General features: G+C 36.8%; 10 protein-coding genes, 2 long non-coding RNA genes and 3 pseudogenes across 21 annotated transcripts; 8 read left to right on the plus strand and 7 right to left on the minus strand.

Moving 5' to 3' along the window:
• Positions 1 to 254: 254 nt before the first annotated feature.
• Positions 255 to 4,330, minus strand: LOC141488327 (uncharacterized). Its single transcript, XR_012468653.1, has 2 exons — positions 4,066 to 4,330; positions 255 to 519 (listed from the first exon to the last, which is right to left on the minus strand). It is a non-coding gene; the product is annotated as an uncharacterized LOC141488327 (long non-coding RNA).
• Positions 2,196 to 75,380, plus strand: EEIG2 (EEIG family member 2). 2 transcript variants are annotated; one of them, XM_074188313.1, is made up of 11 exons: positions 2,196 to 2,409; positions 36,104 to 36,224; positions 38,465 to 38,494; positions 42,260 to 42,376; positions 48,655 to 48,701; positions 66,553 to 66,656; positions 70,623 to 70,718; positions 70,858 to 71,053; positions 71,179 to 71,306; positions 72,078 to 72,147; positions 75,187 to 75,380. In XM_074188313.1, the coding sequence occupies exons 1-11, from the start codon at positions 2,261 to 2,263 to the stop codon at positions 75,227 to 75,229; spliced, it is 1,101 nt and encodes a 366-aa protein (XP_074044414.1). In that variant the 5' UTR covers positions 2,196 to 2,260; the 3' UTR covers positions 75,230 to 75,380. The 2 variants fall into 2 exon arrangements, with proteins under 2 accessions (XP_074044414.1, XP_074044415.1); XM_074188314.1 differs by lacking the exon at positions 2,196 to 2,409 and adding an exon at positions 4,039 to 4,541.
• Positions 54,359 to 56,861, plus strand: LOC141488324 (protein SPATA31F1-like; annotated as a pseudogene).
• LOC141487938 (uncharacterized) lies at positions 56,489 to 64,603 on the plus strand (annotated as a pseudogene).
• An 11,785-nt stretch (positions 75,381 to 87,165) lies between the features above and the next one.
• HENMT1 (HEN methyltransferase 1) lies at positions 87,166 to 123,061 on the minus strand. Of its 2 annotated transcripts, none has more exons than XM_074188312.1 (7): positions 122,651 to 123,061; positions 121,000 to 121,128; positions 111,733 to 111,845; positions 109,176 to 109,304; positions 105,748 to 105,930; positions 92,176 to 92,353; positions 87,166 to 89,105 (listed from the first exon to the last, which is right to left on the minus strand). In XM_074188312.1, the coding sequence occupies exons 2-7, from the start codon at positions 121,117 to 121,119 to the stop codon at positions 88,680 to 88,682; spliced, it is 1,149 nt and encodes a 382-aa protein (XP_074044413.1). In that variant the 5' UTR covers positions 121,120 to 121,128; positions 122,651 to 123,061; the 3' UTR covers positions 87,166 to 88,679. The 2 variants fall into 2 exon arrangements, with proteins under 2 accessions (XP_074044413.1, XP_074044412.1); XM_074188311.1 differs by having other exon boundaries at positions 109,176 to 109,310.
• A 34,192-nt stretch (positions 123,062 to 157,253) lies between these two features.
• PRPF38B (pre-mRNA processing factor 38B) lies at positions 157,254 to 166,731 on the plus strand. The gene is made up of 6 exons (XM_074188315.1): positions 157,254 to 157,847; positions 161,096 to 161,164; positions 161,671 to 161,822; positions 161,904 to 161,964; positions 164,059 to 164,282; positions 164,640 to 166,731. The coding sequence occupies exons 1-6, from the start codon at positions 157,563 to 157,565 to the stop codon at positions 165,478 to 165,480; spliced, it is 1,632 nt and encodes a 543-aa protein (XP_074044416.1). The 5' UTR covers positions 157,254 to 157,562; the 3' UTR covers positions 165,481 to 166,731.
• A 22,168-nt stretch (positions 166,732 to 188,899) lies between these two features.
• FNDC7 (fibronectin type III domain containing 7) lies at positions 188,900 to 219,405 on the plus strand. Its single transcript, XM_074190073.1, is given in 12 exon segments — positions 188,900 to 188,909; positions 190,303 to 190,641; positions 196,934 to 197,188; positions 199,593 to 199,853; positions 203,468 to 203,725; positions 205,926 to 206,180; positions 209,202 to 209,459; positions 210,615 to 210,869; positions 213,527 to 213,781; positions 215,427 to 215,687; positions 217,629 to 217,658; positions 219,257 to 219,405. Coding segments are annotated over 12 exon segments (2,505 nt in total). The 3' UTR covers positions 219,325 to 219,405.
• Positions 219,406 to 228,212: 8,807 nt separating this feature from the next.
• Positions 228,213 to 281,214, plus strand: STXBP3 (syntaxin binding protein 3). The gene is made up of 19 exons (XM_074188316.1): positions 228,213 to 228,333; positions 235,878 to 235,927; positions 236,395 to 236,476; positions 241,562 to 241,638; positions 246,195 to 246,273; positions 251,701 to 251,801; positions 254,793 to 254,947; positions 256,392 to 256,482; positions 257,318 to 257,442; positions 260,707 to 260,811; positions 261,112 to 261,169; positions 261,434 to 261,499; positions 263,355 to 263,435; positions 263,911 to 264,049; positions 266,678 to 266,784; positions 269,350 to 269,442; positions 272,354 to 272,439; positions 275,629 to 275,777; positions 276,754 to 281,214. Exons 1-19 carry the CDS (start codon positions 228,285 to 228,287, stop codon positions 276,846 to 276,848), a joined length of 1,788 nt encoding a protein of 595 aa, XP_074044417.1. The 5' UTR covers positions 228,213 to 228,284; the 3' UTR covers positions 276,849 to 281,214.
• On the minus strand, positions 244,375 to 253,870 carry LOC141488331 (uncharacterized). 2 transcript variants are annotated; one of them, XR_012468655.1, is made up of 4 exons: positions 253,722 to 253,870; positions 252,791 to 253,168; positions 244,546 to 244,611; positions 244,375 to 244,449 (listed from the first exon to the last, which is right to left on the minus strand). It is a non-coding gene; the product is annotated as an uncharacterized LOC141488331 (long non-coding RNA). The 2 variants fall into 2 exon arrangements; XR_012468654.1 differs by having other exon boundaries at positions 252,791 to 253,164; positions 253,722 to 253,869.
• Positions 281,215 to 282,776: 1,562 nt separating the features above from the next.
• Positions 282,777 to 337,271, minus strand: AKNAD1 (AKNA domain containing 1). 4 transcript variants are annotated; one of them, XM_074188318.1, is made up of 19 exons: positions 337,112 to 337,271; positions 332,284 to 333,324; positions 331,486 to 331,545; positions 327,014 to 327,059; positions 326,739 to 326,881; positions 326,580 to 326,639; positions 316,948 to 317,075; positions 312,830 to 312,977; positions 311,480 to 311,682; positions 310,675 to 310,804; positions 303,111 to 303,217; positions 302,216 to 302,275; positions 298,075 to 298,184; positions 296,780 to 296,866; positions 296,573 to 296,683; positions 294,924 to 295,004; positions 287,665 to 287,749; positions 285,281 to 285,416; positions 282,777 to 283,056 (listed from the first exon to the last, which is right to left on the minus strand). In XM_074188318.1, the coding sequence occupies exons 2-19, from the start codon at positions 333,199 to 333,201 to the stop codon at positions 282,928 to 282,930; spliced, it is 2,742 nt and encodes a 913-aa protein (XP_074044419.1). In that variant the 5' UTR covers positions 333,202 to 333,324; positions 337,112 to 337,271; the 3' UTR covers positions 282,777 to 282,927. The 4 variants fall into 4 exon arrangements, with proteins under 4 accessions (XP_074044419.1, XP_074044418.1, XP_074044420.1 ...); XM_074188317.1 differs by having other exon boundaries at positions 282,778 to 283,056; positions 294,924 to 295,007; XM_074188319.1 differs by lacking the exon at positions 285,281 to 285,416 and having other exon boundaries at positions 282,947 to 283,056; positions 294,924 to 295,007.
• GPSM2 (G protein signaling modulator 2) lies at positions 336,740 to 415,046 on the plus strand. 3 transcript variants are annotated; one of them, XM_074188322.1, is made up of 17 exons: positions 336,740 to 336,941; positions 338,110 to 338,179; positions 372,760 to 373,081; positions 387,848 to 388,019; positions 392,898 to 393,119; positions 394,674 to 394,809; positions 396,030 to 396,172; positions 396,725 to 396,848; positions 396,991 to 397,106; positions 400,084 to 400,239; positions 400,555 to 400,663; positions 402,730 to 402,856; positions 405,620 to 405,690; positions 408,201 to 408,377; positions 409,940 to 410,099; positions 412,309 to 412,526; positions 413,540 to 415,046. In XM_074188322.1, the coding sequence occupies exons 4-17, from the start codon at positions 387,943 to 387,945 to the stop codon at positions 413,780 to 413,782; spliced, it is 2,079 nt and encodes a 692-aa protein (XP_074044423.1). In that variant the 5' UTR covers positions 336,740 to 336,941; positions 338,110 to 338,179; positions 372,760 to 373,081; positions 387,848 to 387,942; the 3' UTR covers positions 413,783 to 415,046. The 3 variants fall into 3 exon arrangements, with proteins under 3 accessions (XP_074044423.1, XP_074044422.1, XP_074044424.1); XM_074188321.1 differs by lacking the exons at positions 336,740 to 336,941; positions 338,110 to 338,179 and adding an exon at positions 356,972 to 357,061; XM_074188323.1 differs by lacking the exons at positions 336,740 to 336,941; positions 338,110 to 338,179; positions 387,848 to 388,019 and adding an exon at positions 356,974 to 357,061 and having other exon boundaries at positions 413,540 to 415,042.
• CLCC1 (chloride channel CLIC like 1) lies at positions 405,809 to 453,540 on the minus strand. The gene is made up of 13 exons (XM_074188324.1): positions 453,457 to 453,540; positions 449,159 to 449,228; positions 446,354 to 446,470; positions 441,605 to 441,746; positions 440,577 to 440,687; positions 437,805 to 437,912; positions 435,311 to 435,532; positions 432,293 to 432,433; positions 431,810 to 431,903; positions 428,383 to 428,480; positions 427,978 to 428,124; positions 425,435 to 425,770; positions 405,809 to 424,219 (listed from the first exon to the last, which is right to left on the minus strand). Exons 4-13 carry the CDS (start codon positions 441,737 to 441,739, stop codon positions 424,055 to 424,057), a joined length of 1,557 nt encoding a protein of 518 aa, XP_074044425.1. The 5' UTR covers positions 441,740 to 441,746; positions 446,354 to 446,470; positions 449,159 to 449,228; positions 453,457 to 453,540; the 3' UTR covers positions 405,809 to 424,054.
• A 2,703-nt stretch (positions 453,541 to 456,243) lies between these two features.
• WDR47 (WD repeat domain 47) lies at positions 456,244 to 526,446 on the minus strand. 2 transcript variants are annotated; one of them, XM_074188326.1, is made up of 15 exons: positions 526,309 to 526,446; positions 505,215 to 505,382; positions 504,196 to 504,279; positions 501,900 to 501,984; positions 494,397 to 495,199; positions 488,976 to 489,099; positions 487,047 to 487,225; positions 480,165 to 480,422; positions 477,838 to 477,913; positions 476,669 to 476,826; positions 475,129 to 475,298; positions 473,862 to 474,032; positions 470,579 to 470,710; positions 458,502 to 458,720; positions 456,244 to 457,645 (listed from the first exon to the last, which is right to left on the minus strand). In XM_074188326.1, exons 2-15 carry the CDS (start codon positions 505,370 to 505,372, stop codon positions 457,503 to 457,505), a joined length of 2,760 nt encoding a protein of 919 aa, XP_074044427.1. In that variant the 5' UTR covers positions 505,373 to 505,382; positions 526,309 to 526,446; the 3' UTR covers positions 456,244 to 457,502. The 2 variants fall into 2 exon arrangements, with proteins under 2 accessions (XP_074044427.1, XP_074044426.1); XM_074188325.1 differs by having other exon boundaries at positions 456,245 to 457,645; positions 488,976 to 489,102.
• Positions 526,447 to 529,790: 3,344 nt separating this feature from the next.
• On the minus strand, positions 529,791 to 537,714 carry TAF13 (TATA-box binding protein associated factor 13). Its single transcript, XM_074188327.1, has 4 exons — positions 537,609 to 537,714; positions 535,582 to 535,660; positions 531,979 to 532,076; positions 529,791 to 531,524 (listed from the first exon to the last, which is right to left on the minus strand). Exons 1-4 carry the CDS (start codon positions 537,633 to 537,635, stop codon positions 531,354 to 531,356), a joined length of 375 nt encoding a protein of 124 aa, XP_074044428.1. The 5' UTR covers positions 537,636 to 537,714; the 3' UTR covers positions 529,791 to 531,353.
• Positions 537,715 to 541,662: 3,948 nt separating this feature from the next.
• On the plus strand, positions 541,663 to 543,796 carry LOC141490033 (transcription elongation factor SPT4-A-like; annotated as a pseudogene).
• The last annotated feature ends 12,844 nt before the right edge of the window (positions 543,797 to 556,640 follow it).

The raw sequence follows: 556,640 nt of genomic DNA on the forward strand, positions 1-556,640 counted from the left end.
CTTGGCCCAGGCAGGTACCTTTTATCTCCTTCTCCCACCCTGATTCCTTCCACTTTCCAGGTCCCCTTTACATTTTATTTTCTCCTATTGGAGTGTTAAGTTCCTGGAGGGCAATAACAGTCTTTATTTTTAAGTTTTGTGTCACCTGTGTTCAGCAAAGTGTCTGACAATAAAGGTCAATGTAAATGTATGCTATGTAATATATTTCTTCATAAAACAAATGCTTTAATCACAAAATACTCATGAACACAGACTAACAAATTTAAATTTAATGTGATTTAAAAAACAGCAATCTGAAACAGTGATATTGGTGTTTCATTTTTCACCTCAGAAATGTCATAGAAGCTGTCAAATTCCCACGAGCAAGTGACTCTAGAACTGGGCTGGCATCACTCCAACCTTGGCACAACACACTGAAGGCTGCCTTCCACAAAGTCATGTAGGTACATGAGCTCACACAGTATGGTGACTAAGAATCACAGTCATAGGCAGCAAAGCAGCGGGTTCTCAAAGCAGAAGCTGCAAATCCAAAGCAAAAGCTAGTTTGATCCAGGAACAGTGTTAGCCTTAGAAGGATAACCACAGCCCTTCCTAAAACTAGCATTTTTTAATACATAGGACTATTAATACGTGCAATAACCAATGTAATTTGGAGGGGAGGGGTGAAGTGCAAAATCTTGAAAATCCCTTTGCCCTCCAATGTAACTTTAGCAAACATTCATTTTTCATCATGTGGTAAAGTCGGATTTAAAGTGGATGCCCCCTCCCCCTATCACCTTAGGAGTTCTCTCCAGTCCTACCTTTGAAGACTAGGGCACCACTTTAGTCATGCTGCATAGTATTGGGGAAAGAGCTTGGCTCTGGTGCCAGAGGTCTGGGTTCCCCCTTTCTGTCCTTTACCACCCGCCGTGTGTGTCTTTGGGCAAGTCTGAGTCTCTCATTTCCTCCTCAGTAAAATGAAAAGATTGGGCCAGAGAGCCCCGAGATCCGCTCCGACCTCTGTCTCTCTCTTCCTAGCTCTGTCTCCCCTTCTATTCTGCCTCCTGTCCCCACCCCACATTTTTCTCTCTCCTATGTCTCCTGTTCTCTTTTGTCTCCCCTTTCCCTCTCTCTCTCTCTAGTCTTTCTCCCTTCTGTGTCTCTCTCTGCCTCTATCTCTGTCTCTTTCTGTCTGTCTCTGTGTCTTTCTCTGCCTCTCTGTGTCTGTCTCTCTATCTCTCATCTATCTGTCATCTCTCTCTCTCTCTGTGTCTCTCTGCCTCTCTCTGTGTGTCTCTCTCTCTGTCTCTCTCTCTTTGTCTGTCTCTCTTTGTCTCTCTCTCTGTCTCTCTCTCTTTGTCTGTCTTTGTCTCTGTCTGTCTCTGTCTCTCTGTCTCTGTCTCTCTCTGTCTTTCTCTCATCTATCTCTCTATCTCTCTGTCTCTCTGTCTCTCTCTGTCTGTCTCTCTGTGTCTCTCTGTCTGTCTCTCTGTCTGTCTCTCTGTCTGCCTCTCGGCCTCGTCTCTGTCTCTGGGGTCCCCCTCGTGACTGCTTCCCCAGGGCCGGGCGCTCCCCGGAGCGCTGAGCCAAGCAGAGGCGGGCGGGGCGGGGCGGGCCCTCTGGCTCCTCCCACCTCTCTCAGGCCGGGCTGGCCCAGGGGGCGGGGCGCGGGGGCGGGGCCCGGAGCTCCGTTCCCGGCCGAGGCGTCCGCCGAGAGGTTCCCTCCCCTCCCCTCCCCCTCCCCCTCCCCTCCCCCCGCAGGCCCCGCCCCGCCCCCGCGGCAACGCCCGCTGCGGCCGCTGGGGGGCGCTGGCCGGGCCCGCGCGAGGCGGCGGCGGCGGCGGGGGCGGCCGAGGAGCTGCAGCGGCCTCGCCGGCCGCCCGCCTCCCTCCGTCGCTCCCCGCTCCGGGCGGTTCTTGGCCCAGAGACCGCACGCACGGGCGGGACGGCGGCCGCCGCGCCTCGGGAGCCCCGGGAGCCTCGGGAGCCCCGGGCGCCAGCGCGGCCGCCCGCAGCCGGAGCCCCGGGGCCGGGCGGAGCCCCTTCGGCGGGCGGCCGGCGCCTCCCCGGGGCCCGCCCGCCCGGGGCGCCGCAGCGGCCGGGGAGGCGGAGGCGACAGGCGGCCGCGGCGGCCGCGCTTCCTCCGGCCCCGCTCCGGGCCCGGGGCGCCGGCGACCATGGGCCGGGGCTGAGAGGAGCATCCGGGGCCCTGCGGGGGCGCCCGGGCCGCCCCTGGCGCGGCCCCCGCTCCCCGCCGCCCCCCCGCCCGGCCGCGCGGCGCATGGCTTTCATCATGATGAAGAAGAAGAAGTTCAAGTTCAAAGTGGACTTCGAGCTGGAGGAGCTCTCCTCGGTGCCCTTCGTCAACGGGATCCTCTTCTGCAAGATGCGGCTGCTGGACGGCGGCAGCTTCAGCGCCGAGTCTTCCAGGTGCCCGCCGCCTCCCCCTCCCTCCTTCCTTCCTCCTTCCTTCTCTTCCTTTGCTTCCTTCCTTCTTCCTTCTCTTCCTTTGCTTCCCTCCTTCCTTCTCTTCCTTTACTTCCCTCCTTCCTTCTTCCTTCTCTTCCTTTACTTCCCTTCTTCTTCCTTCTCTTCCTTTACTTCCTTCCTTCTTCCTTCTCTTCCTTCTCTTCCTTTACTTCCCTCCTTCCTTCTCTTCCTTTACTTCCCTCCTTCCTTCTTCCTTCTCTTCCTTTACTTCCTTCCTTCTTCCTTCTCTTCCTTCTCTTCCTTTACTTCTCCTTCCTTCTTCCTTCTCTTCCTTTACTTCCCTCCTTCCTTCTTCCTTCTCTTCCTTTACTTCCCTTCTTCTTCCTTCTCTTCCTTTACTTCCTTCCTTCTTCCTTCTCTTCCTTCTCTTCCTTTACTTCCCTCCTTCCTTCTCTTCCTTTACTTCCCTCCTTCCTTCTTCCTTCTCTTCCTTTACTTCCTTCCTTCTTCCTTCTCTTCCTTCTCTTCCTTTACTTCCCTCCTTCCTTCTTCCTTCTCTTCCTTTACTTCCCTCTTTCCTTCTCTTCCTTTACTTCCCTCCTTCCTTCTTCCTTCTCTTCCTTTACTTCCTTCCTTCTTCTCTTCCTTTACTTCCTTCCTTCCTTCTTCTTTCTCTTCCTTTACTTCCCTTCTTCTTCCTTCTCTTCCTTTACTTCCTTCCTTCTTCCTTCTCTTCCTTTACTTCCCTCCTTCCTTCTTCCTTCTCTTCCTTTACTTCCCTCCTTCCTTCTCTTCCTTTACTTCCCTCCTTCCTTCTTCCTTCTCTTCCTTTACTTCCTTCCTTCTTCTTTCTCTTCCTTTACTTCCTTCTTCCTTCTCTTCCTTTACTTCCTTCCTTCTTCCTTCCCTCCTTCCTTCTTTCCTCCTTCCTCCTTCCTTCCTTCTTCCTTTACTTCCTTCCTTCTTCCTTCCCTCTTTCCCCCTGTCTCCTTCCTTCATTCCTTTACTTCCTTCTTCCTTCCTCTCCTTCCTTCCCTCTTTCCCTCCTTCCTTCCTTCCTTCCTTCCTTCCCTCCTTCCTTCCTTCTTCCTTCCTCCTTCTTTCCTTCTTCCCTCCTTCCTTCCTTCCTCCTTCCTCCTTTCCTTCTTCCTTCCCTCTTTCCCTCCTTCTTTCTTTCTTCCTTCCCTCTTTCCTTCCTTCATTCCTTCTCTTCCTTTACTTCCTTCCCTCCTTCATTCCTTCCTTTTCTTCCTTCCTTCTTTTTTCCTTCCTCCTTTCCTTCTTCCTTCCTCCTTCCTTCTTTCTTCCTTCCCTCTTCCCTTCCTTTCTTCCCTCTTTCCTTCCTTCATTCCTTCTCTTCCTTTACTTCCTTCCCTCCTTCATTCCTTCCTTTTCTTCCTTAACTCCCTCCTTCCTTCTTTCCTCTCTTCCCTCCCTCCCTCCTTCTTTCTTTTCTTCCTTCCCTTCTCTCTCCCTTTCTTTGTTCTTTCCACTTTCCCTTCCTTCCCTGCTATTTTTCCTTTCTTTCCCTTTTTGCTCCCCTCCCTTCTTTCCATTTTCCTTCCAGCTCCTTTTCCATCCTTCCCTAACCCTTCTGCATCCATCCCACCCTTCCTTCTTCCCCTCTTTCCCTCTCTCCTCCCTTCTTCATCTCACCTCCAGAGTCTTCTCTCCCTGAAAAGCTGTTTTGAAGTCCACTCTTGCTCCTCTCTTCCAAGCCCTTTTCTTGGTCCAAGGAGAGACCTCAGACTCTTTCTAAGCTCCAGGCAACTATTAAGGTTGCTGCCTGCATCTTTCTCCTTTCCTGCCCCTCACCCAAAAGAGTTGCTTAATAGGGAAACCCAATTACTGGCCCTGGTGCCAGATTGGTGTTGGAATGGAAAGTATGGTGTTCCTGGATTCAAGGAGACCTGAATTCAGATCCAGCCTCAGACATTAGCAGTGTCTGTTTGCCTCAGTTTCCTAATAATGACAGCACTTATCTCACATGAGGTAATAGCTGGTAAAGCATCACACCTAACCCAGTGCCTGGCTCATAGTTGGCATTATGTAAATGATGATTTATGCTCATCTCTATTTCCTACCCCACTTCTGTCAGAAAGCATCAACAAGAGGAGACCAACTTGAAATGAGTCAGTAGCAAATTTACCCAAAGCCTAGGGAGTGTATATTTGACTGGTCTTGGTCCCTGCCTTCAGAGAACTTTTGCTATTCCCAATCTCCCTGCCTCAAAATCAAAGGCTTATGCCTGACAGGCCATTAGACTTGAGAGGACAAACATTGGGTCTTTGGTGGTCTTGGAGAATAGGTTTCTGTGTTGTTTGCTATGGGTGGTATTGTGGATTTGGAGGTTGGGGAACTATGAGAACCCAGTCCTAATTCAAGCCAGATGTCCTCCCAGAAGTGGCAACAATTTTTATTGCATTCTTTTATCATCGAGCTACTTTTTAAATTATTCACTAATACCGATTAACTTTGAAAGGCCTTGAAAGGTTTATTAATGGAACTCTCTGGATCCGCAGTTCTCTTCAGTCCTGAATTTTCTCTTAATACTTGTTGCACAATTAGCCTAATCCTATTGCGTGCCCTTAGAGGATGAAGCATTATTGTTTGGTTGTGGGGTGGAGTGAAGCAATATGCTTGAAAACTGGAGAATTTCCAGCCTTGAAAGAAATGGAGAAGTGGCCCTAGTTGGCAAGTCTTTACTATATTGAAGAATGAATCTTGTTCTTTGAATTGGGAAGAGAGATTAGTAGTCACTGTTGATTTTTCTTCAAACATTGGCCCTTGTCTTAAATGTTTATTCCAAAAGGATTTAATTTTCCTTTATTCATACTAGTAATATGCAATAGAGAAAGACACCATTGGAGAGTGGATAGAGAGCTGAATTTGAAGCTAGGAAGACCTGGGTTCAAGTCCACCTCTGACACATAATGGTTGTGTGACTGGAAGAGTCAATTAACCTCAGTGCCCTAGGGCAGAGGTGTCAGGCTTGTGGCCCTGCATACTCCTCCTGCTACCCCCTATCCATTTAAGATCCCTGTGCCTCCCCCCTCCCATCTAGCCATAGGAATCAAACTGTCCTGGGCTCTGTGTGTGCCTGCCTGATAGCTAAAACCTGAACATTTTTGGCCCAATGTTTCTTCCTGACCACCTTATTTCTGATGGTTACTACCCATGTGACCTTGGGCAAGTCACCTGCTTATGTTTTCATCATCAGTAAAATGAAGGCATTATATTAAGTGGTAACTGAGATCCCTTCTACTTCTAGATATTATCATTTTTGATTCTACTTCCTTCCCCATTCTTCCTATGTGTCCTGTTTTTCATTTCTCTGTCTCCAAAGGTCAGTTAATTTTTAAGCTTAGTCAATCTCCCTTTTCATAGATGAAAACATTTTCTTTTTTTTTAGTATTAAAGATTTTATTTATTTTGAGTTTTACAATTTTCCCCCCAATCTTACTTCCCTCCCCCACCCCAACAGAAAGCATTTTGTCAGTCTTTGTTTCCATTATTGATCCAAATTGAGTGTGATGAGAGAGAAATCATATCCTTAAGGAAGAAACAAAAAGTATAAGAGATAACAAGATCAGACAATAAGATATCAATTTTTTTTCCTAAATTAGAGGGAATAGTCCTTGAACTTTGTTCAGACTCCACAGTTCTTTCTCTGGATACAGATGGTATTCTCCATTGCAAACAGCCCCAAACTGTCCCTGATTGTTGCACTGATGGAATGAGCGACTTCATCAAGGTTGATCATCACCCCCATATTGCTGTTAGGGTGTACAGTGGAAAACATTTTCTTTAACAGAAAGGGTTCTGGATTGGAATCAGGACCTAGATTTAAATCTTGGATCAAATACTTGCTATCTGTGCAAGTCTCTTAACTTCTCCAACTCTTACTTTCCATATTTGCAAAATGAATATTAGATCACAGAAATATTTTCTAACTAAATCTATTAACCATTAGTCTCCTCTTCTAATTTTTTGTCGTTACTTTGAGAAAATCATTGGTTTCCTTACCACCTTTTCAGAATTCTTACAGAACAATTTCTAATGAAGCCTCATTTCCTCAAAAAAAAAAAAACTAAACAAACTTAGGACTTGAGATAAATTAAGGAAAGTTTATTCATTGTCATTTTCCCTTGTTTACTAGTGTTGCAACAAAATCATTTTTCTACAGATTTTTATTACTAGCATATTTCAGCTTTTTTATAGATTAAATAGGATTTAAATTGGACTAGTCCCCATTTGTTTCTACATGTAAATGCTTTCCAAACTCCAAATAACCAATTTATAAATGGAAATTTAAACATAGGTATTGTACAGTCCCAGTAGTCTATGCTTGTCATCTTTGCACTTACTATTTTCCTTTCTAAAAAGCATTGCAAGTCATTGGCAGAAATTGGTGCACTATGAGATGTCTTTGAAATAGCTGGAGGGGTAACAAGACAGTTCTTCAGCCAGAAGCAGAAGATTCAAGGAACCAGAGGTTGGGGGAGAGAAGAGAATGGGGGCTGGGCTGTGCAGAAGTCAGAAAATGGAAAAGTAGGCCAACATGGCCCAACTGGTATACCTAATAGAAGAGAGACATGTTAAAAGATTAAAAAGATAGGAAGGTGCTAGGCTGTGAAGGGATTTCAGTAACCAATAGAGGAGTCTATATATTTCATCTAAAGGTAAAAAGTCTCGTTTATTGATTGGAAGGGTGACATGGTTAGAAATAGGCCTTAGAAAATAAACTTTGGCAGCTGAATGGAGGATAGATTGGATTGAGGTGAGACTCTTAGAATAGTCCAGGCCAGAAGTGATGATGACCTGAACCAGGGTGGTGATTGTGTGAGTAAAGAGAAAGAGATGAATGCAAGAGATGTGTACAAAAAAGATTTGATAACTTAATGGGCAGGTGGAATGAGCTAGAGTGAGGACTTGAAGACAACAAGGATGCTGTACCCCAGATGAATAGAAGGATAGCGGTACCCTATGCAAGAAATAGTAAGTTTAGAAGGGTATAGAAGAAGGGGTTTGGAGGAAAAAAATAATGAATTCTGTTTGGGAGTTTGAGATTCCCTAGGGGACATCCACTTTCATTGACAATGATAAAATACTTAGTAAGCACTTAGAGTGCTAAAAGCTTAGGATATAAAAATACCAACAAGGAAAATAGTGCCTACTCTCAGGAACTCAATAGAAAAGAGCATAGATTGAGGAGAGGAGCCAAAAAAAAGAGAAGTTGGAAGGAGGCCCAGCCAAGATATACTTGGTTTAGGGGCATTGTTGAAGAGGTTTTAGGAAGATTTCTTTAGAGGTTGGCCCCTCTATGATAGGGCAAAAAGCTTACCTCCCAGAGATGAGGAAGGGAGGGTAGGGTGGGAATGGGGGTAGATTCCAAGTTTCTGGTGGGATACAGAGTTGAGAACTAGATCTGTCAGGGGAGGAGGGGTGTTAGGACTAGATAGTCATCTGCATAGCAAATTGTCATCTGCCTAGAGGCAATCATTGTGACTATGGGAGGAGAGAATCATTTGCCTAGAAAGTTTAGCTGGAAAAACAGAAGAGGCCCTAGAAGATTGGGGAAATACAGTTTTTTAGAATGATATAAGTGAATAATCAGGAAATGAGACTGGTAGGAGAATGAGCAGAAAGCAGTGTCACCAGAGAGGGAAAAAGTACCTAGGAAGAGGTGATGACAATAGAGTGGTGTTGCAGTTAAGGCAAGAAGATCAAGGGCTGAGATAAGACCATTAAATTTGGCTTGGAACAGATGTATTGGTACTTTAAGAAAAGCAGTTTCATTTAAGTGATGAGATCAGAAGTCAGATTGCAGAGGATTTAGAAGACTGAAGAAAGGAAGTAAAGGCACTGGAGGGTAAGTTAGTTTTTCAAGAAGCTTAACTAATGGAAAGAGATGGTAGCTAACAGTCATAGTGGTCATTTTATAAGAACCAGGCAGTCTTGGTCATGTTTAAGCAGCAGGAAAGGAAAGAGGAGATAGAGAATAGGAATAATAATGGTGAGGACAGTCTGCTAGGGAAGATAAACCAGTAGGGTCAGAGGTACATTTAGAGGGTTGGCCTTAACAAGCATAAGAGCTAAAGGAAGACAACAGTGAGGGTTGATGTCAGTGGAATATAGAAGAGAAGAAAAAAGACCCTCTGAGGAAATGTACTTAATTTTTTGGTGAAGTTATAGAGCAATTTGTAATTTCTCAGTTTATAGGAATTACATGATAATCCTAAAATAAGCCTGTTTCCTTATCTGTAAAATGTAATTAGTGATACTTCCTACCTTACAGGGTTGTGGTAAGGAAGTACTTTACAAACTTTATTATGTATACATGAATGTAATTATTTTTCCTTGAATGGCATTGTAGAGTTCATTGTTCTGTGCATCCATCTGTTCTTAAACCCTCCTTTGAGAACTGAGAAGGCTCCTTTGGAGTGGATGACCAGTGAATAGGGCTGAGCCAAAAATTGTTAAAGCCATCACTATTGAGGTAGAAGATATTGGAGATGGGGAGGCATGTGGGAAAGGGTTGGGGTTCTTTCTGAACCACTTGTCTTTCCTTATATCTTTTAAGCAGGCCCTCCCTTTGACTCTACCTGATTGAAACCCAACCAAGGAACAGCTCTTTATTCCAGTCCCAAGCCTCATATAGTACTTTGTCCCTCTCTAATTTTATTTAAAAAGTTCTATTTGGGGTGAAGGTGGAGAAGTGGATAGAGCACTGGCCCTGGAATCCAGGAGTACCTGACTTCAAATCCGGCCTCAGACAATAATTACCTAGCTGTGTGGCCTTGGGCAAGCCACTTAACCCCATTGCCTTACAAAAACTAACAAAAAAAAGTTCTATTTGTACATCTTATCCTCCCTCCAATGCTTAAGGCTACAGGAGAGCATTTATATTTCCCTACAGTGCTTACTGAGCCACTACTTAGTAAATATTTGTTGTCAATTAAATAGCTTTAACAATAATCATATTACAGATCAAGTCAGATTTGAAGACTTTTCCAAAATGGAGAGGGGCATAACTTAAAGAATATTGCTTAGGGACTTCACTGGCTATAATTCTCTCAGAACTTCTGAAAAGGAAAAATCTTTCTTTTCCCTCAAAAGAGTTGGACCCCTAGAATGGAAAAAGTAAGAGCAGAATTCCTAAAGACTGAACCATGATCAGCTGGTTCTGGTGTGTGGAGGTGGGAAGAAAGTATGGAATTGGAGAATTCAGTCTAATGAATATTTGAGTAGATCATGTAAGTGCAGCATTTCTAGGAGAGCTTCCTAGATTAGAATTAGCTTGATTCCTTGATCTATGTAAGGTATGTCAGGGCATTCTAAATGATTTCACAGGGGAGTTTTTTCCTCCTAGAAAGACAGGATATTCTCCAATTTCATTAAATATTAGTTCATTTGAAAAATAAAGATGGAAAGGTATTTGTGATTTTTTGATTTAATTTTGTTTTTTTACCAGACTTTACTTCATTGTTTTAAAGGACTTCAGGTAAGGAAACTCTCCACCAGTGCAGCTCAACAACTGTTCTCCAACTTTAAGGCCTAGAGTAAACCACCAGGGAGCACTGAATGGGTTAGGGTTACTCTACCCACCATGCCATGCTACTCTTTTTTACAGTGTCCTAAATTCAGAGGGGGGAAAAGTGTAATGAATTCCTTTTTTTTTTGAAGTTTTTGCAAGGCAATGGGGTTAAGTGGCTTGCCCAAGGCCACACAGCTAGGTAATTATTATGTGTCTCAGGCCACATTTGAACTCAGGTACTCCTGACTCCAGGGCCAGTGCTTTATCCACTGCGCCAACTAGCCCCCCCCCCCACACACACACACACAATTCATTTTTTCATGTTGGGAGCTTGCAATTGAAAGGCAGTGAAGAGAAGTGGCTTTGAAGACAGCAATGCCAGTCTCAAGACCTGCCTCCCATATGGTCTGGCTGTGCGGCCCAGGGCAAGTCACATAACCCCCCAGGCTCTAGAAACCTTCCCAGTGCTCTAGACCAGGGCTTTCAAAAGAGAATTGGAGATCACTAAACCTTATATGAGGATCCATGGCAGCAGATTGACTTAGAAAACATTTTTTTCATTACTATAAGACTAAAGCTCAGACAGTCCACAAAGCAATAAATCAAGCCTTGATTTTGTAGTGCTTGACAATTTCTGGTGCTCATACTGAAAATTTAACTACCAGTCCAGCCCAGCTGCCACCTGCCCCCCAGGGAAAACTAAATGAAAGTTGGTAGTTGAACTGATTTTAGAGTCAGAGGCCACATTTATTTTGTCTGTATCTTTATATCCCTTCTCCTTTCTTAGGGGTCTGACTGGAGATATTTTAGTGAGAGTATTGGGGATTATATATCAAAAAAGATCAATTCTTACTCTCTTTTCATGTGTGTAAAATTGCTGTATTCTCAATATTTCCCAGTTTGGATTTTGGGTTTTTTTTTAATGTTTATTTGGTAATGGCTAAAATGCAGTACTTTATAGCTTTCACATGTAGCTGTGATTAAGTACATGTGAGTTCTGGGAGTGTCCAGGAAGCTAATATGCACACATGTTTATTGGATCTTTTACTTTGTAAACAAGCTGTGGGCATTTTCCATTCCCATTAGTGTTTTCGTTTTAAGGTTTTCACTTATTATATAGTCCATGTTTTAAAAATTAATCTTTTAATTTTAGGAGATGAAATGTAGTAAATAGAAAATATCAGCAAGTCTGTTCATGCTGCCACAGTTCTTTATAACCATACAAAAAATTATAAATGCCCTAACCATTTTACCTTCTTTTAGCAGATAAAGACATGCACTTTTCTAAATGCTTCTTATAAGAATTGGTTCAGATCAACTCATTCCATAGCTTTAGATTTACCCAGTGGCATTATGTGTAAAGTATATTCACAATATATCATGGATATTTGTAAAAAGGTATAGGTGTTGGGGCGGCTAGGTAGCACAGTGAATAGAGCACCAGCCCTGGAGTCAGGAGTACCTGAGTTCAAATGCAGCCTCAGACATTTAATAATTACCTAGCTGTGTGGCCTTGGGCAAGCCACTTAACCCCATTGCCCTGCAAAAAATTGAACTAGACACTTTCTAAGACAGTAGAGGCCATCAAAGTTAATATAAGATGACCTTTTCATTTAATAACTAAGTAAAATTATAAAAGAAAAAAAGTGACCATCAATAAATGAGGTTGATTTATCATCATTTATTTCATTATTTAATATCTATACTTTTTTTTTTTAGGTTTTTGCAGGGCAGCTTTATTTGATGTCCCAGTTCTTTAAGAATATAACTTTCCCTTTCATCACTAACTGAACCCTTGAAACAAAGCACAACAGTAGGCAGGACAAAGTGACTTCAATAGTATGTCACATCTCTTCTTTTAGTCTCCTCCATGCCTTGACTGAAAAAAAGAATTGCTTCCTCAACTCTTTTCTACAACTAGACCATTAAATCAATACTCCCATTTTACAGATGTAGAATTGGAACACAGAAAGGTTAAAGACTTGCCTACTATTGGCACAGTTAATGTCTTAGGTAAGATTTGAACCCAGGCCTTCATGATTTTGAATCTAGTTCTCTGCCCACTGTACCATGCTCCCACATTTAATTATTTGACACTCAATTTTGATTTAGTGATTTTTTCATTTTCATCACTTTTAAATTTTTACCTTCATCTATATCAGTTCATGTATCTTATCTCTCTAAATTCCTCATATACATCATTTCTCACAAATCAATATTTTGTAACATTCATTTACCACAGTGTGTTGAATCATTCCAAAATCAATGGGAATCTATTTTGTTTTCAGTTTTTTTTGCTACCACTAAGAGAGTGAAGATGTGAATACAGGACATTCTTTAACAGACATTAAATATCTGCAGTGTACAAGCACTGTTCAAAATACTCATAGAGATGCTAAAAATCTGAGAGTCTGAATGGAAGGTATACTGAATCAAGAGACATAATCAGTCTTTCATTCCCACCTTTGTTACTTACTCTGATACTTGGAGTGGACCACTTCACCTGCTAGGACTTTTTTTTTATTGCAAAATGAATGTGTTGAAGAAGAATTATTTTAGTTTTTTGAGTCTGGGTCCTCCAGCTCTCCCAGGCTATAAATGCATACTCAGGTCAGATCCCAGTTCTAATGAGCACAGATGTTTTAACTGGTACCATTCTTTCAACTTGTGCTGGCCTGCTCCTCCTAGGCAGCCTGGTGGTTCTCTTCTTCCAGGGGCTTAACTTGATGATGTTAGACTTTGTAGATAATTTTTGTGTGAGGAGAACAGGGAAGGACTCATGGAAAAGACACAGTTTAAGCCCAGATTTCAAAATCTTATATCATATAATTATATGTAATATGTGTTATATTATAGCTATACATCATAGATTAATCATGTTGGAACATACTTATAGCCCCTTGATATTATTTTTTATTGTATTATTCTTTATTGTATTATTAAGGAAAACAAGTTGTATGTTGAGATATAGAATGAAATTCAATGAGAAATAACTTTAATTATAAAATAGACTTTAAGAGTAGAAAGGACCTAAAAAGAACTAGGCCAAAAACCTCATTTTATGGATAAAGAAACTAAAGCTTAGAAAGATGAAGTCACATGCCCAGTCATTCTACATATTAGCCAGACTGGATCTAAAACATAGGTCTCCTTAGATAGGTACCTAGTCCAGTATTCATATTAGCCTTTTTTTAATATATGCTCTGTTCTAGTCAGATTATATCTAGGATATTGTGTCAGTTTCTGAATGCCACATTTTAATGGGGAGATTGACAAACTGGAGTAATAATAGGAAGAAAGTCACCGTGACAACAGCTTATATTTTTATAGTGCTTTAAGATTTGAAAAGCACTTTATTTACATTTGCATCATGTTCTCCTCATAAGTACCACCCAGAAGGCAGGCAGTAACATTATTCCTGTTTTATAGAGGATAAAACCAAGGCTTAGCATGGTAAAAGTGAAGAGATTTGCCCAAGATCCTACAGTTGGTAAGTGACAGAGCCAGGCTTGAACCCCACCCCTCTAAGTCTTTTATCAGGGTTAGGATTTAGAAATAGCTTGAATACTAGATGTCTTTAGATTCTTGTTTTATGGATGAGAAATTTGAGACCCTGAAAGGGTAATAAACTTGCCTATGGTCATACATGTAGCAAAAATCAGAACTTGGCTTTGAATGAATGTCTCACCCTAACCTTTTAAATTCTGCCACTCCAGAATTGTATTTGAGGTGTTATTTTAAAAGTTGCTTGGAAAGCTCAGCTGAGTGTTTCCTCTCCTCATCCCCTGGAAGTCAAATCTTGACTTTGAGCCTAATTCTCTGGTTCCCAAATGCAGTATTCCTCTATAGATTGTCAGGACAAACTCTTAAATTATTATTCATCTCATTTAGGAGTCTCTGCAGTTTTCTGGGCCTTGATGCTATCAGTTCAGTATCATCCACCAAAAAAAAAAGCCTAAAAGATCTCACATTAACAGGGAATACCCTTCCATTTGATCTGTATCTGTACATTCTTGATGGACAATAACAAACATTTGTCAAGCATAGCTCTTCCTTTTTGGTGCCTTAGTTGATGGTAATCATCAGAAGGTAAACTAAAAGTTATTTCTGTTAACCTCTACAAGATATCTTACAAAATGTTGATGGGCTCAAGAAAGCTGCCTTGTTAGAGGAGAACCTTTAAAGCTGCATTTTCTGCTATTACTTATTTTTTGTAGAAAACAAATAAGCATAATAAACTCATGTATTTTTTACACCTTTCAGTCTGTTGTATAACTGTGAATTGTGTGTTTATGTTCGTGTGTGTGTGTGTGTGTGTGTGTGTGTGTGTGTGTATTATGATTGTGTTTATAGTGTTTTCCTAGCCATCCAATAGGGCAAGCCTGGCTGTAGTGAAATGAACACAGGTCTTGAAGTTAATTGTCATCATCAGTATTGCATTTAATTAATCTTTTTAGATTTTTGGACCAGGGATCCAGAAGCAGTATTAAGTAATTAAATCAGTCTCTTAGTTGTATATCACTTGAATTTAACAAAAATTATAAAGCAATACTAAAAAATAATCAAGTACACTTTTCACTATTTCCCAATTTTGAATTGTATTTAAATGGAAAAAATAGAATTGTAAACTTTAATGGCAAATTCTTTTTTACACCATGTATTTGGAACTTACTGAACCAAAGAAAAAACATTTCTTTTTTTTTTAAATATGTTAAAAAAATTTCTTTTTAAATAGTATTTTATTTTTCCAATTAACATGTAAAGAAATAGCTTAACACTCATTTAAAATATTTTCCTCCCTTTTCTCCCACAAGACAGTAAACAATTTGATATAGGTTATATATGTGCAATTATGTAAAATATATTTCCATATTAGTTATGTTGTGAAAAGAAGAAGCAAGCCATTTTTCATCATGAATTCTTTGAAATTGTCTTGGATCACTATATTGCTGAGAAGAGTTAAACCAATCAGAATTGATCATTATACAGTATTGGTATTACTATGGACAATGTACTCCTGATTCTGCTCATTTCACTTTGTATCATGTAAGTCTTTTCATGTTTCTCTGAAATCTACTTCATCATTACTTAGAGTTCAAAGGTATTCCATCACATTCATTTACTACAACTTGTTTAGCCATTCCCCAACTGATGGGCATTCTCTTAATTTCCAATTCATTGCCCCCACAAAAAAGAGCTCCTATAAATGTTGCTGTACATGTAGGTCCTTTTCCCTTTCTTATTATTTCTTTGGGTTACAGAACTAGTAGTGATATTGCTGGATCAAAGGGAATGCACAGTCTGCATAGTTTGAGGCATAGTTAAATGTTTTAATACTTGGCAACTTGAAAGAAAAGGTGGATATGAATGGAAAATGAATGACATGTTAGAAAACATAATTCAAGAGGAAGAAATGAGAGAGATCAAATGGATGGATTTATATAGATATATATATATATATATGTCATGAATACTTCCTCAAGAATAAGGTTAAGGATAGTTAAATATGGAAACCCTAAAATAATCAAAAACAGAAATTCTTGGGGCAGCTAGGTGACACAGTGAATAGGGCACTGACCCTGGAGTCAGGAGGATCCGAGTTCAAATTTGTCCACAGACACTTAATATCTGCCTAGCTGTGTGACCTTGGGCAAGTCACTCAACCCACTGCCTTAAATAAATTTTTAAAAAAGAAATTCTTTATATTTTAGTGGAGGGAAAATTTTTTAGAAATAGGAGTCATTTCTTCTGCCTGTGTACAGTAAACCAATAACGTTTTTTTGAGTTTTTTGCAAGGCAATAGTTAAGTGGCTTGCCCAAGGCCACACAGCTAGGTAATCATTAAGTGACTGAGGTCAAATTTGAACTCGGGTCCTCTGATTCCAGGGCTGGTGCTCTATCCACTTTTCCACCTAGCTGTACCTCAATAACTTTTTTTAAATTTATTTTTTATTCTCATTTTGTACAAATGTTTTTCTTTACATTAATAAAATATACTTGCTTACAAGTAAACAAAATACCCCTCCCCCCATGAATATAGATAGAATTGCTTGGGCAAAAAAGTAAAGGGGAGAGAAAAAAATTAAAATTAAAAAATATAATAGTAATAATTGTAGGTATGGCCAGGTGGTGCAATGGACAAAGCACCAGCCCTGGAGCCATGAGCACCCGAGTCCATATCCAGCCTCGTAAACCCAATAATCACCCAGCCATGTGACATGCAAGTCACCTGATCCCCACTGCCCTGCAAAAACCAAAAAGAAGGAAAAAAAGACCCAAAATAAAATAAAATAGTAATAATAGTAGGAGTGGCTGGGTGGCAGACAGCATTGGCCCTTGAGCCAGGAGCACCTGGGTCCGAATCCGTCCCCAGACACCCAATGATCACCCTGCTATGTGGCCCCAGGCAGGCCATCCAGCCCCACTTGCCCTGCAACCTCCCCCAAATAATAATAACAAAAAATGTGCTTCAGTCTTTGTTCCAACACCAACAACTCTGTCATGGGTGGATCACATTCTTTATGATAAGTCCATCACAAAAGTTACTTCCATATTTTTCCAACGTTGCCATTGCTGATTGCAACTTCCTCCTTTCTTATTTCTCCACTACCATGTACTCTATTTTCTCTCTCCTTTCACTCTGACTCTGCTGTAGGGTAGCTGAGTGGCACAACAGACAGATCCCTGGTCCTGGGGCCAAGAAGCCCTGAGCCCCCATACCACCCCTTAGGCCCAGAATCCACCTGGCCCTATGGTCCTGGGCAGGCCATCCAATCCCAGCCCCTTGCAAGAAGTAAAAAAAGAAAATGTGTTATATCTGAACACTGTCTCCCCATGGTCCATCCTCTCCTCCTTTATTCACATTCCCACCCCTTCCCCCTGCTCTCCCCTCCTTCTTACTCCAGATGTCTATACCCCATTGAGTATATTTGCTGTTTCCTCTCCAAGCCATCTCTGATGAGAGCAAAGGTTCCCTCATTCCCCCTTGCCCCCCCCTTCCATATCATTGCAATAGCTCATTGTAATAAAAAAAAATCTTATTATGTGAAATAGCTTGGACTATTCCCCCCTCTCCTTTTTTCTTTCTCCCATTCCATTTCCCTTTTTTTCTTATTTACTCCATTTTTACACCATATTTTATCTTCAACTTCAGCTTTCTCCTGTGCTTCAACTATAAAAGCTCCCTCTACCTGCTCTATTAACTGAGATGTTTCATATGAATATTATCAGTATCATTTTTCTATACATGCAGTTCATCCTCATTAAGTCCCTCCTATTTCCCCCCTCTCCTCCAATCTCCATGCTTCACCTGAGTCCTGTATCTGAAGATCAAACCTTCTGTTCAGCTCTGGCCATTCCAAAAGGAACCTTTGAAATTCCCCTGGTTCATTGAAAGTCCATCTTTTCCCCTGGAAGAGGACATTCAGCCTTGCTGGGTAGTTCATTCTTGGCTGCATTCTAAGCTCTTTTGCCTTCCAGTATATTGTATTCCAAGCCCTATGAGCTTCCAATGTAGCTGCTGCTAAGTCCTGTGTGATCCTGACTGCAGCTCCACGATATTTGAACTGTGTCCTTCTGGCTGCTTGTAATATTTTCTCTTTGACTTGGGAGTTCTGGAACTTGGCTATAATATTCCTAGGGGTTGGTTTTTTGTGATCTCTTTCTCTGGGGGATTGGTGGATTCTCTCCATTTCTATTTTGCCCTCTGCTTCTAGAATATCAGGGCAATTTTCCTGTAGTAATTCTTTGAAAATGATGTCAAGGCTCTTTTCCTGATCATGACTTTCAGGTATTCCAATAATTTTCAAATTATCTTTCCTAAGTCTGTTTTCCATATCAGTTGTTTTTTCAATGAGATATTTCACATTTTCTTCTAATTTTTCATTTTTTTGGTTTTGAAGTATTGATTCCTGATTTCTGTTAAATTCATCAATCTCCCTGAATTTTATTCTTTGTCTGAAGGATTTATTCTCCTCAGAGAGTTTTCTTATCTCTTTTTCCATCCGGCCAATTTTGCTTTTTAAAGCAATCTTCTCCTCAATAACTTTTTGAACTGTTTTATCCATTTGATCTAAGGTGGTTTTTAGCATGCTATTTTCTTCAGCATTTTTTTGGATTTTCTTGACTAAGCTGCTGACTTCATTTTCATGTTTTTCCTGCATCTCTCCTTTCTTTTCCCAGTTTTTCTCCTAACTCCCTCATTTGATTTTCAAAGTCTTTTTTGAGCTCTGTCATAGCCTGAGCCCAATTTCTGTTTTTCTTGGAGTCTTTAGATGCAGGAGCTTGTGCTTCCTCATCTTCAGACTGAGTATTTTGATCCTTCTTGGGCTCATTTGCAAAATATTTCTCAATGGTCTTCCTCTTGTTTCTTTGTTCATTTTCCCAGCCTAAGCCTGTTTTTTCAGGGTGCTTCCTGAGCTTTTGGGACATTCCCACGAGGGTCTCAGTGTGAGGCTCTGTCCTCCCTCCTGGTCTGTGAGTGACCATAAGCGCCCCCCTCTGCCACGGGGCTGAGGGGGGGGGCCCTGCTGTTCTATGGGGGGGCCTAGACTGCGATCAGGATCTGAATGTGGTCAGAGCCCCAGAATCCTGTTCCAGGGGCAGAGGACACACCTCTGCAGTCTCTCTTCACTCCCCTCCCTCAGCTCTATGGGCTCATGCCCTGGGGGCTCCTGCTTACCCGCTGCAGCTGCTTCTGTTTCCTGGATCAGGGCTGTGGAAAGACCCGGAGGGCTGGGCTTCACATGCTCTCTCTGGCAGAGGGCCCCCCCCCCCCACTGTTCCCCCCACTTTGTGCCGGTGCTCCCCGGGGTGCAGCTCAGGAGACTCCCCCGCTGCTGTGAGCTGAGGATCCCAGCACCCTGGGGCTGCCTCCGGGAGGCTGAAGTTCTTTTGCTCTGGCCGGCCACCCCTCCGACCCGGGGAGCAGAGCCTTTCTGCTCTTTTCCAGGTTACCTTGAGTAGGAGAATTGCCTCACTGGGTCCCTCTGTGGGTTTTGTCCCTCGAAAGTTTAGTTAGAGTCCTTAGTTTAAGAGTTTTTATCAGAGAGCTCCTAAGACTGGATCCCTTCATGCCGCCATCTTGGCTCCGCCTCCGAAAGAACATTTCTATATATAAAGTACAATGAAAAAAAGATGTGAAATAACAGATCTCTGTTATGTATTCAGCTTGTCATGTTTTCAAACAGTCCTGCTTATTTGTGTTACTGACCTTCCTTCTATTCTCTTTTTTGTGCATTTTCTAAAATACTTAGCTAACCTTTTTTTTATTCTTTTTTTGTCTAACACTATTGCTAGCTCCTCTGAACCCTCCTTCCCACAAAAAAGAAAGAAAAAAACTTCGTGTAACAAATAAGCGTAATTAAGCAAACAAATCAACAAATTTACCATGTCCAAAAACATATTTCTCATTTTGCACGATGAATTCAGCATCTCTCTGTCAGTAAGCAGGTGAAGAGCTTCATTATCAGTCCTCTGGAATTGTGGTTGGTCTTTTCATTGATCATGGTTCTTGAAGTCTTTCAAAGTTGTCAGCTGTAACAAGTCTTCTGAGTTTTATCTGAAACTGTCCCTTTTGTTGTTTCTTATTGCACAATAAAGTTCCATTCATGTACCATCCTTTTTTCAGCTGTTCCCTAACTGGTAGACACCTCTTTATTCCCCCCGCCCTTTTCTGTACTACAACAAAAATAGGTATTAAAAATATTTTTATGTATATGGGTCTTTACTCTTTCTCTCAATTAGAGATTAGTGGTATTGCTAGGGCAAAGAGTATTCACAGTTTGGTGACTTTTTGCAGCACAGTTCCAAATTGTCTTCTTATTGTAGCCCTTCTAATAAGTCATTTTTCTTCTTCATAATCTTTCCCAATGAGATGGGACTTAAAGTGCTTTATTTGCATTTCTTTAATAAGTGATTTAGAATAGTATGGCTACTGATTGCTTGAATTTCTTTCTTTGAGACTATCTGTTCATAACATCTGATCATCATCTATTAGGGTAACAATTAACTTTTTTTTGTGTGTGTGAGGCAACCAGAGTTAAGTGACATGCCTCTGGTCACACAGTAAGTCAAATGTCTGAGATCGGATTTGAACACAGTTTCACCTAACTCCAGGGCTAGTACTCTATCCACTAAACCACCTCACTTTCCTCTTTTTTTTTCTTCTAATTTTATTTTATTTTATTTTTTCCCCTGGTTACATGCAAAAGCAAGTTTCAATACTCACTTCCAAACCTTGAGTTCCAAATTCTCTCCTTTCCTCCCACCCCACTCCCCCTCATTGAGAAAGCAAGTTACTTGGAATAGGTTAAAAATGTGTAGTCATGAAAAACATTACATTAGTCAAAATAGTTAACCCTTACAAGGGCTTTTCTTTGGATAATAGGTTTCCTCTTTAGAGATAAATTTATCTCTTTCCATGATTTCTTAAGGCACATTTCCTAAAAAAAAATGTGTTTCTTATATCCACTTTTTTAAAAAATATTCTATATATTTCTCCCAGGTTGTGCAATGGATAGAGTCAGAAGGATCTGAGTTCAAATGTGGTCTCAGTAGTGAATAAAGCTGTGTGACCCTGGACAAATCACTTAACCATAATTGTCTTGCAAAAAAAATCTTATATATATATTTATATGAGCTCCTATCTGATTTATGTCCTCATTTATGTTTCTCATATTACTTACTGAAAGTTAAGTGCATTCTATTTCTATATTTAAATCTATTACTTGATTGCTTTGAAAAAATGCTCAGCTTTTTCCTATTCTAATGCTACTTTTAAGCAATGTACCTTAAAAAATGGCCTTCATCCAAGAGTTCTTTTGTCTTAATGAAAAGGATAATATACCTCTAATATTGATTTTTTTGATTCTTTACTATGTTAATTTAATTTCATTTAATTGAATCATTATTAGAATAACTTCTAATTAAAATTTCATAATTTTCCTAGTTCTTCAAAGGCAATCTGTTTTAGAGTGAGTGAGCTAGTGGATTCTGTAACAATACAAAAGGCTTTCAATTTTTATGTTTTATTTCTAATTTTTCTAATCAAACCTAGTCCTAGCCAGAGTATAGTTTTCTTCCATTTCCTCCCCAATCCCTGCCCCCCCATAATCTACCTCCAAACACTCCATCAGTCAGGGGTCTGAAATTTCTATCATTAATTATTCCTTCAGGGTTAAGGCATTGCCTCTATAAGACACTCTTAAAAATATTACCTTGAGGGCAGCTAGGTGGCAAAGTGGATAGACCACTGGCCCTGGAGTCAGGAGTACCTGGGTTCAAATCCAGTCTCAGACACTTAATGATTACCTAGCTGTGTGGCCTTGGGCAAGCCACTTAACCCCATTTGCCTTGCAAAAACCTAAAAAACAATATTACCTTGAGCCTTCATGATGTCATTACTGTTATCTCTGATCCAAGATGATAGAAAGAAAAAAGGATGAAAATGAAGTCCTGGTGGGATAAGGACATTGGGAAAAATCAAGAGGAAATTTGTCCTAGGGTTTTATATGCACACTAACCTTTTGGATCATATTAGCCAGTCTTTTAATTAATCACTGGATAAGGTCACCATAATCCTAGGTATATAGATATATCTACTCTTTAATGAAGAAATAATGCTTAATTCTGTTCCAGTTAGATATACTCTAAAATCAGTCTCTTTTAGCATTCTTCCTTTATTAGAGGAAGTCTTCCCTAAGTTCCCAAGATCTTTCAGGATGGCTATGAGATGTTTGCTGCATGTGAGGTATATGTATGTATCTCTCTAAAAAACCCTGTAGGGCAGGGACTTGCTCATTTTTGTTTTTGTATGCCTAGTAACCAGTATATATTAATTATTCTTTTCAAATGGTTTAAAAAGTTTTTTAAAAAGTAAATAAAAGTTTTGTCCTGAGTCAGAGTTTTAATTATTTAAAAAAATAAATTGTTAATGCCCCTTGAGGAGGATCATCTTATTAAATCCTCTAGTAATTGCAGTTTTCAAGCAAAGACAGTTGGACAAGAAATCTTGTAGAGAAGGCATGGTGAGGACCTTGGAGTCAGGAGGACCTGAATTCAAATCCAACCTCACACACCTTACTTACTAGCTGTGTGACCATGAGCAAGTCACTTAACCCCATTGCCTTATCAAAAAAGAAAAGAAAAAGAGGTTTTTTTCATGAGGTGTTCATACCGCCTCTTTAGTAAGGTTCTCATCTAACTGTTTTGGCCTTGAGGGGCTCAATGACCAAGTTAAGGAACCACAGGGAAACAGAATAAATTTCTTTCTCTTGCAAATAAAACTATTAGATCCCAATATAGGATAAATAGGACATAGTCACAGATTTAGTTCTTTAGTAGGACAATTAGATCTAGCAAAACATTAATGCATTAGAAGGAAGTAACATTCCCATCCACTGACTCCTTTTTTACTGCCTACAGATACAACCAAGTATTTTCATCCTTGAAAAACCCTCAGTAGATTTCATCACCTCTTCACATTATCTTCCCTTATTTCTCCCCTCCTTTTTCAACCAACTCTTAAGAAAAAACTGTCTATAACTTGGCCCTTTCACTTCGCTCCCTCTCTTTTTAACTCCCTACAGTTTGCTTTCTGACTTTAATGCTCATCTGAAACTTACTCTCCCCAAAGTTTCCGGTGATCTCTTAATTACCAAGTCTACTGGCCTCATCTCAATCTTCATCCTTCTTGATCACTCTGAAGCAATTGATAGTATTGACCACCTCCTCATAGATCTCTCTCTTTGAATGTTTGTGATACTGCTCCCTCTGCTCTTCTCTTTCCACCTGACTACTACTTTTCAGTCCTGTTTGCTGGCTTATCCCTGCCACATTGCCAACATTTTTCTAGGACTAATTCACTTTTCTCTCCATACATTGTGGCATTGGACCACATCAGTTCTCTTGGGTTCACTTATTGTCTCTATGCAGATGACTTCTGATCTATTTATCTCTAGTATCACTTCTGAGCACCCATAAAACATTGCTAACTGCCTATTTAGATATTTCAAACTGGACATCTATAGGTATTTCAAACTGAACATGTCCAGAACAAATCACCATCTTTTCTCAACCTTCTTCTAAACTTCCATATTACTGTGGAAATCATCACCATCCTTCTAGTTGCCCGGATCACAAACGCAGTATCAGCTAGTGAATGCTCAACTTCCACTCACCCTACATATCCAATTTAATTGCCAAATCTTGCTTTTTTTCTCTCTCTCTTAATATCTACCACTTCAACCCCTTCTTTTCCACTTAGAACACTACTACCTTAGTTTAAATTTTTATCCTCTCTTGCCTATCTTATTACAATCTCCTTCTAATTTGGTCTTTCTATGTCAAATATCTCCCTATTCCAAATACATGATCCAAACATCCACAAGAGTGATTTTCTTTAAGCATAAATCTGATCATCCTCCTCCTCCTCCTCCCCCATCACACAAGCTCCAGCAACTCCCTGTTATCTTTTTTTTTTTAGGTTTTTGCAAGGCAATGAGGTTAAGTGGCTTGCCCAAGGCCACGCAGCTAGGTAATTATTAAGTGTCTGAGACAGGATTTGAACCCAGGTACTCCTGACTCCAGGTTCAGTGCTTTATCCACTGAGCCACCTAGCCACCCCCAACTCCCTGTTATCTTGATAAACAAATGTAAACTCCTCTATTTGGCTTTTAAGAGCCTTTTTAATCTGATTTCTCTACAGTCACACCATCTCAAGTCTCTTAATCTACTATAGGTTAACCTTACTCTTCTCCACATACTCTATACTCCAGTGATGTTGACCTGGTTATTGTTTTTTTTAACACAAAACATTCCATTTCCTGATACTTTTTGTTGCAATACCTTTTGAGGCATAGGTTACTGGGTTGTTTTTTTTCTTTCAAGCTCTGTTAGCTACAAATACAAAAACAAATACAAATACAAAAAACAACTATAAAATGGCTTAGGAATATTTTATGCAAGATTTCTCATTCAAACAATCCTTGTTCAGTTAAAAAAAATTTCTTCTTCTTATTATTATAATTAGAATGAGTTTAAAGAGAGTCCTTAGATCAATGAACTACATACATCGAAACTCCTTGGGTAAAGTTGAAAAAAGGAGGGAATACATTTTAAAAGGTCACACAAAAAAAATTCCAGAAATACAATAGTATTGATAAGGATCTGGAAGTAGAATCTCATTTGGATTTTAACTCCTCATACTGTAATGATTAGACTCAAATGGCTAGACTTAGATGAATTTGACTGCCTAAATAATTCACAATAAATTGTGAATGAGGATCTTCTTATTTCCAAGTCTAGTGATGATGATGTTTGTCCTTCATTCTTGAAGAAGACCATGACATCAGGGAAGTGATGCCATGACAAGCACATGAAATTAGATTTGAGTGAGGGGATGCTGTGCTGTACACCAGTCTCACATTCTCCTCCAGAGCCATCTGGGTCCAGCAGTCAGATATGAATCAGGATTATTGAAGATGACCCTGAATTCAAGGCAGTCAGAGTTAAGTGACTTGCCCAAGGTCAATAGGGCAAGTATCTGAGGCTGGATTCAAACTCCTCTCCTCCTGACTCCAAGGCCAGGGCTCTATCCACTGAGACACCTCATATAAACAATTATTTTATTATTATGTTTTTAGAAAGATTTTATTTATTTTGAGTTTTACAATTTTTCCCCTAGTCTTCCCTCCTCCCACCCCCCCACAGAAGGTAGTCTGTTAGTCTTTACACTGATAAACAATTATTTTAATAAAAATATCCGATAACCCTAGATTCATGTAATCCACAAAATGCATTCCAGCAGCCTGACTAGGAGGTTCCCTCAAATATCTGGAATTCCCTGCTAAAACTTTCTTAAAGCCTCTTTGTTCAAAGAGCTAATATCTGGATGCAAAATTTACTCAAACTCCCAAGGTCTGTTCTTATTTTACCATAGCTACATTTGCATAAGAAAAGACTTTTATTTATTCCCAAGTGTCTCTAGTTAGGGCAGCTAGGGGGAGATGAATTAAGTGTCCCTTGGATTCCAGAAGACACATCTCCTTGAATTCAAATTTGGCCACAGGCATTTATTAGCTGTGTGATCCTAAAGCTAGTCAATGCACCTATTTTCCTCAGTTTACTTATCTGTAGAATGAGCTAAAAAAGGAAATCATAAATCATTCTAGTATCTTTGCCATATAAATCCCAAAGGGGGTCATGAAGAGTCAGGAATGCCTGAACAAAATCTCTCAATTGGTGAAATGTGTAGAAAGAGAGATTCTGTGGTAACATTACCTTCTCCACAACTATTCCAAACTTGTTACCTCTGACACCCTCCCAACCTTTCTTACATAGTATTCTGAGTAATAAAATACAGAGCAATAGCATTGAGGTTACTGCCCATTCAACTCTTCCTTCCTTCCCCTCCTACCCAGACCACCAATAAGACACACCCTTTGCTCTCAAAAATCTAGAGGTATTGCTCTCAGAGTTTGTGAAGGGAATCTTTGTTAGTCAAACTCAGAGCATCTTTGTATCTTGTAGGCTTTCTTGTGTGTATTAACTCTTTTTTTCCTTAATGAATTTACCTGCTTTGAGATACCTAAGTGGCAGCAAGGTAGAGCTCTGGGCCTAGACTCAGGAGCTCCTGAGTTCAAATATGGCCTCAGACATTTCCTTATCTGTTAAATGGGGATAACAGTAACCTCTAACTTCCAGGGTTGTTGTGAGGATGAAATGAAGAAATAATTGTAAAGTTTAGCATAGTACCTGAGGGCACATAATAAGGACTGTATAAATGTTAGTCATCTTTTTTAACTATTATTTTGTGGATTAATGGCAAAAAATTTGATTCTGAGTTATAGGTCAGCTTCCCCTTTGTCTGCCTAACACCTCTTGCAATCATTAGTTAATCATCCCTCTTTACAATTTCTCCATCCTATGGCTTTTGTCTGAATCTTTCCATAATTCCTATATTAAGCAATAGTATAGAAAGCCTGTGGGATCCATCTTCCCATCTTCCAGTTGATAGGTCTCATATATGAGCATACCATGGGGTTAGGTCACCTCAAAAAAAACTTTCACCTTCCCTACTTAACCCCATTGCCTTACAAAAAAAGAAAAAGAAAGAAAAAAAATTACACATATTTATGTATTTATTTTAAGTTTTTGCAAGGCAGTGGGTTAAGTGACTTGCCCAAGGTCACACAGCTAGGTAATTAGTAAGTGTCTGAGGCCGGATTTGAACTCAGGTACTCCTGACTCCAGGGCTGGTGCTCTATCCACTGCGCCACCTAGCTGCCCCTAAATTATACATATTTATTGATAAAATAAATCCTTTATAATATTCATATTCATATCATTTAAATAAATTCTGGATAGAAAAACTACTACTCACAGCTGCCTTTCAAAATAATAACCATAAAAATGCTATTGAGACAATGTGATGTATTGTATAAGTGCAGGTGTCTTAGAAGTAGGGATCATGGCCTAACACCAAGAGAGCAGTGGCTTAACCCCATGGTGTCTTTACCCACCCCCACCCCCACCCCCAGAAAGATTATTTCATGAGCATGCATAGCAAGATCTAAGTAGGTACCATTGAAACATTCCTCCACTTCTAGCATGCCTAGTCTCTGTCCCCTAGATTACCTTGTGCCTGAGCAGTGACCAATAAGAACCCTTCTCCCATCCCCCCCTTTTCATTTTTGGTGGAATAGAATGAGTCAGACAGGATGAGCAGGCATGGATCTTCATCACAGATCCACCCATCCCTATTCCTGTCTGGAACCATGGTGTTAAGCTCACATGGAAATGAATTCCTGTGCACCGCATTTGAGCTAGAGAATCAAAAATTAACATTATGTTGATTTTTTATTTATTTTATTCATCTTCCATTTACATTTTAATCTGGTTCTGGTCACAACTTTTGTTGGCCAGGATTTTGACACTTCTAGTCTAGGAAATCATACTTCTAGTCATACAAGTTTATAACTTCAGTGTCATTCACCTCACATATCCAGTTATTGTCAAATCTTGGCATGTTTCTCTCCCCAACATCTCCCTCCTCCCTTCTCTTCACTCAAAAACTTCTACCTTAGTTCAGGCTCTCAGCACCTCTCGCCTGGACTGTTGTAATTGCCTCCTTATTGGTTTCCTTCCCTCAGGTCTTGCCTCTGATCATCCATCTTTACCACAACTGCCAAAGTGATTTTTCTAAAGAACAGGTCTAATCATGTCAACCCTCCTACTCAACTCTAGGGGCTCATTGTTAATTCTAGGATCAAATATCATTTAATTTTGCATAAGTAATACAGAAATTATAAAGTAATATGCACATATTGAGATTGAATCTTTGAACATTTCTTACTGATAAGAAGATGTATTCATAAAAGTGTGGAGATCAGTGGTGAGCAGAGAGAAAATTGGTCTCAGGGTCAGAGACTGGTTGAAGTCCCATCTTTGACATACTAGCTGACATACTGTGTGACCCTGGACAAGCCACTCAAGAGAAGTCACTTTAGTGTTGTCCCTAAAATTAGAAGTTGCAGAAAATTAGAAGACTGCACTGGAATAGGAAGTATCTCACCTAGAGATCCATATATCAATGAAAAAATAGGTTTGGGTCAGGAAAAAGAAAGTTTAAAATGCTATTAAAATTTATATGCCTTAGAAAAATCAGAGCACACTTTATTCACCCATGGTTAAAACATGTTCAGGTTCAAATATTTGTTTTAGCATTCTTCATTCATGGTGGATCTATTACCTTAAATTAAATGTATTCATATGAAATATAATCTTATAAATTTATTATCTTTAAACTTTTAAAAATGTCATCACTTTTTTCAGAGTATGAATTACAGAAACTTGCATTGATTTATTTAGAATATTTTTTAAATTATCCACAAAAAAGGAAATTTTCAGGAAGAATTTTTTTGCTATAAAATGAATTAGCTCCTTCACTAGTACCATTAGAAACATTTTAGTTTCTTCTTTTAACATACATACTTTTCAAGTACTTTGGCATAAGGAAACCAGTGCTTTTCAGAATAATATAGAATTGCCTTGTGCTCTGACCCTATTTCATTATACCTCTCAGTTTCCTTTTCTGAAAACTACTGATTATACTATAACCTGCCTCAAAGGGTGCTGCTGAGATTAATGTGAGAATAATATTTGCAAGATACTTTACAAACCTTAAAATTATACATAAATTTAAAAATTGAATTTTGTAGCTACCAATGCAATACTTCAGCTGCTCTTTTATTGTCTTGTGTTCTTGCTGCAGGGCCAGTGGCCTACCTTTTTTCCAGTCAAATAATGCTTTTAATGATGTCTCATGTAATTTTAATATAGCATTTCAAAAATTAGGAAAGTAGCTCTTAAATCCTCCCCTCCCCCAAAAGTGCATTCCATAGTGAGGAGAAGAGAAGATAGGAAAAGAAAGAAGGGAGATCACCTGAATAACCCCTTGCTGGGAGGAACCTCAAAGTCCATCTAATCCACCCCCCTTATTTTAAAAATGAGAAAAGTGAGATGAGTTGTGTCATCATTAGTCACGATCTTCCTCGTTCCCAGTTTCCTCATCTACAAATAATTATTATTTATTATTATTATCATCATCATCATCATCAATATTATTCTAGCTAGTATTCATATATCATTTTAAGTTATGCAAAATATTTTACATATATTATCTCATTTAGTCCTCATAATAACCCTGTAAGGTAAGGCTCCCTATTTTGTAAATGAGGAACCAGAAACTGAGGGAGTTGAGTGGTTTGTCCTGCCTCATACAACTAATAAGTGTCTGAGGTCATAACTGAACTCAGATCTGACTCCAAGCCCAGTGCTCTTCAGCTGAGGTACCAGGACTAAACAGCAGAATTTGGTCCTAGCTCTTGTCTCCAAAAATAGGCATGTATTGTCTGTATTTATCAGTTTCCACTATCTTGGGGTTTTTTTGTTTTTGTTTTTGCAAGCAATGGGGTTAAATAATTTGCCTAAGGTCACATAGCTAAGTAATTATTAAATGTTTGATGTCAAATTTGAACTCAGGTCCTCCTGACTCCAGGATAAGTCAAAGTTCACATTAAAGGAGCAATGACTTTTTGTCATGTTTTGGTTTGGGAACATTTAATATTAAACTGGAAATTTGTCATGTATTTTTTCAGATAACCTTCCACCATATATTTCAGGTTAGCTAGGACTAATTTGTCAGTTGCACATAGAACAAAATAGAAATCTTTATAATGTCATTGGAGAATATTTCTTAATGTTGTAGCTAAAATTATAATTATATAGTTTCAATTTAGATTTTTAATACTGAATTATTTTTGGCATTCTTCCTTCTCTTTTCTACAGTTCCTATACCCTAAGTGACATATCTTTTATGAAAAGAAATCTATATTAACTATTAAGGATATAGACTTTGGATAATATGTAACGATTATCTTACTTTGTTTAAAGGCCAAACTATAAAGGATTTAATAGCATAAAGTCTTGGTAAAGCATTCTGATGATATTGATCCTTCATCCTTGAAGAAGACCATGACATCAGGGATGTGATGCCTTGACAAGCAACTGTGCTAAGTCACCAGTTGCACTTTCTCCTCCAGAGCCATCTGGTTCAGTGGCCAGATATGAGTGAGGATAACTGGAGATGGCCCTGGATATGAGGCAATGAGGTTAAGTGGCTTGCTCAGGGTCACACAGCTAGTAAGTGGCAAGTGTCTGAGGCCGGATTCAAACTCCTGTCCTCCTGACTCCAAGGCTGTATCCACTGCGCCACCTAGCTGTCCTTTCCTGAAAGCAGTTCCTAAACTTCTTTTAAAAAATTCTGGATCCTAAAATGAGATCATGCATGCTGCAAATCTATTGAGTTCCTTTTCAAATAATGACTACAAAAATTGCCATTGTCCTTAAGATTGCTGTTGTTTAATAGTGGAATTAGAGAAGAATGTTAAAAAGATTTTTCCAGCAGACTAGTTATTCACTGTTTACCAAATCCACTACTCCTAGCATTTTCACATGCCTGGTGCCAGAAATGCTCTCTTTTCTTTTGCCTCTTGGAAGTCTGAGCCCTCTTCAAAGTGCAGTTCAGATGCCACCTCCTCCATGAAGCCTTTGCTGATCTTCCCTCTCCAAATTTACTATGTATTTCCTTCGTATATATTTGGTATAGATTTATGAGTGTACTTGTCTCCCCCAGAGAACTTTAAGCAGGTTCTGGTTTGTGTTTGTCTTTGTATTCGTACTTCTGACTACAATGCCTGGCAGAGAACTGGCACTTAAATGCTTGTTGTATTGAACTTCCCTTAACTAAATAGGACTATGGGGAGCTGAAGGATCCCCAGGAACCCTTTCAGGTCTCAGTTTCCTTTCATCTTATACTATCTGACCAGATTAGAGCAATTTCATAAAAGTGGTCTCTCTAACTTCATTAAAATTCTTACATTTCTTACATATTTACCATTTCGTTTGTAAATTTAGAGGTAGTTTGTTAGATAGATAGATAGGTTACCATGGAAACAAACTCAAAAATATTTGGCATCTGTGACCAATGTCACATCAATGCTTTCCCTCCTGTGACTCATCACCTTTTCCTTTGAATTTCATAAGTCACTTAATCACTTAAAAGAAACAAAGAACTGGAAAAAAAGATTTCAATACTACTAAAGGCAGGTATTTTTAAAACAAATGGAATGTTATAGTTCTAGAGACCAAGTGTCATAAGCACTGTATACATTAGAAAGGATAAACATTGCTATAGTCCTTGTTCAAGCACAGTGCCAAAGACTTTTCATAGAGCCTTTATTTTACATTATTTAGCATTCCTTTTTGGAGAAGCAGCTAGATAGTGAGTTTCTTAAAGGAGATAGTTTCTAAGAAGGGAATCAAGTTAAGCAAAAAAGAGAAGGTTGAGAGAGAGTAGCAAAGGGTATAGTCAAGTTAAAAAGGGGAAAGAAAAGGAAATTTAAAATCAGCCCAGATATCCAGCTTCATGAACCTGGAGCTGTATTGGTCCAGCAACATGGAGCTGGGACATGTGGGAACAGCTTAAAGAACAGAAGAGAAAAGGGAGAAAAAACTGGAGCAGCAGCAGCCCAGCCAGAGTCATAGGAAAGAGGCCACCCTCTTTTTTAATGGGCTCACTTTTACTGGCTGCTTATTCTAATTACAACCCAGAAAATTGCTCTGCTTAATTAGACCATTGGTAAGATAATAATAGGGGGGGAAATCAATCAACACTTAACAAAGAGTTTGAATTTGGTGCTAAAGGATTAGGACCTCAGTTTCCTTACTTTAAAAAATAAGGGCATTGGGTTAGAAAAGCTTTATTTTTTTAAGCAGACAAGATCACTTCTTTTCTCCTTTCATCTCTTCAATGACGCTCTTGCCCTCTCTTAACAGTTTCCAATGAGGAGAAATGGCTAAAAGACCATTGCAAGAATGTGCCTACATCAGTTCAAGGGACTATGTCAGATATCAGTCCAAGCCATTTTTTTAATTATTTTTTTTTTTACTAATTTAAACATCATCAACTTAGAGCATGATCTTATTCAAATTCTAAGCTGGGGAGTTTAGAACCTGATCTTGTGATTAGCTTATAGAATAGTAGAGAATTGAGACCTGGATTCTTCAGTTTTAATTTGTTTGGACAATACTATAGCATAATACACATATTTAACTTTACAATAAAGGCTAGCATAGAGTCATGGCCCCCCTGCTCAACAGCCCATCAACATAATAACCCCTTTCTTCCTTCCTCATTGTCCTGGCTATTGAACCAAACCTGGTAAAGGAATTTAAGTTCAGGAATCCAGGTCATCTGTGAAAGTTCCTGAGGCTTCCTATGCCTTTGTCCCCTTTCTTAACAGCCTACTTCCCTATCCTGTTCTTCCATCTCCTGGAATATTTGTACAGCTCTGACCATATACATGGAGAAAGTTCCACAAAGACATTGTGAGCATACCCTGCTACTTTAGCCTTGGCCTTGGGGAAAGGAAAGAATGAGCACTGGTCAATCAGCTTCTCTTGCCTGTAAGAAAAGATGGTAGGACATAAAGTAGGATTGAATATGGCTGGTCTTTGTTTTGAATTTCAGCATTGCAAAGAAAGTTGTTTTCAAAGTTTAACCTCTCATTCAGATATAATACAGCTTTTGGGCTGTGGATGAGAAAATTCCCACTTAAATTAGGAGAGAGAGATTGTGGCACAGTGGCTAGAGTAGATCAAGTAAAATTAAATTGTAGCTCAGTTGTTAATCTGCATTGGTATAAGTTTTCTTACTAGCAGCTTCATATATCAAAAGAACACAGAGCTAACTACCTTGTATGCTCTCCACCAAGTGATCTGCAACTATCTCTAAATTAATGACATTCCCAAAATTAATTTGCATTTGTGTCACAAATTTGACAAAAGCTAGCAAAAGGAGAAAGAAAGGGAAGGTTTAGATAATGAAGAAATTTAATGGGTCCCTAAAATAAATAAAAGGTAGCCCATTTCCTCTCTTAAATTCTTCCAAAATGAGTGATAACTAAAATAGGAAAATTCTCTTTCTGAAATCTTAATTATTCATCAGATGTTCTGGAAAAATCTTTTGACATCCTGATTTAATTTCACTATTGAACTATGATAACAATAATGACAATTGGTATTTATGTAGTCATTATTTTTTAAGGAACTCAGTGGAAAGCAGTTTGAAAATAATTCAAATAAAGTGACTTAAATGTCCATACTTTTTGGCCCAGAGACTCTATCACTGGGTTTATTATATCCCTAGGAGATCATTGGTAAAAAGAAAGTCCTCATTTATACTAGAGAATTTGTAGCAGCTCTTTTTTTACAGCAGAGAATTGGAAACAAAGTAGATGCCCTTGAATGAAGAAAGAATAAACAAATTATGGTACGTGAATGTAATGAAATGTTATTGGGCTATAAGAAATGTGTGTGATTAATAAAAAGAAGCATGGAGTCATATGATCTGATAACAAGATGAAGTAGTCAGAACCACAAAATCAATATATGCCCAAAACTTAACAATATAAAATGAAAGAGTGCCTACATACACACACATCAAAACTGAGTGTGACCACATGATAGAGAACAAGCAGGACTCAAAAGGACATCCACAAAGAGGATGCTTCCAGCCCACTCTGTCATATGCACTCTGTGTACAAGTATGGGGCTTGCGCAATATGTGCTGTCAGCCTTTTCCCCCTATGTATTGATTGGTTATATTGATTTTTCTTCTTCTTTTTGCTTAAAAACACTATTTGTTGGGGGGGGGCTAGGTGGTGCAGTGGATAGAGCACCAGCCCTGGAGTCAGGAGTACCTGAGTTCAATTCCGGCCTCAGACACTTAATAATTACCTAGCTGTGTGGCCTTGGGCAAGCCACTGAATCCCATTGCCTTGCAAAAAAAAAAAGATACTGTTTGTTAATATGGGTTGGCAATTTAAGAGGGGGAGGAAAGGATGAGAGATACCAAAGGAAACTATGATGATTAAAAAAGCAAAAGACATCAATAAAAACTTTAAAGATTATTGCAATAGTCTTAATGGACTGGATCATGTTAGTGAGATTATGGAAGTAAAATGGAGAAACTTTAGCACTGATTAGATATAAAGGAAAGGGTTAAGGGGAGAAAGAAGAGTGGAGGAAAGACTCCAAAGTTATAAATCTGCATGATTGAAAGAATGGCAAATGCCCTCAACAAAATAGAGAAATTAGGAAGAAGGTTGGGTTTGAGGAGATGGTTCGTAGTTCAGTTTTGAATATACTGAATTTGAAATGCTAACAATATATCCTGATAAAGATGTCCAACAGGTAGACAAAAACAAAAGCAGAATCAAGTGAACAATTTATACAATAACAGCATCATTGTAACAACAAGTAACTTTGAAAGCTTTAAGAACTTTTATTAATGCAGTGACCAACTATGATTTTGAGAGGACTGATGATGATGAATCGTGCTACTCTGGTCTAGACCACCATTTCATGAAACACCTAGGTCGTGTTGATGGCACTCCTGGCTCTACCCCTCACCTCTCTGCCCTTTTCTACCTCTTTACCTGCAGCCTTGCTCTCACACTTCAACTTTTCAGTTTCTTTTTATATTCTCTTTCCTCTGTCCTATGAAACCTATCCTTTTCTCAGTGATCTTTATTTGAATGATCGCTGAGAATACTTCATCAATGACTTTCACCAGTTTTTTTAGAACTCATCAAGAACTAGGTGCCATTGCTCCATTTATTGTGGTTATCAACTCCCCGTTAAATCTTTTCATACTGTCTATTCCAGCACAAAAAATTACTATTCCCGTCAGAAAAAAAAATGAGAAAAATAGTTGAGTTCTGCCTTTTTTTCTCTGTTGTCCATCATCATTGTCACATCCATCATAGCTTTTAACTTTCTTTGATTCTCTTCTTTTCCCTAACAAAAAAAGTCTTTTTTTCCCAAAAGTTCCTTTTTTAAAAAATTTTTTCCTAATTTCAGACAAAGATAGTTTTTAACATTCATCCTTTTGAAAATTTTTGACTTCCACATTTTTCTACCACCTTCCTTACTTTCCACTCTCTCCATGGCAGGAAATAATCTGATATAATTGTACATGTTCAATCATGTTTAACATATTTCCATATTAGTTATGTTATAAAAGAAGAATTAGAACTAAGGGGGGAAAACTATAAGAAAGAAACTATATAGAAAAAAGTTTTTTAAAAGTGAATATAGTATGCTTTTAATGTGGCTTTTTAAAAAAACATACTTTTGTCCTTGCCACCTCACTTTACTTTTATTATACCTTCACTACATATAATTTTCATCAAGATTACAATATGCAGGGGGCGGCTAGGTGGCACAGTGGATAGGTGGCCTTGGAGTCAGGAGTACCTGGGTTCAAATCCAGCCTCAGATACTTAATAATTACCTAGCCGAGTGGCCTTGGGCAAGCCACTTAACCCCATTGCCTTGCAAAAACTAAAAAAGAAAGATTACAATATGCAAAAATAACTAGTAATGAAAGGATTGGCAGTATTATGGTGGCAGTATTATGGTGGTTTGTTTTCCACATTGAGATTATTCAATACTTTTATGATTGGAAACTTTTTCTTACATGGTTATTACATTTAGAGTTGCCATGATAGTGGATAAGAGCCAAGTTTGGGTTCAAATCCTGTCTCTGACGCATATTGGCTGTATGGCCATGAGTAAATCCTCTCAGTACCCAATCTTATCTCTTTGACTGTTAGTTATGGATGATAGGCAGCATGGCATAGCACACTATGTCAGGGAAACTTGGGTTGAAATACCACCTAGTTGAGTGGCCTAATGTCAGCATCCTGAACTGGTTCATTGTTGGGACAAAATCAGATGCTTGTAGGTCCAGATTACAAAAGGATTTTTTTGTGTTTTGTTTTTTGTTTAGCCATAGTACAGAGAAAATATCAGCTAGGATAAAGTATTTAATTTTAACTTTGGTGGATGTGTCCCTCCTTCATTCCTTATGGAAACACATCTCGTCAGCACAGCACAATATGGTGACTCCCATGATCTCAGGCATTCACCAAGTCTGAAAGGCCCTGAAAGGCCCAGGCTCCCCTTATATGAGCCTTTATTTGGCCTTAGTGACCAGCTCCATCAAGAGGAGCATGCTTAGGCTGCCATAAGCTGTTGAACCCCTATAAAATTTCAGAAGCAAACCGCTATGAGACAAATATACTATCAAATTGTGCCTTTCCATTTTCTAAGGAGAATTATAAAAGCTCTCTAGAAACCTTGGTAGGACCACTCACATCTAAGGTGGTCTCATGTAACTCCACTTTATAAAATGAATACAGGATTTCTAGAGGATGGGAGTAGGGATGAAAACAGAACAAAATAAAGCAAAATTTATCTCAGTATGTCATGTTATATATGTATGCACATTGGCATTTTAGTTGTATTCATTTTTTTAGTTTACTTTGAGTGGTAAAAATATTTCAAAAGAAAAAATTTCCTAAACAGATTTTTAGAATAAGAACATCAATTTGTATTTTTCCCTTTGCATTGTTTTCTAAAAATTCTACTTCCCAACTCAGTATTACTTATCAGATCAAAGTACAAGAGTCTAATTTTTTAAAACACATATCTATTACAGTAATTAACTGTTCCTTTGTCTTTCCCCCCCAGGGAGGTGGTACAAGCAAACTGTGTTCACTGGAGAAAGAAGTTCTCATTTATGTGCAAAATGAGTGCAAGTGCTGCCACAGGGGTTCTGGATCCTTGCATTTACAGGGTCTCTGTGAGAAAGGTAAAAATAGCACACAATTTATCCCTTTTATAAACCCTAATTATTGCCATAGCAATTTTCTTTGTATAATTATTGCTATGTCTTTTCTCTTTTTATGCCTATGATGTGCCATGTAATTGAGCTTCCCATGAATTATAATTAGCCACAGAAATCCAGTAAATTTGAAGAAAATGTTAAAGTCAGAAATGTAAACACAAGGCAAGAAGCCTGTCTCATTAGCATTGTATATCTTCCTATTAATAATACTGCATAATCATATTGGGGGTTAAACAAAAGATAAACCTGGAAGCATGCATAAAGAATATATAAATATATGTACATAATATAAGTTTATGATACTATAATAGTACTTTTAGAAGACTGAAAAAGACCAATTCAGCTAAAGAGACCTTAAATAGACTTGGAAACTCTACTCTTTTATGCTAGATCCAAAGAGATGCATTTTAGCTTTCTTACTGACTCTGCCTTTGGAATAAAGTTGGCAGCTTTAATTTTCTTTCACCCACGTAGCTGAATTTGCTTTATTAAAACAAGTAGAACTGGAGAGTCAGAATTTGTATTCAGATCCTGCTGCTTCTGCCTTACTAGCTCTGTAACCTTGGCAAGTCAATTAACCCTCCTAAAACTCAATGACCTCATCTGTAAAATTGCGGTAATAATTCCTACCATAACTAATTCATGTTTTTTTTTGAGAGGATCAAATGAGATGATGTATGAGAAAGAATTTTGTAAAGTTTAAATTATGTCATTTTGGATAAATATATTTTGGTATTAGGCCAAGAGTATAATTTTAGTTAGTAAAGTTGAGCTTTTATTAACCTGTTACTGAAATCAGACCTAAAATAATATCTTCTTCTTGAAATAGAAGTGAATGAGTCATTATTTAACTATTGTTTAAGCATTTTAAAAAATAGAATACTAATCAAACTTTTGAAGAGGTGCTGGGCATGGGATTACCAAAAAACAAGCAAAAACTCACATAAATAAGGAACTATATTAAAATGTAAGCAGATGAATAATTTTGCAGATCAGTTGCTCTGTAGGTTTTGTTGTTCTTTGTTAAAAGGAAAGATCATTTATGGGGTCTTCTCTCTGCCATATTGTACTGTGTTTCCTTACCTTACTCTATAGGTTAAGAGAACAGGGCAGAGTATCTAGTTACAGAACAAGAGCATTTTCCTGTGCATTAAGATTGACTACCTACAAACATAGATGAGTACTTGTAAATAATCTAAATCATGAATGATCCAAGTCAATCAGTATTTGAGTTTGTACTCACTACCTTCTGTTGTGTTCATTATTTTATTTAGTTTACCTCAAATTCAGTTCAACAAACATTTGTTGCAGATCACAACTTGTAACTTTGCTCTCTTATATTTATATTACTGTATTATATTTATTTGACTATATCCAGATGTTCCCCATTTTCCCTTGAGCATCAACTATAAACTCTTCTTATATTTATATTACTATAGTTTATTTTTTTCAATGTGTTAAATTATTACCTTAACTTGAAGAGGAGCCCATCAAACCCTTTCCTGCTTGTCTTCATATGATTATGTTTCCAATTAGACTGTTAAATCTATACATAATAAAACCTTAATTGACAAAAATAGCCAAGGAATTGACTTGAATTATGAGAATAATTACGTCTTAGTTAATTACTAACAAGAAAACCATTTTTTGTTGTAACCTTTGTCACTGAAAACTTTTGTGTTCTTAAGTCTTCTTTGCTTAAATCCTTATATTAGTGTTTCCATGTTATTTTCATCTTTCTCAAAAAATCCTGGGAGAATTCTTGTTAACTCAGGTTAGCATACCTCAAATGGATACATACATTTTGTTTGTTTTTTCATTTTTTTATTAAATATTTTATTTATTTATTTTTCCGACTCATTCAGTGGTTGTTTTAAACAATCATTTTTTGGTAAGGTTTTTAGTTTCACATTTTTCTCCCTCTCTCTTTTGGTCCCCTTCCCCTGACAGAAAACAATCTAATAAAAGGTATACATGGATATATACATATTGTTAATGTGATTGCTTTCCTCTTTTCCCATCAAAAAAGGCCCCCCCTACATGTGACATTTGTATGCTCAGACATTTTGTTTGCAGTTAAAGCCTGTTACAGCTTTTTGGCATTCTGTTATGAAATGCAAATACACATGACAGTGATTTTATATGTAATAATTTAAGGCTTTGATGAATAATTACATTGTGGTTTTATTTTGTGTCTTTGGCAGGAATTAAAAGGCGGAAAGGCTTATGCAAAGGTAAACATATTTTCAAAATAATGTTTTTTTAAAAATTGTTTATTCTTTATTACTATTTGTAGGCCTGAAATTTAAACAGTATGATTGACTCTATATTAACTAGATATGCAGTTCCTGATTGAAGGTTCAATAAAGCAACTAATTATTCCAACAGCATAAACACAGGAAAGCACAAAGAAATTAAATACAACAGAGTCCCATAAAGATAGAAAAAAATTACTTAAAACCTAATAATTTTCATGAAAGTAATATGGATTCTATGCTTGAGCTCTGAGGAGAAATGTTCATAGTCTTCAAGTTCTAAGTTTTGGAACCTGGCTAGTTCTGGTAGATGTGATATAGATTTAGTCCTATGTTATATGCCTCCAGTGGATGCATGCATTCTTACCAGTGAATCCTTGGGTTATGAGAATGACCATGATTACCAAGCACATAGCTCCCTCACTCTGCAAACATTTTTGAAACTGCACTGGACCCCAGAAACTCAATGAATTAAGCCTTTGGTGATTCTCATTGTGTGAAATTACAATGTAATGTTATACAAAAATAATTAGTACCTCTAACTTGATATGTGAAGCCAAAGGAGACTTCATCACCCCTTCAGCTAATAATATTCTCCTTTCATTCTCCATATACTTGAGGAGTTATCTGTCCTCATCACTTCCTCTTCCTCTCCTCTCATTCATTTCTCAACCTATTGTGGTCTAGTTTTCAAACTCTTCACTCTACTGAAACTGCTTTCTCTAAAGATCACACTGGTTTCTCAGTTGCAGTGACCTTTTCTCAGTCCTTATCCTTCTTGATCTCCTTGAAACATTTAATGCTTTTGACCATATGCTTTCTCTTTTCTCTTTTCTGGATTTTCCTGACACTGATTCTCTTCTTTCTCTTCCTAAGCATTCCCTTTCAGCCTCATTTGCTGGAACATTTTCATATCATTTTTTTCATACACTGCCTTCCCCTCCTTCCAATTATTGGTATACCTCAATATTCTGTCCTTGACCCTCTGTTCTCTTGCTGCCATGTTTTATGACCATACCAGCTTCCACTGGCTTAATCATTGTCTCTAAGCAGAAGACTGCTAGATCTATAACTCTAGCCCTAGTCTGTCTTTGTGAGCTACATCACCAAGTGGCTTCTGGAAATTTTGAATTGGATATCCCATAGAATATCCCTCAAACTCTCTCTGAAACAATTCCTCTTCACCATCTTTCTAGGTCCAAAATTTATTTTCTCATTGATTCCTCAGTGCCCCCTCACTCTGTCCATCTTGTCATTTCCACTTAAATGATATTTACCACAATATCCCTTTTAAAATTCAGTTTTCACTCTTATTTAGACCCTTATCACTCCTCACCTGGAATTTTCCAGTAGTCTTCTATCAGTTCTCTCTGAAGTCCAATCCATCTTCCTTACAACTGCCAAAATTTGACCATATCCAGATGTTCCCCATTTTCCCTTGAGCATCAACTATAAACTCTTCTGGTTGGCATTTAGAACCCTTCACAACCTGACTCAAACCTACTTTTCCAATCTTATTACATTATTACTCTCTTTTCCACAATTTACAGTCTAGCCAAACTAGCCTATTAACTGTTTCTCAGACATCAGATTTTATCTCCTATCTCAATTCCTTTGCATTGTCTGTCCCTCAGGCTCAGAGTGTACTCTCTTCTTTCTTCTAACACTCAATCATTCTTCTTTTTAAGATAAAGCTACCTGAAGTCTTTCTTTAAAAAAAAAAAAGTCTATTGAATTATACATTATTTTCTAATTTATTTTCTTTATTTTTCCAATTATGTGTAAGGATAGTTTTCAAACTAATTTTTGTAAAGTTTTGTCCCTCCCTCCCCATCCTCCCCCCGCTAAGATATCAAGTAATCTGATATGTTATACATGCAAAATCATGTTACATATATATCCATATTAGTCAAGCAGTGTAAGAAGAATCAGAACACGAGGGAAAAAAACAAAAACAAATTTAAAAAAGTGAAAATAGTATTCTTCAATCTGCATTTGAAGTCCATAGTTCTTTCTATGGATGTGGATGGCATTTTCCATTGCAGGTTTTTTAGAATTGTCTTTGATCACTGTATTGCTGAGAATAGCTAAGTCTGTCACAGTTGATCACTGCCCAAAGTTCTTCTGGTCCTGCTCACTTCACTCAGCATCAATTCATGCTAGTCTTTCCAGGTTTTTCTGAAATCTGCCTGCTCATCATTTTTTATAAAACAGTAATATTCCATTACATCATGAAGCCTTTCTTTATCCCCTCAGTTGCTAATGCCTTGCAAAATTACCCTTTGCACATTTATATATATATATTTATTTATGTATGTATTATATGTGTGTCTCCTTGTGGTTGACTGTGTCATCCTATCCTTAGTGCTTAGTCTAATGTCTGGAACATAGTAAGCCATTAAATAAATGGTTATTGATTAATTGCATCCTGGGCTATGACCTTTCATCTAGCCTAGAAAGCTTATAATGTCCTTTGTTGAACCAGTTTTACAATATTAAGGGATCACTACAATAATATAGCTCTCTGTGAATAGATTCTTATTACTTTTTTTAAGTAGTACCTATTTTAAATAGTAATCTGGTGATAATTTATATTAACAATAGGTGTTAATTTGTATCTTTAGTTTTTCTTAAACATTCTGGTTATGGTATTTTTTTGTAGATACAAATTTTCACTTTAAGAATTTACTTTTCCTAAAAAAAAAGAATTTAACTTTTGGGGTGGCTAGGTGGCGCAGTGGATAGAATGCCAGCCCTGGAGTCAGGAGGACCTGAGTTCAAATTCGGCCTTAGACACTTAATAATTACCTAGCTGTGTGGCCTTGGGCAAGCCACTTAACCCCATTGCCTTGAAAAAAAATAAAAAAAAAGAATTTAACTTTTATGTTCTTTGACAAGGAAAGTAGATTTGATTTTGTGTTCATTCTTAAGGCAGTAAAAGGATAAGGCCAAGTTGCAATAGGAGCTAGAGGGAGGATGCAGGAATGAGCTACAACAGCAAAGAGAAAGGATATCTGGGTCAGATAGTGATGACAACAGAGAAGGAGTAGTACAATCTGGGCAATAAAATGAGAAAGAGCAAAACTAGAGTGAGTTTCTGATTGACAGCAGAGGCTGGGTATGAGACCAGACCAATCTATAAGGAACTTGGTAGAAAGAACGGTATGCTTTCAACTACTGTAGTGTGTGTGTGTGTGTGTGTGTGTGTGTGTGTGTGTGTGTACATATAAACATGAGAGGTGTCTGCAGAGGTAATCTTATATAGTCTTATAGCTGTACCAGGTATAGAATTTAGATGACTTGAATTGTTATGATTACTGAATGGCATAGGGGCAGCAGCTGGGTCTGTGAATTCATTGGTACAGGAACCCAGGAGATAAGACTCCCTTTATGTTCTCTGCACCTTGGAGTCCTAGAGGGTTCCTTAGAACACTGGGAGGTTGTGACTTTGCCCATGTTACACAGCCAGGATGGGTTAGAAGAGGGAACCAGGCATTCCTGGCTTTGAGACCAGCTTTCATCTCCTCTGTCATGACTTCTTACATTCTGTCATTCTATGACCTTGAGCAATAGATGTGAGAATTAAATGAGAGTATTTTGTGAAAGGTCAGAAATTATAAAGTGCTTTCTGTACAACGGTAGCATCTATCACAAACAAATTTATTCATTAGCAAAACATTACAGAAAATGAATAAAGTAGTGCTTTTAAATATTTTACTAATATTTTCCCTTTTTCTTCATTAGTTGGGCTTTGCAGATCTAAATCTAGCAGAGTTTGCTGGATCAGGAAGTACCACTCGTCGCTGTTTACTAGAAGGTTATGATACCAAAAATACAAGACAGGATAATTCTATTCTTAAAGTAAGTAAATTTCATTTGTGTATGTTATATTCAATAGAAATGGATGAAATTTTCTCCATTTTAATAAATGTACATATATACTTTCAAGTAATAGATATCATTGAGGTGAAAATAATCTAGTCAAGGGGACTCACAAACCAAGATATAGGTTGATTTCTATAATGCCATTCTACCTCCTTGAGGGTTGTACAACTAAAGAAGGGCCTACAAAACTGAAATGAAACAAAGAAGAGAATCTAGTGAAAACCATGGAAGCATTCACCAGCTGGAACAGCCTGGCCCAAGACACTCATGTAGACAGATGCAGCCAGTGTTCACTGTAGAGAATCCTCATGGTGCCTCATTTGGTGCCCTAACTATATGGAAAGAGATCATTACCTCTTAAAAGGTCACTTAACAGGAACAGTGGAGAAAGCATCATCATGGGCATTCTAAAGTGCCTACAAGCCCCTGAAAAGTTATTTCCTAGAATCTGTGGAAGACCTATAAATGCATACTAGAGATTATCTATGTCAACCTCTTCTTATGGGGTCCATGTGTAGAGATGAAGCACAACAGCAGAGAGTAATGCTATCTGGACCAGATAATGATGACAGCAGAGAGGAAGGAGGTCAACCTGGTCCACAAAATGAGAGAGAGCAAAGCTGGAGTGATTTCTGGTTTGACAGCAGAAGACTGGGCATGAGACCAATTCCTCAGGGACTTTGTAGAAGGAACATAATGCCATCAAGTAGCCTCTCCTAAATGGAGAGGGAGCTGGGAGAATCAGGTAGCTATTGGAGTGAATTGGGGAAGTAACATTTTTGCCCTTCTGTTGTTGATTTTTGGAGCCTGGAAGTCATATAATCCATTAAAATTTTGCCAAGGAACTGAAAACCTAATTGAACAGAATAAATGAGAAGACATAGAGGCATTCAGTGAAATGTTCTGCAATTGGCCCTTGCCACATAAGCATTTATTGGGTAAACATTATACCCAGGGAAGACTCAAGGGTGTTTGTTTGCCTAGTGCCTGCATATTAAAAAGAGGCATTGAGATTAACCTTATTACAGTGTCTGTTTTTTCTTAGAAATTCAGAAAGGCCAAATGTGTGTCTGCTAGAAAGGATCGAGAGAACGTTTTTGTAAAAAAGACCCACAATCTCATAATGTAGGAAGCCTCTGTTTTTGCACACTTATTGTGAAGGAACAAACAAGATAAAAGAATATTCTTCTTATAAATAAATGTCCATGCTTTGTAAAAATGGAGATCCTGTGTCAGGAAGCTGAACAAAGGATAAGATCAGTGATGCCATGAAAACAAGGGAGAGAACTAATAGGAGAGTTTATAGAAGTTGTCTATTTTGATTAAAGTAACTTCAATTTTGATTCACATTGAAAAGGATCAAATTCAGGAGCAGTATTTGAAGGAGAAATGTTATTGAGACAAAGAATCATAAAAATCCAACCTCCTGCCCACTACATGACTCCCCTCTGCATCATCCCTGAGATGATCAGCTTAGCTTTGCTTCAGTATTTCCAGTGACAGAAAGTCAGTACCTCATAAAATCCATTTCATTTTTGGGGAAAGAGAGTAGTACAGACATAGGATTTTGACTGTGAGGAATTTCCCAGCATGGAAACTTCCTCCATTTATAAGGGTTGGCAACTCACCAAAGGTAGATGAGCAGTCTTGAAATGTGTTCAGCAAGGCTTCACACCAGAGCACTACAGGTATTAACTTTCCTGGAAGTCAGATGATTTGCTCTGAGTCGCACCTGCAGCTGATAGGCATTAGAGGAAAAAATCTGAACCCAAGTTGTTCTTGATTACAAGTCCACTGCTCAGAACTATTCAACTATTTTTTGTCTGCCAAGGAGAATGATCTTTACACTGCAAAGTATTGCAAACATTTGGTTAATAAATGTATGTTGATTTGAATCAAAATGATTTAATATGTGCAAACAATGAGACTACAGAAACAAAGAGGAAAAATAGCTCCTATATATATAATTTAAATAATTTAACGAGGAAAGGGAAAGGGAAGAATACAATTTATACAGAGAAGAGTGATGCAAGGTAACCTAAAGAGGGAGAGAGGATTAATAACAATGGGGCTCATATGGATGTAAGTGTTCATTTCTCCATTTTGTCTACAAGAATATTGAGACTAAGACCCTACTGAAATCTCATTATAATGGGTCTTTGGTCTTCCCTTCCCATGGGATCCACTAAAAAAAGTTGATTAAAGGACAGATTGGTCCTAAGACATAAAAGAAGGAAAAAAGTTATTGAAAGAGAAATACTGTAAATTCAGATTCAGGTTATTTTAACTAATTCTAAAGATGTGAAAATGCATATAATCCTTCTAACTACATCACACCATTACATAAGAGATAATGGATACCAAAGGAAAATGGTAAAATATGGAGGGACGATAATTTATAAAATACATTTTTGTACAACTAAGATATTTTTTTAACTTGTGGTAACAGAGAAGTATGGAACTATCAATTAGGAAAACTGCAATTTTAGTTCTTAGATTAGGGCTTATTTCTGTCTTAACTTTTATATTGACACTAACTTCCCAATTCTATTTTTCCATATTTTTTATTATTTTTTTTAGGTTTTTGCAAGGCAGTGGGGTTAAGTGGCTTGCCCAAGGCCACACAGCCAGGTAATTATTAAGTGTCTGAGGCCGGATCTGAACTCAGGTACTCCTGACTCCAGGGCTGGCGCTCTATCCACTGTGCCACCTAGCTGCCCCTCCCTATTTTTTAAATGAGAAGAATTTTCCCTGCCTTTGATATTGTATATATATAAAGTATTGTAAGATTACTGAAAAAAGAAGAAAGGTATTTCAGACCTCAAAGTCTGAGAAACAACATTAAAGAAATATTAAATAGGGATAGATTTTTTTTACCTTTCATTGTATCCTGAGTATTTAGCACAATGCCTAGAAGAAAGTAAGAACTTGTTAACTTTGTTAACTAACAAAACAACTGTACTGTAAAAAAAGTAAAGCTTAAGGCAAATTAGGGAACATAAAGCATAAGTCCACAAAGCATAAAGAAAGGCAAAGTGCTGCTTGGATGAAGCAGATCTTAAATAGAGACTTTATAGCATCAAATACAATAGTAACATTTTTTTGAAAAAAATAGAATTTATTGGTGCAGTTAGGCTAGTACAGTGGATAAAGCACCAGCCCTGGAGTCAGGAGGACCAGAGTTCAGATCCATTCTCAGACACTTAATAATTACCTGGCTGTTTGATCTTGGGTAAGTCACTTAACCCCATTACTTTGCAAAAACCATAAAAATAGCAAATAAAAATAAAAAAGCTTTTGAATATCTGTAACATTTTGTTCCTATTTATAAAATTGTAATTTAAATTCCTTCCTTAAAAAAAGCACAGATAACTACATATTGAAATAGATGACCCAAATGGCCTCTGAATACTTCCAATAAATATTGGTTCATAGCATTATAAACCATTTTAGTATCTTCAGGTTACTGTTAATAGTTCTAACCATTAACCAAGACTGTTAAATGGGTTTGAAATTAAGTTAAGGGCAGCTAGGTGGCACAGTAGATAAAAGCACAGGAGTACCTGGGTTCAAATCCGGTTTCAGACACTTAATAATTACCTGGCTGTGTGGCCTTGGGCAAGCCACTTAACCCCATTTGCCTTGCAGAAACCTAAAAAAAAAATGAAATTAAGTTAGAAGTATCTATATAGTTTATTATTGTTCTGGATTACTTTAAATAAGAGGTAGTGGTGTAAAAGAAAAACGCTACATCTGGAGTTGGGAGACTCCTCGTTTCAGATTTTGCCTTTGACATTTAACTAGCTTTGTAATGAAAATAACTGAATTACTTAACTTCTCTGGATTTCCCTTTTCTCATTTGTAATCAGTTAAAGGAAATAATGGATGTAACATGCTTTACAAATCTTAAAGCCTTATATAAATTTCAGCCATCATGATGGTAGGGAGAGTGATAATTGAAGATCTAGAAATGTCACCAGTCACCCTTTTCCTAACCTGAGAGGAATTCAAAAGGCATGCAAGATAAGATTCTCTCCTTCCCTGCAAGAGTTCATGATCTAGTTAGGGAGATAAGACAAACTACCTCACATTAAAGAGATGAGTAATAATTTTGGGCAGTATGTGATGAAGTGGTGTGGTCAGTGGGTAAGGCCATTTAGTGTTTGCCTTAAGACCCCCAAATTTAGAGATTTATAGGGCTTTAGCAGCATAAAAACAACTGAATTTAATTCCTACTTACCAAAATAGTTAAAATAGAAAGCAAATAGTTGGCTGCAGAACTTCAGGTAAAATTTTGATTCAGCCCTGGCCTGTTCTCCCTTCCCCTCACAAACCTTGATAGTATTTCTGTATCAGTATACATCTTGATAGTTTCAGCTCCAACAAGTACTGGTTGAATCCAGAGAACAGAAAAATAATTGTGACCTGGAATCCAGGGAAGGATTCTTCAAACAGGTGCTAATTTAGTATGTATGTATAGATATGTATAGAAGATACAAAGGGCTTGGAACTCTAAATTCCTCCCAACTCTCCCATTTTAGAGTGCTATCATTTGGTCATCTGGGATAAGGAAATCCTAGATGGAGGGAACAGAATGAGAAAAACTTAGCAATTGGGAAAGTTAGGCAAGCTTGACCAGAATGCAAAGTTCTTAACTGAATAGAGAGGGAAACAAAAAAGTACTGAATTTTGCCTCTAACTACAGATAGAAAGAGAAAAAGGAGAAAATAATGGTCAAAAATAAAAAGAACAAAAGGGATAATAGCATAGAAGCTAAGAGGAGAGAATTTTAAGCCTGAATGAGTTAGTGGTCAACAGTTCCTCGAATACAACAGAAACATCTGGAAGAATGAACATTTTAAGATAAACAATTGCATAAGGAGATTTTTGGAGACTTTGAGAAATGCATTTTTACTAATGGATTGAAACCCAGACTGAAGACCTTTGAAGAAGAAATGGGTGACAAATTGCCTACATTATTCACAGTACCATTCTCACTGTGTTTGATGGAGAAAATTATTGAGCCCTTCATCTGTGTATCCAAATGGGCTTATAGTTGAATTGGGCCCAGTGACTGAAAGACTCAGCTAAGAGGTCTCTTTGTTCCTATTGAACTGCTCCAATCAGTTCTGTGAATGCTTCTCTCTGTGAAGCTGCTCAGCCTCCTCAAACCAACTGTTAGCTTCCCAGGATCCTGGAAAGAATTCTCAAATGGAGAAGGAGGCTCTAAATACAGACTACCTCTGAGCAGTGAGGAGCCCTACATTCCTCATCTTTAAAACAAAAGGGCTTGGAACTCTAAATTCCTCCCAACTCTCCCATCTTAGAATGTTATTCAGTCAGAGATAGCAGCAAATATTATCAAGAAGTTCAGCAGTGAGTGGAAGGTGAGGAAGAAGACAGTAACTAAAGGAAGAAATGGGGCATATGGAGTTGGTCTTATTTCAGAGGTGAGTGAGACAGTAACTGACCAGTATAAATAAAAACAGTCGCTGTCCTCAAAGAGCTTACCATCCAAAGTGGGACAATAGTGTCCAAAAGGAAGTCCAAAAGCAGTGTAGCTGTGGAAAACAAGGAGAAGTTGAGACTCCTTAAAGAGAGAACCAGGAGCCAAGGACGCTCTCCCCTCTAGTTACACTCTCATTTTGCTTTGTCTGATAACATGATTGCAACTGTTGTTTGTTTGGATTCACCCTGATGCCTGGTAAATTTTGTTACAGCTTCTCATTTTTTTTCTATGTATGACTTTCTTATAAGCAACAAATTATGAAGTTTTGTTTTCTAATCTATCACTCTTTTTGTTTTATTGGATTGTTTAATGCATTCATATTTAGAGTTATAAGAATTCAGTTTCTATTTTCCTCCAAAATTGTCTTTTCTGAGTTGTTTTTTAAAAGTTTTTCTATTCCCCTTTCTCTTTGAAGTCATTACTTTGCTCTTATGCTTAGTTTTTCTTAATTGACTTTAAGGCACACACAGACAAATGAAAGCATTAACTCGTATCCCTGAAAGAAAATTTACTGGTAGAATACCTGTCTTTTTTTTTTTCCTTTCCCAGCTCTGGGTCTATTAGATTTTTAACATTAAATTTCATGTTTATTGATATCAGAATGTATTCTAAATAAAAAGCAGTCAAAGAAATTGGATTAGTGTAGGGAACATAATATAATGAATTAATTATAATTATATTATTAGATGTATATCAGATATTATTAGATGCTTTTTAAAAAAAAGATTATTTTTGTCATCTTTAGGTCTTGATCAGTATGCAGCTCATGTCTGGTGATCCATGTTTTAAAACGTAAGTTTTTACACAATAAGTACATTGGGATTTCTATTGAAGTATTAATGATGAATGATGTGCCTAAAGTTTATACTTAAATTTTTATCATGTGTGCAACCCAGAAAAAATGAAGTAATATTCAATATCTTCCTGAAAACTCACTTTAAAAATAATTTTATTTTATATTGATCTGTTAGATCTTTTGACTTTTCAGAATGCTTTCCTTTGCTCTACCTTTGAAATATCTCTCATGGATTCATGCAATTGTCAGTGTATGAAAGACTATTTTGACAATAAGGTCTGTCTGAAAGTGAATTGAAGTTCTTTGTGAGATGAGATAATAGACACTTAGGAATGAATCAAATGAAATAATCCATTTATTGTTTTAAAACAATTACCATTTGACGAGTATTGTTCTAGACTCTGGGCGTACAAAAACCACCCTTACCCTTGAGGAACTTATATTCTATGGGGGAAGACAGCACATATATAATGAAATGCCTGGAATTACAAAGGAATCCCGTTATATTGAAATGCAGATATCAAAATGTTAAAATAAATTCACAGGCTACAGACTAAGGACCCCTGCTTCTGGGTAGACAGATGAGGGAGTGATGGCTAGGAAGGAGCCTACATATCATATATATCACATCCCCTTCCTAGAATTATAACCCCCCTAAGGATAGTACCTTAATTTATCTAAATTTTATTTCTCTGCTTCTAGTACAGTGTTCTGTGTACCACAAGAGCCTAATACATATTTCTGGTGTCTCTTGAGAGAAATTGCAAACCAGAATCTTAAAAATTTATTTCTTATTATCTCCTCATTTATTTTTTTTCAATTCACAGCCCAGCTCTTCAGTCACCTGGATTCATATCATAGACATCATTGTCTCATACTTCTATACCCTTATTTCCTTTCAGTTCCCTAGCAATTTCACTCTATTATGTTCTGCATCCATTCTCTTCTATCTGCTCACATTGATCCTATTATATCTTTTTGTCAAGGATCACTACATCCATGTGAGCCCCATTGTTATTAATCCTCTCTCCCTCTTCAAGTTACCTTGTATCACTCTTCTCTGTATAAATTGTATTCTTCCTCTCCCTTTCCTCCTTAAATTATATACAGGAGCTATTTTTTCCTCTTTGTTTCTGTAGTCTCATTGTTAGCACATATTAAATCATTTTGATTCAAATCAACATACATTTATTAACCAAATGTTTGCAATACTTTGCAGTGTAAAGATCATTCTCCTTGGCAGACAAAAAATAGTTGAATAGTTCTGAGCAGTGGACTTGTAATCAAGAACAACTTGGGTTCAGAATTTTTCTCTAATGCCTATCAGCTGCAGGTGTGACTCCAAGCAAATCATTTGACTTCCAGGAAAGTTAATACCTGTAGTGCTCTGGTGTGAAGCCTTGCTGAACACATTTCAAGACTGCTCATCCACCTTTGGCGTCTTTCTATCACCTAGCATTCACCTGTGGCTCCAAAAGGCTGTAGCATGAGCAGTAGCCACAATAGGGAAAACCATCTTAGCAGATGGGCTAAACTAGGTTGAGGGTAACCAATAGGTCTCAAACTTGTTGGGAGTTAAGGGGGACTATCTACCCCGAAACATGTGAAGACTTCCCCCAGCAGAACAAGTGATATAAAATGATTTGTTTCAGCAACCATAAAGGCAACTGAAGCATGTGCTATAGAGCCTTTAGAGCTTGGTCAGACATAGAAGAAGACAAGGTCATCCATGGCATCTTGACCTTTATCTTACCACTGGACTTTACCCTGGAAGGGAGTTACCAAGGACTTTTTTTTTTGCTCTATCTCACTTAAATCCAGTTACATATAAGTTAAGACATCACCTATGAAATCATTGGTCTTTGAAAACAAAAGACAAAGTACAACCTAGTCCATGTGAAAATCAAATGAAACAGTGAATGTCAAGTCATTGTCTAAATGTTAGTTATCATTGACATCCCTTGAGTAATAGTTCCATACTTTCTTGGATCTTTACCTTGCTCCCAGAATAACTGTGTAAAACCCTTCTTCATTGTCCTTAGCATTTATCACAAACCTTGGCTCCTCTTGGGCTTTCATATAGTCACATTTTTATAGCACCCAATTACTTTTATAAAGCCATCTTTACTTAACCACCCTTGTATTCATCATCTGTGTATGCTTTTTTAAAAACAAATTTGTCAGTGAAATCCTTTTACAGCCCACAGGTCTTCCTTATTGTCCAGAGTAATAGTTTCCCTCACTGCAGTCACTTTTCAAATAATGAAACTGTCATCAAGGGATATCAAGAAATCATCTCTTTTGCTTTTAACACAGAGGTTGAAAAGGGGAAAATGAGGGAAGGGGTTAAAAGGAGAGGGAGGAACGAAAAGGGAAGAGAGAGAGATAGAGAGGGACTAAGAGGAGAGCACATTCTGGAAAATAGGGAAATATCAGGATATATGACATCTAGATCACTACTATATAATAAGTGATTATATATGTTTAATCTATAAATAAAATCTTAACGTTTGCAAAATATTTTTTATTTCTTCTTACTTGATTCAGACAACAACCCTAAGATATAGGTGCTACAGGTATTATTATCCCCACTTTATTATTGTTGTTTGTCCTTCCTTTTTAATGACAGTCAATGACATTACAGGTGATGCCTTGACTCATGAGTGAATTGGATTTAAGTGAGGCAGAGTTGTACAAAGTCAACAAGCCTGTCTTTCTTCCAGAATCATTGACTTTTAGCAGCAAGACAAAAATAGAGGAGAAAACTAAGGCTCAGAGAAGCTGAATGACTGATGAGGATCAAAGACAGGTTTTAAATCAGGGCTTTCCGACTCAATATCCAGTACTCAGTCCACAGTGGCAATCTGCCTATAAATGATGTTTCTTTCTGAGCTTTGTGACACACTTTTGGAGTTCCTTGTGCATTTCTTCATGATCTTACTTCATAGTCTCATATTTGTTTCTCTCTCCTTTGATCCTCACCCACATAGTCTCCACTAGGTTTCTACCATTTCATTTGTACCATCTTCATAGGAGCCTATCTTCTTGATATCTGTTCCTTTTGAATATCTTTTTCAGAACCATTTGGAGGTATCATTTCACTAGAGTTGGACCATTCATGGTTTCTAATAGAACAATATTACCCCGTAACATTCATGTATCATAACTTGTTCAGCTATTCCCCAATTTCCCCTCAATTTCCAATTCTTTGCCACTTCACAAAGAACTACTATAAATGTTTTGGAACATGTGAGACTTTTCCCATTTCTTTATGATTTCTTCGGGATATAGGCCTAATATTGGAATTGCTGGGTCAAAGGGTCTGAACCGTTTTATTGCTCTTTGAGCAGAGTTCCATATTGCTCTCCAGAAAGGCTGGATCTGTCCACAACTCCACCAAGAATATCCCAATCCTCCCACAACATCTCTATCATTGTTGTTTTTCCTTTTTCTGACTTTAGGTTCTTAAAGATTACTCTGCCTACTTACTAGAGATAGCAGTCTAAATTGGTAGTGTCAGAAGTACTGAAATACTTTCTTTACAAAAAAATATTAATAGTCCACTATTGATCAAATCACAAAGTCTTAGATTCTCTTAGCCACTTTAGAGAAATTATGATGTAGTTTTCCAATTGGTAATAACAGCTGTCTGAAGAATTATTTCTAAATGGTTTTGTGAAATCTGGTATATTTTCTGGCCATATATATTCTGATATATAGTTCTGATATATTCGGCTAGTCAGGCCAAATTTAAACATGTGTTTGATAATTATACTTTTTTTTTTTTGCATTTAATTCCCTGAAAAAAATGAAAGCATATTTAGTATTATTCAATTACTTAAATTTAATTTTTTATTTAAGGCAATGGGGTTAAGTGACTTGCCCAAGGTCACACAGCTAGGCAATTATTAAGTGTCTGAGGTCAGATTTGAACTCAGGTCCTCTTGACACCAGGGCCAGTGCTCTAACCACTGTGCCACCTAGCTGCCCCCCAATTACTTAAATTTAAACATTAATTTGTTCTTGGAGATTAATATCCTATGCAGTAGAGCATTTCTTGGCTTCATAGCTTTGTTGTAGTTTGACTGTATGCTTTAGTTAAATAGTAAATTCATTTAGTGCCCCTTCAAATCAACAAAAAGCAAGAATGTATATTTCTTTTATTCAGTGAAAATATTTTCCGGGGCAGCAAGGTGGTGCAGAAGATAGAGCACTGGATCTGGAGTCAGGAGTACCTGGGTTCAAATCCAGTCTCAGACACTTAATAATTACCCAGCTGTGTGGCCTTGGGCAAGCCACTTAACCCTATTTACCTTGCAAAAACCAAAACAAAGAAAAAAAGAATGTTTTCCAAGGCCCAAGAATTTAGTCAACTGCTACTCTAGGTCATACCTATTGCTTTTTTAGCACTTGGGAAGTTAAACAGAAGCCACTGCAACCTAATTTTTTCCCCTCTTTCAGTTTGCTGAGAAGAAGAGAAAAGGATGAATGGTTAAGTTATATATTCACTGTAGAGTTAATAAAGCATTTGTGTCTTAAGAGTTAGTATTGCAGGGGCCGGCTAGGTGGCGTAGTGGATAAAGCACCAGCCCTGGAGTCAGGAGTACCTGGGTTCAAATCCGGTCTCAGACACTTAATAATTACCTGGCTGTGTGGCCTTGGGCAAGCCACTTAACCCCATTTGCCTTGCAAAAAAAACCTAAAAAAAAAAAGTTAGTATTGCAAAAAAGCATTATGCCATCCACATTGTTCCTGTAGCTTATGTTTTCTCTTTCCTATCTGCAAAATTTATTTCACAGATTTTTCTATATTCCACTTTTTAAAAGATCTGTTACACACTTGTATGTTTTCAATTGCAAAGTTCTTTAATTTAGTTAAGTATTTATTAAACATCCACCTATGTGAAGAACATCATATTAAGTACTTCAGCCTTGGGGGGTGTTCAAATTTACTAAGCTAGAACCCTGCCACCTTCATTAAGCTTAGAATTTTAAAATAGACATGATAAGTATAAATATGTGTAATATAAAATAATATCTAAAGAATGGCTAAGAGGAGCCCCTCTCTCCCACCATGAGAGAGGTGTGCCATTTTTTTTTTTTTTTTTTAGGTTTTTGCAAGGCAGATGGGGTTAAGTGGCTTGCCCAAGGCCACACAGCCAGGTAATTATTAAGTGTCTGAGACCAGTTTTGAACCCAGGTACTCCTGACTCCAGGGCTGGTGCTTTATCCACTACGCCACCTAGCTACCCCTGAGGTGTGCCATTTTATTAAGATATCTTAATAAAAACCATTTTAATCTCTCTGGACTAAGTATTCTTGAGCCATTTATAACAATTTGGGGGCTTGTCTCAAGATATTAATGTAAATCTCTTTCCTGGTATTTTCCAGGAAGAACACAAGAAAATAATGCATGCAAATGGCTTGATTCCAACCCACTTTCTTGGTGATCTTAACTGGGAAATATCTCAAGAGATTCCTGGGAAGATTGGCCTGGGTTTGGAGCTGAGAGTGATTAAAATGTCTGGGAGTAGAACCATGGTAAAAGGGCGATTTCCAGGGTGACATTGGTGGCCAGAACCACCCTAAACTAGCTGAGAGAACAGCCTGTGCCATCATTCTTGTGCTTTGAATTGCTCCCTGCTTAACTGGGAAAAACAGAGTTGAAGAGAACTTATGAAGAGTTCCTAAAACCCATAAATACAGACCTGCCTTCTCCTTCTATCCCAGTCCTGAACAACTTCTGTCCCCTGAATGGGGGACAAGTAAAGTCAAGACTAGATGTCTACAAGAGAAGTACAGCCAATTTTTCTGGTACAGTGAATCTCTGGTAGCCTTCTTTAAGAGGCATGATTCCATCTCCTCACCCACCACCACCAACAAGCTCTCCCTTATAGATAATACTCTCTTCTTAAATGAACTATTCTACCTTCCCTAGTTGGCACATTGTACCACACCTTTTTCATTTACTACAAAGACAGTTCCAGGTGCTGTGGGGTCTGCTACAATTGTCTTCACTGTCCCAGAACCCCTTGATCATGAGGGTGAGGCATACAAGAGCCTTATATTCCTCCTTGATCCAAAATGAATGTCTCTGTCCTCACTTAGGAGATTTTGTTCTTCCCATATCATGCTAGGAAGCTCCTTGAGCTCCATTCTCAGAAGTGGCTCCTCCAGCACCAGTTGGGGCCACCTCAGTCTATTCAGAAGATTGTGCCCCTGCTTCAGTCCCCGACTAACCAGGTGCAATTCCCTAAGAACACCTCAACCAAGGTGCACAAGAGACTTCACTAGAATGAGAATCCCCAACTCAAAAGGACTTCAGAACCAACTCCAAAGATGACTTCTCCTTGCATCATGAAGCTCTAAACCTATGCCAAAGCCAAGGAGATTGCACAAATACACATAGAGAAAAAAATGGCTACAGATCAAACAAGGAATCTTTCTCAATCATATGTGGTTCATGGGACATTAAGAACCAATTGTCAACTAGAGATCTTCCTACCCAGAGAACTTTAGAAGCTGCTTATTCCAATATGAAGCCAGAAGGCCTAGCTTTCCAGGTTACTAATGCAACAGTATGGATGGAGCTGAGCATGGACCAATAGACATTAACACCACTGGTTAAAATAATTCAGCAGTCAGATCAGACTGTGACCCTCCCACAGAGCATGATTGAGAAACTGGAAATGATTTCAAGACATAAGTACTTGGCCTTCTTATTAGGATTACCTGCTCTTTATTATGTGGCTCTCTATAGGGGAAATTCTCCTTTAGCTATTTCCCAAATTGATATGCCTGACAAGGGGAAAGGGGTCATAAAGGAACTGATTGGCCCCAAGAGCTATAGGATTTGGGTTGAAGAGTAATTAATTCTTCCCAAAGCAGTGTTTAATGATTCCACTGTGAATTCTGGGGACACTAAAATTGAATTACAAGTTTCACAACAGATAAAAGTCTCAAAGGAAGAATCAGAGAAGGTGATGAAGAAAGTTCAGAGAGAAATGAGCAAAGAGAGTTTGACTACCCACAGTGTCCCTGCAAGTCTGTCATCTTGACCAGGATGTATTCCCGCCTAAGAAAGATGTTAGAAGTAAATACAGGCTTTCCAAGAAAGTTTTGGTTTCTAGGGAACTATGTGAAGTTCTGGAATCTCCTTACTTGAGACTTACTTAGGACATGTTCCCACAGTTGTGAGTCCAGAAAGTCCCAAAGAACTACAAGAAACTCTCAGCAGAGAAACAAGAGCTTCCAGAAATGAGTTCATCACCAGCTGCTCTAGATGCTGAGGTTGGACATGTTTTAAGGAATAGCTCTCCAATGAACTGGAACTCAGTTTGGTAAGGATATCAGAAAATCACTTTCAAAGTTGCCCCACAGCCATTCCCCTGACACTCTCCCAGATTCCAGGCCCTTCAGGCTTCCAAAGTTAGCCAGCCACACCCCCAAAGAAAGCCCATTGGAGACATTACTGATTCCCAAGAGCTCTGTTCACATGGAGGCAGACTAGAGCAGCCCAGGCCAAGGAAAGTACTGGAATATAGAGCCACAGACTTCCTGGGATTGCCAGGCCAGGGCCATCAGCTCAATCCCACACAAAGTAGAAGACTCCAAAGGAGAAGATGGGGTGGGGGGGATGCGAGGTGAAAGACCTCTTTTTTTTTTGCAAGGCAATGGGCTTAAGTGACTTTTCCAAGGCCACACAGCTAGGTAATTATTAAGTATCTGAGGCCCGATTTGAATTTATAGGTCCTCCTGACTCCAGGGTTAGTGCTCTATCCGCTATGCCACCTAGCCACCCTCAAGGACCTATTCTCTTAAAAGGAGCCATGCCCTTAAGCCCAGAAGATCAACAGAACCTACAAAATCCCACATCAGGGTTCAACCTTGAAGGACTTGCTCATTCTATCAGCGCAACAATTGGGAACAATTTTTGGCTGTCTGCAAAGGAGAGTACCATCTGTATCCAGATAAGGAGCTGTGGAGTTTGAACAAAGTACAAGGACTATTCCCTTTAATTCGGGGGGAAAAAAAACCCAGATGCCTTATGGTTTGATCTGGTTACCTCTGAGAATTCTGTTCTCTTTAAGGATATGATTTCTCTCTCATCACACCCAATTTGGATTGAGGTACAACATGGAAACAAAGTAAAGACTGACGGAGTGCTATCTGTGGGGTGGGGGGGGGGGGAGGGAAGCAAGATTGGGGGAAAACTGTAAAACTCAAATAATATCTTTAATAAAAATTTTTTAAAAATCCCACATCAGGGAACTGGGACCATTATCAGACTGGTCCCTTCCAGCAGCTTTCCCAGTCTTTTCCCCAAAGCTGAGGATTAAGGGGCAATTTCTGGAGTGACAGGGAGGAAAAAAACTGAGAGGGATGACTATGAAGGCAGCCAAAGAAAGTCCAAGAATTCACTTCTTTCAACGAGGGACCCTACACTCTCTCAATACAGGGACCCTAAAAATCCTATCACAGTGACCCAAAGAGCAACAACTGTGCAGATCTCAGACAGAGTAATTTATTCTTCCCAGAATAAAACCCCTTCAGAAAAAGCTTTAGGGGAAAGTATAAAACACTTTCTTCGTTGGCTCAGCCTCCAGAAAAAAACTTAATAGGGAGAACTCATCTCACACTTCTCCTTGGTCTGGAGTGACACCAACCAAGCTGATCCTGCCCTAAAGGCACCACAAACAAGAAACACTGAAAGCCAAGAAAACATGGAATTCAAGGAGTACTACTAACTCTTCAAAAGAATCTTCTGGCCAGCACTGAGGGACCTCCAACATGTCAGGTTCACCATCCTGATTTCTACAAGGACCATCAACACTTTTGGAATTTGAAATTGTACCAGTGTTCCAGTCGCTATTCAGATATGTCCATCCTACAGGAAAATGACCCTAGTTCCCTCTTGCCTTCTGAGAAAAATGTTTGCTTTCTCAGAAAAAAGTCTACTTCCAAAAGAGAAAGCAAATTCATTCTCATAAATGCATAGCTTCTTATAAGGAAAATATTCATTTCCATTAAAAAGATACTACCTTTCTCCCCCCCCCCAAAAAAAATAGAATGCTAAGAGGGAGAGAAAATGCTATTGAAGTTCAAAGTTAAAGCTTTAAAAGGTAGATTTTTAACTGTATGGTATTCCAATATTAAGAATGATGTGAATAAAGGTGTGGCTTCTGGCAAGTTTGGGGTGTATACTCAGAGGGCAGGGACTGGTTTGGCAGCAGCTCAGATAAGTTTGTGGGTTGAATTGTAGTATCAGATAAAGCCAGAACCAGACCATAGAGGATATTAAAGGCTTTTAAATTTAACTGTTTACCTTCCTTTTTCTTCCTTCTTCTGCAAAGTAGAAATATGATATATAAATTATGTGAAAACATTTTTCTTATATTTCTTTCTTGCTTTTGACTTAGGTAAATTTGAGTATTTTGCATATTAGATATATACTTCAACTCCATTTAAAATAGAAATAAATATGAGTTAACTGAGCTTTACATTATTTCAGCAGTATTCATAAAATTATAGTTTGTGGATGTGTAATATTAGAATTGAAACATTTTATAAATAAAACTTAAAGAATATGAAAATATAGAATTAACAGTAGTAAATTTTCTAAAAAAAATTTGTTGGAACTGCTAAATGTACTATATGGAGCCATATATATATACAAAATTCTAATCTTTAAGAAAATGGCAAAAATGAGCCTCATTCATGAGAGAACTGAAAGTGTCTTTACTAATGGTAGTGAACAGAATCATAGCTAAAAGTTGTAGTCCCACAAATTAATGTCTTTAGCACTGACTACAGATCTAATTTGCTACTTCTCACATGAATAGTAGTATAATGAAATATCAGGTTGTGATAGTTTTATATATTATTTGGAGTATATAGTCAGTAATATAAAATTCCCCACTTTATAGTGCAGTTTCTCATCTCAATCTCTTTGTAAGTTTGCTGTGGATTTAGAAAGTTTGAAACAAGACAATAATTTAGATAGATTTGTGACCTCATCAATGTGCATACTCCCTCATTGCATTGCAGATCCCAGTCCATCCTGGGTAACTTGTCCTCCTTTAAACCTTTCATGGTGACTTACCTGATGTGCTAAAGGTTTTCCTGTCCCTTGACTTTGTATGGATACTAGTTGACATATGGATGTCTTTGAGTTACCTCTAATTGCATGTCCAGCCGGGCTTTTTTTTCCCACTTTTATGTCTTTACAATGATATTCTTTATTCTGATAAGTGACTAAACTTGTCTATTTTTGTTATAATATAGTTTAGTTTAATTTAATATTAGTTACAATATTAAGAATAGAGATTTTAGAATCAAATTTTTTCATTATACATTCTTGTTTATTTTTCTGCAGAATCATTCCATAAAATTATATATGATTATTATTTTTTATTCTACTGAGCATAATTTGCCAAATCACTCTTTATTCACATCACCACTGAAAAAATACTGTTTGCTGTAATTTGAATAGTAGGTTGTGTTTTATTTTCAAAACAATTTCATACAATCATGTACTCCAGTATTATTTCATTACCAAACTAATTTCACTACTAAAAAAAGGGTTGTTGTTTTTCTCTTTATAAAAGAAAAAATATTAAGTGCTAAAAAGTTAAGAACAGAAGAAGGGATATAATTAAAAATAAACTACTCGGGAAGAATATCATAAGTTATATATGAAGTAATAAATCAGTCATACAAATTAAGGACCAAAGACTGAATAAAATTTTGTCTCAAATTAATAGAATCCTTCATCACATTGCTATATTTTTTTTCTACTTAGCTTCTTTCTGGGCTACTGTTGTTTTTTATTTGAATCATTTTTTTTAATGGTGGGCTCTAATGAAGTTCAAGAGCCAGAGAAATTTTCTTGAAGGAATCAGTCAGGTTTAAAAATGGGATTAAGTCTTGGATTTTCTGACTGTCAGTTCTGCCTCACTGAAAATTTTTTTTTCTATTTTGAGCAAATAATGAGTATAAGCAATTTTTAAAACAATGAATATAACAGTTTAATGATGACCATTTTATATATCATTCTATGAAGCTCTGAAAGGAAATTTCATCTGACTTCCCATGCATTAAAAAATAAAAACATCTTTTCTGTATTCTGGTTGATGTCTAGAAAGCACACAAAACAAAAGAATTATTAAAATGCCTATTAAGGATATCATGAATCACTGCACCTGCATGCTGTGGTTAGTTAAGAATGCATACTTCTGTGAGTGAAGGGAATTTGTGTGAATCATCTTTGGAAACGCATGACCCCTAGGGCAGGCAGGCAGTTGAACTGTGTTTTGGAAATTCATGGGTTTACTTTTTGAGTCATAAGATTTATTGGCCTGTCATTTAGATCGATAACTTTGAGCAATTCCAGAGGCTTTCTGAGTATGAGTCAGGACTTATTCCAAGCTTTAAACACAAGAATACATTCAAATCAAGTTCCCCCACCCCCTCCTCCCCCCAGATCTGACAGAGATTTCCATGTTTCCTATCCTGGGACCTAGAGTCTGGTTCTTTCTATGGTAGAGACCATTCTGTCTGTCTTTTGGGGTGATCACAGCCTAGATTTGAAGCCAAGGCTCACCTGTCTCCAAATCTAGCACTCTTTCTAGTAGACTACTGGATCCTCCTGCCTCAGGGTCTTTCCTTTATAGGGTCCTTCATTTCTGCATAGGATGTGTGCAGGATCATAGAAGCTGGAGAGCACCTCAGAAATCACCTAGTTCAATCTCCTCTTACAGAAGAAGAAACAGACCCACAGAGCAAAGTGACCTGCCTCAAGTCAGACAGGTATCAGGGCCTCTGCCTCATCCCCCCCTGGGGCTGCCCTACCTGCAGGATGTGTTCTGTTGATCTAAGGTGGAGCTGCTAGAATTCCCAGGGAGAGAATGTCTTGACCTAGACTAACCCAGCATGGTCCCTTGAGCTTCCTGAGACTGGAATGGAAAAACCTGGATCAGAGAGAGAGAGAGAGAGATCTGAAACCATTCCTTTTCTTGCTGGTGTCAGGATGGTCCCTCCAATTTGGTTGGTAGATAACTCTAGCTGGATGTACAAATCTTCCTGTTATGTAGGAGTGGGTCTCTTATCACCAGATGAGATCCTCATCCTCACATGGGTATCTGGAGGCATACCACATTCTCCAATTATTGCAGCCTGGAACATGAACAATGGAAAACTGAAGTGCCGTGTGAGGTTTAGATACTGGAAGTTCTTATGATCTCAGGAAATTTCAGTTCCCTCATCTGTCAAGTGAAAGTGCTGGACTGATAACATTTAGAGCATTTCCCACACCAAATCTAAGGAGTCCTAGCTTCAAATGCTGCCATAACTGCCCACAGTACTTGATCCATGAGTGTGCTTCCGGACCTAGAGGGCCAGAGTAGCTCGGGAGCTTAGGACCGGATACCCCATTGTTTACCAGGAGTCTGGATGTCAAGCACTAAGTCAGTCAAGCAGAAGGTCTTTGGTTCCTCAAGAAGGTCCACACAGGATGTGGTCAAAGCTGGAAAAATTGGGGTAAAACAGCTCTGCAATATCTAAATTCAAAAAAATGGCCTTTGTAACTACAGGGAGCTCCCCTTACAGTACTTCTGGTCCTCACACAGCCATTTACCTGTACAACATTCCTTCCCCACTACCTCCCCTCTCCCTGGCTTTTTAAAAGCTCCAAGAATTCCATTTCCTCTTGTTTAAAATTTCACTTATCTGAATTTGTGAACAGGTGGCTTTGGTGCAGGTACTAGAGGATACCTTTTACTAAGGTACTGGCCAAGGTCCTATGTGGTCAAAATATAGTCAAGGTAAACTACTATTTCTCATTCAGCAAGTTCTAAAAGATTTGAGTTCAAGTCATGCCAGACAAGCTCAGAGGTATCATGCATTCCTCACAGTATATTTTCCTGTAGCTACCTCTAATTGAGACTACTTATTTTTCCTCACCAAGAATAACAAAGGAGCTGAAGCACATTTACTTTTGAGAAGATATCTGCCTATATATTCTACCACTTTATCTGTCAGTGGTGTTCAAACACCCCAGATATGTCATGGACCATTGTTCTGTACTTTAGAATTTTTTCAGCAATGAGAGGGAAAAAAAATCAGTTGACGAAATCCCACTGACTGAAAACACACATTTTCTTGAGAGTGAGAGAACTATTTAATGAGAACTGGAGCACATGGAAAGTCAAAGAATTCATAGCTTAGTAACAAACAAGCTCTATAAAATGATAATATAATCCCTAACAATAGCCCCTAAAGATACAAGACAAACAAATAGTCCTGAAAGGAGAATAAAAATTATTCACCAAACATTTCTTGGCATAGGCCCAGCAAGACTTCCTGTGCAGTCAACAGGATAGAGCAGAAGAGCTCTTGTGGAAAGAGAAAGAAAACACACCAGCACTCTGAAAAGACTATCCTTAAGCTAAATCTACTACTTCATTTTGAGGAAAAATGGTAACAATTCAAAGATAAAAGGCAAAGGGTGCTGCTCTCCTATAGTAATGACATTGCCATTATCATCAGGCTATAAAACTTGCAATTATTTTTCTTTTCCCCCACAAATGATAGATACAGTGGATCTATAGATACAGTTCTCAAAAGTTTCTTCCTTAGACAGGGGCACTGGTAACCAAATTAGTCATAGAATCCTCTCTGATCTTTGTGGAGACAACCACTCCCCTCATCTGTATACTTTGCAACTTCTAGTACTAATGTGACTGTGTGACTGATGTCTAGTTCTAAAGTTGTAACCCCTTAACCTTCTCTGTAATTCTTCCAGCCAGTTGTACAGCAGGATAAAAATCATCTCTGCCTCATTAGAATTATCTGGATTGTGCCAAACTAGGTAATTGATCCCCTAAAATAACTGACAGTACATATGGGAAGTTTTTATGTCCAAAGATATGATATTCTTCATGTTCTCCCAACTTGGAATCATGAGGATTGTATTTACTGTCCCAAGGGCTAAGTGTGTTGATAGCCTCTGCTATCTATAAGTTCAACCAGGGCTCTAGTCTGGACCAGTTCTATGAATAAAAAGTTGGTGGACAAAGCCTGGACTTGGAGTAAGTGGCCTCCTGGTTGTCCCAGGTTGAGGAGCAGGAACAGCTGCTTGTCAGGGGGAATGAAGGTTTGCTTCTGACAGTGGGCCTCTTGATGTAGAATGTGTATGTTTTCCTATCTCTCCGTGCCTTTAACTAGGGTCTGGCAGACATCAGAACAAACATAACTCCTCTTTGCTCTAGGTCCTTTTTTTGGTTAGGTTCAGTTTGGGTCACTGTATCTCCATAAACTTCATGGGTCTTTTTGGAATGAGCAGTTGGACCTGAGAGTTGGAGGTCAAGGTAAATTATACAGTTTCTCCTAGACTAAATCTACCAAGCCTTTCTCAGATTGGTCCCATAGGTATGCTTGTCTTACTCAAGGTTCTGGACCAGAATGGAGAAAGGCTAGTATGTTCTCCAGAGGAGGCCTTACCCTGCTTGATAATCAGGACATCTATTGATTGGTGGATTAGCAAGGAAATGGATTGTTAATAACTTATGAAGTTCCTTCAACAGATTTCAAATTCTGTTACTAGAGAATGGCCACCCAGGAGATAGGACCTCATGGTGGCCTGCCTCATTGCTCAAGGATAAGAAAGTTACCTTGTTCTTCTTTTTGGCATAGAATTCCCAAGGGCACAAGTCAAAGAATAACTTCAGCTGCCCAGTAAACCCAGGGAAATCTATGAATCAACTAAGAATTTCTTGGCAGTACTCAATGAAGTACTGTGTCCCCACCTTGTTCCCCTCCCACCTACTGCTAACATTAAAAACCAGTTTAGGTCAAATGGATAAAACAGTTCAAAAATTTATTGAGAAGAATGCTTTAAAAAGTAGTATTGGCCAGGTGGAAAAGAAGATAAGAAAGATCTCTAAGGAAAATAAATCCTTCAAATATAGAATGGAGCTAAAGGAAGCTGATGACTTTGCAAGAAATCAAGACAATAATTCAACACTTAAAAGATTGAAAAAGTAGATGAAAATGTGAAATCTCATTGCAAAAACAACTGATCTGGGGAAAAAATGGAGGCGGGTGAGATAATTTAAAAATTATTGGGCTACCTGAAAGTCATGATCAGGAAGAGCCTTAAAAATGAATGACTTCATTTTTAAAGAATTTCTACAGGAAAATTACCCTGTTATCCTAGAAGCAGAGGATAAAATAAAAATTGAGAGAATCCACCTATCTCCCCCAGAAAGAGATAAAAAATCCAACCCCCAGAAATATTATAACTAAGTTTCAGAACTCCCAAGTCAAAGAGAAAATATTACAAGCAGCCAGAAGGAAACAGTTCAAATATCATGGATCTACAGTCAGAATCACACAGGACCTAGCAGCATCCACATTAAGGACTTGTAGGGCTTGGAATATAATATTCCAGAAGGCAAAAGAGCTTGGAATGCAACCGAGAATTAACTACCCAGCAAAACTGAACATCCTCTTCCAGGGGAAAAGATGGACTTTCAATGAAATGGGAATTTCAAATGTTCCTGTTGAAACAACCACAGCTGAACAGAAAATTTGATCGTCAAATATAGGATGCAGGTGAAGCATAGAGAGTGGAGGAGAAGGGTAAATTATGAGGAACTTCTTGATGATGAACTGCGTGTATTCCTGCATGGAAAGATGATACAGATAATTCTCATATAAGCCTTCTCATTTAATAGAGCAGGTAGAAGGAGCTTTTATAGACAAGACATAGGAGGGAGCTGAATTTGAAGGTATAATATATATTGTAAAAATGGAGTCAGTGGGTGAAAAGGAATTGTACTGGGAAAAAGAGAAATAGCTTTTGCAATGGTATGGACGGGGGGAGGGGAAGATGAGGGGCAATGAGGGAACCTTCATTCTCATCAGAAATGCCTCAGAGAGGAAATAACATACTCGAGGATTTTGAAATTTAGAAGAAAAAGGAGATAAGGGGGACAGAGGGAGGGGGAGGGGAGATGTGGGTTATAGAGGAGAGGGTAGATCATAGGAGAGGATAGTCAAATATAACATATTTTCTTTTCTACTTTTTGCAAGGTGGTGGGATTGGGTGGCCTGTTTGGGACCACAGGGTCAGGTGGTTACTGGGTCTCTGGGGTGGGACATAGGCTTGGGGCCTCTTGGCCCCGGGGCTGGTACTCTGCCAGCTGCACTACTTGGCTGCCCCACAGCACATTTTTGAAGAGGGACAGAGTGAAAGGAGAAAGAAAATATAATAGATGGGGAGGAGTAGATGAAGAGAATTACAATCAGCAGCAGCAACTGTGGAAAAATATGGAAGTAACTTCTATGATGGACTTATGATAAAGAATGTGATCCACCTGAGACCTAGTTGATGGTATCAGAACGTAGCCTGAAAACACTTTTCTCTTTTACTTTATTTCTCATGAGGTTTTATATTTTTGTGGGGGGAGAGGGGTATTATGTTTACTCTTAGACAAGAATGTTTTAGTAATGTGTAAATAAATTAAAAATTTTTTAAAAATTAATAACTACTAAGGCATATTATTTTCTACAGGTAAAATAACAATATGACTAGCCTTTTATATATAAAAAAACTTCTGTGGTCCTATATTTGCAAAGAGATGATAAAGAACTAATTGGTACAGTAAAATTCGTAGTTAGGAGTCAGAGACCATCTAATCCAAACTGTATCTAAACAAGAATCTCCACTAAAGGGATTCAACAAAGGATTCAACATTTTTTACATTTTTAAATTTAATTTATTTATTTTTGAATTTTACAGTTTCCTCCCCCCAATCTCACTTTCTTCCCTCCACCCCCCACAGAGGGTAGTCTGTTAGTCTCTACATTGTTTCCATGCTATACATTGATCTAAGTTGAATGTATTGAGAGAAAAACAAGCATTGATTAAACTTAATATACCAATCATTTGTGTTAAGCATCTGGGAGACAAAAAAGCAAAAATAGCCCGTACATTTTTCATTCTAACGAGGAACCAATATATGTAAAGAAGGTACTAGCAGCTAGGGAGACTGAGAATGGGCCCCTGCTAAAGCTGATATTTGAACTGAGTCTTGAAAGAAGCCAAAGTGAGAAGGCAAAAGTAAGACCTGGAAGAAAATAGAAAAGCCCAGGCCCATGAGAGCATCCTGAGTGAAGATCAGCAAGTAGACCTCTGTGGTTGGACCCCAGATTACATGGAAGGAAGTAATGTGTAAAAGACTAGAAGGCTAGGAAGAAGCCAAGTTTTGAAGTGCTTTACATAACCACAGGAAGGACTTACAGAGCACTATTGGAATTTATTAGATAGGGGAGTAATGGTTATACTTCGTCAGCATTTTGGTAGCTGGAGACTTGAGAAATGGAGACCAGTTAGGAGGTTATTATCATAGTTCAGGCAAGTTAGTCCAGGCCTGAACTAAGGTGGTGGTTGTTTTGTTTGTCCTTATTTCTTGAAGAGCCTTGACTTCAGGGATATGATGTATCATGGCATGCAAGTGAATTGGATTTAAATGGGGGGGAGCTGTGCAATGTCACCAGCCTTACTTTCTCTTCCAGAGTCACCTGGCTGCAGTGGTCAGATATAGAGGTTATGTAAGTAAAGAGAGGAGGACATTTGGAGAGGTGCTATGGAAATATAAATAAGAATTTGGCAATTAAGTGAAGGTATAGGGTTAATAAAAGTGAGGAGTTGATGATTGTTGAAAAACTGATTGATGGGAAAGTTGGTGATGCCTTTGTTTCAAAATTAGGGAAGTTCAGAAGAGTGATAGTTTTATTGAGTTTCATACATGTTGAGTTTGAGATACTACAAATGTTTACTTTACAGGCCCCCATCTACATCAATGTATATACCGATTGCTGGAGAATCTGAATCTCTGCACGAGGATCGGAAAGGTGGAGAGACTCTCAAAATCCACCTTGGGTTGTCAGGTATGCCTTTAAGATTCTTCTGGAAGTTTTTGTTTTGTATTATTGCTCTATTTTATGCTGCTCTCACTTACAAATGACTTCTTAATATCTCATATGTCATTCTCTCCTAATAAATATAGTCAGGCAGAATAAATGAAATACAAACTTTGGGCATATATGAAAATATTTAACTAAGTCTACATCACTAGGTTATCAATTCTCTTTTCAGACACAAAAAGCATGTTTAACCTTAGACTTTTCAGGTCAAAATCGATTAGAGTTCTGAAGTTATTTAGTGTTGTTTTCTTTTCCATATGGCTATCGTTTAAAATAATTCTTTTTTAGCTCATTTCAGTCTGCATTAGTTCATATGAGTCATCTTAAGTTTCTCTGAATCATTTAGATTTATCTTTTCTTTTGGTGTAATATTTTATTGTATTAGTAGATCACAGTTTGATTAGCTATTACCGATTCCATGAATACCCACTTGGTTAACAATTCTGTGCTATTACAAAAAGTGCTGCTTCAAAATAATTTTGTATGTATAAGATCTTTCTCTGGTTTTGGGGTTGGGTTTTTTTTTGGCCTTTTAGAGCTAACATTGAAGAGTATATATATTTATTTTTATAAGACTTCGGAAAAACAGTGTGACTTCAGATTATAAGAAATAGCTTTAAATGGACATCATCCTTTAAATGAGTTAATAAAGCCCAATAGAATGCTAACTTATACTAAAATTACATTTTCTTCCAAATTTCCTGCTATAAACTATTCTGTGCTGATTAAAATATTGGAAAAGCTTATCATTGAAAAAATTTGGTACACAAGAGTGGGGGTCTCTTATGAGCAGAGAGGTGGATAATGAAAAGAGTGAAAGAAATCCCTTTTGGAAAGGAGCAACAAAAATAAAATTTGAAAAACCATTTAACATCAGGAGTAGCTGAAGGTAAGGAGAGAAATTTACTTGATTGAGAGATAAGATATACATAACCAGATTAAAAACTAGAGAGTAGAACTAATAAGTAAAAGCCTAAATGGAAAATGGCATCAAATGAAAAGAGGAAACTAAGACTAAGGGGAAAAGAGCTAGTGGTAACAGAGTCACCTTGAAAAAGAGATAAAGTAAAATAATTGAAGGAACATAATGCTGTGTTACACATTGCATGTGTTTTTGGACTTTTTCACTTATCAGTGAGTTGAATTGACTTTTTCTTCTTCCATTCTAAAGAATACTATTTGTTGTATAGGGACTGAGGGAGGAATGCATAGAATAAATATTATGGTGATATAAGAAACCGAAAATATCAGTAAAACCTTACTAGGAGGCTAGGGAGGGAGAGATGCTTTTCATAGTGATTCAGGGGAAGAGTTCTTGATCACATTATGGAATGACAGAATCACAGGAGATAAAATACTTTTAATTACATAAAGTTTTATATAAATAAAATCATTTAAAGTTAAAAGGAAAAACAGTTAACCAAGGGAGAATTATAGTAGCAAATTCAATTACAATATTATTAAAATCCCTACATACACCCAAAGAGATTGTCAACTAAAAAAAACTCAGACCAAATAGGTGACCAGCATATAAAGTGAAGCATTTATTCAGGGTTGAGGATATGCAGTTCAGGACAACATGATGCCTTATCCAGGGAGAGAGGGGAGAAGGGAAACAGCAGGAGGACCTATCATCTGGATAAGTTGCAGGACTGGAGTGTTGAAGGTGTTGAGAGGTTGAGAAAACAGAAATGTCCTTGCAATGATCTTTGTCTAGGATTAGGGGGGTTTTAAAGCTGCTCATTATTTTAGCTCCGGTCTATATAGGAAGAAAGTAAGGGCAGCATCTAGCTAGAAGGATGCCATGCAGGTCATTCCACCACAGAAAGATGCCGGGCTCCAGGACAAAGAAGAGTTCCTAAACCCAGCACAATAGAACTGCTGGTGGGCACTTCTACTGAACCTTGTAAAAGGTTAGCTAACCCTGTGCTGGGTTTGGGACCTCTTCTTGCCAGTATAGGAATTTGTTTTAGCTTAACTGTACATGTTTATAATAGGTATTTTGTTTTTGTTTTTCAAGAGCAAGGAGAATGGAGTAAGAGGGAGAGAAGGTGGGTTTTTTAATTTAAAAATTAAAATTTAGTTTAAAAAACAAGCATTTATTAAGTTCCTGGTATTTTTCTAGCTCTGAGATCCAAATATACAAAAAATTTCTATAGCAGTACTTTGCTATAGCAGAAGAACTGAACAAATTATGGCATGAATATTATGGAGTATTATGCCATAAGAAATGATGAAACAGACACATTCAAAGAAACCTAGGAAGATTTATATGAACTAATGCACAATTAAATAATCAGAACTAAGAAAACAACTTTGAAAGACATGCATGATCAGTCATACCTCCAGAACATTGATAATGAGGTATGCTTCCCATCTCTTGACAAAGAGCCAATGGAGTATCAGTGCCAATTGAGATTTAAATTTTTATACTCAGTGTATTGATTTTCTTGACCATACTTATTTGTCACAAGGAAGCATATTTTTTTGATGGCATTAGGAGAAGAGTGGGAAAGAATGATAATGATGTCTGAAGAAAAGAGTATTAATAGAAATACTTTTTAAATACAAATAAAGGAGCAGAAGGGAACTCAAATAGGTCAATGTGGGGACTACCATGTTAAATTTAATATCTACTTTTAAAAAAACAGACTAATGTATAGTCATGGTTTTGTATACAAGTCTCTTTTGTTCTTTGAATATGGAAATGTTCGTGTTAGATATAAAAGGACATGAAAAATAGATAATGTGGAGAGATTCTTATTTTAATAATAGTTAACATTTATATGGTGCTTTAAGACTTGCGGAGCACTTTATATTTAAATCAAATTTTCAAGTGTTTAGATATGCAAAAACATATGTATGGCCACAAATGTAATTTGACTAGATTAGAACAGTCTTATTTTTTTCTTTTTTTTTAATTAGTGTTACCAAACTAACAGTTCAGTGAAGTTCTCTAGATAATAGTTGACCTAGATTTTAGCAATGTCTTTGATAATCTAATGCTGTTCTTGTGGAAAAAATTAAGAGAGAAATATGGGTAATGAAATGAAACCCGGAGGAGCAGATTGCCTAGACTCAAATGTTCTCTCACAGCTGTTTATTATTTTTTATCAGTGATTTGTATAAACACACAGATGGTATCCTTTTCAAATCTTTAGGTGACAAAAAGCTAAAAAAAGATAACTAACATACTAAATGACAAGATCCAAAAGGATTTTAATAGACCAAAAAATTCCCTGAATCTAATAAGATGAAAATTAATAGTAAGAAATTTAAATTCTTATACCTGAGTTCTTGAAATAAACCCCACAAGGGTGAGTATAGTTGAAAAGCAGAAGTTCTGGGGAAAAACCTATGGGTTTTTAGTGGACTAAAATCGATTTTGCTATACGTCAAATCAAAAAGGCTAATATACTTTTGGGATGGCATTAAGAATGGCTGAACTTTGAGCAATAAAGAGTTGATGGTTCCATTGTGCTCTGCCCTGATCAAATCATGTCTAGACTATTGTGTTTGCTCTGGGCACATTTTAGAATAGACACCCATAAACTGAAGAGCAGTTCAAAGAAGACAGCCAGAATGATAAAGAAAGTTCATGTCGAAGAAGAATTGATTAAAGGAACTGGGGGTATTTAACTTGGGGAAGGGAACATTTAGAAGCCAAGAAAAAGATTGACTCTCTTTAAGTATTTGAAAGACAGTCATATGGAAGAGGTTTTAGATTGGTTCCTTTCTGGAGACCTTTGACTGAAGCCTGAACAACCATTGGAGTGGGTTGTAATGGAGATGCTTTTTTTGTACAAAGGTCTGGGTTGAACTGAATGGTTCCTTCCAGGACCAAAATTCTATGATCTCATGATACGAGATGGTATGGCCATTGGCCTATACAGCCATCACATCAGTAATATTAATAACATCCTATTACAGATCTGTCAGCAAAGAGTGCCTCAGTTCCAGATGAACTTGGTGCCTGTGGACATTCCAGAACATCAAGCTATGCAAGCCAGCAGTCAAAAGTATCAGGTAGAAGTTAATAATGAAGTTGAATTCTTTTAAGTACGTAGTACTGTAAAATGATTTAAACCTTACTGTCATATAGAATGTTTCATCATAGATTGTTCTTGATAATAGCATTGTAACCAGTTTAATTTTCAACTGATAGGTTATAGTACATGTCACTCCAGGTCATCCAGTTTTTCTGACCTCTGCCATAAGAGAAATGCTTCCGTGGGAAGTACATCAACAGGAATTGAAAGTATCCTAGAGCCATGTGATGACACTGAGCAGAAAGTAGTTGATCTTAATCTTGATACACCCATTAAACAAGATGGTGAGGGATCATCAGAAAAACTCAACAGGTATGTTTTGGGATCTCTGGTTTGAATAGTATATTTTGTTAAAGGGAAAAGGGAAAAAATGGAGGTTTTTAACATTTTAAAAACTTAAAAATATAAATTTTAACAAAATTATACTTAATATTCAGACATCCTGTGAAGCAAGATTCTGTGGAATCACAATTAAAACGCGTTGATGCCACCAGAGTGGATGCAGATGATATTGTTGAAAAAATATTGCAAAGTCAAGACTTCAGCTTAGACTCCAGTGCAGAAGGTATGCATAGAATTAAGCAATTGACAAATTTAGAACTTCAGGAATTAGCAAAGGAAATTCAGTGATATATACAGATTGTGGCATTTAATTTTAAGAGAAACAAATAAGTAGATTTTTCTCTGAATTTTAAGTGAAACAAATAGATTTCTGTTTTAATCCCAAGACAATTTCTCTTGTTTACTTCTTTCTGAATGTGGATTTTGTATTTGACAAAGAATAGATGTTTATTAATAGCAAAGGTATATATTTGTAATGAATTTGTTTTTGTTTTTTGAGAAAAGCAGTCTTTGTCAGGATATAGAAATATACATCATTTCCCTCATTGTGAATTGTTTTGAATTTCTGTGACAGCTTTTTTTTTTAATTACTCCACTGAGGCTATACATCAGAATAGCAAGGCATATGTAACTGGAAGTCTCAGGGACATGTTATTTAAACAGAAACCACCGAAAGGATTCCCCCCCCCCCAAAACTCTCTGCATAGCTGAAGATGTATATATTGTTTTTCCAAGTTTCATTGTGCCCAATCATTTGAAATTGACCAAGTTTCCATTATTTGAGAGATTGTAGAGAGAAAGAAGTAAATGTATTAGTGGAATTCATACAACTGACAAAGAACTTTAGACAAGTTGATGAGAGAGCTGATAGAATATTTATCTTTAAATGTTAAAATAAATGTACAAAATTGGGAAAGATAAAATTTAAAATGAAATTTATACATAGCTATTATACTACTTGAAAATAATGTAGTTTTTAATTTTAATTTTTTAGAAGAAGGCCTGAGGCTATTTGTGGGTCCTGGGGGGAGTACATCTTTTGGCAGTCATCACCTTCCAAATAGGTATGTATTCTCAATAGATTCCTTTTTATTTTTTCTTTTTGTTTTTTTGCTAGGCAATGGAGTTAAGTGACTTGCCCAAGGTCACATAGCTAGGTAATTATTAAGTGTCTGAAGTCAAATTTGAACTCAGGTCCTCCTAACTCCAGATCCAGTGCTCTATCTTCTGCACCACCTTGCTGCCCCTTTCCTCAATAGATTCTTAAAGAAATTGAGATTAAATTGAGCACTAAGCTTGAAAGGAAAAGAAACAAGATACTGTTCTTAGCATTGGGATCAAGAGCTAGAAGGGTCCTTAGAGCAACTCATAATACCTTTATTTTATAGTTAGAAAATTGAGATCTAGAGAGGTTAAATGATACAAGAGATAGCATGGCATAGTGGATAGAGCACTAGGCTTAGTGTCAGGAGATCTGGCTTCAAAACCTGTGTCAGACAGTAATTGTATCACCCTGGGCAATTCTCCCTGTCTATTTTCTCATCTTTTATATGAAGGATTTAGACTCAGTAGCCCCTGAAGTCATTTCCATGATCCTATGGTTGTCAAAAGGTAATAATAATAATAATAATAATAATAATAATAATAATAATAATCCCTTCAATTTCCAAACCATTCTCACTGTCTTGAGGAAATGAGTAACAACATAGGGTAGGACTTAATGTGCTCTGAAAACTTGTCAGGAACCCTGGAACCCAGGCAAATTGGTCTCTGATGACATCACTGATGATGCTAACACCCTAGATATTGTCATGGAAGTGTTTCTGAGATCAAAGATGTAGACAGGGCAGCATAGAGTTTCAGGCTGACCCTACTTAAAATATTTGTGATGATCAGCTTGACTAGGAGGATAGCAGATTGCGTTGTATTCCTTTGTATTCTGGTATCACAGAAAGACAGAGATACATTTTCCAATGGTCTAAGGTAAGCATCCCACAAATGCACATAAAATGAACTGAAGACATAATATTTTTTTTTTTTAGGTTTTTGCAAGGCAGATGGGGTTAAGTGGTTTGCCCAAGGTCACACAGCTAGGTAATTATTATAAAGTGTCTGAGGCCAGATTTGAACCCAGACAGTGAACCCTGACTCCAGGGCCGGTGCTCTATCCACTGCGCCACCTACCTGCCCAAGACATAATATTTTTAACAAAATTAGAAACATCTTACCAGCTTTAAGTAGGAGCTACTTTCTGGCAACACTACTAGAGTCTCAAATGTTTATGAAAAAGAGATGGGTGTGCTTAACCTAGAATTCTAAAAATCCCTTTTTAAATTTGATGACATGAAAACAACTGGTAATATCATGAAAAGATGCATTCTTCCATGTAATTGTCAAAAAATATGAAAACATTTCAAGATTTACAAAGAGCAGATATGTGGCTTATTACCACAATAAGAAGCTTTTGAGGAAAGCACACTATCAAAGAATAACCCTACAATTAGGTATCAAAAACTGAACTAGCGTAAGTGACTTGGGAGGAGCAGCTAGGTGGTACAGTAGATAAAGTAAGTGCCCTGGAGTCTGGAGGACTTGAGTTCAAATGCAGAATCAGACACTTAATAATTACCCTCTGCCAATATCTATGTAAAATACATAAAACAAGTAGCATTACCTCCATTTTATTGTGCTCACATACTTTAGTAAGGAATGGAGCCAGCTTTCTCACACCACTTCTTACTCAGTACACTACATTGCTCCTAGTTGTTGCTGTTGATATAATCATGTTTGAAAGCAACATGCAGCGGTGGAAACGATGCTCTATTTAGAATCAGAAATGGTGGTTGTTTTCAATATCCAACTCTTATGTGATCCCATTTGGAGTTTTCTTTGCCAGGATCCTGGAATGGTTTACCATTTCCTTCTCCAACTCATTTTATAGATGAGGAACTAAAGCAAATGGGTTAAGTGACTTGCCCAGGGCCACACAGCTAGTATATATCTGAGAGTAGATCTGATCTCAGATCTTCCTAACTCCAGGCACAGTGCTCTGTCCACTACACCAGAGAGCCTTGGTTCAAATTCTGGCTCTTTCCCTACCTGTGTGGCCTTGAGCAAGTCTCTTAATCTCACTGGGTGTCAGTTTCAACATTTGTGAAATGATGTTCTAGATGATTTTTTTTAAAAAATTTTTATTTAAAGCAATGAGGTTAAGTGACTTGCCCAAGGTCACACAGCTAGGTTATTATTACATGTCTAAGGTCAGGTCCTCCTGATTTCCAGGACCAGTGCTTTATCCACTGCACCACCTAGCTGTCCCCCCTAGATGACTTTTAAAGACCTTTTCAACTTTCCTATCTTCTTAAGATAAAGAATGGTTTGGAAGGAAAAGAAGCCAGGGGAAAAAGCAGCTACCTAGCCTACTTTTATAGTAGTCTGATATAATCAGAATCTGAAATTAGGGTAGTGGAAATTGATGGGAATTTAAATATATTAATCCATTATTTATTTTATAAAGCTTTATTAATGCTTTATATTAATGAAATCTTTAAGTAATGGATGAAAATTCACCATAAAAACATGTGATTGGAGCAATATCTTTAATTCATACAGGTTAGGCTAGTTTTTCCTTATAAAGCATTGAAACATTCCCTAGGACTTAGTGGACTCTGGGGACTTAGAATTCAGACTTTTGATCTTAGTTCTTCACCAGCTGGAGTTAGGAGAAGGGGAGAAAGGGTTGTGTTCTCAAAGGTTTGGATTACAATGAGCAACCTAGGCAAGGGAGTGTCACCTAGCAGAATTAACTCAATGTGTCTAGTGCCTATCCTTATTAAATATCTTTCTCCTGCTATGATTCTTTTTTTGAAAATTATTGAATCACTTTTTTGAAAACTATTGAATGACTTAAAGGTATCTAGTTTTGTTGTAATATCAAAGCTAAACTACTAGGGAACTCCCTCCCCAAAAGCATATAATATGGAGTTGTTTGTTTTTAATGATTATTCCCTGATTATTTAACCACAGTTCCCTGATAAAATTACAGACTCAGAGTTCTAGGTTTAAAACCTTTTTTTTTCCTTTTTTTGGTACTATTTTTTCAGAGTGGGATCTGGTGCATATGAACAAGTCGTGATCAAACGCTAAAAGTGGAACTTTCCTGTGGATCTTAGATGCTAATTGGACTTTCGATTCCTTTTCCTTAAGCTCTTGAGAGATAATACGCAGAAGAATAAGATCAAATGGCTTCTTTTATGAAAAAGGAAAATGAACGTTGGTTTGTCTTGTTCATCTCAAAGTGCCTCTTGTTCCATGAAAGGACCCATCAGCATGATAGTACAAGGCACCATCATTACACACAGTGAAGGCCATGTGCAGGCATAAATTGCAAATGTACATATTAGTGAAGTATTTGCTTTCTACTTAGAAACATCTTGTCTTGAAAAGGAAAAAAAGAATGCTATATATTTTAGGTGTCATTTCTATATTCACAATCAGTGGTAATTACTATATTTAGAATTTGGCTTTAAGGGAAAAGTTCTCTTTCTAACTGATAGACCGTGAGAATCTAAATTTATAAATTCTTCTTATATTAATACAGTTTTTCCAGGAACCCTTCCTATATACTACCTATAATATCACTACCAAATTGACATCCCATTTCCAGTCATTATGTAATTTAAAATAAGGAATTACGTTTTTAGGGAAAATGCTTTTCTGTGATCTAAATATACAGACCATTTATTATTAGTTCAAAATTTATCAAGCATAAGTACACCTGCAGTGCCCAGAAATAGGTAGATAAAAGTTAAGATGAGTGAGTGGAAGTTATGCCATCAAAAGGAATCCTCATAGATGGTATTGTTCCTATTTGCTAATAGATATGAAAAGGCTCCAGGCACTGCTGCTCTGGAAATGTTTCCAAGCAGGCTTTTAAATTGAACATTCAATATGTGAGGTTACTTTGGTCCAGCTAGGAGTTCATTTTACTCACAAAATGATGGAATCTACTGTTTTGAGGTGCAAAATCTCAGAGGACTAAAGTACAGTTGTCATCTCAATGGAGCCAACCAGGTGTCCTTTGGCACCAAAGCTCAGCTCTATGTGAACCTGGAAAATGAATCCAATATGATTCGGGATAGAGCAAAGCAGACCAACCTCTGCTCAGCATTGATGACTTGGATTTGTTGTTCAGTCACCCTTCTTTTGTCAGGTTCTAAGCTTTTTCCTTAATCATGCCCAAAGGTGCCTTGAGAAAAGGAGGATAGGCAAAACTACATCAAAGAATATAGAGAGTGTGTAGCCTATGTCCACTTATTTATCGGAGATGAATCATTTCTAATTGGGGAGGGGGAGTGGTTAACATTGCAGTATACATATGAAAGAACTTCACCTTTTCCTTTTGGACCATTTATTCACTGTAACAGATTATTAATTCTTGAGGAGTAATTCTGAGCCTCTTAAATCTCAGATCAGACACACTGTGTCCTAGATAGACATTGCATCTGCAAATAGAATTTTTTGGCAAAAATATTTTCATTTAGGCCAAATTAGAGAGTAATTATAGTATTTATTTAAATGAGAACAATTTTTAATATTCAGGTTTTATTTTTAGCCTAGTACTTAGAGGTTTGGGGCAGTTATAACAGCAAATGTTGGGACCTAACTTTTTTCTGGTATTCCATTGTTCATACATGTATTCTACAGTTACTTAATGATACTTTGACCCAATGCTTTTTTAAGAGTAGGGCCAGGACTGGGTTGGGGGTGAGGATGATAAGATGGGAGAAGGGCAGGTGGAACTAGGCTTGTGATTTAATTAGTTTAGGAAACTCTTGGAATAAATATTCTTCCTGCCAGTGCAGATTAAAAATAAAGGGAAAGTTAATATTTATTGAAGAATACTTAGAATGACTAAAAGTTTGAGTTTTCTGGATCATTATTTGGAAATTCTTTTGGAGAGAAGTAATCATCAAGTATGAGGAGAGCTTATTTTAAAAAATAATAAAAAAATTTTCCAAACATAGAATATAGACTAAACCCTATATTATAGAAATCAAACAGAAAATAAAGGACAATTTTAATAGAGAACCAAAAGTATCATTTTAAAAGAGCTATTTCTTAATGGCATAATATTAAAAACATATTTTTCTATTGCCCAAATATGGTTTCTAGGTTATATTTTTATTGGTGTTATATGTTGGCTTTGTTGTATGAAGATGAGAGCCAGAATGTATTTCCATAGTGCAATACTATTTTAAAATAATAAGAAAGTGTGGAGAGAAATGGGAAAACTAAAATTACAACTTTATTTTAAAAATTCAAAATCTCCCAATAAATCTTGATCTTAAATCCAATGTAAGGTTAGAAAATATTTTAATGAATATAGGCATTAATTAGGAGAGAGGTAAAAAGCACTTGTTAAGTGCCTTTAGATCTGAGTTCAATGAGAGTCTGTTAACATAAATTTTTTCTCTTTCATGTTCCATTAATATTTCATTTGTGGATTTAAAAACAAAAATAATTTTTCCAGTCTTGCTAAAAATTTTGTATTATTTAATGTCTGACTAAACATTTATATTCCTTTACTAGTTTGATTCACTTAGAGCTTCAGTTGCCTCAGAACATCACAGTAGTCATAGTATATTTGAAGCCTCAAGTCTAATTTTTATTCTGATTTATAATTAGAAGATCTAATTCTAAGAATTAGTTGTAGTTTTGATAGTTTTTTAACCATCTAAAAACAAATTTCAAGTACTTAGAACCAAAGAAGCTTTAGAAATCTGAAAGAAGGAAATATTTTTTTATTTCTTTCTGATTCTGTCCCAAAGAAGGACATTAATATATTCTGAAGGAATATAAGTATATTTCAAAATGTTGGAGAAAGACATTAGCAAAGATAAAGGAAAAAAACTAAAATGATTTGTTTCAGAGAAGTATGTCTGCAGAGATCAATTAGAACACCCATTTTCACAAGGCTAAATGTGGTTCCTTCAAATCAGAAAAGATATGAAAGAGTACCTGAAATACTCTTTCTTATCTGGCAGACATTCTAGCAGTACAGTGTAGACCCCAAACACTGAAGTCTATCATTTTATCCCATTCCAAGGACACACCAACAATAATGCTACTAACCAAATAGGTTTCCTCTAACAATGCTTTGTTTTTATGTAGAGTTGGCAGAAAACTTAGAACTTTTACCTCATTTTAGAGATGAGGAAACTGAGGCCCAAGAAGTGGCATACCTAAGGTCACACACTCAGTTATCTGAGCAGGATTCGGAACCACAACCTCTGGCTCCAAGAACATCCAGGAACCTTTAAATTTAACCTAATGCTAGGTAACTTGAAAGGAGTGTGTCTGTGTGTGTCTGTGTGTGTGTGTGTATTTTATATATATATATATTCCATCAGCCTTCAGTGAAAACAACTTAAATAAGATAGCAATGAATGTGTTACAGATAATCAGAGAAATAATCCAGCTCCAAATCCTGACATTTGAGTCAGTGTGGTATTAGTAGTGTTAGTAAAATGGAATGAGAGTCAGGAGACATGGGTTTTTAGTACTAGCCTTACAGGTCACCTCGTCTCTCTGGGAACAAGTTGGTTGCTAGCTCTGAGGTTTGGGATTCTAATATCTAGTTTGAATTTCCTCAGTTGCAAAATCTGGTATAGCCATGTTCAAAGCTGATAAAGAATAGAGCAATATAGTGTGGATTGATGTTTTTATTGGTTAGCTAAAACTTTTAAACTATTCTGATTATGTAAATCTATTGAAGTATGAGGTCTCGAGAATACAGTAAGATCACTCTGCTGTGAGATGCTGTTGGATTTCATCGCCTTCTGACAAAGTCTGACATGATCTTTATAATATCTAAGGATTGTTCCTGCCATCACGGATAATAAATGTACCCAGTCCTCTTTCTCTGGGTGATCCTGCATGCATTGCAGAAAGAGTCATGAATGGGATCATGATTTTTTTCTGCCCTAATATTTACTCGATACGACACGTAAGTCAATAGCTTAGTATGGGAAGAAGCAGCACCTTTAGTCAGTGTTAATTTTTGTTTGTTCAGTTAACAAAATTATTGTTAATTTTTTGTTCTTGCCAAGAAATTCTCAGCCTCTTACTCTCAGATCTGACACACTGTGTCCAAAATGTTGCAAATACCAACCTTTGTTTGTATCTACAATCTATTAAATCTTTTTAAATTGCACTAATGAAATGGACATAGAGTAAACCCTACCCTAAAGACCACCCCAGGGAAAACTCCTAATGTACAGGATTTTCCTAAATGAGATGACATTATGCAAACATAAAGTAGATATTTGATTGGTCTGTGATTCTGTGGACAATGTATATTTTATTTCCAGACTTGTGTGGTTACCTTCTATTATAAAAACCCAGAAATATTTTGCCAGTAATTATTGGAATTTTACATAAGCAGGGCACTTTGTAGCTATTCCATTTGGTTGTTCTTTGGAAATGAATACAGGTAATATTCCCTTCCTCTTGAAGGTTGATTGAGTCTGTGGAAAGAAACACACAGACCCAAAGAGGGAGATGTGCTTTATTGGTTAATTGTGAAAATATTTATCAATAAGTATCTATACATATGTATGTAGTGTATTTTGATGAAGTGAGTCCATAAGTATTCTGCTTTGATACTTGGAGAATGACCTTCATATTGAGATATATTCTTTTGCTTAACTGTACAATGATAACTCCAGGACAAAGTCCTTTTTTTTTTAAGCTGATTTTTTTTTTATTGTAAAGTATTTGTAATAATGTAAAAGTGAGTCTTACAAATAATGTTCAATAAAAATCATATCTTAAAGTTTAAATTTTTTTATATAAATAGAAAGAGTAGAAGATGTTTCCTCTTCACCTCTGAAAATTGGGAAATGAAGGAATCTAAATTTAGGTGAGTCTTCCTTCCTAGACCATTCTTTGTATTGCATTAGAGAAAATGTATAGAGAGTAGTTATCACTGATAACATTTTACTTCTTCAGCTCTATCCTCCAGCCCCCTCCAGGTCATCTCACCTTTATTCATAGGAACAAGTACTGGATGGACCTGTGATCTCATAGGGAACTTCTAGATGCAGAAACTCATTCTATAATGCAATCAGTATCTTTTCTGCCAACCATCAGATGGATCATATGAATCAGGGATCTATCCTATACATAACTGGTATGTTTCCAGGCCAATTTTTCTCCATTGCTCTTAGATAATCAGTACAGGACCCTCCCCCCCACCCCCAATAATCATATGCACCAGAAGTGACTTGGTCTTCTTTCTGATTGGGTTAGTATCCTGTTCTCTGGACATATTTCTCTGTTGCCACCCCAACTTGACAGATTATGCATACCTATTTTCTGAGATAATGCTGTTATACATAACCCTTGGGCTGCACATGCACACTGGCCTCTTCCAGTGAGCTACAAATTCTGCCCCCTTGCTAGAGGACGTGTGACCAGCATCTCCTGATTGGTCATTGTCCATCGTTGTGACTAGGTCTGTATTGAAGAATGAGGCAAGAAGAACTCAGTGAGCTACAAGGATAAGGAGAGACAGCTTCCAATATCTTCCAAGGTTACATCTTTGTGAGAATTTGTCCAATGCCAGATTTCTTTTGGATTTCCAGTGGAGGAAAAGGGCTTTCTCTGTCCTCTCTCTTCAGACAGCAATGGTATATACATAAAAAAAACATGAGCCAGACCGAAGACTGAACCAGCAGAAGTATTGGGGTTTCTGTTATATATATAATCAAGGATTGACTGCCTTTAATAGAGGAAAGTAGAGTATTTGATGGGATTCAGAAGGCAGTATTATATTCCTATACATTTAAAGATATAGAAAACTAAGAATTTAAAGATAAAAGGAACCAAAGAATCTCAGGGTTGAAAGTGTCCTCAAAGTTAATTTAGTCCAAGCCACAACTGAGGAGCAATTCACTCTACAATACCTCCCATCTTCATTCTCCATTTGTCCATCTAGGGAAGGAAAAGCAGCCCATTTCACTTTAGATCTCCTTATAGATCTTCTCCAATAAAACAAAACTTGCATCTGCAATTTTGACCAGTCATTCCTAATTTTTTCCTCTGGAATTGATGACAGGGAAATTGGTGCCACCATAAAGATGAGATTTCTCAGAAGTGAAAAACTTATGACTGGTCCCAGAGTTGGGAAAGCTTAGAATTTTTATTTTACAAGCCTGCAAAGTTCACAGAAACAACATAGACCTAGAAAAGAATTTAGTTACAAGCCCAGAAACAACATAGGAAAAACTTAGAGGAAAGAAGAGAGAAAAAAATGGCAGGGAGCCCAGGAGAAAAGAGAAGACAAGCTTAGGTCAGCATAAATCCAGCCACATGGGCCTGGGGCCATAGTGCTTGCAGCAGTGCTGGAAGCACATGGTTCTAGCTTAGAAAGAAAAAGTGGCCATCCTGCAAAGACAAAAAGAGAACTCCATTCCTTGCTTAAATGTATGTCCAGGGGGTGGCTAGGTAGCACAGTGAATAGAGCACCAGCCTTGGAGTCAGGAATGCCTGGGTTCAAATCCGACCTCAGACACTTAATAACTACCTAGCCGTGTGGCCTTGGGCAAGCCACTTAACCCCATTGCCTTGAAAAATCTAAAAAAAAAAAAAAGTATAACATCTGTGGGTTGGACAAGGGGGGTACTTGGGGATGGTTTAGCACCTGGCTCCAGATATTCTCCAATATGTAGGCCATAGGGGCAGTCTCCCAAGGAGTGGCTAAGACAGTACTCATTGCACCTGAGTGATGTTCTACACAGCAGTCCTTCCTGTCCCAAAGGACATGAACATCAAGTCCAACATGGCCATTTCCCTGTGCCCTACTTCAGAATTAAGCAAACAATTCACTTCCATTTGACAACTTCATTAAAACTTCAATTGTAACAGAAAAAACATTCCAAATATGTGGAATGTAGGCATTGAATGTCCCAGCTCTCTACTTAGAGAAGTGTATTTTATCATCTCTATAAGAGGAAAGAAATTTATCCTTAAAATTCATCATAGTTCAAATTCCTTTTGGTATTGAATCATTTTGTATATTGTATATTCCCTTGGTTCTGCTTACTTCATCCAGCATGGTAACTGATAAAAAAGGCCAAAAAATCTTTACATGTACATATGTGTATTTTTTAAAGCAGATCAGTGGAATATAATAAAGTTTAACTTCTACTCCCAGTTAATATATAAAATGAAGACCCAGACTTTTCAGATCTAATCAAAATTAAAGGGATCACAATCACTTTAGGAAAACTGAAGTGTTCTGTTCATTGGATAATGATATGCTACAACAAAGGAAATGTCTTATGATTGGCTGAAATAAGACTCCACTTGATTTACCTGTAACGTTAGCCAGTTTAAAGTGGTGCATTTGCATCTGCAGGACACTGAATGATGGTCGAATCAATAGTTAAGAACTCCAGTGAAGGAATTGCCTGAGGGTGGGTGAATGGGAGGTAAGTAAAAAAAGAATATGCTTCCTCCTCTCCCTCTTCAAACTTCCTCACCTGGCCTTGTGAAAGCCTGGAAGATCCGAAGATGTCAGTACAATCTCTAATGTAGCTGATGGTAGCATCTGCTTCAGGAGCAGAGGGTAGACTGAGGACAAATCAGAATGTTGAGGAAAGGCTGCTGTACAAGGGTAGAGCCCATGTGGCCCAAGTTACTGCTAGTCCTTTTCTCTTTTGTGGGGTCTTCATAAAAACCCCAGCCCTGGCTGTAGCTCTGATTGCCTCTGAAAGAGTGTGTTGGAATCCTCCTAGAAAATGAAATTCACTTTCTCCAAAGGGGAGAGTGTGCCCTTTGGCACAGGTGGATGCTTTTTATAACAATTATCCTTGTTCAATCTGCTTAGTATTTACTTAGTATTTAATTTTTTCAAAATCTATTTGATCAATGTGGAATACACTCTGAGAGCATATTAACTAGAAAATTCTTCCAAATTACCCCTAGTACCTGAAGGAAGTAGTAAATTGACCTTTGGAGATCTTTCTCCCCACCAGAGAGTGGAAGCTAACCCTTAAGAGGGGGGTTGCATCAGCAAAATCTCTAAAAACAAATCCATAGCAGTCCAATGTTCAGTAAACCCCCCAAATGCAAACTATTTTCAGAAGGGCTTTCTTATTTGAAAATTACTTATGAAAGTGTTTTTAAAAGAAGATAGTTTAAGAAAAGAAGCTACATGCTGGGCTAGGGAGAATAGAAAAAGCAGTTTAGAAAGGAAAACAAAGGAAACTACAAGAAGGTGGCTGGATTTAGATCTTCATGGATCCAGATGCATGGAGCAGAGATGCCATGAATCCAATGGGGAGGGGGTTGGTCAAACACTTATAGAGAACCTAGTCCACCTTCTGTGTAGGGAGGAGCCAGGAAGGGGATGGGACTAGGCTAAGAGCCAGACAAGAGGGGGAGGGGCTAGAGTTGCTCTCTACTAGTGAATTTGCATTTGAGAAGAGGGTTAAACTGAACAATGAAGAGGGAGACAGGCCCACAGAAAATGTCAGACAAGCACAAATAATAGTTTCTTAATATTACAGGAAAGGCTAGACAAATATTTCTCTAAGTTTCTCCTTCCACCAAAGAGAGTAAGCAGTTTATTGAAAAACAGGTTTATATCCTCATCTAATACTATAATTAATCCTGAATGGATAAATGATTTAACTATAGTTTAAAAAGTCACACAACTAAAAAAGAATAGAGGAGAATGAATAGAAGGTTGAACTTTTCCAACTAGAATTTATAGGCAATCACACAAAAGATAAAAGCTCGTAACTATTTGTGATGAAACTTTTTTTGGTTTATTTATTTTATATTACAATAATCTTGTGAGAGTAAACAAAAACCCCTCTTCCCCCCCAAAAAAGATAAGAGAAACCTCAAAAATAGTGAGAAAGAAAAGTGTGCTTCAGTCTGTGTTCAGATTCCAATGGCTCTGCCTCTGGGATGAGTTGCTTTCTTTATCATGAGTCCACCAGAGAAGTTGCTTCAATATTTTTCCCACAGTTGCTATTACTAGCTGTACCTCCACTCTATTTCTCCCCACTCCTGTCTATTCCATTCTCTCTCTTCTTTCACCCTGTCCCCCTCAGAAGTGTGATGTATCTGTGTACTCTGTCCCATGATCTTCCTTCTCTTCTATCACCTACTTCCTCCCTTCCCTCCCCCCACTTCCCCCTTATCCCATCCCTTCCTGTCATTTTTCTCTAGGGTAAGATAGACCCTATTAAGTGTGTATGTTATTTCCTCTCTTAAGCCATTTCTGATGAGAATGAAGACTCACTCATTCCCTTTCGCCTTCCCCTGTTCTACTCCATTGTAAAAGCTTTTTCTTGACTCCTATGTAAAATATCTTAGGCCCTTCTTCCTCTCCTTTCCCTTCCTCCCAGTACTTTCCTTTATCACCCATTGACTCCATCCCTTTATCACATACCATTATATTCCATTCCTTCCTATGTCCTGTCTATATGTGCTCCTTCTAAATGCTCTTCTAAATGAGAAAGTTCATATGAGTTATCAATATCTTCTTCCCATGCAGGAATACAAACAGTTCAATATCATTAAATTCCTCAGTTAGTCTCTCTTCCACTCCCTCTATGGTTCACCAGAGTCCTGTACTTGGAAATCAAACTTTCTATTTAGCACTGGTTGTTTCAATAAGGAAGTTTGAAATTCCCCTATTTCATTGAAAGTTCATCTTTTCCCCTGGAAGAGGATGTTCAGTTTTGCTGGGTAACTGATTCTCACTTGTAAACCAAGCTCTTTTGCCTTCCAGAATATCATACTCCAAGCCCTATGAGTATTGTCTCTTTGACTTGAGAGTTTTGGAATTTGGCTATAATATTCCTGGAAGTTTATCTTTTGGGATCTCTTTCAGAAGCTGATTGGTGAATTCCCTCAGTTTCTATTTTACCCTCTGCTTCTAGGAACTCAGAGCAATTTTGCTGTATTATTTCTTGAAAAAATGAAGTCTAGGCTCTTTTCCTGGTCATGACTTTCAGGTGGCCAATAATTTTTAAATTTATCTCTTCTGGATTTGTTTTCAAAGTCAATTGTTTTTTCCAATGAGATATTTACACACTTTCTTCTAATTTTTGACTCTTTTGGAAGATTTTTATTTCTTCCTGATTTCTCACAAAGTCATCGGCTTCCTTTAGTTCCATTCTACATTTGAAGGACTTATTTTCTTCAGAGAGCTTTTTTATCTCCTTTTCCAGCTGGCCAATTCTGCTTTTTTTAAGACATTCTTCTCATTTGCCTTTTGTGTTGCTTTCTCCATTTGGCCTAAACTGGTTTTTAACATTTTTATTTTCTTCAGTATTTTTTTTTTTTGTATTTCTTTCACTAAGTTGCTGACTTGGGATCTGCATCACTCTCATTTCTCCTCCCAACTTTTCCTCTACCTCCCTTAAATGCTTTTCAAAGCTTTTTTTTTTTTGAGCTCATCCATAGCCTGAACCCACTTTCTATTTATTTCTCTTAGAGGTTTTGTATACAGAAATTTCAACTTTGATATCTTCTGAGTATGTATTTTGGTCCTCATGGGACCAAAGTAATTTTCTATGGTCACATTCTTCTTTTTCTATTGTTTACTCATTTCCTCAGCCTATGACTGATTTACCACACTTTCAAAAGCTTTCTGGGGGGTGGGGCTTGGTACACCCCACTGGGACCTTAATTACTCCAAGGCATTGACAGGATCTGCTCTCCTGCCTGTGTTCTGCAGGCCCTCTGCCCTGCCCTGGAGCTGTGAGGAGAGTACTTGCTTAGCTATGGTGGTGCTGTGGGGATCCAGACTGCGACCTGGATCTGAGTGTGGGCAAAGAGCACTGCCTCAGGGAGAGTAGAGAGACCTCTGCAGTCTCCTCCAACCCCCTTACCATTTGTGAGCTGAGAGCCCTGGAAGTTCTGGGTGGCTTCCCCAGTTCCCATGGCAGGTTCTCACCATAGGGCTGCTCTGAGGCTGGTGCTCTGCTCCATGCTCACTCTGGTGACAGAGTTCTCTCACCACCCCTTCAGGCTGTCCCTGGTGATCCCTAGACCAGGAGGTCTGGAAACCACCTCTCTGCCATGGACTCGGGCACTCGGGCACTCAGGCACCCAGGCACTTGCCTGGGGCTGTTCCTGGAAGGCTTGAACTGGTTTGCTCCTGCTGGTCGGCTGCACTGCACCGCAGCTGCGACTCTTTCCAACCCCTGGTCCCAGTGAAACAGACCTTTCTTGAGGAACTTCTAAATTGTCTTGGACCAGGAAATTGTATCACTCAGTCTTTCTGTTGGTTCTGTCCTTCTAAATTTTGGCTATAGTCATAATTTGATGGCTTCTGGAGTTTTTTGGGGAACGAATTTCCTGGAATTCCTGCTTTCACACTGCCACTTCATCCCCTCCAGATGAAACTTTTAATAACAAAGAAAGTAAAAACTAAGTAGGCATTATTCCACAAGTTCTGTGCTAAGCACTGAAAATAATAAATACAAAAATAATTTTAAAATACAAGTGAAAAGAAAGACAACCCCAGCCCTCTAGGAGCTTACATTCTGATGGGGGAAGATGACACAAAAAGTTGAAAAATTTGTGGGTGGGGGGAGTGATGGAGAGATGGAACAAGAAACAAAGGTGCCTGCAATTGGGCCTGGTAGAGTAAAGCCAGAGGGCATTATGGAAAAGAATGAGACAGTCTGGGCAACTCTTTAAATGTTTGTCATGAGAAGATCTATCCAATGAGAGCTAAGGGAGAAAGAAATCCTGTAGTCCAGACCTGGATGTAAAGACTTCAAGTTAAAGAGGGTATGATAGGGGAAGTTGAGAGTATAGCCCGGAAAAGAATGGCATGTGACTGGCCTGGGTACCCTCCATAACTATTGAAGTCTGTATTTTCTAAGTTACTTTTTAACTTGGAATTTTTATGAAATCTTATGCAACTGAAGCTTCTGTCCTTGAGGAACCTGGGTGGTAGCTCTGATTTCCACTTTTCCTAATTAACTCACATGTCTTTTTTTTTAAGTCAGTTTAAATATTACTTTCCTGATTAATCAGATAAACTCAGTCATTTTGCTTTTACTTTTTAATAAAAGCATTAAGATTTTTCCTATGATACAAGACATGTCTTTCCCACATGTCTGGCCACTCTTGGTTTTCATCTAACAGTCTTTGATATCTGCAGACCATTACATTGGTTTCTATGCCTGCAATTCAGTCAGGGTAAATAAAGTAAATGCTTATGAACAGCTAATACCAGGGCACTGAGATGCTAGAAAAATGAAGGAATCCCTTATGTAACTGATGCAAAGACAGTCTGGCTGATCGATTAGGACTGGACTTGAGCCAGAACAGTCCAGATTGGACTCAATGTCAAATTGCATTCTAGGCAATTGTCTTTAGTGAATCCATAGGTCCAATCATTATCCCTTTTCAATATAGTTCTTGGAACACAAATGTAACAGAACAGGATACCTAGCAGTAGAGATGAAAGTTTTTAAAAGGAGGTGGGAGAAGGAAGATGATGCTGGGTGGCAAGAGCTGTTCACTTTTATATTCCCATAGAGAGGGATGGTTGGATGCCATAACATTTCCTATATTCCCCTCACAAATTTCCTACTTCCTGAATCCATTATTTCCTTTCCATTCATCTCCAGTGTTTTCTCTAGGTTTTTTTTTTTTCAGATTTTTTTGCAAGGCAATGGGGTTAAGTGGCTTGCCCAAGGCCACACAGGTAATTATTAAGTGTCTCTGAGACTGGATTTGAACTCGGGTCCATCCTGACTCCAGGGCCGGTGCTGTATCCACTGTGCCACCTAGCTGCCCCCTCCAGTGTTCTCAACTTTCATAATTAAATGAACAGTCCTGCAAGCTATGTGTGACCATTTTAAAACTCTGGAGGATTCCCTTTAGCTCCAGAGAAGACAAAGCAAAAAAAGTCAAATATTAACAGACTTTTGCAGGTTCAGGTGGGAAAAGAGCAAGTCAGAGAAGCAGCTGATGAATCCTCCAGAACTGCAAGACTCCCTTGGCATGGGGTAAACTACATCTGGCTTGAGAGATCCAATGGTGTACAAGTCTTACTCAGACTAGTTTTTGCCATTAATGTTTAGCACAGAAGGATATAACATTAGCCCTGGGATATTAAGGTGGAGGTGCTTCTGCTCATGTTTCTGGTAAGGAGAGTCTCAGATAAGGGGAGTGTGAACCAAAGGTGAGAAACCAACAATCAGATTAGAATGTCCCTGGGACATAATTTAACAAAACATAACATACATAATGGTAATTGTTTTTTTTCCTAAATCAGTATTTAGCCCCCACAGATCCTTATGAATAGTGACCCCATTTACCTTTCAGTTTGGTATCACTGGCTTACATCAATAATTTAAATTATTTAACCTCAAACTAGTAAAATTGTTTTAAGATTCCCACAGGGGAAAAAAAAAACAGCAGAGCCCATTAAGAAGTTTAATTCCCTGAATTTGTGAAAACAACAACAATGACTTAGCAGTGATCTTCATATCATCCCCATCATAGGCAAGTCCTAGTACAGCCACCACCATTATGCTTCTCCCCATTGTAGTCATCCAAATCCTAAGTCATCCCTATCATTATCACTCAAATCACCATCCTCTTCATTGACAATGTTAATCATGACAGAAGAACCATCACTGCTAAGTGTTACTTCATCAGCAATTAACATTTTTAACATCTCAAGGTCACCACATAGGTGTTTTATTTTGGGGAAAGAGAAAAGCCTTTCCAGAGGTACATAAAATACATTTTCAATACAGAATGGCTTGGGGGTATCCTCAGTGGAGTCACTTTTGAACTCATCACATTTAGGCTTGACAAATTCAGGCTCATCACCACTATCACTGTCATTCTTCATCTTGAGACTTTCTACTAGAACTCTCTTCATTTTTAAGATCTGAGAAAAAACTTCATTGGACACTGCTTTCCGAAGATACTTTTCTTCCTTCAGACTTGGATATATCACTGTACCAACCTGGAGGGAATGGAACAGAAGAAAATTTCAGACACTATTCTCTCAACACAAAAGATGCTCCTCAAGCATCAGTGCACACAAACTCACCGATCAAGAAAAACGAAATTGTAATCTAAACAAAATGAACTCTGAGTGAGATATGGGGAAAGGAATATGAAATCATTAATGGAATCTTGAAAGGACATCACATTCAACAAATGTTTTAATGCTTAATAATACTTAATGCTTAATAATGCTTAATAATAAAACTTAAAATTCAGTTTTACAAGATTGAGTTATAAATTTTTCTTCCTCTCCTCCCCCTTTCTCCTCAAAATAGTAAGCACTGATATAGGTTACAATCATATTAATCTTATTTCCACAATCATGTTCAACAAATATTTATCAGCACCCACGATGCATTTATATCATGCCTATGAAGACTAATAGGCACTTGGGTTAACAAGGACAAAAAATTAAGAGAGTTCCTACCTTCAAGTAGGTTATATTTTACTGGTGGTGGAAGTGTAAGAATATGTATGTGAATAAATTTATGAGAGTGAAGCACTTAGCAGTGTAGGAGGCTACACCACATCTCACACTTGAAGGAAGCTCAGAATTTTGAGAACATGAGGAGGGAATGTATTCTAAGATGTAGAACAGTCCGAACAAAGGCATGAAGACAAGATAAATATAGTAAGGCAAAGTGGACTAGAACCTAGTGTTAAGGAGAACAACATAAAATAAGGCTAGAAAGGTAGTTCAAGGGATATTAAAACAATAAAAACAACAAAAACAACCCACAAATCAAATACAAAAATCAAAATCAATACTTTCTGTATTCAATGAAGTAATTACATTCTAATTTGTAGAAGTTACTCTAAAATATGAAAAATGGATTTATGTGGTATAATACTGAATTTATGTGGTACAAATTGATATTGTTATATCTGGAATAACCCAATCAAGCAGATGGCTAACTAAATTTAGACTTGTTTAATTTTTAAGGTCTATTAGGAAGGAATGAGGGAAGAAAGGATATTTTCTTCACAGTACTTTTTACTCTAACACCTGAGGGAACAAATCACATTTTTTTTAACTGTACATTTTGTACATGTAGAAACAATGGTTTAAAAATGTGGATCTTGGGGCAGCTAGGTGGCACAGTGGATAGAGCACCAGCCCTGGAGTCAGGAGGACCCGAGTTCAAATCTGGCCTCAGACATATAATAATTACATTGTTGTGTGGCCTTGGGCAAGCCACATAACCCCATTGCCTTGCAAAAAAAAAAAAAGTGAATCTTTCAGAAGAGTTATTAAAAACATGGGATCACTGAACCAAGTCTAGTTAGTGAAGAATGAATGCCTATCCCTGACCTAGTAATTCCACTATTAGGAACATACCCAAAGAGTTTTAGCAACAAGAAGCATGTTCTGTTCCAAGATTCTCATAGCATTATTTGTAACTTCTAAAGAACTAGCAAAAGCCAATTTGACCAAACAGGAGTGATTAAATAAACCACGGCTCATTTACTAATGCAATGGAATAATACTAACATACAAATTTTTAAAGCATTTCGTATTCTTATTTTATCTTCATATATAATAATTCACAAATAATTAAGAGCTGTCAGGTAAGTACTCTTATTATTCCCATTTTTAGAAATAAACAGGTTTTGCAAGGATGATTTTCCTAGATCACACAGCTTGTGAGGTAGAATTTGAACTCAAGTATCCTGACTCCCAGCCATCTCCAACACTTCTATGCCTATTATAATCTAATTAAGATGAGCAATAGAACAAATTCTAAATGAACCTTAATGAAATAATTCAAAGAAAAGCAAAACCAGAGCAGAGAATTAGCCAAAATTTACACAAATGGAAATTAACATAAAACAAGTTATAGTAACAATATTGCTTACAATAAATAATTTTTAAATAGTAATGAAACAAGAATGATGGGTATACATTGCATTCACTTCTTAGCTCCTCTTGATCTGGTTCCTATAGATTACCAACCATTTCTGGAAGGGCTAAAATCCCATAGCCCACCAGGCTTCCTCCTTGACCTGTCTGCAACCTTTGACCCTGCAGATGATCTCCTCAGTTTGTGACACTGCTCTCTCCTGGGTCCCTCTGGTCACTTTGCTGAACTGTCCATGTTCTACCCCCTACATGAAAGTACCCCCAAGGTCCTGTCTCTTCTCTGTGCACTCTTAGTAAGCTCATCTATTCCCCATCTGTTCAATTTTCTTTACAAAGTTGATGCCCAAATCCAATTATTTGCTTCTCATCTGAATTCCAGGTAGTTACCAAAGACTTCTCAAACTCAACATATATAAAAAAAAAGAATTCACTATTTTATCTCTTAAACCTGAATCTTCCTTAGTTTCCCTATTTTGAGGTCATCATCATGTTTCTAGTCATCTAAGACTCACAATCTTTGGGTCAACCCTTCACTTTTCCCATTCTGACTCCTCTAACCCCCAATCCATTCAGCTGCCAAGCTTTGCCATTCTACCTTCACAACTCTCATATTCACTCCCTTTGACTCACACAAATTTGTAAATTCCTCATCCCCATTTGCTTGGGCTACTGCAACAGCCTCTTTGTTGCATCAAGTACCAACCCTCCTTCAAATTACATGCTGTCTCCCCAATTTAAAGTGAAGCAAAGGACTGTTATTTTTTTCTTTATATCATCAGGTCCTGGCTAGTACAGGGCCTGCCACATAGTAAACATTTAATAAATGTTTGAGTAATTGTTGGTTAATTTTACAGTCAGTAGACCAGCATTAGTACTACAGGGCCCTTATCAGCTTCCCTGGCTTGTTTTGCCATTCCCAATACCAGTTAGCAACAGCATCAACATTTGATTCATGTCATGCAAATCATAAGAAAACACAGTATAAACATACAAAACACCCCTTTTCTAGTGCTAAAAAAAGGTTAAATTTTTCTATAAAATATGCAGTTGAAGAAATTACTCTCTACTGCTGAGATGAGGGGAAAAAAAGTCTCTTCTTGTTGAGCTCTTTACAAAGATCATTACTATGTTTGGATTTCATCCTAGGAGTCTAAGGAATACTTACTGTTGTATGAGTACATTCTGTAGTTTTTTCATTGTTTAGAGATTCAACAGTATTTGGTATATTTTTCACAAAGACCCCTATCTGAGTACAAAACCCAACAGCTTCAGCTCCAGGTGGTGGTTCCCCTAATCCAGTAAATTCCACTGAATAACCATAGTGTCTTGCTGCATCTAAAGACCTGTAGGAAAAGATACATTATCTCTTTTAAGTTGAATACTTCAATCGCTTTTAAAACTAGATCAGATTACATTAAGGGCCACAAATCTAATCAGAAGAAATTTCTAGCTAAAAAAAGCTTAGTTTTTCTAGTGAATAAAATTTGAAATATCTATTTATAGTTTCATTCATATAGATAGCATTTTATGCACATACACATATAAGCACACGTATTATAAAACAATTATAAAATGTTTTAAGTGCAAATAATTCAAAAATGCTTTCTACTCAATCTGGAGATCATCCTGCCCCCCAAAGGCTAATGACATCAGGTTGATACCTTAATAGTGTTAACTGTATATCATTCACAACAACAGAGGAAGAAAAGTGCTGATAACAAAACATAATACCTATCCAAAATGTTGGTTTTGAAATCCAGTAGGTAACACAGGCTCCTAAGAGTGGACCAAAAAACCCAATTTGTCTTTGGTACTTTGACTTCTCTTTTCTTGGGCCTTCTGGAGAAGCAATGTGGTGTGTAACTCTTCATTCAAAGTGAAACAATGGACGGAGCAAGAAGATGATGTTTTCATTCCTGATTCCATTATTTAGCAAGCATATGATCAAGGGACAAATTACTAAACCAATCTGAACCCAGGTCTACAAATATCTGAAAACAAGACTGATACTTTTGTCTCCAGCAGAGCTGTGAGGAAATTAAGCTTTTAAATGATGGCTAAGTAGAAGCTATTGTTTCTCCTAAAGAGCCTTGCTATTTTTTATATAATCCTCTCCAGCCCCAGAGGCTCACTGTTGCTTCAAGAAGTCTCTCTCTACTCACTTTTTTAAGGTGTTTGTTTTTTTTTTTCTTTTTGCAAAGCAAACGGGGTTAAGTGGCTTGCCCAAGGCCACACAGCTAGGTAATTATTAAGTGTCTGAGACCGGATTTAAACCCAGGCACTCCTGACTCCAGGGCCGGTGCTCTATCCACTACGCCACCTAGCTGCCCCTTCTCTACTCACACTTTACCAGAGACTGCTCAACAAAAAAATTTTATACCAGTCATTTATTAATATGAATAGAAGTCACTGTGTTCCCTCTCTCTGGGGGCTTACAGTCTAAATCACATTTCAAATTGATAATGAAAGACTTTGTTGTGGAATCAGGTTTTTACTCACTAACCAAGAAGTGGTTGGAGGGGGGGCTGATGTAAGGGGAAGAAAAGCCCTTCTCAACATCCTAAGACCATATCATGTAAACACTACCTTTTCAAGTTTAAGGTTTTCTTTCTCAAACATTTATTTCCTCTCTAACTGGCTATAATACCCAGTTGTTCTTCAAATGGGGGGGGGGGGGAATAAAAGCTTAGCTAAACTGAATACAGAAAACCAAAAATATAACATTTAAATGATTAAATGATATATGTGGCAACTAAAGAAATCTGAAGGGATCCAGGGCCTACAGGGAGTTTGTTGCTTTCAATTCTTGAGCACAGCTAAGTAAAGGCAAAAATGAAGGATTAATCTTCCTATTAAGGATGAAAAACTATTGGATACCTTTTTTTGCCCCCCAGGGTATTAAGAGAAAAGGAAATAGGGGTGGCTAGGTGGCGCAGTGGGTAAAGCACCTGCCCTCGAGTCAGGAGTACCTGGGTTCAAATCCAGTCTCAGACACTTAATAATTACCTAGCTGTGTGGCCTTGGGCAAGCCACTTAACCCCATTTTACCTTGCCCTGCAAAAACTTAAGAGAGAGAGAAAGAGAGAAGGAAATAATCTTGAAAAAATAGAACAAGTATTTTAAAGGGGAACTAAGGAAGCAAAAAGGCATCACAACCTATGTCATAGCAGCAGAAGAGGAATGAAACAGAAGTAAACAAGATGGCCAGCCCATTGTAGTTGCACTCTCTAGTAACACTGGAATGCTTGGCAGTTTAGCTCAAGAAAGGACCTTGGTGTCTGCTATCTTCTCCGGAAGTGATTCAGTTTCCTGACATGGCACTGGTGGACGGTCCAGGTCTCACAGGCATATAGCAATGAGGTCAGCATAACAGCTCTGTAAATCTTCAGTTTAGTAGTTAGTCTAATAACTCTTCTCTTCCATACTTTCTTTTGGAGCCTCCCAAATACTGAGCATGCTCTGGCAATGCAAGGGTCAACCTCATTGTCAATATGTACCTCCCTAGAAAGGACACTGCCAAAGTAAGTGAACTTGTCCACAGTCCTCAAAACTTCTCCATTTGCTGTAATCGATGGTCCACAAATGAATGCTGTGGTTCAGGCTGATGGACTACCTAAATTTTCTTGATGCTAACTGTTAGACCAAAATTAGCACAAGCAGCAGAGAACTGATCTATACTTTGTTGCATCAGCTTCAGAGGCTGCATTGAGTGTATAATCATCTGTAACAGAAGATCCTGCATCAATACTCCCTCCACCTTGGTCTTGGCATGTTAGCCAAGTTAAAGAATTTGCCATCTGTGTTACAGCTGACCTTGAGGCCATGTTCATCCTCACTAAAGGCATTTATTTGATAACAAGGCTGAAAACATCAGGCTAAAAAGAATGGGAGCAAGGACACAGCCGTATTTCACTCCACTGGGTGTGAAATCTTGAGAACATCGTCTACTATCCAGAATTTGGTCATGCATGAAATTGATGGACAATACTGATGAACTTCTCCAGGAAACCAAATTTTGATATAATTTTCCATAAATCCTCACCACTGACACTTATCAAAGGCCTTGGTTAAATCTGCAAATGTTCTAGCATTTTTTCCTGGAGTTGTCAGGCAGCAAATACCACAGTGACTGTTCCTCAGCCCTTTTTGAAGCCACACTGGCTTTCAGGGAGGTGACCATCTTTCAGGTAAAGATCAGTCTATTCTGAAGGACTCTGGCAAGAATCTTATCAATAACCAAAAGAGAACCATATCCCTCTGACTGTTACAGGGCAATCTACTCCTTTACCTTTAGAGAGATGGAAGATAGATTCTTGAATTCCTAGGAGATAATCTCTTCATGCCATATGACCTAGAAAATTTTAGTCAGCTATTTTTATGAGCAATGGACCTCCCCACTCCCCATCTTATAGATGTCAGCTAGAATAAAATCAACATCAAGTGTTTTGTCATTTGAAAGGAATCTAATGGCAAAATCTATCCAATTGCACAGCACTTCCCCTTCATTGCAGCCACTCCAGGAAAATGTGTATCCAGCTCTGACTTCATTTGCCAGCCCTAACTGCTATTTGGATATGATACCTGCACCTGCTGAGTTCTCTTACAACATGAGCTATTCATTTTGTAGTGTCTATAATGTGTGCATATTCCATGTTCTGATGGTTAGAAGAATCTTCTTTGAAGTTTTTGTAGATTTTTTTTTTGAGTTTTGTCTGTGGGGTGAGAACCCCACCTGCCGAGGTAATCGGGTCAGGCCAAGCAGACTGACACCTTTTGTAACCCTTTCCTCATACCAGAAGGTGGGCAGTACAATTTTCAAAAGACTGCTTCACCTGCCTTCGTGATTGTTGGAATGAATTGTTCTCATTCACCCATTCTACCAGTGGAAAACTTCATGTTTGGGGTAGACACCCCCCCCCCCGGGGCCACAGGTAAGAGCTAAGCTTAGGTAGTTAACAAAGGTGAAAAGTAGCCCTGAAAAGGGTTCAGCAGCCTTCATACTAGAGATTTGTCCCCTCGTCTATAAAGAATAGATTCTGTCATAGACATCCTCTACGAAAATGGTAAATGACACATCCTAGCAAACATGTCACCTTGATTTATGTCTTGATACTATTAAAGCTTAACTGGACCTTTAATATGCATACCCCAAAGAACACTGATTTCGTCAAAACAAATAATTGGTTGGGTATATATTTAATTTATTGTCATTCTAACACAAAAACTACTTATACTACTGCTGCCACAAGGTGAAAATGGGAAGAAATCCATGCACTAGAAGCATCAAAGAAATCAATTAAGAGAGATTTAGAAATGTCATAATGGTAGAAGTATATTATTATGTTATATTATATATAAGTATATTATATCCACAAATCTTAAGATTAGTTTCTTAAATCTGAGGCAGCCTTATAGCAGCGATGGAGAAAAGCAATTTTGTGGATATCTGTTGGAATGCTCTCTGTTGACAGAAGTAGTCAACAAATATTAAACTGGTCTAACTGATCACTGTTCAAAAAATATATAGATTTAGTAAAGGTGAGGAGACTGCTATTCTGAACTTGATTCTGCTCTTGAAGGACTAGATAATGTTAAAATGATAGTCAGTGGCAACTTTAAATCCTGTGACAGCTGAAAAGGGAGAAATCTGGACATAAGATGGTTGTGCATGCCAGGTCAAGAACAGAATTCAATTCAGAAAAAGAACAGGTAAAATTCCAGTGTCTGCAATTCTTAGGGGAAGCTGACCCCATTTAGGAGAGATAAATGGTCTCAAAAAGATTCTGATAAGTAATTTGAGAAGGAAGAAAAGAACAGATATATGGAATCAACCAAATTAAGATTTTTTTTCCACCACCAAAAAAAGAAGCAAAGGCATGCAACTGAAAATGAACTCTAAAGTTCCAGTCAGGACTGCTGGGGTTTAGATTGAACCAAGAGTAGCAATGAACATTAAGATCAAAAAGTAATCTCCCACATAAAACTATTATTGAAGGGGAAAAAAAAAAGATTCAAAAGAAGATATATATCCATGGGATGCAGAAAGGAAATATAGGATAAAAGATATTTTAGCTCCTACTTCATAGGGATCTCTCAAAAGTCTTCATGATCCCTGCTGACTGCAAACAGACATAGCCCAGTAACATTCCTAGAGGAAGTTTTTGAAAAGAGACTGGAGGGGTGGTTAGGTGGCACAGTGGATAGAGCAACAGCCTTGGAGTCAGGAGTACCTGGGTTCAAATCTGACCTCAGACAGTTAATAATTACCTAGCCGTGTGGCCTTGGGCAAGCCACTTAACCCCACTGACTTGAAAAAGTCTAAAATAAAAAATAGATACTGGAAAGATGATCAAGACGGGGGCAACAATAGCATGGGGCTTCAAAGTTGTTGTTTTTTTTGAGTGATTAGTAGACTCAAGAAATCTCCTCTTGCATCTGAATTGTATGATGGCAAAAATGGAATTAGTAAAACTGACAGAACTATAGGAGGCTGGGAGAGGGAGGATGAAAAGGGGGGGACTTGAGAAGACTGTATTTTATGCCTTTTGCTGCTTCTTTGATACCACTATGTTTCACTAGAAAATGAAGTAACATCTCCATTTAGATCAATCAGTATTTGTCACATTTCTGGGGGTTCAGCACTACTGGTTTTCAATCACAACTGAAAGAGACCCAAAAATGAACTTTATCCTCCCCCCCATGGTTCTTCTACACACTCTTCTCAAAGGGCCTCCATTAATTTATTAAAGAAATTGAGATCATCTTAAGATGTTTTTTCCTGCTCTATACCTCATTTTATATGCCTTTAGAAAATATATCATGGGGGCGGAGCCAATATGGCGACAAGAGGATCTTCTCTTAGGCGCTCTCTCATAAAACTTCTGAACTAAGGACTCTAACTAAATTTTAGAGAGACAGAACCCACAAAGGGACCCAGTGAGGCAGTTCTCCTACTCAAGGTAATGTGGAAAAGAGCAGAAAGGCTCTGCTCCTGGGGGTCGGAGGGGCGGCCCGCCAGAGGGGTGGCCCGCCACAGCGAAAGAACTTCAGCCTCCTGGAGGCAGTCCCAGGGCACTGGGAGCCCGGCCCACAACAGTGGGGGAGTTTCCTGACCTACACCCCAGGGAACACCAGGCACAAATTGGGGAAATAGCGGGGGACCTCTGCCAGAGGGAGCATGTGAAGCCCAGCCCTCAGGGCACACAGCTAGCAGCATGGCCAAGGCAGCCCAGATCCAGGAAACAAGCAGGCAGAGCTGGTATGCAGGAGCCCCCAGAGCACGAGCCCACTGAATCTAGGGAGGGGAGTGAAGAGAGACTGCCAAGCCCTGCCCCTGGAACAGGACTCTGGGGCTCTGAACACAATGAGATCCTGATTGCAGTCTAGGCCCCCCCCATAGAACAACAGGGCCCCCCCCACCTCAGCCCGGTGGCAGAGGGGGGCACATATGGTCATTCACAGACCAGGAAGGAGGACAGAGCCTCACACGCTGAGACCCTTGTAGGAGTGTCCCAAAAGCTCAGGAAGCACCCCCAAAACAGGCTAAGGCTGAGAAAATGAGCAAGCAGAGAAACAAGAAGAACACCATTGAGAAATATTTTGCCTGTGAGCCCAAAAAGGATCAAAACACGGTCTGAAGATGAGGAAGCACAAGCTCCTGCATCTAAAGACTCCAAGAAAAACAGAAATTGGGCTCAGGCTATGACAGAGCTCAAAAAAGACTCTGAAAATCAAATGAGGGAGTTAGAAGAAAAACTGGGAAAAGAAATGAGAGAGATGCAGGAAAAACATGAAGTCAGCAGCCTAGTCAAGGAAATCCAAAAATGCTGAAGAAAATAGCATGCTAAAAACCAGATTAGGTCAAATGGATAAAACAGTTCAAAAAGTTATTGAGAAGAATGCTTTTTTTTTAGGGTTGTTTTTTTTTTTTTTGCAAGGCAAACAGGGTTAAGTGGCTTGCCCAAGGCCACACAGCTAGGTAATTATTAAGTGTCTGAAACCGGATTTGAACCCAGGTATTCCTGACTCCAGGGCCAGTGCTTTATCCACTAGGCCACCTAGCCACCCCTGAGAAGGATGTTTTAAAAAGCAGAATTGGCCAGATGGAAAAAGATAAGAAAGCTCTCTGAGGAAAACAAATCCTTGAAAGAATAGAACTCAGGGAGACTGCTGAATTTACGAGAAATCTGGACTCAATACTTCAAAACCAAAACCAAAAGAATGAAAAATTAGAAGAAAATGTGAAATATCTCATTGAAAAAACAAATGATATGGAAAACAGATTTAGGAAAGATAATTTAAAAATTATTGGAATACCTAAAAGTCATGATCAGGAAAAGAGCCTTGACATCATTTTCAAAGAATTACTACTACAGGAAAATTGCCCTGATATCCTAGAAGCAGAGAGCAAAACAGAAATGGAGAAAATCCATAGATCCCCCCGAGAAAGAGATCCCAAAAAAAACAACCCCCAGCAATATTATAGCCAAGTTCCAGAACTCCCAAGTCAAAGAGAAAATGTTACAAGCAGCCAGAAGGACACAATTCAAATACTGTGGAGCTGCACTCAGGATCACACAGGACTTAGCAGCAACTACACTAAAAGCTCGTAGGGCTTGGAATATAATATACCGGAAGGCAAAACAGCTTGGAATGCAACCAAGAATCAACTACCCAGAAAAACTGAATGTCCTCTTCCAGGGAAAAAAACGGACTTTCAATGAACCAGGGGAATTTCAAATGTTCCTGTTGGAATGGCCAGAGCTGAACGGAAGGTTTGATCTTCAAATACAGGACTCAGGTGAAGCACAGAGATTGGAGGAGAAGGGGAAATTATGAGGGACTTGATGATGAACTGCATGTATTCCTGTATAGGAAAATGACACTGATAATACATGAACCTTCTCAATTAAACAGAGCAGGTAGAAAGAGCTTTTATAGATAATTTGAAGATAAAATGGAGTAAACAGAGTAAAAATGGAGTCAATAGAGTAAAAATGGAGTCAATAGAAAAATGGGAAATGTAATGGGAGAAAGAAAGGACAGGGGGAATAGGCCAAGATATTTCATATAATAAGATTTTTCTTTATTACAATGAGTTATTGCAATGATATGGAAGGGGGAAAGGCATGGGGGAATGAGGGAATCTTTGACTCTCATCAGAGCTGGCTAGGAGAGGAAACAGCATATATACTCAATGGGGTATAGGCATCTAGAGTAAGAAGCTGGGGACAGGAGGAAGGGGTGGGGATGTGAATGAAGGGGGAGAGGATGGACCATGGGGGGAGAGTGGTCAGATATAGCGCAATTTCTTTTTTACTTCTTGCAAGGGGCTGGGATTGGAAGGCCTGTCCAGGACCCTAGGGCCAGGTGGATGCTGGGCCTAAGGGATAGTATGGGGGCTCGGGCCTCTTGGCCCCAGGGCCAGGGATCTGTCTGCTGCCCCACTCAGCTACCCTACAGCAGAGTCAGTGAAAGGAGAGAGAAAATATAGTACATGGTAGTGGAGAAAGACGAAAGGAGGGAGTTGCGATCAGCAATGGCAAAGGTGGAAAAATATGGAAGTAACTTTTGTAATGGACTTAACGTAAAGAATGTGATCCACCCGTGACAGAGTTATTGGTGTTGGAACACAGACTGAAGCACATTTATTATTATTATTATTATTATTATTATTATTTTGGGGGGGACGTGCAGGGCAAATGGGGCTGGGTGGCCTGACTGGCATCTCATAACAGGGTGATGGTTGGGTATCTAAGGCCAGATTCAGACCCAGGTGCTCCTGGCTCAAGGGCCAGTGCTCTGTCCGCCACCCAGCCACCCCTACTATTATTACTATTTTATTTTATGTCTTTTTTCTTCTTTTTTTGGTTTATGCAGGGCAGTGGGTTTGGGATGGCTTACATGTCACACGGCTGGGTGATTGCTGGGTGTACATGGCCGGATATAGGCTTGGGTGCTCCTGACTCCAGGGCTGGTGCTCTGTCCACTGTAACACCTGGACATACCTACAATTATTACTATTTTTTTAATTTTAATTTTTTTCTCTCCCCTTTACTTTATTGCTCAAGTGAGTATATTTTTTGGGGGAGGGGGTATTTTGTTTACTCTTAAACAAGAATATTTTATTAATGTATAAAAAAAATTGCACAAAATGAGAATAAATATTAAATAAAAGAAAAAAAAGAAAAGAAACTATATTGTGCAATAATGTCTCTTCCTTTAACTGGGTTTTCTTTTTCCTTAGGCTACCTTCTTAATTATGACCCGGATTCCCATTCATCCTCTTTCATCTTTAAGATTCACTTCTCATCTTTATCCTCTCCTTCATTCAATCCTGTATTTGACCCTGCAAACCCTCTATTATTCCATTCTCTATCTTTTTCACAACTAAATGCTTAGAAAGGTCTATCAGCTTGGCTCTTGTTGTCCTGACTTCCTTATTCCCTCTTTTCTTACCATCTTGCAATATGACTTTGCAAACTGCCTAAAACTGCTTTCTCCACCATTGACAAATTTGATAGCCTCTTCAAAAAAAGTTCTCATCCTTCTCAATTGCTTTATTTTTGACACTTCCTCCTGCAAACTGTCTTCTTTCTTAGCTTTTGTAATGCTGCTCTCTGCTGGTCTCCTGTCTGACTGCTTTTGGACCCTCAGTTCAATGAGCCAAAAGTGTAACAAGGTAACTCCTCCCCCACCCCCCACCCCCCACCCCCAAAACAGCATAATCCTCATTATCCTAAAACATAATTTCCAGGAATAAGTATGTGATAGTCTTACTGTACTCTTGCCTGTTCAAAAAATATTAGAACATATTACTTCATTCTGGGCATCAATATTTTAGGACAGACAATAATAAGAGGAAAGTCCAAAGGGTTAGAAAGCCAAAATAGTGAATTGCCCTATTAGGACTGGGTTGAAGAAACTGGGGGTGTTGAGCCTATAGAGAACTGAGGAAGGACATTTTTTTATGTGAAAGAGGGATTAGGTGTGTTTTGTTTAGCTCTAGAAGGCAAAAGTACCAAACTGGAAGCTACAAAGAACCAAATTCATATGTGATGCAAGAAAAAACTTAACATATTAGTGGGACTGTCTAAAACTATCTTTGCATGTAATTGAAAAAATAAATATTTTTTAAAACCACCTAAGGAAATAGAATAGGCTGCACTCTCGAAGGTCTTCAAACAGGAGCTGAGGCAATTCTTCTTCTAGGCACAAGTTAAACTTGATGACCACCAAAATCCCTTCTAATTCTGACATTATGATTTTTTTTGATAGTCATCCATGTCCCACCTAAAGTTAGCAGCAGTTATTACCAAAGGGGCTCTTCCTAGGCCCTTTTCTTTTAGAAATTTCACTAACTCTAATGACAAATTATGTCAATCATTTCAGTGACCCCAACACCCTAACACATAAGAGCTATCACCTATTCTGCTACAAGGTCAGTTTGGCTCAGATACTTATCCCCTACACAATAAAGGAATTAGGAGGCAAAAAGCAATTTAAAGGAGTCCAGTGAATGACAAATGAACATAAAAATGTAAGGAAGAATATAAAGAACCAGGACAAGAAAAATAGAAAAAACTTAATGATAATAAAATATAGTCTACAAACTATAATTGTCCTTTCTTTCAAATTTTCCTATTACTACCATCCTTCTAGGTATCCAGCTTTGCAGTCCCTTTCCTAGTTTTCTGAATCCATTCAGTTGTCAAACCTTTTCATCAATCCTACTTCACATCTTCTAACTTAACCCATAAGGCTACAATTTTTATTCAAATTGTCCCTACCTCTTATATGGACTATTATGATATCCTAATAGGTCTCCTGGTCCCCAAGGTCCCCAATAGGTCCCCAAGTCTCTCCCTCTCACAGCTGCCAAAATAATCTTTCTAAAATGCAGGTCAACCATGTCCTTCACCTGGTCCTGAGTCTTCAGATGCATTCTATTACCACTTGCCATTTAATGCCACACATTATCTGGTCTATCTTTCCAAGCTTATTTTCATCTTCCCAACCCCTTTTAATTCCTATGTCTTTCTGTTAATTATTTCTGAATTATTCTACACATAGTTGGATTTTTATATATTTGTTTGCATGTTTTCTCCCCTATTAAAAATTCATAGTAGGTGCTTAAGATACTTATTGATATATTCTAGCAAAACTAGCCTGGCTAATATTACCTGAACTTTGTGTTTCACCTCATCCTCACAAGTCTCGCATGGCTTTCTCCAGTCTTAGAAAATCCTCCCTAATTCACCATCAGTTTTCAGATGCCACATCTGCTTTGCTTTGTAGACCTTTCCTTCAGCTAGAGTGCTCGCCTTCCTCAGGTCAGTTTTAGGTGATGATAGTGTCTGCACAGGGAGTCAAGGACAGAATGAAGGGAGATCCAAGGTACTTCACGTGCCCAGAAGAAAAACTACACCTCATTTAAGAGAAACATCTTAAGGACTCCAGGGTAAATTAATCTTCTCACACATCCCCGTAATTTCCAGGGTTTGGGTGGAAGGATATGGCCCAGGTTTTTGAGGACACTTTGTACAAATTGCTCTTTACTACTCTAGTAAATAACCCCTTCTAAAAGCTAATTAAGTCTAGCTGACTGATATTAACTGATAATCCTGGTGGGAAACAATGTTAGAACTCAGGAAATAAGCAGTATTATGAAAATACTCTCACGGGAAATCTTTATAATTGGGGGGAAACATATCAGCCATGCTCTGAGAAGATGAAACCCAAAGTGTGTATTATTCTTAAAAAAAAAATCTCCAATGCAGAAGTAATAAATAGGTCAAACAATAAATCAGCAAGCATGACTGATCTCTGACAAAATTTAAGTGATGGGATAAGTATTTAGACAGAGGCATTGTAATTTTAGAGCCAGAAGGGATTTGTTAAGAACAGGTTACACCAAATATCTTGTTTTCTTTTTGACATGCTTTTGAACTGGTAGATAAGAATACAAGAGATTTAATACTCTTGAATTTTAATAGAGCACTTAACAAAATCTAATATCCAAATGGATAAAATGGAGATGTTTATCAACTAGCTAATGTCCATGAAGAATGCACTAAATGGTAGTTTATCCAATGTAAATACTTTTGTGATTTAAGTATTCTCATTATAAACTTGTATAAGGTTACCAAGAAGATGAATAAATAGCCTTGGGGGGAAAAAAAAACAAGCAGTTCCAATTAAAAAAACACTAATCTAAAATGTTCCTGGTGAAAGGAATAACTAATATGACAAAGCCATAGCAGTCACCCATCCATCCCCAAACACTGTCCCTATTTTCATCATGGTCCAAAACAAGCTGAGAAATCTGGTCCTACCATCAATATAGTTCTAATGCAATGATATTATGTTCTCTTCCTCTAGTCCTGACCCTCTACCTATCATCCAAAAAAGTACATCTTGTAGAGAAAGGTCCTGCTACTACCAACAACCACTGAAGAACTGTCTTTATTAAGCAGATAAGCCCAGGAACCCCAAAAATATTAGAACCCCCACCCATTAGATCGCTAGCCCGACTTCTAGCCTAGTTAACAAAAACACTTTCTAGGAGACTGACCCTTATGGAAATTCAATTTGGTTCTGCAGGTGCTACGGTTTTTGACTCTTAAGTAGCCAGTGACTACTAAATACCCACAGAAAGAATTTTCTTTACCAAAGCCCTTGATATAATCAAATAGGTCAACAACAGAAATGGCTATCATTCTAATGGAATAAACAGTTTAAAAAAGATGTATTTATATCTCTTTTTCACTGAACTCTAGAGATACCACTGGCCCTTTGTATATATCTTGGAGTTAAAACTATGTATGTTGTTTTCCCTCATTAAAATATGAGCTCTTTGATTATATAAAAGGATAAAAATCCCACCTGTACAAAAAATATTCATAGCAGCTCTTTTTGTAGTGGGAAAAGAACTGGAAATTGAGGGGATGCCCATCAGTTGGGGAATGACTAAACAAATTGTGGTATGTTTAAATGACAGAACATTATTGTTCTATAAGAAATCATGAGGGACAGGATTTCAGAAAAGCCTGGAAAGAATTGCATAAATTGATGCTGAGTGAGATAAGCAGAACCAGAAGAAATATCATTACCCTACAATGTTGTTAAGGTGTATAATCAACTATGATGGACTTGTTTGTTCCATCAATGCAATAATCAGGGACATTTTAGGGAATTTGTAATAAAGAATACCATCTATATTTAAAGAAGGAAGTGTGGAGTTTAAACTAAGACCAAAGCTTGTTATCTTCAATTTTTAAAAGTTGTCTTATGTATTATATAATTTTGCTTTCTCTAATATTTTCTTTCTTTCTTATGGATTTGATTCTTCTCTCACAACACATCCCATTTTGATCTATGCATATCATGGAAACAAATATAAAGATTATATCAGATTACCTTCTGTTAGGGGGAGGGGGAGGGAAGGAGAGAAATTGTAAAACTCAAAACCATGCCAAAAAAAATAAAAAAGATTGAGAGAAAACTACCATAATATGTAATTGGAAAATAGATAAAATATTCATTTATATTAAAATATGTGAGCTCTTTTGAGAACAGAAACTGTCTTGCTTTTTGATTTGTATTCCCAAAAGTTAACATAATATATGGCAAATTAATATTTTTTTCATTTATCCTGTAATTTTATGTATACTTTAACATATAAAAACGAACTCTAATTACTTTAAAATAAACTGTGACAATTACTCACAAAACTCACCAGCTCTGAAACTGTGTTCTATTCCATTCAAACTTGTGATCTGGATGTCGGAATAGTGTCTTTCCGGAAAACAAGGGATTAAATTCAGAATTTGGTGTGCTGATAATAACCATAGATGGAGAGAAGAATCCAAATATTACTTCTGGGAACTTGGCCAATTCTTTGGCTTCTAGATGTTCTATTCTGAAAAGGTTAAGATTCAATAAAATTTAAATATAATTTGATTTTAACTCTTTAAATTAATTCAGATAAATTAACTTTTAAAATATCTATAGTATCACATAGAGGTCATCACAAAATTTACTCATCAAGTCAACAAACATTTAATTATTAAGCACTTACTGTAAAAAATATGTATCAGACAGTGCTGACTGCTAAAAATACAAAGAAAAGCAGATAATCAGTAGTTCTCATTTTTTTCTCCATCTACTGCTTTACTTTAGGAGTCTTATATCCTCATCTAAGTTTTAAGTCACTTGAAAACCCAGGACATAGCTTAAAGTTTTTGGAACTAGGTGCTGGATGAGACACGTATTTTAGAAACACCTTAACATGTCAGACCTAAGGTTCTTACTAACCCAGGAGCTGGGGAGAACAACCATCAAAGCAAGGTTTTACTTAAGAGGTAGCTGACTTGGGTTTTAAAGTACAAGCAGAAATTCTATCAACCAAGAAGTTGTCAAACACCTACTCAGTCAGGTCCTGTGCAATGAAATAGCAATGTAAAATCAAAAATAAACAATAGCTGCCCTCAACGAGCCCCCATTTTCTTGGTTAAAAAAAGATGAAGACATTCTAAGAACAAGACAGAAATGAACAACAACATGGAGGCTGGAAGACAAAAGGTAGATGTGGAGACAGAAAATAATTCACCTCGACTAGAAAACGTATTTTTTATATTCCCCATATCCTCTCCAAAGCCCAGTGTTAGCCAAGGGGATTATGTACAAAATACTTAGGTGGCATTCCAAAAAGGACCATCAGAAATTAAATCCAGAGTGAGATCATCATCAAGGGGCTAGTTTGCACAAATGCCCATTTTAAAAGTGTTTAATGCTTTTAGTTTTAGTCTTGGTTAGATCATAGATCTAGAGCAAAAGGCACTTGAGAGGACCTTGTAAACTGAGGCTGAGAGGCTAAATGATGTGCCCAAAGTCACCCAGGGAGTAAGCATCAGAGATGAGATCTGAACCCAAGTCAAGTCCTCTGACTGTCAGTGCTCTTTTAATTATATGTTCTCTGATCAAGGAATTTGCAATTAAGGGAATGAAAAATATTCATCAATCCAGAAAGGATTACATGTCTAAAAAGAAAGTTGAGGGGGAAAAAATGAAAAGCCACAATAAAAATGATATCTATGAGGCTGTAATTATCAATTATATGAAAGAAAGAGGAAGATTTGTATTAAACAGGAAGAGTATCAGAAGAGACAGGAAGGAAGAAGATAGAAGACACAACTTCAGGGAACCACTAAAAGTAAAGAATTTGTGAATAAGTCCAGTCAAGTATATACCAAGCATGAGTGGTTTTGTAAGAAGGGAGATGAAGGAGTAAATCAATCATTCCTTAAAGCAGAGCAATATGAGGTAGTGGTTTGAATCAGGCTTACAGTTCTTTTTCTGAGTGGGGGAAAAAAAAAAACCAGACACATGGCAGCTAACAAAGAGCTTCTCAAAAAATTAGGGCTGAACATAAGTAAAATAACAATAGTTAGCATTTACGTAACACTTTTGCTAAGTGTTTACATATATATTAATCTCAATTGTGCCTAACAATATCACGGGGTAGATGTGAGTGGTTAAGTATCTGGGGTAGGTTTTAGATTCGGGTCCGATTCCAATTCAGAATCTATTCACTGTGCCAACATGATTCCTTGAGAAGCAAACTCCCTCCCAGCACACAGAAGCCAAATGACCACTTATTAAATATATTGTAGAGGGGGTGCTTTTCTGGGTATTGGTTCAACTAGATGACCAGAGGAGTCCCTTTCATTTTTAAAAATTCTCCCATTGTGTCAACAATGAATGTCAGTCTCCTTGTGTGATAGCATATTTAATTAAAAATAATAACTCACTGGATAAGTTTCTAAAGTTGCATCTAAACCTCATAATGATATTAATATGTCAATAGATTTCTTGTTAGAAGAGGATCTATTTAAGATAAACATTTTACTATACTAAGCTAGTCAAATGTTCTAATTTCTAAGATAATAAAGTGGGTTTTTTTAAAAGTATATTGGAAAAAGGAGAATCAAAGAAAAGGAGAATGACTTGAGTGACCTAATTCTTACTCTGCTTTTTTCCTTCTGCCAAGAATGATCTGTGGACCACAAAGACAAAAATCAATGTGTCTACCCAGAGAATAAAGAGATAATAGCAGCACCTAGTTATTATTAATAAATTCAATTCACCAGAACTATAGAATGTCACCATGGAGTCCTCATAACTGCACAGAAGAGTCAACATTACCTTAATTTTCCAATTAAAAAAAGTAAAGCATTCAAAATCAAAGGTCAATAAGCTTAATTTAAATTCTCATCAAAATTTCATCACAAAGAAAAAATTAATCTCTGCATGATTAGCCCAACTTGAACTAAGTATAGAATATGAAGGGCTTCATTTTTGTCTCCAAAAGAAAATTTTCATATATGAACCACTAACCATTGTTCACAGGCGAGAACTCTGATTTTCCATATATTAGTAAATGTTTAACATTACATGACTATGTGTCAGGCACAGTATTAAGCACAAGTCAAAAAAAAAAAAGCAATTCCTGCCCTCAAGGAGCATAAACTTTAAAGGGGGAAACTGTTAGTCTCTATTACTCCTCCTCTGGATATTAATGAACTCAAAGTTACTATCATTTCAAGGGTAAAGTCAGTTAGGGCATACTACATAAAAGCTAGACTACTTCTCCTCCAAAGCATAATTTACACACCATTTGAAAAACGAGAGAAAGAAAGTGACTTGACTCTTCAACCCTATCCATGTTTTATTCATGTCTTTTTAAAACACTGTCACTCTTCTCCCAACAGAACTCTCTTATAACCACTAAGTGTAGTTAAATAAAACCAACTGATCCAATCTAGCAAGTAGCTCATGTCTCATTTTGCATCTGTATTTTACTAAGATTTGTTATGGTCTTGGTCTAAGTTTTGAGATCTTTTAATGAGGATTTGTGGTCACTATGCACATATTACCTCCACTCTGTCTCACATAATACAATTTACTATATGCTGACTGACTTAACTGGTTGGTTTCAGTTTGGAAGGAAGTGGCTCTAAAAGGCCAGCATTGCATTTGCACAAGTATTAAAATAGTACTAAAACAGTCATTTAAAACATGTCATTTTTCCTTTTATTCTCACTAATTTAGGCAAAAAAAATTCTTTAACTTAATATGCAATATACCTGTCAGATAAATACTCACAGTTCTATGCAAGTTATCAAATCAAATCCAAGGAGACAAGGATCTTTTTCCACCACAGAGCCATGATATAAGGTAATAGTTAAAGGTCTCTCCCTGGGGTCTAGATAGTCTCCAGCACCGGTATGTAACCTATAACTGTAAAAGTATGATTTTAAAAGTGACTAAAAATGCTCCAAGTCTGATGCTCATGTTTATTAACAAAGGGCCACCAGGCCTTCAAGGTAAAGAAAATTTATTACCAAATAATTATTCATAGCAAACCCAATATGAGACTCAAATTACTGCATAAACTACAAAAATTCTAAGGGCAGAAAATAAAAGGAAGTTAATAAAATAAAAATCACGCTTATTTTGCCACAGTACTTCTGGGCCTACTGATAATATCAGCTGAGATGACAGATAACCACACCCTCCCTAGAAAATACTTTTTAGAGCTGGTATTACAGGATACCTGAAATTTAAAAGGACAAAAGTATCAATAGGCAAAAGCCAATCTTTTTTAGCATAGTAGAGAATTATTATGATTTTAAGGACTAGCAATCATAAGACTATCATTTATGAATAGGTATCTAAATTCAAATTTTTCATCCTCATAAGAACATTCCTAGAAGTTATTGTATTAAGAAAGTAAGATAAATGCCGGCAAAAATCAACTGAGATTTAAATTAATAAATTTACATAGAGTAGTATCAAACTCTTTCTATAGAAAATTATCTAGAAATAGGGGTTTTGAGAAAATTTTGATGCTAGCAATATTTTTCACTAAAACACTTGATATGAAATTATGTGTAAAATTATATGGCATTTCTAATATTGAAAATAAATTTTAATTGCATATAATTCAATAAATTAAATAATACTGAAAATTTACTTTTCTAGACTTAACTCTAAAAAATTACCAACTTCCTTTTATCTGGGAAGGGGGGAATGCCTTTTTTTAATCCCCATTGTAAGATCAGCATTTATAGGTTCCATTGATATTTCAAGCCCAAATGATATTCAATCACTAAATTAGTTTGTGAAAATGGAATCACAAGTCTTTTTTAGTCTAAGAAAAATGATTAATTTTTAAAGCAGAAACTAAGGGCCTCAAACTGTGTATTGTACTACAAAATTTCTATGATGCTATGACCCCATTCTCTATCCATTAATAGATAATTTACTGAGTCCTTTTCTCATCCTTCTAGTACTAAAATCAGTAATATAAATATATTGATCAAGCCATTAAATCAAGTCATCCCATCATAATTATCACATGACTGATTCATCTCTTTTTGTATTCATAAATGTTCCTGATTACTAATTGTTCTCACATGCAAGTTTCATCAGAGGTAATAGCATACATCCATTTTATCACATACTACCAAAATGGAATTCCATGATCATAACCATTACAATATCATTTGAAGAATAAGAGATTTAACAGCTAGGTTTTTGCAGCAAGAAACTGTTCACAATCAATGTTAAGTGGCATGGACGACTATAAGATACAATGATTCTTTTTCCAAACCAGTTTTAAGCCTGGTTCATTGTTCATCAGCAGATTTTATGCATGTTCAGATAGTATCAACTCATTAGGCTACTCCTTCCACATGTTTATCATCTAGGTGACATATACTTTTACTATTTGCTATTTCCCATGTAGACTGCTAGAATGAGACTGATCAAGGATTTCAATGAGGTGTCCTGTAGTGTTCTGAAATTTAAGCAACCAATATATTACTTGTAAAATGGGCTATCTAAAAAAATCTATTTGGACTTTATACACAGGATTCATTCAAGAATATTAGCAAGTATCTGTAGTGATTATGTCTTCTACTTTATGCTGCATTTATTTTTATTTAACTGACATAGTCATTTAAAGTTTGCATAGGGCTTTATATACATCAATTTATGAAACTGTTTATCAGATGAGTTCATTAAATAAAATGTCTACAATTTCATTGACAAATTTTGGATGATCTTAACACATACATAGAAACTACCTTATCTGGGAACCTTTATCCTATTTTGCTCCAAAGGTAAATGTTTTGTTTGGTTTTTGTTTTGCAATCAACTCTAGATCATTGATTTATGATTTTGTATTTCCAATATTTCAATCAATTGGTTGTTTGAAGCAACTGGAAAAACTTAACAACATTCATCTTTTACTCATAAAAATAGAACAGCAGTTTCAACATTCCAAAATTAAATGATAAAAGTGACCCACAGGCTATACTATCTTTTACAATAATAAGAAAGCTAGAGTAGAATAAGAGCAAAATAGACTTGGATTCAAGAACGGTCTCATTTACTGAGGGTCATCTTAATGACATTTAATAGTAATTTCATATTCCTTTCATGGCTTTCACACAATAAAGTGGTACCCCATACCATTTTAAAAGTCTGAGCCAATGCAGAGATATAATGACCCTCCCCCCCAAAAAAATCTCACTGATCTTGAGTCTCTTTTCTCAGTCTTCTCAATATTTTCAAGTTCAATATTTAAAAAATTAAACTTAATCATTATATTAATATAAAAGCAAAGACTTTAAAAAATTTTCAGGTAAAATATTACATGTTCCGTGTTAATATGTTCTCATCAATATCCAATCCAGCAAGCACCTCAATGGATTCATGATATTTTAGCCTCCATAACAGCTTACAATTGGCACATCCCAAATCTGCAACCTACAATAAAATGGAAAAGACAATCATATATTATCTCAAAGGTATTTTTATTAGATATTTTATACAAAAATATATTCAAGCATGAATTAAGTAGATTCCAGGAAATGAGAACAGAATATAATAATGACCTGGAAAAGCAGCATGACATAAAGGATAGGGTTACATTTAGAGCCAGATGTGGAAGACAGGTTTCTCTAGTTCTGACATGATACCAACTATGTGACAATAGGCAATTCACTTAACTTCTGAGTTCTTAACAACTAACTAAATCCATCAGTTACTCCCTCATTGAAGCATAGCATCACACTCCTAAGAAAAAATAAATACTATACTTTACTAAACTATAAATACTATAAACACAATGATGTCAATTAATTTTTAAACAAAGTAAAAAAAGTAATAGCATATGGGGAAGCTAGGTTGTATAGTGGTTAGAGCACTGGCCCTGGGGTCAGGAGGACCTGAGTTCAAATCCAAGCTCAGACACTTAACTAGTTGTGTGACCTTGGGCAAGTCATTTCACCCAATTGCCTTGCCAAAAAAATAGCATAAAGTTTTTTTTAATTTCAATGCATGTCTCAGGTGTTATAGAAAGCATATTATATTGACCCAGAAATACCACTATTGGGTCTATACCCTGAAGAGATGAGGAAAAAGGGTAAAAACATTACTTGTACAAAAATATTTATAGCAGCCCTGTTTGTGGTGGCAAAGAATTGGAAATCCAGTAAATGTCCTTCCATTGGGGAATGGCTTAGCAAACTGTGGTATATGTATGTCATGGAACACTATTGTTCTATTAGAAACAAGGAGGGACGGGATTTCAGGGAAACCTGGAGGGATTTGCATGAACTGATGCTGAATGAGATGAGCAGAACCAGAAAAACACTGTACACCCTAACAGCAACATGGGAGTGATGTTCAACCTTGAAGGACTTGCTCATTCCATCAGTGCAACAATCGGGAATAATTTTGGGCTGTCTGCAAAGGAGAGAACCATGTGTACCCAGATAAGGAGCTGTGGAGTTTGAACAAAGTGCAAGGACTATTCCCTTTAATTTAGGGGGAAAAAAAAAAAAACAGACAGCTTATTGTATGATCTTGTTACCTCTTAGACTGCTCTTCTCTTTAACGATATGATTTCTCTCTCATCACACCCAATTTGGAACAAGGTACAACATGGAAACAAAGTAAAGACTGACAGAGTGCTTTCTGTGGGGGGGGGGGAAGAAAGATGGGGGGGAATGTAAAACTCAAATAATATCTTTAATAAAAATAAATTTTAAAAAAAAAAGAAAGCATATTATAGATGAAGGACCAAGATGGCGGAGAGAAGACAGGCACAGTTCTAAAGTCTACTGATCTCTTCCCCTTCTATCACATGAAACTAACCTCTTAAAAGAAATCCGACCCACAAAACCCAGAAAGAAAAGCCAGGAGAAATAACATCTACCTCAGGATTTGTCTCCGGCAGCAGCTTTGGCTGAATTTGGGCAGGTGAGTCTGGGCTCAAAGGGAGGATCAGCCCCGGATCAACCAGATTAACAGTTGAATTGGAACCGGGAGTCTGAGAGCTGGACCTGCTGGACAGGGTGGGGCTGGGTCAGCGGGGGAGCTGAGGCGCTGGTGTTGGTGCTGTCCCCCTGGAACTTGGGGACAGGGCTGGAGGGAGAGTTCTGGTGCAGGAGAACTGAGGACACCATCCTGGGCTCCTCTGGTCCCATTACAACTCAGACTTCTTCCCTTACAAATGCAAACTACTTCTGCCTCAGGCCCAGGTGTGTGAGCAGAAGAACCAGGCCAGCTGAGGAATGACCTCAGGCCAGGGTAAAGCCCATCATTGATTGAAGGCAAAAGAATTCATTAGCTCCAACTCCTCCCTTTAAGCAAAGAGAGAAGGCCTCAGCCAAGGTCACAGACACTCCAGAGAAAGCAACCAGCACCTCCTACTGGCCAGCCAGAGAAATTGCACTCAGGGAGTAAAGCCTTTAGCGATCCCAAGCCCCTATGAACCAGCCCCTCCAAAACTCGGGTCTTAGCAAAATGAAGGAGGGGTCAGCAGAAAGGTGGATCCATAGAAAAATTCTTGGAAGGGAAAGACCCTAACTCAGAGAGGCCTAGAACCTCTGAGGAGAATACTATCTGGTCTTCAGCACAGAAAGACTTCCTTGAAGAAATAAGGAAGGAGCTTAAAAATTTGGGAGAGACGATTAATACCTTGCAACAAGAAAAAACCTTAGAAAGTACAATTGGACAAATACAAAAGGAGAATAAATCTCTCAGATCAACAACTGGACAATTACAAAATGAGAATAATTCTCTCAGATCTTCAAATGGGCAAATGCAAAAAGAAATTAATTCTCTCAAAACCTCAAGTGGTCAAATGGAAAGCTAAATTCAAAAGTAGAATTGACCAACTGGAAAAGGAGTTGCAAAAGATTAATGAAGAAAACTCCTCCCCCCTAAAAAGAATGGAGTCTACAGAAACTAATGACTCCATAAGACAGCAAGAGTCAGTTAAACAAAATCAAAAAATAGAAAAAATAGAAGCAAATGTAAAATACCTCATCAACAAAACCACTGATCTTGAGAATAGATCAAGGAGGGGCAACCTGAAAATTATAGGACTTCCTGAAAACATTGAAGAAAAAAAAAGCCTGGACTTAATATTACAGGATCTAGTGATGGAAAACTGCCCTGATATCATGGAATCGGAGGGCAAAGTAGTTATTGAAAGAGTATATCAATCCCCACCAGAAAAAGATCCTAAAATGAAAACAAGGAATGTTGTGGCCAAACTCCAGAACTATCAGATAAAAGAGAAAATCCTGCAAGCAGCCAGAAAGAAACAATTTAAATATCAAGGAGCCACAGTAAAGGATCACACAGGACCTGGCTGCATCAACATTAAGGGATCACAGGGCCTGGAATGAGACATTTAAATGAGCAAGCCAGCTTGCAATGCAGCCAAGAATCTACTTTCCCACCAAGCTGAGCCTTCTCTTCCAGGGAAAAAAGATTGACATTTAATGAAATGGAAGAAATCCAAAAATTTCTAATGAAAAGACCAGAGCTAAACAGAAAATTTGGACATCAAACAGAAGGTTGAAAAGACACATGAAAAGGTAAAAAAAAAAAAAGGGGGGGGTGGTAAAAGGAAAAAAGAATGCAATCCAGTAAGTTGAAACTGGCTATATCCCAGCATGGGGGAAAAAAGATTCTCATAAATCTTGAAAATTGTAACTCTAACAGAGATAATATACCTAGCCAGAAATGATGGACATTCATGCCCTATCCATGAGACTGCTATCTAAGAGATGTAACTGGCTTTAACCCCACTTGGGAGAAAGACCCTAATAACTCTCAGGAATTTTGACTCTATTCAATAGAATATACTGAACTAGAAGGGACAGACATTCAGACTCAGAATCTTTTTGAAAACAATTATAAAACACTTCTCCCACAAATTAAATCAGATTTAAATAACTGGGCAAATATCAACTGCTCATGGATAGATAGAGCTAATATAATAAAAATGACAATTCTACCAAAACTAAACTATCTGTTTAGTGCCCTACCAATCAAAATTCCAAAAGATTACTTTAATGAGTTAGAAAAAAATTGTAAGTAAATTCATATGGAGAAATAAAAAGTCAAGAATTGCCAGGAGCTTAATGAAAAAAAGTGCAAAAGAAGGTGGCTTAGCCCTATCTGATCTAAAATTATATTATAAAGCATCAGTCATCAAAACTGTTTGGTATTGGCTAAGAAATAGAGTGCTGGACCAGTGGAACAGACTAGGTGTAAAAGCAGGAGATGATTATAGTAATCTGCTGTTTGATAAAAAGCTCCCTCTTTGATAAAAACTGCTGGGATAATTGGAAATTAGTATGAAAGAAACTTAGATTAGACCAACACCTCACACCCTTTACCAAGATAAGATCCAAATGGTTACAGGACTTAGACATAAAAAACTATACTATAAGCAAATTAGAAGATCAAGGACTAGTTTACCTGTCAGATCTATGGAAAGGGAAGCAGTTTATGACTAAGGAAGAGTTGGAGAACATCATCAAAAACCAATTAGATGATTTCGATTACATTAAATTAAAAAGCTTTTGCATAGATAAAACCAATGTAACCAAGATCAAAAGAAATGTAGTAAATTGGGAAGCAATCTTTACAACTAATGATTCTGACAAAGGACTCATTTATAAAATATACAGAGAACTGAGTCATATTTTTAAAACAAAAAGCCATTCCCCAATTGACAAATGGTCAAAGGATATGCAAAGGCAATTTACAGATGAGATCAAAGCAATCCATAGCCATATGAAAAAATGCTCTAAATCATTAATTAGAGAAATGCAAATTAAAGCTTCTCTGAGGTACCACCTCTCAGATTGGCCAATATGACCAGGAAGGATAATGATCATTGTTGGAAGGGTTATGGGAAATCTGGGACACTATACACTGTTGGTGGAGCTGTGAACTCATCCAACCCTTCTGGAGAGCTATTTGGAACTATGCTCAAAGGGCAACAGAAATGTGCATACCCTTTGACCCAGCAATACCACTACTGGGTCTAAACCCTGAAGAGATGATGAAAAAGGGTAAAAACATTACTTGTACAAAAATATTTATAGCAGCCCCATTTGTGGTGGCAAAGAATTAGAAATCAAGTAAGTGTCTTTCAATTAGGGAATGGCTTAGCAAACTGTGGTATATGTATGTGATGGAACACCATTGTTCTATTAGAAACCAGGAGGGATGGGAATTGAGGGAAGCCTGGAGGGATTTGAATGAACTGATGCTGAGTGAGATGAACAGAACCAGAAAAACACTGTATACCCTAACAGCAACATGGGAGTGATGTTCAACCTTGAAGGACTCACTCATTCCATCAGTGCCAACAATCAGGGACAATTTGGGGCTGTCTGCAAAGGAGAGTGCAATCTGTATCCAGATAAGGAGCTGTGGAGTATGAACAAAGTTCAAGGGCTATTCCCTTTAATTTAGAAAAAAAACAGATATCTTTTTGTCTGATCTTGTTACCTCTTAGACTTCTTTTCTCTTCTTTAAGAATATGATTTCTCTCTCATCACACCCAATTTGGATCAAGGTACAACATGGAAACAAAGTAAAGGCTGACAGATTGCTTTCCGTGGGGGGGGGGGGGGGGGGGAGTAAGATTGGGGAGAAAAATTGTAAAACTCAAATATCTTTAATAAAAATTAATTAAAAAAAGAAAGCATATAGAATAGATGACATAACAACAAAAAGAACTTAACAGTAGAATAACTGGTTTGAATCTTTTTATAAACAGAATGAATTATCAATGTTTTACATATTTTTATTATTTGGTATTCTGTAAATTAGAGAAGTAAATATCTAAGTAGTTTTTTAAGTAGAAACTTATTCTTCTATTATAAAAATACTAACAGCCTCATAATAATGACTTTTGCTAGTCTTTAGAAACATTTAAAGGAATGCCAATCAGTCAAATCCTAAGAGTCAGAATCAACTGATCAAAACCTAACCCCCAAAATGTCTTCCAACCACACTAAAACCTAGAACATTAAAGAAATCTGACTGTTTCTTTCAAAGATGAAATACAATTCTGTCAATCACTGTAGTATACCTATTATCCTCTCATCTCCTTTATCTGGAATAAGGCATACACTCACAGAAGCTTCCACATAGTTGGTTTTTTCCCACAAGATACAGATGGTTAGGAGTATGAATTCAGGAGCAAGACAAAGATCCTAAACTCCACATCATAATTCCATACTCTTTGATGATACCTAAAAGCTCTAACATTTAAGATACTGATAGCTTTTAAAATACTAACTTTAGAATAAAATCCTAGGAAAAGATAACCACACTGATGACTTATCACCTCTCACTCACTTCTCACCTCACCAACTGACTAAATTTGATTTTCATGCTCATCTTTCTTCACCTCATTGTTGGTATTCCTTTCCCCAATACTCATGAACATTGCTTTCTCCTGGTTCTCTTCTTACCTAACTATGCCTAAGTCTTCTTTGCTGGATCATCATATAACTTCCACTCCCTTTTTAGGCATTACTAAGGTTTTCTTGTTCACTCAAATAGAGTGAACTTTTATCTCTGTCAAACTCAAATAGAAACTCAGGCCACTAAAATAGCCACGATTTCCAGAGGCTGCATACTGACTTTATTTTAAAATGTAATATTACCCATGTCTTACATTTTTCTTTGTTAATAATTTCCCAATTACATTTTAATCTGATTCAAGACTTTTTTCCATTCTCAATACTCTCTCTCGGGGGTGGGGGGAGAGGAGAGGAGTGTCTCATTAGTCCATCTTTTTGCAAATGAATTCCAAATCTATATGTACAATCTAGTGTCCCATAGGTATCTCAACTATATCATGTCCAAAACTGAACTCCTCTTTCCACTCCTCCCCCTTTTTTTCCCCCTCTCTTCCTAATTTCCCTAATTATGTCAAGGACATTGACATTCTTCTAGGAATTCAGGTTCTAAAATTAGGAATCATCCTTGATTCTTCCCTCTATGTCATACCCCCAATAAGGAGCTAAGTCTTATTGATTTTAGACTAGCAAACATCTTTTCCATTCCTCTCCTTTTTTTTTTGCACTCATGCAAATACCACCCTAATTCAAGATCTTTGTGAAAGGCTACTGCAACTCCTCTTCCCTCGCTCCTCAACCATGTTTGCTCTTTAGAATATGTATCATAATATATCAAGAGGTCTTTGGTCTAATAGGAGAAAACTGTATTATTTTTAATGATCAATCCTGAAACAAAGTCCAGCACTAAGATCTTTTTAAAAATCAAATTATCAAAGGCTTAATTAGTTTACAGGGAAATGCCTAATTAGACTAGAAGAACTTTTTCCTAAAAAAAAAAAGAAATTGAAATTTAAAAGATTTTAATTAATACATTTAACATAAGTATTTCACAAGTTTACCTTTAACCAAGATGGAAGCAGAGCCCTTGGAAAGAGATGTTAAAGAGCAAAAACACCATTATAGGAAAAAAGACCCTCCAGTGTATTGAAAATTTAAATAACTTTCAAGCAGTTCTATTTCATCAAGCAAAATGCTGACTGAACTTTCACCAGAAACCTGCAACTATGTTTTATCTTGTTGCAGAATTTTGATGTTTGGGAAAATTATTAAATACAAAGTAAAAAATGACTTGAGAGATTCTAAGAGATAAAAGAAATTTTTGTTCCTTTGGATTTTCTTCCTCTAATAGAGAAAATAAATTTAGAATTAAAATTCAATTAATATATTTTATTTTCAGGCTGCACCCAAAATGCAGAGTACAGTATTTTTCTTCTATACCCCCATCATTTTCTTGGTTGCATTATTAAAATAGCCCCCAATTGGTTTCTCTGCTTCCAGTCTCTCCCCTCTACAATTCATGGTCTAGAAAACTGACAAATTTATAATACTCCTGAACCATGTCATTTCCCTGCTTAAGAATCCTAGATGGCTCCCAAACATCTCTAGGATGAAACACAAACTTCTCTGTGGCATTTAAGTCCTTTACAATCTGACTCCAGTCCATCCAACAATGTTCCCTTCCGTACACTATATATTCTAGCTAAACTAACTTACTTGCTATCTCACTTTCTCTCTCACACACACACACACACCCCATGTTCCCTTCCTGCCTTTGCAAAAGCTCCCCTTTGCCTTAGGGTTCTTCCATCCCCTCTAGCTCTTAGAATTCCGGGATTCCTTAAAACCTTAGTTGTTACCACTTTCTGTACGAGGTCTTTTTTCTTATCCCCCCAGATTAATATTCTCATCCTGTCCCTTAAAAATTACTAGATATATACTTTGCATTTCTAATCTGTAGCCATGTGGCTTTGCCCCAGTAGAATGTAAGCTCCTCAAAGAGAAGGACTATTTTATTATTGCATTCCCACAACTAGTACAGTTCCTGATAAATAGCAGACACAGAATCAATGCTTGCTGAAATGAATTAATGTAACTGAGAATGCAAGTAAAAGGATGGAAAGGTAGGTGAGAAACACCTAGCTTCCTCAAGAAAGAGGACAAGGAGCTTTTCAATGAACAGAGAAATGGGCAAAAGAGGAAAAAAGGTCAGTCACCCATCATGCATACCACACACAGAGATCCTAAGACATGAATACTACTCTAATCTAAGATGCCTATTGAAAATTCTGTTTATTATGAATGAATGCACCTATCAGGTCTATACTCTTTGTAAGCACAACTCCATTTCAACACAAAGATAGATGACTGAAATTTTAGTATAGCATTTGATCAAGTGCAACAGACCCTAATTCATGACAACACTTTATCAAATACGTAAAGCAATTCTAAATGCCATTAAGTGAAAATCTATTTTTTTAATAATGGATAATGGTTAATTCAGTTTAATAGGCCTACCTTTCCTAAATACAAAAATCAAGTTCATTAAATTTTAGCCAAACACTAAAATGTTGAAACTGCAATACACTCAACTCAAAACTTTTTTATGCACCTTTATTCCAAGTGCTATGCTAGAAGAATTGGAAATTAAGTGAATGTCCATCAACTGGGGAATAGATGAACAAATTGTGGTATATGTATGTTATGGAACACTATTATTCTATTAGAAACCAGGAGTGATGGGAATTCAGGGAAGCCTGGAAGGATTTGCATGAACTGATGCTGAGGGAGATGATCAGAACCAGATCAACCTTAATGGGCTTGCTCATTCCATCAGTGAAACAAACAGGCACAATTTTGGGGTATTTGTGATGGAGAATAACATCTGTATCCAGAAAAAGAATTGTGGAGTTTGAACAAAGACCAAAGACTATATTTTTTTCCTTCTAAATATGATTTCTCTCTCATCACATTCAACTTAAATCAATGTAAACCATGGAAACAATGTAAAGACTAACAGACTGCCTTCTGGGGGGGAGGGTAGGGGAAAAATTCTAAAATTCAAAATAAATAAATAACAACTGTGCTATACTAGGCCGAAGTGATGAAAGGACAGGGGGGAAAAAATTCAGGGAAATATTAACAGGCTTTTTGATTTCCTCTGCAACCATTTTAAGAAATGTCTAAAGAAAGCTTTCTTTATGTTTGTACATACTGAAAACAATGAAGTAACAACCAACCTTCTGAGGTTTGTGTTTCCGTACAAAATCTAATACAAACTTATGCCGCTGTTCAGATAATGAAGGTATGAATTTAATATTCTCCTTTACTTGAAGTCCTTGACCGACTGAATCAACCATAACGATTCTCTAAAAATAAAAAGACAAAGTTTCTCTAAACATCCAATTTTTAAACCTCTCCCTAGATGACTAATTATAATGATTAAAAAAAGAATTCTTAAGAACCCAGCTAAATTTATCTTCAATATATCATTATTGGAAAGGTATCTGAAAAATCACAGACCATTTTAAATACACCTTATATTGTATTACACTTTCTCAACTAAAATATAATTGAAATCACATGGGAAAAATTTCTGGATTTAAAATTAGAAGAAATAGGTTCAAATCCTGGCTCTACTCTTCATGAGCTATGTAAGCTTAAGAGTTTTATGTAAATTCTTTGGATCTCATTTTTTCAAAGCAAAAAAAAAAAGTGCTCAACATTTTTAAAAGTTCCTTCTAAAACAACTTCCTAGTGTCTTACATTCTGAAAGATTTTTTTTCCTGGTACAAAAACCCTAAAATAACATAATTAACGTATTGATAAGTACTAATTCGGGGCGGTTAGGTGGCACACTGGATAAAGCACCAGCCCTGGAGTCAGGAGTACCTGGGTTCAAATCCGGTCTCAGACACTTACTTAATAATGACCTAACTGTGTGGCCTTGGGCAAGCCACTTAACCCCATTTGCCTTGGAAAAAAACCTAAAAAAGAAAAAAATATATATATATACACACACATATATGAAGTATTAATTCTATCATTCTCTTTTATAAATATTTGTGTATGCATATGAATATTCTTATGTATTTGTACATGTGTGTCTATATTTCACCGTGTCAAAGAATATGGTGAAATATTTTACAAATTTCTTAAAATTCAATTTGTTGATGTACTAATTTGTAACTATTTTATCAGCCTAGACAATTCAGATTTTGTGAATTACGTGTCATGCTTACAAGCATATGAGCAAAATAAGATAATTTTACCAACAATGATAGATTTTGCTGGAATTCTGCTTACCATAGAAATTCATATCAAGTTCAATATTTTATCTAAATATGCTCTCCTTTTGATCAAGAAATAAGAGAATGCTATGGCAATGACAATACTTTGTAATTTATGATGTTTAATTTAGGTTTATCAAACATTGAATAAAAACTCAATTTTCTGTCTCTGGGAGGAAATGCAAATTTTAAGCATTTGCCTAGGACAACTCCCAAGTTCTCAAGTTTACATTAGACATTTCTTTAAGGTTTTTTTGCAAGGCAATAGGGTTAAGTGGCTTGCCCAAGGCCACACAGCTAGGTCATTATTAAGTGTCTGAGACCGGATTTGAACCCAGGTACTCCTGACACCAAGGCCGGGGCTCTATCCACCGTGCCACCTAGCCGCCCCGACATTAGACGTTCTTAAAAAAAAAAAAAAACTTCCCTTTGCATCAACCCACCGACTTAACCCAGTAACTTCTGCCCCCTGACATCGCTCCTCTAGCTTATGGAGCGATTTTTTTACAGCTACTGGTAATGGCGCGAGTGGGGTCCTCCCGCTGCCCTCCTCCTGGAACCTCTCCAGGCTTCGGGCGGGCCTGCCTCTCCCCCCATTCACCTTAGAGGTCCACGCACAAGGAAGGGGGCCGCAGGCCTCTCTTGCCCACAGCTCCCCCCGTCAGACCCGGAGGCTTCCCGATGCCCGGCGGATGACCCGCGGCCTCTCCCGGACAGGACCTCGAGAGGAGGACGCTCGCTCAGCCTCGCCGGTGCCCGCCACCACCCACTTCCGGTTTCCTGCCTCCTCCGCCCCTGCTTCCGGTCTGGCGGCCACGTGATTTGTCCCGGTGGGAAGGTGTAGCGGGCGAAGTCCCGCCCCGGCTGCACGAGGATCCCGCGCCCGTGGGCCCGGAGGCGGGCCCAGGGGGCGGGCCCCGCGGGCTCCCACGTGCTCCTCCGCTAGGAGCGGCTGGGCCTAGCCCGGGTTCAACCACGCGCCAGGCTAAGAGAGGGGAAAAGCTGAAGCCGCGCCCTCCGCGGAGGCGCAGGCGCACTGAGATCTGGGGATGCCCGCGGGGGACAAGGGGGGCCTTGCCCCTCCTCCTCCCAGAAGACTTCTCGCTGGAGGGGGAAGCGTGACCAGCCCAAGTGGAGCCGATTGAGGGGGTCGGGATGGCTGGAGACGGCCCCCAAGAGTTAGGGAGGGAAAATAAAAACAGGCTGAAATCAAAAGCAGCCAAAGTGAAAAGGGTCTGGAATTTGGTTTTTTCAAATTGTAGTGACTCTATTGATAAAGGCCTAAGGCATCTGAGAAAAGGACAAAAGAAAGGGAGGAAGAGGGGCGGCTAGGAGTCAATGCCCCAGACACTTAATGCCCTAGCTGTGTGGCCTTGGGCACGCCACTTAACCCCGTTTGCCTTGCAAAAAAAAAAAAACTAAAAAAAAAGGCAGGAAGGGACCACAGATACACAGGACAGCTTTGAAAGTTTTATTCTGTGGGGATGATGTTCAGCTTTGATGGACTCGCTCATTCCATCAGTGCCAACAACCAGGGATAATTTTGGTCCTTCTGCTATGGAGAATACTATCTGTATCCAGAGAAAGAGCCGCGGAATTTCAACAAAGTTCAAGAACTGTTCCCTTTAATTTAGAAAAAAAAAAAGGGGATATCTTATTGTCTGATCTTGTTACCTCTTAGACTTCTTGTTTCTTCCTTAAGGATATGATTTCTCTCTCATCACACTCAATTTGGATCAATGTACAACATGGAAACAAAGTAAAGACTGACAGATTGCTTTCCATGGGGGGGGTAAGATTCGGGGTAAAATTGCAAAATCAAAATCTTTAATTAAAAAATGTTTCATTTTGAATTTTATATATATATATATATATATATATATATATTGCAAGGCAATGGGGTTAAGTGGCTTGCCCAAGGCCACAAAGCTAGGTAATTATTAAGTGTCTGAGACCAGATTTGAACCCCGGTACTCCTGACTCCAGGGCCGGTGCTTTATCCACTACGGCACCTAGTCGCCCCGAATTTATCATATATTTAAAAGGGAAAGAAAGAGCTAGTTAAGGGATTCCCCATTTCATGTATGACCTTCCCATCTTCCACATTATATGTGGAAATGCTTGTCTTATTTGATGTTTAAGTTAGGAATAAAATGGAAACATGATGGGACAAAAACAAGGGAAAAGATTCTCTACTGAAATATTTAGAAATCACTTTCCTTTAAAAAAAAAATTCGGGGGCAACTAGGTGGTGCACCGAGTAGAGCACCAGCCTTGGAGTCAGGAGTACCGGGGTTCAAATCCAACATCAAACACTTAATATTTACCTAGTTGTGTGGCCTTGGGCAAGCCACTTAACCCCATTGCCTTGCAAAAACCTAAAAAAAGAAAACAAAAAGAAAAAATAATACTTTAGAAGAAAAGCAGGTAATGTATGTGGCAGGTGTACAAATTCAAATTTATGAGCACTATTTTTCAATTAATAATTGGTCAAAGGATATGAACAGGCGTTCTCAGAGAAAGAAATCCAGGCTATCCAAAGCCAGATGAAAAATTCTCCAGATCATTATTAAAGAAATGAAAATTAAAATAACTGTAAGATAAGAGTCCTTATATTGAAAAAGTTGACAAACAGAAGGAAAAAAACCAAATGCTGTGGAAAACAGATACATTAATGTATTATTGATACAGCTGTGACATGGTCTAGTTATTCTGGAAAGCAATTTGGAACGATGCCCCAAACGTTATTAAACTATATAATACCTTGTGACCAACAATATCGCTATCTCTCAAAGAGATGAAACAGAGCAATAGGGTCCATAAGTACAAAAATATTTATAGTAGTTCTGTTTATAGTGGAAAAGAATTGGAAATTGATGTGAATCCTATCGCAGAACTGGGGAATGGTCAGATATGTTATATATGAAGATGAGGGAATATTTTTGTTCTATAAGAAATGATAAAGGGGATGTTTTGAGAAACCTGGGAAGATTTATATGAATGATGAGTAGAACAGGAGAACAGTTTATGCAATGACAATATTGAAAAAAAAACTTTGCAATGTAATCCCCCAGTCAGGCAGGATTCCAAAGAACTCCTAGTGAAACAGTTCCTCACAGAGAGGTAATAGATTCAGTAGAGATTGAGACTATTTTAAAAATAAGACCAATATAGGAATTTGTTTTTCTTGAGAGGAAGAAATCCAAGTTATGAATAAGCATATTCCAAAAAATGCTCCATATTATTAGAGAAATGTAATTAAAACAACAACTGAGTGAATACCTCTCACATTGGCAAAGCTAACAAAAAGGAAAAAAGAAAAGATCAAGGATTTTGGTTAATTAAAAAAAATAAAATTTAAAAATAAAATAATCATTTTCAAATCCTATCATTATTTTCTAACTTCAATGTTTTCCTAAGCAAACTTCAAAATCTTTTCTGATTTTCCTTCTACCTAAACTCAACTATTCTATCTTCCTTTTTCTCTACTTGGGTATAGTACCCTTCTCTTTCTTTCAACAAGTGAAAGTTACTCTAATTCCTCAGATTTTTTCCTTTTCTTTTTCTGTCTCTTCTAGCTCCAAATTCTAGAAAGTTTTTATTTCTTCAATCATTTTCCCCCATCCTTGTCTCCCCAAAATAATCCTTTGTTTAGATTTATTCAAATCTCTTACAGATTCTTCACCACTTCTTCCCTAAAGTTTTCCTAGGATTTTTCCCTCAGTGTGAACATAATAAATGATGGTGAAGGGTGTTAGTTGATAGTTCTTGTTACCTTGCAAAATTACCATGTATTTTTTTTTACTATATTCACTCTTATATTTGTAACTGTAAATACATTTATAGAAAATATAGTGGTTCCATGATTTTCAGACCTCAGGCATTGCAAAAACTTTTATCTCTCTAGCTTCTACTCATAACGTTTATTTTAGAAAATGTTTAAATTTCAGAATATATGTTCATTATAAAGTTCTGTCAGTAACTTTTTCAAGATGACTGACTGAATTAGAAAGTGAATTTAATTGCCCCCTTACTTTTGACCATTAGTTAACTGCTAATCCTTATCCCTCAGTATCCCCAATACAGATTAGACTGTGAATTCCACAAGTGCAATAACTGTCTTTTGCCCTTTTTTTGTATACTTAGTGTTTATCACAGGACTTGACATATATAGAGGGTGTTTTATAAATATTTGTTGACCGACTACAAGTTTCCCATTCTTTTTCCCAACCTAGAGAAGGTCACAAAATCATCCTGGCTTTACTCAGTATAAATAATGGTCCTGAGCTTTCACAGCTGTTCAGAAATGCTATTCTGATTCTTGTTTATGCTTATTTTATTTCTATTGTTTTGTTGGTTGATTGGTTGGTTAGTCTGCCAAGAAAAATGACTTTTGGACTAGAAAGAACATATATGACTGACAGAGAGTTGATATCCAAGGTATATAAGAACAGAATAAAAGAACCCCTGGCTGCCCTTGATGAGTTCAAGTCACCTGTCCAGGCAACCCACATCTTCAGATCTTGAAAGAACCAATGCCACTGAAGAAGGGTGGGCCACTTTCAGTGATGTCTGAACAATTGTGGAGAATAGGAATGATGCCACCAGACAAGAAGTGGGAAACAATTTCTTGATTTAGTCCCCAAAAAAGGAAGTGAGTAAGGTCTCAAATAAGATTGATTTCTAGAATTGGGAAAGTTCTAGAATGACTTTTATAGCTATTGTACATTTAGGAAAGAATTGACTACAAAGAAGCTTTTTGTATGCTCAAAAAATAAATCATTCCAGACTATGTTCCTTTTTTGACCTTTGTACTAAACTGGCAGATTAAGAGAATAATATCAAGTTGACTTAGATTTTTGTCGTGTCTTTAAAAAAAGCCTCCTATAATATTCTGATGGAAGGTATGGATTAGTACCAGATGGAGTCCAAGCTGGCTGCATGGCCCAACTTAGTGCAGGCAGTCTCCAGCAGCATGCCACAGAGATCCAGGCTTGACATTTTTCTCAGGGATATATACCAAGTATAAATGACCTGCTTCTCAGGTTTGTTGTCAATTGTTTTTCAGTTGTGTTCAACTCTTTGTGATTCCATTTGGATTTTTTGGCAAAGATACTGGAGTGGTTTGCCATTTCCATTTCTATTCTCATTTTACAGATGAGAACTAGGCAAACAGGGTTAAGTGACTTTCCCAGGGTCACACAGCTAATAAGTATCTGAGGTCAAATTTGAAATCAAGTCAGCTTGATTTCAGGGCCAGTGTTTTTATGCATTGATCACTAAAATCTCAGAATTCAGGTCAATATAATAATCAATGGACTCCAGAGAATTGATTATACAATAGCTTCTTTATTCTCAGTAAAAAGATGGGGGACTCGAGATTGGGAGGGATAGCCTTATTCGACAGCCAAGATTCAAAAAGATTTTGACAATGGATTGAATCTAATAATATACACTTCAGTAGGGATAAATGGAAAAAAAGTTTTAACTTACATTTGGACTTAGGAGGTTCACTTCATGAGTACAAGATGCAGGCATGTTTAAATATCAGTTTGAAAAAAAACCTGGGGTCATTAGGGGACTGAAAATTCAATATAAGTCAGTAATGTGATGTGATAACTAAAAAAGCTAAGGAGAATTGGTATTATAAAAGAAGAGACATAGTACATAGGCCCAGGGAGTTGATGTTATTCTTACCTCTTCTCTGGTCAGACCCTATTTGAAGTATTGTGTTCAACCACTTTTGGACAACATGATTTAGAAAGGTCATTGATAATCTGGAAAGCATCTAAGAGGAGGGTAACCTGGATAGTGAAGAATCTTGAGTTCATGTCATGGACCAGGAATGATCAAAGCAACTGGGGATGTTCAGCCTGGAGAGGTAAACATTTGGGGTGACAGTCTTAAAATGTCTTCTAGTTCTTGAAAAGTATTTTGCTGGTATGTTGTAAAGAGGATTCAATTTCAGGTATACATTCAACTACACTACCTAAGTTGAAAATAAGGAACCCTCAAGGGGGTAGCTAGATGGTGCAGTGGATAGAGCACTCACCTTGGAGTCAGGAGTACCTGAGTTCAAATCCAGCCTCAGACACTGAATAATTACCCAGCTGTGTGGCCTTGGGCAAGCCACTTAACCCCATTGCCTTACAAAAACTAAAATAAATAAAAATAAGGAACCCTGAAAAATCATCCCCATGTCTATATACTTCATAATGAGATAATAGTTGTAAAAACCACTTGGCATAATGCCTGGCATGCTTATTCTCTTTCTTCTCCTTCCATAAATCAGTTATGTCACTGACATTAGTATTCCTATAATGGTGCAGATAACAATCCAATAAAAGCCTTTTCATTTGTGTGACTCATCCATATTCTACTATTCTCTTCTTATACCTTTATCAGTGATGGCTCCAATAAGTGTTCATTTTATCTTCCCAAAGATTTTCTAATAATAGGGGAATCAGCAGGGTAGTAATTAATTGGTTAATCAGTTATTGATATTTCCTAGTTATCCTTTTTTTCTAATAAGAGTTGTGATTTTTTTTCCTAAGCATTTGGTATTTTCAATTTTTTTCTATATGCCTTGAGGACATATTTTGAATATCCCCTGGAAAATAATCTATGTGCCTCAAACTCAATGAGTTAGGAGATTATCTACTTCAAACATGTGAAGTCTTCTCTGGTAGATTAGATAGATGTGAACATTTTGTTTCAATGGGCCATGAAGATTGCAGAGATGGGGAAAAATCCAGAGCACTATTTTTATAGAAATCCTGACAGTTTATTCATTTTTCATATAGATTTTTTCCCCCATCTTATGGATACCACATCCTATTGGTTCTGCTTCCACAGAATGTCTCTTGAAAACCCATTCTCTCCTGTGACACAGACAGCACTCTGGTCCAGACCTTAATCACACTTACTGCAGTAGCCTGAAGCTTGGTCTTCCAGCCTCAAGTCTCTCCAGCTCTGGTCCATCCTATACTCAACTGCCAAACTGAGTCTTTTGGGGGTTTTTTGTGAACCCATTACTTTATTTTTCCAACTATATGTAATGGTGGTTTTCAACAATCATTTATTTTTAAACATTTTTCTCCCTTCCATCTTTCTAAAGCACAAGTTTTACCACATCATCTCCCTATTTAATTAACTTTAGTGACTCACTACCTCCCCTCTAAGAGCAAAGATAAAGACCTCCCTAATCCTTTCCAGTCTTCTTAGCCCTCACAACCTCCACCTGATGGGGGGGGCAGGCCGGGATGACAGCCGTCTATTAAACACCTGCATTGTGCTAAGGGCCACTAGGGGACAGAGCAGAATCTAGAGGACATGAGTTCAAAGGTGTTCTTAGATACTAGTTGTGTGAGTCATTTAATCCTACTTGCCTCAGTTTCCTCATCTGTAAAAGGAGCTGGAGAAGTGTAGAGACCCAATTCTGGACTCCCCTTATCTTCCCCAGGTGAATATTGGAGGGGCAGAAGACAAGGATTACAAGGGAGGCAAATACTCCATCAAGATCTCCAAAAGCTCCATTTATTTACCAGAAATAAGTGTTTAAATATCTTTCCAGTCTCTAATCCACTCCCACTCCCGAGGTACTTAGCCAAACAAGGTTCTGATGCTCCAAGGCATCAGGTGATAATAATTTACAGTATTCCCGATATACAGTGGTTCCTTACACAATGGTTCCCAACAGAGAAGGAAATGGCAAACCTCTCCAGTATCTCTGCCAAGAAAACCTCAATGGGATCAAGAAGAGTTGAAGATGACTGAAAATCAACCAAACAGTTGTGCTCAGGGCTTTACAAACATCTCATTTTTTATCTCCATTATACAATGCTCATCACAGAATAGATGCTTGATAAGTACTGTTTTAGTTCACGATTTCTCAGCTTTGCATCAAAATCAACAAGAATTATGTTTATTTAATTTAGAAGGTATTATAGAGTCTATGGGATTTTCTACCTCTTCATCCTCTGCAACAGATGTTGGCACATGTTGGTCTGTGAGCAGCAGTTCTCTCTGATGTTCATACATGAATAGTAGGAGGCAAGATAATCAAATGATCCATGAAATATTTTATTTGCTGCTTTTCTTGATACAATTAAATTAATTTCATCAAGTCAAGTCAAGCCAAAAAGCATTTATGAAGTGTTTACTATGTACTAAACAGTGTGCTAATTGCTGGGGAGACAAAGAAAGGCAAAGACAAAGAAAATTCCTTTATTTTTTTCCCTTCCAATCAAGATTTGAGTCTTTGCTCTATTTCTTTTTAACTTCTTTATATAGATTTGTTTCACTTTTTCGATGCTTTCAGGATTGACATGATTTAGTTCCCACAGTAACATACCCACTTGGTCATTGTACAATTTCACACTTAGATTAAAAATATAACATGTTAAAAATCTAAAAATAACGTGATTTTTTAGCACCTTCTGTTCCATTTCCCACTACTCTCCCACTGTCATTGCAGAAGAGGACCATATTGAATTGAAGGCCATTTTTAATTTTTATTTTTCTCTCATGTGTTATTTATATATCTTCAACAAAAAAATCAAGGAAAAAACTTCCTTAAAATGGCTACACCTGTCTGATGTTTAGTCTCTTCTACTCCACAACTCTCCAATCTAAATAAACTTGTCTCTTCAATATGCTCTGATAAGCAATGGAATAACCCAGTTCTCCTTTCTTTTCTTATTTTGTTTCTCTTGTAAGGAGTGTCTCATCCTCCTCCACACTACCCAAAAAAAGTCAACTGATCTTTCAAAGGACTTGATTAAAACTCATCTTACTTCTTCCATGAAACTTTTCATAAAACCTAAAACCTTTATTGCTTTTTTTCACTTTTCTGAACTCCTGTAGCACTCATCAACACTCATTTTAGCTAGAGTGTTCTCTGGTTGTTTTATTGTGTTAATTTTTGTCTCCTAGACTCTATTATAAACCCTCTGGGTACAGAGATCATGTCTATTATAGCTTTTATATCACCCACAACACATAGAACATATAGTTTCTCATTTCTCAGACACAGAGCCTGACTACACTTTTTTATGACTTCTGTAACAACAAAAGCTACATTAAAACATCACAGAAAACAAAAAGCAGGTAAGACTATTATAGATGAGAACTATACCTTTAAATATAAGACTAAATTTCTCAGCCTCTGCCCCTTGCAGACATGATACGGTGCCATTATAGATATAGTCAGCACTGTCACAGAAAGGTCTCCTGACTTTGAAAGGAAAAAGAAATGTTGCCACAGTAACATTTGGGAGAAGTGTAATTCTTCAGTAATTTATTAGCCTTAAGAGTTAGGCTAGCAATAGATCCCAAAAAAAAGTGTAGCAGAAAAAGTGAATGTGATGAAAAGTACCATTTATAAGGTGCTGTGTGAATTACTTTATGGCCATCTATGTTGCAAGAGAAAGTTATAATGCTTTGTATTTTATAGAAGAAATGAGATTGAAGAAGGAATCAGATATACTATTTTATTTTCTGTCATATGGCTTTTACCAAGTTTATTTCTATTAAAGTCAATATTTATTAATTGGTCACTTTGTACAAAGCACGGAACTGGGTGCTGTTTAAGTCAAAAATAAGGGAAAACAAGGTATTCACCCTTCCAACTAAAAACTCTATTAAAGGAAAGAGTTTGTGATCCTTAGGGTATCGGTGATCAGGGCACTGAAAGTGGAAAGAAAAATAATAGGGGAAAAAAGTATTATGATAATGATAACATACACATAGCACTTTAAAGAATACAAGGTGCTTTATGTTATCTGGTTTTATCCTCACAATAGCTCTAGGAAGTAGGTACTATTAGTATCTCCATTTTACATATGGGGAAACTCAGGTAGACAGATTAAATGAATTGCTAGGGTCATACAGCTGTTAAGGGTCTGAAGCAGCATTTGAACTCAAGATCTTCCTGACTCAAGATCCAACAGTCTATCCACTGTACTACATAGCTAGTTTGTCATAAGAAAGGCTTAGAATATATATTCATGTATATCCTAAGTGGGATGATTATCTCTCTCAACTTGTTACCAGATCATTCTCTTCATTTATTCTCATCACAAGTTCTAAGGTAATCAAGGCTATGTTCTAACATTTCCACATTAATTATTAATAGTAAAATATCTTTTTTCATTACTTGAATCCTTAGCTTCAAGTCTCTTCCCAGGTTCACTAAATAGTTTTAATTTTCTTTTTATTCTATTCCTATAACTGTTATTTCAAACCTCCTAATTTCAGGCCTAAAACATTAAGGCTACTGGCTATGCTATTAAATCTTAAAAACAGTAATACAAAGACATAATCATTTATAAATTATCAATTGTGAGAAAGTCCATTACTAACAATCATAACTGCTTCTGACTTCTCAATTTTGGAAACATGACCTCAGCATTCACTTCACTCAGTATACTTCTTAAAAGGCTTTTCTCAAGAATTCTTTTCATGCTTCTTTGTAAGGTAAAGTTTAAATTCAATTGTCTTGGGGAAATACCTCCTTTGCATTTTCTTCTTATCTCTTCAACTATCAATCAGTCTCTCCAGAATGACAGTTAAACCTTTAGTATCCAATGGTATAGCCACAGATTCTGTGGGAGATTCTTTTGAAGCTGATGTTACAAAAGAAATTAGATAAAAAGCTTGCTTCAACCTAAAGTTGGATAAGTTTCTTAAGGACATTTCTTTATGCTTTCTTTCAAAAATAGATCTTCCCTTATAATAGTTATTAAAGAAGATAAGCACAATTATTTTCATTTTACTGAAAAGATAACAGTTACGAGTCCCTGGGGAAAGGTAATAGCAGCAAGGTAGCTTATGAACACACACACCACCATCACCACCAAGTTATAAAGGATCAGTGTAAGTTCATGAACCATGAACCATGAAGAGGACAGAGGTAAAGTAGCTGTGGAAAGCTAACCTTCTGCATTATTATGAAAACTATTAAGAAAAATCATTAGAGGGTGGCTAGATGGCATAGTGGACAAAGCACCAGCCTTGGAGTCAGGAGTACCTGGGTTCAAATCCAGTCTCAGACACTTAATAATTACCTAGCCGTGTGGCCTTGGGCAAGCCACTTAACCCCATTTGCCTTGTTAAAAAAAAAAAAGAAAAAGAAAAATAATTGGTATTGGCACTCACCATGTGTTTAAAGAGCAGGTGGGTTACTACAGGGACTGTGAGAATTTATATTATGTATGTATGTATATTACTAAATTCAAGGGAGAAAATTATATGTGCTGTTTGTTGCAGTTTAAGATTTCAGGTGAGAATCCCTGAAGGGGTATGTGGAAAGCTTGAGAACTGGAGCTGGTAGGGTTCAAGTTCCAGGAAAGACTTCAACCCCAAGCCCAAAGGTTCTAGATTTTGGAGTTTGAATCCCAGTTAGTGATTGTGTGCTGAATCTCAATCCTAAATCTCATAGAGTAGATGATCTCCAAAGTCCAATTAAACAGAATGGCAAATTCTGAGCCCCATGTTTCTTTACTGTAAATTATTATCACCTGATGCCTTGGAGCATCAGAACCTTGTTTGGCTAAGTACCTCAGGAGTGGGAGTGGATTAGAGACTGGAAAGATATTTCAAATTTTTTTCCTAGATTACCAATATTTATTAACAATAGTTAACTGTGTCCCAGGCACTGTGCTCACAATTTGATACCCTTAACAACCATCTTACAACTGGATCTTCTCAACAACTCTAGGAGGCTAGTGCTATTATTATTATTACTCTCATTTTACAAATGAAGACTGAGTTAAATGGGGCAGGTGATTTGCCTAGTAGAGTCACTCAGCTAGTAATTGTTTGAGAAATAAAATTTGAGATAGATAAAATTCTATTTTTCTCATTAGGATACTGGAGATGAAGGGAAGAAGAAGCCAGCACCCTGTCTCCTCCTCCTCCCTTCAAAGGGAGAAATCAATCTCCCTTGGAAAAGCAAGGGCTCTTTCCTAAATGAGATTTCTGATCCATGCCATATGGGAACTAAGCTCCCTTTATATTTAAACGGCAACTGTGTGTGTGTGTGTGTGTATGTGTGTATTATCTTTGTTATCTTAATGCCATTAGTAATTTTTGTGGTCTTTTCTAGGATAACAGTCATTCTCCCCTTTGCAGGAAAAACAGAAACAAAGAAAAACTGGAGCAGCTCCACCATGTCTTTCTTGCCAATAATTATCCCATTCACCCCAAGCAAATGGCCCTTCATTTCTTTGATTCTCCTTTTTTTTTCCCAGTAGAGATTTTTTTTTGTTTGAAAACCATTTTTTCTCCTTAGCTTTCCACACTGGCTTTAGTTCATTTTGAGCTTGAGTTTTCTTTACATTGTTTTTCCAAGCTATGCTATCATCTTATTTTTCATCTCCTTTTAACTGGCTTTGCATCTATCTTCTGTACAATTCTTTGCCTCTAAGAAGCCTTTTTCTGATGATTCCCCCTTGTTGCTAATGATCTCTCTCTGTTGTTTATCCTCAGTTTGTACTGTAGGTATGCATTATTTGCCTTTCTTTGGATCCCCAGCATTTAGCACAGTGGCTGGCACATGCTTTTTCTCTGACTGACATTTCTTTTTAAAATATAGGTTGGTTGATGAGTCCCCTATGCCTACTCATTTTCCCATGTAAATCCCCTTTCCCTACTTTTTAGAATTATTTCCCTTTTTTTTGTCTTCAAGAATCTAATCTTCTTAATTCTCATTTACATAGCTATTTGCAAAGTTCTTTCCTCAGAATTACACTGTGAAGTAGAGAAAACAGGAATATGTATACATATATATTGATATCAGTATAGCAATATACACATATATATATAGAAAAAGTGAAAAGGAGTATAAATATTTGTATAAATACACACATTATATATAATATATATGTTTCCATCTTATAAATAATTTGGAAACTGGGGTTTAAGGAGAAGAAGTAATTTGTTGAGTGCTATGAGAATAAGATGTCAGCAAAGCACTAGACTGAGGTGGTTTGATTCTAAATTCAGGGTTCTTTCCATTGTAACACATTGCTTCCCTTAGAGGAGAGTTGTTGGGGTTTTTTTTTTTGCTTAACATTTTTCTGATTAAAAAAATTTTGTTTTAATCAACCAAACTCTACTTTCTCATCTCAGTTCTTCCCAATTGAGAACATAAAACCAAAACCTATTACAAATATGTATTGTCAACTAAAATAAGTTTCCAGATTGACAATGTCCCAAAACAATATGTCTCATTTAGCATTCTGAATAGTTTATCATGTTTTATCATTATAATTATGGAAATGTGGTTGGTCATCACCCTGATATGTATTCCACACAAAAATATTCCTTCACATTTATATACCACAACTTGTTCATCTATTCTCCAATGCATCACCCCCACAGATTGATTTCAGACCTGAAATTTCTTTGCTGGATGGGATAATTGCTGTCTTAAGACCCTGCTCTGCACCTGCTGAGCCATCACTACTGGGGAAGGTTTCAGAATTATTCCTTTCTTGGTACATGATCCTAGGTCTCCCTACCTGGGAATGTCACCCCAAGTGCAGGTCTCCTTTTCAGTCCACTTTGGATTTGTAAATGCCATCTTAGCTCCACCTTCCTCCACTGAGTTCTTAAAGCAATTGATGGTTTAATAGGAGTTAGATATAATCTATTTTTAACAGTTAAATTAATTTTTAAAAAATTAAATAGTAGTAACACGTTCTTATCTCCATATCAGATAAACTGATACTGTAAGCCTAGTAGTTCAAAACCTACAAACAAGAAAGCTACTATCATCCGCTAGCAACCTCAAATATAGGTTCACTTCACGTTTCAGACATTTATTCAGTAATTACACTGAATTTTATTCCATGATGGACCCTCCTGCATTGCTGATGCTGAAAGAAGCACATAAAGTAGAAGAGAAGTGAAGGGCAGAGAAGGGATGCAAGAGGAAGAGAAGAGCTAGAAGCAGGGCCATAACCACACTAGAGCATCTTAATGCATTGCTGCATTTGAACACTGTCCTTAACACTAGCTGGAAAACCTCCATTACACCTAAGCTCCCCAACCTCCCACTTCCATTGCATTTCTATAAGTCCCATAACTATTTCTGGAGCCTTATGAGTAAAAAATTCCTACAAACAGCTCTAGGAGACTGACAACCATATATATATGGTGATTAATGTTTGACCAATTGAATTGAATCGCTTCCATCATCTTCCTTTCCCATTTCACCTGAATTGCTTAGTGTTGAAGAACATCACAAAAATCTTACAATTTGGTCCACTATAAATCCCTGTTGTATATTAGTTGTGCTCACTGATACTTCCCTCTGCAGTTGTTCTAAATCTTCTTTCCAGCTGATCATATCACCTCCCCATTTTACTGTAGCCATTAAAAGCACCTTCATCTCCCCAATTCCATCTTTGAAAACTCTTCTGTATCTTCTTTCCATCATCTCCTCTGCCCCAGATTCTGAGGAAGAAGTGGCTCTTATCCTTTTCAATGCTAAACTCTGCTTATATCTTTGATATCCCCACCTTTTATTTCTTCTCCTGGCAATCATTTCTTCTCTCTTATTTTCATTGTCTAAGGCTCTCCTATCTTGGTATTGTTTACTGAACCTTAAAAGGCTGAACCTTTAAAAGAAAATCTTCACTCTATTGCCATCCCCTCAAGCTAACACCTTTATCTATCTACTTTTATTTGTCAAAATAGGTAATTAAAAAGCTTCCTAATAATTTTTCATTTCCTTGCAATTTGACATCTGATTTTGTCACTCTAATGAAACTACTTTCTACAATGATCTAACTGCTAGATCTGATAGTTTTTTCTTGGCCCCTGCCTTTGTTGCCTATCACTTTCTTCTGGATATTCTCTTTGCCTTGGTTTCTGTGATAGTTCTCTTGCCTGACTTTCCCAACTGTCTGATTTGTTCGGTCTCCTTTATCCAATCACCATTCATGTCCTATCTCCCAAACGTGGGTATTTCCCAAAGTTTTGTCCTAGGCCCTCTTCTCCCAGCTGTAATCTCTCTATGGAATCCATATCCCTCCTAGATGCCCCATATATATCTCTCAAATTTAACTACTGCTCTTTGGCTATCTTTATGCTATGGCTCCTTGCCTCTGACTTGGCTTTCCAGGACTCTCAGGACCTACATGCCCTTAAGTGGTCAATTATCCATAATTAACCTGACTCAGCCATTTCTGCCCACAATGCACCCTCCAACCCTTCTTTGGAACAAATAACACTACCATTCTTGGAAAGGTCATGTCAATCACAGTGGCTCCACTCACTATCCCAGTGATTTCCCAGATCAAATCACCCCTCCTTAGCTATTACTGCTTATATGTCATCTTCTCATTGAAATTTAAGCAGGGGCTGCATTTCTTTTTCTATCTGTCATTCATTCATTTTCAAAATAGGAATCACTGGCTCTTCCTTTACATCTTCCTTTCTTCCTAACTTCCTTGTTTCTGACAAGGGCATCACCATCCTTCTTACCTAAGTCCTCTATTTCCACAGTATTTAAAATAATTAACTGATAACAAAGAATTCCATGTAATATATACGGCTGTAGATGAAGTAATTTTTGCCTCCATGTGTCATATTGAGCAACATTTCATTGAGTGACTATTTCAGATTCTAGATACATGGGCGTGTTAACTTCCACTAAAACAATACCTCATGAGTGCTCTATTCCGTGTTTACATTTAATAGTCAACCAGATGATATAATCAGTATCAAACAAAACTATTCAATGAAATGACATAAAAGTAGCTATATAAAATTTCCCTCAGAAATCTGTAAAACAATGTTCACATCATTATGTGGAAAGAGCAGACATACAGAGTATAACAGGGTAGCCAAGACATGATGGAGTAGATTATGAAGCAAAACAATTTCTCTCATTTGAAAGATTGTTCAAAGTCATTGTTGTTTTTTTTAAGATGGCAAAGCTAGGGGACACTGCTTCTTTAGGGAAGCTCTTGGTCCTGTTAAAAGAAGAAATGTCTTCTATACATCAATGAATAGAAAAAACAAAAATATTACATGTCAATGCGTAGCGGGGATACGTGATGGATCCAGACTTTTTTTCATGTCTGAATTTAGGCATCCTGATTGGACAACTTCCTGGTCACTTGGATTAGACTGGCTTTAACACCTGAACAGTTTCTTGTGCACTAAAAAAGACAATCTATGGAAAAGAGAAGGGTAGTAAGTGAAGTGCTTCCTTGCTTTAAGCAAAGGGAATGGACAGTTTCAAAATAGAGAAACCTAAGCCAGGGTGACTTCTGCAATGATGTCATGCATTGTAATGTCATTTTTTAGTAATGTCATTGCATTGTTCTTGCCAGACTGGGTTGTCCAAGTTGTACTTTCTCCATTAGAAGCTATTCCACTGAACACATCATTTTTTACAGACAGTGGCCACTGCCAGGGACTGCTCTGCCAGCCCTGCAAACGTGGAACTTCTATCTGCTTCTGCCTCAAGGTGTAGGTAATCTCTCCTACATAGGAAAAAAAGAAACCAACTCAGAGATATTTTGTAGCATTATCAGAAAACCAGATGTTCTTGTTTTAGGCTTTGGGATAGCAGCAGCCTTCCCCAAAGGGGAAGGACTTATCCATGCTTTTGTTTTTCGGTCATGAATGGCTTTCTATTTCTCTTTTAGACTCTAGACTAGAATGTCTTTCTACCCCCATAGATTTGTTTGTCCCAGGGACTCAGAACAGGTTTCTCCTGGCTAGCTAATTCCCTTAGGGGGAAGCTAGGTGGTGCAGTGGATAGAGTACTGGCCTTGGGAGTCAGGAAGACAGGAATTCGAAATCTGTCTCAGCCACTTGACTCATATTATGTGACCTTGGGCAAATCACTTAACCCTGATAACCTCTCATCCAGGGTCATGTCCAGTCATCCTGATTCATATCTGGCCACTGGTCCAAGATGCTCTCTGTAGAGGAGAAAGTAAGGCTGGCAATTTAGCGCAACTGCCCCCTCACTCAAATCCAATTCATGTGCTTATCATGGCATCACCTCCCTGATATTGTGATCTTATTTGATAATGAAGGACAAAATATAATTCCCTTAGGCTTAATTTTTAATTTGTACTAAATTTTCTGGCCTCTGGAATTTGAGTTCTCTTGGGCAAACATATTTCAGGTACCTATATAGTCTTTAGACTTACTATCTAAAGGTTATTCTATATCCTGTTAAGGATTGCAAGCCTATTAATTGCCAAGAAGCTCTAAATTTCCAGGGCCTCCCATTTTCTAAACTCTAAAGGTCTAATTCCTTGAGCTCAGCAGGCACAGCAACGCCAAGGTGATGATGATGATGATGGTTTGGCTTTTGTTTTTGAAGAAGAACACAACATCAGGGAAATACTGCCATGACAAACAAGTGAACTGGATTTGAGTAAGGGAAACTGTGCTAAATCACCAGCCTCACTTTCACCTCCTGATCATCTGAGTCCAGTGGTCAGATAAGAATCAGGACGACTGGAAATGATCCTGTGTGAGAGTAATTAGACTTATTACATTCTGACAAAATTTATACAGAATGGGAGGAATTAAATAACCTAGATTGTTAAATTGGTTTGGGATTTTAAACTATATAGAAACACCTTTAAGTTAAAGGAAAATGGTATTGTGTTACTAAGAAGAAAAATATATAATTATGTGAAGAAACTTGGGAGTCTATGATCTCTTGTGAACATATAAGCTATTTGCATACTGTAATAGTATTGAAACCTGGGATTAATACCTGATTAATTTGTAAGGATAATGAAAGGGAAATATCAAAACCAAGACCACCTCTAGGATTCCAAATATTACTAAATAATGTATAATATAATAATGGAAATATTGTTTTGTAAAATTTAGTAATTCATTGTTAAATGACTTGAATACCTGGTTGTTCTTATTGTTGTTATATTATATAGGAATTAATAACATATGGTGGAAATTTAAAGTCATCTGGTTCTAATGGTTTAAAAGAACTCTGAAAGTAATGATTTGTGTGTTAGGCATGGCTAGTAGTTAAACAAGTTTATATATATAAATTTTCCAGTTATATATGTAAATTGGGATTATTGGGGCAACACACACACATACACACACACACACACATATATACATATATATATATATATATATATATATATACACATCCAAAAATTATGGCTGTTTACTTTGAAGTAAAAGCACCTATATAATATGAGAAAGATAAACACAAGAAAGATAATTTGAGATTTTTCTGTGACAGTATTTAGCTGATTGTTAGGTGAGAACTTAGGAGATGATAGGCAATCTCCTAGCCAAAGGAGGTGTTTATTTGTTGTAAAATACAACAGGCTAGAAGGAGGAGTCTCTAGCCAAGGGGAATCTGATATACTTTTTATATAAAGATAGAATAGATATGATTTCAGACAAAGGAATGTAGGTCTAGAGAGACCTCCAGTATAAGGTAGGGGTTGAGACATGTAGGGCCAGTCATAGTTAGAATTACTGGTTTTAGCAAGGACCCAAGAAGGACACTCAGAGCTTTAGATAGGGGATTCATTAATTGGGACCCATCAAGACTAAAATTGGAATTTAGTGAACTGGACTCACCTGAAGTTCTAACAAGGTAAAATCATTATTTTAGATCATGGGACTTTTAATCAAATTTCTCTTTTATGTCTGATACCACGTTGGTCAGCAAAAAAGGAAGTGTTACCGAGTCTATGTGTTCCTGGAGTCAATCCATTGTCAATGGATTGAAAATTACAGGTGACAGGAATATACAGCTGAAGGGGTGGTTTTTCAATGTGGTCTGAGGTTGAACCCTTTTGACTTTATTTCCCCAAATGTGACATTTGGATAATGTCTCATCTGGTAGAATAAATATGGCCTAAGACATTTGACTACCCATAAGACCTCTGCCTGGACACTGACATTCAAAAATTATATCTATAAAGGAATTTTCTTGGATCTTTATAATAAGCTACTTTAAGCAAACCAGATAAAGTAGTTTTAGGTCAATTGGATTTAAAATCCAGATGACTCTGACACCTGCTGTGAGCTACATGTTTAGATAGGAATTAAGATTCCTTAATTTTTATGTTAAAGGAGATATTTAAGTAAGAAGAATGGGGAAATTTTTAGGATAATTACAGTTTCAAGGTCTGATTTAAGGAAAGGAATATGAGCCAGATAAGTATATCAGGAAAAGTAAAACCTATGGTATATTTAGGAATATTTTGAACAAAAAAAAAAAACTCAGGCTAAGGATATTTGAGTTATTATTGTAATAGGAGCAAAAGGTTAAGACTTTATTTTTTAAACCATATGCTGGATACTCTTTGTACTAAGATGATTGTTAAGTGTATATGTTACAAGCTTAAGTTAATGTGGTAATTCTCAGTGGAGTTTGTTCATGCAATGAAACAGTTATGGAAGTTTGTGTTAAAGTGGAGTATGTATGACATCATGACAGTGAGTAAGGCAAAATATAAGTTGTAATAAGCTCTAGAATCTTATTGTCTTGTGATGAAAACATGTTTGGAAGCAGGGTACACATATTCTGGATTGTACAACTTTACAGAGATAGGTGAACTCTCATATGAGATGTAATGATAGTACTTGGATCCCTTGTCAGGATGCATTATGGTCAAGAAAATTGTGATTACCACTGCACGTACCCTTCTGACAAGGATTGGTCAGAGAGTTGTTATGGGCTGCTATCTGGGCACAAGATGGGAGTTAGGGCTATGGAACCAAAATTTAATATCCTGATTAGATTTCAAACTGTAGTGGAAACAATTACCAATTAGACAGCTGAGACCTTGAACTTGTTGACTAGTTAAGCCATGCAAACAAGAGAGAGTTATTCAACATAGAGTTGTATTAGACAGTCTTTTGATTGGAGAAGGAGTTTGTGTCAAATTGAACCTATCAAGTTGCTGCCTAAAGATAGCTGACAATTGGTAAGTAGTAAAAGAAATAAGCAGGGACATCAGAAAGTTGGTATGTGCTCCCATTCAAACCTGGAAAATAGGATAGGTTCATGTCTCTGATAATGAGAAAGTAAAAATCTTGATAGAAAAAGTCAGTAGTCCTGTCAATAAAGAGGATTGTGATTTAAGAAAGAAATCACTAATAAAGTATGGAACTCCAGATTCTTAATTAAAAAATAAAGAAAATGGGGGAAATAATGAGGAATATGTAGGTGTATTTGGATTCTACAAGAATGTGAAAGGAGTTTGTTAGCTTACATTACAAAGACTGGGGTCTGCCTGTATTGGTGCCTATGGGCAGGTATGTGAGTAAAGACAAAAGACAGCCTCAACCTAATCAAAAACCCAAGATTAGATCAGGTCTGCCCCACCTAGCTCTGAGTTAACCTAGGTTGTTTATCTTTCTCCTTTGTGCATGCTCAAGGAGGTTACTGTTCACTCCCCTGTGCTCATTAGTACAATGAGTAGGGTAGGGAAAATATATGGGGAAAAATGTATCAATTAGATTTCGACCCTGGCCAATGATTGGCATAAAGGGGGAGGAACAAGTCTTTCAAAGTGCATGTAAGACCTAGCATTTCCAGGGTTTGGTGCCCCTCTTTTCTTTAGAGAGAGGTGGTTCTTTTACTCAGACTTCTTAATAAAAAAACATTTTAATCACTCTGGATTAAGTATTCATGAGCCATTTATGATACTCTGTATCTGAGACAATTAGGTGGTACAATAGAGTACCAGCTCTGGAGTCAGGTCCACAACACATGGAAGAGAGGTGAGGGAAGGGAGAAAAAAGAGTGGGACAAAGGGTCATCAATGAGGATTTGCTCCTAATATAAATAGCCTTGTCAATCAAGAGGTAGGATCAGAAATGTTGCCTTTGGCTTGTCCATTCAAAGAAGGGCATGGCCCCTAACAAAGGATGGTATGAGGGCAGAGGAAACCACTGGGAAGAGGAAGAAGTTTCTATTTTATAATTAAGGTAGTCATTTTTAGGAATCCTTTTTCTTTTCTTTTTTTTTTAAATTTTATTCATTTAAGGCAATGAAGTTAAGGGACTTCACCAAGGTCACATAGCTAGGCAATTATTAAGTGTCTGAGGTCACATTTGAACTAAAGTCCTCTTGACTCCAGGGCTGGTACTCTATCCACTGTACCACCTAGCTACCCCTAGGCATCCTTTTTCAATTGTTAATTGACTTGATTAGGTATCTAAGTGAAAGGGGCTTCACCCACTCCTCCTCTCTGATTTCCTCAAAGGGAGGCTTTTTTTTAAATAGGGGAATTTCTGGTCTTTGATTCAGAAATTAAAAATAAGTTTAGGGGCAGCTACAGTGGACAGAGCATTGACCCTGGAGTCAGGAGGACCTGAGTTCAAATCCGGCCTCAGACACTTAATAATTACTTAGCTATATGGCCTTGGGCAAGCCACTTAACCTGATTGCCTAGCAAACCCCCCCCCCCCACAAAAAAGTTTAAAATTTACTTTTGACAAACGCAACATTCTGATATGTAAGCTTTCTTCTGTTCTTGGTGTCTATGACTATATATAATATAGTTTGTAATTTTATGAGTACAAAGTGAAGGCATTTTTAAATTTTTTTTTATTTATTTAAGGCAATGGGCAACCTTGCCCAAGGTCAAACAACTAGGTATCTGATGTCAGATTTGAACTCAGGTCCTCCTGACTCCAGGGCCAGTGCTCTAATTACTGCATCACCTAGTGCCCCCATGAAGTCACTTTTCATGCATTATTTTATAAAAAATTAACAGTGTTTTACTGCATGTGTGAATGTGTTAAGTGAGATAGCCTCGTCTTTCTCAATTATCCATTATGTAAATGTAATTGCCTTGCTTATACTCAACTGGTGGCAGCTTTATGGGGGGAATAAAGGAGAACAGATGTCTAGGAAATTTAAAAACCTCTCTAGGTTTTAAAAGGTTTTCAAGCTGAGGTCTGAAAACCTCAGCTTCCCTTAGGTTATAGAGATAGCACATAGTGTTGCAGATGATTGTCAAAGGCTGCTGAATAAAAAATAGGTTTTTTATTTTTGCAATAGGTTACCAAGCCAGAAAAATATCCCCTTTATGTGAAGTGATAGGTGTATGTGTGTGTGTATATATATATAGATATATATATACCTAAAAGTTGTTATATGATAGCAAAAGAACTGAAAACAAAGTAGTTGCCAATCACTTGAGATACAGCTGAAAAAAATTACAAAATATCAATGCTGAAATGTTATTGTATAAAAATAAATAATAAACTAGATAAGTTCAAAGAAAGATTTTCATGATTTATTAAGATAAGCTGAATATATAGTCAGTAAAATATGTAAGTAGAATTATTAATAAAAAAAATTAAACTCAGTATCAAGCACTGAATAAACATCAAAGTATGTCAAGGAAGTTAACCACTAGGGACATCTAGACAAAAACACAGCTGTCCCTTTCCTCCAGGACCTTACAGACATCATCATACAGAAAAACAACATGTAAGCAAAGAAGTTCAAAATACATACTAAGCATTGATCCAGATGACCCCAGAGGCAAGAGGACCTGCAGAATATGGAGAGGCAGTTGACCATTCTGAATGTGGAATGAAGATCAAGGAACAATAAGTAAACAATAAGTAAAAAATAAGATCATGGAGTTCATGAAGGAAACTAAAGTGGAAGAAAACTGGACAAACTGGCCTCAGATACCAGATGATTTTCTATTTGATCCAGGACTTCTACTAATGCTTTAGGGAAAATCACTGGCAAGAGAAACTTGAAGCAAGACCAAATAGGAGACGTTTACATTAGAAGAGGCAAAAGGATGACTGAACTAAAATGATGACTGTTTAAGTGGAGAGAGAGAAGGGGGATTTGTGAAATTGAAGACTTATTTTAAATGTATTTTTAAGATAATTATGCAGGTATGGATATAAATACTCTCCTAATGCCATGGAAGGCCAAATTCCTACAGTTTCTAACTTCCCTCCATAATCTCATAAAACTAGACTAAATGCTAAGATTTTGTCATGTAATTATCTCCATTTGGGAATCATTTCTATTGTTTGGTTGGGTTTTTGCAAGGCAATGGAGTTAAGTGGCTTGCCCAAGGTCATATAGCTAGGTAATTATTAAGTGTCTGAGATCATATTTGAACTCAGGTCCTCCTGACTCCAGGGCCAGTGCTCTATCCAGTGCACCACCTAGCCACCCCAAATCAATTCTATTATGAATTAAATCTTTATCCCTTGTATTTTCTACCTTTCTAAGGACTACCCCAAGTATGTGAAGACTTCCCCAGAAGAATAGGTGGATAAGAACAATTTCTTTCAAGGTCTATGAAGGCAACTAAGTAGAAGATACCCTATATCCTGGGTCATTGCTAGTCTATAGACTTTTGTCTTGCCAGTGAACTTCATTAATTCTGAAAGAGAATTAGGCAGATGACTTTGGGCAATTCTACCTTACTTAAAGTCAATTCACACCCAATTTAAGACATTATCTGTGAAGTCACTGGTCTTCTTCAAATACTATGGATAAATAATAATAATAATCTTTATAATCTCACTCACTATTCACATAAGCTGAATTCAAGTTCTTTCAATTAAAGTCATTGCAGAGTCTACCAACTAGTCCTGTTACTTAAGGATTTACTTTCATCCCCCAATAAGGAAGTAACAAGGGAAGAACTGAGATGACTCATAACTCACCTCCTCTTTTTTGGTTTACTAATTGAGTTTGTCATGTTATATCATCAGTAGCCATTCAGATGACACACTCAGTCTTGCTAATTTAAATAAAAACTGTCAGTTCTCAGGATCTTTGGTCCTTGACAAGAGGCAACTGAACCAATTTATTGGTAACCTTTTGTTGTTAAATCTTTTTCGCCATATCCAACTCTTCATGACCTCATAAGGGGTTTTCTTAAGAAAGATAATAAAGTAGTTTGCCATTTCCTTCTCCAGTTCATTTTACAGAAGCCAAAATTGAGACAGTGTTAAGTAACTTCCTCAGGGTAGTGCAGCTAGTATCTAAGGCCAAATTTGAATTCAGAAAGACTCCTCTTCATAACTTCAGGCCAGGTACCTCACTGTGTCACCTTGCTGCCAGAGCAGCTGGGATGAGGAGATCCAAGAGAGATAGCTGTAAGTCCTTTTAAGTAAGGAAATCACCAGACTCTCTGACTCAGGAGGTTAAGAAAAGGGCATAGATTTCAAACTGCTACAAAAATTAACAGGTTACTAACAAAAGTTCAGAGCTAACTACAAAAAATTCACAAGTTACTCCAGAAAGTTCACAGGTCAACAAGGTAAATTCTTCCCTTATTAGGATCTGACAGGTAAGATATAACATGTTCCCCTAATTTGCTTATGATAAACTCTAACTGCCCTAATAATAACAAAGTTCTTTGGAATTACAAGTATCATCTTTCAATGTGGACATTTAAACAGTTTAACCTTATTAAAAATCTTTTAGGATTTCTCTATTCCTATTTATGCTTCTCTTGAATCTTGTATTTGAAAATCAAATTTTTTATTCAGCTCTGGTCTTTTCATCAGGAATGCATAAAAATTCTCTCATTAAATATTGATCCCCAACCCCCAAAGGATCATACTTAATTATAATGGGTAGACTATTATTATTTTTTGAAAAGAAATCTGTCTCTTTTTCCCCCTCTGGAACATCACATTTAAACTCTCTGATCCTTTAATATAAAAGCTACTAAATCTCACTTTATTCTGTGACTTCCTGATATTTGGATTACTTTTTTTTGGCTGTTTGCAATATTTTCTCCTTGATGTAGGAACTCTGGAATTTGGCTATTATATTCCTGAGAATTTTCATTTTGTAATCTCTTTCAAGAGGTGATTGCTGGATTCTTTCTATTTTTACCCTTTGGTTCCAGACTGTGAGGGGCAGTTTTCTTCAATAATTTCTTGTAAACAGATTCTTTTTTTAATCATGGATTTCAGGCAGCTAAATAATTCTTATATTATCTCTTGACCTGCTTTCCATGGTTAGGGTGTAGGATGTGTTCAAGGAAGACTAACTCATCTGGTATGAGGGCTACTGAACCCTTTTCAGAGATGCTTTCCACCTTTGATGTCCAACAGAGCTTTCTTTCACCTATGGCTCCATGGCCACACCCTGGTAAGCCATTTCAGCAGGTAGGCTAAAGCAGGTTGAGGGTAACTGAGGGAGCCTCGAAATCATCAGTGAGTTGGCAGGGGAGTAGAGGAAGAGTGTCTACCCTAAGTATGTAAAGTCTTCCACTGGTGGAATGGGTGGATGAGAACAATTTGTTCCAAAGGCCATGAAAGCAATTGGAGCATTTAGAACTCCACTAGGCATCAAAGGTACCAAGTTCATCCACTGCATCTAAAGCCTACTTGTCTTGATGCTATCATGCCACTGGACCATGACAACTTTGGAAGAGAGGCTGATGATTTCATCCAACTCTGCCTCACTTAAATCCAATTTATGCATCACCCATCTCATAATGATGTAATTTTGGTTTTCTTCAATAATGGACAAAAATCAACCAATTCACATCAGTTGTTTTTCCAGTGAGATGTTCCTCATTTACTTCAATTTTTTTCCATTCTTTGATTTTGTGTTATTGTTTCTTAATGTCTCATGGAGTCATTAACTCCAATTTTAATTTATGAGGAAATATTTTCTAAAGTGAGTTTTGGGGGTGGCTAGGTGGCATAGTGGATAAAGCACTGGCCTTCGTGTCAAGAGTAGAGTACCTGGGTTCAAATCCAGTCTCAGACACTTAATAATTACCTAGCTGTGTGGCCTTGGGCAAGCCACTTAACCCCATTTGCCTTGCAAAAAAAAACCCTAAAGTCAGTTTGGCCACCTTTACTTTTTTAAAAAAGTTATTTACTTCAATGAATTTTTGTACTTCTGTTTCCATTTAGCCAATTCTGCTTTTAAAGTTCTTCTCTTCAGTGGATTTTTGTGCCTTTATTACTAATTGGCCATTTCTGCTTTTTAAGGTGTTTTTCTTCAGATTTTTTATTGTTCTTGTTCCTTCTGTACCAACCCATTGACCCTCTTTTCATAATTATCTTGTAACACTTGAATTTATTTTCCTAATCTTTCCTCTTTCTTATCTGACTTTTAAAATTATCCTTGATTTCTTCCAGGAATTCTTCCTGTCTTTGGCCTGTGACCAATTCACATTTTTCTTTGAAATTTCACATGTAAGTATTTTGATTTTGCTGCCTTCTGAGTTTGTTTTGATTTTCCCTGTCACCATATGACTTTATATGTCAGATTTTGTTGTTTGCTCATTTTTTGTAGCCTATTTCTGAACTTACAACTTTATATTCAAGTTGGGCTCTGCCCCCAGCATGGAGGGGGCACTGACCCAAGTTTCAAGTTTCATGTTGCTGTTTTCAGAGGTAATTTGAGGGTGAGGAGCTTTAAGTTTTTATTTCTTCCAAGGTAGTATGCTCTAAGGAGAGGTGGTCACTGCTTTCCTGACAGATGATCTGGCCTTTGTGCTTTTTCTATCCTGGAACTGACTAGAGTCCCGGAACCATTACAACCACAAGTGCAAATGAACTAGTGTTCCTCTTTGCCCTGGGACTTCACCCATAATTATCAAGTGAAGAGAGCAAGACACATAGTTTGAGAATTCTCCATTAAGTTCTGTACATGTAGCCCAAGAAAACAGCAAATTCTTTCAAAACCATTAAACAGCTGCCCAATAACTCCTCAGCAGAGGAGTCATTAGTTACCACTTTTTTTCTGCCTCTTATTGGATAATAGACAGTTATAGTTCCAAGTTGTCCTTTCTGGCAAGAAATCAATTGTTTTCTCAGAGTGAGGAAGTTATAAAAAAAAAGCTATTTAGATAAATTGATAGGATTGAATTAAATTAGCTTTAAGTATTAAGTAGGCCATTTTCTGTCATGTTATTTCCCCTCTCCAACCTCTTAAACAAAGGTTAGAGATAAACTTTGTGTCTTCCTAACTTAACTTGTTTTATATTGTAGGAAATGCTTCATTTTAACACAGAACACAAAGAGGTAGTCCCTAGAGCAGGAGTCATGGCCTATTCCAGAGAGGTAGATTTTGATGTAAAAAAAAAAACTTCCTAATGATTAGAGCTGTCCAAAAGTAATCAAATCAACAATACCAAAGCATTCTTCCCTGGTCATCACTCTCTCCAGCAAATATTTTCATGCCTTTTTAGAAAGGGAACTTCTTGAGAGCAGAAACTATCTTGCTTGCTACTATTTGTGTCCTGTGAAAATTCATTATTGAGGGGGCAGAGCCAAGATGGCGACAGGAGAAGATCTTCTCTTAGGTGCTTTCTCTCTGATATTTCCAAACTTATAAAATAAGGACTCTAACTAAATTTTCAAGAGACAGAACACACAGAAGGATCCAGTGAGGCAGTTCTCCAGCCCAAGGTAACCTGGAAAATAGCAGAAGGGCTCCATTCTATGGAGGGGCAGCCCACCAGAGTGAAGGAACTTCAGCCTCCTGGAGGCAGCCCCAGGGTGCAGGGAGTCACAGCTCACAGCAGCAGGGGCAGTTTCCTGACCTACACCCCGGGGAGCACCAAGCACAACTTGGAAGATCAGTGGGGGGGGGCCCTCTGCCAGAGTGAGCCCATTGAGCTCAGCCCTTAGTGGACTCAGCGAGCATCATGGCCTTGGCAGCCCAGATCCAGGAACGGGAAGTAGGCAGAGCCTGTAAGCAGGAGCCGCCAGGCTTGAGTGCTCAGCCTAGATAGGGGAGAGGAGAGAGACTGCCTAGGTCTATCCTCAGTCCCTGGAACAGGACTCTGGGGCTCTGACCACGTTCAGATCCTGATCACAGTCTAGGCCCCCCATAGAACAGAAGGGCCCCCCCACCTCAGCCCCATGGCAGAGACTAGGAAGGAAGACAGAGCTTCACACAGGGAGATCCTTGTAGGGGAGGTGTCTCAATAATACTCAAAAGCTCAGGAAGCACCCCAAAACCAGGCACAGGCTGGAGAAATGAGTAAGCAGAGAAAAAAAAAGGAACACCATTGAGAAATACATTGTCTATGATCCAAAGAAGGATCAAAACACTCAATCTGAAGACAAGGAAGTATAAGCTGCTGCATCTAAAGACTCCAAGAAAAAACAGAAATTGGGCTCAGGCTATGACAGAACTCAAAAAAGATTTTGAAAATCAAATGAGGGAGATAAAAGAAAAATTTGGAAGAGAAATGAGAGAGATTCAGGGAAAACATGAAAAAGAAGTCAGCAGCTTAGTCAAGGAGATCCAAAAAAATGCTGAAGAAAATAGCATGTTAAAAACCAGCATAGGTCAAATGGATAAAACAGTTCAAAAAGTTATTGAGGAGGGATGGCTAGGTGGTGCAGTGGATAGAGCACCAGCCCTGGAGTCAGGAGTACCTGAGTTCAAATACGGCCTCAGACACTTAATAATGACCTAGCTGTGTGGCCTTGGGCAAGCCACTTAACCCCATTGCCTTGCAAAAACTAAAAAAAAAAAAAAAAAAAAAAGTTATTGAGGAGAAAAATGCTTTAAAAAGCAGAATTGACCAGATGGAAAAACAGATAAGAAAGCTCTCTGAGGAAAATAAATCCTTCGGATATAGAATGGATCTGAGGGAAGCTGCTGATTTTATGAGAAATCAAGATACAATACTTCAAAACTAAAGAATGAAAAATTAGAAGAAAATGTGAAACATCTCATTGAAAAAACAACTGATATGGAAAACAGATTCAGGAAAGATAATTTAAAAATTATTGGAATACCTGAAAGTCATGATCAGGAAAATATACTTGACATCATTTTCAAAGAATTACTACAGGAATTTTGCCCAGATATCCTAGAAGTAGAGGGCAAAATAGAAATTGAAAGAATCCACCAATCTCCCCAGGAAAGAGATCCAAAAAACCAACCCCCAGGAATATTATAGCCAAGTTCCAGAACTCCTTAGTCAAAGAAAAAAGTATTACAAGCAGCCAGAAGGACACAATTCAAATATTGTGGAGCTGCAGTCAGGATCTCACAGGACTTAGCAGCAACTATATTAAAAGGCCATAGAGTTTGGAATATATTCCAGAAGGCAAAAGAGCTCAGAATGCAACCAAGAATCAACAACCCAGCAAAAGTGAACATCCTCTTCCAGGGAAAAAGATGGACTTTCAATGAACCAGGGGAATTTCAAATATTCCTGTTGAAATGACCAGAGCTGAACAGGAAGTTTGATCTTCAAATACAGGACTCAAGTGAAGCATAGATATTGGAGAAGGGGAAAATATGAAGGACTTAATGATGATGATGAACTGCATGTATTCCTGTATAGAAAAATGATACTGATAATACTCATATGAACCTTCTTAGTTAATAAAGCAGGTAGAGGGAGCTTTTATAGTTGAAGCACAGGAGAAAGCTGAATTTGAAGATAAAATATGGTGTAAAAATGGAATCAATAGAAAAAAGGGAAATGTGAGAAAGAAAAAGGAGAGGGGGAATAGGCCAAGATATCTCATATAATAAGATTTTTCTTTATTTTAATGAGCTATTGCAATGATATAGAAGGGGGGAGGCAAGGGGGAATGAGGGAATCTTTGCTCTCATCAGAGGTGGCTAGGAGAGGAAACAGCATATATACTCACTCAATGGAGTATAGACATCTGAAGTAAGAAGGGGGGGGGGACAGGGGAAGTAGGGGATGTGAGTGATGGAGGAGAGGGTGGACCATGGAGGGAGAGTGGTCAGATATAACATATTTTCTTTTTTACTTCTTGCAAGGGGCTGGGATTGGATGACCTGTCCAGGACCATAGGACTGGGTGGATGCTGGGCCTAAGGGATGGTATGTGGGTTGGGGGCCTCTTGGCCCCAGAGCCAGGGATCTGTCTGCTGCACCACTCAGCTACCTTATAGCACATTTAAGAGTGAAAGGAGAGAGAAAATATAGTATATGGTAATGGGGAAGTATGAATGGAGGGAGTTGTGATCAGCAATGACATCGGTGGAAAAATATGGAAGTAGCTTTGTGATGGACTTATCCTAAAGAATGTGATCCACCCACAACAGAGCTGGAAGTGTTGGAACACAGACCGAAGCATATTATTATTATTATTATTATTATTATTATTATTATTATTATTATTATTGGGGGGTTGCAGGGCAAATGGGGCTGGGTGGCTAGGTGATTGTTGGGTGTCTGAGGCCGGATTTGGACCCAGGTGCTCCTGGGTCCAGGGCTGGTGCTCTGTCTGCTGTACTACCTGGCTGCCCCTACTATTATTATTATTATTTTTATTATTATTATTTTATTTTATTTTGGGTTTTTTTTTTTTGGTTTTTGCAGAGCAATGGGGTTGGGGGTGGCTTCCCCAGGGTCACACAGATGGGTGATCGTTGGGTGTCTGGGGCCGGTGCTCCATCCACTGTACCACCTGGCTGCACCTATTATTATTATTAATTTTCATTTTTCTCTTTCCTTTGTTATTCCTCCTTTACAACCTTTTTACTCTTTTCATAATTATCTTGCATCACTTTCATTTATTTTCCCAATTTTTTCTCTGCTTCTCTTATTTGATTTTTAAAATTATCTTTGACCTTTTCTAGGAATTCTGTAATTGATTCTATCTGTCTTCTTACCTAAGCTTTTTCTTTGCCTTTGACTGAAGTTCATGGGTTCAAAACTTCAATCTTCCTCTTTCAAGTTAGATGCAAAGGTTTAAGCATTCCCAGAATATTTGTTAATTAAAGAAAAACACTGAGCTATAATTCAGAAAATCAATACTCTAATGCAACACTTAAAAGGAAGTTTTTTTATCCTAGGACTACCTGCAAATCATTTTGTGCTAAGAAAGCTTTTATCTCTCATAACACTGAAACATGTGTGTTATCCTTGAGAGCAGAAAAACAGACCTTGTACTATCTTCAGTCTTATCTCTGCCAATTAAAGATGGTCTTATCTCATTCCCAGACACTTGTGAGTCAGCTGTCAACTACTATATTTAGTATCTTCTAAATACTCAGGTATAACCTGGTGTTTAGAATTGTATAGAAGAAGCTCATTACTTTTCATGCAACAGCAGAAGGGGAACCAACTGTATTGGTAAAGAAACATTCTAACAATCAGGCAGTTTGTCAACTAGCATTTATTAGTTATTATACAAAAGGCTAAGTAGTAAGCATTGGGGATACAAATAAGGATAAAAGCAAAATACACAGTGACTAAACCAATCCCTGGTCTTTAGGAGCTCAGTCTAAATAGGGCAAAAACATGCAAAGAATCATGTGCAAGCAAGATATAGACAGGATAAACTGAAGGTCATCTCAGAGTGACAGTGTTAAGCTTAAGGAGGTCTGGTAAAGGGCTCATTGCAGAAGATGGAATTCTAGCTAAGAGTTGAATTACTATCAGGATGAGCTAATCCCATAAATCCATTAAAAAATGTGAGTGCCTATGTTATATACAAGTCCCCTGCCTTAATGTAATCCACCATGATTCCTCATTCCCATAATGCCCAACCGATAGACCATGATTTCCTTACCTTTTCTATTCTTTGTTCTATGCTTATAAAAAGAAGCTACATCTTCAATTCTAGGTCTAGAAACTGAGAAAAGCCAATAACCTCTTTATAAATATACTCAGTGCCATATTAGTAAATTTATTTTGCTCAGAGAGAATATGTCTCAGTCTATGTTTTTGTTAAATTTCACTAAGACAATCCCTAGCGTTTAGCAAAATGCCTAGCAGTAGAAAACGGACAAAGTGAAATGGGCAGCCTCAGATGGTGGATTCTTGATTAGTGGAGTTTCAAGCAGAAACTAATTATTTGCCAGAGTTTAAGAGAGATTCCTATTCAAGTAAATTAGATTTGATGAAATCAAATTCTCTTTCATGGGTGAGATTCTATGATTCTAAGTGGTCAGGATAGAAGTCAGTCAGTCCAAACAAACATTTATTAAACACTTACTTTTGTGCTAAGCATAGAGGGTCAAAGACAAATCAATGATCCTTGCCCTCCAGAGGCTCACATTCTACCACGGAAGAGGAAAAACCAGGGGAGAAATGAATAAGCAATAAATAGGGAGAAAGTGTTAATTCTCTCTAACTTCTTTTCACTTAATACTTCACCCAAGAGAAACAGAACAGAGTAAGTGAATTAGAAAGCAGAGAATGAATTCTGGTGCCCACTCTACTTTAAGTTACTTTAAGTTAATTTTTCTGATGTTAAATGTGAGAAATTATAGGGGTTTTTTGTTTCCACTGGATATGAGAGGACAATGCTAGGATCTCATAGGATCTGTTAGAACAATACAGAAAAGAGACCAGAGTTTCTGATTATTGATTAGGCTGAAAAGACCCAAGCCACAGGAATGTAAAGGTGAAACAAAGGGAAGGGTGATAAAAGAGACCATAACCTATCATTGAATTGGAAGAGGTCTCCTCACCCACATTAAGTGCCTTAGGAAGGCCCCAAACCAGCTCCAACTAGTCAAAAGTTGCCCTAGGATCTCTGCAAGTGAGGTGATCTGTTAGTGAGGCCCATGCATATCACTATATCGTGAAGTGGGTGTATCTTTTAGATTGTACCTCTAATGATGAGGACTTATCAGGACTCAGAGGAGAACAAAAGCCTTCCTATATAAGGTTAAATATTGTCATAATTCAGGGCTTTTCCCACTAGGGAAACATCCTGCAGGGATGTTAATAAAAGGAATTCAATCACTCCAGGCTAAGGTTTATTATTATGGACCATTTATAACATTATAACATATATGACAATAGTATAAAAAGAAAACTAGTATGTTTCCAAAATTCCATGATTTTCATGTGCTACAGACTAGAAATCTGAGTTAGATTATATTGATTTTGAAATAATTCCTCTACAATAAAAATCTTGAGAGGAAATAATGTATTAAGATGCCTTTTGAATTTGTTCTTTCCTGAATCTAGATTCTGTGATATCCAATTCAAAAAGTTCATCTCTAAAAGATAAGTTTGAAAAAGTTGTATTAGAAAAAAAAGATATTTGTGTAGTTTAAACAATAAACTAATATATTCTTGATATTCTTGTTATATTTTTTACAAAATATAAGTTTATATTAGCTATACATGCAAATGGGGGAAAGTTCAACACATTTTAGCTGAAGAAATATAAAAAATGTAGCATACCTGAAAAGAACTAAAAATTCTACCAGCTCACAATTTCTTAGCTAGTTATCTATTCCCCACTTGAGGCTTCAAAGAGTGAAATAAATGAAATAAGCATATTTGAAGACTCACTCTGCATGTATTCATCACTGTAGAGCAGTGGAAAAATTACAAGGTCATATTTAATGGCTTAATGTTTTTATTATTATTATAGGCAATCCAATATTGCATCCTTTTTTGTTTCCATATGTCTATATAGTCAATAAGACATTCTACTGATAAATCAAAACCTCAGAGCTTGGCTATGTCTCCCCTCTAAGGTTCTATGTTTCCCATCAAGATTAGCAAATGATGATCATTTAGTTAGCTAGGTCAAATATGTTGTTTTAAAAAAGGTTATTTTCTAAAATGCTACCAGTACCTCAAGTCGTATAAATTTTGTGGCACACTCACAATTAAGATTCTAGAGAAAAGTGGCCTCAAACTTAGCATATGTATCAAAGGAGTAACAACAAGCTGTTGATCAAAGTCTTTTTCTCCTCTCTGTAGAAATGATCCCCTTAAACATAAAGGATGTACCTTCCATTTGTCTATGTCTCCAGATGCAGTTAGTGATGCCAGCTGAACAGATGTCATTTTGGAAAAGGATGGGAAATCTACCCTTCTTCAGATGCTTCTAAACTGGAATGCCCTACCTGTGGGGAGGGGATTGGGAGAATGGGATTTAAGACTCTCCCTTTTTCCAGGCAATTCCTCAATCAAAGGCTCCAATTCTGGAATTTAATCCCCTTTCCATTTGCTTAAAAATTTATAGATGATTTCTGGACATGGCCCTGATTATTAGAATAGACTTTTACTTCATCCAGGGATTTTCAAAGATTCTTCATTTATTCTAAGGTCTTTTAATGGATTGATTGCCTAAGTAAAACTTGTCGTGATTTAATTAAGATACTAGATATAGGATATTGTACATATTCCCAACAGAAGTTTTACTCTACAAAGGTCATCCTATTGTTCTATGTATTTCAAAGTCAAGTTCTATTAGTAAATAGACTGCCATGTAGTGAGGATACAAAGGTCTAAAACAATAATCTCCTGGCTTCCAGGAGATTAGTCTAATGGGGAGAACAACGTACAAACAACTATGTACAAACAGGATAAAATATATGTGTGTGTGTGTGTGTGTATGATAAATTGGTAAAGCTTTCAGCATCAAGGAGGATCAAGGAAAAAAGACTTCTTGCAGGTTTTAGCTGAGCCTGGAAGCCAAGAGGCAGACAGAAGAGAGGGGAGATCCTGTGCAAGGACACTCAGGGGCTGGAAGCTGAGAAAAGTGTAAGGAGACCCGAAAGGTAATGGAGGCCCTGACTTAACAGGTTTTAGTGCCAAACACTGGAGTTGACATTTGGGAAAGGGGGCACGGGAGGCCACGTGGTCAGACCTGTGGTGGTTTTTTAAAAAATCTGACAGCCTGGGCCGGAATGGGGGGAGAATTCATCTTAATTTGAAGATTCAGATTCTAAGTACAATTTGGCAAAGTTTGACTCTGCTACTCATCAGCAGATTGTCATTGTCTCCGGCCCGTCCAGATGTTCCCCTCAGCACCTCTACGTGAAAGCTTAGCATTTGCTCGGAGTACGCCTTCCCGCGTGACCCGAGCGCTCCGGCCGGCCACGGCGCTCATTTTTGAAGATTTCGTTAAAGCAGCTAAGCGACACTGCCGCCTGTGTCGGTACTTTAAAGCCCATCTGTCTTTAAAAGCGCTTCGGGCGGGCTGGTTGGGTTCTCGAGCCCCGGAGGCGGCACCACTCGCCCCGCTCCCCCGCCCGAGCCAGGCTCCCCGCGTCGGGCCCGGAGACTCTCGGAGCCGGGCAGGGACCGCGCCGCCGCCGCCGCCGCCGTTCCCGACGGGTCAGAAAGGAGCGCGGGAGGGGCATCCCGGCGCCCCCCCCCCCGCCCCGGCCTTCTCCCCGCCCCCAGGGGCCTCCGATTGGTCCGGGGCCGGACTCCGATTGGTCCGGGGCCGGACTCGGGACGCCGGGACGCGGCGGCGTCACTTCCGCCCCGCTCCGCCATCTTGCTCCCAGGGGCAGTTGGCGGAAGAGATCGTGCTGCCCGGTCGCCCGCTCGCCCCGTTCCGGGAGTTGCTCTGGCCCGCGTCCCGGCTCCCAGCTTCGGCGTGGGGTTCCCTCCCCCAGCCCCCCCCCACCCCGCGTCGGCCGGGGCGGATCCGCGAGGGGGCCCCCCGCCGCCGGCCTTCCATGGAGTAGGCTCCCGGGCCGCCGCGCCGAGGAGCCAGAGCCAGAGGCCGAGCTCGGCCGCCCCCCCGCTCCCTCCGCCCCCTCCCTTCCTGCTGCTCCTTCCCGCCCTGCCCCCCGCCTTCCGCCGCAACATGGCGAACAACAGCCCGGCGCTGACGGGCGGCAACTCGCAGCCGCCGCCGCAGCACCAGGCGGCCGCCGCCGCGGCCCAGCAGCAGCAGTGCGGCGGCGGCGGCGGCGCCATCAAGCCCGCCGCCTCGGGCAAGCAGGGCAACGTGCTGCCGCTGTGGGGCAACGAGAAGACCATGAACCTGAACCCCATGATCCTGACCAACATCCTGTCGTCGCCCTACTTCAAGGTGCAGCTCTACGAGCTCAAGACCTACCACGAGGTGGTGGACGAGATCTACTTCAAGGTACGGGGCTCCGGGGCCGCGCGGGGGGGAGCGGAGCGCGGGGCCCGGCCGGCCGCCCCTCCGCCCCGCCGGCCGCAGGCTCTCGTGGCCGCGGCCGCCGCCGGGGCGGGGCGGGGCGGGGCCCCGGGGCCTCCCGGAGCCCCCCGGAGCCCCCCGGAGCCCCGGCGCGGGGGGCGGGCCGGGCAGGCGAGTTGAGGTAGCAGAGGATCGGCCGGGCCCTGGGCTTAGCGGCAGGGTCGGTGCTGGCTTGGCCGTGCCGGGGCCAGGCCCCGGCGCCTCCTCACTGCGCTCTTGTCTCAGTTCTTGTTTCGTTAGCAGGATTGACTCAGTCTTGCAGCGAGGCTCGGAGCAGCCCAGGGTCGCAGGTAGAGGTATGCACTATTAATCCTCCTCAATCGCCTTAAATGCATTTCCCCGGCTACAGGAACCACACTTAGGCTGGTCGCTGAACCCCCCTGGCCCTCGGGAGCTCGGCCTTCTGCCACTTGCGGGCCTCCTGAGGCTCCAGCGGATGCAGCAAAACAAGCTCCCGGCTAGGCCTAGCAGCCCCCCCCCCCCCCATATTTCTAAAAACGTACTTAATGGCTATTTTATTTAAGTCGGCGACTTGTAAAATCACTCTTAGGCATCCGTAGAAGTGTGCGTTTAGCGGAACGTTTCTATTTGTCTCAGCGGAGGGGATTGACCAGCAAGGTTTTTAACCTTCTATTTTCCTTAGTTTTTCCACTCAACAATGTTGCAGAAGCAAGCTAATAGTTACTTGACATTTTCAGAGATTCATGCGCTCGCTGAGAAGGGAATAATACATGGGCAGCTTTAGGGAGATGGAAGCAGTATGTTTTGCAGAGGTGATTTTTATTCTCTTTCTGAGAATAATGGATAGGTCTAGATTATTAATGGATTCGGTTATAGTTTTATATGCCAGAACTTTTTTTAAAAAAGTAATTTACAAGGTAAGCAGTTTTCTAATTGGGATATTACTGGGAAATAAGTGTGTGCTTTTAGCTTTATACAAGTGTAATTTTTTAAAATTGAAAATCGGATTATATAGCATTCCCTAGTATCCTGTTTTCATAATCCGTTCAGATGAATGCTAATAAGAATAGATATGATATATACTACATATGTATACATATGATATGTTTGTATATGTATATGTAGGTATAAAGCATGATGAGGAGATAGAAAAATGCAGGTCTGTATATTTTATAAATAATAAATTCCAAAGGTTCACTCTGACACTGATTGGAAAATTCATTTATAAAATTTAAAGTATGTATAATTATCAAAGGTCCCAATCACATGATCTTGGAAAGAAAGATTTGAAGCTATCATAGAATTTATGCTGGTCAGTATTTAACTGATCTCAGCATTCTTTGGGCAGAATAAAATAGTTTACACATTGGAGTAAGCTGCATGTTGTAATAGAAAAATCACTGATTTAGCATAAAGATGAATGTTGGTGATCCCTCTGCCACCAACTAACTTTGTGACCTTGAGCAAGTCACCTAACCTTTATGGTTCTTTTTTCTCTATGAAATAAAAAGATCATCAGTCCCCTCTTCCTACCCCCATGCGACAGACCCTAGGACTCCTTCCAGTTCAGATATCCTGTAAAGGTACTTTCTAGTGCTTTATAACAATAGATATTAATAATAGATTTGTATTAATAAATCAGCAAGAAAATATTTACAGTTAGATGTTGTTTAAGGTAAAGTTATTTAAAGTAAAAAATTATTTTCAAGGCAATGAATGATGAGCAAAAAGAAGCCTAGTACTTAAGTACTTAGGGTTGACATCAGTACCTTTAGAAGGACAAAGCCATTTACCTTTGAAGTTCAATGTGAGAAAGAAATAGTTCTTTTTCTATTAAACTTCTTGGGATGTGGCCTAATAGGGTTATTAACATTCTAATTTTCAATCTCTGGGAGAGAAAATGTTTTCAGAGTGTCTGCAATAGTAAGTGTTATGACATGGTTAGGAGTAATAAAGACTGACCAAAAATGAGTCCCATTACTACGATTTTATGTGATAGAATGTTTTATTACTTTAATCAAAACCTAGTATAAAAGTAGAATTAAATCTAGAGCATAATTAGTGAAGCTTAGAAAGTGTGATGGATTTGGATTCAGAGGATCTCTTGGTTCAAATCTTTCCTCTGTCATTACCTGTGTGTTTGAATAGATGACTTCTAAAGAAGGGAGAGACTTTACCAGTCCTATATCCATGATAATATCTTAAAACAGCCTTCACTTTATATGAAGCCCAAAGTATGTTTTTTCCCAAAGTTTGTTTATATTCTTATAAAATTTGTAATGTCTCTTAAATAGTTTAAAATGGCATGCTTTTGTGCTTTGTATTAAAGTCAGGGTTCTACTTTTAAGAAAGAGATTTGACTTGAAGCAAAACTTCCTCCGATAATACATATAAATTAGATCTTTTTTGAAAGGAAAAATATTTTAGATAAGTATTGGAAACTAATACTATAGACAACTGTAGATGAATTGAGAGAATCTGGAACTGGAATGTAAATTTTCACACATTGTAAATCTGTAGTCTGATCAGTAACACTGACAGTTTATACAGGGATGTATGGACGATTTTTTGCATGGGTACTTTCACTCCAGAAACTTGGAATTCTAATAAAGTTAATTTAGTTTCACTGTCATTGCCTAGGATTTAATTTGCTTTAAGAGCTCATTGTGACCCTGAAAAAAAGAACTTATTGGAGACTATTGTGTGGTCGCAATACATGGTGATGCAACAAATTCAAAGACGTTTACAAATTTAGTATATAATATTGAGTACAGAAATCTACCAGTCACAAAATTTTGGTCATATCTACTCTTCTAGGCTTATGAGCCTTATGCTCTACATACAGGCATTAAAAACTGAGCATTTTGTGCTTTTACTATTGCCCTACAATAAATAAATGGCTTGGCCCCCATGTATGTTGTTGGCATGTGAACGTTAGCAGAGCCACTTTAATAATTTGTTTTAAGCTATTTTTGTAAAGTCAAGTTTCTGTTGAGGATAGTCATTCTGGTATTTTTAAAATCAAACTTCTTCAGAGATATTATACTATATTCATAGCTGTAAAAGGAAGCACTTTTGTTCAGCCATAAAGTAGACACAGTTTCCAAAGACATTTGGAAGAGCTGCTATGTTAATTGTTTTGGTTTTCTTTTATCTCCACATTTAAGCTTAAACAATGAATGTTGTGATGGTTACCTTCTTGATATTTCCAGGTCACACATGTTGAACCGTGGGAAAAAGGAAGCAGAAAAACAGCAGGCCAGACAGGGATGTGCGGAGGGGTAAGTAGAAGTACGTGCATTCTTAAGTTTTTCTGTGTCTGATGACAGATTTCAAACTTGCATATTACAAATAAAACCTAGCTCTTTATATCAATTGACACATAGGTAGCAATTCTTAGAAGAGAAAAATCTGAATTTAAATTACCAATAAGGTCAGAAAATAAAGCAATATGACTTTTCCTCCCTCTTAGGTTTTTTTTTTTCCCCTTCTAAGATTGATACCTGCCATTATTACCTAGACCAGGGATTCTTAACCTTTTTTGTCTCATAGGCCCCTTTGGCAGTCTGGTATGGACTCTTCTCAGAGTAAGAAAATGTTTGTTGTCCATTCATGAATTAAAGAACTTCCAGATTTAGAAAGTAATGAAAGCTACATTGTAACTTTTTCCTCTTAAGCTTGCAAACCCTGAAATCTAGTCAAGATCCTAGGTTAAGAATCCCGATCTAGATAGGTGTTAACTATTGCTGCTTATTCTCTTATCTCCCTCCCTCCTTTCCCTCCCAAGGTTCGAGGTGTTGGCACAGGAGGAATTGTTTCTACCGCATTTTGCCTGTTATACAAGTTATTTACTTTGAAACTTACTCGAAAGCAAGTGATGGGTCTCATAACACATACAGATTCTCCGTATATTAGGGCCCTTGGATTTATGTATATAAGGTGAGCATTCACATATTATATTTGCCAGTCAGTGCATTATTGTTAAATGTCATATACATTTATAGTCTTTTGCAATTCTAGGTACACACAGCCCCCTACAGATCTCTGGGATTGGTTTGAATCCTTCCTTGATGATGAAGAGGTATGTCAACAAGGGTAATAATTTGTTTTCTTCCTGATTTCTATGTTGTTTTTTTAATCTTTTTATTGTAGACTTCCATTTATTTTAATTCTGAAATTATATCCTTTTTCTTAGAATATGATAGTTTGTTTTTTAAATCTTAGGTTAAATTCTTAAAAGTAGTTTTGTTACTTTGAAACTTATTACATATAACATAAATTGCCATCTCAGAGCACGTGAGAATAATAGGATTAAAATGTTGGAACTTAAAAATTTTATGTTTTGCTGCCCCTTGATAAACTTGAAGGTATTTTGCATTTTAATGGCCCTTATGCTTTGAAGTATAAATATTTGTCTAAGAAGTAATCTATCATTTTTAAGATAGTCCATGGTGATAGAATGATAGTCTTTGGAGATTCTAATTGCTGCTTTTAATAAAATTTCTTAAATTTCACTAGCCCCCATGCTTCTTTCTTGCAATAATAGCATGTTTAATGATTATAAAACCAGAGTTTAAAAAAAATTATGATTCTGCTAAGGACAAATCTTTAATTTTTTTTTAATTCTAATTTAGCATTTTATTCTAGATTGGGTTAAATGTACCTTGAAGTTATTTATTTGCCCTGGAAATCCTGACTACTTTAGCATTTAATAACTTGTGTGTGATTTTTTTTTTTTAACCTAGCAAATGGTGAGCTCTGGAAGAATTGAATGTTCAGTAAATAATTACTGAAGGAAGTTCCCTATGGTTCTACTATCATTCCTGTAGAGCAGCTTCCTGTTTTATCCATATGCTTCACTTTTTTACATCATCTATAATGGCCATGAACAAACTAACTTAAATTAGATAAGTCTTTTTGCAATTTACTTTTCCTGAATTCAAAAGAAAATGATCTCTTTCTCACTGAAATCTTTATATTTCCAGCCTTGCTCAAAATACTGCTTTAATGAGAACTTCTGTTTGTTTTTGCTTTTCTATGCATTTGAAGTGCCCATCAATAGATTTCAATGTTATTTTTTTGTTGTTGTTGCTGGATTGTGTATTTATTGAGTTGCCACAAGAAGGAGGAACCATAATCACAACCTCCGTGAGGCATCATTTCCCTTTTTTGATAACTATTTCAGTTTTAGTCTTTCCCTTTTTTTCCATTAAAAGGCATGGCCCTTTAACCTCAATAATCTGTTACTTCTACCTGTTGTTTCTGAATGCTTCTCTTAAATCTGTTTTTATTGTAAAAACATGTCTGAGGTGCTCTGTTTAAGCTAACTTGTTGTTTTCTTCTTTAGATATCTGCAGCGATTATATTTGGAAATACTGTATATCTGAACACTTAAATGTGTGTGAGTGCAAGCAGTTTTACCTTTAGCTCTTGTTTTCCTGTTCAGATAACAAATCTCACTTTCCTTGTGTGCTTGCACTATAGGTTTGGGACTGACAATAGCTGACTAACATGTCCTGAGCTGTGAGAGGGCATAGCAAGAAGGCCTTCATGCGGTAATGACCCTTTTCAGAGACAATGGTCATCATGGATTATGCGTTTCCAATTATTTGTTCATTTATTTATTTTTTACATAACTCTAAATTAGAAACCTCACTGCTTCATGGCAGTTGGTTTGCTATTGCTTCCAATTTTGTTAGGATTTCATTTTATATTAGAACTTTTTATGATCCATTTAGACAGGAATTACCCAAAGCAATCCATGTGTAGCTAGGACACGATGCTAGGATTGATTGTGTGCAATATGTGTCCACAAAATTACTTGGAGAAAATATATATACTTGAATTATGTGGGCTTTAAATTTAAGGCCAGAATGTTCCACATAGCTGAGTAATAAAAGACTTCTGCATTTTCCTGTTCACTGAGATCAGGCCCCTTTATAATCCAGGAGGCTGCAGGGTTTGTGTTCACCTGCATGCACACATTATGCCTTTAGTGTTTTAATTGTATCTTTGATTATCAAGTTAGAAAGGTATACACATTGGAATTTCTCTTAGAAATTTTTTTTTAAATACTTGAAATTTCAAAAATGGTGATAAATTTTGTAGTGCTCATTTATATGGTAAAAAATATATGGTTTTGACCGGTAGGGTGTCTTTCTTTGTGTTTTTGTAGGACCTGGATGTGAAGGCTGGTGGAGGCTGTGTAATGACCATTGGGGAAATGCTTCGTTCTTTTCTTACCAAATTAGAGTGGTTTTCTACCCTATTTCCAAGAATTCCTGTTCCAGTTCAGAAAAATATCGATCAACAAATTAAAACAAGACCTAGAAAAATCAAGAAGGATGGAAAGGAGGGAATTGAAGAAATAGACCGACATACTGAGCGTAGACGATCAAGGTATTTGTTTTTTTCAGAATTTACATTTGTCCTTTTAATTTAGCGTGTTGTTACAAAGCTAGATATACCTATAAAGCATTCATAGATACATGTCTATTCTCATAACTAATTTGTTACCTTCAACTCTTTTCCTGAAAATTGTTTTCTACTATGTTTCAAGGAACTGAGTAATTTTATGGCTTTTGAATATGAACAAGCAAGTACTTTTATGCAACTTCTTCTGAGACATGTTTATTTTAAATTGAGTAGTTTTGAGTGTGCTGAAAGGGCTTAATAATTAAAGGAACTCTGTGATGAATGTTTTAGGTATCTTTAATAGTTTATACAATAAACTTTATTATCTTTTTGAACTGTTAGGTCACCAAGAAGGTCATTAAGCCCAAGAAGGTCTCCAAGAAGATCCAGAAGTAGAAGCCATCATCGAGAAGGTCATGGGTCTTCTAGTTTTGACAGAGAACTAGAAAGAGAGAAGGAACGGCAGCGACTAGAACGTGAAGCCAAGGAGAGGGAAAAAGAAAGGAGAAGATCCCGAAGTATTGATCGTGGGTTAGAGCGCAGGCGGAGCAGGAGCAGGGAAAGGCACAGAAGTCGCAGTCGGAGTCGTGACAGAAAGGGAGATAGGAGGGACAGAGATCGTGAAAAAGAGAATGATAGAGGCCGGAGGAGAGATCGTGATTATGACAAAGAAAGAGGCAGTGAAAGAGAAAAAGAGAGGGAAAGGTCAAGAGAGCGGAGAAGTAGGAGTGAGGTAGAAGAGAAGAAGCATAAAGAGGACAAAGATGAAAAGAAGCACAGGGATGACAAAAAAGATTCCAAAAAAGAGAAAAAACATAGTAGAAGTAGAAGCAGGGAAAGAAAACATCGAAGTAGGAGCCGAAGTAGAAATACAGGAAAGCGCAGTAGAAGCCGAAGCAAAGAAAAGGCAAGTAAACATAAAAATGAGAGTAAAGAAAAAGCAAATAAGCGGAGCAGGAGTGGCAGTCGAGGAAGAACTGGCAGTGTTGAAAAGTCAAGAAAAAGGGAACATAGTCCCAGCAAAGAAAAATCCCGAAAACGTAGCAGAAGCAAAGAGCGTTCTCACAAACGAGAGCACAGTGATAGCAAGGACCAGTCTGAGAAACAGGATCGCCGGAGGAGCCAGAGTACAGAGCGTGAGAGCCAAGAAAAGCAGCATAAAAACAAAGATGAGACTGTGTGAAGTTTTTTGTTTTTTCTTTTCTTTTCTTTTCTTTTTTTGGTTTATTTTGTAAAAGTGGATCACATTGAATCCTATAAATGTTTGATTAAATCCTGCTTATTTTTCTTCCTTAAAGTTGAGATTGTGCAGTAGTTAATGCACTTTTCAACCTCTCAATATATAGGCTGCAGATTTTCATTTCCCATTTTGTGTAGGGAAGTGCCTTTGTAATCCCATTTATTGCATTGACGTTTCCATCCATTTGTTTAATTCATGATGCAACGATTGTTCTTGCATTTTTATTGTTTGGTTATTTCTGAAATGTACAGTCTGTACATATGTCCTGAAAATGTTTTAATTCCTTTGGCATGGTTTGCCATGTTGGTTAAATTTGTATAAGGCAATAAACTGCCACTAATTCTACTTTTGTTTTGTAGATGTGGGATTATGGTTTCTGTACTGAAGTTAGCATGGCTGTGCTTTGCATAATAGGAACTGAAGACTCAGGATGAGTCTTGAATGTGTATTATACAAATATTTATGTGCATACAGTTGTACATGAAGGCTAGGGTTAACTTTTTTGTTTGTTGTATCTTACCTTGGAAAGCTCTTTTAAAAATGTATAACATTTAGATTCCTGACAAAGCTTATTTTAGTGTGGATATTTGAGAGGTTATCAATTTCCGATGCAGGGGTATAAATAAGGCTGCAATTTATCCAGTGCTCCCTTTTTAGAGTACTACCTCAAAGGGACACACTGTTAGTAAGCCTGGAATTTATGCACCTCGTTTTGTTTTTCTTTTATTTTTAAAATTAGTTTGAAAAATTTCATGTCATGTAACCATTTTTTTCTTTAATACAGTCTCAGATATTTTTTTAAATATTGAAGGAAAAATCAATGCCAGCAGCCTAGCATTCTTGCAGCAACCCTACACTGATCTGTATGAGATGAGAGGGAGGAACAACCTGGTAATGAAACAGATTCAAGCCTCAAGCTTCCAAAGCATTTTTATAAGTGGAAAAGTATTTAAATTATGAGATACCTTGATAGTGTCCTTTTTTAAAAGTCATAGCGTTTTTTTTAATCAATACTGACAATTGCTGTTTGAGTTTGAGAACTTCATCTAGAAGAGAGGTGTATTAAAAGTAATGCTATAGTGCATTATTAAAGAATCATCAGTCAGCAGATTAATTAATAGGCTGTTCTTATGACATGTATACTGATTGAGGAGAACCATCATGAGTCTGGAATAAACACTGGATTAAATCCTTTATTTTGGGTGTTGACTTTTCCCCCATCTGTTTTCACAGACGTTCAAATGAGAATTTGTTATGGTGGATCACTGAAATTTAAGTGAAGTAAGCATTTAACTTTCTACAGTTTAGTGACCTTGCAGCAAACTAGATAAGGTGGCAAAGGAATTGAGAAGGAAAATATACCTAGAACTAAAAATTTGAAATAATTGTTTTCTGATACCATGTATTAACGTTTTTAGCTTTATTATCAGGTCCAAAATAAAGCAGTTGGGAATGTGAATGACAATAGGAGAGGATGCATAATACATTACTTAATTCATTGCTTCTGTCTCTTTCTCTATGCCCTCCTGATTTTTTTTAACTATACATGAAATCTAGGGGTTTTTTTTTTTTAATTTAGAACCTTAGTTTACCCATGGCTTTAAGAAGCCAGAGTAGTACAGTGACTGATTTTTAAATTACAAGTTAAATTTTTTAATTTTTTAATTTGATAAGTTCTACATATAATTATGTATAAAGTGTTCTGGTTATAGACACTAGGAAGAGACAAAGCAAATATGATTAGGTTAGGCTGTGTAGTCAAAAATCATGTCTGAATCAACCAAGGAAGTGTTTAATTTTTAGATTGACATCATCCAACCTTGAATACATCCTGTATCATTTCTCATTTGGAAAGTAGTAATTTTCAGTCATAAGGATGAATGACAAAGACAGTTTTGTCTTCAAAGTCATGTCTAACTTATTTAAATGTTAAGCTTGTATATAGTGTTTTGTACTTAAAGTCATATTAAGCGATTTTTCTATGTACTTCCATTTTATTAACTAATGTAACAGTGCTATTTTCACTATGGTATCTATAATGGAAAGAGCACAGAATCTCATGCAGAAAACTTGCATTTTAGGATATTATAAGACTGATAAAGTCAGTCTCTTTGGGCCCCATTTTTTAAAAAGTAGATTGAATGTGTATTGAATGGGCCAGATCTAAGTACCTTTCCTGCTTTAATATTTTGGGCATGTATATTTTGATAATATCAGGTATTTTGGATATCTACCAAAAAAATGTCACTCCAGTCATCACTCAGAGGTTAAGGCATTGACTAGTTGATAAAATTAATGATATTGGGGGGGATATTATCAATTATTAAGGAATCTGTTCATCTAAATTGGATATACTGAGTTACATATTTTCACTGGAGTCTGGAGTAAAGAAGCTTCTGCAATTTTCTGATGTAAAAAAACTAAGATGGGAAAGTTGTATGAGGAACTTCAAATAATTTGGAATAGGTAGATGGTAATACCATTCAGAAAAGCTAGTGGCATTTTAATTACAATTTCCATCAGGATCAATTTTCAGATTTTATTCTATAGGCCTAGAGTATATAATTCTGTTAGATTTTAGAATTCTTCAGGTTGGTGATAAAATAAGGAAAAGGAAATCTGAACGAGCAAGGTGGGAAAGAAAGTAACATTTATGTCATAAAAGAAAAACCATGAGTAAAATTAAAGGTTTGAACCAGATAATTTTAGCAGCTTGAAGAAAATAAAGTTGTAATCATTTAAGCTCCTATATATCTTTAGAATATATAAGTGATCAGGCTAATTTTGGTGTGTATGCATCAATTGTGAATCGAAAGGCCCACTAAGAATTATAGATATTCAGTAATCACATTTTTTAACTATAGGTAAAGATCCAGCCTTCAAGGTATAAGACAAACAAGTAGAAACCTATTGTTGGCATGAGGTGGGGGGGGGGAGGATTTAGCATGTCTAAATTTTGGTGCTACTTTTGAATATAGTTTTACTTGATTCAGCATTGTAAGTTAGGTAATGTAAGATTTAAATTTGTGATGATGAGGACAAGAAAGTTGTTACCACTAGTTTTTGCGTTCTTTTATTGTAATCTTAAAAGTCATGATCAATGAACATTATTAGGCGCCAATACATGCCAGACATTGAACCTTTAGTGTTCTTTGAAGGAAATGATCCATTTTTCTCCTGTACATTTAAATACTAGTTATTACATGCTGTGTAGTTGCTTGATTCCTATTCTAAGAGTAGTTTCCAGAAAGACTGGGGAATGATAAGGTTGTAAAAGTACTATTTCATTTCCCAGTCCTTTTTCTGCCTTCTTATTTAGAGGATTTATTTCATATGACTTAAACAGAACCCATCTCACATTCTGAAGTTACGTGTTCCAGCTTGAGTTTTTATCTTTTTGGAAAATGTTATCCTTGCAATTAAATTTCCTTCATGTGTTAGTGTATCAAAAGATTGTCATAAAATAAGTTTATTGAGTGTTGCCCTTTCTAGTTGTATTTAAGTTGTGTTTAGCCCTCTAGGGGTCTTTCTGCATTGTGTCATTAAAATTAAAGGGTTTTTCACCTGTGATTAGAAATACTTATAAATATTACTGAATTAGCTGCTGTAAAACTTAAGACAACTGAAAGATGAGGTAGAACAATTGTAAATAACAAGGTGTATTTACTTTGCCTGAGGATCTCAAATATAAATCTTTTCCTTGAAAGCACAGTGGTAGACATGTACATGACCACTTGAACATAATTCCATATGATAAAGTATGTTGTAGATTAATAATTGCCTCTGCTAGGTTGAATGAAATAGGATGATTTTTATTTTGCCTTAAAAGTCATTTTTGAACTTTGGTTTGGATGTCTCATGATCTCACTTGAAATAACAAAAACTTTGAATTTAGCTTCCCTACCCTCCCCACTTCTCTGTAATCCAATTATCTTCCAAACTGGGTTTCATCTCCTCCCAAATGTAGAAGTAACCTTTTTGCACTTATTGGTTCACACCTTACCCAGTGGTAAAGAAAAAGGCTTTCCTTTTTCAGTAAGCATCATCAAGTGCCTACTCTTGAATCAGGCACTGTCCTAGTCCTGGGGTTACAGTGGCACAGATAGCAGTCATTCTCCTGCCCACTTGAAGGTTAAAGTTAAGCAAATTTCTGGGTTTTTGGAAAGTACTTAAGTAGGTCATAGGAGCTAAGAACTTGAAAGCCAGCTTTCGCATCCATAACTTGTTCTCAAAATGAACCTCCTCAATCCCTTGTATTCCCATCTTGTGGCACTTTTTCACTTGTAATTCTTGAAATTGAATCTTTACTGCTCGACCTTGAAAATAAGGTCAAGTCTTTTCTATATGAATAAGTTCTCTTGGTCTTGCTGTTCCTTGAGTCAATGGCCCATTTCACTTTCACTGCTACCTTTAGAAATTTACACTGCCTCTTAATTCTAAAGGCCTTTATTGTCCTCTATTGAGAAGTTGACTCCTTGCTCATTTTGTTTTTTCTTATTTAAATTCTATAGCACTCTTTCTGCCTCTAGTTTTGCTTCCTTTGGTACATTGTCATTTCTCTACCCCTCTAGTTCTGTCATTCTCACTTTTTATATTCATCTTGATCTCATCCTTTAGCTTCAGTCATTTCTAGGTTACAACTCATTGATGAGTAATAAAGGCCCAGTTACAATGCTCTGAATTTTTAGCCAATGCACAGGTGGAAGGAGTGGTCAATATAGCTTGCAGGATCAAAAAAACAACACAGGTTGTCTTGAGATAGTTTTAGAAGAAGCGAACATGTGAAGCTTTGTACTTTGATTTCTAAAAGCTGAGGAGTTTGGTGGGTTGTGTCATCAATGCAAGAGAGACTTAGGAAGGTGTTAGTCCTATATTTTGTCAAGATAGACCACATCAGAATTGTTTTCAGCTCTGCCACCATTGTTAAGTCAAGCTTTGATAAAACTGAGCATCCAGGCATAGGATGGTAAAGGACCTCAAGATTGGATGAAGGAAATAAAGATGGGGAATCTGAAGGATTTCAAGAGCAGTGATAATGTATAAAATATTGCTATGCACTGAAAATAAAAAAATTGCCCTTGAGTTAATAAAGGGATTAGATTTGTTAGGCATATTGTCAGAGTGCCCAATTAAAATTGGTGGATCTTAGAAATATGGCTGAAAGAAATCTTAGAGGCAACCTAATTACAATCCATTATGTCCACAGTTAAATAAACTGGAGAAACGATTGCAAAGATCTCAAGTAGTTGGGAACTCATATTCTGAGACTCCATATCTCAACGCTTGCAATTATACTACATTGCAAGTTGCATACAAGCAAAATTACATGCCCGACTTAGAAAAAATTCCCAAGAAGTAGAGCTGTTCAAACATGGAATGGGTTGCTGGGAAAGGTAGTAGATAGTTATCACTGAAGGTCTTCCAGTAAAGAATGGATGACCATTTGGATCTCTTAGAAAAAGGGTTGTTATTCAATTATTTTGTCCTAGGTTTTCTTACGAGATCTCTCTGAGATAAGTGACTAAGTCTAGGGCTCTGTCGTTAATCATTTACACACATACGATATGACAGCTAGCATGTTTTAAAGATGGAAAAACTGCCAAACTTAGTGGAGTACAACAGGCTTTGAGAGGGACTGCTCATCACCTACCTAAATTTGCCTATGGTTATGTTCTTTACTCCAAGTTCACTATATTCAATATACCATGTTGCAATAACAATCAATCAGTTATTTCCCTCACAAAGGTAAGGGATATGATGAGTATTAAATATTCACCTGAATTGGCACCTCAAGTACCACTTAACACCGAAGTGAACTCAGTCCCAGAATCAGAGCAGATTTAAGAAATCATCTAGTCCATCTTATACCTAAATATAGGAGCTGCTTTTGCATCTTGGTCTGTTCAAAAAGACCCATGAAGATGATTACTTTTTCCTGAAGCTATATGTTCCACTTTGGGAGAGCATTAGTTAATTAGCAAATTATTCCTTTCTATTTGTCTCTGCAACTTAACACTCCCCCTAATTCTATTCTTTAGGGACAAACAGAACAAGACTCCAGGTGAAAATAACCCAAGTCCTTTAGTCAATGCAAACTGCAATGTAAACAAGCCTTCAAATCCTGTGTGATTTTTGTCCCTGAATAATAATAAATCTACCATAAAGGATCTGCTCACCATGCCAAAGACTCCATCTTTTGACATTCTGTGGCTGTCAGTAAAGGATATAGGATATGCATACTTGTTCTCATTACTTGACTAATCCACCTTTTCAAAAGCATACATTTCTTCAGATATTTTTGTCATTTCTTGGTTATGCCATACTCACCATACCTACATCTTTTTATCACCTAAAACCTTGATTGTGATGAATTATTTTTAGCTTTATGCTAGCACTAAAAATCTGACATTATAAATGAATTTTTATGTTACAGATTTGAAATCTTTAGAAGTACATCACAATTCCTATTCTTTTTGTCTGCAGTTATATCCCAGATGGACTAATTCAATGAACTGCCCCATTTTCTGGGGTTGTAGGTAGGGTCTTGTAATTCACTCTTCAATCCTCATCCTCCATTGGATAGGTTCTTTTTTCCCTTTAAGAACTCTAGATTTGAACCCATATAAATCCTAGTTGTAATCTAGAATTAAAGTAAATTGGATTTTAAGTCTGAAAATTAGGGACTTTGTGGGCATAGAGACAAATGCAAAAGTATGAAAAAGAACTCTAGATTGCCCTGATGACAATCCTCTGTTTTGGCTTTTGACCATCAGTGGGGGTTGGGGGTAGAGGAAGTAAGGGGGGTAGTTAAGGTAAGTGTAGCTCCAGGTGTCATAAATGGAACAAGAGCTATGAAAAAACTTGTTGATCTGGAGAGTGGCATAGTTTAAGTAGAACAGTCACCTCTATTCACCAATATCAGGAATGCACCTACTAAGTCCTGGAGGAATGATAAGCACACAGAATAAAAGGTTAACCAAATCTTGTTGCTATGAAGAATGCCCCTGATTCCTAAGTATAAGGCCACATTAATAGATCTGGCCTATGGAAGAAAACTAAACATTAGAGATCTTTACCAAAAAAAGAAAGTTTAATTCTGGCTCTAGTCCTTGATTAGCCTTAAACTAGATATTCTGTACATATTCTATAGACTGGTACCCTGTTAACTTTTTTCCCCTGCTCTAATGCCAAACTCCAATGTTCTGCTTTCTCCTATGCCACGCACTGATTAGGTCAATTTGGTGTGTGTTTGTGTGTGTGTGTGTGTCTGTATTAGACTCAAAAAGCACCCTGGAAGTCATTTCGTCTGGCCTGCATGTGCTCAGGAATAATCTCTGCAAACCTTCCCAACAAAAATAGTTTGGCCTCTTGACTTCCAGGGATGAGGAATCTGCTAAATCCTAGGCAACCCAGTCTACTTTTGAGAATTGTGATTTTTAGAAATTTTGTCAGTGTTAAGCCAAAACCCATTCCCCTATCTCTTCCACCTATTGCTTCCTAGTTCTACTCTGAAGTTAAGAAAATTCAGTCTAATCCCTTTTCTGCTTTGCTTTTATCTATATATTTTATTCATTTTTAAGGAAATGTAGTTAGGTGACTTGCCCAAGGTCACACAGCTAAGCCATTATTAAATGTCTGAGGTCACATTTGAATTCAGGTCCTCCTGACTCCAAGGCCAATGCTTTATCCACTGTGCCCCCTGCTTTGCTTCTTAACTGCAAAAAAGAGTATAGATTCAGGGAATCACTGACAAAGTCCAGCAAGTTAGATCTACTTGAAGTGTTAACTGATTGACTTAAAAGGTTTTCTATGATCAAGCGAATTTCAAGTCCTTAGTGCCTAGTGCATGTTGAGCATCAGGGATACAAAAACAATTCATTCTCAAATCCCTTTATTAAATCCTTAAGCCACCACAATTTTTGGACAAGATTATATTCAGGAGATAACCAATCCCAACCCTCTAAATCCTCAGCCCCAAAATGAGCCATGTTTGAGATCTGACTGGTCCTGTGGTATGGGTAGAACCACTCCTACTTAATGTCTTTGTTTTTTTCTATCAGTAAAAGGCTGGGTGGAAGTTAATGTAATTATACATGATTCTTTTCATTATCCTAATTTGGTATTTGCTTTTTGACCTCTTCTAATTAACTTATGCTGAGCATACAACTGACTGAAATAACTGCTAGGACGATGAATAAGCATTTCTTAAGAGGAAGAAATGCAAGTGAACAACCATCTTAGGGAGTCAAATAAATAGATATAAATTAAAACAACTCGGAGGTACCTCTTTGTAATCATCAAATCAACACATAATTTTAAATGGTCAAATTCCATGTTGGAATTGTGTATGTGGGGAAACTTATACACCACTACGCTGCCAGTATAGTTGTGAATTGGTGCAATCGCTTTGGAAAGGAGCTAGCCATGTTAAAGAATTCTAACTCACAAAGACCTTTGTCGCATTGATCACTCTTCAAGAACGATATCTTAGGGGGTTTGTTTTGTTTTCAAAACCTATCCATACAAAATATTCACGGCAGCTTTGTGATGGTAAAACCCTGGAAAAAAAGCCATAAGTCCATCGATTGATGAAGGGTTGGATGAATTGGGACATATTTCGCCCTGATAAAGTCCTTTGATGTTTTATCACCCTGTTGACATCACGCTTGATTCTTGAAGGCTATACTATCAAGCCAGAAATGCTTTGAGTATAGGCCTGGTGATGAATGGACTGTATGTTATCCAAGAACCAACCTAAGTCTGAGGAGGCTGATCCCCAAATGGCCTCAGGGGGATTGATTTTTGAGCCACAGCAACTCTGGGAAACCATTGACTAAGTTATAAAAGTGTCAAATTTTTCATCAGTGAAGGAAATAACTACCAACAAATATATGTTGCTGACAAATGGAAGTAAGGAAATATATCAATCTGATGAAATATTATTGTACCATAAAAATGACACATACAAGGAATGGAAAGACATAAAATATAATGCAAGGTGAAAAAAAATCAGAAAAACCAACAAAACTGACAAAATCCAATAATGTACAAAGAAGAAAAAAACCATAAAAGAATCACAGAAATATTACTGTTATTTTGTAAAAGTTCACACTTTAAAATACAAATTGTAAATTGTTTGAGTTTATGATTTATGGTTTTATAATTTGGGGGGAATATTTTTGTTAATAAGCTTATAATAAAATTACTTGATTTTTTTCCTATTAAACATCAAACTTATTTCTTCCAATGAACTAGGTTCTGGAGATAAAAAGACAAATATTAAAGTTCCCTCAAGGAGCTTAATTCTGTCTTAAGAACGAACTCAATTTCACTTCTTATAAGTTTGATCCTTTTTATATCCATTGCTTTTCCATTTTCTTCCTGTTGAAAATATTCATAATCTATAAATGAGGAAAGTCATTTACAAAACTTGTTCTTTTCTGAGGTCCTGGATCACATTTTTCAATACATTTTTTCCCATTATTTTCCCCTATTCCATTCTTATGCCCCCTTTGAGAGTCTCCTTAGGAATTTGGAAGGGCACTTAACAGTGAGATGAGGAAAGTAAGACCCCAAAAGCTTAAAGCTTTTCAAAGGACACACTGTTAATAGGTAATAACATCCTACCAAGTTCTCTGTAGAATTTTTCTATTTCATTCTCTGACATGGCTATTGAATCACAAACTATATTATCTGCATAGAGTGGATCACCGCGTCTGTTCAGTAGAACTGAGATGATTATGTTCCAAGAGAATATTTTTCTTGAATTTATGCCTTTATAATCCTTTTCTGAGGAAAATCTGAAACATCCTTCCATTTAACTGCAACTATGAATGTTTAATTTTTCCAGTGGTATGTTAAGTCATCAGACAATCAACAAAGATTGCACATGAGTTCCAACAATTAAATGTTTCCAGGCAACAATCTTTGTTGGTACCCACTCTCCTCTTTACAACTATATGAACCATCCTGATGGAATTAGGAGGCAGGCAGACACATAAGACTGAAGATCACTGTATTTTTGTTTCATGATCCACTGTTACTTAAAAAATCATTGAGGACCTTTCTAACGATGAATCTCTTTATACTTAGCTGCAGATAGTTTTGTACTAAGGCTCACTCAAAAGTCTTTCTGGCTAGATCAAATCTGTCAGAGACTACCTTCACAAGATCAAACCTTCTGCTCAGTTGTCATACTCGCCTCTTCCACACCCTGATGAGACATTAGGATTTTTTAAGGAGGAAATAGTATTCCACCCCTATTCCTATAGCTATGAATATGCAATATAGCTTTAGAAGCATTATTTGGCAGATCCAATTAGAAATGCTGAAATCATGGAGTCTGAGGACAAAAAAAATGCAACTACCCATTTAAAGATATTTATTAGAGATTTTGGGGTCTGATAAGAACTATGCTTCACTCATGCAATGAGTTCAGTTTGGAAAGTAAGCCTATCATTTGGTGAGTTTACCACCAGGGTTATCCACAGATGTCCAGGTGATCTTGTCAGTGTACTTCCATGAGGTGAGGAGGATATTGGATTTGTGTAGGATATTGTCCAAGAACCTGATTCATGTGGAATGCTGGCAGAAAGAACTTAATGATCATACTAAAAAAAATATCATGCTGGTGGGGAACAAAAGTAAACTACACCGCATCCAAGCGAGACTTATTTATAAGGTCTAAATATTTGCAGAGAAAAACAACTTGTATTTTATTGAGATTCCTGCCTTGGATTCAAACAATGTCAAATAAGACTCAAAAGAAAATGAAATAATTTTTGTCTGAAGAAAGTAGCATTCAGTTTCCTCTTGATCAGGAGAAAAACATTTTTTTCCTCTGAATTTTTCATCTTTTTAAAGTTTTTATTTTAAATATATTTTCAAAAAACTTAAAGCAATATTTACAATATTCCATTGCTGTTGGAATGACTTAAGAAAAATTAATATGAAAATTGGAAAGATGCAGCCATATATCTTCAGTCCTTACTCCACCTTGGTGTTCTAGAAACAGAGCTGCTTTTCTCCTGGCTCATCACAAATTCAGAAGGAATAATCTCTTAATCTCTAGAAGTTACAGCTGCAGTTTTAGTAATTATAATTTAGTTTCCAAATGTTTGATTTTAAAATTGACATTCTAGGAAATTTTAAATAAATAAAAGCATGTTTTATACAAGACATGGATCATGGTTTCCTCTAAGACCCACAAAAAAAGGTTATTAATTAGGTAAGTATACTAAGGGACTATCAGCAAAAGGGCACAAGACAGAATACCTCATTAATTTGAATATTTGTTAAAAATACAAGGTAAAGGATGAGTATTTTTAAACCATAAGGGGGTAGAGAGATGTGTAAGAAAGACTTCCTTTTAAAAGCTTCATATCAAACTTTATATATTACTTTGTTAGTAAAATTTAGAATGTGAAAATTTAGAATTCTCACTTAGAATTAGAATGCCTTACAGTCAAGTCAATGGGAAATTGGAGGTATTCTAACAATAATGTATCAGAAGCCTTAGTATAAAAGGGGAGTTCTGTGAGTTGACTGTTTATCAAATATTGGAGCTGTGACCTGCTTTTTTTTTTTTTAAGGTTTTTGCAAGGCAAATGGGGTTAAGTGGCTTGCCCAAGGCCACACAGCTAGGTAATTATTAAGTATCTGAGGTCAGATTTAAACTCAGGTCCTTCCTGACTCCAGGGCCGGTGTTCTATCCACTGCGCCACCTAGCCACCCCTGTGACCTGCTTTCTTTGTGTGGTCTCAAAGTTTTGGGCCCAATATGATATTTTATGTCTATACCATTGTCTCTCGCCTGTCTCTGTTCTCTTTCCAAAGCAGTACATCACCAAATAAGCAAAAACAATACTACTAACCATTCAAATTTATATAACACTTTGAAATTTGCAACCGTTATATTCACATAGCCCTAAAAAGCAGATAGTACAAATAATATTGCCTTTTGTTCCTAGATGAGTCAACAGATGCAAGGGCTTATAAGATTTGCTCAGTGATAATGTTAATAAAGGTATGATATAGGACTTGAACCAAGGACATAAGTCTAATGTATTTTCACTAATAAAACATTACCTCATCAAATGATCAGTTTGTATTCCTTATATGAATTTATAATAAAACAGTGCTAAGTTCATAAGTGCTTACAATTATTTGTTAATGTTTGTTTAGAAGACTAACATTTGTAAGTCAGTTCCCTTTTAGTTACTATAACTGCAATCAGGGTAAGTTGTGACCAAGCAATGTCTGGTCATTGGCCACTGGCCTCAGGTAGGCATGATGAACATACTTAGGTCAAATCCTGTTACAACAAATATCTTGGGAACAAAAAATCTGAAACATAAAAATCATTTCCATGGGTGGCTAGGTGGCGTAGTGGATAAAGCACTGGCCTTGGAGTCAGGAGTACCTGGGTTCAAATCTGGTCTCAGACACTTAATAATTACCTAGCTGTGTGGCCTTGGGCAAGCCACTTAATCCCATTTGCCTTGCAAAAAAAAAAAAAACCACCTAAAAAAATCATTTCCATACCTTGGGTCAATCGCCTCTTCATTTTAGACAAGTTTTAATTTCACAAAGTTTCAGCATGATAATATATCAAAGAATGTATTTAAGCTGAAGGCATGTATCTCCCTCCTCAAAATTATATAAATAAGAAAATTGAATCTCAAAAAGGTTATTAACTTATTTAAGGTCATATAACATTTTGTAGCCTTTAAATATTTTTTGAAGTATACTATACTACTTTGACCTCTTTGGTATAATTTCTTCCCATATTTGGCAAGTTATGACCATTAAGTTCAGGATTCTCCTAAATCTTCATGCATAAATTTCCATATATATAGGTTGACTATAGGCACTCAAATAACATTGACCTCCAAAATCTATAAGTCATCTCCAAGAGATAATCGAGGGAAAAGTCGGGGTGGGGGGAAATGGGGGAGGGGAGTGGGAAAAGTCAGGATGTCCACCATGATTTGATGAAATTTATAAAGATCTACACTTGTGGACTATTAATAGGAATCATTCCCAGAAGCAAACTGTATTATAATAATAATAATAACATCCATAATTTCTAACAGCTGACAATGTATTAAGACTGACAGGCTTTAATACATTCTGTCTGTATCCAAAAACCATCTTCCATGTGAAATAAATGCTAGGGATATTTTTCCTACTTTACATTTGAGGAAATTGAAGTAGGAGAATTTAAAGTAATTTGCTTAAAGTCATGTAACTGGACACAGCTTCTCTTAGCAGTTCAATGAACAAGGACAATCCTGAGACCTGTTACAGAAAATATCAATTACATCAAAAAGGAAAAAATTATGGAATCTGAATGTAGAGCAAAGCATACTATGTTCATTTTTGTAGACTTCTCTTACGTTGCTTCTTTTTCATGGTTTTTTCCTCCTTAGTTCCAATTATTTTTTCACAACATGACTAATATGGAAATGTGTTTTTAAAAATATCATAATAGTAAATGTTCTTGTTAAAAAAATGACTTTTTTTGGTAATATGATTAAATACCTAAGATATAATTATTGCAAAATTACACACAAACCAGCAACTGTGAAATTATGAAAAAGTATATTGAAACAAAGAATGGGAATGTTAGTTCAATAAATTCTTTAGTGATTTATTGAGTAAAATGACTAATATAAATGGGGTAATAGTCATTATAGAGTCTAGGAAAGGAAAGTTGGGGAGTAAGAATTTGTCAGGATATCAAGCTTTGTAGAATAGAACATAAGTATACAGTCAAATTAGCAAATTGCTCATTTTGGTGGAGAAGACTACCCTGAAAACATTCCTTCATCATCCAGTTCTCTCTGTTCTGATTCTATATTTATCAAGAAACTCAGTTTTTCAAGTAGGTTTCATTTGGGTAGAAAAAAAATTCTCTGACTGCTCAAACATTTCTATCTGATTATATTCTTCACAAATCAAGGAATTTCTGACTAATTATCCATTCCCTTGTAAGCTTACTAAATTTGGCTCAGTTCACAGATCTCCTTGGGATGAATTGATAAGAAGCAAGCATTCTGAACCTTCAAAGATAAAAACTAGACAGATACTGGAGCAGAAGGCAGGACAACTTGCAAAGGGCAGTCTCCCTCTGTTTCTTATTCTATCCTTGTGTTCTGGTTATAGGAAACCTTGAACCTAGTTATATTGTTGTTGTTAAATTGTTTCAATCCTCTCTGACAAAGAGTCAGGCTCTTTGTGACCCAATTTGAGTGTTCTTGGCAAAGATACTGGAGTGGTTTGCCATTTTCTTTTCCAACTCATTTTACAGATGTAATACTGAAGCAAAGAGGGTTAAGTGACTTGTCTACAACCTCAAATTTAGTAAGTATCTGAGGCCAGATACATACAACCTAATTACAGGAACCTAGCATTTCGAGATAGAATAAATGTTAGAGATAACCCAGTTCAATTCCATAATTTAATTTAATTTTTAGGTTTTTGCAAGGCAAATGGGGTTAAGTGGCTTGCCCAAGCAAGGCCATACAGCTAGGTAATTATTAAGTGTCTGAGGCAGGATTTGAACTCAGGTACTCCTGACTCCAGGGCTGGTGCCGCCCCTAGAGATTCTTAATATCACAATATTATTGTTCTGACTTGGATACTTACAGAGGACAGCAGATACATTACTGTAGATCCATGAAGTGGTCACAAAGATCAAAGTCTGTACTGACAACTTTTTTTCATGTGTTAAGCACACACTTTGCATCGTAGACTTCACTTTTATGATTCGATTTGTGATCTCTAAAAACTATCTTCCTCTAGTTCCAGTATTACACCTTTCTGAAATAAGGCAAGCATGTATTATTCAAACCATTCTTTAACTTTCACCCCTAGCTTTTGCTTTATCACTATAAATACCATGCAGTTTTTTTGTAATAGCAAACAATTGGAAACAAAGCAGAAGCCTGTGAATGGGGTAATAACTAAACAAATTGTAGCTTTTAAAGTGTTTGCCGCACAATTTTATAAGGGTAGGCTTTTATTTTGGCTAGATTTAGTGCAGTATACTGAGAAAAGAAAATATTCTTATTATTTTCCTTTAAAACAGAAGACTAAGAAATCTGTCAGCAACTGATGAATCAGCTCTCAGAATCAATAGGCCAATACTGAGAGAAAACTACAGTTGAAACATAATCTCCTTGCCAGTGGTCCATCTGACTCATGAATGCTCTGTGAACAATCCCAGAGGTCACAAATCTCACTGTAGATGTTAGGATTACTTAGGGACCATAATTTGTCATTTTCTCATTCTTCAGTTTTTCACTAGAGTTTAAGAAAAAGAGGATTTTAGACTCCTCATCTTCCTATTGGCATCCTAATAACAAAGCAATAAGGGTTAAATGACTTACTCAAGGTCACACAGCTAGTAAGTGCTTGAGCTAGATTTGAACTCAGGAAGATGAGTCTTCTGACTCCAGTACCCATACTCTATCCACTGCATTAGATTGTTGATGACTAGTGAGCTACAACTTTAGAACACATACCTCACAACTCTTCAGGGTTAACACCAGAATCCTGAGAGGATAAATTGGGATAATCACCCTAAAGCACATATACTGTGTTGCCACACTCTAAGGTTCATCCAAACTGACCTTGTCTCTGTTTCTCAGAGAAGGAACTTCATCTCTGGAGCTAGTTATCTCAAATTGGATTCAGTAAACTTGGAACCCCCAGCCTAAAAAAAGATTTTTTCAAAAAAAAATTTTTTTAAATTAAAATGATTTTTTCTATCCCTAGCTATTGAACAAAGAAAGATTGGCCATTCTGTTCCATAATACACACACACACACACACACACACACACAAAAACAGCACTATTGTTTCTCCTCCTTCCTCATTTCTCTATAGCAAATGCTTGCTCAGGATACAATAAAAGTCAACTTTTATCTGAAGACAAAATCCATTATAGAAGTATAAACAGGAAATAAGCACAGTTTAAAAGAGTAAGAAACTCCCAAAAAAGTGTGAAATGTCATTTCACCAGGAAGCATTAAGGGGAATAGGGTAGGAAGTAAAAAGCAGATAATTTCACCAACAACCAACAGCTCCATAAGGCAGATATATTAAAGCATAAAGCAAGTTCTATCCAGGCATATCACTCCTTAACCATATCAGTGAACTCTAGCAACTCAAAATTATAGTTAATCTGGAATAACCATACCTTTCATTTGCGATCGGCTTCCACTACTAGCAACTACTGGCCCCTCATGATCTTTCTTACATAATCTACAATTTTCCATTCTTTCCTGATCTAACAATCTTTCAGCCACATTCTTTTGGCCTTTTAAGTTAAGATATTTCAGGTAGTGATAAAAAAACTAAACCCCTTTGAGAAAGTATAGAGAACAAATAGTATACATGTTCCTTGTAATATATTATTATCTATGACCATACTGCCCTATGTCTGAGATATATTCTTACCTTAGATAAGAGACTGTGATAAAAATCTACATTCAGGTTTGTTGAAAGCTACTTATTTCAACTGAAAAAATGTGTGGATATACCAATTAGGGGCTGAGGGTGCATGCCAGTTAAGTTAAACCAACTCTTTGGATGCAAATTTTTATGTCCTGCTCCCCAGAGAATTTAGTACTTAGTGTCAAGCGACTAGAGAAGCACTTGCAAGATTTGTAAGCAATGACCATATGCACAAAAGACATAACCCATACATCTCACATTGGTAGGCTTGACCTATAATGGATTATAAATTTCAGCATCCCTCACTATCTCTTAGGGACACAGGATTAGGATCCAGCCTTACTTGGCTTGTGTTGATCCTGCAGGTTCAGATGTGTCTGGTTAATCCAGGTACACATCCTTAAAACACTACTCATTTAGTTTTCACTAGATCAGCTGTCCCACCTCTCCAATTTATCTGTCTCTATCTTCTTTATTAGTTTCTTTTTTTTAGGGTTGTTTTTTTTTTGTTTTTACAAGGCAATGGGATTAAGTGGCTTGCCCAAGGCCACACAGTTAGGTAATTATGATGTGTCTGAGACCGGATTTGAACTCAGGCATTCCTGACTCCAGGGCTGGTGCTCTATCCACCATGCCATCTAGCTGCCCTAGTTTCTTCTTTTTAAAACAAAACTTTTGGGGAAGCTAGGTGGTGCTAGTGGATAGAGCACCAACCCTGGAGTCAGGAGGACCTGAGTTTTAACCTGGCCTCAGACACATCATAATTAACTAGCTGTGTGACCATGGGCAAGTCACTTAACCCCATTGCCTTGTAAAAACAAAAAACTTTTTTTTTTAGAAATGTCTATCATTTCCCAGAAATTATCTTTCCCTCACACCCCATTATAACATAAAAAGTTAAACAAAAAACAAAAACAAACAAAAAAACCCACCTCACTGGTCATGTGACAGCATTTACCTCTTTCCAAAACTATAATTCACTACTTCTTCACCATGTGGAAAGAGATATTTTTTTTGTCATTAGCCTTCTAGATTTAAGATGAGTCATTGCATTGATTTGCATTTTAGATAATATTTTAGTGATTGTGATGATTCCTATGTATATTGTTCTCTTGGTCTTGCTTATGGCACTGTCATCAGTTACTCTATGTCCTACAAATTTCTCATTTCCCTGCATTTTTCTCTCCTCCTTCTCCTCCCATCTCTCCGATTGTTTTTTCTCAGTATCGTCACATATGTTTTTCCAATGCTATTTTCAACCTTCTTCTCTGTACTATCTCAGTGATCTCAGCAACTCTCATAGATTAATTTATCATCCTTATAGAGATGATTCCTGATCTATCTAGTCCTAGTTTCTCTCCTAAGTACCAACCCAAAATGATCAACTCCTTTTGGATAGCTCTCCAACTGAATATCAAACTCAATTAGAAACAAGGTCACTAATCGTGGAGTCCCTTTCCTGGAATTCTTCAATCCTCCCCTGGCCAGCATTGGAAGGGCAGGAGATGAGTACTCCATTAAAATCTCCAAGTGCTCCATTTGTTTACCAAAACATCAGTGCCTAAATACCTTTCCAGTCTCTAATCCACTCCCACTCTCATGGCACTTAGTAAGATAAGACTCTGGTGTTCAAGGACACCAGATGAAGATAATTTACAATACTCCCATACACAATGGTCAACAACTAATCTGTATGTAAATATGCCTGCAGACCACATATTGACTTATTTGTACTTTTATTTATTTTGTTAACTATTTCACACTTACATTGTGGTTCAGGATCCACATGAGAGTGTTATGGACCTTTTAATTCTATAAGGATCACAGAGACTACACAAGGAATAAATTTAAGAGCCATGAATCAAAGATTAAAAGTCTAAATAAACTAAAAGGGAAGATAAAATAATTAAATTTAAAAACCAACAAACAAAAGGCAAAGGGGAAAAGAAGAGTATTTTACTTTACTACTTACCTGAGAGTAAAAAAGATGGGGAGAGGTGTTGTAGTGGATAAAGCACTGGCCTTGGAGTCATGAGTACCTTCATTCAAAAATCCGGTCTCAGACACTTAATAATAATTACCTAGCTGTGTGGCCTTGGACAAGCCACTTAACCCCATTTGCCTTGCAAAAACCTAAAAAAAAAAAAATGGGGAGAATTAGATGAGTAGATCAAAGGAAGAAATAAAAAAAGAACTAATAAATGAAGCAAAAACTCCAAAACTAGGGAAAGGGGTAACAAAGACTTAGGAAGGGGACTTGAGGGTGAGGAGAAAAAAGACTATGGGAATAGCGTTGCCTTATAGCAGAAAGCTAAAATGGCTGAAGTGACAAAATTCTCTATTTCCAAAAAAAAGAGAGGGGAAACTCCCCCCCACCCCAAACTCTAATGTTAGAGATAAATGGAGGAAAATTTAATCCTAAATCTCATAACTTTAAATGGGAATGCAATTAACTCACTACCCTCCCACCCCCACCCTCCACCACCCCTGCTAAATGAAAAGAGAAAGATTGGATAGAAAAGCCAAAACTTTATATATGCTGCTCATAAGAACAAAATAAAATATAAAGACATGCATATAATAAAATGGGACAAGATTTACTATATATCAAATGAATAAAAAAGAAGCAGAAGTTGCAATATTTCTACAAGACAAGGCAAAAAACAAATTTTTTACAACATAAAAAGACAAATAAGGAAATCTATAGACAACAAATCAATACTTATATGCTCCAAATGTTATATAAACTCATATATTCCAAATTTCATCTGAATTCATAAGAGAAACATCAACATTAACATTACAAGAAGATATAGATAACATTACAAGATAATAGTGGCAGGAAATTTCAATGTTCTCTCAGTTCTGAACAAATCAAGCAAAAAGATAAACAAAAGAGAAAATAGAGAATTGTGAACAATTTGCTGGAGAAAGCAAAACTTAATGATTTATGGCATCTTTTAAATGAAACTGCAAAAAAATACACATTTCTCAGTGCACATAGAACTTTTTCCAAAAAATGACCATTTATTAGGGCATAGAAGTATTACAAATGAAAATAAAAAAGACAGAAATGATGAGTACATTCTTTTTTAGGTCATAATACTATAAAAATAATCTTTTTAGAGGAAATAAGCAAAAGACAGATTAAAACAGAGGCTTGACAATGAAATCCCAAATGATAAATGGTTAAACAAATAATAGAAATAATTAACTGAATTAAAGAAAAGGATGATTAATTCACTTATCAAAATATCCATGTCCTTACCCCTTTGAGCTGTTGGGAAGCCAGAAAGATAGGTTGGGGTCAGATGGTATATGACCAAATCCAAAGAAACCCCCATGCTATAATAGGACATTAGAATGAAGGACAACTTTATAACATCACAGAAGAAAACTCTCATTTAACTGTATTAATTATAACTCACCTTTATGTGATTGTAACTTATCTTTACTTTAAGGTAAATAAAACTCTCAACAGTCCCATGAGGTAAGTATGCAAGTATTATCATTACCATATGAGGCTTACAAAAATTAATTGATCTACTGATGGCCACATCAATAAATATCTGAGTCAATATTTGAACAAATATCTCCAAATTTAATAACCTTTCCATTCTACCATACTGCAAATTGCTACCTGGGGTCTGAGAAAGAAGTTTATAGTACGATAGGGAAAGATCTTCCTTTTGTAAATTATAGAGGACCCTAGGTACCACTTAAACATAAATTTAAAAATAAAGACAACTCACTTATAAAATCTAAATACTCTGAGGTTCTTGACTGGATAGTTGTCTTTTTCACTTTTTTCTTTTTTTACCATTCTCTCCTCCCCCAAATACAATGAATTTTAGGTCAGACCAGAGCTAGAGGTGGAGCTTTGTTCCAGTGTCTATTGCCAGCATCACAGAGATAGACCACAGATATCCTGGCTACCTAAGCACGGTTTTCTCTCTTTTTTCCCTCTTCACTAAAAATTCAGTCAGTGTCCAACAGAATGGCTACATTTGGGAAGTGGATTACATTAATTGGAATCAGCCTTATCTGTTTTAAGGTGGTAAGTTCAATTAATTTCTTGTTGTATTTATTTCTGTGGCAAAGAAACATTACATAGTATTAAAGCAATAGAACTCTTTAGACAACTTTAAAATCTTACAGTATTGTTAGTTTTTTTAACCCTCTGAAATAAATGCTACAAATACACTAAAGAGACAAAATCACATTATCTTTTCATCTTTAGAACCAAGAATGTTTAAAAAAAAATCTGTCAGTAACCACTGACTCAGACTTCTGAATCAATAGACAGATTCAGAGAGAAACAAGAAATAGTAATGTGAGCTACCCAGCAAGGTCTCCACCACCTTGTGATTGTTTTGTCAATGAACCCAATAGTTACAAAACAATTTGTGTGAGTAAGTGCATTGCATTGATTGAGGGTGCATAACACGTAAGGAAAAAAATATAGCAAATCGTATGTATTATCTCAAGTTATATCTGATATTTTCCAAAAAATGGCAATTTTCTTTGTGGTTTTAATCTAATTTGTGGTTCTAATCTGATCTTTTTCAGGTTGCTTCATCAAATGCAGGTAAAACTCTAAAAATCAGGGTTGGTCTCCATATATTAATTTTAATTTACATTGTTTTCTTTGATCGAAACAGTCAAATTATATCAGGATACGAATTCAACAACTGGTAAGATAACAAATAAAATTAACAAGATAAGTCCAAATGGAAAACACAAGGCTAGTTATTTCTTTGTCTGTGGGTTAATTCATTGGGATGACTCGAACCACAAAATGAGCTTTTATGAAAATAACCCTCAGAAGGTTAGTATTAATCCAAAAAAGTCAGTGGAATGTTAATCATTGTGTTATTAACTAATTTATTTTTTGTGAAAAGTAGAATGTTTCCTCATTCACAATTGATCAAGAAGCTAGGATTTAAGTTTTTTTGGGGGGGGAGCTGGAGGAGTAAATTAGAAATTTTATTCTTTGATTGCATTTTAAAATGTTTACTGTTTTTTAAAAATATAGTTTAAAAAAGCACAATTGATCAAAATAAGCAGTTATAACATCTTTCAGAATATTGCAACATTCTACACATAATAATAATGAGCATTTATATAGTCCTTTAAAGTTTGCAAAGTGCTTTATTTTTGTTATCTTATTTGATTCTCACAATGGCTATTGTGAGTTAGGTGCTCTTGTGATTACCATTTTGCAGATGAGGAAACTGAGGCACAAAGAGGTTTAGCAATTTACCCTAGGTCACACAGAATGTGTCTGAGGGAAGATTCAAACTCAGAACTTCCTGACTCCGACTCCAAATTCCACATGCTATTATGGTCCAACACTTCTTTACTGCTGGGAAAAAATTATGTTTCATCTTCAGAGGTCTTCTGAAACCAAAAGCTGATTTCTTATAGCTTCTAATGTTTTCCTTTATACTATTGTAGACATAATATATTGTTTTTTGATTCAGCTTTCCTCGCTTTGCATCAGTTCATATGGCTCTTCTCACATTTCACTAAATCCACATATTCATTGTTGTTGTTGTTTTATTATGCAATAATATTCCATTTCATTCACTGACTGCAAATTAAAAGATGAGAACCCTTTTTGTTCAATTTTTTGCTACCTTAAAAATGATGATATAAATATTTTAGTATTGATCTCTTACTAAAGTTCTAATTTTTAATTTTGTCTGAATTTTTCCCTAAAGAGAATTTCCAACTCTGGGAAACATAAAAAAATAGATCATTTTCTTTCTTAGTTTCACCATTCCCCAAAGTTAATGGTTTGAAGTAGTTGATCTCTCTTAGTGTCCCTCCTAGTTCTAAAATTCTACAACTCAAAGGCATAGAACTTAAGCTTTAAATCTAGAATGATTCTGTGACAAGATGTAAGATTCATGAAAGCTTCATCTCCAAATTTTAAAACTACAACATTTATTGCATCTTAACATTATAGAGGACAACATTTTGATTTATGAGTAGTAACTACACAGCACAAAGTAAATGACAATTTGGCAATAATTCAATTATTTGATCATCATAGATGGACAGCCAAAGTACATAATTCAGTACCCCTCCCATCAAGAAAATGTTTTCTTTCCTTTTTCTTTTTTTCCCCGTTTTCTCTCTTTTCCTTTCTTCTTTCTATTTCTCCTTCTTGAGGAGTATGAGAGTTTACGATAGTAATGATGGCCTCTGGCCTTATAGGTTCAGAGTCCATGCCTCTATTAATGAATGACTTGAAACTCCTAACCCAATGCTACCAGAGGCAGTTGAGGTAAGGATCCTAATTCAACCTGTAGTAATCAAGGATGTTCCTTTAAGCCTACAACACTCATTTAGCTTTGGTTAAAAGATCTTTTTTTACTCCTGAATGTGTGCTTGCATTTATTTGTGTGTCATAGGATACTACTTTTCTTAACACATGTTTTATCTATATAAACCAGTTTTTCCTACTTTCCCCCCTAAGTATAATTGTGAAAAGAGAGGGTCATAATCTTTCCTTGTTGATATTGTTGCAACTTTTTTTGTCGCATCTATTAGACTTGGTGTTCATTGTATACTGCCCATGTTTCAGAGGAGATAAGAGTTTGGTCCAGCTGTTTGTGTTAACTTCCTCTCTCTCCCCAACTATACCCCACCCCCAAGCTGAAATGCATACTAAGAAAGAGTAGTAACGGCTTTTTCCATGCCGCTGGAGAGTGATACTCTGCTTTGAAGTGTCCAAAGTCAAATACAGAAGCTATTATTGTCAATGAAGAAGTAAAGAGTTAAATTGCCAATATATGGAATTCTTCTTGAGGCAACTAGGAGGTATAATGATTAGAGTGCTGGCCTTGAAAAGAGGAAGATAAATTCAAATCCTGCCTTCAAATCTTATTAGCTTGATGACCCTAGGTATGTCATTTAACTGCCCTCAGTTTCCTTATCTGTAAAATGGAGATAATAGCATCTATCTCACAGTGTTATTGTGAAAATCAAATATGAATATTTTGATGTGAGTTGTGTGTATGTATAATTGAATGAACATATGTATCTATATATAATATATATCTTAGTAAACCTTAAAGCAATATATAAACATTAGTTATTACTATCATTGTCATCATCATCATCATTAGATATACATAGTCATCTTTGGTTCAAAACATCCATAGCAAACAAAAATAAGGTCCCATACTTCATCCAGGTTCCAAACAGTTCCTGATCCCTTAAGTCTCTGGTTCAAATTGGAGGTAATTTTCAATGGAAAATTATCTATTTGGTTCATTTTTTTCTCCATTTAGTTTAAAAATTGAAGCAGTTTGTTTTTATTCCTCTTGTCCTCCTCTCTTCACCAATCCTGGTGAAGACTCAGGTCTTTGTTTCTTATACTTTCTTTCTCTCATTTTAATGTTCCCTTATAATCACCTCTCCAAACTGAAGTTTATTATTGTGACTTTTTCCTCCATGTTTCTATTTACTCTCTCAAAATCTTCCTTTTCCTTTTCTAGTTCCAACTTGTTTCTTTCCTTTTTTTTTAAGGTTTTTGCAAGGCAAATGGGGATAAGTGGCTTGCCCAAGTCCACACAGCTAGGTAATTATTAAGTGTCTGAGACCGGATTTGAACCCAGGTACTCCTGACTCCAGGGCAGGTGCTTTATCCACTACGCCACCTAGCCACCCCAGTTATTCACTTTCTAATGAGGTCATACTTATTCTCTGGGTTGGTTTGCTCTCTCCAAACTAACTTGACACTGAAGGATCTAGGTTCCTAGAAAAGGAATTAAAATTCTCTCAGAATCTAGGAGCAAACATTTTATAGAGAAATATACTTCCCTTACTCAGTTTTTTGAGCCCCCATCAATTCATTTCTATTTATACAATCAAGCTCCCACATTAATGACATCAAGATAATAAACATAATTATTTTCTTTACAAAAAAGCAGAGAAGTAATAATGTTATAGGCATTCATATTAAATCATATGCATAAATAATAAATATATCACACTCTACATATAAACCTCATAAGTGGTTTCTTCTACTGTAAGTTCAGTATCTTTGTGGGATAAACTTATAGACATCTACCAAAGAAATAAGAATGAGATCAAAGCTTGACTGGCTCTACATGGAAAAGTCCCATGTAAAATACCTATTTCCTGTGTCTTTCAGTTTTGGGCCCCAGTGATCATTTGGAGGTTTCTGGGAATGCTACCTTTAAGTCAACCTCCTCCGTTTTCTTGTCTTTACTGATATGCTAAGGTAGTTCTGGTAATCAAGCCTCCTCATTAACTTTTGCCTATCATGTAGGAACTCACCCTTATTCAGGAAATTCTAGGTTATATACAGGTAATGGGAAGCTAACCGAAAGATCTCTTGGCCTTTCAGAAGACTTCACTGTCTCCACATGTGATGTGACTTCTACGAGCATTAATCTGAGGTGGGCCAAAATTACAGGTGCTGTGTCCTACAAGGTCACAGTCACTCCAGTCAATGTGGTAGGCCCTTCAATATTTTCTCTTTTCAATGATGTCACACTCCTAGGCACTGTTGCCTCTCTCAGACCCAATACTGTCCATACCATTAAAGTGGATGCCTTGGATAAGAATGGGATGTTGCTGGCTGAGGCACTGACAATGCAATTAACAGGTTAGTTCTGGGTAGTTACAGGTAGCTCTGGTGGTGTGTTCTGTTACTACTATGGAAATGGGAGTTTGTCTTTCTGCTTGGGGACTTTATAATCCCATCACTAGGATTGTATTTTCATGTTTGTTACTTTAAATTAGGTGGATTGTTTTCTTTTTTTTAAAAGACCAACAGTTTTATCGTTTTTTTGAATTTTACAATTTTCCCCCCATCCCACTTCCCTCCCCCCACCCCCCGCAGAAGTCAGTCTGATAGCTTTTACATTGTTTCCATGCTATACATTGATCAAAATTGAATGTGTTGAGAGAGAAATCATATCCTTAAGGAAAAAATAAAATATAAGAGATAGCAAAATTACATAAGAAATTACCTTTTTTAAAAAAAAATAAAGGTAATAGTCTTTGGTATTTGCTTAAACTCCACAATTCTTTCTTTGGATACAGATGGTATTCTCCATTGCAGATTAGGTGGATTATTTTCACTGAGAACTAAATAGAATAGAAAATAGAAATATTAAAACGATTATCTAAAAGCACGAAAGCAAAGAAGAATAGGCTCAAAGGACATATAAGAAACATAAGCTCTATCCTGTGACAGAGGGGATAAAGCCTCACTCCTGTGCTATCTTACTGAATTGTTATCTGCCGTAGTTTACTCATCTGTAAAATGGTGATAATAATAGCAGCTACTTCCTAGGGTACTTGTAAGGATCAATGAGACAACATTTGTAGAGTTCCTGACACATAGTAGACACTTCATAATACTTGTTTGTTTTTTAAAACTTAAATTTGGGACTCAAAACTTCAAAAAATAAATGTGAAGACCTGTTTTTACATGTAATTGAGGAAAAATAAAATACTGTTTTAAAAAATCTCATGAGTAGATTAAACAAAGCAAGTGGATAATCAGTCATCAAATATTTATTACACCTCTGCTCTGGATCACACACATTGGAGATATAAAGAAAGGCAAAAACAGAGATCCGGTCCTCAAGGACTTCACATTCTAACAGAAGGGATAACATGAATATATTATATGATATATATTAAAGGTCATCTAAAGGGAAGTGCTAGTAGCTAGGAAGAACAGGGAAGACATTCTGAAGAGTGTAGACTCTGAGGCAAATCTTGAAGGAAGCTAGGAGACAGAAGTAATGAGGGAAGGCACTGTGAGAATGGGGAGCCAGGGCTGAATAGTAAGATGAAATACAATGTAGAAGCCACAGCAAATAGACCAGAGTTAGTGGGAATAGGGGTTGGGGGGAATAAGGCATAATGGAGATTGCAAGGGTAGGACCCGACTGTCTGAGAAAGGCTTCAAGTGCCAAATAGAGGATTTATATTGAATCATAGAGGTAATAAGGAGCCATTGAGTTTGTTGATGAAGGGGCACAAGATAGTCAGACCTGTTCTGTAGGAATAGTGAGTCCTCTAATTCTGTGACTTTTAAGATGTTGCTTGACTTGTCTTCATTTATAAAATGGTTATAATTATACAGAAGTTTTCATTTTCTCTTCTTGTTAGTCATTCAGGGCTAATCCTTTAGGCAAGTTGTAAAATAAGCATGTTTTTTTCTTTGGTAACCATCCATGGCATGATAGTCCTGGATGCATCAATCAAGTCCCAGGACTGCCATTTAATCATATGACTTTAGTAAAAAAAAACTGCTTTTGCTTTCTGAGCTCAGTTTCTCCAGATGCAAAATGTGAATAATTGTTCTCATCCTGCCTACCTTGAAGGGATGTTGTTCTTATCAAATAAGACACTCTGTGAAAATGTGCTTTGTGAATAATAAAGCACATGGAAACGCCAATCTTAACTATTCTTGTCTCTTGCTATTATTACTGTCATCATTCCATCCCTTCATACCTCTGACTCTTGGAATCTCCAGATCCCCTTAAGGCTAGGTCAAATGCCACCTCCAAGAAGTTTTTCTTGAATCCTCCAGTTTTTCAGCCTCTTCAAACTCCATTCTGTTATATTTTTTATTTAATGTACCCTGTGTTTACATATTTGGGATCAAAGGTGCCTCACTCCAGCCCCCATGCTCTGATGAATTTCCTGAGGTCTGTAAATCCAGTGTCTAACTCAATATTCAGAACATACTGGTGCTGATGAGTATTGATTAATTATTCTTCCTGTTGTACCTGACAGCTTAACCCCCATTGTGACATCCATCTGAGAAGTTGCATTTATTCTGAATGTTCACAAATCTCCACTGTTACCTCCTTCTACTCTCAATACCCTATTAAAAGTGACTTGCCCCATGTTCTGTTCCTACAGAGTTCCTCCATATAGCTGTATATCTAGATAATCTGAAACTCATTTAATAAGTTAATGAATTATAGTGCTTTAATGTGTCACTCCTCCAAATTAATAGTGAGAGTAATTTTTATTGCTTTAGCCTAAAATAGTAACATAGGAATCTAGCTAGGGGAGATATTTATAAGGAAAAAAGAAGGCCTCAAATGACACCTTATAACCAGCTATTCATGCTGCCTATCAGTAAGGCCTGAGGTTGGTTGTTGCTCCTTAAAGTCAAATATTCTGTTTCTTAATGACTCAAATGTTATAGAGAGTCTATGACCATTCTAAGTGGGATCATGATTATGCTAGTTTAATGAAAAGCAATTTTAACATTCATTAAAAATTTTTTTCAACATTCATTAACAAAATTTTTTTGAGTTCCAATTATCTCTCTCCCTTACACATTCACAGAGACATTTGATATAAACTATACATGTATTGTCTTATACATGTACAGTCAAGCAGAACATATTTCTATACTAGTCATATTGTAAAAGAAAACACAAACCAAAAGATAAAAACTAAAAAGAAATGTAAGATTGTAGACTTTGATCTCTCTGGAGGTAGATAATATTTTTTAATCATGAACACTTTGGAATTGGAAGAGCAAATTCTCTTAAGAGGAGTGAGGGAAACAGGAAATATTGAAATGGGGCCAAGGGCCTCATCTTTGACTTTTCTGCAGATTTTTACATTCTTCCTGGCTATTCTCTCTTCCAATCCAATCCAACAAGCATTTATTAAGAAAATACTACATTCAGGGAACTGTACTGGGGAAAAAAATTCAACCCCTCCTCTTCAGATAGGTAATATCTTCAGACAAGATAATTCAAGGAAAGAAACTACATGAGCAACTAGGAAGCTCAAGAAAGGCTTCCTACAAGGGGTTTGTAGGTTGGGATGCAGGAATTTTTAAAAAACATTTTTTTCAATAAAAGCATTTCAATTGATGTTTCCTTTGTAATCCTATGTATTTTATTTAATGAATTTGAAATATGATCTGAGAAAGGGTCCATAGACTTCACCAGACTTCCAAAAGGGACCATGAACCAGAAAGGGTAAAAAATCTCTACTCTTGAAGGTAGTGCTCAAGTTGAACCTTTGAAGGGAGCTTTGGCAAAAGTGAACAGGGTATGCATTCCAGACATGGTGGGCGATGGAGTAACAAGTTTGGGAAAGTAAGGTCAGTTTGTCTGGAATACAGTATGTGAAGGGGGAGTTATGTGAAATGAGTCTGGAAATGTTGGCTAGAACCTGACTGGGATGGACTTTAACTGAGAAGATGAGGAGTTTATATCATATCCTAAAGTTTTATTCTTTGCCTAAAGGGAAAAAGTTCCCCAGAAGGAGAGTGACATAGTCAAAGTTGTACTTTAAGGAGATTATTTTGACAACTCTCAGGAGGAGAAGGTTTGAAGAAGGGAGACTGGAAACCAAAAAATCTAAATGGGAGACTGTCATGCAAGAGGTGACAAAGGCTGTGACTAGGGTGGTGTTATTATTAGTAAAAAGGCAGGAAATATATTATGGAGGTATAGATGACAAGATGACAACTGATTGTAGATGGGAGGGGAGGGGAGGGCTAGGGAAGAATCAAAGGTGGCTCTGAGATTGTAAATTTGGGGGACTAGAAAAACTGTTTCCAATAGAAATAGGGAAGTTTGGAGGAAAGGGGAATAAAGGAGGCAAAATAATGCATTCAGGTCGTCTTCTTCCATGCCTTGAACACCTTCTTTTCTCACCCCTCCTTTATTTTTAAATATCAAATATTAATTCATTATATAAAATGCATCCTTTAAATTAAAAGCTTAAAACATTGAAATACTATAGTTCTAGAAAATGCTTTCTGCAATTAAGTTAGACTTTTCACCTCTAGCTTTCACAATCTCTGGCTTTCTTTAAAGCTCAGTCAACAAGACAAGTCAGTAACTATCTAGTGTAGCCCACATTTTGTTTTAAGCCTTAGGAATAATAAATAGACAAATAATAGGCCTTGCCCTCAAGAAGTAACAGTCTAATGGAGGAAACAAAATGAAAACAACTATGCACAAAAAAAGATAGATATAAATTAGAGATAAGCTGGATTTGAAATTTGGAAGACCTGAGTTCAAATCTATTTAATTAGATGTTCATTTATGGGAAGAAGTCACTTAACCTCTCTCCGGGCCTCAGTTTTTTCATCTATAAACTAAAAAGGCTCAACTACAAAGCCACCAAGATGCCTTTCAGTTCTAAATGTATGATCTTATAATTCCCCTTTAAAGGATCAATGTAAAGGATCGATGATCACTACAGGATGGTTCAATATAATTAGCATACCTACAGAATTCTGAGGCTTACAAAGCACTTTCTGTACTTTATAGCTACTAGAGGAATTATGATTCTTCTAGGTTTAGATATTTAACTACAAAGGACCTTAAAATTCATCTGGAACAGACTCATTATTTTTTTTTTTAATATTAAGAATGTTAAGGCTCAGAAATTGTAACTAATTTGCTGAAGATCTTACAGGTAGTAAGTGGCGAAGCCAAGAAATCCTTCTGCCTCTGATTCTGAACTTTTCCCTACTATAAGATAAGTAAACTGAGGTCCAAAATGATTCAGTCTAGTCCAAAGATACACATCTATGGAGTGTGGAGGCAGGACTAGTCCCCATATCTCCTAAGTCTCTGTCCAGTGAGTATGTACCCTTCTATATTACACTGTCTTCAATGTAGGGCCTCCTCTGCCAACAGAATCACAGCCATAATTTTTTAAGAGATGGCAAGAGGAAAACATACCTGCATAATGTTGAAAGAATGCTTGGCTATCACACAGTGGAGATATTGTTCATCTTTATAGAATTATTATTCTTGAGAAACTGCCAAGTCCCTAGGCTTTTGTGCGGAAAGAAATGGTTATCTGTGAACAGGAACAGAAGAATTTGAGGTTTTAGAAAATTATCTCTTTTTTTTTTCACAGATGAGTCATTATATACTTAGAAGAGAAGGCAACCACAGCAAAGTTGTGGGACAAGGAAGAGCCCTTATTTTAAAAGATTCATTAGTTTCCCTTTTTATAAAATGACAATGTTGTACTAAATAATTTCAGGTCTAAAAGACCATGATTTTAAATTGGAGGCAGAATGTTCCAGTGGGTTACCGCAAAGTCAATCAGACCAATTCCCAATGTACACCTAACTCCCACAGACAAACAAAAAAACTGTTGATCTTGCCTTTCTCCCTGTCTCCTCCCTACTTTCCAATCCTTTTAAAATTCTTTTCAAAGGGAAAATTATAAAGGGAATATTTCACATACTTCTTCCTTCCTCCCAGCCCCACTCCAAATCCAATTCAAATGACTGTCAACACCTCTCTACTCTAGTACTGCCTTTACACTTTCCAGATGTGTTTTTTTCTCTGTTGTCATCTAAGAGATGGATAGACAGATAAAGCATTTATTAAGAGCTTACTCAATGCCAAACACTGCCATAGCTTTGGGAATGCATGAATAAGCAAGACAGTCCTTGCCCTTAAAGGAGTTTGCATGCTAAAGAGAGAAGACAACACATGCAAAGGGGAAAAAGGATGGAGTAAAACTTCGTTTTTAGTGTGGTGAAGGGATGACAGAGAAGTGACTCAGAGACCTGGGAAGTTCACCTAAGGAGATCCAAGGGTTCTGATGGAAGATGGCTAAGAGCAGAAAGAATGGGGGAAGGGGAAGGAGCCCCAACCTTGGGAGGTAGGGGCTATTATTATCTTTCTTTTAAAGTTGAGGAAACCAAAGCAGATGGAGGTTAAGGGACTTTCCCAGGGTCATATAGCTGGGTTTAATTTGAACTCATCCTTTTCACTCCAGGTCTAGTGCTCTATCCAATGCATCACCTAACTGATAAGGAGAATCTAAGGTTAAAATGAGAATAAATGCATTCTAAAGGCAAAAGGGGTGGGAGAGGTGGTTATTGTCAATATCTTTACTAATACAATATTTGACTATTGGTTTGTTTTTAGCTCCAGAAATACCCATTATTGAACAAGCTTATTCCAAACTTAGCAACAGCATCACTGTGGAATGGGCACCTGTGCCAGGAGCTACCAGTTACCTTCTCACAGCCCAAGATGGAGAATCTTTCATTGAAACAATAGTCACCAATTCACCAGGCACAGTCTCAGGGTTGAAGGCAGCTACCATGTATAAAATCACTATCAGATCAGTTAATGCTGGTGGGAAAAGCCAAGCATCACCTCCCAAGAAGGCAAAGACAGGTAACTAACCAACATGAGCTTGTCTGGGACCTGGTATTGCCAATATGCATTACAATTTGGTACAGATCAAGGGTCTGAGAAATAGGGCATAGAAGAATTATGAAAAATAGTAGTGTTTGTAAAGTTAGATTTATTTGGGGAAAAAATGTAACTTAATGTCACATGCAGTTATCAAAATTAGACCATTTTGGAACAGAGGGACTTTTTTTTCCTCAAATCAAACTCAATTTATTTTTTAAACATTTTTATTTATTTGCTTTTCCAGTTATAAGTAAAGATTATATTCAAGATTAATTTTTAAAAGATTTCATTTATTTTGAGTTTTACAATTTTTCCCTTAATCTTACTTTCCTCCTCCTACCCACCACAGAAGGCAATTTGCCCGTCTTTACATTGTTTCCATGTTATAGATATTGATCCAAATTGATTGTGATGAAAGAGAAATCATATCCTTAAGGAAGAAAATAAAGTAAAAGAAATAACAAGATCAGACAATCAGATATCAGTTTTTCCCCCCCTAAATTAAAGGTAATAATCCTTGGTCTTTGTTCAAACTCCACAGTTCTTTCTCTGCATACAGATGGTATTCTCCATTGCACACAGCCCCAAATTGTTCCTGATTGTTGCATTGATGGAATGAGCAAGTCCATCAAGATTGATCATCACCCCCATGTAGCTGTTAGGGTGTACAGTGTTTTTCTGGTTCTGCTCATCTCGCTCAGCATCAGTTCATGCAAATCCCTCCAGGCTTCCCTGAATTCCCATCCCTCCTGGTTTCTAATAGAACAATAGTGTTCCATGACATACATATACCACAGTTTGTTCAGCCATTCCCCAATTGAAGGACATTTACTTGATTTCCAATTCTTTGCCACCACAAACAGGGTTGCTGTGAATATTTTTGTACAAATGATGTTTTTACCCTTTTTCATCATCTCTTCAGGGTATAGGCCCAGTAGTGGTGTTGCTGGATCAAAAGGTATGCACATTTTTGTTGCCTTTTGGGCATATTCCAGACTGCTCTTCAGAAAGGTTGGATGAGTTCACAGCTCCACTAACAATGTATTTAGTGTCCCAGATTTCCCACAACCCCTCCAACAATGATCATTGTCTTTTCTTGTCATATTGGCCAGTCTGAGAGGTGTGAGGTGGTACCTCAGAGATGCTTTAATTCGCATTTCTCTAATAAATAATGATTTAGAGCAAATTTTCATATGACTATGGATTGCTTTGCTCTCCGCAGAGAGACTTTCTTAAGAAGTATCAGACTCCTTAAATTAGGGAAATATTTTTAATTGGTGTCAGGAAGACCTGGGGTCCAATCCCACTTCTGATCCAAAACTGCATGACCCTGTGCAAGTCATCAAAGTTCTATTGGAGTCCTGTAGCTTCTTGACTATCTTCCAAGTTAGAGAAGGTTACAGTCTTCTTCAACTGGCAAAATCACTTCCCACACTAGAAGTTACCTGTGTATAATGAAATCACTGATCCTTCCCACTTATCCACATCCCCAGTGAACATTGGTGAATATAGTGGATGGGTGGTTGGAATTTTGTGTTATGTCACATATCAAAATGCATGCCATTCTTACTGACTTTGGGTGGCAATAAATTAGGGCATCTTGATAGGGAATTTGTGTTCTTGAAAAGTTGTTTCTAAGTCAAATTATATTTTATCATTGACTTATATTTGAATTCCATTATTGTTCATTCCACCATTGTTCAGTCATTTTTCAGTCACTCTTTGTGATCCCATTTGGGGTTTTATTGGCCAAGATACTGGAGTAGCAGCTCATTTTATATGTAAGAAAACCGAGACAAACAGGGGAAGTGACTTGCCCAGGGTTCTACAACTAGTAAAGTCTGAGACCAGATTGGAAGATAAGTCTTCCTAACTCCCTGTTGGGTATTCTATTCATTGTGCCTCCCTTCAAATTCCAGATACTTCAGTTTTCATTTCTGACTCATAACTATCTGAGGTTCCTAATATTTATAATTTCTCTCTTAACAAGATCCCAAGAGAATTGTTAATAATCTGTACAAAATTGCCTAGATAAGCTAAGGGAGTTACTATTTGAAAGAATCCTCCTATGAATCTTTTTTTTTTTTTTAGGTTTTTGCAAGGCAAATGGGGTTAAGTGGCTTGCCCAAGGCCACACAGCTAGGTAATTATTAAGTGTCTGAGACCGGATTTGAACCCAGGTACTCCTGACTCCAAGGCCAGTGCTTTATCCACTATGCCACCTAGCCGCCCATGAATCTTTTCTTTAAAGCAGAGAATTCCTTGGCAATGTAAATCATCATCCCACGGTTATTTGCTTTTTATTTTCAGTTTGCATTGTGCTACATTTGGTAATGTGTATGTCTAAGTGTCAGAGGAGGTAAATTGTTTTCTACCTTTTCAGTCTTGGCTGCTCCTGTCTTGGACGTAAGTTCTCCCAGTTCTGACTCTATCCTGGTACAGTGGAAAGCTGTGTCCATGGCAGTTGGATTCTCTGTGTCTATCATGCGTTCCAATGGCTTGGGTAGAATGTGGAAAGAGAATACCACCAATACCTCTCTGACCTTCACCAGTCTGGATGCAGGAACACTTTATACCATAAAGGCTTATGCATGGAATGCTAATGGGATTCCTGGAGATGATTCTACTTACAATCAGAGAACAAGTAAGTTCTTTAAAGAAATGCCATGCTTGCCATGGGGAGGCAGGAGGGAAGGGAAGGTAGTAGGAAAAATTGGAACTCAAAAGTCTGCAAAAAGATGCATATTGAAATGAAAAAAATATTCTTTAGTTCAGCATAATATAACTAGTAATTTCTAAGAACAAGTAAAAGAGAATGAGTGCCTACATGTAACAGAGACCACCCTGGTCTTCACCACCTGAAGACTCTAAAAGAATCTTCTTCCTGCTCCAAAGATCCCTTATGCCTTTTAGTAGATTGGATGGGAGGGAGGTGTCTAGGCTCTCAGCACATGGCTCCAGCCTTCATTGTTAGTGTTCCATTAAGAAGAGAGGATGCTCCCAGTTTCATTAGCCATTAACAGTCAGATTAACTTTTATAAAGAAATATTGACTCAAAAGTTAAAGTTACAAATATTTATTAAATTTATTAATATGTATAAATATTACAAATACCCCAACGTCCTCCTTCTTTCCCTTTCACCATCTCAGTTTCTGGGGAGGGGAAGATTAAGTTCATTGCTTAGATTAGTTTCTATAGAGCATAATTCCAGTTCCAAGTCCAAACTTTCTCTGGGGCTTAAGTCCTGGGCACCCTGGCTATCCAGTCATTCTGTGCCAGGCTGACTGTTTGCACTACCCCACCTACAATCTGGCTCCAATGTTTCCATAGCTTGATTTCCCAGGTCCAGGAATCACCTCCAACACCTAAAACAGAGGAGAACAAAAACACAGAACAGGAATAATCATCCCCAGGCTGATTTCACAGGGCTGGGGGGGAAAAAGAGAGAGAACAGGGGAAGATGAGGCCTTCCCATCTAACCAGTTCAGTTCATAATGCTCATGCTGTGACTAAATTCGGATTTTCACCCTTGGGACTCAGTAAATAAGATTTTTAAATCTAATTTTAAAGACTCAGGCAACCAATCACAGAAAGCTGCCTCCACCCACATTGTAGGGAATGCAACAGCCTTCATGTTCCAAAAGTCCTTCAAGGGCACCTCTATTTTAGGAGAATTAGACATGTTCAGAATAACCTGAGTACACTGTAATTGTTAGATTGAATTTATTATCCATTTATTATCACATAATCAGCATTCTTGGAGCTTCCTTGTAAGTTTTGGAATAGTTATTGAATATGATAAGAAAGATTATTGTGAATAGACATGGCCTATCAATCAATCCCATCTATAACTTTTTCAATGATATCACTCTGCATATATATGTATATATATAAAACACACACACATATACATATAAGAGATTCTTTGTGGATACCAAGGGAAGATCTAATAAAGAAATAATAATAATTTTAAAGGAGTTTATTCTTTATTTCCCATTTTATTTTATTTTATTTTTGTATTCTCAGGGGGAAAAGTATGAGTTGTATAATTTTCAATTGTTTGACAGCTGGAACTATTGAAAACTCTAACACAGTTTAGGAAATCATATGTATGCATTTATAGTTCATGTGAGAGTGACTTTTGGCAACTACAAAATAACTTACATGGCTTACTTGAAAGACATCAAAGCAAAGAGAAGGCATGTTTTGGAGTCTTTTGAAGTTTATTTTTATCACTTGGTAGTCATCGAGTGGTACATTAGGTTGATGAGAGGATGAGAAACTGCCCTCTAGGAAAGTTGAAAATTAAATTCTTTTGATTGGAGGTTGGCCATTGGGTCAAAATGGTAAGTACCTGCTTGTATTCCTTCAGGAATAAGACTATGATTTTCATATCCTATCATCAGTATTATCACCAGAGTATTACTCATATAATCTTTGGGCAGGAGAGCAATAAACACAGAATCCTATAGACATTTTGGTCTGAATCCATTATTTACAGATGAGGAAACTGACTCCCAGACAGGTAAAATAATTTATCTAAGAGCACACCTCTAATTAATAGCAGAGTCAGAATTAGGACTCAGGAAACCTGAATCCAGTTTTTGGCAATTGTCAGAGATTCTTAAGACTTAAAATTGTTTCTTTAACTAGTTTCTCTGAGGCAGTAAACAACCTTTGAACAAATCTGCTTTTCAACAATAACTTGTACTGTGTTTTCACTTTGCAAAATAACTTAGGAGACCATCCTTTAATTTGATATTCTCAACCACAAATAATTAGAACAGGTAGTATTCTATCCATTTTACAAATGAGGATTCGGAAGTTATGTGACTTACCCCAATTTTCATAGCAAAGTAAAAATGTTTTGTTTTGTTATTATTTTATGTTTCCAATTACATGTTTTGAAAGTTTTTCAACATTCATCCACATGCTTATGTGTATTTTTAAGTTACATAATTTCCTTCCTCCCTCCCTTCCCACCTCCCCCTCTCAGTGGCTACCAGATTGGTGAATATTGTGTAAAAACATTTGTGTTTAACATGTTTACAGATTAGTCATTTTCTGTATGAGGAATTAGGATTAAGGGGAAAAGAAAGAAAACAATGATATAAAAAGAAAAACATAAGGGAAGTTTCTAAAAAGTGAATGTAATGTTCATTCAGATTCTGTAAAGTTTTTTGGTTTTGTTTTGCTTTTGTTTTTCTTCTGGATGTGGATAGCATTATCCTTAGCAGGTCTCCTAGGGTTGCCTAGCTCTCTGAACTGCTGAAGGAGGTACATTCATCAAGATTGATCAACTCACAACGTTGTTGTTAATGTGTACAATGTTCTCTTGGTTCTGTTCAGCAAGGTAAAATTTTGCTGGAATTCAGAAACCTGGTCTCTGAGACCTGGGGAGGGAGCTAATCATGGAGGTTGGTGGCTAATTACGTATGTGTGTGTGTGTGTGTGTGTGTGTTTATGTGTATGTATATATTAATTTTTTTTGTTTTTGCAAGGCAATGGGGTTAAGTGACTTGCCCAAGACCACACAGCTAAGTAATTATTAAGTGTCTGAGGTGAGATTTGAACCCAGGTCCTCCTGACTCCAAGGCCAGTGATCTCTCCACTGTTCCACCTAGCTTCCCTGCTTAATATATATTTTAAAACTGTTGTTTTTCAGTCATGTCCAATTCTTTGTGATCCTTCTTGAGGTTTTTCTTGGCAAAGAATTTGTTTTATCATTTCCTTCTCCAGCTCATTTTATAGATGAGGAAACTTAGATAAACAGGGTTAAATGACTTGTCTAGGATCACATAGCTAGGATGAAGCCAGATTTGAACTCACAAAGATGAGTCTTCCTGACGTCAGGTCCTTACTCTATCTCCTACTCCACCTAGTTGCCCATTTTTTAAGACTAGGTCTCTCCATTTCACCCAAGGGAGAAACTCACGCAGTAGTAATAGCCCTGATCCCATTATTGATTAGCACAGGATCTTTGACCTATTTGCTTTCTGACCTGGGCCAGTTTAGGTTTCTTTAGACAACCTGGTGGCCCCCTGCTCCCAAGCTCTCATACTTATGTCAAAGTCATTATGGTCACGTGAACATCACAGCTTAGTGATCCATTATCTTCTGCACTCCTAGTAGTAGGAGAATAGTCCTGTCCCATCACCCCTGGGCTAGGTCCTGAAGAACTACTAAAACTTACATTGATCCTTGATGGAATGTGACACATCTTAACAAATTTGTTTCTCCAAAAAAAACCCATCTAGGTCCTCATGCCCCTGCAGACATTCAAGTCTCTTTTGATAGCGGGACTCGAAAGGCAACTGTTTCATGGACGCCAACGGAAGGAGCTTTCAGTTATACTGTGATAGCCTCCAGTGAGGCTTCAAAGCTGAATTGTAGTACCTCATCTACTGCCTGCACAATTTCTGCTCTCCAGTGTGGAACTGAGTATGCCCTTTCCATTTTAGCAAGTAATGATGCTGGGTCTAGTCACTCAACAGCAACGGTGAACTTAAAGACTGGTATGTAAAATATGGCATGCTCATTATGGGTTGGGAAGACTAGAATACTCCAAAGATCTTGAGCCCCAAACACTAGAAGAAGCAATTTATGAAATGGGGTCAGACTACCATTAGAATGTGAAGTCCATTCTAAAGGGCACAAAGTAAAGAGATATAGGTAATAGGAGAGAATTTTGGTGAAATTGAAAAGTATTTCAATACTTTTGCCCAAGCTATAGCACAGTTTTGATTCTACCAATAACAGCCAATTATTCATAAAATTATAGATTTAGAGATTGAAGGAACCTCAGCAGTCACCTAGTTCACTCCTTTCATTTTACAGATGAAGAAACTGGGGCACAGATAGTAAGAAACATAAAAAATGAGATTTAAACCCAGGTTCTGAGACACCAGGGACAGTGTCTGATCCTCCTTAACACAGAATTCAGTTTGCCTAGAACTGGGATTTATAAGAATAATTTCCTAATTTAAAATAATGGGCTTTGCATCACAGAATTTCAGAGTTGGAGGGACCTCCCATGTTTGAAAAGGAATACCCTCTCTATCCTTTCTAAAAAGTCATCTAATCTTTGCTTGAAGATTTCCAGTGAAGGGAAAACCTATCTTCCAGGGCAAATTGTATTTTAGGATAACTCCAACTATTAGGAAACAAAGTTCTAAAAGTCTGTACATATTGGAATATTTCTATATTTCTATTTTAAAATATATTTTAATATTTATTATTTGTATTTTAATTTAATAATCAATTAATAATTTAATAAAATATTTTTAAAAAATTTTAAATTGCTTTTTATACAAATAAAAACCAAATACTAAAAACCTACTATGATGTTTCATAATAACATGGAAATGATTCTGAATTCTTGAAGGCTATACCAATAATATAAATAGAAAGAAAAACATCCTTAAAGAAAAAGTTAGAATTAAAATAATCTGGGGGATTTAAAAGGGCAATACTTAAGTTGCTTGGAAAATTCATCTATACAGAATATTTTATTCCATGATGATGCTGTATAAGGCATTACTAAAAACCAGACATAACAAAAAACAATAGCTACTTCTATTTCCAATGTGGTTTGTTATGAATTATTTACTAGAAATTCCCACATCATTAAAAACAATACATCACTTTTCCTGATTACTGTTGAGTAAAATTTATCACACTAGATCTCTTGTCTGTCCATTATGGATAGTATCTTGCTTTTCTTTCTAAGATTAATTCCAGAAGCTACAGAAAATAGATCATGCCAGCTGCTATCTGTTGTGCCACCTGGGGACCAGAAAGTAGAAATTTTTTCCTTATTCAGAGGCTTTTTATACAGTCATATTTTCTTTTCACTTTCTTCTTTAAACACAATCTAGATTTGCCTCATTTTTTGGTTCAGGCAAAAATCCAATACAACAAATTTAAATAAGATTCAAAAAACCAAACTGGAGAGTGTTGGGAGGAGAGTGACCAGTTTAATGCAGAGTCTCAAGCTCAAATGTTACTAAAAGTAAATGAAATTTTGTTAGTTATAGGGCATTTTTACATATTAATAGGGCAATTTCCCTAGCAAGGAAGCATTAATTCAACAAACATTTAAGAATTTACAGAGTGCAAGTCCTAGGAACATGAAGACGGACACTATTAACAACTTGAAATTAGGAAACATGCAATCCAGTGGTGTTGGTATGGGTGTATTGGTTGTGGGAGGAGGGAAGATATACTTGCTCAAATAACTATTTTAGGACAAAGTGAGATAAATACAATGGAGAGTGATAAGTATGCACAAAAGAGATTTAAGCAAAGTGCTGTGAGTAGTTTGAGGAAGGAAAAGTCTTTTTTGCCAGGGGAAACAGGAAGATCAGAGAAAGCATCAGGAGGATCAGAGAAGGCATCAGGAGGTGCCTGAGTAGGATTTTGAAAGAATGGCTGGATTTCAAGTAATATTTGATGTACCTCCCCTCTTCCCATCTAAAAAAAATCTGGATAGATAGTTCATTAGATTTTTATTGCAGTGGGTCCCGAAATCCCCCTGTTGGGTTCTCAGGAATCTCTTCTAATACTGATTTACAATATATTGCCACTCTTTACAATACAATTTACTAAACCTGGTCTGTAATACAACTCAAATAGTTGACATCTTGAGATGTTATGATAATCTATGCCATGGCAAAGAAGTAGATAACATCTCTCTGTCTTTAAATGTTTTCCTAGTTGCTTGTGCACCCAGAAGCATCTCAATCCAAGAAGACAATCCTGGCCATTTGTCTGTGTCATGGTCTGATGTTGAGCTTGGAGATTATTATGTGGCCTTTGTGAAAAGTGATGATGGTTTGGAGGTGCATTGTAACACATCATTGACCCAATGCAGTTTCCCATCTGATTGTGGCTTCACATACTTCATTAGTGTCTTTGCCTACAATGAGGCAGGGCAGAGCCCTTTGGGTGATGTGTTCAACTACACAACAGGTAAACAGCATGGGATACCTACCCAGGGGTGGGGGGGTAAGGATTCACCAGACATGAAAACACCACAGATCATTTATTTCCCCACAGAATTGACTTAGTACTATTCAATGGAGTTGAATAGAGAGTGAAAAATTTGACTATCAGTGATACTCTAGAATTGGATTTATTGTGTAATTCAATAAAAAGGATCAGGTGTGAAAATCTCCAACTCCTCTTAATGGTAACATGTGCCACTCAACACCACATGATCCACAGGGAAAATGCCCAGCTTTTTTATGGTTCTCCAAAATCTGATTACTTTTACCCTCTAGATCCAGCCCCTTTTTGGGTGATATATTAGTCTAGGTTTTATGGTCAGTGTTGATTTATCCAACTAATTTTTGGCTCAGCTCCTTACCACTAGCGAAGCTTTATAGGCTTCTCTTTAGGCTGTGTTTAACAAAGTCACTTTAGCTTAGAAGAGTGGAATCGATCACATAGGCATAGTTTCTCAGTGTATTGTTCTTTTTTCATCCATAGAAGCAAAAGAAATAAAATCAAATATGTCAAAACATCTGTCAGGTAGACAGTAGGTCTGCAAATCTAGTTAATCCAATACAAATCTCTGACTTCCAAGAAAATAATTAAATTGCTTATATTCACACTTTTCTATCAGCCATTCCCCTTAGGACCAAACAGGAATCCCTGGTGCTTTTCCACTCATTGCTTTCCAGAGAATTATTGTCTAGTCAGTTGAGGGAACTCAGGATCCTTGGGCAATGATGCCTTCTTCATTTGAATTTTTAGTGGCTAAATCTCTAATGCTTCCCTCCAACAGCTTCTCAATAAGGATAACTCATTGCTAGACTGTATAGGACCCCTCAGCTTCCACCATGTACTCTAGGAAATTGAATTATGGGACCTCCTGAACACTCTGGTCTTTCTTCCTCCTTCTCTTACTTTTCATCATCTTTCCCTACTCAGCACATCTCCCATGATGAAATCTTGGGAATCCTGCAAAACCAAATTAAACATCACATCCTCCTAGCAAATTTTCCTGGTCCCTCCTACCAGAAATGCTCACATAATACATTATCTGTTTCCTTTTATACGGATCACTTTTTTATTATATAGAATTTTGTTGAGTACATGTCTCATCTTTCCTCTTAAAAAGAGTTTCTTAAAGGCAAGATAAATGTTTTGTTTACCTTTATAACATCTATAGTGTTTATACAATATCTTACATTCAAGTTACTTAATTGAAACCTGTTTAATTGAAATAACATAATAAGAGACTAAGGATTGTAGTCATTCAAAGAAGAAATCCATACTATTTTCCAGTTTTCCCAGTATTTCTGTCAAATATTGAGTTCTTATCTCAGAAGTTAATGTCTTTGGGTTTGACTAGTAGAATATGATAGTCATTAGTACAGTTTCTTTTGTACCTATTGTAATCTAACCAGATTCAGGCAATTGTGATGACTTCTGTTTTAGAGTATAATTTTTGGGTGGCTAGGTGGCATAGTGGATAAAGCACCGGCCTTGGAGTCAGGAGTACCTGGGTTCAAATCTGGTCTCAGACACTTAATAATTACCTAGCTGTGTGGCCTTGGGCAAGCCACTTAACCCCATTTGCCTTGCAAAAAAAAAATCTTAAAGGAAAGCATATTAGAGTATAATTTTAGATCTGGTACCGCTAGGTCACTTCCTTTGTATATTTTTTTTCATCATTTCCCTTGATATTCTTGACCTTTTGTTGTTCCAGAAGAACTTTGTTACTATTTTTTTTCCAGCTCTGTGAAATAGTTTTTTGATAGTTTGATTGGTATAGAACTGAATAAGTAATTTAATTTGGATAGAATTATCATTTTTATTATATTAGCTCAACTTAATCATGAGTAATTGATGTTTTTTCAATTGTTTAGCTCTGACTTCATTTGTGTGAAGAGTATTTTGCAAATGTGTTCATATAATTTCTGCGTTTTATGTCTTTGGAGGTAGATTCCCAAGTATTTTATGCTGTCTATAGTTACTTTAAATGGAATTTCTTTTTCTATCTCTTGCCCTTAGACTTTCTTGTTCATATATAGAAATGTCAATGATTTATGTGGGTTTATTTTATATCCTCCTACTTTGTTGAAGTTGTTAAATATTTCAAGATGTTTTTAGTTGATTTTCTAGGGATTTCTAAGGGTACTATAGTTTTGCTTCCTCATTGCCGATTCTAATTCCTTCAATTTCTTTTTCTTCCCTTATTGCTAAAGCTAGCATTTCTAATACTATATTAATACTATACTATACTAATACTAATACTATAGTAGTGGTGATAATAGGCACCCCTAATTTTATTAGAAATGCTCCTAGTTTATCCCCATTACATATAACAAAGAAGAAATCAATGTATGCTAGGGCAATCAGGGAAGATGTCTTGAATTGGACATTAATGGGTCAATAAGTTTTGTAAAGGTTAAGGGAAATTTCTAGAGAAATTCTGGACTTTTCCATGAATAGAGTCACAGAGTTGAATTTTTAACCAAAAATCTTCAGTGAAAATCTTTAGGGTTTTCCCAGGATTTATTCAGATAATAATATCTTCTTTTTTGACTAGCTTGACATTTGGAAGGAATGATGAGGATAAAAAAAGGAGAAGGAGATTAGTACTCCCTCTGCTACAAAAATACAGGCTTATAAAAGCTAAACAATGACTTTTGGGACAAATAATTGGATTTTTTAAATAATTTATAATATCTTATTTAGTTAAGTATATCACAGGTATTATTTCCATTTTATGGAAAGCAAAACAAAGACCACAATGTATCAATCGCAGAGACTAAGATCATAAAAGATTAATGATTAATGATTCAACTAAATAATAAAAGATAAATAATCATAAAAGAGACTAGGTAATCTAAAATAATAAATATAAGCTATAACTTTTGATTCTTAATAGCATAGTTTCACTCTAGCATAATGTCTCATATTGGCCATCATTGTTCATGACAAATTTTACTGACTGTTACCTTCTGTACTCATCCCCTTTAGCTCCTTGCTGTCCTAATGACATCAGCCCAGTGTTTGTGTCCAGTGATACGGCTGAACTGGTCTGGTCTCCTGTCCGTGGTGCTGAAATGTATGCAACAAAAGCTGTAGATGGGAGCCATGTAATCGAATGCAATGACACTGCTACTGCTTGCACCCTTTCTTCCTTACAGTGTGACACTGTGTACAATGTCACTGTCTATTCTTTCAGTGAAATCAGGGGAAGCAATACCTCTTGTGCTCCCCAGTGTGTGACAACAGGTACTGTATAGCTTCTATTCCAAATCCTCTAATGGTTTCAAAGGAAAGATTGAGTTTCATTTACCCATATAAATTTATCCTTTAGCAAAGGAACCAGTATTTTTTTAAAAAATAATGTTTATGTGCAAAATGAATCCTATTGGTGCAGATAATGGTGGTGATGATGATTACTTTGATATGTCAAAGACCTGTGATTCAATTCAAAGCCATTTTAAGACACAGGTAGATGGCCTTTGAGAGTTTGTGTGGGAAAAAATACTCATGACTCTAAGGTCATCTTATTGAGCATCTCTGAACTTAGATAAGATGGTAGTATGATGATAAACATCCAGTCTGACACTGAGTTATTATGCAGACTCTTTCTAACATTGTAGGTACAGACAGAATTTGTGTTATTGCCTTTGAGATCTCAATACCATTTCCATGCCACAACAAAGGCACTGAGTGAACTAATAAAAATAATTATGATAATGATGACAGTTGGCCTTTTTCTTGACCTTTAAGAATTACAAAATGATTTATATTCATAATCTCACTTGATGCATCTAATAGCTCTTTGAGGTAGAACTAAGACTTCATAAAGGAGGAGAAAAGGGAAAGACATTCAATTAATTCATTGAACTTTTATCAAGGATCTACTGCAAGACCCTGTACTAAGTGCTAGAAGAGAAATAAAAAAAAGAGAAGAAAGGGATGAAAAGGAAAGGAGGAGAAAGAGAAGAAAAGAGAAACAAGAATGTGGCTATGATAGGGACTGAAAAGTGCCACCAATAATTGATATGATGCTACTCGGGCTACTTATGTCATTAATAGATTGCCTAACTCAGTTTTAATACCATGAAGGTTAAAACATTAAGCTTTTAAAATGATCTAAAGGTTGGGTTTTTAAGGGGAGAGAAGAAAAGCGTTCAAGAAGCTCCTAGACTTTCAAGCTAGTACAATTCTACATAAACTAAATATCATGGCCTCAAGCTTAACATTTTAATACTTGGATATGATCATGTTATCCAAGTATTATCCACTCTCCAGTGGTACTGTCTACACTTGCCCATATTCAGCTTCTTGCATTAGGTGTGATTTGTGATACTTAATCCAGAAAATTCCTACCTCTGCTTTGTCATATGCTAGTTTAGTAAATAACCCAAATTCTCTCAGCTCCTTGCAGTCCAGAAATAAAAAATGTGTCCAAGGATACTTTCCCCATCATTAATGTGCATTGGCAAGCCAATAATGATGAAGCCACTTATATAGTAACTGCCAAAGGGGAGGCTGGGCTCTACTACTGCACAAGCTCTGGAGAATTCTGTACAATAGCCGATCTGCCCTGTGGATCCATTTTTTCCATCAGTGTTGTGGCACAAACGGAAGCAGGACAGAGTTTGCCAAGCTACACCATGCCTTTAGAAACAGGTATGTTAGCAAAAATCAAATTGCAAGTTGAATTTGATAGAAATTATAATGATTTGTCTTAAGATTTGTGTTTTGTTGTTGTTTTCCATTCTCAATACCATGCAAAAGAATGAGCTGTGGGAAATGGAGCATAAATAAATCACTCACAAAACATTTCAAGAGCCCTATTCTCTTAGGGGAAAAATTATTTTCAATTAGTAAACATATCTACACTATAAATTCTTACCAACACTAAAGAGTATTAGAGGAATATGTATATAATTGAAATCCATCTATTTTATCCAATAATTCTTATCTTTTCCTTTTCTACACATTTTACAAGACCTATTATCAAGTATAAAGTGGGATGATTCTAGTTTCCACTTCACTTCACTTCCCTACCCTCATCCATCTGATTTCCAAAAGTGTCAACCAGTCATAAAATGTATGGAAAAAGCACCAAAATAAAGATGGGGAGAGTAAATCAAAGCTTCCTTAAGTCCCTAAATAATTGAGATCTATAAATGTCTATTAATATCTTAAATGACTAAAAGAATATCACATTATGATAAGGAACTGCATAGTTCATTGGCTTTTTAAATGAGAAAGATTAATATATATGTATACGAGTGCACATTTTTGTATGTATGGTTGTATATAATTGTAAGGCATTACATGAAGAAAAATCTAATCAAATAGGTCAGGAAATTTGACAAATATCCTACTTATCAGAAAACATTTTTTTGTACTTTTTTAAATTTGTGAATGGATCAGTGCATCAGAGCATATGAAAAGGAAAAAAATTGACTAGCCAATTTTAAAATTCAAGATACATAATTAAATTCAACAAGCATTTATTAATCTGTTGTGTGTAAAATATTGTGCTGGGAACTGGAGGTAAAGGTAATAACAAGATCATCAAAGTCCTCAGGGAGTTTACATTTTTTGGAGAAAGATTTGTTCATTGTTAACTTAATGCAATACATATAGAAAGTAAGTGAAAATAATTTCAGGATGAAGATTGGGAGAACACTAGCAGCTGCTGGGATAAGCCAGGCTTCAGGTAGCAAAGGGAGAACTGAACTAAACCTTGAAAAGTTCTGGGGATGGGGTAACTTGGTGGCAGCAGTGGATAGAGCACCTGCCCTGGAGTCAGGAGGATCTGAGTTCAAATCCAACCTCAGATAAGTAATACTTAGCTGTGTGACCTTAGGCAGGTCACTTAACGCCATTGCCTTGCCAAAAAAAAAAGAAAGAAAGAAAAGTTCTTTAGAGAGTTTTTAGAATGTGAGAAGCCTATAAATAAACTTGGGAGAAAGAATGTCAAGATATGAATATCAAGTATGTGAGTAAAGTGAAATCAATATGGGAAAATAGGTTGAGGCCAGGGTATGAAACAGAAGCCTAGAATTGAGACTGAGCAAGATCAAACTCATTTGGAGGGAATAGCGTTTGTCTTTTATTCTCGAAGAAGACCATGACATCAGGGAGAAGATACCATGACAAGTACATGAATTGGATTTGAGTGAGGGGAGTTGTGCTAAGTCCCCAGCCTCACTTTATCCTTCAGAGCCATCTGGATCCAATGGCCAGACATGAATCAGGACACTGAAGATGGTGCTAGATGTGAGGCAATCAGGTTAAATGACTTGCCCAAGGTCACACAGTAAGTGACAAGAGTCTGAGGCTGGATTCAAACTCCCATTCTCCTGACTTCAAGGCCAATGCTCCATCCATTTCACCAACCAGCTGCCCCTTCCCCAGAATCTTGGACAGAATATCAATTTAGTAGTTATATAATATATGGTTGATTATACAGTTATACATTATAGGATTGACGAATTGATGAGGGTTGAAACTGAAAACTGAAGGACCAATTAAGAGACTATTTCAATTGGGGCAGCTAGGTGGAGCAGTGGATAGAGCACCAGCCCTGGAGTCAGAAGTACCTGAGTTCAAATCTGACCTCAGACACCTAATAATTACCTAGCTGTGTGGCCTTGGGCAAGCCACTTAACCCCATTTCCTTGTAAAACTCTAAAAAAAAAAAAGAGAGAGAGACTATTTCAATATTCAATAATCCAGGAAAAGGATGACAAAGGGTTAAGCTAGATGATAAAGTGGCAATGTGAATAGAGAAAGTGTTAAGATAGGGTGATAGCAATGTGAATAGAAAAAGGGACAGATGCAAACAAAAAAATATTGGGAAGATAAAATCTACAAGACTTGTTAATTGATTTTTTTTATTGGTTGGGAAGGGTGTAGTTAATGAGTCAGAAGAGTTCAAGATGATTCTGAAATTTCAAATCTAGGAAACTGGAAAGATGGAGGTATCCTCAATTAAAACAGGGAACCTAAGTGTAGAGATGAGCTCAAGCAGAGAGATAATGAGTTCTGTCTGGAACATTTTGAGTTTAAGATAGGAAGCATGAACTCAATCACTGACAGCTTTTTTAAAAATTTTATTTATTTTTTGGCAATGGGGTTAAGTGACTTGCCCAAGGTCACACAGCTAGGCAATTTTAAAGTGTTTGAGGCTGGCTTTGAACTCAGGTTCTCCTGACTCCAGGGCTGGTGCTCTATCCACTGCACCATCTAGCTGCCCCTACTGATAGTTTTAAAAGATAACTTAATGAACGTGGAATCAAGTTATTCTCTCTTTGTGTTTCATTTTGAAGTGCCATGCTGCCCAGCAGATCTGACAGTAATTCAAATCACCCAGTCTGTGGCCAATGTAAGCTGGACTATTGGGACTGGGGCACACACCTATGTGACAATTTTAGAGTCTCACAAAGGACAGTCTAAGTGTCATACTCTACAAAATCACTGCATCCTAGGATGCATCAGCTGTGGCATCGATTACACAGTGACTCTGAAAGCTATCAGTGCTACAGGACTGACTGCTTTTTGCACTTACCAAGATTATTCTTCCAGTAAGTATTTACTAAAATCTGATAGTAAATTGCATTTGAATCAATGAAGAGCCTATCTGTTCATTCTTTCAATAGGCCTTTACAATATGTACCAGGCCTTGAAGATCAAAAAACAAAAATGAAATAATTCCTGACTACAAGAAGCTTGTCTTCTATTAGAGGTATATATATATATTATTATATATATTATATATGTATATATGTTTATATTATATGTGTATGTGTGTTTATGTATGTGTATATATAACATATATATGTATATGTATAAAAGGGGAGGGAGAAACCCCTTTCTCTTTAATAGATATGTATTTATAATGTATATATATATATATATATATATATATATATATAAACTGTATGCCACATCTCTATCATGTACATTGCATTATAAATTATTTAAAATCTAAAATGTCTATTTTTTTTGTCTTCAATTTTTTCTTAGGTTTTTTGCAAGGCAAATGGGGTTAAGTGGCTTGTCCAAGGCCACACAGCTAGGTAGTTATTAAGTGTCTGAGACCGGATTTGAACCCAGGTACTCCTGACTCCAAGGCCGGTGCTTTATCCACTATGCCACCCTAGCTGCCCCTGTTTGCAATTTTTTTAATCCTCAGCTCTGAAGCTTCAAAGGCATTCTGTTGGAAATTAATAAATTAATTGCCCTGGACATGCCTTCATATTTTAATCCTGAAGGGAAAATATTTTAACAATACACAGGTTCATAAAACATTGGAAGGAACCTTAGAGGTCACCTAGTCCAATTCCTTCATATTTCAAATGAGGAAATAGGATCAGGGAAATTAGAGTCTTTCAGTCTTTTCATTGTCTCTGTATACAACTCAACTTCTTTCAAAGCTCAGTTTGGGTGCCCCCTTTTTCATCTAACCTTTCCTGATTTTTCCCAATTGTTAGTACTATCTCTCTTGAAATAATTCTTTCTGTATTACTTTGTATTTACTTCCTCATGTACATGCTTTAGACCTCTATCCTATCAGTAAAATGTGGGCTGTTGAACAGCAGGAATTGTTTCATTTTTCTATTTCTTTTTCTAGTGTCTAACTCAGTTCAGAGTTTAGCCTCTTAATAAATGGTTGTTGAGTATGTTAAGCAGAAATTAGTGCAGGGATAGCCACTGGGTCTAGACTCAAGAATATCTAAGTGCAAATACAGCTTCAGACACTTTTTAACTAAGTGACCTCATCATTTAACCTCTTTCTGCCTCAGTTTCCTCAACAGTAAAATGGAGATAATATCTCCTGGCATGATTGTGAGGATCAAATGAGATAATAATTGTAAAGCCCTTCTCACATAGTAGTAGGTGCTTTATATAAAAGTTAATTCCCTTCTCTTCTCTTTCCTCCTTGACACTAAGCATCAGAGCTGATTAAGATTGAAGTACAAATGCTCTCATTCCAAACCCAGAGATCTTTTGACCCCACCATGATGTCACAGATACAACATATAAACTATATTTATCTTGGGATTTAACTGCTCTACCCTTGTGGCTACTTTTTAGAAGTTATATTTTGTTTCTTGGGTTGGCCAAGGTCATATAGAAGTTAAATGGTCAGGCAACTTTTATTTTATAATAATAATAATAAATAACAATAACAATAATAATAATTTTGATTCATACTTTATTTTTCAGGTGCCTGCTGCCCTTTAGGGGTGAAATTATATCGATTGGGCAATAATGGAATTCAGATCTGCTGGCGTGCCTCTGTAGGGTCTGCAAACTACAGGGCAGAACTTTATGGATCTAAAGGCGTTTTTACTTGTACACCAAACTCTGCACTTAGTTACTGTGACATCACTGAGATACCCTGTGGGGATGTGTATACAGTCATGGTGTCTCCAGTTGATGAAATGGGATCAAAACTTACCTTCTGCCCTCAAAAAATATATTCAGGTAAACTGAGACCACTTCTATGTCAATCCTGGAAACCAGGATTCATTGAAAATAAATTTATTTGCTATTTGAAAAGGTTATGGATAGGCGAGAGTAATAATAATAATAATGATGATGATGATGATATTTATAAATAACTTGAAGGCTTACAAAGGGATACATGAGCATATATCTTGTGAGCATCACCATTCCCCAAAGAGGTAAATATTAGGGATTGGGTCTGTTCTGGTTAGGTCCAAGACTGAACATGGTTGCATTTATATAGAGAACTTCAGAGTAAGGAAGCTCCCTCCTCCCAATGCAGGTCAGCAACTTGTTTCTTAGAGAGTTACCCATAGCATAGAGAGGTTAAATCGCTTGCTCAGGGTTTTAGTCAGTTTTCGTTGTAGGTGAAACTTGAACTTAGGTCTTCCTAGCTCGATATGCCCACTCTTTAGCCATTATACTACACTATCTGTCTTGGTTTAGAAAAATTAAGTGATTTGCTCATAGTCTCACCCTTAGTAACTATCAGAGGTAGGATCTAAACACAAGTCTTTGGAATTCTATTCACCATGAAGCATTGTTTTCAATTTTCAGCTATAACAAGTTTCAAGTAAGCCTCCTTTTGTAGCTTGGTGTCTCAATATCTTCTCCATATTTAATTTTGTGACGCCCCTTCACTTCCCTTACTCATCCATACTCAAAATGAGTTATATAATTTGGAAAATTATAATTAATTTTGTTTTAAAATTGGAGGAATGATTTTTATATACCCTCAGAACTAATGGAAGATGAGAATGGGGAGAATAGGCCTGGTTGAGGGATGAAAAGAGAGATTTCAAAACATGATCACAAAATATGGGGATTGACAACTTTGTATCTGCTCTATCTAGCACAGAGCTCTGTACCCATTTTGATAATTCTTCATTGATTGAAGGAAGGAAGGGATAAAGGAACTACCATTCTCTCTTGAGTTGTCAGAAAAACAAATAGTGAAAAAATTCACTTACCCTTACCTCATGTTATGTCATGGTCTTCTTTGAGAATGAAGAGCAAACAACAACAATGTCAAAATTATAAGGGACGAATTTATAAGGTAACTCAGTGGATAGAGCATCAGCCCTAGAATTAGGAGGGCCTTAATTCAAATTTGGCCTTAGACACTATCGGTGTGACCCTGGGCAAGTCACTTTGACATCAGTTGCTTTCAAAAAAGTAAAAGAAATAGGATGTGGTGATAAACAAATTAGCTTCTATCTAGACTCTAGATCATGGCCTCCCTATCCCCAAAACTAAATTAGAACTGTCCTAAAGTGAATGGAATGTTCCTTAAAGATAATGAGTTCCTTGTCACTGGAAACCTCAATATACTCATTGGAGATGTTATGGTAGGGTTTCTCTTACACATTCAGGTAGGAATAGATGACCCATGAAGTTCCTTCCTACTCTAAAGAGTTTTAGATTTTCTGATTAATTGGTGAAATTCATAGTTCCCTTCCCAGTCAAAAGTTAAGGAACCAATGTGACATGAAAGTTAAACTACCAGTAGTTGCCAGGTAATCAAATATTTAGTATTTTCCTTATAAGAATATGATTTTAATTTTTAATTACATTTTTTCAATCAACAAAAATCCATTTTTTCTTCTTTCCACCCTAACCTCAACATACCACCAGTTCCCTCTCCTCTTCTTCCCCCTTTGAGAAGAAAAAAAACAAACACCAAACCATTTTGCAGTACAGATTGCAAAACAATGCAAATTCCCACAAATTTAAGGACATATCTTAAATGTCTGGGCCTGTTCTCCCTACCCCCTTATGTGCCGATCTACTTCATTCATGTGATTGTTTTTATTTCCCTGTACTGTTGATTAAATTAAGTAAAATTGTTCAATGATTTATGTCATCAACTTAAATTTGTTTGTATCCATTTAAACTTTTATGCATTTTTATTTATTATAGTCACCTGCTCTGGCAGTTCAGTAGGAATGGGTAAGTCCCAATCACTAATTTTTAAAATGTGTGTGTCTATATTGATATAACCACCATGGTGTGGTAGCTGGAGCACTGTTTGGAGTCAGGAAGACCCAAATTCAAAACCTGTCTCTGATAATAGTTATGTGACTAGGGGGGAAGATTTCTTAACCAATCTGAGACTAGGCAACTTTTTTGTTGTTTTTGCAAGGCATTGGGGGTAAGTGACTTGCCCAAATTCACACAACTAAGCAAATATTAAGTGTCTGAGGTTGAATTTGAATTCAGGTCCTCCTGACTCTAGGACTGGTGCTCTATCCATTGCTGCCACCTAACAGTCCCCTAGCTGACCCCTAGGCAACTTTTTAAGGCTAGTTGTATTTTAAGTTGGTGAAGCTACCATAACTCATCAAAATCACAAAACCTATTGTTATAAATGAATAAAAAGAAAAACCTGCTAAAGTGAGAGAAAATTGTACATTTTATTCTTGAATCTTGCAAGATACACCTTACAAGGTATGGGTACTTCACCTAGGGGTAAAGCAAGAATTAGTCTTCAAAGTCAGGTAATTTATGGTCTTCAGAAACTCTTTCCCCTCCCTCTTGGATGTTCATAGTTACAATCTAAGAGGTCCACCCATTCCATGACATGCCCCTAATATGATCCCCCACACACATCATATAATGCATGATATGCTAATGAACCCCAATTGTCGCAGGGGGTGTGTGGGTTAATATTCAATTACCTAATTGCACAAACTCAGTAGCATTAGGTCAAGATCTCTAGGTCACTCTTGACCCGTTGAGAACCCGAGAACCAGTTTGGGGTTTGGTATCCCTGGAATGGGATTAGGAAAACTCTTCCAGTCTTTTGATTGGCTGGGCCATTCCCCCTTTGTAATGGATTCTCTAAGGGCTCCCCTCCACACCCTGTGAAGACTAACACCATACATTTCTCACACCTATACAAAAACTTGCATATTTGTGTACATATATAGCACACATATGCATATATTATCTATGAACATACACATATGTGTGTATACACACACACACATATAAAAGGAAGCTGATGAGGGGATAGGAGAGAAAAGATGAAAGAACCTGGTGAAAGGGTCCAGAAAGTCAGGCTTAGGGGCTGGAAAGGAATAAGGGGCATGACTGGCCTGGGCATCCTCCTACAAATGAAGATTCTGAAAGGATCTAGCCTAAAAAAGGGAGAGACCACAAGGACCAAAGATATGACCTAGAGAAAAAAGGAAGACATTATTGACCATGACACCATGATTCAAATTCACATTTTTCCTAATCTAACTCCTCTGAAATCAGCTAAATATAGAATTCTTCAGAGGAAAAATAGATTGGAAAGAATGGAGAAGGGGAACTCCTATTAACCCTGGTACAATACATTCTGCTGATCCAATCCCTCCTGAAAGATTGAATTGTTCCACCAGCTTCCATTTCCTGTTCATTTGCTATGGAGTTCTAGGGGGAAAAAAACTATATTTTTTAAACCAAAAAGTGGCGATTCAAAGGATATTGAAAAAGAAACACTACTATCTAGCTATTGCTTTTAGCTAATTGCTACCCTCTTGTTTTCTATATCTTTTATTCAGTGATTTTCAGAGGAAAAAGAAATGCAGAATAATATACCAAATTCTGGGTGAAAACAATGATTCAGTAAAACAAGTAAGTAGTTGGAATGAAGTTGTGGAGTTAGGGTGCAAATGGGCTATTTAAAAAAACTTTTGTGTTCTTTCTTTGCAGAATGTCTTATGTTTGATTTTAGAATTGTAAATGATTTATAAGAAGATGAAAGCTAAAGAAAAGAAGCAGTGGAGGAAAACAATACTCTGTTCTTTCCTCCTTAGATGAAAACTTCAACTCCACCTTTCTTTTAACAAGCCCAATTCCTTGAGCAATTTCATGCAATCAAGAAGATCCACTGTAGAAGTTTTGGAGAGAACCCAGTCAAAAAAAAATCAATGATTCTTTAGGAAGCTGGACCAGTAGCAATGTATAGAACAAGATCTAACCTACAGCACTGGACTGTTCCCAGCCTTCCAATGTACATTAGGCAACTCTTTCCCCGCCTTTTTTCCACACCTTTATATGTTTGTGGGGGCAAGGGGGGAGGAGAGAGACAGAGAGATTGAGAGAGACAGAGACAGAGAAACAGACAGAGATACAGAAAGAGACAGAGAGAGAAAGAAACAGAGGGACAGGAGACAGAGAGAAAGGGGAGAGAGAGAGAGAGAGAGAGAGAGAGAGAGAGAGAGAGAGAGAGAGAGAGAGAGAGAGAGAGAGAGAGGATGGGAGGGAGGGAGGAAAGAAGAGAGAGGGAGGGAGGAGGAAAAGATACGGGAAGACAAAACTATAAATGGTAGTATGGTAACCATGAAAATGTCAGTGCTATAAACTTCAGATTCAAAATGTGAGCTTGAAACCAATGTTTTGGACCATATCAAAGGATTGTAAAGTATGCCCTAACTTTCTCTGGAACTGGGAAATCCAACCCTCCCACCAACTTCTTCAGCTCTTTCACTCAATTCCCTATAAGACCTTATCTGTCTGCAAGTCAAAGTCATGCAAAGAAATCGATTAATGTGAGCATCTTTACATTATAGATGATCTACTGTCCCCAATTTATTGTTCCACACTGCAATGTTTTGTAATGAGGCATAAAGATCAATGGGCTATCTAAGCATCCGTTCTTTATTATCACAAGCAGGGTGCCCAGTCAATTCAATGAAAATTTATTATACACTTATTATAATAAATCAAGCACTGCTTTAAGTATCTGAGAATTTAAATCTAAGCAAAAATAAAGCCTCTAAAGAAGTTTACATTCTTTTTTTAAATATATAAAAATTATTCTTTATTTGTTTTCCAACAACATGCAACAACATGCATAGTTGTTACCTATCATTTTTGCCCCCCAACAGAAAGCAACCAAATATAGACTCTACATGTGTAATTACGCTAAACATAGATTCATAGTAATCATGTTGTGAAAGAAGACTCAAACCCAGATGGAAGAAAAAAAAATTAGTGTGGACAAAAAGATATAATACATACAACAACTTTTAAAAATTGAAGATAGTAAACTTTGATCTTCATTTAAACTCCACAATTCATTCTCTGGATATAGATGGTATTTTTCCATCACAAGCCTTTTAGAATTATCTTTGATTATTGTTCTGCTAAAATGAACAAATCTATCATAGTTTATCATTACCTCATGTTGTTAGTGTATGTAATATTCTGGTTCTGCTCATTTCACTCAGCATCAGTTCATGAAATTCTTTCCATGTAATTCTTTCCATGCTTCTCTAAAGTCCTACTGCTCACGATTTCTTATAGAACAATAGTACTACCTAACATTCATATACCAAAACTTGTTCAGTCATTCCCCAGTTGATGGGCATCCCCTTAATTTCCAATTCTTTGCTACCATGAAAAGAGCTGCTAAAATTTTTTTGCTCATGTGGGGGTTTTTATACCCTTTCCCCCTATCTCTTTAGGATATAAACCTAGTATCGGGATCAAAGGGTATGCACAGTTTTATTGCTCTTTGGTGTAATTCCAAATTAGGATCTTAATGGAGAAAGACAATACATAAAAAGATAAATCATGTGGGAGAGGTGAATCATGGGGAAGAGTCATGGCAAAAAGAGATGAATTAAAAATATGGCAGTCTGGGCAAGTTCCTTAAAGTGGAGATTTTGGGAGGAATGAACCAATCAGAGTAAGGGGCCAAGGGACAAAGTATACTTTTAATGAGAGAAAGCCAGGAATTGAAAGACTTCCTAAGGTGATAGGGTCTGCTATGGCAGATGGAGATTTAGGAGTAAAGGCCAGAGAGGAATAAAGTGAAAAGGAGGAAGAGACATGTTAAGGATTCATGGGAACGGCTTCTTAAGTGTCCATTGTTGGCAAAGACTCAGAAGCTGATGGACCTTCTAGTCTGTAAGGAATTAATTTTTCTTCTTGGGGAAAGATTTCCCAAAAAAGGAAGGTCTTCAGTCAGTATCTCAAATAGTGGCAGAGTTTTCTGAGAATGATTTCAGATGCTAATCAAATCACACACTTCACAAATTTTCTGCCGGAATAAATTTGTAGCCTGTTTAACCACACAAGAACTGCTATCAGTTCAGTATTTTTTTTTATTTAAGAAGGACAATAACATATAAAATAATACAAAAATTGTTGGGTACCACAAAGAGTTTTTGTCTCCATGTTCATATAATGATTACAATTATAGAATAACAATTATACAATCTCTGGACCTTGAGAAGTTGAATATATATATATACATATTATATATAGATCATGCCTGCACGCACAATTTGCTTATAAAAATATATGTGTTTCAATCAACCAACAAGTACTATTATTTGACAGTCATGGTACTAGAGATACAGAAGCAAAAGCAAAATAGTTCCTACTTTCAATGAGCATACAATTCACCTGAAGAGAAAGCAGATACATATGTAGGAGTACCCAAAATATAGGTAACATAGTTTGAGGGTGAAAGGGAAGGTTCTAGCTGCTGGTAGGAATGGGAAAGGTTTCGTTTTGAAGATACCATCCTAAAGCAATTTGGGAATTCTGATACACTTCATCACTCTCTTATCTTTAATATTCTCTTTTCTCTAGATTTTCATTGACACTACTCTATGCTAATTCTTCTCCTATGTGTCTAATTATTTATTCTTGGTCTTTAGCTGGATCTTCATGTAGGTCACTCTCAATAACTATGGATAAGGAGGAAGGGAATAAATGATTTTTTTAAAGCAAATACTGTTTTATACTTTTCAGGCACTATTCCAGAAGACTGACAAAAGCTATCTCATTTGATTAGAATCATTATAAATTCAGTCTCTCAAGACTCTATATCCTGGATCTTCTTCTCTTCTTCCTCTATTTACCTTAGTTGGGGATTCTATTAGCACCCAGGGATTCAACTATGATCCTTACGCTTATGATTCTCATCTATTTATCCAACCCAGACTTATCTCTTGACCTCCAATATCCCATCTCCAACTGCCTATTACATATTTCAAAGTAGATGTCCTTTAGATATTTAAAATTCAACAATTTTTTTGGTGGCACTGTGGTTAGAGCACTGGCCTTGGAGACAGGATGATGGAAGTTTGAATACAGCCTCAGATGCTTGTTACTCACTAGTTGTGTGATCTTGGGCAAGTCACTTAACCCTGACTGCCTTGCATCCAGAGCCATCTCCAGTTATCCTGATTCATATCTGGCCACTGGACCTAGATGACTCTGGAGAAGAAAGTGAAGGCAAGTGACTTGGCACAGCACCCCTCACTCAAATCCAGTTCATGTGCTTGTCATGGTATCACTTCCCTGTTGTCATGGTCCTCTTTAAAAACAAAGGATAAATATTATTATTAAAATTCAACATATTAAAAACTGTATTCATTATCTTCCCTCAAAACCCTCCCCTTCCAAACATTTTCAATATTGTTGAGAGTACCATCAATCTTTCAGTGACCCAGGCTCAAAACCTAGGCATCTTCCTCAGAACTCTTCATTCTTTCTCATCCCCTCCTCACATAGGGAGCCAAATCTTGTCCATTTTATTGTGATATCTTTCCTCAGACACTTCCATCTCTTTGGTGAGAGCCCATATCACTTCTGGCTTGGACTATTGCAATAGTCTTCAGGTTGATCTTCTGTCTCAAGTGACTCCCACTTCAGTTCATCCTCCATTCTACTAAATGATTTTCAGGTCAGCTAGATAGTTCAGTGGATAGAGCACCAGCCCTGGAGTCAGGAGGAACTGAGTTCAAATTTGACCTCAGACACTTAATAATAATTGCTTATTTGTGTGATCTTGGGCAAGTCACTAAACCCCATTGCCTTGCAAAAAACAAAAAAAAATTGGTTTTCCATAAGTCTGACAATCTCCACCTCAAGCCCATCCAATTCACCCCTACCCAACAAACTCTAGTGATTTCCTATTACCTTCAGCATCAAATATAAAATCCTTTAGCTTTGAAACTCTATATAACCTTGCCCTTCCTCCTATCTTTCAATTCTTCATACATATTATTCCCTTCCTCTTACTCTATGATCCAGTGACACTATCCCCTTTCATGTTCACCTCTGATATCCTTCTTAGATAAAAACCCACCTTTTGTAATAAACTTTTCCCCAATTCCCTCTTAATGCTAATAATTTCTCTCTGAGATTATCTCCATTTTATCCAATATAAATTGTTGCAAGCATTTTTAGGATCATTGCTTGAATCATCCAGCACAGGATACAAGACAGGTAAATTGTACCTGGCACTCAATTATACCTATTCACTCAAGAGTGAAACACACACTATCAGTAGGAGATGGACATGTGTATCTCACAGTTCCATAGATGATATAGATGTATGCATAAAAATACAATCCTGTACATATATATGCCTGTGTATATGTGTATATATAGGTGTGTGTGTATATATGTATATATATATATACACACACACTTATGCATATAAAAATAGATATATATCCTCCCCCCCCCTTAGCAAGTTGACCCAGAGAGAGAAACAAAAGAGATGTGTGTTTTTTACAAAGTAATTTTGGTAAGAGCAGGTAGGCCCAGGCAAGGAAAGGAGTTTATTAAAACAAAAAAAAGGATGCCTAAGTTGTCACAAAAGTCCAGGGGGTCAACTAGGTGGAACAGTGGCCTAGGAAACTGGTCCTGAAGTCAGGAAGACCTGAGTTCAAGTAGCTCTGTGACCCTGAGCAAGTCACTTAATTTGTTTCCCTTGGTTTTCTCCTCTGTAAAATGAGGATAATAATATCTACCTCCCAGGGCTGTCGAGAGGATCAAATGAGAAAATAATTATAAAGTGTGACATGGTGTCTGGTGTGTAGGAGGTGCGATTTAAATATTAGCTCTTGTTGTTGTTATCATTGGGAATATAGTCATTTATACCAGACCAAAGAAAATCTGATCTTTGTCAGTCAGTCATCAAGCATTTGTAGAGGATCTACTGGTGCTTTATAAGATGAGATACAGGGGACAATCTTTGAATTATTAAGGCTTTCTGAGATTATTGAAGAAGAGAGACATTTTGATAAGATATCACATAGTAAACTCCTCTAGCAGATATAGAACAAAATGGAGTTTCTTATAACAACTCTTTTTTTAGTCAGTATTGTTTATTTTTTCAGTTACATGTAGAGATAATTTTCAACATTTATTTTTATAAAATTTTCTCCATCCATCCCTCCCTTCCCTCTCCCCGCCCATCTGCTATTGGTCCCTTCCCAACATAGCAAATAATCTGACAGAGGTTATGAATGCACAATCATGTTCAACATATTTCCATATTGTTGTTGGTTTTTTACAATCCTTTGGCATGGTCCAAAGCATTGGGTTCAAACTCAAATTTTGCACCTCAAGTTTATAGATCTTTCTCTTTAAACATATGTATATATATATATGTTTATAAATATATATATATATATTTATGTACATAATTTCCATATTAGTCTTTCTGTGAAAGAAGAATCGGAACAAAAGGGATAATCACAAGAAAGAAGAAATAAAAAAAAATTAAAAAGTGAAAATAGTATGCTTTGATTTGCATTCAGATTCCATAGTTCTTTCTCTGGATGTGGATAGCAGTTTCCACAACAAGTCTTTAACAATTGTCTTTGATTATTGTATTGCTGAGAAGAGCTATGTCTATCATAGTTGATCATCACACAATGTGGCTGTTACTGTGTACAGTATTCGGGTTCTACTCACTTCACTCGGCATCAGTTCATATAAGTCTTTGCAGGTTTTTCTGAAATCTACCTGCTCCTCAATTCTAATAGAACAATGGTATTCCGTTAGATTCACACACCACAGTTTTTTTCAGCCATTCCCCAAATATCAGGCATCTACTCAATTTCTAATTCTTTATCACCACAAAAAGTACCATGCTGGGACGTGGGGCTTATTATCTGAAGTGAAGGCTAATCCTGGTGGAATCTTAGGACCCACAGAGTCTGCTCAGGGGACAGGATGATGGAAAAAAAAAAGACTGAAGCTGTTGTATTCAGAGAATTCCTCTTCAGTTGTGGGTTAAGATAGAAGGTCTTTGGGATTCCATGCAATTCCATTATTTTGTGGAAGAAGAAGAAAATACAAAATATCTTCTAATCAATGAGGAGGTAGAGGAGTAAGGAAAACTCTAGGAGGTGGATGCTAATATTATACTTATTTTAAAACTTAGGAAATGGAAGCAGAAAGAGATGAAGTGACTGATCCAGGGTCATGGAACTAGTAAGAGTCTAAAGTCACCTCTGAACTGAGGATTTTCTGACTTCTGGCCCAGTTCTCTATTTGCTGCCCCACCTAGCTGCCTCACTTCTCTTTAAAAAAAAGAAAAAAAGAAAAAACGAAAAAACTGCCTAAGAACCTGAGCTGAGCAGTTTATTCCCACAGTGACAGATAGACTCTTTTAGCAAGGGTATTTGCATTTTAATAGAGACAAAAAGCTAAAGAGGGGATCAAAAGACAGTGAATTTCTAATTGAGAATTTCAAATCAAAGAAAGTGGGATCATAAGATTTAGAGTTGTAGAATCACAGGAATTTGGAGGTAGAAGGTATGTTAGAAATAACATTCAATAGTTCCATTTTTTAAAAAATTGAGACCGATAAAGATTGTGATTTGTAAAGCATCACACAGGAAATAACAAGGAGAGTGGGGATTTGAATTCAGGACTTCTCACTCTTAGACTCTTTGTTCATTCCATCTGTAAGGACGTAATTTTTTGGTGCCTCTAAGATCCTACAAAGTAGAGGACCATCTATTGCATAAAGTCAGCCCTCCAAAGAAAAAGAACCAACTAGTACAAGGATGACTGAAGGGGAGGAGATAGGAAGGCTTTGGAGGTTCGAATCTGGGCTAAACACAGCTTTTGCTTCTGTGGGCATCATTAAGACCCATCTGAGCCAAAGATGGCCAAGAAACCAAACCTCGGCACTCAGGACAGAATTAGAAGGTGAAACTAAAGACTCCGAGGAGGTCAAACTTGACCACTGAGCATGAAGTGGGGAAGGATTGAGGCAGATTCTCAACATCCAAGAGTTCTGGTCACCTGGCAAAACTGGAAGAGCCAAGATGTTCCAAGGCAGACCTACCTTGAAGAAACTCCCTAGACTGTCATATAGTCATAGGGTTTGGGGAGCTATAGAAGAGGGAAAGGGGAAGGGAACAAGAATTTATTAAGTGCCTATTACTTGCTGGGCACTGCGCTGAAGAGCTTTACAAGTATGATTTGAGTCTTTAGAGGTGATTTAGTCTAGTCTTCATTTTCTAGATAGGGAAAGAGGCTGAGAGAGAAGGGACATGGCTAAGAACATGGAACTAGTGATGTCAGACTCAAAAGTCACATACAGGTCTGTTGAAATTAAACTTGAGCAATCTCCTCATTGTGTCATGCTCTCCCTTGTAATTGTGTTACAAGAACCATTAAACTGAAGGGGGAAAATATCTTATTGCTTAAAATGTCGTTATCAGTCTCATCTCCCTCTTATCACCCATCTCCAGGGAATGCTTCTCCTTGAAACACGATCCATCTGCATTTGTCATAGTGAAAAGATCCATTTTAGATTTAGAAGACCTTGGTTCAAATCCTGTCTCCATCATTATTCCCTTGATGACTGTGAAAAGCCATTCCCTTCTGAGAACCTCCATTTCCCCATGTGTAAAGCTATGAAAACGGAAAGACCCGTGGAGCAGCTTGGACTCTATGGATAGGTTCAGTATAGGCTGGGGGAGTGGAAACCAAACTGATGAGACAACCTGGAACAAAGAAAAGCAAACAGCAAAGCTAGGCTGATTCTCGGAGAATCCTCGAGTCCTAATTTGGGCCAGGAGGGTCTGCCAAGGGGCAGGGAGATGGAAAACTTCAAATGGACTCAACACAGATCCAGCAAAGGGCAGACAAAATCCAAGAACGGCTCAGCTGTGCCGGGGGAGGGTGTCTCAGCAGAGACATATTTCCTTGTGTAATAAAGATTATTTTAAAATGGGTGCCTTCCCTTTTTGATTTTCTTTCCTTTATCCTGAATGTTGGGTTGCGGGTGTTTGCAGGCGGGCTCCCCAGCCCAATCCCTTCTGTGACTGTGGACCCCAATGAGTGCTTAATGGCAGCGGGGGGCGCGGCGGAGGGTCCGGGGTCAGACTGAGCTTGCCAGCTGGGCGACCCTGGGCAAGGCCCCCGCCTCCTCCTCGGCGGTGGCTCTGCCAGGAAGCCCCCAGAAGGGGTGTGGGAGCATCGGGCCGGGCTAGAGACCAGGCGGCGGGCGGGGGCCGGCGGGGCCGCCCCTTGGTCTGTGAGGCGCATGCCCGGCCCCCACCTCCTCCCCCCGGCGCGGAGCTCCGGGCGGGGCGCCCCATGGGGCCAGTGTCCCGGGCCTGGCCGGAGGGAGCCGGCAGACAGCGGGCCGCCACGAGGGGGCGCTGCCGCGGGGGCCGGGCCTGAGCCGGGGCCGCCCCCTGGCGCAGCACGTCCGGGGGCGGGGCCTTCCCGGCAGTCCGTCCGTCCGGCCGCTCGCCGCTCCTTCCCGGGCCGGAGCTGACTCGGCGGCGGCGGCGCGGGCCGCGGCGGGGGAAGATGGCGCCGCCGGCGGAGGAGCGGGGGCTGAAGAGCGTCGTGTGGCAGAGTGAGTGCCGCGGGGCCCCCGGGGCCGCGTCCCGGGCCGGCCGGGGAGGGCGGGCGGGAGGGCGCCCCCGGGGCTGCGGAGCGCGGACCCCCGCGCCTCCCCCTCCCGGCAGGCCCCGCCCCGGCCGCGCCCGTCGGGCCCCCCCTCGCCGGGCGGCCCCCGGGAGCTCGGCCCCGCCCCGCCCCGCCCCCTCCCGGCAGGCCCCGCCCCGCCTCGGCCGCGCCCGTCGGGCCCCTCCTCCCCCGCGGGGCGCGAGCTGGAGGCGGGGCCTCCCCGTGGGCCGGGATCCGGGCGGGTGCGCGCGCACACGCGCCTACACTCGCCCGCCCCTCCCCCCGCGCCGACGGGGGTGGGGGCGGGGGAGGGGCCCGAGGGCCCCCCGAGCCTGCAGGAGCCCCGGCAGCGAGGAGCACCCGAGACTTGGGGGCCCCGGGGCGGCGCGGTGCAGGGACGGGCAGAGCCGGGGGGAGTGCCCGCTGTGCGCCCCAGGAGAGCCGCGCAGGTGAAACCCCGCTGGGGCTCAGGAACCCTGTCAGCTAAAAGTTATTATTGTTATTGTTATTATTATGATTATTTTTAGGTTTTTTCCAAGGCAAAGGCAGTGGGGGGTTAAGCGGCTTGCCCAAGGCCACACAGCTAGGCAATGATTAAGTGTCTGAGGCCGGATTTGAACTCGGGCACTCCTGGCTCCAGGGCCTCAGACACATTAACAGTTGCCTGTGTGGTCTTGGGCAAGCCACTTAACCCATTGCCTGGCAAAACCTTAAAAAAGAGAGAGACTCAAACTGCCTTGGGTGGGAAGCAAGATGGGGGGGATTGTAAAATTCAGAAAACAATTAAAAAAGTAAAAAGAGACTCAGAAAAAGAAGTGGAGGAACCCATAGCAGATGGCCCTTCTCAAGCCGGAAAGGAGTGCAGAGATGTCAGACAAGACACACATCCCTCACAAGAGTGACGGATTTTTGAGGTTTGGAAAAGCAGCTTGTTTGAAGGCAGCAGAAAAACATCCAGTAGAGGGGAGAAATCGAAGATTTAGTGCTGTATGGTCAGGCTTTAAGCATTGATTAAACCTTTATTGTGTCCCAGGCTCAGGGATCCTAAGAAAGGCAAGCGCAGATCTTGTCCTCATGAGTTGGCAGAGACAACATGCAGGTTAATTAAGTACCTGTAAGAAGAATGCAAAGTTAGAGACCAGAGTATGAAAAATTTTAAATGCCAGACAGTAGAATGTTTCTACACACACACACACACACACACACACACACCGGAACATTACGGAATACAGGGGCTTATCAAGAAGGGGGTAATGGTCAGACATACACTTTAGGAAAACTATCTTGGCAGCAAAGTGGAGGGTGGATTGGAGAAGGGGGGGACAAAGCAGAAGGCTTTTGGAGTGGTGAGAGGAGGAGAGGAGGACCTGAATTAGAAGTGTGACTGTGAGAGTGGAGAGAAGGGGATGGACATGAGAGAAATTCTTGATTCCCCTGTTAATCTTGAGGACACTTGACATCACCCAGGCTCCCAAATACTCATTGTCACCCTTGACTCCTCACTCATCCCACACATTTAACCTATTGTCAAATCTTGTCATTTCTCTCTGCTTATGTCCCTTTCTCTCTGTTGGTTACCACCTTACTGTAGGTTTATCGACTCTTGTCTGGACTATTGCAGTAGCTTTCTAACTGCCTCAGACCTCCCCATTCCACTTGGTTTTCTACTCAGTTCCCCAAAATGATCTTGAAGGTGCTTTAACACTAATCAGTACAGGGCTCTCCAATACCACAAGGATCAGATTTTAAAACTAATCTACTGAAAAAAGAAAGTTTATTTGAAGCCTCTCACAGTTAGGTCCGTTTTATCTTTTCTTTTGAATTGTAGTCTATGTTTTCTACTGTCTCTACACTGGCCTACTTGCTACTCCTTGAACATGACCCTAAATGTCTCATTCCTTCCTATGCCTTTGCACTGACTGCTTCCCCACATGTGGAAGTCTTCCTAGTCTCTGCCCTTTAATTTCCCTGGCTTCCTTCAAGGCTCAGCCAAAATGGTGATTTCAGCAGGAAGCCTTTGCTGATTTTCTTTCCTGAAATTGCCTGTAATTGGAAGGATTCTGTTTTGACCATATTTCTGTGTTTCTACATAATGATCCTATATATAGTAAAGGTGAATTAGTTAGAAAGTGCCCATTCTGTTTTTTTTAATTGTTATCTATATCTTCCTTAATACCATACTCATAAATCAATAAAAAATTCTTAAATGGTGGAGTTAATCTGGTGATTCATGGGGCATGGGTTACAGATATTTAGAACTTTCTAGCAGATCCCTATTTCTACCTCTTTATTTTACAGATAAGGAAAATAAAGTTCTTTTTATAGTCACTGATGGAAGCAAATCATCCAATTTTTCATAGATACTAATTTTTTTAAGCCATCACTGTGGGAAACTAGTGCATAATATATGCTGTTATATATAATTTTTTTTTTTTTTTTAGCATTTTGCAAGGCTTGCCCAAGGCCACACAGCTAGGTAATTATTAAGTGTCTGAGACCAGAATTGAACCCGGGTACTCCTGACTCCAGGGCCAGTGCTCTATCCACTGCGCCACCTAACCGCCTCTGTTTTTGGTATATATTTTTTAAAAAATTCTACCTAGCTATGCTGTACTTTATTTTGATTTAATTCTTTTAATTAACAAAAAACCCTTTTTTTTCTCTTTCCTACTACCCCACTCCCACTGGGGAAAAAAAATTTGTAATAAATATGCATGGTCAAGCTAATTCCCACATTTCTGCTGTCCAAAAAAATGTGTGTATCACTTTGCAGCCTGAGTTCATTATTGCTCTGTCAGGACATGAATAAATGGCATTTTCATCATAAGGTCCCAAAGATATGTGATTGATTAGTTATTTGCCAACAATGTAATTGTTAATTTATAACTATATTTAAAAAATAAAGTGTTCTGAGTGACATTGATTCCTTATTAGCATGGTATTTACATTTGTGGAATTAACTTTTCTTTTTGATATTAACCATTCATTTGGATAAAGTCTGCTCAAATTGTAGGTGACAAAAAGCTAGATACAAGGGGGAAGAGAAAGGAACAAGTATTCATTAAGTGCCTATTTTGTACTGCTCACTGCTGAGCACTTGCCAAATATTTCATTTGATCATAGATAGGGAGAGCTGTCATTTTTAATAACTGGATTCAAAAAGATCTCAACAAACTGGATCATTGAGCCAGAGCTAATAGAAGGAAATTTAATAGATATAAATGTTATACTTGGATTAAAAATATCATGCTGTAAGATTACCACATAACTAATAAAAAAGATCTGAGGGTTTTCATGGATCATAGCATCTGTGAGGTGGACAGTCAGGATGACAAGAGTTCAAATCCTATAGGAGCCACATGACTGACTAATGCCTCTCAGGGCTCACTTTTCTCATCTATAAAATTGGGATAATTATAGCCTAGGGTTGTGAAACTCAAAGAAGAGGTGTGCATGTGTACAATGCGTACAATAATTGGCAAGCTTTAAGGGGTTCTGGGATTGCTAGCTATAATTATTATCAGTGAATCACTAGGATGAAGAAAAATGAAAAAGCTACCAACTTACAGGAAGAAGGGGGTAATGTCTAAGTTTAAGCAACTGATGATCCCTGTCTTCTGCCTTGGTCGGAACACATCTAGACTATTCAGTGAAGCTCTCTAAGGTACCCACATTTTTGAAAGGGCATTGATGAAGAACTACCCAAATTGGGCAGTTAAGGATTACCAAGGGATTGGAGATCTTTCCATATAATGATCTGGTGAAGAAACTTGTGATATTTAATCTGAAGGAGAGAAGAGCCCTCCATTGATTGAAGGTTGTCTTCCTAGGCAGGGCCTTCTCACTAGACTTGATTAAGCATTGACAACATGACCATTTCAGAGCATTTCTTGTTAAAATGGAGGTTGGAGTAGGGTATGGTTTTAGAATTTGGAAGAGAACTCAGAAGTCATCTAGTCCAAATTCTTAATTTTATAGATGAAGAAACTAAGGCCCAGAGAAGGGAAGGGCCTTGCCCAGGCAGTTGCATGGGTAAGAAACATAGCCAGAATTTTAATACAAGTCCTTTGACTTGAAGTCCTGTATTCTTTCTCATAATGCCATGGTAGTGAAATCTCTTTCAAGATTGAGGCTTAATAGGGGTGGCTAGGTGGCATAGTGGATAAAGCACCAGCCTTGGAGTCAGGAGTACCTGGGTTCAAATCCAGTCTCAGACACTTAATAATGACCTAGCTGTGTGGCCTTGGGCAAGCCACTTAACCCCATTTGCCTTGCAAAAAAAAAAATCTAAAAAAAAAGGATTGAGGCTTAATAAAAAAAAAGTAACCCATCATAACTCTAACATAGAACTAGCATATTAAGATTTTTTTTCAAAAGAGCAGGTTTTGGGGCAGCTAGTAGATAGAACACTGGCCCTGGAGTCAGGATGGACCTGAGTTCAAATGTGGCCTCAGACACATAATTACCTAGCTATGTGACCTTGGGCTAGTCACTTAATCCTATTGCCTTAAATAAATAAAATTAGAAAAAAATTTAAAAAAAAAGACCAAGTTTCTCTGTCTTATCCAGGTTGGAAATTTAGGGGTTTCCCACAAGGCTAATTCAGCCCATGGGATTCCTGATCCACATTGGTACTTTGACCTCTATATCCTACCTGGCCTGGGCCTCCTCCTTAGTTAGGCTACCAGGTGGCCCCTGCTTCAAAGGGCTCACCATATTGATACTTTTCTTACCCTGTTTCCCTCAGTTTCCTCCTCTGTCAAATGGGGATAATAATAGTACCTTCCTCCCCTCAGGGTTGTTATGAGGATCATATGAGAAAGTTTGTCAAACCCATAGGACAGTGCCTGTGTGCCCACATGGTGGGCACTACGTAAATGTAAATGTTCATTCTCTTCCTTTCCTTTATTGTTGTATTATAATAGAACAACTCAGAAGAGATCATTGTAGATCTCTAGAAGACTGTTTTTAACCTTTAGGTGGCTTTAAAAGAAGGATATTTGAAACTTGGAAAGATATTAAAGAAAATACAGAGGTATAAAACTATTTCAACATTTATATATAATAGTGTAGGCATTTCAGTAACATATACTGCTCACCCATTTAGATAATTTCTTTTCAAAGCATTACATCCTTGAGAAACTTTAGCCTATTAAAATCCGCTTGTTTTAACATACAGGATTTGCTTTTTAGCAACAGAATTCATAGAGTGATAGTTGTTTGATTGATTTCATAGAACAATTGAATTTTTCTAGATAAGACAAAGGAAAAAACACATCAGTGATGTTTTCATTGCTTTTTTAGTTGAAGGTTGAGTCTTGAAAAAAGAAAGGAAGATATGGGAAGTAAATAGCTGGCTAAGTAGATAATATTAAAGAATGGGATTTGGTTTTAAAACTATGGCATAAGAAATAGTGAACTCTTGATGAGGAAAAGTATTTCTCATAAGGACCAGCAAAAGCGCCTTTGTCTAGAGTGTTGCTGATCAATAGAATTTTTTTTTTAGGTTTTTGCAAGGCAAATGAGGTTAAGTGGCTTGCCCAAGGCCACACAGCTAGGTAATTATTAAGTTTCTGAGGCCAGATTTGAACTCAGATGCTCCTGACTCCAGGGCCAGTGCTCTACCCACTGCACCACCTAGCTGCCCCTCGATAGAATTTTTAAAATTTGTTTTAGAACTATTGGAGTGTGAGTGGCATTATATGATGTGCAGACTAGTAGTAGAAAGCAGTGACATTAACACAAAAATTCCTAAGCTTTCTTTTATAGGACAAAAAATATAAAATATATCTCTACTTATTGTTGCCTGTACAGGAAATTATACTGGATGGATCTGTCTGTATATCGTACTTAAATCATGTTCACATCCATTTGGGAGCTTCCTTCAGCTATACAGACCTTCACCCACTCATCCTGTGCAGCCCTGTTCATCCTAGGCCCAACCCCACATGTCAAACAATAAGAGATATGGGACATATTCATCTGGACACAGGCTGTACTTGTCTTCTAAATCTAGCTTTCATAAAACCTAGGTGTGGTCTGTACTTCTGTACCCTTATTACTACTTATTTTTATTTAAATATTGCTAGTCTCCATAGTAGCAGCAGAAACAGTTGCAACAGCTTTCCCAACAACTACCATAACAAGATGAGTCTTGCACTCCAGGTTCCTCCTATGCTGTAGGATAAGAGAAGCAGATCCTTTCTACTGTAGATCTCCCTGAATGTTTCCTCCAGCCCCTTATAGGGATCTTATTGCCATCTATTAATTCTCATTCCTTCCTCTGTGTATTCCTATATATATAATATTCCATTTAAAGATATGTCATCTATAATCAGATAAAGGTGCCATGAATTTAGGCAGTTCTTGAAAAATTAAAATTGGGTTTCATTCTTATATATTGCCTACTCTGGACCTTAATCTTTTCCATTCTCTATGCAGTTGATTGTTTGCTTAATTGCAAACCTACTTCAACCTTATAAATAATTTTTTTTTGGCAAGGCAGTGGGGTTAAGCGACTTTCCCAAGGTCACACAGCTAGATAAATTAAGTGTCTGAGGCAGGATTTGAATTCAGGTTCTCCTGACTCCAGGGCCAGTGCTCTATCCACTGCGCCACTTAGCTGCCCCTACTCTATAAATGATTAACAGAAGTGTGTCCTTAGTCATTTATTTAGATTTATACCTTGACATTCTTTTCCAAGACTACCTGACTTCTATCTAAGGCCTTGAAATTAGGCTAAAGTAAATCATTACCATTGGAAACCTGGCAATCATAATTTTTTAAACCGAAGTTTTAGCCATAATAAAGATTTGAGTGAAATTAAAAAAAAAGAAGAGATGCCAATACATAACAAGAGATTGTTAAGTGTTTTCCTATATATGATCTTATTTGTTCCTCGCAAAAATCTTGGGAAATATTCGAAAGATAGATAATGTCATTTAACAAATAGGGAAACTGCATCAGATATCTCACTGTCTGTTACAAAGTAATTAAAACTCAAGTCTCCCATCCAGCCTTTTCCCAGTAGCCTTTTTGAATTTCAAATATTACAGTGTATTTTAAAATGCTAATGTCACTTGAAAACTCCAGTGATATTTTTGTCTGTGGGATAACTGGAATATACTTTTATAATAGTTTAGACTTGTTGGAATTAGTTTTTTGTTTTTTGTTTCCATCTGTATTGAATAAAACATATTCTTTCCTTGAGATTTAAATGAAATTGGAACAGTTAGGTAATAATTTCAGTAGTATTTTCTATATTAGTTCACAATTATAGTCTTAGTTACATACCTTTATTTTAATGTTTCAACAATAACTGATTATAAGTTTTAACTGAGAATAAAATGAATCGGTAGTCCATTTAAAAAGTCATTGTTAAAATATTGTCTAACAATTTCCCAAATTGTGAGAACCATTTTTTAAGTGATTTTGGCATTTTTTGTTAAAATATATATTTCTTGAATTTATGTATATGTCTTTTTTTTTCAGAAATAAAAACAACAGTACTTGATGATTGTAAGAAGGAAGGAGAATGGAAGGTAGGAATTACTTCAGTTTTGCTTCAGTACATGTTCATTACATGCTTCAATATAGTCTGCAACTGGAACTTACATTTTTAATGGGTTTTGAGTCAAACATAAGCAAAAATGCATGTTTGAATGAATGAAAAAGTATCAAGTGCATGTTATATACAAAGTGTTGTGGTTTTTACATGTAAAATGTAAGGAAATAAAAACCATGCTGTTTTTAAAACATCTTGGATCATAGAATAGGAAAAACATAAATTATTTTAGGTTTCACAGAGACAAATAGAGAAAGCTAGTTTTCAGGGCTACATAAATGACTAAATGTTCAGTTCAGATTGAAATTTTCTGTCACGTTTCATAGAAGATTTGCTTTTAAGTTTGGGTGGATTTCATTGATTAATAAGTTAATGGAAAATATATGGTCCTTATTACCATTAGTAGTCATGAATTGTTTAATTTTAATTTACTTTTATTTTTAGATAATGCTTTTAGATGAATTTACCACTAAGCTTTTGGCATCTTGCTGCAAAATGACAGATCTTCTAGCAGAGGGTATAACTGGTGAGTGTCACTAATATTATTGATGTCTACTTTGATTATTTGGAGACATGTGAGAGGTTTCTGGGTCTTACTACAAAAGTTGAAAATTTTAAGGTTTTGATGAGATTGATAATCACCAAGAATTGACATTTTTTTACCATGTTAACTATAATTAGATTGATGTTAGATTGATATCCTTTATTAAGGGTAGGAGGGGTGGTGATGTATATACTATACCATGTCTGCTCTCAAGGAGCTTGCACTGTGGTAGAAAGGCTACAACATGCACATAGGTAAATATAATAGGAAGTTATTTGAAGAAGGAGGTGGCAGTTGGTGATGACTTCTGGGAAGGCCTTACATATACCTGAACTAACTATTAAACGAACCTGGTATGGGGGAATAGTGGAGAAGCCAAAGAAGTTGAAAATGAATACAGCTCAGTGGAAAAAAGAAAAAAATGTTTGAGGAGATGTCTGTCCTGTTTCCTTAGAGTTTATGGCTCTGCCTTCTAATCAAAGAGACAAAATGTAAGGGTTCTTAAAAATAGTGATGGCAAAAGAGCATGTTTCAAACATGGAGAATAAACCATGCTAATTCATGAGGGCAAAAATTGGAATGTCAAATTGAGGAAATACATAGTAGTTTAGTTTGCTTAGAATTTAAAGCATATAGTGGAGAATAATGTGAAATAAATCTGAAAAGGTAGGATAGAGCCTAATTGTAGGAGCTTATGTAGTAAAAAGAACTTAGTTTCAAAGATGATGATGATGAATGTATTAGAAATAGAATTTTGGAGGGAGATTGTATTTAGGATAGAAGATGATTAATTCCATTTCAGACAGATTGAGTTTGAGATGATAATGAGGCATCCAGGTAGAGAGATATTCAACAGGCAATAGGAGTTTCAGATTTGGAGTTCAGAGAAGAACTAGGACTAGTTTTAGGTTTGAGAGACCTGAATAGAGATAGTAAGTGGCTGAAAATATAGAGCAAGAAGAGGGTCAAGAGGTTAATCTATAACAGATAGTTCTAACTTTTTTTTTTAATTAACTTGTCGGGATCTCAGAAATACAGAATTTGAAAATTGGAATGGGCTTTAGCAGCTTTTAGTCCAACTCATACACAAAAAGAGTCTTCATAATAACATTTGACAAATGATTCAATTTGAAGACCTCCAAAGAAGAACTTACCACTTCTAGATAGTCCCATCCCTCTTTTGGACAACTGTAATTGGTAAGAAGCTTTTCAAAGAATCTGCTTCTCTGAAAGTTCCCCGCACTGCTTCCATTTTTTTCATGCCCTAACAGAACAAGGCTAGTCCTTCAGCATGAAAGGCCTGTAGATACTTGAAAGTCTTCTCTTCCCCAGGCTAGCTATTCCCAGTTTGCTCAACCAATTCTCATATGACATGGATTGAAGTCCTTTTACTAGCTTGGTTGCCCTCCTCTGGACACATTCTAGTTTATCATTGTCTTTTTTTTTTTAACAGTGGCAAAACTATAATATAATATAATATAATATATTATAATATAATACTCCAGATGAAGACTGATGATAGACTTGGCACTATTATCTCCCTTTTCCTACTAGCTTCATTTAGCCTAAGACTACATTAGCTTTTTAATACTGCAACATCATACTGTTGACTCATTTTGAGCTTGGAGCCCATTAAAACCCCCAGATCTTTTCTCAGTGTAATTACTACCTTGCAGTAGCTAGCTGGCACAATGGATAAATAATAATAATGTTTGTGCTTCATTTTTAATTTAATTTTTTAGTTTTTGCAAGGCAAATGGGGTTAAATGGCTTGCCCAAGGCCACACAGCTAGGTAATTATTAAGTGTCCTAGGCCGGGTTTGAACTCAGGTACTCCTGATACCAGGGCCGGTGCTCTATCCACTGCAGCACCTAGCCGCCCCTTGTGCTTCATTCCTGAAGAAGACCATGACATCAGGGAAATAATGCTATGACAAGCACATGAATTGAATTGGGCAGGGGGGGCCCTGTGCTAAGTTACCAGCCTCACTTTCTCCTCCAGAACCATCTGGGTTCAAGTGACCAAATATGAAGCAGGATGAATGGAGATGGCCCTGGCTGCAAGGCAGTCAGGATTAAATGAGTTGCCCAAGGTCACACAGCTAGTAAATGTCTGAGGCTGGATTTGAACTCCTGTCCTGACTTCAAGGCCAGTGCTCTATCCACCGCACAATCTAGTTTCCCTTACAATAGATAAAGGGCTGGGCCTGCAGTCAGAAAGACTCAATCTTGAGTTCAAATTTGACCTCCAACAATTAGTAGTTGTGTGTTTCTGGACAAGTTACTTAATCCTGTTTGCCTCAGTCTCATCTATAAAATAAAGCTACTATCTTTGTCTTGAAAAACCTCAGAAGGGAGTCACTTGGAGTCAGATGTGTTTGAACAAACATGTCATTCTTTCCCCATCTTATCTTTGTGTAGCTGAGTTGTTTATTTTTATTTTAGTTTTTTGAGAGGGTAGAATATTAAGTGGTAAGACTTTACATTTATTTCTGTTGAATTTCATCTTACTTGGATTCTGTCATTGCTTTGGGGGATGATATGTCTTATAATTAATGAAAGCACTAACTCTTTTGAAGCAGATTGCAATTCATTGATGATCCAGAAATATTTTTGTATCTTCTAAAAATACTTATTATATATGAGCAAATGTTGGTGTTAATTTTATAAATGCATCTTTTCCTGGATCTTGGAAATGGAGAAAATTTATTTTTTATATATGTCTTACTAAAAGAATATATTTGGTATGTGATAGATCAAGCCATTTGTATAGCAAATAGCAAATATAAAAGATAGTCATCAAAAAATTACAAGGCTTCATGCCATCTACTTAATTCAACCAAAACTGCACTTATACAATTTCCTAACTTATGTTGTCTTTCTTGAAAAATTGGAATATCTAATAGACCTCATTATTAGGTACAATATCCCCAGCTGAGACCCTTTTCCTGTTTTATTTGAAGTTTTTTACCTCTTGTTCTTGGTGAAAATAAAGATTAGTAACTTGTGGTCACCTATACATATTGTTTTAAATGTAATATTTAGTTCTCTTCAAATCTCTTATCTCAGTGAAGTAATCATAATCCTACTTTTGTCATTAAACTCCTCTTGGAATCCTATTGAAGTAGTCTATATCATTTCCAGAGAGATTATATGTGATCTTCCTATGAAGGCTAATGTTATTATTTTCAATACTATTATCATGATTTCCTTAATATGCAATCATGTTAATAGCAGATAGTTTCTTTTTGATTTAAAAATCTCTAATATTAGTTATTCATTTATAAGTGAATTCTTAAGCTAATTTTTTAGCTCATAACTATGAATATCAGAGCAATAAACTAAAATTCAAAAACCTGCTTTCTAGTCTCAGTTCTGTCACTTAAAAGTCATGTGACTTAAGTCATTTATCCTCTATAAGCCTGTTTACTGTTAGGGATAATAATATCTGCCCTGTCTATTTCCAATTCTATTATCCCAGCCGTTTATCAGAATTTTAAAATAGGGTCATAATCTTACCTTAGAAAATGACTTGTTGGGGAGGCTAGGTGGTGCAGTGGATAAAGCATGGGCCCTGGAGTCATGAGTACCTGGGTTCAAATCTGGTCTCAGACACTTAATAATTACCTAGTTGTGTAGCCTTGGGCAAGCCACTTAACCCCATTTGCCTTGCAAAAACCTAAAAAAAAAAAATGGCTCGTTCCTTATGTTGTTACATATATTTATAAATCAAATAACCATTCTACATAGTAAATGTAAAATGTCTACTCCCTGTCACTAATAAACTAAAACATATTTCAAGTAATTCCATGTTTTCTAATATTCATCACTACTTTTCACAATGATTTTCTAACCCCATTTCCCACATAGGAGAGTATAGCAATAAGACAGAAAGAAAAATACTTTAAACATACAATAATGAAACTGAAATAATAACATCTCATGGGCTCTTTAAAATAAATAAATCAAATTTAAATCTGATCTTGTGACTAAATAATCAGGAATAAATAACAAATTAAATTATCAGTTCAATTTGAAAATCTTATCTCTTTATCTAATAATAAAACTTTTTCTACAGTGTTAAAGAGGTTGGACCTGAGCTAAACCACAGATTTCTGAGCTAAACCACAGATTTCTTCAGTATTTTGCTTATCCAGACTTGGTAGGGAGAAGAGAGGGGAAGCGGATATCCATATTTAAAAGAGAAGTCAAACAATAACCTTCCTTGCTTGTCAGCCTGATTAAATGTTTAATTATGACTAAGGTTTCCAGGCTTTTTGCCAATAACATATTTGTAAGTTGTGGACTTTTTCAATACAGATTTGAAAGCAAAATAATTTAATCTAAAAGTTAACATGGTTTTGAAAAGAAATAGATTTGTTTATCCAGCCCAGTCTTACACACTTTCAACTGCCTTTTAGGCATTCCTTGGTATTTCACACTCACTATGTCCTAAATAAAACAACCTCAGTATCTTTCTTTCCAAATTCTTTTTTTCTTGCTCTATTTCCTATTTTTAAAGTATTAAGCTATTTAATGGCATAAAAGTAAAGTTCTGAGAAATGATACTCATGCATAATCATTAGATAGCTTTATTAAATGTAATTGTAAAGCTGTTTTTGTTTAAAATTATATCATTTAACGTCTTTTTCTCCCATTGTTCTTTCACCTTCTTTCACTTTCCCATACTTCCCATTTCACTATGACTATTTAAGTATTTGTGCAACCATTCAGTATATGTATGCTTAGCTATTTTAGGTTGTAGAGCCATTGTCTTGCTACTTGACTTTACTTCATAATGAAGAGGCAGCCTTATCTAAGGGTTATTGAATGAATAATGCTACTACCAATGTTCATTGGTTATGTTCACTGCATTTTCAAGACCTATCATCTCATTTATCAAATGAGGTAATCTATTTTGAAGGGAGTTATGTAAATGTTGAACATACTATATCCTAAATGCTAATTTTATCTTAAGATAAGCACTTTTGAGGCTTATTTTCCTAGGATTTTAAGAATGTAAACATATGTGTATATATATAGAAAATTTCTCTTCTTTTTTACTAGTTGTGGAAAATATTTATAAGAATCGCGAACCTGTCAGACAAATGAAAGCACTTTATTTTATCACTCCAACAACAAAGGTTAGTGTTTTGAATTTTTCAGAAATTAACTTTTATATATTTTTTCTCAGCTAGAATAATAAACTTAGAGTGAGGAAGACCTTGATTCAGATCCTATTGAAAGTATTTACTACATGAATCTTATAATGAATCTCTTAACTAGTTTTAAATTTTTGTTTTCAAACATATGCTGGATGACCATTTGCTGGGGTTGTCATAGAGTGACTTATAGTTTTAGATATGTTAGATAATTTCCAAAAATCAGTCAACAATTATTACTATGAGTCAGACACTATCGTACTAGGTACTAGGGATACAAAGAGAGACAAAAACAGTCCCTGCCTTGAAGGAGCTCACATTGTAATGGGGGAGATGGAAAGTATATAATTGGGTATGTACAAGATACATATTAAATAATAATGGAAGGTGGGTAATCTTAGAAGGAAAGTCTCAGTAGCTAAAGGAACAAGTAAAGACCTCCCAACAGTAAATAGTGTTGATACTGGATTTTGGGGGACCTGATGTAAGTGTTCTTCTATCCTAATCTCACTTGGTGATCTCAGCTCTCAGGGATTCAGTTCTCCTGATCATACAGATGATTCCCAGATTTGTGTATCCAGCCTAGTCTCACACACCTTCAACTGCCTTTTAGGCATTCCTTGGCATCTCACACTCAGCATGTCCTAAACAAAACTCAGTATCTTTACAAATACTTTTTATCTTGCTCTATTTCCTATTCCTGTTGAGGGTACATCTGTCCTCCTGATCACCTAGGTTGTCAACCTCAGTGTCACTTTGGTCCTTTTACTTATATTTACCCAAATATTCAATATGTCATCGTCTTGTCATTTCTGCTTTCATACCTTCTCTAATATGTCCCTTTTCTCTCCTTATACTGCTGCCCTCCTGCTGTAGCCTGTCTTTATCACATACAAAGACTTTTAAAATAGCCCACTGGTGGATCTCATTGCCCCATCTTCCATTAGCTGCCAGAGTGACTCTCCTGAAGTTCTAGACTTACCACCTTACCCTCACTCACCTCAGTCAACTCTAGAAGCTCTTTTCTTTCTAGGATGAAATTCAAAACGCCCCTTTCTACTTTCATCATCTTTTTATACTGTCTCCATTCTGTGTTCTCTTAGTTCACTCCCCTGGGCTTCTTGTTGTATCTCTAATGTCTCAGCTACTGTCTCCTTCAAGATTCTGCTTGATGTTGGCCTTCCAGAAGAGGCCTTTCCTAGCACCTCCCTCCCCCCACAGGACTAGTGCCTTCCTTCTAAGATGACCTCACATACTCTCCCTCTGTATCTTGTATACACATAATTATATGCACTCGTCTCTCCCATCAGAATGGGAGCTTCTGGAGATCTTCGCCTGGTGTCTCACGTTGCTCCTATTAAGTGCTTGTTGACTGACTGACTGAAGGAATCCAGTCATTCTGAGAGGGAGGTGAAACAAGTCTGCTAGTAGGTGCAGGGGAAGGGACCAGATTGTAAAGAACCCTGAATGACAAGCAGAGGACTTTGTACTTAGTCCTGGAGTCACAAGAGAGCAAAATGGGGAGTCTTCCAACTCTTAAGATTCTCTGGTATGATTTTGTGTGTATCACAAAAGTTACATTTTTACTGAGCTGCAGAGATTGTTTTTTTAGTTGACGTTTCCCTATTTATAAGTTTTACCTCTTAAATGAAAGTCAAATTTATTAGTATATTAAAAAAGAATTTTAGTAATTTAGTAATTTCTTTTTTTATAACTTTCTATGCAGTAATTTCTCTGCATAGAAATTTAACTAAGGAATCTATGCCTTCAGTGTGACCTGAAGTATTTGTGTGAATCTTTGACTTTTTTGATCTGCTACATTGATGTGCTTTGAACTTGATCTTGAATTTCATTTGCTACTTTAAAAGCAAATAAAGTATCAAGTGCCTCTTCCCCTTGAACAACAACTTTGTGCTTTTTATAGCTTCCTTTACTCTTTCCTACCTAAATTGTGAGCTAGAGCCTCATGCTTAATTTCACTTCCCTTCTAGCTCAAGCAGAGGTTAGCTTATGGGCAAAAGAAATGAGCAGGTAGGCTTAATTCTGCTGGTAATTGTAAGAAGATGAGATTTACATATACAGAATCATTCGTGTGTGTGTGTGTGTGTGTGTGTGCGCGCACATTGCTAAGTGATATTTGCTAGCTTTTATTTTTGGTTTTCAAAGTAAATATTTTCTAATTACCTTTGGGTTTACTTGGTTGATCGCAGTCCTGCAGCATCTACTTATTTTCACTCCAATCACTTGTTTGTTTTTTAGAGTAGTTGATGACTTTAGTAGGGGCTGCTGCAGTAACATTTATTAAATATCTTTTTGATATAATAAAAGCCCTCAAGGATGCTTTATTAAACAAATCTCTAGGGTTGCAACAGTCCTGGTTAGTGATGGGCTAATATGCTGATGTTTCTTAAATATATGCTAGGTACTATGTTGAGCTGGGGGGATACAAATGGAGGGATGAAAAACATTTCCTGCCCTGAAAGAGTTTGCATTCTTATGGGGAAAGACAAACAGAAGGAAGTTGAAAGGAGTTGGTGGAAAGTCTAGAGAGTCAAAAGCACAACTGGGAGACTCAGGAAGTAGGATGAATCTGATCTGTCTGTGCTCAAAAATAGACCTTCCCAGCCGACCCACACTGATGGAAGCAGTGGCTCTGGCAGAGATTTCCAATGATTTTTACAAAGTGAGAAGTTACTAATCTTTGAGTTGAGTCATAGTGCTGGAGGAGAATGAAGCCGGGCCGGCCAGGGCTGTTGTCCAGTATCTCTTAGTAGATATGAATGTCTTCTACACCTGGGGAAGTAAACAGAGAGCCAGCCTAAGATCAGGAGTCAAGGAAGACCTGGGTTCAAGTTCCCTTGTATGACCCCAGGAAAGGAAGTCACTTACCTCTTCAGGCCTGCAACAGAGCAGCTATTGATCTCTGTTGATAGAGGGTGGGTTCCTTCCAGGGAGCTGCAAGAATTGATGAAAGGTCACCAAATAAAATTTTATGAATAAGAATTGATGAATGCAAATGAGGTGATTAACAAAAAAACCTGTAATAGGTATTAGAGAAAATGCTTGAAATAATATGATTCCAGCCCTCTAGGAACAGACTTTTAGCCATACATACACACACATATGTTTACTTGCACGCAGACATTTAATTATTAAATCAGTGACAAAATTTGACAGTATCCTATAAAGAAACAGAAGTTTAGTGAATGGTATAAGGAAGAAATGGGTTCAAAATTCTGCTCATAATATTTAGGAGATGTAGAACCCAAAAAAATCTCACTTAACTTCCCTGAGTTTTAGTTTTCTCCTCTATAGATTGAGAGAGTTGAACTAGGTAAAAACTTAAGTCCCTTACAACTCTAAATCTTATGCTCCTATAATCTATGATCCTAAGTTAACAATATTTTTATTAACTTAGAATTGCTGATCTATATGGTTTGAGAATAATTTTGAAAATTAAAATTTTAAAAATTTTAAATTAAAATACCATTCAATTCTTATAATCTACAAATATTTTAAATAGATTTTATTTATCTAGAATAGTATTTAGAAATCTTACCCCTCTTCCATTCTCTAGTTTTTCTGTTGATTCTGCTGGTTCTGTTTTTTCTCACTGTTTTTGCATATTTAATGCATTGTAAATTATTAATATATTATTATATTTATTTATTAACTTCTGTTGGTTTTTTTGAAAGGGTGACATGATTCTCCATTCTTTGAATAAAAAGCAAAATAACATTGCTGTGTTTAGGTTTGTTAGATTTTGTTCTGTTTTGGTTTTTGGTATGCATATTTTTCTAATCACTAATATAGATGGTATCTGTCTTGAAGCTTAAAGAAATCATTTTTCTGATTTCTTATTTGCTTAATTTTCTAGAGGAACCTTTCCACTATCTGATATGCCTGTTTATTGCTCCACATATACTATTGCAGTAGCATGGAAACTTAACACCTCTAGGTGTTAAAGGTATTTGCTTCTTGCTACTTCTTTTTAAATAGCCATGACCCAAATTTATTTAACTTTTTTATGTCATGGTGAAGGCTATGGATTCCTTTTCAGGATAATATTTTTTTATCTTTTCAGTATTTAAGGCACAGAAAATTGTTAAGACAGTATTATTACATAAATGACAACTACTCTTTGACAGAAACCTCACATTCCTTGGGAATATCTGTAGAACTATTTCCTGAAAGAATCATTGTCCAGCTGCCTAGCAGTAGTCCCAGTTCTGACTGGTACAAGCACAATGATCAATTCATGAATTCTTGGGTCATCTTCCAGTAATGTTTTCTACTATATTTCGTGCTTTTTTGCCTGGCAGTATGATTTTTGAATGAGAAGTATAAATCAGTTGTTTATATTGTAGTGTTGCTTTGCCTAGAGTCGTGTAAACTGCAAATTTTCTTGTTTTGCTACATATGCAGTCAGTTCTTTGTATAGCTAGACAATGGAAAATATGTTGGGGATAGTAAATTAGCATTTCATTAGTATTTAATGAACATCTAATCAATTTCTAATCAAGCTTATTTTTTTTAAGTCTGTAGATTGCTTTTTACGTGACTTCTCAAGTAAATCAGAGGGCAAGTACAAAGCAGCATATATATATTTCACTGACTGTAAGTAAACTTTTTTTTAATATATGTGTTAATGTGTAATAATCAAAGTTTCATTTAATCTACTATTTATAACAAAATTTTACACTTGATATTTGAATATGACTAGCAGTATCTAAAAGTGTGAGACATTCTCCTTTCTGAAGCATTATAAAATGAAAGAAAGATCTAGCAAATGAAACTAGAGAAGTAATCATTGGTTTGGCAGGTTTACTTCAGTATCCTTTTAGTGCTCATTGATGTGAGCACTACTTTAGGTGATAGAGTTGGCAAACCATCATGTGTCTTCTTCTGTGTAATCTTTTAGCCATGCTCTTTCATAAATCTACCATAATGAGTCAGCTCAACATGCTGGAGACTTAGGCTTCCATAGCAGCAGATTGTCTTTTGTTCCTTGGTCTTGCTACAGGACCATCTCATTTTCTTTTATCTCTGTGTTATCTGTATATATTTCATCCCAGTAATTATTTATATATGTTTTGTTCCATTAATGGTGTGAGAGTCATTGTTTATATGCTATCACCTATTTACATCCACCACACATCTCCATTTTTATTTGGGTCTTTGTTATCTTGATTCTTTCAGAAATTGTGATGGTCTCGTGTTTTGCAGCCATATAAGATCACCAGGAAAAAAGTTATTATTAAAAAGATGCCTTTTTGTTTTGGGCAGCAATTTGGAAAGTAAGCTTAGCAATTCTCAAATATAATCTGGACCATTCTCTTCCTTCTAATCAATTCCAAGCCTGGCTCATCACTCATCTGTAGTGTCCTTATACTAGATATATGCACTGTTATACCAACTTGTTGCACTAGCCATCCAGCTGCATATCATAGTCTGAACAATAAATTCCATTCTCTTGATTTTTTGTGTGCATATTATTAGTCTGAATTCTGTTGGACTACTCTTGCAACTCTTTGTAAAGTTGTTCTCACACAAATTAATTTGTGATATTCATACAATTCATAGTAAATTATAGTTATATAGATCATCTAGTTAGTTGAACTAAAATAAGTCATTAAATAATAACAGTTGTCTTTAAAGAGACTCAGAATTCTGGGATTCTGAGGCAGTACTTTGTAATCAGAAAATAGAAACATGTGGAGGATTTGATCCACTGTAGGAAATACTTTTTCATAAAGTTATGGGAAATAAGCTGGAGGAGACCTTAGAGGTCATTTAGCACCATTCTCATTTTGCAGAGAAGAGATGTTAAAATGATATGCCTGAGGTTGCATAGGTTTCAACCCAATCCATCTTTCTCCTTCAATGAACTATACTTTTAGACTCTGTGTAGAAACTTCTTAACAATAGTAAAAAATCTTTTATAAGCATATATCTTCATTTTATACTTCATATTGATAATCAGAGGGACACTAAGCAGATTATTTCATTTCTGTATTTTCAAGGAATCTTATATGATTTTAACATTAATAGGAGAGATCCCTTATTGGAATAGGGTACTTGGCTCTCTTGAAACAAATGCTTTTCTTTAATCCCATAATAAATACAGAAAGACTTATATTCTCTTGTATTTTCAGTCACTTGTGTGACTATGAAGACATAATTTGCTATAAAGTAATAGTGTGCAGTAGTCTATTTCTAATTCTTTCATAAATCTATGGATGTATATACAGATCATTCTCATAAAGATTTTATAGAAATGAGAAGTAGGCATATATCAACCAATGAATCAATCCATCAGCAAGTATTTATTAAGAAGCCACTAAGAACTAGATACTCTGTTAAGCACTGAAAATGAAAATACAAAATCAAGACAGTCCTTATTTCCAAGCAGTCTACATTTACTAGAGGCATATAACAATTTCCTAGTCAAGGCAACATACAAAAAAAATTACTAAGTGATTTAGGAGAGGTCAATAATTTTGGGGGCATTTAGGAAAGACCTCTGGAAAGATGTGCTTGAGTTGAGCCTTGAATGGATCTGGGATACTAAGAATGAGGAGGAAAAGCATTCTGGGCATGGGAGGGCAGCCTTTGCCAGGGGTGGAGCAATTCCTGTCAGGGTTCATAATATTTCTAACATCATTCACAGGCTATGTTTGCTCAAATATTTAATCACCCCCTAAAAAGCTACTAGATAGTTTGAATTTTGAGTCCTCCTTGCAGTTGCCTTGACAACACCAGGCTAATATGGCCTTTGGGCCCCTGGCCTATGCAAAGGGATGGAGATGGAAAATTGAATATGACATGCAGAGAACAGCAAATAAGCATACTTTATGTAAGGAGGCAAGATATGTAATCAAGCTGGAAAGATAAGTTGGGGCCAGACTGTGAAGAGCTTCAAGATGCCAAAGAAAGGAGGATGTATTTTAAGACAGTAAGGAATCACTGAAGTTTCTTTAGCAGAGAAAGACATGATCAGATTGTACTTTAGAAATGTCAGTTTGACAGCTGTGTATCAAATGTGACAGCTGAGGATAGGTGAGAGTGTCAGAACACTGGTTGCAAGGAATCTTTTAAGAGGACTTTGCAGTAGTCAGGCAAGAGATGAGGGGGAGAAGAAGGTGCTTGAGAGTGAATATCCCAGGATATGAACCTGAATAGCTAGAAAAAAAATCATGGTGCCCCCAATAGAAGTAGACAAGGTAGGAGAAAAGGTGGATTTAGGAGGAAAGATAAGAAGTTTAAGCACATTGAATTTAAGATGCCTGGAACATAAATTAGATATCAAACAAGCAAACAGATTTAGGACTCATGCTCAGATTGGAAATAAGGTCTGCATATGTAGATTGGGAGTCATCTTTCAGGTGATTGTTGAATCCATCCATGGGAGCTAACAAGATCACCACAAAAGGAAATGTAGGCAAAAAAAGAAGAGAGGCCCAGGAGAGAACCCTGGGGTGTAGCCAGTCATAAGGGACAGGACATAGATCACAACCCTTTAGAAGCGAGGGATAACCTAATGAGTAAGAAAAGAGCTATGAGAAAATGGTATCATGAAAACATTGGAAGAAGAGAATGTCCATAAGGAAGGGGTAGTCATCTGTTAAAATACTGCAGAAAAGTAAATAAAGTTGAAGGCTATGAAAAAGCCATTATATTAACAGTAAAAAGCTCCTTGGTGACCTTGGAGAGAGCAGTTTCAATTAAGGGGCCATAGTGTAAGGGATTGAGAAACTGAGAGGTGAAAAAGTGAAGACAATTAGTATAGTTAGTTTTTAACTAAGAAAGATAAGAGGACAATAGCTTGAGAGGATGATAGAATCAAATGAAGCTTCTTTGAGAACTAGACTTGTTTGCAGAAACTGGGAAGGAACCAGTGGAAAAGAGCCTGAAAATTAGTCTAAAAGAGGCTGAAAATTAGGGAATTGGGGGGACAGGTGATTAAAGGTATAAGTTCCTGGCAAAAATGGAAAGGAACAAATCAAGGGCACAAGTAGGCCAGGAAACCTCATCCTTTGAAGTAAGAGCAAAAGAGGAGGGAGTGAGGGATGACATAAGTGACTTGACGAGAAGAAAAGGGGAGGAGAAATAGCTCATGAGTGGCCTAATTTTTTTCACTGAAGTAGGAAGCAAAATACTGTGCTGAGAGGAAGGAGGAAAGGATTGTGCTAGTGACCTAAGGAGATAAAAGAAGGCTTGGAATATGCAACCTGGGAAGTTTATGAGCAAATCAATCAAGAAAGAGTCCATTACTTGATATGTAGCAGTGATGACCTGAGTAAGAATGGATGATATAAAGCTGTTGTGGATCTAGGCACTGGGACAGCTTGGTTGGGGTTTGGAAAATGATAAGTATCAGTAGAACAGTAGTGATTCAAGGGCAGAGGGCAGTATCGGTGGTTCACTACAGGGTCAAAATTTGGAAGGGAAGAAGGGAAGTCAGAGCAGGGGTGATAATTTGGGAAACCAGGGTGGGGTGGAATGGTTAAGGGTAAAGGATTGGATAGGAAATGAGACATATGGAGGGGCAGGAAGTTAAATGGAGATTATTCCAGATAGAGGAATTTCAGACTTAAGAATTTTGGAGGTGAAATATTGGAGATGATGAGATCTGTGTGACTGAGATGGAATGAAAGGACAAATAATGGAAGCTGAGATTTATGGACTAGGAAACATGAGGATTTGAGGGGATATCAATGTGCAAATTGAAGTAGAAAGGCCAGAATCAGGAAAGGAAAGAAGCCTTCAAATCATTTAACAAACTTATTGGAAAAAAAGGAAGGACTTCAGTAGAGAATAGCCATCAGGAGGTAGATGAAATAAAAGATGATGGTATTATAGGAAAGGCCTAGAAATGACAGTAAGGTAAGGACTGAAAAATATTTCTCCTCCTTCTGTTCACTCTGCATCCCGTGGGAACTTGGACTCCTCCCCCAAGACCCTGGTTTTTAGAGGTAAACTTTTACCTTATCAGATTTGGAACCAGATCAACAATAAGCTCTAGTCATTCTCTATCTCCCACCAGCATCTTTTCAGAAAATCTCTCTCCCAAGTCACATAAAAGCTATAGTTAGTTCCCTTGTGGTTGTCTTGCCCCATTAAACTATTAAGTTTCTTTTATCACTAGGATAATATACTATGATCAAGTAGGATTTATATCAGGAACGTAGGATTGGTTCAATATTAGGAAAACAATCAGCAAAAGTGACCATTTCAATAACAAAATTAATAGTAACAAAACAAGTCATGATTATTTCAATTGATGCTAAAATAGCTTTTGATAAAATATAGCACCCATTCTTATTAGAAACATTAGGGGGCAGCTAGGTGGCACAGTGGATAGATCACCAACCCTGGAGGCAGGAGGACTTGAGTTCAAATTTGGATTCAGATACTTAAAAATTACCTAGCTGTGTGACCTTGGAAAAGTCACTTAACTCCACTTGCCTTGCAAAAACAAAGAAAAGAAAAACACTAGAGAGCACAGGAATAAATGGAGTTTTCTTTAAAACGATAAGCAGTATCTGTCTAAAAACATCAAGCATTTCCAGTAAGATGGAGTGAAACAAGGATGCCTGCTATCACCACTATTATTCAATATGTATTAGAAATGTTAGCTTTAGCAATAAGAGGAGGGAATTGAAGGAATTAGAATAAGTAAAGAAGAAACAAAATATTAATGTCTTGAGTGACTTTCCTATTTGTTTATATCTGTGGTACTTAGCCCAAATCATTCTTACTGAGATTGTTTAGCTGGATCTATTTGCAGCTTTTTTTTCCCCCCAGAGAAACAGCTCGTATTTTATGATAGAGATGAGTTGCTAAAAGTAGGGTTTACTCCACAACCATCTTGCCAGAATTTATTTGAGGGATGCCTGATTCCTTTCAGAGAAGAGTCTGTTAGAATTTGAATATGAAGAGAAAAAATCTTTTACTAATATCAAAATGATTTAATATACTGAATTAATAATATCCGGTAGAAAAAAATTAGATGACTTTACATGTTTTAACTTTATCTTTCAGTTTGCCCTGACAGTCTGTTTAACAAAATTAAGTCTTCCTGTTCCAAGTCAATAAGAAGATGTAAAGAGATAAATATATCTTTCTTTCCACTTGAGTCTCAAGTAAGCTTTTCATTTTTATTTTCTTTAGTTTTGAATGAATTTTTCACCTCATCATTTTATGAATTAATATATGAAAATAATTAGCACATACATTTGAATTTTGAATGACATTAAAACCTACTAAATATGTTAATCAAAGGTAAGAGAATGAGACTTAAATTGGATCAAGGCATTAAGAATGAAAATTGATCATTATGTTTTAAGTTACCAATTTCTGTGAAGGTCTGATCTCATCCTATCTCATTTAAGAGCTTTAAATGATTTGCAAAATCACTTCTTAGATTATGGTCCTTTCAGGACCTATGATATATGAATAAATGTTACTATTGTAACTAGAAGCTTTTATTAAATTTTTGGTACACCTGTTTGTTAATAGTCATACAATAGCTTAATGTGCAGAGTGAAATTTTTTTTCATAATTTAAAGCAATAAACATGTCCCCTGTTAATGAACAGTTGTTTTATTCTGCCATGGATCTTTTTTTATAGATGATTTGTTTTGCTCTGCATTTAGACTCTCAGTATCTTGCAGAATTTAGTTTAATCCTGGTTTTTGGGACTTGAAGTTAAAAAGAATCACTACTTCAGGGAATTGGAGATCCTAGAGGATGATCATCCCTTTCAACATCCAATTTTTTTCTTTTTTCTTTTGTATATTTTGGTCCTCCATGGGACCAAAGTAATTGTCTATGGTCAGGTTCCTATTTTTTTCCTGTTTACTCATTTCCCCAGCCTGTGCCTGGTTTTGGGGTGCTTCTTGAGCTTTTGGGTATTATTGGGTCACACCTGCAAGGACCTCAGTTCCTTCAAGGTCTTATGGAAGGCTCTGACTGTTCTCCTGGTCTGTTGAATGACCACAAGCTCACCCCTCTGCCATGGGGCACTATGACAGTATGGGGCCCCCAGGGTGCAATCAGGGTCTGAATATGGTCAAAGCCCCAGGGTCCTGTCCCAGGAAAGAGGACAGACCTCGACAGACCACTCCCTTACCTTCCATGGGTGGAGCTCAGGGATCAGTTGCCAGGTGGCTCCCTGCTGGGCGACTCCACAGGTATGCTTCCGTTTACTGGGATCTGGGCTGCACTGCGGGCCACACTGGCCTGGGCTTCATGCTCACTCTGGCAGAGGTCTCCCTGCTGATCTTCCAAGTTGTGCTTGGTGCTGCCTGGGGTGGCAGGTCAAGAAACTGCTTCTTCTGCCAGGAACCAGGGCTCCCAGGGACCCAGGTGGCCTGGGGCTGTTCCCAGAAGACTGGAGCTCCTTTGCTCCTGCGCTGCTGCCTCTCCAACCCCGTGGAACAGAGCCTTCCCACTGTTTTCCAGGTTACCTTGGGCTGGAGAATTGCCTCACTGGATCTTTCTGTCCTGTCTCAAAAATTTAGAGTCATAATTTTAAGATTTTTGGAAATATTTTGGAGAGAGCTCCTAAGAAAGGGTGTTCTCTTGCTGCCATCTTGGCTCTACCCGTCAAGACTACATTTCTTTATAAAATGGTCTATAATTAAGAATTTTACTAATTCAGACTAGTCTTCCTATACATAGTCAATTTAGATAGGACCTTCTCCCCTCAAATTAAACATAGATGCAAATTAATAATCTTTTTTTTCCTCCAATTTTTCCTCCTAAATTCCCTTTTTCCATAAATGGAACTGTCATTCCCTTTATCCCTTGAACTTGAAAGCTTGAAGACATTTTGGACACTTAATCTCCTTCAAGTCACTACTTTCAATAGCTATTCACATGCCTCTATTTTCATTCCCACTGTTATTAGTTTTAACTTTCAGTGTCTCATTTCTTAATTTCTGTACCCACTACTTGATTGATTTTCTGTCTAGTTTTTTCACCTTTCAATTCTTCCCATAAAGTATTACTAGATTAATCTCTAAAAATAAAACATCAATGTAATACTTTCCTGCACTTACTTAGGAATCTTGAATGCTCTTCCTTGCTTACAGGATAAAATCCAGGTTTCTGAACCTCAAAATCCTTCATAGTCTAGTTTAACCTTACCTAGCTAACCTCATCTCCAACTAATTCCTAACAGAAAACTTCCATTCCAGCCAGCCCAATCTATTCCCAGAACATATTTTCTTCATTCCACATTCCATACCGTGCTCATATCATTGTCTCCACTTGGAATGTCTGACTAACCATATCTTGTGAATTCTACAAGGTTTTTCCTGGTTCTAGGGCCTTCAATTAACCATTCTGGTCCATATTCTCATTCATTCCTAATTCCTAACATCTGTCTATACTAGTCATTTAGACATTCGATAAAATTCTATATTACCTTGTTACATACCTGCTTTATGTATAAATCTTGTGTCTTCCCATTCTTGAGGTTAAGAATCCTGCTCTGTGATTTTTTTTTTATCTTTTTAGGTGCCTAGAACAATGCTTTGTTCTATGAATGAATGAGCAAATGAACTATTTTGAATAGATGGGTTTAACTACTGGTATATATAATTAAATGTATAGGGTTTTTTACAAGAGAGTATTGGAGAATATTAAACAAATGAAGAGAATCAGCTAACTCTTTTAAATTACTATATTGAATATGGAGAAATTTCAGTAGGTTAAGATTTTTAATATATTGCTTACAATTTAGGCAAGATTTTGGTTTTGCTTTGAATTTCTCTCTGCCTAATATTAGGGAATTTACTAGTTTGACTACCTCAGATTCCTCCATTTGTTATGCAGGTAGTGAAAAGCATGCAATACACTCTGTATAAGAGACAAGACATGGAGAGAGGTAGACTATCAGGAAAGGAGAGTAAGAAAAAGAAAAGAGGCTGAATCAAGATAACAGAAAATGGGATGTGATTGAGGTAAAGACACAATTGTATCAGGAAACCCAACACATGTAGCCACGAGGGTTGTTCTTTTATTTTTTAAAATTTCTTGATCATTTTTCTTAGTCTAACCGTTAGTATAAATATATTAATTTAAATTTCTAAATTGCTATATTTTATTTTTAAATTTTTCTTATTTAGGTATTTACTCTTGACATACCAGATGCATTCTATTATTGTTACAGTCCAGATTTGGGCAGTGCAAATGGCAAAGATGCCATTATGGAAGCAATGGCTGAGCAGATAGTTACTGTGTGTGCCACTTTGGATGAAAATCCTGGAGTCAGATATAAAGGGTAAGACACTAAATGATAATTATGTATAATAAGTTCTGCTATAACTTGTTGACATACCCTTGTAGGTAGGGTCTGACTTGTTATGTGATTTTTTTTACAATTTGGATAAATATAAATTAAGTCATTATCGTTTACTGCAACTAAATTCAATCTCAGAGATTATAAACAGGAGTTTATATTGTATAAGGTCATAGATTTAGAATTGTGAGGTATCTTAGAAATCATCCAGTCCAGGTTCCTCAATTTACAGATGAAGAACATAAGTCAAAAGTTAGAGTTATTTGCCTGAATTATAAGCCTTTTAAAACATTTAAAACTTATTACTGAACTTTTTGACTTGACTTGATTTTTTTTTTTTATAAAGACTTGCACCTTTTTCATTGAAAAAGATTTTGGTTAGCATTCATGGAGGGGTGCTGATATCTGATAGTTTTGTCATATCTAATTTAATTTCATAATTGTTTTAAACTCCACATTTAAAGAGCATTATTTCCCAAACAAGAAATAGGATGGCATAGGCATAGAGGAAAAGAGCTCCACTTAGATCCAGTAACCTCTAGGCTCATATCTTGCCTCTGACATAGACCTTCTATGTAACATAACCCTGGGCAATTTATTTGCCCTGTCAGTGCTCCAGGCAACTTTCTGAGTTCCTCATCTCTTTTGGTAGAAGAAGTTTCTCCATCCTGAAGTTGGTTCTCTGTACTTGGGCCATCACAGGTCCAGTCTCTGTCTCTAATATTAAAAAGAATTAAGTTCAATGAAATCTCATGAACTCCAATTCTGCAAATTCAGAATTTGGACAGGGCTAGACTAGAATATACTTTTGTCTGGTATCAATAACTAGGGATTCCAAAAAAAGTAGTGATCAGGAGGAGACCATTCTCAGCAGAAAGATAGCCTATGCATAATGCCTGAAGGTGGAAGATGGAGCTTCACATATGTAAAAAAGCAGTGTTAAGTATGGGGAGCATAAGAAGTCAAGTGTGATTATAGGGGCCCTAAGGATAAGGTCAAGCTATTTATGAGGATGGTATGTTGGGGAAAGAACTGCTTGGAAAAATTTTACTCAGGATATCCTGAGTAAATCATTGGGTATAAAATGAACCTTTAGACTAAATCTTTACAATTTGGTTAAGATATAGTGATTTTTCAGTGTTTTAATCATCATCATAATAACAAATGTTAATCTGGCTCTTGTATTCATTAGCTATCTTGATCCCCACACCTCTGTAAGTTATGTATTGCCCATGGTAACCCAGAACCTAGGTCTTTCTGACTCACAGTACATCACGTATCTATAGTAATCCTCACAAGAGTGACTTAGAAAAATACATCTTTTCTGTTAATTTTTAATTTAGTCATTAAGATATTATACAATGTTGTAATTTTGTTTTGTGAAAGAAAATTTTAAATTTGTTTAAACATTTTTCCATTTCTATAGCAAACCTTTAGATAATGCCAGAAAACTTGGTGAACTAGTTGAAAGAAAACTTGAAAACTACTACAAGATTGATGAAAAAAGTCAAATAAAGGTATAAAATAAAAGCAAGTAGTCTTTTTATATGTGTGTATCTTCTTACCCTATTAACAAAGGAACTTTGTTATTCTGACTTAAAATTGAAAATAGTCTATTGTCTTTTAAAGGAATCAAATACAATTTGATGTATTTTTAAATGAATAAAATAGGGAAAATGGTTATATATTTAGAGTAACAAAGCAATATCTGTATGTTTTTTCTTTCTTTTTGAGTTTTGTAGTGGGATATGACTTTTAGTTTTGAATTTTTGCAAGGCAGTGGAGTTATATGACTTGCCCAAGGTCTAACTGTTGATTTTCTTAACTCTGTTGCTCTTTTACCTCTCTAATAAACTAAAATTCCTCATGGTTTATATAAAGATTTTAGTTTGCTGTTTTGGCCTTTTTTTAAATTAATGATTATTAAAAATTATGTTTAAAGCATTTTGATTTACCTCAGCTGTATTAGCAGAATCCAGTGATATAAATAAATTTAGAAATGTTGTGGTAACATTTACAGAGACTGTTACATAAGGAAAGAGATCTGATAGGGAGTTAAGTTCTGGAGTAGATTTGAAATTCCCTGTTGGAATTTTTTTACCTTGGTTTTCTATTCATTATTCTGTTTTTTAATTAATTTCCATTTTAAACCATACTCTTGTCATACTGCTGCCCTGATTGCAATTTTTACTTAGGGTATTTATTTTTAGTTTTTTTTTTTCACAGTAGATTGTTAGGAGATTTTCTTAGGCTTTTAAGGGTCTTGGGGATAGATGTTGTTTCTTTAGATTTTGAATATATAGTCACACCTCAGATGCTATTTCTTAAAAGAATTTTATCTTGTCATTACAGAGTAAAACTCATTCTCAGCTTTTAATAATTGATCGTGGTTTTGACCCAGTGTCCACTGTACTTCATGAACTAACCTTCCAAGCAATGGCATACGATCTGCTACCAATTGAGAATGATACATACAAGCAAGTATATTTGGGGGATGTGTAATACAAGTAACAACATCGAAGAACTTTTTCTCCTGAATAAATTATTTATCATTTTTGTATAGTCATCAGCGGAAATCTAGTTTTATTTATTCAGATATTTTCTTTTTGGTATAATCTCCCATCTCTTTCTTATTGCTTTTACTTGAAACAAAAACATAACTTGAATGGATAATATGACTCCTTTTGAAGAATTTTTGGAGTTTTATTTTTTTAAGTCCTATTCAGTTTTAAGACAACATTAAGGCAGCTTGCATTTTCAAGTTTTATTTGTTTAGATTAAGAATTTCTGTTTAAAAAAAATTTATACCTGTTCCAAGTTTTGAATGCATTCTATAAATATAGAGCTTTGTTTTAAACTTTAAAGAATCAGACTAATAGGAAATAAAATAGAAAATTTAATTGAAAGATATGGTTTTATTCCCCTAGTAAGCATTATAATTTTAATTTTGAATTTAGAGGCTAGTGGAACAGATTTACTCTGAAGAGGTATGAGATGAAAACTTAAATTAAGAACAAAAGTTATTTTATTTCTATAAGTGGAAAATGCTGTTTACATCTCATTTTTTATCTTTATAGGTTTTAAATATCTATAATTTGAAGTTTTTCTCAGTCATTGAATAGTTTAAGTTTTATTGTTAAAGAACAAGAGTGAAATTAAGTAAATTCTTCTCAATTTCATTATTTGAATGAATTTAATATTTTATATAATAGTTGGATATATATACTTTTTGAACTTTATTGCTTACAAAGTACTTTAACATGTATTATCTCATTTAATTTAAATGAGCCATTATGACTTTGATTTTGAAAGACTTCCTTTTAAAAATAACTGCATTTTTTGTTGTATTTTTTTATTGCATTCTGGTCAAATCCTGTTTTCTGTGAGTTTTCTTTTGCATCATTTGTATTTAAATATGACTAAAATTGTACAGGTACTAATATTGAGTTATACACATGTAAGGTATATAATTAATAGATATACATAGTCTTGTTGTGTTTATATGAAAAAGCCTCAGATGTGATAGTCTTCTTGGGACACAATATGAACCTCTTTTTTTAGCCTTATGATTTCTAAAAATCATATGTTGCTTAAATTCTTTTAAAACTTACTAGTTACTTTACACAGGTAGGTTAATAGGAATGAGAAAATCTAAGAAATTGAATTTATTTTAAGGACCTAATCATAAAGACAATTCATTTATATAGTGGTTTAAGGTTACAAAGAATTTCACATACATTTTTACATTTAACCTTCACAAGCCTTTGAGAAATACTTTTTTTGTTCCATTTTACAGCTGAGGTTCAAAAGGATAAGGGACTTGGTGAATTATAAAGTTAGAAATGTGGTTATCCCCAGTCTGTCATCCCATTGTACAAGGCATCACCCCCCAACGTATCACAGAACCACAGGACAGTCAAAGAATATAAGTAATTCCTGCTGTGGAGGGAGCTCAAAATGCTTTGCTGTCCTGGGCTTATTCATTAGCCAGAGTTGCTAACAAAATTCTTATTTAAAGGGTGTGAAAGAACCCAGAATAAGCCATCCCCAGGTTTTTCCCGTTGATTTAAACACTGGTTCACAGATAGCTGCCTAGAAAAAGGCTTGGCCATCCATTGTTTGTACTAGGTCAGACACTTTTTAGGGTCAGATAAAATATAATACTAGAAATGGACAATTTGGAGTCCTCTTAGCTTTCTTGATAATTGTTTATTCTTATAAAATGAGAATTAGATCACTTTTGAGAATTGTTAGAATTGCTTAATCATCTTATAATATTCTTTCAAAAGGTGTTAACATATATAGTTGTATTATAAGCTACTGGAAAAAAGCACAGTTATTAGGTTTTGTAATTAATCACTGTCAGCTCTCAATAGTCACCTACAATCAGGGTCTTTAAGATGAGTAAGTGGTTGAACAAGTTCATTGGGCTGGATGATTAGACTTATTCATGTTGACAGTAGTGACTGGATCTCTCCCATTGCTTCCTGGCCACTCTATAGGTGCTGTTGTAGTCCCCTGCTTCTTGCAAAAGCAGCATTGCTTCTGAAAAATATAGCACAGATCACCTCAATTATTAGCTCACCCCGGCCCATGATGCTGTCAGTCCTAAGCCTCTTAGGAAAAGCTGTCCTTCAGGAGGAGGCAGTCTTGGAGAAGAGGAAGCCAACTGACTTCCAGGTGTTGATGTGACTTTGGTTACATCAGGAGACGTGTTAAAGCCATATTTAGTAAAGTGATGTCCACTTAAAGATTTACTACTTTTATTCCTCCTCTCAGGAGCTTTGGACTGGAGGTTGTTTTAGCCCTGAGCAGAGTAATGTGGGATGAACACCTTGGAGATAGGGAGTTCCCATACTTTATACCTTTTGTTTTAGCTTTGATGAAGGGAGGCCTTCTGTGTGACCTTGGTCTAGTTATGGAACCTTTCTGTGGCTTTTTTCTTCACTTGTAAAATGAGAATTGTACAAAATGATCTCTAAGGTGCTTTTTAGCTCTAAATCTATGCTCCTTTGTCTTATATTGATTAGCAAATTAATAGTGATTTTTTTTAATTCATGATATTAGCAGATCCTCATTTATCAAATTGGTATTTGTTAAGTCTGACATATAAATTGTGGTTTATGATTACTCTTATCATTGTCAGATGTGATTTTTTTTTTATGTGCTAAGAACATTCCTATTGCCAGTTACATAAATTATTAAATTGAGAACTAAAGTTTGAGGATAGGAGCAATCTATCGATTTGTCAATGAACATCAACCCAGGAATGTTTACAGGAATAAATACCTACCTTTATAGTTTTAAGTTTAAGAATAGATAATAATGATGATGATAAGCTGAAATTTAAAGTTGATAAAACATTTTGCATGCATTATTTCCTTTGATCCTTACAACACTTCTGTGAGATAAGCACATTTATTATTATCCCCATTTTATAGATGAAAAAACGAAGACCCAGAAAGATTAAATACTTGTCTAAATATGGTCTCATACCTTATTAAGTATTGGAGACAAGATTCTAACTCAAATCTCTACCTACTGTCCAGAACTGTTTCCATTATACCATGCTGCCCCAAATTTAATTACGTATCCTTTGTCCAGCTAAAGTAGTTGAATAATTTACTTGTAGTACTCAGAAAATTCCTTTAATTATTAAAATATTTATATATTTGCAGACTTAAAGACCATCCTCTTTTATTATGTTTCAATCATAAATTTTATCTGGTTCTTGCTTACAGATATAAAACAGATGGGCCCAATGGAAAGGAGAAGGAGGCAATCCTTGAGGAAGATGATGACCTTTGGGTCCGTATTCGACATCGGCATATTGCAGTTGTGCTAGAGTATGTGGTTACATTTAGCATTTTTATTAAAAATACTTGTGTAATAATATCTTCAAAAATATTTTAAAGAGTTAACTTCTAGGGGTGGCTAGGTGGCTTAGTGGATAAAGCACCGGCCTTGGAGTCAGGAGTACCTGGGTTCAAATCCGGTCTCAGACAATAATTACCTAGCTGTGTGGCCTTGGGCAAGCCACTTAACCCCATTTGCCTTGCAAAAACCTAAAAAACAAAAAACAAAACAAAAAAGAGTTAACTTCTTAGCAATATAAAGTATTTATTCTCTCTCATTTTCTCTCTTAGAGAAATACCCAAGCTTATGAAAGAAATTTCATCAACAAAGAAAGCAGCAGAAGGAAAGGTCAGAGAATATTTTAATTTATTATTAATATGGGTAAAGATATTTTTAAAATTTTTATTTTAATGCCATTTGGCCACTAATGAATAGTGTTCTTCATAAAGAACAAGATACATTCATTAACTAATTGCAGATAAGCATCTGATACCTCTAAATTTTATAAATTGATCAATTTTAATAATACTTAGAATCAGAACATCTTAAGATTTTCTCATGAAAGAACACTATTTAAAAGAGATTAATTGAAAACGTTTCCTTTTCCATTAGACATCCCTTAGTGCTCTCACCCAGCTGATGAAAAAGATGCCTCATTTCAGAAAGCAGATTACTAAGGTAAGCAGTATTGTTTGCCATAACACGAGCATGACAAATGCCATATTAAGTGACTTCAGTTGTTCATTTGGCCTAATATTCATCCTTTAACAGGCTACCAAAGATCATTTTGTCATTAACTTCTTTCTCTCCTTCACTATTTCTGCACCATTGCTCTGGCACATTGGTAAGCATTCTTTCCCCTTCAGAGTTCTTGCTCTGTCATTATTCAGCTTCCTCCCCCTTTTGACCTCCAGATCTGCATCCCACCTTCTGAAGTAATTTTAGCACTTGACTCATGAAGTTCTTTTCTACTTCATCATCTACAGCCATTCTTGGGAATTTCAATACACAAATATTAAAGACCTTTCTAACACAATGAGTGAGGTTAGAGTTCCCCAACCTGTTTGACTCTAGTAACTTTCATCTGCACCCTTCTTCAGCTTCTCATTGGCCTATCTACACCATAGACCTTATTGTCATTTGGGATTTCACCATTTCAAATGTCTTGAACTCTGAAATTCTCCTCTAATTACGTAACTCCTGCCTTTCCACATCTCCTATCCCAACATGGATTTTTCAGTCACTTATTGCTACCCTTTCATCCCATAACCTATTCTCTCCCCACTTAATTTCATTTTTAGGTAATTTCTATTATGGATTTCTCCATTCTTGTTTCTGAACTATTGAACATTACTAATTTCATCAATTTTAATTTCTGGCATTCTGATTTGACTGCTGTTTGACTACCTTATTGACTACTTCCACTCTTATTGACTCCTTCCCACAATTTGTTCTATTACTTTTAAGTAGCTGGGTGGCTTTGGGTAAGTCATTTAGCCACTTTGAGCCTCAGTTTCTTCACCTATGAAATGAAGGGTTGCTCAAGATCAGGTTTGTTCAGTCTGTTGCTTGCAACCCTCAAAGCCCATTCGTGTAGCCTTATTATATTTTATTATCATACTCATTGATAATATGGATTACATTGTAATTATAAATAAATATTCTGTATGTAGCCCTTGACAAGATTTGTTGGGCAATCCAACATATCTACCATGACTGCCCACACTTATAAAATTGCAGCTTCTTAGAGTGAAAAGGGACCTTAAACATCATCTAATCCAACTTTTCCTAAAGCATCACATAATTCATGTCCACAGATGTTTACTAAGGACTTGCTGTTTAGGACAAGCTGGTACCAGAGAGATAAAAAGTTAAGCAAGTCCTTGTTCTCAAGAAGTTTACATCTTAATGGACTGATATCCCATGTACACAGTTAGGTTAATGCAAAGTAAATTGAGGCAGAGTAGAGTGATTGTAACACTTGGGAAGAGATTAAGAAAGGCTTTGTGGTGAAGGAGATGGCAGAGTTGAGTGTTGAAATAAGTACTGTATTCTAAGAGGTCCAGATGAAGATGAGTAATGAATTCATTTCTTTTTTAGTTTGCTATGCCTTAGCATATTCTATTTTGTATTATTATTTGTAGAAGCCTTATATCCCCAAGTAAATTGGAAATTTCACATGACTAGAGATTATGTCTTAATTGTCTTTGTATTTGGATGGATTATAGTCCATACCTGCCCATTTGGATGCTTTAATGATGTGCCATTATCTACATCAAAATATTTCCTATCATTCCCACCTCAGACCCTTCAGTCCATGTAAGGTGGCCTCTTTGTGGCTTCACACAAGCTGTATTGTGTTTCTTTCTCCTAAGGTATTTTTGCTGTTCTTCCTTGAATGCTCTCACCTGCTCCTTTCTTCAAGCCTCTAAATCATCTGTGCTTCAAGGTTTAGCCCAGTCTTCTTGTGATGTTCCCTGCACAAAGAGAGTATAAAAGTGTTTACCAGGGTTTGTTTCTTCTGGTTTTACAGCAAGTGGTACATCTTAACTTGGCAGAAGATTGCATGAATAAATTCAAGCCAAACATAGAAAAACTGTGCAAGACAGAACAGGTACATGTGAACCCACACTAGACTTGAAGCCTGCTTCATCTTTTAAATTCACGATGTACACAGAGGGTGGATGTGGTTGGATACCAGGAGACCTCTTCATCCAATGCCTGCTACTATAGTTAAAATTTATTAGGGATGACTTTGAGACTGAATTCTTATTCTTGGTATTGCTTAGTAATGGGTCTCTGTTATCAGAAATGTTCTGCCTCATGGGCTCAAGTTTTGATTTTGAATTCTACCATGTTTTGATTTTTTTTTATTAGTCTGCCTTTTTGAATATGGTTGCATTGTTCAGAGTCAGGCTGTAGGCAGTACTAAGTTTTTAAAAAGATAATACTCTGTTTAAAACAATTCAAGAGCACTTACTTCTTTACAGCAAGTATACCATTACTATTTTGGCAATTTTTATTGGTAGAATTCTTAATTATAGAAATGAATTTTGGTTTCAGTTTAATAACATTTTGTTTTAATCAAGGACCTGGCTCTTGGAACTGATGCAGATGGACAGAAGGTGAAAGATTCCATGCGAGTGCTTCTTCCAGTTTTACTCAACAAAAATCATGACAATTATGATAAAATAAGAGCTATCCTACTTTATATCTTCAGTATGAATGGTATTGGAAGTTTCATTTAAGTTTATAATTATTTTATGTATTGTTTAAATCCAAAGTATAAACAGTAATATGTTAGATGTAAACATTAGAACACCTCAAAGAGGTTGTTAATAAATGCTTTACTACTCAAAGGCAAGTGAAGAAATAGCATGGTATAATGTAAAAGTTTTAGATTTGAAGTTGGTAGACCTGAAAGAAATAAAAAAATAATAGCTTAATAAAAAAAATTAGGATTAAACTGGAAAAAATGTGCTTTTAAAGAATCATTTCATTAAAAAGTCTAGTGTTTCATGGTCAAGAAGCATTTTCATTCACATTTTACTCTTTCATTTTGTTTTTTGAGCCTAGTCTTTGTCTTGCCTAGTTCAGCCCCACTGCCGATTGCCATAGAAGCTGCTGTGGGGGGGCGGTGTAGACTTAGTGTGAGCCCAGCTGTAGCTCAGACTTTAGTGCTTAAGGGATCTACCAGCCTTGGCCTCTGTGATAGTTGAGACACTTTTACCACATCTGGCTTGATATTTAATATTGTAAAACAGAGAAATTTACAGTAGAACATTGGACATAATTCAATACACCAAAAATTTGAGTACCTCAAATGTTCCAGGATATAGCTGGAAACCTTCCCACAAGAAGCTTTCATTCTAGAAAAGGAGATAAAGCAAGTTATAAGAAACACTACAGATACAATATTCTGTGGATTTTAGAAGAGGGGAAAGGGTTAATTCATTTAAGGACAACCCAGTAAAGGAGGTGGAATTTGAGCTGAGATTTGGAGATTGGCTAATTTTTAGTAGGAAAGATATTGGGGGTGGACATTCCAGGTTGAAGAGACAATAAGGTGACACATGGTCCCTTTGACTTTTAGATTAGTGATCTTGTAAATAACTCATGTTGAACACTGAGTAGAATACTGGTAAGCAATGAAGCAGATACACAATTTAGATAAAGTAGGAGTCCTGCCTTCATGAAATTTATAATCTGTCAGGAGCATATTTATATGACACACACAAGTAACTATAATATGAAATATAAATAGAGTAATGAAAAACAAAGTATTTGGTGAAGTGCATAGGAAGGGCTGTCACTACTAATGGGGGAATTAAAAAGGTTTCATGGAAGAGTTGTTTAGCAGGGGAAGAGAGAAGATGAAGATTTATTATGAGAAGAGTTTAGATAGAGTGGAGGTTGTGTGGTGGGAGTAAGGCTAGAAAGGAGGAGAGGCACCAGATTGTGGAGGGCCTTTAGTACCAGATAGGGAGTTTCACATTTATTTGGGGTAACAGTAAGGAGCCACTGAGAAGAGGAGTGAGTGACTTCAGTCAACCATATATTAAGGGGTAACTGGGTACATGTTTCAGGCACTGGTGCCCTGGAGTATAATGAATGAAGCCAACCCTGCCCACAAAAGGAGCTTGCATTCTAATAGTAGACATATTCTAATAGTAGAGGATAGATGGATAAAATATGTGTGATTATGCACAACAAATATAAAGAGAATAAATATCAATAATAAATGGTAGGTTTGACCAGCTTGTAAAGTGCAGGATGGGAGCAAGGTTCACTAAGATTGGGAAAATATTTTGGAGCACAGTATGAAGGATTTTAAAAGTGGGTTGGTTCTCAAAGGAATAGGAAGCTGTTGAGTTTATTTAAATGACTTGGAGGAAATCATTAACAATTTTAATTAAATGGCTCAGGTAACAAGTTGCAGAGGTGTCTTTGAGAGATGTTACTAAGGTAAACTAGATGGGACTTAGCAACAGATTGGATATAGGGGTATGAGAGTGAGAAGTCCTCCATTGTGAGCCTTGCTAACTAAAGGGGTGGTGGCACCCTCAACAGTAATAGGGAAGTTAGAAAGAGGGAGAATTTGGGGTAAGAAAACTACTAAGTTTATTTGGGGATATTTTGAGTTTAAGATTCAATTTACAATGTCCAATAGGGAATTGGAAATGTGACCCTTGAGGTCATCAGAGAGGTGAGGACTGGATAAGTGATTTAAGAATCATCAGCATAGAGATGACAATGAAATCCATGAATGCTAATGACTCGAAACCACCAAGTGAAATAATAGAGAGGGAGAAGAGAGGAGGACCCAGGATAGAAACCCAAGGGACACCTACATTTAGAGGCCATGAGCTGGATAAAGATCCAGTAAAGGAGAGTGGGAAGTTAGAAGACACTATCCTCTTTGAGGAGTTGGAATGAGCTAACAAAGGAGACAGAAGGTTAGAGAGAAGTAGCAGTACCAGGAGAGTTATTACATCTCAGAAGTTAGAATCTGAAAGTGTATCCATAAGGTTTTCAATGTTAGGGGTGGCAGTGAAGTCAAGAAACATAGTTATGGAAAAGAGATCACTGAATTTAACATTAGGTCATTGGTGACCTTCAGAAACAAAACTTAAGAAGAGGCAAGCAAGAACTAGAATCTACGTTTTTGAGTTTTGTTTGTTTATTTTTAAAGTTTGATAATGAAAGGGACTAGAAAGAGTTGATTGAATGAGCTAGAAAGGTAAGGAGGTTACTTTTTTAAGGATTTGAAAGACCTCAAAGGTAGATTGTAAGGTAGATTAAAAAAGAAATAATTGGAAATTAGACCTATTCATTAACAATGTTCTTTTCTGCAAGGAACTACTCAAGAAAATTTGGACAAATTGGTTCAGAATGTAAAGATAGAAAATGACAGTGACATGATCCGTAACTGGAGTTACCTGGGTGTACCTATTGTCCCTCAAGTAAGAAATAGTACATTTTGTATATACTGTGCATGTATGTATTAAATGTGTAGTTTTTATTTTAATGTGTTACCTGTTCTAATGATTAGCATAATTCTAAAATTTGATGTCTTGTATATTTCCCTAATTTTTATAGTAAATGTAATTTCCTAGCAGGGGTTATAATGATTTTTTCTATTATTTTGCATTTTTATTATCCTTTTAATGTTCGCAGAAGCTGTCATTTTTAACGATACATTTATTGAGTGGTTCTGAATATAATACAACACAGAAATTGAGTCCCTCCTTTTTTCTTTAGAGATTCAGATTTTTTGTAGACAACAGAAGGTCATTTAGTAAATCTATACTCCACTTTTTCTTAGATAAATATTATTGAAAGAAGCATTGTCTCTTTTACAGACAGAAATACTAAAAACCCACAGAAGAGGAATAGCTACCAGTCAGGGCTCATTTACAATGAGTGGGACTTAAGCCTGAACCCCCTGATTTTTAGGCTACTTTTCTTCTTCCTCCTAGGCCAAGCAGAGAGACCCTGGAGACTGCCCACTGCTCTAGTGGGGAAAAAATAGCAATGAAGCCAGGCAAGGCAAATATTGCTTACCTGGGTGACTGATGTGGGCAGGCTTTCTGAGAGGCTTTAATCAGAGGCTTTTTTTGTTTGTTTCTTTTTTAGGTTTTTGCAAGGCAAATGGGGTTAAAGTGGCTTGCTCAAGGCCACATAGCTACGTAATTATTAAGTGTCTGATTTCAGATTTGAATTCAGGTTCTCCTGACTCTAGGGCCAGTGCTCTAGCCACTGTGCTACCTAGCCGCCCCTTAATCAAGGGCTTTTAAAAGCCCAGGGATTCTCCTACCCACTGACTTTTGGTGATTGGAGAGGGTGTGGCAGGCTGTAGATATAATAGAGTCAGAACAATGTGAATCCTGGTGTTTATGCTTTGAAATTGAGCAGATTGCTCCTTTCTGAGGTGCTGTCCCCTCATCTTTATGATGAGGGAGTTGGAGGAAATGATATCTAAGTTTCTTTTAACTTCACAGTCCTCAGATGCTTAAATGAATAAGAGAAGCAAGTGTTTTGTTTTAGAGACTTTCAGTATTAAAGCACAAAATATGTGGTGTAGTGGAAAAGGAGCTAAAACTGCAAAACATTATGTAAATATAAAGTATTCTTGGTTTGGTAGAAATTGAATTTATGTCTCATCTGGTTTTTTAAGTGTATATTTTTATTACTGATTTCAATAATGGCCATATGAGAAGCAGCAGGGGTAGAGGAAAAAGCCCAGATCAGAAGGCTTGAGCTGTGTTCCTAGCTCTTCTACTGGTTAACAGCATGACTTTGGGAACATTATTTAATGTCTCAAAACCTCAGGTCTTCTCATCTCTAAAGTGAATCACAGGAACAGATGGAACTAGAGGGGCCAGATTTTAGCCATCCTAATCCAACCCCCCTCCCTTGCTTTTCATTGGAGCAGATTCAGATCCCTGGAATGGAAGTGATGTTTGGCCTCCTTTACACTCTCACTGTATCTTGGAGTTAAAAGAAGTCAGGTTGTCCAGCCTTCTCATTCTTCAAATGATAAATGAGACCCCAGAGAGAGCAGAATCTGGACAAAATCAAACAATATCAATGAGACTTCAACAGAGATTTCCTGATTAATCTTAAATTAGTCTGAAAATTGGCTTAATCATAAAAATCTGGTTAATCAAGAATTATAGGTAATGACCCAAGCAAACATAAACCCTTCTATTTTGAAATAACATCAGCTGCCCTAAGTGTAAATCCTATTTAAAGGAATGCAGGCAATCACTAGCCTCAAAGCACAGTACATGTTGATCAAAATGCTTAAAAGATGCATTGTGTGGTATGGTGTGAATTAGGGCCAGACTGTTTTCCTGCAAGATTCATATAAACTTCATAAAATAATTGAGCATGAAATTTGAATTGCCAACTGTCTTGAATTAAGATTTGGTATATTCTAAGAATTCAGATGAATGAGATCCTGTAGCAATAATGGCAGAAACCAACAAATGGAAACCATTATTCCAGCTTTATGAAGAATTTGACATGTTCTATCAGCTGTCATTGGTCACAGGAGAAGCCCAGGTTGGCTCCTGGCATCCCCCAATAATTTGCAGCATTGGGTATGGGAATAGTGTTTGCATGAACATTTTTAATATAAGTTCAGCCTTGTATTTGACTATCAAATGGTTTGTATGAGATTATACAGATATCAGCTTGGTGATACATTGAATAGCTCACAAGATTTGGGGTCAAAACAACCCGATGTCATATTTGGCTTCCAACATTTATCAAGCACTTAATGTACCTCAATTTCACAATCTGTAAATTGAGGAGAATAATAGCACCTGCCTCTGATAAAGGTACATGATACTAGCAAAGCACTAAGCACAATGCTGAGGACTGGGGAAATGTTGTTTGAATGAGTGAATGAACATAAGAGTTAGAAGATACAAATCATATTCTGCAAATTAACAAATTCATTTTGGAAAGCTATAATAAGAGTATCAAAATTACTGAGTTTTTAAATGTTCTCTTTATATTAGTCTCAACAAGGCAAACCATTGAGAAAGGATCGCTCTGCAGAAGAGACCTTCCAGCTCTCTCGATGGACTCCTCTTATCAAGGACATTATGGAGGTAATATGACAAATCCTTTCACTTCTACATGCTAGGATCACACTTAGTCCTCTGTATGTTCTTTGACAGCACAGTGCTATAGGCCAGGCCAGACTTAGGCCAGTCCTGTGGCTCAGGTGTGGAGCCAGAGCAAATTGTAACTCGTAGTATTTGTAGTAATAAGTAGTAATTGTAGACCATCTATAACAGTGAAGAAAAGCACAGTTACTGAGCTGCAGCATGGAAAGATCCAGTGCTGACTCTGGGAGATGTGATCCTGATCCACCAGAGGATGGTGGGTCAGAGGGATGTGGTGACTCATGTGGAAGTGAGATAAGTGGCACAAGTCTTCTTGGCTGTTCTTCTATGTCTGAGGCAACCAGGAAGCCACTAAAGTGGCTTAAGTGTTAGTCCTGCACGCCATCCAAATCTTGAAAACAGGTCTGCTGCCTTTTAGGAGAAAAACTAGCCCAACTTATATGATAGAAATTCTATTAGATATTTCTTCTACTTATAAAGGCATAACTCTGACTCATGGAGTTCCTGCAGTTCTCAAGGGTTCCCAGAATTGAGAGTTATCCTTCCCCTAGGTATAAGGGCATTGAAGAATAAAAGAGGCTTCCTTTGAAATGGGGGGGGGAACCTTTTATATACTAATGGGAAATAATATATTAAATTTAATTCAGTATTTAAAATATTCATTATAATATTGAACTTTGGCTAAGTAATATTGAACTTTTAGAGAGAAAGATGCCTGGGTATATGTTCGCCAACTCTTTTCTCCCATGAAAAAGTAGAACCCTGACTATCATGTATCATCTAACTCTACATGTAAATATGAGCTCCTTGGAACATGGTTCCCACAGACCTCTCTGCTCCGGATATTTCCCCAGGAGAACTCAGCTTCCAAAAGATGATTGATCTTGTACTGTTGCTTCTTTCCCCAAAATAACACACAGCTGCTAAGGAGGGATGCCTCAACCCTACAAATAGGAGAGGAAATGGAGAATTAGAATTTGGTGGCCTAGAGGTGATAGAGACACAGGAGTAGGTGACATGGCCAGGCAAGAAAGAGAGAAGAGAAGATGACTTAAGGACCCATGGAAGCCAGGCAAGGCAAGAGGTCAAGCAAGAAGAGGCATCATTGGCATTAAATCCTACAGAGAGAGAGATTATCTTGTGAGATGGTCAGTCAGAGTGCTTTGTTAAAAGCAATTTCAGTGAAGAAGGAAGAACAAGTCAGATTGCAAGATGTTGAGTGTGGGAAGAGCTCAGGATTTAGAATAAGGAGACTTTGGTTTAAATCCTGAATTTGGTCTGCTTCCTGGGCCTTTGCCAAGCCCCTTAATGTCTCTGGGCCTTAGTGTCCTTTCTACCAAAAAAAAATTGGTATTAGATTAGATGACTTTTAAGATTCCTTCCAATTATAAATCAACTGAACTGAATTCATGGGGACTAAGTAAGTGATGGCAGAGCTACAGTTTTAAATTTCTGAAAATTTCAGTGAGGAAGGAAAAGAAAAAATGATAACTTAAGGGGAAGTTTTGGTTGTTCTTGAGTTTCTGTTTTTTAACACAAAAGGTGAGGCAGAGGGCAGAAGGGATTGAAGCCAGGACAAAGGAAAAAAAGTAAAAGAGAAGTTGTAGGGAGCTGCAAGAAAGGAAGATAATTTTTCACATGTGCTGATCTTAGAAAAAAAGGGAGCAGATCAAGGACCTGACTGGAGGAGTTAAATTAGGCAAGGAGGAGGGGCCATGTCATCCTGAAGTCCCACTGCATTTGGGAAAGAAGCTAAAGTTATAGACAAAATAAAAGTTTTTGAGTTGTAAAGAGGGAAGGTTTGAAGGAGCTCATTTTTGGATGGCCCCAAATTTTTTTGTCAACTAAGAGGCAGAACCATTTGCTAAGAGAGAAGTTGAGAAATTGAGGAGAGAAATGTATAATAACTAGATAAATGAGAAAGTCAGTAAAAGATGATACACTTGGGCAGCTAGGTGGTACAGTGGATAGAGCACCGGCCTTGGAGTCAGGAGTACCTGGGTTCATATCCAACCTCAGACAGTTAATAATTACCTAGCCAGGTGGCCTTGGACAAGACACTTAACCCTATTGCCTTAAAAGAAAAAATCTTAAAAAAAGATGATACATTTAATCCTGTAAATGGTCCATCCTGAGCTCCCTCATTTCTCTTTTTCTTCACCTCAAAACCTCTTTGACTTTACCCAGTTTCTTTGCATTCCCTCTTAAGTCTTGGAGGATAAACTGTCATTTTTCCTCATCAAGGCCTTCTTGCTTATTTTAAGGGTTGGAATTTCAGAAATCATCCTTAATAGAAATCTCTTGCAGAGTAAGGCAGGAGAGAGCTCCTTATTTCATAAGGCAACACATTCTCCTTTTAGAAAGCTAATTATTAGGGGCAGCTAGGTGGCGCAGTGGATAGAGCACTGGCCCTGGAGTCCGGAGTACCTGAGTACAAATCCGACTTCAGACACTTAATAATTGCCTAGCTGTGTGGCCCTGGGCAAGCCACTTAACCCCATTGCCTTGCAAAAAAAAAAAGCAACTAAAAAAAAAGCTAATTATTGGAATGTTTTTCGTTGGGTTCACCGAAAATCTACACTTCTTCAGTTGTGCTCCGTTGCCCAAAAGAAATGTCATACCTCTTCATATGATAACCTTTCAAATGTTCAGACAGTTTTTGGGTTTCTGCTGTATCTTTTTACAGTATCCTCTATCAGTTTTCTTACCTTACCATCCTCTTTGCCTTTACTCCCTTGCTCTAGCCTGAAGCACATCTAGAATCATTTCATGGTGAGATTGTAAAACCCAGTGTGCTTAACAGTGACATTAGGAACAATGTGATTTTTTTTCTGAAGGGAAATATGAGAGCTTGTTTGAAATTCTTAATGATATTAACTTTTTTTCCCAATAGGATGCCATTGATAACAGGCTAGACTCCAAGGAATGGCCTTATTGTTCCCAATGCCCCGCTGTCTGGAATGGCTCAGGAGCTGTAAGGTAAACAAACATGAAAAAATGGTCCATGAGGACTTGGAATATGACCACTGTTTAATAAGCATTATTCCTTTGAAAGAAACCACCATAAGTAATATTTAAATGGATTATTTTCAATAATCAAAAACTTTATTTGATGAAATTTTTTTAACTGTTCTGTTTCTAGGAATTTAATTCTCAATCAGAAAACATAAGCCCTATCCTCTATAAGTTTGCTTTCCAGTTTGTCATTGGTTCTAGAAAAATCATTTTTTAAAATGAAGAGTCATTGTTACCATAAAGTAGCAACTGTGGTGATATATTTTTTGTTTCCTTTGGGTAAAAACAAGGTGTGTTCAGTTTTTTGTTTGACCTTCAGAATTTATTTCTTCTCCTTATTTTTCTCCTCAATGTTTTAGAGTGGCAGATAGTTATTAGCATTTTGATCTTGAAGATTAGACCCCCAAAATTGGTTAACATGCTCTTTAAACCTTGTTATTAAAAGTGACCTTATAAAACCTTTATTCAACCTCCTTTCCAGTTCAGTAATCTTTCCTACAAATCCAATCCATTCTACATTATTATAGGATGATCAGTAAGGGATAAATCCACCCCTCATCTTAAAAGCCCAGAAAAATGTATTGTTTAAATTAGTCAGCTCACTTTGATGTAGTGCTTTAAAGTTTGCAAAGTGCTTTACACTGCGATGCCATCTGATGCCCACCACACCAGTTCTTTGAGGTAGGTGCTAGTTTATATCCTGAGAGCCCATCTGCCAAGGGCTGTGACTGGGCTGTGACCACTGCGACCGGCCTCACATCCATCAGTGAATTAGGGGGTGTCTGCCCCAAACATGCAAAGATTTCCCCTGGTGGAATAGGCCATGACAGTGGCTGCAGCAGTGCTGCAAACACTTAGAGCTGGTCAGAGGTGGAAGACTCCAAGGTTGTCCCCAGCATCCGGGGCTATTGCCAGTGTCTGACTTTGTCCTAAGCCTGAGGTTATAAGCAATGATGTCATTGCTGCTGTTTGAAAATAGAGGATAACAATAATCAATGAGGGTTTGAAATGGAGCCACACTGCCGGCAGTGTCTGAGGTCACATTAGAACTCAGGTCTTGCTGACTTCAAATCCAACACTTTATCCATTTCTCCACCTTACTGCCAGCTTAAAGTTTATGTGATACATTTCTCCTAAGGAAACCCAAAGCGAATATATGAATGAATGAATGAATGAATGAATGAATGAATGAATGAATGAACGAACGAACTGAAAAAAGCCTTTATTAAATATTTACTGTCAGTCATCATGCTAAGTCCTAGGGATACAAATAGAAACATGAGACAGTCCCTCTTTTAAGAGTGCCATGATTTTGTTGCAGCCAACATGCCTGTGGTGATGCACTGTTGCAGGCTGGATGGCAAGGCTCGAGTGTCCTTAGGCCTCCTTCACCCTCTGCCCTGCCACACTGCACACAGACCTTACCATCTGTCTTAAGATTGTACCCCCCAGATCCAAAAGTGTTGTCCTCTCCCTGCCACTATTCTCTCCAGACCATTTCCTTAGAATATCTGTCCCTCATAGGTAAAAGTTGTCTAATTTTACAGGCAAAAGATCTGAGGTACCCAGAGATTTGAGAGGGACAGAAATTAAAACTTGCAGAATTATTGAATCCCAGATTTAGAAAGATCCTCAGATTATACCTAATCTCCAGCCTATACCTGAACAGAATCCCCTCACCAGCCCCTGACAAGTAGTCTTCTTAAAGCCTTCCAGAACATCAGGAAAACTTTCCATCACTTTTCAGAACAAACATCCCCTTTGGGGATAGTTCTGGTTTTTTAGGAAATTGCCCAAAACTCCCTTTCTGAAAATTCTATGTATTACTTTCGGGTTTGCTTTCTAGGGCCAAATAGAATAAGCTTCCTCTTTCTTTCATAGGACAACCCTCTTACCACTGTCCTACCAAGACTTCTGTCTCTAAGCTAAAGAACTTGGGTCTTTTGACCTATAGTCATATGGCACACAATCTACAGTCCCTATACTAGATTCTTCTCCATCCTCAATATAAGCTCTATCTGATCAATGTCCTTGTCAGTGAACTTCCTAAAATGAAGCTCCCAGAACTAAAAAAAGTATTCTGTATGATTGACCCAGGTAGAGCAGCACAAAGCATCACCTCCCTCTTCTGGGACATAATGCGCCTGCTGTAGCTCACAGTTTTCACACACCAAGAATATGGTCTGTTAAAACTCTGAAATATTTTCTGCATAATCTATTTTCTGACACTTAATACTTAGCTGTGTGACCTTGGGCAAGTCACTCAATCCCATTGCCTTGCCAAAATAAAATATTTTTTGAATGACTTCCTCATTCTGGTCTTATAAGTTGATTTTTTTAAAGCCCAAATACAGTATTTTGTATTTATTCCTACTAAATTTCATCTTATGAAACTCAACCTATCATTATAGGCAAAATATTGGATCCAAATATGTCATCCAAAGTTTGTGCTTTCCTTTATAGCTTCCTCCTATCTCCACATTTAATAAGCATATATTTATGCCTTTGTTATTAGATGAGGAGATATGAGTTCTTATAACCTTGAAAAATCCATAACGAGAATTTTTCATCTTTCTAACTAGATTTGTTACCGTAACACATTTATCTATTTTTGAAGGAGCTCCTTTGGTCTAGTTTGTTTTTTGAATCTTTTATTTTCTTTTATTTTCCAGTCAACCAGCATTTATTTCAACATTCATTTATAAGTTTGTTTTTCCAATTACATGCAAAGTTTGTTTTCAGCAATCTTTTTTTTGTAAGATTTTGAGTTTCACATTTTTCTCCCTCTCCTTATCAGAAAGTAAACTAATATAATATAGGTTATGCTATGTTAAATATACATATCAATATTAATCATGTTGTGAAAGATGAATCAAATCAAAAAGGGGGGGAAAAACATGACAGGCAACATTCATTTTTGTACAGTTTTCTTCTTTCTTTCTTTCCTTTCCTCCTCCCCTCTCCAAAAGAGCAATTAGTCTGAGATAGGCTATACATACACAATTATACCAAATATCTTTCTTTTTTAGTGGTGTTGTAATGTATTTACTTTTGACAAAATAATTGGTATAATATGTAAGTATATATTAGGCCTTGAACTATGTAAAGGAAAATAACTGTGGAACTATAATACAACTTTGTTTTTTCTTTCAGTGCTCGTCAGAAACCCAGAACTAATTATTTAGAGGATCGAAAGAATGGCTCAAAGTTGATAGTCTTTGTGATAGGTGGAATTACATATTCTGAGATGCGCTGTGCTTATGAAGTTTCTCAGGCACATAAATCTTGTGAAGTTGTTATTGGTGAGACTTTAAGTGAATTACTATTATAGAAAAACAGAAATTGGTTTGAATGCATCTTGTTTGGGACACTTAGAAGTGAAAATATTGGCTGATAATTTTCTCAAATTGTATGTCGTGCATAAGATCATTGATTGAGAGTTGGTCTGGCCAGCTCATATTAAGTATTAGACACTGAGGGTCAGAGTCAATAATAAGTGATTTACTACCTGCAATAATACACCTTGTAAGGGGTTCAACACTTTATCCAGGTCTCCATGTGGAGTGCCAGTTTCTCCTCTTTTGGACCTGGAAAACATTCCAGGTTATTTTTGCTCTTTTCCATTGACTGTATATCCATTTTATTATCTATGATAGTAAGAAGTAGTTTTGGCTACATGAGCAAATTATTGTCCAGCAAATCATGGATATGGAATCAATACTACATACTTTTGAAATCTTATTTGAGTCTGTGAACCTGCTACTGGTATAAATTGGGTAAAATTTAACTGAGTACCCATCTGAAAATTTGTAACTAAATGGAAGTTAATGGAATAGTAGGAAACCTCACCACCTTCTGCATTTGGCTAGGCTTCAGCGTCCTAACGTCTTGTACACTACAGTACACAGATCAGAGGGAAGCTTGCAGGGTTAGGGACTAAATCCCATTATAACACAAGATGATTTTTCAGGCCTGCTCCTCCAATATTGAGGTTTTCTCTTGTGTCTGGACAACTGTTAACCAACCTTTGCTCTTCAGGGAGGGGTAATACATGGAATGAAATAGTATTGATGGTTATTAGAATCCTTCTTGAAGAAAGTTTTTTTTTTATTAGAATTAAGGCAAACATTAGAAGGGGAAGACATAGAGGATTTGTAATTGTTACACTATCCAGGACCTGTCTGGGCCTCAAATAGAAGTCTCAGAATAATTTTAAAGGCAGCTAGAAGGGTAACTGCTGATTTCTATAAAATGATTGCTTTTTTTTTTCCTCACCAGGGTCTACCCATATTTTGACACCCAGAAAACTGTTGGATGATATAAAGATGTTGAGCAAACCCAAGGATAAAGTTTCCTTTATTAAGGAGGACTGATATTTTGTGCTTGAGGAATCTTATATCCACCTTCAACTAAAATGTATTAAGTAAACATTGTTTTCATATAATTTAAATTATGTAAATATGTGTATTCGATAATTTCCCAAGACTGTTTCTTAGAGACTTTTAAAATAATTTAAGTATGACTGTTCTTTAGATAAAGTGTAGAAATGCTTCCTGAAATGGAAAACTTTTCATACTTGTAATAAGGGTGGACCTGACAGTGAATTTTCACAGCCATCTGTGTGTGTGTATGTATGTATGTATATATATATATATATATATATATATATATATATGCTAATGACTTGACAAGAGTAATCTATGCTGAAATTTAGTGAAGGGAAAGGAATAAAATTTTAAAAAGCCTAGAAAATACAAGGCTGGAGAATTTATGCTGTAAATTTGTCTATGTGGTAATATGATTTCCTGTAAATACAATTTTCTCATTGACTAAAATTTAGAATAAAATTAATCAAAGAAATAAATATGTAGAAAAAAATCTCAGTTATCTGGAAAAGACTAAGGTTAATTAGTTGTACACAGTTTTTAAATCATGTATGTTTAAGTTAGAAAGGGAAGAAGATAATAATATAAAGAGATAATAAAATAAACCTTTACTTTGAAACATGTTATCTTTGTGGATCAACTATTTTTGGCTTAAAATAGGGTTGACTATAGTATCGGTTGTCACACAAGGCCAATAACTAAGCTGACTAAAAACAAAATTCTCTAAAAACTTTAATGTTCAAGTTTATACCTAAGTGTATTATCCTTGGCTAGGAAAAATTAGTTATTTAGAATCTTTACAAAAATATTTGTAGGGGCGGGTAGGTGGCACAGTGGATAAAGCAGCGGCCCTGGAGTCAGGAGTACCTGGGTTCAAATCCAGTCTCAGACACTTAATAATTACCTAGCTGTGTGGCCTTGGGCAAGCCACTTAACCCCATTTGCCTTGCAAAAAACCTAAAAAAAATTTTTGTAAATTTCATATCAACCCTTTTCTTTTCCCCACTTTTTTGTAGATGGAAACAAAGTCATAGTTTTTTTTGGAGGAAAGAGGAGGAGTTTTAGCTAGCGATATCAGAGCTTCAGTTTTCTTTCTCAGTAAAAGAAGGATTCAATTTGATGACCTCGAAGTTCCTTTCCTAGTAACAAGTATTTATTAAATGTCTTATGACCCAGACACTGTGATAAATGCTAGGAGTATTATACCACAAATAAACAGTTCTTTCCTTCAAGGAGCTTACATTCTTTCCAGAGAGAAGTCCTTACACAGAAATTAATACAGGATGTTAATCTTTACAAAAATAATTATTATAAAATAAATATCTTTACAAAATTGTTAATTTGAATATGACCACATACAAAATAAATGCAAGGGTAATTTTCAGGGAAGATAGCACAGCAGCGAAGGGCATCAGAAGAGACTTTGCTTGGCTTCTGACAGGTGGAGGTCAGGAGAAGAATGTATCCTGAATTAGGGCAGACAACCTGTTAAAAGCAGGCCCAGAAAGTAGGGTGGATTAGGGTGGATCATGACAGTAGGTATATAATTGGGTCTGGAAGGGAGGTTGGGATGTATACCAAACAGATGTTTGTAAAGTGATGCAAGAAGTTACTGGCAGACCCTGGAAGGGAGAATGGCATGGTCAGAACTGTGCTTTAGAAAAATTACTTCGGCAGTTATGTGGAGGACGGACTGGAAAGGGGAGAAATCTGATGCAGGGAAACCAATTAGAAGACTTTTTCATTTTAAATACATGATCACAATATTTTAAAATAGCTTATTACCACCACTTGTTATGGAGCAGAGCTGTAACACATGAATTTTCACAAAATTTGGCTAGACTGAAATTAGCTAACCAGTAAATTAATTTTTATGGTTTCTAAGAGTACACAGTACCATATTCTGTTTTACTGTTTTTATTCTACATATGGGGAAAACTTGACCCTGTTTACAATTATTCAGACTTTAACATCAACAGTAAATGTTAATAAGAAAAAAGAGTTCACTGAGTCCTCATGCTAAAGAAAACAAATTATTTTCTCAAAGATCTCACTTAATGAATTTGTGATTTCTATAGTTTCTAAAATTAAAGAACCAACAATTTGCCTAATGTTTATAGCTGTCTTCTTAACCTCTTTTATGTCAGCTAATCTCCTAATTTTTATTTTCTTCTCCACAATATCATTTTAAAGATTGCTACCCATTGTCTCATTTACTTATTTTTAGGTAGTTGAGCAAATAAAAATGTTGAGTAAAGTCGCTATTATCCTATTCATTGCCTTTAGTAGTTTTCAGTTCTCTCACAGAACAGAAAAGAAGTCATAACTTAACCTTATATATTGTATTATCCACTTGCAATTTATGCATCATATTTTTAATAGTAAAATTAGGTGTAAATTGTAATTTATTTTGCATGGGCAGGAAAGTATTATCAAGAAAATCTATAAACATCATTTGGAAAGACTTGAAATCCCACATTATTTTCTCAAATATCTCATTATTTATTTTGGGAAGGAAGGGAGGGAAATTGAGTGTCTGGCTGGCAGGAAGGTCCCCAACAAATGGAAAGAAGCCAGTTTGTGACCCAGGTTCAGGATAGAAAGTCATCTCAGACCTGCAAGCAGGAAGGGATGGGAAGGGACAAGGAAGGTATTCTGTATCCCAGTCAGCTCGCAGCTCGTTAAGCTTCTGAAGTTGGCTTTGCATTGGGGTCTTCCTGGCTTCCCATCTATCACTCCCACAGCACCATCCTGTGAGGCAACCTATCCTATTTTGATAATACTCTAGAAGTTCTCCAGCTGAAGTACTTCTATTTCCCCAAACTCGCATTTCAAACATTTGAGTCCTGGTCATCTTCCTCTGGACGTACTTTAGCTTGATAGAGCCCCTTCTAAAATCTGACACATGTATAGGATTACCCTGTACCTGAAGAACTATCGCCATACTAGGGTAGAAGGAATGGATGAGAAAGGGAGATCTGGATCATGCCAAAACTTGTAATGCCACAAGATATTCAGGCACCATCCATCTAAGGGGAATGGGGGAATATTTTATCAGCATTATCCCTCCAAAAATGTCTTTTTTGTTCAGGGAGTATTTTTTGTTTCTGTATTCCTGTAAATTCTTTGTATTTTCTGAAGAGGATGAAATAACTTTTTTCCATATCTAATATCCATTTGCTCATTGAATACCTTTGTGAGAGTTAGACCCTGTTACACACAATTCAGGTGATTTTCCACAAGCTTTACTCTTGTGTGGTGACATGAGCCAAAGAGAAAAAAATAAGCTTCTTGGGGTCAACCCCTAGCTCTGGTTTCATATCCATGAGAACTCAATTCTTGGAAGACCCTCAGCTAAAAGATGCACAAGGGTTCAGTGGGAATGAGAAAACAAAATCACTACAATGCCAAAACAAAAGACAAAAACACAAACCATATAACCTAACTCATCTTACAAATGAAGAAACGGAGGAAAAACAGATTTGCTCAAAGTCACCCAGATAGTTATATACACCAATGGGTTGTTGGGAGGAAAGGGCCATATCTTAAAAAAAAAATTTTGTTTAAAGCAATGTAGTTAAGTGACTTGCCCAAGGTCATACAACTAGGTCATTAAGTGGGTTCAAATTTGAACTCGGGTCCTCCTGACTCCGGGGCCAGTGCTTTATCCACTGCACCACCTAGCTGCCCCAAAAGGGCTATATCAATGTGAAGTATCATTTCCCACCTGGCTGCCCCTCCAGATTTTATCATGCTTAAGACCACATCATATCTGAAGCTCGTGCCTCCTCAGTACCCCCTTTCCTTCTGTCCAGGGCCCTTCTGTGTCCATCATCTAGTTGGAGATAGTGGAGCCTGAGCAATGGAGAGTTCCTCCCTGATCCTCCTTTGAAGGAGTCTCCTGGAGGTCTCCTCATTCCCCCTCTGGCTACCTTCCCAGACTTTATCATGTCCCCTTTATCATGCCCTATTTCTCCCTGGTCCACTTTCAGCTTCTTTTCTATATTGTCTTCCTTTCTGTATTAGATTGTGAGCCCCTAAGAAGGGAGGGATTGTCTTTTGCTATTCTTTGTATCCAAAAAGCTTAGCACACAGGGCTGAGATGATCATCTACAGGTCCTAGTTTCCTCCTACTCCTCTAAAGCCTCTAGGCTTTACATTATTCTCTGCTACTGTATATACAAATTTTAAAAAGAAGAATGACTTCACCGCCTTTAGGGACTGCTGAGATCTTGGAGCCTCAGACAAGCACCCAAGAGATGAGATGCAAGAAGGGAAGGATTGGTGGGGGAAAAGGAAGGAAGAAGAGCATCTTTGTGATAAAAATACAGGGGAGAAGGGGCAGTGAGATGGAACAGTGGCTAGAGCACTGGCCCTGGAGTCAGGAGGACCTGAGTTCAAATGTGGTCTCAGACAATAATTACTTAACTATATGACCTTGGGCAAGTCACTTAACCCCATACTTGTAAAAAAAATACAGGGGAGAAAAGCAATCCATTGAAGAATCAATTGAAGTTTTCTGTTGTATCATGATGTGGAGTAGATCCTGGGGGAAGCCCAGGCTCTGGAAAGTTCTCCCAAGCTGGGAACTTCAGAACACTATCCATTTCAAAAGGCCAGCCACCAGGTGAGATTCTTTATTAAACATAACTCAGGGAGCCATCCAAGATGCAGAAGACTGCAAATCTTTGTAGTATGGAAGGATCAAATTTATGGAAGCTGAGATGTGCAAAATCTACTCAATCACCAGTTCTCATCATTTAGAAGGAAAGGAGTTTATAGTTTTTTGGGGTTTTTTTTTTTTTTTTTTTTAGGTTTTTGCAAGGCAAATTGGGTTAAGTAGCTTACCCAAGGCCACACAGCTAGGTCATTATTAAGTGTCTGAGACCGGATTTGAACCCAGGTACTCCTGTCTCCAGGGCCAGTGCTCTAGCCACTGCGCCACCTAGCCACCCCAGGAGTTTAGTTTCAATGAACGTTTAACTACCATTTTCCAAAATCATAACTGAATTTGTGCTTTTTTTCAAGTCTTGTGGAGAGACGTTTTTCTAACTAGTGTTAAAGCTAGATTTCTTTAATCTTATATTTCTGATCAAAAATTGATTTCTTAACCTCTAATTAAAGTCTAAACGTTAGCCTCTGTCTTCCTCAAGGTCTGTCTCTCCAGTTATAAATCTGAAGACAGACTGTGAAGCAACTTGGTCCTCTAATTACATCTACAAGTTTGACAGTTGTGTCAACAATTATACAAAGGGGGAGTGGCTAGGTGGCACAGTGGCTAGAGCACTGGCCCTGGAGTCTGGAGTACCTGAGTTCAAATCTGACCTCAGACACTTAATAATGACCTAGCTGTGTGGCCTTGGGCAAGCCACTTAACCCATTGCCTTGCCAAAAAAAAAAATTAAAGACAAAGACCATTCTGGGAAGGCAGGAAACTGATCTGATTATCTCTAGAAGAGAGCTAAATAAATTCTTATGCTTATGACATCTTAGGAAGAATACTCAATGTTTTATGTGATTATAACATATAAAATAATAAGTCGGAATAAAAGACAATAGTCCTGCTGCTAATTGGAGTTTTGTCAGTTGTGACACAGGACAGACCTTATGGATTAGAGGATCATAACGTAATCCATGAAACCTTTATATACTAATGTGTAACCTGATTGATTGGCCACCAAAATTCTATAACTGAATGATTTCTATAATGTTCCTTCATTAAGCTCTTGGTTGGTATCTTTAATGATGCACCTCTTGGTTTTTCAGTAAGATGCTAAAGAATAAAACTTCATATGTAATCTTATTTTTTGTTATTTCCTTTGTAGCCTAAGAAAATCAAGGTTAACACTAGTATTGATTTTCAACAATTTAGGTTTGTAAAGACAAATTTTGATGTTTTCTTACCAAGTTCATTATCCATTCCTTGGCTGAGAGGCAGCTCTTTGTTAGAAGCCCAGTTTCCTTACAAAACTGTTTACTTCCTAACAGCAAGAAACACATCCTTTTAAAGAGACAAGGTTTACTTTTACATCTTTTTTTTTCCCCTTTAATATATTGGCTGTTATAGTTAGAATTTCCGGTGACTTCTGCGACCCTGAGCTTTGGTCAGGTCCTTGGCAATCACTTGGATCATTTGTTCTGTTGTTTCTTTTAAAGTGATGGCAGTTCTTAGGGCATAATCCAAAGCAGAATTAATCTATTGGAAGGAAAAGCCATATGTTTTAGTTAGGTAAGTATGTAAATATATAACAAATTCTTTCTGTTATGTATCATCAACACCATTGTTTAAATGCTTTGTTTTAAATGTAGTTGAAATGAGTGGTTGTTTGTTTTTTGGTGGAGTTGGTTCATTTCTTCATAGACAATTTCTATGTCTGCAGTTTGGTTTTCAAGGAAACCAGTCAAGAATGGAATATACTTTTAAATTAACATGTAGAGGTTTGAGCAGAGACATTAATGGTCAGGAGGCACCTGGGAGGTCTGGACGGCAGGATCAAGCTGAGTTGGTCTCTACTGAGGGGAAAAAAAGATGAGAGGTATATGGGAAGAGAAAACAAGTCAAAGGGAATATTCAAATGATAAGCATAACTTAAAGAACCTAGTAGAGAACAGTACAAATCTGAAAGTGGGTCTGGGGATCATTTTTAGTTCCTGAGAAAATTCCAAGTTCTATTGGAATAATTAGAAGTGGCTAAAGAGTTAGCTAGTGTGACTACTTAGAGGTTTTTCTTGGAGCATTTGAAAACCCATACATAGTATGTGACCAAGGAGAATGCCAACAAAGGTACCTCCTTCTGGAAAAATCCGATTCAAAAAACAGTTATCAAGTAGTGACTATGGGAAAAGTCTTTTGCTAGGCCCTGAGGATCATTAACGGATCATTAAATGAATTTAATGCTGGAAGGAACCTCAGAGACTATCCTATCAGACTCACTGGGTAGAAAAGGGAGCTGAGATTCTGAGAAATTAAATAACATACCCAAAGTCAGACCAGAAGTAAGTGGAGCCCTGCTCTTTCAACTCCAATCTAGGATTCTTTCCAGTAACACATTCCACACAACACAGGCCCTGGTCCCAGAGCTTGAATCCAATGGGAGGAAGAGACAATTACAAAAATAACTATGACACAGAAGGTAAAGGAAAGATCTAAAGAAAGTGCTAAAGAAGAAAGAAACGAAGAGGGAGTAGAGGAAAGCAGAAAGGAAAAAAAGAAGGAAAGGTGGAAGGGAGAAAGGAAGGAAGAGGGAGGGAGGAAGAAGGAAAACCTTTATTATGTGATTACAATGTGCCAGTCACTACGCTCTTAATAGTGAAAAAGATTTTTCACCTAGAAGTGAAAGAAGGACTAGAGATGAATAAGATTGTAGGAGTGGAGGTTCTCAAGGACCTCTGGGGTTGTTTTTTCTGATTTTTGAGCTTTTTGCCTCTTTTTGTATCTTGGGTGCTTTAGCACAATTATTGGCCCATAAATAGGCACCTAATAAATGATTATTGATTGACTGAAGTCTTCCTGGCAGAGATGGCACCTGAGTTGGTTTGAAGAAAGGGAAGGTTTTCAACAGATTAGATAGAAGCCAATCAAGGAGTGAAAGAGAATATGAGCATACAGAAACAGAGACAAGAGACTAGAGAGAACAAGGGACAGAGGAGCAGTAGTCCAGCTTACCTGGAAGAAAAAAAAATGCATGAAAGAAGAAGAGCATAAAATAGATTGGATAGGTAGTCTGGATAGTAGCCAGCCCTTAGAGGGTGCTTTAAGCTTTGAAGAAACTTCAAAATATTATCTTATTTTACCATCCCATTGACCCTGAGAGGTAGGGTCTTTATCCTAATTTTATAGGTGAAGAAACTGAGGCAGAGAAAGCCATTGTTTAGGGCAAGGTTTGATCTGAAGACTTTCTCACTCCAAGTCTAGCACTCTATCCACTGTGCCACTTATTTGCCAAGCTTTTATGAATTTTGGTGGACCATGGGGAACTATGGAAGACTTCTGAGTAGAGGAATGAAATGATCTGAGCAACACAGGCGTGATGTGATATTTTGATTAGATAGCCCATAGAAGGAAGGAGGAAACTAGATGAGTTTAGTTGACTAGAGCTGATGGTGTGAAGAATGGTGGTTGCAATAGAAGTGAAGGACCAGTGTGCAAGTGATGCTTACAGAGGGAGAAAGGCAGATTAGGATATGACCAGATCCCTGAAGGAATGGTGGATTAGGGCCAACCTCCAACTCTATGAATAATTGGCTCAAACAACTGAACTTACCTTTAAATTCACTCTCTGCCACAAACTAGGCAGTGGAGCATTTTCTATTCCTTCCCACACTGGGCTACGAATCAAGTCTGATCATCCCTGAATCTAATGGACAAAACTAGCAAGCTGGGAGAATGCTTGCCCAGTTATCCTCATCAAATTCCTCACCTCAGAATCCTTTCTGTTGATGTTTTGGATGCTGTAAAGGGCTTTGCTTCCAGAAATCCTACAGGAATGGTAATTGGGAGAGTTTGCAATTTGATCATAGAAGCCTGCGAAGGATTTGGAAGATTTAAGATTCAGTCTGGAAAAGAATGCAAAAAACAGATACCATTGCATATCAATTTGTCTCCAGAATCAAGCTTCCCTTAGTGTCTTCCAGCTTGGTGATTGCTTCTTCCTCCTCTTTGTCAGTGCTGTGTAATTCAGGGGGGCTCCAGGGGTTCTCCAGATTGAATTATTCACTCACTTTCTCTTGCCCTTAGAATTCACTGTGGCTAATCATAACCAAGAGCTTCTAAAAAGACCCACTTGTAATGACCATAAAGAGTATTTCCTCTAGGCCTGCCTGCTTGTCCTTTTCCCTTTGGAACAGACAGAAGGGGAGGAATTCTAAAAAGCTCTTTATTTCATATTCATCTTGGTCCAACCTACCCTTCTATCCACTGTATAGTCACAAAACCAAGAGGAAAAAAAAAACCTGTCAACTACAGTTACCCCAGGTTGATGTAGTCTAGTAACTGAGAGACAGGGGAGTTTGTAGAGAGGAAGTGACTGAAACCAGCAAATTTTTGTTTGTTTTTATAATTGTTTTTATTTCATTAAATATTTTTCGGTTACATATAAAATTTTGAACAATAATTTTTTAAACCTGTTAGTTCCAAATTCTCTCCCTCTCCTTTATGAATAGATCTTTTTAGGTTTTTAAAATTTTGTGGGGGGAGAATGTATCTTATTTTTTATAAATTTGACTCAGTTCTCTATGCTTGAGAAATGAAGTCTTTATTAAAGAAACATGTTTCAATATTTTTCCCCACAGCTGACATTGCTAGCTGTATTTCCCTCTCTCCTATTCCCCACACCCCCATTTATCCAATTCTCTCTCCTTTCACCCCATCCATCCTCAAAAGAGTGTAGCATCTGACAACCCTCTCCCTTCTATCACCTACTACTCCCCCCCCACACCTTTCACCCAACCCTTTCCTCTCCTATTTTCCACCAGGGTGAGTTAGATTTCTATACCCAATTGAGTGTATATGCTATTCCCTCTCTGAGCCAATTCCAATGAGAGTAAAGCTCCCTCACTCACCCCTACCACCACCTTCCTCCTCTTTCACTCCATTGCAAAAGCCTTTTTCTTGCCTCTTTTATGGGACACAAGCAATTAAATAGAAATCTCTTCACCTGTTTCTGTCTTAGCTAATGGACTCCCCAGTCCATTAGTAAATTCTGACACTATTCCAGTGGACCTATCCCTGCCATAGGATGAGCTCCATATGGAGCAGCTGCCCACAAAATATGAATTGAGGCTGCAAATATCTACCTTGTCCCTGAATTTCCCTCCCTGCCCCCCATCTCTCCCTACTATGATGCCATCCTTAATGCCAGTCTGACTGGAAATAATCATCTTTTGAGGTTTCTTTATTTTAAACAACAAAAGGAAGAAAAAGTGTTACTAAGAGGTCCCTATTCAATAGCTAACATCTATAGAGCGTTGTAAGGTTTGCAAAGCTTTTTCCTATGTTAACTCATTAAGGAACTTTCTCAGAATCATGCAGCTCCCACATTTCTACGTCAGGTGTTCGCCAATTTGGATTCTATTCGCTTCACCTCCTAGCTGTCAAATGGGAGCTACTTCTCCCCTTGGTTCATTAACCTATATGAGTTTTAATGTCCACAGGAACATGGTGATATTAAGACTTGGGTAGCAAAGCAAAGACTAGAGGAGAAAATGGCAAACCATTCCATATCTATGCCCAAGAAAACCCCATCAACTATATGGTCCATAGGATCACAAAAAGTAGGATCTAATTGAACAACAGTAGCAAAATTCAGACTAAAGGAGGCCAGGTTCCAGGCAACAAGGTGTCCCCCAGTTAGGCAACAAATGTTTTTTATGTAGCTACTTTTGCCAGCCACTGTGCCAAATTCTCAGGATGCAAAGTAAGGTAAAAGACAATCTTTGCTTTCAAGAAGCTCACTCCCTTGAAATCATAACTAATAATGCGGAAGCATCATCTTGTGCCAAAGCTACAATCTCTCTCTTTATGATTATGCAAAAAAAGTCCCTAATGCTATTTTCTAATGCTTTACACTTGTTAAGAAAGTAAAAATTTCTAAACTTAAAAGGAAATCCATGTCCTCTTTCACCAGAAACATCTGGGAAGTAGAGAAACTTCTAGTTTCCATACTAATAAACTGTTTTCTTTCTGTGTCTTAATTTCTTTTTTTGCCATAGATGTTCATGATGATTTTTAAAACCAAACCCTAGGCATTTGTCCCCTATAAAACCATAATCCCTAAAGATGTTATGGGTCTAATATATTACTTACTTCTCAGCAAGGATCGTTTCAGCTTGACTTTGGGAGGATTTATCAGTAATTCTCAGGTACTGGTGTTTTTTCTGTTGTGAACAGACTGAAATAATGATGGAGATTAGGGTCAAAACATCAGTAATATCCCCAATAAGCTCCTGAGGTTTAAATTCTGGATAGAAATACTTTCAAAAAGTTTCTCCACCAGTAACAATGTCTAGTTACATGTTACCAAGACAAGTATATAAAATGAGATTGATCAAACAAAAAGAAAACATAGAAAGAAATGGAAAGAAGGTCTGTCTCTGTGTAAAACACTGTATTAGGTGTTAGGGATGTAAGGATAAAATAAAATAGTCCTTGCCTTCAAGGGGCTTACTTTCTAATTGGGAGTGGTACTATAATATATACACTGATGGTGAAGTTGTGAATTGATCCAACTTTTCTTTTTTTAAAAATTTTTTTAAGAAAGATTTTTATTTTGGGTTTTATAATTTTTCCCCTGTTCTTGCTTCCCTCCCCGCTTCCTTCCCCCTCTTCCCCCAGAAGGCATTCTGTTAGTCTTGACATTTGATCCAACTATTCTGAAGAGCAATATGGAACTATGCCCAAAGAAGAATAAAACTGATCATACCCTTTAACCTAGCAATGCCAATGCTAAGCCTATATTCAGAAGAAATCATAGAAAATGGGAAAAGTCTCACATGTTCCAGGATATTCATAGCAGTTCTTTTTGAAGTGGCAAAGAACTGGAAATTGAGGGGATGCTCATCAATTGGGGAATGACTGAACAATGTTACGGAGCGCTATTGTTCTATAAGAAGCCACGAATGGTCAGACTCTAATAAAGCATGGACCTATTTACAAGAACTAGTATAACCCTAGGAGGCCTACTATGGACAATGCTATCCATATCCAGAGGAAGAAAAACAAAACAAAACAAAACAAAAAACCCCACAGAATCTGAATGAATTCTACGTTCACTTTTTAACAATTTCTCTTATGATTTTCTTTCCTATCTCATGGTTTTCTTTTTTATCCCTTAATCCTAATTCCTCATACAGAAAATGATTACTAAGGCAATATATATACAATACTCACCAGACTGTTCACTACTGGGGGTTGGGGGGTGGGAAGGGAGGGTGAAAGGAAATTATGTAACTTAAAAATATGTATGTGTATGTGAATGAATGTTGACAAACTTTCATAACATAGAATTGGAAAAATAAAATAAATATCAAAAATAAAATATCAATTGGAAAACAATATATACACAGATAAATAAATACAGGATAATTTAAGTTGGGAGAGAACATTAAGGAGTAAGAAACAGCTTCTTCTAAGAGGCAGAACTGGTGGCATTTAGCACTTGAAGGTAAAGAATTCTGATAGGTGGAAGTAAGGAAGTAGTCAGGGGGACAAGAGAGGAGATAGTCTCTTCAAGAGTATGGAGACAAGATATGAAAAGGGGGAGCAGCTAGGTGGCATAGTGGACAGAACTCTGGTCCAAATGTCAGGAAAGTCTAAATTCAAATTCAACTTCAGAGACTAGCTGTGGGACCCTAGGCAAGTCATTTAACCACATCTGTCTCCAAAAAAGGAAGAAGGAAGGAAACAAAGAAGCAATGAAATGTCAAATACAGAAAGCAGATGACATCAATATTGACAATTCTATGATAAATGAAACTAGGAAATTTTTGGAAGCTGTAATTAAGGGGAAGGAGGATTCATCAATCCTTTTAGGAGAGAGAAATAAAAGAGTTGTCAGTATTGGTTTTATTATACACTCAAAAATAATGAGAAATGTAATTTAATGGAAGACTTGATCAGTACATTTTGCAATATTGATGATGTGCATAAGCAAAAATATTATCATGAAATTAATAACCATTCATTATCTGGTGCATAGAATGAAAACATACAGGGAAAAATCTTCCAAATCAAGTCAACATATATATTTTTTCCTATTATATACTTAATACTTGGTAACTTCAGTGTAAAGATGAAAATAAGGAAGAATGGTGAAAATTATGTAGGGAAATATGATAAAGAATGAAAAAACCTATAGGCTTTTAGACTTCACACTTTTATGTTATGAATAATTCAAAATGTTAGAAACTTTTAAGACTTGGTGAGCAACATAAAAATAAAATTCATTATATCTTAACAGTCAGGAAGTGATTTAATCACAGAATAAGTTAATTTGAGAATTGGAAGGGATCTTTGGGGTTATCTAACCCAACTCATACTGAAAATGAATCTCAAATATGAAATCCCTAACAAGTGATCATCTATCTGCTGTTCAAAGATGACCATTATCAGACAAAATTGAAACAAATATATTTTCCCCCCATTTGACTGTCCCCCTTTTTAAATATTGTAGGGGAATTAATTTTGTCTTTGCAGGAGCATTTCAATTTTATATAATCAAAGTTAAGGGCAGTTAGGTGGTGCAGTGAATAGAGAGCTGGGTCTGTACTCAGGAAGACCCTAGTTCAAATTCTACTTCAGATACTTACTAGTCACTTAACCTGTTTGTCTCAGTTTCCTCATCTGTAAAATGAGCTGAAGAAGGAAATGACAAAAGCACTCCAGTATCTTTGCCAAGAAAGGTCCAAATAGAATCACAAAGAGTCAGACATGACTGAATAACAAAAAATCAAAATTATCTATTTTATCTTTTGTAATTACTTCTATCTCTTGTTTGGTTAAGAATACATCTCCTATCCATAACTGTGAGAGAGATATAATCTGTTTCTCTTCTAATTTTTTTAAAGCAGAATCTAATATTATAATCAAGTATCCATTTAGAATGTATTGTAGAAAATGATGTAAGGCATTGGTCTAAGCCTAATTTCTGTCAAACTGCTTTCCAATTTTCCCATCATTTTTTATCAAATAATCTTTTCCTTGGTAATTTTTGTTTTCCAATTTTGTTAAACACTGGGACATTGAGTTCCACATTTTCTGATTATTCTTTGTCTTATCTATTCCATTCATCTATTTCTCTTATTTTTTTTAACCAATTCTAGATGGTTCTGAAATTATTTATTTATAATACAGGGCAAATAGGTGGCTCAGTGGGCTCACTAGGCCTCATCTTTCTGAGTTAAATTCTGTCCTCAGATAATTAATCAGTTGTTACTTAACCCCCTTTGCCTCAGTTCCTTTTCTGTACAATTAGCTGGAGAAAGAAATGGCAAACTTCTCTAGGATCCTTGCCAAGAAAACCTCAAAGGGGTCATGAAGAGTTGGATATGACTTAAATGGATGAACTATAAGAAAAATTTTATAAATTTGCATTCTGGAAGTGCTATTTCCCCATCAGTCATACTTCTTTTCATTGTTTTAGTAGATATTCAAAGTATTTTGTTATTTTTTTAAGCAAGTTCTATGAAGATTTACTTGAAATAGCATTAAAAGTATAAATTAATTTAATATTATTATTTTTATTATATTGGCAAAATTTATCCATGTGCACTTAATGTTCCTATGTTTTTACTTCTTTAGGAAACACTTTGTGATTGAATTTATATGAGTTTTTTTGTGTACTTTGATAGACCAATATCTAGACTCTTTGGAATAAGGTGGTTTCATTTCCTCCCAAGTGAGTTCCAAATAGTTTTGTGTTGTTTGAATTTTCTTCCCTTTATAGTTGAAAGTATTTCTCCTGGTCACTTGTAGAACTTGTTTCTGAATTGAATTTTAAAATTTAAACACTATTCTTCTTGAAGTTTCTAGTCTTCCCCCCACCCCCAGAGGTGATTTATGAATTCTTTCAATTAATATTTCATTTCCAGTGTTTTATACAGTTTTCTTGTATAATTTCTTACATTATGCTGTTCAAGTTTTGACTTGTATTTTCTTCTGGAAGACATGAACTTTAGGCTCTCTCTATGCATTCTATTTTCTTTCTTTTTTTTTTATAAGGTTTTTGCAAGGCAAATGGGGTTAAGTGGCTTGCCCAAGGCCACACAGCTAGGTAATTATTAAGTGTCTGAGACCGGATTTGAACCCAGGTACTCCTGACTCCAGAGCCAGTGCTCTATCCACTGTACCACCTAGCCACCCCTATACATTCTATTTTCAAGAGGAAGATATTTTATTTGGATAAAGAACATATTTTTCATTGAATTTTATTGATTTTTCTTCTGTTCCGGATGATCTTCACAGCTGAGCAGCTGCATTCTCATTTAATTGTTCTTTTGTTTCTTTGGAGACAGACTTGGCGCCTACAGATTCAAGTTTTTCCCATTCTTCTTTAGCCTCATCTATTTCTCTTTATTGATTTTTGCTGTGCAGTTCATACTCTCTGATCTCATAATTCTCATTTCTCTTTAAACCACTCAGGAACAAAGAATTGTAGTTCCAAGATCCCCTCAAACTCCAAAGGTCCTCTGTCTCTTCAACTATCTCTTTTATCTCCTGAGAATTAACCTATTAGCCACTTTTGTTGACATGCTGCCCCCTGTAACCTAGCCAAGTTATGTAACTTTTCTATGACTCAGCTCTGTTATCTAAGACTATAAATTATGGAGAAGATATCGAGCAGCAGGAACTCCTTGCACCAATAAAATTGCAGGTCTTGGTCATTTCTAACGTGAAGGCCATTCTCATTGACAGAGAAAACAAACAAAAATGAAGATTGAGCGGCTTTGCCTTCTTTTTGCCACTGATTATCTTCCCATTCCACCTAGGAAGCACTATACTTTATTTGTATCTCCTTTGTCCTCTTTTTTAAATTTTATTTTCAGTGATGGGGTTAAGTGACTTGCCCAAGGTCACACAGCTAGGCAATTATTAAGTGTCTGAGGCTGAATTTGAACTAGGTTCCTCCTCACTCCAGGGCTGTGCTTTATCCACTTCCACCACCTAGCTGTCCCATGTCCTCTTTTTAAAACATCACTTTTTGTTGTTCTTAGCTTCCCTCACAAGCACTGTTCATTCTGAGCTTATTTTTACGGGCTGCATTCATATTCATCCTCTGTTACCTGACTTTGCTCCCATTTGTGCACATTTCTTTTTAGCATCTAAGTTGGTTAATGCATTCTCTGTGAATCCTTATCAGCCTAAAATTTTTCCTCTTTACTAGAATTGTTTCCCTCGGTGTCTTGAGCATCCCTCATCTCCCCTGCACTGACTTGCCTTCTGGAATTTTTAGTCTTGAGACCCTACCTCTCTTTCCTCTCAACCTCTTGAAATCTGTTTCCTTAAAAATCTAGCATGCGTCCCAGACTACTATTGCAGAAGTTTAAACTGGAACACTCAAAGTTGTTGCAAAATTGTCCTTGCTCTCCATATAATTTATATTCCAGTCTTGGTATTTATTTAACTACCTGTCAGTCAATTCATATTTATTGAATGTATAATATGTAACCAAGTGATGCGAAATCAAAAAGAAAGACAGAGCTTGCCCTCAATGCATTGACATTCTAATGGGAAGAAAACAATATATGAAAGGAAATTGAAAATGTTGGGTTTGGTGTTTGGAAACAAAGGAACAAGGCTCTCCAAGGCAGGACAGAAGAAGCCTGGAGAGGAAGGAGACATGGCTCAATTGGATGTCCTTCTGAAATGGAGGTTCTGGATTGAAGATACTTTCAGTGTGTGCATTCTGGGTCTGGCATGAACTTCTGGGGTGATGGTCCAGGAAAGGGTAGAAGACCTGAGCAGAGCCTGGAGAAAAATAATTATGGGTATTTCCATCCTAACCAAGCAGGGTTTTCTCCATACCTGAAGAAGCATAAGAGATGTCATCAAAAAGATGAGTGCTTGGATAAAAGACTGTCCAGAGCTAGAGATAACGGAAGGAAAACCCAGGTATTCCTTTGGTGACCTTGAAGTGTAAAAAGATGGAGTGGACCACCACTGAGTAAATCCTCTGACAATAGGAGGGGTGGCATGGTGGATGGAGCACTGACCCTGGAGTCAGGAGGACAAGAGTTCAAATCTGACCTCATTCACTTAATAATTACCTAGCTCTGTGACCTTGGGCAAGTCACTTAATCCCATTGCCTTGCAAAAAAACAAACAAACAAAAAGAACATATGGGAGAACCTGGCTAGGAATCACATACTATTAGAAAGCAAGATGGGTAGAGATCTACACTTATGTAGATCAAGTGCGTACTTGATCAATGGCAGTAAGTATTCAAGCATCACTGCAAGAGGTTTTTTCTTATTTTCTTCATCTCTTCCATTACTTGATCCATCTCTTTAGCTCCTCTTTCCCCTTCTTTTCCCCTCCTCTTTCTTTTTTTAAATATAAATATTTTGTTTTCTAATTATATACAGTGGTAGTTTCTACCAATCATTTTTGCAAAGTTTTGAATTTCACAATTTTCCCCCCTCCCTCCCTACTCTCCTCTATCTCCCAACAGAAGGCAGTCTGATAATCTTTATATTTGTTTTCATATGCATATACCAAAATTGAATGTCTTGAGAGAAAAAAACATGTCCTGAGCAGCTAGGTGGCCTAGTGGATAAAGCACCAGCCTTGGAGTCAGGAGGACCTGGGCTCAAATCCAGTCTCAGACACTTAATAATTACCTAGCTGTGTGGCCTTGGGCAAGCCACTTGACCCCATTTGCCTTGCAAAAACAAAAACAAAACAAACAAAACAAACATGTCCGTAAGGAAGAAAGAAATATTAGAGACAGCAAAATAATGTAATACATAAGACAACTTTTTGTTAAAATTGAAGATAATAGATCCAACTCCAGAATTCAGTCGGTATTCTCCAACACAGATTGTCCCTGATTATTGCACTGATGGAATGAGCAAGTCTATCAAGGTTGATTGTTACCCCATGTTGGTATTATCCCCTTCTCTTTCATAGTTCAACTCAATTCAAACTTCATAATAGCCTTCCAATAAAAAATTTGACCTGTTATTACAAAAAGTCCCTTATAAATTATCATTAGGCAACCATGATCATGTTTGTGCTCTGTACCAAATCCCACATGTGGTACATTCCATTACCCAGCTTTACCTGCAAATATCCATTGGGTAAAAGGGAATTTTTTCATAAAAGGACTCTCTCCATTTCTAAAGCACTTAATTAAAGCAGGATCTAGTTTTCCCCAATAACTGAGTATTTTATCTGTTTCCAGAAGTTGCTAAACCTAATAGGTTCTATTAAAATAGGTCCTATGTGATTGAACTGAAGCAGGTCATTCAAATTAAACATTTTCACTAAAACAGAAAAGGCAAATATTAAAATACTTAGTTGCAGCTATGAGTGGGATGACTCACTTAACTGACCCAGGGGTGACTCACCAGGCTTGCTTTTCTTAGACACTTTGGAGTCTTCATTTTTTGGTTGCTCAACAAGATTTTCATTCCATTTTTGATGAGTAGCTACTGAGCAAAAAGCCATACACCCATTTCAGTTATGATAATTGGTGAGAGATTAAAATTCAATTGAAGTTTTTTATCTCCCTGGAATGTTCTTTTTTAAAAATGTTTTTATTTTTTATTTTTTTTGGAATGCTCTAATAGACATAATCTAGAGCAAGATTTTTTGGGATGTTTTAAAATATTTTTTTATATCATGGAAGCCTATGAACACCTTGTCACAATAAAATTGTAAAATGCAAAATATAAAATTCATAAGAATGACAAGAAAATAATTTATATTGAAATTCAGTTATCAGGGGTGGCTAGGTGGCAAAGAGTGGTGCGAGAACACTGGCTCTGGAGTCAGGAGGATCTGAGTTCAAATCCAGTCTCAGACACTTAATAATTACCTAGATGTGTGACCTTGGTCAAGTCATTTAACCCCATTACCTTGCAAAAATAAAACAAACAAACAAAAAAGAAATTCAGTTATCTAAATATCATGGACCCCAGTTGGAAAACTCCTACCAAATAAGTTACTCACTTGGTTTTGTTTCTGACCATGGGATTCTATCAAAAGCATCATATAAAATTAGAAATCAGTGCCAACACTACAAACATGAAATTTGGGATTGAAGTAAGCTAGAAAATTGATTGTGCAGGGAAGCCCCCTGCTTTGGTGGTTTCAGATAATGAGATTTGGTGAGTTAAAATCTAGTATTTACAAATGTCCTAAGCCAAAAGTATAGATTTAAGACTGAAAATAAGGCATTATCACATACTTTCCTCCTTGTATTTTTCTTAAAAGCTCTGTCACAATAAGCAGTAAATCCATTCTGACTCTTGATTCATCATGAATTCCATCTTTAGCTGTACCATCAATTCAAGACATTCTTAAAGTCTGTGATGCTCTAAGGAATGATAGGTATGATACTTCCATATCTTTAGGACCTATGATTTCCAACAGTACAGATGCTCCCTTCACTGACACAGACTGAGACTCCTTAATGACTTAGTAGATGGTCTTTAAGAGTTGCTATGACCAAAACATTATCCTGTCTCCAATTTGGTGGCGTGATTTCCCCATCTTGGGCATTGCCTGGTCTTCCATACAGTTCTGAACTCAGCCGCTCTCCAGCTTGGTAAGACCTCCCAAAGTAGTGACCCCATTGACAAGACCTTAAAGAATTCAGGTTACCTCCACCCCATGATGAAGCAATAGAGCAGGGCTTTAGTGAAGGAATGATAATAAGGGAGCAGGAGTCCCAGTATGATAAAATTTCGCTTTATGTCTGGATTGCGCTTTTAATTTTTGAAAGTATTTTCACATTGGCCATTCCCTTCACTATGTCTGAGACAACCCCAGAAAGTAATTCCTGTCAGTCTGGGGTTTAGGGTCCCTATCAGGCAGCTATTTTCAAAAAGCAGCTTCCTCAGAGAGTGAAAATTTTAGAGGGGGCTAAAAGGCAAAAGGGAGGCTTTCCAAGGGGAATCCATGATGTAAAATTTATCCCACAGGACCTCGTCTATCTTGTCGGGTTTGTAGATATAAAATAAAATGTAACTTTTCAGGCCATCAAAGTACTTACAATCTGAAGTAAAACTTGCATTTTTGCTTAAAGTACAGAACCGGATGAAACCATCACATTCATTGAAATGTAAAAGATTTTGACCTGGATAGTTGTATTTATAATGGAATTCTGAAAATAGGAGATGAGAAAACATTCTTTAGATCTGTTCACATTGGTGCCCCCCCCCGAAAAGCTTTTTTTTAATAAGTACTGAATCTACCTTACCCTTTTTCCGTGATTTGTGGCGTTTATTTCTACAATTGATACATTCATCAGCTCTTGGGGTATTGAGGGAGTCTCCTGCATCTATACCTTTAAGAATAAAAAATAAATAAAAAATAAAAAACTGAAAGCTGTGTTCCACAGGGGTAGTGATCTGGAAGGAGCCTCAGAGGCATCTAGTCCAGCTCCTTTATTTTATGAATGAGACAGAGGTTGAATTTGAACTCAGGTTCTCTTTGACTCTAGAACCAATGTTTTTTCTGCTGTATTTCCTTAAGATTTATTTTTCTGAATTATATTTAGGCAAAAAATTCTGAGAAGAGATTTCCTAATAGTGAGAATTAAGAATTAAATATCAGAGATAAAAACTTTACAACTGTATGTTACTAAGGCAGACTGCTCAGACATATCATACAGAATGGAGAAAACCAGAGTCCTCATTTGAATCATCTTCTGAATGTAGTGTAGACTACTCTATGCTAGGTGGCAGTGAATAGAACACACGGCTGGAGTCAGGAAGACATGAGTTCAAATATGATCTCAGACACTTACTAGCTGTGTGATCCTGGGTAAGGAACCTAACCCTGTTTGCCTCAGTTTCATCATCTATAAAATGAGCTGGAGAAGGAAATGACAAACTGCCCTAATATCCTGACCAAGAAAATGGGATCCCAAATGGGGTCCTGAAGAATCAAACAAGACTGAAATGACTGAGCAACAAAAACCGAATATGGAAAGAGTTTTTTAAGTTGTTGGATAGATGTGTCATTTAATGATTCTAAATAATCATAAAATTTTCCCCCTTAAGCATGTATCAACTTCAGTCTGGAGAATGGAAAAATATGAAAGATAAGAAAGAAAAGGAGAGAAGCAGAGGAAGGCAAAAGCAGGTAGGTATCCCATAGGGCTGTTGTGAGGATAAAACGAAATGATATTTGTAAAATATTTTGTAAATTTTAAAGCATTACATCTGTGCACTATATTATTAAAATGGAGGAACATGGAAGTAAATGGAGGAACTAGAAATATTTTCATGACTAATTTTCCATGTGTCAGTTTGTTTGGATCTGCTTTGTCAAAGGCTAAGGATTTGGATTAAGATTCTACTTCCTTTTTTGTAAATCTGTTGGATGACTTATAAGTTTTAAATACACATCTATATTTGACTCTAAGCTCACCTAACCTTATAAGTGTTATTTTTAGGTAAAAGTAGCCAGCTGAAATACACAAGGGACATAAGGGGTCTTGAAATTTTGATAAAAGCAAAAATCACTATTCTTGGGGGCATTTCTACTTACAATTAGTGGAATCGGAATGATTAAGATTCAATGCTTTTTCTTGAAAGATGACTGAACACCTTCCACGTTTGGACTTTCTAGAATCATTTTTTTTCTCCTTTTTTTGTTTTCTAAAAAGGTAGATAAAAGCCCACAGTTTTTTAGTAAACTGTAATCATCATAGGGAAAATATCATTCAAACTGTAAACATTGACTGTTTTATTTTTTATTTTATTGTGAATAACTGTAGGAATATCTTTGTCCTGCCCATTCTACTTGCAATTTGAATTACTATTCAACCAGATATTGTGCCTTATGCTATTTGAATTTCTAAAAAAACATTTGTCATTTATTTAAAACCACAGAGGTAATAACATTACAGCAGGAAGGAAAGAAGGAAGGAAGGAGGGAGGGAGGTAAGGAAAGGAGAGAGGGAGGAAAGGAGGAAGGAGAAAAAGACTCTATAGACAAACCTAGAATTTTAGAATTAGGATTTTCATTTTATGTACTTTTAGGAATTAAAATCTTTGTATAAATTGAAGAATTTATATATATATATATACATATATATACATACATACATACATACATACATATACACACCGGAATTATACAGGCCCTCATAAATCATTAATTGTTGACAAGCCAAAGACATTAGCAGAAAGAAAAAGAGATTGATTAAGAGGGTAGCCTATGTATGGTTTTTTAAAAATTAGACTGGAAATGTACTCCCAAGGATTTAGGATAAATTGTACTATAGTTATTTATGATTTTAAAAAGCCACCAGAGGGCACTAGTCAGTAGAAGAAATCACATGTGATAAAAATAACTGCCTTCATACTTTCAGTCTCCCAGTTGGGAGAATTAAGGTCTTGTTCTCACCCCAACTCTTCCTGGGAATAGCAATTACTTAGCCCAATATCTAACCCAAACTCAGAAATTAGGGCTCCTTCTGTTTGCAATCTAAAGGAGCTGTCCTCTCTTTCCTCACCATCCTTCACCTTTCTTCAGAACCTTCTGGGGTTCCTTGGGACTTGGATGGTCGGCCAACTAAGGATGGGGAGTCAAGGTATCAGATTTTTCCATTCTCCTTTGTGAATTCTTATTATCTTAAATTAACTGAGAAGAATCCCCCTTTTCAGCTGCTAGCTCAAACATGATCTTCTATGTGAGGCCTTTCCAGATCCCCAACTTCAAATGGCCTTCTTCCCAGTCTATCTTGTGCTTAACAATTCAATTCTTATTTGTATTTATTCTTCTGATTACATACTTATATATGTTCCCTTATTGCTGTTGTCAGTCTCCCCATTAAGATTCTTGAGAATAAGAATTGTTTCATTCTTTGCCATTTGAATTCCCCAAGGACTGCCAAACAGAAGGCCCTTAATCAATGTCTGTTAATGAATTGATTGATTGGCTTGAATTCCCCATGAAGGGAAGCACTGACAATGAAAGCATAAAGAATGGAGGCAAGAAGCTTGGGGATGCACTATGGAACTGATTTTAGAGGCGTTAAAGACATCCAGTTGATTTGACAAATTATGTTGCCTGTGACCTAGTCCTAACCTAAAAAACTTCAAGTTTTATTAATGTCTTTCATATAAATGTTTTCCTTCTTCTCATTTGCTCTGTTTTTCTTTCATTTTATGCCAGAATCATTCCCTCCTCCCTAAAGCCTACTCCCCAGTCCCTGAACCCTCCTTATATAACAAAGAAAAACATTTAAGCAAAACAGAATGACCATGCCTGACAGCACAGACCACATTTGACATGTGTAGGTCCTCCCCTCTCTTGGTATGCCAGATGGGATGAAAATGAATAAAGGGATGAGGTCATGAGAAAGCCTCAGATAGCAAAGTGCCAGAGAACAGAATTCCCTCTTTAGGCTGGGTAATAAGGTAAAACGAAGCTGAGATAGATCATCATTTGCTGTACTCTTTTGGTAATTCTCTCCTTGTACGAAGAAATACCTTCCAATTCCAGACCTTTTTCCTACCCTCAAAAAATTCTTTCCTCCTGAGTCACTTGTTTTCACACTCTTCATTCTCTCTCCCCAGCTCCTTCCTTTTGGGCATCTGAACATACTCTTCTTAATGGAGAAAAATCTGGGAAACACTAAACTGAGCCCAGTCTAACAGAGGACCTCACTCTCTATCCTCCCAAACAAGGCATGGCCAACAATCCAACTCTTTCATTTTAACACCAATCATAATTTTCCTACTTGGGAAAATGAGATTTTGTTCAATATCACAGATAGTCTTTAATAACGACTATAACTTCAAGAAGTCTAATTCCCCAAGTTCATATAAAAAATAATGAAGGATAACAAAGTTTAGCCAGAAATTAACTTGCAAATGTCTTGAAAACATCACCATCAGCTTTGTTGCACATCAGACCATATTCTATCTTTTATTTTTTTTAACGAGGCAATGGGGTTAAGTGGCTTGCCTGAGGCCACACAACTACATAATTCTTAAGTGTCTGAGGCCAGATTTGAACTGAGGTACTCCTGACTCCAGGGCTAGTGCTCTATCCATTGCACCACCTAGCTGCCCCAAGACTATATATGCTATCAGACAAATCTAATGTTTTTTGACTGAGTAAGGTCTTATAAATTGAGTGCCTTAAATCTGAGGTTATAACCCATTTTTGACAATTGTTAAGGGATATATTCACCAGTTAATGGAAAATTATAATATCAGTATCACAGCAATGATAAATTAGGGTTTAACTTGTAGAAAAAGAATTTGGGGTCTGATGTGGAAAGCTTTTAATGGTTAAGATTTTGTAGTTCTTATCATCCAAATATTTTGGAATGGATTACTAAGGTAGACTGTAGAAAAATCCTTGACTTGGAGTTGATCACTCAATCAAACAAGTATTTTCTAAGCATTTACTATGTTCTTATCCTTGAACTTAGCACTGGTAGGAGATGAATACAATTAAATGATTCTTACAAGCAAGGGGTCCATATTTGAAGGGGTACACAAATAAATACACACAGAACAAACTCAAAGTGAACAAATAACTAATATTTATAAAGTAGTATAATATAAAACAGTTTGACAGAGAGAGCACCTGCAACTGGGGCGGGGGGAGTCCTGAAGAAAGAGAGGAGCTCCTTGAGGCAGAAGTAAGAAGGAAGTGCTCTGAAAGAGGAGATGATCTTATATGGGAACACAGAAAAGGCCAGTGTAGTTGGATCAACAGGATGAGGGGAAGAGTCCATTGAGGTTGGAAAGACAGATTGGAGGCAGAGTATGTAGGCCCTAAAGAATAAAAAGCACTGGACATGATGAAGTCAGTAATACCTGACTTAATAAATTAAACAATAAATGTTTATTGATTGACAGTAGTGAGGAGGATGGGTTGAGGTGGTGAGAGGCCCAAGACAGGGAGACCTGTGGCTGAAGGAAACTGCTGCAATGATTCAGGTGTGAGGTGATGGACCAAGGATATAGCTCTTCGAGGGGAGAGAAGAGGGTCACATTCTAGACAAAATGTGAAAGCAGAAGTGGGAAGACCAGGAAAGAGATTGAACATGGAGGGTGAGGGAGGGTGAGGAGTCCAGGATGATGCTGAGATTGCCGGCCTGGCAGAACAGAATGGAGGAGTCCCTCAGGCAAATCTTGGAGGAGGGAACAGCCTGGGGAGACAGGTTTAGATGCTGGCCTCAAGCCTCAACATTTATGATCTGACTATCTTCCAATGACTTCATTTCCCAAAGTATTGGTTTCCTTGTTTGCAAAAGAGGATGATAGCACTTGTAGTTACTATCTCATGGGATTATTATAGGGAAAGCCTAAAACACCACAGTGATAATACTTCTATCATTATTACTTCTGGTCTTGATAGCTACATCCGTTAGAGTCTCATCCCACCAGGATGGTTGGACTTGGGCTCTGGCTGAATGCAGGAGGGTACCTTCAAGGTCACCTTCAGCTCCAAGATGCTAGGAGACAAAATATTCCTTCAAAACTTGTTTTTCTGAAAAAAATTAGATTTAATAATCCAAAGCTACAGATTCTGATTTCTTTCCAACAGGATAATTGTAATTCTGGTTGTCAAATCTGATTTTTAGCATCCCATCCCCCAACTAGACACACACACACACACACACACACACACAGACACACTGTTCAGTTTAAAGATTAAAACTAACCTGAGATCTCCATCCCTATTCTGATCCTTCTTCAGCAATAAATACTCTGTATGGTTGGAACTAGGAATTCAGAAAAGAAGCAGTCATACAGCTTACTGAATATCTAACTAAAGCCTCAAAGAATCTATATCCAAACTATATTTATAGATGATAAAATATATCCTCAAACAAACTTGAATCAAACGGACTCTATTTTAAATTAAAAGGTCAGGGTGACTCAGTGAACAGATATTCTTAAAGCTAATATTCAGAAGTAGGGCTCAACCGATTCTTGTGGAGCTGACTCTGAGTAAAGGGCCACCCCAGATGACACACAGCTGTTTTGAGTCCATAATCACCTTGCCACTTTTTAGAGGAAGTAGTTCAATAGAAACCTCGTGACATCAGCTATCCATTCCAGGACTGGAATGTTTTCTAACAGGAATCTTCAGTCTTTCAAAGCTGGTCAGCTGCCTCACCCCTGAGTCTTCATTGGACAATTAAACTAAACTTTGGTATTAATGCATGATGCATCGTTAATTAGGTTTGAGGAGGTGTGCTTGCCTTGGTGGAAGACCCACACAAATAATAATGAACCCACACATTATAATAATCTGATTGCCCTAATACATATTTTTAGAATGACAATAGGGATAACCTTAACTTAGAAACACAGAGCCTTTATTTTAAAATTACAGCCTCGGACCTATATTCTCTCTGGAATCATCTCAATACTGACAAGTATCTTGACCCATGTTGCACAGGAATGGCTAAAGATAACTTGAAATAGGATGTTCAAAACTGTGTTCAAACGGCTGAGTTAAGAATAGAACTACAGCCTTGACACCTTTAGGTTTACTCTGTTTGCTATTGGACAACTCCCTCCTCTTTGGTGATTCATGGGCCAAGCCCTTACCTTACAGAGAGTTCATGATCAGAGGGCCCATCTTGCCTCAATACAGATTGCTTAATGGACTCCAAGCTTTCACGATCATTGTCAGACTCCAGAGAAGAGAAGGCCTTCTGTGCCCCAAAGCAAAATACATTGGTTTAAGGACACTGATTCATTCCCATTGCTTCATATCTTTTTTTTTTCCCTTCAGAATAACACTGACTCATCTGAACTCTTAGAATCATTGAATTTAGAGCTGGGTGGCACCTTAGAGTTTATCTAATACAACCCCTACTTTTACAGTTGAGGAAACTGAGACCCAGAAATGCAAATTGACTTGCTCAGACCCAATATAGCTAATTAAGTAGCCCATGATTATCGATAAATGGAAGTGAAGAGAAAGAGAATAAGCATTTATATTGTACCTACTGTGTGCTAGACATTGTGCTAAGTATCTACAAATGCTATTTCATTTGATCCCTACACAAATCCTGCCAGCTATGTACTTCTTACTATGCTAATTTTACAGTTAAAGAAACTGAGGCAAACTAAAGTTGTGATTTGCCCAGAATCACACAGGTAATAAGTTCTTAGGTGTGGTTTGAACTCAGGTGTTCCTAACTCTAGGTACCACCTAGAAATTCCAACACAATTTCTTTATTCAACATCATCCAGCCTGAAAAGGCATGGCAGGTAGGCTTTACTATGTTTTAAAAAAATTTTTTTTACAAGGCAATGGGGTTAAATGACTTTTCTAAAGTCACACATCTAGGCAATTATTAAGTATCTGAGGTCAAATTTGAACTCAGGTCCTCCTGCTTCTAGGGCCAGTGAGCTATCCACTGCACCATCTAGCTGTCCCTAAATCTATTTTCTGTTGTCAAATCTACCACTTCTATTTAGAGGTGGAACAAAGTTGTCTTGGAAAAAAAATCTCAACAAGGTCAGGAACCCCCTTTCAAATCCAACTCTGATGTCTCATGGGAAAATCCACAGTAGGTTGTGTGTTACTGAAGATCAGGCCAGCAGAACACAAATTCTCATAAGTCTTCTCCAACTATAAAGTTTTTACCGGCAGGCCTTGGGTCAGACTGTCATCTATGGAACAAAGTTGTCTTGGAAAAAAATCTCAACAAGGTCAGGAACCCCCTCTCAAATCCAACTCTGATGTCTCATGGGAAAATCCACAGTAGGTCATGTGTTACTGAAGATCAGGCCAGCAGAACACAAATTCTCATAAGTCTTCTCCAACTATAAAGTTTTTACCGGCAGGCCTTGGGTCAGACTGTCATCTATGGAACACACTAAGCAAGCATGGAAATGTTTATCATTAGAGGGTTGGCTACTAGGTGATGGATAATTTTGATCAGAAAATCAAACTCAAGAATCCTTTTTTTAATATCTTTTTAAAGACTTTTTAAATATGAATACTGCCTCCAACCACACTGTGGTAACTATCTTTCATCAATCAAGAGAATTTAATAAATGTTCACTATGTGCTCGGTGATGGGGATACAAAGAAAGGCAAAATCAATGCCTGCCCTCAAGAAGCTCTCACTCTAATGAGAAGAGTTTGGAGTTCTATTAGAAGTCTATATTATTGCGGCAGCTAGGTGGTGCAGTGGATAGAGCACTGGCCCTGGAGTCAGAAGGACCTGAGTTCAAGTCCAACCTCAGACACTTAATAATTACCTAGCTGTGTGGCCTTGGGCAATCCACTTAACCCCATTGCCTTGCAAAAACCTAAAAAGAAAAAAAAAGAGAGAAGTTTACATTATCCATGCTCACCTATCCTGTATAAATTTTATCCATGTCCTCCCTTTCCACAGGGTTAAGAGTTAAGAACATATTAAGAGCCTTCTTCAAATTTTCTGAGTTCATGAGGATACCAATAGAGCATGTGGGCTGTTTGTTGTTTATCCCTCATTTGTGCATATGACTGACTCATGTTCTTTTTAACTAACATGTTTCTTTGATGATATCCTTCTGTCAAATTCCTAGATTATCAAGATTTGCTACCTGTTCATACCAACCATTTCCTTTCTACTGCCTTTTGAGTAATCCTCAATTTTAATTCTTCAGGGACTTTTTAACATTCCCTTGCTTGCAGTCATATCACAACCCTGGAAGAATGTTGGCATTAAAAATGGGATCTTTAAAAGAATTCTGCAATTTCCCAAAGGAAATCCAACCTATTTTTCTCCTCCTATTAAATCCTGGTCCCAGATCATTTTCTCCTTGCATAAAGACCAAGATATAGATACCAATAGGTTCACCTTATGGCACATCACAATCTTTTTATTTTTTTGGTCAAGGCTAAGGGGTTTGCCCAAGGTCACACAGCTGACTCCAGGGCCAGTGCTCTATCCATTGCACCACCTAGCTGCCCAGCACATTACAATCTAGAAAACAGGTATTCATCCATTTGGTTTTTTTTTTTCTGTGTGGTTAGTCCAAATTCTTTTGAGTAATTATTGCTGTAATCTAAGAAACTCTTTAGTGTTCTGGAATTGTTGCAGTCAACCCAATATCATCCGTAATGAGGCTCATCTAGAGTACTGCACCATCTCTTGGGACACCCTCTCTAATATGGATTTCACGATGGATTTCCTCAATGACAATGAAGGACATAATTAACTCAACTGTTTTCTGTGTCACTTAATATCAATAATCAGGAGGATATCAAATGGGATCACTGCTATGTTTTTATACACAATGCATAGATAAATATTTTAACTAAGGGAAATAGTTTGCATGGGACATACTTTGTTGTAAGAGAAAATTGAAGGCAATGTATTTTATTTTTAAGTCAGCAAGCTATTAACACAGTGCATCTGGAATTGTCTATATCTTCTAAGGAATCCTGGTACAATGGAAAGAGAAATAGCTTTAGAATGACTGGCACTCTCTTAAAACCCTGCCTCTAATGCTTACTACTTATAAGTAGTGACTTTAGACAAGTCACTTAACTTCCCTTTACCTCAGTTTTCTCATCTAGAAAATGAGGAGATAATTCTAGATAATCTTTTTTAGTCCTAGAGCTATGATTCTTTCAATCAATTGTAAGCTAGTAAAGATGTATCTCTAATAGAATATCTCTTGCAAAAATTTGCCTGGTGCCTTCTAATCCCTTCATCCTTGATGTTTCTTTAGTGCATGTGTAAATTATTCTCATAGAAAAATGTTACGTGGATGGGAAAATCTACTTTACACTTTTCTCTTTTTCATTCTTCTAGCTTTTCATTCATTTAATTTTTATTCTTAAAAAAAGCAATGATCTGACTACATAGAGATGGTTAATTCAGGAATGATACTCTGAGTAACCAGCTACATTTTGTTAAAATAGAAACAATTTCCTTTTATTGTGATAATTATTCATTGCTCACCATGTCTCAGGTTTTTTTCTCAAAGTATTCATCAGTGTGGTAAACAAGTGTTCAGTTTCTCTCATTCCTCACATCTGAGCTGCTTTTTCCAGAATCTTTGTCCCTGGGCTCACCTAAACACACTTTAAATGGAAGCCCCCAAATATCAAAGCATACTAAATTTGGAAGACCTTATCTACATCTTAGAATTTGTCTACTTACTTTTATCATCTATGAGAGATGTCAGTATAAAAGCTGAAATTATTTTTATAAGGGAGGAGTCTTTTCCCAAATACTGATCATGAGCAAAGCAAAATCACTCAAAAGGTGACCAAATATCCCATGGCATGATATTTCTTGACTTTCCAATGAATGACTTCGATTTCCTGACTTTAGATTATATTTGGGAAAAGTTAAAAGAAGCACAATTAGTCTAAGGCTCTTCTGATTACTCCTCCAGTGAGGTTAGTGATAGAAGCTGCCATATCTCCTGGGAGATGATCAGGAAGCCATCTCAGTTGGAGATGAGAGCCCATCCATTCCTGTCTTGTGACTCTTGTCCATATCCTCTCCAAAGTTCAAAACAGAGTCTATCCCCAACTGAAAAATGGTCAAAGGATATGGAAATGCAATTTTCAGATGAAGGAATTAAAACTATCTATAGTCATATGAAAAATTGCTCTAAATAATTGATTAGGGAAATACAATTAAAATACCTCTGAGGTATTACCTCATATCTATCAGATTAGCCCATTTGAGTAAAAAGGAAAATGATCAATGTCAGAGGGAATGTGGGAAAACTGGTACACTAAAGCATTGTTGGTGGAGTTGTGAATTGATAAAACCTTTCTGGAGAGCAATTTGGAATTATGTCCAAAGGACAATAAAACTGTGCAAATCCTTTGATCCAGCAATACCACTACTGGGTCTGTATCACAAAGAGATCACAAAAAAAGGATTAAAAAACCTATGAACAAAAATATTCATAGCAGCTCTTTTCATGGTGCAAAGAGTTGGAAATTGAATGGATGCCCATCAATTGGAGAATGGCTGAACAAATTGTGCATATATATGTGACAGAACACTATTTTCCTATAAGAAATCAATGAGGGATAAAACTTCAGAAAAGCCTGGAAAGATTCACATGAATTGATGCTGAGTGAAGTGAGCAGAACAGAAGAGTATTATATATACTAACAACAACATGGAGTGATGATAAACTATAATCAGCTTGTTCATTTTAGCAGTACAATAATCAAAGACAATTCTAAAAGACTTGTGATGGAAAATACCATCCATATTCAGAGAAGAAACCATGGAATTTAAATGTAAACCAAAGCTTACTATCTTCAATTTTAAAAAATTGTGTTGGGCAGCTAGGCAGCGCAGTGGATAACTAGCTGTGTAACCCTGGGCAAGTCACTTAACCCCATTGCCTTGCCAAAAAAAAAAAGTTGTACTATGCCATTATTTTCTCTAATTTTTCCCTCCTATTTGAATTTAATTCTTCTTTCACAACGTGATTAATATGGATCTATGTTTAGCATAATTACACATGTATCGCCTATATTAGATTGCTTTCTGTCAGGGGGAGGGGAGGGAAAGGAGGGGGAGAAAAATATAAAACCATGCAAAGATGGAAAAAAAATCATGACTCGGGTTTTTTTTCTCAAAGTATTCATCAGTGCGGTAAACAAGTATTCAGTTTCTCTCATTCCTCACATCTGAACTGCTTTCCCTCCCTCCTTTCCTCCCCCCTGACAGAAAGCAATCTAATATAGGTTCTACATGTGTAATTATGCTAAACATAAAAAATGCAAAAAATGATAAGTGAAAACTACATTTGTATATTGTTGAAAAAACAAATAAATAAAAATATTTTTAAAAAACAGGGTCCATACAATGTGTCAGAGGCTTTCTTTGCTTTCTCCCAAGATCTCAAAGTGTAGAAGAGCCCTCTGGTTGACCAGCTGACACTTCATCTTCTCCTATCAGACAGTTCTCTAATAACATCCTTTACTCCCTTTCATCTGTATGATTCTTTGTTCATTATGTATTGCCGCCTGCTTATACTCACTGTACACCTCCCTGTTTTACTCTGTGACACTTTTTTTTTTATTAATTCACTTTGAAGACAATAGTGTTCCCTGTCCTACTGCCATACAGTGACACCCATAAAATGTTGCAATTGAAAAGATGGATTTTTGCTTTCATGGAAAGCTTGAGGTAATTAAAAAAGTTTTGCAATTTTCTGAAAGTAATCCAACCTGTTGTCCTCTCCCCCTACTGTATTCCTCACTTATCCTGAGGCCAATTTCTTTGTTCAACTGTACCATTCCCCCCTCCCCCAATTATACATACACACACACACACATTTTTGGGCAAGTCAATTGGCATTCTTCATCAATTTGATCGTTCATGTGTAGATGAAGAAGTCAAACACCTTTTAGTCATTAGAGATCTCTTTTAAGAGGCTCTGGAAAATTCTGGAACCTGATGCAATCAGGGCAACGCTATCTGTAAATAGGACCATCTAGAGGATGCCACCATTCCCTGGGTAGCCCTCTTTGACTTGGACTCTATGCTGGATCTCAGTGGTAAATACTTTTGATAAGCACACATCTCATGTCATATGACTCATCAGAAGTTTATTATCAGAAGATCATTGAATAGGGTTATTTCTGTTCTTATATCTTCTAAAGAATCTTGAAATAGTTTGATGCAAGGATAGGTGACACCTTGTTGTAAAAGAATCTGTGAGGTTGCCTTTTTTTTAACTGAATCAAATACTTTTAATCAACAAATGATAAGCCCAATGGGATCTTCTAATCTCTACATATTTTAGTTAATAATGAAAGGATAAAAATCTCATCCATCCTTGCAAATCACTTTTTTCCAGATTAATAGGAATTAAATTTTCCAATGATACAACTGCATTATACTCTTAATAACATTTCTTATTCAATGGTTTCCTGTGCTCTATTCAAGAAAATTGAAAAACACAATAACATACAGAATATCATATGCCAAATAATAAACATTGTTTGCATGAAGTTCTAATTTGCATATCACTTTTGAATAAGCCTGTTTGTTTCCCTATTAAATTCTTGAGGATGTTCTCAATTTATGAATAGATGACTCATAAAAATATTGTGTAGCTGAAAGAGTATAAATTGGTAGTTCATCTCTAAATTGTTTTTTTAAGTATTTATAAATTCAAGATTTCTCCTACATCTTCTGCTTCTTTCCTTTCTTTAGATACCTTGAGTATCAGTCACTTGGGACCCTCACCATCATTATTCCTCCAGCACTGATTTACTCTATATAGACTTTATCCAGTCCAGATACTTTTAATATCTTTGTTTTCTTCAGTGCTGTTTTCTACCTTCTTTTTGAGTATAACTGGGGTTATGATGTTAGTGTTAATGTGAGATGGTTTCACCATCCTTGATGGAGAAAATAGTTTGCTAAAATTGTGTTTGTAAATCTTTTCCATTTGTCTTGTTTGTAGTCCTTCCATTTTCAGCCTTGAATGCCCTTGGTATGACTTTGCTTAGATGGCTTTCTTGCCCACCTTTTTTCAACTGGCTTTACCCTTGACTATTTTAGTTTATTCATAAGATGAAATTCTTATTTATCCTTCTCTGTAAAATTTTACAACAAAAATCTATTTTAATCTTTGGCAATCATCTCTCTGGTAAATAAGTAAATGCTTGTATAGGCTATTCTCAAAACCTAATTTCAGTGTCATGGGGCATTAGAAACGCTTCATATCCATCCATCCATCCATCCATCTTTCTATCTATCTATCTATCTATCTATCTATCTATCTATCTATCTTTTCACCCATTTATCTATCTGCAGGGTCAGAAGGGAAGAGTTTGAGGCAATGTGGTATAGTAGAAAGAATGATGAGTTTGAAATCAGATGACTTTGGCTGAAATCACAACTCTGTCCCTTACTACATGTGTAGTCTTGACTAAAACACTGAACACTTCCTTGGGTTCCTTCCTCATCTAAAAGTAAAATGAAAGGGATGAACTCAATAACCTACCAGGTCCTTCCCAACTATAAGACTATGATTTTATGTTGGATTATATGAATTTGTGACTAAATGATCTTAATGACACTAACTTTAAAGCCAGTTAAAGTTACAGAGTCATTTCAGAGAGAAAAACAAGTTTGAGAACAACTGAATAACTTCCCACTAACCAGTCTCCTACCATTAAATCTGATGAGAGCTTCACTGCCAACTGATTTGTCTTCACCGGAGATACCATTACTTCTTTCTTGGAAGCAAGCTTCAAAGAACCTTCATCAACAGTAGCATCCCTCCTGGGTAACCCTAGGTAGCTAATAGAAAAACATTTAGAATGGTATTACTGGTGACTTCTACAAAAAACAGAAGTCAGTTCAGAATGAGCCTTGAGAATCAAGCCCCAAGTTGACCTTCACTAACATCTCTACTTTATAGCTTCATGACCGACTCCAGAATTTGGAAAGGTGAGAAGATATAAAGGGATCAGTCTGATGCTTCACTTTACTGGTTGGAGAGAGGAGACTCTCATTCCCACCAGAGAGAGATGTCAGACTTTCTCTCCCTGAGGGTCCCAGACCAAAATTCCTACTCTCATTCTTGTCTTTTTCAAATTTACAAAGACCTTTCCTCTTAACATTGAAAGAAAGAAAAAAAGACTCACATTAACTAACTTTTCAGAGGTGTTTTGAAGATAAAATGTTATATTTTATAATTGTGTTTCTGATATAATTTTAAATCATTTTATTTATGATATAATATGTGTAAAGTATGTGGCATATAAATGCATATTCTCTTTTCCTTTTCTTGTGACCATTTCAAGTTACAAATTCCCTCTGGCAGAGTAGATTCTCTATTCCATCTTCAATTTATAACATGCCAAAATAATTTTCCTTTAGCAGCTTGGAGCCTTTTTATATATTAGGAATATACTATTTGAAGAAGCGGGTCTGCACTTGAGCTTCTCAGCAGATGAGGAACAAAATACTCACATCTGTGGGTAGAGTTCACAAAGGCAATCTTGAGGGGGAGTCTCCTGAATCTTTGTTGGAATGACTTTTTTATTAACACTCTTATCTTTTCTCTTGAGAAAAGGGATGAGAGAGTTTCCTCGACCTTGTTTCCCAAAGTCAAGAAGCTTTATTTCACACTCAGATTTTTCTGAATGATCATGCTTATTTATTTGTCTTGGGACCTGAACAAAAAAAAATTATAACTATTAGTCATTGGATCAATAAACTCTTTTCAAAGATGGAAAGCTAAATAAATGAAGCCAATCAGAGCATTCTCAAATTAAGACTTTTTATGTGATGCAATCAATGATTCTTAAGTGCTGACCAAAAGTTATACAACTTTTAAAATTTACTCCAAGACTGTGCTGTTAAATATAAAGAGGAATGCTGATTTTAAACCATTTCTCCGGGCAATTTAGAAAAAAAGTGAGCTGAGATTAAAATAGAAGAACCATCTTAAAGACTGGCACCCTTAAAATGTAAAACACCCTAGAGGAAGACCTCCAGAATGTTGGATATATTCTGTAGAGAAAAGATGAGAGGACATGGACAAGATTCATACAAAGTGAGAAAGAATAGATACTTGTACCTGTGAAGCAAGTGTCCACATCAATGAAATCACAGAACCATTGAAGAAGAATCCAGATGATTCAAGATTCCTAATACCAATTTAGACTAAAATTCTCAGATAATTGAAGCAAAAGGGTGGGGGAGGAAATGATGAAATAAGCAGTTGAAGCTATTAAATTACTCTAATTCTTCATTTCATTTTGCATGTATGCCCACATGCAAAGAACTGAGAAAATGAAAGATCAAAGAGAGATTTTTGGGAAATTACATTTCCCTTTGATCCTTTGCCTATTTAGAAGATAAAGAATCATACTTGAGTAGCTAGGATTGACACATACCCATACATACCCATAGTAGAAAAACTGAGGATGTGTTCTACCCACTTGACATTCCCTCCTACATAAGTTTGACTCTATTTTAAAATTGTTTCTTCTAGGAAAATTCCACAAGAAAATTTCTTATTATTCTCCTGGGGGTAGGGGGCAGAGAGAATAGCCTTTTCAATGGTATTTCATCTGAATGAACTGGCTTTGATTTCATGCAAGTCATGCCAAACCCATGCTCTTTTTTGAGGACAACTATTTAAAATAATTTCCAACACTCAAAATGGTTCCATTTTAGGCAAAATGATTCATGGAATATTTGAAAATAAAGGTCTCATCACAAAGAAATAAAATATGCTTAGGTGATTCTATGAATTAAGATTCTATGACATATAATTTTCCTAGTAGCAAATTACATAATAAATTAATGAATTACTTCATTTGGGAAAGAGAGTAATGTAAAGTCCAAGGTATTCACAGAATCCGAAGAACATGCAAGGAAAGAACTGGGTGTGCTTTCACTCATTTTTTCTTTGACATTCTCAAGGAGCATTTTCACCTTAAAGATTTCATGTTCAGTTTTTCTAAACAAATTAAAAAACAAAGATTATTGTGTTGTCTTATATAATGTAATTAAATCTGACATAACCTTACATCTATATATTGAGTATTCCAACTGATAGAGGCAGTTTATGAATTTTACACAGATTTTTTTTATCATAGTTAACATAGATTTTGCTTGTCTGTAGAAAGAAATTACAAATTAGCCCATGTGAACTATCTAATCTTAGTTCAAATAGCAAATAATTATGAAAACACAAATTCTTATATATTTTGTATATGTGTGTATGTAGATAATGTAAATACATTTGTATAGATATAGATATAGGTATAGATAGATATAGAGATAGAGATGGAGATGGAGATGGAGATGGAGATGGAGATGGAGATGATGGAGATGGAGATGGAGATGGAGATGGAGATGGAGATGGAGTTGGAGATGGAGATGGAGAGAGAGAGAGAGAGAGAGAGAGAGAGAGAGAGAGAGAGAGAGATGTGTGTGATACATTTATTCCACTTAATATCAAATTCACAAATCCAGATTCTATTTACACTCCTATTTATGAGTGATTGTTATTGTTGAATTGCTTCAGTCATATCTGACTCTTTGTGATCCCATTTAGCACTTTCTTGCAAAGATACTGGAGTAGTTTGCCATTTCTTTCTCTAGCTTATTTTACAGATGAGGAAACAGTGTGAAGAGGTTAACCATTTCTTAATTTAGATAAGACCTTATCTTTTTATTACTGTTATTAACTATTATAGTCAAAATTGAATGAGATGGAACTCTGCTCTCAAGTGCTAGATAAATGAAAGTCAAATATACTTGTACAGTCTAAAAAATTATCTTTTTATGTAAGGGGAGGATGGAATGGCTTTAATAAGTTAAACGAGTTGATTTAAAAACAGAAAAGAATAAGAATGATGAATAAGGGAAAGAATACCAAACCAGGAGTAAGAAAACTCTGGTTTTCAGTCCTTTTTCCATTTATTGTGTGACTTTGAATAAATCACTTAAAATTTAACCTAAGACTCAGTTTTCTCATTTGTAAATTAACTTCTCCTTTTCTTTAATGTTTTAGAGGAGGAATGGGAATTCAGTTCTTCTTGTCTCTAAGCCAGTTCTTTTTTTTAATTAATTAATTTTTCCAATTATAAGTAAAGTTTTCAACATTCATTTTGTGAAATTTTCTCCCTCCCATTCTTTCCTTTCCCTTCCTCCAAAAGCAAGTAATCTGATATAGATAGTACATACACAATTATATTACACATTTCCATAAAATAGTCTCTTTCTTACCTATAATGGAAGTATTTCTAGTTCCCCAGTACTTGCCTACTTTTCCATCTCATAGATGCAAGATACCTTAACAGATGAGGTGCAGAATAAAAGTTCTGAGTGAAGATTTATTTATTTACTTTTATAAAGAGTGTACTTTAAAAATTGGAGACTGTCTAGGGAGAGTTAGAAGTCAAGAAATTCTGGCCATGAACATGCTTAATAATATCCTTATTGCTAGTTGCTGTCCCCAGTTCTGGTAATACACAGATAAGAAAAATCTCACAGGACCCCCCCAGCCCAAGAATATGAAGGGAGACTCTTGTCTCAGTGCTGTGAAGGATAACGTTTCAAGTTCGGCCTTGGGGTATGAGCGGGAATCCACCACCTCTCCTCTCTCTTCTTAACCACCTCTACCAAGGATAATGCTGATACATGTATAGATGTGGAAGCTGAGGTTTCCAGATAGATAACACCTAGCTAGAATCCATGAGAAATGAGGAAACAAATCAGGTCTCCCCCACCCAAGTTTTTGAGCTCTCTTGAAAACTTGGAAGCAACTTAACTGCTGCCATCTTATGAAATGGATTTCCACCTGTGGTACTTCATGGAAACCATGGTTTCGTGGGAAACCTTACACAAGGAAACGCTGACAATTATCATTTTCTTAGCCTCATCATCCATGGTCATTTGGGACTCCAAATATCTTTTGGTAAACTTAATTAGAACATTTAAGTTTGAGTAGAGTTCTCTTTTGTTTCTTTGGTATTTAAGACAGACAACTACAAGGCCATCCATTTGAAAAGCATTTGTTACTGATGAGTGGTAGCAGATAAGAGAAACCAAACAATCAGCTAATCAGGCTCTAAAATTAAGTTAGTTTGAAAGCAGAAGTTGTGTTTGATCTTTCTTTGTATTCCCAGCACTTCCCGTAGTACACAGTAGGTACATAATGAATGTTTATTGACTATTATCTTAAAGTACTGTTGTCAGGCTCAGATGAAATAATGTAGTAGAAAATTTTGGGGGAATTGTAAAATGTTATAAGAATATGAGGGAGAGTATGATTACAGTTGGAAAAATTATATGGATGGGACATATACAAATTGATCTTTTACAGGAGGAAGATATGGATCCAGTGCTTTGAGGATACTCCATACCAAGCCTTCCCTGACCACTGGCAGGTGGAACTTTGTAAAAGTAAAAACCTGTTTTCCTCCTGTTGGCCACCCCTGGTTCAGATGAAGAGCATAAGGAAAATGTGTTTAGCACTCCTTTTGTAGGGTCATTCCATTAACTTGGCCAGTTAAGGAGCCCTGTCTCTTTTTTTCCACCCTTTAGTAAAAGTTTCTTTTGTACATGGATTGTAATTGCACTGGAAACCCTGTGATTTATGCTGGTGCTGAATGTGGTTAGTTGTTACTAGGTTCTAAGTAAGGCATTACTGAAGTCTGAAGTCTTTTCTTCTGAGAAGATTTAATTTTAAAATGACATTTCAGATAACTGAAATTCATAGAGAAATAGATTCAATCATTTTTAATTATTTCTGTGAACATCTAGTTTAGTTTTTTATTTTGTTTTACTTAAAATTAAAAAGGAACAATCAATGCCAAGACACAATCTCTTGGTTTCTAGTCAGCTAGCAGTAGCATGACATTCAAGGTTTTACTGATTTTAAGCTTTAAAACTGCAGCCCCCAAAAGAAAATATCTAAGGAGGATAGTTCCCAAACTTTAAGAATTAAATTATTTTTGCATTCAAGATGCCTTTGTGTTAAAAAACAGTTGTAAATGCAAGTGTTGAATGTAAAATCAACTTTCTGAATGACTTCTTTTAGCATATAACAGGAAGTTTCTTGGATATAATTGTAGCTTCTAGTTCTAACCCATATTTCTCTTTGTATGTTGGTGGAAAGATATTACATAGTGGATAATAACAGTTTCATATTTAATATGCATTCAGGCCAAAGTTTTTCAAGGAAACTGAAACCTAAAAAAATCATTCGGCTTGAGGTCTTAAAAATTTGCTATTTGTCCAAGCTTTGGGGCACAATGTTTGGTTTCTCTTCCTTCTTTCCCCACCCTGTATACTTCCCTCTCAACTTACCACTTTGGACTTTGTTGTGGGTAAGAACAGAAAAAGGGAGGAAAGAGACTATGAGAAGAGTAAGAGAAAGAAAAAAAGTACTAAGAAGAAGGAAAAGGGTATAAGAAAAGAAAGTGAGGCAGGGATTCTCCAAAATTTGCTTTTACAATTTGTTCAGGAGTAAGGAGAAAACTGAAGTTATCCTTTCTTCTACCCACCCAGTAAAAGACAAGGAGCATTAACTCAGAATTAAGTGTCTTGAAATATGTCACAATATAGTGTAGCAGAAGTTGAAAGAGGAGTGTTGGGGCGGCAAGGTGGTGCAGTGGATAAAGCACCGGCCCTGGAGTTAGGAGTACCTGAATACAAATCCAACCTCAGATACTTAATTACCTAGCTGTGTGGCCTTGGACAAGCTACTTAACCCCATTACCTTCAAAAACCTAAAAAAAAAAATGCAATATTTCTTCTCCTATGGGTTCTCTTTTACTATATATTTTCCATTCATGGGTTTGCCTTAATCAAAGAAGAGGTTTTCCAAAATAACAGATGGGACCAGAGGAGTGACCAAAAATCAGACCAACAAATATAATGGAATCCAATGGAATCCATTTGCTCTAAATAAATCTGACCTTTCTGGATCAAACTCTCCAAAAGCAGTAGATTTTTTATCATGGTTCTGTAAAATTTGAAGCTTTTCTTTGGTGAACAAATAGCTCTGCTCCAGTACATCGAGGTAACCCTTCAGTATCTCCAGTACCTGTGGCAATTAAATCCAATCACATAAATTTTAAAATTTACTCATTGTTTTTCTAATTTCCCTTCCCTCAAAGCTCAAAAGCCCTAATGTCCAGAAGTTCATAATAACAGCAGCAGTCCTCTAAGTGTGGTGGTTCAGGGACCCTTTTGAGGGGTCCATGAGGTTAAAACTATTTTCATAATAGTACTAAAATGCTTTAATTTTGAATACAGTAAATACTAAGAGCTATTACCATCATAAATAAAAGTTCTTGGGGAGGAAAGGGTTCTCAGCAATTTTTAAGAATGAAAAGGAGGTGATCTTGGGCAAAACACTTAACCCCATTGCCTTAAATAAATTAAATTAAATTTAAAAAAAAAAAGAGAATGAAATGGAGTCTTTTTTTCCACCAGAGTTGGGTTTTTTTACATTTTTATTTAAAATTTTGAGTTCCTTCTATCCCTTTCCCTATCCTTGAGGAGGTAAGCAGATATAGGTTATGCTGTATAAAACATTTCCATAATAATCATTTTCTATGAGAAAACTTGAGCAAAAGAAAAAAGAAAGAGAAAAATAGTATACTTCAGTTTTTATTTAAACAATAAGCAGATGTTCCTCTGGAAAGCAGATAATATGCTTCATCATTAATTATTTGGGATCAAAAAAGGAGTCTTGAGACCAGTCAGTCAGTCAATAAATAGTTATTACATGCCTTATATGCCAGTGTATGGTAAATACTGAGGATATAAATAGCAAGAAAACAGATAACCCCTGCCCTCAAAGATCTTACAATGTATTTGTAGAACACAGTGTTTAATAGATGAAAAATTAGGGGGGAGGTATAGAAAGGAAGTTATTGAGCTTAGAAACATGATGAAGTAGTCAGCAGAAAAGGAAATGAAGAGACGACTGGCTCTGATCCCCTCCTTAAATGAAGATTTGGGGAGAAGTTCTCTACTCCACCTTCTTTTCAGAAGGGTTCCAGAAGTAGAGAGCACTTCTAAGATGTGAGAATAGAGAACAATGTGATCTTGCAGGATGCTAAGTTTCCTTGAGGCATGATGACCAAAAAGTATGAGAATTGATGTTCTACAGTATTTTTGAATTTCAATTTAATAAACATTAATTAAATAATGGGAAAACAAAGATTTAGCAATATATAGTCTCATACCTTGAGCTTACACTTAAGTTAGGTGAGATAAACATGATCATCACCAGAGATCAGAGAGGAAGCCTAATTAGACAGAGGATTTGGGTGTGATTCTATTATGTTTGGATGATCTCTAAAGAAGAATGGATGGGGAACAAGAATACTCTGGGAGGGGTCAGCTAGATGGTGCAATGGATAGAGTTCTGAGAAAAAACTAAACAAAAAAAGAATGCACTAGGAAAAGGAAGGGAAGAGAAAGAATGGAGAAAATTATCTTATATATACACACATAGTTGGATATAGAAATTCATCTTACTCAACAGGGAAATAGGAGGGCAAGATATTAAGGGAGAGTGGATAAATAAGAGAAAAATAAGATCAAGAGAGGCAGTGGTCAGAAGTAAAACACTCTTAAAGAGGGAAATGGGCAAAAAGAGAAGTAAAACATAATAGAATGAGGGGAAAGACACAGCAATTATAGTTATGAATATTAATCAAATGAACTCACTCATAAAATGGAAGATACCAGAAATGGATAAGAAATCAAATTCCAACAATTATGTTTGAAACAAAAAAGATACATATAGAGTTAAAATAACAGGCTAGACAGGAATCTATTGTGCTTTACCTGAAGTTTAAAAAAAAAAGAGGGGAGGCAGGGATTCCACACAAAGCAAAAGTAAAAATAGAACTAATTAAAAGAGATTAAACAGGAAAAACTATAATCTACCATAGAACAATGCTGTAAAAATCATATAGAAATGGATCCCTGAGGTACAAGTAATAACTCAGAAAATCACAAATTGACATTACCTATATTGTATCGCATTTTAATTCATATTGTTAACATTTCCTAAATATATTTTTGATGCATTTTTATATTTTAAACTTACAAATAAGAAAAAATATTTTCATCTGTGCAGGAAAACAAAAGAGAAGATCCATAATACAAACCAATAAATTTTCATTTTAAGAAAGTCTAAATGATATATATTTTTTGGAAAAACCGATATAATACATACTACATATTGTGTTTAAAATATTCCATATTTTCTTTGCTTCCTTGTAGATTTTCTTCTGGTGTCTCCTTCTTGTGTTTACTTTACTTTTTCCCCTCCTCCTTAGGATAGCTACAATTAAGCTTGGTTATATATGTACATTATAGGCATACACACGAATATTTATACATATATAAACATGCATGCATACCTATATATGCAATAGATACATGTGTGCATCCATATACACATACTCACATGCATACACATGGATACATATACAAATTCATAGATTTCTATATATTTGGTTTATGTGTATCATTTGCCTATTTTTCTTAATCTTTTCCCCTTCCAAGAATTCTTCCCTTACACTCTTATATATCCCCCTTCCCACTGATCCACACACCCTTCTATATATCCTCTTATCCTATTCCCTTACCCTCTAACTCAGTATCCTCTCCTATCTCCTTCTCTTATTTTTTTCTGAATTTAAAAATGTTTTAATACATATCTATGTATGTGTTTGTTTATTGTATGTATTGGTCCCTCTTTAACCCATTCCTGATGAAAGTGAGTTTCCAGAACTGGTCTCCTCCATATAATTCTTCTGTATCAATTCTTCCTTTTACACCCCATTTGTATAAAATATTTTCTTTTCCTGCATAATTTTTCTTTTAGAAATCCAATTCTACTCAACTACCCCAATCTTTCCTTTGAATTATATTACAAATAATAATCTTGGACATAAGGTTTACATTTCTACATAGAGGTAAAAAACCCAATTTGCTCTTATTGAGTTCCTTGTAATTAGTCTTTTATTTTACCTTATATTTCTCTTGGTTCTTGTTTGTCAAATTTTCTATTAAGTTCAGGGCTTATTGTAGCAAGATCTTGAAAGTTTGGTAATTCATTGAACATCCTTTTTTATTTGTTCAGGATAATTCATTGAATATCCTTTTTTTTTGTTGTTGTTCAGGTTCAACTTTGCCAGGTATGATATTTTCAGCCACGACCCCAGTTCTTTTGCTTTTTGATATGTGTTCTAAGACTTTCAGGTCTTTTAAAGTAGTTGGTGCTAGGTCTTTTGTAATTCTAAATTGTAACACCACCATGTTTGAATTGTGTTTTTTCCCTTGTTGCTCTTAAATAGTTTTTTTCTTAACCTTGTGTTTACTTTATGTTTTCTTCCTGTCCAGGATAGCTACAATTAAGAATGGTTATATACATACACATATACATATATACACATAAATACTCTCATATGCATATACCTATATAGAGATACACATACATACATGTAATACAAAAGGAGATAACACATATATTATACACATACACACATGCACGCAACACATGCATGCTAACAAGACATGGTTGCAATGCATACATGTGCACAGCTACATACAAACACACACAAATACATGTACAATGCAATGAACACATGCACATGTATGCAAGTGCACGCACATGTAGCAATGCAATGCATTCAATGCACATGTGTAACACATCTGTATGTGCATGTGTGTAATGCACATGCACACACGTATGCAATACACATTCGCATAGATACACATGGATACACACACATACATATTCATTGATATCTATAGATTTGGCTTGTGTGTATCAGTTTTATAACATTTCCTGAAAGCAACAGGAATTTAGCTATAAATTCCTGTCAGTTTGGGAATTTAGCTATAATATTCCTGTCAGTCTTCCTCCTAGGAATCCTTTCAGGTGGTGATTGGTGAATGTTTTCTATTTCTACTTTTCCCTCTTTTTCAAACGCTTCAGGACAAATTTCTTTTAATTATTTCTTGTATTATTCTATTAAGATCTTTTTTTTTCCATAGCTTTCAGGTAGTCAGATTATTATTATGGTTTCTCTTCTTGATCTGTTCTTCAGATCAATTGTTTTTTTTTATTTTCATGTTCTCTTCTATTTTTATATTCTTTTTAAAAAAATTTTTATTTATTTAAGGCAATGGGGTTAAGTGACTTGCCTAAGGTCACACAGCTAGGTAATTATTAAATGTCTGAGGCTGGATTTGAACTCAGGCCCTCCTGACTCCAGGGCTGGTGCTCTATCCACCTAGCTGCCCCCTATTTTTACATTCTTTATATTTTATTTTATTATTTCTTATTCTCTTATAATTTCAGTGACTTTCCCTTAACCAATTCTAATTTTCAAAGAATCTTTTTCCCCTTAAGATTTCTTTTCCAGTTAGTTTACTTTATTTTCATAATCTTCTAATTTTTCTTGGATTGTTCTTTTTTAATTTTTTAGTTTTTTCCTCAGTCTCTCTTTTTTAAAATCTCTTGATTTTTAAGTCTTTTTTGAGTTCATCTATGAATTCTTTTTGAACAGGTAGCCATTTGACATTACTCTTTGGGATAGGAGAGGTTTTTTTTTAAGTTTGGTATGTTCCTCTGAAGATGAACTCTGGTCTTCTCTATTCCCATAGTAACTACCTATGACCAAATTCTTTCTCTTTTACTGTTCCTTTTTAATTTTTTTTAGCAGCTAATTGTTATATTTACCTCTAGTCTGCAGAGAGAGGGGGTAGCTCTGGCCTCAGGAGCTTTGTCCTGAGGGAAACCTCTGGACTTCTTTCCACCTCCAAGCCACAATTTGGGGCCCCTCTAACACACTAAGCTGCAAACAACCTTCCTTAGACAACAACTCTACAGTGACTATAACTTTAGCTCTCTCCTGTGATCTGGAACCAAGACCAAGAACTCAGTTCTCCTGTGATTATGCTCAAGAACTCAATTCTCCTCTAGGAGTCCACAGCCACAGCACCTCCCATGCCACTGCTTGTTAATAGATGTTCCCCCTCTCCCCCTCTTCTGGCAGAGGTGGAGGCTACCTCCCACCCCAGCTGTCCCTGAGACTTGCTTCTGGCTCTTCCAGACAGTTAGCCTGGAGGTGTTTACATTTCATCCAGATCTTCAGATCTTTTCTGTTAGTCCCTAGAAAATCACTGTTCTGCCCCAACTCTTGTTTATTTTTTGTACTCTACATTGACCCTTAGGTGCTTTTTTTTTTTGACTTGTTTGTGGAGGAAGTCTGGAGAGCTTGGAATTTTCTGACTTTCTCCACTGTCTCCCCAGAATCCTCTCCCTCCTAATTATGTTATAATCTGGTTTGGCCCATACTTGAGAGTTTTTCAAGACTGCTTATAGCCCACAAGCCACATATTTGACATCTCTGCCATGGAATAGCAATACTGGACATATATGTGTCAAATAGCATTACATGTAAACTCTTAAAGAAAATTTAAATGAGTTACAGGAGGAAATAGGTAGTGAAAACATCATGTTTTATACTTCTAAAGACCAGATAAATTTAATCATAAAATAAGGAAGAAAGAAATTAAGGAGATGAATAGAATTTTTAAAAAGTTAGATATGATAAACCCTCCAGAGAATATTGAATGGATAGAGAAAGGAGCATGCCTATTTCTAATATATACATACCTTCACACACACAAAAAACCATTAGAGAATAAAACCTTCACAAATAAGTGAAGAAAAGCAGAAATATTAAATGTATCTTTTTCTGACCATAAGACAATAAAAATTATATTCAAGAAAGGGTCTTTGATTAAAAATTAATTGGAAATTAACTTAATTCCATAGAATGAAAGAACAAATCACAGAAACAATAATTTCATTAAAAATTATGGCAATGAGACAATATATCAAAATGTGTTGGGTACATCCAAAATGGTACTTAGGGGATAAATCTATATTTCTAAATGCTTACAGCAGTAAGACAGAGAAAAAGCAGATCAATGAACTGGACATACAACTTAAAAAACCCCAACAAAAAAAATATTTTAAACCCCTCCAATTAAATACCAAAATAGCTACCCTGAAAATCAAAGGAGAGAGATTAGCAATGCTGAAAGTTTAAAAATATCAACTAATAAATAAAAGTTGGAACTGGTTTTATGATAAAAACAGTAAGTAAGCTACTGGCTTATTTTCTGTTATAAAAAAAGAAATTACTTATATCAAAATTGAAAATGTGAATTCACAACCAATTAAAAAGAAATAAAAGCAATTAACCCGAGCTATTTTACTCAGCTACATACCAATAAAACTGACAATCTGAATGAAAATAATGAATATTTAGAAAAATGTTAAGTGCACAGATTAACAACAGGAAATAGAATATGTAAATGACCCTGGCTTAGAAAAATATTTTTAAAAATCATAAATGAACTTCCAAAGGGGAAAAAGACTTCAGGTCAGAAGAATTTAAAAGCAGATTCTACCAGATATTTGAAGAACAATTAATTTTTTTTTTAGGTTCTTTTTCAAGGCAAGGTAATTATTAAGTGTCTGAGGCTTCATTTGAACTCAGGTACTCCTGACTCCAGGGCCGGTGCTCTATCCACTGTGTCACCTAGCCACCCTAAAACAATTAATTCTAACACTATTTAAGCCATTTGAAAAATTAGATAAAGAAATAGTCCTATCAAATTCTTTCTCTGACACAATAATGATCTTGATACTAAAACAGAGGGAAAAAAAAACCACAGATGAATTTCCAAAAGGAATATTGTTACAAAACTATAAATACTAACAAGGTAATTTTAGTAACATATCCACAAAAACTGGGGACAGCTAGTTGGCACATCGTATAGAGTGGATAGTCAGGACAATCTGTGTTCGAATTCAGACTCAGACACTTAATAATTAACTAGCTGTGTGACCATGGGCAAGCCACTTAACCTCATTGCCTTGCAAAACCAAAACAAAACAAAAACCAGCAATAGGCTAAGAAAAAAAAGATCGAAGGCATAAGCACAAGCAAAGAGGAAAGTAAATCATAACTTTTTCCAGATGTTATTATGATTACTTAAAAATCCCCCAAAAGTCCACTAAAAATCTAATAAAAATGAACAACTTCAGCAAAGTGATAGGATATAAATAAACCAATGCAAATCACCAGTATTTCTGCATAATACCAACAAAATACAGCAGGAAGAGATACAAAGAGAAATAACTATAAACAGCATGGAACACTTGGGAGTGTTCCTGTCAAGATACATACAGAAACTACATGAACATAATTATAAAATGTAGGAAAACAGACCTCTACTGCAATTTTGATGAACTCATCCAACCATTCTAGAGAATAATTGTGAATTATTCTTCCTACTAAACTATACTTACTCCACTAATATTACTCCTGAATTACTTCCCAAAGAGATCAAAAAAAGAGGTAATACGTACAAAAATATTTATAGCAGCTCTTTTTGTAGTGGCAAAGAATTGGAAACTGAGGGAATGCCCATCAGCTGGGGAATGCTAAACAAATCATTGGTGTGAATATTTTACTATAAAAATTACTAAGGATGGGTTTCAAAGAAATTTGGGAAGATAGCTATGAACTGATATAAAGTGAGTGAGCAGATCCAGGAGAACAATTTACACAGTAATAGCAACACAACAACAAAAACAAAGACAAACCATAGTAACACTGATCCACACAATAATTAACTACTTTGCTAAATAAATCCAGCCTCAGACATTTATGAGCTGTGTGACTTTGGGCAGGCCATTTCACCCTGATTGCCTCACATCCAGGCCATCTCCTGTCGTGCTGACCCATCTCTACCCACTGGACCCAGATGAGTCTGGAGGAGAAAGTGAGGCTGGTGACTTAGCATGGTTACCCCTCACTCAAATCCAACTCATGTCCCTATCATGGCATCACCTCCCTGTCATGGTCTTCTTCAAGAATGAAGGACAGGGGCGATGAGGTGGCACAGTGGATAGAGCAAAGGCCCTGGAGTCAGGAGTACCTGAATTCAAATCTGGCTTCAGACACCTAATAGTTAACCTAGTTGTGTGGCCTTGGGCAAGCCACTTAACTCCATTTGCCTTGTAAAATCCTAAAAAAAAAAAAAAAAAGAATAAAAGAATGAAGGACAAACATCATCAATGACTCATGAAGAAACATGCTATCCACCTCCAGAAAGAGAACTGATGGACTCAGAGTGCAGATTGAAGCATATTTTCCTTCTCTTTTTCTGTTTTTTAGACATGGTTAATGTGGGAATTTGTTATGCATGACTATATAAATTTGTACAGGGTTTTGTTTTTCTTGTCTACTCCATGAGGGAGGAAGAGAATTCAGAAGTGAAACTAAAATTGACTTGTTAGGGAATCTGAGAAAAGATCTATAATACTATGATTATAGCTTTGGGACTCAAGTAAAGTTTCAGGGAAGAGGTGAGATCTGACTAAAGTTCTAAAAGAAGGAATGGATTCTAACAGGTGAAGCTGGAAGGGTAGGGGAAAAATTAAGGGGAAAGAACATTCGTGTCACGGGCCACGTTATATACAAAGTATAGAGGTAGGATGAGCAGAAAGCAAGTACTTTCCTTCAAAGACTGTCTTCAGTTTATCCTGTAAAAAAAATAGCTAGTTTAAACATAACTGTTTGCCAGTTGTTATATTTATTAGCTTGTGAACTCCTTCAGAGGAGAGAATATGTTTCTCTTTTATTCCTCAGCACTTAACATCATGCCTTGTAGGCAATGCTGGTTGACTTGAATAAGCATACAATTTTATTTTGCTGACATTTATAATGTGTCATGATAATAAATGCAATACAACTAGAAGGGTGGATAGGTCTTAGATTGCAGAGACAAGAGGGCCTTGAATGCCAGATCAAGGAGTATAAGAGGCCAGCATCCCACCCCCTACACTCCATCTTTCTTCTGAAAGCATCAATTAACCATAATGAGGAAACTTCCTGGAAAGGGTCTGGCGATTAAAATATAATTGGAGTTACAATGTCAGTTTTCATAAAACTTTTACAGGACACAGATGACAACCCAGTTACCTCTGAGTTTTCCACATAACTCAGTCAGAGATTTCTCCCTCCAGTTGTTCATGCTCTTTCCCTCTTCTCTTTTCCTTGTACACTGCTGATTTTTGTACATGTTCTATTCTTCTAATAAAAGAGCTTGCTTCATTTTCATCTTTGAATTACCAGTACCTAGCACAATGTCTTGTGTGTGGCAGGTGCTAAATTTTTTTAAACTGATTGATTTCTTTAACAAATTGATTTTTAAAAATTGCAATAGTCAAAAAACATTTATCAAGCATCTTGTTTAAGTACTAGGAGTACAAAAAAAAGTCAAAAGACTATTCCTGCCCACAACGATCTCACAATCTAATGGGGAGACAAGGAGTCATATATGAGCAAGATAAATACAGGATAAATAGGAAATAATAGATAGAAAGGCACTAGAATTAAGAAAGATTAGAAAAGTCTTCATGTAGAAGATAGTTTTTTAATTGGGACTTAAAAGAAATCAGGGAAGACAATAGATGGAGATTTAGTATTATTACCTGTTTATTATCTTTTAAAGAGGTAGAATCTTGGTTTATTCTTTTAGAAAATTCTTCTACCTATAACAAAAAAACTTTGTTGTAAACGTGATGTTTTCTGCATATCTATCTCTATTGTTTTATTAGTAATCAGCAATATGAAGAGTTTTTAAGCATTACTTTAGTTTTCAAGTTCTTGGTCTTTTCCATTAGCTCCTGACATGAGTTGTCTCCATTTGTTGTTTTTTTAAGTAATTGTGAAGGACTTGAAGGCAGCTGTAATTCAGTAGTTGATTTTAAGACTTTTGTATTAGATGCTAATCCTATATAATAAAACCAAGCATTAGTCATTATTATTGCTCACAATGTAAGGATGAAATGTAAAAAGAAATCTATAGTCACAGACATTGGCAATAATGTAAAAAAAAATCTAAAAGAAATTTTAAAATGTCTACCTGAAAGAACTCTTTCTGAGACATCCAGGAGAGGCTCTACATTTACCTGGTCAATTAGAGAAAAAGAACCTTTGTGTGCATATCATTCAAGGAGAGAACTACCAGAGACAAAAAAATATTTTAACATTAGAGAAATCTAAATGGAAATTTAGTAAGTTTGTTGGAAATATAGATCATGAGATATATAACTATCTATGGAGCTAGAGTTGGAAGGGACCTTAGAGTTTTACAACATGAGAAAATTGAGGTCCAGAGAAAAATGATTTGCTCAAAGTCATAATGGGTATTAAGAGATAGAGCCAGGATTGAAATTCAGAACTTCTGACTCCATGTTTCAGCATGGATTGAATTAGTTTCATGGTCTTTAAAGAACCAAGTTATTTTAAAAAAATCCAACTAATACCAAGATGAAAAACCTAAACATTTTTGAAAAAACAATGAAGAAAAAAGAGAAAAAAGAATTAAAAAAGAAAAAAACAAAGAAAAATTACTAAAACTAAAAAAAAACTATTGAATAAATAAAACTAGGAGTTATTTTATTTTTTTTTTAGGTTTTTGCAAGGCAAATGGGGTTAAGTGGCTTGCCCAAGGCCACACAGCTAGGTAATTATTAAGTGTTTGAGGTCGGATTTGAACCCAGGTACTCCTGACTCCAGGGTCAGTACTCCATCCACTGTGCCACCTAGCCGCCCCAAGACCTATTTTAAAAAAGAAACTAATCAGAAAAATTCAACTACAATATTTTGTCCTCTTAAACAATATATAAGATCTATTATTAAGTAAAGCCTATGAAATAAACTACTATTCAATTCCAGAGTTCTAGTATCTCAGAGTATCTTTACTGAATTTCTCAACTAAATAATTCCTCATTTTTTTTAACGTTCAAAGAACTTAAACATTTTTATTTTTTTCTGCTCCTTTCTTTAGCAATTTTTCAATTATTTTACTAAAATAACTCTTGAATATTTCTTTTCAACTGATCCTCTAAGACAGTGATTTACAAAGCAAGGGCCTGGCATGATTCTCAGAGGATATAGAAACAACCAATCACCCCCTCCCCAAATGTTAGTCAATCATGGGGCTTGTCTCCAAACCAAACACATTTACCCGGCATCCTGAAGACTCTCCCACTCTGTTCCCTACCTCTACTATTCAAGCTCCCAACTTCCTCACTTCTGAACTGAATTACTTAACCCCTTAATGATGATCCATATCACTAGATATGAAAGTCAGGGACCATTGGGGAAAACCGCTTCTCCATTATGTCTATCTCCCATATCATCTTGTAGGGGAGGTCAGATTTTGTACTTGGTGAAGAGGAAGAACCCCACCTCCAAACTTTCTGTTTTGGGTGCAACAGAGAGTGATTACAGGTAAGTAGTCGTCTATGAGCTGTGATCTGCTTTGCAAGTCTCATTGCATTATTCCCCAAACCTTACCTTTCTTTTGAACATCTTTATTGCCTTAAGAGAATACCATCATCCTTTCAGTCACTGGTTCAGGACCTTGATATCATCTTTGACTACATTTTCTTTTGTCCCATAGATCCAGTCAGCTGTCCATCTTGTCCTTTCTCTATCCACAATCTTTTAAGTTTGTTACCCTCTCTCTACTTATATAAATACCATGATAATTCAGATTTTTATCCTTCCTTATCTGCATTTAGTCTTCTAATTGGTCTCATTGCCCCCCCTCCACATAGCTGCTAAACTAATTTTCCTAAAGATCCCCCCCCCCCCCCCCCCCGTCTCTCCTCTACTCCATTAACTTCAATGAATCCCTATTGTAGAATCAATAGAATGGATCAAATATTTCATCTTTATCTCATACTCTTAAATAAATGTTTTTGTATAAATTTTACAATTTAGATAATCATTAGTATAATAGTACATTATAGAATTTAGAATAAAAGAAATATACATATATCAGGAGATACATATATGTTTAAAATATCTTTACTGATAGGCCATAATCAAAAATTTTTGAAGGTGATTCTGTAGATGATCTAAGGTGATGTCTAACAGTGTTACAGGAATAAAACTATGTAATAGAGAAAAAATAAAATTGTATATTCTATATTTATATAAAATATCAGCATATAAAATTATATATAATATAAAACAAAATATAAAAATATATACTATACAATATATAAATAAACATATCTTATATAAACACATAGAGGTAGAAATTTTAAATATACATATATATATACACACACATATAAACACTTCATACATATATATGCACATATATTACATAGGGAGTCAGCCTCACAGTCAAGAAGACCTGAGTTTAGGTCTTATCTCTAGCCTGTAATGGCTTACTGATTCTGGACATCATTTAACTTTGCTGAACCAGTCAACTTTCCAAGACAATAAATTACTTAGAAGATGCCATTCTGCACTGGTAGAAGTGGTTCCTTATTAAGAACTCTCTATGTGGATGAAATCACAGAACTAATCAAAACAAAATCTTTGTGCATTATAGACATTCGAATGTGACTAAGTTTAATGAAGGCAAGAGGTTGTGCTTTATCTAAACACAGCATCTCTAATAGTACCTCAGCATAGCACTCAGCAGAAGAGATGCCAAATGAACATCTGTCAGATGAGTACCATACCTCTCAGATTGCAGTTTACTCATTTGTAAAGAGAAGGACTTGTTCTAGAGCAACAATTCTTTCATTTTAAAAAAATTGTAAGGCAATGAGGTTAAGTGACTTGCCCAAGGTTGCAAAGTTAAGTATTAAGTATCTGAGGTCAAATTTGAACTCAAGTCCTCCTGACTATGTAGGGTCACAACTCTATTCACTGCAACACCTAGTTGCCCCTAGAGCAGCAATTTTCAAAGTGTGGTCTAAGATCATTTCAGATGGTCTGTAGTGTCAAAACTATTTTCATTATAATACTAAGATATCATTTGCCCATTTTTTTTTTAGGTTTTTGCAGGGGTTAAGTGACTTGCCTAAGTTCACACAGCTAGGACTCCAGGACCAGTGCTCTATTCACCACCCCCATCGTTTGCCTATTAAAATTCTCTTCACTTTTCCAATTCAAGGAGAGACTGGGTTTTATTCATAAATTTTAAAGAAAATAACACAAGGAATACAGAAACAGATATGAGAATTCAATTGTCTTCTACCAAGACAAATATCAAAAAGATCCAAAAAATCATATTAAAAACAATGCTACTCTTCTCATTAAATTTTGTTTTGTTCTAGAAAATAAAGTTTTTTATAAAACTTATTTATGTTAATGTGCAAAAGGTTTATGATTGTCTTTTATACAAATTAATAAATGAATGTTTTAAAGTTTATCAGTTTTTATTTCTAATATGGTATCAATAGATATAAGGGCATCTAGGTGGCACAATGCATACAGCATCCCATCTTCATGAGTTCATATTTGGCCCCTGAAACTTACTAGCTGTGTGAATCAAGGCAAGTCATTTATCCCTATTTGTCTTAGTTTCCTCATCTGTAAAATGAGTTGGAAAAGGAAATGGCAAACCACTCTTATCTTTGATAAGAAAATCCCAAATAGGGTCTCAAAGACTTGGAAGCATCTGAAACACCTGATCAACAACAATAAAATTAATAAATTTAGTCCATATAAATAAAAGTTCTTTGGGGTCCTTAATAATTCTTAAGATACTAAGATTAAAAAGTCTGAGACCTGCTCTACTAGAGACCTTCTAAGATGCCATCTGAATCAGGGGTGGGGAGTGTTTTTCTGCTAGGGGCCATTGGATATTTATAATATCATTCATGGTTCATACAAAATTAGCAGTTTTAAAATTAGATTGCTATATTTGATCAAACATTTAATTCACCCTTAAAAGGCTCCTGGATTTAATGAATTTTGAGTCCTGGTTATGGTTGCCATGGTAGTGCCAGACCAAACAAGGGTCAGATTGGACCTGATGTTCCAGTCCCTCATCTAAATCAGTGATCCTATCAGGGTGTTGTCTGTTACAGAGTTATTGCTGGTACTTTCATTCCTGGCAGAAAAATTTAATGAATTAATTGGGTTATTAAATTTTGAGTCAAGCAAAGCAGTCAAAGTCGTTCTCTGCATGAATCAGAGTCCTGATGTCTTTCAAATGTTTTCCTGAATACATGTCAAGGTCTTTAATTTATAGTACTTCAGTACCCATCTCTCAGGAGCCCCTGCATCAGAATTGATAACATATTATCTGTTAGATGGGGTTAGCTAGTTTTCATCTCAAACTGAGCCTTGAGCTTGGGTGAAGCAGAGAATTTTGGAACAGAAATCAAGATGTGGAGAGCTTTCTCCCTTTCTCATCTCTGAGCATCATGTTATTTTCACCTTTTAGAAATGGGAGAATCAGTCATATGGAACTATTGAGCCAAGTGGGCATTTCACATGAGAGTTTGAAAGAGAAATCTACTCAGGAAAAGGTTAAATAACTAAATCCATCTTGAGTAATTCCATACACAATATGTTTACCTTAGTATTGCACCCTAGATAGTCAATGAGATTCTTGTCCTCAATGTGTTCAGTCATTGACTTCAATTCATGTAGAATTGGAAGATATGGGGAGGGAAGAAAATAAACATTAAATAATATTTAAAATATTATATATAACAAATAAAATTTACTCTGCTAACATAATTTACTTTACTATATATATGGAAATATTAAAGATTTGGATAAATTATTAAGAACTTAATGCAAATAGCAGCTATTAATATCAATAGGAGCTATGTGCCAAGAAAAATTGTGCTAGACACATCATTTGGCAATAATGAACTAAAGTGAGCATAGAATCTTAAGGCAGAAGAGACAATAGAGATCATTTAGCCTACCTCCCACATTTACTGATGAGGAAACTGATACCAAAAGAGGAGGTGAGTTGCCTAAGGTCATATAGGTAATAAGTCAGAAGAAGCCAGATTTTGAACCCAAATCTTCTGACTGTACATCCAGTGATTGTGCTACCTTACCACAGCTAATTTTGGAATCATGGTGTCATTGCACACCAATGAGAGCTTTTTTTCAAAGTAGTAAAGAACCACTGAGGTGGGACAGACTCTCAGAGAGCATCTAATAATCCTAAACATCCCAAGCAACTCTTTAATCCAACCCCTTAAATCTGCAGAGGAAGAGAGTGAGACCTAGAGAGAGGAAGTCCTCTAGCTCAGGGTGGTCTCCTGCCTCTCCCCCCAGGAGCCCTCTGACTAGCTTCATTCATACAGATGAAAAGCATCTGTTGCAATCCCTCCCAGAGTCTCACATTTCATTTACCTTTAAGCATTGCCTAAAGTCAGTAGTTTCTTCATTATTCTCTTGGGGCTTTCTGTCAAGAAAATTCATAGTCATGGTTTCTAAACCATTTTGCACAATAACTGGCTTCTCACTCAAGATAAGAGAGGAATTGGTTTGTTGAACTACAGTCGCCAAACTATGATGGATATTAATAGGTATCCTGATTTTGGGAGCTTGAGAGAAATCTGGAAGATCTTGATTTTGACCACTGTTAAGCCCACTGTCTGGGTTTAGTCTTTCAAACAGACATTTCTGGGGTGGCAACTCTCTGCACGTTGTTTGTAGATAATTTGGGTTTCCATTTTCACCTACAATATGTGAAATTCCTTGAAAGCAATCTCCAGGAGTCACTGACTCTTCAAAATCAAAATCAAAAATACTTTCTTTCCTTGTGAATTGTCTGTGATTGGACTGACTGCAGATATCATTTCTTTTGTGGAGTTCTGTGATTGATTCTCTTGACAAAGAATTCTCACTACAATTCAGAATAAGGCTTTTAAGAATGGTTTCATCAGAACTTTTAAATGATAGCTCAGGGAAAGTTTCACCAGCAAGAGGCTGGATGGCATTTGAGAATTCTTCTTTAGATAGATGTTGGAGTAAACCCTCGTTATTAGTTGGAATGTGAAAAAATCCAGTGTATAGTTCTTTACTGCACTTTTTAATTACAGAAGTTTCAGGAAAAGTGTCATTTGCACATCTTGGAGTCTCTTCTTGAGGAATTTCTGTGTATGAAAAGATGGGCTGTTGGAAAGTATGTGACATATCCTTGATTAAGGGAAAAGTCTCATCACAGTGGGTAGGGAACAGTTCAGTTTTCTCTATCAGGTCCCCACCATAAGGCAAATCCTCTTGTTCCTTATCAGTTATATATCCAGATAAATCCAACTGACTCATGAATGTTCAATTGACTTTTTCCGCACTGCACTGTCTGCTGTCCTGACTGATGGTGATTAGATTTTTTCCAATTTTCATCGATCCTTTTCATAGAATTCTTTAATTTATTGTATATATCTTATTCTGTGAGACATGAAAAAACAAGTTCACAGTAAAATGCATAAGAATCATTCAAAGTAGTATATCTAGGTATCCCAGTATAAACAGGCACAATGGATCTGCTTAAAGAGAAATGCACTTGCCACTGGGGAGGCATTGCGAATAACAAAAGTCTAAGTTATTATCACCATTGTATTAAGCTCTCAATCAAATATATATATATATATATATATATATATATATATATACATACAATAAATATGGAATGAGAAAGACAAGAATGCCCTCCTCCCTCAAGGTTTTTCTTTCCTTGAATTTTGATTGGCACTTACCTCTAAATAAAGAGGGAAAAAATTATAAATGTTTGCCATCCTATTTTAGGAAAACACTTCTCTGGGTTTGGCTTCTCAAAGCATTTTAAAATCTCTTTTCTTCAAATATAAACAAAATAGGATTTTTTAAAAAAATTGTGAGAAAATTGTTCACATGATGTCAATAGGTCTAAATTTTATTGCCCCTCTAATTTATTTTCCTTCCACATATAATCATATGATCCTTGTTATTCAGTGGAAAATCACCAGTGGAGTCCACATTCCCATCCTTGACTATCCTTGACCCACACACTGAATGACTGAGGAGGGCCAAGAAAAGGCTAGAAATATGACCAATACACTGTCCCTACTGTGAGGAATGTGCTAAAACTCCAGACTCCCTAAGACACAGATCTATCAATGTTACTCCCTTGCTCAAAAAATCTTTAGTTGCTTTTTATGACAAAATGTAGCCTTCTATATTTGATTCAAGGACTTCCACAATCTGCCTCTAACCTACTTTTGGATTTGTCTTATATCACTCCCCTTCTCATGATATGATGGCTCCTCATATTGCCTGTTCATCTATTTCCTGAATATAACATGCCATTTCCTTCCCCAATATATTTGTACAAATCAGTCCATATGCCTGACTTCTTCTATGCCTTTCAAAAATCCTTATCTTCTTTTCTGGGTTATCAGCTCAGGGGCCATCTCCTCTGAGAAGGTTTCCCTAATTCCCCTGCCATTCAGTGGCTAGTGCTCTTTCCCTCTTCAAATGGTATATATACATATATGTGTGTGTTTATACATACATGTACACACCTATTCATTTATATTTTATATATGTGTCTATTAGTCTATTGTTCCACTAGAACACAAGCCCTATGAGGGCTTCAAGGACAGTTTCATTTATTTTTTCTTTGTATCTACTCAGGACTTAGCACAACGTCTTAAACTTAGTGGGTGTTTAATGCTTGCAAAATAAAGGTGTTGTTGAAAGTCTAGTCTATAGGTGCCTCCCATCCACTCCCTTGGCCTACACACCTAGGGCTGAAAATATTGAAAAAACTTCCTTTTGGTATCTCCCTTCTAGTTTGAGAAGCCCCCAGGAATTCTCAGAAATAGTATAATAATAGTCTTAGTTTAGCTGGTGGAAGAATAAGTGGTTCTGAAAGTCAGCCCTGTCCCAAACCAACCATGCAACCTGGGATATTAAGTCAACCTTCTTGGGCCTACTTTACTCATCTCTAAAATTATAAGGTTGGTTGGGCTAGATAAGCTCTTAGCATCTCTTATCTCTAGAATTCTCTGAATTTGAATGTTTGAGTTTATCTAACAGTCATAACCTTAAAAAAAAAGACTAAATGTCCAGCAAAATTGGAATTCCCTAATGAAGAACAAACTAAATGTGAATTATAACTGAGTGAATGTGCTATAGGCAGATCTTTGTTTTTTGAGATTTTTTTTTGAGGCAATGGGGTTAGGTGACTTGCCCAAGTTAACGTAGCTAGTAAGGATCAAGTGTCTAAGGATGAATTTGAACTCAGGGTTTCCTGATTCCAGAGCTGATGCTTTAACCACTGTATCACCAACCTGTTCATATAGTCAGTTCTTAGTGCAGATGTGCCTTGGTATATAAGAAAACTCATGCATTTAAAAAAAAACAACAGATTTTTAAAAGCAGATAAATTAGGGAGTGACAGGTTTATTTTTTTAAAAAATAGTTTGCTTTTCAAAAGGACTAAATTAATCATAGATTTTCTTTTAAATGGAAAGTTCCCTTGGCATGATTTCAAATTATTCTTATATTTTGATTTGTTATTTTGGGGGCATATATTGACTTTAAAACAAGACTCACTTAGTAAGCAGAGTCAGAAACTGCTATAACCGAAGACTAAATGACACAAAAAATCAAATTTTCCCTAGGTTTTTCAGGAAACACAAAGAAATAAATTTCAACTCAATGCTAGGGTGGACTAGCTATCTTCCTACCACACTTTATTAAGGTTTTTTCCCTCTTGCCAAAAGTTCCCATCTCAAATTATTTAAAGAATAATGTGAAAGTACAAAAGTATTCAATTATATACAAAAGGGAACAACTGTTTGTGGGCTGATAAATTTAAATGTAAATTCTGTTTTTAAATATCATACTTGGTTAAATTGACTATAAAAGACTGTTGGGGTGACTAGGTTGCACTGTGGATAGAGCACTGGCCCTGGAGTCAGGAGTACCTGAGTTCAACTCCAGCCTCAGATACTTAATAATTACCTAGCTGTGTGGCCTTGGGCAAACTACTTAACCCCATTTGCCTTGCAAAAATCTAAAAAAAAAAAGTATAAAATACTTTTAATATGAAACTTATTTTATTTCTAAATAAAAAAGTCAGACAATGTCAAGGTAGAAATTGTTTCCTTTTGTCAAATTTCTCACAACTCAGGCCACAGTCCAAAGCTTCATCATTTCTCGTATTCTTGTATTCTCATTTCCTTTACTGTAAAACTTCTTACTTGGAAGGGTAGATACTTACCCATTTTGTGGAATGTTTCAACCATCCTAAATATTCAAATTTGACATCTTCATATTTCAGAAAATATTTATATTTAAACTAATAAAAAACTATCATTTATTCCTATAAATCCTTTAGAGAAGAGGATGTCTAGATAAGTTAGGAGACAGAGATTTCCTTTCATCATTTACATGTTATTTTTTAAGCCAGTAATTCTTTTGCCTTTTTAAAATATTTTTCTTCTTGAATCATTCACATTTCTAAGCACCTTAATAAACTAAGAATTTTAATGAATATTTCTGAGGAGAAGTGAAGCATCTTTTCAGAGCTGACAGCCAGCTCAACCCTGGAATTCTATCAATTAGAGATCCCCCCCAGAAACGGACTAAAACCTTGTTTAGAAATCCAATACATTGTACTGAAATCAGATGAATCCTTTTGTTTCAATGACTGCTGCAGCAGAAGCATTGACCATTATGTGCTCAGCAATAGCTCACAAAACTCTCAGGGATAAACAACTGGTCTTCAGGACAATAGAAGCCAAGGTGTCATAGTTACACTTCTGCCTGGACTTTCACCAAGGTGGAGGAACAAAGTGATAGCCCTGTTGACAACTATCTCTTTAAATGTTTTGCTTTGTTATGGCAATGAGATTTGGTGTAACCTTTGGAGTAGGAAAATGAATCCTTAGGAAGGTGTTACTCCAGTGTAAGAAGATGACTAGAAAATTGATGAGATCAATTAGGATTATCTGTGGAAGAGAAAAATCAAATTTTTCTTAGAATTAGAAGTTGAAGAGGATCAAAATAATTTGTGCTCGGTAGGTTTTGTATTTTTTTTTAACTCAATAAAGCCAATTTGGTGAGACTACAAACTTCTACATTAAGGGATTGGCCTTATCACTTGAAAGAACTGTGGTCATGTCCTTAAATCATCTTAACAGTCTCAACCCACACATCCCAACCAGTTCTGAATTAGAATGCCACCAGCCTTCCATTCAGTGCAGGAGGTGCCCAATGATCATGCAGGAGGAGGAGAAATCAGGCCTGAATTGTTGCCCCCCACCCCTTGGGGGGTGGTCCAGGGTGTCCAGGTTGCACTAGAAGTAATCTCTTGTCCTGAGGCTCATTTTCAATACCCATACCTCCCACCTTTGTAACCACCTTAAGAGGGAAGCTGGAGATAATGACCCAACAATGCAGATACTGGTCCCTTTGTTATTAGATCTGTGACATCTAGAAAGGGTAGAATCTAAGGTTGGGAGTTTTTGATACACAAACATGCTTTGCCTTCTGCTAGTGTGAAGTCATTTACTACATATTCCCTTTTAGACCTCACTAGAGTTGAGACAAATGGGCAAAATTTTTTTTTGTCAATAATTGGAGAACTCACTTATTTTACATGGTTTGTAGAGGTTATAGGTTATAAGCTGATTTCTTTGTTGGACCTTTTGAAAAAGCTGAACCTTCTCTAGTTATAAATCATCTTCCCCACCCCACCCCCCATGATTGGCAATATGTAAAGAGAATGTGGTTGTTCATCCTTCATTTTCGAAGAAAACCAATGACATTGTAGGTGATATCTCGACTTGCATGTAAATTGGATTTAAGTGAGACAGTTACACAGAGGTGTCAGCCTCATTCTCTTCCAGTTATCAAAGTCCAGTGACAAAAGTCAAGATGACTGGTGATAGATGGAGAAGACTCATCTTCCTGGGTTTGATTCTGACCTCATACACTTAGTAGCTGTGTGACCCTGGGAAAGTCACTTAACCCTATGAAGAAGTAAATAGCAGAAGAAATAAGAGTTTCAAAATCATGCAATTTCTTGTTTCTTCCAAGTATCATCAAATACCACCCATCAGGTACAAGAAAACCACTTGGAAGACTCCAGAAATGCAACTAACCTATTATCTGAATTTCTTCTATATTTAAAAATAATACTCAGTGAACTATATTTTTAATTTCCTTTCTCCATTTTTATTTTAGGATTTCAACTTGCCTGAGAGGAGAACAAGTTCAGAAGAACAATGCTTCCAAGGCCACACCCAGGAGTCAGGTAACCTTGGATGTAGTATCTAGTGTATTGCATTCAATTTTCTAGATTAAAATATTTTCAAATGTAAGATGATCTATGCTGCTTCTGTAATGACCACATTTGATTACTCTCATGTAATCAGACCTGATAACCTTATCTCTGAATTGTAAGTTTCTTACAAATGCAGTATCTTTTCAACTGTAACTATATACCTTTGAATGTAGTATTGGTTTCATCCTGCCATTGTTTTAATGTCACAAGGAAGGCACAAGAAACCTGTTCAGTACTTCACAGTGAGCCAGCTGGATATGTTATTTATAGCTAATGTAAGAAATAAAGATATTCCTTCCATGCATATATGTGGATTTGGTGACCAGCTGTTGCAAATTTATTTACATTAGTTCTATTTTTAAAAAGAGTAAAAAAAATTCTTCCAAACCGATGAGAATCATTAATTAGAGGGGTTTCTCTATGAAATTTTAAGGCAGGCAAATTTTAACTCAAGTCCCAGCAATATTTCCTTTACACTGTAAGAATTGAAAATTGTCTCCTACCAAATTTAGCTGGGAGGCATATGTATAATTAATGTGTAGACATTCCATAAAGCATAGACCAGTCCTATTTTATGGAATGTTTAGTCGATTTCTGGCACCTAGTAAATGGTTTATTGTGATACTTATGAATGCTAAAAATTATCTTGAATTATGGTATAAATAACACACTGCTGAGAGGAAACAGAGACACTTTTGAAGATAGAGCCAAATTCAAAGCCAAGAAGACCTGGAGTTTGATCAAGTCTAGAGTCTGACACATACTGGTTGTGTGACTATGAATAATTAAATTAACCTCTCAGTGTTCCAGGCAGTGTTCTAAAAATATATAATTTGCAGAAGTTGCTGATATTCACTCACAGAGGAGTTTCTTTACTAAGAGTTCTCTATACCAGTGAAATCAAAGATCCAAGTCAAAAAAAATACACTACTACCCCTAAACTCTTTAGTTTGCATTATTATTTCCTAGTAATGATACAACATTATCATTTTAGGGAAAACTCCATGTATTCCTATGATTTCTAATGTTTTAAATTGACCACAACAATAAGAAAACCAACAAAAATCAATGATAATTTCAATACATGCAGAAAAAAATCTTGTGACAAAATACAACACACATTTCTATTTTAAAAACTCTAGAAAGCATAGGAATAAATGGAGCTTTCCTTAAAATGATAATTATTATCTACCTAAAACCAAGAGCAAGTGATTTTTGTAAAGGAGAGAAGCTTAGAAGTCTTCCTAGTAAGATCAAGGGTGAAGCAAGGAGGCTCATTATCACCACTATAATTCAACATTTTACTAGAAATAAGAGAAGGAAAAAAACTGAAGGAATTAGAATAGGAAATGAGAAAACAAAACTATCACTCTTTGCAGACAATGTGATGGCACACTTAGAGAATCCTAGAGAAATAACAAAAAAAAAATTACTGGAAATAATTAACTTCAGCAAAGTTGCAGTATATAAAATAAACCTATAACACCAACACTTCTACATGATACCAACAAAATCCAGCAGGAAGAAATAGAGAAATTTCATTTAAAATAACTATAGATAATATAAAATACCTGGGAGTCTACCTGCCATGACAAACCCAGGAACTACATGAACACAATTACAAAGTAATTTTCATACAATGAATAATATAATATAATAAATATGATTAAAATTAGAGAAATACTAATTGCTCATGAGTTGGACAAACCAATATAATAAAAATGATCATTCTAGTTAAATTAATTTAGTTATTCAGTGTCATATCAATCAAACTCCCAAACTACAAAAATAATTTCATAGAACTAGAAAAAATAATAACAAAATTCATTTGGAAGAACAAAAGGTCAAATTGGCTTAAATGACAGAAAAGAAAATGATAAATATTGGAAAAATTAAGACATTGATGCTTGTTGGTGGTGTTATGAATTGATGCAACCATTCTGGGAAATGGTTTGGAACTATGCCCCAAAAGCTATAAAACTACACATGTCCTTTGACCCAGCAATACTTCTAATGAGTCTTATGTTCCAAAGGGATTGAAGCAAAAGGAAAAGAACTTTTATGTGCAAAAATGTTTCTAGAAGCTCTTTTTTTTTATGGTGGCAAAGGATTGAAAATTGAGGGGATGCCTATCAGTTCTGAAAAGCTGAACAAAGCCATGTTTATATGATTGTGATGGAACACTGATATGCTATAACAAAGGACAAGAAGGATGCTTTCAGAAAAATCTTTCCTTCTCCATAAATCTGACAGGTAAATTCAGAGTAACAGTAACATTGTTTTATGATAGGCTATGAATGACTTAGCTATTCTCAGCAGCACAAAGCTCCAAGATAATTCTGGAGGACTTATAGTGAAAAATGCTATCCATCTCCAGAGAAAGAACTAATGGAGTCTGAATGCAGATCAAATCATATTTTCTTATTTTTCTTGGGTTTTTGTCTTTTTTTTTCAATAAGGCTAATATGGAAATATGTTTTGAATAACTCCACTTATATAATCTATAGCAATTGTTTGCCTTTTCAAGGTGGGGGAGAAAGGTGGAAGGAAGAGGATTTGGAACTCATAATTTGAAAAATGAATATAAAAAATGCTTTTAAAAAGAAAAGTTTTATGAAAGAAATATCATCTGACTCGGGATGGACCTTGAAAGAACTCAAATTGTGGATGGGAGCAGGAAAGGATTTGACTGGTGTAAAATCTGAAGAAGAAGTTATGTAAGGGCAGCTAGGTGACACAATGGATAGAGAACTGACCCTAGAGTCAGAAAAACCTGAGTTTAAACTCAACCACAGACACTTAATACTTACTTAGCTGTGTGTCCTTAGGTAAATCACTTAATCCCATGGCCTTGCAAAAAATCCCCCCCCCCAAAAGAAGAATTGTATGTAGACTGAAAAGGTAGGTTGGAGCCAGTTTGTGAATGGCATTGAATGAATGCCAAGAGTTTAGATTGTGTAGGAAATAGAGAGCTATCGAGAGATTCTGAGTAAAATTATGACAGCATTAGAGTGGTGCCTTACCTTGTGAAGAATGGTGACATAACTGGAAGGATATAAAGTTGTTGCTGTTTTCCTTTCCTTCTCTCGTAGAAGGCAAATGTAGAATCTGACTATTCAGTAATAGGTTAAAAGAATTTTATGGAAAATGAATTTGAAGAGGAATGGACTGGAGATAGGAAGACCAAGTATCAGAATCTGGGGGGGGGGGGTGAAATGAGGAAAATTTGAAGGAAAACAATCTCTATTATCTAAACTCTACTTCCAAACACTTGGGGCAGGGAGGGGAGAGAAGATTCCATGAAAATGTAGCAAGACTAAAGGATAGAATAAACTTTAACAAGAAAGATGGAGAAGGTAGTTCATAAGTCAGCCAGTGAGTCTTTTTAAACATTTACTCCATGCTGTGCTAAATAAGGCACACAAGGTAAGAAAACATAATTAAAACAAATTGGTAAAGTAAATTGGTAAATAAAATAAATAAAATATTAGTGGGGAAAATTAAATGAAGTAGGACAAACTATAATGTTGGGACAAGGAGAAGTCAAGAGTATCTTTAGAGTTACTAAAAGGTTATAAAGTTCTTAAGGGAATGCTAAGTAGGTGCATGTAAATGTTGTGAAATAAATATGTTAATACAACCCCCCAAAATAAGGCTGAGGGTCACTATCAGTATGGAGAGCAGGGAACAATTTACAATGACTTGTATTAAGTTTTCAATATATGCATTTCTCTCCTAGCCAAGTGACTGCTATCTCTATGTTCCAAGTATAGGGGTTTCTTCCTTCTAGAACAGAAGGTGAAGCCCTCTCCATCCTCTGGATAATCAGAAACAATGAAATGTTGAAAACAAAACTGAGAAGGTGGACGAGGGAGGGAGAGGATTTTAAGTGATTAAAGAGAAATTTGTCCTTTATTAGGAGGGTGGAAAGTAAAAGAAATACAAATGAGGGGGCAGCTAGGTGGTACAGTGAATACAGCACTGGCCTTTGAGTAAGGAGAACCTGAGTTCAAATCTGACCTCAGACATTTAATAGTTACCTAGTTGTATGATCTTAGCAAGTCACTTAACCCAATTGCCTTGCAAAAACAAACAAATAAACAAAAAAAAAAACTAAAAAAAATTCAAATGAAAGAGGGAAAAGAAAATATGACAACTGTATCCTTGGAGCTAAAAGAGAAGATCTGAGCCTCTTTCTAAGTAGGAAAGTAACTTTGTTTTTTAAAGAATGATAAATTCTATAGCCATAGAAGCTACAATTGAGAGATTACCTCTTTTGTAAATGGGCACTTATAAAAATGCTATAAGAAAGGATTAAGCATTTACATAGTCAATTCCTTTCCTAAGTATTTTTTTTTTTGCAAATATGTCACTCAATCTTCAAAATTCCTATTTTATGGTTGAGGAAACTGAAATAAGAAAGATTAACACTTTGCAGTGAGTCACATGGCTTGTTAGTGTCTATGATTAAATTTGAACCCAGGTCCAGTGCTCTATCCATCACTCTACTAGGTCTGTCTACTCTAATCCAGTAGAGGGTTTAGAGGAGGAAAGAGGAAAGTAATGGTGGTTAGTGATTTCATACTTAGGGATACCGAGGCAGCTATTTGTCAACCTCAAATGATGAAAAGTCTGTTGTCTATCTGGGCATGTATCCAAGGCATGACAGAGAAACTCCCAAGACTTGTTAAACTGGATGACTATTACCACCTCCAGTGATTCATGTGTTCACAAATGATACTGCCAAAAAGAACTGAGAAAGGATTTCCAAAGATGCCATTGTCTTGGGAAAGGAACAAGTCATAGGGGATTAGATCTGTGTTTGCTTCATTGGTTCCCTTTGAAGGTAAAAGGGTGCAGAAATGAAAAATTGACCTGGGAATAGCTAAAAGGAACAGTGTCTGGATTTGGATTTCTGAATCACAGTAGCTAAGGATGACAACCACCTGTAGCGGGATGGAAAACCAACGAAGGTTGGTTAAAAAAATGTAATCTTTCAAATTTAATTTAAAAAAAAGACTTAAACATCAAAAAGGGTGATAGAGGTTGCATGGCACAGTGGAAATTGCATAACCTTTTGAGTCAAAGAACCAGGAATCAAATCCTACCTTTTTAAAGGTAGAGTTTAGGTAGAACTTCAAAGTTTGCAAAGTATTTTGTAAATATTATTTTATTTCATCCTCACCACGACACTGGAAAGTAAGTGCTACTATTATTATTATTCCTATTTATAGATGAGAAAATTGAAACAGAGGTTAAATAATTTGCTTTGGCTCCCGCATCTTGTGAATGTCTGGGGTCAGATTTGAACTTGAGTTCTCTAGCCACTGAATCACCTAGCTGCCTCTGATACTTAATCATCATGTGTCTATAAGGAAGTCTGATCTCCCTGGACCTCAGTTTACTCATATGTAAAAATAATCTATAAAAAAATAAGGATATGAGATTAAAGGACTTCTTGGTCCCTTCTGGTTTAATATTGATTATATGGCTCTATTTCTTAGATTTATGAATGGGGTCAAGCTGAAGTTGAGATCGAAAACAATTGTAAGTGAGTAGGAAAAACAGGATATATCAAAAGATACTGGTCTCTTTAGTAAATATAGAGAATTCATCAAATAATATACAGCAAGTAACAAAGGTTGAATTTGAGTATGGTGCAGCATTATAGAATAATACCATGAGGTCTAAAGCCCACAATGAGTTCTAAGACTGGCAGAGAAACATAAGGACAACAAAATGTCTCAGGGGAGAGAGGGTCTATATTGAAGAAAGTTCTTCAGATTTTCCTTTGTAAGACCTACAAAGGAAAAGGCAGGATTACTGCTTAGGTTTGGTGAGATGATGGTAACTGACATCAGAGAGAGATGACAGTTAACTCAATTCTTAATTTTCTTCTGTTTTTGTTGATAAGGAGAATGACCATGGCATTGGAAATGACAGAACAAAAAATGATAAACAGGGAATTAATACACAAGCTAAGTTGGGAGATATCTTTTAAGAGAGCATCCAGTGGTGTACCTTCACTGAATCCAGGTGCCTTGGTCAGATAAACTACCATACTTGGGTGGTTCAAAGTTCTAGTTGATGTTATTACTGAACAAACAGTTCTATCAGAAATATTAGAATATTCATTGAAAGCAAGGGAAGTATAAAGAACTGAAGAAAGGAAAATGTTCTGATTTTCAAAAAAGGGAAGAGAATAGTTAGCAAACTATAGGCCTATGAGTTCAACTCCAGTTCTTAGGGAAATGTTTAAACAAATTATTAAAAAGTTGGTTAGTGAATGTTTATAAAAAGTGGTGTTTTTTATTTTTTTAGAAAAAAAAGGAACCTTTTCAGAGCTTCATCAAGGTCAAGACAGCTAAAGTTTATTTTCTTTTTTTGACAAGGTTACTAAAATTTTAGATAAACAAGTGAAATATATATGTACATATATATGCTTATATATGTATACATGTATATAATAACACATAACCCTTTGAGTTTAATGAAAAGCTTAAAAATATTTTGAACTTCATAACAATACTTAGAGGTAGGTACTATTATCTCTATTTTACAAATAAGGAAACTGAGGCAGGCAACTGGTCAAGTGACTTGCTCAGGGTCACACTGCTAGTAAATATCTGAAGCTAGATTTGAACTCTTCAAAAATTACTGATGTGAGTTTATTACAAAGGAATAACAAACAAAAATTTTAAATTACTGAATATTATATTTAAAGATAAGCCTATAATGATAACATTATTCTTAATATATTTTAGTAGACTAGGTTGAACTAACTTTTTCTTTAACTCCTCATATATATGCTGATAAGTACAGAGAGCTTTATTCACATCTTGGTGAATTTGTATGCCTCAACTGACATTAGGATTAGCATTCATAATTTTTTATGCTTCATTACTTCTACAACTCAAAAGATATCTTCAAATTCCTTGAGGATGACCTTCTTCATTTGCACATTATCTGATTCCTTGGCATTATTGTTCCCTTCTTCAAACATGTCTTGTTCTAAATGAAGCTCATTATTGGTCACTTCTTCCTAGTGGGAAATGAACAAATTCTCAGACATCACCATTTTCAAGTTCATCAAAACCAAGCTTCCTTCCAATATTTGTTATTTCTTCTATGAGTCTATTTTTAAGGGGAAACCCTCAAAATTATTTGCAGAGTGTAGCAAAATGTATTTCTACACTGGGATGTCCTTAACTGCACTTAAGTACATTTTTAAAGGGATGAAACCAACCAATGCTTGCAGGGAAGTTTCTTCACTATTCATTTCATTCCCATTTTCTTATAGTGCCTTAAATAAACTTGAAAGTTTTTTTCTGAATGACTGCTCTGGTAAGAAGAATGCATTTTTATTGCAATCTTCAATCCATATAACTAACAGATGTTCCATTCCTATCACTGTAATACTTTTATTTCTTACAGTTGTTTGCAAATCGCAAAAAGTTAATGCAACTTTATCCTTTTTTAAAAAAATTCACTCATATTTTATAATATTCTTAGACTATAGATTCAGGTATTCATATATCTCTTCCTAATTTTAGAGTTACTATGATGACATTCATGTTGTTTAATTGCATCAAATTTTTATATTAAAGCAATAATAAATTCTTCTTTGTGATGGCAGTGTTACCATCTGAAGCATTCTTCCTTTTGTTCATTTTATTAAAATTTTTTGAAAAAATGATAAAATGATATGCAATAGCACATCGCATTCACATCCAGTGATAGGCAAGTACAGATTGATGGTTTAGTGGCATTTAATAATATTAGCTAGCTCCCATTGTCACATTAATTGAATTTTTTGCTTGCATTAAATTCAACCTGGTATCATTTGATCTAGCTGTTGGTTCCTTTTCAGCAAGGGTTTCAAACAAAAGCTGGATAAGCACTTCTCCAGGATGTTTTTGAAACTGTTTTCTTACTTAGATTAGACAAACACCTCACACCCTATACCAAGATAAGATCCAAATGGATACAGGATTTAGATAATAAAAACAATACTATAAGCAAATTAGAAGATCAAGGACTAGTTTACCTGTCAGATCTATGGAAAGGAGACCAGTTTATGACTAAGGAAGAGATGGAGAACATCACCAAAAACCAACTACATTATTTTGATTACATTAAATTAAAAAGCTTTTGTACAGACAAAACCACTGTAACCAAGATCAAAAGAAATGTAGAAAACTGGGAAACAATCTTTACAATTAATGTTTCTGATAAAGGACTCATTTCTAAAATATACAGAGAACTGAGTCATATTTTTTTTAAAAAAGCTATTCCCCAAATGACAAATGGCCAAAGGATATGCAAAGTCAATTTCAGATGAGGAGATCAAAGCAATCCATAGTCATATGAAACATTGCTCTAAATCATTACTTTTTAGAGAAATGCAAATTAAAGCTTCTCTGAGGTACCACCTCCTACCTCTCAGAATGGCCAATATAACCAGAAAGGATAAAGATCGTTGTTGGAAGGGTTATGGGAAATCTGGGACACTATTACATTGTTGGTGGAGTTGTGAACTCATCCAACCTTTTTGGAGAGAAATTTGGAACTACACCCAAAGGGCAACAAAAATATGCATACCCTTTGATCCAGCAATACCACTACTGGGTCTGTATCCTGAAGAGATGATGAAAAAGGGTAAAAACATTACTTGTACAAAAATATTCATAGCAGCCCTGTTTGTGGTGGCAAAGAATTGGAAATCAAGTAAATGTCCTTCCATTGGGGAATGGCTTAACAAACTGTGGTATATGTATGTCATGGAACACTATTGTTCTATTAGAAACCAAGAGGGATGGGAATTCAGGGAAGCCTGGAGGGATTTGCATGAACTGATGCTGAATGAGATGAGCAAAAGAAAAACACTGTACACCCTAACAATAACATGGGGGCGATGATCAACCTTGATGGACTCGCTCATTCCATCAGTGCAACAGTCAGGGACAATTTGGGGTTGTCTGCAATGGAGAATACTATCTGTATTCAGAGAAACAACTGTGGAGTTTGAGCAAAGACCAAGGACTAGTACCTTAAATTTAGAAAAAAAAATCGATATATCTTTTGTCTGATCTTGCTATCTTTGCTATCTTATACTTTGTTTCTTCCTTAAGGATATGATTTCTCCCTCATCATACTCAATTTGGATCAATGTATACCATGGAAACAATGTAAAGACTGATAAATTGCCTTCTGTGGGGGGCAGGAAGTAAGATTAGGGGAAAAATTGTAAAACTCAAAATAAATAAAATCTTTTTTAAAAAAAGAGAGAGTGTTTTCTTGTTCAGGGGCTGAATCATTGAAGTTCTGAGATTCTTCAGAGGAGGAGCCACTATTGAGCCCTAGTTCTTGAAAATTGTTTCTCTTCCCTTGGATTTGAACTCTTGGTCCAATGTTTTATCTGCTGTGTCAATTGGAAGGGAAGAAGGAGATGGTGAAAAGATGAAGAGAGGGAGAAAGAGACTGCCTGGAGCCTGATACTATTTTTTTTTTTGGAAGAGGTAGAGAAATGGTGGTGGGGAGGGGGTAATACAATTAAATGACTTTAGCTCTGTTTGAATGAACAAAATAGTAGAAAATAGTAGAAAAAATAGTAGGAAAAAACTTTGCTATCAAATGGGTAGGAGGATTACAATGATCTATGCTTATTTCTGTGCTGTTTTAACATTTAACAATGACTTAGATAAGGAATTAGATGACATGCATACCAGATTTGCAGGTGACACAAAGCTGGGAGGAGCAGCAATTATCCTGAATGTAGAATCCAGAAAACCTCAGCAGGCTAGATGAAACATTGGGTTAAATCCAGTAAGACCTTCACTAGGCATAAATGAAAAGAGTTATACAGATTCAAAAACTCAACTTCACAAATACAAAATGAGGGAGGCATAGCTAGTCTGTAATTTGTGTGAAAAAAGATCATGGAGTTTTAGTTAACTGTTATCTTGATTTGAATTATCTCTCTGGGGGAGTGGGGGATGGCTAGGTGGCAAGGTGGATAGAGTGTTAGCCCTATTAAATTTAAGTATCTCAGATACTTACTAGCTATATGATCCCGGGCAACTTAATCATGATTATCTTCCAAAAAAATTAGCTGAATGAAGAGGTAACCAAATTAACCAATACAGTTGGGTTGCATTGAGACATAATTTCCAGGATTAAGGAGGTATGGATAGTCCTTTAATATTCTGCTCTTTTCAAACAATATCTTTGAATTCATGGCATTTGTGGACTGGTTGAAGGAATAGAGGGTAAGAAGGAATTCTGTTATTTTGGTGTTGTGACTAAGTTATGTGTATTCTGTTTTGGTATAGCTCTAATTATTAGGAAGTTTTTCTTTATATCAAGAATAAATTTGCGCCTCTATAGCTTTCAAACCTTGTTCTTAGTTCTTCCTTCCGGAACCACACAGAACAAGTCTAATTAATGGCAATCCTTCAGATAACTGAAAAAGGCTACTATGCTCTTAAGTTTTCTCTTCTCTAGGCTAACCTTTCCCAACTTCTTCAATACTTTTATGGTAGAATTTCTGGTTCTCTTACCATCTTGGATGTATTCTCCATCTCTAACGAATGAATTATACTTAGACTAAAAAGGTCAACACTTTGAAAGCCTAGAAAAGACACAATTTCGTATACATTGCCTCACACATAGTAGACATCCAATAAATGTTGAATGTCAATTGTTAAATGCCAAGGTCACAGAAAAACAGTTGAGACTTTAGATACCATGTATTTCTTCTACCTTATACCTCTGTTTGAAATCCCCAGTCTTTTCTCTCTGTGTGTGTGTGTGTGTGTGTGTGTGTGTGTGTGTGTGTGTGTACCAATTATCTGACAAAACAGCAAAAAAAAAAACACAACAATTTATACTGGAAATGAAGACTTAGCCCCTTTCTTCTAAGGATCACATGTAGTAATCAATTAGGTCTCAAAATAAGCATTACCTCAGCTGAAGTAGCAACTCTAATAAACACAGGAAGTAAAGAAGAGGTTAATAATACTTTACCTTTATCTTTTTATGATAGGATTCCAATGTATTGTATAAACATTAATTAATTAGGACTCACAACACCCAGGTGAGGTAGGTATTTTTCACCCACTAAAATAAATGTAGTCACCTCAGGCATGGAACCCTATTAGTTGCAAGAATAGCATTAACATAACTCTAAACAACAACTAAAGGCAGGAAGTGGAGAATTATGTGTGCAAGGGATAATAATGCTTTACCTAAAGGTAAATAGTACTTTTAGTCTAAGGCTTTTGAGCTATATTACAGACACCAATTAGGCACTATACAACACCATTCCTTCAAGGCAAGCAGTAAAAATATCACTAATTTATCAGACCAAAGGAGAATAATTGACTTGTCCACAGCAAATCTGAGTCGGATCATAGAAGTCATGTACATAGATTGTTAGACTTTGCTGTACAAAGACTAGAAGGGAAAACAATATAGGTAACTGTAACTGTCAGAAAAAGAATTTAGTTGGTAGGATTGGTAGTCATTTCTTTTTAATCTAATATCTTAGGATACTTTAGAGAGTTAGAACCTTTGTCTAATCTTTTCATCCCAATGATATTATCTCTAATAGCTCTATACTAGGACTCATTAAAACATTAACATCATTTTCTAGTTTGATGCTTGTACTCTATCCAGATTAATGTATATTATTTGATGAGATCATAGAGAAAACTGTAGGAAAGGTATCTTTCAGAAGAGGAAGTTCACAATTATTGTAAATTAAATAAGGATCACAAATCTAGAAATAGAGATTCTTATCTTGGGCAAAGTAATTTCCCCTCTTTTGATCTCAATTTCATCTATAAAATGAAAGGGCCAGATCAAGTGACTTTTAAAAGTCTCCTCTGGCACAGGAATCCTATGTGTCTTGGGGACTGGATATATACCAAGGCATTTATTGATAAGATGGTAGCAATCTTGCTCAAAATCACAAGAAGATTTTTGAATGTCCTTCAAATAGATACTGGCATTTTATATCTATATGCTTGAAGATTTGCAAATGTAACTCTCTTTTGGAGGGAGGGGGCAGAGACTTTATTTGTATAATGTGCTTTTAGTGTTTTATAAGAATAAACTGAGAAAATATTGGAAGGGATCAACAATCTCTGAACAGCAAAAGCATAGTCCCTTGGAGATGATATCCAGCTCTGTTTGGCAAAGTATTGGTAGGACAGTAGATATTACACACTATGGAGTTAGAAATAGACACTGCTGCAGCTAAGGATGATAGAAAGTGTTGAGAGAAAGGGATACATCTGTTTGCATGGACAAAAATAACCCATACTTCTATAATTTATTTTTCAAACTCTATGCAAATAGAGTTTTTAGTAATCATTTTTATAAGGTTTTGAATTTCACATTTTTCTCCCCCCCCCTTCCCTGACAGGTTAAAAATGTATAACTATGATAAACATTTCCATATTATAACCCATACTTCTAGAGGTAAAGAGGCTGAAAGTCCTGAGGAGGTAACACAACCACTACTAACCTCTTTCTGGCAATATATTATATAGAACAAACATCTTGAATCTTTCTCTCCTCTAATACTACCACCACTTTGGTGCAGATCCTTATCACCTCATGCCTAGCTCATCAAAATACCTTGCTGTTGGATCTACCTGCCTCAAGGACTTCCCTACTCCAATAAGACATCAAAGTGATTTTCCTAAAGCAGAGGTCTGACCATGTAATCTACTCGATAAAACTGGAGGTTCTCAGTTGCCTACATGATCAAATATAAAATACGCTGTCATTCAAAGTCCTTCATAATCTAGCCTCCTTTTACCTTTCTAGACTTCTTAAACTTTCTCAACATAGAATCTTTTATCCAAAGACACTGGATTTTTGGCTTTTTCATTAACAAGACATTCCATTTCTTAGCTCTGAATATTTTTCCTGGCTGTTCCACATACCTGGCATGATCTTCCCTCCTCCACCTACTTGCTTTCCTGGCTTCTTTTAATTTCCAACTAAAACCCCATAGATAGGATGTGAGAGTGATAGAGGCAATGAGTGGCACACAGGGCTGGACTTACTGAAATCCTCTTAAAGCTAAATATTTGAATTCCACAAAAGTGAAGCCCCCAAGGCAAAACAACTACCAAAAGATTTAATGCCAACAGATTAGAGCACTTCAAGTAGGATCAGTTAGTTACTAACTTGGAGGGAAAGTTGAACCAATACATGGTTGGCAACAGTAGAGCAGAAAAGGAGTGGACAGTTTTCATTTGATGTATATAGTCTGGGCCAGAACATTCACAAACAGAGACTGATTTGATGAAAATGATGAAAGCTGCTAGATGAAAAATGAGATCTCCTCAGGGTTTACCAGCAGGATATTTTATTATCTTTATGAAGGTATTGCTTAATTCCATCAAAAAAAAAGTAAAGTGCAAGCAAAATTTGCAAAACAAGCAAAGAAGGCAAATGAAGTTCAGTTTTACACTGATAACAAACCAAAGTGCTTTTATGATGACTTGAAGGTTATTTTTGGATTGATGACCTATGGTTTACCTGTAGCCACATTGATTAGTACTAAGGATATGATCCTGGAGAGAGGGACTGAACACTTCATTAGTGTTCTCAATAGACCAATGACCAAATCATTGAAGAAGTTTTGACTGTCATAGGCCATGACAAAATAACTGATGCTGACTTTATTCCGGCTGAGATTTAGAAGGCTGGAGTTCCATTGCTCATACAAAAGCTGATTGAAATTTTTTGGGTTATATGGCAAGAGGAATTCAAATATGCCTTCACTGTCCAATTCTAAAAGTAAAGAAAATGGATTGTCTTGGATCCTCTCTTGTAGTCCTCGCTGGCAAGATTCTTGTCAGAATCCTCCTTAATAAGCTGATCCTTCATATGGAAGATAGTCATCTACCTAAGAACTAGTGTGACTTCAAAAAGGGCTAAGAAATAGTCAATATGGTATATGCTACCTGACAACTCCCAAGAGAAATACCAGGAGCAGAACGGAGGTCTGTACATAACATTTGTTGATCTGATCAAGACCTTTGATACTGTCAGTTGTGAGGGCTTGTGGAAAATTGCCCAAATTTGATTGCCCAGAGATATTCATTATTGCATGCTAGTCTCATGGCAAGTTTGTACAGGTTCTGGATAATGTTCTCACTCTCAGTCACCAGAGGACTGAAGAGCAAGGCTGTGTGCTTACTCCCATGTTTATATATTTTCAAAGGTCAGTTACCATATTGGTTGTAGATTTAACTTGAAAAGGCAACAAACCAAGACTAAAGTTGTTTTTTTTTTTTTTTTGTTTGTAGATGATTATGTACTCAATGCAGCCTTTGAGGCCGAAATGCAACTCTGCTGCTTATGCTAATTTTTGGCCTAACAATTATCAAGAAAACACGGGTGCTCCACTAGCCATGCATATGTGGAATCATCAGTTACATAAAATGGAGAATTTCTGAATACTTGTTAAGTTCACTTATCCTGGCAGTTCACTTTCCAGGGACATATACATAGATGAGGTTGATCTATGTATGGCCAGAGCTAACTCAGTGTGTGAGAGGCTCCAAATCAAAGTGGGAGAGAAGAGGTATTAGAATGAATACCAAACAAAGTTTCCAGAGCTATTGTGCTGACTTGTGAAACCTAGACAGTCTACCAATGCCATGCCAGGAAATTGTCTTAGGAAAATTCTGAAGATCATCTGGTAAGAAAAGGTACTGGACACTGAGGTCCTTTTTTTACAGCTAAAATGCCAAGCATTCGAACTGATGATTGTTCAAATGCTAAATGTATGTTTGTCTAAAAGACAAACATTTTAAGTATCATTCCTGTAAGGCAAAGTGCTCAGTAGAGGTCAAAAGAAGTGAACCAAAAACACTGTTAAGGTCTCTCGGTAGAACCTTGAAATCAGTTGTGTGACAGTGGCAAAGGACTCCTCAGGGTCGAGAAAAAAACAATTGCAGTAGCTCAAAGGAAATGTGAGATGCATAAATTTAGAGACATCTCCATTCCAAATGTTTATATAAACTATTTATGACCAACTTGTAGTAGAGCCTTCTGAGCTCATATTCATCTGTTCAACCACAGTCAGATACACTGAGATGTCATTTTAGTCCTCTTCAAAAATGGAAGGACAACAATCAACCAAACAAAACCACACAGGAAGTGTTTTCTTTTATTTCCTATTTACCCTAAACATACCTTGTTTGTACACATTTGTTTGCTTATCTCCTCCATTATATTGGGAATTCTTTGAGAATAAAGACTTTTGTTTCTTCTTGTATGGTAATGTTTATTGACTAAGGTTGAGAAAGTTGGATCAAAAGAGTGATAATTCTTAGCTAGATTAAAGCCCCTTCCCAAAGTGTCAGAGATCTTAGGGTCATAGAGTTACAGAAACCCTTGTGGCCATCTAACACAACCACTATTTTACAGATGAGGAAACTGAGGTCTAAGGAAATTACTTGCCCATAATCACATAGGTAGTAGGCATCAGAGGAGGGATCTGTGGACATTTGTTGTAAAAAAGACTATTAAGTCATAAGATATATAGTTGGGATAATGGTGAGCAGGGGTTGAATATCTATGAGTGCCTTTTCCAGGAGAGGTTAGTAAAAGAACCACATGTGTCTTGGTGAGATAGTGTTTCTCTGTGTGAATAAAACCTTTAGGAGCTGTAAGGAATTGTGAACATCTTGGCAGGGAAATTGAGCTATTATCACTGCTAAATTTACATAATATTAGGTTGTCTATTTTATTATTAATATAATTTTCCTTTATTTGTATAGCATAGCAATGTAATTGCTGGGATACAGCAGGTTTCAGATGGCCACCTGAACCAACTAAGTGGGACAGTCCTAAATAATAACCTGGCTCTTCATGCCACAAGTCTCTCTGATGCAGAGGTTACAAAGAGGTAACTGCTAATGTAACATGAGAGTCCAGGGGAGGGGTTAGAGACACCCAACCTGAGCTGCCAGAGTCTAACCACTAAGGTAGAAAGGGTTTCAAATTACAACCATTTAGATCCACTTGATACCTCTATCTAAGGAGACATCTCGGCACATTTGCAATCCCAGACTTAAGTCTGATACTATCATCAGAAAATAATTTTCCAGATGAGAATTTTTGAGTAAGCAGTATCCTGAAGGCAAACTAGCTCAGGATGGGTAGTCATCTGGCAAGTGGCTTCTTGATTCCCTGAATAGTCTTATTGACATTTGGATGTTTTGTAAAATGTGGATTCTAAATGAATTATAAAAGGAGTTTCATTTAATGACCTATTACTTCTTCTGGGGTAAACAAGCCACAATTCTTGCTTCTGATACATTGACTATGTCACCCTGGGCAATGATCCGGACCCTCTCAGATACTCAGAGCCACGTTGGCTGTGCCACCCTGGGCCAGTCACCCACTTCTCAGTGATCCAGACCCTCTCAGATATATCAGGGCCACGTTGGCTGTGCCACCCTGGGCCAGTCATCCACTTCTCAGTGATCCGGACCCTCTCAGATGCATCAGACCACGTTGGCTGTGCCACCCTGGGCCAGTCACCCACTTCTCAGTGATCTGGACCCTCTCAGATATATCAGGGCCATGTTGGCTGTGCCACCCTGGGCCAGTCACCCACTTCTCAGTGATCCGGGCCCCCTCAGATGCATCAGACCACGTTGGCTGTGCCACCCTGGGCCAGTCACCCACTTCTCAGTGATCCAGACCCTCTCAGATATATCAGGGCCACGTTGGCTGTGCCACCCTGGGCCAGTCACCCACTTCTCAGTGATCTGGACCCTCTCAGATACGTCAGAGCCACGTTGGCTGTGCCACCCTGGGCCAGTCACCCACTTCTCAGTGATCCCGGACCCTCTCAGATGCGTCAGAGCCACGTTGGCTGTGCCACCCTGGGCCAGTCACCCACTTCTCAGTGATCCGGACCCTCTCAGATGTGTCAGAGCCACGTTGGCTGTGCCACCCTGGGCCAGTCATCCACTTCTCAGTGATCGGCCCCTCAGATATCAGCCACGTTGGCTGTGCCACCCTGGGCCAGTCACCCACTTCTCAGTGATCCGCCCCTCAGATGCTCAGACCACGTTGGCTGTGCCACCCTGGGCCAGTCACCCACTTCTCAGTGATCCAGACCCTCTCAGATATATCAGGGCCACGTTGGCTGTGCCACCCTGGGCCAGTCACCCACTTCTCAGTGATCCGGACCCTCTCAGATGCATCAGACCACGTTGGCTGTGCCACCCTGGGCCAGTCACCCACTTCTCAGTGATCCGGACCCTCTCAGATGCGTCAGAGCCATGTTGGCTGTGCCACCCTGGGCCAGTCACCCACTTCTCAGTGATCCGGACCCTCTCAGATGCGTCAGAGCCACGTTGGCTGTGCCACCCTGGGCCAGTCATCCACTTCTCAGTGATCCAGACCCTCTCAGATATATCAGGGCCACGTTGGCTGTGCCACCCTGGGCCAGTCACCCACTTCTCAGTGATCCGGACCCTCTCAGATGCATCAGACCACGTTGGCTGTGCCACCCTGGGCCAGTCACCCACTTCTCAGTGATCCGGACCCTCTCAGATGCGTCAGAGCCACGTTGGCTGTGCCACCCTGGGCCAGTCACCCACTTCTCAGTGATCCGGACCCTCTCAGATATATCAGGGCCACGTTGGCTGTGCCACCCTGGGCCAGTCACCCACTTCTCAGTGATCTGGGCCCCCTCAGATGCATCAGACCACGTTGGCTGTGCCACCCTGGGCCAGTCACCCACTTCTCAGTGATCCGGACCCTCTCAGATATATCAGGGCCACGTTGGCTGTGCCACCCTGGGCCAGTCACCCACTTCTCAGTGATCCGGACCCTCTCACATGCATCAGACCACGTTGGCTGTGCCACCCTGGGCCAGTCACCCACTTCTCAGTGATCCGGACCCTCTCAGATGCGTCAGAGCCACGTTGGCTGTGCCACCCTGGGCCAGTCACCCACTTCTCAGTGATCCGGACCCTCTCAGATATATCAGGGCCACGTTGGCTGTGCCACCCTGGGCCAGTCACCCACTTCTCAGTGATCTGGGCCCCCTCAGATGCATCAGACCACGTTGGCTGTGCCACCCTGGGCCAGTCACCCACTTCTCAGTGATCCGGACCCTCTCAGATGCATCAGACCACGTTGGCTGTGCCACCCTGGGCCAGTCACCCACTTCTCAGTGATCCGGACCCGCTCTGCCCATCTTCCCTAGTAAAGCAAATTTCCTCGCCCTTGAACTTGATGATGCATCCGGGATCCCTGCCCAGCTCTAGAAGGGCGGCGTGGCACGAGTCTCGGGGGCCCTCGTCTCTGCGCCCCCGGCCCTGCAGAAAGGCCCGCCTCGCCCGCCCCGGGCCCTGCCCCTCCGCCGCTCGGGGGCTTCTCCCGGCGCGGGCTGGCCGGGGACCGTCCGAGGCGGCACCCGCTGCCCGGGGCAGTGGGGGTCCCGAAGCGGGGGGCCGAGCTCGGAGGAGGGGGTCCGCCGGGGGGGGGGGGGGGGGGGGCGCCCCGCCCCGCGCCGCGCCGCGCCCTCCCATTGGCCAGTCCGAAAGACGCGGGGGCAGTGCCGGTTTGAACGCGAACGGCCGGAGTCGCGCAGGCGCACACCGGCGTGGGAGGGCGCGGGCTCCGGGGCCAGACCCCATTGGTGGGCCGGGCGTGCGGGAGCGCCGGCCCACGTGACCGGCGGGGGCGGGGCAGGGCGGGGGCGGGGGCGGGGCCCCGCGGGCGCTCCGGAGCGCAGCGGCGGCCGCGGCGGCGGCATCGGGCCCTTCCGTGCCGGGCGTCCTCGGAGAACGGCGGCGGCGGCGGGTGAGTTCCGCCGCGGGGCGGGGCGGGGGCGCGGGCCGGGGCCGCAGCCCGGCGGGGCGCGAGCAGGCCGGAGCAGGCCGGCGGGGGCCGGGCAGGTGGAGGCCGGGCTGCCCGGCCGGGGCTCGGCCCGCCCCCAGACCCGGAACGTGGCGTTGTCGGCCGGCCGGACCGGCTGCTCAGACTCTAGAACCCACCGCCTCCGCTTAATGGCAGGATCGGAAAGGGAAAAATCCGGGCACGGAAACCCAAGTTGTTTTAAATCTTGCCCTGATAATTAGAGCGTGGCTTAAGTCACCCGCCGGTTTCATAACACGTTTGTTTGGTTGAAATCCGGCGACCCCTTGTTTTGGGGGCGTCGCTGGATGAGTATTGGAATCAAAACCTGGTCCGAGTCTCGGCATTGGGTGGCCGTGCCGGCTCTGCTCGTGGTCTCGGAATGGAGCAAGTTGGGGTCGCTAGAAGCAGGAGGCGGGGTGGAGAGCCTTCACACTGGAGCGTTTCCGTTCCCGGGCAGCTAGCAGGTGCCACTATTTTGCTAGGGAAAGGGATGGACGTCCAGAACAAGAAAGGAAATATAACCCCTGGGCTGGGGAAGAGCCCGCGGGAACACGCAGAATGTCCACGCAGAGTAACTTGGGGCCAGGCAGGGACGCTTCCAGTCGAGAAGCGAGGAGGGGGCGCCTTCTGATCGTGGGCGACCTGGTTGGCACTGCGGTGTGGTGGGAGCGGGCAGAAGCGGCGGGCGGCCCCGCGCTCACTGAGGAGCGGGCATGCGCGCTGGGGGGCCCAGCGCTCTGCGGCTTATCCTGGAGACTGGCGGTTAGCCTCCTCCATACGGACTTCACTTTTTGTTATTGCTTCAGCGAGAGGCTTTTTATTTCCCCAAGTACCGTTGGACCGCATGGACGTCTCAATGAGAGAAACCTTTTTTTATTATCAATTGAGACAGAAGTATAACAACTGGACGATACAATTTGCATTCTCTTATGAATTGTATCAAAGGAGGTAGAACATCGTCTTGTTGCCTGCCAGTTGGGGAAGCTGGAGACAAAAAAAGATTCAGGTTCCAGATATCCACCGGCTTTGAGGCTTTCTTCTCTCTTATCAGTTTGCTTTTCTGGGTCTTTGAGAGTTGGCTTAAATGACCTCTATATGGTCTTCTAGCTGAAATATCCTATGACTATCCTCTGACCTTTTGCGGCAATATTAATATTGACTTCACTGCCTCAGATGCTATAAGTCATATATTTTTCTCACCCTCCCTTTAACAACCCTTGAGAAATATAGGTGGCACAGTGGATAGAGCACTCACTCTGGAGTCAGGAGGACTTGAGTTCAAATGTGGCCTCAGGCACTTAATAATTACCAAGCTGTGTGGGCAATCATTGAACCCTTGCAAAAAAAAAAACACCAAAAAATTGATGATAGTGCACTCTCCAAATTCTCTTTATTGATTGTATATGGACAGTAATCATCTGTTTTAAATCCATTCTTCCCAAAGCTTGCAGTATTCGTTGCTGCTGCCCCCTTCATCGTTTACAAGTGCTCTGTGAAACAAGATATTAATATTAAGTCTTTTGAGCGCAGTATAACAGGTGCTGTGAAGTGAGTAAACAATCAAGGAAATAACTTATTTTTAATAAAAACAGTAATTATTTGCCATGGTTATAATAAAAGAACTTTTAAGATAGAAAATTGTCACATTTCTCTTTTCCCTGAATGGTAAATGAATTATTGAATGATGTCAGAAAGTAGATCTCTTAAAAGATTTTCATGAGGCAGTGTCAGTCTGTGTGTGTGTGTGTGTGTGTGTGTGTGTGTGTATAGAGATATTTTATGCATACATAATTTTGTATATTTTACACATATCACATTTTGTGCAATAGATTGATTTTCTACAGTAAATTTCAATCAGGATTTCTAACAGCAGCTTTTGTTTGACATCCAGTTTTTGAGCTGATTGACCTTGTGGGTATGGTACTAATATAAACCAAAGAGGGAAAAAAAATCAAATTTTATTTAGTGTGCTTACAAATATGACTTAAGTGAAAAAGACTAACTTTTTTTACTTTTTCATTGATTTTTAATAACTGGCACATATTTGGTAAGTGATGGATTTCAGTAGGAATTTGACCAGCATTGATAATAAGAAATAATTTTCAGTTATGTACTTTGACTTCATAAATTACACCTCAACATCCCACTCATTCTTCATTACAAGAAATTTTTTTCTTGGTACAGTACATATGTAAACTCACTTTTCAAACTTTAAAGTACTTTGCAAATAAAACTCAAATATATTCCAAAAATATATTTTCTTTTTAGATTTAGTGACTTGATTACTCATGGTAAGCAATATATCTTTTAGTCAGTAATATAAACTAGTATTGTCCAGAATCAAAAAGAAGCCAGGTAAAGCACCTAAACAAGTATTTCTTTTTTTCTTTTTGTGACTTTCCCCATTAACATTTGAATTTGGTAGAACTCTAAATACCTTTTTTGTTACAAACACTTGTTTATAATATGATGTAATATGTTCTTACAAATATTAGCATTAGCTAATGGTTAGCATTAGCAACAGATGAAGTTTTTATTAGTAAGGGTGAATCAGACTGGAAAATATTCAGTATTCAGAAAATATTGAATGCTTATATTTTTAACCTTGTTTCATTTCTTCTTTAGCTTTGACATTTTAATACTTCCAATACCTATATGTAATATATTTTAACTAGAAATCACTCTTTTATACTTTGAATAAGTCCCAAGAAACTGGTTGAAAGTTTCCTGAAAGGTCAGGAAATATTAATCTTACTAAGAACTTAATATATATTATTTATATTTTAAATTTTCCTCTTCTTAGAGGAAAGTTAAAAATATTTTTTAACTCTGAAAATAATTTTGCAACAAATATTAGTAAGGTTGTATTTGATACTATATTTGTTTATTCAATCCAGGTTTCTTAATTTTGGGGGGGAGAATAGACCCCTTTAGCAGACTGGTGTCAATGAATCCTCTCTCAGACTAATGTTTTTAAATATATGAGATGAAATACATATGAAACTACATTAAAAATACAGTTATCAAAATATTTTTAAAAATATTCATGGACCTGTTGAAATCTGTCACAGGACCCCTTGTTGGGTCCATGGACCCTGGTTAAGGATTTCTGCTCTAAATCAGTACTCCCATTTTATAGGTGAGAAGAGGAGAAAGGGCTTTCCCAAGTTTACACAGGTTAAGGAGCATAAGATTCAGATCAAGATCCTTTCTTTGACTTTAAATCTAGATCCTTTTCTACTACAGTGTCAATAGGCAATCACAATTTCATGAAACCTAATGTAGATTTATTTGTTTGTTTTGCAAGGCAGTGGGGTTAAGTAGCTTGCCCCAAGGCCACAGAACTAGGTAATTATTAAGTGTCTGAGGTCAGATTTGAACTCAGGGACTCCTGCCTCCAGGGCTGGTGCTCTATCCACTGCACTACTTAGCCGCCCCCTAAATGTAGATTTATTACAAGAGAAAAGAGCATGCATGTGGAGTCCAGAGACTTCACAATCTGTACAGAAGTTTGCATATTTATAACAGTAGGACAAAGGGAGGAGAAAACACAAATTTCTACCCAATTGGCCTGGCATGAAAGAAGGGGAAAGGTGCAGTAAAGGTAGGAAAAGGAGAAAACCTCTCCCAAAGGGGAAGAAGAGTCAGCCAATGGTAAAAATAGCATTCTTTTTTCCTTGTGAACTGCTACCATGAAAATATGATCTGCTTATCTTTAAGGGTCCTAAAATTCTCTTTTTCTTCTTTGCTAGCTCCTCTTCTTCATTACCTCTTAAGCTTCACTAAGGGTCTGCCTTTCTCTCTTCTCCATCTCTCAATGCATTTTTCAGCCTTGGTAATCTCCAAAACTTTGACTACTACTTCTTTACAGATGACTCCTAAACTTAACCCTTTAAGGTTCAAGCTGCACAAGCAATTTATCAGTCCAGTGATGGTGCCTGTCTTGACTCCCAAGGACATAATCAGGAGTCTAACTTGGAGGCAAACAAACAAATGGGGGGGGGAGGGGAGGAAGGAATTTCATCCTTGACACATTCAGGGAGTTCTTTACACTGTAGGTCCAGTGTTTCTGGAAAATATGGTCATTCAAAAAGACATGTCCTTAACAACTGTATATCACTTTGGCTTTAAATCATGTATTATGTCTAAATGACCTAGTAGATTGAGTCCTGATTCAGGAAGACCTAAATTCAAAATCAGACTTAGCTATTTACTAGCTTTTTAACCCAGGAAAGTCATTTATCATCATTTGTCTTAATTTGGTCATCTGCAAGTTGAGATAATAATAGCACCTTCTTCCCAGGCTTCTGTGAAGACAAGATGAAATAAGCAGTTTACAAACCTTAAAGCATTAAATAAATGGTAGCTATTATAGTTCATTTAGGATTGCTGAATTTCACATGCAGTGAACATCTAATAAGTATTTTTCATGTAAGTTGATGTTTAGGATTGTCATTTTTATGTCATTTAATAATGTCTAAATTAAGGCTAGAAATATTTAAATCTCTTTACCGTGTAGATCTGAATGACTTTTTAAAAAAACAATTAAAAAACTCATCTCTTTTACTTTAATAATGCTTTATTCAAGTACAGTATATGTTTTGGATTACTTTTTAGCTTTATATATTAGTAAAAGTGGAAATTAAAAAAACATGTAGTATTTTGCTGGTTCTAGAATAAAGGAAAATTTTAAATCTCATATTTATATTACTGACTGTGTCTTTAAATTTAAATTCTTTTGTAAACTGTATTGATATGTTTTCTTTGATATCATCATCATATTATTATTAAGTTCCTTCAGCTCAATAGTTAGTATGTAGTTAATATATTATTAGCTTTATAGAAGTCAAATTATTGCCCCTACTCAAGAGACTTCTGAAAATTAGTTTCTGCTGCATTTTAGAACTTGCATGGTATACTGTTAAGAAATTCAGTTTATTTTTAAAAAGAAATTTATAGTGCTTTATTCCAGTACTTTTTCTGTTGAATGTCATAAACAGCCATTCCATTAAAAGCGAATATTTTATTTTTAACTATTTGATTCTATTGTTTGCTTCATCTGATTCTTTGAGTGCACTTGTCCTGCCTCAAACTAATATTTGATTGCACTTGGAAAGCAAAAAAGTTAGAATGGAATAAAAATAGATCGAAGTAATTATTAAAGGTTTATATTTGGATGGTGTCAGGAGACAATAAATGTTAAGGAAGTGAAATCCAGACTCTAGTAATAGATTAAATAATGTGAAGAGTCAAGAATCTACCATGTACCCAAAGGTGGGAGGGGGATGACTCTGGACTAGTCCCATTGAAAGTAGTAGTTAAATCAACACCTAAAGGAAATTTTAAGAGGGGAAAATAAGGTCACATTGATTTGAGATGCTGACTTTTATGTAGTTGCAGTTTGGGAGTCCTATGTAAAGAGGTGGTAGTCAAAGTTTTGGAGATTACCAAGGTTGAAAAATGAATTGAGAGATGGAGAAGAGAGAAAGGCAGACCCTTAGTGAAGCTTAAGAGGTAATGAAGAAGAGGAGCTAGCAAAGAAGAAAAAGAGAATTTTCAGTTTCAGAACTGGAAAGGGTATAGAGATTATCCAGTCTGCTTTTTTTTCTTTTTTATTGAGAAGGAAGCAAATCCAGGGGTTAAGGGATTTGTTATCCTTCATTCTCAAAGAGTTCAGTAACATCATGAGGGTGATGTCTTGACTTGCTAAATGAATTTTACCCAAGGTGGGGTGGAGCAATGAAGTCTTCAGTCTCATTCAATCCTCTGGAGTCATAGCAGATCAGTGGTCAGGCAAAGAAAGTCAAGACAATTGGTGATGGACCAGGAAGCAATAAGTGACCTTTAGCCTTTCTAAATTAAGGTTTTCCCAGGCCTCAATTTGTCTGAAGCAATGCTTATTCATGACTAAGGACTAAGTAACAAAACAAAAATTATCAAGAATGTACCAGTTAGCTCCTGAAAGATACTCCTACATGAAACCAAGAATACCATAGCCTAAAGAGAACTGATCCACCCTTTAAATCAGGAGGTAAATAGCAGAATCAAGGTTCCTCTAATTCCAGTCAATGAACAAACATTTATTAAGGACCTTCCATGTTCCAGGCACTATTCTGGGTGTGAGGAATACAAAAAAAAGCAAAAACAACCCTTGCCCAGAAGAAGCTTAGAGTTTAGTGTGTGTGTGTGTGTGTGTGTGTGTGTGTGTGTGTGTGTGTGTGTGTGTGTGTGTAGGTAGATAAAAAAATAGATACAAGTGATTTGGAACCAAGGAAAATACAGCAGGGAGATCAGGAAAAGCTTCATGTGGAAGGTGGTATTTGAGATTATCCATGAAGGAAATTAGGGATTTTGAATGATGCCAACTGTGGCAAAAGCTCTGGTAAAGTAGTAATGACCTGCTTTAGGGACATGGTGGCACTGTGATTAGAGAGGAGATGTTGGAGAGTTATTGTGAGGATAAAGATGTCAGCATTCTGATTGGATAGGTGAAATGAGAGAGAATAAGGAGATGATGTTTGTTCTTCATTCTCAAATAACACCATGACATCAGGTAGGTGATGACATGAGAAGCATATGAATTGGATTTGAGTGAGGGAATTCTGTGCTAAGTCACTAGCCTCACTTTCTCCTCTAGAGTCATCTGGATCCAGTGGCCAGAGATGAATCAAGATGACTGGAGATGACCCTGGATGTGAGGCAATCAGGGTTAAGGGGCTTGCCCCAGGGTCACACAGCTAGTAAGTGCCTGAGGTCAGATCCAAACTCCCATCCTCATGACTTTAAGGCCAGTGTTCTATCCACTGACCCACCTAGCTGCCCTAGGAGATGATGGTAACATCACCTTGTCAAACCTGGATGATTGAAGGATTGCAGTTCTTTCTCCAGAAATTGGCAAGTAGAGTAAAAGGAATGAATTTTTGATACAAAATTTGTTATTCTGTGATACTGTATAGGGATGTAGCAGCTCTAAAGCCAAGGGAAGAAAGAGTTTTAAACTTAGTCAATAGTATCAAAAACTTAAACTAATTGTTCTATCTCAAAGTTAAAAGGTTTTGTTGTTTTAACTGACAAATTCCTCTTGATACCAAGAGGAAAGAAAAATGCTTGATTGTGCATCTTCTCTCTTTGATGTCTTTTATGCCATTTTTGGGTGTGCATTGATGGTTTTTGACAGCCTATTCCTATCCATCATGCACTTCTGTGTTGTTCTTTGGGGTCCCACAACTTTAGAGATTGTGGTATTACCATGTTTCACAATCACTTAGCATCCTCATAAGAATATTAGTCTTTAAATGATGGACTCATTCTTTGAGGAGAAGCTTGGGGTCATGAAAAGCAGGTGCACAATAGTTAGTGTTGATATAGTGCTTTAAAATTTACAGAGTTTTACATATAGATTTTTATTTGATCTGTATAGATTTAAGTGCTTTAATTGATTAAGAGACAGATCATTATACTGCTGAGAAGTCCATCATAGCTGATTGTGTGATCACACTGTTGCTGCTAATGTATACAGTGTTCTGGTTCTTCTCACTTTACTGTGTCAGTTTATGCAAGTCTTTACAGGCTTTTCTGAAGTCTGACCATTCATGATTTCTTACAGAACCATAGTACTTCATTACATTCATAAACCATGACTTGTTCGGTCACTTGTACAATGCTTTTGATGACCCTATTACCTGCCCTCAATTTCCAATTCTTTGCTACTACAAAAAAGAGCTATTAAATATTTTTGTACATGTGGGTCTCCCCCCCCCCTTTTTTTTTATCTCTTTGTGATTCAGACAAAATAGTGGTATTGCTGGATTGAAGGGGGTTTTTTTTAGGTTGTTTTTTTTTTTGCAAGGCAAATGGGATTAAGTGGTTTAGCCAAGGCCACACAGCTAGGTAATTATTAAGTGTCCGAGACCGGATTTGAACCCAGGTACTCCTGACTCCAGGGCAGCTGCTGCTGCTGCCCCTAGGATCAAAGTTGTTTTGCATAGTTTTTTACCCTTTGGGCATAGTTCCAAATTTCTCTCCAGAACCTTGGATAAGTTCACAACTCCCCCAACAATACATTATTATTCTAGTTTTTCCACATCCCCTCCTTTTTAGAAAGGTTTTATTTATCCCTCCAACTCAGTCATTTTCCTATTTTTGTCATATTAGCCAATCTGATAGGTGTGAGGTGATACCTCAGAGTTATTTTAATTTGCATTTCTCTAATCAGTAATGATTTTGAGTTTTTTTTATATAACTAATAATAGCTTTAATTACTTCATCTGAAACTGCTCTTGTCCTTTGGCCATTTATCAAGTAGGGAATGACTTGTATTTTAGAAGTGAGCCCTTTATCAGAAACAGTAACTGTGAAAATTGTTTCTTAGGTTTCTTCATTCCTTTTAATCATGGTTGCAATGATTCTATTTATGCAAAAGCTTTTTTTTCAAAAGCTTTTTAACGTAGTAAAAATTATCTTTTTTATATGTTATAATATTCTCTATCTCTTGTTTGGACATAAACTGCTCCCCTTTCCATAGATCTGACAGATAAATTATTCCTTGTTCTCCTAATTGACTTAGGTTATTATCTTTATGTCTAAGCTGTGTACCCATTTTTTTTTTAGATTTTTCAAGGCAATGGGGTTAAGTGGCTTGCCCAAGGCCACACAGCTAGGCAATTACTAAGTGTCTGAGGTCGGATTTGAACTCAGGTACTCCTGACTCCAAGGCCAGTGCTCTATCCACTGCGCCACCTAGCCGCCCCAGCTGTGTACCCATTTTGACCTTACCTTGGGATAGGGTATGAGATGTTGGTCCTTGCCTAGTTTCTGCCACACTGTTTTCCAGTTTTCCCAGCAGTTGGTTTTCAACTAGTGAATTCTTAGCCCAGAAGCTGGAGTCTTTTGGGTTTATCAATCAGTAGTTCACTGTAGTCAATTATAGTCACTTACTACTGTTTTCTTTTGTTCTTAATCTATTCCACTGATCCATCACTCTCTTTCTCAGCCAGTACCAAATAGTTTTGATGACTGTGCTTTTTAATGAAATTGTCTATAACTTCATAGATAGAAATCTCCTGGCTACTTACTAATATGAGAACCATTTCAAAATCTGCAGTTAATGTGAGCAATAGTTAAAACAGTTCCAATCCAACCCCAAAGACCAACTCTGATTATCATGATTTCTTAGAGAATTATAACATAATATAAAATATTTGCCACAAAGAAGAGGACAGAAGAGCTCAGAAACTCACTTAGCCAGAACTCTGAAGTACTACTCTACCCTACTACACTTAGAATTACTTTGCTGCAGGATCTTGAATCTCTTATCCATGCAGAAAGACATAGCACCTAAGGTCTGCACTGCATTAGACTGCAGAGAGTCAATTTGCTCACTGTTCTGGAAGAGGTTGTTGGTTTATTATTAGCATTATTAACTCACAAAATCATTGAAAACAATGAGGGAAAAATGAAATAGAACAGATTGTTAGCTTTTTAGTGCAATCTTAGTCTCATTATCAAGGATGGAAAAAAAAATCTTCACATTTGAACTTTACCACATTAGTTATTTGGTGTAATGATGTAAAGAAGTCAAAATGTCATTTGATACTTAGGTAAAGTTTAGGAGTTCCTCTCAAATACATTAAAAAGAATTTTGTATTATACATAATTTCAAGGCAGGGGCTGATTTTTCAAGATACCTCAAATAAATGAAGAGTACATATAGTCTTTGTCAGAATAGTCTGCATATATCTTGAGTTAATGAAAATATGAGAAGAAAGGCAGGTTTTCACAATATTTTGCAGTAGAGACATCTAAAATATTGGGTGGAATAGTACTTCAGAGTTAAGGAGTTGGAATCAGATATAAATTCTATCTCTTACAACTATGGATAAGTTAGTCAATCTCTCTAAGACTCATTTTCTTCACTTGTAAAATGAAGGGATTGGACTCATTGACCTCCAAAGTCCCTTTTAGCCCTAAAAACCCTATAATCTCATAGATGCAGTTGCCTGAGAGTTATAGAAAATACATTTACCTTAGAGCAAAGGAAAGTCTTTTATTGTTCTCCAGTGACAACTTTACCATCATACAATAATATGTGATAAGTGTAATACCAGAGGCAATTTTATTCAATAGTACTCTGATTATTAGTATTTGATTCACATGTTAAGAACCTACTATGTACTGAACACTGGGCAGTTTGACTAAAATAAAATAGTCCCTGTCCCAACATTCTACTAAAGGAAAATACAGTCTGCATGCAAGTATTAATGAAGCAGGAAAAAGTAATTTCCTAAGGGGGATCAGGAATGCCTCCCAATGCAGAGGGCACCATGGCTGAGCTTTGAAGGAATCCCAAAGTGTTTTATGAGACAGGTATTTGTACGAAGATACGTAGGGAGAGGTGGTAATGCCCTGTTTGATGAGGCATAAAACAGGGACGTACATTTGCCAAAGGTGTTTAACAAAATCTTTCAGGATATTGGGTAAAGAAAATAAATATACCAGGGAGTTAAGGAGGAAGGACATTAGGAAAAGCTTCATGCAAAAAGTGGTGAATTCCTGTACTCTAGGGGTAAGAGATTCTGTGCTGGAAGAGGGATTTTGCTCCAGTCATGTTGGGTACAAACAAAGCAAAGGGACGGATTTGCCCAGTGTAAAGAACAGAGAGAAGGCCACTTTGTGTGGATCACAGTATATGGAATAATGTCCGGTGAGGCTGAAGATACAGATTTGGACCAGATTTGAAAGGGTTATTAAGAGTGAAACCTAAAAATTCATATTTTGTTCTAGAGGCAGTAGGGAGACACTAGAATTTATCGTTTAGGGAAGTGGTGCACTTAAGTGGCAGATATATGGAATGTAGACTAGAGTAGAGGAAGACTTGTTTCAGGGAAACCATTTAGAATGCTATTGAAGGGAGCTGACTGAGGTCTGGGCTAATGGGATGGCTTTGTAAGTAAAGAAGAAAATGACAATGAAAGAAGTTGTGGGGGTTAAGATTGGATTTGTGGAGCAAATAAGATTGAGGAGTTGATACTGAGCTTATAGACCTGAGATACTGGAAGAAAGATCTTGAAATAGACAGAAAAAGGCGGGTATATGCATAGTGCAGTTCTTCAGATTCTGCCTTGGAATTGTGTAGGGTTCCCTTCAGGGAAAGGAGGAAAACCCTCATTCCATCACCCCTTCTACAGGCCACCTTCCTTGACTTGCCAAGTTAGGACTAAGGCAAATCCATTTCCATTTTGTTCCCTCCTCTGGTATCTCTTCTCATCTTCTCTCCCTCCATCCGAACCCTGCTGCCTAATGCCCTGAAAGGACTCCATCCTGAAACTAAATCCCTTGGGATATTAATAATTTATGTGAACTCTTTCTTCATTGATTTACAAACTCCTATTCCATCATACCTTTTCCTATCTCAGTAATTCTGACCACCTCTACTTTCTCCCCAACTTTTTTTTTGACTTATAAGAACCACTACTTCATTTCCATTCTTCTTATCCTACACCACTCTCATCCTGTTCTACTCTAAAATTTTCCACCCCTTCCACATGGTTCTTGTTTTGTCTTAAGCCTTTACCCATGTCTTTTATCTTCCAGCTCTCACTTTACCTCCATTTCCCTGGCTACCCTTTTCTAGCTTGTTATGCTTTCTTTCAGTTGTTCTGATCCAGTGGTTGAAGTACTCCTTGTTCCCTCTTGCCTCCCAGGTTCTTCTACCTCTTTCATTTGAGAATTCAGAATTGCTACCCAATGATGAGTCTGGTAGCTGTTATCTCTTGACCTTCAGATTCTCTTTTCTTCAACGAGTTCAGTATCTAGTTCAGTCTTACTCTTCTGTATTTCCTGCCCTCTAATTATGGAACTTCAGCATATGTATTATTTCCTCAGACACCTTTACTTACCAGTTTCTCAATTTACTCATTTCGCATGTTCTGCTCCTCCATCCTACCTTGACTAAGCAGAGATAGTTATTGCTCTTGCCATGAGCCAAAAATGTTCCACTTTCATATTTATGTAAGAATTCCAAAATTCCTTTATCTATGATTTGTTATCATTTCACTTCTCCCTTTCCCTTGCAACCCCAAATCCTTGTCTTCATTCTGTCTGTGACCTCTAATTCTTCCATTCCCCAGGCCCTAGGCTATCTAGAATTATCACTAAATTTTCTTCCTTTCCCCTTCTTGACTCCTTGGTAAACCAATTCAGTTCTACACTGTCCTTTCAAATTCCTTAACTTATCCTATTCCAATTCCACCAGCCAAGCCTAATCCTTGCATCACACTTCCTCTCCCCCATTTATTTATTGCTTATATTTGCTTCTGAACAGAGACATAGAAAATCAGGAAACCATGCTGAATCCACTACAATTTATGTTGTAATTATGTAAATAATTTCAAATGGGCCTTCACTTTGCCAAGGTAATATATTTCCACCCTTCTAAGTTCACCAAAGAACCCTTTGAAAATTTTTATCATCCTTCCTCAAATCTCTCATAGCTCCTCTTCCCACCTATTCAGTTGAGAATCTTGCCTCATATTTCATTGAAAATTGAGACTCCTAAATTGAAAAAATTGAGAAGAGCTTCCTCTTCTGCTATCCTCATTTCATTACTCAGATGTTTTCTGCTACTTTTTGCTTCACCTCTATTTCATAAGATGAGTTAAACTTTCTCTTTTCCAAGGTGAAACTGTCTACATGGAAAATTGTTCTCAATCCATTTGGTCTTCTTCAGTGGATTGCCTCCTCTGTTATTCCTTCCCTCTCACTAATCTTCAATTTCTTCCTATCTACTATTTTTTTCTTTTGCCTTAAACATTCTTGTGTCCCCCCCCATCCTCAGAAAATCCACTTGAGTTATTCATCTGTGATAGCTATTATTGTCCTATATCTCTTATCTCTTTTATGGTTAAACTTCTCGAGAAAGCTGTCCACAATAGGTACTTCTACTGTCTTTTCTTTTTAAATTTTTTTGTAGTCTGACTTCTGACCTCATCATTCAACTGAAACTGTTCTCTCCAAAAGTTACATATGATATCTTAATTGGCAGATAATATGGCCTTTTCTCAACCCTTATTCTTCTTGACTTCCTGCCCAACTTAGATCACCCTTTCCTCCTGTATACTTTTTAATTTCTTTTTTTGTAGTTTTTTTTTGCAAGGCAATGGGGTTAAAGACTTGCCCAAGGTTACACAGCTAGGTAATTATTAAGTGTCTGAGGTCGGATTTGAACTTGGGTCCTCCTGACTCCAGGACCGGTGCTCTATTCATTGTGTCACCTAGCTGCCCCCAATTTCTTTTTTTTTGTGGTACTACTTTCTCCTGGTTCTCTCTCCTCCCTTCTCTTCTCTGCAACTGTCCCTTCTTGCTCTTTGGCAAATCTTTATCCAGTACTCTGCCTTGGGTCCCTTTTCCCTCTTTACTATTGCATTTGACCATCTCATCAGCTCTCATGGTTTGGTTATCTTTCCAGAGATAATCCTCAAACCTGTTTGTCCAACTATAATCTTTAGACTCACTTGTTCAGCTGCTTACTGGACATCTAAAATTTGAGGCTTTGTTGATATCTTAAACTCAACATAATCAAAATAGAGCTCATTATCTTTGCCTCCCAAATCCTGCCCTCTTCTGAATTTCCTCATTAATGTTGAGAGTACCAAAGTTCTTTCAGTCTCACAATTTAGGTGCCACCCTTAACTTCTTATTCTTTATCCCCATTTGTTGCCAGGTCCTGTAAATTCTACCTTTGTAATATCTCCAATCAGTGAGTTTGTTTTGCTTAACTTATTTTGTTTTAAGGGGAGGGAATTATTTCAAGGAGAAGAATACAGACATTAGAAAGTTAGGAGATAAAGAAAAATTCATCAATAAAACATTTAAAATTTCTTTTAAAATAAAAAAAGAGGCTTAGTAGCTTAGATGCCCTAGTGCTTCCAGGACAAAATGCTAGTTCTACTTTGTCAGGGACATCATAGTCATTTTTAGTCACACATTTTAGAAGGATATTGATAGGCTAGAGAACAGCCAAAGGATGGTAGTCCAACCCTTTCATTTTTGGATGAGGAAACTGAAGCTTAAAAGTGATCACTGATTATTATAGTCTCACTGGTCCCTCCAAATCCAGCAGTCCTTCTACTATACCTTGCCACCCTTTTATTAGTTTCTATTTCCTATAGGTTTATCAAGCACTAATATTTTCTATACCTTTGGTTAAATGTTGAGACAACTTAAATATGAAACATTTGAAAGAGACTCCAGTGAGTTTACATGACTTGTCCTAGGCTCTCACACAATGGCATTGTTGAGAGTTTAGCCCATGTTAGTTAATTCAGATTTTGCACTCTTTTTTACTCAACCCATACTGCCTCTGGTATTGGTGAAGGACTTGAACTCATGTATTTATGAGTTGAAAGAAAAGATTCCTGGCCTATAACAGTTGTCTTTAAATATTTGATATGGAAAGGGAAATAGACTTATTTTGCTTTACCTCAGAGGACTCAACTATGAGTAATAAGTGGAATGGTCAAAGAGTCAAACTTAGATTTGATTTAAGAATACATTTTAAATAGTGGATTTAAAATTTAAAAATTTAAAATACTTTTTAAATAAAAAATTTAAATAGTGAGTTCAGATGTCTTGAGAGATAGCAGTTTTCCCCTCACTGAAAGTTTTTAAGGAAAACTGGATAACCACTTGTCGACTATGTTGTAGAGATGATTCTTCTTCAAGTATAGAGTAAATTAAATACTCTCTGAAATCCCTTTCAGCTGAGATTCTTTGTAGGGGACAGATGGATCACTGCATGTAGAATGACCATCCTTGCTTAGAAATTATCCCCAGGGATAAGCTCTCTTAAGCTGGTCTTGTTTTTCTTAGTTTTTTCCCTGTATTTATTTAAACACGTACTCTTCCCCCCCCCCCCCCCCCGTATCATTTTTCTTTCTTTATGACTGAGAGCAACATTAGGCACTTTCATTGGGGTAGAGGACAGTACTTTGATCCTTGGATGGGGTAGAGAAAAGAACAACAACCATTTGTACAGGCTATGATAGATAAAGAAGAACTGGTCATGTGGGAAGAGTAAGAAATGAAAATTGGGTGGTCTTGGATATCCTGAGAAAGCAAGGAAAGCCCCCATTGAGTTGTGTGCAAACTTGCCATGTCCATCAGATCAGAAATCCACTCTCATGCTGCCTATATACAAACGTAATTAAAGTACAATGAAAATATTTGGAAAACTTGAGTGAAGAAGTAAAACAGTAACAGAACTTAGTGGTTTGGAATCACTTGTTATATAATAGTTAAATCATCATTGTCTTCATAATCATATAAAATATCTAGTTTGTTCTTAAATATCATACTAATGCACTTATGAACATAGCCATCTATAATTATTTCTGACAAAGAATGATGAATAAATTCAGAAACAGTTTGCCAATTAAGCTTGAGCACTGTTCTCAGACACTTGTCACTCAGATGCCTACTTAGAGTCCCATGGTTACAGCTAAACCCTTTTCCTCTGATCTCTTAAGTGATTCACAAAACATCAGTCTTCAGAGCTAGCTATATTTATGCACAGCTCAGGCTTACTATGGATTGTTGTTTTAACAATGGGACATTAAGTCAAGCATCTTGTATTCCTTTTCCAGAAATGCAGTTGAAGTGGAGCTGAAAGGGCCACAGATGTACGAATTGCGGACCCATTTCTGAACCATTAAGCTGTATCTGACATTGACCTCCTTTCATTATTAATAAAGAAGAATATTACAGCAGGAGCTTAGGATGTATTAACACCAACTCATTAATATACTAACCGGACCATGTTCTGAAAACAAGTCTACACATTAAAGGACTTGACCTGGATACAACAAATTTATTTCTTATTTTTCTCTACTGATAATGTGATTCAATGGAGGAAAGTGGTGTTTTGATAAGCATGAGAGAAGACCATTCTTTTCATGTTCGTTACAGGTAAGTCTCTTTCTTTAGAGTATTTTTAAAGATATCATTATTAAAACAATAAATTCCTTCCAATTTAAACTTAAAATAAAGTATTCCAATTTATAAATAGTGTCAAATGTTTATCTTGAATTTATTCAAAATAGTTAAAAAGCTATAATGTATCACAGCTATTCTTTAGGTATATGTCAGTGGAAACTAAGTATAAACTTGGGTATAAAAATAGTTTGGTCTTTGGAAAAGTTACAAAGAAGACTTTTAAAGATGGTTTTTAGCTTACATGTTTATAGAAATGAAAATAGAATTATTTCAAAGCCTTTTTTTGAGAAGAGGGAAGTATGCATCTTATATGTAAGTGGATTAAATGGACTTAAATCTGTTTTATTCTTCTTAAGACTTGATATTTGAAACAGAATTACAGTTAGGAAATTATTCTAATGGCATTAGGGCACTTTAGTTGCTAGTGTTTTTCTTTTTAACCATATGATTTAAAATAATAATGCATTAGGGCACTTCAGTTGCTAGCGTTTTTCTTTTTTAACATATGATTTGAAATTATAATGAATTAATCAGTCGTGTTTTGTGTAGAATGAATATTTATTAGAGGGCTATAAACTATTTTTGATAATTAAATAATTTCTTTTTATGTGTTTTGCTTATAAAGTACTTTTCCAAAGAAGTAGTTTCTATAGAAGTACACTTCATTCAATTGTAAATGAGTATATAATATAGTTTGTGACAGCATTGATGAATTCTAGTCTCATTTTGGGGTAGTTGTTTATTTATAGTTTCAGTGCATTTTCCATTTGGTAACAGATCCTAAATATACATATTCAAATAGCATTTCAGTTTAATGTGGTATTGGGGAATTTGCATATAATCACAAATTTCCTTTTTTGTTTTCAACAATAGATTTTTCTTAACACTTCTAGCTCCTCTACAATGCATTGGTATGAATAGAATATCTATACTTCTCCAAAATTTCATTTGTATAAAACCTAAAAATATCTGTTAATTGATGTTAATTTCAATGTATAGATATACATATATGTACACACACTCATATAAAATAGTTTTATACTATTTTGTCCTTTCAAAGAGAGCACATGTTGAGACTGTGACCTCTATTCTGGGGCAGCCTGTAGTAGTAGTAATGCAGTGACTGTTAAACATGAAAACTTTACGATACATGTATGATATGTGGTAGAATATCTTTTTGCTGTTCAGTTGTTTCAGTCGTGTCTGACTAGTAGAGACCCCACTTGGGTTTTCTTCACAAAAATAATGGAATTGTTTGCCATTTTCTTCTTCTGCTCATTTTACAGATGAAGAAACTGAGGCAGACAAAGTTAGGTGAGTTGCCCAGGATTACACAGCTAAGTGTCTGAGACCAGATTTGAACCCCAGAAAAGGAGTCTTCCCAACTCCAGGCCCCCTCTCCACCTCACCACTTTACTACCCTATTAGAGCATCTAGTAATAGATGAAATCTGTAATACAATAAACATCTTACTAAGCACTGCTATGTGTAATCCTCCATCCTCCGTACCAGTGATGCAAATTTGAAGGAAAAAATAAAACAACAATTCTTGCTCACAGGGATTTATAGTCTAAAAGGGAGGGGCCATGCTTTTTTAGAAATATGATACAAGGTAAAATTCAGAGCAAAAATGAGATTAAATTAACATGCTTTAAGAAAATTTGAGGAGGGAGAGGTCACCTAAGCAAATAATTAATTGAAAAGCTAATTGAGAAGTAGCACCTCTGAGAACCCCTCTACCAAACTCTTCCAAATAGAATTTTTAAAATGTACCTAACTGAATAATTTTGGAGAAATCCAGAAAAGCCACAGTTAGTTGTCCAGCACACTTTGGCATAGGGAAACAGATGAGAGATCTAGGGACAGTAAGGAGAATGCTACAAGCGGAACAGTTCATTATCCAGGGAAGAAGGGCTATGCATCATGGCAAGAGCAGGCCCCCAGGCTATAGTTCAGTTGAAAAATGGCAGCTTTGTTGTCCACTACTGAGTTCCAGTTAGGGGTAGATGAAGTAGGTGATAGTATTTGTAGGTTATTGTTGTTTTTGTTCATCTTTCATTCTAGAAGAGGTAGAGAAGCCCCAGGTTGTGTACTGAGAAAGGAAGAAGTTCAGAAGCAGCTGTTGACTCCAACTTCAAGAACAGAGAGGGGTCTCAGTCCCAGCGTGTCATCCAAATTGCAGAGGCATCACCATGGCAGAAATCCCATACTAAAAGGAAGCATACAATTCTGCCATTCCAGCTGTCTGACATTAACTGAGTTCACAGAGATCTATTGTTGGTCAGAGCCAAACCCAGAGCAGGAACTTTGAGGGCTCAGACAGGGGGTGCAGCAAGATGTTTCCTGGATTAAATTACTTTGGGAGTACTGAAAGTTTGCCAGGTCCCTGGCCTATCCCTGAGATCCTGGAATAGGGCAACATTCAATATCCCAAGAGAGAATCCCAAGACTTTCTATCCAAAAGGGCTACTAAGCCCAGTCCTGATGTCAAGTATAAAATCAAGAAGTAAACTGGAAGAATGAACAGAAATAAAAAGAATCTCCCCAAAGAGCTGTTTTGGTAGTAAGGAAATTCAAAACAACCCAGAAGAAGAGAATGACTCCAGAACATCTTCAAGGAAAATATCAGAAAACAACACAGCTTAGGCAAAAATTCACCTAAAACTCCTAGAAAAGAGGAAATGAGTTTTAAAATTTTTAGAAATGTTTTTATAAATGAAATGAGAGTGCTTGAGGAAGAAATTAGAAAAGATATTAGAGTCATGGAAGAAAGAATTGGAAAGGCATCTGCCTGGAATAAGAGTTACAAAATCTTGCTCAGACAACATTAGAATGAAAATTTTAATGGATCAAATAGAACCAATGACTGAAATTATAGAAGGAAAGCACTGGGAAAGAGGGAAGGGAGATAGAGGTATGAGGATTTTGTTACAAGCCCATGGTATAAGCAGTCACAGGGTAGGTTTCAGTTCATATGCTTGTTTTTGAGTTTTCCCTCCCCCCCAAAATGATGTCTTTATTTAATATTAGTCAACTGTAAAATTAACCAGATCATAGATATTAAATATTTTTGTTTAAGGTATAGAAATAATATAGAATAGAATGTTATTGTTGAGTCATTTCAGTAGTATCTGATTCTTCAGGACCCCATTTGGGGTTTCCTTGGCAGAGTTGCTGTATTGCTTGGCCATTTTTTTCCAGCTCTTTTTGCAGATGAGAAAACTGAAGCAAACAGAGTTAAATGATTTTGTCTAGGGTCACACAGCTGGGTCTGAGGTCAGATTTGAACTCAGGAAGATGAATCTCCCGACCTCAAGCCTAATTCTCTAGCCACTGCACCACTTAGCTTCCAGAAATAAATAGAAGCATATTATTATATCGCAGAAAGCAAAAACAAAACATATGAAGTATTAAGTCAGTCATTAAAGAAATATGTTTAGGTTATAATTTATGGAAATATTTTCTTTTTGCTAATATTTAAAATATTTACATCAATATTTATTAAGAAAATTCTTCTATGGTTTTCTTCCTCTGTTTTTGCTCTTTCTAGTTTAGATATCAACACCACAAGAGGAATTTAGTAGGACTCCTTCTTTGTCTAGTTTTCCATAGAGTTTATATAGTGTTGGAATTATTTGTTCTTTAAATGTTTGGAAGAATTCACCTGTGAATCCATCAGAGCCTAGAGATTTTTTCTTAAGGGATTCATGGATTGTTCAAGTTTCTTTGGTTTATTTTCCAATATGGGGTTATTTAAACATTCTAATTTTTTGTGATAATATGGATAATTTTTGTGTACATTTGTACATTTGCTTAGGTTATCAGATGTATTGGTATGTAATTAGAGAAAATAACTTCTAATAATTGCTTTAATTTCCTCTTAATTGGTGGTAAATTCACCACTTTCTTTTTTTGATACTGGTAATTTTTCTTTAATCAAATTAATCAATAATTTATCTCCCCCACCACCATCTCAATAAGACCAACTCCTAATTTTATTAGTTTAATAGTTTTTGTACTTTAAATTCTATCAATCTCTTCTTTGATTTTCCAAATTTCCAATTTAGTGTTGAATTGAGGATAATATTATTTGTTCTTTTTTACTTCTAGTTTTTTAGTTGTTTGCCCAATTCATTGATCTGCTCTTTATTTTATTAACATGAGCATTAAAAAATATAAATTTCGCCCAAGTAGTGCATTGTTTGTATCCCATAAGCTTTCATATATTGTTTCATTGTTGTCATTCTCTTTAATGAAATTATTGTTTCTATGATTTTTTTCTCAGGAAGGCTTTCCCAATCCCTCTTAATTCTAGTCCTGTGTTGATTACTTCATTACCTTTTTAGAGTGATTTCTGTGATTCATTGAGCATAAAATTTTAAACTTTACTTATCTGACCATTAGGTAACAACATGAAAGACTTGAAAGCATTTTAAAAATGTTATATTTTGTACCCATTTGGAAGGGAGGAAAAAAATAACATCAGAAAGAAAGTTGACTTGAAAATTTCTTTCTTTGATGTCATAAATTTGATTTAATCCAGTAGCCATTTAAGGGCCTACAGTATACTATGCAAGGCACTGCTTTTCAAGAGAACTTTTTATTCCTATTGGAAATACTCATATACCATTTTACCAGTTTTCACTGTTGGTGATGTAAATCTCAATAGCTTATAAATTCAAAAGATTAGATCATTTAAATTGGTTGAGTTATATGAAACTACAAAATTCTATTTGTGGATTCTTTGTGTTTTTCTACATGGAAAGCTTTCTTTTTTATCTGAAAAACTTAGAGTGCCACATTTCATAGCACTGATCCAAACCTGTCAATCCATAAACAAGGAAACTGAGTCCCAGAGAGCAATTATGATTTGTCTCAGTCATGCAGGAAATAATGTATTAGGATTTGAACCTAGGTGCTCCAACCCCAAAGTTAATGCACCTTTTTTTTTTTTACTACATTATCTATCTCCTTATAGTATTCATAGATAGAAGGTTCCTTAGATTATTTAGTCATTCCCCTCATATTGCAAATGGAGAAACTAATAACAAGAGAGGTAAAATGAAAGTTTTACCAATAGTAATACTTAAGTCTAGGCTGTCTGATTGCCAGTGCAGTACTTTTAAGAGAAGAAAATAAATCGGACTATCACTCAGGCATTTTAAACAATGTGGTAAGTGCAGGGGAAATAGAACTAAAAGTCACTAGTCAAAACCTCTCAGGGAGCTTCCCTTTAGTTTGGGGGATAGAATACATTCACTGATAAACACAGGATAGACAGAAAGTAAATAAACAAAAGATTTGTGGTTGGGAATTGGGAAAAGTCTCTGGAAGAAAGTGACCTCTGAGCTCCTCCAAGAGGAAGAGGTGAAGAGGGAAAGCATGGCAAAGACCAGGGACAGATTGTGCATGTCACTGGAGAAACATGGGGAAAGGTGAAATCCTGTGTAATCTTCCTGGAGAGATTGACTGTAACTAGATTGTGAGGGGCTTTTGATGCCAGACAAGGGAGTTGTTATTTGATCCTTGTTCAAGAGGTTATTAATTTGGGGTCTGTGGTCAGATTCCAGGGGGAATGTGTGTCTGTATCTGTGGTTATCACTAACCTTTGATTTCTTTGATCATCGTATTTTATTTTACAACTTTAAAACATTGTTCTGAGTGTCTTGGATATAAAAAAGTTAATCCATGCTCTTGAAGCAAAGAGAGCCATGAAAAGGTTATTTGTTTTTTTGTTTTTAATTAATTTATTTCTTTTTGAATTTTATAATTTTTCCCTTAATCTCACTCCCCCCACCCCAGAATGCAGTCTATTAGTCTTTTCATTGTTTCCATGCTATACATTGACCTAAGTTGAGTGTATTGAGAGAGAAATTATATCCTTTTTTTTAAAAGATTTTTCAAGGCAATGGGGTTAAGTGGCTTGCCCAAGGCCACACAACCAGGTAATTATTAAGTGTCTGAGGTCGGATTTGAACCCAGGTACTCCTGACTCCAAGGCCAGTGCTCTGTTCACTGCGCCACCTAGCCGCCCCTTTGAGAAATTACATCCTTAAGGAGAAAATAATAAAATATAAGACATAGCAAAATTACATAATAAGATTACGGTTTTTGTTTGTTTTTTAAAATTAAAGGTAATAGTCTTTAGTCTTTCTCCAAACGCCACAATTCTTTGTCTGGATACAGATGGTATTCTCCATCGCAGACAGCCCAGAATTGTCCCTGACTGTTGCACTGATGGAATGAGCAAGTCCATTAAGGTTAATCATCACCCCCACGCCGCCATCAGGGTGTACAGTGTTTCTCTGGTTCTGCTCATCTTGCTCAGCATCAGTTCATGCAAATCCTTCCAGGCTTCCCTGAATTCCCATCCCTCCTGGTCTCTAATAGAACAATAGTGTTCCATAATGAACATACACTATGATTTGCTCAGTCATTCCCCAACTGATGCACATTCATTCAGTGTACAATTCTTTGCCACCACAAACAGGGCTACTATGAATATTTTTGTATAAGTGATGCTTTTTACCTATTTTCATGGTCTCTTCAGGGTATAGATCCAGTAGTGGTATTTGCTGGATCAAAGGGTATGCGCATTTTTTTTTTTTTTTGCTCTTTGGGCATAATTCCAAATTGCTCTCCAGAAAGTTTGCATGAGTTCACAGCTCTACCAATAATGCATTAGTATCCCAGATTTCCCACATCCCTTCCAACATTGATCATTTTCCTTTCTGGTCATATTGGCCAGTCTGAAAGGTGTGAGGTGGTACCTCAGGGATACTTTAATTTGCATTTCTTTAATCAATAATGATTTAGAACAGTTTTTCCTATGACTATGGATAGCTTTGATTTCCTCATCTGTAAATTGCCTCTTCATATCCTTTGACCATTTGTCAATTGGGGAATGGCTTGGTTTTTTTTTTTTTTTAATAAATTTGACTCAGTTCCCTATCTATTTTAGAAATGAGTCCTTTGTCGGAAATACTAGTTGTAAAAATTGTTTCCCAATTTACTACATTTCTTTTGATCTTGGTTATGGTGGTTTTGTCTGTACAAAAGCTTTTTAATTTAATGTGATCAGAATTATCTAGTTTGTTTTTAATGATGTTCTCCATCTCTTCCTTGGTCATAAACTGCTTCCCTTTTCATAGATCTGACAGGTAAACTATTCCTTGATCTCCTAGTTTGGTTATAATTTTATCTTTTATGTCTAAATCCTGTATCCATTTTGATCTCATCTTGGTATAGGTGTGAGGTGTTGGTCTAATACAAGTTTCTGCCATACTAACTTCCAATTTTCCCAATAGTTTTTATTGAAGAGTTTTTATCCCAAAAGCTAGACTCTTTGGGTTTATCAAACAACAGATTACTATAATCATTTCCTGCTATTGCACCTAGTCTGTTCCACTGATCCACTGCTCTATTTCTTAGCCAGTACCAGATGGATGACTGATGCTTTATAATATAATTTTAGATCTGGTAAGGCTAAGCCACCTTTTTTTGCACTTTTCTTCATTAAATCCCTGGAAATTCTTGACTTTTTATTTCTCCATATGAATTTACTTACAATTTTTTTCTAACTCATTAAAGTAATTTTTTGGACTTTTGATTGCTTGGGCACTAAATAAATAGTTTAATTTAGGTAGAATTGTCATTTTTATTATGTTAGCTTGGCCTATCCATGAGCAGTCAACATTTGCCCAGTTATTTAAATCTGATTTTATTTGTGTGAGATGTGTTTTATAATTGTTTTCATAAAGTTTCTGAGTCTGCCTTGGCAGGTAGACTTCCAGGTATTTTAAATTGTCTGAAGTTACTTTGAATGGGATTTTTCTTTCTTGCTCTTTCTGCTGTATCTTGCTAATCATATATTGAAATGTTGAGGATTTGGGGAGCTTATTTTATATCCTGCAACTTTGCTAAATTTGCTAATTGTTTCAAGTAGTTTTTAGATGATTTTTTGTGATTCTCTAGGTATACCACCATCATGTCATCTGCAAAGAGTGTTAGTTTTGTCTCTTCCTTCCCAATTTGTCTCTTCCTTCCCTTCTAATTCCTTTAATTTCTTTTTCTTCTCTTATTGCTGCAGCTAACATTTCTAATACAATATTGAATAGTTGTGGTGATAATGACCATCCTTGTTTTACCCCTGATCTTCTCGGGAATGCCTCTAGTTTATCCCCATTGCATATAATGCTTGTTGATGTTTGCAGACAGATACTACTTATTATTCTCTGGAACAATCCATTTATTCCTACGCTCTCTAGTGTTTTTAGTAGGAATGGGTGCTGTATTTTGTCAAAGGCTTTTTTCAGCATCTATTGATATAATCATATAATTTCTGATAGGTTTATTATTTATATAAGTAATTATACTAACAGTTTTATTAATATTGAACCAAACCCTGCATTCATGGGATAAAACCTACTTGGTCATAATGTATTATCCTAGTGATAACTTGCTGTAATCATTTTGCTAAGATTTTTGCATCTATATTCATCAGGGAGATAGGTCTATAATTTTCTTTCTGGTTTGACTCTTCTTGGTTTAGGTATCAGCACCATATTGGTATCATAGAAAGAGTTAGGCAGAGTTCCATCTTCACCTATTTTTCCAGAGTTTATATAGAATTGGAACCAATTATTCCTTAAATGTTTGATAGAATTCACTTGTGAATCCATCTGGCCCTGGAGATTTTTTCTAAGGGAGTTCAGTAATGGCTTGTTGAATTTCTTTTTCTGAGATAGAATTATTTAGGTATTTAATTTCTTCTTTATTTAACCTGGGCAGCATATTTTTGTAAAATATTCATCCATTTCACTTAGATTATCAAATTTATTGGCATACAGTTGGGCAAAATAATTCCAAGTTATTAATTTCTTCCTCATTGGTGGTGAATTCACCTTTTTCATTTATGATACTAGCAATTTGATTTTCTTCTTTCTTATTTTTTAATCAAATTAACCAGAGGTTTATCAGTTTTTTTGATTTTTTTCATAAAACGAACTCTTGGTTTTATTTATTAGTTCAATAGTTTTCTTGCTTTTGATTTTGTTAATTTCTCCTTTAATTTTTAGAATTTCTAATTTGATATTTAATTGGAGTTTTTTAATTTGTTCTTTTTTTTTTAGATTTTTCAAGGCAATGGGGTTGAGTGGCTTGCCCAAGGCCACACAGCTAGGTAATTATTAAGTGTCTGAGGTCGGATTTGAACCCAGGTACTCCTGACTCCAAGGCTGGTGCTCTATTCACTGTGATACCTAGCCGCCCCTAATTTGTTCTTTCTCTAATTTTTTTAGTTGCATATTTAGTTCATTGATTTCCTCTTTCTCTAATTTATTCATGTAAGCATTTAAAGATATAGTATGTCCCAACAACTTCCTTGGCTTTATCCCATAAGTTTTGGTATGTTGTTTCATTATTGTCATTATCCAGGATGAAATCATTAATTCTTTGTATAATTTGTTGTTTGATCCATTCATTCTTTAAAATGAGGTTTTTTAGGTCTGTTTCTCCCTGGTCCATTATTGCATGTGATTTTTATTGCATTATGATCTGAGAAGCATGTATTCACTATTTCTGCCTTTCTGCATTTGATTATTAGGTGTTTATGCCCTAGTACCAGGTCAATTTTTGTGTTAAGTGCCATGTACTGCATAAAGAAAGTATATTCCTTTCTATCCCCATTCAATTTTTCTCCAAAGGTCTATCATGCCTAGGTTTTCTAATAATCTATTTACCTCCTTAACTTCCTTCTTGTTTATTTTATGGTTAGATTTATCTAAATCTGAGAGGAAGAAGTTGAGGTCTCCCACCAGTAGAGTTTTGCTGTCTATGTCTTCCTGCAACTCATTCAACTTCTCCTCTAAGAATTTGGATGCTATAACACTTGGTTCATATATATTTAGTATTGAAATTGCTTCATTGTCTATGGTACCTTTTAGGAGGGTATAGTTTCCTTCCTTATCTTTTTTTTTAAGTTTTTTTTTTTTTTGCAAGGCAAATGGAGTTAAGTGGCTTGCCCAAGGCCACACAGCTAGGTAATTATTAAGTGTCTGAGACTGGATTTGAACCCAGGTATTCCTGACTCCAAGGCCAGTGCTTTATCCACCACACCACCTAGCCGCCCCTCCTTATCTCTTTTAATGCTATCTATTTTTGTAGCTGCTTTGTCTGTGATAAGGATTGATACCCGTGCTTTTTTTCACTTCAGCTGGAGCAAAATATATTTTGCTTCTGTCTTTTACCTTTACTCTATATGTATCTCTCTGCTTCAAATGAGTTTCTTGTAAGCAGCATATTATAGGATTCTGGTTTTTAATCCACTCTTCTATCCACTTACATTTTTTTTAAGGATTTTTGCAAGGCAGATGGGGTTAAGTGGCTTGCCCAAGGCCACACAGCTAGGTAATTATTAAGTGTCTGAGACTGGATTTGAACCCAGGTACTCCTGACTCCAGGGCCAGTGCTTTATCCACTACACCACCTAGCTGCCCCTTTCCACTTACATTTTAAAGGAGAGTTCATCCCATTCACATTCAAAGTTATATTACTAATTCTTTATTGCCGTCCATGCTATCTTCCCTCTGTTTGTATTTTCTCCCTTATTTCATTTTGTCCATATTCCCCAGTATTTTGTTTCTGAATACCACCACCTTCAGTTTGCCTCCTTATATCCAAGCCCCCTTCCTTTTCTTTCCCCTTTCCCTTTGCCCCTTCTTCCTTCTCTTCCTTCTGTTAGTTCCTCTTTTCCTCCCCTCCCCCTCCCCTTTCCCTTTATAATACTTGAAAGATAAGATAAGTTTCTTAATTTAACTGAATGTGTTTATGTTAACTTTAAGCCAAATATGACGAGAGTAAGATTCAGGCAGTTCTCACATCCTCCCTTCTTCCCTTATATTGCAATAAGTCCTTTGTACCTCTTTATGTAATGTTTGTTGAGAGGTTTGTTTCATATTATATATGAGGGAAGACCAGGAGACCTTAGCACAGTGTCTGTCTTCTCTCTGCCATATTGGCTGGTAGCCATGGAAAGTTTTGAGAAAGAATATGACCTGGTCACATTTGAACTTTAGGGATATTAATTTGACAACTTTATAGAGAATATATTGGAGAGAAGGAAAAGGCATGAAGACAGTTTGGAGAAGAAGCAGTGAGGGTCTGGACTAGAGATAGGTGATGTGAGTAGAGGTGAGACATATGCAAGGCATATTGAAGAGGTAGAATCTATAAGATTTACTAATTGGATATTGGGAAAGGAGAGGGATAAATGAAAGAGAAAAGTCAGTGATGACTTCTTCGAGGGGTAGTGCCCTCAATGGGAAAAGGAAAGTTAGTAAGACAGAATGAATTTTAAGGAGAGAGAGAGAGAGAGAGAGAGAGAGAGAGAGAGAGAGAGAGAGAAGTTCTTCATTGGATATGTTGCATTTGAAATGCCCAGAGAGGTAAGGCTGTTGAAAATGCACATCTAAAACTCAAGAGAGGCAAGGGTTACATATATAATTTGAGGTTATCTATTTAGAGATGATAGCTGAATTGATAGGAACAAGTAAAATCACTTAATCTAGAAACTGTGAAGAGGACAGAGCTCAGGCGAGAGCCCTTATATCCATGTTGAGGTTTATAAAATGGAGAATGACAGAAATCGAAGGAAAAACAACTGTGATAGAACAGTATAAGGGAAAGAGCTAGGCTGCTCGGTGGTACAGTGGTTAGAGCACTGGATCTGGAGTCAAGAATACCCAGAATGGAATCCAGATTTTTAGACATTTACTAGCTGTGGAACTCTGGACAAGTCACTTTAACCTCTGTCTGCTTTAGTTTCCTCAATGAAATACAAGGATAAAAATAGCACCAGCCTCCCCTGGTTGTTATGAGGAACAATTGTAAAATATCCAGCACAGAGCTTGGCCCACAGTAGGTGCTATTATTATTATTATTATTATTATTATTATTATTATTACCCTGAGAAGGGAGGAAAATCAGCAGTGCCAGATGCTGTAGAATTCAAGAGGAATGGAGATTTGACAAAGGCAAGTATGTTTGTTAATAAAGAGACCATTAGTGACCCTAAAGAAATTTCAGTTGTGATACTATAAATCCAGATGGAAATATTTAAAGAAGCAAGTAGGGGAGAAAAAGTGGAAGCAAGAAAGAAGAAAACTTTTTTCCTTAGAGATTGAATAAAATGGAGCAGTGATAAAGGATAATGACAATCTGAGGGAATAATAGTACCCAGTAAAGAATTTAAGGATTCATGTTTGTAAACAGTAAGGAATGAACAGTCCTAAAATTGAAATGAGCCTTCAAATCCTTGCCCAATTGTATGTGGATACTTTCCACAACATCCCTGAAAGGTTAGACATCTAGCTTTCCTCTTGAACACCCAGTACTAATAGTATATTCACTCACTACTTCAAGATAGCTTTCCATTTAGAAAGACTTCTAACTATTAAGGCTTATATCTTCTTATATAGAATTGAATTACCTTCCTTGTAACTTACACTCATTGATTCTAGGTTTTTTGTTTATAATTTGCAAGATTATGTTGTTGAAGTAAAGGGTTCTGGACACTAGAACTAATGCCAAAACAAGACATATAGGGCAGGGGAAAAGCGGCATCAAAGAGTAGAGAGTAGGGGCAGTTAGGTGGCGCAGTGGATGGAGCACTGGCCCTGGACTCAGGAGTACCTGAGTTCAAATCTGGCCTCAGATACTTAATAATTACCTAGCTGTGTAGCCTTGGTCAAGCCACTTAACCCCATTTGCCTTGCAAAAACCTTTTAAAAAAAAAGAGTAGAGAGCACAGACGGAACACTGAAAAGAAATCTATTTTGCCAACAATATAAAATGGAGCACACCTCTTTCAGAACTGTGGTTCCAAACCCCCTTTGTATATATGTCTTTCAGATTTAGTTAGCTTTAATGTTTAGTTCATTTCTTGTGTTAGTGAAGTACAATGAACACACAAAGCTGGAAAAGTTAACTTTTTAAAAATGAGAGGTAATAGTTATTAAAAAGAAATGGAAGATTAAAGACAACATGGAGAAATGGGTAAAGATTGATATTAAAAAGGGACCAAATAATATCGACAGAGTTGTGAAAAGACAAATTGGCACTATAACATGGTAGAACTTTGAATTGGGCCTGCCATTCTGAAAAACAATGGAATTATTCCAAGAAAATACCTAAAATCCTAAAATGTCCAGACCCATTCACCCAGAAATCCACTACTACGTATTTGTTTTAAAGAGGAAAGGGATCCTATAAACACCAAAATATTTCTAGCAGTACTTTTTGTAATAACAAAGAACTTGAAACAAAGTAAATATTCATTGATTGGGGAATGACTAAATATGAGTCTGACATATAAATATAATGGAATATTATTTTGAATATGAAGCACATATAACTTAAATAAGCTGAGGTAAGTAAAACAGGAAAACTATATACCATAACAAAAAACACTATAAATGGAAAGAACAAAAAATCAAATTTTAACATCATTTTTAATTATCAAGCTTACTTAGTTTTTAAGAACTGAGAAAAGACACCTCTGCCCACTTTGTAGAAGTGAGGAACTCTGGGTATTGAGTTATACATATGCCATAAAATTCAGCTGATGTGCTGCTTAGTTTTGCTAAACTTTTTGCTTTTAAAAAATTCTTGTTTCATAAGGTATTATCCTCTAATGGAAGAAGAGAGAATACTATATATTCCTACCCATTTGAAAGTGATATAAAAACAAAATATATTAGTAGAAATGGAAAGAGAATAAAAACTGGGCTAGTATAAAATCTCAGTTTACTAGTATGTGACTTAAAACATGAACAGAAAGTTGAGAAGCACCTATATTATAGACTCATATTTAGAAAAAAAGGAAACATTTCTGTCAAAGCAAGCAGCATTGTATTTAGAATGTTTAGAAAATTACTTTCTTTGACATACATAAGTTAATTCATTAAATCTCAGGACAGATAGTTATGATAAATAGAAGAAAATTTATGGAATTTTGTATCTTTACTTATATTTTGTACCTGGCTTTGTATTTGACCTCTATGTGAGGTAATATAATTCTTCAACTGACACATATTTAATGGCATTTAAAAATACATAAACTACCTAGCCTCAACTGTCTATTGATAATTGTGCCCTAGTAGTTTAACATTGACTGTGATGTTGAAGCTGTAATGTCAGTGTTACAACTATAATGTTACTTTTATTGGGGAGCAGAATTTTATACAAAGTAATACTGAAACCTTGTCTAAGGGATGCTGTTAGTGAAGAACTTTGTTAAAAGGTAGTGTTAACTCAAGTATTTTTAAACCCATCATTTTTATGTAAATAATATTTAAAATTGAAGTGTTTAATTTTAAAAATCAGCCCAAGGTAGAGATTTGGGGATTGATTTGGGGTTTTGACTTATGAGGAAATTATCCAGCAAAAAAGACCTGGTAAACTCATTTTTTAAAAATTTATTTAAGGCATTGAGGTTAAGAATGACTTGCCCAAGGTCACACAGCTAGGCAATTATTAAGTGTCTGAGACCAGATTTGAATCCAGGTACTCCTGACTCCAAGGCTGGTGCTTTATCCACTACGCCACCTAGCCGCCCCTAGTAAACTCATTTTAAAACTACAAAGTTATGTTTAAGTTCATCATAAATGAAATTTTGGAAACATGCAAATTTATGTATTCTTTCTTATTCTCTACCAAATTTGTTATTTTATTGATTTATAGGAGAATCACTCTCTACCAGTATAGATCAACATCTATTTTAACAGATTTTTGTCTTGGATGGCGGGGAGGAGGAAGGAAACAAGGAACAGAAAGGAATGAACATAGGATGGGCCAGGCACTGTGCTAAGAAGCACTTTAGAAATATATCATTTGCTCTTCATCACCCTGAGAGGTAGGCACTGTTTGGATTGTCATTTTTATAGTTGAGGAAACTGAGACAGACAGTGGGTAAGTGAGCTAGAAAGTATCTTAAGGATGGATTTGAATGAAATGTTTTCCTCTCTAGGTCCATCACTTGAGCTCTTCTTTACATCATGCCACCTAGCTGCCTTAGTCCCCCTAAATTCTGGAGAGATGTATGTTTAGAGTAGAATTGTTGAGATACCTTTGATTCTTCTACTTACTGTTCAGCCAGGCATCTCCTATTATGTTCTATTGACCTTTGAGGTGATCTGTTTATTTCAGTTGTTAAATTCCTCTGATTTTATCCATTCTCTCTGCTAGACTGCTCTTTAGTAAACTAGCTGCAGCAGCAAGAGAGTTCAGATCCTTTAAATATACCTTTAAAGAGCCATTTTAGGTCTTTGCTGATTTCAGACCCCAACTAATGACACCTAACCTTTATCTATAGTAGCTGTGAGGAAAAATCCAAGTTTCCTGGCATATATTAGGTCTGTTTTTGCGTTTAATTTGTCTGGAATCATGACTTTTTTACTTCAATTGAAGTGTAATAGATTCTGCTCCAGAACCTTATTTTAACTCTGCATGTATGTTTCTGCTTTCTATTTTTCCTTATAAACAACATATATTAGATTTTGGTTTCTAATCCATTCTGCAGTTCTGGGCTGTCTGCAATTCTGTTTAATCTCTTTAACTAGTTCAGATGAATTGTTGTCTTTTTTAACCAGTTCAGATGAAAGGTGAGGTTCATATTATCTAAGTCCTCTAACTCCCTTACTTTGTCCTTTTTGTTAAACCCCTCTCATTGTATTTTTCCTACCCATTCCATTTTTCTTTTGAGATTATCCAAATGCAACAGAATTACAACCAGGCTATCTAATTTTACAGTCTATGACTCCTGGTGATGAGAAAGTCCTGAGTGGTTACATGTAGCATTTTCCCATATGAGAACATAAATAGTTTAACTTTGTTTAGTCTCTTAAGATTTCTCACTGAAGTTTAACCTTTTTATGCCTATCTCTCTTTTTTTAATCAAAAATGCTTGCAAGAACTCTGTTTCATTAAAGTTCCATTTTTGCCCTTTTAGGATTATTCTCAGTTTTGCTGGATAACGTATTCTTGGTTGTACGCCTAGATCTTTGCCTTCTATAATATATTCCAAAGACTTTTTTTAAACTTGTAGATGTCAGTGTCTTCTGTTTGAGTTTTGAATTTCCATTTTTTTTTGGTTTGCTCATTCTTCTAAGCAACTTCTTGACTTTGGACTTTGTGTTAATCCTGGGTTCTTCATGAGGAAGACACCTGGTCTTCTGACATCCTTTTTGATCTTTCTTTTGCTTTTCTAGCTCCAGGAGGGGCCCTAACAGCATCTATTGCTTTCAAAGTGATGTGCCCTCCTGGTCTACATGATGCTTGGTTGGATATATTGCCTAGTCTCTGACTGGGAGTCTCAGCAGACATCTACTTGATCCAGCTGCTACTGACCCAGAGCATATGAACAGCTCCCCTTTGGTTAGATGAGTTATGGAGGGGGTCATTGTTCTTGTGTGAATTATCTCAATTCTGCCTTGTTAATTGGAGATATTTGATGACCTGAAGATCTTGTTTCTAACTCTTGAAGTAATTTTAAAGTCAAGTGAACTTTCAGGCGTGATTCTAAGTGCCTGGCACAAGACAGTCCTTGCTCCCAGGGAGGCTCATAGTTTAATGTGATACAATATGCAAATAACAAATAGGTGACATTGAGGATCCAGAAAGGGAAAAGACTTCCTATTTGACTACAATATTTAATCAGACATGATTTTTTTTTATTTGTCAGAATCTGTTTATAGGAGGGATGATCTGAATTGATTTTTCTTTTAGGTTTTTGCAAGGCAAATGGGGTTAAGTGGCTTGCCCAAGGCCACACAGCTAGGTAATTATTAAGTGTCCGAGACCAGATTTGAACCCAGGTACTCCTGACTCCAGGGCCGGTGCTCTATCCACTGCGCCACCTAGCCGCTCCATGAATTGATTTCTTAATGAACAATTCCTACTCACATGTGTTATGTTGATTTCATGCCCAATTTCTTCACCACCACCCCAAATTCTAATAAAGTTTTACAAAATAAAAAGAAAAATGTTTTTCTTTGATGTGTTCTTGACTTTTCAAAATATTTTCCTCACTAGAAAATTATGGACTGCTACTATGTTTAAAATATAATAATCCCTTTTATTTTTACAGTATTTTACAGTGTGCAAATTATTTTTCACACACATTTACAAATTCTATGGTATCAAAATAGAATTTGAGGTTTTTCCTTTAACTTCCTTTGTTGTATGTTCTCTTCTTAATAACTTTTCTTTCTCATTTGATTTGGTGTAATTTATTTTGCAATGAAATTTGTTTCTGAAGTATAATATTGATTTAGTTTTTGTAGTTCAATAGGTGGAACTGAAATCACAAGATAGTTATATGAAAGAGGTGGGGACGTTAATTACACCATGTGAATTCTAAACAGCCAAAGTTATGTATTCAATGAAGCAGTATTATAACTTTGTGTACTTTTATCTCTTGGTTCTGCACCCAGCCAGAACTTAATTCTCAATAGTTTGTGTCAGTAGTTGTTTCCTTTAATCTGAGATCAGTGTTTCCATCTGATTTCAACCTACTTTTTCTACTTTACAATCCAATTTTTATTTACAGTCATTATTTATTGAAACACTAATTGACCTGTTGCTCTCCACAATTAAACACAAGCAAAGTAATGATAATGCAAATAATCTGAAGACAAATAACTTGCATTAGTACCCTATAGTAATTTTTTTTCTGTTACACAAAACAAAACAATAAAAATAAGGGGCAGTTAGGTGGTGCAGTGGATAGATAGGTCCTGGTGTGTCAGGAGAACCCGAGTTCAGATGTGGCCTCAGACACTTTCAAAAACCTATTACACCTTGCAAAAACCTATTACCTTGCAAAAACCAAAACAAAATAATAAAAAAGGAAAACAAAACAAATTTTCACATTGTCCATATCTAAGAAATGTGTTTAATTTTGTACAATAAATTCATAATTTCTCTTGTGAGGAGGGTGGGTAGCTTGATTAGTTCTCTAGAATCATAGTTGATCACTGCCTTGGTTAGAGTTCTTAAGTTTTTCAAAATTGTTTATCTGTAAAATGTTATTGCCATTATATAATTTGTTCTCTTGATTGTTAACTTCATTCCACATCAGTTTGTTCAAGTCTTTCTAGGTTTGCCCCAAATTAACTTCTTTCATAATTTCTTACAGCACAATAATAATCCATTATATTTCTATTCGATAATTTGTTTAGACATTCCACAATTAATGAATATCCCCTAGTTTCTAGTTCTTTACTACCACAAAAAAGAGCTTTAAAGTATTTTGTACATATGGGTATTTTCCCTTTTTCTTTGATCTTTTTGGGGATTAGGTCTAGTAGTGGTCTTGCTAGATCAAAGAGTATTTCTAGTTTAGTGGCTTGGGGGCATGATTTCTAATCAGTTGTACTTAGCAGTGCATTAATACACCTGTTTTCCCAAAGCCCCTGCAACATTTGTCTTTTTCTTTGTCAACTTTGTCAATTTTATGAGTGTGAGGTGGAACCTCAGAATTGCTTTAATTTTCATTTCTCCAATCATTAGTAATTTTGACTATTTTTAATATGATTGTGGAAAATTGTTTTTTTTTCTTATAAAATTGCTTGTGGGCTCACTTTGTCAGCACATATACTAGAACTGTCAGAAGATTAGAATAGCTCCTGTGAAAAGAAAGCATATACATTTTTGGATCATTCTATATTTTTATAGAAATTTATTTTGCATGACTACATATTTTTAATAAGATTTTTTTTCTTTTCTTGTGGGTGAGGGACAAGGAGGCAGGGAGGGAGAGAATTTGAAACCGAAAATAAAATAAAATTGAATATTTTTAAAAAGAAAACTACCTGTTCATATCCTTTGACCATTTGTCAACTGGGACTTGGCTCTTATTTTTACAATTTAAATCAGTTCCTTTTGTAGCTTGAAAGTAAAAACCTCATAAGAAAAACCATATAACATTTGTTCAAAAATTGAAATATTTAGTGATCTAAATAAAATGAAGTGTTGGGTATCCATTAAAGTCTAGCTGGCTTTCAGGCTTTTGGTCCTCTTTTAGTGATATTTATCTTGGTTTATTTTGTTTCATCTTTCTCAATTCTACTTCAGGGAAACAAAAGCTATAAATATACTTCTAAAAACCTTGACTGTTTTTTTTCTTAGCACTTTGTCTTAATGTTTAGTTGCATTATTAAAATGTCCCTGACATGTCATATCTTGTATTTGCTCACTTCATTTCATAGAGTTGAAAGATTATAGCTGGTGGTAACCAGATGGGAGAAATAAGAAAGCTTGCATGTCATGCTAGTAAATATGTACAACAGGGAGATATTTTATGGATGAATATGCTAATCTCCCTGGAGATTTTGTTCAAGAAGGAACATAACCTACCTTCCCCTCATTCATTCTCTCTCATAAAGTAGGAGAGGGTTGGTTGACATTGCACAAAGAACTCTAGAGCAATGATATCCACTAAAACAGATTATGTTTTTGAACAAACTGGGCCTCTTAATTCTGTGATGATAAGTCATTTAATAATTTAATATAACAAACTCTGGTTCTCAGAATTAAGAGAAACATTTGTTTTGTTCAAATCACTATCATTTATAGTTATTATTACTCTTTGTGCCTAATTGAAGACATATATAGTCTACATTCAAATTGTTAGAATTCTAGAATTTAGAGCTGAAAGGAACCTTAAAGATTATTAACTTTCAGTAAAATACAGTTGTTCCATTTGTAATGTAATACTGTTTTGTTTTAATAGAATGGAAGCTTCTTGCCTAGAGCTGGCCCTGGAAGGAGAACGACTATGTAAAGCAGGAGATTGCCGTGCTGGGGTGTCGTTCTTTGAAGCTGCAGTTCAAGTTGGAACTGAAGACCTAAAAACACTAAGCGCTATTTATAGTCAGCTGGGCAATGCCTACTTCTACTTACATGACTATGCCAAAGCTTTAGAATATCATCATCATGATTTAACGCTGGCCCGGTAATTATCTTTAAACTCTTAGTGCTCTTCTTATATTGCCTTTGGTTGAGAAACCTTTGTCAACATTTAAAAAATGTATCTACAGTTTATTATGGTCCATATTATCTTCCTCTGCACGTCATTTTTTTTTTAAATTCAGGGAACTTTATTAGATAAAATGTTACAAAAGTCAGTGTGCACTTGTTGGTTCTCGTTATTTTTTAACAAGGTTGATTCTTAAGTGGAGACATGGAGAAAGATTTTATTTGAATGTTCCATAAAACAAAGTATAAATTTGAATAAAATTGTTGCCCATTAGTGCTGCTTTGTCAAGGTTAGCAGTTACATAGGAAAATGTCAAATTACCACAGATTTAGTGCACAACACTCTGCCTCTCATTTAAAACGTTTTACCATCTGACTTTCTCCTACCTCTCCAGTAATATTTCATATTTCTCCCTGCTAACTCTCCTCAACTCAGTGTTTATCTCTCATTTCTGTGTCTCTGTGGTCATAGACTCTTTCTTGACTGCTTCAGAACCCAATTAGTTAATGTATCACTTCCTATACAGAGCTTTTCCTAGTCCAAGTTATTAGCCTCTTTCCCTCTTGAAATTACCTTGCATATTACATTTTAGTGGTGTATGGGATGCTAAAGGAGACTGGCACCTCTGGTGGGACCATCAGTGTTCTCCTGTCACCCAGTTCTGGCCTGTGGCTCCAGCACATGTAGCAGCCACACTCCAGTAAAACCCTCATGGCAGATGGGGCTAAACCTGGTTGAGCATATAAAGACTTTTCCCCAGTAAAATGGCAGATGAGAACTCAGGAAGGGTTAGAGCTTGACCAGATAGTGAAGACACCAAGATCATCTACTGCATCCTAGGCTGTGCCAGGCGCACTGGATTTTAGTGACTTTGCAAAGAGAGAGAGGCTGATGCCTTTGTCCCACTCTGCCTCACCTGAATCCAATTCATCCACAAGTCCAGACATCACATCACCTTGCGAGGCTCATTGGTCCATTTTGAAAACAAAGATCAAACTGCAGTATTTTCCTCCTGGTGTACATAACCATTTTTCTCCTACATAGTCAATCAGCATTCATTTATTTAGGTGCCATGAACTATTCTAGGCAATAGAGATAGAGAGTGGAGATATAGAAACAAAATGCAACTGTCTCTCTGTTCTCCAGGAGCTTACTATTTGTAGGGGAAAATAACATACACATATCAAGTATTTATAGAATAAATTCAAACTAAATTGAGCTTATTTAGGTAGGAGAACACTAGAATTTGGAATCAGGGAAGATTGTATGTAGATACAAATCTCATGACTTTAATGAATTTTAAAAATGAAAACCACCTACCTATCTTGTTGCTATGTTCTCATCTTTTATTGTTTGCCTTCCCAACACACCTTAATTCTAGTACTTTCTCTCTGTTAATTATTTTCTATTTATTTTCTATATAGCTTTCTTTGTAACTAGTTGATTCTACTCTTATTTGAAAGGGACAGATTTTACAGATGAAAGCCCTGATTTTGAAATAGTTTTTGACCTACTTTCCTGTAATTTCAGGACCATTGGAGACCAATTAGGTGAAGCTAAAGCCAGTGGTAACCTGGGAAATACCTTAAAAGTTCTTGGTAATTTTGATGAAGCTATAGTTTGCTGCCAACGACACCTAGATATCTCCAGAGAACTTGATGATAAGGTAAAATTGAAATACTAAATGGTTAGGTGCAGTGGAAAGTGGTCTGGATTTGGAATTAGTGGATCTGGGCTTGGATCCTATCACTCACCACCCTTTCAACCTCAAGAAAGAAATTTAACCTTTCTGAGCCTCAGTTTTTGTCTATAAAGATGTTAGAGCCTAAAATTAATACTAATAAGAGATAGTATTACTTTTTTACTCACCTGAGATTTAATAGCAAAGAAAATATTTGGAAAGACCCATAGGTGCTAAAGAGATTATTTTCTTTAGCTACTGGTACCTGGTTTATGAAAAATTAGTTCCATCTCTAGTTAAGAAATAGTCAAACAGGCAGTTTTTTGAGGAAGAAATTTAACTTATCAAGAACCATATGAAAAAGTATAATAAATTACAGCAATTACAGAGATTCAAATTGAAGCAACTCTGAGACTCCATGCCATTCACATTTATCAGCCTGATAACGTTAATCCAAAAAAGGAAAGTGACAAATGTTGGAAGGGCTTCAGGAAAACAGACACATTAATATACTTCTTGATTTATGAATTGGTAGTTAGTTATATTGGAAGTTAGTTTGGAATTATGCCCCCAACATCACTAAATCCTGCATTTTGACCCCAAAATACCACTATTAGACTTAAACCCAAAAAAAGATAAAAAAAAAAGGATTCGTACAAAACCTCAACAGTCAACTAAGGCCTGGGGCGGGGGGCCTTCAGTTGAGGAATGGCTGAATAAATTGAGTTATATAAACTTGATGGAATACTATCATGCTATAAAGTGATGAAAGGGATAATTTTAGAGACACCTAGGTAGATTTATATGAACTGATGCAGAGTGAAGTTAGTACAATCAAGAGCACAATTTATGCAAAAATAACTTTGTGATATCAAACAACTTTGAAAGACTTAATTAAGGGGATCACTAATCCTAATTCCATAGCTGTGGAATCCACAATACTTTAGAGTGGTAATAGACTTAGGGCAAATGAGACATACAGTTTTGGACTTGACCAATGTGGAAATTTGTTTTGCTTGACTGTGCATATTTGTTAAAAGTTTTTTTATCTCTCAAGGGAGAGGAGGAAAAGAAATATATATATATATATATATATAAAAGCATAATATGTAAATAATATCTGAATATTATTTACATATTATGTTTATTCTAACAGCTGGCTCATAATTTTTAAATGTAACTAATTTGTTGGCATCCCAATTTAGGTAGGGGAAGCAAGAGCACTTTATAATCTTGGAAATGTATACCATGCTAAAGGAAAAAGTGTTGGTTGTCCTGGCTCTCATGATCCAGGAGAATTTCCAGAAGAAGTGAAAACTGCTTTGCAGAAAGCAGCAGATTATTATGAGTGAGTAGCCATGGTACCCTCTTCCTCCTTTTCTTCCTGCCCTTTTTCCTCCTCCTTGCCACTCACGTGTCATCTTCCTTAAACCCAAAATTATATTTAGGAACTGACTTGGATGATTCCAGGAGGGCAGGCAAAAATGTTTAAGAGTAGAACTACTAAAAAAGCAAAATAAATTGCTAGAAAAGTCCTGTGCTTTCTTTACCTTTTTTAACCCCTCCTCCTCCTCTGAAACTTTAAAGTAGCTTAGTGCCACCTATTGACAAATACTGGTAATGTCCTGGCTTTTAATTAAAGTAGCTCCATCCCAACACAGAAAAGTAAGATTTTCGAAAGATGATAGTCTTGTCATACTATAAGAAATGTAGGTGGTTGATTTTAGAAAAAAAAATATAATAATTTTTCATATTTCTGCATTTCTTTTACTTTATTGTAGGAGAGTCAGATTTGTTTTAAGCTTTTTAAAAACATGGAGTATTTTAGCATATTGTTTTTATTAGAATTAAAGTTGTAACTAAGTATTTACAATTTTATTTCTTATAATTTTCCCTCTAGGGAAAATCTATCAATAGTGACTGCTTTAGGGGACCGAGCAGCCCAAGGACGTGCCTTTGGGAATCTTGGAAATACACATTACCTTCTTGGCAATTTTAGAGATGCTGTAGTGTCTCATGAGCAGGTATGATGATGGAATGTCATTTTTTTTTCCCATCTGAATTGTAATCAAACAGTTTTTGCTTTTTATTTTAGAACTGTGAACTTTAAGGTGAAGAGACAAAGTTTTACTTTCTTCATGTCTAAAAAAGAATTTTCTGTTTCAGCGCCTCTTAATTGCAAAAGAGTTTGGAGACAAAGCTGCTGAAAGAAGAGCATATAGCAACCTTGGAAATGCATACATATTTCTTAGTGAATTTGAAACTGCTGCAGATTACTACAAGTTAGTGCAATACTTCTGTTGATAAATGTAAAATGAATAGTTTGTGAGCATATAAATTTCATAATTTTTCAAAGATAAAGAAGACTAGACTTTCATATTTATTTGGGTACCAGGCTTTTCATTGAAATTCTAACCTGAAATCTTTAATGTATTTCACATTAATCAAATTTCCCATTAATCAAATCCTTAAGTGATATATCTATGTATGTATTCTTTTTTCATTCGTTTTGTTTTTGAAAGGCATTGGGGTTAAGTGACCTGCCCAAAGTCGCACAGCTAAGTAATTATTAAGTGTCTGAGGTCATATTTGAACTCAGGTCCTCTTCCAGGGTTGATGCTTCATCCATTGTGCCACCCAGCTGCCTCTATGTATATAGTCTTAAAATAAATTTTTATTACTGTCTTTCATTTTTACATCACCTATATTTCCCTGTCTTCCTTTCCTCCTCCCCTCAGAGTTTTCTCATTTAAGAATATTTATATATATATGTGTGTGTGGATGTATATATGTAATTTTTCTTTCAAAGCTTGAGCATATCCAAAATAGGGCTATTATTTTCAGTGCTTGAAGTGATAGGAATAAAAGAACCCTGTCAATCCCCGGTTCCCTAGCACTCTTCCCCTCATAAAATATATCTTCTTGTTCTTATTCCACTCTCAACTCTTTCTTGTACTTTTTGTCCCATTCTTACCTCCCACCAATAACTGAAATCTACTCCTAATCCAGTAATAAGTGGTCTTTCTGGGTGATTCTTGCCTACTTAAAAAAAATTCAGTAGTTTCAGGGTCTTTTCTTATAAAAATAGCTATTGTTCATTTGTTTCAATCATATCCGACTGTTTGTGACCCCCATTTGGGATTTTCTTGGGAAAAATGCTAGAATTGCTTACCATTTCCTTCTCCAACTCATTTTATATATATAGAAACTGAGGCAAACAGGGTTAAGTGATTTTCCCAGGGTCACAAATGTAGTAAATATCTGGAGCTGGATTTGAATTCAGGTCTTCTGACTCCAGGCCTAACATTTTATCCATTTTACTCCCCAGTTGTCCCAAAATAATAATATGCTACTACTCCATTTAATCTTACTCTTCTTTTTTTTAATTTTTTAAATTTTTTTAGGCTTTTGCAAGGCAAATGGGGTTAAGTGGATTGCCCAAGGCCACACAGCTAGATCATTATTAAGTGTCTGAGACCGGATTTGAACCCAGGTACTCCTGACTCTAGGGCCGGTGCTTTATCCATTATGCCACCTAACTGCCCCAATCTTACTCTTCTTTAAACATTGATTATATTAATTAATATTGGTAGGATGTTAAAAAAAACCCCTCAAAACTAATAAAAATGTAAAATTTTATATATCTTATCCTTTGAATTGAAACTTTAAATATAAAATGTCTTTTATTCCTATGTCAAAGGGCATAAAACTTTTTTATGATTAACTGGGACTACATAGTATTGAAGGCTGCAGGGTTCTGCTGGGAAGTAAATGCTATATGTAAATCAAACAAGGGATGACTCCCTATTGATGAGAGCCTATTTCAGATATCTTTTTTTTAAGTTAAACATTTTGGAACACCTTCAGAGATTTCATTTCTGATATTCTGAAAATTATTTAGAATTTCCCACAGAGCCTGATAATGAGCTGCGTTAGGAATCAATTACAGTCACCTACCTACATCATTCATCAGACAGGATATAGAAATGACTTTCAGCTAGTGCTAAAAATTAAATCCACCACCAATGATTTGCCATCACCAAAAAAATTCAAAAGAATATGCTGCAGGTTCTGAAGGCTGTTCCAAAAGAGAAATTCTAGAAGTATTTAGACTGTCATTTTACATGTTGAAGGAGATAAAACTCTATCTCTAAAAAATGATTTTTATAAATCATCCTTGGGTGGAGCAGTTAGGTGGAACAGTGGATAGAACAGAGAGAGACCTTGGAGTCAGGAAGACCTGAGTTCAAATCCAGCCTCAGACATTTGATACTTACTAAACTTGTGACCCTGGGAAACCCCATTGCCCTACAGAGACAAACAAAAAAAAAAATCACCCTTGGATTTTATAGTCAATCACATTTCAGAATTATGATTTTATAAACTTACTTCATAATGATTATCATATCAACTTTAAAATTATGAACACTGATGATGGTGACACTTTGATCTATGAAATGTTGCTGTTTTTCTGTGTCAATATGCATGTGTTATCCATGATCTCTCATTTTATTTAGAAAGCATGGGGGTAGCGAGGTGGCACAGTGGATAGAACACCAGCCCTGGGGTCAGGAAGACCTGAGTTCAAATCTGGCCTCAGACATTTAATAATTGCCTAGTTGTGTGACCTTGGACAAGTCACTTAACCCCATTGCCTTATATAAAATTTTTAAAAGAAATTAGGAATTTAAATATTAGCCTTAATTAGCTTAGCATTTTAATCTTGTTAAAATTTAAATAACCAATAAAATTGAATTAAATGAACCAGACAACCTCTGGGCAATTTAAAAAACACAAATACGGGGCAGTTAGGTGGCACAGTGTATAGAGCACTGGCCCTGGAGTCAGGAGTACCTGAGTTCAAATCCAGCCTCAGACACTTAAGAATTACCTAGCTGTGTGGCTTTGGGCAAGCCACTTAACCCCCATTGCCTTGCCAAAAAAACCTTAAAAAACAAAACAAAACACAAATACTCAAAGTTTTAACATGCTCTTATAATCTCTTGATCTCATATATCAGTATTCCTGATGGATATTATGGGATAGCCACAGAATAGTGTCTTCACTGTTATTCAGTAGTCTGAATTTGCCATTTTAGTTTATCGATTTCTGCTTAATCTCTCTATTTAATGATCTTTATTGTATATATTAAAAAGCTTCAGAAGGAGTACTGAATTTTTTAGTTACAGTTTTATAAATATCATATTGTAATTTATAATGAATCATGGTTACTTCACAACTAACTTTCCTTGTTTTAAGGAAAACACTACAGTTGGCCCGACAGCTTAAAGACAGAGCTGTGGAAGCACAGTCTTGTTATAGCCTTGGGAACACTTACACTTTACTTCAAGACTATGAAAAGGCCATTGATTATCATCTGAAACACCTAACTATAGCTCAAGAACTGAATGATAGGTAAGAACAATCAATTTGTTTGCTGTAGCCTTGGGATAACATATTAAATAATTAACCCAGAAACCTTTATTTTTAAATGCTTTAGAAGCATTGATCATTTTTAAATTGCTCCTTTAATAAATGTCACTTTGAGTATCAGTTTCCTTGGGTGTATTGATACTTTAGAAATACTGTGATTATAGAGTGTTCCATGAATGAAGAAATCAATAAACCTCAAATATTCTTGATGTCTTAAAATATTGTCAGGTAATCCTGACTTTGTATATTAGAAAAGTTCATTTTAGAACCATAGATTTTGCTTGGACTATGTTGCAGAATTGGAGAAGGAAGAGCCTGCTGGAGTTTAGGAAATGCCTACACAGCATTAGGAAATCATGATCAAGCCATGCAGTTTGCTGAGAAGCACTTGGAAATTTCAAGAGAAGTAAGAAATTATAAAACTTCCCTATGAAACTGCTGTTTTGTCTTTGACTTCAGGGAGTTGGGGTGGGATGGGAGGAGGACCACATTTCTTCCTTCTTCTCTTGTCCAAGCTACATCATATTACTGATGAGTTTTTAATTATATAAGACTCAATTGAGAAGATTAAACAGTGACCTTTTGAAGTTTTAAATCATTGACCATTTTAGGCAAGATAACATGTTAAAGAATAACATTCCTTGAAAATAAAAAAGCATTATTTTATCCTGCTGTTCTGTCATTTAATGAGCCCAATTCTAAAGCATTTTTATTCTTCTGGAAAATTATGCTCTGCTGAAGTTATTGAAAAGAAAATAGCAGAGTAGGAAGAATACTATAGTAAGATGCTGAAGTCTTGGTGTCCAGTTTTAGTTCCTCCTCTTGCTAATTTTTTGATATTGGGCAAGTCATTTAGCCTTTTTTATTACTGTTCACTCATTTCAGTAATGTCTGACTCTTCGTGACCCCATTTGGGGTTTTTGTGGCAAAGATATTGGAGTGTTTGCTAGTTCCCTCTCCAGTTCATCTTACAGATGAGGAAATTGGGCAAAGAGACTTGCCCAGGGTCATACAGCTAATAAGTATCTGAGACAGGATTTGAATTGAGAAAGATGAGTCCTCCTGACCCTAGACCTAGCACTCTTATCCACTGCACCTTTTAGCCTTACAGTCTTCATTTTTTTTTTATCCACTCTAATCCAGTAGATGTTTTATTCAGTACCTGTGGTATGTAAGCGTTCAGAGAGTGACAGACAAGGAGTTTGCTCTTCTCTATTGAAGAGGAGAGTTGAGTCTGTGTACAGCTCACACTCAGAGACCTTAGATACAGATATAAACATATGTGTGTGTGTCTTTAGCTATCCATCTCTTTCTTTGTGTAGGTTTATGTATGTGCAGATATGTGTGTGTAAATTGATAAAATTGAGAAGCATCATGGGGTGCAGCTGGCCTGGGTTCAGCTCTAGGGGCACATGATAAATGATAGACCTCAGATGGACTTATACCTGCTAGACAGTATAGGTTGTTTGAAAAGAGAATGTTTGAACAGTCGAGGGGGGAGGGTCCAGTTGGGGCAGAATGTCCCAGCAAAGACCCAGTGGAGATTAGGGAATACAGATTACTAAACCTCAGTTGGATGACTTCCAGCAGTATCATGCCAATAGAAACAGAAGAAGGGGGTAGTGAAGATAACTCCAGTCTTTGGATGTGTACTGCTGTCAATAGGACAAGTGATTGAGGAGGAGAGGATCAATGAACTCTAAATGAGAAAAATGAGGCCAGAGAAGGAGCAATAGACCAGGAGTGACTAAAAATCCCAGTGAAACTGAAGACTAGTTTTAGAAGCAAGGAAAGTAGAGAGAAAAGTAGAAAAGGTTTTGGTCAGAAAAAGGAGTTTCAAAGAATTCTAATGGATAAAAAGGGGAGATGAGGAAGAGTTAAGGGGATCTCAAAGTGGACTGGTTCTAGGAGGAAAAAGAATTGATAAATTTAAAGGACAAAATGTTTGAGAGATCCTCAGCATCTATATTGAAGTTCATAAATGTGAGGGCAGAGGATAAGGTTGAGAGGAAAGACGAATTAGGCCTCAAGCTCCTTGTAATCTTCCTTGGGGAGAGAGAGGGAGAGGGAGAGGGAAAGGGAGAGAGGAAGAGAAGCAGATGGAGTAACCAATTTTTTTAATAATCCTTTTAAGATCATACTATTTTTAGGGGTGGCTAGGTAGTGCAGTGGATAGAGCACTGGCCCTGGAGGACCTGAGTTCAAATGTGGCCTCAGACATTAATAATTACCTAGCTGTGTGGCCTTGGGCAAGCCACTTAATCCCATTGCCTTGCAAAAAAAACCTTAAAAAAAGTATCAAGATTATACTATTTTTAGGTAAGATTTTATTTTTAAAAATAAGATTCCAATAACATTGGATTATTAGCTGTAATTCTTTCAAATTATTGATCTTTCAAATAATAAAAAATGTATTCTTGAGCATTCCTAATTTTTCACTAGTGATTCTAAAATTGAAGTACTTGGTTGTAGATTGGAGACAAAAGTGGTGAGCTAACAGCTAGACTGAATCTCTCAGATCTTCAAATGGTGCTTGGTCTCAGCTATAGCACAAATAATTCAATGATATCTGAAAACAATGAAATTGACAACTTATGTGGTAAGTGTGTATTTTTTGTAAGTTGGATAGATTATCTGGAATTATATGTGTGTCTGCAAATGCAAGAGAACTTATAAATGTTTGAAGCTTATGTTTTTCCACAGTATTAATTTTAATGCTTAGCAGGATCATTTTGCTTGTGTATACAAAATGATGCAAGATGTAATATTTTCATGAATTCAAAATCTGTTCCATATTTTTATAGATGTGCTTAATTTTTACCTGATGTGCTTTTATCAGTGTCAAATCTCTATTATATCTCACTCTATTTTAAAAAAAATTATAGTATAGTATATTATATGACCCAGATGTTTTGATTATTTCTTTTTTCCTAATTCTTCTTTCCTTTTTTACTTCTAAAATACCCATCATGAGGATTTTGTGATTACTTTAAGATGTTGAATTTTATATTATTCCTTTTCCCTCAGGAAATCTAGAAAAGTTCTATTTGCCAGATGATTTGGGCAACATCAAAATTCTTGGGAGAAAAAAAAACTTGTCATTTTTATATATTAAAATTATTAAAGAGAAAAGATTGATGAAGTTCAGCCTCACATTTTTTGGGTAGCATCTCAATGCTGCTCTCTTCGAAATATTTCACCAAGAAGCATTAAAAAATATTTAGATGCAGTCCCTTCCAAGTTTAAGGAAAGAACAATCACTTTAAAATGAATAATCTATTTTTTTACTCTATTGCTTTTTTGTGGTAGCTTTTAACTACTTACCTGTCTTAACATCATCAATTACTTTCCATTTTTTACAAAATTTTTTTCATGATCTTCTATTGAGTTCTGTTTAGCTCTGTTCATATCCTTAAATCTTCCTAGGACTTTGTTTTAAAATTCAAATTCTTAAAATTTCTCTACAATATCTTTTATTCAGTTATTTCAGAATTTCTCATTTTGTTTTATCTTATACTGGCTCCATGGTCATTTTTCTTTGTGTTTTCCCCCATGTTTAAATAAATACATGTTTATTGCATCAGAGCTTTTTCCCTAATCTATTCTTGGTGGTTTTGTTGAATTTTATTTTCCTGTTACTTTTTAGGAAATTTTGGGGTTTTTTTGGTGTTTCCGAGCTATTTTCATAGTCTTCTTAGAAGTATCCAGAATGCTTTGCTTCATTCTTCTGTATATCTAGTTTTAGTCAGTGCAAGCATTTATCAAATATTGTGTTCTAAGCCCTAGATGAAGTGCTGGAATCTAAAAACAGCAAAAACACTGTTCTAACACATTCTGTAAATACCTGTTTACATATAGGATACATTGAGAATAGATAGAAGGGAGGCACCAGCCTCTGCAGCAGGTGGGGTTTGAGCTGAGACATTGGGGAAGACAAGAGTTGGAGGTGAGGGGCCCAGTGGGGAGGAGGGGCACACTCACAAAACTGGATCAGAGTATGGGGAGGGATTGGGGGGAGCTGATGTGAGGAGGATACATGTGGAGAGAAGGGGGCCAATAAATGAGAGTCATTACTATAAATTTAGATATATCTGAAAAAGGTGTTTGAGGAAGATCCTAATGTTATCAGCATCAGGGATTGGCTGAAATGAGAGAATCTCTTGGAAGGGCCCAGCGGAATAGGTACTTCATATAATGCTTGTTTCCTTCCTTGCATAGTAAGAGGGAAGTATTTGGGTTAAAAGATAGATTTCTGGGGCAGCTAGGTGGCGCAGTGGATAGAGCAACCGGCCCTGGAGTCAAGAGGACCCGAGTTCAAATTTGGCCTCAGACACTTAATAATTACTTAGCTGTGTGGCCTTTGGGCAAGCCGCTTAACACCATTGGCCTTGCAAAAACCTAAAAAAGAAAGAGTTCTGTTTTGGACATGTTGAGTTTGCAATATCTCCAGAAGATCTCAATTCAACATGTCCAGTTATCACTGATGACTTGTGACTGGGGGGGTCAGAGAAATCATTAGAACTGGACATATAAATCTGGAAATCATCTGTATGGAAATGGGATTCTCAAGTGAGATAGAGGGAGAAGAGAAAGGACCCAGGACAGTCTTTGGGGCACTTGTAGTTAGACAAAGAAGCAAATGAATGAATGGGAAGAGAAGTGAGAGAGGGCCCTCTCACAAAAACCTCTAAAAGAGAGATTTTCAGAAGGATTAGATCAGAAGCCAGCCTGCAGAAGGCTTTAGAAGTTAAGTTAGTAAGAAGAGAGAAGCAGAGGTACTTCTTGTAGAGACACTCATTTCAGAATATCTTAGCTTGTTTTCTGGTAGAAACCATCACCATGTAAGATCTTATATTGGAAAAGAATAGCACAAATGAGTCATGATTTGGTAATATTTTATTTTTTAATTCTTTTGCTTTTCTCAGTTGAAAGTTTTTCAGTCCCTTTTCTTTAAATTTTCCTTTCCTAAAACCACTATAGCTCATTTTTTTTAGAAAGAGTATATTTTAAAAAATACAGTATAGTGATGTAAAAACCAGTTATTGTAAAATGCCCTTCTAAATTAGAGGGTAAATTGTTAAGGGTGGAGTTTCAAGTCATAATAATGTAAGCTCTCCAAATCAAAGCACTTTAGAGGGAGTGAACAATCTACTTTTATGTAGTTAGGATAGAAAATGATTCTTCTTAAATTTCTCAATTGAATGAAGAATTTGGTCTGGTTTTGTTTCATACATATTTTCTGACATTCTGGCATCCACATCATTCTTGAACGGTGAGTAGATAGTATGTGCCGAATATATGATTCGAAGGGCCTTGTTGGAACCAGGTTGGTTTATTTTTATTTTACTTTTCCCCCCCAAAGATACACGCCCTAAGGTAGGACGCCGACACAGTATGGAAAATATGGAACTTATGAAATTAACACCAGAGAAGGTTGGCAACTTTTAAAATCGTTTTTTAATTCTAAAATGTTTTGTAATAATAATGCTTAATATAAAGTACTCAGTTTGAATAATTTCTGAATAGTAAAATATATACTTATATTGTACACACACACACACACACACACAGTCTCTCTCTCTCTCTCTCTCTCTCTCTCTCTCTCTCTCTCTCTCTCCTGTTTAAATTTACAACCTTACTACTGTGGATGTTAAAAATTTGTCCTCATAAAGGAATTTGTCAACTAAAAAATAATTTGTTATAATAGTTATTGCTAAGACAAGAACTGAAGAATACTGCAAAGCTTAAATTTATTAGTAATTGATATTTTAATGATATATAAGCAAAAGACAATTTGCTTAATTTTACTTTTAGAATGCAACTTTTAGTGTTAAAATAATTTTAAAAATTCAAGGTATATCTTCAAGAGTTTTCTATATCTTCCCTAAGTTGTGTTTACTTTGACAAGAAAAACTTTACCATGAAAGATGTCTTTGATAAAAAACGTAATTGTGAGAAAGGTGCCTGTAAACTGCAATGAGTTGTTTCTTTCAACTTCTCAAGATTAGAAAGAAAATACTATTAAGATTTTTTTCAAATTTTCATCATATCTTTTGTTTTTATACCACATTAATTTTTAAATATATCCCTCTCTCACCCCTACTCAGTGAGCCAGCTCATAACAAAAAATTAAAGGAAGTTTATTAAGACAAGGGAGGAGAATGTGAATAACAGAATGAAAATTACAAAATGTGGAAGAGGACTAATGGCCAATGAGACTGAAACAGTAGCTTGGAGCCAATTTTTAGAGAATTTTACACTTTTTTTTTCTTCTCAATGTTGATTGTCTGTGTACTAGCTGTGGCTGATCAGAACATTTGGCATGGAGAAGTCTCTAAATTTGTTCATTTTTTTTATTGTACATTTTATAGAAAAAGAGGCCAGGAAATCAGTGCAGTTAGTAGAGGAATCTGCACTTAAGGAAAATTAATTTGGCATTCCTTGGTATAAGAGGGACTAGAGTAGTGAGAGACCAGTTAGGAAGTGGTTGCAGCAGTCTTGGGAGGGGTGATGAAGGTAGTAGTTGTCTAAGTAGAGAGAGATGTTACAAATTAAAAATGGCAAGATTTGGCACCTGATTAGATTTGTGAGGTGAGGGAAAGTGAAGAGACCAGGACAGTGCCCAGATTTTGAAGCTGAGACATTCAATTGTCGTGGCTTCTGCAGAAACAGACGTTTGGAAGAAGGGGGTGGGTTTAGCATTCAGTTCTGACCTAGCGAGTTTAAGATAAATCTGCCAGACCTCCAGTGAAAGCGGCCAGGAGGCACCCCAGTGACATGGGACTGAAATGAGCTCTGGGGGTCATCTTTGTAATGATGCTACAGGAAACCCAAGGAGCTAAGCTGATGAGACTAGAGGGAGAGCCTTGGAGAACAATCAATAAGGGGACATGATAGGAAACTGAAAAGGGCCAGTCAGCCAGGTGGCAAGTGAGCTGGGAGAGGAATGTCACCCAGAGCCAGGAAGGACTGGGTGACTTCATTTCCTCTAAACTTTTCACCTTAGTCTGTTGGGGTTTTGTTTGCACAGAGATGTCTGTGCACTGTTTCTCCCCTTAGACTATAAGCTCCTGGAGAGCCTTTGGGTTCCACTGCCAGTCCCTGGCAGATAGTTGATACTTAATGTTTGTTGGTTTGGCTTGAATGTCAAAATGTAGCAGGTAGGTCAAGGAGGATGATGACAATTATTGATATTAAAATGTTTATAACTTAAACATATAATTGTAATCATTTATAGAGTGTCTGCCGTGTTTGAGCCACTTTATGGTATTTGGCAAATATAATTTCATTTGCTCCTCACAAATTTAGTCCATCTTCTGTTACAGGCCTCAAAACTATCATGTCTTAGTTGTCTTTTCTCATATGACATAACACATATAGGGTCCTTGATCATCCTGGTTCCTGTCTTCTGTCTGCCTGCCATCTTATTAATGTCCTTATCAGCTACGGTGCCCCTCATCTTTGAAGGCTGTACGCTCCTGACACCCTCTGACCAGGGCAGGAGAATGAGGATTGCTAGTGCCCTGCCCCTAGATTCTCAACCTCTCTTAGAACATCCATGGTTGAACTGTTACACTGCACTTATCCCTTAGATTTCATAATACTAGATTCAACCCAAGACTTCCTATCAGGATCTTTTAAAAATACAGACTATAGTCCCAAACCTCTCATATAGTTTTGTAACATTTGCTAATTTATAATTTTGCCACCTTTCTGCCTTTTAAAAAGTCACTGATAAACATGTTAACGTTGATAAAAATGTGAATAAATAGACCAGGGTCAAACACATTTTTAGGCTACTGTCTTAGAAATCAACAACCAAATTGATATTGAATCATTAATGACTTAATGATTCAACAAAATTAATTATAAGACTATCATTGTATGAAATTAAGAGTCTATTTTTTCTTCTTGGTTTCTCATCTTTGTGTTTTATTTTGTAGGTTCAGAATTGGAATAGTGAACTTCTTGCTAAGCAGAAACCTCTCATTGCCAAACCATCTGCAAAGTTGCTTTTTGTAAACCGACTTAAAGGGAAGAAGTACAAAAATAATTCTTCCACTAAAGTTCTGCAAGATGCTAGTAATTCTATTGATCACCGATTAACAAGCTCTCAGAGGGTATGTTTATAATGATTTGTGGTTTGGGCAGAGCTGAAGATGTGTATTAGCTTCACTTCTGGACCTGTGATTTCATTGGTCTAGTAACTAACTGCCAGAAAGAAAATTTCCTTTACCATCCAGATCCTTTACCATCAGATCTTAGAAAGTTATCTGGGGTACTTTAAAGTTAATTATTTTTGATCACATTACTAGTAGGTGTCAGTGGTGGGACTGGAAGCCAGCTCTTCCTCAACTCCATGATCAGCTTTCTCTCAATTTTTGTGAAAAGTCTTAATACATTACCTCAGGATACCATGGAACTGACACTGGGCCTCAGAACAGGGGTCTCTAGACAGACGTGGTCTTTGTTATCTGCAGACCAGCAGGGCCTCCTCCCCAGAATGCCAGCTGCAGGTTTGGTCACAGCACAATCTTATACAGCTTGAAGGTTTGCAAAGCATGGAACCTTTTCATAAACTTTAACAGGGGCTTTGAACTTTGCAAATCACCCCATGAAGCAGGTTCTACAAGTATTAATTTGCTCCATTTTATAGATAAGAAGACTTGCTCATAAACAAGTGTCAGGAGTATGATATAAGGCCAGGGCTTCCTGAATCCAAGCCCACCTTCTGTGCCTGCCCCTCAGTCACAGGGCTGTCAGGAGACCAGTTGGCCAGCTAAGTTTAAAGAGTTTCATCACCAGAAGATAAACTTTTTTGGACATAGCTGCTAATGCATACCATTTGCTAGTAGTAGGTTGGTAATCTGAGATAATGAAAGGAATCCATCATCCAGAAGCCAAACTGGCGAAGTCATGAATTCATTACTATTTCAAGTCAATGAGATATACAGACTAATACTTCAGAGAATGTTAAGGACTAGGTAACAATCTGTGAATAACCACATCTTAAACATTTTCTTCATTATTCTGAAAATATTTTCTAATCCAACAGTAATCAAAAAAATACTTAGAAAAGGGCTAAAAATTTGTGCATTTTTCCCACTAGTCTTTTTCATCCTGTGCAAGAAATTTGAATTTGTTGATTTTAAATTTTCTCATCTATAAAAATGAGTAAAAAATAATACCTATCTCAGGGTTCACATGTTGATTAAGTAAAAATAATCTAAAGTGCTTTGCTTCGAGTATTATATAAATATGACCTATCATTATCACATCTAATACAGAGAAAGTCTTGGAAATAGCTTGGCTAGGAGTTTGTTTCTACTTCTTAAATAATTTTAGCATTCTTTTCTGAAAGGTCTAAGCTTTAGGTGTTTAAAAACAGATTTTGTGTCAAGGCCTTTATACTGGTATTTATAATTAGTTTTTTGGGATGTCACTATTCCCCATGTAGATTTTTCCTAAATAAAATGTTTGTTATAAAAGCCTGGAAAAAGGAAAGCCATGTAAGAATTGTAATAATACCTTTTATTTTTATTAATACCGATATTGTTGATTTGTCCTCCCAGGGATGGAAAGCTATTTTCTTCCTTTTCAGTTTGGTGTCTGAGACTGAGGTTCCTGTTTTTAAGACCAATGCTGAATTCTCAAGTTGGATTTGTTTTTCTTAACCTTTCAGAAAATCAGTGCTGATACAATTGGAGACGAAGGGTTTTTTGATTTGTTAAGCCGATTTCAAAGCAATCGAATGGATGACCAGAGGTGCTATTTTAAGGACAAGAGCTGCCACCCTGCTGCAGCCACGACTTCCTCCACTCCCCCCAAAACAAAGAGGAAATGTAAGTCCTTTCAACTGTTTCCTCTTGAATCAGTGCCCTGGTTTAGGAAAGGAGATCAACAATAAGGGAAGATACCTGGGGAGAATCATAGAACCTAGAAATTCAGAGGAAACAGAAGAAAAAGGCCCCAAGTCAGGGATCTGTGCTCAGGTTTTGAAGCTGAAATACTAGATTTAGCCTGACATTTTCATTCCCAGATGTCCCAAGTCTGGGTGAGAAGCAGCGGAACCTGGAGGCCCCAACACAACAGGTCTGAGACCTGATGGGATTCTGAGGTTGGAATGTGAAGAGGAGGGTACATCCAATGAATCGAAATACTGTGTTTTGAGAATGTGCACATATGTACTTAGATGAAGAGGAAATAGGATGAACATCATTTCTTTGAAGATCAGTGGAGGAAGAAACAAACAATTTTTTTTTTGCAAGGCAAATGGGGTTAAGTGGCTTGCCCAAGGCCACGCAGCTAGGTAATTATTAAGTATCCAAGACCGCATTTGAACCCAGGTACTCCTGACTACAGGGCCAGTGCTTTATCCACTGTGCCACCTAGCTGCCCCTGAAACGAGCAGTTTTGACAGGAGAATATGTACTCCAGGCTTCTTGGACAGGAGAAGGAAGTAGATGAATTTGAGAGAGAGTGATCACTGGGAACTGAAGTAATCTGGACTATGGGGTCTATCCCTGTGGTCTGCATATTAAGAAAACTAAAAACATTATACTGAATTTTTAATTATTTTGTTAAACATTTCCCAATTATATTTTAAGCTGGTTCTGTGGCCCAAGTTTGACGCCTCTGGTCCACACATACCTACTCACCCATAACAGCCCTGAATGATTTTTTGACTTGCCTCAATGATACCTAAAGGTAGAAGAATCGATGAGGAAAACTGCTAGCCTGGATCTGATTTCCACCACCAAAGAGTAGAAAGGATGAGAACACTGAGAACTGAATGAACACTATCTTAGTATTTATGGCATCAGAGTCTAGGAAAGTAGGGATAGTTTGACAGGCATCTGAGATTCTGTAAGAGTCAATATCAGAGGGTTCTGTGATCTAAAACAGGGCAAGTCAGCCCAAGAAGAAAAGAAACCCTCAAAAATGAAGTCCTAGAGACAATGAACAATTCTGATGGGGGAGAGAAGGAACAGTTGTTTTAATAGACCCTGGATGCACAAGAACTAATCAACCAGCTTAAAATTTGAAGACAAATACAGAAGAGCCTATTTTCTCAGGGAACAGAGGACTAGAGAAGTGTGGCCCGGTCTTGCATAGTGTCGGGACCAGTGAAAATCACAAGGAGTTTGGAGTAGGAAGAAAAGTCAGGCCCCAAAAGCGTTTTCAAGCTACTCTGGGGAAAATAGGAAGAGTACCCAAGAAGGGTTTAGGGCCAGTGTTTGAGGGGATGAGTAAGGGAGAGAGAGAAGACAGCACTATGTTTTCTCTGCTTCCAATAGGAATGCCCACTGTGGTTCCTGTTCACAATGGGGTTGACTAGAATACAGTGCCTCTAGAAAAAGATTTGGGCTTTTTCTATTCTACCAGTCCAGCTCTGTGACATGAGTCCTAGAGGGCTGATCCAGGTCTCTCTTCTTGTCTCTCTCCATCACCCCCTTTCCTCCCCCACTGCCTCTCAGATCCAGAGAAGTGACCTGCCCCTGATCAATGACAAGATTTGCTTTCAGTGCCGACTTTCTTAGGGGGATAGCAACACAATGGTTGGTTCAGGGAAAGGCAGGAGTAGCGGGATCATCAGCAAGGCTTCCTGGAGAAGATGCTCCTCAGCTGAATCTGGAAGAAACAAGGGATCACCTCACAAGGGAAGGCTAGAGAGAAGGGGTTCCAGACATGGGACAAAGCACAGACATGGACTTTTGTGAAGAAGGATGGTGAGGTGGACTCGGCAGGAATGTGGAGTGAGATAGATTAGAGGGGTGACCTGTGCTAATAGGTGCGAGGTCTACATCCAGATGGTCAGGCTGGACACTGGGCAGGCTTAGGCCCAAGCCTGGGATCAGAGCATGTTTTATGACATTCCAAAGCCAAATATGAGGAAAGATTAAGGTTCTCATTAGCCAGACCTTTTCCTCTATTCATCATTCATTGGGGTAACTGAGTGATATTTTTAGAAAACTATGTTCCTAGATGGTAGGGATCGTCTTTGACTCTTTTTGTATTTGTAATAGTTGGTGTTGACTTTTCCCTTCCCAGCTCTATCTGTTTCTGTTGTCTCCCCCCACACGGATGAATTTTTGGATCTGCTGGCTAGCTCACAGAGTCGGCGGCTGGATGATCAACGGGCCAGTTTTAGCAACCTGCCGGGGCTTCGTCTAACTCACAACAATAACCAGTCAGTACTTGGCCACCTAATTGCCAGTGACAACAAAGAGCCAGATGATGATTTCTTTGATATCCTTGTAAAATGCCAAGTATGTCTTAAATTTTTCATTTTTCTTTATATATGTAGCCCTTGATGCTAGTCATTGTAAGCTGACAGATCACAGCTGGGCTTGTTTAGATTTGGGCATTGTTTTAGCAGAAGGTCCCTCTGTCAACCATCTAGCCCCTTGAACATGATGCAGCTGAAGACTAACAAAGGAGGGAGACGAAGGAGATCGTAGGGGCATAGAATGAGTCAGAAGGAACCTTAGAGCTTGGCTGCTCCAACCCCTTCATTTTACAAATGAGAAAGCCAAGACCCTGATGCCTAGCCCTAACATCATCAGTATGTGCTTTCAGAGGGCCCTCATGCTTATTCAGCTCCACAGCTTGGGGCATGTTTTGAAGGATTTAATCAACATAATTTCAGTTGAATTGTAGCCAAGTATTTTGTTGTATCTGACTTGCTCCTGAAGTGTTACCAGGGACTAAAGTAGAGTTTTAAAATGCTTGGTTGTTGAGGATTTTTTTTTATGACAATAAAAAAGCTCCAACTTTTAACATTCTGAAATTATAACATGAAATCATAGAGCTAAGAGTCAAGTTTCATCTCCCAAGGAGAATTATATGGTTAATCATACGTCTTCAAATCAGCATAAAGCATTTCTGAAGAGATTATAATAAATTATATATATATATAATGTCTCCCAGGAAATTATGCAGGAGCCCCCCAAATGCCTGCTCTGTGCTTCCAGAAACCTAACCCATCCTTTAAAAGTATGGAACATAGCAGCCCAGTTTACCATCTGAGAAGCTTGACAACATAATATAGCTTGTCTTCATTATTTTGCAAATTGCCTAATATATCCATTTATTCCAATTCATCATTGGTCAGCTTTTTACATGCATATATTTTTTTGATTCCTTAGCAAACATTTTAATTCTATTTTAATTCACTTTCAGAAAATTTAACAGACTAGCAAAATATTGCTCCCTAACCCTGTCTACTGTGGCTTTCCTTTGCTATGGCAACATTTTAATCCTCTTTTCCTTTTATCTTTAGGGCTCCAGATTAGATGATCAAAGATGTGCTCCACCTCCTGCTGCTACCAAGGGGCCAACTGTACCAGATGAGGACTTTTTTAGCCTTATTTTACGGTCTCAGGCAAAAAGAATGGATGAGCAGAGAGTTCTTTTACAGCGAGACCAAAACAGAAATACCAAATTTGGACTAAAAGACCTTTTGCAACAAAGCAGTGCCTTGTTGGAATTTGAAAATTTAGAAGAAAAATCAGGAAACCACTAATATTGTACATTATTTCATAGTTTCTGCAGGGAAAATAAATTTACCTTTATCTTAAAGGGAAAATTTGTAGCATTGTAGTAGAATTGATTATACAGCTTAAAGGGTTTTTAAGAATTATGTAAATATTTTAATTTTTTAATGTTACAGTGATGAAGAATTAACATTCCCAATTATGTTTGAACATAGTACTTTTAGTACGTTTGTAAGTTGCAGTAGTATCAGCACATGATCACTGCTTATTTTGACAATTTGCTTAGATTTCTTTGTATTTTTTGTAAAAATAGGAAGCTATAGCTTAGGAACGTGTCTTCTCACTAGAGTTTTTTGTTATGATTGGGTTGGCAATGGTACTTTTTTATACTTGACTGTGTTGGGGGGGTAAGGTGCTCCTTTAATTAATGTAAAAAGATCATTTGTAAGAATCATTGTTTTGTACAGCTCTTGAATTTTTCTCCTCTTAGTTTGTCGTTTTCTTCGCTGTGGTACACAGGAAAACTTGGGAGGAATAAACTTTCCTCTCCTAGCAAGTTTTGAAGCATTGTTTTCCATATTTGTAAACAGTTGTGACAAGTATGTACTTCTGAGAAAGTCTGCTGGAACAAAAACGCCATTTTCAGTGAATATGTACACGTGTGTTCACTGCCTTCAGTGTTCATACAGCCCTTGCAGAATCCGAAGCAGCACGGCCACTATGATCCCTCTTGGCCCCAAAGTTGAGGGCTGGAATCAGTGGGTCTTAATTGCAGTTACAGCTCATTGTGAAACTAACATTGAGAGTTAGGTTCTCCTAAATTTGTTTCTAAATTCCTGAGTGATTGAATGAACCCTAAAGCAGCTGGGTGGATGTCGGTGCTACGTATATGGTGTTTTAAGGTTCAAAACGAACTTTATATAATTACATTTTTCCCTCTCTCACAATGCCATTAGGGCATTACAGCTACCCTGTTTTGTCCATTTTATTATGTAAAGAAATTCAAACTCCATTACACATGTCTCATCACCTGAAGTTTTCATGAGTCCAGGTACCAAAATTAAGGTTCTGCTGCTTGTTTTAACTGTTTGCCCCATCCCCTGCCATACTGAGCTCCCATCCCCCATTTCTTTCTGCTCTCTCCTCACTCTCTTGTCTCTAACCTCCACTATTTCCAAATCATTTTCCAACTCCCAACTCCATCTCAGGTCTTATCCCATGGTCTGCAGTAGCTATCACTCTGAGTTAGCCACCCTCTCCACTCATTCTCCTGGTTCAAGGAGTCATCCTCACCAAGCTCTAATTGCCATTTTCATACCCTCATTCTATAACTTTCAAGTCTGAGGTTCACTCCATCTAGATCACTGCTTTTAAATCCTTGTTGCCAAACTATGCCAGTCTTTCAGGGTTATTTTCATCGTTCTTTCTCAAAAGAAGTTCAGTACCAGAGTTGTGAACTGCTCCAAACAATCTGGAGAGCAATTTGGAACTCTGCCCACCCTTTGACCCAGCAATGCCTCTACTGGGTCTGTATCCCGAAGAGATCACAAAATGGGGGGGGGGGGCAAAGACCCACATGTACAAAAATATTTATATGAGCTCTTTATGGTGGCAAAGAATTGGAAATTAAGGAGATGCCATCAGTTGGGGAAAGGAACAAGTTGTGGTCTTTGAAAATACTCTTATTCCCTAGCAGATGATGAGCAGGCAGATTTCAGAAAAACCTGGAAAGATATTCTTATGTTGAGTGAATCAAGCAGAACCAGAAGAACTGTACGCTTTTAACAGTTATGAGAGACTTAGCTCTTCTCAGCAATACAGTGATCAAAGACAATTCTAAAAGACCTAGAATGGTCCTGCATCCACATCCAGAGAAAGAACCATGCCACCTGAACGCAGATCTAGCTCCTGCCCTCATTCAGCTGTTCTTCGTTTCTCTTAACATCTTGGTCTCTTAGTTGATCATTCCTACATCTTTACTGCACCTCGGCCACACTCAGTCCCTAGATGTCACCATTATCCATACATTTTTCCCTGTTCTGATCATTTCCTAGTCTTGTCCCCATCAGTCTCAAACTTCTCCAGCTCTCCTCTACCATTTCATCGTCTTTGCTCCAGCCTCATTCTTCTGGCTCTTTCCAGTCTTGACCCTATTAGTTACCCCTGATGATGTTAACTCCCTTGATCTTGTTCTCACCCCCAAATATCCAATTTTCATGTGCTTGAATTTCCAGATTCCTTTATCCCATAGTCATAATTCTCATCTTCCTGTATGCCTTATGACCCCCTAGGTCCTGGCCTTTTCCTCTTTCCTTCTCTTCTTTTCCAGATCTTCACCCTTGCAATGTCATTACTACACTCTTCTCCCTTCCCAGTATCAACTCCTCTCTGCAAACCAATTCAACTGTCTTTACACTTGAATTCATGTTTCTGAACAATTAGACTGTAATTATATCTTCACTGATTCAAGGCAATCCTTCATTCCAAACCTTTTACAATATCTCAGACTTGCAATGATACATCACCTCCCAACTCCCTCTGCTGAGAACTTTGTGCTTGTGTGTGTGTGTGTGTATGTGTGTGTGTAAGGGGGGGGAGATACAGTTCACCATAACACTCTCTTCTCTCACCTCATACTATCTTCTTTACGTTGGTCTTGGATGAGGAAAAAAAAATAACTTTTCACTTCTACATGTATTCCTTATCCCAGCCCTTCCTATCTCTTCAAAAGGCCTATCATCCACACTTCATTTTCAAGCCTATCCTTTCCTACCACCTAAAAACATACTTGTATCTTCTTAAGTCCTTAAAAAAAAATAACCTTATTTGATCCTACCATCTCCACCAGCTTTCATCCTGTATCTCTTTCCTCTCTTGACTAAATAAAGCACTCTGCTTGCAGTTTTCACTTTTGCTTGCCTGGATTGTAAATCCTCTGTAATTTGGCCTTGGACATCCTCATTAACTGGATTTGAAAATACTGATTACCTTTCCTTGGGTACTCTCTAATCTAACATTTTGTTAGATAATTATCTTCTGGCTCTCTGACTGAATGCCCTCTATGAGTGTTTTCTCAAGGCTCTGTCCTGGGTTCTCTTTTTCTTCTGTGTTTTCTCACCTGGTCTCTGTAGGGGAATCTCAGACATATGTTAGAATCCTCTCTCTTGAGCTTCAGTTCTGCCTGCATCACCAAGGATACCCCCTAGGCATCTCAAATTCAACATACACAAATTCATTATCTTTCCTCTCCCAAACCCATTTCTACATCACTGTAGTCACAAGTGGTCCCATCCTCTTGGTCACACGGGCCCAGAAACTCTGTTATCATCTCACTCCTCACTCTCACCCCACATATTCAATGTATTGCCAAGTCTTCAGATTTTTACCTTGAAAATTTTTCACAGATTATTTTCTCTCCACTCCCAGTCACCACCCTCAGTCAATTCAGTAGCTATGAAGGACCTACTCAGCTGTAGGTACTGTGCAAAGCATGGGGGATTCAAACACAAGACAACTGCACTTTCAAGGAGCTCAGGTTAAGAATGGAAGCAAGAATATAAAAACATCTGTGAAAATGAACTATGAATAGGATAAAGTGGCAGTAATATCAGGAAAGGTCCAAAGATTAAGGGAGACCAGGAAAAGCTTCTTGCAAAAGTTGAGATTTTAGCTGAAACTCCTAGGAAGTCATAGAAGCTAAGGAAGGAGAGAGAGCATTCCAGCTTATGGTTTAGAAAAGAAATCCATGATCATTACCAGGGTTCTAAGAGTAGTCTAATTAGAGATGTTATATCTGAAAGGTCTCATAAGAAGTAGATAAAGCAATGCACTGGGAGGGGGGGAAAGGAGAAGAATGGGGGGAGTTTATTGGAAGGGACAGTAGCAAGGAGCAGATGACATTAGAACCTCTTTCTCATCTAAACTGGCTTAAAATAAGGCAGCAGCAATCATGAAATTAGACAAAAGTAAAAAAACAGACCTAAAGGTACCATTAAACAATATCAACACTACACCCCCCCCCCAAACGAACATTCATGTTCTTAAAGGAAGTTAAATGATCCACAGGAAGAGTAAAAAGTATAAAAATGGGGGGACCTCAATTTATTGTCCCAGTCCTGTCCAACTCTTTGTGATCCCATTTGGGGTTTTCTTGGCAGAGATACTGGAGGGGTTTGCCATTTCCTTCTCCAGCTCATCTTCTAGAAGGGGAAACAGTGACTCGGACAACTGTGCCACCTAACTGCCCTTTATCCCTCTTAGACCTATATAAACTGAACAACAAAAAAAAAAAAAGTTGAGGATAAAAAGACCTCTGTAGAATAGTGAATGCGAACAGTAAGGAATATACACTGATTTCTCAGCCAGAGATGGGACATGAATTTGACAAAACCTCAAAAGCAGAAAAATTAAATGCATCTTTTCCCAACCATAATACAATAAAAAAATCATATATAATATAGGGACTTGAAGCAAAGATTAAAAATTAAAACCCAGATGACTTAAACCCAAAGAAAGAATAAGTCCAAGAATAAATTAAGAGATAGAATTGTTATTTGTTCTTCATTCTCTTAAGAGGACCCTAACATCAGGGTGCATGACATGAAGTGAACTGAATTTAAGTGAGAGAGGACTGCAAAGTCTCCAGCCTCATTCTCTCCTCCAGAACTACTTGGGACCGACCAGTGAGTGGCAAGATCTCTATTAGGATGACTGGAGATGGCCCTGAATGCAGGGAGAGACTTTGGTCTTTTTGAGCAAGGGTCTTTAACAGGTCTCAAATTGCCTGAGGCAATGCCCATTCAATGATTAAGGCTAGCTAAGAAATGAGGCAGAGCATGGCCTCTAAGCATTTGTTATATCTGTAGGGCTGAACACAAAGAAAGAGCTTAATAAATGTTTGTAACTAAACATTCATATAACTTACCTAATTTTAAATTCCTAAAGGAAAAATATTTGAATTTTATTTTCTAAAGGCCATAAATATGTTCAAATGAACTTTTTTTTTTTTTTTTAGTTTTTGCAAGGCAATGGGGTTAGGTGACTTGCCCAAGGCCACACCTAAGTAATTATTGTCTAAGGCTGGATGTGAACTCAGGTACTCCTGACTCCAGGGCAGGTGCTCTATTCACTGCACCACCTAGCTGCCCCCCCACCAAATGAACATTTAAATGAGTAATATCAGGTCTTTTTATTTTTTATTTTGTTTTTAGGTTTTTGCAAGGCAAATGGGTTAATTAACTTGCCCAAGGTCACACAGCTAGGTAATTATTAAGTGTCTGAGGCCAGATTTGAACTCAGGTACTCCTGACTTCAGGGCAGGTGCTCTATCCACTGCACCACCTAACCACCCCTATCATATCTTTAAAAAAAAACACACATTTAAGAAAAATAGTATTAACAAGTAATTTAATAAGGCCAAAAGAAAGATAGTTTAACACTGTGCACAGTCTTAAGAGTCAGAAGGTGGGAATTTAAGGCCTCCCTCTTGACGACTCCACAGTGCCACCAAACAGCAGCCTGCTGTAAGCTCACTCTAAGGTTAGAGCTGAGTAGATAAGTAGTTTCAGCATCAAGAATTCCCCACACCAGTCAACTCAAAGGTCAGTACTGGGCAACCTTGACCTTCCTTTACCCATCTCCCCCCCAACTCCAAAAATGAAATGTTAGAAAATTCAGAATTCAAGTACCATAAAAGTTTGAAAAGGGTAAAACAAATATAAATGTTAGCTATATAGCATAAGAATGGGAGAAAGGTACCAATTAAGACATATTTCAAGCTATACGTATGAACTTCATTCACATTTTTTTTACTTTTGTGAAACATATTCGTATAGAAATAATAATGTCATTAAAGAACATACCAAAATTGAGTAATTGGGGGAAAATTTATATCTAAATTCTTTCATTAATTAAAAAGAGCTGTTTAAGAAATTGGGAACAGAACTAATAAAAACTAGAAAACCAACAAATTAAAAATCTCAAACAAAATAAATTCCAATCCCAACAAATTAAAAATACCAAAACAGAAAATCAAAACAAATGGAAGTCAACAAAATTGTAAGTTTAAAAACAATAATTACCTAGCAGTGTGGCCTTGGGCAAGCCACTTAACCCCATTTGCCTTGCAAAAACCTAAAAAATAAAAAATAAAACTAGATTTTTTTCCTGGGGGAGGGGGCATAAAACAGATAAGACAGGAGCTAATTTGCATAAAAATAAAGAAAATAAAATACAAATATAAAGAATTAAAAAGGTAAATTCACAACCAATTAATAAAAGCAATTATCAAGGAGCTATTTTTCTCAACTATAAACACCAGTTAAACTGACAAATGAAACAGTTGAATAAATTTTGAATAAATTCCCCAAATGAACAGAACAGGAAATAGAATTCTTCAATAACTTTACTTTAGAAAAAAAGACACTTAAGCAGAAATGAACTTCCAAGAAAAAAGGCCCAGAATCAGACTGATTTAAAAATGAATTCTACTAAATATTTAAAGGTCAATTAATTCCATTACTGCATAAAATAGGCAAAAGAAAAACAAAATTTCCACTATGACAAATATGAAGGGAAAGTCAAATCAAGTAACTGTGGACCAATTGCCCTAATAAACAGCTGCAAATGTTTTAAATATTAGCAAGGAGACTACAGCAACTATTACAACAAAGATCATGAACTGTATGACCAGGCTGGATTTATGCCAGAAATGCAAGGCTGATTCAAATTAAGAAAATTATCAGTGCAACTGACCAGATTAATAACAAATCCAACAAAAATATTTTAATCAGTGAAGATAAAGCTTTTAAACTACAAATTCATTCCTGTTAAAAACACTGGAAAGCACAGCATTATCTGTAATGGGAATAAGCTAGATCAGGAATGAAACAAGGATGTTCATTCTCACCACTATCATCCAATATTGAACAATAACTGTAACAAGCTGTAACAATAAGACAAGAAAAGTGAAGGAACAGGCTTAGGAAAAGAGAAGCAAAAATCAGCACAGATGATATAGTTTATTTAGAATTCCTCCAGTCAATTAAAAAACTAATCAAGACAATTAACTTCAACCCAGTTGCAGATCTACACTAAACCCACACAAATCATCCCCATTTCTATTACCAACATAATCCAACAGGAACAGAAATGAACAGAAGCACCTTCATTTTCCTGAGGTAGAGAAACTGTGTGGCTGGGCTGCTCATAGAGGATGAAGTAGTCACTTCTTCCTGTAGTATTAATTACCTGGCCAGACTATGGTAGGAAACCACCCAGACATAGTACAATTTAGAAAAATGTGATAAATCAAAACCTTTTCACTTCAGTCTTTATATATAAAAATAAAAATTTATTATGTATACATTTTTGTTCTTAAAAGAGATTATAAACCTTAGAGCTGATCCTCATTATTCTCTATTCCATTTTTGCAGATTGTATCTACTCACTAAAATTAACTTGTAACCTTGAAATCCCTCCTCCTGGTGTTTTCATGCCCAAAGTGGCAAAGCCTCAGGGCTGTCTGGACCCCAGCCTTCTCTCAGTGATCCTGCTACTTAAGATCCTTTTTTTTTTTAAAGGTCAAGGTCCTTTTCTTGCCATGTTTTTCACCTTTTTATGCTTCTGGTCGATGATTTGCTGTCTTGCTGAGGGGTGGTCTTGTTCTGAAGTGCAAGGAGGCTGTGAGCTGCCTTTTGGAGAGAATATCTGGCTGGGAGCTCAGCATCAATGAAGCCATGATCTCTTACAAGAAGGAAGAGTTGCAGGCTCCTAGGGACCCCTCCCGGGCTCTCCTCTAGCAATTACAGCCTCCCCCCCCAATTTTGCGGGTTTCAGAGTACAGAACTACAATGAATGGAGAGTCGATGCTTCCTGCTCCTCCCACAAAGACTTTTCTGAAAGCATAATTGCCATGATATGCCTTAACCACAAAGGAAACCATAATGGAAAATAGTGGCAAGCCTTAATTCTCCCTGCCAACTAACTAGATAGGGAAATGATATATTCAACTTGTTTTTACAATATCAATCTTGTATGGGTGCATATAATCAGCAACAACTATTTGTCTCTATTTCTCCAGTGAAACTAGTCTTTAAAAAAAAATATAACAGCTTGAAATATGTCACTAAAATCCTAGAAGCGAGGGTTTTGGCTTACTGAACAATACAGACTGGATATGGGGATCAAGGGAACCATCACTGATGAACTAGCTGCTTCTCACAACTCTTTTCTCTATATCCATAAATCTATACCACAGCATATCTCGATATTTTTCATTAGCTGTCTTCCTGAAAAGGTGTAAAAATTTTTAAATCAATATTTATGTATCAAAAATGCCATTAACTAGGCATTATAAAGAATAAAGAATGTCTTCCTACATTTGTAACTGAGAAACAATAAAATCAAACAGAAGGAATGAAGTTTCTTGGATCAAATATTTTAAAGAAAACATGAATCAAATATTAACAATATCTACATGGGGAAAAAATTAAGGATTTGCAAACCCAAAGCAGCATAGTAATATGCTTTAAAGAAAGATTTAACTAAAGAATAAAGACAGAGACTACACCTGTGATTTTCTTTGGTGTAGGGGAATTTTGAGAAGAAATCCCCCTCTACAAATGAAGACCCAAGACTTCTCTATGATTAAGATGATAGAGATCCCTAGAGGACTGAGAAGTGATTTGTCAGAGGTGTTAAGAAGTGGAATTTGAACTTGAATGGGTCTTCCTGACTATGATCACCTCTATCCATTACTCCATGCTATCTCTCAGAGATAATCTTTCTTAGTTAAGAGAACATTTATATTTGAAAACTACTAAACAAATATGCTTAAAATTAAGGGCAAATAGCATTTTAAAAAATCCTTAACCAATACACAAAAATTATAAATTCTCTTTTGGGTAGAGTAAGACTCCTATATGAATTTGTATCCCGCTAAGCCTTAGTGTTCTACTATATATTAGTCAATAAAATTAAAGCTTGATAATTTAGGTTCCACCAATTAGTAATGGAAGACTATGCTAAATATCATCTAAGAAAATTTCATTGGTCAAAACAAATTACAGATGATATAGCTAATTCCCCCTTACCTGGATTACACTTTTAGTAACCTCAATACAATAAGTAAACAATCAAAAAAAAAAACCACAACCAAACTAACACGTATCACATTAGTTCTGCCAAAGTCTATGCACTGCATTTTAGATTATTCTTAGGCTAGTCTCCTGACTCTGCAGTAACTATAGTGATAGGCAAGACTGGTTATTTGCCCCCCGCCTAATTCCATTATGACCTCACAGGATATCAAAAGAAGTCCTGATTGCAAAGGAAGAAATAAAGAGAAACAACTAGAATATAACATAAACTTGTTGGTCTGAGAATAGTCAGTATCTGAACAAATAGCTCTAAAAACTTCATTGGCCCTGAAGGTTTTATTCACTGTAATACTCAGACTAGGGGTCAAATAGAGAAAGATTTACATTCAAGTCCTGCTTGCTTGGTTATCTGAGGAAGTGTGTGGAATATCTTGTGGAAAGCACTGCTTACAAGAGTTAAGATAAAAATAAATTTAGGTGCATTCAAAACTAACTTCAGTCTGTAAAACTAAACCCGATCCCTGATAATGGACAGGAAGTGATGTTTGTTCCTCTTAAGAAATTCAACTCCTCATTTCAAACTTAGCAATTAATTGTCCTAAGCTGTTAAGGTCAATTTAGAGGGGAGGCATACATCTGGCAACACTGTTATTCATTTGTTTTGTTCACTATGTATCTGAAAACCAATAAAACTATTTCTTTAAAAATATTCTCTAATTATGACTTCTCACTAATTTATCAGCACTAGTGATGTTTAACAAATTGTCATTAGTTCAGATTAATTTATGATCATTAATTAACAACTATTTTAGAATGTGAGGTTAGACCTTCCTCCAAAATTAATAATTAACAATGAAAATGCCAGAATTCTACTGAAAGAATATGAAATTAAATATAGTCATTACATCTACCCAGAACCTACTTTCACAAACTTACTTGCTATATGAACTAGTAATTTCACTTCAGTCATTCCTGTTGGCACTTTCTGCAAAAAAATACCAGAACATTAACAAAATATGCAGAATGCTTGATAAGAAAAATACTCAAAAAAAACCCTAACATGAGACCTCATAATTTTCACATTTGTCCATGGCCAGCCTCTTCCTCCTTGTTACGTTGACTATCTTCTTGATTCTTGTCCCATCTTCCAGCTAAGGCAGTGGACATGTTATGGGTCCCAGCTTGCAGAAGCTGCTTTTGGTTTTAGCTCTCACCTGCTGGAAGCTCACCTTCTTTACTCCCTGGGGTCTGCTGCTCACAGGATGGCTCTTCCAAATGGTTTATTTTACTGTCACTTTCTTTCACTTTGCTGTTTTCTGGTATTTCACACATCTCTTCTGAATTTTTATCCAAAATGGGTGATTTCTGCTGTGAAATGTAGAATATACACTTAAATTTTTAAAAATTAATTTAGCCTGGATAATTTTACAGAAATGGAGTCATAGACTGGAAAATATTCACATTCCAAATATAAACACTTATGTCAAAAATAAGATTTTAATAACTATTTTTACGTTTAGCCTAATCAAAACATTCTCAGGTACACAGGTTAAGTGATTTGTCCAATTCTATTCACAGGATTAAAACTTGATAGCTTCTAGAATTCTAGAATTAAGTGAAATTTAGCTATTTTTATTCAAATATCAATGCATAAAGAAGCCACCAATATTAGTACCTAAACCCTAAGTTATTAGCATATGAGGATTAGAAAGTGTCATGGTTGAAAAAAATTGTGAGATTTTTTTTCAAATGATATCTTTTTATTTATTTGTTTTTTAGGTTTTTTTTGCAAGGCAGTGGGGTTAAGTGAATTGCCCAAGGCCACACAGCTAGGTAATTATTAAGTGTCTGAGGCCGGATTTGAACTCAGGTACTCCTGACTCCAGGGCCAGCGCTCTATCCACCGCACCACCTAGTCACCCCTAAATGTTATCTTTTTAGCAGCAAATAAGCAGCATTTCTATTTTAAAGATCTCAAAGGGAAAAGATTCCCAAACAACACCCTGCTCTTGCTGTTAATTTCAAAGACCTCTCAGGTTTTACAAAAGTGAAGAACCATTCCATAATAAATGCTCTTCTAAATTGCCACTTTGGGATTCATAAAAAATTTTTAATTCTATCCCCCCCACAGTTAACAGATATTTGAATCACACTAATATAAAATCAAGATTATTTTTGCCTCCTCATATTTTTTCTCCAAATAATCTCATGAGGGTGCTATATATATAAGTTCCCTGGGACTCCTGAAGCTATGCCAGTGACTTTCAGCTGTTTGCTTTCCAATAGAGCACTTTCAGTTATGTTTTATTTGAGGGCTTCAATGAAATTTGTAGCCTCCAATACCTATCCCTGTTACTCAGTTTTTTGTAGAAAGTAAAATACTTAATATAAACTATCCATGTTTGCTATCTTTCTGGAAGATTGAGTTGTCTTTTTAAATTTAAGAAAAGAAAGTCACTAATTTTACTGCTTAACTATAAAGATATACACACTTTTGTACCATAAAAGTTCTATTAAAAGGATTTTGACCTTCTATGAAGAAAGACCAAAATAAAACAGTTGCTGACTAAGACAGGGACCCACCTTGGCATGCTCTTCTGCCTTTGCATCTGGTAGATCAAATGCCCGTAGCACTTCAGGGCTCCTGTTGCCAGCTAAGTCAACATATCTCTCTCTCAGAAAATCTCCTCTACACTCATCTGTTTTGCAATAAGGGCCTTGAGCTCTCTGACAAACATGGCTCCGACAACAGAGATCTGCATCACCTGTTCCACCTTGTTGCCTATAATCAATTTCCTCCTGTGGTCTTCCTTTGCCTTGAGGTATCGCCTGGTAAGGTTCTCTTTCAGAGTGTCTTAAATATCGCAATCCAACAAATGGTAATCCAACAACTGACATTCCTGCCCCATAGAAGAAAGCCTAAAAAGCAAATAATATAAATTATAACTACAAAATTATATTTGTATCTATGTTACATCTCTCTTCATGTATATTTTTATTTCTATCAAGAATATAAAAAACTAGATTAAGTTAAAATGTTATTTAGGATGCCCATAAAATTCATGTGCACTTTTTAGCACTGATATGCAAAGATATAATATATCTAAAATGGTGGTTTACTTATGAGAGTAGGAAGGAATGGAAACAGGAAATTGATTTCATTTATGAAATCAATAAGTAGTTAACAGAATGTGTTCAATGAACTAGAAAATAATAAAAACAATATTGATGGTTAGTATTTACACAGCACTACTATGGGCCAGGAGTTGAACACATTTGATCCTTGCAACACTCTTGTGACGTGTAGGGGTTATTATTAATTCCATTTTACAGATGAGGAAACTGAGACAAACAAGAGGTCAAGTAACTTGCTTGGGGTCACAGAGCTAGGAACTGTCTGAATTTAGATTTGAACACAGATCCTCCTGATTCTAGGCCTAACACAACCCTTTTTTGGTTTGTTTCTGCAAGGCAATGGGGTTAATGACTTGCCCAAGGTCATATAGCTAGACAATTAAGCATCCTCTTGATTCCAGGGCCAGTCTTTATCCACTGGGTCACCTAGCTGTCCCATCTAATCTAACACTGTGCCACCTTGCTTTCAGCCAGTAAAGTGAAAGTTAGAAATTTAAAGTTTGTTAAAATTTTATGAATTATTTTTTCTCTGTTATTTAGAATTCGCTTCCATAGAGTATACATTTAAAATTATAGAGCTATAACCACCTGTAACCCAGCACCCCACATTCTAGGGCCTTTTCAAGGACTTACAAATATCTCTTTTTAGTTCCTGTGCTCACGCAGATATTCTTTCAGAATATCAGAATATCAATATAGAAGTCATCACTAGCCCTCTCCAGGTATGTGTAAACTGAACCCTGAGGCTTCTCTGCACGCACACTATACATAAGGTGTCCCCAAAGTCTGAGTGCCATTTCAGGGCAGTGATAACCTTTAATAGCCTAAATCTCCTAACTCTAAAATGCTGTAATTCTGACTCTTTTATATGTGATAGAACTAAGCATAAGCAAAGTTTTGCTTCAGAAAGCAGAATTTGACTGGATCAAGAACCCTCTCTCACCAAGAAGAAGATTCTCATTTCCATCTGGATGTCCCTCCTACAGGCATCTCAAATACAAGCCAACCAAAGCCACTTCCTCCTTTCCTCAAACTGCCAGATTTCTCTGGAGGGCAACATTTTCTAATCCCCAAGTTTTCAGCCTCAGCATCATCTCCCACTTTTCCCTGTTCCTCACCCAGTCCCAGTTGCCCAGTCGTACAGCTTCTCCCACACCTTGCTCTTCTGTCCCACTTCCCTCCACTCACACAACTACCCCTAGTTCAAGTTCACATTCTGCAAAGCAACCTTTTTTATCCCTCCTCTACTCCAACTCTAGGGGAAGTTTCCCGTTTCCTCAAAAAATAAAACTACTGTTTGGAATTTAAAATCCTTCATAGCCTAGTTCTACTCTAACTTCCCTCTCTAGGTATCCATCACTCCCCTCTATTTACTCTACAGTCCAGCCAAATCAGCTTTCTTACTACCTCTTTTCTCCAAGCCTTGTCATGGGCAGTCTCACTTTACATCCTCATCCTAGGATCCCTAGTTTCCTTCAAGGCTCAGCTAACCTATGACCTTTTACATAACAACCCCCCTCACCCCCCCGCCACACATGCTTTCCTCACCTCCAAATTAGCTTCTATCTCTTCTGTCTCTTCATATGAGTATAGAGTCACACCAATACACTTGTTACTTCCTTAGCTAGACTGTAAACCCCTAAGAGCAAAAAACTGTATCAACTCGGTTTTACTGTCTCTCGCACCCAGGACAGTGACTGACACAAAGGAATAAGAAATGCTTGTGGATTGATTTGAATGATTTCTTCTTTACCAAGTCCACATAGTAAGTATAAAAGTAAAAGTTACTAGAACTCATTTCTAAAACTTCAAAAAGCAAACTATAAAATTACATGCTCTCAAGCTAAAAAGCATAAGTATAAATGCCTGACCTACTTTTGTCACCTAGACATGACTTATTAAATTACACTATTATGCAAACAAATCTAGTACAAATTTTTAGAGCTGCTTTTACTTCAAAAGTCTGAGTGACAATTGTGTCATATACTGACCAGTATGGCCAGAGCCATGATGATCAACACTGGAATGTGAAGTAATACTGGTATTTCCTTCATAAACGCTCTCAAAAATTCACCAATTCCTTGTCCAATATATTTCAATGGTTCTGTTACAAAGTTGGTAAAAGTAACTGCCAATGCCTACAACAAAAGATGTTCATTAGCAACACTAATTATATTCTTTACAAATAACAAATGTAAACAGAGCGAGCCAGAGTCACTGTGTACTTGTACTAAAATTGGGTGACCTTTGTTGGCACTGCCACATGCAAACCAGCAGTACTAGGAAAATTATTTTGTTATTTTTAATTAGTTAAAACATTTATTAAGTCTGTGATTACTACACAGGTACTCTTAACCCACCCTGAAAGAGTCATTTTTATAAAGTACATTCTCTACCTTTGTGGGTGGAACCAACCAAATAGGATTAACTAAGAGTAGCTCATAGTATTTTTGGCAAGGATCGTCTTGAAACGAAGATGAACTTCTAAACCATTCTATTTAGGGAAAAGAAAAGAAAAAAGAAACTGAGTTTTAATAAATTAATAGGTTTCACTATTTTGCCTTGCTCCATTTTAGTTTTTCTCTTCCCTATCCAATTTCAGTTCTATACAATTTTCAACAAGTTTCCCAATATTCCTAATTTTCTTCTTTGTTTCTACCTGTTTACTTACTGGGTTCTACAATTTGGTCATTCTTAACCAAAAATGATTAAAAGACCAATACTAACTCCCAAGTACTAGGGGCAAGGATAAAAATGTAATGCAGTCTCAAAATCAATAAGGGAAGAATCCTCTTAGGATAATGGGGATGTTGTCCAAGAAACAGCAGGACAACGGAGTAGAGGCTGGGCTGGACCATGCCAGGATTCATTCAAAGGACTAAATAGGAAGGGAATGCAAAGTTCACAGGAAAACTCCAAGGCCAAAACCTTCTGTTTGACCTATTTTTGTCATCTAGACATTATTTATCGTTACTATCAGAAAGCACACACTATGGAAGGCATGGTTGGTGTAAGGGAAAAAACGACCTCTTTGCCCAAGTTTCTTCATTTATGGCCTGTAATACTAGCCATAAACCCTGCTTCAGCGGTTATACAGGCCTGAAAACAAGACACTTCTCTCCAAACTGGATGTATATAATTCTAAATGAGGAATGCAGGGTATCAACTCTCACTCATTTTTCTAAATAGCTCATTTTAGATAAGACTATTTGTTCAGTAGTTTCAGTTGACTCTCTTTGGACCCTTATTTGGGGTTTTCTTGGCAAAGACACTGGAGTGGTTTGCCATTTCCTTCTTCAATTCTATGAAGAGACAGATGAACAAAGGGTTAAATTACTTGTCTAGAATCAAACAGCTAGATTTGAACTCAGAAGGACGTTATCACTGTACCATCAAGCAGTCCCTTAGAAAAACAGCCTTCTTCTTAAAAAAGCAATTTTGTATGCATTTTGTTTTAAGTAGAATTGTATTAAATTTAATTTACCATGATTATTTTCTAGTGCAATGGCTTTGGATACCTTGTTATGAAAAATGTGCTGAATTTTAAATTTGCCATTACCAAAGTTCCAAAAGTTAAACCATTTTTGTTTCTAATCAATCTTCCAACACAAACAGTATATTTAAATAAGAATTTTTTTTCATGGTTTGTCCCCAATAAATGATTTTAGGCCAAAATTTTATATGTTGTAACACTTTGAAACTACCCCCCCCCCCCCACTGATGCTAATCACACTCTTCCTTTCCTTTCTCCTGACATCAGATTCTCAATCCCCCTGGAGGCCATATTCAACATACTGAAATCCTTTCTCTAGGTTGTTTCCTTACTTCAGGAGTACTGGTGTTGCTAGCATTTGAGATTTCTCTCTGTTGTTTCTCATGTTCACCACAACTGGCCCACCTCCTTTTTCCACCATTATGTTGACAATTAACTCTTCTATGTCATTTTGTGTTTCTCAGTCACCGTTAGCAACATGTTGCACCCTATTTACATGTGAATCTTTCCCTTACCATCTGATGTACTTGTAACTCTAGTTCTTTGAAGATTATGTTGTTCCATGATTTTCAGTCAAAGTGCATTACCATGAGAATCTTGATGTTAAAAACATTGGCTTGCATGCAGCAATGAAAGTAATGCTTATTTTTATTTTATTTTTTTTAGGGTTTTTTTTTTTTTTGCAAGGCAGTGGGGTTAAGTGGCTTGCCCAAGGCCACACGGCTAGGTAATTATTAAGTGTCTGAGGCCAGATTTGAACTTAGGTGCTCCCGACTCCAGGGCCAGTGCTCTATTCACTGTGCCACCTAGCTGCCCTCCTCCTGCTCAATACTGGACCCATATACTCCTATTAATGGACTAACTCAATGGGTCTCCCATCCAGCTGTATATCAGAATTTGAGAAAAATGTATTTTTCATTAACTTGATTTTTTCAACATGGATAGCTGGAATGATTTTGCATTTCACCATGAGGTTTTAATGTATCTCAATGTGATAAAATGAGAATAAGATAATGAGGATGATGGCAATGATAATAGGTCCTATATAGGGCTACTACATACCAGCTGAGGCTTAGTGGAAACAACATTTAACTGGGCTCTCCCACTTATGAACAAAGTGATCTTGGCAAAATCACTTTGCCTCTTTGATGCTCAGGTTGCTATGAAATGAGTGAATTGAACCAGATGATGTCTCATGTTCCTTCTGGCTCAAATACTTCATGAACAGATGCATTTGAAGAATTTAACTATCAAAAAGGAATCATTTGGCATTGGGCCCTGCATTTTATAGGACACTGACAAATACATGAACTGGGTTTGACTCCTTCATTTATTGAAATCAATACTCAGTGGACATTGAGGAAAGTCATTTCCAGTCTTACAAAGTACTTCAGTTGAAATTTCTTCCCCTTTTGTAAAAAGTGAAAATGTACAATTATGGTTGTTCTATAAGAAAAAGGAGATAAACTAAGTGGGAATTAACAAGCCACAGCAGGAAAATTCTATATATACATACATACATATCTATATACTATATATGAGAAATTATACATATACATATATATGAATGAGAAATATCTGCCTTGGGGAGAATATTTATGATAGCTGGACTCTTAGCTAACATTTTTTTAAATAAAAAAAATGGAGCTTTTGTGTAATTTCAAATACTCAAATGGATCAGTGATCTCAATCATTTGAGAATCTCCAGTAAAGCAGAATGCAAACTCTCCATGTCTGCCTGCCCTGTAACTCTTATTCCATGTCCTCCCTTAGGTTCAATATAAGAGTTCCACCAAATACGCTGGAGACCTTTCCTGTTTTCTCCTGACATCATAAATACCTTAAGGGAATACTCTAGCAAGCTCCCCTCACCCTTTAACTGTTCAATTCCAGGCCCAACTTATTTACCTGTACTCTATGTCCCATTACACATACCCATGGACAAGTGCTAGAGTTCTCCATCCAAACATGCCATAGTCTGGAGAGTCATTCTTCATCCACTTGGTCTTTTCTACATGGACAGTCAAGTCAAACCCTTTTGAGTGATTATATATGTCTCCTAGAGAAGGCTCTGCAACATTCCATTGGTTAGAACCAGAACAATCTCATTTAAAACAAAAGTATCTGAAGAGCCTCACTACTGACCAAGAAACAATCTTCAACTTGGACTGTACAAAAATTCTTGGGTTGGTTTTAAATCTCAAAATGAGTTACTAAGAAATATTAATAAACTTAAAAACCCAATTCTGGCTTTTAGCAAATCCAACAAAACAACCATGATTCACTTATCTTTCTCTCTGAAAAATGTTAAGGGAAACAGAGGATCTCACCAAACAGGCCTCCAAGCCAGTCCATCTTCTCAGCACAAATATTGTTTGATGGTTCCAATTTGGCAACTTCAGCCTGATGTTTTGCAAAGGCTAACTAATAAAGATAGATAAGAAAGTAAAAACTTTGCCAATGATACAGATATCACTAATTAAGTAAACTTCCTAATACATTCCAATCAATTTTATTTCAAATACACATTCCATCATCATAAATCCAAAATAAGTTTTAAAAGAAATTTAAAAGAAAAAAGGTCCATTACTTATTAAAACAAAATATTTGTTTTTCAATTACTATAAATTGCATTTGGATATGAATTAAGATCACTACTTCAAAATGGACACTATGAGACTTTTTCTGGTGTTATAAAGATAAAGATAAAAAAATTTATGAAGCTTGAAAAAAATTTAAAAAAAGAAAAGGCTTGAAAAACTAACTGAAAAAAACTAAGTCAGTATGTTTAACAAATGATTATTCTATATTACCTTATATAAATAGACCCAATTCCATGCAAAACTGACAAGAAAACTGATGAATAAAATACGCTTTAACTGAGTATACCAACGAATATACGTCCACAATTCGGTAGCTATTAACATCACAATGCACAATAAACACAGAAGTACCTAGAAAACAAAGGAAAAGGAAGTTGAAGTCACAATTATGGAAAGACTTCCCTACCCCCAAGCTTATATCTTATGGTTCATAAAATGAAAAATTTTTTTTGACATAACTTAACTGCCTACTTGAGATATAAACATAGATTTTGTCCCCAAAAGAACTCAAACTCAACTTACATTAATGTTAATACGCTAGGCAATGGGAATACAAATGCAGAAAATATATTAATGTTTATTCTCAAAAAGGTTACATTCCAATGAACAAGACAAGTACGCATACACGTGTGTGTATGTATATTTGTGTATATATGTATGTATATACACATATACAGAAAAAGGAAAGTGAACAAATGCAAGCAAATACAAAGTGGTTAACTTCATTGGAGTTTGGAAGTTTAGCAGTTTCAAGAGAACAGAAAGAAAAGGACAAGTGAGAAGGAAGAATATTCCAGATAGGGAAGGCAACCAGTATAAAGACACAGAAATGAGAGTATGTAGGGAAGAGAAAGAAAGGACAATTCAGTTGGAATGCAGATTATAGCAAGAGTAAGGATGTCCAATGAGACTGATGTGTCAATGAGGTTGAGTCAGGCTGTAAAAAGGTTTAAAAACTTAAACAGAGGAATTTATATTTTATTTTAGAAGCAAAAATCAACATTGGAGTTGATTGAATAGGAGAGAAAAACCATCAATTATGCATTTATTTTGGCAGCAGTGTATAGGATGAACTGGAGAAGCAAGAAAATTAGGTCAGAGAGAATATTATCATTATCATTATTATTATCATCTCTGCTGCGATAAACTCTGCAAAAAATGAAGGCCTGGGGGCGGCTAGGTGGTGCAGTGGATAGAGCACCGGCCCTGGAGTCAGGAGTACCTGAGTTCAAATCTGGTTTCAGACACTTAATAATTACCTAGCTGTGTGGCCTTGGGCAAGCCACTTAACACCATTTGCCTTGAAAAATCTAAAAAGGAAAAAAAAAGAAAAACGAAGGCCTGAACTAAGGTGGTAACCATATGAGTCAAGAGGAGCGATCAGATGAGAGAGATGTCATAAAGTACAAATTGCAAAATTTGGCAATTGACTGGATATGTGAGGTGAGGGAGACTTGGGGGGTCCAGGATAATAACAAAGTTAAGAATCTGAAAACAAAGAATGGTGAGTTCCTCTGACAAATAAGAAAGTCTGATAGCAGTGGGGTGAAATGGGTTAGATTTGGGGCATGCTAAGTTTAAGATGTTTCTGGACATCTAGTTTAAAATGTCCAGTAGGTAATAGTGTCCAAAAACAATTGGTAATGTGGGGCCAAACTCAGGGAAGACCCTGAGGCTGGATAACAAATCTGGCAGTCATCAGCAGAGATAATGAAACTCATGGTACCTGATGCTGTTAGAGAGAGACTATAGGCAAGAGAACAGAACCTTGGGGAACAACTGAAATTAGGATGAAGCAGCGAGAGACAGAGTGGTCAGGCAGATAGAGGGAGAACTAGGAAAATTATGTTATGAAGAGACAGAGGAGAAAGTATCCACGGAGAGAGTGTGATCAACAGTGTCAAATGTAACAGAGAGATCAAGAGAGACAAGGGTTGATAAAGGCTGTCAGATTTGGCAAAGAGACAGTTGCAGGGCAGCTAGGTGGTGCAGTGGATGGAGCTCTGGTCCTGGAGTCAGGAGAACCTGAGTTCAAATCTGATCTCAGACACTTGATAGTTACTGGCTGTGTGACCTTGGGCAAGTCACTTAATCATACTGCTTTGCAAAAAGCAGCAAAGAGACAGTTGGAAAAAAGTTTTAGTGGTGAGATCAGAAACCAGATTACAATGTGTTGAAGAGGAAGTGAGAGTAGGGATATATGATAGCTTGAGGCTATCTACTACAAGTAGGATCAACTACAAGTTTTTTTTTTTAAAGATGAGAGAGACTTAGGTATATATGAAGGTGACAAAAAAGGAACCAACTGTCAGAGAAAGGTTGAAGAGATGATTAAAAAAAAAAAAGAAATGCCTGAGGTTGTAAACTGCTAGAGAAGACTGGAGAAGATAATGTATTGAAGAACTGACTTTGGCAAGAAGAAAGACCACATCTTTGCCAGAGATGAAAAGAATGGAAAAAGAGGAAACTCACAGAATGATGTCCTCATAATTCATACCTTCCTCCCTAACCTAATCCCTGACCTTTTATTTCCCTACTTCTGTTGAGAGCATCAGCATTTTTTTCCAGTCCCTTTACATACCATCCCACCTTCAACTTCTGTGCCTTCCACAAAAGCTGTCTCCCATATGTGGAATACTCTCCCTTTAAACAGTTAATTCTGAGCACTCCTAGATCTGTCATGATGATGAGAATAGCCGCTATCCTTTCTATGGTGCTTCCTAGGCGTCAGATACTGTGCTAAGCGTCTTACAACGAGAGAGAGATATGTATAATATAATTTTATCTCTACCATACAGCTGAAGAAACTGTGGCAAACAGAAGCTAAGTGACTTGCTCAGGGTTACACAGTTGCTCAGTATCTGAAACCAAATTTGAATCAGGTTTTCCTGACTCCAGGTCCAGTCTTCAGTTCATGTCACCACCCAGAGGAATGACTTGGTGTAGTCTTTTTTTTTTTAAGGTTTTTGCAAGGCAATGGGGTTAAGCGTCGTCCCCCAGCCTACACAGCTAGGTAATTATTAAGTGTCTGAGGCCAGATTTGAACTCAGGTACTCCTGACTCCAGGGCCGATGCTCTATCCACTGTGTGGTGTAGTCTTTTTGGAAAGCAATATGGCATTATACAATAATGGTTACAAAACTGTACTCTTTATTTTTAAATATTCGAATGTCTATTGATGTTTATTATTTTATCATAATTAAGAAGCAAATTCTTTACTCTTCTTACCATGAATACATTATATGGATCCACACCAAAGGATGTCTCAAAACTCCATTTCCAGGTCTCAAAATTATGAAATTTAAAATTAATTAAGATGTCACTTAGTGCATCATCTAAGGCTCCTGATTTCCAATCTTCTCCATTGAGAAACTTTTGGATTTCTAATAATGTCTCTTTTTTAAGGATGATCTCAGCATCATAATGCATATCACTTCCATCCTCACTGGGCTGAAAAAAAAAAGAGTAAAAAAAATTTAGGCTGTTTTTTTATCAACTATTTTACATTAGAATATCAATCAATAAGAAACATTTGGAAAACAGAATGTCATATTTGAAATACATATAAATTAGAGTACTTACAGTTTTATCTTACAATAAGGCAAATGTAGAGCTAAAATTTTTCTGTGGCTTTTTTTTAAGCTGACATTTAAGACATTTCTATTCCATACTTCAGTTCTTCCTCTGCCAGATTTTTAGAAACAATGGTCTATACTCATTGACTACTTTTGTATCCCATCCTATCTACACCATTCCCTATCATCTGGCTTCTCTTGTGTTTCTCCCATCTATACCACTTTATATTGTCTCTCCCATTAGAATGTTAATTTCTTGAAGGCAATCACTGTTGATACTTTTTTTTTAAGATTTGTCAAGGCAATGGGGTTAAGTGGCTTGTCCAAGGCCACACATCTAGGTAATTATTAAGTGTCTGAGGTCAGATTTGAACTCAGATACTCCTGACTCCAGGGCCAGTGCTCTATCCACTGCATCACCTAGCCACTCCTGTTGATACTTTTTAATTGAACTTCAAGAGCTTAAACAAAATTATTAGCACAGTGCCAATAAATATTTAATACTTATTGAGTAAGGTATGTGTACATGTATGTATGTGTATGTATATATATACAAACACATATATGAATGTGTGTACACACACACACACACAAAATCTAGGTATTTTAGTGGGGCAAGTCACCAGCAAATGGTCCAGAGTAAATGCTTTTTGTGGGAAGCTGTATTTGAACTACTTTGATATTTATTTTGTAAATGTGTATTTTTGTGTGTGTGTGTACCCACAGAAAAGTAGACTCAGAGACTAGGGGAGAAGATAATACTATAAATGGAAAAGTAACAAGCAAATAATTAAAAGGAAGGGGTTGGGGAGACAAAGTTAAACTAGAATTGAAGAGGTGCAAATTAGACAAAAAAAGGAATGGCTGAACAATTTGTATATGAAGAGAAAGAAAATCACTGCACCACAAGAATGACAAAAGAAGGGATTTCAAACTGAGAAACAAAGTGATTGACAAAGTAAAAAGTCAGTATAACCTGGAGTACAAGACAAGAACTTTAAAAAAATTAAGAATTTTACCAAAGCACTGACCAATCCATGTCTTCAGAGAATCTATGATGAAGTTTGTTAAATCCACAAGGACATATTTTTGGATATTGACACTGTATATATTTATTTTGCTAGGCTATATTTCTTTTTAACAAGTTTGTTTTTTTCCTTTTCTTCTTTTTTTTGTTGAGAGGAGTGGAGCAGAATCAGGAAGTTGTAACATTTTTTTAAAATGCACAGCAGAAAATAAGAGGAAGTTCAGAAGGAAGCATAAAAAAATTATAGTTTTAAAAGAAACAAGGAATTTTTTACTTTATTTTTTTTTAAGCAAGTTGTATGAAATGGAGATTTATGCCTTTGTGTAGAATGTGCTTTTGGTATTCTGTGTGAATGGAAATGTCCTTTTTTGGGGGGATGGGGGTCAGGAAAATTTTTTTTAACAACTATCATTAATCAGAAATGCTTTTAAATTTTGGAATCATCACCATGATTGTTACTGATGTATCTAATGCCAGCCACTGTAAAACCTGTTTTCTTTATTAATTTGTCAACTTTCAGTGAAAAATTCAATTTCAAAATTTTTCACAAAATTTAAAAATAACACTTGTTTTTTGATTTCCAAATCTGAAAAGTTTTAGGGAAAGCAATAATTTGTTTTTCATATCTTATCAAGTTGTATTAGTGATTTAATAAAACAATAGCTACCATTAAACAGCAGGAAGAAAAAACTATTCAAAGAACCAATTTTTTTCCTCCAATTTTTTAACTACATAATGACTTTACCACACATGAACAACAAAATGTTGAAATATTAAACTCAAGAAAAGTTAAGATTAGGACCACACTGAAGCCTTAGTTAGAAAAACTCATCTGAAATTTCAAAACAGGCCCAAATGCTATCCCAACTCTTATTAAATAGGCTATTTATTCTCCTACATGTGAACATACTAAAATGAACGAAAACATATGAAATAAAGGGATAAAATTAATGACCAGATTTAATGATCAGTAGTAAAAATGAAAGACAATTTTGTTCATCCTATGATGCACAATAGATGTTCTGCTTCTTTATACTTTGTTTCAGTAATCTTTTTAGCATTGCAATTGGCCAAAAATAAAATATTACATTGACTAATGCAACAAATGCCAAATACTCACAAGTCCAAGTTTTCCAGCTTCAATTAAAATCTTATTTAAGTATCTTCTAAAAACATGATTACTCTGACTTTCATAGTCTTTCCTCTTTTTCTTTTCACACTCATTAATCTGTAACATGTTAAACTCTAGATTAGTCTTTGCAAACAAAACAAATGGTGAAATTTTGTTACACACTAACCAAAATAAAGTTAAGAAGACCCACAAATAATTAGTCATGCTTTTATTTTGAACTATACTAGTTTGCCTATCCTATAAGTTTTCTAATTTTTTAATATAGAGGGAAAAATTAAGTCAAAATGCAGGAAGTAAGTCACTGATCAGTTTTTCTTTTTTTTGGTTGTTGCTGCTTGTTTCTTTCCTATCAGCTTCTGGTTAATCAGCCAGAATCTATTCTAAGAAAATGTCAGATTATGAATAGAGAAAGCATATCCAACAGTATAATGTATAAATGTAATAATAGCTCACATTCACATTGTTGTTTACTTTCCACTGATCTCATTTGAGCTTTTTAACAACTCTGTGAAGAAGGGGTTATAATTTTATTCCAGGTTCACAGTGCTAATGAGGATCTGAAGCCAGATGTTGGAAGGCTCCAAACCACCTGAAATAGAGGGCTACACTGACCCCTTACACTACAGTTCCCTTCTTCATAAAGATAAATACTGAAATACACAAATACAAAGCTCCTGGAATGCTAGTCCACTTCCAACCCCGGCTGCCAACTACAGTAGAATTGTGGGAGTTTTTAGAGTTGATAGTATTTGCCAGTTTTCTTTGTAAAGTTTTTGATTTGAAGTCATACAATCTAGCATGAAGAAGCTTTTGTAAAACTGTCCCTTTTTCTCTTAAAGAGTTATTATTTTTTTTTTTAGGTTTTTGCAAGGCAATGGGTTTAAGTGGCTTGCCCAAGACCACACAGCCAGGTAACTATTAAGTGTCTGGGGCTGGATTTGAACTCAGGTACTCCGGACTCCAGGGCTGGTGCTCTATCCACTGTGGCACCTAGCTGCCTAAGGGTTACTTTTTTAAAAAGATTTTATTTATTTTGAGTTTTACAATTTTTTCCCTAATCTTGCTTCCCTCCCCCAAGCCCCACAGAAGGCAGTCTGTTACTCTTTACATTGTTCCCATGGTATACAATGATCTAAGTTGAATGTGATGAGAGAGAAATCATATCCTTAAGGAAGTAAAAGTGTAAGAGATAGCAAAATTACAAAATAATGGTTTTTTTTCCCTAAATTAAAGGTAATAGTCTTTGGTCTTTGTTTAAACTCCATAATTCTTTCTCTGGATACAGATGGTATTCTCCATTGCACACAGCCCCAAATCATCCCCAACTGTTGCACTGATGGAATGTGCAAGTCCATCAAGGTTAATTATCACCCCCATGCCACCATCAGGGTGTACAATGCTTCTCTGGTTCTGCTCATCTTGCTCAGCATCAGTTCATGCAGATCCTTCCAGGCTTTCCTGAGTTTCCATCCCTCCTGGTTGCTAATAGAACAATAGTATGTCATGACATACATATACCACAGTTTGTTAAGCCATTCCCCAATTGAAGGACATTCAACTTAATTTCCATTTCTTTGCCACCACAAACAGGGCTGCTAGGAATATTTTTGTACAAGTGATGTTTTTACCCTTTTTCATAATCTCTTTGGGGTATAGATCCAGTAGTGGTATTGCTGGATCAAAGGGTATGCTCATTTTTGTTGCCCTTTGGGCATAATTCCAAATTGTTCTCCAGAAAGGTTGGATAAATTCACAGCTCCACCAACAATATATCAGTGTCCAAGATTTCCCAAATCCCTGCCAACATTGATCATTGCCCTTTCTGGTCATATTGGCCAGTCTGAGAGGTGTGAGGGAAAGAGCAAGTGTTATCATTCTCTTTTTACAAATAAGGAAACTGAGGCCCACATAAATTAAGTGACTTAGGGTGGTACCTCAGAGATGATTTAATTTGCATTTCTCTAATAAGTAATGATTTAGAGCAATTTTTCATATGTCTATGGATAGCTTTGATTTCCTCATCTGTAAATCGCCTCTTTGTATCCTTTGACTATTTGTCAATTGGGGAATGGCTGGTTTGTTTTTTTTATAAATTTGAACTCAGTTCTCTATATATTTTAGAAATGAGTCCTTTGTCAGAAACACTAGTTGTAAAAATTGTTTCTCAATTTACTACATTTCTTTTGATCTTGGTTACAGTGGTTAAAGGGTTACTTTTACAAAAAAGTTCTTAATCCTAGATTTTATGGCTTTGAATCAAGGCAGCATGGTCTTGTAGCCTCTCAATGCACTGGGAAACTGCAAGGCTGTAAAGTAGCAGAGATGGTGCTAACCTGCACTGGGAAAAGGAGTTTCACTATTCCACTGAAATTATAGATCTACTTCCTATCACCTCCCTCCTCCTCTTTTTTCTTAAGTTGTACTGTGCATTAGTTAATATATACAGCCATTAGTTAAGATGTAATTAATATATAGTCACTGGTATATTCTCTATACTAACAATGAATTTTCAGAATAGTTTTCAAATTTTCAAACAAGTTAAACATTCACATTTTCATATTAAAGTTAAAAAGATTTAATGATAATAACAACTTAAGTTCCAAATAAATTCAACTGTACCAATTTCTTTCAAAACAAAGTTGAACCATCTATTCATAAAAGTTTAGTAATATATCCATTCTAATTAATGATTAAAAAATACAAGACAAATTCCCAAGAGAATTTTCATATTAACATAGAAATTCTGAATCAAAGACTAACCTTATGAGTTAAAGAATCAAGTTTGTTATTACATTCTGATATTTCATCAGCACATGACAAGTTGGAATCTGTAACACTTATTTCCTTTTTCTCTGATTTTCCAAAGTTCCCCTAAAAATAGAACAGACAATCATTAAAGTTTTTTTATAATCATAGTATCTCAGGGTTGGACTACCTAGTGAAAACTCAACTATGCAGAAATTCCATCCAGATTCTACTTGACCACTTCTAGTAATGAGGTACTCACTAAATAAGGATAGCAATTTTCTATATACCTCAGGAGATTGTTGAGTTCAAACAGGAGGTGAATAAAATGTTCTGTAAATTTAAAAGTTAAAATAGACATCATCTATTGCTAATAAAGCATCCTTTTCAAGGTAGCTCTTAACTTTGGATGATGAGAAGTTTTCAGTTAATTAAGTCTAAAGTTTCAACTACATGATTTTATAAATGAATTTTTTAAAAACTTTTCAACAACCTCTACTCCCAAATACAAGTTAAGAATAACAGAATATAAGGGGCAGCTAGGTGGCACAGTGGATAGAGCACCAGCCCTGGAGTCAGGAGTACCTGAGTTCAAATCTGGCCTCAAACACTTAATAATTACCTAGCTGTGTGGCCTTGGGCAAGCCCCTTAAACCCACTGCCTTGCAAAAATCTTAAAAAAAAAAAAAGAATAACAGAATATGCCAGAGCTGACATCACACTAGTGTGTAATACTTAAGGAGTTTATTTTCATATTTTGTATGACAGAGAACAGATAAGCTAGATCAAATGATTTGCCTTCTTAATGACTGGAAAGGGAAAGGAAGGAAGGAGAGAATTTGGAACTCAAAATCTGAAAAGAGGGATGTTAATTATTTTTTACATGTGATTGGGGGAAAAATAAAAAATTAATTTTTAATGAATTTTATTTTCACATGCAAAGCCAAAAATAATCAGGTAGGCTTTAAAAACACACTGACGAGTCAGTCTCTCTCTCTCTCTCTCTCTCTCTCTCTCTCACAACCACAAAAATGAAAAGATACCTGAGGAGCTTTTTTCATTGTTCCAGAAGCAGCATCATAATTAAGCATATCTGTAGGATCAATCCATTCATCATCTTGAGCAGAACCAGGCACCATTAACAGAAACATACATAAGAGCAAAGAATTCAGCATCATGAAAAACCTAAATAAAATTAAAATATCCACATGCATTACTTAAAAACAGTCAATTTATTAAAAAAAAAACATGGTTTAATTCATTATGTTTTTAAGGTTTTTTAAAAATTTTATTCAACTAAGGAACACGGAAAAAGCATAATACTAGACTAATATAGATAAAAAAAATTCTGGCCTGAAATTTCATTACAGAATGAAGTTGAGAGCACTCCTAAATGAAAAGATGAAGAAAATTAGGAAACCTGAGACTAGCATTTAAAATGTAATAAAAAACAAATTAATAACACAAATCACTTAGGTACTTCCAAATCAATTCATAAAACATATAATAAATTATAAAATCAACTGAAAAGCAATGGCCGCCTTTTACAGATGTGACTACCTGGCAAAGTTTCCATAGTAAAATGTGCTATTTAGAAATCAGGGGAGAAAGGAGCTGAAAACCAGACTGGTGTGTTGAGTTGAGAATTCTGGGACTCTGTGGAAAAGTAACAAACCACTAGGGAAGAAAGGGAAATATTTTGATGGCTTGTGGGTTACTATTTTTTAAAAGCTGTTTAAGTGCCTCTTTTCAAGTTTTTTTATATCATATATGCTAATAGGTATTTTATTACTTTTAGTGTTTTGCAAACTTAGTAACTGGAGACATACTACCATATATAGACACTAAGATAAATTATCTACATCCAGAGATTTCCCAGAGTAAATTCTAGACAGGAGCCTATTAAGCCAAAAAGTATGTAGTATATTTGAGTAGAACCTGGATCATCCTGGATCGTGAATTACATAACAAATAGTGAGACTGAGGTTCCGGGCAGTATGATTTGCCCAAGGTCACATATCCCCTAAGCACAAATGGCAGAATTTGACAGTCAATTTCTCTGACACTATAAGACGGTGCCTCAGGAATTGGGTGATATAAAGTTCTCATAGATAAGAGCTACAAGGTAAGAGTATTTCTGAGAAGATATGAGTCACAAAAAAAAAAAGTTCATACACCCAAAGGGCAACAAAAATGTGCATACCCTTTGATCCAGCAATACCACTACTGGATCTATACCCCGAAGAGATGATGAAAAAGGATAAAAACATCACTTGTACAAAAATATTCATAGCATCCCTGTTTGTGGTGGCAAAGAATTGGAAATCAAGTATAAATGTCCCTCAAATAAGGAATGACTTAGCAAACTGTGGTATATGTAAGTCATGGAACACTATTGTTCTATTAGAAACCAGGAGGGATGGAATTCAGGGAAGCCTGGAGGGATTTGCATAAACTGATGCTGAGTGAAATGAGCAGAACCAGAAGAACACTGTACACCCTAACAGCAACATGGGAGTGATGATCAACCTTGATGGACTTCCTCATTCCATCAGTGAAACAATTTGAAATAATTTGGGGATATCTGCAATGAAGAATACCATCTGTATCCAGAGAAAGAACCATGGAGTTTGAACAAAGTTCAAGGACTATTCCCTTGTAATTTAGAAAAAAAAAACAAAACCCTGATATCTTATTATCTGATCTTGTTATCTCTTATATATGTTTCTTCCTTAAAGATATGATTTCTCTCTCATCACTTTCAATTTGGATCAATGTATACCATAGAAACAATGTAAAGACTGGCAAATTGCCTTCTGTGGGGGTGGGGGAAGGGAAGTTAAGATTAGGGGAAAAATTGTAAAACTTAAAATAAATAAAATCTTTATAATTAAAAAAGCAAAGTTCCATAAAGAAATCGCTTTTTTATATTATGAAATAATGTATATACTTCTACCCAATGATTGTATTATTAGATCCATCTCTAAAAGAGATCAAAGAAAGAAGGACTTATAAGGACAAATAGATTTACAGCAACTATTTTCTAGTTGCCCCATCCTGAAAACTACCTATGTGCTCACCTAGTGCAGAATGGCTAAACAAATTGCTGCAAATGAATATAAAGGAGTATTTTGTGCTGACAGAAATAATAAAAGTTTCAGAGAAACTGGAATCTCTCTATGAACAAATACAGAATTAATATACAATGCAAACAACATTATAGAGCAAAACAATTCTTGGAAGTCTGATTAATGCAAAGATAAACCAGAAGTCCAGAGAACTGAAGATGAATCATACTATCTATATCCTCCCAGAAAGGTGATGGGCTTGAAGTCCAGAATGAGACATGCATTTTCATTTTTAATTTAATTTTTTCAATTATGTAAAGTTAAGTTTTCAACATTCATCTTTTTTTTTTAAGCTTTTGAGTTCCACATTTTTCTACCTCCCTCCCTTCTTCCCCTCCCCATGACTGTGGGTAATCTGATATACATTATACATGTATAATCATGTCAAACACATTTCCATAAGTCATGTTATGAAAGAAGCATCAGAACTCAAGAAAAAAAATAAAACAAGTTTTAAAAAGTACAAATAGTATGCTTTGTCTGCATTCAGATTCCAGTTTTTTCTCAAGATTTGGATGCCATCTTACATCACAATTCTTTTAGAATTGTCCTTGATTATTAAATTGCTGAGAGGAGCCAAGTCCAACCTAGTTGATCTTCATACAATGTTGCTGTGACAGGCATTTTAGACATAAACAGTATCTTTAGTATTGACAGCAACAATAATATCAAGTGTTTATGGAGTGTATCAAGATTTGTAAAACACTTTACACATATTATCTCACTTGATATTCATAACAACCCTGGGAGTTAGGTGCTATTACAATTTCCACTTTATAGACAAGATTAGTCAAAGTATCTGAGGCTAGATTTAAAGTCTTTCCATGATATGAGACTATTTTATAACTTGTCTCCAGTCTTGCTAAATATCACTTTTCTAAACCCCTTATTCTGGTTTTCCCATCAGTACGTACCTCATGATTAGGTACAAAGAGCACAGGCACAGTACTCTATCCACTGAGCCATCCAGCTATTTTTCATGTGGGAATAGGCTTTGCTTGGTAGACTATGAAGGCTTTAAAAAATTGTTCAGTAGGAGAGACCAAAGAAAGAAGAGTCCAGATAATTTTAAAAGTAGCAACAGGGATCACCATGAAATTGCTAGAAATTTTTAGTGAAAATCAAAGCCCCAAAGATAATGTATTCAAGTACTTAAAAAATTACGGAGTTAATGAAAAGCTAAGGACAATGAAGTGACTACTAAAATGTTATCCAAAACTGCATCAGAAACAACACAAGAAACTCTGATAGTTGCTTTCAAATAGATGCTCCTTACATATTCCTCAAAAAACAACAGAAAATTCTAAAAACATCTTTAAAACAATATCAGAAAATAACAACTATTAGAAAATGAGCACAGAAAACTACATAATAGATCATGTGTAGATGGAACAAGTGAAACAACTGCCATAGTGAAAATGAATAACATGGAAAAAACAACAAATACATCTGAGAGAAACCCTCAATGGATGACACTTTAAAAGCAATTAAGGAAGAAAAAATTAACACTATTTTTTTAAAGAGTAAAGAAAAATACAAGTCAAAAACTTAGATAAATAGAATCACAGAATTTTAATATTCCTCAAAACCTTTTCTAGACCAACCTCCACTTGAAAAGGAACGTTCGGTACAAAATACTCAAGAAGTAGTCATCTAGCCATTTACTTGAAGACTTCCAAGGAGGAAGAAAGACTCCATTCCCTCAAAAGGCTACCCATTCTATTTTGTTCCATCTGTTGGTTTTTCTTGATTATGTGGAGTTAAATGGTATGCAGTGATTATAACATTAGGCCTAGAGTATAAAAACTTGAGTTCAAATTCTGTCTCAGACACTGTATAACCCTGGGCAAGTCAATTAACTTCTCTCAGTCAGTTTCTTTAACTGTAAAATGGGGGTTAATAGCACCTATCAGCTGTGAGAATCAGAAGAAATATTTGTAAGGTTCTGGGGAAATTTTAAAGCATATTATAAATGCTAGTTATCATCATCATTATTATTATTATTATTGTTAGCAGAGTGCTTGGCATATAGTTAGTGCTATAAATATGCTTATTATTGTCATTCCTTCCAGAAAACCAAAATTTGTGTCTCTGAAATGCCTAATTCTGACCTGAGAGCCAGGCAGAACAAAATTCAACCCTCATCCATGTGACAACTGCCTTTCAAAGAGAACTTTAAATTTACAAGTAGGAAGGATATCATGTGGTCTGACTTTTTTTTTTAAAAGTGAGGAAGTCAGGAAGACCCGAGTTCAAATCCAATCTCAGACATAGGCCAGCTGTGTGACCCTGGGAAAGTCACTTAACCTACCTGTTTGCCTCAATTTACTAGGAACAATAATAGTTCTTACCTCTCAGGGCTGTTGTGAGGGTTAAATGAGATAATATTTCTACAGTTATATAAATCTTTAGTGCTATACAAATACTAGCTATTAGTAAAAGACACCTCAGCTGAAAAACAAGGTCAGAAAAATAATCCAATTTAAAAAAGCGCTGAAATCAATATAGATAAATGGGGGGGGGGGGTTGCAATAGAGAAAATTTTAGGACCACAGAAAATATCAAAAAAAAAATCAGAACTACTAACAATAAGCAAAATACTATAAATACTAGTAAGAAATTTCTACGGAACTTCAACCAGGAGGAACTTAAAATGCAACTCACCTAGGTTTGTCCTCATCAAATGTAAAAACAATAGATGAAGGAAAACAATCCTTTAAACTTCCAGAAATGTAGCCATCACATATCAAAAATAATCAATAAGAATGCAACCAGATTTTTCTATTAAAAAAATAACATAAGCAAAGAAGTTAGACTTCAAAGTATAAGAGCACAGAAAACTACATAATAGATCTACACATGTGTAAACACAGGCAGTTTTAATTCCAAATTTCCCAGTGAATTTGAACTTACTATTTAAAAGTAAAAGATATTTAAAATCCAAAAAGGACTTCAAAGAATTTACGGATAGCAATATACAAATCAAAAGATGCTTTGAAGCTAGAGAGACCATAGAGATTTAATTTCCTGTTAAAAATAGATAACTAATTATTTTCCCCCTCAACTTAAAAATCTTTATCATGAGTTTAAAAGAGAATTATTTGATTAAATTATTGAACAAGAGGGATTCAAAGCAGCAAAAGATAAATGGAAGGGCCAAAAATAAGGAAATATAAAAATTAAAAATAAAGATAAAAAAAGGAAAGGAAAGGAAAGGAGTGATGATAATTCAAAGGTAAAATTGCAATTTTTGAAAAAGGGAATAACTGAGATTTAGAGAACCTACAGATGAGATAGCCTTAAATATCAGAAATAAAGCACTATTAGCTCTACTTCAAACCCAGCTAGGTGGCACAGTGATAGTGAGATAGACCTAGAGTCAGGAAGACCTGAGCTCAAATCTAGCACCAGGTACAGTAAGCCTGGGCACAGAGAGGGTGTTATGCTCTGTTAGCAAGGCAGAGGGTGTTATATTTTGTTAGCAAGGCAGAATGGAATCAGTTCAAAGGGTATGTGAGATCTCAAGGTGTTCCCAACCTGTGCCCACCCTGTGGTAGAGCATTCCGAGCTCACATTCTAAAGAGTCACAGTCTGAAACACTGTGATTCATCTATCACACAGGGATGTCTTTTTGGTTTTCTTCAATAATGAAGTACAAGACCCTATCCTGGCAAGTCACTGTCCCTGTTTGCCTCAGCTTCATCACCTTTAAATGAGGTCACTGACTGTGCCTCCTGGCTAGGATTTCTGTAAGGATCAAATGAGCTATCTGGGGGCAGCTAGGTGGCGCAGCAGATAAAGCACCAGCCCTGGAGTCAGGAGTACCTGGGTTCAAATCCGGTCTCAGACACTTAATAATGACCTAGCTGTGTGGCCTTGGGCAAGCCACTTAACCCCATTTGCCTTGCAAAAACACTAAAAAACTTTAAAAAAAATAAAAATAAGCTATCTGTAAAGCTCTAAGCTCAGAGTCTGGAACACTGTGGGGGGGGGGGTACGGGGGTGGAGATATGGTGGAGATATAAACAGTATATCAATCCATTCCTGCCCCAGAGCTGTTAAAAAGGAATTCTCTGAAATATCTGGCATTAAATAAAAGTGATCACTAGAACTAAACAGAGAAGACAGAAATATAACCAAATGTAAACAAACTATTACTTGTTGATAAAACCATATTACAAAACATTACAAAGAAAAATCATTCAATAAAAATAATAGGGAATATTGGATATAAGTATGATGAAATATTAGTTTGGATTAACAGCTTACACTTTAAAACAATACATTCCAGTACAATCAATGTCCTAAACATTTTTGAATCTTTTAAAAAAATTTTCAGAAAAAGGAATGTACTTCAATTACTGAAAAGAGAAAAAAATTTTTTAAAATCTTAACTCACAATTCAGTTAGTCATTCTGGAAAGCAATCTGGAATTACCCCCAAAGGACAATAAAAGAGTGCCTTTGAATCAGTAATATCACTACTAGATTTGCATCCCAATGGAAAAAAAAAAGAGTAAAGACCCACATATACAAATCTATTCATAATAGCTCTTTTTTGTAGCAGCAAATGGAAACTGAAAGGATTTCCATCAATTGGGGAATGGTTGGTTGAACAAGTTTTGGCATATGAATGTGATGAAATACTACTGTTCTGTGAGAATTCATGAGCAGGTAGAACTTTAGAGAAGCCTGGAAAGCCTTGCATGAATTGATGCTGAATAAAGAAGTGAGCAGAACCAAGAAAACATTGTACACATTAACAACAATATTGTGAGATGATCAACCACGATAGATTCAGCTCCTCTCAGTAGTTTGGTGATCAATGATAATCCTGATGTGGACCATACTATCCACATACAAAGAAAAAAAAAACTGTGGGGTCTAGACATACTATCCACTTTTTAAAACTTTTATGTTTTTTTCTTTCTCCTTAGTTCTGATCTTCTTTCACAATATTAATTTCACAATAATATGGAAAAAACAACTGTACAACTTTTACCAAACTCTTCACTACCATGAGGAGGGAGGGAAGGGAGGTAGTAGAAAAATGTGGAACTCATAAATTTGCAAATGGATGAATGCTGATAAATTACTTTTACATATAATTGGAAAAATTAAATAAAATTTCAATGTAAAAAAATCTTAAGTCACATACAGTTGGCAGGTTTATTTATTGATTCAATCATTCTTATCTATTTCATCATTGATAGGTCTTTCCTTTGTTTTTTCCAGGCTGGAAATGCTGCAACCCCTTCACAGTTCCAATCCCACTTCTGCTCCACTTAAGATAATAGTCAGTCTGCCCATCCTTCAACAACCTAGCAGCCATCCAATCCCAGCTCAGCAAACTGATGCTGAATTTAGGGAACCCTCTGCCATACCAGTGTGTTTAAGGCATACAAAACAAGCAACGGACAAGTATAGCTATCCTCATTTTACATATGAAGAAAGGCTAATATTGACTTACCCAAGGTTAGTTCTATGTCATGAGATGGGATTCATACTTCTTTCTTGGGTTCAAGAGTAGTGTTTTCCCACTACATCAAACAAAAGAAATTACTAGAAATAAACATAACCAAAATGATCATAACTTTCTGATTCAATGATCTCTTAAAAGTATAGTTTATTTCAATATAATTGGTTTTCTCTGTAATCCTATGCATTTTACTTTATACATTTGAAAACATTATTCTGAAAAAGTCTTCTCAGTTAAGAATTCTTATACTTGGGGGGCAGCTATGATGCACTGGATAAAGCACCAGTCCTGGAGTCAAGAGGACCTGAATTCAAATACAACCTTAGACCTTTAATAGTGTGACCTTGGGAAAGTTACTTAACCCCAGTGCCTTAAATAATTAATTTTTCTTTTAAATGTAAGAAAAAAAGAATTCCTATACTGGAGTGACTACATCCTAATAGTGTAGAATGAGAATTAAATTAAAAGGGGAGAAAAAAGATCTAACTTCCTATACAAAGCTAGACACAGAGCCTTTATGTGTATTCTTGAAAAATGAGACAAATTATATGTCCAAACACCGAGGAAAAGCTGAACAAATGGTTGTGTATTAATGTGGAGCTATTGTATCATTAAAAATGACAAATTAGAAACATAAAAATATATGGTATTAAATAAGGTTTTTGATTGTGCTGTTTCTACCTGGGCATGACAAAGCATCCAATAACCAGGTAGCAGTTTATTAATCATTTTCATAGTAAGGAACCAATTACAAATCATGGTATTACCGTTCTTTGGAGCTCCACCTTGCTGAAGTTGGGTAGAGTATTAGACATGATTTTGGGGGACTTTAGTGATCTTTCCAGAACATGTCTATCATACAAGACAATTCAAAGATTACATTACTTGTAACCATCCAAGTAGGAGTCCTGTGGGAATGGCAAGGTGGCTTGTAAAGTTTTGGGTTGTACAGAACAGAACAGGGTTGATTCACTTCAAGGCAAAAGAATGCAGGGCTTGTCATGAACAAAACAAATTACAAATTTATTTTCACAGTTTCCCAGGCCCCAGAGCCTGCTTGTGAAAAGGATCTCTTGAAACAAGATTATTATTTTTAAATTCACTACACATATCATATTAATCATTTTAAAATTACAACTCTTGGAGAACACCAAAAACCAACTAGATGATTTTGATTACATTAAATTAAAAAGCTTTTGCACAGATAAACCACTGTAACCAAGACCAAAAGAAATGTAGTAAATTGGTAAAAAAAAAAGGTAGTAAAAAAACCAATCTTTACAACTAATGATTCTGACAAAGGACTCATTTCTAAAATATACAGAGAATTGAGTCATATTTTTTAAAACAAAAAGCCATTCCCCAATTGACAAATGGTCAAATGATATGCAAAGGCAATTTACAGATGAGGAGATCAAAGCAATCCATAGCTGTATGAAAAATTGTTCTAAATCATTAATTATTAGAGAAATGCACACCTCTCAGATTGGCCAATATGACCAGAAAGGATAATGATCATTGTTGGAAGTGTTGTGGGAAATCTGGGACACCATTACACTGTTGGTGGAGTTGTGAACTCATCCAACCTTTCTGGAGAGCTATTTGGAACTACACCCAAAGGGCAACAAAAATGTGCATACCCTTTGACCCAGCAATACCACTACTGGGTCTATACCCTGAAGAGATAATGAAAAAGGGTAAAAACATCACTTGTACAAAAATATTTATAGCAGCCCCGTTTGTGGTGGCAAAGAACTGGAAATCAAGTAAACGTCCTTCAATTGGGGAATGGCTTAGCAAACTGTGGTATATGTATGTCATGGAACGCTATTGTTCTATTAGAAACCAGGAGGGACAGACAGGAATTCAGGGAAGCCTGGAGGGATTTGCATGAACTGAGGCTGAGTGAGATGAGCAAAACCAGAAAAACACTGTACACACTAACATGGGGGTGATGTTCAATCTTAAAGGACTTGGTCATTCCATCAGTGCAACAATTGGGAACAATTCTGGGCTGTCTGCAAAGGAGAGTGCCATCTGTATCCAGATAAAGAGCTGTGGAGTTTGAACAACGTTCAAGGACTATTCCCTTTAATTTAGAAAAAAAAACAGATATCTTATTGTCTGATCTTGTTACTTGTGGTGTTTCTCTCTCATCACACTCAATTTGGATCAAGGTACAAGATGGAAACAAAGTAAAGACTAACAGATTGCTTTCCTTGGGGGGGGGGGAGTAAGATTGGGGGGGAAATTGTAAAACTCAAATGATATCTTTAATAAAAAAAAATTTAAAAATAGAAAAAGAAAATAAAAAATAAAAAAATTACAACTCTTTGACAATGAAAGGGTTTAATTCAAAGAAATGCAAAGTAGAAAGAATTAGATGACCTCCTAAATTCATGGATCAAAAATTTAGAGATGAGATCTTAGAGGTAGGTCATCTGATTCAACCATCTCATTTTACTGAAGAGGAAAACAAGTGAAATGGCTTGCCCCAAAAGTGATATTCTACAAAACAATACATTGTATATGTTCAAATGGTATTTGAGCTCAGAAGGTGGTTTAAAGGATTTTTATCTTGCTAAAATTTGTATCATTCAATAAGCATTTGTTAATTGACTACAATGTGCCAGACCCTTGGCTGGGTACTGGAGTCCCTGTCCTCAAGATATTTTACAAGCTAAAAGGGAAGATAACATACAAGCACACAAAGAATAGGTAATAATTAAGAGGGATAAAGGAAGCCTTTCTGTAAAAGATGAGATCTTAGTTGGGATTTAGAAGAAGTCAGGAAGGTCAGTAGTCTGAACAGAAAAAGCTGAGTGTTCCAGGTTTAGGGAACAACCAGAGAAAATGCTGAAGCCATGAGATGAACTATCTAATTCCTAGGAGAAGAGGCTAGTATTACTGAATCTAAAAGTGTGTTTTGGGGGATAAGGTATATTAAGATTTTTTTAAAGTTTTTTTTTTTGCAAGGCAATGGGGTTAAGTGGCTTGCCCAAGGGTCGGTGCTTTATCCACTGTGTCACCTAGCCACCCATATATATATATTTTAAATGTTTAAAAAGTAGAAGGCTTGGTTATGAAGGACTTTGGATGCCAGAGCAATTTGTATGTATATGATTATGGGGGCATGACCAGACCTGAGCTTTAAAGTGATGATCAATAGGATAGCTGAATGAGGGCTGAGGTAGGGAGAGCCTTGAGGTAAGCCAGCCCACCAGCAGCTGCTGGCCTAATTCGGGTATGTGGGAATGAAGGCCTGCACTAGAGTAGGGGCAGGGGCCAGGTGAAAAGGAAACGTATTAGAGATGTATTGCAGAGGGGAAATCAGCGGGCACTGGCAACAAATTGGATCTGGGGCATGACAGAGAGGGTCCTAAGAATTAGGAGGAGGATGCCTTAGACGTTAAGAAAGTGGAAGGAGGAAAATTTACCTATCTTAAAAATATAAACTCTGGGGCATCTAGGTGGTGCAGTGGATAGTGCACCGGCCCTGGAGTCAGGAGGACCTGAGTTCAAACCCCACCTCAGACACTTAACAATCACCTAGCTGTGTGGCCTTGGCCAAGTCGCTTAACCCCATTGCCTTGCAAAAACCTAAAAAAAAACCCTAAAAAATAAACTGCTTTTTTTCTTTTTTGTTGTTTTACAAAGTTTGTCAAGTTTAAAAAATTATTGTCAAGGTTTTGTTTCCTGGTAGGGAGCCTTGGAAGAACAGACTGGCTTCAAAAACACAATATAAAGGGGGTCGGCGGTTAGATTATACCCAAAACTACTCGATTTTACCCAGATTTGCTCCCTCACTGAACAAGCATTTGCTAAGCGCGCCGAGGAGCGGGGACACAAAGATGGGGGAGGCGGCAGAGGCTTCACTGCGCCCGCGTGACCGGCCCGGTCTAGGGGGCTGCGCCCGGGCCAAAGGAAGGTGCGTCGTCTGTTCCCGCCTTTCTTCCCCGTGTGCGCGCGCAGCGGCCCGGAGGACCCGGATTCACACACTCCCTCCCCCGCCCCTTCCTACTCCGACCTCGGCCCGGGCTGCTCCGGGAAGGGCGGCCCGTGAGCCCCGCGGGCCCAGGCCCCGGGCGGGGGCTCCAGGCTCGGAGGAGGCCCAGGGCGGCCGAGGACGCCATAACGAACACGCTCAGCCCAGCGCGCGCCCTCCAACCTTCTCACACTGAGGAAGAGGAAACGCCCACCCAGGCCTCCCCGCCGGCTCCCCGGCGTCGCAGGCAGATCGCCCCCCGGCCCGGGCGCCCACCTCGGCGCCTAACGGAAACACAACGCACCCAGCTTGGTCCTGCTCGGCCGCCGTCGCCACGGGACGCTGGCGGGTGGGAGAGGGCGGAGCCCCGGCGCGCCGCGCCGTCGTCCGCCCAGCGCGCCTGCGCATGCGCCTGCGCCTGCGCCTGCGCCCGAGTGCATCGAGGCCTTCGGCGCTCCCGCCTGAGGTCGGGGCTCGGGGGAGCGCGCTCGGCATCCCAGCCAGCACCGCTTTGGCTTTTTAACCAAATTTTTTTTTTTTAATTTTAGATTTTTGCAAGGCGATGAGGTTAAGTGGTTTGTCTGAAGCCGGATTTGAACCCAGGTACTCCTGACTCCAGGGCCCGTGCTCTATCCGCTGTGCCACCTAGCCGCCCCCTTTAACCAAAATTTTATTTTACCTTTTTTTTTTACAATTAATAAGCCTTATTCCTCTTCCTCCCACATCATCCTCACTGGGAAAACAAAACTTTATTAAGCATCAATTTACTACGTTATGTGTCAATTATAGAAAAAAAAATATGCCTCATCAAAAGGAGTTTCCGTTCTGACCCTGTCCAAATATGAGGTCATTCTACAAGGTATTGGGCCTCTCGATGGATGATCAGTTCTCTACTCTATGTAAGGCTTCCCGGGTTATACCCGGCATTATTGTCTAAGTCATTCTGCTTGTCTTTCAGCTAGAATCAATCATCCAAAAAAAAAATATTGATTAAATGGCACCCACGTGCCCCATATGCTGCTAAACTCGGGGGATTCAGCTGATAAAAAAAAAGTTCGTGGTCTGCATGGGAGAAGGATGGGGGACCAGGGGTGGATGCTGTTCTGTGGAGATGATGAGCATTGAGTCTACAACCTGGTTTCTGGGCATATGGCAAGTTGCTGAGAGGAGGGCTGCCAGGAACCTTAAATCATGAGTGCCTTGGCTGTTAGACAAAGGTGGGAAAAAACTATGGGTCTTTTAATGGTTTTAAATGCATAAAATAAAACGTATAAGATGAGAAAAGTAACTGGTTATGTATTAAGACAAGTATCAAAATATTTTTTAACAGAATAAGAATACAGATCCTAGATTAAGAACCCCTGCAAAGACTTTTTATATAATTTAGTTTGTGTTTTGGACATCAGTTGAGAGCTTTTAACTTATCTTGCTCAGAAACGGACCTCCACAGCAGGTGCATCCATGCTATCTCCACTCCACTCACCCTCCCCTGTCCTTCCCTCCAATGTTAAATTTTACCCCTGAGTTGCCTGAAAGCTGAGCTTTCATTTTTCTCTTGGGCATCCAGGAGCTGAGGTAGATTGTGTGCCAGGTCTGGTGTCAGAAAGACTCATCTTTCTAAGTTCAAATACAGTCTCAGACACTTTGTAGCCATGACCCTGGGCAAGTCACTAGTGAAGTTTGCCTCAGTTTCCTCATCTGTAAAATGAGCTGGAGAAGGAAATAGCAAACCACTCTAGTATCTTTGCCAAGAAAAAAAGCAAAATGGGGTCATTAAGCTTTGGATATGACTAACTAAAGATTTTTCTTGTTAAAAACTGGCCCATCTCAATGTCACACTGACTCCTCCCTGCCCCACATCACTTCTGGGTATTGTCTTCCCATATTAAATATAAGTTTATTGAGGACAGAAAATTTCTTCCTTTTGTATTCCCAACATCCCCATTGCCTATAGTAGCTGTTTATTGAGTCTCACCACAACTCAACAAGGTTGATTTTAGAGGGAATAACCCCATTTTACAAGAGAGGAATTGAGACACAGGGCCCTGATTCCCACTGCTAGTAGGTTCACAAGTGGCTTGTGATCTTAGTTCTTTATGACTCCTAGTCCAGTTATCATCATACACCCTGCCCTGGAAGCAGATATGTGGATAGAGGCTGTCTCAAGTTAAAGTCACTGGGAAATGATTTCTGAGATCCTAGAGCTAATGTAAGTGCCAAATCTAGAGCTTGAATCCCAATTTTCAGAGTCTTGATTCCAAGTCTAGTACTCTTTGCTCCCACTCACTAGATTTTCTCCTCCTCCCCCATCTTTGAGCTTCCATTCTTATTATTTTAAGGATCCATTTCATTCTCAAATCCATTCCACAAGGAAGTGGAAGGCAACTCTTTTAACTTACGAAAGAATCGCCATGAGTTTCTGAGACCAAAAAAAGTCATTACTCTGAAGTCAGATTGGTGATGGATTTTTTTTTTAATTTAACCAAGATTTTTAACACTCCTCTAAATTCTATGTATTTTCACTGGCTGTCTCCTCCTTACCCCCATCATTCTGTGTCTGGAATCCTCTCCCCATCATTCCTGGCTTCCCTTAAGTCTCAGCTAAAATTCCATCTTCTACACAAAGATAACATCTGCTTTATCCTGTATGTCTCCTGTTTGTACATAGCTCTTTGTACATTGTCTCCCTCATTAGGACATGAGCTTGCTCCTTGAAGGAGGAGCTGTTTGGACCTCCATTTGTCTCCCCAGCATTTCCTTCACATAGTGACTGGAAGTTAACAGGCACTTAAAAAATGCTTGCTGACCACTATGGAAGGACTGTGAACAACTAGTTGGATGCTGTCCCCTAATATCGGATTTATACCATTGTTTTTTAACCTAAAAGCAAAAGTTCACATTTATTCCCTGTTTGGCCCAGTATTTCAGGCTCCTGGGATTCTTTAGCACCCCAATCCCCAGCAATTATACCTTCCAGTTTCATGTCATCTACAAAAACAAACCAAGAGAATTTTATAGAAACTCTGATTACCAAAATAGAACTCTCCATTAGATGATACTGCCTCCAAGTCAATTTAAAAAACAAAAATACAACAAAACTGAAAAATAACTGAGTTGGCTTCTTTAACGTGTCAAGAGGTCTTTATTGAGATTATAGCACAGTTACACTTCTAATACCCTTTTCCACTTGTATACAATAGTTAAAAATGTTTGCTACAGTGCACGGACAATTTAGCAATTATCAGAACCAAAGCTCAACTGCATCTTAAATAATAACCTATCATAATTTAAAGTAAAATAACTGTACAATATGAAAATATAACAATACATAATAACATTAAGATCTACAGTTCTGCAGAAAAAAAAATTGTAATTCTGTATTACATAAACTTTGCAAGGAAAAAAAAATCTAAGTTTTTGGGCCAAAGTCACTATTTTCCATTTTTTAATTATCATGCAGACATAGCATTTCAAGCCATGCTATAGTCCAAAGTTAAGTTTTTAATGATTTTATTTAAGAAAAAAATGCTTGCCAGTAGATTGTGCCATCAACTGCTGCATCAGATAAATGTTGATAATCTGCTTCTTCTACAGTACATTTTAGAATGGAGGTATACTGTTGCGTTCAACAAAAAATTAAATGTCTGAAGCAAATACACTTTTACCTTTTAGTTTGAAACAGGTTAAAAAAAAAACAAAAAATTATCATCTCCCTGGTTTAAAAGAAAAGGCCTATACCCCATAATGAATCAAAACCAAGAAGCAGTTGTATATTCACTTTTTAGTCCCATAATGACACTTACATATTAAAAACAACCATGAAACTTTTGAGAGGCATACAAAAATCTTATCCTTAAATAAGTGATGCATACAATGGAACTGTGAGAACAGCAAGTTATTTATGTTTAATCTGTCTGGAACTATTAATTACATACAATTTTATTAAAGTATAGCTCAATTTAAATTTATATAGAAAACTGTTCATTTAGGCAAAGAACAAGGAATGCATTTAATACTAAATTGTAAACACATTATCAACCTTAACTTTGAGTGCACAGTGACAACTTACAGGCTTTTTCAACATACTTTGGCAACAAGACTACAATAGATCACAGCAGCATGAGTTCACATGGAAGACTGAAAGCACTGGGAAATAATATTGAATACCCATACCTCCTAAGTAACAAGATAAACTGTGATAAGTGACTCCTCTTGCTAAATTCCTCTTCTAGTCAGAGCTGTTTGTATTCTCTCTTTGAAAAAAAACAAAACACCAAATAAACCCCACAAAAAACCAGTTCAGTCTTAAATCTCTGTGCTTCATCTGCATAGGTTGCCTTCAGGTATATTCTAACCACTGTAAGTCCAGAGGGTTACAGTTCTGTCAGCCGATGATGACAAAAAGGAAAGATCCCGTGTGTGCCACCTGCACTGAATCACTTTGTCTTTGTGCTCCCCTACCACCATAATTGGAAGCTGCTTGGTGAGGTCCCCTAAAAAAAATATTGACAATTAGGATGAGCTAAGTAAATTTTATAGGTTTCTGAATAAGATTTTCCTGTTTATTAGTTCAAACTCCACATTGCATTTTAATTTTAAGTTACTATAAAAATATGTACTACATTACATAAATGTGATTATTTAACATTACCAGAGTTAAACTGCCAAACATTTAACATGATAGGATAATGTTTGCATAGACCGGGGATGGGGAACTGTTTTTCTGCCAGGGGTTATTTGGATATCTGTGATATAATTCACAGGCAATACAAAATTATCAACTTAAAAATTAGCCTGCTATATTTGGTCAAACATTTAATTCACCCTTAAAAGCTCCCAGATTTATTGGATTTCCAGTCCTGCATGCAGTTGCCCTAGCAGTGCTAGACCAAATGATGTTCCCTGCCCCTGGCATAGGTGAAACTGGGTTAAAAAATAATGTTTAAAACAGGCCTAAGTGTTTATCATGTGCAAAGCAGTATGATAACACAGAAATAAAATGTAAAGAATGAATTAATATAATCTTTTCTTAATCTTCTGGCATCCTTTAGCTCATAATAAAATGATGTATTACAGTGAAGGCCAATTCAGCTATTTAACAAAACAAATCTGTACTAAAAATTAAGAGCAACCATTACAATTATTAAAGATTAAAATACTGTTTACTAAATTTATAATGAAACATCTCTGAAAACAATATTAATGTTATAGAGTCAAATTAAAATTATTTTAGGAAAATATGGATACTAAACCAACAAGAAGGGAAAAAATAGGGAGAACAAAGAAAATTTAAAAGATGCAAAAGAGAATATAAATATAAATCTAATCAGAACTATCAAAATAAATTACCTTGCAAGTCTGTCACCTTTATTTTCATATCATAAGATCCTGTAAGTAAATAGTGAGCCCCAGGAGAGAATCTAACAGAGCGTACGTCACTGGAATGAGGATGATAACTTTGTACCATTCGTCCTCCTCTGATGTCATATAGCATACAGCTAGAATCTTCCTGACCAGTAGCTAAGAGACGGCCACTAGGATCAACAGCTACTGATGCCACTGCACTGCCTAAACGAACAAGTTTTTAAAATTAGAGATTTCATTTTTAAAATCAATTCAAATTCATTGTAAAAATAATAAAAACTCACAAAGCTCATTCCTCACAACAAATGAAGTAGACAAAAATAAAAATTATCATAGCTAGGTAGCACAGTGGGTAGATAGAATTCCAGATCTGGAGTCTGAAAGACTCATATTCCTGAGTTCAAATCTGGCCTCAGACATTTACCAAACCCTGGGCAAGTCACTTGTATTTTTTTTGCCTTACTTTCCTCAACTGTAAAATAAACTGGAGAAGGAAATGGCAATCTATTCCAGTATCTTCCAAGAAACCCCCAATGAAAAGTTGGACAAAATTCAAATAATTGAATTATCATAGCACTTAAAAGTTTTATGAAGTAAAATTATAGGATCACAGATTTTTTAACTGTTAAAAAGTCATGGGTGCCATTGAGCACAATCCCTTAGTTTACAGATGAAGAAACTGAGACATAGAGAGGTTAAGTAACAAGCCCAAAGTTACACGGCTAGTATAACCAAGCCAAAATTTAAATTTAGGTCTTCCTAATTACAAATTCAGTTTCCTGCTCACCCTCTTAACTTTGAGTGCACAAGTATAAAAAGTGCTTTTAGAGAGATTATTTAATTGGATGCTTACAGCAACAAAAAAAGGTGAGCACTAGGGTATTATTATTATTCCAAAGTGGAGATGAGAAAATTGAATTTCAAGGATATTATGTGACATTGGATAAGATGCTCTTAAGCATTAAAGTCTGAAGTTACAAGATGAACAATTACAAAGGGGCAGAAAAGGAAAAGTTGTCTAAGAACACTAACATGAATATACAGGAAGTTGGATTCTAAAAAAAACCTTTTGGTTAAGATGACAACATGAAAGATCATGCCTATACTTGAGCAAATATTTAAAAAGCCACCAGTAGGAATAATAAAGTACTCTAAAGACAAAAGCAGTAAGCTCTTCCTACCAGTCCAGGCCTGCCCTATATGATAGTTACCTGGGAGCCAATGGGCACTCAGAGACAAGTAGTGCCAGGGGAAGCAGAAGTCAGAGTGAACTCTGTAAGGATGTTCCAGTGGTGCTGCAAGTTGCACAAGCCCTAATAATTGAGGTCTGAAGTGAATCAGATGTGAAGTCAGCAGAATCACGGACCTGTTGAGAGTATCCAAAGCCATCCCCAATATAATACTGAGAAGTAAAAAGTGGCTGCCTTAAAGCACTTTGAACCATGGGCTGAGACAGGGCAAGTTCAAGGGGTAACTGTGGAGGGACAGTGGCATGAGATCAGCATACTTTCCTACAGTGAGAATTATGCAAGTAAAAAAGAGACAAGAAAGGTCAAATGCTAGAACCCAAATGGACCAGTAGGAGACTAAGCAAAAGCCAGGAATTTGGGCACAGGGTAATGCCTAATATCAGCCAATCCACCAAGAAATACAAATTACAAGCAGGGTCTATGCAGGCTATCCAAGATTATAGGACTAGGCAGAACCAGGCTCCAGTACCAATCCAGAAACTGATATAAAAGTTCTGCCCAAATAGAAGAAAATATTCAACACAAGTCCAAGAAATTATTAAAGTTAAAAAAGCATCAAATAGAAGAATGGCTTGGCCACAAGGACTCCAACAGTAACTGGAAGAAATGAAGAGATAAAAAGATAAAATTCTTGAAGAAAAATTGGAATGAGAATAAATAGCTTAGAATAGAAAGTAGAAAACCTTATCCAGGGAGTGGCCTCTTGGAAAAACAGAATGAAACAAACAGAAATCTATAATTCCATGAGGTAAGAAATACTTTAAAAAATGAAAAAGATTGAAAATTAGAAGTATATATAAGAAAGATATCTACTATCTATGGAAGCACATAGCATTAAGTCCTCAGCTGTGTTCTAAAGTATTTTAAAATGGTGTTCTGACAGGGTCCTAGTCCGAATCCTTGGTCTCACTTGAATCAATGATTTACTCTTCCTTGAGTATAGATATTCAATTCAAAGAGGAATTCTTTGAAATTGTAAACACAGTTTTCCTTATAGTAACCTAAGATTGGAAAAATCTCTTAATTCTGGTAACAAGGTTATTACAGCTAAAGATTAAGTGCTCTCTCAAAAATTTTCTACCAAAGCACACTGGAAGAAATTGTTATCTTTATCAACCAAAAACCCTAAACTTAAATTATGAATCTTTTGTTTATTTTCCATGGAATTTCATCTTTTGTTTCATAAATTATTTTAAGAAATATTGTTCTTTTACCAGATTATTCACTATCATGGGGGGAGGGGGAGAGAAAGGGAGAGTGGCAGAAAACAGTTGAACTCATAAACTTGCAAACAAATGAATGTTGAAAACTACTTTTGCATGTTAATTGAAAAGATAAAATAAAATCTCAATAAGAAAAAAAAAAAGATAAAATTTCCCCTAATAACTGCATTGGCTGTATTTCCCCTCCCCTCCCCACCAAACAGATTTATTAATTGCCTATTAGGGAGATTGTTTTCTGATTAAAATGGAAATTCTGAACCCTCTTCATGCAAAAATGCTTGCATATAATTTGTCAAGGGCAGATTTTGATTAAAATACAGAATGCTTTTTTCTTCTATATATCAAAAACAACTAACATGGAAAACCAGTGAAGTCATTGAACTTGTAAATCATGACCAAATAAGAAAAACTGGACATGATATTTAAAGAAAACTGCCCAGATCTACTAGAAACAAAGGGCAAATTGAATAACAGAATTAATTTATCTTCTGAAAGAAGACAAAAGTCATAGTCAAAATCTAGAGAGCTTGGGGGTGGGGGGAGGAGATGGATAAATCACATGAACTAGAAAACTGGGAGTCTTATACAGTGGTTGTGGATTTTTTTTACTTGCAATTCCTGCTTTTTCTATACTTGTTGTCCTTGTGCTCATTGTTTTGCATTTCTTCCCAGTACATTAGGTTACATTTTGCCACATTCTGTCCAGAAATGGCTCAGAAAAGATTTTCATTCAGTGCTGAATTCAAATTCAAAGTGATCAAGTTTGCAAAAGTAAATGGAAATCCTGCTTCTGAACATCAGTTTGGTCCTCCTCCAATTGATAAAACAATCCGAGACTGGATACAGGAAGAAGAAACCTGACTGAAAACGCCCAGGCAAAAGAAGGCTATGAGAGGCAGGTCAGCCAAATGACCTGAGTTAGAGAGGAAATTGATGAGATGGATTAAAGAGCAAAGGGCCAGTGGAATCCCTGTGTCCATAAAGATGGTTCAGCAGGAGGCAAGAATTGTTGATGAAAAAGAAGTTCCTGATTTCAAACGAGGACACAATTGGTGCTTCAGGCTCATGAAATGGAATGGACTAAGTATGCATCCATGTACCAGATTTGCCCAGATCAGAGCACAGGAAAGAGAGCAGTCAGAGTCTCTCCTAAGACAGTGATTCATCATCAAACACAGATGAGGACAAGCTCATGGATGGGAGTTTTGACAGTGATGAGGAGTTGTATGACTTTTATGATGAATAAGACTTGAGTAATATGTAATACTTTTTTTCAAATTTTCGGCCCCAAAATTAAGGTATATCTTATATATGGGGAAATACAGTACTATCCATCCCAAAGATAGAGCTAGAGCTGCTAGATATGAATACAGATTGAAGCATTTTTTTTTTAGGTTTTTGCAAGGCAAATGGGGTTAAGTGGCTTGCCCAAGTCCACACAGCTAAGTAATTATTAAGTGTTTGAGGCCGGATTTGAACTCAGGTACTCCTGATTCCAGGGCCAGTGCTCTATCCACTGCGCCATCTAGCTGCCCCTGAAGCACATTTTTTTATTTTATTTTTCTTGGGGTTTCTCTCTTTTGGGGGGAACCAGAGGCTATGTTTACTTTCACAACATGATTATTATGATAATGTTTTGCATGTCTACAAATTTTTAACCTGTCGAATAACTTACTTTCTCAGTGAGGGGGAATGGGATAGGGAGAAAGGAAATTTGGAAGCTGAAGTTTTGAAAATGAATGTTAATTGGGGGGTGATGATCAACCTTGATGGACTTGCTCATTCCATCAGTGCAATAATCAGGGACAATTTTGGGCTATTTGTGATGGAGAATACCATCTGTATCCAGAGAAAGAATTGTGGAGTTTGAACAAAGACCAAAGACTATTATCTTTAATTTAGGAAAAGAAACTGTTATCTTATTATGTAATTTTGCTATCTCTTATACTTTATTTTTCTTCCTTAAGGATATGATTTCTCTGTCATCAGATCTAACTAAGAGCAATGCATACTATGGAAACAATGTAAAGACTAACAGACTGCATTCTGTGGGGGAGGGGGAGGGGGAGGGATGCAAGATTAGGGAAAAATTGTAAAACTCAAAATAAAGAAAATCATTCTTTAAAAAACGAATGTTAAAACTTGTTTTTACTTGTAAATAAGGAAAAAATAAAATAAAGAGAAAGGGCAGAGTCAGGGAGGAAATAGTCTTAAAATAAACTTCAGAGGAGCAATGAAAAGGAGAAAGAGAAAGTTAAAGGGAATGTGAGTTTGATGAAGAGAAGAAGGGCAAAGGAATAGAAAAAAACTACTTCATTGTAGATTATTAGTGTTGATCACATTCCTTCTCCTTTTATCTGAGGCAGTAAGCTGATTAAGTATACAGAAGAGTGCTGGGCTTAGTGTCAGTAAGTCCCAAGTTCAAATCCAGCTTCAGACACTTACTAGCTAAATGACCCTGGCCAAGTCACTTCATTTCTGCTTGCCTCAACTTTCTCAACTATTGAAACAGGGATAATAAACAGACTCCTGCCTCTCAGGGGTGCTGTGAAGATTAAATGAGACATTTGTGAAGTGCTTAACACTGCATGGCATAGTATTAGGTACTATATGAATACTTATTCCCTCTTCTTCCCCTCTCCTCTTCTTCTTCTTCTTTGTAAAAAGAAGAATAAGGGTAAAGAGAAAAAAAAGCATAGAAGATACAAAGGAGGAAAAACAAATAAAAAATTCTAATCATGTATATGAATGGGAGAATTCACTCATTAAACAGAGGTTAGTAAAATGGATTAGAGAGTAGAATCCAACAATATGTGATTTAGAACAAATAAATTTGAAACTAAGATTTACACATGAGTTAAAATGAGGAAATGGAGCAGAATTTATTATGTCTCCAGTGAATTAAAAAAAAATCAGTGATGATAATGGTTTTAGATAAAGGAAGAGTAAGAATTAAGCAGGGAACCTTCACCAGATGTAATAAAATCAATATGCATTGAATGGCTCAGCATCCAAGTCCTTAAAGGAAAAACTCGAGAAATAGATATTGAAAATGTAATAGTTGGGCAGATCAATATGCCTCTTTCAGACCTAGACAAATCTAACAAAAAGATTAAAAAAAAGCAAGAAATTCAGAACCTCAAAAGAATTTTAGGAAAATTAGATATGATATATTTCTGATTACTGAATGAGAATAAAAGAGTACATATTTCTCATATGTACACTGAACCCTTATAGAAAATGACCATGCACACAAGCATTAAAAAAGTATAAAAATACATACTATAATAAATAAATGTTATTATTAAAGTCTGCATCTTTGAACACAAAGCAATAAATTATAACCAATAAAAAGCCTTTGAAGAAAAGGTTCAAATGAAGACTTGAAGGTAAAATAATTTAATCTTAATAGAATTTGTGAATCAAAGAATAAATTATAGAAAGAGATAATTTTATTAAAGAAAAATGCCCAAAAATGCCAAAAATTTAACAATAAACCAAAATTTTTGCAATACAGCCAAAGTAATCCTTACGGAAAATTTATCTCTAAGTACTCTTATCAACCAAATAATAATTAAACATAAACATAAAAATAAAAGGTGATCCTCAAGATGAAAAGATTACCAAGGACGATTACATGTTCCTCCTCTAAATCTAGAAGTGAGGCTTTAATGGGGGAGAATAGGAAAAGAAAAAGGTTCTGATGGGGCAGAAGGCAATCTGACCTTTATCAAGGGATTGAAGTATAGAATATCACATAAAGATAAAAAGTACACAAGTTAAAAAAAAATTTGTAATGCTTTAGACAAGCATGGAAAGAATTACATGAACTGATGCTGAACGAAGGTAGCAGAATCAAGAGAACATTGTACACATTAATAATTGTGAGTTGATCAACTTTGATGGATACAGCTCTTCTCAGCAATACAGAGATCTAGGACAACCCTGGGAGACCTATTATGAATAACACCATCCACATCTACATCCAGAGACACAAAACAAACAAACAAACAAAGAAAACAAAAAAATCCCCACAGCATCTGAATGGATATTATGTTCACTTTTTTAAAACTTCCTATCCCATGGTCTTCTTTCTTTACCTTCATCTACTAATTCCTCATATACAAAATAACTAATACATAAACATGTTAAACACAAATGAACATATACAGCTTTTACTAGACTGCTGACCACTGTGAGGAAGGCAGTGGGAAGGGAGTGTAGTAGAAAAATACGTATTTTATAAATATGCAAAAATATAAGTGTTGAAAAATTTTCATAACAATAAAATATCAATCAAAAAATAAAACAGTTGTCCTCCAAGGAATGGTAAAGAATTATCGAAGTTGTGTAGTAATGTTACTTAGGCAACCATAAGACGACTGCTAACAACAAAGAAGTTTGTTATCTTTCCAAGACAAGTCTAAGACAACAGAGAACTCGCACCCCACAGCCATGGAATAACAATTACCCATCTTCTGGTGATTACTTTTGATAAAAATGTTAAAAAAAAAAAAAAAGTACTGTCATGGGTCAGGCCAGGTGGCACAGTGGATAGAGCACCAGCCCTAGAGTCAGGTGAACCTGCGTAAAAATATGGGCTTCAGACACTTAATACTTACTTAGCCATGTGACCTTGGGCAAGTTACTTTGCTTGCAAAAATTTAAAAAAAATCATTAGGAGATCATTGGTTAGGGGGCGGCTAGGTGGCGCAATAAATAGAGCACTGGCTTTGGAGTCAGGAGTATCTGAGTTCAAATCCAGCCTCAGACACTTAATAATTACCTAGCTATGGGGCCTTGAGCAAGCCACTTAACCCCACTTCTTTGGGAAAAAAAAAAAGATCATTGGTTACTTTGGAAGGAACAGTTGAGTTATCTCTTAATAGCCAAATACAATGGCCTTTTCTTAATCCTTATCTTTTTTGATTCCTCTGTCATTTGATATTAATGACCCTTCCTTCTATGTACTCTCCCCTCATTAGGCGTTGGTTCTCCTCCTGTCTAACTTGTCTTTCTTAATGCCATCATCCATAACTAACTGTGAGTATACTCCAAGGTTTAATCTTAGGCATTCTTCTCTATATTCTCACTAGGTTATCTCATCAATTTCCAAGGGTCTAATTATCATCTCTATTCAAATTATTCCAAGATCTATAATACCTATTCCCAGTCTCCTTCCTGAACTCCATATCACTATCTATTGGACATTTCAGAATCAGTGGTTCATAAGTAACTCAATGTTAACATATTCAAAACAGAACATTACTGTGAGTACCAGTATAACCTAAAGGTTTCCTATTTGCCAATAGTATCAGCATTCTTCTAGTTACCCATGTTTACAACCTTGCTATGTTAACTTTGCCTTCTCATTTTTCCTCACTCTACATATCTAATCATCTGCCAAATGTATTTCTACTTCTAGAAAATCTCTCAAATTCATCCCTTCTAGCCATCATCTCCTCTTACCTGAACAAAAGGTGAGATGTGATACCACAACTACTGACTCCTTCCTTTGCAATGGTCAGTTCCCATGCATGGCCCATAGCCCATCCCCATTTCTACCTCTTAAGAGTCCTTTGTTTCCTCAAGACTGAGCAAGTACCACCTTCTATATAAAGTCTTTCCTTATTCTTTGACTCCTAGGGCCCTTTCCACTCCTCAAAGATAAATTTGTTATTTTTTTGTGTACATATGTACATCTAATGCTTATTTACATATGAAAATATTAATATACATACATATTATCTCCTCTAATAGAATGCAACTCCTAGAGAGCAGGTTCTACTTCATTTTTTTCTTTCTACTGCCAATCCCCAAAAGATGATTAGGTACATATTAAATGCTTGTGGATTGTGTGATGCCAGTTTACAAAGGGTTGAGAAGTGAGGGCAATTAGTATGGGCAGCTTTCTCTAGGAATTTGGCTAAGAAATGAAGTAGAGTGATACAAGATGATAGCTTGGGAAGATGGTAGGAACTAGTAAGGATTTTTTTCAGGGTAAGACAGGTGGATATGTTCATAAGCATATTAGAAAATGAGAATATGATTGTGATGTTAAATTCTGGAGAAGAAAGGAAGTGCAGAAGATTTGATCTTGACAAGGAGAAGAACCATGCAAACTGGAGTAAAGAAAGGAAGAATGTTGGAGGTTATCAAGGGTTTGTGAGATGTAAAGAAGGGAAGAGAAAGGGCCCAGGCTTCAATTTTCTTGCTAAGTAGGAGATGGAGTCCCCAGCTAAGACAACTGGAGACAGGTGGTGATGGAAGCTTGAGAGATGGTCTGAAACAGCTTCTGTGGAAAGTGTAATATAGAATCAATTAGGGCACAGTGGGAAGAGCACCAGCTCTCAAGTCAGGAGGACCTGAGTTCAAATCTGATCTCTGACACTTTCTAGCTATGTGATCTTGGGCAAGTCACTAATCCCTGATTGCCTTGCATCCAGGGTCATCTATTGTCACCCTTATTCATATCTGGCCACTGGACCCAGATGGCTTTGGAGGAGAAAGTGAGGCTAATGACTTAGCCCAGCATCCCCTCACTCAAATACAATTCATGTGCTTGTCATAGTATCACCTCCCTGACATTGGTCTTCTACAAAAATGAAGGACAACATTATAGAATCAATTCGGGTGAAGTAGAAGTACTGCCTTGTAGTGTTTGCCTTTCAATGGCAACTACATGATGTATATTTGTAGTATATCCAGTTAGTATGGTTGTGTGTTTTGTTCAGTTATACAAGTCAGAGCAAAGAAAGCAGATGGTAAGGGTTGGGATTTCATCACGTTATGGTTATCTTCAAAGATGAAGGACAAACATTAGGAAATAATTGTGTTAAAGTAAACAGAGACTTGATGATACAATCTTTAAATATCAAGTGAAAGAGCTTAGATTTTTTTGTTTTTGCATACAAAAGTAACCACTGAATATTATTAAATAGTGAATTATTCTTAATTTCCTAATGTTTATCCTTCATTTTCTTCTTTTTTTTATTTAGGGTGTACATCCAGGGAATTTTATTGTATTTTTAAAAGGCTAACATTTATCTAAAAAACATAAAGGACATTGTTTTTATTCATTAAAGAAACTAAAATTTAACTATTCTTTTTTATTTATTTTATATTATTACAATAATCTTGTTGTGAGAGTAAATATAAATACCCCCCCCAAAAAAGATGAGAAACCTCAAGAAGAGTGAGAAAGGAAAAAAATGTACTTCAGTCTATGTTCAGATTCCAATCGCTCCGTCTCTGGGATGAATTGCCTTTATCATGAGTCCACCAAAGAACTGCTTCAGTATTTTTCCCACAGTTAGTATTAATAGCTGTATTTCCCTCCACTCTATTCTTTCCCACTCTCATTTATTTTATTCTCTCTCTCCTTTTCACCCTGTTCCTGTTCAAAAGTGTGTTGTATCTGAGTTCCCTCTCCCACAATCTTCCCTCTCTTCTATTACCTATCCCCCACTTAACTCCCCCCATCCCCCCCTTATCCCATCCCTTTCCTCTCATTTTTCTCTAGGATAAGATTTCTATACCCTATTAAATGTGTATGTTGCTTCCTATCTGAGCCATTTCTGATGAGAATGAAGGCTCACTCATTTCCCCCCAGCCTTCCCCCATTCCACTCCATTGAAAATGTTTGTCCTTCATTTTCGAAGACCATGACATCAGGGAGGTGATGCCATGACAAGCACATGAATTGGATTTGAGTGAGGGTTGCTGTGCTAAGTCACCAACCTCACTTTCTCTTCCAGAGCCATCTGGGTCCAGGGAACAGATGTGAATCAGGACAACTGGAGATGGTCCTGGATGTGAGGCAGACAGGGTTAAGTAATTTGCCCAAGGTCACACAGCTAGCAAGTGAAGTGATATCATAAAAGCTATGTTTTTTAGAAAAATCAGATTTAGAATTGTACATACTACGAGAAAGAGAAAGTAAAAGTTAAGAGTCTGTAGTATTAGTTTGTGGCAGAAAATCCAGGTAAACAGTAAAAATTTCCCTGATCTAGAGTGGGTAGAAAAGATAGAAAGGAAGGAGCCATACCTAAGACATTTTGAAGAGATAGCAATACTTAATAACTGATTAGAATGAAAAGTTATCAGATTCCTGAGAGATTTAAAACTTGGATAATTTACAGTAATAGAAATAGAAAAGCCAGGAAGAAACTTTGAGGCATCCATATGGAAAAATTCAAACATAATTAGAAATGCAAGAGTGAAATGAGGGGCCGAAGTGAAGACAGAAGATATGGATTTAAACGTTGTCTCTAAGTAATCAGAAATTGTGGACATAGATAAAATAGCCAAGAAATTTCACACACACACACACACACACACACACACACACACACACACACACACATACACATATATATTATATAATATCTATATATATACAAGCTATTATATATATAAAAATATTATATATATATATATATGGAAATGCAGAAGTCTAAGGATTGAAACTTGGAAAAGTCTACATTTTGCAGGAAGGAAAAGATGCCAATGAATAAAGTAAAAGAGTGATCAAGGATGACAAGAAAAATAGAATAGCCTACCAACACTAAAACTAATGATTCAAGAGTGTCAAGGAATGTGCAGGTTAATAATGCTAATACAGTGGTGGCTAGGTGGTGCAGTGGATAGAGCACAGCCCTGGAGTCAGGAGTACTTGGGTTCAAATTCGGCCTCAGACACTTAATAATTACTTAGCTGTGTGGCCTTGGGCAAGCTACTTAACCCCATTTACTTTGCAAAAAAAAAAAAAGAAACCTAAAAAAATAATGCTAATACAAATAAACAAAGATAATTGCTAAAACAAGAGAATTCAGCCTGAGAAAAGTCCACTGAACTTGGTGATTTAGGAGTTCATCAAGAGTTCTGTTCAGGAAAGGGAGAGAAGTAGAAGTTCTTAAGTAAATGAGGTAGTTAAAAAGTTTGAGACAACAGAAGCAGAAGTTTGTCAATGAAAGGAAAGTGATGTTAACAATAGAGGATAATATTAATAATATAAGCAGTTGTGCTGGGCTTTAGAGTCTCTGATATATGAATTCAAATCCCACCTCTGACATGTGCTAGGTGTGTGAATCAAAGTTTACTCCGTAAAATAGAGAACTAATACTTACAGTAACTACTTCACTGGATTATAGTGAGGTTCAAATGAGAAAAGAAGTACTTCTTGGACCCATAATACACTCTAATAAATAAATTGTTACTCTTATTATTATTACTTTCAATTTCATGAATAAAGAGGTCATCAGGAAATACTTCGAAAGGTCTAAGTTTTAATGCTGGCTTTGTGACAAACTTCCTGTGTGATCTTGGGCAAGTCCCTTACTTCTTTGGGCTCAGTAATAACAACTGCCCTACTTAAATCAGAGATATTATGAAGAAAAATTTCATAGTCAAGGGGAATCATTGGTAGCTGGAAGAAATGTGAAACCACTCAGAAAAAATGTAAAGCTCTATAGAAACATGAAGTATGAACATTATCATTCCTATCATTAAAAATAGGAATTAAAAATTCAGAGTAAATTTTAAATTTTATACATATGTATTTATTTAGTTAGACTTTAGAAAAACCTACCAGTTCCATGGAATGTTGTACCAACAACCCGAACACAGCTTGGTACTCGCAAGTCCCAGAATCTAACAGTCTTATCTTGGGAACCAGATGCAATCATCCATCCACTCCAAGTATAAAGTGCTAAAATATGACCTGTGTGTAAAAAAGTAGGTTAAAGCAGAATAAAACCCCCTCCAACACAGATAAAACTCAGTACTCAGGTATTGGCAATGGAGAGAAAATAGGTTATTCTGATTAATAGTGATTTACCACCTATCTAAAATGTGGAAAAATATTTTTCAAAGAATTATAATGCAATAATAAACATACAGAAATACTACATTCTGCTGCCCTATCCAAGTGTGGAGTGATACTGTGTAGTTGAAGGTGATGCCACTAGAAAAGTGGAAAGGTTTTAAATGTCAGCTTGGTGATGGATAGCATGTCTATATTACTGAAGATTAAGTCAGGTAGTTCACAGAGGTCTATCACCAGATAAGTTATTCCATGATGATATTTTTTAACCAAAATCATGAAAGCTGTGTAATAATATGTTGATAGGATATTATCTAAGTCAGCAAAGTGAGTAACTACACTGGTGACAAAATCTTAGAATTAATGTATACAACACTAAACATAATGTTAACAGGAGATATCATGACAGAATGAAAGTCTTCAGTTTGAATTCTGCCTCTGATATTTAGCTGTGTGGTCTTGGTAAACCACTTAATCTTTTTTGTGAGAGGTGAGAGGCTTTGAAATAGGATGGCTGTTGTATGAGTGTAGGGATATATATATATATATATATATATATATATATATATATATATATATATATATCACAAGAGATGTTGTGCGGGTAGAAATGACAAAATGGAGCAACAGAATGAATATGTGGAATGAGTGAATTGAGAATGACAGTAAGGTTACAAGCCCGGATAACCTGGAGGATGATGGTGCCCCTCAACAGTAAAAGGGCAACTGGTAAGAGGGGAAGCTTTCAGGGGAAATATAATAAATTTTGTCCGAAAATGCTGAATTTCAGATGCCCACTAGATATCCAGTTGGAGATGCATAAAAGGTAATGTACAAAAGGAGATATCCTGGAACTCAATAGAAAGACTAGGACTGGGTATATAGATCTGGAAACTATCTGCATAAAGATGATTATTGAATAATCTTTCTTTAATCAAATTATACTCTAATCTCAAATTCTTCATGATAATTTTTCATTATGAACACCAAATACTGATAGCAAAACTCATAAGACTAATTAATGGAAATCTAGGGTAGAAAAAAAATTACTACTACAGCATTATTCAAATTTTACAGTTTGGAATAGTACAATATTATCTTAAAATAGAGAAGTCTCTTCAGAAGAAATGTACTCGTTATCAGCATTCCACAATAAAATAGACAGCAAAGTGATTTCCCCTTATTAAACCTATGCCATAAGGTTTTGATCTATGATTCCATGAAACCATCATCTGGGAGGAAAAGATCTGTTACAAAATTATTCTAGAGGATTATTCATCTTAGCAAAAAATGTCAAAACAAACAAAAAAACTATTTGTTTTTGAGAAACTTCTGGGAAAGCTGGCTAAAGACCAGAAAGACTTCAGCAGGAGCTACCCTCTATGCTCTAACTCTCCTCTCCAGACTTTTTTCATCATACCAAAGCAGAATCTTTCTTCTTGAAATTCATTCTATACCTTAAATTTTTCATACTGGAAGTACATGCTGTTCTTGTGGCCCCTTCCTCTGATGGCTGATTCCTTTCATATCTCCATTTTAAGGAAGGTACCTAGACTAGTCATATCTTTAATTCCTCTCTAGGCTTTATTCCTGATTCTCTGAATTTACGATTCCCACTTACTTTCTCCACCCACCCTCCCCTTTCATCTTCCTTCCATATCTTGACTGTCCCATTAAAATGTAAGCCAAGTGTGGTCTTTCTCTCTACTCCTATTTTTAATCCTGGGTCTTAGCACAGTGCCAGGTATGTAGTAAGCATTGACTCAAATTGGATGTCCAGTAGATACCTTAAACTCAGGATATTCAAAATACAACTCATTATCCTTTCTTCTGGCCCTCCTTCCTTCCCTATCATTATCCAAGTCAACACCATCCTCCCATCCCATGGGTTCACAATTTAGGACTCCCCACTATCTGTCACCGCCCCCCAGACCCCACCTCTCTACTGCCTACCCATATGCCCAGCTTGTACATTTCACCTCCACATCATCTCTCAAATGTGCTCCCTTCTCCTTTGACCCTGCCATTACTCACAGTACTAGTCTGGCAGCCTGCCTCCAGGTTCTCCCCTCTCCATTCAGTCACTAAAGTGATTTTCCTAAAGCACAATTGTCACACAAACACACACACACACACACACACATATTCTCTCCCTGTTACCTAAGGAGCAAATAAAAAACCCTGTGTTTAATGTTCAAACCTCTTTATAATGTAGCTCATTCCTAACTATGTTATTTTGTCACACCTTATACCCCATCAAGTACTTTCTGACCAAGTCATCATGTTGTCCTCCGGACATTTTCTCAGGCTTTCCTCAATGCTTGAAATTCTTTTCCTCGTCTACTCTAAACATCTCCCTGGCTTCATTCAAGTCTTAACTAAAATCCTACCTTCTACTGGGAGCCTTTCCCAATTCTAGTGCCTTTCTTCTCTTAATTACTTCCTATTTATCCTGTATATAACTTGCTTTATACATATATATATATATATATATATATATATATATATATATATATATATATATATATATTTGACTATGGGGCAGGGACTATCATTTGCCTCTTTCTTGTGCTACATGCAGGGCTAAGTACGTGGCAGGGTACTTGATAAATGTTTACTGATTTTAAATCTTATTAACTCGAAACAATCTATGTGTCCAACAACTGGGAAGTTACTAAATAAATGATAGCATATGAAAATAATGAAATATTATACTTAAGGAAGGGCAAATTTAAGTAAAAGATAGACTAATATGAAGTAATTCAGTGAAGAAAACAAAAAAATCCCAAAACAAACCATGTCTACTATTATGTAAACAATATAAATAGTAGTAACAAAATCCAGAAACATACACAAAAGGAAAAAAGATTCAGAAAGGGACATTAAATATATGAATCTTTATAAACTGTAATCAATGGAAGGATTCAGTTTTATAAAAAATTAAAGAAAAATTCTGATTTGTGTTTTAATGTTTTTAATAGTTACCAACTTTATAATAAACTTTTAAAAACCAACTCTCATAAGACAACTAAAATCAAGCATTACATACCAGTGTGACCACTCAGAGCATGGAGGCCCTGTCCTCGTTGACAATCTGTTGTATAAATATTACAGTCACCTGCTCCAGCACTTATCAAAATAGCTCCACCACTTTCAGGACCTTCCATAAAAGCCAAATCTCTAATGGTCCCATCATGCATACTGAATTCCAGATCAGGTCCTGAAACAGTAATTTAAATTTTTGAAAAAAGAAAAACATAAGAACTATGGCATAGGGGGCGGCTAGGTGGCGTAGTGGATAAAGCACCAGCCTTGGAGTCAGGAGTACCTGGGTTCAAATCCGGTCTCAGACACTTAATAATTACCTAGCTGTGTGGCCTTGGGCAAGCCACTTAACCCCGTTTGCCTTCCAAAAGAAAAAAAAAACCTGAAAAAAATTTAAAAAAAAGAACTATGGCATAAGGGCAGCATGATATGAGGGAAAAGAACAGTGAACTTGGAGTAAGATGATCAAGATTTAACCTCAGCTCTGCTGTTCCCTGCTTATTAACCTTAATGGAAAATCTTTTAACTTGTCTTGGGTGCCCGTTTCCTCAACTGAGGAAGTGGACTAAATTTTAAGAATTTAAGGAATGCTACTGCATTATTACTGTGATAATTTGAGATTATAAAACCATCTTAAATTTGATATATCCCACAACACATACTGTGGTTCTCCAAGGTGTTTTTCTAATCTAAAACTAGATTTTCCTATCCCATTCATTTCTCTGGATAAATTATAACAATATAAACTTAAGAAATCAAGGTATTAATTTCTCATAGCTGTTAAATGACACAATGGTAAAAGATAAATTGTTAAGTGAATGGGAAAAAAAAAACTCAAATTAACAGCGCTTTTCAATTTGACCAAACTTTTATGGCCATTCCTCATAGTCATTTTTTAAAAGTATTAGTGATCCTTTTTCTTCTTCCTCCCTCAATTCTCTCAACTCACTGGAATTGAAAGCTTAAAGGTCTTCCAAAAGAAGAAAAGAAAAGAAATACCAATTAGATGTTAATTAATTTCCAATTAGTATGATCCTGGATAATTATTTAAAACAATATATCCACAGGCTCAAATTGCATCTTGTCAAATTTAAAGTGTATGAATTAAAAAAGTTCACTGTTATATGAGCATGGCCTAAGCTATTAAAATATCAAAACTATGTGTTAAATTCCTTAATTTTAGTTAAAATAAGCACAAATTAAATGTTTTGTCAGAAACACAATGGAGAAATTAAAAGGATACAGACCTACAAGAAATTCTTGTGCCCTACCTGTTGCGTTACAAGTCTCCGCATTAAAAGGCAGTACTTTGACATATTTGTCATTAGACCCAGTAGCTAGTAATTGCCCACATGGACTCCATGCCACACAGTAGATTGATCCTTTATGATGCTTATTCCTTTTAAAACGTACCACTGGCTGCTTGGGAGAGCCATATGCACTAGAAAGAGAAAAGTAACTATGATATATACTGTCAACTTTCTCCCTGCTGATATTATTCAAAATAACATTCTATGAAATCATATTTATCGATGCATTAAAGTTCATTTGTTTTACTATTGTTCCTAGATAATAAAAGGGTCAGAACAATCATACACACACACACACACACACACACACATACAAACACACATATACATATAGACTTGACTTTAGTTGGTTGATTGGAAGTTTTCTTTCATCCACATCTGGCTAAAGGTTCACTGGGCAATTGTGGTATGATATGAAATATTGAACAAAATAATAATTAGCATTTACATAGTGCTTTAAGATTTGTAAACACTTTAAATGTGGTCTCATTTTGAACTTCTCAATAATCCTGTGGGGTAGGTGCTATCAATATCCTATTTTACAGATGAGGATTCATGTTGGTTAACTGACTTGTTCAGTCACAGAGCTAGTTAAGTGTCTGAGACAGGATTTGAACTCAGGCCACTTAGCTATCTTCTAGTTAACAAAATCTCTCCTCTTTTCCATTTTTTAAAATTATAGCACAATAATTTTTAAATGGTTATATTTGTTTTTAAAAAGACAAATGCCAAAAGAAAAAACCATGTCTCTTTCATATACTATTTTTCCTACAGATATAAAATAAACAATCAGCTATAAATTGCAAATGGGCTAAGTCAATTAGGTGTCCACACTAAGTCTGGCATTGATATGGTGAGTCCCCAGGAGCTCCATAAAGGACAAACCAGCCAATATATATTCTAATAAGAGTAGCACACCTTAAAATGCAATCCTACCTAGATATAATTATTTGCTGTGGTTGTTCAGTTGTTTCAGTTGTGTCTGACTCTTCATGAACTTTGGAATTTTCTTAGCAAAGTTACTGGAGAGGTTTGCCATTTCCTCCTTCAATTCATTTAACAGATGAGGAAATTAAGGCAAACAAGGTTAAATGACTTGCCCAGAGTCACACAGCTAGTGTCTGAGGCTGAATCTGAGCTCAGGGTTTCCTGATTCCAGGCCCAGCACTCTATGCACTATATAACCTAGCTGCCCATTATAATTGCTATTATTCTGTCTGATATAGTCAAATGAACCTACATGTATTATAAAGGCATAAATGACATTTTAAAATGAAGATCACCTAAAATACATCTTTAAGAAGATCATTTTATAAAGTTAATCAGACACTAATAAACTTTTTATTTGAAAAAATTAACATAAAATGGCTGGTTAAAATAAAAATTCAGAGTAGGAGCCTGAAAAAGAAGTCTACCAATGACAGTTAGGAAGAGTCAATGCGACAATTAAAACATTAAAACAAAGATGACTATCTTTTTGATTACATGCATTTATACTTACCTAGGATCAATGACTTCTGGATAAGCACATACTCTCAAAGTTTTTGAATTTGAGCCAACAGCATACAAACTGCCAGCTGGATGAAAAGCCACTGCACGAACAGCTTGTGTGTCTTCTAAGGTGTTAATACAAACAAATTGCTTTTTTGACTTGTCACCCTATAGAAGGAAAATATATATTCAATTTTAAATGTATTTCAATTGTGTATTAAAGAATGATCCTATCTGATTGTCATAAGGCTCAGTTAACTAGAATCCAATATTTTTCACTGTATAAGGTGCTAATTTCCCTAATTTTTTTATATTTTTTCTTTCCTCACAAGTAAACTAAACTAAAAAAATAGTCATGTTTTTTCAAAACATCATATTTCTTATGTCACAATACCAAGATATAGGAATAAATGTATATCACCAAATTGAGTTGCTTTATTTTTAAAATCAGGAATATAGGCAAAATTCCATGAAAATTAAAATAGCAGTATTTTTTATTTTTAGAAGTTGAGAGGCATAAAGATGGAAGGTTAAATTTTATGTCTTCAAGTAAATGCAAAATACCTTCCCAAAATTTACTATGAATATATTGTTTTTATTCTAAATATTTTTGTTCTGTTTAAGACTAATTTTGTGTAATAATTTTTATTCCTTTAAATTTTCATAAAATATATATAAAATTCATTTATACAACAACTGTGCAAATTTACATATTGCTTTAAGGCTTGTAAAGCACTTCAAATATATTATCACATTTGCTCTCTTATTAGATAATTACAAATTTCTATTTTATTTTCCATTCAACAATGTTAAAAACTGATAAGTTAAAAAAAAAAGAAAAAAGGGGCGGCTAGGTGGCTCAGTGGACAAAGCACCAGCCCTGGAGTCATGAGTACCTGGGTTCAAATCCGGTCTCAGACACTTAATAATTACCTAGCTGTGTGGCCTTGAGCAAGCCACTTAACCCCATTTGCCTTGAAAAAAAAAAACCTAAAAACAAAAAAAACCTGATGGGTTGCCACATGAAGTAGGAATGATATGAATAGTCAGTGAAATGACCACAATCTGCTAATAATAATGACTCTCTTAAACAACAAATTCCTCAAAACAAAAGACTATAAATTAAACAAAGCATATTTATTAACATAAGTTTCAAAATGAAAAATTTAGAAGTATTACCTCATCTCCTCTTGACTTTGATAGAGCACCTGAAGAATCTGTAAAATGTGGCTTGATAACACAATGTTCTGTTGAGCTGTTGAACAGAGATTCAGTGTTTTGAATTTCAGAACAGAAAATAAAATTTTATAATTTTATATAAATTTCAATTTACAGTTTTCAAATTCTAAGTGAGGAGGCCAGTGTCAACTGATGACAGTGTGATGACATGTCCTTGATCAGAGGACTTACTCGGAATAAAGTGTAAGAAGACTAAAAGATGGAAAAGAGCAAGGTTATAAAGGGATTTAAAAACCAAACAGAGCATTTTATATTTGAACTTGGTAGGTAATAGGGAGTCACTGGAGTTGACTGAATAGAGGTGTGATGTGATCAGAACAGCACTCTGGCAGCTGAGTGAAGCATAGACCAGGTGGCAAGTGACTTGATGCAAGGAGAACAATTAGAAGGCTACTGAAATAGTCCCAGTATGAGGTGATTAGAGGGCTTGACCCAGAAAAAAAGAAAGGGGGCATATATAAAAGATGTTATAAAGGCAGAAAGATTAGTACTTGACAATTAAATGGACTGGGGAAAGTGGGGAAGAAGTGAGTTAGTGAATTGAGGATGAAACCTGAGTTATGAGCCCAGGTGAACTGGAAGATGATAGTACCTGTAACAGTAATAGGGAAATCAGAAAGGGGAAAGGGAAAAGCACATGGCTTTATCCAGATTTTAGACTAGAAAGGAACTGGGAGAGATTAGAGCTGAAGGGGATTTTAGTACCATTCTAATCTAATCACATCAATTTGCAAAATGAAGAAACCAAAGCCCAAAGCTGTTATGTGACCAAGTCTATACAGGCAATAAAGTAGCCAAGGTGAGCTCCAAGTCCTCTTTTAAATCTAAAGCTCCTTTTATTATGCCACAAAAAGACACTGACAAACCAAGGCACCAGGCTATATCCAGGAATTGAGGCACAGATACCTGAAATACAAAGGTTCTGTGCTTCTCAGTGTCACAGAAACAAAAAAGAGACAAAGTGAAGGTGCAGGTCTCATCTCCAACAGAGGTGAAATGGAGCCCTTGTCTGCCTCAGTTTCCTTCACTGTAAAAAAAGGGTAATAATAGCACCTACCTCTTAAGATTGTTTTGAAGATCAAATGAGATAAATAATTGTAAAGTGCTCAGCATGGAGATTATTCTCTACCCTTTCCTAGGTATATGGATGGAGGATAATGGAATAGACACCCTGCCCCGCAGGGCTAAATATCTTCTAAAGACTTCAGCTAGGGCAACTAGGAAAGAGCACCATACTTGGAGTCAGAAGGACCCGAGTTCAAATACCACCACAGACACTTAATAATTATGGTCAAGTCATTTAACCCAACTGCCTAGCAAAAACAAAACAAAAGACTTCAGCAATGGTATACCTAACATCACAAAAAGGAACAACATGAGGATGAGGATGGTGAGGTTGAGGATGAAGAAGATCACATGAATATTAACTGGGTGTCATCACTGTGATGACATCTGTGTAGAATCAGCTTAGCTAAATGTTGGACTTGTATGTAATCTGGGTGTTGAGAACTGGCCAGCATACTAAAATTGTACTTCAGTTTTAGTCTTAAGAGCAGTTTGGAACTGTTGCAATTATCCCTGCAATTGACTGCAAGAGACAACCTTGGAGAAAGGGTTGGGGTACCAAGACAGAGAAGTAGTGAGGCAGCAGCTTTCCCAGACCTGCCTGAGACTTGAGGAAACTATCAGTGGTAGGGAGGCAACTGAAAGGAGAAATTGTAAGGAGGTTGAGCAGAGAAGGGAAGCATCAGACCATACAAACATCAGATATAGGCTAACTCATCTCTTCAAAGACTAAAAAAAGTTCATTAAAAAAGGTTTATTTTTTTCCCCCAACTTCCTTTCCCTAAGCCTGTCCAATAGTGGAAACTGTTTGCCTATACTGTCTGGATTTCCTGGATCCTGATTTTGCTTCAAATATGAGGCTAGGGAATTAGCTAGAAAGACATAAAGCTTTAAATCAGAGCAAAGAGCTCTTTTGGAATATTGGGAATTTTCTTAACTAGGGGCTCACCCATTGTGATTGTACTAACTTTTTGCTTGATATCAACTCCATAGAACCTTTTAGACTAGAATGGGGCTACCTCAATCTGAAGGCCATTATATGGCCCTTAGGCTAAAAGTGAGCTAATCTCAGATGTGTGAAAGGAAGTGGAAGGGCAGAAAAAGATGAGGCCCAGGTGCGTGTCATCTTTGTCCCTTCCAAAGAGAGCTACCTTCCCGTTTTACAATAATTATTTCCAATTGGAAGCAAACCAAATACTTACATTTGGGTTCCACGGACAGGTGACTCTTCAAGAAGAGGAATCTGATTTGATCCATGGTTAAGAGGAGTGCTTGCGTTAATATTTTGTATCTCTGTTGCTACCCTTTGATTAGAATCTGGAGGAGGTGTTACAAAATTAGCTGGTGAACTGTTGTTAGATCCATTCCCTTTATTTCCATTACACTGTTTGCCAAGTGCTGTTACTTCATTACCAAGACTATCCATACCGATATTTAATTCTCCAAGCTTTTGAATAGATCTGGAAGAGAATTATTTCAAAACAAAAAACCCCAGTCATATTCATCACTTCAAAAAGGATTGACTCCTTGAAAGGAAAGAGAAAAAAATTGTCATAAATAATCTGTAATAAGTTTACATAATAGAAAATATTGATTAAAAGCACTTATTATTCATTATCATACTAGTTTCAAAGTAACATCAGATTTTTAAAAATAAATGCTATCTTAATATCAAAATTTAACTGTAAAGCAGAAGGTTTTCTTTCACTTAAGCATCACTTTTCTTAACAGTTTGTTATGGAATTTTCTATTTAACATCATTATTAAAATGTCAATATTAAGGTTCAATCAAAATCTTATTCTAACACCTGATCATGATATAGAGGTAACCTTTGGCTCTGGTACAGCAAGAGGGCAGAAAACATGGGACCACAGTACATGACTAGAAGCATGGTCTGATGGTCTTGTGCTAGTTTGAAACAGTGAGTTATATGAATTTTTACTGACTCTATGAGGATGTCTGACCCCTGAAATTCCAAAATTGAGATGATTAAGTCCCCCAAGGCATGGTCTCCAGACATCTAGTAGCCAGACTTATACAAAAGTAAGGATGTTGGCCCAGACCACCAGATAATCCTTCTTCAGTCCACCAGATTTCCAGAGATTAGGTCCTGGAAGACTTACCTTCAGAATGAGAATTCCTATCTAGGGTCCAACTGTCCTGATTCTTTTTTTTAGGAAAGATTTTTTTTATTTTGAGTTTTACAATTTTCCCCCCATTCTTGCTTCCCTCCCCCCATCCCCCATAGAAGGCATTCTGTTAGTCTTTACATTGGTTCCATGTTATACACTGATCTCAGTTGAATGTGACCCAACTGTCCTTATTCTTAAAGTGAGTGTATGCTGGTTTGAGAAGATCCTAAGACCTAGATTTCAGCCAGGAAGGACAAGACTAGAAATCTGACATTATTAAGAATATTAACAATTTTCTATCACACTCAAGGTAAAGTTTTTTTTTGTTTTTTGTTTTTTGCAAGGCAATGGGGTTAAGTGGTTTGCCCAAAGGCCACACAGCTAGGTAATTATTACATGTCTGAGGCTGGATTTGAACTCAGGTGCTCCTGACTCCAGGGCCGGTGCTCTATCCACTGTGCCACCTAGCTGCCCTCAAGGTAAAGTTAAATGACAATAAAATGAATAAAATAAAATCTACATTTTTAGAAGGACATAAAAGGGATTCTAGAGTTAATTCCAAATTACCTACAAAATAACTGAAAAAAAGAAAATTAAGAAATATAGATTATAAAAAATAAAATTCACACTTAACCCCATTGCCTTGCAAAAAACTTAAAAAAATAAAATTTCATCAAAATTTTTTTAAAAAACCCAGACCTTATTTCTTCCAAAATTTTCTGATCTGACTTCATCTCCTCTTCTTGAACTCTGTGTTGTTCTTTTCACCAAAATATTTCACTAAGTTCACTTAACTCATTTTTTGTTGCCATTCAATAGTTTCAATCAGGGCAACAAAAATGTGCATACCCTTTAGTCCAGCAATACCACTACCAGGTCTATACCCGGAAGAGATTATGAAAAAGGGTAAAAACATCACCTGTACAAAAATATTCATAGCAGCTCCGTTTGTGGTGGCAAAGAAATGGAAACTGAGGGAATGTCCATCAACTGGGGAATGGCTTAACAAACTACAGTATATGTATGTGATGGAACACTATTATTCTATTAGAAACCAGGAGGGATGGGAATTCAGGGAAGCCTGGAATGATTTGCATGAACTGATACTGAGCGAGATGAGCAGAACCAGAAGAACATTGTACACCCTAATAGTAACATGGGAGTAATGATAAACCTTAATGGACTTGCTCATATCAACAGGGCAACAATCAAGCACAGTCTTGGGATATCTGCAATGGAGAATGCTATCTGTATCCTGAGAAAGAATTGTGGACTTTGAACAAAGAGCAAAGACTATTACCTTTAATTTAAAAAAATGTTATCTTATGTAATTCTGCTATATCACATATATGTTTCTTCATTAAGGATATGATTTCTCTCTAATCACATTCAACTTAGATCAATGCATACTATGAGAATGATGTAAAGACTAACAAACTGCTTTCTGTGGGGGGTGGGGAGAGGGAAGGAAGATTGGGGGAAAAATTGTAAAACTCAAAATAAATAAAACCTTACTAAAATTTAAAAAAGGAAAAAAATAGCTTCAATCACGTACAACTCTTTCTGACCCCATTTGAGGTTTTTCTTGACAATAAGTAGTTTGTCATTTCCTTTTCCAGTTCATTTTGCAGATGAGATACTAAGGGAAACTGAAGGTGAAATGACTTGATCAGGGTCACAGAGCTCATATCTGAGGTCAGATTTGAATTTAGAAGGAAGAGTCTCCCTGACTCAGGTCCAACACTCTATATACTGAACCACTTAGCTGCCCCCTTTTTATTTTTTTTAATTTCTTTATTTTTTAATTTCACAATTTTCCCCTAATCTTGCTTCCCTCCCCCTACTCCCCCCAATTTTATTTATTTTTTTAAAGAAAATTTTGTTACATGACTACTACTTCTTAATGGCTTCCTTTCCCACCTCAAAGAAATATCTTGTTATAAAGAAGTATAGTATGGGGGCAACTAGGTGGTGCAGTGGATAAAGCACCAGCCCTGGAATCAGGAGGACCTGAGTTCAAATCCAGATTCAGATACTTAATACTTATTTAGCTTTGGGACCTTAAGCCCTTGCCTTGCAAAAAAACAAAAACAAAAAACAAAAGAAAAATAAAGAAAAAGTAGTTAAGTTATATAGTAGCTATTGATATAGGAAAAATCAGAGAATAAGGAATTATGAGGAATTTGAATAATCCATAAACTATTAAATCAGTTACCTCATTTGAAGAATTTATGGAAGAACATAAACAAAAATAACATTAGATGAGAAGACATGGATAGACTGTGTGTGGGAAAATTTCTAGTGACGTCCTCTCAAGGTTAAAGAAGTATTTATGTCAAGAAAAACCTTGCATTCCAAAAGACCCAGGACATCCTGCTTTTGCAATAAAAACTGCTTTGCTAACTGAGGCATCCTGACCATTGGAAATCCTACATTTTCTAGTCAGAACAGTTATAAAAGTCATCAGGACCTCTAAACTAAGAGGGTTCAGTAACAGATCATCTCACCATCTGGTGAGATACATATTTTGAAAATATCACATTCCTTTCTTTGCATCGGTTGCTGGGGTGCATTTCGGTGAAAAGACTGTACCCCCTGAAACCCAGTCAATGAGATAAAGGGGAAGGGGGTTAGAGTGGGGAAATTATTATTAGAATCTATATAAACCAAACTTGCTGTGCTATCTGCCCTTTTCTCGAGAAAAATAAATTTAAAAAATTCTAATCAAGCCTTTTAATAAAGCACTTCATTCCTTTTTGGATGTAATAGGACATACAGAACTTTGCTCATACCCAGTCTCTGAAAATTTTCTTTAGTGTATTTTTATCACACACAACGGCAACCTATCCATTGTAGGGAATATCCACCACAATGATATAACAATTTTAGTGAAATATCAAGCTACTAAGAAAGAATATGTTATCCAGGAAAAAAGACTGTGAAATAAATCATCTATGATGTTTGCAAATTTGTAGAAAGTACAAAACTAATAATAACCAATATATTAAATTAGTTGAATATCCATGGACTGATTCAGAAATGGATATTAAATTGAAGGAATGGAATAATACATATTCTGATCAGATGCTGTGTTTTAAGACCCAAGTAGGAAAATAACTAGATTTAGTATATATAGAAGAGAATAATTAAGAAGTAATGACAGAAAAAAAAACAAAAAACAACAACAAAAAAGAATAATGACAGCCTAATGGTGACTAGGTTCCATAGTCCTTGGTTTTGTTTGTTTTGTTTTGTTTTTTATCAAGTAGTATAGTAATTAAAATAACTGTGAAAGTATTCAGATTATGAATCATCCAATTCAATATCACTATGTCTAAAATGATGAAACTGATGTCAAAATAACCCTGGCAAGATAGAAAAGTAGTTTATCAAAAACAGTTAATTCAACAGGGAAAAGAACACTACAGGGACAAAAAATGAATTACACAGCTATAAACCAGGTCATGACTACAGTAATTAAACACAAGTCACAGAAGCAAGGGATTCAACATAATGAGTCACTATTTAAATGAGTCAAAGACAATGTTGATGCTAAAACAAAAACAAAAATCTACTATTTGCTTAATGAAGAGTAATTATCTAATTTGCAGGTTTTTCATTTCTCATTTCTTTTCTGCCTCCTGTCCTATGGCTAGAAAACCCTTCCATCTAACTAGCCCAACCTGCTGTTCACCTAATGTGTTAACTAGAATCATCAGCTGTTCTTATGAAAACTCTTTCCCTCAAATTCTCTCCCCTTATTCAAATTTCTATCTATACAGTTATAGGCCTACCTCTCTGCTAGTTCTCATCCTTCTCTTCCTGTTCCAACTATTCTGCCCTATTGCATTCTGTTCTAGTATAAACATACTCCCATTCATCCTTTATCTCATCAATTTTATACTGTTAAATTTTTCAGTAGAGGTCAACTAGGTCGATAACAAGCATTTACTAAATGTTTACTAAATGTCACACACAATATTTTGTCCTGAGAACAGAAATACTTGGAAAAATAAAGTCCCTGACCTCAAGAAGTTTACATCCTGATGAGAAAAGACAACATCCCAACACCTAGAAAAGGAAGTTAAAAAGGGTAATTGGGAAAACTTATCAATTGGAGGAAAGGACCTAAGAAGAAGCATCCAAGGTGCTCTCTCTAGGGTGAGAAGGCTGCTAGAACATGGTAGAAAATTTCAGAGGATTAGGAATGGATCTGGAAGAAGCATGAAGGAATTTCACTGGAATTGTGGCTTACATTTGAGTTCATGTAGAAAATACTTCTCCACAGCAAAATGTTTTTCAAAGTCCCAGATTGTTGACTTTTTCCCCATCAGAATATGCTCCATATACTGCTCCAAAAACATGCTCCCAGAAAACTCCAACACCAGAAAACAAATCATCTTGGAGATTTTATCAGTTTTAGTCCTTACCCCTCGTTAGTATCCTTACCCTCTGCCCTTATCTTTGAAAAAAGGCTAGAGGACAAGGGCTCTCAGGCCAACTAAGTCTTCATTTCTCACCAACTGCAGCCCTTGGACTTGGACTTCACCCCTGCCCCTACATTTGGTACCTTCTTGCTTCTCCCCTTACTACCTTTTTCATTTTTCCTCTATTAGACTATAAATTACTTGAGGGAAGGGATTGCCTTTTTCTGATCTGGATGCCCAGTGCTTAGCACAATGCCTGGCATAAAATAACCTACAGAGGTTCACAAAAAGAAATAAATGAAGTAAAGTTTTATCAAAATATTAAAAAAAAAGTTCATAGATCCCAAGTTAAGAACCCTTGTGTTAAACTAAATTCTAATCAAGCCTTTTAATAAAGCACTGCATTCCTTTGTGGATGTAATAGGACATACAGAACATGTAGAAGGTCTAGAGATGAATAAACACAATTATTAAATAATTAGAAAATTTGTTAAATAAAAGATTAAATTAGTGGGAATAAATTCAAAAGAAAATAGTGCTGAGGAATAAAACAGTCATTCTAATGCTGCAAGAGAAGTTATAGAATTCAATAAATCGAAATTCATCAATCACTTAATAAAATGACAATTATGAAATCAAGACACTATGCTAGGCACTGGGTTAAGACCAAAAACACCTATTTTCAAAAAAAATTACACTCTACTGGGGATTGGGGGTAGATGGGGTCAGATGGCAAAAGATGAACAAAAACATGCAAGCAGATTAATAAATACAGGGCAACTAGAGGAGGGGAAGGGGATTAACAACTGATTTTTGACTCTGGTGATATTTTAAAAGAAGGATAAATGGGTTTTGAATGACTCAGCTGAAGGGAGAGATCAGACTGGATGACTATGTAGAATTCTTTAGCACTCAGATGTTTGGCTCTATGAATACCTAACTTGGAAGGCAGGTACTGTTCAAAGAGGGTGAAAGGTACTCATAACTAGTGATAACTGTTCCTTACTCTCCAGGTCAAAAGAAGAGTACTAAAACCTTTTCTTGTCCCTGGTGATCCTTATTTGATTAGAGAATAAGGGATTTATGAAAGCTTCCAGAGTGTTTGTGTTTAGGGTGATTTAGTCAGTTGTAGAACTCTGGTGGAATTGTGGAAGTGTAGGGAAAGTAAATAGGAGAGTAAATTAGAGGAAGTCATACTCTCCCATGAATAACTTCCCATGAAACAGGATCAGCACTTAAGGACAATGATGATAAAGTCCTGAAAGAAGTGATTCTGAATGGCAGTCCTGGGACCTAATCTTAACTATGAGAAAAGAATGTAACTGATAGACAGACAAGAGGAATAGGAGCATGGTGAGTGTGAACACAAATCTAAAAGAGTCTTTATGACATGAAAAATTTTTGGAAGCAACTTATGAAAACCTCAAAATTTTTAGCTATATTAATCAAAATCATTACATATTTTTATTTTGTAAAAATTCAATTATCTTTTAAAAACAGAAAGAATGGTCTTAAAAAACCAACCTATTAAGGAACTGCTCAGTAAGATTTTGTTGCTGGTCAGAACCATCTTCCTGATTTACACCTCCTTCAAGAAGCATTTGCTGGTAAATTTGTCGTTGCTGTTCTTTCTGTTCTAAATGCTGTTGATAGCGCAATCTCTGCCTATAATATTCTTGAAACTGTTCTGTTGAATCACGAAGCTTAAAAAAATTAGAATCATAAAAATTAATACATATCAAAAGACAATGACATACCTAATAAAACTATTATTAATAACTATTACAATAAATATTAACAATAAATTTACTATTAAATTTATTGATTTAATTTTTTTTAACTGTCAAACATTTTAAGTATTGATTACACTATTCTTCAAAATATTAACATACCAGCAAGGCCAAGAACATGACTCAATATTCAAGTAGGCCAATTAGCTTTGGTCTATTCCCCAGTCACAGACTATATCCCTAACCCCAATCAATCATCTAAAAAGATACATAAGCTCTGGGTCACAATAGAGATCTAACAAGAAAAACCAAATGGTTCAAAACAAATTCATCAATGTTGCTAGAAAAAGGTAATTAAGAGTTAATCTAGTTATCTCATAAAAATTAATTTTTTTATACAAAGGGTATTACGATTCTACAAAATGTTTTGATAGTCTTGCCCAACATGCTTAATTTAAGCATTGAAATTCCTTAGTTATCCCAGACAAGAAACTTAACAAAACTTCATCCCCCAAAAAATTTTTCTAAGGTTTCAGATAATAACTAAAAACAAAAAGAGGGAAAAAAGTGAAACTATTTCAATCTTCCTGTTGGCATAGTAACTACATAACATCTAGAATAAAGGCACTTATGTGGAATATTTACTAGATTCTATGGTTGCAACCAGATTCTATTACCAAGATAGATTCTATTCTAGGGTCATACTAGATCTACTCTACTGTAGGATGGTTATATATCAGTAAAAAGGTCACTTTGGTGACTGTACTGAAGACATCTTGGAACAAAATGACCAGCTCTAGGGCTAGTCAAGACACAGGTGTGTGTGTGCGTGTGTGTGTGTTGTGTGTGTGTGTGTGTGTGTGTGTGTGTGTGTGTGTGTGTATTAAATGGGGGACGAGAAAGAGAAATAGAAAGAGATACAGACAGTATTCTCAAACACCATTCTCAAAAATCAGTAGGAAAAATACCTTGATTTAATTATTGGTTTGATCAAAACACAAGTGCTATAGCTTGGTTTATTATTCACCACTACAGTTAGACATTTCCTACTGAGAATAATCAGAATGAGTCAGGTAAATGATGAAATATTTATTTCCAACAATTTCTCATTATCAATAGTCCATTAAATGAGTTCTTCCAACTAATCATGAACAGCAATATTTATGGATAAGAGCAGCTTCTAGCACAAGAGTATCATGAGTTTTAATAAGTTTAAAGAATTTCACTGACACCAAAATGTTTTAACTCAACAATCTGAATTTGCATGACCTTATTTAATGGTTCTCCATAAAATAAAACTTAAACCCCACTATATAGTTTTCCTTCATGATTGTAGAAAAGGTAAAGAAAGAATAATTTAGCAAGTTCAACTTCAAGTACAATTCTATATTAATAGTTTAAATAGTAGTTTTTTTTCATTAAAGGTGGTTAGTAAAAGATTACAAGATATAACTGAAAATCCAAGCCTATATTTGATCCATTTTTCTGTAACTCTTAAGTTAGAAGAAAACATAATTAGGTAAACATTGACAAATCTACATTGCCCAATCATTCATAAAGTTTTTAAAAATACCTTCCAATCATTGGGGAAAGGGAAAAAATGAGCCATCCACAGGAGAAAATTAAATATACTTCCCCAAAGGGCATCAGAAAAATACAGCAGAATTCCAAATCAGCAAGTTCTACTTTTTATTTAAATGACATCATGTGACACAATTGTTACCTCATTTTTTTCTTGCTTGGCTGGTACAGGATTTTGTGTTCCATTTAGTGGCTCTTTTTCTGAAGCTGCCCCCTGTTCTAAGTTTTCACTGCTCACAGGATGTTGTGCTTCTGAAGGAGTATCACTTCTTTCCATCAAGTACAAAAGGAACATACAGGATAAAATTAGTATAGGCAAACAAGCACAGGGAAAGATATATTTTAAAAGGAAACATTTTAATAAAAGAACTGTGAAGAAAATTCTCTCATATCAGGCAAATGTAATTCAAGAAAACTTACTGAAAATTGATTTGTTTATGAAAAATCAGAGTACTACATTAAGAAACCCTCTAAACATTATAGGCATAGTGTGGAGAAAAGATCACTGGTCTAAGGTTCCATCCTATTAATTAGCCATGTGACTTCTGAAGTCGGTTAATATTTATGTATTTCAGTTTTCTAATTCAGTAAGGCAAATGAACTAAATGACTGATTTCTGAGGTTCATTCTTGTTTTAAATTTATATCCTCTCCTCAAATAGTTTCTTTCAGTCTTTTAAAAGGCTTCCCCAAACTTTCCTTTCAATCTCCCTACATTTTCCTGAAAAACTTTCTGCAGTTTCTCTGTACATTCTACATGCAAAAAGTGAATATATAATTTTCCATTGTTGAGTATGTCTCACTTAGATTGAGATATATATATTTCTGATTATTTCTAACATTCTTCAGAAATGCTAGCAATTCAAGGCAGCTAGGTGGCACAGTGGATAGAGCACAGGTCCTGGAATCAAGGGGAATCTAAGTTCAAATGTGGCCTCAGACATTTAATGATTACCTAGCTGTGTAACCTTGGGCAAGTCATTTAACCCCATTGCCTTGCAAAAAAAAAATGCTAGCAATTCTTACTCTTACGTCTACAAGAACCAACCTAAATGGAGACAGACCAGGATCCTTAACCAAGAGCTTTAGGAAAAACTGTGCCCTCAAACCATGAGAAATGCTTAAAGCTTCCACTATCAAAGGAAGAGATTCAGGAGAAAGGGTGTTTCCTCACTATCACCAGCCACAAGTATTGACCAATGCTACACATATGTAAAAAGATCTGGGAGCAGTAGACCCATGGTATCAAACTGAAGTAGAACTGGATCCCTGTAGGTCACATAACTAAGAAAACTACATACTAATAATCTCTATGTTTCATTGAATTTTTATTTATTTTGTTAAACCTTTCCCAATTACGTTTTAATCTGGTTTGGGCTAAAGCAGCCTAGTGAACATGAGACATTTCTAGCCCAGACCACTGATCCTGCTTCCAATCCAAACCCTCATAGCTACTATTACATATGAATAACATGTGGAGAACAAGCCAGACTTCCCAGTCAACTTTCACTCACAGGACAGATAAATCTGATTGATTAAAGCATCCTGAAGGAATGACAGAAGGCATATGTGGCATTAAGTCAAACTACCACCAACACCATAAATTCTATCTCTTCTCTGACCTGGATGGAAGCAGCCAAGATCCTAAACCAAAGAGCCTTCAAAGTAGCAATGATTCAAGCCTAGAGCCCATAGCAATAATCTTGGAAATCAACTCTGTGGAAATAGAATTGCTCCTTTTGAGAGCTTCAGTCTTAGTTTCTGAAGACCCAGGAAAGAAAATTTCTGCTTCCAAAGTCTTTGGTACTGTTCAGTGGTTCAACATCAGAAATTGCTATGATTTTATCAGTGCAAATAACATTCAAGAAGAGGTATTATAGTCTGCTTTGCAGCTATATCCTAAGGACCACAGGGTCTAGGACCTTTTCCATTTGATTTGCAGCTGAAATATTCCATGTATGTAGTTTTCCCCATGACAATGTGAGTTCCTTTAAAGTAAAGACTACCTTTCTATTTGTGCTTCTACATAGGAATGAATTAATATTTTATTCATTATTTTAAAGTACTTGTAATATGAATAATTATGAATTGAAAATATATTACTTTATTGTGATAGATATATTGGCACCCAAATTTAAAAAAGACTTTATTTTATTAATTTTTTTAAATTCTCTGAATAAGGTAGCTGGAAGATGACAATCAGTGTTGGGAGAGGATATGGGAAAATTGGGACAGTGATACACTGTTGGTGAAATTTGTGAACTGATTCAGCCATTCTGGAGAGCAATCTGGAACTATGCCTAAAGAGCAATAAAACTATTGATATCCTTTGATCCAGCAATACCAATATTTGATCTATATCCCAGAGAAATCATAAAAACAAGAAACATGTTCAAAAATATTTATAGCAGCTCTTTTTGAAGTGACAAAGACTTGGAAATTGAGGGGATGCCCATCAGATGGGGAAGGGGTAAATAAGTTGTGGTATATGAATGTTATGGAGTATTATTATTCTATAAGAAGTCAGGAGAAGTCAGACTTTAGAGAATCCTTGGCAAGACTTGCATGAACTATTTCTGAGTGAAGTGAGCTGAACTAAGAGAAGATTGTACACATTAACACAACATTGTGAGATGATCCACTATGATGAATGTAGCTCCTCACAGCAGTTCAGAAATCAGGGACAATGGGCTATGGGCAATGCCATCCATATCCAGAGGAAAAAACCCTGTGATATTTGGTTCGACAAATCCTAGCTTGTCTCTTGATGAACTAACTGTCAATATGGTCTTTCCTCTCAACTTTGAGACCTTTCAACTTTGAGCTACTCATCCATAAGCCTGTATCAGCAAGGGACCATGGTACATTAGCAACACCAGGGGATAACTAACATGATAGTTGACAACAGTCCGATAAATCCTAATCTATCTCTGGATGAACTAATCATCAGTTTGACTTTTCCTCTCAGACCTTCTCAGACATGACTGACAATAACTTTAACACTAGAGCAATGTCAGTTTGCCATTCATAGGCCTTCACACAAAGAGAACTCTCCCCAGGGCTCCTGCCAGTTTTCTCTGGGATACATTGCTTCACAGCACCCATCTCTACCACTCTGGATTCCAGGATCTGAATCTAAACCCCTTTCAATCAGCTGAGGGCAATGGAAGCTATCACCCATCCTTTCAGAATGGTACTTGCATATCTCTAAGGACTGACTGTTCAATTGCTGTTCATAAGGAACACTTCTTTACTTCAGCCTTCAAAGTTCTCACCATCACTCACCACCACTCATTCATTACTCATTGCCACCAAAATCTGTACCCATGGCAGTTCTACTCACACCCAGGCCCTAGGCTGGTAAATTAATCAGTGAATTTAAAAAGAATTAATTTCTACTTATGCTTATGACACATAATTTTAGTTTAAGATATGAATTATTGTTTAAATGTAGGAAAATACTTGAAAAACTTACTAAAAATAGACTAAATATATTCAATTCCTAAATACACAAACCTTAGCAAGTCTTCCATTTCTATATGTTGAGTATCAATCCTATATGTTGTGATGAGATAATATTTGCAAAGCACTTAGGATAGTACCTAACATTCCATAGGGAATGACATAGAAGTTTTCCAGATCCTTACCATCACTCATTTAATAATATAAGCAGTCTTCATTTCTTGTCACTTCAGAGCTCACTTCTGGATTAAGGCTGACTAATGGTGTACATAAAGGCTACCCATTTATAAAAAAAAAAAAAAGTTTTTGCCAATGTACTGACTGACGAAGAATTATATATTCACCTTATAGTGTATACATTTGAGATGAAGTTTCAAGAAAGTATCTTGCCTAAGTCAGGACTGCCTTTATTTGCCACAAACAACTCTCCCACTGGATAGTTGAGATTTTAGGGTGCCACTATTCATGAAGTGCTTGGTTCAGTGCTTATTCCCTTCCTCTTCCACATCCCCACCATGTATCCTTCTCATGCCTCCCTAGAGGCAGCTAAGGTAGTATTTGATTATAGGTCAGATTCTCTTCTTTACAAGTATCAGCAACTGGTAGAGATTTTGGTGTGGGGAGAGACCATTCCTTTCTAGGAAGTAGATGGTAAGGAAAAGTGGGAATAAAGAGAAGGAAGAAGTCTCTACATGTTGCTTTAAGGTGGCCACTGTTTTCAGGATGTAGTACCTCTTGCTTTAAAAATACAAGAGTTGAAGAAAAGCTTGTGAAGTCACTTAGTCCAAGTTTCAAAATTGAGGGCTCATGCAGCCTGCTAAACTCTCCAGGTCAGCAGCCAAATCAGATATTAGATTAAAATGCAATTGATAAATGCTTGACTAAATAAATAAAAATATAATCCAACATAATTTATAGTTTACTAAGTCAATATGTAGGGGCAACTAGGTGATGCAGTGGATGGAGACCTGGAAATACAAAAACTCATCTTTTTTATTTCAAATCTGGCCTTACAATTACTAGCTATGTAAACCCAGGCATGTCAGTTAATAGCATTTGTTTCAGTTTCCTCATTTGAAAGTGAGCTAGAGAAGGAAATGTCAAACTACTCCCAATATCTTTACCAAGAAAACCCTAAATATGGTTAAGAATATGACTGAAGTGACTAAATAATCACAACAAAGTATGTCTGCAGAAAGCCTTTCTATTTGAATGTAATCCCATTGATTTATTACATCATAAGGGTAAATCAACTTAATCTCTTAGAAAATCAATTTTCTCATCTTTAAATGAAGATGACAATACCTGTAGTACCCACCTGAAATGACTGTGGGAATCAAATGAGATAATATTGAGAAAGTTCTTTGCAAACTTAAAAATGCTAATGTCCACTGTTGCTGTTATTCTCATGCCTCTAAATTCTATCCAATGTTACTTAAAAATATTAACCAATCAACAAACCTTTTTTTAAGCCTTTACTGTGTGTGAGGCACTGTGCTAGGCAGTTTGTAAGGTTCATATGCCCAAAAATTATTGAATTATGCATGCCCTTTGACCCAGCAAAATCCATACTAGGCCAATATCCCAAAGAAATCAAATATAATAGAAATATAAATACATAAAAATATAAGTGAAAATATTTATAGCAGGGTTATTTTTAATGGTGGTAAAGAACTGGGAAGGTAAAGGTGAGGTACTATTAGTACGGGAATGAATGAACAAACTTTATATATATGAATATGATGGAATTTTATGATGCTATAAGAAATGATGAAGGAGATGTTTTCAGAGAAACTTGGGGTAAGAACCGAACCAGAAGAATATTGTATAAATATACAATAACAACAATATTGTAAAAACAAACTTTAAAATTCTTAGGAACTTTGATCACAATTACCAACCACAATTCCATAAAACTCATGATTAAACTCATCTCCTAATTATATAGGAGGGAGAAGGGAAGAAGTGGAAAGGAGAGAAATTGGATCTTCATGAAAATAAAATCTTTTTAAAAAATTAAATTGTGTAACTATAGGGTTCACCCTGCACAAAAGTCCATTGTTTCCTATCATCTCTATAGCAATTTTTATAAGGATGCTTACCGTTCAGGTGATTCTTCATAAATACTATGACATTCTGTATTTTCAAGCATGAGACTTCTACTAAGGTTTTGTACCCCTGGATAATGGAAATTTGCAAAGGAGTGTGACATTGGAGAAGTTTTGTTTCCAAGATCTGAGATTCGCTTATCATGATTAGTTAGACCACAAGTTAAGCCATCTAAAGCAGGATTCAGAGAGCGTGTCATGTAAGCATCTGCTGATTGAGGTCTTCTCATTGGGGATGAAGGATAAGGGGAAAGTTTGCTGATAAGAGGAGTAAGAAGATCAGCATATGCAGCTTTTGTAGGTTTCAAAAGTTTGTCAACATGAATATTCAGCATCTTTTGTTCAAAAGCACAAGAGAAGACAGTAGGTGGAAGATTTTGAAGCCATGATAATAAACTCAAGTCCAAATCATCACAACCATTACCACATAAAAGGTCAATGCCAAGAAGTACTTCACTTTCTGTGATTTCTTCTCCAGTTGCTTTACTCTGACAAAATTCAACACAACATTCATACAGTAGTCCCTTCATTACAAGCTGAAATAAACGATTGTTACTTGCTTTAAAACCAGCTTCACTTAGCTTCCTGTCTGCAGGGATGAACTCCGCTACCATAATACAAGCCTCTTCAAAACAGTGAACTCTTGCAGTGCTGGGGTTCCAGTCCTTGAATTCTGCGTGATTAGTCAGGCGAGGCAAAGTAAGTAACAGGCAGAGTTTGCTATAGTCATCTTTGGAAGGGCAGTACTCTTCTAAAGCATGGAGGCACTGCACAGCTTCTTGCATGGTAAATTCCAACTGTAAAGAAAAATATTCAAATTGACCATTCTTAAAAAGTATACTCCTATGGAATGACAAACAAGAAAAGATTTTTTTCAAATACAAGATTTAGTCTTTTAACTACACAGGGGAAAAAAATACATGCCACAAGATATCATCATGTTACATGAAAAATATAAGTTTTCATATGAGCAGCTATATACTCTGCTCCCCTACCTCCCTAATCAAAATTTTCAATATAAGCCCCTGAAATAACAATCTTTGCAGAAGGCAGTGCACATCAAACTCTAAACTACAATAAAGATTAAAGCTAAGCAGTAGGATTGACCTGCATATTAAAATAACCTTAACAAATTTGGGATATACAATTTTATACACACACACACACACACGTATATATGTACATACATATATACATATATATTATGAGAAATTATTTCTCTCTGGTATTAATAATTCATTATTATATATATGCCAAGATTTTCCTTCTTTTCTACTTCCTCATCCAGAAATCAAGCAGTGTAGGAAAGCTTTCAAAAAGTCTTACCCAGCCAGGATGGTTTAGATCTAATCAAAGACAATAAATGAAATTCTATTGAATTAATGGATGGATCCTCAGTATTAATTCAGATGGGGAAACATAAGGATTCTTCCTCTTGTTAAACAGGTGATATGTAAATTGATGTCTCTTTGATCAAGATTTGGGTGACTCAAGTCGCTTACCCCACCTGTCATATATAGCCTACCCTCTCACTGTAATATTCATTCTCTCATTAATTGTTAACCAATCAGAGTTTATTGTCACTGTCAGGAACATGTACTCTTTGAAAGACATATAAACTTTGGTTTAATAAAGACAGCAAAAAAATATTCTTTTGTTAAAATGCTGGCATTATTAATAAAATGATTAAGTGACCCAGAAATTACATCTCTTGGAACTTTTTTAAAAACCACAGTGTATATATCTAGTGCAGATAACATATGTTAGATTAAATTGTCTTTGGAAAACTGCTAAACTCCTCTAAGGTGCCAAGCTTTTCATGAAAATAAAAGTCTATCTTTTTAATATCAATAATCTATCATATGTTGCCATATCATAGTATAACATGAACTACAATAGTTTCTAGAGAACTGAAAATGAGCATCATAGAGAGGATAGTGGAAAGGCACATGATATGTGTGAGAAAGTTGCAAATATAATTTGAGGAGAACAATAAAAAAGATCAGTAGTGAAAGAAAGTATCAAGGAAGAGATGTTGACCTAGTTACAATGTGAAGGTAAGAAATGAATGCAGAGCAATAGCCAATGATACTACTCTTGTGATGTCAGAAGAAATTGAGAAAAGTCTATAATATGCTGAAAGGAACCCCCAGAGTTAACTTAAAGGAGGACATGTTTAAGGGTCACATTGAAGGGACCGGTCCAGATGCACTGAAATCTGCGATGTTGGAGGGAACATTCAAATTGACAAAAATCACAAATCTAATCAAGTCTACTTTCTACTCTGGCCTTACATCTTCTAAATTGAACCAGATATCTGTTCAGATTCTCATAAACTTCAAGAACAGATAAAGAAATGAAGAATACAATATAAGAGACTTTAAAGCTAGAAGAGGCTTTAGATCCTACCCATATTCAGGCCCCTCATTTCACAGTTAAAGAATTTGCTAGAGAGGCAAATAAACTGCTTACTCAACATTGCACAGTTTAATCAGTGACAGAGTCAAGACTAAACTCTATGTCTCATATCTCCCAGTCCAGTGTTCTTTTCACTATAACACAGGATATATAATCACTCTATGACAAGCCTCCCTTTTTGGTTTAAGTCCTCCAAATCACCTACAAGTCTTGTCATGTATTTTAAAATTTTTAAAAAGCAGCCCTCAGTAATGGACTGATATTCTACTAAAGTCCTCATCTGTAGCCTCTGCATGGAACAGAAGTAATTGGGTTCTCAATGGCATACTAGAAGAATGAACTGGTGCAGGCTTACTAAAATAGGCCTGCAGATATAGACCCAGTGACCAAAACATGGTCATTGTTCAAACATAAGTCATGCCACCTTGAGAAAGACTAATCACCAAGTTGACTTCACCTCAAGTGATTCAAAAGGGACAACTAAGTAATGATCTATAGCAAAAGAGTAATTAAACCACTGATCCTGGAAATAAAAATAGACCTCAGCAAAGAAGTTCTGAGATCTGGGAGGACTCTATGAGGAGAGAAGGGCCATCAAGGCCCTTCAGGACTAAGACTGGGAACTGTCCTTGAAAGCATATAACCCCTACTTGTGTGTGTTACTATGACTACTATATTGCCCATTTTTCTCACAGATACTGTATCTATTTTGGGGGGGAATCATACTTGTATATGGGATAAATGTTTTATAGCTATTGTTTTTACTAAACTATCCTAATAAATGCCTTTTCTTAGAGCTAAATGTTTACCAGCATCATTGGTAAAGGAAATTACACCAATGGAAACTTTAGAGCTACAAACAGCAGGAATGACTATCCAAAGGGGTAGCCTCCCTGCTTAAAAACTGAAGTAGCAGATGACCTCTAGGTGATCCAACCTTACCAGTGAAACTGCAAGATGAAAGAATATCCCAGGTGGATTACACACAGTACAAAAGTTCACCTGATTGTGGTGTCAGAACTCTCTCCACTAAAATTCTACTACAATATCTAATGTGGGATCCCTGAAAGCTATTCAAGAAAGCTGATTCAACATGGGGGTGATGATCAATCTTGATGGACTTGCTCATAGCTTCAGTGCAAGAACCAGGGACAATTTTGGGCTATCTGCAATGGAGAATACCATCTGTATCCAGAGAAATATGGACTTTGAACAAAGACCAAAGACTATTACTGTCAAATTGGAAAAAAAATCATTATCTTATTATATAATTTTGCTATCTCTCATACTTTATTTTTCTTCCTTAAGGATATGATTTCTCTGCCATCACATTCAACTGAGATCATTGTATAACATGGAAGCAATGTAAAGACTAACAGAATGCCTTCTATGGCAGGTGGGGGGAGGGAAGGGGGAAAAAATTGTAAAACTCAAAATAAATAAAATCTTTCTTAAAAAAAAGCTGATTAAGTGTGAAAACAGAACAAAAGTTAGAAGAGAGAGGGAAATAAAGGAGGTTAAAGATGATGAGTTTGTACATGTGAGATAGATTTCCCGAGATAGAACTAAAATGACAAAGGTAAAAAGAAGGGCAAAGCATATAGGGTTTTGATCAGGAAGAAAGAAAGTAGTTGGGAGAAAAACATTAGGTCAAATGTTTTCTGAAAAAATCAGGAGAAAGTATTGTTCACAGCTACAATATGATAGTAAATTTGTGTGTCAGTACTCAATACAAAGTCAGACTCCACCTTTTCCATGCCTAGGCACCAAACCTTTCCCAAATTGATGTTATCATCAATTACAAAGGCTCTGGCTGAGAAAGATTAAGGGAGTGAAACAAATAAATCTGAAGGGAATAGCATCAGGAGTTTAAAAAAAATCACCTCCATATGATCAAATCATTATCTTACTCTCAAATTTTGGAACAGCTCTTATTTGAACATCTGTTCATATTTTCACTACTATTATATATTCACTCAAATACAGGTTTTAGTCCAATGGAAGCCCTACAGGAAAAAGGTTTGAGATTCTCTTCTTTACAATTATTAAGGCTCTATTATCGTAAAAACAAAAATCCAGTTTCTCTGCTAATCCCTAAAAATGATAAGACAAACTTAGAGTTAGCATCACCTTCAAATTCATTTTCAATATGGAATGGGGGGAAGAGAATAAGGTAGAAACTATATAATATATATCCTCTTGAATTGAGTTCAAAGAAAATAAGAAATTAACAAACTAAATTCTATAATTCAAAGACAAACCATATTCAAATTAAGGGGGAAATATACTCTAAAATTATGCTTTTTTAAATTATGTGCTATTTTGAATTACCCATGATATTATTTCTTTCATTGGCAAAGATCATTGAGGCATGATTATACTTCAAATTCTTCCTTCAGTCTAAAAATATTTCTTTATTATCAATTATTTTCAAGGAATTATATACTAGGAAATACTAGGAGAATATGAAAAAAACATAAAATTCAATCTCTACTACCTAGGAGCTTACAGTATAATAAGAGGGATAAGCAGTAATCAAATGATTACACTATAAATTAATATATTGATTGCCATGAGTAGATTCCTTTTCTTTAGTTTCAAATTATAATGGCTTTATTCAAAATACAAGTATTCATAATAAATAAATTCATAAATGTATTTATAATGCCTTTAAAGTTTTTGAGACTTAAAGAATTTAATATGCTACACATACATCATACAAAGAGTATTAAGAATACAATGGAGCCAGAATAACACTATATTTGCATTAAATGTCTGTGATAAAAATCTGACATACAAAATCTAAACAGAACTGACACAAATAGTCAAAGGCTTTAGAGGAATCCTTTCTGAAACAACATAAACACAGTGGAAAAAGTGTTCAATATCAATAATCAACAGAGGAATCCAAATGAACACAGACTAGAGTTATTGTCCTATACTCATCAAACTGAAAGATGATGAAAGATGAAAATTGTTTCACTGATTCTACTATTATAGTAACCCTAAAGAAATTTTCAAAAGCAGAAAAATTCTGTTTTTTTGAAAGTTTCTAACAGCACTATTTGCAATAGCAAAAAGTTACAGAATATGTGTCTAACTTGTGAATTGAGGATACAGTTGTATCATTAGACTATCATGGAATATTACTGCACAATTATGGAACAATGACTATAAAGAATTTTAAGAAATGTTGAAAGATATAAAATGATGCAGAAGAAAGAAAGAATATACACAATGACTACATCTGTCAATGGAGACAAAATTCCGACAGTACTTTAATAATGTCAAAGGACAGTCTCTCTTCTAAGAGATGATAAATAATAAACACTTGATTATGATACTATTTGCAATTCTCTTTTGTGTTACTCATATGTTTTCAGGGACTATTTTTTAAATTTAAGACAGATGAATTAATAAAAATATTATTAAAATAGAATGAAATTTCTATAAAATATAAAATTCCCTATGAGTAGAATTGACATATGATAAGATATTGGACAGTATACCAAGTAATGAAAAACAGATAGAGCACAAGGCATGTTTGAGAAACAATGAGAAGGAAAATTTAGCTGAAGCGAATAGTTTATGTAGGGAAACAGTAAGAGAGAATATGGTAAAAGAAAGTGGGAGTTGGGGCAGCTAGATGGCACAGTGGATAGAGCACCAGCCCGGGAGTCAGGAGGACCTGAGTTCAAATCCGGCCAGAGATTTAATGACTGCTTAGCTATGTGACCTTGGGCAAGTCACTTAACCCCATTGCCTTGCCAAAAAAAAATGGGGGGGGTCATATTATAGCATACCTTAAATCCTAGATTAAAAATAACATCTAACAACTTTAATTAAATAAGTTAACATTTATATAATGCTATGAAGCACTGTACATATGTAATCTCATTTGATCTTTACAACAACCCTGAGAGTAGGTGCTGTTATATCCCCACCTTATGGATAAGGAAACCAAGGTATACTGAGATTAGCTGAGTTGCCCAGTATTATACAGTGCTCATTGTAAGTTTCTGGGGCTGAATTTGAACAAGGTGTTCCTGAATGCAAGTTCAAAGCTCTACCCACTGTGCCACTTAGCTGCTGCTTTGAGAAGATTAAAAAAAAAATCTGAGTTCTGTATAGGGAAAGGAGAACTAAAGATTTTTGAATAGAATAAGATGATGAAAACAAGGAGATGAAATTAATCAGCAAGTATCATATAGGATAAAAAAGGAGAAATCTAGAGGCACAGAGAATTATATGGAAGCTAATGCAAAAATCCAAGTGTTACAATAATGAATTCTTCCTCCCCAAAAAATCATCCCACACATGGTCAACAAATCATCTTCCTAAAGCATAAATTCTACTTATGTCACACTATTGTCTAAATATGTTCCAAGTGATCGCCACTGTCTACCAAATAAAGTCCTAGTTCCTTTGTCTAATATTCAAGGTCCATTACAAAATGACCCTAATCACTGCTCCCTTTATTATACACTACACTCCAATCAAATAGAACTATTCATCATTCCCTAAATATGCCTTGGGTTTTCACCTGCCCTTTGAATCATTGTTCATCCCATTCCTTCATCCTAAAATACTTACTTTCTTCCGTCTCCACTAATGGAAATTCTACACATTATCAACTTACCTCAAATACTCTTTTCCTCAGTAAGTCTACCTTGATCACCTTAAAAGTGAACTTTCTATCTATGAACTTGTAAAGAATGCTTTTTATGACACTGTTATAGCATTTCAAGACATGTTGTTGTATTATTTTTATATATATTTTAGAAACTTCAATGGTAAGTATAGTTTAGTTTTATCTTTGAATCTTCAGTGTCTTACATATTCTAGACTTTTAATAAATATTTGTTAAATTAAACCATTTCATAAATCTATCTCTGATAAAAAAAATCACTACTGAAACTGGCATTATTGGTAATCTTGAATTAACCCTTTTAGCAGTTTATATTCATCATTTCAGAAAAATGTTGGAAGGGAAAACTGAAGTTACTAATACTTTGTTTTAATGAACAAAATCCCAAAAGATAAGATCATGGCGCAAACCTTCAGAAATAAAAGTCTTACATGCTGAGGTTCATCTTCAGCTGACATTGCATTGTTTACACACAAGGCTTCTAAAAATTTTTGTTTCAGGATGATATAGCGAAACCTGTAAAAAAAATAAAGTATAACACACTAAAAATCATAAAAAAATGACCCTGGAGAATATCTATCTACTAATTACAAACATGAAAAAAGAAACTAATTCCTGAAGCTATAGAAACTATCTTTATAAAAACAAAAAAAGAGTAATGATTTCTTTAAAAAAGGTATGGATGTAGGGGCAGCTAGGTGGCACAGTGAATAAAGCACTGATCCTGGAGTCAGGAGTAACTGAGTTCAAATTTGGCCTCAGACACTTAATAATTACCTAGCTGTGTGACCTTGGGCAAGTCACTTAACCCTGTTGTCTTTAATTTTTAAAAAAAAGGTTTGTATTTAAAGGATAGGTTTTAAAGCAAAAACTTGATAAGTAAAATGTACCTAAATTTACTGAATTTAATTTAGAAATGCTTTACATTTCTTTTTATATTCAAGTCCTAATCAATTGTTATAGTGATTTTTGCTATTATTAATCATGGCATCACATTTGAGAGAGGCCTATCTTAATTTCCAAAATAAATTCTAAATAACAAGTTTTGCTTTAAAATGTCAAGCAAAACAAACTATATCTTAAAAGTGTTTCCCTATACATCAGTCTCTTTTCTTTAAAAATCGTCAATAGGCTAGATCTCCTCCAAAATTGAGTAAAAAAATAATCCAACCCCTCCCCCCCATCCTTTTTAAATAGTATTGCAACAGGTCATTAAGATCATTCATTAATCCTTTTATTCCTCACTTTTATGGGAATTATTTTGTTTAAATGATTTCTCCCACATAACCCAATTAAATAAAATGAATCCACAGTTTTATAACTATCTCACTAAAGCTAGCCTCCTTTCATCCTTCCAAATGAAGGTATTACATAATTCAAGATATAACTTTATAGCTGGCCAATTCCTAATTCTGAAGTCATGTTGCTTTCCATCCTATTAAAGATCAGAAAAACCGCTTTCCCCTTTATTTACAAAATACTATATGGTTAATATTTATTCTCATGTGATGATGACCTGGATCAACTATCTTCTTATCAATCAAGTCCACTTTTGATTTTATGGAGGTTGAATTTATGCCTAGGCATTTCACTGCTACTCTATGGAACTGTTAAGGAGTGTCAAAAGCCAATCAAAACATCATGAGACTTATATGAAAACCAGGTTTAGTACAAGAGAAATTACCATGCATTTGGAACCCAAAGGGTTCCTAGTCTTTAAAAAAGTTTACATTTTTATAGCAGGACAAAGGCAGGAGATGATTCTAGGAAGGGGGAGTGACATGAAAAGGGGGAAGGGTGCAGCACAGATAGGTTAAAAAGACAAGGGGAAGAGCAAGGTGATGGCAAAAATCTCATTCTTTTCTCTTGGGAACTGCTAGACTATGAAGATAGTAGGGTCTGCTTATTTGCAAAGGACCCCAACTACAATAGCATCATCCCAGCCTGGCACAAACTGGTTGGCACCTATCTGTCCAAGGAGTCCAGCTTGGGGTGCAATGACAAATTATATCAGCTCAGGTGGAGTTTCATTTTTGACATATTCAGGGTCTCCTGCATGCTCTTGGTCTAGTGTTTCTAGAAAGTATGGTAACTCGAGGCAGCTAGGTGGCGTAGTGGATAAAGCACCGGCTCTGGAGTCAGGAGTACCTGGGTTCAAATCTGATCTCAGACATTTAATAATTACCTAGCTGTGTGGCCTTGGGCAAGCCACTTAATCCTCATTTGCCTTGCAAAAACCTTAAAAAAAAAAGTATGGTAACTCAAAAACACAAGTTCAAGGGACCCTTAATAAGTAGAATAATCTTCCCCTCTTAGAAAGCATTTCCTAAAATAGATTTACAAATAAACTGAGAAGTGAAAAGAAATGAATTCTCTTCTATGATTTAGAGAGAACAATATTTTAATTAAGTAATACTCCATAAGCTATTTTAGAATAAAAAAAATAGCTGTTCAAAGTAAGCACTATGAAATAAGCTATATTTTTAGATAGCAATATCACAGATTAACCATTCTTACAAAGCCAGGTAAAATATTATTTACAAATAGGCATAATATCTTTCCTCTAAGAATATTCAAACTCAAAAGTAATAGGACTTCATTCTAGAATAAGCCTGATTCTATGGGAGAGGATGGGGTTAGGGGGGTGGGAAGGAAAAGGAAAGGTATGGTTTGAGGAAGCTAAACAATTATCAAAGATCAAATGTAAAACTTTAAATGAAATCTTACCTTTTTGTGTCAAACTTTTCCATACATTCTAGGGGTTGAATAAATTGAAGAACTTCATCCCACTGGCCATCAAGGATTAGCTGTCTATATGAATTTTTTTAAAAAATTAAACATCTATATATTTATCTTAGTAATCAACATTTATATATTTTACTTGCAATACTTAAAAATAGGAATGGTGGCTTTATTAAGTTAATACTCTGCTAAACCAGATAATAAGATTCGTGTTTCTTTTTCTACAAGTTGGAGTAATACCTAACTCTTTTCACAATAATTTTTAGATGTTAGCACTTTCAAAAAATCATAAACTATAGAAATATTCCTATTAATAATCCTTTAGTGATAGTTGCTTCCAATGTAATTATTATGTTCTTAGTACTCTGTACTTCTCTTTTGGATTTATGTATTATTTTCTATTATTATTTTCTGTGTATGTCATATCCCTCTAGTAGAATGTAAAATCCATTAAAAGCAGGAACCATGTTTCATCTAAACTTTATATCTCATCCATACCTAATGATGTTCTGACAAAGTAGGCATTTAATAAAGGCTTTGACCCCAATTAGATAATTTAGGCATCAAATAATTCCTATTTGTTCTGTGCCTCTATGCCTAATTGTAAACAAAAATCACATCCAGATGCCCTATGCTTGACCCAGCCAGAGGACAAGAGAATGAGGGTCTACCTCTGCCACAGTGATGCCCCATCTGAGATTCAGTGATACTAAAAAAGACCTGCTAAGTTTATACCATAATATGAGAAAATAGGCAGCACAGAAGAAGAAAAAGAGCACACCAGAATTCAAACTGGGTGTAAGTTTCATCTAGTTTACTAGTTTCATCTAGTTTACTATCAATTTGGGCAACAACTCTCTAAATCTCAAAATTCTTCATCTGTAAAATAAGAGTTAAATTATCTCTTAGGTCCCTTCTGCATTTAACATTCTTTTATAAAATTCATTAACTCTTAAAATATTTCTTTGATGAATATTAAAATTAAGAGATTAATGAAGACATACCTCAGAAAAAGCATATCATCTGAGAATAGGCCATTTATGACTCCACTTTCCTTCTCAAGAGCCAGCATACTGATGTGAAGTTTCTTTGAGTTCAGAAAGTCTAAGATTAACTTGATAATTTCAACCTCTTTCACATTTACTGTTTCTTCAGCAGTCATTGTTGATAGCCTACATAACAAAAAGAAAATCAGAGTCATAATACTGATCCTATTACTTTATTTCTAAGTTACACTGTACAGAAACTATATTAACAAAATTACTTGAGATTTTATGGTATGGCTTTTAAAAGTTATACCTTAAACTATCAATTTATCCAAATTAAAGAATTATAAAAAAAATAAATATCACCTATACAATCACTTATTGTCTACACAAATTAAATAAAATATACTGTCCTCTATGAATTTATAATACAAATTATAATCCTTTATTTAAGGCCCAAACTAGGTTGAAGTCAGTTTAGACATAAAGTGTTTGAAATGCTGGTAGGACTTGTTTTATTTTTTTAGGTTATACGAGTACAGTCATGTTAAACATGTTTCCATAATAATCATTTGATGAAAGAAAAATCAAAACAAAAGGGAAAAACCATGAGAAAGAAAAAACAAAAGACAAATTTTTTCCCTTGCTTGACTCACTTAACTTTATTTTTTTATGATTTATTAGCATTTTATTTGTTTTCCAATTATGTACAATAGTAGTATCTGCCTATCATTTTAGTAAGGTTTTGAATTTTACAATTTTCCCCCACCCTCCCTCCCCAGAAGGCAGTTTGACAGTCTCTATATTGTTACCAAGCTATACACTGATTGAAACTGAATGTGTTATAAGAGTAAACATAACCCCCCACCCCCAAGAAGATAAGAAACCTCAAGAATAGAGAGAGAGAGAGGAAAAAAAATGTACTTCAGTCCGTGTTCAGATTCCAATGACTCTGTCTCTGGGGTAAGTTGCTTTCTTTATCATAAGTCCACAAAAGAAGTTGCTTCAATATTTTCCCCACAGTTGCTATTACTAGCTGTACCTCCACTCTATTTCTCCCCACTCTCATTTATTCTATTCTTTCTCTCCTTTCATCCTGGCCCTGTCCAAAAGTGTTATATCCGAGTACCCTCTCTCTTGCTCTTCCCTCTCTTCTATCATCTATTCCCCCCCCTTCCCACCCCCATTCCCCCCTTATCCCATTCTTTTCTTCTCATTTTTCTCTAAGGTAAGATAGATTTCCTCACCCTATTAAGTGTGTTATGTTATTTCCTCCCTGAGCCATTTCTGATGTGAATGAAGGCTCACTCATTCCCCCTTGCCTTCCCCCATTCCACTCCATTGAAAAAGCTCAAAAAAACCAAATTTTTAAAAAGGTAAAAATTGTATGCTTTGATCTGCATTCCGATTCCATATTTCTTTCTCCAGTTATAGATGGTATTTAATCACAATTCTTTTAGAAATGCCTTGGGTCACTGTATTGATCCAAATGTGAGAAGAGCTAAGTTTATCATATCACACAATGTTGCTATTACCGTGTACTATGTTCTCTTGATTCTGCTTTCTTCACTCAACATCAGTTTATGTATGTCTTTCCATGTTTTTCTGAAATCTCTCCATTCATCATTTTTCACAGAACAATAACATTCTATCACATTCATATGCCAAAATTAGTTCAGTCATTTCCCACTTGATGGGCATCCCCAAAATATTTTTGTACGTGTGGGTCCTTTTCCATTTTTTATAATTTCCATTTTATTTGTTTCATACCACCTAGAAGTGGTAATGATGGACCAAAAGGTATATACAGTTTTACTGTTTCTTTGGGCACAGTTCCAAATTGATCTCCAGAATGGTTGAATCAGTTCACAATTTCAGCTTAGTAAGGCTTAAACTGGATTATCTGGTTGACTACTTACATGTGGATCTGGGGCTTGGGAGGTGAGATAGAAATAAAGATATGTAATCTTAAGTCATACAAATATAGCTAATAGGAAGTATCAAAGAATTTGTTTTACCTGAATGTCCTCTTGTCAACAATATACTGCAATATTTGGTTTCCAAGTTGAGAATAAAATAGATCAAAAGTCATATAAAATCACACAGAAATTCTCAAATATACATACATATGTATAATGAATATTTTATTCAGAAAAACAACTAGAAGGTTCCAGATATGCAAAGTCCTGAATAACATCACATAAAAATGAAATTGATTATAATTTAATAGAAACAACTACTGATAGTGAGGAAAATGAATAGAGTGGTCCCTGGTGGTCCCGAGGTCCTCAGAATCCCTGAATTCCTTTCATCCTCATTTTGTCCAGTCTAGCCCAGATCTGGTATCTGTTTTAGTTTTGTGATGAAAGTCAGGCCAAAATCTCTTGTGTGGCCATGCCTCTGACCCTTGAAGCAAGAGCATGTGAAGGTGAGGGGGTTGCAAGGGGCTGCCAATGTGCCTAGACTCTGCATCTCCCTGAAAAAAACATCACCCCATGATATCATTAGTCTTCTTCAAAAACAAAGGACAAACATCAAGGCCAGAACAAGGTCAATAACTGCTTCCCATCCCCCACCCCCAGTCCACTGCTTAGAGATAGTAGGAGTTCCATTTTGTACAGGTGTGTGTTCTATTTATCAAATGAATACATTCTATAGAGTGAATTATTTATTAAGTGAATTTATTAAATTCCTACTACCACATGCCGGGCACTGTGCTAGGCACTAAGGATATAAAAACAAAAACAAAAACAAAATTGGCTCTCAAGAAGCATAAATTCTATTGGGAGACAACAGTAAATTTATTTATATATTGAATTAACACAAAAGGAGGGCAGCACTAGTAAATAGAGGGCTATAACAAAAAAGTTTTATGTAGGAGGTAGTATTTGACTTGAGTCTTGATGGAAAGTAGGGGAATCCCTGAGGTAGAGGTGAGACAGAAGATGGAAGGGAAGGCCAGTGTGGTTGGATTGCAGTATGTGTAAGGAGATAATATATAATTGACGCTAGATTGATAGATTAGGGCAGTTTGCAAAAGGTTGTAAAAGCAAACAGAGGGAGTCACAGAAAGTTAAAAAGCTCAGTGACTGGGGCAGCTAGGTGGCACGGTAGATAGAGCACCAGCCTTGGAGTCAGGAGGACCTGAGTTCAAATCCGATCTCGGACACATAAATATTATCTAGCTGTGTGGCCTTGGGCAAGTCACTTAAACCCACTACATTGCAAATAAAAACTTAAAAAAAAAAAGCTGAGTGACATGGATAGAGCTACCCTTAAGGAAAATCATTACATGTCCCCTCCCCTTCTCTCCTTTTCCCCAACAATAACCCTAGTTCAGTCCATAATCCCATCTCACCTGGATTACTGATTCTTACTGTCTCCTGCTTCAAGTCTCTTCTCCTACTTGATTCCTCCTTGATGGGCATCCCCAAATATTTGATTCAAATGTGAGAATGCATCTATTTCATTTCCCAATTCAGTAAACTACAGTGGTAGTTTTCTTAATACCTCCAAGATTTAAATCTTTTATTTTTATTTTCACTCAAAGGTCTTCACAAACTAACGTATTGCCTTTCCAGTCTTCTCATATTTTATCTTCTTCCCTGCACCATTTTCCTCTTTGAATCAGCTACAATGGTATACTCATTCTTCAAACACCACACTCAATTTCCTGCCTCCATGCCTTTGTATTTCCCTCTGCCTCTCAGTTTCTCTGACTTCTTCAAGACTAAGCTCAAAATTTACCTTCTGTAACAGAATGTTCCCAGTCCCAGTCCTCCTAGCTGCTAGGGCCTACTGGAAATTATTTATAATATAAAATACTACTTATTTATTCCCCCAATAGAATATAAGTTCTTTGATCACCGGGATGATTTTTGCCTTTCTTCATACCTCCAGAACTTAGCATAGTACGAAGCTCATACTCACTGACTGTCTGTAGAATAGTTTGGAGCTGGAAGAGACTTGAGGCAAGGGACTCATTAAGAGACCATTGAGGGGCAGCTAGGTGGCACAGTGGATAGAGCACCAGCCCTGGAGTCTGGAGTACCTGGGTTCAAATCCAGCCCCAGACACTTAATAATTAACTGGCCTTGGGCAAGTCACTTAACCCCATTGCCTTGCAAAAAAAGAGACCATTGAGCTAAGAGACAATGAGGCTCAGAACTAAGCTGGTGGATGCATGATGAGTACAGAGAATAGACTGAGGAAGAGTTTTAGGCAAACTAATAAGACTTAGTAACAAGAGTGGAAAATTCAGGTGAGAGAAAGTGAATTGAGAATAACACAAATTGAGAGAGTTAAGTATTAAGTATCTACTATGTGCCAGACACTGCACCAAGAACTTTACAAATATTATTTCATTTGATCCTCACAACAACTTTTGGAGATTGGTGCTAATTGAGGAGACTGAGGCAGGCAGAGATGGAGAGACCTGCCCAGGGTCCTGACCCCTGGGTCCATCTTGCCACCTAGCTGCCCCAAGACAGAGGCTGTTTAGTTGGGTTTTGTTTGTTTGCTTTTTGGTATATCCCCAGGACCTAGCACAGGACCTGGCCCTTAAAAGACATTTAATTAATGTTTCACAAAGTGAATTATTAATGATGAACTGATGAAATAATCACTAAATTACAATATTTAGTAACTAAAAACTAAAGTGGTTCTGAAAGGAGCATATTCAATGAAAATGGAATCGATAACACTACAGATATTTCTATACTCCTTCAGGGTAAGGGAAGGGTTCCCCAGTCACTACATCTTAATGTGACCAATGAGATGGAGGAATTGATATCTTATTTTTTTACCTTTCTAATCTCTCAAACCTCTTCACAAGAGAAATAATATGAAGAGAGGAAACCACTGCAGCTGTCTCCGTGCTCTAGAACACCAAGAACCCTAAGGAGATAACAATTCAATGAAGAGTAGAAAAGATTAATTCCTAACCCCAAACTCAGTCACCAGATTCTGGCCATATGTGTGATTGTGTGGCACTCTACTAATCAGCATCAGGTTGGAGTCAATTGTGTTCCCCCCAAAATCACCTGGGGCAGAGACTTTAGCCAGTGAAACATGAACTGCCCAGTGTGGGAGGAGGCTGAGAGAGTTTTTAGATCCAGTCCTCTAGGAAACAATCCTCAAAGGATGAGAAATAAGAAAGTGAGCAATAGAGGAATAAGCGGGAATAACTGAAACCAGAAAAAGTTTTCAGGAGAAAGAAAACTCAATTAAAGACAATAAGTATAAGCAGATAAACCAGCAGGAAAGTTATTAATAACAGAAGAGAATATAGATACCAGATGAACTTAAAGAATCCAGATATCTATAAATAAAAATTGCAAGATGGGGGCAGCTAAGTGGTGCAGGGGATAGAGCACTGACCCTGAGGTCAAGAAGATCTGAGTTTAAATTCAGTCTTGACAGCTACTATTGGAGTGACCCTGGGCAAGTCACTTAACCCCATTGCCTCACCAAAAATAAATAAATATAGCAAGACAAAGGAAAATAAATCAACACCTGATGATTAAGAGGATCCTATGGCTTCCCAAGAGAACATGAAACAGGATAATATTCCTCAGTAGTTAAAAAGAGAAATAAGAATTGTGAAAGTAAGAATTTCTATCATATAAAGCAAAAATAATTGACACACCAAGAAAAATATGAATCCAGTGGCAAATCTCACCAAACAAAAGAGAACAAAATGTAAATACAGTGAAGTTAAAGTCAATCTGAAAGAACATTAGAAGAAAGCAGTAACATTAAAAGAAAACATCATCTCTATAGAAACAAAACAAAATGATCTCAAAAACAGGATTACAAGCCTCCCAGATCTCCCCAGAACTTCTGAACACAGAAAGCAAAGTATCATTCAAAAGAATGCACAAACTGCTTCCTTTAAAAAAAAAAATCTGTTACAAACTCCAAGAAGTTTATTGTTAATAATTCCAACAGCAAACAACAAATTCTGCAAGCAACCAGGAAAAAGATCTTCTAATAAAAAGGAAACCTGAATAATACAAAACTGTTCTGTATTCACCTGAAAATACAGGAGGGATTGAAACAATGTGTTCTGAAGAGCAACTGGGCTCAAAATGCAACCTTACAAACCTAAACCTAAATGAAAAAAAAAAATGTTGAAGAATTCCTAATTCTTCAGACTTGAACAAATCATTTGTTTTTCAAATAACCAGACAACATATATGCAAGTAAATAAGTATAGCAAATGAGAACAATAAAATAACATCAGAGACCATTAAAAAAGAGATTTATATTTAAAAAAAGAGATTTCTTTCTAAAAGTGTACAAGGAGACAAGAAAAAGCAAAATTCATACAGAAATGATGATGGAGCAAAAGATCTGAAATATTATTGGAAAACACCTTACAAAACACCTCTACTATAAGGTGAATCAAGGCTTTTTGTTGATTTTTTTGTGGAGCTAAATTACAGAATGGAAGAGTATGTAAAGGGGGAAGGAGTAGAAAAAGAAGGTAGTGAGAATATGTGATATGTCCTAATAAGTCAAAGACTAACAATGAAAAGAAAAAAACTTCTATCATCAGTCTCTCAAGAAGAACAGACCCTACCAGAGAGCAGGAAGCTAAAAGAATACAGAGAAACAAAGAGGGAAATTTGGTTTAAGTAGTAGGTGCAGATGTCATAGATAAATTTCCCTAACCTCTAAAGGGAGAGGACTTTATATTGGATATAATCTAGTTAGAGTGAATGTGTCCAACCTGTAGCCTGCCCAAGTCACATCTCTGTTGTATGGCTTGCATTGTAGTCATGGATGAGTACTAAATCATTTATGTGGCCCTTGCCCATTTTTTGTTGGGTGATTCAGCATAGAAGAGCTAAATTGGACACCCCTGATTAAAGAAACTACATATTTTGTCTCAGGAGAAGGGGAATCAGAACTCCTGGGAGCCAAGGACATGCAGATAAGTTGAAGGAACTGACCAGGGAGGAGATTTCAAGGTAAAGGGGGAGCGTTTCAAAATTTAATAAAAAATTGCACAATCAGGAACACTGACATCTTCAGCATCATAGTGATGCTAAAGATGATGATGATAATTAATAGCAGCTAATATTTATATAATACCTGGGGCACCTAGGTAGCAAGTAGATAGAACATGTAGCCTGAAGTCTGGAAGCCCTGAGTTCAAATCTAACCTCAGACACTTACTTTGTGATTCTGGGCAAGTTATGTAAACATACTTGCCTCAGTTTCCTTATCTATTAAATGAGTTTGAAATGAAAATGACAAAACCACTCCAGTATCTTTGCCAGGAAAACGCCAAATGGGATCATAAGTCAGACATGGCTAAAATGAGTAAACACCAAATTAACAATTACTGATGATGATGATGACGATGTTTGTCCTTAGTTCTTAAAGAATCTCAAAAATCAGGACATGAGAGAGGTGATGCCATGACATGCAAGTGAACTGGATTTGAGTGAGGGGAGTTATGCTAAGTCACCAGCCTCACTTTCTCCTCCAGAACCATCTAGATCCAATGGCCAGATTTGAATCAGGATGACTGGAGATGGCTCAGGATGGGAGGCAATCAGAGTTAAGTGATTTGCCTGGGGTCACATAGCTAGTGTCAAGTGTCAGAGTTCAGATTTGAAATCAGCTCCTCCTAACTCTAGGCCAGTGCTCTATCCACTGTACCACCTAACTGAACCTCATGGCAGCTACCTAAAGTAATTGACTGAGTTGACCTCAGAATCAAGAAGACCTGCATTTCAAGGAGGGAGAAAGGAAAGAAATTAGGGAAAACTTTCTCGAGAAAGCTGCATTTGAATTCTTAAGCTATCAACAAGAAGTAAAAATCAAGCCACTTAACCCCATTTGCCTTGCAAAAAAACCAAAAAACAAAAACCTAAAAAAAAAGTCAACCAGTGAAAGCAGGAGACACTTAGGTTATAAGTAAACCTATTTGGACTGAACACAAAATAAAGTTAAATAAAGGCAAAAAGCTGTAAAGATAGAGTGGTACTGTTTGTGGAAGATGTTTTAAATGACTAAAGACTTTGAACTTTATTCTTTGAGCAACTGTACATTGAAAATCATGCATATGGGGGCGGCTAGGTGGCCCAGTGGATAAAGCACTGGCCTTGGAGTCAGGAGTACCTGGGTTCAGGTCCAGTCTCAGACACTTAATAATTATCTAGCTGTGTGGCCTTGGGCGAGCCACTTAACCCCATTTGCCTTGCAAAAACCTAAAAAAAAATCATGCATAAAGAAGTTAGACCTAACAGATAGTTTTTAGTGGAAAAGGAACAGTGGAAGAAGACCTGTTAATGGATTGCAATATTCCAAACAGATAATAATGAAGACTTACAGAAGGGGAATTTCTTCTTTCAAAAAAATAAATTCAGCAAGATTTTAATTTATAGAAGAAAATAATGAGACAACCTGAAAAAAATTGGACATTCAGATATTAAAGTCTACTAAACATTTCCCTGTTCTGCAAAAGTAAAGCATAGATTTACTTCCACTCAAAATGTCTCCAAACCTTCAAAGTTATCAGCATTCAAAATATTTGTTTCATTTTCCAATCTAAAAAGTTAGCTGATGTCAATTATGTCAACATATTAGATAGATTTGCCAGGATAAATTATATGTGAGGGAAAAAAAACCATTTTTCATCAGGCAACATCTGAGGCAAGAAAGACTACCTACCACTGAGGGAGGAGGAAGATGAGGGGAAAAGTCTCAATGACCCAGTATTTTCACAGGAAGCATATAAGTGTGAGAAAACAAACAACAGCAAAAAACTTCTTTGGAATTTTTATTTATTTATTTGTTGTTTTGTTGTTGTTTTTTGTTTTTTTGTTTTTTTAGGTTTTTGCAAGGCAAATGGGGTTAAGTGGCTTGCCCAAGGCCACACAGCTAGGTAATTATTCAGTGTCTGAGGCCAGATTTGAGACCAGATTTGAACCCAGGTACTCCTGACTCCAGGGCTGGTGCTTTATCCACTGCGCCACCTAGCGGCCCCGCAAAAGTGTTTTTCTTATAAAGTTTTTTATTGGATAAACTATTTCTGGCTTTACTCACTTCACTGTTTTAGTTCATAAAGTTTTCTCCGTTTTCCCTGAAACTGTCCCTTAAGTTATTTTGTATGCCATTTGATTCCTCTCCAATAGTTGTAGTTTTCCATTTTTGACAATTTGATTTCATGTGCTATGGAACCTCAGTTATTTTCATTTCAATTTTTCTAATTATTAGTGATTTGAAGCATTTATTTTCCCTTAAGGCTATTAATAGCTTTAATTTCTTTCTTTGGGACTACATACCCTGGTCATATTTTTTTGCCTACTTACCTACTGAAGAATAGGACTTTTTCTCATAAATTTTAATCAATTATTTATATATTTAGAAAGGTTATTTATTTTTTACAAATTTAAATTTGTTTATTTTTTGAATTTTACAATTTCCCCCTAATCTCCCTTCCCTTCCCCCCATAGAAGGCAAGCATTGTTTCCATGCTATACATTGATCTAAATTGAATATGTTGAGAGAGAAATCATATTGAAAGGTAATTTTTTATTGCTTTTCTAATTTGTTTATGATGTGATCTTTCCTATCTAAGTCATGTGTCTATTTGGAGTTTGTCTTGATATATAGTGTGAAATGTTGGTCTATCCATAATTTATCTCCAACTGCTTTCTAGTTTTCCTAGCAGTATTTTGTCAAGAGTCCTTACTCCAGGGGAAGGTAGGTGGTGCAGTGGATAGAGTATGGGCCCTGGAGTCAGGAGTACTTGAGTTCAAATCCGGCCCCAGACACTTAATAATTACCTAGATTTGTGGCCTTGGGCAAGCCACTTAAAAAAAAAAAGAGTCCTTACAACATTAGCTGGAGTATTTGTGTTTTCATTATGAATGTGTATGTGATCATTTTCAAAGAATTATTACAGGAAAATTGCCCTGATATCCTAGAAGCAGAGGGCAAAATAGAAATGGAGAGAATCCATCGATCCCCCAGAGAAAGAGATCCCAAAAAACAAACCTCTAGGAATATTATAGTCGAGTTCCAGAACTCCCAAGTCAAAGAGAAAATATTACAAGCAGCCAGAAGGACACAGTTCAAATATCATGGAGCTGCAGTCAGGATCACACAGGACTTAGCAACTACATTAAAAGCTCGTAGGGCTTGGAATATAATATACTGGAAGGCAAAAGAGCTTAGAATGCAACTGAGAATCAACTACCCAGCAAAACTGAATGTCCTCTTCCAGGGAAAAAGATAGACTTTCAATGAACCAGGGGAATTTCAAATGTTCCTGTTGGAATGGCCAGAGCTCAGAAGAAGGTTTGATTTTCAAATACAGGACTCAGGTGAAGCATGGAGATTGGAGGAGAGGGGGGAAATATGAGGGACTTAATGATGATGAACTGCATGTATTCCTGCATAGAAAAATGACACTGACAATACTCATATGAACCTTCTCAGTTAATAGAGCAGGTAGAAGGAGCTTTTATAGTTGAAGCACAGGAGAAAGCTGAATTTGAAGATAAAATATGGTGTAAAAATGGAGTCAATAGAAAAAAGGGGAAATGGAATCGGAGAAAGAAAAAGGAGAGGGAATAGGCCAAGATATTTCATATAGTAAGATTTTCCTTTATTACAATGAGCTATTGCAGTGATATGGAAGGGGGGAGGCAAGGGGGAATGAGGGAATCTTTGCTCTCATCAGAGATGGCTAGGAGAGGAAACAGCATATATACTCAATGGGGTATAGACATCTGGAGTAAGGGGGGGGGGGGAGCAGGGGGAAGGGGTGGGGATGTGAATAAAGGAGGAGAGGATGGATCATGGGGGGAGAGTGGCCAGATATAACACATTTTCTTTCTTACTTCTTGCAAGGGGCTGGGATTGGGAGGCCTGTCCAGGACCATAGGGCCAGGTGGATGCTGGGCCTAAGGGGTGGTATGGGGGCTCAGGGCTTCTTGGCCCCGGGACCAGCCGCACCACTCAGCAACCCTACAGCAGAGTCATAGTGAAAGGAAAGAGAAAATATAGTACATGGTAGTGGAGAAATACGAAAGGAGGGAGTTGTGATCAGCAATGGCAATGGTGGAAAAATATGGAAGTAACTTCTGCGATGGACTTATCATAAAGAATGTGATCCACCTGCAACAGAGTTGTTGGTGTTGGTACAAAGACTCAAGCACATTTTTTATTATTATTATTTTGGAGGGGTGCAGGGCAAATGGGGCTGGGTGGCCTGCCTGGGGCCACATATCGTTGGGTGTCTGAGGCTGGATTTGGACCCGGGTGCTCCTGGCTCAAGGGCCAATGCTCTGTCTGCCACCCAGCCACCCCTACTATTATTACTATTTTATTTTATTTTGGGTCTTTTTTTTAATTTTTTTGGTTTTTGCAGAGCAGTGGGGTTGAGGTGGCTTGCATGTCACACAGTTGTTAGGTGTACAGGGCCGGTTATGGGCTCAGGTGCTCATCGCTCCAGGGCTGGTGCTCCATCCATTGCACAACCTGTCCAGACCTATAATTATTACTATTATTTTTTTAATTTTAATTTTTTTCTCTCCCCTTTACTTTATCGCTCAAGCGAGTCTATATTTTTTGGGGGAGGGGTATTTTGTTTACTCTTAAACAAGAATATTTTATTAATGTATAAAAAACATTTGTACAAAATGAGAATAAATATTAAATATGAAAAAAATGAATGTGTATGTGGTCCCAATGGCTCCCAAGGAGAGTAAATATCAATTGTACTGTTTTGGTCAGAAACTCTGAAGATCTTCCCCTCCCAGTTTGTTTTTTAACTAGGTAAAAGAGGTCATTCTTTGCCTCCTTTCTTAACTAGCCTTATTCATTGAATGTTCTTCACAGATATATATAATTAGTATGGGTGACAATCAAGGCCCTCCACAGTCTGACTCAAATTCATCTCTCCAGCATTATCTCAAGGTTCTGACATTTGAGTACTCAAATTCTTGCCATCTTAAGCTATCACTATTCCCCAGTTTCATCCTAGAATCTTCTAACTTAATATCTTTATACTTGCCACTCTCTATCTAGAACAGTCTCCCTTCTCAGATCCACCTACTGACAACTCCTCCAAATAGGAAATTTTTCCAAATTTTTGGACTCCATGATACTTTTTATTCTCACTAATGCTCTGTCTTCCATTGACTGTGGCAGACTGTTGAAGAACAATTCATCTATGTTTAAAATGTTCACACTCCATTTACATTTTTTATTTTTCTAGAACCTCTATCAATTATCCTCAGATATGATCTAAATATTGATTTATTTTAAGACATATTTATGAGTATTTTAAGATGTTTTTATTAATAAAATACATTGTTATGAAAAATATCATGAAATGCTCAATCAGCATGGTTTATTATTCCCAGTAGTTTTATTTATCTATTTTATACTTCAAAAAATTAGCACAAATGCAAAAGCAAAGGAATCAGATCTTGAAGGTCTTAAAAATAATCTATTTCAGAGGATTGGCAACAGTAGCATCTCTAAAATGAACCTTGATTTTTATAACACAAAGACCAGAAAATTTAAACAAATCTGATTATTTCAAAATAAATTAAAGTCTGTGGAAAGGAAAAAAGTTATCTCAAAATTTTTAAAGCATATAAAAGGCTACCTAAACATGACAACAATGAAAAGCTTTGAATGCCTAAATATATACTCCCTTCCCCACCCCCTTTCCCCCAAAAATCTGATCACAGTGAAATATACTTGATGTTAATCACCAATCCCTAAGGATGGAGGTTCAACTATACTGAGACAGAAATCTCTTTGCCCTTCCCCTAGCTGTTACAGTTTTACTCAATCTATATTATCTACACTTTTATTTAAAATTAGATTACATTCAAAAAAGAAATGACAAATGTCTTTAAAAAAATTTCCAAATCACAATCTGCTCTGCTAGTAATTTTTAAATCTGTATTGTCAAGCTGACTAGACTCTTGCTGTTGCATTTTTTCAGCAAAAGAACAAAGGATTCATTAAACAAAGAAATGATCTAGAAAGCAAAGTTTTAGTTTTCCTTTGTGAGAAATTATCTCTAAAATTCATGTCTAATATTATATTCCCTAGTCCTTCTTATCTCAAAATTATGATATCTAAATCTAAATTTACTTTGGGGAAAAGCCTAAAAAAAAAGAAAAATAAGAAGTCAAAGAATTATATTTTTATTTTCAAGCTTTAAAAAACATGTATGTGTGTATCCATATAAAACCAGATAAAAAAATAACAAAACAGGCTAAGTTTAGAACTATAACTATATATAGCCTGTCAATAATTTGGATAGTAAACAAATTTTAAACATATATGAATATCTGAATAATCCAAAAAATTCAATCTATTGTGAATTTAACGTTTAATTGTGACATTGTAATCATGATTTAATTCATATTGCATTAGTAGTTAAAGTATAAAACTTGTGCTTGTTTCATATTCTTCCATTCCTATTAACAAGCATTATATTTTCATTATCTTATATTAAAATATATTCAATTGTGATGTTTTTCAAAGATGGTCAGATCTAAGCATTTTCCCCTCCAAAAAATGTTTTCCATTAAATAAATTTATTCTTAGGGTTTTATGTCTCAGGTTGAAAGAAGCGAGATAAGAGGTATAAGAAAAAAGAATGAGATAGATCAAGCCCTCTATTCACAAACTTAACCACATCCTTCTTCCTTTCTCCTCCAAAAGCAGGGGTTCTTTACCAGGGATTCACAGATCCACAAGGGATGCATGCCAGATCTGTACACTTGGATAGAAAAAAAGTTAGATCCTTATTTCAATTTAATTGCTTTTCTTTGACATCTTAAATATTTTACATATTTATTCTGAGAAGTAACCCATATGTTTCACCCAATTGCCAAAAGGGTGAAAAATGTTAAAACAAAACAAAAAAAAATGTTAAAAACCCTTGTCCTGGAAATTGTCTCTTCCTTCTCTTTTAAGTACAAATTTTTGGTATCTACGAGATCTCCCATGTTTGAAACTCTACCAAGCTTAAAAAAAATGTTCCTTTTACTCTCCCAAGTTAATGTCCAATATCTTACCTCCTTTTCATAATTAAACTCCTAGGAAAAATTTATCTATACTCAATGCCTCTATTTCTTGACTGGTGAATGGTATGATGAATCTCAGTTGAGGAAAATCTCTCTACCAATGCAAACTATTCAGCAACTTATAGACCTAAAGAGTTGTTGGGGCACAGAAAACACCTTGTCTAGAGTTGGGCTGCCAATATATGTAAGATGTACTTGCCTGAGCTCAGGTCTTTCACATTCAGAGGCCAGCTCCCTATTCACAATACTCCTTATAATGAAGATTTTATGAAATTAACTTTTTTGTTTTTTTTGTTGTTATTCACTTGTACAATTGTGTCTTTTTGTGACCCCATTTGTCTTTTCTTGGAAAAGTTACTAGAACAGTTTGCCCTCTCCTCCAATGGATTAAGGCAATAGAGGCTGCCTAGGGTGTCTGAGTGATTGGCTGAGGCAGAATTTGAACTTCAGTTTTCCTGACTCCAGGCCAGCATCCTATCCAATGAAACACCTAACTGCCTCAATTGAGTTATCTGCTCTGGGATTCTTATTCTAATTATATAGACATATTTATAAACTCATTCATTACATGTAAACACATATGTATATATGTAAAGACATAAACACACTTATACATTACTCATAAATTGCTGAGTTAGAAAAGTCCTTAAAAGTTGTCCTATTATAACCCAGTTTGCCACAGTGTATTTGATTCTATAGTATCTCTGAGAAATGGTCATTTGGAGAATACTTTCAATGATGAGGAGGTCACCTGTTATGGAAAGTCCATTATATCACTGGAAAAATCTAATTTTTAAGATGGTCTTTCTTGCTAAACTGGGATCTATTTCCTGGTGGTTTCTACTCCTTCTTGATTCTATTCTGGTTTTTTTTGTTTTTTTTTTTTGAAACAATCAAGAGCAAATAGGCAGCAACGTGATGAAACAGATAGAGTACTGGAGGTAGACTCAGGAAAAATCTGAATGGAAATCTGGTCTCAGAACTTACTGTGTGACCCTGAGCAAGTCATTGAACTCTAACTTAGTTTTCTTATCTGTATGAGCTGGAGAAGAAAATGGCAAAACTACGCTAGTAACTTTTCAAAGAAAACCCCAAATAGGGTTACAAAGATTTGGACATGACTGAAAACAAATGTACAACTACATAGGTGGCTTAGTGGATACAGCACTGGGTCTGGATTCAGAAAGATTGGGGTTCAAAATCAGCCTCAGATGCCAACTAGCTGTGTTATCATGTGCAAGTCACAACCTCAATTTGCCTTAATCCACTGAAAAAAAATAAATGGCCAAGTACTCCATTATCTTTTCAAAGAAAACCCCATGGGGTTCTGATTAAGGTCTCATTTCTAAAATATATAGAGAATTGCATCAAATTTATAAGGTTAAAAGTCATTCCCCAATTGATAAATAAAAAAAATTTTCAAAAAAGAAATTAAAGCTATATATATATATATAAAATCATATGAAAAAATGCTCCAAATCATTACTGATTAGAAATGCAAATTAAAACAACTGGTTTTGGTGGTTCCACCTCACCTCTATCAGATTGTTTTCCCTTTTTGTCATCTTAGCCAATGTTGGAGAGGTTGTGGGAGGATTGGGACATTTGTTGGTGGACCTGTGAACTGATCCAACCATTCTGGAGAGCACTATGGAACTATGTCCAAACAGCAATAAAACTGATCACATACCCTTTGATCCAGCAATACTAATACTAGGTCTATAAGAAATCATAAATAAATAGGGAAAGTCTCACTTGTTTCAAAATATTCATAGCAGCTCTTTTTAAAGTGGCAAAGAATTAGAAATTTATATATATATATATATATGTATATATATATGAATGTTATGGAGTATTATTGTTCCATAAGAAACCATAAATGGTCCAACTCTAGAGAAGCATAGAACCAATTACAGGAAATGATGCTGTGAGAAGGGAGCAGAATCAAGTGACCATTGTACACATTAACAATAACATTGTGATTGAACAGCCTTGATGGACGCAGGTCCCCTCAGCAGTTCAGAGATTTAGGATAACCCTAGGAGACGGCCCATGGACAATGTTACTTCCATTCAAAGGAAAACAAAACAAAAAAAAAAAACAAAACAAAACAAAACAAAACAAAAAAACTCACAGAATCTGAATGTACTCTACATTCACCTTTTAAAAATTTTCTCTCTTTCTCATCTCATGGTTTTCTTTGTTTTGCCTTAATCCTAATTCCTCATACAGAAAATATCTAATCTGAAAACATGTTAAATACAAATGTTTATGTACAATATTCACCAGACTGTTCGCTGTTGAAGGGAAGGGGTGGGAAGGGAGAATAGAAGGAAATTATGTAACTTAAAAGTATGCATATACATGTGGATGAATGTTGAAAAACTTTCAGAACATACAATTGGAAAAATAAAATATCAATTAAAAAAAAAGAAAATCCCACAGACAGTATAGACATACTATGGTCCATAGTCATAAAAAGTTAGACATGACTGAACAACAATGAATAAATAAAGAACAAATTTGCTTTCTCTTATATGTGACAATCCTTCAAATAGTTGAACACAAATATGTCTTATCTAGCCCAGATAAACAAACCAAGGTTCCAGAATCACTGGAAAATGGGTCTTGACCTTGTCATCAGAGGAACAAAGTTCAAATCCTGATTTTGTCACTACTTATACCATCTTGAGCAAGTCACTAAAACTCTCTGGGCCTCCATTTCCTCATCTGTAAAGTAAGGATATTGAACTAGATAGCCTCTAAGATCCCTTCTATTGTGGTCTCTTAATTCCCCTTGTCTATCATTCCATAATGAAATATAATGATAGTGACTTGCCCAGGATCAGCTAGTGTTGTAATGGATGGAGAAAGGGGTCTAGAGAGAGGGAGACCTGACTGAGTTCAAATCCTGCCCCAGCTGCTTATTAGCTGTGTGATCCTGGGTCATTTAACTCTGCCTCAATTTTCTCAGCTGTAAAATTTACTAGAGAAGGAAATGACAAACCAGTCGAGTATCTTTGCCAAGAAAATCCCAAATGAGACCACAAAGATTCAGACTGAACAATTACAACAACACTATATGATTCTTTCTCCTTCTCAAAGGCTGACTTTAGCTTGTCAACCAGAACTGAACATATCCATTTCATCTCTCGATGCTACAGGTAATTTTCTAAATCTTTAAACTACTAAGCAGAAACTGATGTGCATTGGCGAAAGTTTTTCATGGAGAGTTTCTATACTTATGAAAAGTCACAGATCCATTTTAAAAAGATCCAACTTATTCAGTGAAATATTTTTGCAACATTATTTTAAAACCTTAGTTTATTTAGAATGGAGAGAGGAAATTCAATGTTATTTTCAAAGGTACATACAAAACAGTTAAAACAAATTTGGAAGAATTAATTTGAAACAAAAATTCTTTAGCATGACAAACATGTCTACAGTAAGTACTTGTAACTTTATATCCAAAAAACTCATTTTTAGCAAGTGAAAATTTTACTCAAAATTTAGTTTCTTTTTCATCCTGTCAACAAGTCACAAAACAGAGTTTCTATCAGTACCAATTAAATTTGCCCATGTATAAATATCAGAAAAAGGATATGCACAGTTTGTTATTTTATGTTCAATTACATGCAAAGATAGTTTTCAACATTCATCTTTTTGTAAGCTATTGAGGTACACATTTTCCCATGACGTTTCCCATGACAATAAGTAGTAATCTGATATAAATTACACATGCAAAATCATGAAAATGTAACATTTCTATCACGTTGTGAAAGAAGAATAAGTATTAAAGGGAAAAATGAGAAAATGAAAAAAGCATAAAACAAGTTTTAAAAAGTGAAAATAGTCTGCTTTGATCTGCATTCATAACTTTTTCTCTGGATGTGGATGGCACTGTCTATCATAACAGATATTAGTAACTTTTCCCCCCAATTTATATGATATTTTTTAATACTGGATTTTCTCAAAACTGAACATGCATATTGATAGCTTGTGTCTCTGAGTCTCCCTTCCCAGTCAAGTAACTCCAAGTGTTAGAAAACTTCTTGGTCTATTATTTTGGTCCAATGAGGAAAATTTCAGGTAATATTTCTGCCTCTGCATTATAAAACAGCAAGGAAACATGGAAAAGGTTACAAGAATGACTAACCATTTAATAGCCATTTTGAAAAAAATATAATTTTCTTTGAAATTAGCTTTCTTTGGTTATAGGCTTATTTATAACCAAACTAAACATAGATCCATATTGATCATGTTGTGAGAGAAGAGTCAGATCCAATGGAAGAAAGAAAGAAAGCATTAGGGAAAGACAACTTTTAGAAATTGAAAATAATAAGTTTAGGTTTTCATTTAAACTCCACAGTTGGGTAAGATACACACTTTTTAGCAATCAACAAGCAATTATTAAGTACCTATTCTGAACTAGGTATTGAGGATAACAGAAGAAAATGTCAAATAGTCCAAAGTCTCCCAGGAGTTTACATTCTATCCAGAGACAAGATGCCCCCCCTTTAGTTCTTAGCATGTGCACATGCATTCACTAAATCAATACAATATAATCTGGAGGGAGGGCATAAAGAGATCTGAACCAGGAGGGGAGGCAAGAAGCAAAGGTGTGGGGTGACAGGAGCAGTAAAATCAATCTGGCTGGGCTGTGGAAGGTGAGTCATATGTGGTAATCCTAGGAAAGTTGAATGATTACAGATTGTGAAAAGTTTTACATGCCAAACAGAAGATGTTATTTTTGATCCCAGAAGTAACAGGAAGCAGTTGAAGGGGAGGGGTGGCATGATCAAAACTCTGATGGTTTCTGTGTGGTAGTTAGACTGGAGTGAGGAGAGACAAGACAAGATAGTTATCTAGGAGATGAATACAATGATCCAAGGTATGAACTGGGGTTTTGAGTGGAAGGAAAGAAAGAGATGTAAAATATGTTTACAGAGGCAAAAAGGTTTGGCATGATCTCATGAAAACAGGACAGAGCACAGGATGATAGCAAGTTTCAAACCTATATGAATATAAGGATGGAAGTGTTTTTAACCAAAAAAGTCCTGAAAGGAGGCATGTTGTGGGGAAAGGGGAGGATTCTGGACTTAAGTTTGAGATGCCAACAGTATGAATTCAGTTTGAATACTAGGCAGTTGAAACAAGAGCTATATATATAGATCTAGGAGTCATCTGCAAATGGGAGATGATAATGTCACCAAGTGAGTTGAGCAGAACCAGGAGAACATTGTATATACACATAAACAGCAACACTGTGAGATAATCAACTATGAGAGGCAGCTTTTTAAAACTTCTCTTATGTTCTTCCCCTTACTCCTAATTCTTCTTTCACAATATAACTAATATGGAAATATGTTAAATATGGATGTATAACCTGTAGCAGACTGCTCCCTGATGTGGAGGGGGAAAGGGAAGGGAGGGTGGTAGAAAAATGTAGAACTCAAAAGCTTGCAAAAGATGAATGTTAAAAACAATCTTTGCTGTAACTGGAAAAAATAAAATTAAAAAAAAAAAAGAAGTACCCAAGGATAAGAGAGCATGATATGAATGATGATTCAGGAAGGGATTAAGAATAAGCAGTCAGATGGTAGAAGAAAAAGAGAGAAAGCGGTGCCAGGAAATCCCAGAGAAGAGAGAATCTAGCAGAAGGTTGTTAAAGTGCCAAATACTAAAGAGAGGTCACAAAGGGTGAGTACTGAGAAAAAGCTGAGATTTGAGAGAAATCATCTGTAAATTTATATTGAGATTCCACCATGATTATCTGAGGACCCAATACCCAAATTTAAGATTATTGTATTTGTTGGAAGCTTACCCCAGGTGTCCTATATCCCCCAGGTAATCTGAGGTCATAGGAAAGCAGGCAAGCAGTCCCGACCCAGTTATTGAGAATGACCCTGCAGCATTTGGGAATCAAAGATCTCTGCCAAGTGGTGCACACCTCGCGTTACCAAGCCTAGCATGCCCAAACTTGTTCTCGTTACAATTCTGCACTCAGCAAGTTTCCTAATTCCCCAATGGTTTTAACCCTGTGAAGAACTAGTCCTTGACCCCGACCAGAAGAGAACTTATGCATAAACTATCCCTGAAAATGTTTCCCTCTATGAGGGTGGCCAATTATGAGTTGCCATCCCTACTTTCAAGATCCTGCCATATGTGTTATTTAACCAATATTCCGGTGATTAAAATAATGGGTATTCTCCTCATTTTACTCTTAAGCAACAGAATAAGGTTTTGACTCAAGTCATCTTATGATGCACCAGGGCCAGTAATCTAGTCACCGGGAGTCTCAGCCTCTTATGCTGCATTATAGTCTCAAATGGAGTCACAGATAATCTTAAAATATTCACATCATGCTCCTTTGGTAGGCAGTGGAAAAGCCTCATTTTACAGACAAAGGATTAAATAGTTGTCACACGCCGGGAAAATGAACGATACCCTGTGCTTTTATCTTATTTCATTAGCTTAAATTCTCCTTTCTAGTTTTTAAAAAAAAATGGGGAGGGAAGGAGAGACAGTAAAGAATAAAAAAATCTCAATTAGAGACGTGGAGAGAAAACCTTGACAATGCCTTAAAACCCAGGGATGCCTTCCCCGGCTCCAAGCCCCTGAAACATCCCATTAAGTCACAACAAAGGACGGGGCAGAGGGTCTGTCAGTGGAGGATGGCAATCTGTGACTGGGGACGAACAAAGGCTCCTTTCGGGCAGGAAGGGCCCGAGTCGCCCAGAAACCCCGCAGCGGGGGAGTCGGCGGCGCTCGGGGGTCAGGGAGGGCCATCGGGCCGCAAGGACCCGCCTCGCCATCGCCGCCCCCCGGGAGCGGGCACGGCCTCCCCTTCCTCGCAGGCGCCCCTCCCCCCGGGCCCCCGCCCCGAGGCGCCGCGGCGGGGTGGGGCAGCGGCCCCGGGCCCCGCGCGCAGCCCCCCCCCCACCGCGGCGCCCCTCCCCCGCCCCCGGGCCCCCCGCCGGGCCCTCTGACAGGTGGTGACCCAGGGAACCCGCCCCGCCCCCGCCCGGCCCGCTCACCTGGGAGCTCCGGCGAGAGCCCGGAGACGCGACCGAAGAGAAAGGCGGGCCCGGGCGGGGCCGAGGCGCGGCGCGGGGGCCCGAGCTCAGGCAGCCGGAGCGGCGAGCAGCCCCGCGGCGGCGGCGGCTCCGGCGCGGCCTCGCCCCGACTGCGGTTGTCAAGCGGGGCGCGAGCCAGCGCGGCGCAGCCAATCACGGCGGCCCCCGAGCCTCAGGACCCCGCGATGCGGGCGGCCCGGCTGCTGCCTGAGCCCGAGGCGGAGCCCGAGGCGGAGCCCGAGCCTCCGCGGAGGGGCGGGGCCCGGGTGGGCGGGGCCGGCGGGGCGGGGCGGGGCCGGCGGGGCCGGGAGCCTCCGCTGAGGGGTCGGGGCCGGGCGGGGCGGGACCCGGGCGGGGCCGGGCCGGGCCGGGAGCCTCCGCGGAGGGGCGGGGCGGGGCGGGGCCCGGTCGGGCGGGGCCGGCAGCCTCCGCGGAGGGGGCGGGGCGGAGCCGGGAGCCTCCGCGGAGGGGCGGGGCGGGGCCCGGGCGGGCGGGGCGGGGCCGGGCCGGGAGCCTCCGCGGAGGGGCGGGGCGGGGCGGGGCCCGGGCGGGCGGGGCCGGCAGCCTCCGCGGAGGGGGCGGGGCGGAGCCGGGAGCCTCCGCGGAGGGGCGGGGCGGGGCCCGGGGGCGGGGCCCGGGCGGGCGGGGCCGGGCCGCCGCCCTCGCGCCCCCTTCTGCTCCCGCAGCCCGCGGCGCGGCCCCCAGGCCCCTGCACGTGGGCCCAGCCGGAGCGGGGGCCGCCGCGTTCACAGCGCCCACTCGGGCTGGGGCTCGGGGAGCCACGGCTCTGATTCCGCCGTCCGTGCCCGGGGATTCTGTAAGACTCAGAAACTGGAGACCCGGCGGAGCCGAGGGAGACCCCACTCCGGGAATTCTGAGCAGAAAAGAACTCAGTCCGGCCCCTCTCCCAGTCTGCACCAAGCCAGGGCGGCTGGGCGCAAAGTGCATGGAGCGGGCACGGGGCCCGCAGGACGGGCCCTGGTCCCGACTAGCTGTGCCACCCTGGCACGTCTCTGTGGTCCCGACGGCTCTGGAGGAGGTGAGGCTGGTGGCTCGGCCCTCACTCAAACCCACTGCCCGTGCTTGTCTTGGCATCACTTCCCCACCTCATGGTCTTCAAGAAGGAAGGATAACCATCCAAACACCAAACACTGCTAGGGAAAGGGTTCAAATTGAAAACTGAAATAATCTGTGCCTTCCAAGTACTATTTCTTTTTCTTCTTGTTACAAGTCTTCCCATATTTCTCTGAAAAATGTCACATAAGAAATGGTGCAATAAAGTCTCATTGTATTTATATCACATAATTTGTTCCATTGCTGCCCAATTGATGAGCACCCATTTTGTTTCCAACAAAAAATGTGTTGCTATAAATACATCAATCCTTCCTGTCTGATTTAGAGCCAGAAAGGACTGGAATATTTACAAAGGTCTAAGAGGACGTGAAAACTTGAATTAAGTCTATAATGATGGACAGTGGCTGAGATCTCAGATACACTTTAAGGTTCACAAGAATTACACATAATTAGTTTTATGTTGGCCTAAAGAAGCATTGGTTTTCCCATTGAACCCCTTCCTAAAAAAATCTCCAAACACCAACATACGTACTTAATTTGGTTAATGTTCCCTTGCCAAAGGATTGATAGCTTTACTTAAGCAATTATAATTGTATCCTACACACAAGCCTTCATGATGGCACCATTATGTAGACTATATTGATATCATAACTTAGCTGTTTGATTCCCATTCATTTCATAAAATTTATCTTGCTTACACTGGCTGTAAATATAATAGCACCTTATATTCGTATAGTTTTACACTTTTAAAGGACCTTCATCTACTCTATTGCTTCTCATGAGATGGAATACAGCTCAGCTTAACCATCTTTTCTGCCATCATATCTGGAGATTCTCCAGACCTTACCCATCTTCCCCCTTCTCAGCTCTTCAGGTGTTATCTTCCCCTAATTAGATTCTTTTTTTTCTATCTTCAGTATTAACAGTGTCTAGAAGGTTCTTAACACAGTAGGTGCTTAATGTGTATGTTTATTGTACCTACCCACTGTGCACCAAAAAGAATTGCCAGATAAGGACTCAAGAAAGGACTTCTAGAAACCCAAAGTTGCGAATTTGTAGAAAACATGTGTTCTCTACAGTAAGAGCCCATTCTCCTATTGACATGTGTACTTGTGGAAGACAGCACCCCAGACTGTGGGGATGTTTTGTACCAATTGTTTTTACCACCTTAGTCTATGCCCTCTTCTAAAAACTAATAGAAGCATACTGGCATTATGGTGCAGTAGATGCCCACAGCCCTTCAGAATTCTGAAGAGAGTAGTTGTCAGCACTTTCACACATACTTAGGGCAGCTAGGTGGGACAGTGAGTCTAGAGGCAGGAAGACTTTTTCCTGAGTTCAAATCTAGCCTCAGACACTTATTAGCTGTGTGATCTTGGGCAAACCACTTAACCCTACTGCCTTGCAAAAAAAAAATGCATTTTTCCAACTACATGTAAAGACAGTTTTCAACAATCTTTTTTTAAGGATTTAGAGCTCACTTTTAGGCCGTTTTGTCTCTAGAGCATGAAGTTATACATGTCTAAGAAACATATTTCCATATTAGTCATTTTGAGTCACTATTGTTTTTGCTTGTTTTTCTGTTACTGGGGAAGAAGACTCAATTCTGGGATCATTGGGACCATATCCAGAAATAGCTATGTTTAAAAAAAGTCATCAATGATATTTTTTTGAAAGGCAAAGCTTATGTTGAAATAGATTGGTATATGGGAGCTATGAGAAAGGGTCCCAGGCTTGAATTTAATAGACCTAAGACCAAGATAAAAATGAAATATTTCCTGCCTCTCAAAGGGCTCACAATCTTAAGTCATATATAATACGCTTGCCCGGGAATTCAAAAAACCTGGGTTTGAATCTCGATTCTGACCTTAACCAGGTATATGATCTCACCTTAATTTTTTCACAAAATAGAGTCAATTCTTTACTACTTAATTGGAAAATTTAGTGTAAAGGGAAAACACTTTTGTTAACTGTAAATACTTGATATTGACCTACTATAGTTTGCTTCACCTTCTTAGGTTCCCAGAATCCTTCCTATGAACAAGAGTGCAAATACTACAGCATTTATGATTTATTATGTAGAATATACTTATTTAGAGTGCTAAATGTATGGCGAAATCTGTTGAAAACTTAGCTGTATATATGTTGAAGTTCATATTAGTCAACAATAAGTGCCTACTATGGGACATTTATATCTCCATTGGGAATATAAACATCAAAATGAGCAAATTCCCTCCTCAAAGGAAATTCAGGAAATACAATGAAAATACAATTGGATTTGGAGTCAGATAACCAGAGTTCTAACCTCAATTCTGCTGCTACATGATTATGTAACCTCAGCCAAATCTCTTGGCATAATTCTCAGTCTCCTTATTTCTAACACTGGAACAATAAGTATTGCCTACCTCACAAGACTGTTAGGGAGTAGAATAAGCTGTCAGTATTTTGTAATTGTTAACGTGCTGTATAAAAGTAAGCCATTATTATAATGATAATATATAACTAGAGGATAGGAAAAAAGAAACTTTTTTTTTAAGGTTTTTGCAAGGCAATGGGGTTAAGTGGCTTGCCCAAGGCCGCACAGCTAGGTAATTATTAAGTGTCTGAGGCTGGATTTGAACTCAGGTACTCCTGACTCCAGGGCCGGTGCTCTATCCACCCCCCAAAAAGAAACTTCTTAAAGATCAAGAAAGAATACATTCCCAGGAATATACAGATAATACAGAAGGATTAGACATTATACATTGGGTTTAAACCGTAAAACTTGCTTAATTTTCATAATTACTTTATTCTTAATATAAAAAATTAGAATAGCAGAATTTCCCAAATATTGATTTATAGATTGTTCATAAACAGCAAATAAAAATGGTCGTTTCACACAAAAGGGATTTTTCAATGACTCAATTTAACGGTTTTTCAAATTATAATACTAAACTAAATAAATAATTTAATACATTATGGTTAAATACATACAAAAATTACATATCCTGAGCTACAATATCAGCACCTACAGTCACATATGTACAGATAATGGCAGCTATTTCCACAATGAACAAAGTAAATTTTTAGAGTACTTCCATTTTTTACTAAAATTTATAGTTTGCTCCTTTAAGAATCTCAGAATTTAAACCATATCTGTGGAGATTTAGTTCTCCTAAAACTCCAACAATGAGATTAATAGGCCAGAAAGGTTTTTAATCAGAATCAAATAAGTTACCAAATTATCTTAAATTTTCATATGGAATTTTGAAAAAGGAACAATAACTTTCACTAAGAAAACATTGCTTTTGATATCCAGTGAAAGAAATGAAAACATTATTTCTTTTAAGAAATCTACTCTTGTGCAAAAGAATATGGAACATTTTCCCCTCCTTTTCCTTAAGAGAAATTAACACCACCTTAAGAATATAACCCAACACAGGGTATGGAAAAGTTTCCTATAGCAATCCATAAAACCATTTTATATATATGATTGAAAATAGCCAGAAAGAGTTTTATGTCATTATATAAAACTTCAAAGGCAAAAAAGTGACCAGAACATAAATACTACTTTTGTTAAATTGTCTTTATCACCTCAAAAAGTCAATGATTTGCATGGTTTGCAGAATATTTTAGTTTCTTCCCTGCTATCATTGAATCTAGTGAGTGACTTCAAGTATAACAAAGAAAGGCAGGCAATTCAATACCTACATACCACTTTTAGATCCCTCAAAGTCAAAGTAAGGCAGTAATGGAGTGCTGCTCATTTTCCATTTACAGTGTCAATTGGATTGCTCCATTTTCCATTTACAGAATCAATTGAATACAGGTAATAATGAAGTACTTAAATTATGTTAGGACCTTTCATTTTTGGCAAGATGAAAAATACACAGGTCCAGTACACACCCACACGTCCTAAAAGGTAGGGAGAACTTTGAAGAACATAAAAGATGTCAGGATCCATAGTTTGCTTCATCAAATGCTTTTCTAGCCCGTTTCAATTCTTCATTCATAGTAAGCAAGTCTTTAACTCTGGCAAACTTCCTTGGATCCTTTCGAATCAAGAAGACAATGTCTTCAACCTGCACTCGACCTTGTCTTCCAATAGACATTGCTTTGTGAGTCTATGAAGATAGAAGTCATATGAAGAAACAAGTCATATGAAGAAACATGATGAATTCAATTACTTGAAAAATTTCCCCTGTATCATTTCATCTTTCCTATCTATTTCCCACAATCAGACAGAACAACCTGCTTCTAAAAAAAGAGTGATCCTTTAAAAAACTTTAATTATTTCCTAGATTGTTAGGCTACAACCTGAAGGATATCAGATCAGCACTGTCAATCCATAATATCAGTGGGTAAGAGAAAAAGCTACTTGGGGGCTGTACAGCATCAGTTTTCATAAATATTTCAATTGTATATTTTTCATTCTCCATGTACCAGCCAGTTGTTTCAAGTTTCTGCTTTTTTGGGGTGGGTGGGGAAGGAAAGAAGTAGTTTCCAATTTCTAAAAATGGGGAAAAAAAAGGTTCATTTTTCAAATAATTAATCAATTATAAAAAAAAACGACTTTACCATTTCAGTGATGAATTCTATCACAAGGTCTTCCAGAATATCCACTGACTCAGTGTAAGGATTTTGATCATCGCCAAAGCCATACATCATACATCTTACTATAAAAGAATAAAGCATTAATAAATTGACTTGAAAACATATTTATTAGCCTTTTACCAAAGTATGTAGGTATTCTTCAAATTGCCAATTCAATTCCACAAGATTATTGTTGAAACAGACCTTCAATACCATATAGTTCAATTCTCAGTTTACAGATAAGGAAACTAAGATCAAGGAAGTTAAGCAACTTGCCCAAGTAAATATAAAGCTGGGATTCAAATATAGTAGTTTCCACTGTATCATGGCACTTTTTCTCAATAAACACAGGACATAGTTTTCCTAAAATATGTAAGGTCCTACTCTGATGTCCCTCTGAGATATGGAAGTGACTCTAAATCCTCAAAAGCTAAACTCGCAAAATACAGCTTTGGTAAGCTTTTACTGTCTGGAAAAGTCTACAAATATGGTCCCAGCGACAGATTGTTTATATGAAGAGATTCTTCAACAGTAGATCTGGCTATGAATTCTTTAGCCACTACCAAGTAAAATCTTTATTCTTCAGTGACAACAGCAGAATGTCAGGGAAAGGGGCAGGGGGAGCATGAATCAATCTTTAGACCATCTATTTAACATTAAATTTTTTCTGGTATTCTTAAGAATAAGATCACTGTATAGTGAACAAGTTGAAACACCACAAAAGGAAGCTATAGGAGAGGCAAATACAAAAACTGGTAGCATTAATCTTATCAAGCATCCAAAAGTAATAAACACACTATCATTTCATAGGATACCTGATTATCATGTTTTGCAAATTAGATTAGCTTCTATGTGTGGCTTCAATGTGAAGATGGACATAGAAGATCATGAAAAATATAGGAAAACAATTCAAGAGTAAGAAATGCATATGGTCAAAGACTGGTCAAAGTCTATACTGAAGACTTATATTAATATATGTTGAATACTTTCTTTTAAGAAGAGAGCCAGATAATGCTTGAAATAGTGAGCAACAAATGAAACTTTAAAAAATGATTTTGGCCATGCAATCAGAAAGGAAACAGCTGGCTACCAACATGAGAATCACTTCAGCTATCAATATATCTCAAACTCTGCTTGAAGGGAAAAAAATTGTAATTAATACCAAAGCAGGAGAATAAAATATGGTATGAAACTGAAGCAAATCCAACTTGATCTTTCAAAACATGCTACTTAAATTAGTAAGAAGTACAATGAATAAAAGTGCACCATCACTATCATATTTCCTGAGCAAGTTTAACCAAGTTTAACCTGAGAATCAGCACTATCCCTTGAAAACATGATCTTGATTCACAGAGCAGCAAGAGTAGCACAAGTTTATAATATAAGCTTATTTGTAAGATACTATAGATGTTGGTGGGAGGCAAGTCTCACTTTCTCCTCCAGAATCACTTGGGTCCAGTGATCAGATATGAACCAGGGCAACTGGAGATGGTCCTGGATACAAGGTAATCAGGATTAAGTAATTTGCCCAAGGTCATATAGCTGATGTCAAGTGTCTGAGGCTGGATTTGAACATCCATCTTCCTGACTCCAAAGCTAGTGTTCTATCTACTGGACCTCCTAATTGCTTTGCATCTCATAAAACAGTGGGGAGAATACATAATGTTTAAGCTAGATCATCTTAAAAAAAAATCAATAATAGTAGAGCCACCACATATGGACCACAAAAGTAAAAATAGCACAAAAAACTCCTAAAGAGAAGAAGTTAGACTAATTCAAAAAGGTACAGTAGAGATCTATGCTATATGTGACACAATTCAAAGTGATGAGGGAATTAATTCTCAAGAGAAAGATAAAAAGCTATCATCAAATCTTTGGAAAAACTCTTAAAACTTATTGTAACCGGAAATGGTAATCAAGAAAATGCCCATAACTATACACCTACTTTCCCAGCTCTACACAATATTTATGAGAATATCTGTATATTGAGGAGATCCTTGTGGAGGGTATCATTAAAGAACAGGGTTTTGCAGCAGATCATATCTTTCTAATCAAAAACTGACAGATATAGTGGTATCAAATTTAATTCCCTACAGGCACACTGACTTAGAAACCACAAATTAACATTATCTATGTTATGTTGTGCTTTTAATTTGTTAAACATTTCCCAATTAGATTTAATCTATTTGGAACTAGGAGAGAGCAGCAAGTTTGACACTTCTGATGCAGAAAATAAAAGGGACTGTGCTTGTTTTTTTGATTATTAAAAAGCATCTGATTCAGCAGAGCAAAATGTTTTCTTAAAGACTCCCCAAAGAAGTGACCCCTGTGCATGTAAAAATTGAACAAAATTGCTTAAAAGATAACTTTGTTTGGCAGACCTTTGATTATAAATATTAAGTGAGGCATGAAACAGGGAAACATATGCTCACCAAGATATTTAACAATGTCAGGGTCCAAATGAAAAAGGGATTCTCCTTGAGGAAGAGGTTTATTGTTGGATATGAACAGGATAATGCTATATGGATAGTCTGCAATCTTCATCTTTGAAGGGTGTACCTACATTGATTGGATTAGACAGCCACTGATATATCAAAGAAGTATTTTAAGTTTGTGCCCATTTATTTGTCATGGATATTGAGACAGAATAGTGTCTAACCTCTTTCTAAACATAAGGATACAGATTTTGTATAGTGTCTTTTCAAGTACTATATACAGATGAAACAAAGGGGAACCAAAGATATTCCTATCTCTTCTCTGTTGACACATAAGGAGGTCAGACCCTCCAGCTGCCTGGAATTTTCCCCTTACTTCCTTCTCAGTCTGACACTTTCTTCAATGTGTGACTTTTCTAGCATGGAGGTCAGGTTAGGGGGAAGGTAGGTTCCTGACATCCAAAGTTCTAAATACTTCTCATAGAAATATTACTATCAATCATGGTTAAGTTGCCATCACTGAGAGACAACTGATGATTTTAATGTGGATGAATTATAAACCTACAATCAAAAGCATAATTGAGAACTGCTTTGGCTGAAAAAATTAATCACTCTGGAAAATCTGATGATAAGCCTCTCCAGACTCACCCAGGATCATATTTAAATAATGGACATACATTCTATTTTCTTGTACTCTTTTTTTTAAATAAGGCAATGGGGTTGTGACTTGCCCAAGGTCACACAGGTTAATTATTAAGGATTTGAACTCAGGTCTTCCTGACTGCAAGACCAGTGCTCTATCCACTGCATCACCTAGCTGCCCCTACAATCTATTTTCTGAACTGCACATGAAGACTTTATGGCTTGCTGGCAACTACTATAGATTATAGTTCATTGGCATTGCTATCAAGAAGCAAGAATCACTTCCATAAAATAATGGAGTACATTACAGGTCAAATAAGCTTTTATAGATGGTTTGAGACCTATAAATCATTATTTATAGCAGAACTTCTAAGGGAAGATGTTTTTTGTTCTCAGCAACAAATAAACTTTTAAAACACAACTTATTTTTAATTTAGGAAATGCCTATTATATATATTCATCTTTAAGGCAAGACATCCATAATTAAAACACTACCAAATACAATACTTACATTCTTTAGAGAAAAGTCTTTTCCTTTTACCCTGTCCCCCATCTGCTCCTCCTCCCACATCTTCATTATCTTCCTCAAACTAAAATGAAAAGAATTAAGTTTTTATTAATTACTAAAAATTCTACTTTATTTTCAACAATGAATTAAAACTGAAAGGTTCCTTAAGATCATTGATGCAAATAACCATTTCTGTATCCATACAGAAATCTTTTTACAAACAGAATCCTAATGATGGAGCTAAAATGGACTTACTTGGGTGAACAAATGATTTTCCAGCTTCTAATTGAACACTGAGTGAAGGGAAGATTAGAATGTAATAAAGCTACTCATTTACTTGTTGATAGTTTAAAAGCATTTTCTAGTAATAAGGAAAAAATAATGTTCATATAATGTTATGGAAATAGCTGAAGCATACGTATTATATAGTTAACTATGTTTTAGATACATGAGCTAAAGTGGGGAGACAAAAGATTTGGAACTGTGACATCATCTCTGAGTAACCCTTGGTGTAGAGACTTTACTATAATGGGTCAACAACTTGTATCATGTCACTTATTGAATAGAAAATTGACTGGGGCAGTGAAAGGTTAAATGACTTGCCCATGGTCTCAGTCGATATGTCTTCTTGATTCCAAGGTCATGTACTTTTGAAAAAAAATTAAAAATCTGTCTTTCAATCATTAATCTTATTTTGCCTTCTGCAGCAAAAAAGAATCATCTTTTTTCCCCTTTAGTGCTTTTCAAATATTTATAAAGAACTATCATTGCCTTTCCTAATTTTCCCTAAGCAAAGCATACCAAGTTATTTTAACCTGTCCATTTTTTAAAGTGATGTACTAGGAAGCACAGTAGGTTTGAGAGCCAAAAAATTGTGGTTTGACTCCTGGCTCTGCCATTTACTGTAAGCAAGCTTTCTTTCATTCCTAAAATAAGCTTATCACATGATGTCTGAGCTTCCAAACTCACTATTCTTTTCTTTCAGCAGATAAATCCCCATCTGTTGAAGTCCCTCTAAAAGTGTTGTTAGAACATTAAGAGTATAATCTGAATTATCAGCTTTTTGTCACGACTAGATAAATTCCATGCAATTCTAATGATAGGTCAGTTCTCAGAAATCTTCCAGTCCAATATTCTCATTTTGTAAAGATACAATTAAGACCTTGACATGTTAAGTGAATCTTTCAAAGCCACTGAGAGGAACCTGGATCAGAGGACTCCTGATTCCCAGAGATTTAGAGCTAGAAAAGACATTTACTATCATCCCCAAACAATGCATATACCAGAGGCTTTTAAGATTACAAGGCTATTTTTCTTCACAATAATGCAGTCAGTTATCACACAGCCTATTAAGGGCCAGGCTCTCTGTTTGATGTTGGGGACATGAAAGCAAATATAAAATAGTTTCAGCTCTTAGGTGATTTAAGTAACTTGTACCTATATTAATATGCTCCAAATACAAAATACTAGCAGGGCATCAAGAAAAGCTTTTAAGTAGGTGGTAGCTGTTGAATTGAGCTTTGGAGAATGAATAAATAGTGTTATGTATCTTTTTTCCTATTATGTAGAGAAGGAAATGAAGCCCGTGGGAGATAAAAAGGACTTGTCCAACATCACAGCAAAGGGTCCATGCCCAGGGACTCCAAAAATATAGTGCTTTTGCAACGACACTGATGTGTGTCGAGACTTCCGGCTCTGGCTCGCACTCATCGGGAGGAAGGTTCTGCAGACATCCCTGCCGGCCGGGGCATTCCGAGGTGCCCGCCCCGCGCCCCCTCCTTCCCACTCTCCCTCCACCCTTCCTTCTCTCTCCCCCAGACAAACCCGGTTCCACAGTGAGCGGAGGGAGAAGGGGCAGCGAGGCCGCCGGGTTGACCGGGGCAGAGAGAGGAGCCCTGGGCTCGGGCCTCCGGGCCCTCCCGCCCGCACCCGCTTCCGCTCCCAAAGGGCCAGGGCCCGCTGCTCGCTCCCACCGGGCTGAGGTGGGGAGCTGAGGAGGGAGGTCGGGGCAGACCGGGCGGCTCACTCACAGCGGGATCCTCCTCCTCATCGGCCATCCTGTCCCCGGCTCCAACCCTCAAAGAGTGCGCTCTCGTTCGGGGGCCAGCGTCAAGCTTCCGCTTCCTTCCTTCCGCTTTCTCATTTCCGGCCACGCCCCTTTGCCGGAGCTGCGCAGCCCCGCCTCCCCGGTCGGGGAAGGCCGGCGCAGGCGGAAGCCGGAAGCGCGTCTCGGTACGCACGCGCACTATGCCAGCGTCTCTGATTCGTCGGGAGTCAAATGGGGTGGGGCCTAGGCGTGACTCCCAGGAATTTGGAAAAAAAATGAATCAATGAATTAAAGAGTCACTCGTTCTCCCGAGCTGAGGGCCTGCTTTTCAGAGCTTGCAGCGGAACGGCTAGAGGAAGGAGCCCCCTGCCAGCGGGTACAGTGGTAATGACCTCCAGGGCCACCTTGAATGGGAGAAAGACACCCCAGCCCAAGAAGGGGTGTCCGGGACGTTCAGGAAGACCAGGATCTCTGATGTGAGGGTTGTTCAGGGTTGTTCATCCACCTTTCATCACCTCTCCTATGTGACTTCAAGAGGTTGTAGCATGGGCAGAGCCTCCGAGGGTGACCCAGAAGGCTCCAAATCCCTCAGCAAATCAGCATGTGAAGGCTGACCCTGGCCGAATTTGTTCTAACAGTCCAGAAGGTGTCTTAAGCAGGTGCTGGGAAGCACCTAGAACTTGGCCAGACATTGAAGATGCCAAGATCACTCACTGAATCCCAGGCCGGTGACAAGTCATTCTGACCTTTGTCTTTCAGCCGGACTTGAACGGCTCTGGAAGAGAGAGTAAGACCGAAGGCTTGTATGGATCTTTGCCCCACTTAAAGTCAATTCACTCCCAAGTCAAGGCAACACAGATCAATACATCACCTATGATGCCATGGGTCCTCTTCAAAAGAGAAGGATGAACAATAAAAACTCAAGCAACTTAAACAGATGACATGGAGCCAACTGGCAAATATAAATAAGAGTATTAGGAGTACCTGGAGAACTTTGAAGGGAGAGGAGTCATTTTCACACTGGAAGATGAGAGCTCCCGTTGGAAAATTGTGGGTGCCATTGACAACCGCAGCTTGAAAAAAATGAAATGGGGCAGCTAGGTGGTGCAGTGGATAAAGCACCGGCCTTGGAGTCAGGAGTACCTGGGTTCAAATCGGGTCTCAAACACTTAATAATTACCTAGCTGTGTGACCTTGGGCAAGCCATTTGCCTTGCAAAAACCTAAAAAAAGGTAAAGGTTTTGATTTGTTTTAAAAAGATAATTTGGAAATGAAATTTTCTTTGAGAGAAGGGTCGTAGAAGCTATCTGGATCCAGGGGCTTCAACATTCCCATCAAGAACAGTCCAATTCAGGGCTGCTAGGTGGCACAGTGGATAGAGCACCAGCCCTGGGGTCAGGAGTACCTGAGTTCAGATTCTGCCTCAGACACTTAATAATAATAATAATTACCTAACTGTGTGGCCTTGGGCAAGCCACTTAACCCCATTGCCTTGCAAAAACTAAAAAAAAAAAATTTTTAAAAGTCCAATTTGAACCTATCTTCCTGTAAGTACTTGAGGCAGGTAGATGGTATAGTGCATCGAGCAGGGCTGGCCTTATCTTAGTCTGCATTAAAGTAAAAATAATTATTCTACCCAGAATAAAAAATTCAATACACTAATGTAAGTTAACTTGTAGTCTTACCTTAGTTAGGTTTAGCAAGTGCTACTTTTAACTTCTTAGAAAGTGGGAGAATTACACCATCAATATGACAAGCAAAGGCATGAGGCATTAAAGCAAACCCAAAACAACAAAGTGACAGCAGTATAAAGGTAGATGAATACTGACTAGTCTGCATTGTACAGATGGAATGCATCCCACAGATTGATTGAAAATTCCATGCAATATATTCCATTTGTAATACTGCTTAAAAAGCCAAAGAAATTTAACATCAATGAGATTATTAGTGATGGAATTAAAAAGTCTAATATGCAAATTATTATTATTTTTTTTTTGCTCATGAAAGTCAAAACCCACAGGTGGGCCACATAAAATCAGACTTCTGGCTGCATGCAGCCCACAGGCCCTATTTTGATTATTTTATTTTTTTCCTTCATTCGTTTTATTATTACAATAATTTTGTTATAAGAGTAAACATAAACCCCCCTTCCCCCCAAGAAGATGAGAAACCTCAAGAATAGGGAGAGAGAGAGAAAAGTACTTCAGTCTGTGTTCAGATTCCAATGGCTCTGTCTCTGGGGTGAGTTGCTTTCTTTATCATAAGTCCACCAGAGAAGTTACTTCAATATTTTTCCCACAGTTGTTATTACTAGCTGTACCTTCACTCCATTCCTCCCCACTCTCATTTATTCTATTCTCTCTCTCCTTTCACCCTGGCCCTGTCCAAAAGTGTGTTGCATCTGAGTACCCTCTCCCTCGATCTTCCCTCTCTTCCTCACCCCCTTCGCTCTCCCCATTCCCCCTTATCCCATCCCTTTCTTCTCATTTTTCTCTAGGATGAGATAGATTTTCTCATCCTATTAAGTGTGTATGTTATTTCCTCTCTGAGCCATTTCTGATGAGAATGAAGGCTCACTCATTCCCCCTTGCCTTTCCCCCTTCCACTCCACTGAAAAATGCTTTTTCTTGACTCTTATGTGAAATTTCTTAGCTTCTTCTTCATCTCCTTTCCCTTCCTCCCAGTACCTTCCCTTATCACCCACTGACTCCATCTTTTTATTATACCACTATATTCTGCTCCTTCCTGTGCCCTGTCTATATATGCTCCTAATAGCTCTTAGAAATGAGAAACTTCATATGAGTTATTAATATCTTCTTCACATGCAGGAATACAAACAGTTCAATATCATTAAGTTCCTCATAGTTAGTCCTTCTCATACACCCACTCTATGGTTCACCAGAATCCTATACTTGAAGATCAAGCTTTCTGTTCAACTCTGGTTGTTTCAATAGGAAAGTTTGAAAGTCCCCTGTTTCATTGAAAGTCCATTTTTTTTCCCCCTGAAAGAGGATGTTCAGTTTTGCTGGGTAATTGATTCTCAGTTACCTTCCAGAATATCATATTCCAACCCCTAAGAGCCCTTAATGTAGATGCTGCCAAACTCTGTGTAATCCTGATTATGAAGCCTCAGTAGTTGAATTGTTTGTTTCTGACAGCTTTTAGAATTTTATCTTTGATTTGGGAGTTCTGGAATTTGGCTATAACATTCTTGGAAGTTTTTCTTTTGGGGTCTCTTTCAGGAGGTGACTGGTGAATGCCCTCAATTTCTATTTTACCCTTTCCTTCTAGTATCTCAGGGCAATTTTGCTGTATTATTTTCTGAAAAAGAAGTCTAGGCTCTTTTCCTGATCGTGGCTTTCAGATAGCTCAATAATTTTAAAATTATTTCTTCTGGATCTGTTTTCAAGGTCAGTTGTTTTTCCAATGAGATATTTCACATTTTCTTCTAATTTTTGACTTTTTTGGGAAGAGTTTTATTTCTTCCTGATTTCTTGCAAAGTCATCAGCTTCTTTTAGTTCTTTGAAGGAGTTATTTTCTTCAGAGAGCTTTCTTATCTCCTTTTCCAGCTGGCCAGTTCTGTTTTTTAAGGCATTCTTCTCCTCATTTGCCTTTTGTTTTGCTTTTTTCCATTAGTCCTAAACTGGTTTTTAATACATTATTTTCTTCAGTATTTTTTTGTATTTCTTTCACCAAGCTTTTGATCTGGTTTTTATGATTTTTCTGCATTGCTCTCATTTCTCCTCCCAATTTTTCTTCCACCTCCCTTAATTGCTTTTCTTTTTTTTCTTCTTTTTCTTTCTTTTTTTTTTTTTTAGGTTTTTGCAAGGCAAATGGGGTTAAGTGGCTTGCCCAAGGCCACACAGCTAGGTAATTATTAAGTGTCTGAGTTCAGATTTGAACTCAGGTACTCCTGACTCCAGGGCCGGTGCTCTATCCACTGTGCCACCTAGCTGCCCCCCTTAATTGCTTTTCAAAGTCTTTTTTGAGGTCATCCACATTCTGAGCCCATTTTCTATTTCTCTTGGAGGTTTTGGATACAGAAGCTTCAATTCTGTTGTCATCTAATATGTGTTTTGATCTTCCATGGGACTAAAGTAATTCTCTATGGTAAGATTCTTTTCTTTTGTTTACTCATTTCCTCAGTCCAAGACTAATTTACAGCACTTTCAAGGCTTTGGGGTGTTTTTTTTCTTTTTGGTTCACCCCTCTGGGACCTTTATTCATCCAAGGTCTTATGCTCTCCTGCCTGTGCTTTGATATGTAGATGACTACTGCATTTCCCTCTGCCCTGGAGCTGCCCAGGAGGAGTCCTGCTTGGCTATCTTAGTATGGCATCCCAAACTGCATCCTGGATCTGAGTGCGGGCAAACAGCAGAGTCCTACCCTGAGGGAGAGCAGAGAAATCTCTACAGTCTTCCCTGACCCCCTTACCAGCTGTGGGCTGTGCTCTGGGGGTGCAGGCTGCTTTCTCCAGATTCTCACTACAGGCTGGTACTCCCTAACTCCACACTCATTCTGGTGTAGCAGAATTCTCTCCCCACCCCTTCAAGCTATTCCAGGGCTGTGCTGCAACCAGGGCTTTTTCCAACTTCTGGTCCTGGTGAAACACATCTTTCCTGTGGAACTTCTAAGTTATCTTGGACTGGGAAAATCTATCACTCAGTTTTTCTGTGGGTTCTGCTCCTCTAAATTTTGACTAGAGTCATAATTTGTTGGTTTTTGGAGTTTTGGGGGAAGGAGTTCCCAGGAAATGCTGCCCTCACGATGCCTTCTTGGCTCTGCCGCCCCCACAGGCCCTATTTTGGTCAGCCCTGGCATTTAGTACTTGGAATCAGAAAGACCTGAGTTTGACTCTGTAGCCGATGGTTACTTGAGTTCGTTTCTGCCTATGAGGAATCATTATTCAGACTCGGGAAAGCAGGGGTGGAAAAATACAAAAATTTTTTCAAAAGGTTATAAGACATAGAAAGGGCTAAGGAGAGAGAGAGAGAGAGAGAGAGAGAGAGAGAGAGAGAGAGAGATAAAAGAACAGTCAAGCAACATTGATTGGCTGGGCCATAGTCAGAGAAGCTTTGGCGGTGGAACATTCTTGGTGGGGGCCGGTGCGGGGCGGAGGACCCGGGGGCCACGATGGCATTGGAGACGGTTCCCAAGGACCTGTGGCACTTGAGAGCTTGTCTTCTCTGTTCCTTGGTTAAGACTATAGACCAATTTGAGTATGATGGCTGTGATAACTGCGACTCATGCCTAGAGATGCAAGGTAACCAAGAGATGGTATATGATTGTACAAGTTCTTCTTTTGATGGGGTCATTGCAATGATGAGTCCAGAGGACATCTGGGTCTCTAAATGGCAATGAGTTAGTACTTTCAAGCCTGGAGTTTATGCAGCATCAGTCACTGGCTGTCTGCCTCAAGGAATTGTTTGAGAGCTGAAGAGCCAGGTGTGGTTTATAAATCCAGAGACACAGCAATCAAGACTTAGTGAGCCAGGAGGGCATCCAAACACCTCTGCTCTTGAACTTCTATCACTGCTGAACTGAAAGAATACTATTCATTTTCCCACCTACCCTCCATTCTCCAATCTTTTGAGGGATGTAAAGAGCAATAATGACTGACTGCAAGGACATTGGATTCTGGATTGTTGAAAGAGGGTTGGATTCATAAGATTATAGAAATGTTGAGGTAGAATTCTGCAGAAGGGAGTACCAGCCTGTAGTGAGGCTGTTGGATTGTATGTGTGCGAGAGAGGATAATAAATGTGAACTGTTTTAGTCAGAAGCATTCTTTCTCAAGTTCTTTGGTTCAGACCACCTCTTACACAGCTATGAAGAGGGGCCACATTCTTTCAACAATCCAGAATCCAATGTCCTTGCAGTCAGTCATTATTGCTCTTTACATCCCTCAAAAGATTGGAGAATGTATCTTTTTAGAGTTTGTCAAGACCTTCTAAATGGTTGCTGACCATTTGAAACTTCATGTTGCAATGTATTTTGGGTTTTACCTCATTACAATATTTTTTAAATTGGTAATGTTTTATTTTTTTCCCAATTACAAATTAATTTTTACAAGATTTTGAGTTCACAATTTTTCTTTTTTCCTTTTTTCTTTTTTTTTTAGTTTTTTTTGCAAGGCAAATGGCTTGCCCAAGCCCACAAAGCTAGGTAATTATTAAGTGTTTGAGACTGGATTTGAACCCAGGTGCTCCTGACTCCAGGGCTGGTGCTTTATCCACTATGCCACCTAGCCACCCCCACAATTTTTCTTACTCCCCTTTTTCCCCCTCCCTTTTTTTTGAAAATAGTTGGCAGTTTGATATTATTTGTACATGTGCTATCATGTAAAACCTATTTCCATATTAGTCTCAATTGTGGGAAAAGAAACTGATCAAAAAGAAAAGACTGAAAGAATAAAGTAATGGAAAAAAATAAAAAAAAAATTTCTGAGGTCGGATTTGAACTCAGGTCCTCCTGACTCCAGGGCTGGTGCGCTGGCCACCTGGTTGCTCCTATATATTTTAATTATGTATATTTTCAAGAGGACACCCTGAAAAGCTCCAAATGGAAAGAGTTGTTTCTAGTTGGCTTCAAGATGCTTCTGTTTGCAAATGACAGTGCAATTGTAACAAGACCTAAATAATGATGAGCCTTTCTAGTGAGATCCATAGCTCTTTAAAAGAGTGAACTAACAATTTCTTTGGGAAAAGCTAAATGAGTGAATGAGTGAAAAAGAATTTATACCATGTGCTAAACACAACTGAGCTTTGGGGATACAAACTAAAAAGGAAGTATTTTTTTTCATAAAGCTTACATCCTAATGGGAGAAACCATACATAGAGGTAGTTTCAGCTACAAGTCAAATGGAAAGGCCCACCAGTCTTTAAGATGCAGTGCTAAACCATGGGAATGTGTCTTTAATTCTACTTCCCTTTATCAGGCCATATTTGTTTCTAATAGCAAACCATTGTATAGTGCAAAGCACTTCAGTGGCAAAACTGCTGTTTTCCAGGGCTTCAGTACCTGTGATTATGGCACCTGCAGAGACAGATGGCAAGTTTCATCTCTACTAGTATTGCTTTTCTGAACAATGCCTATGGCAAAACAATTGGAAGCAGGACTGATTGGGGGATGGGGAGGTGGAGGGAGGTACTATTCCAGGGGCTCTTGGAATTTACTTCTGTAGGTAGAGGTTGCTTGGCAGTTGGTAGGAGTAATGGAGTTGTCTCAACTGGAGTCTGACAGAAGATGGTAGCTGAGGTATGGGTGGTGATGATGTGCTAATCAGCCTGGCATATACTGCTTTCTGTCTTCCTCAGGGTATATTGCTGCCTCAGCTAGACTAGCTTTACTGTCCTGTCAGAGGCAGTTGGTTAGCATTAGTGGTAGTAGTGGTGGAAGCTATATTGGGCCCCTTCTCCATAGCGTTTGCTACCCTGAATGAAGGTGGAAGGACCAGTCTGGAAACAGGGATAGTAGGGGAAATTATTGTCTCATACTATGTCTTAGAGTTGGATACTTGGCCCATCATATAGAAAGAAAATGAACTGGACCATAATTAAGGAGTAGAATCTGGGATTGCAAATTGGCAAAGTGCCTTCAATCATCTCAAATTGCTTCCCCAAACACACATACATTACACAATCTTTTTATACCAACATTCTTGTGTTAATGCTAAATATTTACAAATATAGAACATAGCTACAATCTCCAAGTAAACAGAGTTACAGGTGACCCAAAGGGCAAAGGATAAGTAAGGTTGGTGTAAATAGACTCTAGCCTATTTATCACCAGTGATGATTTACAAGTTACAAGTGACCCATCATCTATGGATCAATCATGGGACTAGAATGAGGAATGAAGGATAATGGACAAACATCTCTAATGCTTCACTGGCTCTCACTGAGCATTTCCACCACCAACACATTAAATGGATCTTCTTTAGGGAACTAATGGGAAAGCCCAAACAAGTTTCACATCACAGTAAAACTAGAGTGGATGAGAAGGCATAGATAGGTTGTGATTTGGACTATTGGGAGGGATAGCTTCCAATTAATGATTAATAATTAATGAGATCCATTGAAACAATGTGTGCTGGTGTTTTCAAAGGACCTGTAAGATCTGTGAATACTTTGGTACTATCTGCCAAGCTTCATTACTGCCAAAGCCAAAAAATCCCAAGATCACAAGAGTCTTAAAACATGAGTTAAAAAGAAACCAAGTCCTGTTCATGGAAGAAAGTTTTCTGACAGTTCTGATGAAGAATGTGGACAAAGAATTTAAAAAGAGGGAGATACAATTTGACCTGGGGGTGAGGGCAGATATTAAGCTCATAGGAAAAGATCTAAAGCTATGCCACATGTGGTCACCTGCAGATAAAAGGTAGAAGAAAGTTTAAAGGAAGTTCTGAAATTTATCCTTTTATTTAAATCTTCAATAAATATTAAGTATTTACTATGTGCCAGGCAGCTAGATGGTATAGTGGATTGAGTGCCCGACCTGAAGTCAGAAAGGCTCATGAGTTCAAATCTGACCTCACACGCTAGTTGAGTGATCCTGGGAAAGTCACATAATCCTGTTGCCCCATTTTACTCATTTGTAAAATGAGCTGGAGAAAGAAATGGCAAATACTATCTTTCCCAAGAATACCCCAAATACGAGTCAGTCACTCATGACTAAAACGATTGAACAACATTGAAAATATCAAAGAGGAAGTAATTAAGAGGATGATAATACCTAGCAGTGTTTATATAACATTTTAAGGTTTGCAGATGCTTTACAAATATTATCTCACTGAACTCAATATCTTTTCCCTTAAATCCTACCCACTCCCTACCTTCCCTATGACATTCCAGGCCAACACTCTCCTCCTAGTCCATCAGGCTCATAATCTGGGAGTCATACTGTACCCATCAGTTCTGCTGATTTTTATCTTTGCATTATCTTTTCAATATGCCCCCTTCTTTTTTCTGATCCTGCCCCTACTCAGAATAGGCCCACATTACCTCACACCTGGATGACTACAATAACTGCTGGTTGGATATGCCTGTCTCAAGTTTCTACCCACTGCAATCCATTCAGCCTCTAAAGTGATTTTCCTTGGACATATATCTAAATATGTCACCTCCCTATTCAATAAATTCCAGAGGCTTCCTCTTGCCTCCAGAAGCCAATACCAAATTCTCTGTTTGACCTTCAAAGCTCTTCATCACCCAGCCTCCCCCCCCCCACAACTACTTTTCTTGTTTTCTTATACCTTACTTCTCAACATGAGTTCTTCAGTCCCGTGACACTGCCTCCTGGCTGCTCTAGGAACAAGACCTTTTAGCTCTCGAATATGGGTATTTCTCACAGTCCCCATACCTGGGACACTCTCCCTCCTCCACTGGGTCTGCAGTCATCCTTGGCTTCCTTCAAGACTCAACTAAAATTTCATCTTCTACTCTACAGGAAGTCTTCCCTAACCTGTCTTAATGATAGTGCTTTCTCCCTGTTATTTCCTATTTATTTTATATATAGTTTTCTTTGTTATTTATTTCTGTGCTGTCTCCCCCCATTAGATTATAAACTCCTTTAGAACAGGGCCTGTCTTTTGCCTCTTTTTATGTCTTCAGTACTTAGGAAAGAACCTGGTTTTTAGAATAAATGTTGATTGATTGATTGATTAATCCTGACAACAACTCTAAGCAGGAAGTGTTATTATTATCCCACTTTTATAGATAAGAAAACTGAGGGATGTGCCCAGGATCACATAGCAAGTAAGCATCCAAGGTTGGATTTAAATTTCAGTTTTCTGACTCTAGGTCAGTATACCTAGGCCTTGTATAGAAGGCGGCACTTGAACTTTGAAGGAAGTTAGGAATTTTAATCAATTAACAAGAATTTATTAAGCCTTAACTATGTGCCAGATATGATACTAATCACTGGGGGATACAAAAACAAGGAAAAACAACCCTGACCCTCAAGGAGCTCACATTCTAGTGGGGAAGACAAGATGCCTACAAAATATAGAAAGAGAGACTGAAAGGTAACTTTAGAAAGATGTTTCTAGGAGCTGGGGTTGGAGGAGGAAAATTGGAAAACTAAAGGAAACTAAGGCTGAGGTGAGGAGAGAGGAAAGGCTTTCCAAGCTTGAAGGAGAGTCAATGCAGAGACATGGAATGTTATTTGAGAACATGAGAGAATAACAATTGGGCCAATATAGCCAGATTTTAAAGGATGTGAAGAGAAGTGAGGTCTAAGAAGACTGGAATGAAAGGAAATGGCCAAGTTATAAAGACTTTTAAAGTTCTTTATTTGATCCTGGAGCTTAAGGGATCCACTGGAATAGGAGGATGAAAAGTACAGACCACTTTGTTAGCTTTGTAGAGGGTGGACTGGAATAAGGAGAGCCTTGAGAGAGGGAGACCAACCAGAAGACTTTTGCAGTAGTCTCAGTAAAGGGGATGAAGGCCTAAACTATGGTGGTAGTTGTGTGAATGGAGACAAAGGAACCTATATGAAAGCTTTCTTGTGACTTATTCCATCTCAGTTGAGTACAGAAATCGTCATTTATTTGATCTTGTCATTACCCACAAGTGTTCTATTTCCATGTTCATAATCTGTTGTAATTCCACATCCATCTCTATTCTTTCCTCTTCTTTCCAATCTCCAATCCTTCAACTCCTCAATTTCCTAAGCCATTACCTCTTTACTAGCTACAATCTCCTCCTTTTGCCACCCTGACCCTTAGGTGAACCAGTTCAATTCTCTACTGTTCTTTGCTCTTGAGTCCTTTGCCCTTTTATTATGTCTATAATTTTGCCCTGCAGAATCTGGGCTTTGATGTGCCAATGTGGAAGAAAGACTCACTTTCTGGTTCTGATCTGGCCTCAGATATGTGACTCTGAGCCAGTCATTTAAATCTATTTGCTGCAATTCCTCATCTATAAAATAAGCTGGAGAAGGAAATGGTAAAGCATTCTGGTATCTTTGCCAAGAAAACTCCAAAGAGAGTCATGAAGACTCAGACATGATTGGAATGACTCAACAACAGCAGAGGCTCAGTTTGGGATTATTCCCACCATCCACTATTATTGCTCCTATACACATGCTATTAAATAAAGCTGGAAAAAAATCATGAAACTGCTGATTAGATTATATATTTATATATATATATATATGTGTATATATATATATATATATATATGTTATATAACTCAAAACTGGGCCCTCACTATAGCAAAACAATCCATCTGCACCTTATTAACTTATTCTTCCATTTATCACAGTGGCTTTTCTCTCTCTCTCTTTTTTTTTTGCAAGGCACTGGGGCTAAGTGACTTGTCCAAGTCATGTAATTATTAAGTGTCTGAAGCCAGATTTGAACCTGGGACCTCCTGACTCTATCCACTATGCTACCTAGCTGTCCCAACAGAAGCTTTTCCAAACCTTCTCATCCTTTCTCAAACTTCCCATAGGCCTTCTTTAACTTTCTCAGCTGAGAAGCTTTCCTTAAACTTCACTGAAAAAATTGAGGCCATTTACCAAAATCTGTATTTTGTCCTTATCCTCCTCTACATCCCTCCTTCCCTTACTATCCCCTCCTTCCTCTTTTGCCTCTATTTCATATGAACATGTAGTCTTTCTCCTTGCAAAAGAAAACCATTTTCTATGTGTACAAGTATGAATTCCATTCCAGCTTGTCTTCTTCTGCATATTTCCTCCACCAACCTATCCTATACTCATTCAGAGATACAGACATACACTCTTTCCTCTTAATGATGAAAGTTTGTTTGACCAAAAAGTCTATGTTTGATAACCTCCTGGAACTCTGGTTTGTCAATAAATGAATCAGGGTGAAAAGAGATGTCCTATGATGGTTTGGGACATGAACTAATGACTGAATGAATTTGGGAAAGGTGAGGATAGACAGATTCATGTTCTTTTGTGTATAAGTGGCATGGTTCCTCAGTTTCTTTCTTTAAAATTTTATTTATTTGAGGCAATAGGACTAAATGACTTGCCCATGGCCACACAACTGGGCAATTTTAAGTGTCTGAGGCCAGATTTGAATTTATATTTCTCTCAGGCATCTTTCTGCACAAATATGAATGGGAAAGTGAGTAGTCTGGCCAGCAGATGGCACTCCAGAGATGAGGAACATGTCAACTCAGTTTGTAGAATAAATAAATGAATAAAAGAAAAAGTATGTATTAAGTGCCTACCTTGCTCCTGCTCTCAAAGAACTTACATCTGAATAGGAGGAGCCAACATTTAGAGAAGTAGTGGTTAGGGAGAGAAGCTTTGGTCTGGCTTTATTGGGATGGTACACAGTATTTTTACTGGGATGGCAAGTGAAGCCATAGGGCAACTCGTTAGTGTATACTATCTAGGAATGGTGCTGTTGATGTGATCACTATTTCTAGAGCTAGAAAAAGTGTTAATGGGTAGTAGCAGGGAGAACACGTGCATGACATGGAAAAAATAATGTCTGAGTCAAAGTTGTTCTTTAAGTAAATGCTTACCACCTGGGTACCCAGAGTCTCAGATGGAATATCAGTTGAAAGTCCAAGGGTAGAGTGTACGAGTGTAAAGGTATGAAGATGGTTGACTAGATAGGAAGAACTCTCATCCATTAGGAACCAGGGTCCTAAAGACCTAAAGAAGCATGGAGGGCCAAGCCAGAATCTTGAGCATCAAGGGACCTTAGAGGCCATCTAAATCCCATCCTTTCATTTTACAAATGAGGAAATCAAGATCTGGAGGCTCAGAGTTACACAGGTAGAAAAAAATCAGAGGGAAATTTGAGTCCAGATCTAATGAATCCAGATGAAGTCTTCTCTCTACTGTATTTTGCTACCTCTTGACAATTCAGCCAAGAGGAAACCTAAGCCTGAACTAGGATTGCCAACTGGACAATATTTTAGCAGGAAAAAAAAATGCTGCTTTTTATTGATGAGCTGTCATTAATAGCTTTTTTTGTTTGTTTAACTTGGCCTGAACCTTTCTATCCTCCACTTTAAACCTCCTCCTGTGATAGGTGCACTGACTACTTTGAGTTCTCTGACCAGCAGAGAACTGTTCTCAGCTACAGTAAATGAGATGGGAGCCAGAGATGGTAAGAACTCCAAGTTTATTAGATTCACACAGCAGCTTATATCCTAATCTACTTCTGTACTCATGCAACCAATTTAAGCACCATTCATATTAAAGTTTACACATTGGTTAGATCATTACACATTGGGTTAAACAGTTACGCATTCTTATGCATACTTCATTGCTCTTGCTATAATGCAAATCTTGATCAATGTCAGGAAATACAAAGGAACTGGGTCATGATGATCTTATGGAAAAGCAAACTGGTTTGGGGTCATGCTGGTCTCCTGAGAAACTGAACTAGTATGTTGGCAAAACAACAAGAGGCCAAAGAGGGTCTTTAAACCATTACCTTTGTCATTTCACAACTGTGTTCCTTAAGGATCCCTAACACTCCTGTGCCTTATCTAGTAAAGAAATGACCCTGTAATCTGAAAGGGTTTGATCTGTGAAGTACAGGCTGTGGAAGGTCCTGCCAAGTGGAGGGGCATAATAGGAATGGAAAAGGGCACATACAAAAATGAGTGAGGATGTTTATTTATCTTCAAATTCAAAAGGAGAACTCAGTAAATAGGGTCCTTCTAGGACTCAGCTACAAGGGTAGTGAAAAGGTCGGGGGGGGGGGGGGCAGACCTTGACTTAACCTGACTAGGAATAAATTCTTCATCATGCTGACTGAGTGCTAAATGAGGAAGCAAAAGACTGAAGGTTGTAGAAACACCAGGCAGCTCTCCTGAACAGTGGTGCCTTCTAGTTGCAAGTTCTGCCTTGAGCTTTGCTCTCTTTCCTACCTAGAAATGATTAGTTTTCCCCAGTAGAGTAGGAGACAATAGGGAGAATTTTTTGAGTTTGTGTGATGAACTTTGCTGTTTATGTTATTATTTACTACATTCAATATGCTTTTAACTATGCTCAGTATTAGCCTTCTGGTAACTTACCTAGTCTGAGAAAAGTCTAAAAATGAATAAAGACTTGAGTCATCTATTTTCCTTCACACTGGAAGATCAAGGGTAAGAAATTCCCTATCCTTTAAGTTTTCATTCACTTTGATATAGCTCAGGCATTTGATACTAAGGATTTCCTCTCTTCTTTTTGATATGGTTTCCTTTTGCAACAGAGATACCATATCTTTCTGGTTCATTTACAACTTCTATACATATTCCCTTTTTTATAGCTTTCTCTGAATGCTTTTCTTCATTTATTTTTTCTATTTCTAATTTAAATTTGATAAGCATTAACAAATATGAATTCCAATGTTTCTAGTGCTTTTTTTGGTGGCTTCCCCAAGTTTCAGGATTATTTGCCAACTTGTCCTTATTCAAGGGGAGATGAGGATGGGGATGAGGGTAATTGGAAATGTGAATGGAAAGAGATTGTTTTTACCCACTCTCAAAAGGATTCTGCATGAGGTGCTGACCATATAGGAGGTCATTCCTGTATTTTGAGGCAAGGAAGAAGTGAATGGCATTCAATCACCTAAGTTTGCTCAAAGTTTGTGGACTGTTAGTTGAGCAGCAACTCTCCTAAGCTGCCCTTTTCTGACTAATTCAGGTGCTGTAAGCCTGACTAACAAAAGAGTTCAGAGGAATATTGGCATTGGTTTTTCCATCCTAAGGGTTGTAGCACTTTCCCAAAGGAAATGGATGACAACTGAAGAGGCAGCAGCAGTAGTGATAGAGACAGCAGCAGAGTGAAGGAGCCCCAAAGCTTGACAGAAATGAGAAATTGTAGCAATACCTAGAAATGTGGGCTGAAGAGATATTCCTAGAGATGGTGGTAGCTAAATAACAGAAGCAATGAAGGAAGAAGAGGCTGGCTTAGCAGATAGCTCTAAACATAAGGATAAGAAGAACTAGAACCATGGAACAATGAGGCAATGAGTCACCACAGAGAGGGACAAATACAGACCTTGCCAATTCTTTACTAAATTGTGAGTTGTCTGAACTATGTAGGTCTAAGCGATAGGAATAGACTCTTTGGTGATATAAAATTATTTCCTAATCTGGGGGTTAGCCACAAGAAAGTGCTACAAGAGGGGCGGCTAGGTGGCCCAGTGAATACAGCACGGGCCCTGGAGTCAGGAGTACCTGAATTCAAATCCAGTCTCGGACACTTAATGATTACCTAGCTGTGTGGCCTTGGGCAAGCCACTTAACCCCATTGCCCTGCAAAAAAAAAAAGTAAAAAAAAAAAGTGCTACAAGAAACCACACAAGCTCCTGAAGAAAATAAGTCTCATCACAGGTTGCTTCATTCCCTAGAAACCTGAAGTTCTTTTCCTACACAGGAATTCTCAAGCAGAGGAGTTTTATAAAGGTTTCTAGGAGAGCTGGAGTTCACTAGGGGTGAATGCTGTTTGGTTTTTGTTACTATCTATGTGTTTTGGTATGCATCATTTACTCTATTCTTTGATACATATGTAGTATGATTATCTTTGGCCTCATGCTTTCAGGGTCAAATCTATTATTTCTCCTCAGGATTTCCGGGTATTCTGAAGGGGGTCATGTGTATTTATTTTATCTACCATAAATTCAAGTTTCACTGGATGTGTCTTCCTCCCATTTGTTAGGGAACCAGTGACTAGCACCCCCACGTTCATTTAACCACTTTAAATTAGCTTAGTTTTCACAAAAGGATATTTACTTCAAAAATAGAACAAACATAAACATACAAATATTTCCCCAATACCACAAGCCAATAGCATGGAAACAATGTAAAGTCTAATGGACTGCCTTCTGTTGGGGGGGGGGGGGATAGGGAAGCAAGATTTGAGGAAAAATTATAAAATTCAAAATTAAATTAATTAATAAAAAAATTTCAAAACAATTGGGCCAGCAAGAAAAAAAATTGCCACAAGGCATATTCCTCTCCCCCCCCTTCTCCCAACCACCACTAAATCACCTTGGTCTCTAAGGTTCGGGATCAGGCTCAAAAGTTTAGCTCAGTTCCTATACAGTCCCACCAAGTTCATAACTATATACTATATGATTGCCAAATGAACCTCTGTCTTAGCTACCTTGAGCTAGGTTCCCAAAGGTTACTTCCAGAAATTGCTTTATCTTGCTCAGGCAATTAATGCTTCACTGGCTACAAAACCAGATTCTGGAAAGATGGGACACTGAAAGAGGCTCCACTCTCTTCATTTCTCAGGGTAAGAATGTACTGCATTTGGCTGCAAATTCAAATCATAGTATGCTTCTCCTAGGGTCATAAGCTCCACTCCCTTCACCAGTTATCAGGCATCCCCCAGAGCACTGAGGCTAAGAGAGGCTGAAGCTGATAGACCTTTATGAATGACTCTATAATCTGTCAACGAACTTCCTTTTTAACATCTGAGTAGTCAACCAGAACCAGTTACAGAATATCTGCACATGTTCCACAGTTGTCTCTCCAAGCCATTTCCCTTACATGAATTGTCTGGAAGTTCATTAATATCCTTCACATGGAAAGGTGATATCTTCTTCTTAGCTTTCTCCTTATGAAGACACCTTTTGAGACATTTCTTTTTCTTTTTAGATTTTTTTTTTTACAAGGCAAATGGGGTTAAGTGGCTTGCCCAAGGTCACACAGCTAGGTAATTTATTATTATTATTATTATTAATTTTTTTTTTTAGGTTTTTGCAAGGCAAATGGGGTTAAGTGGCTTGCCCAAGGCCACACAGCTAGGTAATTATTAAGTGTCTGAGACTGGACCTGAACCCAGGTACTCCTGACTCCAAGGCCAGTGCTTTATCCACTATGCCACCTAGCTGCCACCTAGCCACCCTCTCTCTCTCGACATTTCTTCAGGAGCTTGTATGGTTTGTTTAGATTTGTAGTACGTTCTTGGGGCTAACCCCCAAATTAGGAGGCACTCTGGATATGCACCAGATCCCTATTAAATATTTACTTAACTTGCTTTCTGTTTCATGTTTTGTTAGTATAATGCTTACAAGAGAACAGAGGATATCTAGAGGAAAAAAGTGATTTAAAGTCAGAGATGTTCCTTAGGCCAAAATGATTTGTATAGACTATTGATTGAGTGGGATATTCCTTCTTAAGAGTTAATATTCCTAGTGAGGTCCTCTCAGGGTTAAAAATCATTAAAACAAAGACAGACTATTACTCTATTTTTTTTTTCAAGGCAATGGGGTTAAGTGGCTTGCCCAAGGCCACACAGCTAGGTAATTATTAAGTATCTGAGGCCACATTTGAACTCAGGTACTCCTGACTCCAGGGCCAGTGCTCTATCCACTGCACCACCTAGCCACCCCTCTCTTAGACTATTCTTACAAGAAAGTGGGCACCCTCTAGATTTTGTAATGGGGGAAATAGTGGATTATTTCCAGAGAGACCTTGCATTTTTAGTTATTTGCATATTTAGTTAGTTGATGATAAAACTATCATAACTGGGAGAATAGTAGACTTCCCATGAGAAAAACCTTGCATTCCAACAAAACTCATAAGACTCCTCGTTTGATGATAGACTGTTACTTCAATAAAATAGTTATAATCCTGAAGGTTATTCTCACCATCTAGATGATGAGGTCATATTTTATGAAAACCTTTCATTCTTTTCTTTGTTGCTGGGGTAGATTTTCTCAAGTAGAATGTAGCTCTGAAGACTAACCAATGAGTCCACAGAGAGGGACTATAGGAAGGAGGAGAGGATTGTGTTAGGCCATATAATCTTGCTTGACTGTCAATTCAGGGCAGCACCTTGATCTTCACTACCTTTGTGAGACTTGGAGTGTGCCCTTTTCTCCAGAAAAACCAAAATAAACTTTCTTTTTTGTTTAGAGGAGTCTCTATATTTTTTTAAAGTGGATTTTTATCTTACACAACAATAAGAGAATGTCAGAAGGGAGGTGGGACTTGGGATGTCTGATGCCCACATCTTTCAACTGACCTATCCCTCCCTAGTTGCTGCTTCTAACTAAAGAAGATGATGAAAGAAATTATCTCTATCATTGAGATTCCAAGGAGAGCGGATGTTAATAATAGATGCACTGGCTGTAATATTGGAATGTAAATTCATTGAGAGTAGGGGACTGAACTGTGTTTCCGGTACCTAGCAAAGCAATGTAGACATTTAATAAACATATTCGATTGCCTGATATAGTAGGTGCCTTATAAATATTTACTGAATTGATGCATGAGAAATCAAGACACCTAGATTTAAATCTTAGGGCACTATTAACCTCATCTTCAAAACAGGAATACTGATCTGATCTGCCTATATCTCGGGGCTGTCATGAGGAGATATTTTATGTGCAAGATCTTTATAAAGATCAGTAATAGATGTGTAGTAGTGTTGTTTTCTAGAAAATATTCAGATAATTGTAGTTTGCCTCTTTTAAGGCTAGTACTCTTAAAATTGTCTTGAGTATCTCCCATATTTTGTTCATTCAGATGTAACCATGGTGATTGGACACAGAAACCACAAACATCCTGTATCTTGGTGATGCTTTTATGCTTTACTGATCATCTAGCTATTACTTGATTTCAGAGTAAAAAGGTGAATATGCTTGAAGCAAAGAATGGGAGTCAGTGACACATCTCCTATTAAAAAGAATACATTCATTCTCTCTACTTGAATGGGTTTTAGCTATCCTGAAATAAATGGTTTCTCAATTCTGGTTTTGGGCCTCTAATTTCCTAATCTGTAAATGGAAATAATCATACTGGTACTTCTTACCCTGTAAGCATTGTTGTGGTGATCAAGTTTAAAATGCACACACACACACACAAATATACATATAAAGATGTATATGAAATGCAAGTCACAAAGCATATATATGTATTATACATATAAATTACAGCTATTGTACTCAAGTATGACAACTTTTTAAATGCTTGAAAACAGTAATAGCTTTCAATCTAATTGGAGAGAATACAGAATGGAATATATACATATAAATGAGTATACATTAATATTTACACATATCAAAAGGTTGTAAGA

Source organism: Macrotis lagotis, chromosome 5 (assembly GCF_037893015.1).
Source record: "Macrotis lagotis isolate mMagLag1 chromosome 5, bilby.v1.9.chrom.fasta, whole genome shotgun sequence".
Taxonomy (NCBI): Eukaryota; Metazoa; Chordata; class Mammalia; order Peramelemorphia; family Peramelidae; genus Macrotis; species Macrotis lagotis.

What these genes read in the sequence shown, in the direction of transcription:
- EEIG2 (XM_074188313.1), top strand. Translation starts at nt 2,261, where the DNA reads ATGGCTTTCATCATGATGAAGAAGAAGAAGTTCAAGTTCAAAGTGGAC. An exon ending in GCGGAAAGGCTTATGCAAAG is followed by an intron (nt 38,495 to 42,259) that starts GTAAACATATTT and finishes TTTCTTCATTAG; the next exon opens with TTGGGCTTTGCAGATCTAAA. An exon ending in GGTGATCCATGTTTTAAAAC is followed by an intron (nt 48,702 to 66,552) that starts GTAAGTTTTTAC and finishes TTTACTTTACAG; the next exon opens with GCCCCCATCTACATCAATGT.
- HENMT1 (XM_074188311.1), bottom strand. Translation starts at nt 121,119, where the DNA reads ATGGTTGATTCAGTCGGTCAAGGACTTCAAGTAAAGGAGAATATTAAA. An exon ending in AACATATTAACACGGAACAT is followed by an intron (nt 109,311 to 111,732) that starts GTAATATTTTAC and finishes ATACTTTTACAG; the next exon opens with TTATAGGTTACATACCGGTG. An exon ending in AGAACACAGTTTCAGAGCTG is followed by an intron (nt 92,354 to 105,747) that starts GTGAGTTTTGTG and finishes CTTTTCCTACAG; the next exon opens with GTCTTTAGATGCAGCAAGAC.
- PRPF38B (XM_074188315.1), top strand. Translation starts at nt 157,563, where the DNA reads ATGGCGAACAACAGCCCGGCGCTGACGGGCGGCAACTCGCAGCCGCCG. An exon ending in AGACAGGGATGTGCGGAGGG is followed by an intron (nt 161,165 to 161,670) that starts GTAAGTAGAAGT and finishes TTCCCTCCCAAG; the next exon opens with GTTCGAGGTGTTGGCACAGG. An exon ending in CCTTCCTTGATGATGAAGAG is followed by an intron (nt 161,965 to 164,058) that starts GTATGTCAACAA and finishes GTGTTTTTGTAG; the next exon opens with GACCTGGATGTGAAGGCTGG.
- STXBP3 (XM_074188316.1), top strand. Translation starts at nt 228,285, where the DNA reads ATGGCGCCGCCGGCGGAGGAGCGGGGGCTGAAGAGCGTCGTGTGGCAG. An exon ending in TTATCACTCCAACAACAAAG is followed by an intron (nt 241,639 to 246,194) that starts GTTAGTGTTTTG and finishes ATTTTTTTTAAG; the next exon opens with TCTGTAGATTGCTTTTTACG. An exon ending in GTGTACCTATTGTCCCTCAA is followed by an intron (nt 266,785 to 269,349) that starts GTAAGAAATAGT and finishes TCTTTATATTAG; the next exon opens with TCTCAACAAGGCAAACCATT.
- AKNAD1 (XM_074188317.1), bottom strand. Translation starts at nt 333,201, where the DNA reads ATGAGTCAGTTGGATTTATCTGGATATATAACTGATAAGGAACAAGAG. An exon ending in ACTTTAGGCAATGCTTAAAG is followed by an intron (nt 331,546 to 332,283) that starts GTAAATGAAATG and finishes CATGAATTGAAG; the next exon opens with TCAATGACTGAACACATTGA. An exon ending in TACTCTCTTTCCCAAATGAA is followed by an intron (nt 311,683 to 312,829) that starts GTAATTCATTAA and finishes TTTTTTGTTCAG; the next exon opens with GTCCCAAGACAAATAAATAA.
- GPSM2 (XM_074188322.1), top strand. Translation starts at nt 387,943, where the DNA reads ATGAACATAGGATGGGCCAGGCACTGTGCTAAGAAGCACTTTAGAAAT. An exon ending in CATGATTTAACGCTGGCCCG is followed by an intron (nt 393,120 to 394,673) that starts GTAATTATCTTT and finishes CTGTAATTTCAG; the next exon opens with GACCATTGGAGACCAATTAG. An exon ending in CCAGAGAACTTGATGATAAG is followed by an intron (nt 394,810 to 396,029) that starts GTAAAATTGAAA and finishes ATCCCAATTTAG; the next exon opens with GTAGGGGAAGCAAGAGCACT.
- CLCC1 (XM_074188324.1), bottom strand. Translation starts at nt 441,739, where the DNA reads ATGATGCTGAATTCTTTGCTCTTATGTATGTTTCTGTTAATGGTGCCT. An exon ending in CAATGAAAAAAGCTCCTCAG is followed by an intron (nt 440,688 to 441,604) that starts GTATCTTTTCAT and finishes TTCTATTTTTAG; the next exon opens with GGGAACTTTGGAAAATCAGA. An exon ending in GGTTGGTTCCACCCACAAAG is followed by an intron (nt 428,125 to 428,382) that starts GTAGAGAATGTA and finishes CTTTTGTTGTAG; the next exon opens with GCATTGGCAGTTACTTTTAC.
- WDR47 (XM_074188325.1), bottom strand. Translation starts at nt 505,372, where the DNA reads ATGACTGCTGAAGAAACAGTAAATGTGAAAGAGGTTGAAATTATCAAG. An exon ending in GAAAAGTTTGACACAAAAAG is followed by an intron (nt 501,985 to 504,195) that starts GTAAGATTTCAT and finishes TTTTTTTTACAG; the next exon opens with GTTTCGCTATATCATCCTGA. An exon ending in CTGAAGATGAACCTCAGCAT is followed by an intron (nt 495,200 to 501,899) that starts GTAAGACTTTTA and finishes TTTTCTTTACAG; the next exon opens with TTGGAATTTACCATGCAAGA.
- TAF13 (XM_074188327.1), bottom strand. Translation starts at nt 537,635, where the DNA reads ATGGCCGATGAGGAGGAGGATCCCGCT. An exon ending in AAGACTTTTCTCTAAAGAAT is followed by an intron (nt 532,077 to 535,581) that starts GTAAGTATTGTA and finishes ATTCTTTTATAG; the next exon opens with TAAGATGTATGATGTATGGC. An exon ending in TAGAATTCATCACTGAAATG is followed by an intron (nt 531,525 to 531,978) that starts GTAAAGTCGTTT and finishes CTATCTTCATAG; the next exon opens with ACTCACAAAGCAATGTCTAT.